The sequence below is a fragment of the Oncorhynchus tshawytscha genome, linkage group LG04 (genome assembly GCF_018296145.1).
Source record: "Oncorhynchus tshawytscha isolate Ot180627B linkage group LG04, Otsh_v2.0, whole genome shotgun sequence".
Taxonomy (NCBI): domain Eukaryota; kingdom Metazoa; phylum Chordata; class Actinopteri; order Salmoniformes; family Salmonidae; genus Oncorhynchus; species Oncorhynchus tshawytscha.
The window spans coordinates 30,763,037-31,339,752 of NC_056432.1; the positions used below are offsets into that span (position 1 = coordinate 30,763,037).

General features: G+C 43.8%; 12 protein-coding genes and 1 long non-coding RNA gene across 50 annotated transcripts in view; 4 read left to right on the forward strand and 9 right to left on the reverse strand.

Moving 5' to 3' along the window:
* The window catches only part of LOC112248502 (ankyrin-1), a 214,985-nt gene extending 53,484 nt beyond the window's left edge, over positions 1 to 161,501 (forward strand). The window contains exons 1-44 of one of the 15 annotated variants that reach the window (XM_042320621.1): positions 76,157 to 76,307; positions 86,685 to 86,786; positions 89,381 to 89,479; positions 90,381 to 90,569; positions 92,704 to 92,802; positions 93,446 to 93,631; positions 93,765 to 93,863; positions 93,974 to 94,072; positions 94,199 to 94,297; positions 94,435 to 94,632; positions 96,969 to 97,067; positions 97,184 to 97,282; positions 97,413 to 97,511; positions 97,761 to 97,958; positions 98,071 to 98,169; positions 98,286 to 98,384; positions 98,463 to 98,660; positions 98,772 to 98,870; positions 99,584 to 99,682; positions 99,829 to 99,927; positions 100,238 to 100,330; positions 100,531 to 100,603; positions 100,886 to 100,906; positions 118,217 to 118,313; positions 118,512 to 118,590; positions 118,744 to 118,859; positions 126,504 to 126,728; positions 126,883 to 127,037; positions 127,190 to 127,401; positions 128,820 to 129,024; positions 129,398 to 129,494; positions 131,007 to 131,235; positions 133,445 to 133,573; positions 133,706 to 133,825; positions 133,975 to 134,065; positions 134,312 to 134,386; positions 134,529 to 134,660; positions 135,017 to 135,172; positions 142,694 to 143,390; positions 143,734 to 144,106; positions 151,513 to 151,596; positions 152,706 to 152,849; positions 154,975 to 155,089; positions 157,422 to 161,501. In XM_042320621.1, the coding sequence (XP_042176555.1) occupies positions 76,281 to 76,307; positions 86,685 to 86,786; positions 89,381 to 89,479; positions 90,381 to 90,569; positions 92,704 to 92,802; positions 93,446 to 93,631; positions 93,765 to 93,863; positions 93,974 to 94,072; positions 94,199 to 94,297; positions 94,435 to 94,632; positions 96,969 to 97,067; positions 97,184 to 97,282; positions 97,413 to 97,511; positions 97,761 to 97,958; positions 98,071 to 98,169; positions 98,286 to 98,384; positions 98,463 to 98,660; positions 98,772 to 98,870; positions 99,584 to 99,682; positions 99,829 to 99,927; positions 100,238 to 100,330; positions 100,531 to 100,603; positions 100,886 to 100,906; positions 118,217 to 118,313; positions 118,512 to 118,590; positions 118,744 to 118,859; positions 126,504 to 126,728; positions 126,883 to 127,037; positions 127,190 to 127,401; positions 128,820 to 129,024; positions 129,398 to 129,494; positions 131,007 to 131,235; positions 133,445 to 133,573; positions 133,706 to 133,825; positions 133,975 to 134,065; positions 134,312 to 134,386; positions 134,529 to 134,660; positions 135,017 to 135,172; positions 142,694 to 143,390; positions 143,734 to 144,106; positions 151,513 to 151,596; positions 152,706 to 152,849; positions 154,975 to 155,046 (6,060 nt within the window). In that variant the 5' untranslated portion in view covers positions 76,157 to 76,280 and the 3' untranslated portion in view covers positions 155,047 to 155,089; positions 157,422 to 161,501. Of the gene's footprint in view, positions 1 to 76,156; positions 76,308 to 77,164; positions 77,263 to 81,151; positions 81,719 to 82,376; positions 82,477 to 85,623; positions 85,843 to 86,684; positions 86,787 to 89,380; positions 89,480 to 90,380; positions 90,570 to 92,703; positions 92,803 to 93,445; positions 93,632 to 93,764; positions 93,864 to 93,973; positions 94,073 to 94,198; positions 94,298 to 94,434; positions 94,633 to 96,968; positions 97,068 to 97,183; positions 97,283 to 97,412; positions 97,512 to 97,760; positions 97,959 to 98,070; positions 98,170 to 98,285; positions 98,385 to 98,462; positions 98,661 to 98,771; positions 98,871 to 99,583; positions 99,683 to 99,828; positions 99,928 to 100,237; positions 100,331 to 100,530; positions 100,604 to 100,885; positions 100,907 to 118,216; positions 118,314 to 118,511; positions 118,591 to 118,743; positions 118,860 to 126,503; positions 126,729 to 126,882; positions 127,038 to 127,189; positions 127,402 to 128,819; positions 129,025 to 129,397; positions 129,495 to 131,006; positions 131,236 to 133,444; positions 133,574 to 133,705; positions 133,826 to 133,974; positions 134,066 to 134,311; positions 134,387 to 134,528; positions 134,661 to 135,016; positions 135,173 to 142,693; positions 143,391 to 143,733; positions 144,107 to 148,170; positions 148,933 to 151,512; positions 151,597 to 152,705; positions 152,850 to 154,974; positions 155,090 to 157,421 lie in introns of those variants that run through there. The other 14 variants (XM_042320623.1, XM_042320624.1, XM_042320622.1 and 11 more) reach the window with 14 other exon arrangements.
* A 12,064-nt stretch (positions 161,502 to 173,565) lies between these two features.
* On the forward strand, positions 173,566 to 179,056 carry LOC112248503 (eukaryotic translation initiation factor 4E-binding protein 2). Its single transcript, XM_024417583.2, has 3 exons — positions 173,566 to 174,021; positions 177,989 to 178,180; positions 178,496 to 179,056. Exons 1-3 carry the CDS (start codon positions 173,886 to 173,888, stop codon positions 178,525 to 178,527), a joined length of 360 nt encoding a protein of 119 aa, XP_024273351.1. The 5' UTR covers positions 173,566 to 173,885; the 3' UTR covers positions 178,528 to 179,056.
* A 3,917-nt stretch (positions 179,057 to 182,973) lies between these two features.
* On the reverse strand, positions 182,974 to 184,542 carry LOC112249690 (nodal homolog). The gene is made up of 2 exons (XM_024419470.2): positions 183,667 to 184,542; positions 182,974 to 183,558 (listed from the first exon to the last, which is right to left on the reverse strand). Exons 1-2 carry the CDS (start codon positions 184,447 to 184,449, stop codon positions 183,406 to 183,408), a joined length of 936 nt encoding a protein of 311 aa, XP_024275238.1. The 5' UTR covers positions 184,450 to 184,542; the 3' UTR covers positions 182,974 to 183,405.
* A 12,159-nt stretch (positions 184,543 to 196,701) lies between these two features.
* LOC112248504 (transcobalamin-2) lies at positions 196,702 to 213,668 on the reverse strand. Its single transcript, XM_024417584.2, has 10 exons — positions 213,529 to 213,668; positions 213,205 to 213,272; positions 200,562 to 200,754; positions 200,143 to 200,312; positions 199,858 to 200,010; positions 199,533 to 199,702; positions 197,945 to 198,119; positions 197,657 to 197,837; positions 197,323 to 197,441; positions 196,702 to 197,134 (listed from the first exon to the last, which is right to left on the reverse strand). The coding sequence occupies exons 2-10, from the start codon at positions 213,260 to 213,262 to the stop codon at positions 197,073 to 197,075; spliced, it is 1,281 nt and encodes a 426-aa protein (XP_024273352.1). The 5' UTR covers positions 213,263 to 213,272; positions 213,529 to 213,668; the 3' UTR covers positions 196,702 to 197,072.
* On the forward strand, positions 213,652 to 217,317 carry LOC112248505 (coiled-coil domain-containing protein 117). Of its 6 annotated transcripts, none has more exons than XM_024417591.1 (6): positions 213,652 to 213,795; positions 214,601 to 214,749; positions 214,878 to 214,928; positions 215,043 to 215,318; positions 215,515 to 215,655; positions 216,690 to 217,317. In XM_024417591.1, the coding sequence occupies exons 2-6, from the start codon at positions 214,619 to 214,621 to the stop codon at positions 216,928 to 216,930; spliced, it is 840 nt and encodes a 279-aa protein (XP_024273359.1). In that variant the 5' UTR covers positions 213,652 to 213,795; positions 214,601 to 214,618; the 3' UTR covers positions 216,931 to 217,317. The 6 variants fall into 6 exon arrangements, with proteins under 6 accessions (XP_024273359.1, XP_024273358.1, XP_024273357.1 ...); XM_024417590.2 differs by having other exon boundaries at positions 213,668 to 213,795; positions 214,566 to 214,749; XM_024417589.2 differs by having other exon boundaries at positions 213,677 to 213,823.
* A 2,322-nt stretch (positions 217,318 to 219,639) lies between these two features.
* On the reverse strand, positions 219,640 to 237,232 carry LOC112248506 (trichohyalin). Of its 2 annotated transcripts, XM_024417592.2 has the most exons (27): positions 237,159 to 237,232; positions 236,919 to 237,041; positions 235,629 to 236,585; positions 235,390 to 235,485; positions 235,193 to 235,300; positions 235,001 to 235,082; positions 234,793 to 234,898; positions 234,511 to 234,585; positions 234,298 to 234,390; positions 234,090 to 234,202; positions 233,787 to 233,913; positions 233,551 to 233,676; positions 233,348 to 233,461; positions 233,015 to 233,236; positions 232,746 to 232,808; positions 232,538 to 232,633; positions 232,356 to 232,457; positions 232,088 to 232,270; positions 231,681 to 231,812; positions 231,123 to 231,355; positions 230,845 to 230,971; positions 229,011 to 229,094; positions 228,718 to 228,929; positions 228,515 to 228,541; positions 227,520 to 227,595; positions 225,991 to 226,227; positions 219,640 to 223,221 (listed from the first exon to the last, which is right to left on the reverse strand). In XM_024417592.2, exons 8-27 carry the CDS (start codon positions 234,538 to 234,540, stop codon positions 223,147 to 223,149), a joined length of 2,472 nt encoding a protein of 823 aa, XP_024273360.1. In that variant the 5' UTR covers positions 234,541 to 234,585; positions 234,793 to 234,898; positions 235,001 to 235,082; positions 235,193 to 235,300; positions 235,390 to 235,485; positions 235,629 to 236,585; positions 236,919 to 237,041; positions 237,159 to 237,232; the 3' UTR covers positions 219,640 to 223,146. The 2 variants fall into 2 exon arrangements, with proteins under 2 accessions (XP_024273360.1, XP_024273361.1); XM_024417593.2 differs by lacking the exon at positions 228,515 to 228,541.
* A 5,602-nt stretch (positions 237,233 to 242,834) lies between these two features.
* Positions 242,835 to 333,283, reverse strand: LOC112248508 (oxysterol-binding protein 2). 2 transcript variants are annotated; one of them, XM_024417594.2, is made up of 14 exons: positions 332,957 to 333,283; positions 312,413 to 312,621; positions 262,788 to 263,041; positions 258,917 to 259,115; positions 258,245 to 258,368; positions 254,806 to 254,869; positions 253,752 to 253,901; positions 253,321 to 253,566; positions 252,990 to 253,110; positions 248,456 to 248,559; positions 247,322 to 247,417; positions 246,895 to 247,079; positions 246,499 to 246,719; positions 242,835 to 245,587 (listed from the first exon to the last, which is right to left on the reverse strand). In XM_024417594.2, the coding sequence occupies exons 1-14, from the start codon at positions 333,112 to 333,114 to the stop codon at positions 245,445 to 245,447; spliced, it is 2,274 nt and encodes a 757-aa protein (XP_024273362.1). In that variant the 5' UTR covers positions 333,115 to 333,283; the 3' UTR covers positions 242,835 to 245,444. The 2 variants fall into 2 exon arrangements, with proteins under 2 accessions (XP_024273362.1, XP_024273364.1); XM_024417596.2 differs by lacking the exons at positions 312,413 to 312,621; positions 332,957 to 333,283 and adding an exon at positions 263,892 to 264,013.
* LOC121846357 lies at positions 255,454 to 257,477 on the forward strand. The gene is made up of 3 exons (XR_006083220.1): positions 255,454 to 255,913; positions 256,985 to 257,264; positions 257,325 to 257,477. It is a non-coding gene; the product is annotated as an uncharacterized LOC121846357 (long non-coding RNA).
* A 7,061-nt stretch (positions 333,284 to 340,344) lies between the features above and the next one.
* On the reverse strand, positions 340,345 to 367,536 carry LOC112249691 (ras-like protein family member 10B). Its single transcript, XM_042320161.1, has 4 exons — positions 367,446 to 367,536; positions 365,587 to 365,786; positions 349,371 to 349,495; positions 340,345 to 342,670 (listed from the first exon to the last, which is right to left on the reverse strand). The coding sequence occupies exons 1-4, from the start codon at positions 367,534 to 367,536 to the stop codon at positions 342,397 to 342,399; spliced, it is 690 nt and encodes a 229-aa protein (XP_042176095.1). The 3' UTR covers positions 340,345 to 342,396.
* A 2,042-nt stretch (positions 367,537 to 369,578) lies between these two features.
* Positions 369,579 to 419,655, reverse strand: LOC112248510 (AP-1 complex subunit beta-1). 5 transcript variants are annotated; one of them, XM_024417599.2, is made up of 23 exons: positions 419,557 to 419,655; positions 417,530 to 417,590; positions 417,023 to 417,128; positions 416,680 to 416,815; positions 416,281 to 416,526; positions 415,132 to 415,322; positions 414,739 to 414,960; positions 414,135 to 414,255; positions 413,873 to 413,968; positions 411,922 to 412,037; positions 410,127 to 410,292; positions 406,865 to 406,963; positions 405,392 to 405,651; positions 404,629 to 404,839; positions 404,495 to 404,512; positions 402,838 to 402,867; positions 402,605 to 402,742; positions 400,480 to 400,625; positions 400,244 to 400,373; positions 385,569 to 385,653; positions 384,967 to 385,053; positions 382,259 to 382,413; positions 369,579 to 371,310 (listed from the first exon to the last, which is right to left on the reverse strand). In XM_024417599.2, the coding sequence occupies exons 2-23, from the start codon at positions 417,564 to 417,566 to the stop codon at positions 371,236 to 371,238; spliced, it is 2,871 nt and encodes a 956-aa protein (XP_024273367.1). In that variant the 5' UTR covers positions 417,567 to 417,590; positions 419,557 to 419,655; the 3' UTR covers positions 369,579 to 371,235. The 5 variants fall into 5 exon arrangements, with proteins under 5 accessions (XP_024273367.1, XP_024273369.1, XP_024273365.1 ...); XM_024417601.2 differs by lacking the exon at positions 419,557 to 419,655 and adding an exon at positions 419,492 to 419,514; XM_024417597.2 differs by lacking the exon at positions 419,557 to 419,655 and adding an exon at positions 419,287 to 419,464.
* A 10,990-nt stretch (positions 419,656 to 430,645) lies between these two features.
* On the reverse strand, positions 430,646 to 471,114 carry LOC112248511 (GAS2-like protein 2A). The gene is made up of 6 exons (XM_024417603.2): positions 470,765 to 471,114; positions 469,063 to 470,036; positions 455,072 to 455,179; positions 441,206 to 441,302; positions 435,799 to 436,099; positions 430,646 to 433,967 (listed from the first exon to the last, which is right to left on the reverse strand). Exons 2-6 carry the CDS (start codon positions 469,744 to 469,746, stop codon positions 431,828 to 431,830), a joined length of 3,330 nt encoding a protein of 1,109 aa, XP_024273371.1. The 5' UTR covers positions 469,747 to 470,036; positions 470,765 to 471,114; the 3' UTR covers positions 430,646 to 431,827.
* Positions 471,115 to 477,174: 6,060 nt separating this feature from the next.
* On the reverse strand, positions 477,175 to 496,995 carry LOC112248525 (RNA-binding protein EWS). Of its 7 annotated transcripts, none has more exons than XM_024417636.2 (17): positions 496,926 to 496,995; positions 488,539 to 488,575; positions 488,349 to 488,400; positions 488,034 to 488,163; positions 487,814 to 487,828; positions 487,211 to 487,406; positions 486,735 to 486,997; positions 486,426 to 486,591; positions 483,315 to 483,352; positions 482,666 to 482,698; positions 482,315 to 482,430; positions 481,424 to 481,553; positions 481,108 to 481,227; positions 479,223 to 479,355; positions 479,028 to 479,113; positions 477,638 to 477,881; positions 477,175 to 477,550 (listed from the first exon to the last, which is right to left on the reverse strand). In XM_024417636.2, the coding sequence occupies exons 1-17, from the start codon at positions 496,939 to 496,941 to the stop codon at positions 477,514 to 477,516; spliced, it is 1,812 nt and encodes a 603-aa protein (XP_024273404.1). In that variant the 5' UTR covers positions 496,942 to 496,995; the 3' UTR covers positions 477,175 to 477,513. The 7 variants fall into 7 exon arrangements, with proteins under 7 accessions (XP_024273404.1, XP_024273403.1, XP_024273402.1 ...); XM_024417635.2 differs by having other exon boundaries at positions 486,735 to 486,994; positions 488,034 to 488,166; XM_024417634.2 differs by having other exon boundaries at positions 488,034 to 488,166.
* A 9,929-nt stretch (positions 496,996 to 506,924) lies between these two features.
* On the reverse strand, positions 506,925 to 569,561 carry LOC112248528 (EMI domain-containing protein 1). Of its 7 annotated transcripts, XM_024417642.1 has the most exons (18): positions 569,302 to 569,561; positions 568,837 to 569,060; positions 556,424 to 556,537; positions 556,173 to 556,276; positions 522,045 to 522,149; positions 521,744 to 521,805; positions 521,458 to 521,590; positions 520,620 to 520,664; positions 520,416 to 520,514; positions 517,449 to 517,565; positions 514,947 to 515,033; positions 512,787 to 512,839; positions 512,578 to 512,640; positions 512,420 to 512,464; positions 512,135 to 512,179; positions 511,752 to 511,763; positions 509,088 to 509,178; positions 506,925 to 508,710 (listed from the first exon to the last, which is right to left on the reverse strand). In XM_024417642.1, exons 2-18 carry the CDS (start codon positions 569,022 to 569,024, stop codon positions 508,571 to 508,573), a joined length of 1,503 nt encoding a protein of 500 aa, XP_024273410.1. In that variant the 5' UTR covers positions 569,025 to 569,060; positions 569,302 to 569,561; the 3' UTR covers positions 506,925 to 508,570. The 7 variants fall into 7 exon arrangements, 5 of the variants coding, with proteins under 5 accessions (XP_024273410.1, XP_024273411.1, XP_024273412.1 ...); XM_024417643.1 differs by lacking the exon at positions 509,088 to 509,178 and adding an exon at positions 509,406 to 509,490 and having other exon boundaries at positions 568,837 to 569,557; XR_006083221.1 differs by having other exon boundaries at positions 508,693 to 508,710; positions 509,088 to 509,490; positions 568,837 to 569,560.
* Between the last annotated feature and the right edge of the window lie 7,155 nt (positions 569,562 to 576,716).

A 576,716-nucleotide genomic window follows, 5' to 3' on the forward strand; every position in this document is an offset into this window, starting at 1 on the left:
GGTCTGGATTAGTCTCTTTATCAGTCTCTTAGCAAAACACCTTCACCCATGAACACTTTAATACTGCCACCCTGTCAGAGATGCTTTCTGAGTTTAGCTCCCATCCCATCCCCACCTCACTGGTATATCCTGTTACATCGCCTCATTTACTTGCGTTATTTAGCAGTTTGCAGTCTATTCAGATGCCACGGGAAATGATGTCATATTTAGAGGGTCTTAGTATTTCCCTCTATTCCTCCCTCTATTCCTCCCTCCTTTCATGTCTCTCTCTCTCTCTCTTTCCTCGGCCCAGTGCGCTAATCTCCTCCCAATTGTTATTCTGACAGCGCAGCTCTTACGTAACTCCCTGAAACAAGAATTGAAAGTTCAGGCTGATTGAAACGGATTCTCATCATGGTCGATAGAAAATAGAAGAGAAGAGAAGAGAAGAGAGAGAAACAACTCCCCAAAGGAATGTGATATTATGGTGCAGGACAGCAGCACACATTTAAAAGGGAAAAATTTGGTGTCTGTTGCTGGGATTGTGCTGCGCCCCCCACTCCCCTTATCCTTCCTCACCCTAAGCTCCTAATGCCTGGAAGGAGGGGACGGGAGTAAAGACGACAGGAGGTGGTAGCTACGGAAATAGGACAGGGGCTTACAGGGTCTTGATCTCAACAAAGTGTCTTAGCAATGTCCTGTCACCCTCGGCTCAGAATGTCACACGATGTATCTACTGTATCTGCGGTAGTTAATGCATCTGTATGCAGGCAGCACCTATCTCTGCAGAGAGCAGCCAGTCTCTACTGCACTCAGTCTCTGCTCTGCTCGGCACAACAGGGGAGGGGGAGGAGTGTTACTGTATTGTACCATTGCGTCACACTGAAGATGTTCCTTAGATTTGGTCCATGTTGTTGAATGGTTGTTTCATGTTCTAATCATCTGATTCTCTGTGCAAACATTCATGTTATGTCAGACAAATGAATGAGTGAGAGTAAGTGTAATGATGGATGTGTAGTCAGTGTATGTGTTCCTGTTGTAGATGTGTGGTACAGTCAGTAAGGGAGCCTTGTGTCCTGTGTTTACCCCTAACTACAGTGGAGTGTAGATGTGTGGTACAGTCAGTAAGGGAGCCTTGTGTCCTGTGTTTACCCCTAACTACAGTGGAGTGTGGACATTCCACTTGAGTGCATCTTAGAAACCTCAGTGAAGTGCAGTGGAGCCTGTCCCTGTACCCATAATAAAAGGTCCCCTGTGTGTGTGTGTGTGTGTGTGTGTGTGTGTGTGTGTGTGTGTGTGTGTGTGTGTGTGTGTGTGTGTGTGTGTGTGTGTGTGTGTGTGTGTGTGCACATGCACATGCGTAGGATTGAAGCCTCAGGGCAGAACTCAAGATAGCAAGAGACAAGGAGAAAGAAATCCAGAGAGAAGAGGGGAAGAGAGATCTAGAGAGAAGGAGAGAGATCTAGAGAGGAGGAGGAGGAGAGATCTAGAGAGAAGGAGGAGGGAGATCTAGAGAGAAGGAGAGAGATCTAGAGAGGAGGAGGAGATAGATCTAGAGAGAAGGAGAGAGATCTAGAGAGGAGGAGGAGAGAGATCTAGAGAGGAGGAGGAGATCGATTTAGAGAGGAGGAGGAGAGAGATCTAGAGAGGAGGAGGAGAGAGATCTAGAGAGGAGGAGGAGAGAGATCTAGAGAGGAGGAGGAGAGAGAAATCTAGAGAGAAGGAGAGAGAGACTTCTGTATGTGTGATGTCTGCTGTTAATTGTTATTGTTTATTTCACTTTATATATTATCTACCTCACTTGCTTTGGCAATGTTAACACATGTTTCCCATGCCAATAAAGCCCTTGAATTGAATTGAATTGAATTAAGAGATCTAGAGAGAAGGAGGATATAGATCTAGAGAGAAGGAGAGAGAGTTCTAGAGAGGGGGAGGAGATATATCTAGAGAGAAGGGGGAGAGAGATCTAGAGAGGAGGAGAGAGATCTAGAGAGAAGGAGGAGAGAGAGATTGAGAGAGGAGGAGTGTGTGTGAACCCAGTGTGAATCTGCCCCCCTTGCTCTGTGAGTGAGAGAAAGAAATCTGCTGTCCCATTCTCCTGATTTATCACTGACACCTGCCCTTTGCTGCACGTAAAGGGAAAACCACATAACTTCAGCCTTCCTATTGAAACCCCATCCAGGAGAACATTTCAGCACTGCACCAGGACGTCTTTAATTGTGAACTTCCCTTTCCAGTGACTGACGACGATTCAGAACAATCAGGGTTTAAGAGAGTTATTCCAGTTGATGACATGGGGTTTATTTGCAGTTGGAGGAGACTGAGTTCCTGATTAGAGTCTGACTTGACATGCTGAATTAAACTTGTTTGGTCCCAAGCAGGGTATTGAAATCTGTACGTTAGAATAGCTTAGTGTGGCAATCCTTTAACTCAAGGCAAAGATATTAAGGGGATTAAGTGCAGTCATCATGGTTACAGTGGTTAAAATCAATCCAAATCTATTGGTCACATACACATGTTTAGTAGATGTTATTGGTCACATACACATGTTTAGCAGATGTTATTGGTCACATACACATGTTTAGCAGATGTTATACGGACGAGCAATGTCAGAGAGGCTTAAACTAAGATACAGTAGAGTAGTATAGAATACAGTATATACATATGAGATGAGTAATGCAAGATACTGTACACAGTTTTATGTACAGTTGCCATGCAGGCAGCCCTTGTTAGGGTCTTGGATTATATATAGACCCCCTCATCTGAACTCCTATAGGAAGCATTAAGTTGCAGTGTCTCTGACTGATTGATCCTCCTCTCCCCTCTACATGATGAGGCCATGACACCATCCTCCCTCCCAGATCAGGGACCTGGATCAGGGATCGGGGGCAAGGATAAGGCATGAGGGATGATGTTGGGGTCTTTGACTGGTCCGTCACCGTGACAGTATACATCCTCTTGTCAGACAGCGTAGAGGACAGTCACACACACAGTGCTACAGTGCAGGAGGAGTAGTGATCCACACACATGTTTGGGCTGATTAGAGCAGGCTATTTGGTGAAAGGTCAGATGCCACTGGAGACCTGAGATAAGAGGTTCTGGTGAGACATAATACATGTTACTTTTCAGTGGTTGTTCCATTACAGTTACAACCCCCCTGTGTCTGTCTGACTGTCAGCTCACTGGCTAAACCCACCCACCGCACTCAATACACTCATTTCATTTCTGGGCTATGAACTCCAGCGGAACGTAGAGGATCTATTGAAATAGATATTAGGGGTATTTGCTGGTGCAAACTGCCTAAAGAGACAGCAAGTCAAATGTTTGTTATAAACCTCTTTATTCTGCCAGTAATTCCACTCATAGTCACGAGATCAACTGACCACTCAGCAATTGGTACTTGGTAGTGTATGACACTGCTACTGTTATTCAACATCATTCAGTCGCGCCAGATCTCAACTTCTTCCAGTCTGTGTGTGTGACTCTGTGTATGCTTCTCATAATCACGAAAAAAGGTTCTGTGTGTGTGTAGTGTGTTTGTGTCTAACGTGTGTGTGTGTGTGTGTGTGTGTGTGTGTGTGTGTGTGTGTGTGTCAGGCACGTGTGCTGTCTTGGGCAGGGATTTACAGGAGGGCTGGGAGAATAGTGGTGTCATCTTCTTTCTAATTGGCTGACCTCCGAGATATCTCATGTGCAGATGCAGAGATGAGTGCCCTCCCCTCCTTTTCTTTCCTTATCTCCCTCCCTCCATTCCTCCCTACATCAATCCTCCTCTGCTCAGGCACTGGCTACATCTCCCTCTCCCACTTTCCCTCCCTCTCCCTTTCCTTCTCCCCCTTCCCTTTCAGCCTGACTCTGCACCAAACTATAGATTCACATTTAGAGAGAGAGAGAGTGCAAGAAATTAAGTGAGCATGTTTATTGTTGCCTTGTTAATTTGTACTGCCAGGGTAGCCTAATGTTCTTGAACCACATCAAGGGAGAAGGAGAGAGGGAGAGAAGCAGGTGCTGTGTACTGAACAATGAAAATAAAATCATTTGTTTACCAACCTTTATATAAGCTTTGATGTGGTAAACAGTGATGCAGAGCAGATAATGCTCTTCCTAGCTGCGTTTTACACTGGGCTGAAGTGAATCAATGTCGATAGTCATTGTTGTAAAAAGAGAGGAGAGAGGCATTGTTTGTGAAAACTGTAGCTGTATTGGTTTAGGAAAGAACTTTACAAGGTCAACCACACCTCACACATGCTCACATGTACAGTAGCCGAGCGCACACTATCAGGCAGCCCTTACTCAGCACCACATTGGTTCTGGAAGAGACTAATGTCTCCCCCTAGTGTTGAAACAGCAGACCACATCATCACAGTTCTGTCTTTTGGTAAGCTCTACCGGGCCTCATGGAGCTCCACCCTGTAGAGAGGGAAATCTTCCCCAACTTTCTTTCTGTCTTCAGCTGTGTGTGTGTGTATGCATGCGCGTGTGTGTATGCATGCGCGTGTGTGTGTGTGTGTGTGTATGCGCGTGTGTGTGTGCGTGGACCTGCCCCTCCCGAGAGCCAACAGCTGGCCCAGTGACGGCCCTAATTACCTGCTGTCAGAGACACAGCAAGACCCCCCCCCTTGCATCCAGCTAACACACACATCTCTCTCTTCCTGAATGAACATAGTACAGTCAATCCGACCCTACACACACAAAGTGTGCGTCATGTTTGAGTTTGTTTATTAGGTTTCTATCAGTGTGAGGTCTGTGGGGATGGGGTGTGGTCCATCCTGCTGTGGGTGACATACTGCATGCAGCTCTGCGGTGGAAAGGTTGCCACTGAGAACATACCGCTGTGGCACAGGAGTGGGGAGTGGGGAGTGTGTCTGAGAGAAAAAAAGGAGATGTCAGAATGAATTACCAAAGTTATTTTGTTTTCTGTTTGGAGGGAGTGGGGAGGGAGGGAGAGGGAGACATCGTCTGGCCCATGTGTAATTTGCCTTTGGATGCCTGTGACTAGAGAGCTGAAGCATATTTGATTTCTGAGTGGATGATTGTCTGTACTCTGTACCACTGTACCACCTGCTCTGTACCACTTACTCTGTACCACCTACTCTGTACCACCTGTACCACCTACTCTGTACCACTGTACCACCTGCTCTGTACCACTGTACCACCTGCTCTGTACCACTTACTCTGTACCACCTACTCTGTACCACCTGTACCACCTACTCTGTACCACTGTACCACCTGCTCTGTTCCACCTACTCTGTACCACCTACTCTGTACCACTGCACCACCTGCTCTGTACCACCTACTCTGTACCACCTGTACCATCTACTCTGTACCACTGTACCACCTGCTCTGTACCACCTACTCTGTACCACCTACACTGTACCACCTACTCTGTACTACTGTACCACCTGCTCTGTACCACCTCTACCACCTACTCTGTACCACTGTACCACTGTACCACCTGCTCTGTACCACCTACTCTGTACCACCTACTCTGTACCACCTGTACCACCTACTCTGTACCACCTACTCTGTACCACTGTATCACCTGCTCTGTACCACCTACTCTGTACCACCTGTACCACCTACTCTGTACCACTGTACCACCTACTCTGTACCACTGTACCACCTACTCTGTACCACATACTATGTACCACCTACACTGTACCACTGTACCACCTGCTCTGTTCCACCTACTCTGTACCACCTACTCTGTACGAATGTACCACCTGCTCTGTACCACCTACTCTGTACCACCTACTCTGTACCACCTACACTGTACCACCTAATCTGTGCCACTGTACCACCTGCTCTGTACCACCTACTCTGTACCACCTACTCTGTACCAACTACTCAGTACCACCTACTCTGTACCACCTACTCTGTACCACTGTACCACCTACTCTATACCACTGTACTACCTACTCTGTACCACTGTACCACCTACTCTGTACCACCTACTATGTACCACCTACTATGTACCACCTACTCTGTACCACTGTACCACCTGCTCTGTTCCACCTACTCTGTACCACCTACTCTGTACCACTGTACCACCAGCTCTGTACCACCTACTCTGTACCACCTGTGCCACCTACTCTGTACCACTGTACCACCTGCTCTGTACCACCTACTCTGTACCAATGTACCACCTGCTCTGTACCACCTACTCTGTACCACCTACTCTGTACCACCTACACTGTACCACCTACACTGTACCACCTACTCTGTACCACCTACTCTGTACCACCTACTCTGTACCACCTACACTGTACCACCTACACTGTACCACCTACTCTGTACCACCTACTCTGTACCACCTACTCTGTACCACCTACACTGTACCACCTACACTGTACCACCTACTCTGTACCACCTACTCTCTCTATTGCTGTACAGTGTATATTATGTATTACATATTTTTCTCCTCCATCCGTCCCTCTCATCTCTACTCTCCATTTCCCTCTCTTCAAATCAAATCAAATTGCATTTGTCACATGCGCCGTATACAACAGGTGTAGTAGACCTTACCGTGAAATGCTTATTTAAAAGCACTTAACCAACAATGCAGTTTAAGAAATAGAGTTAAGAAAAGATTGACTAAATAAATGCAAGTTTTAAAAAATTCTATAAAATAAAAAAAGGTTACCCAAAATAACAATAACAAGCTATATACAGGGGTACCGGTAATGAGTCAATATGCGGGGGTACAGGTTAGTCGAGGTCATTTCTACATGTAGGTAGGGGTAAAGTGACTATGCATAGATAATAAACAGCGAGTAGCAGCAGTGTAAAAACAAAGGGGTGGGGGTTAGAAGCTGTTAAGGAGCCTTTTGGTCCTAGACTTGGCGCTCCGGTACTGCTTGCCGTGCGGTAGCAGAGAGAACAGTCTATGACTGGGTGACTGGAGACTTTGACCATTTTTTTGGCCTTCCTCTGACACCACCTAGTATATACAGTTGAAGTCAAGTTTACATACACCTTAGCCAAAAACATTTAAACTCAGTTTTTCACAATTCCTGACATTTAATCCTAGTAACAATTCCCTGTTTTAGGTCAGTTAGGATCACCACTTTATTTAAAAAATGTGAAATGTCAGAATAATAGTAGAGAGAATGATTTATTTCAGCTTTTATTTCTTTCATCACATTCCCTGTGGGTCAGAAGTTTACATACACTCAATTAGTATTTGGTAGCATTGCCTTTAAATTGTTTAACTTGGGTCAAACATTTCGGGTAGCCTTCCACAAGCTTCCCACAATAAGTTGGGTGAATTTTGGCCCATTCCTCCTGACAGAGCTGGTGTAACTGAGTCAGGTTTTTAGGCCTCCTTGCTCGCACACACTTTTTCAGTTCTGCCCACAACTTCTCTATAGGATTGAGGTCAGGGCTTTGTGATGGCCACTCCAATACCTTGACTTTGTTGTCCTTAAGCCATTTTGCCACAACTTTGGAAGTATGCTTGGGGTCATTGTCCATTTGGAAGACCCATTTGCGACCAAGCTTTAACTTCCTGACTGATGTCTTGAGATGTTGCTTCAATATATCCACATAATTTCCCTTCTCATGATGCCATCAATTTTGTGAAGTGCACCAGTCCCTCCTGCAGCAAAGCACCCCCACAACATGATGCTGCCACCCCCGTGCTTCACGGTCGGATGATGTTCTTTGGCTTGCATGCGTCCCCCTTTACAGTTCTATTTCTGTTTCATCAGACCAGATGACATTTCTCCAAAAAGTACAATCTTTGTCCCGATGTACAGTTGCAAACCTTAGTCTGGCACTTTTATGGCGGTTTTGGAGCAGTGGCTTCTTCCTTGCTGAGCGGCCTTTCAGGTTATGTCGATATAGGTCTGATTTTACTGTGGATATAGACACTTTTGTACCTGTTTCCTCCAGCATCTTCACAAGGTCCTTTGCTGTTGTTCTGGGACTGATTTGAACTTTTCGCACCAAAGTACGTTCATCTCTAGGAAACAGAACGCGTCTCCTTCCTGATCGGTATGGCGGCTGCATGGCCCCATGGTGTTTATACTTGAGTACTATTGTTTATACAGCTGAATGTGGTACCTTCAAGCGTTTGGAAATTGCTCCCAAGGATGAACCAGACTTGTGGAGGTCTACAATTTTTTTCTGAGGTCTTGGCTGATTTCTTTTGATTCTCCCATGATGTCAAACAAAGAGGCACTGAGTTTGAAGGTAGGCCTTGAAGTACATCCACAAGTACACCTCCAATTGACTCAAATGATGTCAATTAGCCTATCAGAAGCTTCTAAAGCCATGACATAATTTTCTGGAATTTTCCAAGCTGTTAAAAGGCACAGTCAACCTAGTGTATGTAATCATCTGACCCACTAGAACTGTGAAGATACAGTGAATTATAAGTTAAATAATCTGTCTGTAAACAATTGTTGGGAAAATTACTTGTGTCATGCACAAAGTAGATGTCCTAACTGACTTGCCAAAACTATAGTTTATTTACAAGAAATTTGTGGAGTGGTTAAAAAAACGAGTTTTAATTAATCCAACATAAGAGTATTTAAACTTCCGACTTCAACTGTAGGTCCTGGATTGCAGGAGGCTGTAGCACCTTACGGTCAGATTGGTGTGTTTGGACCCCGATAGTTTGATGGTGATGTGGACACCAAGGAACTTGAAACTCTCAACCCATCGATGCTAATGGGGTCATGTTCCCATACTCTATGCGTACTTTTTTTCTACCCCATTCTTTCTCTCTCTCTCTCTCTCTCTCTCTCTCTCTCTCTCTCTCTCTCTTCTTGGTTAGAGTAAGTGAAGAGGAATCGATAGGAGAGCTAGAGGCAGTGGGAGGCAGAGCAGGTAGTCTCTCTGATGGTAATGGAGATAGTGTTTGTCAGAGCACTGTGACTTTGGCAACTACACCCCAACAGCCTCAGGCACACACCTTTAATGGCCTGCACACTCAAAATGCCACAGCACTGTTTGTGTGTGTGTGTGTGTGTGTGTGTGTGTGTGTGTGTGTGTGTGTGTGTGTGTGTGTGTGTGTGTGTGTGTGTGTGTGTGTGTGTGTGTGTGTGTGTGTGTGTGTGTGTGTATGTTTTTGGGTTTACTATCCTTGTAGTGCCTGGAAGTCCTCACAAGGATAGGAAAACAAGGAAAATTCCAATAAGTGGGGACATTTCGTCGGTCCCTACAAAGACAAAAGGTTATTTTAGATCTTAGGGGATAGGTTTAGAATTACAATTAGGTGTTGGGTTACAATTACGGTTAGGTTTAGGAGTTAGGGTTAGGTCCCCACAAGGATAGTAAAACAAACATTGTGTGTGTGTGTGTGTGTCATGCTCTTAACCTGTGACAAAAATAACCATTGGATCAATATCCTATATCCTTCTTCCCTTAAATATAAAATAAGAATATATTGAACTGCAACACATCCATCGGTTCTTTCTTGCTACTGATCAAGGGGGCTACAAAATCCATATGTAGATATTTTCACTCTTTACTCTGTGTGTGGAAATGAGGAGACAAGTCACCAGTGTACAAATACTAAACCCTTTCCTTTCTATCTCGCTTTCAGACATACAGAAATACAGTACATGCAGTCTGTCTGTCTTTCTCACACATATAGACCTACATGCAGTCTGTCTGTCTTTATTCTTTTCTCACTGACTCTCTGACCCTATATTGCTTCCCCAGAAAATGCTCATTGACTCCATCATTTAATTTCTCCATGATTAAATAAATCCTTTATGAAAATGTCAGACATGTTTCTCTTGCAAAATTCTGCTAACTGACCCAAAATTCTGCTAACTGACCCAAAATTCTGCTAACTGCCCCAAAATTCCCAGGCTTTTCAAGAATCCCAATTCGAGGATTGCAGGATTCAGATATTTCCTGATTATCTTCATCTGATTCCAAGAATCTTTCAACTGGGATTTCTCAAAAACCTGGAAGTTTGTGAAAATGTACCTGTATTTTACAACCCTAATCGTGACACTACTCTTTATCCGCCTGCCTTTCTGTCTCTCTTTCCTCCTCTTACTCTTGGTCTGAAGGAGGTGGAGGTCAATACAGTATCTCTATTTTCTATTTTTTTTTTCTTCCTCCCCACATCCCCTGCTCTTACAGTACCTCCTCATTCAAGGGGTTTCAGCACTGCTTCCTGCTGACTCAATAAAACTGGATCCACTTTATGGGCTCAGACAAGCCAATATCGCCAGACGTAATTTGCGAACCGAGTACACACCGATTTTACATTTAGAATTGGTTGAAAATCATGACCACCTGCTGTATACGGCAGTCCTGAAACACAACGCGCTGAATGATCGGCAGACAAATGCTAGATCCACATTTGGTGCGATGTGTGCGACCCTTATCACTCACTCTCTTTGTTGTTCCTCTCTCTCTCTCTCTTTCTCTATTTTGCTGATAATTCATGATTATTCTCTCTCCTGCAGTATACCCTCTTAAGGATCAGACCCTTTTTTTCAATTTTCGCCTAAAATGACATACCCAAATCTAAATGTCTGTAGCTCAGGACCTGAAGCAAGAATATGCATGTTCTTGATACCATTTGAAAGGAAACAGTAGGAAGTTGGTGGAAATGTGAAATTAATGTTGGAGAATATAACACACATTAGATTTGGTCAAATATAATAGAAACAAAGAAACATGCATTTTAAAGTTTTTTCATCATTTTTTAAATACAAGTGAAAGACCATAATATAATATTGCAGTTTAGGAGCCATTTAGATTTTGGCCCCTAGATGGCAGAAGTGTATGTGCAAAGTTTCAGACTGATCCAGTGAAGCATTGCAATACATCAGAAAATGTGCCGAATTGGTCAATTGATACAATTTCAAGTACATAACGATAGACAACATTCAAAACTGATATGGTAATAAAACATTTAAGTTTACACACTCCCAGGAAGGTCATACATAATGGAAAATGAGCTTTCCTACAGAAAAGACACTAACCTTCACACATCTAAATGGCCAGGCGGGGTGGGTGTGAGGCCACCAACAGCAGGTGTTCAAACTTTAGAACCCAGTTCCTACATTTGAATATAAAATAGATTTTATCCAACAAAACTATGCTAGATTTTCTCTCTGGGACCCTCAGGATGATAAATCAGAGCAAGATTACTGAATGTAAGTACATTATTTACCTTCAGAGGTGAATTTTGACATGTTTCTGTGGACATTACGGAAACTATTTGGAATTTGTCTGCGTTGTCGTGACTGCTCTTTCCTGTGGATTTCTGAACATAATGCGCCAAACAAACTGAGGTATTTTGGATATAAAAATAATCTTTATGGAACAAAAGGAACATTTATTGTGTAACTGGGAGTCTCGTGAGTGAAAACATCCGAAGATCATCAAAGGTAAACAATTAATTTGATTGCTTTTCTGATTTTTGTGACCAAGCTACTTGATGCTAAGTGTACTTAATGTTTTGTCGAGCGATCAATAAACTTACACAAACGCTTGGATTGCGTTCGCTGTAAAGCATATTTTCAAAATCTGACACGACAGGTGGATTAACAAAACGTTAAGCTGTGTTTTCCTATATTGCACTTGTGATTTCTTGAATATAAATATTTTTAGTAATATTCATTGAATGTAGCGCTATGCAATTCAGAGGTTGTTGATGACAATTATCCCGTTAACGGGATTGCAACCATAACAAGTTAACAATTATTTAAGCTTTCTGCCCATATAAGACATGTCTATGTTCTGGGAAATGTTTTTGTTACTTACAACATATCACTAATCACATTAGCGCATGTTAGCTCAACTGTCCCAGTGGAGAGACATGGATCCCGTAGAGGATATTCTAAATGACCCATCTGATTGTATGTTGTTGATCAGCCCAGACTCTGACTCATTGTAATGCAGACTGAGGTCTCTGTGGAAAACAATGACTTCCTGTTCCAGTGAAGTGTATGGTACACAGTGAGTACAGTGCGGTACATGTGGTCCAGGTGAAGCCAGCTGTAGTAGATGTGGTGACATGTGTCAACTGGAGGGAGGGAGGGAGGGAGAGAGAGAGGGAGTACTCCAGCTTCCTCTCCTCGGTGTGTCCTCCCTCACTCCTAGGAGAGAGATGTTTCGGGAGCTGTTTCCACTGAGGACCCTCTCTCCTCTCCTTAGGGTAAGGTAGAACCCCTCTGTCACTCCCCTGTCACTCCTCCACCCCCCTTTGTGCACAGTCATCCCAGCATCTGTTCCCATCAACAGCAAGATTAATGAGGAGGAAAAATATATAGCTGCATAGACGGAGAACAGAATGGTCGAGAGGGGAGAGGGAGGGACAGAGAGCAAAGAGATTTAGATGGATGGAGGTTCAGCTAGGGCTGTTGTGGTGAACGTACTACCGCCAAACCGGCAGTCATGAGTTATGACCGCAGTCAAATGTCAAGTGACCGTTGAGCCATGGTAATCTCCTCTTATGCACTCTGGACATGCGTTGGTAGTACCCAAATCGCTAACGACCATTAGGTCGCAAATGGCCTGGGACTCAGTGCTCTATTGTTCATCTAACCACTCTGACAATAATGCAAATGCAGTCAAAAAATCACATTAATCACTTATCATCAAAACAGTATCATGCTTTTAAAACTTACTGTTGGGCTACATTCTTTGACCTCACTGGGATGATCAATTTGAAGAGTGAAGTTCAACAACAGGTTGAAACTGAGTGGGAAACGTTGTTTCAAAGCCAAACACAACCAAATGGACAGTACTTTCTAAGGTGATGATTCATTCAAAGCATTTAAGAGGTTGCATGTAGAACAAATATCTGCATATAAAAGCTTATATATGCCTATATATGAGCCTAAGCAACCCCCCCAACAAAAGATTATGTTGGCATTATACAATACACAGCCTATTAGCCTACAGCATATTACGCACAGCAGAAAAATATTTTGGTCAAGCATACACTGCAAAATGTAAAAAAATTATAGTAATCAGCTTTTAGTGTGGACTGTATTACTATGCATACCGGTTACCTTATGCTAAGCTTTCTATCCATGAGTCTGGGAGAGAACATATAGGCCTAGGCCATGCTTTTGATTAATTGATTGTGCAGGGCATTTTACAGAGTTAGCCTACAATTACAGTGAATTTGTATTTGATGTTGAATGTTTTGTGGTGAAAATACGTTATTATCGATGTTCCCAAGCAGATTTGACTAAATTTTCCTAAATTAAGCACTGGGTAGCTGTAGGAACATGGTTGGAAAGCCCATGGCATACAGAGTTTGGGCGGAATATCACCTGTCGCTCAGCGAGAGCATGTTCCTCAAACAAGGGTTGATGCGTGAAGTGAAAGAAGTATTTTTAAAGCCCAAACATTTCGATATGCAATCCTGTGTGAAAGCAGAGTTTTGATGGTTGCCACTGAAAAGACAATAACATGACAATAACCAGCTGACAACATTTAATGACTACCACAGCCCAAGGTACAGCAGGAATAGCCTGTGACAGATAGGTAAACAGACGTTTACTCTTGATTGGTTTCCAAATGACTTCTGTATGAATGACTAAGTGATGTGTTACGGCAGGTATTATTTCCTGTGTCTCCATTCATAAGGCAGATTGATGGACTGAGAGAGACAGACAGATAGGTGAACGCCTGGATTGGCTCCTCCTGGTGGATGGGGAATGGGACTGTATTGGATGGACTGTGGTTTTGCCCAAATGGCACCCTCTTCCCTATTTAGCACACTAGGGCTCTGGTCATAAGTAGTGCACTATACAGGGAATAGAGTGCCATTTGGGATTCGTACCTGGACTGAAGAGCCTGGGGGTTTTCACACATCAGACCAGTGTGTCTGCATCATTTGGAGGGGCTCACATTTGTGTAGCTTGACCATCATGGTGAGGTTAGAGTCAGGTCAGCACACAAATCAACCCCCAGTGACCCTGTCTGTAGATTAGACTGAGAGGAGAGATAACCACAGTTTAGAAATGACCAACGTGCTCTGTTCACACTTGACAGACATATGCATGCATGTGAACACAAACACACACACAGTACACACACACACACACACAGTCCGAGCAACCACCAAATCAAATCAAATCAAATCAAATTTTATTTGTTACATACACATGGTTAGCAGATGTTAATGCGAGTGTAGCGAAATGCTTGTGCTTCTAGTTCCGACAATGCAGTAATAACCAACAAGTAATCTAACTAACAATTCCAAAACTACTGTCTTATACACAGTGTAAGGGGATAAAGAATATGTACATAAAGATATATGAATGAGTGATGGTACAGAGCAGCATAGGCAAGATACAGTAGCTGATATCGAGTACAGTATATACATATGAGATGAGTATGTAAACAAAGTGGCATAGTTAAAGTGGCTAGTGATACATGTATTACATAAGGATGCAGTCGATATAGAGTACAGTATATACGTATGCATATGAGATGAATAATGTAGGGTATGTAAACATTATATAAGGTAGCATTGTTTAAAGTGGCTAGTGATATATTTACATCATTTCCCATCAATTCCCATTATTAAAGTTGCTGGAGTTGCGTCAGTGTCAGTGTCAGTGTGTTGGCAGCAGCCACTCAATGTTAGTGGTGGCTGTTTAACAGTCTGATGGCCTTGAGATAGAAGCTGTTTTTCAGTCTCTCGGTCCCAGCTTTGATGCACCTGTACTGACCTCGCCTTCTGGATGATAGCGGGGTGAACAGGCAGTGGCTCGGGTGGTTGATGTCCTTGATGATCTTTATGGCCTTCCTGTAACATCGGGTGGTGTAGGTGTCCTGGAGGGCAGCTAGTTTGCCCCCGGTGATGCGTTGTGCAGACCTCACTACCCTCTGGAGAGCCTTACGGTTGAGGGCGGAGCAGTTGCCGTACCAGGCGGTGATACAGCCCGCCAGGATGCTCTCGATTGTGCATCTGTAGAAGTTTGTGAGTGCTTTTGGTGACAAGCCGAATTTCTTCAGCCTCCTGAGGTTGAAAAGGCGCTGCTGCGCCTTCTTCACGATGCTGTCTGTGTGAGTGGACCAATTCAGTTTGTCTGTGATGTGTATGCCGAGGAACTTAAAACTTGCTACCCTCTCCCTCTACTGTTCCATCGATGTGGATAGGGGGGTGTTCCCTCTGCTGTTTCCTGAAGTCCACAATCATCTCCTTAGTTTTGTTGACGTTGAGTGTGAGGTTATTTTCCTGACACCACACTCAGAGGGCCCTCACCTCCTCCCTGTAGGCCGTCTCGTCATTGTTGGTAATCAAGCCTACCACTGTTGTGTCGTCCGCAAACTTGATGATTGAGTTGGAGGCGTGCGTGGCCACGCAGTCGTGGGTGAACAGGGAGTACAGGAGAGGGCTCAGAACGCACCCTTGTGGGGCCCCAGTGTTGAGGATCAGCAGGGAGGAGATGTTGTTGCCTACCCTCACCACCTGGGGGCGGCCCGTCAGGAAGTCCAGTACCCAGTTGCACAGGGCGGGGTCGAGACCCAGGGTCTCGAGCTTGATGACGAGCTTGGAGGGTACTATGGTGTTGAATGCCGAGCTGTAGTCGATGAACAGCATTCTCACATAGGTATTCCTCTTGTCCAGATGGGTTAGGGCAGTGTGCAGTGTGGTTGAGATTGCATCGTCTGTGGACCTATTTGGGCGGTAAGCAAATTGGAGTGGGTCTAGGGTGTCAGGTAGGGTGGAGGTGATATGGTCCTTGACTAGTCTCTCAAAGCACTTCATGATGACGGATGTGAGTGCTACGGGCGGTAGTCGTTTAGCTCAGTTACCTTAGCTTTCTTGGGAACAGGAACAATGGTGGCCCTCTTGAAGCATGTGGGAACAGCAGACTGGTATAGGGATTGATTGAATATGTCCGTAAACACACCGGCCAGCTGGTCTGCGCATGCTCTGAGGGCGCGGCTGGGGATGCCGTCTGGGCCTGCAGCCTTGCGAGGGTTAACACGTTTAAATGTCTTACTCACCTCGGCTGCAGTGAAGGAGAGACCGCATGTTTTCATTGCAGGCCGTGTCAGTGGCACTGTATTGTCCTCAAAGCGGGCAAAAAGTTATTTAGTCTGCCTGGGAGCAAGACATCCTGGTCCGTGACTGGGCTGAATTTCTTCCTGTAGTCCGTGATTGACTGTAGACCCTGCCACATGCCTCTTGTGTCTGAGCCGTTGAATTGAGATTCTACTTTGTCTCTGTACTGACGCTTAGCTTGTTTAATAGCCTTGCGGAGGGAATAGCTGCACTGTTTGTATTCAGTCATGTCACCAGACACCTTGCCCTGATTAAAAGCAGTGGTTCGCGCTTTCAGTTTCACACGAATGCTGCCATCAATCCACGGTTTCTGGTTAGGGAATGTTTTAATCGTTGCTATGGGAACGACATCTTCAACGCATGTTCTAATGAACTCGCACACCGAATCAGCGTATTCGTCAATGTTGTTGTCTGACGCAATACGAAACATCTCCCAGTCCACGTGATGGCAGCAGTCTTGGAGTGTGGAGTCAGCTTGGTCGGACCAGCGTTGGACAGACCTCAGCATGGGAGCTTCTTGTTTTAGTTTCTGTCTGTAGGCAGGGATCAACAAAATGGAGTTGTGGTCAGCTTTTCCGAAAGGGGGATGGGGCAGGGCCTTATATGCGTCGCGGAAGTTAGAGTAACAATGATCCAAGGTCCTTCCACCCCTGGTTGCGCAATCGATATGCTGATAAAATTTAGGGAGTCTTGTTTTCAGATTAGCCTTGTTAAAATCCCCAGCTACAATGAATGCAGCCTCCGGATAAATCGTTTCCATTTTGCAGAGAGTTAAATAAAGTTCGTTCAGAGCCATCGATGTGTCTGCTTGGGGGGAGATATATACGGCTGTGATTATAATCGAAGAGAATTCTCTAGGTAGAAAATGCGGTCTACATTTGATTGTGAGGAATTCTAAATCAGGTGAACAGAAGGATTTGAGTTCCTGTATGTTTCTTTCATCACACCATGTCACGTTGGCCATAAGGCATACGCCCCCGCCCCTCTTCTTACCAGAAAGATGTTTGTTTCTGTCGGCGCGATGCGTGGAGAAACCCGCTGGCTGCACCGCTTCGGATAGCGTCGTTCCAGTGAGCCATGTTTCCGTGAAACAAAGGACGTTACAGTCTCTGATGTCCCTCTGGAATGCTACCCTTGCTCGGATTTCATCAACCTTGTTGTCAAGAGACTGGACATTGGCAAGAAGAATGCTAGGGAGTGGTGCACGGTGTGCCCGTCTCCGGAGTCTGACCAGAAGACCGCCTCGTTTCCCTCTTTTTCGGAGTCGTCTTTTTGGGTCGCTGCATGGAATCCACTCCGTTGTCCTGTTTGTAAGGCAGAACACAGGATCCGCGTCGCGAAAAACATATTCTTGGTCGTACTGATGGTGAGTTGACGCTGATCTTATATTCAGTAGTTCTTCTCGACTGTATGTAATGAAACCTAAGATGACCTGGGGTACTAATGTAAGAAATAACACGTAAAAAAACAAAAACCTGCATAGTTTCCTAGGAACGCGAAGCGAGGCGGCCATCTCTGTCGGCGCCGGTAGTGAGACAACCACCTCTTCAATACAGTTCAGTGATTTAATGCTGGCCTGCAATATTGTTATGCAGAGTCATCAATTATTAATTAAGTTATGGATTTCTGCACTCATTCAGACAGAGGTGAGATATGGAATACAAGGGTGATGAGGTGGAAATAAGTATTCTTTCTAAATATTTTATTCTGCACCCTCATTATGTCACGGCCGTTGTTGGTGGAAGAAGGTGAGGACCATGGCGCAGCGTGATGTGAATACATCTTCTATTTTAATGAAACGAAGAACACTTCAACAAACTTACAAAAAAACGAACGTGAAGCTATATAGAATAAGTGCAGACACAGGCAACTAATACATAGACAATCACCCACGAATTACCCAAGGAATATGGCTGCCTAAATATGGTTTCCAATCAGAGACAACGATAAACAGCTGCCTCTAATTGAGAACCAATCTAGGCAACCATAGACATACAAAACACCCAGACTAGTAAACAACCCCATAAACATACAAAAACCCTAGACAGGACAAAAACACAACAAACCACCCCTTGTCACACCCTGACCTAACGAAAATAATAAAGAAAACAAAGATAACTAAGGTCAGGGCGAGACACATTAAGTAAAGAAATTAATCTTTGTTTTGTTTTTAGATTGGATCAAGTATTCTACTGCAGGCCCATAAACCTCTCTGCAGTGAGAAAAATAATTGGCCTATATCATATGTAAACTCTGAAGACCAACTGCATTGTATGTACAGGGTTGGGGAGTAATGGATTACATGTAATCCGTTACATGTAAGGGATTACAAAAACATGGTAAATGTAATCCGTTACGTTACCAGCAAAAAATGGTAATCAGATTACAGATACTTATGAAAAATTAACGTTAGATGATTATGTCAAGGATGATCCAATTTGAATAAATGCTTGGAGGTAAGGATGACAGCAGCGGTGTAGTATACGACGATACGGATATCACATATGATTGATATCTAGAAAGTGCATTGATGTGAATCACACTGCTGCTTTCTCATTTAGCTATTTGCGCCTTACAGATTGTGATTGTTGTGGATGGCTGTTCACAAATCAAAATGTGTATTTGAACCCAATAATGGTTGAATTCAAGAAGTTTAAGCTGCCTATCAATCATTGTTTTTGAAACCAGTGGACAGCCAGTGGAAAATACGCTCTTGCAACAGCTGCATAGTGCAAATTCCAGTTTATGGAATGAAAGTGGGGCTTTTATTGCTCAGTCTAATTCATGTTGATAAAACAAATAAATCCATAGGCCTAATGGACACATGCCACTTTTGATAGACTTGGACACATGCTCAAACAGCCGTACACTTTTCTTTATTATTGAAACAACAAAAATAGACTTAAAAACCAAACTACCAAATACAAAAGGAAAAAAGGCTACCTAAGTATGATTCCCAATCAGAGACAACGATAGACAGCTGTCCTTGATTGAGAACCATACCCGGCCAACACATAGAAACACAGAACATAGAGTTTCCCACCCGAGTCACACCCTGACCAACCAAACATAGAGAATAAAAAGATCTCTACGGTTAGGGCATGACACTGTAGTTGCTACATTCATGTTTGGAAATACACTACCATTCCAAAGTTTGGGGTCACTTGTTTTTGAAAGAAAAGCACATTTTTGTCCATTAAAATAACATCAAATTGATCAGAAATACAGTATAGACATTGTTAATGTTGTAAATGACTATTGTAGCTGGAAACGGCTGATTTTGAATGGAATATCTACGTAGGTGAACAGAGGCCCATTATCAGCAACCATCACTCCTGTGTTCCAACGGCACGTTGTGTTAGCTTATCCAAGTTTATCATTTTAAAAGGCTAATTGATCATTATAAAACCCTTTTGCAATTATGTTAGCACGGCTGAAAACTGTTGTGCTGATTAAAAAAGCAATGAAACTGGCCTTCTTTAGACTAGCTGAGTATCTAGAGCATCAGCATTTGGGGTTTGATTACAGGCTCAAAATGGCCAGAAAAAAAAAAACTTTTTTCTAAAACTCATCAGTCTATCATTGTTCTGAGAAATGAAGGCTATTCCATGCGAGAAATTGCCAAGAAACTGAAGATATCGTACAATGCTGTGTACTACTCACTTCACAGAACAGTGGAAACTGGCTAGAAAGAGGAGTGGGAGGCCCCGGTGCACAACTGAGCCAGAGGACAAGTACATTAGAGTGTCTAGTTTGAGAAACAGACGCCTCACAAGTCCTTAAACTGTCAGCTTCATTAAATAGTTCCCGCAAAAACCCGTCTCAACGCCAGCAGTGAAGAGGCGACTCCGGGATGCGGGCCTTCTAGGCAGAGTTGCAAAGAAAAAGCCATATCTCAGACTGGCCAATAAAAAGAAAAGATTAAGATGGGCAAAAGAACACAGACACTGGACAGAGGAACTCTGCCTGGAAGGCTAGCTTCTCGGAGTTGCCTCTTCACTGTTGACGTTGAGACTGGTGTTTGCGGGTACTATTTAATGAAGCTGCCACTTGAGGATATTTCCAAGTCCTATTCTTGAAGATCAAGGGGTATAACATTTATTGGAATGACTGAAATTCTGATAGACTTTGGTTTTTAATTTAAAGATATAATTTAATTGTATTATTACATGTTGTAGAAAGCGATGGGTTAGAAGAAACCTACAAAACCAACCAATGCCTCTTAAGGGGAAAGTAAGCTAAAAGTAACAGAATGTAATCAGATTACATTACTGAGTTTGGGAAATCCAAAAGTTACGTTACTGATTTTAATTTTGGACAGGTAACTGGTAACTGTAATGGATTACATTTAGAAAGTAACCTACCCAACCCTGCTTATGTATTAGTCATAACATCCAGCATTGCCCGCCTCTCCAGAGCACAAACTTATTAACTAATCATGTTTTCCACCCTGCTCGATATTTGCTATAAATAATCATCCCACACACAACATGTATTAGTTATTAGCTTGGTGATGAGCGGTTTTGTTAGTGATATTGAGTGAAAGTTTTATAAACCTGGTTTCTCAGCAGCTGCTGCAATGACAATCAGAGCAGGAATCGATGCCGTCTGTGTGTGAGTGACTTGGTAGGTCCATTTGTCATTAATGATCGTGGAGACATTTCTTCAGCATCTGTCAGGATGGACAGGTTAAAGCAGTTATATAGTTCCTTTCTGGTCTCCAGACCACATGTTTAGTTTCTTGTCATTTCTTCCCAAGATCAGTGGAGTAAAAAAAGAAAAAAACTCCCATTCAGTCAGCTCGTAAAACTGCTTCACCAGGCCAAATATTATCCCTCCTTTCATGAAACATGAATATCTTATCACCTATTGAAAGCTGGGCTTCCTACCCTAAAGGACATTACTGTCCTTTACTTTCATTGATAAATATCCTCATAACTGTTGCGCTTTTCAGAATTTCCTTGATTCGCTGGTAGGGAAGCGTGGGGAAATTGTTGAGGTTTCACTCACTCTTAGTAAGGGGAGACTGGGGGAAGTTGTAAATTGTTGAAATGTTATCTGTCATTGACCTGTTTCTTTTAGTGATAGTTTGTAGAGTGGCTCTCTATTTTCCCTCAGTATGCTTTTTTTCCCCATTCTGAATGTCTAAAGAATCCATATGTAGTTCTGAAATATGAACACAGAAATACTGGACATTTTGAACTTTTTTTATGGTGGTGATTTGACATAATCACAATCATGGACTTAAATTGGACTAGCGTTTTCCTGGTCTCGATCTTGACTCGGTCTCGGACCCCTTTCCCCGCCTCCGGTCTTGGTCTTGACTCGGATTGGCTTTAGGAGGTCTCGAAGACAACACTAGGTTGAAATGACATGCTAGTGGTCGGAGAGGGAGAGTGTTGTCATGTGGAACCCCCCAGGGAGGGCATGTAGCCAGCAGCAGCAGGCCCTGTGAGGCAGAGGCCCTCTGTCTTTCTGCAGCGCAGCATCATGAATATGGAGAGGAGGAGCTGATCGATGGTGCAGAGATGGCCACGGAGCGAGAGGAAAGAGGAGGAGAGAGAGGCGCAGAGAGAAAGTCAGAGTTAGACTCAGGGCATAATAAAGAGACACTCAGACACAGAAAGACACTCAGAGAACAGGTATATTTTTTGAGAGTGAAAGGTGTACAGAGTGAGAAGTGGGAGACAGAATGGACACTTTGTGTGTATTAGAGGGATACCAGAGTGGTAGAGGTTGGGTCTTGATAGATAGAGAGAGTGTGTGTTGAAGGAGAGAGGTAGAGGCAGGCCGGTGACTGTGTAAGGCAGAGTAATGCAGCCTTATGAATGATTTAACAGAGGGAGAGGTGAGCTCCTCCCTCTGACTGTCTCTCTGCGTCATACACATTTTTTGATAATCAAACGTAGTGTTTCATTATCATTAATTTAATATTTTGTTATATTGATCTATTGGCTGATAGCTTAATAATGTAGGTATATTACTGGTTGAGTAGCTTGGTTCTGCTGCTTCTACAGAGGGGAATGCAGCCAACATACAACTCAGCCTACTGTAGCTTCCAGCCCCATTCTCACACAGGAGAGGGCAAATGTGTGTGTAAGTATGAAATAGGCCTAGGGAGGGGAACACACAGGAAGGCCATAAAGATCATCAAGGACAACAACCACCCGAGCCACTGCCTGTTCACTATCATCCAGAAGGCGAGGTCAGTGCAGGTGCATCAAAGCTGGGACCGAGAGACTGAAAAACAGCTTCTATCTCAAGGCCATCAGACTGTTAAACAGCCACCACTAACATTGAGTGGCTGCTGCCAACACACTGACTCAACTCCAGCCACTTTAATAATGGGAATTGATGGGAAATGATGTAAAATATATCACTAGCCACTTTAAACAATGCTACCTAATATAATGTTTACATACCCTACATTATTCATCTCATATGTATACGTATATACTGTACTCTATATCATCTACTGCATCCTTATGTAATACATGTATCACTAGCCACTTTAACTATGCCACTTTGTTTACATACTCATCTCATATGTATATACTGTACTCGATACCATCTACTGTATCTTGCCTATGCTGCTCTGTACCATCACTCATTCATATATCTTTATGTACATATTCTTTATCCCCTAACACTGTGTATAAGACAGTAGTTTTTTTTGGAATTGTTAGTTAGATTACTTGTTGGATTATTACTGCATTGTCGGAACTAGAAGCACAAGCATTTTGCGACACTCGCATTAACATCTGCTAACCATGTGTATGTAACAAATAAAATTTGATTTGATTTGATTTGATTTGGTAGTGCAGCTCATCCAGGATGGCACATCAATGCGAGCTGTGGCAAGAAGGTTTGCTGTGTCTGTTAGCGTAGTGTCCAGAGCATGGAGGCGCTACCAGGAGACAGGCCAGTACATCAGGAGACGTGGAGGAGGCCGTAGGACGGCAACAACCCAGCAGCAGGACCGCTACCTCCGCCTTTGTGCAAGGAGGAGCAGGAGGAGCACTGCCAGAGCCCTGCAAAATGATCTCCAGCAGGCCACAAATGTGCATGTGTCTGCTCACACGGTCAGAAACAGACTCCATGAGGGTGGCATGAGGGCCCGACGTACACAGGTGGGGGTTGTGCTTACAGCCCAACACCTTGCAGGACGTTTGGCATTTGCCAGAGAACACCAAGATTGGCAAATTCGCCACTGGCGCTCCCTGTGCTCTTCACAGATGAAAGCAGGTTCACACTGAGCACATGTGACAGACGTGACAGAGTCTGGAGACGCCGTGGAGAACGTTCTGCTGCCTGCAACATCCTACAGCATGACCGGTTTGGCGGTGGGTCAGTTATGGTGTGGGGTGGCATTTCTTTGGGGGGCCGCACAGCCCTTCATATGCTCGCCAGAGGTAGCCTGACTGCCATTAGGTACCGAGATGAGATCCTCAGACCCCTTGTGAGACCATATGCATGTGCAGTTGGCCCTGGGTTCCTTCTAATGCAAGACAATGCTAGACCTCATGTGGCTGGAGTGTGTCAGCAGTTCCTGCAAGAGGAAGGCATTGATGCTATGGACTGGCCCGCCCGTTCCCCAGACCTGAATCCAATTGAGCACATCTGGGACATCATGTCTCGCTCCATCCACCAATGCCACGTTGCACCACAGACTGTCCAGGAGTTGGCGGATGCTTTAGTCCAGGTCTGGGAGGAGATCCCTCAGGAGACCATCCGCCACCTCATCAGGAGCATGCCCAGGTGTTGTAGGGAGGTCATACAGGCACGTGGAGGCTTCACACACTACTGAGCCTCATTTTGACTTGTTTTAAGGACATAACATCAAAGTTGGATCAGCCTGTAGTGTGGTTTTCCACTTTAATTTTGAGTGTGACTCCAAATCCAGACCTCCATTTTTGTGTGATTTTGTTGTCAGCACATTCAACTATGTAAAGAAAAACGTATTTAATAAGAATATTTCATTCATTCAGATCTAGGATGTGCTATTTTAGTGTTCCCTTTATTTTTTTGAACAGTGTATATATATATATTCACTAAAGGGAGTGTCTTGTATTCACATTTGAAGAAACTAAGTGGTGAAAACTATTCAACTATGGTTATTCTCTCTCTTTGAGAGAGAATATACACATACATTTCACAGTATGTGTCCTCGCATCCTTCCTGTATAGCACAGCTTACCTTGGAATTCAACCTGGTCTCAGTGCATTTCATATTATTCTGTATGTGAATCCAAGACACTCCCTTTCGTATGATATGTTATGTTTCGTATGGTATGTATTCATTTGTGGATGTCCATCATCCATTTCGTATATATTACAAATTGCAATTGGTACAATATATTACAAATTTGCCATCATGAATTCCAGTTTGTTGTGGCTAGATGGTTACCGTGACTAAGGGGGTTAAGGTTAGGAGTTAGGATAAAGGATTGAGGTTAGTGTTAAGGTTAGGAGTTAGGTTAAAGGATCAAGGTTAGTGTTACGGTTAGGAGTTAGGTTAGGGTTAGGGTTAGGGGAAGGGTTAGCTAACATGCTAAGTAGTTGCACAGTAGCTAAACATTTGTAAGTAGTAGCAAAGTTGCTAAAATGCTCATGTTGTCCATGATAAGATTCAAGCATTCAACCTTTGGGTTGCTAGACGTGCGTGTTGTATTATATAACCATACCAAACTTAACATATCTTCCTAATTTGAGTGTCTCGGATTTACGTTTACTATGTTACGTCTAGTCTATGAGACCAGGCTGTGGAACCATAGTGGGCTTTCTGTCCGGGCTTCTGTCCTTCTGAGCTTTGTCGGTTGGTGAGTTTCTATCTCTAAGACCTTTAAGGTTAAACTGAAAGAGGGTGTTCAGAAATGATATGCAGGTGTGTACAGTATGTTTGTACAGGTGGTAGTTTTCCATGTAGAGTTGTTGTTTTCTTGTTTGTCAGGGTTAATCTGATGATGGACAACACTTTTGCTGGTGTTGTTTCTTTGAAGGTCTTTGTTGAGTGTGATCGATTATAGATGAAGGATGCATGTTTGTGTTTGGAGTTATTTTTAGAGGTTGTTGTGTCCTCTCTCACACATTTTATTATTTGGTGACTTTGCAGTCTCCCTTACATCCATATCTATCATATCTATTCTCAATGCCAATCTGACTACAAAGCATTCTCGCTATGTTTCTGTATTACTCACACAGAAAATAAAACTGTATCCTCTCCAATGGAGGCTCCTCAGAGGAAGGGGAGGACCATCCTCCTCAGTGAATTTCATAAAAATAAAATTGATAACATTGAAAATGTAATAATTTTTAGATAAAACTATACTAAATATTTTCCCATGTCACCAAATAATTGATTAAAACACACTGTTTTGCAATGAAGGTCTACGGTAGCCTCCACAGCACTCTGTGGGGTAGCACCATGGTGTAGCCAGAGGACAGCTAGCTTCCGTCCTCCTCTTGATACATTGACTTCAATACAAAACCAAGGAGGCTGTTGGTTCTCACCCCCTTCCATAGACTGACACAGTAATTATGACAACTTCAGGAGGATGTCCTCCATCCTATCAGAGCTCTTGCAGCATGAACAGACATGTTGTCCATCCAATCACAGGATCCGAGAATTAATCTAGTACTGAAAGCATAAACTACAGCTATCTAGCAATGCAGTGTATAACATGTGGTGAGTAGTTGACTCAAAGAGAGAGAATAACCATAGTTGAATAGTTTTCACCACTTAGTTTCTTCAAAAATGAAGGAGAAGCAAGAGAGAGCGAGAGATAGATTTCCTCATTTTCTTTTAGTTTCAGTATAACTTACTAAGCTAGCAAATGCAGCTGGCTAGTTTAGTTACTCAAACGCCCGGCTCCAACAGAGGGATGCTATGTTAGCTGGCTGGCTATGACTATCCAACACAAAACTGGAACTCTTCCAAGCCAAGGTAAGCTTTAGGCCCCTGGGGACCGCCGGTGTAACTGCTTAATGACTATACACTGTAACGTTACTGCATGATTGTAGCGGGTTTTCTAACGCATTAGTTCTATTAGCTATTACTTTCAGTAATAAGGGGACAACGATGTAGGCTGTGTGTAGCGGTTATGGCATGGTTTGGCTTGAAACTTTTTCTTTCTTCGCCTGGTCACATAGGGCTGATGTTGTTCATTGAGGTCCACAAACAAATGGAAAAGGTGAGAGGGAATACAACGTGGCTGCTATGAGTATCATGTAGTTACATTGAACTGGGTGAATGGAATATGAATGACAGTCATCCAACATGCTGTCATGGAAATAAGGCCATGATTCTGAAAACAAAATGTTCCTCCCTCATCATAAGCAGCACTGACCGCCACGGATCCTCTCATTCTTAATTTCATCCTCTTAACCGCTTTCATCATTTTTCCATTTTGAAATCCACTTCTGGGCCTACAAAATCCCTCTGGGCCTCCATATTACAAGTTTTGCCCCCTCTTCACCTCCCCTCTCTCCACCCCTTGAACTGACCTCTCAACCTTTCTCCCTCTCTTTCCTCTCATCTTTGCATTCATCTCCCTCTTCCACCCATCCCAGTCCATCTCAAGTGCCTTCATCCTGCCTAATAGTGCTCCAGTCCTCCTATAAGAGGAAGGTGAAGAAGGGTTTGTGGAGGGCACTTTGAAGTTTCACTGTGTTGTGTATGGAAGAGGCACAAGCAATGAGTGGGAGAGTACTGTAGTGTGTTTTCTCATGCACCGACAAGTGTTGTGGGGTGTTTGTGAATTGTTTCAGTGTTCTCTCAGTTCAACAGGGGAAGAGGGAAGGAAGGTGGTATTGATGGGATTGTTGGGTGACATTAGGGTGTGTTGGTGTTCTGGTGTCTGTACACCCATCCACACGTCTTTGTCTATAGATAGCTGGCTGCATACTGTAGGCTGTGGTATGACTCGGCAGCATCAATTTTGCAGACTTTCTGTTTTAGCACAGAGGATAAAACAGGCACCTCTAATATTTGATGTGCTTATTTATTACTTATTTAGAGGCACACTTGAACTTTTGTGCTGTGTGTGAGTGGTGGCTGTGCTCCGTGTCAGCTATTCTACCTACCTCTATGTCTCCTTTTACAGGTACAGTACGCTACAGCATCGGTTCTTAACTGGTTTTGGGCTGGGACCCAAAGTGAACCAGGTTGTCTCAGTTGCGACCCAATATTTTTTTTAATGCCATATTGATAGTAAATGTACAATGATATGACAGGGGAACAGCATTGCCACTGCTTTCAGTGTCAGCAATAACATTTTAGCCCTTTACTCTTTACTATGTTTTATAATCTCACTGGTTGGAGACCAAAATAGCACTGTTAATAGCTCTATATTGAAAATACTGTGATTGAATAATTATTTTGCAGAGATTACATTATATAAAAATGTAAGTTCATTATCATTTCTACACACTTTCTACCTGGTTTAAGGCATTTCAGTTCAGACTGGGGTATCTTTTCATAATGAAAAAACAGACCGGAGGGTGACAGACTGGAAAAACAGACCGGAGGGTGACAGACTGGAAAAACAGACTGGAGGGTGACAGACTGGAAAAACAGACCGGAGGGTGACAGACTGGAAAAACAGACCAGAGGGTGACAGACTGGAAAAACAGACTGGAGGGTGACAGACTGGAAAAACAGACCGGAGGGTGACAGACTGGAAAAACAGACCGGAGGGTGACAGACTGGAAAAACAGACCGGAGGGTGACAGACTGGAAAAACAGAATGGAGGGTGACAGACTGGAAAAACAGACCGGAGGGTGACAGACTGGAAAAACAGACCGGAGGGTGACAGACTGGAAAAACAGACTGGAGGGTGACAGACTGGAAAAACTTACCGGAGGGTGACAGACTGGAAAAACAGACTGGAGGGTGACAGACTGGAAAAACAGAATGGAGGGTGACAGAATGGAAAAACAAACTGGATGGTGACAGACTGGAAAAACAGACTGGAGGGTGACAGACTGGAAAAACAGACCGGAGGGTGACAGACTGGAAAAACAGACTGGAGGGTGACAGACTGGAAAAACAGACTGGAGGGTGACAGACTGGAAAAAACAGAATGGAGGGTGACAGAATGGAAAAACAGACTGGAGGGTGACAGACTGGAAAAACAGACTGGAGGGTGACAGACTGGAAAAACAGACTGGAGGGTGACAGACTGGAAAAACAGACTGGAGGGTGACAGACTGGAAAAACAGACTGGAGGGTGACAGAGATGGTTATCGGGGAAAAGAGAGTCATAGAGACAAAGAGAAGAAAGGAAGGAGAGAGCTTGAGAGGGATGGAGAGAATGGAGACATGGTTTGATGATGCCTGTACGTATACTACAGTGAACCAGGGTAGGACACAATTACTGCACTGTAGGTACTTTACTGTACTGGGTATGTGATCTTTCCTATACACCAGATTCTTAGTCATATGTGTCTTGTGTGCTGGATATGTGCTGAACTGCATCCTCTCCCTTTCTGTCCTGCTGTGACTCTGTGCCCAGTCACACGGAAGAGCTAACTTTACCCAGCTCTTCTCTCTTCCTGCCCGCCCATCCTGCCACTTACTACGCCGACAGTCTTAAAGCATCACTTCAGCTGTTCAGGGCTGTGCAGTATACAATATGAGCTGCTTTAAAAAGAATCTTAAATCCTCAAATCAATAAAGAACTTCTTAGTGGGGGGAAGGATGAACATTTATTTATCAATCTGTGGTATTGCTTTCTATGTGGATTAACATAACCTATTCTCCGGCAATGTAGGGATGTACACAGCTGTACAGTGTGGTACGTGGACTCTACCCTTAAGGTTCACAACATACCGACATAATATTATAGACATATGCTGTAAAGGTTTTAGAAAGTAATGTACAGTTGAAGTCGAAAGTTTACATACACTTAGTTTGGAGTCATTAAAACTCGTTTTTCAACCACTCCACACATTTCTTGTTAACAAACTATAGTTTTGGCAAGTCGATTAGGACATCTACTTTGTGCATGACTGTAACGTCCGGGGTGTAGTGGGTGAGAAGTCAGGCGCAGGAAGCAAATAAAGCCCGACCAATCAGCCTAAAACTAACACAGGTGAAACCAATAAACAGAAAAGGGGAAAAGGCATCAGTGGCAGCTAGTAGGCCGGTGACGACGACCGCCGAGCGCCACCCGAGCAGGAAGGGGAGCTACCTTCGGTAGGAGTCGTGACAATGACACAAGTAATTTTTCCAACAATTGTTTAAAATTCCAGTGGGTCAGAAGTTTACAAACACTTAGTTGACTGTGCCTTTAAAAAGCTTGGAAAATTCCAGAAAATGATGTCATGGCTTTAGAAGCTTCTGATAGGCTAAAACATCATTTGAGTCAATTGGAGGTGTACCTGTGGATGTATTTCAAGGCATACCTTCAAATTCAGTCCCTCTTTGCTTGATATCATGAGAAAATCAAAGGAAATCAGCCAACATTTTTTTTGTAGACCCACAAGTCTGGTTCATCCTTGGGAGCAATTTCCAAATGCCTGAAGGTACCACGTTCATCTGTACAAACAATAGTACGCAAGTATAAACACCATGGGGCCACGCAGCCATCATACCACTCAGAAAGGAGACGCATTCTGTCTCCTAGAGATTAATGTACTTTGGTCCGAAAAGTGCAAATCAATCCCAGAAAAACAGCAAAGGACCTTGTGAAGATGCTGGAGGAAACAGGTACAAAAGTGTCTATATCCACAGCAAAACGAGTCCTATATCGACATAACCTGAAAGGCCGCTCAGCAAGGAAGAAGCCACGGCTCCAAAACCTCCATGAAAAAGTCAGACTACGGTTCGCAACTTCACATGGAGACTAAAATCGTACTTTTTGGAGAAATGTCATCTGGTCTGATGAAACAAAAATAGAACTGTTTGGCCATATTGACCATTTTTATGTTTGGAGGAAAAGGGGGAGGCTTGCAAGCCGAAGAACCCCATCCCAACCTTGAAGCATGGGGGTGGCAGCATCATGTTGTGGGGGTGCTTTGCTGCAGGAGGGACTGGTGTACTTCACAAAATAGATGGCATCATGAGGAAAGAAAATTATGTGGATATAAAGTAACATCTCAAGACATCAGTCAGGAAGTTAAAGCTTGGTCGCAAATGGGTCTTCCAAATGGACAATGACCCCAAGCATACTTCCAAAGTTGTGGCAAAATGGCTTAAGGACAACAAAGTCAAAGTATTGGAGTGGCCATCACAAAGCCCTGACCTCAATCCTATAGAATATTTGTTGGCAGAACTGAAAAAGCAAAGTGCGAGGAAGGAGGCCTACAAACCTGATTCAGTTACACCAGCTCTGTCAGGAGGAATGGGCCAAAATTCACCCAACTTATTGTGGGAAGCTTGTGGAAGGCTACCCAAAATGTTTGACCCAAGTTAAACCATTTAAAGGCAATGCTACCACATACTAATTGAGTGTACGTAAACTTCTGACCCACTGGGAATGTGATGAAAGAAATAAAAGCTGAAATAAATCATTCTCTCTACAATTATTCTGACATTTCACATTATTAAAATAAAGTGGTGATCCTAACTGACCTAAGACAGACCTAAGAATTTTTACTAGGATTAAATGTCAGGAATTGTGAAAACTGAGTTTAAATGTATTTGGCCAAGGTGTATGTAAACTTCCGACTTCAACTGTATCTACCTTAAATAGCTGGTACCTCTGCGCATTGATCTGGTACTGGTACTCCCTGTATAGAGCTCCATTCTTGTGTATTTTATTTCTCGATTTACTATTTTATTTTTATTCTCTGTATTGTTGGGAAGGGCTCGAAAGTAAGCTTAAGTCTTCACCAGTTGTATTCCGTGCATGTGACAAATAAAATTTGATTTGATTTGAATGCCGTTAACAGTTGTGATTACATTTGTGCAAAGGAAGCGAAGTCTCCTCCCTCGCAAACGGAAACTCTTGGCCAAACCCGTCCCTTACGCTAATTTCACCTGTGTTTATCATGGCTAAAAAGGAAATTGTTGTTTTCGTGAATTTTTACAATTTTCACTTTGTGGCTGTGGATTCTATTGGAAACTGTTTTTCATCCGCACACAGACTTAAAAATCACTGTACCAGTTTAATTACCACCTTCGCCCAATCCTGATTCATCCAAATAAACAATGACAAAAACCCCATAATCATATTATTCTACATGAGCCTTGACAGATTCTCGCCATTTTCATCTGTCCACAAGAATCTTTTCATGAGAGACTAGCAGAGACAGTACCCGTATAGTACACTAGGTTTTATTAGTTTAATGATTAGTACTTGGCAGCGTTTGCCTGTCCAGCTAACAAACATTAAATTATTTTTCAAGAATTGACATTGCCAACCAACATAAATGTGTTCAGAAGAAATAAAGATTCGCAATATGTCAATCTAGCTCCTATCTCGCCAGAGACCGTTCATCTCGAAAACTAAAGCAAATGTGATGCTTTGGCCCACCGACTAAGAGGGGCAGATAAAGAAGACCGATGAAAATGATTGGGGAACTACTAGTTGAAACACTCCTTCATTCTCCTCCTCCTCTTGTACTATTCATTGCCTTCATTCTCTTTTCTCTGCTCCACAGGCATTTCCACTCTCTCTCATTTTCTTTCCCTTTGCGTTTTTGCCCTTTCTGAACTATTCTAAGTCTTTGTTGATGTCATTACGTATATCAGAGAGAGGCTGTTTTCCTCTGTGAAGTGGCTTTTAGTCTTCCTTTATCTCTCTCTCTCTGCTACTAAGTGTCAACTACCACCACTCCCTGCTGAGCCAGCATTTGGCCCCAGCTCATTGAAACACAGAATAGAGAGAGAAAGGGGGAGAGAGAGGGAGAGAGGGAGAAAGAATCAATGAGAGCATCAATGTGAGCGAGAGAGAGAAAGAGAGAGAAAGGGAGGGAGAGCGAGAGAGAGAGAAAGGGAGAGAGAGAGAGAGAAAGGGAGAGAGAGAGGCAAAGGGAGAGAGAGAGAAAGTGAGAGAGAGAGAGAGAGAGAGAGAGAGAGAGAGATAGAGAAAGAAAGAGAGAGAAAGAGAGAGAGAGAGAGAAAGAGAAAGAGAGAGAGAGAGAGAGAGAGAGAGAGAGAGAGAAAGAGAGAGACTGTCTTGACTGTCCACCAAGTGAATGAAGCACACAGTGCTGATAAGGTGGATGAAAGGAATAATGATGACTATGATCTCTATTTATAGATACATTGACCTCAATTGTCTCCAGTTTTACTGTGCATGTGAGCATTTGTGTGCATGTGTGTGTGTATGAGGATGCATGTGTGTGTGAGCATGCGTGTGTGTGTGTAGTCCCCTGTCCCAGTTTGCACATGGGTGTATGCCACATCCACGTGCCGTTAGTGCTGACTCTATTGCACAGGAAGAGCTGCAGTGTGGAGCTCAACGTGCCCTCAGCATGAACACACAAAAATGGGCTTTTCAGCAACTACGCCTGCTGGAGTGTGTGTGCCTTAGGCAGTTGTGTGTCGATACTGCGGATCAGCAGATTGACATGTATTCATGTCTGCAGGACAGCCAATGGGGGTTGGGGGAGTGGCTGGGGGATTGGAGGAACTGAAGGTACAGTACTGTTCTCTAAGCTGGCTGCCTGGTGCAGGAGGTAACCTGTAAGTACTGAGAGAGAGAGAGAGAGAGTCCTCTTATTTAGTACTGAAATCAGTCATTGTGCTTTCAGCTGCATTCCGTCACTGTGTAACAGTTACTGTTACAGTCCAGTGTCCAGTGTATAAGAGTCCAGTGTATAATGGCTCACTGGGTAGCTGAGTAATGAACTGCTATTACCAAACAGTTCCACTCAAGCCAGAAGAGGCAGGACTGCGTTGTGTCCACAATCTCCACATCACCCCCTCTCTCCTTTCTCCAATCTCCTCTTCTCTATCTCCTCTTTCTCTTATCCTCACCACTCTCATTTCTCTCCTCTCACCTCTCTTTTCTCCTGTCCCCTCTCCTCTCCCACTTCTCTCTCCACCTCCCTCTCTCTTCTCATCTCTCCACTCTCCCCTCTCCTCTCTCTCCTCTCTCTCCTCTCTCTCCTCTTCTTTCTTTCTCCTGTCCCCTCTCCTCTCCCTCTTCTCTCTCCACCTCCCTCTCTTTTCTCATCTCTCCACTCTCCCCTCTCCTCTTTTTTCTTTCTCCTCTCTCCTTTCCTCCCTCCCTACTCTCTCCACCCCTCAAGGCAGGTCTCTCAGGCACTTTAGGCTAGTCTAACATACTTAGTGAGAGCTTCAACATTGTGTGCACACATCCAGGGCTGCTGCCACACACGCACACACACACGCACGCACGCACACACACACACACACACACACACACACACACACACACACACACACACACACACACACACACACACACACACACACACACACACACACACAGGACAAGCCTGAGTTGAATATACTCACACATATAAACACACATGCGCGCACACACACACACACACGCACGCACGCACACGCACACACACACACACACACACACACACACACACACACACACACACACACACACACACACACACACACACACACACACACACACACAGGACAAGCCTGAGTTGAATATACTCACACATATAAACACACATGCGCACACACACACACACACACACACACACACACACACACACACACACACACACACACACACACACACAGGACAAGCCTGAGTTGAATATACTCACACTTCTAAATACACATGCGCGCACACACACCGACACAGACGTGACTGCGGCTGTCTTTCTAGAGGTTGAGTCAGCACAGTCAGGAGAAGGAGGAGTGAAACTACAGCTCTTAACAACTAAACCAACTAGTATTTATTTCTGTCCATATGCATTGACTTTGTCTTCTTGTAATATAATTACAGTATGTATACAGTGCTTTGCAAAAGTATTCATCCCCCTTGGCGTTTTTCCTATTTTGTTGCATTAAAACCTGTAATTTAAATGGATTTTTATTTGGATTTGATGTAATCGACATACTCAAAATATTCCGAATTTGTGATGTGAAGTGGAAAAAATAATTAATTTTAAAAAAATCTGAAGAATTAAAAACTGAAAGTGGTGCGGGCATATGTATTCACCCCCTTTGCTATGAAGCCCCTAAAATAGATCTGGTGCCACCAATTACTGTCAGAAGTCACATAATTAGTTAAATAAAGTCCACCTGTGTGCAATCTAAGTGTCACTAGATATATCACATGATCTCAGTAAATATACACCTGTTCTGAAAGGCCCCAGAGTCTGCAACACCACTAAGCAAGGGGAACCACTAAGCAAGCGGCACTATGAAGACCAAGGAGCTCTCCAAACAGGTCAGGGACAAAGTTGTGGAGAAGTACAGATCAGGGTTGGGTTATAAAAAAAGATCAAAAACTTTGAACATCCCACGGAACACCATTAAATCCATTATTATTATTTTTTTAATAGAATATGGCACCACAACAAACCTGCCAAGAGAGGGCTGCCCACCAAAACTCACAGGCCAGGCAAGGAGGGCATTAATCAGAGAGGCAACAAAGAGAGCAAAGATAATCCTGAAGGAGCTTCAAAGCTCCACAGCGGAGATTGGAGTATCTGTCCAAAGGGCCACTTCAAACCATACACTCCAAAGAGCTGGGCTTTATGGAAGAGTGGCCAGAAAAAAAGCCATTGCTTGGAGAAAAAAGTAAACAAACACTTTTGGTGTTCGCCAAAGGCATGTGGGAGACTCCCCAAATATGTGGAAAAAGGTACTCTGGTCAGATGAGACTAAAATTGAGCTTTTTGGCCATCAAGGAAAACGCTACTGGCGCAAACCCAACACCTTCATCACCCCGAGAGCACCATCCCCACAGTGAAGCATAGTGGTGGCAGCATCATGCTGTGGGGATGTTTTTCATTGGCCAGGGACTGGGAAAGTGATCAGAATTGAAGGAATGATGGATGGCTCTAAATACAGGGAAATCCTTGATGGACACCTGTTTCAGTCTTCCAGAAATGTAAGACTGGGACGGAGGTTCAACTTCCAGCAGGACAATGACCCTAAGCATCCTGCTAAAGCAACACTCAACATTTAAATGTCTTGGAATGGCCTAGTCAATGCCCAGACCTCAACCCAGTTGAGAATCTGTGGTATGACTTAAAGATTGCTGTACACCAGTGGAACCCATCCAACTTGAAGGAGCTGGAGCAGTTTTTACTTGAAGAATGGATAAAATCCCAGTGGCTAGATGTGCCAAGCTTATAGAGACATACCCCAAGAGACTTGCAGCTGTAATTGCTGCAAAAGATGGCTCTACAAAGTATTGACTTTGGGAGGGGGGTGAATAGTTATGCACGCTCAAGTTTTCTGGGGTTTTTTGTATCTTCAAATAGGTAGGCATGTTGTGTAAATCAAATGATACAAAACCCCCAAAAATATATTTTAATTCTGGGGTGTAAGGCAACATAATAGGAAAAATGCCAAGGGGGTGAATACTTTCGTAAGCCACTGTATGTCTTTCACTGAGGTGCACAGCAGCTACAGTACTTTACTGATATAATATATGTAAATATAATGTTGATATTACATAGAGAGATTGCACTGTGCCCTCTAAATAGAAATGTCAGCATGATCAGAGGAGTTGTTGATCTGAGAAGGGGACATGGTGGTGAGAGCATTATATACTGTATGTATAGGATGTGAGGCCTGGGGCTTTAGAGACCCAAATCAGTTTAAGTTATGCAAATACCATCATCTTTAGATAATAAACTTAAGAATGTGTGAACAGGAACATTGTGAACTGGCCCAACACCAAGGTTGGAGATGGTTAACGTTGTATCAGTATTCTTTCCTAAATTTCCTCCCCCATCACAGTCTCTTAATAAGATGTCCCGCTTTGCCGACTTGAGGCTTTTGAAGTTTAGAAAGACAAATCTATTTTCAAATCAAATCAAATTTGATTTGTCACATGTGCCGAATACAACATTACACCGAAATGCTAACTTACAAGCCCTTAACCAACAATGCAGTTTGTTGGGGGGGCAATAGCCTGGGTAGCCATTTAATTAGCTTTAGGAATCTTATGGCTTGTGGGTAGAAGCTGTTGAGAAGCCTTTTGGACCTAGACTTGGTGCTCAAGTATCGCTTGCCTATCGGTAGCACAGAGAACAGTCTATGACTAGGGTGGCTGGAGTCTTTGAACATTTTTAGCGCCTTCTTCTGACACCACCTGGTATAGAGGTCCTGGATGGCAGGAAGCTTGGCCCCAGTGATGTACTGGGCCGTACGCACTACCCTCTGTAGTGCCTTGTGGTTGGATGCCGAGCAGTGATGAAACCAATGATGAAACATGCTCTCAATGGTGCAGCTGTAGAATGTTTGAGGATCAGAGGACCCATGCCAAATCTTTTCAGTCTCCTGAGGGGGAAATAGGCATTGTCGTGCCCTCTTCACAACTGTCTTTGTGTGCTTGGACCATGATAGTTGGTGATGTGGACACCAGGGAACTTGAAGCTCTCAACCTGCTCCACTGCAGCCCCGTCGATAAGAATGGGGGCGTGATTGGTCATCCTTTTCCTGTAGTCCACAATTATCTCCTTTGTCTTGATCACATTGAGGGAGAGGTTGTTGTCCTGGCACCACATGGCCGGGTCTCGGACCTCCTCCATATAGACTGTCTCATCGTTGTGAGTAATCAGGCCTACCACTGTTGTGTCATCAGCAAAATTAATGATGGTGTTGGAGTCGTGCCTGGCCATGCAGTCATGAGTGAACAGGGAGTACACGAGGGGACTGAGCACGCACCCCTGAGGGGCCCTCGTGCTGAGGATCAGAGTGGCGGATGTGTTGTTACCTAGCCTTACCACCTGTGAGGGTTGTCTGGCTTAATGTATTGTTGCTTACTCTCCCTGCTCTCTCACTGCTGTTTTCATACCTTCTCCTCTTGAGAATATTGCCCTTCGGATTCAATTTCTCCACCTCAAATCTAATCAGAGCTGCTTCCGTTAAAGTTGTGCCATAAGAGCCATGCGGCAGTGATCCATGTGCTTTATTACCCATTCACAGTATGGCTGCATAAATACTGCAGATATAATCATGTCTGCATAAATTTACTGATGCACGTGTGTGACTATGTTCTCTGTGTGTGTGTGTGTGTGTGTGTGTGTGTGTGTGTGTGTGTGTGTGTGTGTGTGTGTGTGTGTGTGTGTGTGTGTGTGTGTGTGTGTGAGAGAGAGAGAGAGAGAGAGAGAGAGAGCGAGAGAGAGAGAGAGAGAAAGAGAGACCTGGGCCCTGACAGTAAATCTTAGTAAGACAAAAATAATGGTGTTCCAAAAAAGGTCCAGTTGCCAGGACCACATATACAAATTCCATCTAGACACAGTTGCTCTAGAGCACACAAAAAAAACGATACATACCTCAGCCTAAATATCAGCACCACAGGTAACTTCCACAAAGCTGTGGATGAGTTATAGAACCCATTGCCCTATATGGTTGTGAGGTCTGGGGTCCGCTCACCAACCATAAATTCACAAAACACCAAATTGAGACTCTGCATGCAGAATTCTGCAAAAATACCTTCTGTGTACAACGTAAAACGCCAAATAATGCATGCAGAGCAGAATTAGGCCGATAACCACAAATTATCAAACACAAACAGACTCCACAGAGCCCCAGGACAGCAAAACAATTAGACCCAACCAAATCATGAGAGAACGAACAGATGTAGTAATTACTTGACACATTGGAAAGAATTAACAAAAACCTAGAATGCTATTTGGCCCTAAGCAGAGAGTACACAGTGGCAGAATACCTGACCACTGAGACTGACCCAAAATTAAGGAAAGTTTTTACCATGTACAGACCTTGTGAGCCTTGCAATTGAGAGAGGCCACCGTAGGAAGACCTGGCTCTCAAGAGCAGACAGGCTATGTGCACACTGCCCACAAAATGAGGTGAAAATTGAGCTGCACTTCCTAACCTCCTACCAAATGTATGACCATATTAGAGACACATATTTCCCTCAGATTACACAGACCCACAAAGAATTCGAAAAACAAATCCAATTTTGATCAACGCCCATATCTACTGGGTGAAATACCACCGTGTGCAATCACAGCAGCAAGATTTGTGACCTGTTGCCACAAGGAAAGGGCAACCAGTGAAGAACAAACACCATTGTAAATACAACTCATATTTATGTTTATTTATTTATTTTCCCTTTTGTACTTTAACTATTTGCACATCGTTACAACACTGTATATAGACATATGACATTTGAAATGTCTTTATTCTTTTGGAACCTGTGAGTGTAATATTGACTGTTCACCTTTTATTTATTTTTTCACTTTTGTTTGTCCATTTCACTTGCCTTGGCAACGTAAACATGTTTCTAATGCCAATAAAGCCGCTTGATTTAAATTGAATTGAGAGAGAGCTAATAAGTTGTGTGAATCTACTGTCTGTGTTTGTGTGTATGTGTGTGAGGGGGAGTAGGGGGCACAGCTCTGATAAATGACCACCAGGCCCTGTCAGCATGGTGAGCACAAGGCGACACAGACACATCATACACACACCTGTCTGAAGGGCAGGTGTGTGTCTTGATATACAGTATGTGTATCAGTTGTTTTTCTCTCAGATAGAGTCTTTGGACTTAATTTTTTATTTTTGGCTTAGTTCTTTAGCGGTCTTCACTTTACATTATAGCATGTAACATCCATGCAACAATTGGCAGTGTTCACAGATTGGAGATGTTTTGAGTAGTCAGTAGTTGTAAGTGATGTTGAAGTGTTATTGTGTGGAGGGAGTAAGGCCCAGTGTGACTGCTGGTTGGCCCAGTATGGTTCTAGCTCCGCTCATTCAGACAAAAGAGAAGGGATGAAAAGCGCCATAATGATGCCCAGAGAGAAAGAAAAGGCATGCCTATTTCCATTTCTCTGAGCGAGAAGAATGGAGCAACAGAAGAGAGAGAGAGAGAAAAAAATAAGCCTCTCAAATCCAGGTTTTTGGCGAGGCTGTCTCTTAGGGTTACTTTTTTTCACACATGTTTTATTATGCTAATGACATGGCAGATAAAAATAGTCTGGAATGGAAGAGTTCCCCCCTTCAATGGAGGGAGGGGGTGCCTCTAAATGTCATTGATAAAACATAAACAGATTAGAGAGCTTACTCTCTTACATACCCGCCATCTTTGTTGTCCTCCTCCTCCTCCCCTCCCTCTCTTCTCTCCTTCATCTCCCAGTCAGACCTCTTCTTTACAGGTCCCATGGGATTACATGAGAAAACATGCTAATATTTCTACTCAGCACAATGATACAGCTGCAGTATACAGACCTGGGTTCAAATACTATTTAGGGCATTTCAATTACATATAGAAGTAAGTATGTTTTATTTGAAAAGACAAGGAGAATATTGGAATGAATTTTGAAATACACTTGGAAAGTATTTGAAATTACTGAAATACACTGACTCAAGTACACTCCCATGCAATTAACCCAGATATTTTAAATAATAATTTGAAAGCGCTTTCTAATAGTAAATTATTTATAGAAAATTATTAGAAAATGGCTTCAAATACTTCCAATAGGAGATTTGGGTCACATTATTTGAAACTACTCAAATACACAGAAAATAAGTAGAACAAATATAATACATACACTTGGGCCATTTGCGAGCTGTTTTTTTCCATCGTATATATGATCCTTCCACAAGGATCACTAGGCTAAGTGCTCAAGGCAGTCACAGCAGAACCACTACAGAAGATGGAAAAAAGCCAACAAACAAAGAAGCATGAAACATGCCAGTAAATCATTCAGTCATATAACCCAGTCGCCACACACTGATTGAATCAACGTTCTTTCCACATCATTTCAACAAAATTACTTTGAACCAACGTGGAATTGACATCTGTGCCCAGTGGGAAACCTCAATCTAAGCTGCCCTCTCTTCTGTCTCTCATTGACTCAAAGTTTAAAACCAGTTAGATGTGAACGTTACCAACCATAGGGCAACAGGAGAGGATCCATGTTGCAGTGTGTACAAAGCAGGGAAAATGGGATTTGATGTAGCTCTGTTGAGTGTTTGCAGTATAGTAATGTCATAGCATCACCCAATGCTCATTCACACCCCAGGCTTTTAAAGATCCTTTGATAAAACAGACTTCCTTTACCCTCCACTCCCCCTCTGTCTCCCTGGAGCTGAATTGCCTAAGAGAGAAGGAACAGAAAGAAAGGGACAAAACAACCAACAAAAACGACTCCTGCAGCTCTCTGGAACCCTTTTTTTGTAAGAGTGTACTTTATCACTGACCTCATCCCAGAGTTTCTCAGAGCATTGACACTCAGCCCACTGACACCCCTATCAGATCACAGAAAAATCACAGCCTACTTTAATAGAGCCGTACTCAATCATGAGGCATCAAAGCCGAACAAACTGCATACTAGAATGAACAAAAATAGAAATGGAACAACTTCAAAGATTTTACTGTTACAGTTAATATAATAAAATCAGTCAAGTGAAATGTATTCATTAGGCCCTAATCTATGGACTTCTATGGATGACTGTTGGTTACAGATATCTTAAAAAAAGGTAGGAGCGTGGATCAGAAAACCAGTCAGTATCTGGTGTGACCACCATTTGCTTCATGCAGCGCGACACATCTTCTTGATCAGGCTGTTGATTGTGGCCTGTGGAATGTTGCCCCACTCCTATTCAATGGCTGTGTGAAGTTGCTGGATATTGGCAGGAACTGGAACACGCTGTTGTACACCTCGATCCAGAGCATCCCAAACATGCTCAATGGTTGACATGTCTGGTGAGTATGCAGGCCATGGAAGAACTGGGACATTTTGAGCTTCCAGGAATTGTGTACAGGTCCTTGCGACATGAGGCTGTGAATTACTATGCTGAAACATGAGGTGATAGCGGCAGATGAATGGCACGACAATGGGCCTCAGGATCTCGTCACTGTATCTCGACACTGTGCATTCAAATTGCTATCGATAAAATACAATTGTGTTCATTGATCTGTCCATACCATAACCCCACCACCACCATAGGCATCACTGCCACAGTCTTACTCCTGCCAGAATATCCTTTTCCTGAAAACAAACCCCTGCCACATGTGGTGTGGACAAAACGCTGCCAAGAAGAAAGTTAAACAACCTACATCTCTGCTCTGTAATCCCACTCTCTTACTCCGTCTCCCCTCTCTTTCGCTCACACACTCTCCTTCTCTCTCTTCCTCTGCCGCTCTCACTCTTTCACACGCTTTTCCGTCATGAGATTCACCGTTGATGGTGGAGCCACTTGGTTGGTTGGTTGGCTCCAATGAATAAGCAATTGACATTCCCTGAGCATGATCATGGCTGGCCTGTCTCTAGATTCCAGACATTTTGGAAGGAGGGTGAGGGCAGACATGTAAATAGCAGTCTTATGGGTGGCTAAGAGGGGCCTCCAGTTAAAGGCCATGTGTGTCTCCCTCCAATGCTCCACTCCACCAATCTGACCTACATTGTCTGTACTACAGTACCTCTGGAACTGGATTAATCGGTGAAGAGCACACTTCTCCAGCGTGCCAATGGCCATCGAAGGTGAGCATTTACCCACTGCAGTCAGGTCTAGACCCTGGTGAGGACGAAGAGCACAGAGATGAGCTCCCTAAGACGGTTTCTGACAGTTTGTACAGAAATTCTTCGGTTGTGCAAACCCACAGTTTCATCGACTGTCCGGGTGGCTGGTCTCAGACGATCCCGCAGGTGAAGAAGCCTGATGTGGAGGTCCTGGGCTGGCGTGGTGAAGATCTTGGGTTGGCGTGGTTACATGTGGTCTGCTGTTGTGAGGCCTGTTGGACGTACTGGCAAATTCTCTAAAATGACGTTGGAGGTGGCTTATGATAGAGAAATTAACATTCAATTCTCTGGCAACAGCTCTGGTGGACATTCCTGCAGTTAGCATGCGAACTGCACTCTCCCTCAAAACTTGAGACATCTGTTGTAGTGTTGTGGGACAAAACTGCACATTTTAGAGTGGCATTTTATTGTCCCCACTACAAGGTGCACCTGTGTAATGATCATGCTTTTTAATCAGCTTCTTAATATGCCACACCTGTCAGGTGGATGGATTATCTTGACAAAGGAGAAACACTAACTAACAGGGATGTAAACAAATTTATACACAACATTTTAGAGAAATAAGGTTTTTGTTCATTTCTGGGATCTTTTACTTCAGCTCATGAAACATGGGACCAACACTTTACATGTTGTGTTCATATTTTTGCTCAGTATATTAAGAACTGTTATAGATGAAAGGAAAGTAGTGTAGAAACCTACCAAAAAACAATTGGCCAACAACAAATTAAATCCCTTTCAGACAACTTCCTGGACAAAACGTTTCACTGCAATAGTGATTCAAACTCTCAGCTTCCCTATCAAGAATGACACGTGGTTTGATGAAGAATGCAAAAACCTAAGAAAGAAATTGAGGAACCTAACCAACCAAAACACAGTGTTCCAGAACATCTGTCTATGCCTTCACTATGGTGAAACACTAAAACAGTACAGCACTACACTAAGGAAAAATAAAGTACAACATGTTGGAAATATACAGAATCTAACCATTTCTGGGAAAATTATAACACACTAAACAAACAACATGAAGAGCTACCCAAAATGGAGATAAAGCACTTCTCCATTTTCTTTGGCCCTATAACAGAAAACAAACAGCAAAAACATATACATTATCAATTAAAACTTTGAGTCAACTATTCATGGCCTAAAATGAACTCCCGTCAGCCACCGAATGCAGGTAGATTTTGGCATTGGTGGGTAAGATGTCTATATCACCAGCTACAAATAAAAAGTATGATCACATTTATAGCTAAATAAATGCAACAGTAGCTGTTTAAGGTATTCTGCGGTTTGATTTAATAGCTGGTAAATGAATTGCACTATGAATCCTACTATAGCCTATCCCACCTCGCGCTGCAACACTGCCTGCCTTGGGGCTGTGCACACATGAAGAGCTGAGTGAATATTCATTTTTAGAAGCACTGGTACAGGTTTAAAAAGTTTGTCTAATTTACTTAAAACAAAATCTTACTGAAGTGAGACTTTGTCCTTGTGTTTCTTGGCTATTTACATAGTTTTTTTCACAAGCTAGGCTTTGGTCCAAATTCAAAGTAGACAGCCCTCGGCCCTAAACCCTGAGCCCTTGAATTACATTTTACATCGTCACATCCGAGTGTACCTTAAATGTCCCTTGCCCAAGCTAGGGAGAATGATGATCTGAGAGGTAACGTCCTTGGATGAAATCTTAAAATTGAGCTTAAAAACAGCCTAAAGCTCTTAATGTACCTATCAAGCTAATGTAGCTAGCTAGCACTCCTAGATAGCTACTGTTACCAATAGCTGGCTAGCTAGTTTTATAGTTGGAACTCATTTATTCCAATACATTAATGAAGATAGCTAAGTTTTATAGGTTCCTCACTACGACAAATCTAAAGTCAATGTCATCTATATATATTTCTTTGCAAGCTAGCTAGCTTCATCATTTTGTCCGACATGCCAAAAAGGCAGCCGTGTTGATTAAATTTGACACGTAAGTATATCACGTGACTACAGTTTGCATTGAATTGTAGGTCTTATAAACCCCACATGTGATCAAAGTTTTTCACTCGCTCCCTCAAGCTAAATCGAGGGTTGTGGGGGCAACGTTATTGAATTGGACCTCCACTTAAGACGGCAATAAAACTGCATCCGGTTTCGATGGGGATTCACCTAAGGGAAAGTGGCTAATGTGAGGGCTGAGGTGGTAAAAATATTGTTTTTAGAAACATTACAAAGCAGGTTCATACATTTTTTGTGTTTTGTTAGTGTAATTTTAGGGGGAAAATATATTTTGGCAGAGATTTTTAAATGAACCTACCAGTGGCTGGTGGACCAAAAAGTACATTTTAGGCCCTGCAGCTATTAAAGACTACAATAACCCACTGAGACAAATTTGACCCCAATAACCACTGTGGGATATGCGTCAACAGCAACCTTGGGAAAATCCTCTGCATTATCATTAATAGTAGACTTCTACATTTCCTCAGTTAAAACAATGTCCTGAGCAAATGTCAAATTGTCTTATTACCAAATTACCATACGACAGATCAGGTGTTCAGGTGTTCAGGTGCACACCCTCATTGACAAAAAAACTAAACAAAGCAAAAGCAGACTTCTCATGCTTTGTTGATTTCAAAAATCTTTTGACTCAATTTGCTATACAAATTGATAGAAAGCGGTATTGGGGAAATAAACAAATGATAAAGTCCATGTATACAAATGATAAAGTCCATGTATACAAAGTGTTTAGTTTAAATTGACAAAAAAACTGCCTTCTCTCCTCACGGTTGGGGGGTGAGACAGGGATGCAGCTTGAGCCTCACCCTCTTCAACATTTACATCAATAAATTGGAGAGGGCACTAGAACAGTCTAAAGCACCCTGGCCTCACCCTACTAGACTCTGAAGTCAAATGTTTACTGTTTGCAGATGATATGGTGCTTCTGTCCCCAAACAAGGAGGGCCTACAGCAGCACCTAGATCTTCTGCACATATTCTGTCGTACTTGTCAGAACCCTATTAATCCAGCAAACTATACTAATAATGGACCCTTACTAAATTATTCACATCTTGCTAAAAATGAGGAACTCTGATCTAAGGGCAGTGCCTGAATGAATATAAAAAATAAAATCACATAATACTGTAGGTACGCAGTGGACCAATCAAGTAGAGCTTACAGTCACACACATAGCTAAAGTCTCCTTCTGTCTCAGTCACACACATTGCTAAAGTCTACTGCTGTCTCAGTCAGGCATATAGCTAAATAGTCTCCATCTGTCTCAGTCACGCACATAGCTAAAGTCTCCTTCTGTCACGCACATAGACATCCATAGGTCAGAATATGCCCTAGCTGGGCTATTGCGTAACATGATTAGGAATAATAGGACATTGATTGGTGGACGTCAAGAGAATAGTCCTGAATCCATCCTGTCAGTTTAATCTGTAAATGTTTCCACTTGTCCACTACCTTAACCTGGGGCCTGGAAAACACATTACAGATCAATGGAGAGTTTCAGCTCCTAGGGAGCAAATTGACAGGTGGGGAAACTAGATCCAACCACATGTCACTGGATGAAAACACTCAAAGGGCCATACTTACTAAGCATTTACATCTGTACAAAGTTTGTACCTGTAGTAGGGCATTACAATTGAAACTCTTAGTAAATACGACCAGTGGCAATTTTAGCATGTCAATCCTTGTGGGGCAACAACAACCAGAAGAAATTGGGGGGATGTATGTCAGCAAAGCCACTACACAACACAACACTAAACAATACATTAATTGCACTTTAACGGTGACAAACAGTGCCCACAAACTATTAGGGCAGGAGAGGAGAGTCCCAACAGCAGTCCCAACAGTTTACCACTGCTACACCTGGCTAGCAGTGGAGCCTTGTCTGCCAGCGAAACAGTTAATTCAGCCTCATTTACTGCTTTTTTAAAAACATAGCTGATATGGCTGACTTGCTTAAACAAATTGGGTTTCTACTGACAATTGAGATCTGGATTGACAGCATGGCCAATGTTGAGTTTTTATAATTTTAAGTTTGGAAAAGAGACCCATAAACCTAGTCTTGGGACCACATAGCCACTCAATAGCAGGCTAGTGATTGCTTTGCAATGCTTGCAGTGATCCACTGATTCCTTCCAAACCACTCATTATTGAATTTGCGATCTCCAACTTGTTGTGTAATGTTTATGTCCAATGAATGATGAACACCAATATGTTATATTTATAATTCATAGGATTAAAAAGGATTTTCCAGTAAATTGTCGACTTGATTCATGATGTTGATTGCTCGCTAAGATTTTGAAAGTATGATGTTGACATGATCAGTCCATTCAAAGCTATTGCATATATAATGTGATTTGACGTAATTGTATCTGTGGCCTATGACCTTGAGCCTTCTTAGATGGGCACTTCTAATGTAACTCTATGGCAGCATCCAAGGGGCTTGAATTTTCAAGCTCTACCCTTAGATTTGGAGGTGATGTAGTGTCCCCATATGTGACAGAACACTGAGCCAATCACGGCGCAACTAGAGAACATTACCAACCCCTACGCTGCGTATTTCCTGCTGGCTGCCCCACCACCTCAGAAAGCACTGAGCTAGGCTGAAACACCTGCCTTTTGGAGCTGCCTTACTCAAGAAAGCAAAAAAGAGATGTTTGTATGCAGCTTTATTAACTAAACAATTTTTTATATTTTTTTGTACATTGTTTGCAAACTGATATGTGACACGTAATAATGTCAAAATGACAAAACAGGCAGTCTCTTTTTTTATTTTTTTAAAATGTGGGGCTCAAAACAGGTGGGGCTCTGCCCCTGCACCTGCCCTGAACGACGGTTCGCCACTGAATATGACCCCAAGGCTTCCACTGTATGGGTGCATTAAATCCAGACGTTATCCTGATATTGATTTCCTACTTGGCGAGCCCACAGTCTCTGAGTGCATATACAGTAGCTCACCGATGATTTGTCAGCTCTCAGCACTGTTAGTGCATTAAGTGTCACACCGTGATATGTTCCATCTCTCGTCCTACAGTACCTAGAAACACAAGCATATGACTGTTGCATCTTTTACCAATTGGAGTAACAGCCAACGACATTCCCTATCCTGGGTCTGAGGACTACAATATTTATTACATTCCCTATCCTGGGTCTGAGGAAAACAATATTTATTACATTCCCTATCCTGGGTCTGAGGACTACAATATTTATTACATTCCCTATGCTGAGTCTGAGGACTACAATATTTATTACATTCCCTATCCTGGGTCTGAGGACTACAATATTTATTACATTCCCTATCCTGGGTCTGAGGAAAACAATATTTATTACATTCCCTATCCTGGGTCTGAGGACTACAATATTTATTACATTCCCTATGCTGAGTCTGAGGACTACAATATTTATTACATTCCCTATCCTGGGTCTGAGGACTACAATATTTATTACATTCCCTATCCTGGGTCTGAGGACTACAATATTTATTACATTCCCTATGCTGAGTCTGAGGACTACAATATTTATTACATTCCCTATGCTGAGTCTGAGGACTACAATATTTATTACATTCCCTATGCTGGGTCTGAGGACTACAATATTTATTACATTCCCTATGCTGAGTCTGAGGACTACAATATTTATTACATTCCCTATGCTGGGTCTGAGGACTACAATATTTATTACATTCCCTATGCTGGGTCTGAGGACTACAATATTTATTACATTCCCTATGCTGGGTCTGAGGACTACAATATTTATTACATTCCCTATGCTGAGTCTGAGGACTACAATATTTATTACATTCCCTATCCTGGGTCTGAGGACTACAATATTTATTACATTCCCTATGCTGAGTCTGAGGACTACAATATTTATTACATTCCCTATGCTGAGTCTGAGGACTACAATATTTATTACATTCCCTATCCTGGGTCTGAGGACTACAATATTTATTACATTCCCTATGCTGAGTCTGAGGACTACAATATTTATTACATTCCCTATCCTGGTTCTTACAATATTTATTACATGCTGAGTCTGAGGACTACAATATTTATTACATTCCCTATCCTGGGTCTGAGGACTACAATATTTATTACATTCCCTATGCTGGGTCTGAGGACTACAATATTTATTACATTCCCTATGCTGGGTCTGAGGACTACAATATTTATTACATTCCCTATGCTGAGTCTGAGGACTACAATATTTATTACATTCCCTATCCTGGGTCTGAGGACTACAATATTCATTACATTCCCTATGCTGAGTCTGAGGACTACAATATTTATTACATTCCCTATGCTGAGTCTGAGGACTACAATATTTATTACATTCCCTATCCTGGGTCTGAGGACTACAATATTTATTACATTCCCTATCCTGGGTCTGAGGACTACAATATTTATTACATTCCCTATGCTGAGTCTGAGGACTACAATATTTATTACATTCCCTATCCTGGGTCTGAGGACTACAATATTTATTACATTCCCTATGCTGAGTCTGAGGACTACAATATTTATTATATTCCCTATGCTGGGTCTGAGGACTACAATATTTATTACATTCCCTATGCTGGGTCTGAGGACTACAATATTTATTACATTCCCTATGCTGGGTCTGAGGACTACAATATTTATTACATTCCCTATGCTGAGTCTGAGGACTACAATATTTATTACATTCCCTATCCTGGGTCTGAGGACTACAATATTCATTACATTCCCTATGCTGAGTCTGAGGACTACAATATTTATTACATTCCCTATGCTGAGTCTGAGGACTACAATATTTATTACATTCCCTATGCTGAGTCTGAGGACTACAATATTTATTACATTCCCTATCCTGGGTCTGAGGACTACAATATTTATTACATTCCCTATGCTGAGTCTGAGGACTACAATATTTATTACATTCCCTATCCTGGGTCTGAGGACTACAATATTTATTACATTCCCTATGCTGAGTCTGAGGACTACAATATTTATTACATTCCCTATGCTGAGTCTGAGGACTACAATATTTATTACATTCCCTATCCTGGGTCTGAGGACTACAATATTTATTACATTCCCTATGCTGGGTCTGAGGACTACAATATTTATTACATTCCCTATCCTGGGTCTGAGGACTACAATATTTATTACATTCCCTATCCTGGGTCTGAGGACTACAATATTTATTACATTCCCTATGCTGAGTCTGAGGACTACAATATTTATTACATTCCCTATGCTGAGTCTGAGGACTACAATATTTATTACATTCCCTATGTTGAGTCTGAGGACTACAATATTTATTACATTCCCTATGCTGGGTCTGAGGACTACAATATTTATTACATTCCCTATGCTGGGTATGAGGACTACAATATTTATTACATTCCCTATGCTGGGTATGAGGACTACAATATTTATTACATTCCCTATCCTGGGTCTGAGGACTACAATTCTTATTACATTCCCTATGCTGGATATGAGGACTACAATATTTATTACATTCCCTATGCTGGGTCTGAGGACTACAATATTTATTACATTCCCTATCCTGGGTCTGAGGACTACAATATTTATTACATTCCCTATGCTGGGTCTGAGGACTACAATATGTATTACAGTATAATATTACACGTATTACTATACAATACTTCTATTAGTGTTGAACTACTTTATTGAGATGAATTGTCATCTCAGTGGTTTTCAGGCTCTGGACCAGTATACCTCACAGGACTGTACCAGTGTGCACCACTAGAATGATGTTACATAAGAAATAAGCAGGAAAGATGAAAGTACAGGAGAGGGGAGCTGAGCAGAGAAGGGAGATAAAAGAGACGAGTACAAATCAGTACTGACGGAAAGAAGTGGAAAGGGATGAAGGAGTTTAGATAAAGACAGAGAGCTTGACAGACAGAGAGGAAGAGACGGGGTGTGTGTGTGTGTGTGTTGGAAGGAGAGAGAGCGATAGAGAGGGTGGAGAGGGAGGGGAAAGAGGGGGGGGAGAGAAATTACTCTGCAGATCCCAGGCTGATAAATAATGAATGCGGAGGGAGAGCTGCCAGCTCAATAGGGCAGAGTAGACAGAGAGAGCAGAGCATCAGAGTCCTTCATCAGCATAGAGCTGAGACGCCTTCTGGAGAGGAGCCAGGTGAGAGAGGAGAGGGACTGCAGTCACCTCCACCTTTACTATCTTTCTTTCTCTCTCTCTCTCTCTCTGAAGGACACACATATGCACATGCACTTGCACAGTCACATCCACCTTTCCATTGTCTTTCTGTGTTGTTGATACCCGATCCCAGACACAAGTAGTCTTTGATCCTGGGGTGCATATAACCCTGGAACGTCCAGGGGAGTTGTGTGTGTGGATGTCTCAGCCTGGAAGGGAAGACAGTGGCCCTCTGCCCATTCTATTAGGTTGCCCCTGGAGTCCCTCTGCCCCCTCTGTTAGAAGCCTGTGAATCTCTCTCTTTAAACCAGGCTGATTCACATAACTTCACAGAGGAGAACAGCTCTTTGATCTTCTCTGTGGTTAAGAGAAAGCATCACCTCTGCTAAACTTCGACTCTCTCTCTCCACAGAGAATACACAGTTGCAGAATGCCTGACCAATGTGACTGACCCAAAATTAAGACTATGTACAGACACAGTGAGCATGGCCTTGCTATCGAGAGAGGCCACTGTAGACACTTCATAACAAACTTCCTTTAGATTTTGTTGGGGACTATCTGTTGTTCCATGTAGTGAATATATTTTTCAATGCATTTGTATGGGCTAATAGCAGTGGCCAAAAATAAACGTTCGTCAATTCATTTTTATTTATTTTTTACTGCAAGGAATCTTAAAATTCTAAATCAAATAGCTAAATGATCCTTGGTATGACCTTCTTAAAACAATTCCAAATACTGTAGCTTAATAGAACCCTCCGGCTTAGACAGGACTTAGACTCTTATGGGTTAAGGCAGCCCCCCGTACCTCTCTGATTCAGAGGGGTTGGGTTAAATGCGGAAGATACATTTCGGTTGAATTATTGTTGTTCGACTGGCTAGGTTTTTTTTCTCTCTATCTCTCTCTCTGCATGGAATGCTTATTGTAATGAGGGCTTCATGCACTGTGTATCTCAGCCTCTCAGCCTAGTGAAACCAAACCTCACAGCTCAACTGGATACATTCAGCATTATGCTAATAATGTCAACTCCACTGCAGTTGTTTATCTCTTTTGAACGGACTGATTTCTGAACGGAACCATGGTTTAGTGTGAGATGTGGCCCTTGGGCTCCAGAGTGGCACAGCGATCTAAGGCATTGCATCTCAGTGCAAGAAGCGTCACTGCAATCCCTGGTTCAAATCCTGGTTGTATCACATCCGGCTGAGTTTAGGAGTCCCATATGGCGGCGCACAATTAGCCCGGGTTTGGCCGGCGTAGGCCGTCATTGTAAATAAGGATTTGCTCTTAACGCTGATGACATGGCCTTCTAGCTCACGGATTGGGTCTCTGGGTGACAACAGATGTCCAGGCTATCGATTAGTACATTGTCAGGAGTTCACTCTCTGGCAATGAGTCAGTCTGGTTCTGTCTGCCTCATTTTGTTCTGTTTCCTCTGTCTTTGCTCATCCTGTCATTGCGCTACCATTCACTTTCTGTTTACCTTGGATCTCACACACACAACCTCCCATGCCTTGATCTTCTGTGCTGCTGCATTAACTGACAGTGGGAAGGATGAGCTGAAAATGAATTTGGAGAGATGACAGAGGTCCAACTGACCCTGCTCCAACAGTCAGCAGAGTTGCATTGTGATTAAAACCACATTCAACCCCACTGAGGGGGAGAAAGAGAGATGTGGGGGAAGGAGGGAGGGACGGTGAGAGGGAGAGATGAGGGAGAGCGAGAGATGGAGGAGGGATGGAGGGAAAGAAGGAAGGAGATAGTTGAGATGGGGAGAGGGAGGAAAAGAGAGAAGGGAGCTCCTGATCACTTCTGTAGGTCCTTATTTGTACAGTATCATTACTAGGCCTATTGCTTATATATCGTGTTTGGTAGAAGCCTAGCAAAGATACTTGTAGATTATCTATTTGCACTATATTTTCCAGTAGTCAGTCGGTAGTTAATTTATTTCCCAATTGTATAGTGAAACACATTTAATTGAGTTAGTAGCATACGTGCCAAACTAACCTGGGGACTACTGAGAGACTGTGAGAGTCCCTGCTCTAAGTGTTATACTTTTAGCTCCTAATCTGAAGTATAACCATTCCAGTGTGAAGTGTTTCCTCTGTATCTCTCCTCATGCCTCTGGCTTTCCCAAAGGATTTAGAGTCAATGTTACTCTTATCAGCACTTCTTCCCTCTCCCTCCTTCCCTCACTATATCCCTCTCTCTCTCTCCATCACACTCCATCACATTCCTCCCTCCCTCCCTCCCTCCCTCCCTCCCTCCCTCCCTCCCTCCCTCCCTCCCTCCCTCCCTCCCTCCCTCCCTCCCTCCCTCCCTCCCTCCCTCTTTCCATCACCCTCTTTCTCTCTCGCCCTCTCTCTCTTCTCCCTCCCTCCTTCCCGCTCTCTCCTTCTTTCCTCTCTCTCTGTCATTACTGCCCGTCAGCTATATTTATCCAATTCCTCCATTAACTAACTGACACACTGTGACGCAACTCAAACACTGTAGCAGGACAAGCCTGCATCTCACTCACACACATACACATTCATTTTGGGATGATGTAATCTTAGCCCTCTGCAGAAGGATTGCAGACCTCCTTGTCAGGTATTTGTGCTCTGAGGTCCTCAGAGTGTCGCCTAGAAGCTGTGTTGTGTTATTTTTCGTGCTGACACAACAAGAGCTCAGAGTAACAGATTGGTTGGGTGAGAGTTGTATGTTGTGAAACAGAGAGGAGGGCTAGCACCAGGGCTGATCACAGCAGAGGGAGGGACTCTGAACAGGGCTGTTACTCACTACTCTACTCTGATCACAGCAGAGGGAGGGAGTCTGAACAGGGCTGTTACTCACTACTCTACTCTGATCACAGCACAGGGAGGGAGTCTAAACAGGGTCTCGTTTCACCTGCATGTTGATCTCTCTTTGCAGTCTTTATCTGTGTTTCCTCCTCCCTGTGAAAGCAGGCTAGTGTGGTAGTGTCTGTCTCTGAGAAGAGAGGACAGTACCCCTGTAGGGGGCGAGGATGCATCCTCTGCAGAGTCATTCAGGCCCTGCTTGCAGAAAACAGAGTGCTGTCTAATAGGGGTGGTGGTTAAAGTCATCCCCTGTCCCCTGTCCCCTGTCCCCTGTCCCCTGTCCCCTAGTCTCATCATCTTTGTCTCTTTCTGGGACCCCCCCCCACTCATCTTATATAATGTACTCAAGCTGTTGAAGGTCAAATCCATGTGTTCGGGCACTCTCCACCTTCAGGACCCCATGCCTATCTGCTGAAAACTGATCTTCTGCCTCTGCTTGCTTCAACCTAACCTGCACTGCTCTGTTCTTTCTCACACATGCCACACTGTTCCCCATATATGTGTGATAGACAAGCAAAATGACAATATTCTCTGCTTCACTTCCACAACACTACGTACTATGCAAAGTACATTGTAATGAATGTTGCACTCTGTATTTTACAACGTAAATGATCCCAACGCTGTAATTGTATCACAACACAACGTAACATACTTGTATAAAAATGATGAGAGGTTACTGTACATTAACTGTTTTAGTGTTACAATATTTATATTACTTTGTATTCAGTGTAATAATGCAGTTGGATTTGGTTTCTGTGTATTTACATGTACTTTATGTGTTTGTTCAAGGTACTGTAACTACAGTGTACTGTCAATAGCATGTTTTTGTGTCATTTCCATGTATTCACCCTGATTACAGTATGATTTAAGTGTACCTTTTGCTATGTGAAGCCATGGTAAGTACACCGCATCTCCACCAAGAAAATGATTGGAATGCACCTGTAGTTAACTGTAATTGCCCAGAAACAGCATCTGTTATTCTTTATAAGTTAGATCACATAGGGAGAGCCTCTAATGCTAAATACTCACTTGAATAGTATTATGACCCATCACTATAGAAGACACAGGATCTGTTACCATCAGCATAGGCGAGTAGCACTCCTTCACAAGCACATCTCTATCTCTAGCACCCATTCCTGACCCCCCATACCGAGCACTGACCACAGTGTGTGACGTCATCTCCCATAGTCCTGTCATGGTCCGACCCCATGGTCCTGCCACATGTGTACAGCCAGGGGACTGGGATGGAGTGGGATGCTTCCTCTCCTGCCTCTGTCTCCCTCCTCTTCCTCTCCTATGTCTGAATATGATGCTCTTCCTTTCTATTCCACCTCTCTCATTACCCTGTCCATTATTCTGTCCATTCTCTCCCCTGTCCTTCCTCTCCTCTTCTCTCTCTCTCTCTATCTCTCTGTGACTGTTGAGATTAACTTGACTCTATCTTTACTGTATGTCGTGTGTCTTTTTAGGCCCACGCGGTGCATCGCTGGCTAATCGATCAGGACGATAGTTTGAGCTCTGAGCTGCCGGATGGCCAAGGAGTATGGCACTTTGATGAAGCAGTAAATATCCGCCACACGTATATCTGGCTTTTCTACTACTTATATATCTATATATGACCATCTTGTACCTGTCTTTTTAAAAGTGTGTGTCACTGTTGTTGCTCTTGCTGCTGCAGTTGTTGTTGTTCATCTTACTTTCTATCTCTTTTCTTGTCTGTTGCTTGTAGTAACTGTAGCTCTATCTGGTTGTGTTGAGAGTCCAGTGTTGCTGTTGTGGTGTGAGCTGGTTTAGTCAGGGGTCATCAGGGGTCGTAAAGTCAGGCTGGAGCTGTTTCTTTCTTCCTGTTGTCGTTGCTTGACGTACTTCACTTCTGTCTTTGGTTTTCATTTGCATTTATGCAAACTCATCTAATGTGAGTGTTTATCTATATCCTTGTGTGTGGTTTTATCAGAAAATGTTTTCTCATGCAGCATATTACATGCCAAGAGTCCACGGGCAACGTTCCTCATACACGTTCCTGTACCTATACAGATATTACGTGTAGAAGGAAATTAAAAATGCTTTAATTGAAGCGCACAACAAAGATACTGTGTAATTAACTATTTTTCCTGTGGGTTCTTCTGATTTAGAAAATATGCCTCTGTTTATTTGTATTTGTGTGTATTCACAAGTGTGTGTGTGTGTGTGTGTGTGTGTGTGTGTGTGTGTGTGTGTGTGTGTGTGTGTGTGTGTGTGTGTGTGTGTGTGTGTGTGTGTGTGTGTGTGTGTGTGTGTGTGAGAGAGAGAGAGAGAGAGAGAGAGAGAGAGAGAGAGACAGAGAGAGTGAGAGAGAGAGAGAGAGAGAGAGCAAAAATGCATACATGTACAGTACCAGTCAAAAGTTTGGAGGTGTGTTGGGTCATTGTCCTGTTGAAAAACAAATGATAGTCCCAATAAGCGCAAACCAGATAGGTTGGTGTATCGCCGCAGAATTCTGTAGTAGCCATGCTGGTTAAGTGTGCCTTGAATTCTAAATAAATCACCAGCAAAGCACCCCCACACCATCACACCTCCTCCTCCTCCATGCTTCACGGTGGGAACCACACCGAGATCATCATCACAAGGCAGTTAACCCACCTACTCTGCGTCTAACAAAGACACGGCGGTTGGAACCAAAAAGCTCACATTTGGACTCATCAGACCAAAGGACAGATTGCCAATGGTCTAATGTCCATTGCTCATGTTTCTTGGTCCAAGCAAGTCTCTTCTTATTATTGGTGTCCTTTAGTAGTGGTTTCTTTGCAGCAATCCGACCATGAAGGCCTGAAATGCATTCCAGGTGACTACCTCATTAAGCTGTATGAGAGAATGCTAAGAGTATGCAAAGGCTGGCTACTTTGAAGAATCTCAAATATAAAATACATTTTTTGGTTACTAAATAATTCCATATGTGTGATTTCATAGTTTTGATGTCTTCACTATTATTCTACAATGTAGAAAATAGTGGCCCAATCAAGTCTCTTCTTATTATTGGTGTCCTTTAGTAGTGGTTTCTTTGCAGAAATTTGACTTTGAAGGCCTGATTCACACAGTCTCCTATGAACAGTTGATGTTGAGATGTCTGTCACTTTAACTCAGTGAAGCATTTATTTGGGCTGAAATTTCTGAGGCTGGTAACTCTAATTAACTTATCCTCTGCAGCAGAGGTAACTCTGGGTCTTCCTTTCCTGTGGCGGTCCTCATGAGAGCCAGTTTCATCGTAACGCGACTGCACTTGAAGAAACTTTCAAAGTTCTTGAAATGTTTTGTATTGACTGACCTTCATGTCTTAAAGTAATGATGGGCAGTCGTTTCTCTTTGTTTATTTGAGCTGTTTCTCTTTGTTTATGGACTTGGTATTTTACCAAATAGGGCTCTCTTCTGTATACTACCCCTACCTTGTCACAACACAACTGATTGGCTCAAACGCATTCAGGAGGAAAGAAATTCCACAAATTAACTTCAAATGCATTCCAGGTGAATCCCTCATCAAGGCAAAGGGTGGCTACTATGAAGTAATAAATACTATGAAGTAGTAAAATCTCAAATCTCAAATATATTTTGATTTGTTTAACACTTTTTTGGTTACTACATGATTCCATGGGTGTTATTTCATAATTTTGATGTCTTCACTATTATTCTATAATGTAGAAAATAGTAAATAAAGTAATAAAGTACAGCCCTTTAATGAGTAAGTGTGTCCAAACTTTTGACTGGTACTGTATGTGGTTGTCTGATTGTCTGTATGTTTGGTGCTGTACTTAGTTTAGGTGTTTGTGTACTTGCACAGTTCCAAGCTGTGTATTGGTATCATCTGAGTGTGTTGTGTCTGTGTTTTTTCTGGTGTGTTTTGGTGTTTTGTCTGTGCTGAAACTGTTATGAGGTGTGTCAATGTGATGTCTGTCTTGTGTCACTGCTGTGTTTTTTTCTGTGTTTCTGTGCTGTGTTGTGTTGTGTTGTCTTGTGTCCATGTTGTGTAAGTATGTTATATTGTGTCTGTTGTGTTGTGTCTGTTGTTTTGTGTCTATGTTATGTAGGTATGCTATGTTGTGTCCGTTGTGTTGTGTCTATGTTGTGTCCGTAGTGCTGTGTCCATTTTGTGGTGTTGTATGTTGTGTCTACATTGTGTTGTGTCTACGTTGTGTCTATGTTGTGTTGTGTCTATGTTGTGATGTTGTGTCTACGTTGTGTCGTGTCTACGTTGTGTCTATGTTGTGTTGTGTCTATGTTGTGATGTTGTGTCTACGTTGTGTTGTGTCTATGTTGTGGTGTTGTATGTTGTGTCTACATTGTGTTGTGTCTATGTTATGTAAGTATGCTATGTTGTGTCCGTTGTGTTGTGTCTATGTTGTGTCTGTGTTGTGTCTATGTTGTGATGTTGTGTCTACGTTGTGTCGTGTCTACGTTGTGTCTATGTTGTGTTGTGTCTATGTTGTGATGTTGTGTCTACGTTGTGTTGTGTCTATGTTATGTAAGTATGCTATGTTGTGTCCGTTGTGCTGTGTCTATGTTGTGGTGTTGTATGTTGTGTCTATGTTGTGTCGTGTCTACGTTGTGTCTATGTTGTGTTGTGTCTATGTTGTGATGTTGTGTCTACATTGTGTTGTGTCTACGTTGTGTCGTGTCTACATTGGGTTGTGTCTACGTTGTGTTGTGTCTATGTTGTGATGTTGTGTCTACGTTGTGTTGTGTCTACGTTGTGTCTATGTGATGTCTGTTTTATTCGTTTAAACAACCTGATGCTTTATTGTTCCTCCACCTGTATTGTCTTCTTCAACACCTTACAACCCCAATTACACAATGATCTCACCTTCATCTTCAGTCTCTATACTCTACAGTACTACAGGTCCATACGGCTTTCACAGTACTTTTCCCACAGGGCACATGCACTTCCAGGTGATACTGTAAACACTGTATACTCTATTCACACTAGCGCTTATATTGTACTATATCTGCATCACAGAAAATAGAGGTCACAGGTAAGACATCCCAACGGTTCATATATGCCCTAATGTCAACCACAAATACAGGCTTTACATACTTATTTTTCCTTTTGTGGTGGTGCGTGTGTGGAGGAATCATGAATCGTTTTTAGTTTGTCTTTTTGTTTGTCCATATGTTGTTGTTATCTTCTGTGTACATGTTCAGAGAGCAAGAGAGTGTATGTGTTTCATTCTCTTCTTGTTTGTCTGCCACCTGGGGTGGCAAGTAGCCTAGTGGTTAGAGTGTTGGGCCAGTAACCAGAAGTTGCTAGATCAAATCCCCGAGCTGACAAGGTAACAATCTGCCCCTGAACAAGGCAGTTAACCCATTTTTCCTAGGCCGTTATTGTAAATACGAATTTGTTCTTAACTGACTTGCCTAGTTACATTTTAAAAAATCTATAAAAAGTATTCATTTGTTTGACTACAAGCCAAACCCCTACCCTTATCCACAAGCAGGACATACAGTTTCCTTCAAGTACCCAGATAGACCAGGAAACCTCCCAATGGAAATAAAATGCACTAATCGTATTCAATCAATTGACTTAGAAATGGAGATGGTAAGGAGATATCATTGGGGGTACTATCCCCAATCCCCATGTGACAAAAAATAACAGAACAGACAGTCACAAAATAGCATGTCAGTTTTGTTCCTGTCCTGGGCTAAGATAGGGCGCAGAGAGGCTGTGTGTGTTCAGAGTTCTGCAGTGATGGATCATCCTATAGAATTCAATCCCTCTGCCTGGCCCATGGCCAAGGCAGCAGAGCAGTGGAAAACCACAGCAGCACAAACTCCTGCAATGACATCCCAGCGTCTTGATCCCATCATTCTAGAACACTTTCTCTCTTATCAAGCTCCACTTCACTCTTCCCTACACCCCTCATTTAATGTTATGATCCTCAGAAAGGTTCTCCTTTCCCCTCATTTTCAAAATAGGACACGCCAGTGTATTGAGAAATGTGCAGACGGTTTAACAGGACCGATTCATGATTTACAGAGGACACTCACTTCCTAAACCCTGCTCTTCTCTCCATGAAACATCACTTGAGGCCCAATTTTAATTTATAACCAAATGAAACGCTCCCTCTCCCTGTAAGTTAGAAATGTCAGTAGTTTATGTAAAGCACTGGTTGCTTTAATATGTGCTGTAGTACCGTGTCCCTTATCGTCCCACTCCCCTCATCCCCCTTCATTGAGCCCTCTGCAGCAGATGCTCAGGAACACCAAAGCCCCATCTGTCACAGTTCGACTGCACCACAGTCACAATAAGAAAAGTAACTATCACTCCCCAGCACTGTCAAGTGGATTCTCCTTTCTCAGTCACAGCTGCTCTCCCAGCCTACTGTAGCAACAGACTACAATATGAAGCCCATTGATGTCCAGTCACCAGCAGTCCGCTCTAATTTGTTTCGGGTAGGGGGTTAGATTTGAATTTGCATGTGAAAAACTCTGGCTAGCATTTAGAGTAGCGCCTTTAAACCACAATTTTATTCATAGTGATATCGATGCTGGCAGTACAGAATTCAAATTAAGGTAATGTGAGATTTTATTACAATATGCAAAACTACAAAAAATGTTGTTATAATATCTTTGGCCACCTACCAAATGTTTGAAAGAAGAAATTAGAACACAATTATATCCATTAGTACTCTGGCTGATCCACTAGGAAATCGTAATATTTGGGATTTCAGCAGAAGTGAAATGTCTCTTGGGAGAAATCTGGCCTACTAAGAATAGATGAACCCCACCCAAGCAAGGATGGCCACTAAAGCCTTAATGAAAAACATATAGACCATGATCTATGAGCTCAACCAGTTTAGGCTACACATACAGTATTTGACCTGTATTTCTATAAGAGTCAAATGGGAAGTGTTTGGAAAATCAAAAAGAAAGAAAATCTATACCCCAGTGCAGGATCCCCAGTGCTCAATACTACTTGATGATGTCAGCCTTTTGCTAGCTTCAGTTTGGAAGTACAGTGTTTCCATCTCAACCTTCAATGACCTTGAGATTATACCCTTATGAAAACTAAATATCATGAAGAATTTGGAAGATCTTGGTCTGTTGAGCCATCTATAGGCCTACACAAGGAGACAGGACCTGGAACCAAGAATATGAGAAGGAGACATGAGGACAGCTTCTTCTACAGATCTTATTTTAAGACAGTTTGCTACAGAATCCTTCCGCAACAGGAAATGTGAATTATTATGTTGATTACAATTTAAGGACATTTTTGTATAGGTTGATACGTTTTTCGACAGGGCAAATCATGTCTGAAATTTCAAAGTGGAAAGCCTTTTAAAAACTCAAATACACTACAAGTTTGCATTTCCTGCTGTGCAGGGAAATTCTCAACAACAAAAGAGTGATCAAATTAGGATGCTACATCTGTATTTCCTCTATCAACAGCCATGTACGCTTTTAACATTTTCTGGACTTGAAGGCACTAAGACGAAAAAGACTAAGAATACTTTTCCCTGTTGGTCTCAGGAACCCTTCTCCATTTAAGTAATCACATTGATTTCTGCATTGTTTGGTTTTCATCTGATTTATAAGGCTTTCTTATGTGGTATCTATCATGTTATGTGTGTGTGAGTGTGTGCGACTGTGTGTGTGAGACTGTGAGCATGTGCGTGTGTTGAGGAAGACCGAGAGGTGAGAAGGATGTGGTGGAGCGGGTGATAGAGGGATTGGCGTCTGATATACAGCCTCTGCAGGCTGCCCTTGTGTTGATTGATGAGAGCAACTCTCTTAATCACATAGATCTCATATGTATTAACATGATACCCTCTGATAGGCCAGACAGCAGCTTTGCAACTTCCCCCAGAGAGAATGGAGGGATAAGGAGAGCTGGGCAGAGAGGAAATATTGACTGCCCAAATTGATGGGAAGCGGATAGTTATTTATTAGATAGCTTAGGATGGTAATTAATATGTCTGTGTGGGCCTGTGTTTACAGAACAGTTTGTTTGCCCTGTTGTACAGGATACTGTTGTCCCTCTCTGCTGCAGCAGCCTCCCCTGTCTGCACCGTCAATGAGATTCTTGAACAAACACACACACACACAGAGGGACACACACACACATGCAAACTCTCTCTTTACTTCCCCAGGAGGCGTTTATTTATTATCTCTGTTGCCACAGTTATGCCCAAGACATCGTCCCTCTTTTCCACTAAGCCATGTACCATTTGCTCTCTTCATCTGTCTCTCTTGTCATCACCTCCATTCTTTAGCTTGTTCCCTCTCTCCTCTCCTCTCTCTGACTGGAGGTGAGAGATGAGGCTGGTGATATATAGAGGCAGTTAGCAGCAACTGTCAAATGGTCAATTGAGGCCTGTACCTCTGTCATGGCCTATCCATCTGGACATGCCAGGAACCACAACACACACACACACACACACACACACACACACACACACACACACACACACACACACACACACACACACACACACACACACACACACACGAGAGAGTCAGGGACAAACAGGATACCGTTCTGTAGATTATGGATAGCAGTACACTATGTCCTGTCTAGTGGGAGGTAGACCTCTGGTATTGAATGTATAATATTACCACAGCGCTACTACTACCACCATATGATACAGTACACCTACTCATACTACTCCACGGAGGCACTACTGTCCTACAGTTTTTATACTGATCACATCACAATGTAAACATTTTTTGGTTTTCTACAGACTGATGAATGATATCCACAGTAGTGGCTACTATCCTGAAGTCCCAGAATGGTGGAGCCTGTTTCTGACAGTGTCAGAGGAGTGCATTAGGTTTGAATGGAGTCTGTGGAGTCTGGGGCCACTCTGGGCTCTGCACTTATTAAACAGGCTGAGTGAATTATGGGCTGGCTGGCTGCTTAGACCAGACTCTCCCCTGCATACATCACCATGTCTCTCAGACTCACTTATTCTACAGAATGGCTCCTCCAGGCAGCTCAGTGCAGGTTGGCATTTATTGAGATGACTCATGCTCATGTACTGGAAGCAACTCTGCAGAATGGTCACTAAGCTGGCACAGTCACAAAGTCCTGAAATCAGATTTTAAACCTAACCCTAACCTTAACCCTAACTACACTGCTAACCCTAATACCTAACCTTAAATAAAGACCAAAAAGCACATTTTTGTTTTCATAGATTTTTACGATCTAGACAACTTTGACTTTGCCTCTGGCCCATCTAGCGGAAACCACTCAGAAACCACTCTTCCTCCAGGCCAAGACTCATGACAAATAAGCTTCAACCTTCTAGCTGTGCATCTCATCTCCCTGCAGAAGAGACACAAGGAGTCACCAATGACACAGGGAGTGACTAACCACTCCACATCCAAGACCCAGCCCAGAACATTGTAGTGTAGTGTAGTGTAGCATGTTAGGGCTGTGTGTTGGCTGGGGCCCACTTGGTGCAGTGCGAGTTTGCCTGCCTGCCTGCCTGCCTTGCCTGCCTGCCTGCTTGCCTAAAGATTTCAAGACTAAAAGTGGTAGAAGTAGTAGCCAACAATAAGGAAAAATTCCAGGTAAACAGAAAGTGTCCAGATAATATTTTCTAAATATTAGATGATGCTTACCAAGACACACTTGTCTAAATTGATGTGTCATGTGAAAGAAATGCTATAACCCCAGCCACATCTTGCTAAGTTGATGGGTCTCTACAGAAGGTGTAATGGTACAGCGAAATGGTTACTTGCATAGTAGTGTCATGATGTTGCCCTGTTCGGTGAGGTTTATGACCCCCCATAAATACCTTTCCCCCTTTTCTCTCCACTCTACAAAATTGACTCTTGGAAAGCCCTGTGTTACCACAGAGAAAGTATGATAACATCAAAAGGTTGGGGAATGGAACAATATTTCCCTTTCTCAACCAGTTGAAAGTGTCCGTTGGTACTTGAAGAATATGATGTCAGATCAGTTGTTGTCTGGGACATTGTATCTGATGATAGGACGACATAAATTGTATCAGATTCACATGGAGTGTCACGGCTGTTGAAGGAAGTGGACCAAGGTGCAGCGTGGTAAGCGTACATTTTCTTTCATTATAAAAAATTACACCAACAAAACAATAAACACCACCAAACCGTGAAGCTATGTGCCATAATCAAAAGTCAACTTCCCACAAAGACAGGTGGGAAAAGGGCAGCCTAAGTATGGTTCTCAATCAGAGACAACGATAGACAGCTGTCCCTGATTGAGAACCCTACCCAGGCAAAACATAGAAATACAAATAATAGAACATAGAATACCCACCCCAAATCACACCCTGAAACCAAATAGAGACATAAAAATGATATCTAAGGTCAGGGCGTGACATGGAGTTGTTGTGCAATTTAAATGTTTAAATATGAAACTATTTGTGAGAAGATGAAATGTGATTTTAGCTTCTAAATGAGAGATTTGTTTTCATAAGTGAACTTATGCTCACTCAGTGGCCACGCCCAAGTGAACAGACATTAGTTGGAGAGGGGTGAAACAGTACAAAAGCCCCAGTACAAAAAGCCCCTGTGACCTAATTCTCATTAGACTAAGCAAACTCAGGCGGGAGCTGTGGTTGCGAATGGTTGAACGACTACTCTATCTAACGAAATTTACATGAGACCAGATCACATGGAGATGACGATCGCCACGCTGGAATGGAGAATTTCGTCTAGACCAGCCAGAATACAGCATGAGCTGATTATGGCAACTTGGTATGAACTTTGAACTATTATTCACTAAAGAAGAAGTGATACATCCTAGATGTCGCGTTATCAGCTGCGGCTGTAAACGTACGTGGCCTAGCAAAGGAAGAACAACAGGGTATTTCAACGTATCCGCTCTACAACACCACAACCAGAAAGATTATAACGCAGAGAATGGTTTGAACGTAATACGTTATAAGTAAAACCGTTCCATTTCTATGTTAAGCTTGAAAGTGTACAAAGTAGGATTAGCTTGCACGAGATGCTAAGCTAACAAAGGGAAAGCAGCCATTTTGTTTTTCCTGTGTCACTTTGAAATTCCTCCGCCTTGCGTGACGGAAGTCCCGCCCTTTGTACTTCCATTTGATTTCAGCTTTCTGCAATCAGTGACCCCCTGGGTGTCTTTTAAAAAGTAGTATTTTGGTGACACCCAAATGTGGATCACGTTTAACAAGTGGTTACTTATGATATCCAGCCAGTCTCAACTGATTGGATATCGATGTCTCATTCAATTTAACTAAGAGGTAAAATTGCCAGATTTACCTTTTTCCAATGGACATTTTAAATAATATTCAAATGGATGGGTTTCTACAAATGAGACAATTTAAACTTTTCCACATTAACCTTGATGATGCAACGCTCTCAGGTTAATTAAAGTTCAATTCCCAAACAGCCTATACAGGTTTGATTTATCATTAACATTGATTAAGACTACCCAGTATTGAATGATGTGCCACCTCCAGCAGAATCCCATGTGGCTTTGGCCTGAGGGACATGTAAACCTGGCGATGAATGTAATCTAACATTTAACTACTGTTCACACTTATGATAATCCAGACAATGTCAATTGATTGGATATCATCATCTCATTCAATTGAATAAGTTAAATTGTCAACATACCTTTTCAGGTCCTTCCAATTAAATTAGATATTTTGACATTTTCCTTATTAACCCAGATGAACCAAACCTCTCAGGTTAATTAAAGTTCAATTCCCAGATAGCCTATCCAGGTATGATTAATCATTATCATTCATTAATCAATTTGCTTTTGCAAAGTTCAATCACGTCCAACTCCCACATTACTGATACAGTACTGATGGTTCATTGACGTCTATAAATAGATTCAAATCGTCTGCAGCTTCCAACGAATTCCAAACACAAACTTTGAAAAAAAAATAGTAACATTTTTTCTCTACTTTTTTTCAAATAATGTGCAAGTTATCAGAGGAGGTGGTCACCACTCCTCCGCTAATTAGTGAACCTCAACCCCTAAAAGGATTGATCTCTGACCTCAGCAGCGAAACCAACCATAATTATGCCATTAGCGGAAAAATAGTAGAAATCGCGACAAACTCTCCAAAATCAACCATCAAACGCAGGCTTTGTAACGGTTCTCTCCACTTTAGCCCTTATGTATCGCCATCAAAGATTGGCATCGGTCCAATACCACAGTGCACAGCTGAAGCACATGTAAGACATGACTGACATGAAGGGACAGGTGAAGAGAGCTGAGCAAATATTGACAAAAGCAGGAAATTAAAACATTCTACTAGCCAAGGAACTGCGTTTGAAATCTGAACAATTAAAAGTAATGGCAAATACTTATGACAAATGAACAAGCACAAACTCTTTCTCAACAAAATTGTTGCCTCCATGAAAAAATTGATTTAGCCAAAATACAATGCAGTCCACTCCAAACTATATAAATCTGTTGAGTTATCTACAAACAGGAGCACGCAATTTGATAACATGCAGGCAGTTTTGTAGAACGTTACTCAGAGTAACAATGTTCTACTCCAAATGCTGCAGACCCAAGACGATCATTTAATGAACACAATGACTAAGTTGGATGACAAATCAGCAGAACTCATTGAAGTCGCTGACCAAATTAATGATGAGAACTCAAGTGATGAAGATGGAAATATTGATTTCTAAGCAAGCGGAGGAAATCTCATCACTGAATCTCTCACTCCTTACTCAAGACCTCTATCTGCAAACAATGACAGATAAGTTTGAGACCGAAAAGAGCAAGTGCAACACTCACGTGGCCAAAATCAGTACTCTAAGCGCTCAAGTGGACTTTGCAATGCAGCAGAATACCACCTATAGGTACAATCTGGTGGAATTCCAGAACTGTCACACGCAACAGCGCGATTACACCACCAAGCAACCGGAGTCTGGTACTCAAAGGAATGAAGACGATAGAAGGTTTCAGACTTTGCCTCCCCTCCATGGATAACATGGCTATGAAATAGACGTTTTTTTATTTATTTTTTATTTTGCCTTTATTTAACCAGGTAGGCTAGTTGAGAACAAGTTCACATTTACAACTGCGACCTGGCCAAGATAAAGCAAAGCAGTGTGACACAAACAACAACACAGAGTTACACATGGAATAAACAAGTGTACAGTCAATATCATAATAGGAAAAAAATAAAGTGTATATACAGTGTGTGCAAATGGCGTGAAGAGATAAGGCAATAAATAGGCCATAGTAGCGAAGCAAATTAACACTGAAGTGATAGATGTGCAGATGATGATGTCCAAGTAGAAATACTGGTAGAAGTAGAATAATGTCCAAGTAGAAATAACAGTTTTTTAAAAACCAATATGGGGATGAGGTAGGTAGATTGGATGGGTTATTTACAGATGGGCTATACAATCGCTGCAGATGTTTAAAGTTAGTGAGAGAAATATAAGTCTCCAGCTTCAGCGATTTTTGCAATTCGTACCAGTCATTGGCAGCAGAGAACTGGAAGGGAAGGTGGCCAAAGTAGGTGTGGGCTTTGGGGGTGACCAGTGAGATGTACCTGCTGGAGCGTGTGTTACGGGTGGGTGTTGTTATTGTGACCAGGGAGCTGAGATAAGGCGGAGCTTTACCTAGCAAAGACTTATAGATGACCTGGAGCCAGTGGGTCTGGCGATGAATATGTAGCAAGGGCCAGCCAACGAGGACATACAGGTCGCAGTGGTGGGTGGTATATGAGGATTTGGAGACAAAACGGATGGCACTGTGATAGACTGCATTCAGTTTGCTGAGTAGAGTATTGAGGAGAGTCATTTGTAAATGACATCGCCGAAGTCGAGGATCGGTAGGATAGTCAGTTTTATGAGGGTATGTTTGGCGGCGTGGGTGAAGGAGGCTTTGTTGCGAAATAGGAAGCCGATTCTAGATTTCATTTTGGATTGGAGATATTTAATATGAGTCTGGAAGGAGAGCTTACAGTCTAGCCAGACACCTAGATATTTGTAGTTGTCCACATATTCTAAGTCAGAACCGTCCAGAGTAGTGATGCTAGTCGGGTGGGCAGGTGTGGGCAGCGAACGGTTGAAAAGCATGCATTTAGTTTTACTAGCGTTTAAGAGCAGTCAGAGGCCACGGAAGGAGTGTTGTATGGCTTTGGAGCTCGTTTGGAGGTTTGTTAACACTGTGTCCAAAGAAGGGCCAGATGTATACAGAATGGTGTCGTCTGCATAGAGGTGGATCAGGGAATCACCCGCAGCAAGAGTGACATCGTTGATATATACAGAGAAAAGAGTCAACCCAAGAATTGAACCCTGTGGTACCCCCATAGAGACTGCCAGAGGTCCGGACAACAGGCTCTCCGATTTGACACATTGAACTGTCTGAGAAGTAGTTGGTGAACCAGGCAAGGCAGTCATTTTAAAATCCAGGGCTGTTGAGTCTGCCGATAAGAATACTGTGATTGACAGAGTCGAAAGCCTTGGCCAGGTCGATGAAGGCGGCTGCACAGTACTGTCTTTTATCGATGGCGGTTATGACATCATTTAGTACCTTGAGAATGACTGAGGTGCACCCGTGACAAGCTCGGAAACCGGATTGCACAGCGGAGAAGGTATGGTGGGATTCGAAATGGTCAGTGATCTTTTTATTAACTTGGCTTTCAAAGACTTTAGAAAGGCAGGGCCGGATGGATATAGGTCTATAACAGTTTGGGTCTAGAGTGTCACCCCCTTTGAAGAGGGGGATGACCATGGCAGCTTTCCAATCTTTAGGGTTCTCGGACGATACGAAAGAGAGGTTGAACAGACTGATAATAGGGGATGCAACAACGGTGGAGGATTGTTTTAGGGTCCAGATTGTCTAATCCAGCTGATTTGTACTGGTCCAGATTTTGCAGCTCTTTCAGAACATCTGCAATGTGGATTTGGGTGAAGGAGAAGCTGGGGAGGCTTGGGAAAGTAGCCGCGGAGGGTGCGGAGCTGTTTGCTGGGTTTGGTGTAGCCAGGTTGAAATTCTCGATTATCATGGATTTATCGGTGGTGACAGTGTTTCCTAGCTTCAGTGCAGTGGGCAACTGGGAGGAGGTGCTCTTATTCTCCATGGACTTTACAGTGTCCCAAAACTTTTTAGATTTAGAGCTACATGATGCAAATTTCTGTTTGAAAAAGTTAGCCTTTGCTTTCCTGACTGACTGCATGTATTGGTTCCTGACTTCCCTGAAAAGTTGCATATCGTGGGGACTATTCGATGCTAGTGCAGTCTGCCACAGGATGTTTTTGTGCTGGTTGAGGGCAGTCAGGTCTGGAGTGAACCAAGTGCTATATCTGTTCTTAGTTCTACATTTTTGGAAAGGGGGATGCTTATTTAAGATGGTGAGGAAATTACTTTTAAAGAATGACCAGTTATCCTCGACTGACGGAATGAGATCAATATCCTTCCAGGATATCCGGGCCAGGTCGACTAGAAAGGCTTGCTCGCAGAAGCGTTTTAGGGAGCGTTTGACAGTGATGAGGGGACCATGGACCCATAGTGGATGCAGGCAATGAGGCAGTGATTGCTGAGATCACAGCAGAGGTGTATTTGGAGGGCAAGTTTGTCAGGATAATATCTGTGAGGGTGCCCATGTTTACGGATTTAGGGTTGTACCTGGTGGGTTCCTTGATAAATTGAGTGAGATTGAGGGCATCTATCTTAGATTGTGGGACTGCTGGGGTGTTAAGCATATCCCAGTTTAGGTCTCCTAACAGGACAAACTCTGAAGATAGATGGGGGCAATCAATTCATATATGGAGTCCAGGGCACAGCTGGGAGCTGAGGGCGGAGTCTATAACAGGTGGCATCAGTGATAGACTTGTTTCTGGAGAGATCCATTTAAAAAAAATTAAAAGCTCGAACTGTTTGAGCATAGACCTGGAAAGTATGAAAGAACTTTGCAGGCTATCTCTGCAGTAGATTTCAACTCCTCCCCCTTTGGCAGTTCTATCTTGATGTAAAATGTTGTAGGTGGGGAAGGAAATCTCTGGATTTTTGGTGGCCTTCCTAAGCCAGGATTCAGACACGGCAAGGACATCAGGGTTGGCTGAGTGTGCTAAAGCAGTGAGTAAAATAAACTTAGAGATGAGGCTTTTTCGGTTACAGAAGTCAACAAATGAGAATGCCTGGGGACACACAGGGCCTGGGTTAACCTCCACATCACCTGAGGAACAGAGGTGGAGTAGGATGAGGGTACGGCTAAAGGCTATCAAATCTGGTCGTCTAGTGCGTTGGGGACAGAGAATTAAAGGAGCAGATTTCTGGGCGTAGTAGGATAGAGTCAGGGTATAATGTACAGACAGGGGTATGGTAGGGTGCGGGTACAGTAGAGGTAAACCCAGGCACTGAGTGACGATAAGAGAGGTTGCATCTCTGGACGCACTGGTTATGCTGGGTGAGCTCACCCCATGTGTGGGAGGTGGAACAAAGGAGATATCTGAGGCATGTTGAGTGGGACTAGGAGCTCCGCAGTAAACTAAAACAATGATAACTATCCTTAACAACAGTATACAAGTCATATTGACATTTGAGAGAGACATAAAGCGAGGCATAAAGCAATCACAGGTGTCGATTGGGAGAGCTAGTTAAGACAACAACGGGTAAGACAACAACAGCTAATCAGCTAAAATAACAACAACAGGCCGGTTGAGGGCACAACGGATGGAGTTACGTCGGCAGACCAATCGGGGTGGAACAGCGGGGCTCCGTGTCGACAAAGGGTCCAGGCCAGTTGGCTAAAGAGGTATTGTAGCTGTAGTAATTGCGTTTGCTAGCCGGGAGATGCACCTCATTCTGAACAAGTTGTAGTCTACCAGGATACTTGGTTTTCTTCCCTTGACATGTGCGCTTGTGTAAGCATAAACACACATGTACAATGGAACATCCAATTAGGATTTATGCTCGGATCACTTAAGGGTCCTAGCAAAATGCCAGCCTGGGTAAATTGCTACCGTACTCACCAGTTTATCTCCAGAAGTCCATAGGTTATCCCCTGGGTTATCCAATTAGATGATTAAGAGGTGATAACTATATTTTATATGTATCTTTTCTTTGGGCTTTTATTCATTTTCTTTCATTTTCTTTGACACTTAGGAAGTGATCGAGCCATAAACAACTTCCCCAGACAACCATCAGTTAGTGCCACAACACCGCTAATTTGTGAGGAAATGTAATTATATATTTCATGAGTGTGTGTGCGTTGTTAACAGCTGCCTAAGTTACTGCCCAGATCTTCCAGTATGGATGACCAGACGACAGGTCCGGAACGGCAATCCCCAACCCAGACATCCCCTGGCCATTACTGTGGTGCTTTGCAGCTTCCAGAAAACCTACCAAGGTAGACCACCAGAGGGTAACCGCAACAGCGATCACCAACTGGACATCTGCTGTCCAGCCTTGGAGCGGCCTGCTTCATTCGCAGAAACCCTACCCGGGTCAACCACCAGAGAGGGACCACAATGATGGTCCACAACCAGGACAATCCACAGTCATTTTTATGTTGGTTTACAACTTGCAGGATTATCGAAAAGGGGGACTGTCATGACGTTGCCCTGTTCGGTGAGGTTTATGACCCCCCATAAATAACTTTCCCCCTTCTCTCTCCACTCTACAGAATGGGCTCTTGGAATGCCCTGTGTTACCACAGAGAAAGTATGGTAACATCAAAAGGTTGGGGAATGGAACAATATTTCCCTTTCTCAACCAGTTGAAAGTGTCAGTTGATACTTGAAGAATATGATGTCAGATCAGTTGTAGTCTGGGACATTATATCTGATGATAGGACAACATAAATTGTATCTTGGAAAGTCTACACATTCTAGTTATCAAATTCACATGGAATTGTTGTGCAATTTACATTTTAAATATGAAACTATTTGTGAGAAGATGAAATGTGATTTTAGCTTCTAAATGAGAGAATTGTTTTCATAAGTGAACTTATGCTCACTCAGTGGCCATGCCCAAGTGAACAGACATTGGTTGGACAAGACCAGCCAGAATGCAAATGGATTTCTGAGATAGTATTACTGCACAGATCATACACGTAATGCTAGCTAGCAAGCCAGCCACCTAATATCAGCTAGCATAGCACCCCGTATTATCGGCATATTCAACAGCGTTTAGAAATATATTACCTTCAACAGTGTTATCTTGTGATCAAGCCATCAATGTTTTGTGATTATTGGTGTCGTAAAAATGTTAGCTAAAGGGTTAGCAAATTGGCATGTTCGACATTTCAGTGGAAATTCTACTACTATCAGCTTTTTGATAAGCGGTTTAGCAAAAAAAATATGTCCTGTATTATCAGCATATGGTCCCAAGTTATTGGCCACCTTAATATTTTGCTCAATTACAAGATATATCCATCAAATTTTGTTCAAAAAGAGACACCAACATCGCATCTGAAGTGTTTACTAAATAGTTGACTAGTTGGTTAGCCTTCTGGTTAAAAATATATATACTTGCCTGAAATCAGTTAGCTATATTTCAGAGGTAAAAAGTTAGATATTAAATTATGTGTGGTCTGTCGCGCAGTCGAATTTTACAATATACAGCATGTCCCACACTATGTGTATATATAGTATATATATTACTTTTTTTATTACTTTTTTGAAAACTCTCAAAACCTAACTTTATTTACATAAATTGCAATCAAAAATCGATGGTCAGCTAGCTAGAAGGGTGTCTTTAGTCGCAAAACTTAAGCCATTATTTTCCAGTCCATTCAAATGTTGAGCTCAAGACGATTTAATCCTCTGACCGCTAGGGGGTATCTGATGTTTATGAAAAATTAGCTAGCTAGCTAACAGTAAGCTTTAACTTGAAATGAAAACAACTTTCTGACTAAATTAAAAACGTATAACATCTGAAACTTTATCTAGACTCTTACCGGTATACATGGCTGAATGCTTCACGGCAGACTGCAACCCCTTTCATTAAATAAGACGTCTTGTGTCATTTCCATTTTGTTTGTACAGCTTGCTTGATCCATTGTGTCAAGTCGCTCTGGTTCAAACTGACCCTGTGCAATGCCATAAGAATTATCAGATATTTCCCCCTCTCTGTCACGGGTGCCATGGTTGCCCTTAGTTTGAAGATGTAATCCTAAAACAGGTGTTTTATACAACAGTGTTCTGTGTTCTCTTTTCGACCTCCTCTACATTTGCAATCAAACGCCAGAATTGAATTCATCTCCTTATCATACTCTGCTTCCACCAGGTTCCACTGATTTCAAAACTCAGTCAACTTCTTCCATTACACGGCAGACCAATCCGAAACTCATCTCAAGGCATGTCCAGCCCATTCATTATCTCAGCCAATCATGACTAGCAGGAAGGTTCCTGCCGTTTTTTGTGGCTAAACCAACTAGGCTCGTAACTTAACAACCGTATTCATATATACAGATGGCATACAAGTTTGTTATTAAGACACATTAAAGTTCAAATGTTCAAGAAGGCATATCTGGCAAAAAATGCATCTTGATGAAAAATTTGGATAAAAAACGTTCAAATGCCTCTCCTGTGAAATTGTGACTTGCAACATACACCTAGTTTCCTGAAATGAGTCACATATGTGACGTAGGACGCAATTTTAAGGGGCAACTTTTGGCCCATGAGAGCTACTTTCAGAACTACTGGATACAAAGTATACAAAAGTACTGGAGAATCTCTTTAACTACATCTTGCTGTAGCTTGGTGGTAATTAAACTAAATTCAAATCTTGGTAGTGTTTTCAGTAGTTAATTACTTATTTGCCATGTAGAGGTGTAGTTAACTACTTTTTTGGCTAAAATAAAATATGGATGAAGTAGGCTATAATTTCCTTTTTTTTCAGCATAAGACCTGCCTAATTTTCACTTGAAACATACTACTTTTAAAAGTAATTTTTGTTAAAGTAAACTACATGTTTCATAGGGGCTTAATTTCTTCCCGTGTGAAGTAATTGGTAGTTTGGAAAACTATATTTTCAGAGTTTCTTCCCCAACACTGGACATAACTTTATTATTACAGCACAGAACAGGGCCAGCATAGACTGTACTGGACTGCATGGATGGTTGCCAATCTCCCTCCTTCCAACATCATCTAATTTCCCCCTCTTTCTCTTACACATATAAATTATATACACGAGCACACACATACAGTATTCTCACACACACTGACACACACAAGCTCCCCTACCATTTTCATCTTCCATCAGTTTCTTTCTCCCTCTCTTCTCCCTAATATGCCCCCCTCCCATCTCCACAGCACAGCCAGTCAGAAGACGAGAGACGGAGAGGGAAGGAGAGGAGAGATGGATGACCAGGGAGGCCATGTTCTGTGTTTTGTAGCTACAATGAGCTACAAAAGTATTGGGACAGTAACACATTGTTGTTTTGGTTCTGTACTACAGCACTTTGGATTTAAAATGATACAATGACTCTGAGGTTAAAGGCTCTATACTCCAAAAGTCCCGTTTTAAATCAAATATCTGAGGGTATTTTCATCTATATCGGCTGAACCGTTTAGAAATTACAGCACTTTTTGTACATAGTCCAAAAATATTGGGACAAATTCACATATAAGTGTATATAAGTCAAAAGATTAGTATTTGGTATCATATTCCAGCACACAATGATTACATTGCATCCTAAATATCATATCCCCCCCCCCCATTCATGTCTCAAGGCTTAAAAATCCTTCTTTAACCTGTTTCTCCCATTCATCTACACTGATTTGAAGTGGATTTAACAAGTGACATCAATAAGGGATCATAGCTTTCACCTGGATTCAGCTGGTCAGTCTATGCCATGAAAAGAGCAGGTGTTCATAATGTTTTGTACACTCAGTGTATAAGTAGTTTGTCCCAATACTTATGCTCCACTAAAACGGGGGACTATGTACAGAAAGTACTGTGATTCCCTAAACGGTTCACTCGATATGGATGAAAATATCCTCAAATATTTGATTTAAAATCTGAACTTTTGGAGTATAGAGCCAAAATAAGAAGAAATGGTTCACTGTCCCAATAATTACAGAGGACACCATATTTCTGTCTGATGTCCCTCTCACATAGCAGATGAAGGAAGAAAAAAATAATGAAAATAAAGGATACACACTGGGCACACACCAGTTGAATCAACGTTGTTTCAAATTCATTTCAAATGACATTGAACCAACGTGGAATAGGCGTTGAATTGACATCTGTGCCCATTGGGTAGGGAGATGTTGCTCTCTTCCCCCCTTCTCCCCTCTCTCTCTCAAAAGCACACTCACTCCCTCTACAGTATCTCTCCCTTTCTTCCTCTCTTGCTTTGTCTCTCCACTCAAAAAGACTGATGGGTCACTGGTCCTGCCCAAAAACAATTGCTGCCTGTGGCTATACATCCTCCGTTAGTCCCGTCTTTCTCCTATTTTCTATTTCCTCCTTGTGTTACACAGGTCCATTATGTTGTTGTCTTTACATGTCTACAGGCAAGTCTCTCACCCTGCAGGTGTGATTGGGGCACAGTAGCTTAGTATAGGCCAAAATGTATATTCTTTGTACAATGTGTGCGTGTTAGGTTGTGTTTTCGACCAATCAGATCTGCTCTGATGTGAAACGAATTTGATGTGATTGGTCAAAAGACCAATTAGTGGAAAAAATATCAGAATTGGGCTGCCTGTGTAGACACAGCCATAAGTCTGTGTTAGCACAGTGTTAGTCTAGTGTTAGACATGGAATGGTCTGCTAGCCCGCTTTAAGGCCTGTAGCTTCTTACGAACAATTAGCTAACAGTCCTGTCTTAGTCCTGTGTGTGAGGAGCTGAGGCCCAGGCTAAGAAGTTGGCCCCATGCTGGTGTGTGTGTGTGTGTGTGTGTGTGTGTGTGTGTGTGTGTGTGTGTGTGTGTGTGTGTGTGTGTGTGTGTGTGTGTGTGTGTGTGTGTGTGTGTGTGTGTGTGTGTGTGTGTGTGTGTGTGTGTGTGCGCGCGCTTATCAGAGTTTACCTGCATTCGTGTGTTCATGCGACTGTGTGTATTATGACAAAGTATGAGTGTGTGACAGAATGACAGTTTGTTGATGTTGATTCCTCCACCACCTTTTGAAGTCTCCCCAGTGTTTCAGGAAGCATCAGGATATAGGCAATAAAACCCCACAAAGCGCCTGCCACACGCTGATGGCAGTGGCCCTAAAGACCAGGGAGAGAGGGGCTTTGTCCTGCCAACGAGGGGGGCAGCATGGGAGGTCTAGAGGTCACGTCTGCCCCTAACCTAAATCAGCCACATCACAATACAGGAGAGCACAGTATATCACAGTATATAACCCTGGTCCTGACCCATACACATTCAGAGAGTCATGGCTCGTGGCTCGTTCCTCTATGTGTCTCTCTTTGCCCCAGTCTAGGCCTTGTCTTTGGTTAAAGTTTGGCAATAGGTGATGGCTATGGGTGGGCCAGGCAGACTGGTGCTGTTTTAGAATTCTCCGTAATAGAGAACATCATTGGCTCTTGACAGATACCAGCCTGGTTCCATCATTACCCACGTCTGGACTCTGATCTGAAGAGCTGTTGTCAGTCTGTTATTCCTGCTATGTTATCACTCCTCTTTAGCTTCCCCCTACATACTGTACTCAGAGCCAGGGGATATTAGATGTGGCAGAGTTTTGTTAGATAATACTAAGATCATGAAAGGAGCTTGTTTGTCTTCTATAGCTGAGGACCGCAGGGTAATTTGTCAGCTCTTCACAGACATTAGTATCTCCAGCCCCCTGCCCTGCAGTGGTTGGCACTGGAAACTCTCACCCACATAACACACCAGGACCCAGTCACGTGATGTTTTTACCCAGGTCACGGTCCAGTGACACTGAGTGGTGTGTAACCCCCCATCAGGAGGAACAACCGCTCCCCTACTACCCCCCTCATCCCCCTTCATCCCCCTCTCCTACAAGCATTTATCTCTCTGCATGGTTTTGGCAGCAATATGCTTTTCCCAGCGTTTAGGCAGGAGAGATAGAAAGGAGGTGAGAGGGGGTAAAAAGGAGGCCTTTTCAGGCGGGGAATGACAGACGCTTTATTAAAAGAGGCAGGGCCCTTTGAGAGACTCGCCCCCCTGGTCCCTCCCCCCCGCCCTGTGCGTCTGGCCCATTGTCACAGGGCAATGGCAGCGTAAATGCCCCCCCACCCGCTGGGCGCTAAGTCACTCTACAGACTGGAACAGACCTGCTCACACAGCACAGGCTTTCTCCACCCGAAACACCACGCCTTTTGGGAAATGCCTGGCCCGAGAATTGTTTTTATTGTCTGGCTGTCACAAAAAATACAGGAGGGACAGAGAGATGTGGGGAGACATGTATGGAAGGAGGGACAGCAGAAAAGAAGGGATCAACCTGGGGATGAAAGAGAGAGAATGAGGGGGGAGCTGGTGGAGAGGAGAGGGAGACAGTAAAGAGAAAGTGGCATGAAGAAAGAGAGACAGGGAGAGGTAGTGGGAGAGGCGACACAGCGTGAGACTGAGGGGAACATATTTGTTGATGAGTGTGTGTATGTGTGTGTGTCTTTAGATACAGGCAGCATTCCTCTAGAGATAAACCCCCTGGCCCCCCTCACCCCCAGCCTCCCCTCCTGTCCCCTCCCCCTGGACGGGCCCTGTGCACTCAAGTGTGTGTGTCACACTCTCTGGGGGCAAGGGAACGATAGTAGAGTGTGTGAGTGTGTGTGTAAGAGAGACAGAGAGAAAGAGAGAAAAGCGGAGAGGGAGTGGAGGGCCAACAGGCATGCCGGCCAAGATCATCACCTGTGGAGTGAGTAGAAACTGGATTGTGTTCCAATATCTGTCCCCTTCTTTCTTTCAGCACTCTAATCTCGTCACTCTCTCTTTCACTCTATCCTCTCTCTGTCATGCTACTGACTGTCTGCCAATCTGTCTGCTCTGTTTTTTTTTACTACAGTTTAACCATGTTGTGATCCCTAACTAACCCAAATGCTCCCCATCTGTCCATCTGTATCATGTTACTGCAAACTTTGATTGGACTATCCTTCTATTTGAGTCCATTTCCTTTCCTAGGTCACCATGCAGATTAGATTCACAGCTTGTTCAGTGCCATTCACCATGCTGCTCTCTGATTCTGCCTCTCCACATGAACTATTTGGAGGCCTGTCCCTCGCTTCCCTCCCTCTATTTGGTCTTCCCTTCGCTAATGAATCTGTCCATGTCTCTGTCTGTCACACAGAGAAAGGGAGTGAGAAAAGGAGTGACGGATAGAGGAAATGGATATGAGGAGTAAAGAGAGGGCTGTCTGAGAGACACTCCGTGAAAACACACTTCTCTGTTCCATATTGAAGTCTCCTGATGACGTCTGTCTCATATTTAACAGATTCATCTTTCAGTTCAGTTTTCAATTGAATAGAATAGAACAACAGTGACAGAACGCGGAGTGAATTATTTAACTTTAACTCTCTCAAAACAGAACTTATGTCTGTTCATGTTCTGTCCGTAACATTGATAGTATTTGATGTCCCATACCAACTACAGCTTTCTGCAGGAGAGAGAGTCTAGCTGGTTGTTTGGGAGTATATTAGGGAGTAGCGGTGCATGTGTGTCTGAGATTAGGAGTGTGTGCATGAGAAGTGTGTGTAAGGGGTGTGTGTGTGTGTGAGTGGTGCGTGTCCTGTTCTGTAATACTCCTTGTGTTGTGACTTCTTTTAGTCTATCTGTAATGTGATGTCCTGTTGTGGGCTGTCTGTTGTGTGGGGGTGGTAAGTACATTTATGATCAGTACACTGATCTCATTAGCTACATTATTTGACCTTGGCTTCAGTGAAGCTCCTACACTATGCTAATTTAGGGAGCATGTAGATTCAAAGACACACAGCAGAGAGCTAAGGTGTTCTGTCTGTATATTGTATAGCCAGTGAGATTGCTGTGTAGAAAGGGATTTCGGCTACAGCAGATATCATCTGGTAAAGGATGCTGTGAAGTGCCAGATGATGCAACCTTAAGAAATGTGAATGTTCCAAAGTATGTGCATTGTTGATAGTTGTGAGAACGGCTAAACATTTTGTACTGTTGTCGCAATTACTGTATCTGATTAAGTTGCCCTTCTCACTCACTCCCTTGCTCTCGTGTCTTGTCCTCTGTCTGTCTGCACACACACACACACACACACACACGTGCGCGCGCATCTTTCGAAAGAGCTCGATGCTGCAGCCGTATTGAAACGTCAGTATAGAGATGCATTCAGTGATAGTCGGATCAAAGTTGTAGATCCACTGACTGTGCTTCTGTTTGACTTCACAGATGACAGCTCAGACTCCCACTGAATTCTCTACGCACCTCCCTCACTCGCTCTCTTGGTTCTGATCTCACTCTATAGTGTAACCCCACAGTGACTACATAGCTAGCTGTTAACCTAATTACAGATCAAGTCTATTACAACCATGGGACTTATTAGCGGTCTCTAGTTGATTCCATATAATTGCATCCCTGTTACCATTAGTAATGATAGTGTAGCTATACAGTAGTACACATGAGGAATGCTTATGGTCTCTCTTTCTTCCGGTCTCTCTCACTCTATATACAGTCCCCTCTCTATTTCTATGGTTCCCCAAGAAAGATATAGGAAGTGTGAGAACGTGAAAAGTTATTATACGCATTTAGTCAGAGGGTATAGCTGGAAGCAGACGGACAGACAGATAGACTGTGTTGAGTGAGCGGGTGGAATTGCTCGGCCAGGTTGGTTCCTGTGTGTCCAGAACATAGAGTTCCTTGGGGTCTCTGTCTGACTGGCTCCTCACCACAACAACACCACCCTGACCGGAACCAGCACGTTCACTCTGCAGCTAGCTAGCTCAAATAGACAGAGAAATGGAGGGAGGGAGGCAGGCAGGTAGGGAGGGAAAGAAAATCGATGTCCAGAACAAATACAAGTCAGCAAAAGAGGGAAATGGAATCGTTGTTTAAGATGTCTCTGCAGGAATATCCAGCTTATGTATGTTGTGGCCCTAGATAGCATGCTATAGCTGTACTATAACAGTTATTATTATGTGCTGGATTTAAATTGTAATTTGTGATGTGCCGTCTGTGTGTGTGTGTGTTCTACACACGCTTCCTCGCATTAATTCCCTGACGGGGGAGCTGTGTAGTTCAGGCTATTCGTAGTGCAGACTCATCGCTGGTTTCTTCATTAGTTAGTGGTTAGTTGCCCGTATCAGCCTCACACACAGATCCATGAAACCATAGAGGAGGGAGTGGGCTTCCTCAAGATCAATGGCCGAGCCCCAGTCACTATCCCCGGCGGAACAATAGCCCGAGACCAGGCAGCTCTATACTGCCTCCGTGCACTGCTCCTCCTTCCTATCCTAACTGCAGCCTCACACTGTCCTGTCATCCAGGGCTTCAAGTAGAACCGCCACTTTTATAGCATGTCATCAAACACACACAGAGTGACGTTTGTGCCGTGGTTTCACACCTACTTAGATACTGAGCGACAGTAATCCCTTACTGTTGAGACTACGCCTGGGACTCATAATACACACACACACACACACACACACTGCAGTACACCAGCTCGGCGGTGATGTCATACTGTCTGCCGCAGCACCAGAATACTAAGCAAGAGAGTCAGGGAGGGAGAGAAGGAGAGAAAGCAATGAAAAGAGGGGGGAAATATAGGGGGAATGGAGGACAGGATTGTATGAGACGGGGGCGAACAAAGGAAGAGGAAGGAGAGCTGGGTAGAATTAGGGAAGAATGTGAGGATTAGAGGGAGAGACAGAGGTACAGTGTTTGCGTCAGTGTACAGAGCCTGAGGACAATGGGATACCCATAGCATTACTGTGTACTGTGATGCTAATGATGACATGCTGCAGGTTATTGTCTCTCTTTCCATACAGAAAAAGTTCAGTAATAGAACAGTAGAGAGTGATTGATGATGTAGCTCCACTAACTCCAGCCAGTCCCACATCACTGTCCTCTCTAGGGCTTATAGGAGGTAGGCCAATGATGTAAATAAAGCCTGGATTGCTGATACTATGTTTTGGCGATTGAGAGGATTTCAAATCAAATCAAATTGTTTTTGTCACATGCGCCGAATACAATACCTTACATGCTTACTTACAAGCCCTTAACCAACAACGCAGTTTTAAGAAAAATAAGTGTTTGGAAAGTATTTACTAAAATAAACTGAAGTAAAAAATAATAATTTAAAAGCAACAATAAAATAACAGTAGTGAGGCTATATACAGGGGGTACCGGTACAGAGTCAATGTGTTGGGCACAGGTTAGTTGAGGTAATTGAGGTAATATGTACATTTAGGTAGAGGTAAAGTACTATACATAGATAATAAACAGAGAGTAACAGCAGCGCAAAAATGGGGGGTTCTGCAGTCTTATGGCTTGCGGGTAGAAGCTGCTGTTAAGAAGCCTTTTGGACCTAGACTTGACGCTCCGGTACTGCTTGCCGTGCGGTAGCAGAGAGAACAATCTATGACTTGGGTGGCTGGAGCCTTTGGCAATTTTTAGGGCCTTCCTCTGACACCGCCTGGTATAGAGGTCCTGGATGGCAGGAAGCTTGGCCCCAGTGATGTATTGGGCCATCCACACTACCCTCTGTATTGCCTTGTGGTGGGTGGCCGAGCAGTTGCCATACCAGGCGGTGATGCAACCAGTCAGAATGCCCTCGATGGTGCAGCTGTAGAATCTTTTTAGGATCTGAGGACCCATGCCAAATATTCTCAGTCTCCTGAGGGGGAATAGGCATTGTCGTGCCCTCTTCACGACTGTCTTTGTGTGTTTGGACCATGATAGTTGGTGATGTGGACACCAAGGAACTTGAAGCTCTCAACCTGCTCCACTGCAGCCCCGTCATTGAGAATGGGGGCATGCTCGGTCCTCCTTTTCCTGTACTCCAGGATCCTCACCTTCATCTTGATCATGTTGAGGGAGAGGTTGTTGTCCTGGCACCACACTGCCAGGTCTCCTCCCTATAGGCTGTCTCATCATTGTTTGTGATCAGGCCTACCACTGTTGTGTCGTTGGAAAACTTAATGATAGTGTTGGAGTCGTGCTTGGCCATGCACCCCTGAGGGGTCTCCGTGTTGAGGATCAGCGTGGCAGATGTGTTGTTACCTACCCTTACCACCTGGGGGCGGCCAGTCAGGAAGTCTAGGATCCAGTTGCAGGGGGAGGTGTTTAGTCCCAGGGTCCTTAGCTTATTGATGAGCTTTGAGGGCACTATGGTGTTTTGAAGCCACCGGTCGGCCATATTGGCACTTCCCAGTAGGAGCAATCCTCTATAGAAATGAACGGAATTCTACACTATTTCAAATAAATGTATTTTCTTGGTGTAGTGGGGAGAGTAACATTAGTAACCTCTCGAAATTATACTTGAAGAAAAATGCTTTTTTGTTTTTTTTAATGGTTTATTTTTTGTTTTAGCTCACATAATATCATTTTTAAGTATGCATTCAGGTGTTTGTAATAAAATGAATGTGGCAAAAACTAATGTAGACATGAATAAATATAGCTTCCAACACAGGATGTTGGTGCCACCTTAACTGGGGAGGACAGGCTTGTGCTAATGGCTGGGGTGGAATAGGTGGAGATGTAGGCGCGGCGGCTTTACCACTATGCTCTGTCAATCATCTAGTGTATATATAAATCATTGAGCTAGACCCACATCCATCTCTATCAGAATGGGTTTGTTAAGATTAGGATAAGGATTTACAAGACAATAGAGGATTGTGTGCGTGTGCGTTTGTTCATCCGTGTATGTGTGTGTGGATTTGTGTCAGACAGGCTAGTGAGCGAGTGAACGTTTGTTTACACTGAGAGTGGTGTTACTCTGTGGAAGCCTGGCAGAGAGGGTTTGGGTGTGGCCTACAGAGTGCCCCTTCCACTCTTATCTGACTGCACCAGACATGTGCCTCTCCCTAACACACACCACTACAGTCCAGACTATCTTACTCATCTACAGTAGAGAGGCCAGATACACACCAACATAAACACACTGTACTGAACAGTAAAAAATGTGAATAACTTGTGTAATTGACATTCAACCAAGTTATTGACCTTGACATGGAGGGCAACTGTTAGTGTAGGGATAGGTCATGTCAGACTTCTGTACTTTCCCTGTGCTGAAATGACCCTTTGACATCTTTGCCTGACCTGGGCCAAGTTGGCCGATGTCCACCTTGTAGGAGTGCATTCCAGAAGGTAAAGTTTGTGTGTGTTGTGTGTGTGTGTGTGTGTGTGTGTGTGTGTGTGTGTGTGTGTGTGTGTGTGTGTGTGTGTGTGTGTGTGTGTGTGTGTGTGTGTGTGTGTGTGTGTGTGTGTGTGTGTGTGTGTGTGTGTGTGTGTGTGTGTGTGTGTGTGTGTGTGTGTGTGTGTGTGTGTGTGTGTGTGTGTGTATGTGTGTGTGTGTGTGTGTGTGTGTGTGTGTGTGTGTGTGTGTGTGTGTGTGTGTGTGTGTGTGTGTGTGATGTCGTGTCATCAGCTGTTTTTGCTCAAACTGTGTTGAAAAGATGTTCTGAGTCATCAAGGCAGTGAACACACAAACACTCACCATCAAACAAACGACACTCTGACCAGCTATGCACAGTGTTTGGTGGAATGTCTAGCACCCTGTGCATCGTATGTGGGCAGCATATATTTGAGGCTAAGTAGGTTTCTACACGTCTGTGCACACGCACACACTCACAAACACACACACTATATGAGTATCTATTTCTGTGAGGAGGGTACTCCGCTACGGTAATCTTAACCCTGGTAACAGGTGGGTTTGTGGGTTTGTGGGTACGACAGGAAGAGTGATTGGGGTGTATTAGGGGCGTCAGTTTGTTGTCCTGAAGAAGGCTGGAGGGAGGGGATTTGGGGGGCTATCGCCTTTCTCACTGTGGGAGAGACAGAGTAGGCCATTAGAGGAAAGGCCAGAGAGGAAAGAGGCCATGGCCGACGAGGACAACTCTGTCACTGTAAGTAACTCACTGAGGAACTGAAAGAGAGGCACACAACACTGGTTGCTTATACGACCATATAGTGTTGCTGTTTATCTTCCATAGATAACTAGCTTGTTAAACGACGATGTATGCAGGCCAGAGGCTCCATACAGAGGGTGTGACGCAATTGCGGAGCCTCCGAAGGTTTGCTGATGCCAAATCAACCTCCGTACCACATTTTCCCTTCACAATAGCTCTGGTCTGTTCTGCGAAGCGCAATAAGTAGGAATGCACTGACTGCTGCAGAGGCCACATCGCAGAAAAATGCTGTGTGGCCAATACAGACTGGATTGAACATAAATCTGCTTTAAGTGCTAACAAGTGCTAAGTGCTGTTTGGTGTTCACTCCAAGATGACTGTCTCAGCCTCAACTTTCCACATGGGACAGCAGTTGATCAAAACTGTCTTTAGCGTGTATAAAAGGACTGTGCATGCGTAAGTGTTGTGCATTTCTGTGTGAGTGTGCATTGTTCAAGGTCTGGTACATGAGAAAGTAAATGTCTCACATAGAGTTTCCAGAGTGACAGCGTGAGGGTGTTGACAGACAGATGGAGATGGTTAAGGATTGAGGAGAAAGTGATGGAACGCAAGGGTGATCAAGTGGAGGGAATACGTTTTAGGAACAGGTAGGCCTATAAGTGAGAGTCACTTACTTCTCTTAGACTAACTACATTTCCCAGAAAGCACTGTGGCTTTTCCTTTAACTGGGAAGGAGCGGTGGTGTTAAACAAGATTACATGAACTCTTAAGTAGAAAGTTGGAAACATTGTGACTTTTTCCCTTGACGAGTCTAGTGGCTGAGAGAGAAGTGGTTGTCTGTGCTCAAGGCTGTGGAGTTAGTTATCACACTCAAAGGCCTACCGGTCTGTCGCAGGGAAATGCTCTGAAAGATTTGCTGCTGCATACAGCTCTCTCACTTTCTCAGTGATCCCCCTCTCTTTCCCTCCCTCTCCCTCTCTTTTTTATGCAGTCTTTTCTTTGCACAGAGCTGCACCACTTGCACTAGTGCTCCGTTGAGGGATGAGGGTTTGCATCATTAGTTGCCATGCCCACGGCTTGGGCATGTGGGTCCTCATTCTCTCTGTTACCACTGTCTCAAAGGGGGGTCGTTTCCAGTCACTACTGAATGGGGGCCAATGTCACTGTGTGTGTTGTGTACTTGTGTTGAACACATTTTTGAGTCACTGTGTGTGGTCGCACTTGCTTGGGTGGGTATGTATTTTCATTTCTAAGCCTAACCAATGTGTGCAGTGTGTATGTTTTTGTGTGTGTTTGTAATTCTGTAGGTGGCTGGGACTTGGCTTATCACAAAAAGGGTAATGATGGTTGCTCCCGATCTTATTCACATTAATTCATCCCTGGCCATGCTTTGGTCAGAAACCAGAGAGAAAAATAGGGATGAGCGAAGGAGAATGAGAGCTGGACAGCTAGACAGACGGAGTGAAACCACATGTAACGACCTAGACAGACGGAGTGATACCACATGTAACGACCTAGACATTGAGCAAATGAGTCCTGACGAGTGTGGGAATAATTGATAGCAATATATACTGTAGATAGACTAATGGTGGGGGAAGGAGGGTTTGCCGCAGTAGATCCTCTCTCTCCCTCATCCAACTCTTCCCCCCTTCTCTCTCCCCATCTCCCACTCTCCCTCTCTCTCTCTCTCTCTCTCTCTCTCTCTCTCTCTCCCTAGCTCTCTCCTCATATCCCTCTCGTTCTCTCTCCCCATCTCCCACTCTCTCCTCATCTGACTCTCGTTCTCTCTCCCCATCTCCCACTCTCTCCTCATCTCCCTCTCATCCTCTCTCTCTCCCTACCTCTCTCCTCATCTCCCTCTCGTTCTCTCTCCCCATCTCCCACTCTCCCTCTCTCTCTCTCTCTCTCCCTACCTCTCTCCTCATCTCCCTCTCGTTCTCTCTCCTCATCTCCGTCTCTCGTTCTCTCTCCTCATCTCCCTCTCTCTCCTTATCTCTCTTCCCCTCTCCCCATGTCCCTCTCCTCATGTCCCTCTCTCTCTCTATCTCTACCCCCTTTCTCTCCTCATCTCTCTCTCTCCATCTCTCCCTCTCTCTCCATCTCTCCATCTCACTCTCTCTCTCTCCATCTCTCTCTCTCTCTCTCTCTCTCTGCCGCTCCCTCCCTCTCTCTTCCCCTTTCCCAATCTCTCTCTCTCTCTCTCCCCCATCTCTCTCTCTCCTCTCTCTCTCGCTCTCTCTCTCTCTCTCTCTTCCCCTTTCCCAATCTCTCTCTCTCTCTCTCTCTCTCTCTCTCTCCATGTCCCTCTATCTGTCTCTCCCTCTCTCTCTCATGCCGCATGAGTGATCCTGTTTCAGCACCCCTGTCTGAGAGAGGCATGAAGCCCCCAGACACAAGCAAAACAGAGACTAAAACAGGGCCACATCATGTGTTAGACCATGAGCCAGGGCATTCACTAAACACACACCCTACCACCCCAGAACAACAGCCAGACTATCATCCAGACCACTAGGCAGAACAGACACACACCCTACCACCCCAGAACACCAGCCAGACTGCCAGCCAGACCACTGGGCAGAGCAGACACACACCCTACCACCTCAGAACACCAGCCAGACTGCCATCCAGACCACTAGGCAGAACAGACACACACCCTACCACCTCAGAACACCAGCCAGTCTGCCAGCCAGATCACTGGGCAGAGCCAACACACACCCTACCACCCCAGAACACCAGCCAGACTGCCATCCAGACCACTGGGCAGAACAGACACACACCCTACCACCCCAGAACACCAGCCAGACTGCCATCCAGACCACTGGGCAGAACAGACACACACCCTACCACCCCAGAACACCAGCCAGACTGCCATCCAGACCACTAGGCAGAACAGACACACACCCTAACACCCCAGAACACCAGCCAGACTGCCAGCCAGACCACTGGGCAGAGCAGACACACACCAGAACACCAGTGTGTCCCCTGGTCTCATCACCTACTGTATGTGAGGAGGTAAAGCAAGTCTCAGATGTGAGAGGCTCAGAACGAGGCTAAGGTTTGCATCCTAAATGGCACCCCATTCCCTATTTTTGACCAGAAACCTATGTAGGGAATACTCTAGGGTGCCATTTGGGACGCAGTTGGTTCAGGGGGACGGGAATGGAGCCTGGGACAGAGGCTCTGTCTGTCTTTATGTGGATGAAAATCACCTGCACCCCGTCCTTTAGGGTCCCCAGCTTGCCAGGCCTGCTTCTGATTGGCCAATGGGAGGGGGCTGGTCCAACTGTCCTATCCTGTTCGATAACAGTGGGGAGGGAGATGAAGGAAACACCAATGGAAAGCATTTATAGTCTTGTACTGTCTGTATGTATTTTGACCTTGTATGGTTTTGATTTGAATGAAGGTTTCTATACAATAATATAAATATCTCTCCATCTCCCTCTGTCTTCCCTTACACCTATCTCTCCATCTCCCTCTGTCTTCCCTTACACCTATCTCTCCTTCTCCCTCTGTCTTCCCTTACACCTATCTCTCCTTCTCCCTCTGTCTTCCCTTACATCTATCTCTCCTTCTCCCTCTGTCTTCCCTTACACCTATCTCTCTATCTCCCTCTGTCTTCCCTTACACCTATCTCTCCTTCTCCCGTTGTCTTCCCTTACACCTATCTCTCCATCTCCCTCTGTCTTCCCTTATACCTATCTCTCCATCTCCTTCTGTCTTCCCTTATACCTATCTCTCCATCTCCCTCTGTCTTCCCTTACACCTATCTCTCCATCTCCTTCTGTCTTCCCTTATACCTATCTCTCCATCTCCCTCTGTCTTCCCTTACACCTATCTCTCCATCTCCCTCTGTCTTCCCTTACACCTATCTCTCCTTCTCCCGTTGTCTTCCCTTACACCTATCTCTCCTTCTCCCTCTGTCTTCCCTTACACCTATCTCTCCTTCTCCCTCTGTCTTCCCTTACACCTCTCTCCATCTCCCTCTGTCTTCCTTTACACCTATCTCTCCATCTCCCTCTGTCTTCCTTTATACCTATCACTCCATCTCCCTCTGTCTTCCCTTATACCTATCTCTCCATCTCCCTCTGTCTTCCCTTACACCTATCTCTCCTTCTCCCTCTGTCTTCCCTTACACCTATCTCTCCTTCTCCCACTCTATGTGCCTCTCTTCACCCCCCTCTATCTCTCCCCTTTCTCTCCCTCAGGCTGATGCTGTCACTAGTTTTCTGCGGGCGGCTCGTTCTGGTAACATGGACAAGGCCCTCGACCATATAAAGAACGGCATAGACATCAACACAGCCAATCAGGTGAGAGAGCTGCAAGGCCCGGTGGCCAATCAAAATGCTTGTGGAGAGTGCATTAATACATGTCTCCAAACTCTGAGATTAATTTTGGATTCACCAGGATCAATCAAAGCCTTCCTGTTTGTAAAAGTCTCAATCAGCTAATGGAACTGATTTATTACACTCTTTCATTTCATTTGTCCATTTCCGTTGGCTGTGGAACTAGTATTTCACAATGTTGGGTCATCATACTGCAGCGCTAGAATAATGCATGAATAAAAGTATGAAAACAAGTATGAACTGTATAGGCACATTAGATCAAATAAAGATGAGTTATCTTTCAGACCATGTCAAAACGACAGCACACACACACACACACACACACACACACACACACACACACACACACACACAGGAAGAGTCTTATCAGCAAAGTTCAGATGCAGTGTTATGAAGGGAGAGCAGGAATGGATAGAGGGAAAGAGAAAACATGGAAGAGCAGGAAATGGCAAAGAGAGAGAGGAAGGAATATTTTAAACATTCATGTTTTTTTATCATCCAATGCAGTGCAACTCTAAATCTAGTCAGTCTACTGTATCTTAGTCTATGCCACTCTGACATTACTCGTCCAAATATTTAGATATTCTTAATTCCATCCCTTTACTTAGAATTGTGTGTATTGCTCCTGTAAGTCGCTCTGGATAAGAGTGTCAGGTAAATGTAATATTTCCCTACAAAATGCACTACTTCCGACCAGGGCCTATAGCACTACATAGAGATTAGGGTTCCATTTTGGATTCATCCATCGTCTCTCTCTTGGCTTGGAATGTGTTTGATGTGATATCAGCCAGCAGAATATCTTTCTTGGCTCTGGGTCCAACTCATTGTACAGTGTGTTCTGTTCTGCTCCAATACCTGCTGTGTGGATTGTCCCTGACTGTGTGTACTGTATACCATTGTTTGTCCTGAATGTGAATTACTGTGTGTAGTTATGTGTGTGTGTGTGCGTGTGTGTGTGTGTTTTGAGGCCCAGGTAGCCAGTCTCTCTGCTGTAGGTGACAGGTAGGGAAGAGGGGGATTTGGGGGAAGGTGTTAAAGAGGGTAGGGTTTACTCCTCAGGCCCATCTCCTCCATCCTGCCTGCTTTACCCTGATGGCTGCTCCCATGGTGACCAGAGACAACTATGCCGTGAGGGGGATGAGGTTGCCTATAGGCCATACAAACAGGGCAGCAGTGTGTGTGTGTGATTCTACAGCTCATTAGGCCAGCTTAGCCAGGGTTTGCTAAACACTCTACCTCTGTACTATAATGCTGCCAGCGCTAATGCTACAATCAAGATTAGCATCAAACACATTCCCAGGTTAAATGCTCATAACGAACATAGGATTCAGTACATGCATACAAGTAGGTGTAAAAAGACCTCAGGCTGCTGAAGAGAGACACCCTGTGGACAAACAGGAACCCTGCAGCCATATCCAGTACATGTTATCTGCAGTCTCAGGTTACCATTGAAAGCCATTCTCCTTCAAATCATGTATAATGCAATGTGTGTCATTTCAAGCCAAGTCTGTATTGGTGTTTTGGAATTGTCTCAAGTGTGTTGAGTGTGGTTGTGAAATTGGATGTGATATTGGTTATGTGTTGTGTGTGAGTGTGAGTGTCTCCCAGTGTGTTGTTGTTGTTGCTGTATTTGTTGTTGTGCAGAGTGAGGTGTCATTCTGATGGAGGTTAGGTGGAGGCTTGGCTGTGGCAGTCGTGTCTCTTGTACCCAGTCTGAGTAGATACGTCTGCCATGGGCTAGCTCACCGGCCACCCAGCTGCACTGCCTCTCTCCCTACCCTCCCTCCCTCCCACTTCCTCTTCAACCCTCATCCCCTCACACCCTCATAACCCCTCAAGTTATTTCTCTCTTACGCCCTCTACTTATTTTTTCCCCTCCTTTGTCATTCTCTTTATCCCTCATGCTCCATTTCCCATCTCTGCTTCTACCCCCCTCCCTCCCCCTCCAGTCTGCAGTAGAGTGATGGTGTGCTGTGGTCTCTCCACTCAGAGGATTAATATCAGTGGTGTGGGAAAGGTCCAACCTCACATGTCCTGTGTCACTGAAGGAAGGCTGTGTGAGGTCAGACCTATCTCACATAGCTCGTATTCTTCCCATCCCCGAGACCACCGGCCTGCCATCCCCCTCCCATCCTCTTCCTCCTCCTCACCATCATCATCATCATCATCATCATAATTCCAGCCACCGTTATTGCTAACTGAGCACTGTTAATCTCTAGTAGATACTGTATGTGTAGAGGCTGTTTGTCCTGACCATACACTACAACTCTTTTGCATTTTATACATCTAGGAAGAGCTGTATAATAAGCAGAGCAGTGTTTGTCTGGGGATCTGATCCTTTGGTGTGTCTCAGGGTGCTGTGTGAGATTGTGTTCAGTGTGTGGGTTCTGACTTGTTGGTGTTATTATAGTGTGTGAGAGCGGAGTGTGTGATGGAGGCCCAAAGGTCTGTGTTTTTTAGTTCTGTGTGTGCTATGTGTGTAGTGTGTGTGTAGTGTGTGCAGTGTGTGTTAGGGACCCTACAGTGTGAGGTCTCCTCTTCTCTCTCTCCTCCCTCAGAATGGCCTCAACGGGTTGCATCTGGCCTCTAAAGAAGGCCACGTTAAAATGGTGCTGGAGTTACTACATGGAGGCATCGATGTGGAAACCCAGACTAAGGTACTCAGTCAACCTCCTGCACTATACCACATTACCACTCATGTACTCCACAAAGCCTATGCCACCACCAAAGTACAATATACTGCATACTCAAATGATTCTACTTACCGTAAAACTTCAATCAAACGCTCAGTCTCAAATAGCCGCTTGACCCTTAGCTGGGCAACGGCATTCAGTTCAGCAAATCAACGGCTTTTTCAAATAAATGCTGGGTCTAAATGAAATGTTTACGAGGTTGCCATTTTATTTTTTATTTAACCAGGCAAGTCAGTTAAGAACAAATTCTTATTTTCAATGACAGCCTAGGAACAGTGGGTTAACTGCCTGTTCAGGGGCAGAATGACAGATTTGTACCTTGTCAGCTTGGGGATATGAACTTGCAACCTTTCAGTTACTAGTCCAACTCTCTAACCACTAGGCTACCCTGAATTACCATGAATTGTTTAGAAGATTTAATTCAGTAAAATAATTATGGCAATCATCCGTTTATATCGCCCGTAAGAAACTGTTAACCAGTGACTGCGAACAGGCCTTGACCTGGTGAAAATGCACAGTTAAAGAGGAGAATAATTATTCTGTCAAATAAGTATTTTTTCCTAAATAAAGGTATAGTAAGACAAAGGAAATGTGACACAGTGTGTAAATGAGAACAGGAAATTTAGAAATGGATTAGATTGCTAGAATTAAAACAATTAACTTTGCAAATGAGCAAAAGCTGTGTGCATTAAGGAAATAGACGCCTAGCTTGTTGTGTTCAGTGATTTAAGCAAATAAACGCCTGGGCTATGAATTGAAGTTTTACGGTATTAAAGCGTACTACTACTTACAAGTACTACACTATTTTAGATGCTTTCACACAAACATTATGTCTCATGTCTGCTCTTGTCCTGTGCCTCCACAGAAAGGCAACACAGCTCTGCACATTGCTGCCCTGGCTGGGCAGGAGCAAGTGGTGGCAGAGCTGGTAAATTACGGGGCCAACATCAATGCCCAGTCCCAGGTGAGACCCCCACCAGTGTCAGAAGAGACCCCGACCCCACTGGCAGGACCCCCTGCAGAAGAGCCACCAGCCACAACGGATACACATACAGTTAGATACAGTTATAATACAGTTATGCTGCATTATACTGCATGGAACTCAGGGTTTGGGGTCTGAATTTCGGAATGTATTTCGATTCAACCCATGAATTGAAATTTGAATTTGAATTAAAGGAAGTATAATTTAATTCAAAGAAATTGAACTGAGACATGAAACATGAACGTCTCATTCCTTTGCCACATCTGCCAGTTATTACTGAAAAGAATAAAGATACCATTTCAACATAAGCTTGATTATAACTGACATTTTTATCAGCATCTTGATTTGTATTTTTGTCATGAAATGTTAGGTAGTTCCCTTACATTCTGGAGTGTTGGAACTAATGGGACATTTATTTTCCCCCCCAGATAGTTAATAACATGTAAATAAATTATGAATTATTACAGACAACCTACAAAATGATCTTAGAATATTTCCAGACCATTGTAATTATTTAAAACTTAAACTTAAAAATGTATTTTTTCATTATGTTATACATAGTATAGTACTGTACCATACAAGATGTCAAAATAAATATTTGTATAGTGAATTGTAGCTATTTGAATTTCATTGAATTTCCTTCAATTGTACTTAATTTATTTCAAATTCAATGCAATTTCTGCTTCCTGTGGGATGCGCCCAATTCAATTCAAATTCAAGTATTGCTGTGAGCAGCACTGAGAGCAGCATTAACAGGGTCCGAGTAATAGAAATAGCACCTCTTGGTCACTCGTCGGGCACTCTGGCAATGAAATGGGCAAAGGCCATACCTTTAAGCATGTTTACCAATTGCACGTTTTCCAAATTGCACGATTCTACCTATAATACGTGATGAGGTATGTCTACTACATGCTACCATGCTACTGCCATAGACTACTGTCCCTTCCAACTTCATGTTTACCAAATTCCATTCCCCTAAGTCCTATAGTTCAATAGTTATAGCCTTCAGTTCACAGTAGCGCCTCAGTAAAGGCCATCTTTAACCACAACACATTTTCCTTAGCAATTTAGCTAGGGACTAGTTCGGAGATTCTACATATCAAATATTCAGTGAATCGGAGTTGCGGTTCATGTGAAGAAGAAATGTTCAATCTTTTTAGCATTAGCATTACACTAGCACTTTTTGGTCAAAGTCACATGACCTGTGTTTTCCATGTTATTTTAAGATATCAACACTGAACTTCGTACATGTCTTCAGGGACATGTTGTCAATCACCTGTACGAGTTGGATTTGATAGTTTGGGCAAACGTTTTGAATGTGTTTTGAATGTGTGCATGGTTTTAAATGAACTGTAGTGCTACATTACCTAGGGGCCAATGAGTGCATCATAGGTACGCATGATGGGTTCTACCATCCTGACAAATTCTACAACGTTTTACCCATGTGTTGTTGAGATATTGACCCAAATGAAAAATGCACAAAGAAGAACACTAACAAAAGCAATAGGGTTCCTGCACCTTTGGCGCTAGGATCCCTAATTAAAGAGAGCTATTTTCAATACAATTCAGAATTGACCCCAACCCTGATTGAGTAGAAAGAAAGAAAGTCGCACACTCTACTGTATATATGCTCATGAATTTGTTGGGAGCATTTATAGTGCGCAACATTCTTTATTTTTACACAGTTTCAGTTTACTATTCTGTGAGTCAGCACCTCTACTAACATTTTTGGGTGTGCATAAGCTCCTGCATTTGGCCCAACTCCCGATTGAAACATGATGTCAGGCCATCGTACACTCTTAGAAAAAAGGTGCTCTCGCTAACCTAAAAGGGTTCCCCGTAGGAAAACCCTTTGCAGAACCCTTTTTGGTTCCACATAGAACCCTTTTGGTTCCAGGTAGAACCCAAAAGATTTCTACCTGGAACCAAAAAGGGTTCTCCTATGGAGATAGCCGAAGAACCCTTATGGAACCCTCTTTTCTAAGAGTGTATTAGCTAAATGCAACTCTGTTAATATCTGTATGCCTTCTTGTCTTTCTGTGTGCTTGTGTTTCCTCTCTGTGTGTGTGTGTGTGTGTGTGTGTGTGTGTGTGTGTGTGTGTGTGTGTGTGTGTGTGTGTGTGTGTGTGTGTGTGTGTGTGTTGCTGCTGCTGTGTTGTGCTCCTTCCTGTGTGTATGTGTCCATGTGTGTGTCTGTCTGTAACAGAAGGGCTTCACGCCGCTCTACATGGCCGCACAAGAGAATCATCTAGAAGTTGTGAAGTTCCTTTTGGAGAACGGGGCCAATCAAAGCATTCCTACTGAGGTAACAGCCAATCAGCAGATTCAGGGTTGCAAAATACAGGGCCTCCCGAGTGGTGCAGGGTTCTAAGGTACTACATCACAGTACTTGAGGCGTCACTACAGCCCCGGGTTTGATCCCAGGCTGTGTGACAGCTGGACGTGACCGGGAGACCCATGAGGCGGCGCACAATTGGCTCAGCGTCGTCAGGGTTAGGGGAGGGTGTGGCCGGCCAGGATTTCCTTGTTCCATCGTGCTCCAGTGACTCCTTGTGGCGGGCCGGGCACGAGCAAGCGTAAGTATACCATGTTTTGGAGGACAAATGGTTCTCGACATTCACCTCTCCGAGTACGTAGGGGAGTTGCAGCAATGGGACAAGACTGTAACTACCAATTGGGGAGAAAAATGGGTTAAAAAGGGTTGCACAAAAAAAAAAAACTTTCACCAAATTCCCAGGTTTTTCAGGAATCCCGGATGGAACATTCCCAGATCAGGAAGGTTTAAGCAGGAAATTATTATTTTTCGAACTTTACAACACACCTCCTGTACTATTCCCTATATCACTTATCAATCCTTTTGACTCTCACTGTCCTTCCCTTCCCCATCTGTCTCTCTGGGTCACTAAACCTTTCTTTGCCTCTGTCTCCGCTTCTCTCTCCTCTTTCAGGATGGCTTTACCCCTCTCGCCGTGGCTCTTCAGCAGGGACATGAGAACGTTGTGGCCCTGCTCATCAATTACGGCACCAAGGGCAAAGTTCGCCTCCCAGCGCTGCACATAGCAGCGCGGAACGATGACACGCGCACAGCTGCTGTGCTTCTACAGAACGACCCCAACGCAGACGTCCTGAGCAAGGTAGGTACTCACCGTGTGTTTGTCTTCACTTAGTTTAGTGTGTCCCAGAGCGAGTGGAGGAGACGATACTTTCAAATTAGAACACATCAAGGCCTTCAGTATAAGAGCTCTGGTCTCCTGTGTGTCCCTACAGACAGGCTTCACACCGCTTCATATCGCTGCACACTACGAGAACCTGAGCGTAGCCCAACTGTTGCTCAACAGAGGAGCCAATGTCAACTTCACCCCTAAGGTAAGTCTGTTCCCCTCTGCCCTAGCATCACTGACACGTTGTATTGTTACCAGTCCCTCAACGGGTCTCTTTCTGGTCTTACTGCTTATCTCCTCTGTAATTCTCTCTAGAATGGCATCACACCTTTGCACATCGCTTCCAGGAGGGGGAATGTGATCATGGTACGACTCCTGCTGGATCGAGGGGCACAGATTGATGCCAAGACCAAGGTACTGGACTGCATCCCCTTTGTCTCTCTCTCGTCTCTAGTGTCAAGTCCTGCCCTGTTACACAAATGATACTATATTGCTCTAGACCAGTGGTTAAGTGTCCTCTCTCTCTCTCTCTCGCTCCAGGATGAGTTGACTCCACTGCACTGTGCAGCCAGGAATGGACACGTGAGGATCATTGAGATCCTGTTGGACCAAGGGGCTCCCATCCAGGCCAAGACCAAGGTACACCTAACGCTAACCCACCAAGGTCTGATCCCTGGACAGTTGTGCTCAAATACTGCATGCACACAACACAACAAGTAATGGATTGCATCATCCCTCTCTCTTTCTCTTTCTCTCTCCCCCCCACTCTCCTACAGAACGGCCTGTCTCCCATCCACATGTCAGCACAGGGGGACCACATGGACTGTGTGAGGCAACTAATGCAATACAATGCTGCAATTGATGACATCACACTGGACCACCTGACCCCCCTGCATGTGGCGGCCCACTGTGGGCACCACCGCATGGCCAAAGTGCTGCTGGACAAGGGAGCCAAACCCAACTCCCGTGCACTGGTCAGTACTACAATCCTACATACAGTTGAAGTCGGAAGTTTAAATACACTTAGGTTGGAATCATTGAAACTCATTTTTCAACCACTCCACAAATTTCTTGTTAACAAACTATAGTTATGGCAAGTCGGTTAGGACATCTACTTCGTGCATGACACAAGTCATTTTTCCAACAATTGTTTACAGACAGATTATTTCACTTATAATTCTGTTACGGCTGTCGTCGGAATGAGACCAAGGTGCAGCGTGGTAGACGTACATTTTAAATGTATTAAATGATCACCAACAAAAAAAAGAAGAAAGATAAATGACACGTAAAGAATTGTAGCGCTAAACTAGCAACTAACAAAAACAAGATCCCACAACACAAAAAGTGGGAAAAAGGGCTGCCTAAGTATGATTCCCAATCAGAGACAACGATAGACAGCTGCCTCTGATTGGGAACCATACTCGGCCAAAAACAAAGAAATGGACAACATAGAAAGCCCACCCCAACTCACACTCTGACCTAACCAAATAGAAAAATAAAACGGCTCTCTAAGGTCAGGGTGTGACATATTCACTGTATCACAATTCAGTGGGTCAGATGTTTACATACACTAGGTTGACTATGCCTTTAAACAGCTTGGAAACTTACAGACAATTATGTCATGGCTTTAGAAGCTTCTGTTAGGCTAATTTACATCATTTGAGTCAATTGGAGGTGTACATCTGGATGTATTTCAAGGCCTACCTTCAAACTCAGTGCCTCTTTGCTTGACATCCTGGGAAAATCTAAAGAAATCAGCCAAGACCTCAGAAAAAATATTGTAGACCTCCACAAGTCTGGTTCATCATTGGGAACAATTTCCAAATGCCTGAAGGTACCACGTTCATCTGTACAAACAGTAGTACGCAAGTATAAAAACCATGGGACCACGCAGCTGTCATACCGCTCAGGAGATGAACGTACTTTAGTGCGAAAAGTGCAAATCAATCCCAGAACAACAGCAAAGGACCTTGTGAAGATGCTGGAGGAAACAGGTACGGTTCCTATATTGACATAACCTGAAAGGTCGCTCAGCATGGAAGAAGCCACTGCTCCAAAACTGCCATAAAAAAAGACAGACTACGGTTTGCAACTGTGCATGGGGACAAAGATCGTACTTTTTGTAGAAATGTCATCTGGTCTGATGAAACAAAAATAGAACTGTTTGGCCATAATGACCATCATTACGTGTGGAGGAAAAAGGGGGAGGCTTGCCGAAGAACACCATCCCAACCGTGAAGCACGGTGGTGGCAGCATCATGTTGTGGGGGTGCTTTGCTGCAGGAGGGACTGGTGCACTTCACATAATAAATGGCATCATGAGGAAGGAAAATTACGTGGATATATTGAAGCAACATCTCAAGACATCAGTCAGGAAGTTAAAGCTTGGTCGCAAATGGGTCTTCCAAATGGACAATGACCCCAAGCATACTTCCAAAGTTGTGGCAAAACGGCTTAAGGACAACAAAGTCAAGGTATTGGAGTGGCCATCACAAAGCCTTGACCTCAATCCTATAGAAAATTTGTTGGCAAAACTGAAAAAGCTTGTGTGAGCAAGGAGGCCTACAAACCTGACTCAGTTTCACCAGCTCTGTCAGGAGGAATGGGACAAAATTCACCCAACTTATTGTGGGAAGCTTGTGGAAGGCTACCTGAAACGTTTGACCCAAGTTAAACAATTTAAAGACAATGCTACCAAATACTATTTGAGTATATGTAAACTTTTGACCCACTGGGAATGTGATGATAGAAATAAAAGCTGAAGTAAATCATTCTCTCTACTATTAATCTGACATTTCACATTCTTAAAATAAAGTGGTGATCTTAACTGACCTAAGATAGGGAATGTTTACCAGGATTAAATGTCAGGAATTGTGAAAAACAGAGTTTAAATGTATTTGGCTAAGGTGTATGTAAACTTTCGACTTCAACTGTAGGTAGGTACAGTTGAAGTTGGAAGTTTACATAAAACTTCTGACCCACTCGTATTGTGATACAGGCAATTATAAGTTAAATAATCTGTCTGTAAACAATTGTTGGAAGAGTTACTTGTGTCATGCACAAAGTAGATGTCCTAACCGACTTGCCAAAACTATAGTTTGTTAACAGGAAATTTGTGGAGTGGTTAAAAAACGAGTTTTAATGACTCCAACCTAAGTGTAAGTAAACTTCTGACTTCAACTGTATATCCAGTACTATGTATTCATTCCACACACACACATACACGCATACACACACATACACACACACACCTCAGTGTGCAGCTATGTTGAGGTGGTGTGCCTTAGTGACCCAGCTGTTGTGTCCTCAGAATGGTTTCACTCCACTTCACATCGCCTGTAAGAAGAACCACATGCGTGTGATGGACCTCTTGCTGAAACACTCTGCTTCCCTAGAGGCTGTGACGGAGGTGAGAGAGATTGGGGCGAGACAAAGAGATGGAATGTATGCCAGGGAAAGATAAGAGAGGGATTCTGCCAAGGAGAGAGGGATGATTGTTTCATTTTCTGTTTTTTCTCTCTCCAGTCTGGCCTGACCCCTTTACATGTAGCCTCGTTCATGGGCCACCGCAAAATAGTCACCATCCTGGTACAGAAGGGAGCTTCTCCCAGCGCTTCCAATGTGGTGAGTCCCCTCCCCATCCATCCACCTCATCATTTACTGCACCAGCTCCCCTGGCCCCTTTTCACAATGATTTTGTGTTATGGACTTACACTATTTGCACATTTGTGTTTGTCTGATTGTGTGTGAGCAGAAAGTGGAGACTCCTCTCCACATGGCATGTAGAGCTGGACACTATGAGGTGGCAGAGTTCTTACTGACCAATGCAGCGCCGGTAGACGCCAAGGCCAAGGTAATGACTACACACACGCACACACACGCACACGCACACGCGTGCACGCGCGCACGCACACACACACACACACACACACGCACAGGCACGCACACACACGCACACACATGCACACACACACGCACACACACACACACAAACACAATCAAAAAAACATTACATTCGCTTGCTAGTTCCCCACATGACTCCCAACACCAAATGTCTGTGCCTCTCCTCCCTCTCTCCTGTCCTCCGCACCACCCTGTCCAGGACGACCAGACACCGCTCCACTGTGCGTGTCGGATGGGCCACAAGGAGCTGGTTAAGCTGCTACTGGAGCACAAGGCCAACCCCAACTCCACCACAACATCCGGACACACACCCCTCCACATCGCTGCCCGTGAGGGACACGCTCAGACCACACGCATCTTACTGGACATGGAAGCCCAGCATACCAAGATGACCAAGGTACAGTATTTTGTCCAATGCCCACACACTCTAATCTCTCTGGATCTTTCTCTATGTGGGCCTGTGTGCTCTCCCCAATGTCTCTCTATCTCTATCTGGGATGACTCTGCAGAAAGGCTTCACTCCTCTCCATGTGGCTTCAAAATATGGCAAAGTGGACGTGGCAGAGCTGCTGCTGGAGAGAGGGGGCAACCCTAACGCTGCTGGCAAGGTAAGGGTTGTAGAACACAGGGAGGAGGGAAGAACAGGGGTGTGTGGAGGGAATGGCCAAAAGGTATTTTGAGATTGAAGGATGCTATTATATGTGTGTGTCTCCTTTACCTTCAGAATGGTCTGACTTCTCTCCATGTGGCTGTCCATCATGACAATCTGGACGTGGTTAACCTGCTGGTCAGCAAGGGAGGCTCCCCACACAGTGCAGCTAGGGTGAGAGACCAGGCAAACACACACACACACAAATATAATTGTACTATACACTAATACCCATTTGGTTCTCTGTTTTAGAATGGCTACACCCCTCTCCACATAGCATCGAAGCAGAACCAGGTGGAGGTTGCTAGCAGCCTGCTGCAGTACGGTGCCTCGGCCAACGCCGAGTCCCTTCAGGGGGTCACGCCCCTCCACCTGGCTGCTCAGGAGGGCCGGCCTGACATGGTCGCCCTGCTCATCTCCAAACAGGCCAACGTCAACCTGGGAAACAAGGTGAGGAGTCAGGGACTGATACATGGAAGGAGTTAGGATTATTTGGGTGAGCGCTGTTAGTTCTGCTATAACAAGATGCCGTATCTTTGCCCCTGGCTCCTCTCCCTTCAGAGTGGACTGACTCCTCTCCACCTAGTGGCACAGGAAGGCCATGTGGGCATCGCTGATATTCTGGCTAAGCAGGGGGCATCAGTGTATGCTGCCACACGGGTAAGACCACACTCCTGTTGACCTCTGGGACAAGGCAAGGGACACAACAGTATCATTGATCAATAGCTCCCAGCGACATATACTGTACATCAGGACTCTGTTAACACTTTTAATTGTTAGAGAGATTGTAGATGATTGGCTATTGCAGTAGATAATTGCATTCTATCATACATGAAATCTCCTCCTTTGTGCCAGGTTGTTGGTATAAAGTACACACTCCTACCTCATCATGACATGCACACTGTTACAGTTTGTTATCTGAGGCTGATCTTGAATTCAGGGAATGTTAATGCAAGGCCAGTATGGTAACAGTAACAGTGCTACATGATGGACGATGGGGGCTCCGTGGCAGATAGAGTGTCTGAGACGTGACCTTTCCTCTCCTTGGTATAAATAGCCACTGACTGCTTCTCCTGGCTCAGGGTTACGATACCAACATCAATAATAATAATAAACAACACCCAACTACCCTCAGAGCAGGAGCCTCCATGGTTCACTAGACAACATCACCCGAAAACTCTGTGTATCAACCGCAGAGCTTGTAGGGTAAAGGGGACACACACTATAGATATTGTGTAGTGTGTATGTGTTGAATTTGAAATCATGTGACCTCGTGTTTATATAGCTATCCAGTTGTTAGGGTGTGCTGGTTGTATTTGATACTGATGGGGTCCTACTCTGTGTTTCTGTCCCACGTCATGTCTCTGTTTCAGATGGGATACACCCCTCTCCATGTTGCCTGTCACTATGGCAATGTAAAGATGGTGAAGTTCCTCCTGCAGCAGCAGGCCAATGTCAACAGCAAGACTAAGGTGAGCACCTCCCTCTGGACGCCAATGGAACACTCTCCCAAAATGCATTGTTGACCGTAAAGCGCAGTAGTATGAACTGTCTATGTGATGTGATTATTTTCATTGTGTCTGGTCAGTATGTTAATGATTGTATCTCTGTCCCTCAGGTTGGTTATACTGCCCTGCACCAGGCAGCCCAACAGGGCCACACAGACATCGTTACCTTACTGCTCAAACATGGAGCCCAGCCGAACGAGGTCGCTACTGTACGCACCACTGCCTTTCCCCCCCTTTCAGTCCTCCACCTCATCCATCATCCTCCTCCAACACTCCATCATCCGTTCAACAACTCTCTTTCAGTCCTCCACCTCATCCGTCATCCTCCTCCAACACTCCATCATCCGTTCAACAACTCTCTTTCAGTCCTCCACCTCATCCATCATCCTCCTCCAACACTCCATCATCCGTTCAACAACTCTCTTTCAGTCCTCCACCTCATCCGTCATCCTCCTCCAACACTCCATCATCCGTTCAACAACTCTCTTTCAGTCTATCTCCTCTCTCTCTCTCTGTTAGAACGGTACGTCAGCCCTGTCCATCGCCAAGCGGTTGGGGTACATCTCTGTAATCGACGTTCTCAAACTGGTTACTGAGGAGACGGTTTCCATGGTGAGAAGTAAATAAGTACCACTGTTGATCCTCTTAGTCTGTTTAGAAGTACTTTTTGGTGTTGTCAAATATCTTCCCCTAAAGCTTTTTATGTCCCTCTTGATGCAGACATTATATACATTTTGAGTAGTTTGTACTCCTTCTATGCTGCTCTTTATTCAGTCTTTAACCTGTCTCTCTTCTCCCATTCTCTCCCTCAGACCACCACAGAGAAACATCGAATGAGTTTCCCAGAAACAGTGGATGAGATATTGGACGTATCAGAGGATGAAGGTACACAGCACTTACAATACGTTACAGACAGAACACAAGAAGACAGATTCAGTCCTGAACACACTTTCTCCTCCTTTTGGCCAGATAGAAGATGTATTTTAACTTTCATTTCTTATTAATAGTGAGATTATAGCTATACAAATACCTCGTTACATTTTATGGCTCAATTAGTTGCCAGTCCATTCTATAAAAAAACATCTCTACACTTTGAATAGACTTATTATAAATGATTTGTAACTGTGCACAGCCTCCTAAAATATGCCTCTTTTGATTGTTTTTTAGGAATTGCACAGCTAACCATAGGTATGACTGTCTCCTTCTCTCTTCTCTGTGCGGTGCTCATAGGTCATCTTAGAGTGTGTGGCTCCATTTCAAGCTTGTGACGTCTTTCTCTCCACCTCTCTTTCTCTCCACCTCTCTTTCGTTCCGCCTCTCTTCTTCTCTACCTGGTCCTTTTGCGACTTTCTCTCTCTCCTGATGCTCACTGTGGTGCATCCATTTTATGGCTCCATGTCTGTAACCTTTCTTTATCCCTTCAGTAACATAGACCTGACTCTCAGTCACTAACCCAAGACCAGATGTATTCTATCTCTCTCCATGTCACTGGGGCTGGGGCCTGGGGGCTGGGGGCTGGAGGCTGGGCGTAGCTGTCCTCACCAGCCTACTGGGTGAAACAGCACAGCCTACTGTACAGTAAGAGAAAAGCCCTGTAGTGGAGGTTGTCCACTAACCCATTAAGTGTATCAAACCATTAACTACGTTTTTTTTAATCAAGGTGAAAATTGAATTATCTGGTTAAAAAATGTGCGAAAGCTGCTGTACTGTATCAACATCCAATATGTTACTGTATAAACATCCCAAGATGTTACTGTATCAACATCCAAGATGTTACTGTATCAACATCCCAAGATGTTACTGTATCAACATCCAAGATGTTACTGTACTGTATCAACATCCCAAGATGTTACTGTATCAACATCCAAGATGTTACAGTACTGTATCAACATTCCAAGATGGTACTGTATCAACATTCCAAGATGTTACAGTACTGTATCAACATTACAAGATGTTACTGTACTGTATCAACATTCCAAGATGGTACTGTATCAACATTCCAAGATGGTACTTTATCAACATCCAAATATGTTACTGTATCAACATCCAATATGTTACTGTACTGTATCCACATCCCAAGATGTTACTGTATCAACATCCAAGATGTTACAGTACTGTATCAACATTCCAAGATGGTACTGTATCAACATTCCAAGATGTTACAGTACTGTATCAACATTACAAGATGTTAATGTATCAACATTCCAAGATGGTACTGTATCAACATTCCAAGATGGTACTTTATCAACATCCAAATATGTTACTGTATCAACATCCAATATGTTACTGTACTGTATCCACATCCCAAGATGTTACTGTATCAACATCCAAGATGTTACAGTACTGTATCAACATTCCAAGATGGTACTGTATCAACATTCCAAGATGTTACAGTACTGTATCAACATTACAAGATGTTAATGTATCAACATTCCAAGATGGTACTGTATCAACATTCCAAGATGGTACTTTATCAACATCCAAATATGTTACTGTATCAACATCCAAGATGTTACTGTATCAACATCCAAGATGGTACTGTATCAACATCGCAATATGTTACTGTATCAACATCCCAAGATGTTACTGTATCAACATCCAAGATGTTACTGTATCAACATTCCAAGATGTTACTGTATCAACATCCCAATATGTTACTATATCAACATCCAAGATGTTACTGTATCAACATTCCAAGATGTTACTGTATCAACATTTCAAGATGTTACTGTACTGTATCAACATTCCAAGATGGTACTGTATCAACATCCAAGATGTTACTGTATCAACATTCCAAGATGGTACTGTATCAACATTCCAAGATGTTACTGTACTGTATCAACACCCAATACAATATGTTACTGTATCAACATTCCAAGATGGTACTGTATCAACATCCAAGATGTTACTGTATCAACATTCCAAGATGTTACTGTATCAACATCCCAATATGTTACTGTATCAATATTTCAAGATGTTACTGTACTGTATCAACATTCCAAGATGGTACTGTATCAACATCCAATATGTTACTGTACTGTATCAACATCCAATACAATATGTTACTGTATCAACATTCCAAGATGGTACTGTATCAACATCCAAGATGTTACTGAAACAACATCCAAGATGTTACTGTACTGTATCAACATTCCAAGATGTTGATGTACTGTATCAACATTCCAAGATGGTACTGTATCAACATCCAAGAGGTTACTGTATCAACATTCCAAGATGTTACTGTATCAACAATCCAAGATGTTACTGTACTGTATCAACATCCAAGATGTTACTGTATCAACATTCCAAGATGTTACTGTATTTTATCAACATTCCAAGATGTTACTGTACTATATCAACATCCCAAGATTTTACTGTATTACCATTCCAAGATGGTACTGTATCAACATTCCAAGATGTTACAGTACTGTATTAACATTCCAAGATGGTACTGTATCAACATCCAAGATGTTACTGTATCAACATTCCAAGATGGTAATGTATCAACATTCCACAATGTTACTCTGTCAACATCCAAGATGTTACTGAAACAACATCCAAGATGTTACTGTACTGTATCAACATTCCAAGATGTTACTGTACTGTATCAACATTCCAAGATGTTACTGTATTGTATCAACATCCCAAGATTTTACTGTATTACCATTCCAAGATGTTACTGTATCAACATTCCAAGATGTTACTGTATCAACATTTCAAGATGTTACTGTACTGTATCAACATTCCAAGATGTTACTGTATTGTATCAACATTCCAAGGTGTTACTGTATCAACATCCCAATATGTTACTGTATCAACATCCAAGATGTTACTGTATCAACATTCCAAGATGTTACTGTATCAACATTACAAGATGTTACTGTACTGTACCAACATTCCAAGATGGTACTGTATCAACATTCCAAGATGGTACTTTATCAACATCCAAATATGTTACTGTATCAACATCCAAGATGTTACTGTATCAACATTCCAAGATGTTACTGTATCAACATCCCAATATGTTACTGTATCAACATCCAAGATGTTACTGTATCAACATTCCAAGATGTTACTGTATCAACATTCCAAGATGTTACAGTACTGTATTAACATTCCAAGATGGTACTGTATCAACATCCAAGATGTTACTGTATCAACATTCCAAGATGGTAATGTATCAACATTCCACAATGTTACTCTATCAACATCCAAGATGTTACTGAAACAACATCCAAGATGTTACTGTACTGTATCAACATTCCAAGATGTTACTGTACTGTATCAACATTCCAAGATGTTACTGTATTGTATCAACATTCCAAGATGGTACTGTATCAACATCCCAAGATGTTACTGTATTAACATTCCAAGATGGTACTGTATCAACATTCCAAGATGTTACTGTACTGTATCAACATTCCAAGATGTTACTGTATTGTATCAACATTCCAAGGTGTTACTGTATCAACATCCCAATATGTTACTGTATCAACATCCAAGATGTTACTGTATCAACATTCCAAGATGTTACTGTATCAACATTTCAAGATGTTACTGTACTGTATCAACATTCCAAGATGTTACTGTATTGTATCAACATTACAAGGTGTTACTGTATCAACATCCCAATATGTTACTGTATCAACATCCAAGATGTTACTGTATCAACATTACAAGATGTTACTGTATCAACATTACAAGATGTTACTGTACTGTACCAACATTCCAAGATGGTACTGTATCAACATTCCAAGATGGTACTTTATCAACATCCAAATATGTTACTGTATCAACATCCAAGATGTTACTGTATCAACATCCAAGATGGTACTGTATCAACATCGCAATATGTTACTGTATCAACATCCCAAGATGTTACTGTATCAACATCCAAGATGTTACTGTATCAACATTCCAAGATGTTACTGTATCAACATCCAAGATGTTACTGTATCAACATTCCAAGATGTTACTGTATCAACATTTCAAGATGTTACTGTACTGTATCAACATTCCAAGATGGTACTGTATCAACATCCAAGATGTTACTGTACTGTATTCCAATACAATATGTTACTGTATCAACATTCCAAGATGGTACTGTATCAACATCCAAGATGTTACTGTATCAACATTCCAAGATGGTAATGTATCAACATTCCACAATGTTACTCTGTCAACATCAAGATGTTACTGAAACAACATCCAAGATGTTACTGTACTGTATCAACATTCCAAGATGTTACTGTACTGTATCAACATTCCAAGATGTTACTGTACTGTATCAACATTCCAAGATGGCACTGTATCAACATTCCAAGATGTTACTGTACTGTATCAACACCCAATACAATATGTTACTGTATCAACATTCCAAGATGGTACTGTATCAACATCCAAGATGTTACTGTATCAACATTCCAAGATGTTACTGTATCAACATCCCAATATGTTACTGTATCAACATCCAAGATGTTACTGTATCAACATTCCAAGATGTTACTGTATCAACATTTCAAGATGTTACTGTACTGTATCAACATTCCAAGATGGTACTGTATCAACATCCAAGATGTTACTGTACTGTATCAACATCCAATACAATATGTTACTGCATCAACATTCCAAGATGGTACTGTATCAACATCCAAGATGTTACTGAAACAACATCCAAGATGTTACTGTACTGTATCAACATTCCAAGATGTTACTGTATCAACATCCAAGAGGTTACTGTATCAACATTCCAAGATGTTACTGTATCAACAATCCAAGATGTTACTGTACTGTATCAACATCCAAGATGTTACTGTATCAACATTCCAAGATGTTACTGTACTGTATCAACATTCCAAGATGTTACTGTATTTTATCAACATTCCAAGATGTTACTGTACTATATCAACATCCCAAGATTTTACTGTATTACCATTCCAAGATGGTACTGTATCAACATTCCAAGATGTTACAGTACTGTATTAACATTCCAAGATGGTACTGTATCAACATCCAAGATGTTACTGTATCAACATTCCAAGATGGTAATGTATCAACATTCCACAATGTTACTCTGTCAACATCCAAGATGTTACTGAAACAACATCCAAGATGTTACTGTACTGTATCAACATTCCAAGATGTTACTGTACTGTATCAACATTCCAAGATGTTACTGTATTGTATCAACATTCCAAGATGGTACTGTATCAACATCCCAAGATGTTACTGTATTAACATTCCAAGATGGTACTGTATCAACATTCCAAGATGTTACTGTACTGTATCAACATTCCAAGATGTTACTGTATTGTATCAACATTCCAAGGTGTTACTGTATCAACATCCCAATATGTTACTGTATCAACATCCAAGATGTTACTGTATCAACATTCCAAGATGTTACTGTATCAACATTTCAAGATGTTACTGTACAGTATCAACATTCCAAGATGTTACTGTATTGTATCAACATTACAAGGTGTTACTGTATCAACATCCCAATATGTTACTGTATCAACATCCAAGATGTTACTGTATCAACATTCCAAGATGTTACTGTATCAACATTACAAGATGTTACTGTACTGTACCAACATTCCAAGACGGTACTGTATCAACATTCCAAGATGGTACTTTATCAACATCCAAATATGTTACTGTATCAACATCCAAGATGTTACTGTTTCAACATTCCAAGATGTTACTGTATCAACATCCCAAGATGTTACTGTATCAACATTTCAAGATGTTACTGTACTGTATCAACATTCCAAGATGGTACTGTATCAACATCCAAGATGTTACTGTATCAACATTCCAAGATGGTACTGTATCAACATTCCAAGATGTTACTGTACTGTATCAACACCCAATACAATATGTTACTGTATCAACATTCCAAGATGGTACTGTATCAACATCCAAGATGTTACTGTATCAACATTCCAAGATGTTACTGTATCAACATCCCAATATGTTACTGTATCAACATCCAAGATGTTACTGTATCAACATTACAAGATGTTACTGTACTGTATCAACATTCCAAGATGGTACTGTATCAACATTCCAAGATGGTACTTTATCAACATCCAAATATGTTACTGTATCAAGATGTTACTGTACATCAAATCCAATATGTTACTGTATCAACATTCCAAGATGTTACTGTATCAACATCCAAGATGTTACTGTATCAACATTCCAAGATGTTACTGTATCAACATTCCAAGATGTTACTGTATCAACATTTCCAAGATGTTACTGTACTGTATCAACATTCCAAGATGTTACTGTATCAACATTCCAAGATGTTACTGTATCAACATTCCAAGATGTTACTGTATCAACATTCCAAGATGTTACTGTATCAACATCCAATATGTTACCAATACAAGATGTTACTGTATCAACATTCCAAGATGGTACTGTATCAACATTCCAAGATGGTACTGTATCAACATTCCAAGATGTTACTGTATCAACATCCAAGATGTTACTGTATCAACATTCCAAGATGTTACTGTATATCAAGATGTTAATCAACATTCCAAGATGGTACTGTATCAACATCCAAGATGTTACTGTTCAACATTCCAAGATGTTACTGTATCAACATCCCAATATGTTACTGTATCAACATCCAAGATGTTACTGTATCAACATTCCAAGATGTTACTGTATCAACATTTCAAGATGTTACTGTACTGTATCAACATTCCAAGATGGTACTGTATCAACATCCAAGTTGTTACTGTACTGTATCAACATCCAATACAATATGTTACTGCATCAACATTCCAAGATGGTACTGTATCAACATCCAAGATGTTACTGAAACAACATCCAAGATGTTACTGTACTGTATCAACATTCCAAGATGTTACTGTATCAACATCCAAGAGGTTACTGTATCAACATTCCAAGATGTTACTGTATCAACAATCCAAGATGTTACTGTACTGTATCAACATCCAAGATGTTACTGTATCAACATTCCAAGATGTTACTGTATTTTATCAACATTCCAAGATGTTACTGTACTATATCAACATCCCAAGATTTTACTGTATTACCATTCCAAGATGGTACTGTATCAACATTCCAAGATGTTACAGTACTGTATTAACATTCCAAGATGGTACTGTATCAACATCCAAGATGTTACTGTATCAACATTCCAAGATGGTAATGTATCAACATTCCAAGATGTTACTCTATCAACATCCAAGATGTTACTGAAACAACATCCAAGATGTTACTGTACTGTATCAACATTCCAAGATGTTACTTACTGTATCAACATTCCAAGATGTTACTGTATTGTATCAACATTCCAAGATGGTACTGTATCAACATCCCAAGATGTTACTGTATTAACATTCCAAGATGGTACTGTATCAACATTCCAAGATGTTACTGTACTGTATCAACATTCCAAGATGTTACTGTATTGTATCAACATTCCAAGATGTTACTGTATCAACATCCCAATATGTTACTGTATCAACATCCAAGATGTTACTGTATCAACATTCCAAGATGTTACTGTATCAACATTTCAAGATGTTACTGTACTGTATCAACATTCCAAGATGTTACTGTATTGTATCAACATTCCAAGATGTTACTGTATCAACATTCCAAGATGTTACTGTATCAACATCCCAATATGTTACTGTATCAACATCCAAGATGTTACTGTATCAACATTACAAGATGTTACTGTACTGTATCAACATTCCAAGATGGTACTGTATCAACATTCCAAGATGGTACTTTATCAACATCCAAATATGTTACTGTATCAACATCCAAGATGTTACTGTATCAACATCCAAGATGGTACTGTATCAACATCCAAGATGTTACTGTATCAACATTCCAAGATGTTACTGTATCAACATTTCAAGATGTTACTGTACTGTATCAACATTCCAAGATGGTACTGTATCAACATCCAAGATGTTACTGTATCAACATTCCAAGATGGTAATGTATCAACATTCCACAATGTTACTCTATCAACATCCAAGATGTTACTGAAACAACATCCAAGATGTTACTGTACTGTATCAACATTCCAAGATGTTACTGTACTGTATCAACATTCCAAGATGTTACTGTATTGTATCAACATTCCAAGATGGTACTGTATCAACATCCCAAGATGTTACTGTATTAACATTCCAAGATGGTACTGTATAAACATTCCAAGATGTTACTGTATTGTATCAACATTCCAAGGTGTTACTGTATCAACATCCCAATATGTTACTGTATCAACATCCAAGATGTTACTGTATCAACATTCCAAGATGTTACTGTATCAACATTTCAAGATGTTACTGTACTGTATCAACATTCCAAGATGTTACTGTATTGTATCAACATTACAAGATGTTACTGTATCAACATCCCAATATGTTACTGTATCAACATCCAAGATGTTACTGTATCAACATTACAAGATGTTACTGTACTGTATCAACATTCCAAGATGGTACTGTATCAACATTCCAAGATGGTACTTTATCAACATCCAAATATGTTACTGTATCAACATCCAAGATGTTACTGTATCAACATCCAAGATGGTACTGTATCAACATCCAAGATGTTACTGTATCAACATTCCAAGATGTTACTGTATCAACATTTCAAGATGTTACTGTACTGTATCAACATTCCAAGATGTTACTGTATCAACATCCCAATATGTTACTGTATCAACATCCAAGATGTATCAACATTCCAAGATGTTACTGTATCAACATTCCAAGATGTTACTGTACTGTATCAACATTCCAAGATGGTGTATCAACATCCAAGATGTTACTGTATCAACATTCCAAGATGGTACTGTATCAACATTCCAAGATGTTACTGTACTGTATCAACATTCCCAATACAATATGTTACTGTATCAACATTCCAAGATGGTACTGTATCAACATCCAAGATGTTACTGTATCAACATTCCAAGATGTTACTGTATCAACATCCCAAGATGTTACTGTATCAACATCCAAGATGTTACTGTATCAACATTCCAAGATGTTACTGTACTGTATCAACATTCCAAGATGGTACTGTATCAACATTCCAAGATGGTACTTTATCAACATTCCAAGATGGTACTGTATCAACATTCCAAGATGTTACTGTACTGTATCAACAATACAATATGTTACTGTATCAACATTCCAAGATGTTACTGTATCAACATCCAAGATGTTACTGTATCAACATTCCAAGATGTTACTGTATCAACATCCCAAGATGTTACTGTATCAACATTCCAAGATGTTACTGTATCAACATTTCAAGATGTTACTGTGCTGCATCAACATTCCAAGATGTTACAGTACTGTATCAACATTACAAGATGTTAATGTATCAACATTCCAAGATGTTACTGTACTGTATCAACATCCAATACAATATGTTACTGCATCAACATTCCAAGATGGTACTGTATCAACATCCAAGATGTTACTGAAACAACATCCAAGATGTTACTGTACTGTATCAACATTCCAAGATGTTACTGTACTGTATCAACATTCCAAGATGGTACTGTATCAACATCCAAGAGGTTACTGTATCAACATTCCAAGATGTTACTGTATCAACAATCCAAGATGTTACTGTACTCTATCAACATCCAAGATGTTACTGTATCAACATTCCAAGATGTTACTGTACTTTATCAACATTCCAAGATGTTACTGTATTAACATTCCAAGATGGTACTGTACTATATCAACATCCCAAGATTTTACTGTATTACCATTCCAAGATGGTACTGTATCAACATTCCAAGATGTTACAGTACTGTATTAACATTCCAAGATGGTACTGTATCAACATCCAAGATGTTACTGTATCAACATTCCAAGATGGTAATGTATCAACATTCCAGATGTTACTCTATCAACATCCAAGATGTTACTGAAACAACATCCAAGATGTTACTGTTCTGTATCAACATTCAAGATGTTACTGTATTGTATCAACATTCCAAGATGGTACTGTATCAACATCCCAAGATGTTACTGTATTAACATTCCAAGATGGTACTGTATCAACATTCCAAGATGTTACTGTATCAACATTTCAAGATGTTACTGTGCTGCATCAACATTCCAAGATGTTACAGTACTGTATCAACATTACAAGATGTTACTGTATCAACATTCCAAGATGTTACTGTACTGTATCAACATCCAAGATGTTACTGAAACAACATCCAAGATGTTACTGTACTGTATCAACATTCCAAGATGTTACTGTACTGTATCAACATTCCAAGATGGTACTGTATCAACATCCAAGAGGTTACTGTATCAACATTCCAAGATGTTACTGTATCAACAATCCAAGATGTTACTGTACTCTATCAACATCCAAGATGTTACTGTATCAACATTCCAAGATGTTACTGTACTTTATCAACATTCCAAGATGTTACTGTATTTTATCAACATTCCAAGATGTTACTGTACTATATCAACATCCCAAGATTTTACTGTATTACCATTCCAAGATGGTACTGTATCAACATTCCAAGATGTTACAGTACTGTATTAACATTCCAAGATGGTACTGTATCAACATCCAAGATGTTACTGTATCAACATTCCAAGATGGTAATGTATCAACATTCCACGATGTTACTCTATCAACATCCAAGATGTTACTGAAACAACATCCAAGATGTTACTGTTCTGTATCAACATTCCAAGATGTTACTGTATTGTATCAACATTCCAAGATGGTACTGTATCAACATCCCAAGATGTTACTGTATTAACATTCCAAGATGGTACTGTATCAACATTCCAAGATGTTACTGTATCAACATTTCAAGATGTTACTGTGCTGCATCAACATTCCAAGATGTTACAGTACTGTATCAACATTACAAGATGTTAATGTATCAACATTCCAAGATGTTACTGTACTGTATCAACATTCCAAGATGGTACTGTATCAACATTCCAAGATGGTACTGTATCAACATTCCAAGATGGTACTTTATCAACATCCAAATATGTTACTGTATCAACATCCAAGATGTTACTGTATCAACATCCAAGATGGTACTGTATCAACATCACAATATGTTACTGTATCAACATCCCAAGATGTTACTGTATCAACATCCAAGATGTTACTGTATCAACATTCCAAGATGTTACTGTATTAACATCCCAATATGTTACTGTATCAACATCCAAGATGTTACTGTATCAACATTCCAAGATGTTACTGTATCAACATTTCAAGATGTTACTGTACTGTATCAACATTCCAAGATGGTACTGTATCAACATCCAAGATGTTACTGTACTGTATCAACACCCAATACAGTATGTTACTGTATCAACATCCCAAGATGGTACTGTATCAACATCCAAGATGTTACTGTATCAACATTCCAAGATGTTACTGTATCAACATCCCAATATGTTACTGTATCAACATCCAAGATGTTACTGTATCAATATTCCAAGATGTTACTGTATCAACATTTCAAGATGTTACTGTACTGTATCAACATGCCAAGATGGTACTGAATCAACATCCAAGATGTTACTGTACTGTATCAACATTCCAAGATGTTACTGTACTGTATCAACATTCCAAGATGGTACTGTATCAACATCCAAGAGGTTACTGTATCAACATTCCAAGATGTTACTGTGTCAACAATCCAAGATGTTACTGTACTGTATCAACATCCAAGATGTTACTGTATCAACATTCCAAGATGTTACTGTACTGTATCAACATTCCAAGATGTTACTGTATCAACATTCCAAGATGTTACTGTACTGTATCAACATCCCAAGATTTTACTGTATTAACATTCCAAGATGGTACTGTATCAACATTCCAAGATGTTACAGTACTGTATTAACATTCCAAGATGGTACTGTATCAACATCCAAGATGTTACTGTATCAACATTCCACGATGTTACTCTATCAACATCCAAGATGTTACTGAAACAACATCCAAGATGTTACTGTACTGTATCAACATTCCAAGATGTTACTGTACTGTATCAACATTCCAAGATGTTACTGTATTGTATCAACATTCCAAGATGGTACTGTATCAACATCCCAAGATGTTACTGTATTAACATTCCAAGATGGTACTGTATCAACATTCCAAGATGTTACTGTACTGTATCAACATTCCAAGATGTTACTGTATTGTATCAACATTCCAAGATGTTACTGTATTGTATCAACATCCCAAGATGTTACTGTATTAACATTCCAAGATGGTACTGTATCAACATTCCAAGATGTTACTGTATCAACATTCCAAAATGTTACTGTACAGTATCAACATTCCAAGATGGTACTGTATCAACATCCAATATGGTACTGTATCAGCATCCCAATATTTTACTGTATCAACATCCCAAGATGTTACTGTATCAATACCCAAGATGTTACTGTATCAATACCCAAGATGTTACTGTAGCAACATCCAATATGTTACTGTATCAACATCCCAATATGTTACTGTATCAACATCCAAGATGTTACTGTATCAACATTCCAAGATGTTACTGTATCAACATTCCAAGATGTTACTGTACTGTATCAACATTCCAAGATGGTACTGTATCAACATCCAAGATGTTACTGTATCAACATTCCAAGATGGTACTGTATCAACACTGCAAGATGTTACTGTACTGTATCAACATCCAAGATGTGACTGTAGCAACATTCCAAGATGGTACTGTATCAACATCCAAGATGTTACTGTATCAACATCCAAGATGGTACTGTATCAACATCCCAATATGTTACTGTATCAACATCCCAAGATGTTACTGTATTAACATCCAAGATGTTACTGTATCAACATCCAAGATGGTACTGTACTGTATCAACATTCCAAGATGGTACTGTATCAACACTGCAAGATGTTACTGTACTGTATCAACATCCAAGATGTTACTGTAGCAACATTCCAAGATGGTACTGTATCAACATTCCAAGATGTTACTGTATCAACATTCCAAAATGTTACTGTATCAGCATCCCAATATTTTACTGTATCAACATCCCAAGATGTTACTGTATCAATACCCAAGATGTTACTGTATCAATACCCAAGATGTTACTGTAGCAACATCCAAGATGTTACTGTGTCAACATCCCAAGATGTTACTGTATCAACATCCAAGATGTTACTGTATCAACATTCCAAGATGTTACTGTACTGTATCAACATTCCAAGATGGTACTGTATCAACATCCAAGATGTTACTGTATCAACATTCCAAGATGGTACTGTATCAACACTGCAAGATGTTACTGTACTGTATCAACATCCAAGATGTTACTGTAGCAACATTCCAAGATGTTACTGTATCAACATTCCAAGATGGTACTGTATCAACATCCAAGATGTTACTGTATCAACATTCCAAGATGGTAATGTATCAACATTCCACGATGTTACTCTATCAACATCCAAGATGTTACTGAAACAACATCCAAGATGTTACTGTACTGTATCAACATTCCAAGATGTTACTGTACTGTATCAACATTCCAAGATGTTACTGTATTGTATCAACATTCCAAGATGTTACTCTACTGTATCAACATCCCAAGATGTTACTGTATTAACATTCCAAGATGGTACTGTATCAACATTCCAAGATGTTACTGTATCAACATTCCAAAATGTTACTGTACAGTATCAACATTCCAAGATGGTACTGTATCAACATCCAATATGGTACTGTATCAGCATCCCAATATTTTACTGTATCAACATCCCAAGATGTTACTGTATCAATACCCAAGATGTTACTGTATCAATACCCAAGATGTTACTGTAGCAACATCCAATATGTTACTGTGTCAACATCCAATTAGTTACTGTATCAACATCCAAGATGTTACTGTATCAACATTCCAAGATGTTACTGTACTGTATCAACATTCCAAGATGGTACTGTATCAACATCCAAGATGTTACTGTATCAACATTCCAAGATGGTACTGTATCAACACTGCAAGATGTTACTGTATTGTATCAACATCCAAGATGTGACTGTAGCAACATTCCAAGATGGTACTGTATCAACATCCAAGATGTTACTGTATCAACATCCAAGATGGTACTGTATCAACATCCCAATATGTTACTGTATCAACATCCCAAGATGTTACTGTATTAACATCCAATATGTTACTGTATCAACATCCAAGATGGTACTGTACTGTATCAATATTCCAAGATGGTACTGTATCAACACTGCAAGATGTTACTGTACTGTATCAACATCCAAGATGTTACTGTAGCAACATTCCAAGATGGTACTGTATCAACATTCCAAGATGTTACTGTATCAACATTCCAAAATGTTACTGTACAGTATCAACATTCCAAGATGGTACTGTATCAACATCCAATATGGTACTGTATCAGCATCCCAATATTTTACTGTATCAACATCCCAAGATGTTACTGTATCAATACCCAAGATGTTACTGTATCAATACCCAAGATGTTACTGTAGCAACATCCAAGATGTTACTGTGTCAACACCCCAAGATGTTACTGTATCAACATCCAAGATGTTACTGTATCAACATTCCAAGATGTTACTGTATCAACATTCCAAGATGTTACTGTACTGTATCAACATTCCAAGATGGTACTGTATCAACATCCAAGATGTTACTGTATCAACATTCCAAAATGGTACTGTATCAACACTGCAAGATGTTACTGTACTGTATCAACATCCAAGATGTTACTGTAGCAACATTCCAAGATGTTACTGTATCAACATCCAAGATGTTACTGTATCAACATCCCAAGATGTTACTGTATTAACATCCAAGATGTTACTGTATCAACATCCAAGATGGCACTGTACTGTATCAACATTCCAAGATGGTACTGTATCAACATCCAAGATGTTACTGTATCAACATTCCAAGATGTTACTGTACTGTATCAATATTCCAATATGTTGATGGTGTTATCTGGTTGTTGCTGTCTTGTTGTTGTGATGTGTTTATCAATGTTCCTCCATTGTGACCCACTACATCCGCTGTCATTTGTATAGTCTGTTTCTGTAGTGTTTAAAGACGTGTGTTTGCAGTGGTGCCCATATAGTGTGAGGCAATGAGAACAAGTTTTGCACAAAAGTCTTCAAAGCCCCACGGTTGTTTTGTCAACCAGTAAAGGTCAAAGTGTAACTGTTACAACACCTTGACTATGATGTCAGAGGAAGTCACACCCTTATATTTTTAGCTCCCTGATAATTTAACTGAAAGATTGTCACCGTTGGTCTAAAATGAGAAAGTAGCTTATTTGCTGTCTTAAAGACACAGATCACTTACTCAAATTATGGAACATAAAGGCATGTTCCTCTCACACACACATTACACATACTTTACACTTCTGATGTTCACAACATCTGACACATACCCACTCTGTGGCAACACAGGAGTGGAGGTGAGTTGACTCATTTTAAACCTGTGGAAACATATAGACTCACTGGTTATTTTGACCTCACCATTCATTTGGCTCTGGACCACATCCAGGCACCCACTCAAACACTCACTGAAAACAACCCTAACACCTCTCGTGCTGATACAGACACAAGCACATGCATTAACGGAACAATTGTGTTTGGCGCGGGTGACTTCTCTCCAGTTAGCTCAGGATTTGAGGGGGTAAGTAACTATAACCTGCCACTTCCTGGAATAAACTTAGATGGGTAGAGGGACACAGATGAGAGAACATAATAAAGTGAAAATAGATGGTTTTGAGTGATGAGTGCTTTTGTGTGTCCGCCATGCCAGTCTATTGTGTGTGGTGAAGTACATACTGTGCATAGTATATGTATTTTTATGTACTCTGTGGGGGTTTTTTATACAAGAATGTCCCTCAGAGAGCACTCCCAGAGGGAGAGGAAAAAAACCTCTCAACCCTGTTTAAATCAATTTAATCCAGCCAGATTGGGTCCATGTTGATGTGGACATGGCTGTCCCAATGGACATGGACATGGCTGTTGTGACATTGTCCTGTTTTAGACTCAGTTCGTGTTGGGCCATTGGAACTGTCCAGATGTTAGGAAAGTCTGGGATATTTGACTGTAAATACCCAATACTGTATGCTGTGCTCCAAATATTCAACTATCGGGAATAGTTTATGGATGAAGAGCATTTCAACAGATCACATTTGAGATGAATATTGAACATAGTGCAAGAACCCCCATCTGTTTTCTATCTTTCTCCATGTCCTTTTGCTCCATCTGCCTTTGAGTCTCTGTGATCGTGGCTTCACTAAATCTCTTCCCATTGACAAGCATTAACACGTGCACAGTGTGTGGAGTGTAGTCGTTAACCCTTCAACTCACCAACCTAACTACTATATAAACCAGGGATGGGCAACTTTGATGGGGGTGGGGGCCACAAAACATCATGAGGGGCAGTCATAGCCTTTTGTTGTAGTTTTAACGCAAGTTTGCTGCAATTTTACACTTTTTTTACATTTACATTTTTTTTTACATTTACATTTTGCCATGGGGCAGAGAGAATATTTAGCCATTTTACTACAAATTACATGCAATTCTACACATTTTCTATAGGGTGGAGAGAAATGTTTGCAGTTTTTAATATGATCTGAGTGAGAGTGACTAGCAAAATCAATGGGGTAACCCCAGTCGGTAATTCGACCATGATTACTACAAGTTGAGATAGCTGGCAATACTAATTTACCAATCTAAAAAAAATATCTGATACGGGCTGATTGAGTGACTGTAAGTGACTGCTGATGCACAACCACATTTCAAAATTGCACCTTGTGTATTCCACAATCCTAACTCTCAACGGTAAGTTTTTTTCTTTTCATTTTTGAAAATTGATCTACAGGCCTACAAAAGAGGGGGGGGGGGCGGGGGCGGGCCCCGGGACGCGGGACACCAGTTGCCCATCCCTGATATAAATCCTAGGTTATATTTACTATACTCATTCATTCTATGCTTTCTGACTCTGACTCACATGCTGCAGATTTCTTTTTGATCTCTCTCACTCTGTCACTCCTCTGACCACCGTGCTCTCTCTCTCTGTCACTCCTCTGACCACTGTGCTCTCTCTCTCTCTCTCTGTCACTCCTCTGACCACTGTTCTCTCTCTCTCTCTCTCTCTCTCTCTCTCTCTCTCTCTCTCTCTGTCACTCCTCTGACCACTGTCTGTTCTCTCTCTCTCTCTCTCGCTGTCACTCCTCTGAACACTGTTCTCTCTCTCTCTCTCTCTCTCTCTCTCTCTCTCTCTCTCTCTCTCTCTCACTCCTCTGAACACTGTTCTCTCTCTCTCTCTCTCTCTCTCTCTCTCTCTCCCTCTCTCTGTCACTCCTCTGACCACTGCTCTCTCTGTCACTCCTCTGACCACGGTCTGTTCTCTCTCTCTCTGGCCTTGCTGTTGTTGTCTGAAGGGGAAGAGCTTTTGGGGACGGAAGGAGCCAGGTACATGAAGATGGATGACTTAAAGGACCATGATGACGATTTCCTGTCACCCAAGAAATCTATGGAGTACGAGAGAGGGCTGGTCACTGTGTAGGGTTGGCTGGGGTAGGGGATGGGGTAGATGGAGGGGGTTAGAGGGGGCTGATGGGGGGGGGGTGCAATGGTAAAGAACAGGGAATGGTTGGATTAGAGCTGTATTGGGATGTGTGGAGTGGAATAAGAATATTCCCTTTATTGACTGTGTTCTGCTCTTCTCTCCAATAGTAACTACTCGCCTGCCATTCCCAGGATCCCTTGTGTATCCCCAGAGACGGTCATCCTGAAGGAGCATGACATGGAGCAGGTACACAACAGACGGGTTATGTTCTGTCCTAACGAGCGGGTGTCATTATAGTTGCTATATCATTACTGAACATGTGTATATCTCAACCTGTGGAGAGTGAGTAGAAAAGTGAAAATGCAAAATGCTACAATGAGCCATTCTCCTGTCTTTTAGGTACACACTCCAATGCCATTACAAAAAGATTATGATGATGACTCCCTGATCCCCAGCAGTCCAGCTACAGAGACCTCTGACAACGTCAGTCCTGTGGCCAGCCCCATACACACAGGGTCAGTACACACAGCAATGTGTGTGTCCGTCCTCCCCTGCCTGTAGCCCTACACTGACAAATGCCTTATGTTGTCCATAAACAATATCCAAGAGTAGGGTTGCAAAGCTGCGAGTAATTTACTAAAGTTATTGGAATCTTCAGTAATTTTGGTAATTAACAGAAAATTTATGGCAAACTATCGTAACTTTGGGAATTTATACACTACATTATACACTACATGACCAAAGCTACGTGGACTATAATAGCTATAATAGCCTCCACTCTTCTGGGAAGGCTTGACTCAAGATTTTGGAACATTGCTGTGGGCATTGATGTTGGGCGATTAGGCCTGGCTCGCAGTCGACTTTCCAATTCATCCCAAAGGTGTTCAAAGGGGTTGAGGTCAGAGCTCTGCGCAGGCCAACCAAATTCTACCACACCGATCTCGACAAACCATTTCTGTATGGACCTCACTTTAGGCACAGGGGCATTGTCATGCTGAAACAGGAAAGGGCCTTCCCCAAACTGTTGCCACAAAGTTGAAAGCACAGAATCATCTAGAATTTCATTGTATGCTATAGCATTAAGAGTTCCCTTCACTGGAACTAAGGGGCATAGCCTGAACCATGAAAAACAGTCCCAGACCATTATTCCTCCTCCACCAAACATTACAGTTAGCACTATGCATTCAGGCAGGTAGCGTTCTCCGGGTAGCTGCCAAAACAAGATTCGTCCGTTGGACGGCCAGATGGTGAAGGGTGATTCATCTTTCCAGAGAATGCGTTTCCACTGCTCCTTTACACCACTCCAGCTGACACATGGCATTGCGCATGGGGATCTTAGGCTTGAAACCCATTTCATGAAGCTCTCGTCGAACAGCTAATGTGATGGCATTGCTTCCAGAGGCAGTTTGGAACTTGGTAGTAAGTGTTGCAACCGAGGACAGACCATTTTTTCACGCTATGTACATCAGCACTTGGCGGTGAGTTTGTGTGGCCTACCACTTTGCGGCTGAGCCGTTGTTGCTCCTAGACGTTTCCACTTCACAACAACAGCACTTACAGTTGCCCGGGGCAGTTTTAGCAGGGCATACATTTGAAGAACTGAGTTGTGGGTGCACCGCCTCCGATAGCGTCTCTCCAGTGAGCCATGTTTCCGTGAAGCAAAGAACGTTACAGTCTCTGATGTCCCTCTGGAATGCTACCCTTGCTCGGATTTCATCAACCTTGTTGTCAAGAGACTGGCGAGAAGAATGCTAGGGAGTGGTGCACGATGTGCCCGTCTCCGGAGTCTGACCAGAAGACCGCCTCGTTTCCCTCTTTTACGGAGTCGTTTTTTTGGGGCGCCGCATAGGATCCATTCCGTTGTCCTGGTTGAAAGCCAGAACACAGGATCCGCTTCGTGAAAATCATATTCTTGGTCGTACTGATGGTGAGTTGACGCTGATCTTATATTCAGTAGTTCTTCTCGACTGTATGTAATGAAACCTAAGATGACCTGGGGTACTAATGTAAGAAATAAAACGTAAAAAAAACAAAAAACTGCATAGTTTCCTAGGAACGCAAAGCGAGGCGGCCATCTCTGTCGGCGCCGGAAGAGGGGCGGGGGCGTATGCCTTATGGCTAACGAGACATGGTGTGATGAAAGAAACATACAGGAACTCAAATCCTTCTGTTCACCTGATTTAGAATTCCTCACAATCAAATGTCGACCACATTATCTACCAAGAGAATTCTCTTCGATTATAATCACAGCCGTATATATCCCCCCCAAGCAGACACATCTATGGCTCTGAACGAACTTTATTTGACTCTTTGCAAACTGGAATCCATTTATCCGGAGGCTGCATTCATTGTAGCTGGGGATTTTAACAAGGCTAATCTGAAAACAAGACTCCCTAAATTTTATCAGCATATCGATTGCGCAACCAGGGGTGGAAAAACCTTGGATCATTGTTACTCTAACTTCCGCGACGTATATAAGGCCCTGCCCCGCCCTCCTTTCGGAAAAGCTGACCACGACTCCATTTTGTTGATCCCTGCCTACAGACACAAACTAAAAAAAGAAGCTCCCACGCTGAGGTCTGTTCAATGCTAGTCTGACCAAGCTGACTCCACACTCCAAGACTGCTTCCATCACGTGGACTGGGAGATGTTTCGTATTGCGTCAGATAACAACATTGAATACGAATACGAATACGAATACGCTGATTCGGTGTGCGAGTTCATTAGAACGTGCGTTGAAGATGTCGTTCCCATAGCAACGATTAAAACATTCCCTAACCAGAAACCGTGGATTGATGGCAGCATTTGCGTGAAACTGAAAGCGCGAACCACTGCTTTTAATCAGGGCAAGGTGACTGGTAACATGACCGAACACAAACAGTGCAGCTATTCCCTCCGCAAGGCTATCAAACAAGCTAAGCGCCAGTACAGAGACAAAGTAGAATCTCAATTCAACGGCTCAGACACAAGAGGTATGTGGCAGGGTCTACAGTCAATCACGGACTACAAGAAGAAAACCAGCCCAGTCACGGACCAGGATGTCTTGCTCCCAGGCAGACTAAATAACTTTTTTGCCCGCTTTGAGGACAATACAGTGCCACTGACACGGCCTGCAACGAAAACATGCGGACTCTCCTTCACTGCAGCCGAGGTGAGTAAGACATTTAAACGTGTTAACCCTCGCAAGGCTGCAGGCCCAGACGGCATCCCCAGCCGCGCCCTTAGAGCATGCGCAGACCAGCTGGCCGGTGTGTTTACAGACATATTCAATCAATCCCTATACCAGTCTGCTGTTCCCACATACTTCAAGAGGGCCACCATTGTTCCTGTTCCCAAGAAAGCTAAGGTAACTGAGCTAAACGACTACCGCCCCGTAGCACTCACATCCGTCATCATGAAGTGCTTTGAGAGACTAGTCAAGGACCATATCACCTCCACCCTACCTGACACCCTAGACCCACTCCAATTTGCTTACCGCCCAAATAGGTCCACAGACGATGCAATCTCAACCACACTGCACACTGCCCTAACCCATCTGGACAAGAGGAATACCTATGTGAGAATGCTGTTCATCGACTACAGCTCGGCATTCAACACCATAGTACCCTCCAAGCTTGTCATCAAGCTCGAGACCCTGGGTCTTGACCCCGCCCTGTGCAACTGGGTACTGGACTTCCTGACGGGCCGCCCCCAGGTGGTGAGGGTAGGCAACAACATCTCCACCCCGCTGATCCTCAACACTGGGGCCCCACAAGGGTGCATTCTGAGCCCTCTCCTGTACTCCCTGTTCACCCACGACTGCGTGGCCACGCACGCCTCCAACTCAATCATCAAGTTTGCGGACGACACAACAGTGGTAGGCTTGATTACCAACAACGACGAGACGGCCTACAGGGAGGAGGTGAGGGCCCTCGGAGTGTGGTGTCAGGAAAATAACCTCACACTCAATGTCACCAAAACTAAGGAGATGATTGTGGACTTCAGGAAACAGCAGAGGGAACACCCCCCTATCCACATCGATGGAACAGTAGTGGAGAGGGTAGCAAGTTTTAAGTTCCTCGGCATACACATCACAGACAAACTGAATTGGTCCACTCACACAGACAGCATCGTGAAGAAGGCGCAGCAGCGCCTCTTCAACCTCAGGAGGCTGAAGAAATTCGGCTTGTCACCAAAAGCACTCATTATAAACTTCTACAGATGCACAATCGAGAGCATCCTGGCGGGCTGCATCACCGCCTGGTACGGCAACTGCTCCGCCCACAACCGTAAGGCTCTCCAGAGGGTAGTGAGGTCTGCACAACGCATCACCGGGGGCAAACTACCTGCCCTCCAGGACACCTACACCACCCGATGTCACAGGAAGGCCATAAAGATCATCAAGGACAACAACCACCCGAGTCACTGCCTGTTCACCCCGCTATCATCCAGAAGGCGAGGTCAGTACAGGTGCATCAAAGCTGGGACCGAGAGACTGAAAAACAGCTTCTATCTCAAGGCCATCAGACTGTTAAACAGCCACCTCTAACATTGAGTGGCTGCTGCCAACACACTGACACTGACACAGACTCAACTCCAGCCACTTTAATAATGGGAATTGATGGGAAATGATGTAAAATATATCACTAGCCACTTTAAACAATGCTACCTAATATAATGTTACATACTCTACATTATTCATCTCATATGCATACGTATATACTGTACTCTATATCATCTACTGCATCCTTATGTAATACATGTATCACTAGCCACTTTAACTATGCCACTTTGTTTACATACTCATCTCATATGTATATACTGTACTCGATACCATCTACTGTATCTTGCCTATGCTGCTCTGTACCATCACTCATTCATATATCTTTATGTACATATTCTTTATCCCCTTACACTGTGTATAAGCCAGTAGTTTTGAAATTGTTAGTTAGATTACTTGTTGGTTATTACTGCATTGTCGGAACTAGAAGCACAAGCATTTCGCTACACTCGCATTAACATCTGCTAACCATGTGTATGTGACAAATAAAATTTGATTTGATTTGATTTGGAAAGGTGGCATTCTATGACAGTGCCACGTTGAAAGTCACTGAGCTCTTCAGTAAGGGCATTGTAATGTCAATGTTTGTCTATGGAGATTGCATGACTTTGTGCTCGATTTCATACACCTGTCAGGAATTGGTGTGGCTTAAATATCCAAATCTACTAATTTGAAGGGGTGTCCACATACTTTTGTAAACTTGAATAACTTAAAACAATGTATTCATATGGTATACCTTTGGTAACACTTCATTTGGATAGTCCATCTGTAGATGCTCTACAGACTATTAGCAATTTCAACTAACCCTATCCCTAAACCTATCCCTAAACTTAACCCTTACCCTACCCTGACCTTTGCTCTTACCCTGACCATTATTCTAAACCTAACCCTAACAATAACCTTAGCAAGAAATTGCTTAAGAACAGATAGCGGATTGCTAGTATGACCATCTATAGAGCATAGTTTGATCTTCATTTTTTATATCGGTGTCCATATTTTCTATGATTTTCTAGTAGATAGACCAAATGGTTCAAGAGGAAATAGCCTATTTAATTATAAAAGTATCTAATCAGGCCTCCCGAGTTGCATCACAGTGCTTGTGGCGTCACTACACATCCGGATTCGATCCCAGGCTGTTACGACCCGCCGTGACTGGGAGTCCCACAATTGGCCCAGCGTCGTCGGGGTTAGGGGAGGGTTTGGCCCAGCGTCGTCGGGGTTAGGGGAGGGTTTGGCCCAGCGTCGTCGGGGTTAGGGGAGGGTTTGGCCCAGCGTCGTCTGGGTTAGGGGAGGGTTTGGCCCAGCGTCGTCGGGGTTAGGGGAGGGTTTGGCCCAGCGTCGTCGGGGTTAGGGGAGGGTTTGGCCCAGCGTCGTCGGGGTTAGGGGAGGGTTTGGCCCAGCGTCGTCGGGGTTAGGGGAGGGTTTGGCCGGTGGGGCTTTTCTTGTCTCGTTGTGGTCTAGTCTTCGGTCGTCAGTTGAATGGTGTTTGCTCCAGCACAATGGTGCAGCTGGGTTCCGGGTTAAGCAGGCGGGTGTTAAGAAGAGCGGTTTAGCGGGTCATGTTTCGGAGGACACATGACTCGACCTTCACCTCTCCCAAGCGCATTGGGACAAGATCAAAATTGGATTGCAATTGGATATCACGAATTTGGGGAGATAAAATACAACAAAAATAAATATATATATATATTGTATCTAATCAACACTGGAATTGTTTTCTATAACCTCTGCAACTCGTTCAGCTATTGACTTTTTTCACAACTGCCACCAGTTTGACGCCAAAACATTGCAAAAAATACATATTGACATAGTAAAAAAAAAAGGTTAAAAAATATATAGAAATCAATATTTCATACTTTAACCCCCATATTAAACATTGGTGTTCACTAAGTTGTTGGTATATATTTAGGATAATGTTTTACAGGTTTGTCATTGTATAAATAGTATACACAATACAAGTCAAGTTTGGACACACCTACTCATTCAAGTGTTTTTCTTTATTTTGACTATTTTCTATATCGTAGAATAATAGTGAAGACATCAAAACTATGAAATCACACATATGGAATCATGAAATAACCCAAAAAATGTTAAACCTATCAAAATATAGTTTATATTTGAGATTCTTCAAAGTAGCCACCCTTTGCCTAGATGACAGCTTTGCGCACTCTTGGCATTTTCTCAACCAGCTTCATGAAGTAGTCACCTGGAATGCGTTTAAATTAACAGGTGTGTCTTGTTAAAAGTTAATTTGTGGAATTTCTTACCGTCTTAATGCGTTTGAGCCAATCAGTCGTGTTGTGACAAGGTAGGGGTGGTATACAGAATATAGCCCTATTTGGTAAAATACCAAGTCCATATCATGGCAAGAACAGCTCAAATTAGTAAAGAGAAACGACAGTCCATCATTACTTTAAGACATGAAGGTCAATCAATCCGGAAAATGTCAAGAACTTTGAAAGTTCCTTCAAGTGCAGTCACAAAAACCATCAAGCGCTATGATGAAACTGGCTCTCATGAGGACCGCCACAGGAAAGGAAGACACAGAGTTACCTCTGCTGCAGAGGATAAGTTCATTAGAGTTACCAGCCTCAGAAATTGCAGCGCAAATAAATGCTTCACAGAGTTCAAGTAACACATATCAACATCAACTGTTCAGAGGAGACTGCATGAAACAGGCCTTTATGGTCGAATTGCTGCAAAGAAACCACAACTAAAAGGAAGCCAATAAGAAGAAGAGACTTGCTTTGGCCAAGAAACACGAGCAATGAACATTATACCAGTGGAAATCTGTCCTTTGGTCTGATGAGTCCAAAATTTAGATTTTTGGTTCCAACAAAACCATTTATTTGTCAACTGGACAATGACCCAACGCACCTCCAGGCTGTGTAAGAGCTATTTGACCAAGAAGGGGAGTGATGGAGTGCTGCATCAGATGACCTGGCCTCCACAATCACCCGACCTCAACCCAATTGAGATGGTTTGGGATGAGTCGGACCGTAGAGTGAAGAAAAAGCAGCCAACAAGTGCTCAGCATGTGTGGGAACTCCTTCAAGACTGTTGGAAAATCATTGAAGCTGGCTGAGAGAATGTCAAGAGTGTGCAAAACTGTCATCAAGGCAAAGGGAGGCTACTTTAAAGAATCTAAAATCTAAACTATATTTTGATTTGTTTAACCCTTTTTTGGTTACTACATGATATGTGTTATGTGTTATTTAATAGTGTTTACTATTAGTCTTCACTATTATTCTATTATTCTACATTGTAGAACATAGTAAAAATAAAGAACAACTCTTGAATGAGTAGGTGTGTCCAAACTCTTGACTGCTACTGTGTATTTTTTATCATCTTGTTTAATTATTTAATATATTTTACATAAGGCCACACAGAGGACCAGAGATAATTACAGACACCTGTGATAATATGAAGTACCCAAAAGGGCCACTAGATGTCTTATGATCGATTACATAAAATCCTTGAAATCTACCAAAATTCTGGTAATTTACTGGTAAATGTAGAATGTTTACAGTAATACACCCTCCCTTTGCAACCTTATCCAAGAGCGGAAATAGAAACATTTGTAAGCTGTCTAATGATGTGGGGACGCTTGTCTTGTCAGGTTCCTGGTGAGTTTCATGGTGGATGCTCGGGGCGGCTCCATGCGAGGCAGCAGACATAACGGCCTGCGTGTCATCATCCCTCCACGGACCTGTGCCGCCCCCACACGGATCACCTGTCGTCTGGTCAAGCCCCAGAAACTCACCACTCCTCCCCCCTTGGTGGAGGGAGAGGGCTTAGCCAGCCGTATCATATCACTGGGCCCAGCCAGCATGCAGTTCCTAGGGTGAGGACTAAACCTACACTGTAGAGTATTGAAGGGAGGACATTTTGAGATCAGGAAAAAAAATCTCATTCTAAAACTGTGTTCACCATTCGGTGAGGGTATCCACTAATTACATGATGAGCTTATTGTCTCTGTGGTTTTGTGTGTCTTTCAGGCCTGTGATCGTGGAGATCCCTCACTTTGCTGCTCTGGGTCGAGGGGACCGGGAGCTGGTGGTGCTGAGGAGTGAGAACGGCTCTGTCTGGAAGGAACACCGCAATCGCTATGGCGACGATGTGCTGGAGACTATCCTCAATGGGATGGATGAAGGTAGTCAAATGAGAAGTCCTACTAACTCAGTCAGACCTGATTACGGTCACTGATAACAGGCTGTTTGGTGTTCATCATTGCTTTCTTATCAGTACTGTAAGAGTAATACCCACTCTCATTGACCGCTACGGTCTGCTTGTTTATTCCTTTAGAGCTGGAGAGCCAGGAGGAGCTTGGGAAGAAGCGTATCCGACGAATTATCTCCACTGACTTCCCCCTCTACTTTGCTGTGGTGTCGCGCGTCCAGCAGGAGAGCGATCTGATTGGCCCAGAGGGGGGTCAGCTGACCAGTAAACTGGTACCGTTGGTCCAGGCTTCGTTCCCTGAGACAGCGGTCACCAAGCGAGTCCGCCTGGGCCTGCAGGTGAGATGGGAGGATGAGGAGGAAGAAGGAGGAGGAAGACAGTATCGTTAGTGCCTGCCTGTATCACCAAGAATGCTATATGCATGCTATGTGGATTTGGTTTGAATTTGATCAGCACCTTTAAAATGTTTTTTGCCTTGCCAAGAGGTTGAACATTTGCATATTTGTGTCTTTTTTCTGTGTGCTACACACGAACACTGAGATGTACTATGTTCATACACGTAGTACAGTCACTTGACTATGGGCATTTTAACCTTCAAGTTTATATGAGGCTGTTTTGAAAGTGCATCTTCGAGTCACCAATGTTTGCAAATGAGCATGCCAGTGTCCTAAAGCTTAATGCATCATTCACTACTGTGGTGACATTCCATAGCTATAGTCATGGTTAGACAATGCACAGGGACTTTGTTGAAAGTGAGTGTTCTTTAGCAGCATGCCTGCTATGATCGGAGTGGAGAGTGGTTTGGATTTGGTTTCATACCTGTGTGTTGAGGGGTTTTAGCCCTTGCCATGGATAAACCTCCATATTGGCCTACATAAATAGCCTCATTTTTAGAGAGAAATATGTTACAGTGAACATGGCACAGGATGCATTTCACGGTAAGGTCTACACTTGTTGTATTCGGCGCAAGTGACAAATCAAGTTTAATTTGATTTGATTCCACCATCCATGGACCTTCCATCTCCCTTGCTGCTTTGGTGCATCCGCTGTGTTACCTGCAGCCTGTAGAACCTTATAGCCTCATAACCCGGTGATAGCTTTACTCTAGCAGGTACGCTAACCTTGTCAAAGGCTGTACAAAGTGAGACAGTTAACTTGAATGTGTAGCGAGGGAGACCATTTATTTTATTTCATATATCATTCAATATTCATCACGTGAAGCAAGTGAACGAGGAAATCTGTGCATGAATGCTTGAATTGTGAGATGTATTCTATACTTTGACTGGGTTAAACAACGTCTTTTTCTTTCAAATCTGTTTGCATTAATGTCTAAAGGTTTATGATTTTTTTTGTGAATCTAGATTTTTAAATGTTAATATTTGTTTCACATTTTTACAATAAACACTGACAACAAAAAATAAACGCAATGTGTCTTTTCAAATTGTTTGTATGTTTTGGTGTAGATTCAAATAGCATTTTGTTGACCATAGACTTCTCTCTCTTTCTCTTCATCCTTCATTTCTTCCATTTGATTTATTTACCTGTACATTGTCATCTGTTACATCATCACATACATCCTATTATCTCTCACTGTCTTCTTTTCTCGTACTCTTTCGCTCTACATTGCTATCTGTCTGTCTACCTTTGTGTCAATTTCTCTCCCTCTTTCTCTCTGTGCCTTCCTCTCTGTCTTCTCCACACTCCTCCACCACATCGTTGTCTCTCCCTCCACACATCCTCTCCCCTCCAACCTCAGGCCCAACCAGTCCCAGATGAGCTGGTTGCCAAGCTGCTGGGTAACCAGGCAACCTTCAGCCCTGTGGTGACTGTGGAGCCACGGCGACGCAAGTTCCACAGGCCCATCGGCCTGTGCATCCCCCTACCCCCCTCCTGGAGAGAGAGCCCCCGGGACTCTGGGGAGGGGGACACCACCAGCCTGCGCCTGCTCTGCAGTGTCATCGGTACGCCAACACTTTCACACGCAAACCTGACTGAGGCCTTACAGTGGACTAATGGCACAGTGGAATAGTTTAATAGTTTCCCTCTATTTAGAGTAAACTATGAGTTGGACTGCATGGTCACCTCATAGACAGAAGGAAATTCATTGAACATAGTGATTCAAAGTCTCTCAGCTGTGAGATGGGAAAATCCAGATTTATGTCGGTCTGCAAGCCAGAGAATATACAATGTCATGGCTATATACAGTAACTGTTGATTCTCTGCACCATAACAATGGGTGTCAGAGTGATATGGTGAAGTAAAATCTGCTTGCATGTTTAATATACCTTTTTCTCATCATCCTTGGTGTATCTGATGTCTCTTCCTTCTCTCCAGGTGGCACAGCCCCAGCCCAGTGGGAGGACATCACAGGCACCACCAAGCTCATATATAGCAAAGACTGTGCCAACTTCACAACCAATGTGTCAGCACGGTAAGTATACAGCAGCAACTCACTCATTAGCATTCATGTTCATCAGACATTCAAGTTCACATCCTAAATCTCACAATCCAGCTCTTTCTGTCACTGGAGAGCAGTCAAATGCAGCCGTTTGTTCTCGGTAACAATGAAGCACCTTATTGTGATTGTTTTCAATTAAAATGGTCAAAAAGACACAAAGATAGCTTCTTAGCAAATAGCAATTTCTCAAGCCAAAATGTAGCTAGGACTGTCTGGGAGTGGTCTGAGTGGGTAGGGAAAAACTGAAAACTAGTTGTTATTGGCAGAGAGATTCAGAACTCTCTTTCTAATTGGTCTATTAACTAATTTACCACCTGGTGATGTCACCAAGCAGCTCAAAACTCCATCCCACCAAAACAGGCAGAAATTTCAGGGGGTCTTTTCAAACAGCTCTAAAAGGGCATTATCATAATTTTCACAATTTCACAGTACTATTCCAACCTCATAGTGTGGAAACATACACTCACATGCCAGTTTATTAGGTACCTCCATCTAGTACCGGGTCAGACTCCCCTTTGCCACCAGAACAGCCTGAATTCATTGGGGCATTCTACAAGGTGTCTGAAAAGTTCCCCAGGGTTGTTGGTCCATGCTGAGGCGATGGCATCAGGCAGTTGCTTCACATTGGACAGCGGTACATTCATGTAGCGAACAGGCCGTTCCATCTCACCCCGAAGATGTTCTATTAGGTTGAGGTCTGGGGACTGACCAGGACACTCAAGTAAACTGAACTCGCTGTCATGTTCCAGGCGACGTTCTTCTATTCCTCAATTGTCCAGTGTTGGTGATCGTGTGTCCACTGGAGCCACTTCTACCTGTTTTTAGCTGATAGGAGTGGAACCCGGTGTGGTCGTCTGCTGCAGTAGCCCATCTGTGATAAGGATCGACGAGTTGGGGGTTCCGAGATGCCGTTCTGCACACCACTGTTGTACTGCGCTGTTATTTGCCTGTTTGTGGCCCACCTGTTAGCTTCCATGATTCTTGCCATTCTCCTTCGACCTCTCATCAACAAGCTGGTTTCACCCACAGGACTGCAGCTAACTGGATGTTATTTATGTTTGCCTCACCATTCTCAGTAAACACTACACTGTGGAGCGTGAAGCCCCCAGGAGGGCAGTCATTTCTGAGATACTGGATCTGATGTGCCTGGCGTCGACGATCATACCATGCTCAAAATCACTTAGGTCACATGTTTCACCCATTCTAACGTTCAATCGAACAGTAACTGAATGCCTCAATGCCTGTCTGCCAGCTTTATATAGCAAGCCATGGCCACGTGATTCACTGTCTATAGGAGCAACCCATTTTTGTGAACGAGGTGCTGTACCTAATAAACTGGCCGATGAGTGTATATAAAACTGCAAAATCTTGTTTTTGACTGTGTTGGGCGTTTTAGGTATGCTAATCACCTGCATATCTCAAAGGATCTAGTCATGAGTAACTTAAGGGTTGCCATATATCTTACACACTGGTGTCTCTTCTCAGGTTCTGGCTGGCTGACTGTCCCCGGACAGCCGAGGCCATGTCTTTCGCCAACCTCCTGTACCGGGAGCTCTCAGCCGTGCCCTACATGGCCAAGTTTGTGGTGTTTGCCAAGATGAACGAGGTCCGTGAGGGCCGTTTGCGCTGCTACTGCATGACTGATGACAAGATGGACAAAACCCTGGAGCAACACGAGAACTTCAGCGAGGTGGCCCGCAGTCGCGATATCGAGGTCAGTGTAGGGGGTTATATCGATGGTTATCACCATGATGTCATTGCTTAGAAGTGGCACTGTGAAGTGAGTGGAGGGAGCCATTGGTTGTGTCCGAATACCCATACTTGCGTCCTAAATAGTAGGCTGTTTGAGTATGCAAAAATAATGCTTAATAGTATGCAACATTTCAAAAATACAGTATAGTTTAAGTGCCAGGATGTTATACTCATTTGTCTTCTTCATCTAGTATAATCCGATACACACTTTTCCACAATGCATTGGAAGAGGTGGGCTTCAAGTGATAGGCCCTAGTTCTCTTCAAGTAGTCAAACAATAAACATAGGCTACTTAATTGGGAAGATGCCAAGTCCCGAAGCTTCTACGGTGGTGTTCAAATGTAGGAGAAGTCGTTTTTGTTCTCCTTTTAATGATAACGAGTATTGCATCATTGGCTAAATCTTTGAAAACAGAATTATACTTTTTTTAAATGAATAAATATTGTTTTTACTGCTGTTTGAAATTGGTGGACCAAAACCGAAAGTAAAAGGCTCAAGCGCAAGTCTCCGCCATTTTACGGGGAAATGGGATCAAATCAAATCAAATGGTATTTGTCACATGCGCCGAATACAACAGGTGTAGACCTTACAGTGAAACGCTTACTTACAAGCCCTTAAACAACAATGCAGTTTTAAGAAAATACATTTAAAAAAGTAATAGATAAAAGTAACAAATAATTAAAGAGCAGCAGTAAAATAACAAAAGCAAGGATATATACAGGGTGTACCGGTACAGAGTCAATGTGCGGGGGCACCGGTGTCGAGGTAGTATGTAGGTAGAGTTATTAAAGTGACTATGCATAGATAATAACAGAAAGTAACAGTAGTGTAGAAGAGGGGAGGGGGGCAATGCAGATAGTCTGGGTAGACATTTTATTAGATGTTCAGGAGTCTTATGGCTTGGGGTAGAAGCTGTTTAGAAGCCTCTTGAATCCAGACTTGGAGTTCCGGAAGGTGGCTTGAGTCTTTGACAATTTTTAGGGCCTTCCTCTGACACCACCTGGTATAGAGGTCCTGGATGGTAGGAAGCTCGGCCCCAGTGACGTATTGGGCAGTACGCATTACCCTCTTTAGGGGGAGAGGGATATTTGCTGGGAGAGGGATATTTGTTGCAGGCTGGCGCTGTTGCAATTCACCTAGCTTCCACATAGGGGAGAAATTCTGAGAAATTGTAGGTGTTGCACATTTAAACTACAGTAAATACTAAACAATCTTTTGATTTCTGAATGTGTCAGCACCATGGACTTGAGATGTGGGACAATGCGTTATTGATGTCATGTTAATCAGGCCACACCCTGGCCTTTGATAAACACAAAATACTTTGACCAGGGCGTGACAATGTGGCTGCGTTATTGATGTCATGTTAATCAGGCCTTTTGATTTCTTTGTACATATGAGATGTGGCTGTTTTAGTTTTGCCTTTTGAGGCAGCACCATGGACTACGTTATTGATGTCATGTTAATGTTAATGTTAATGTTAATGTTAATGTCATGTTAATCAGGCCTTTTATTTTCATTTATGGATCAAGATTTAGCAGTCATCCTGATCTCGTTTAGTGCATTACGTTGCTGTCCAGCGGTTCTGAATTTGCGATGCACCCGACTGTCCACGTTTTAGTGTGCAATAGCCTTTTGATTTGAACATCTGAAAAGTTCTCATGCGTGTACTAGACTATTGGATTGAATTTGTAAATGTTACAGTACTTTGGTTTCACTAATAATAAATATGTTGAAATGGAACTAAATGATCTGTTTCTGTCTTCAGTACTTTTAAATAGGATAGATGGGCTATATGGTCTACTACGGTATAGGTTGAATGTGATAGGCTGCCTCTAACCAGCCTGAGTAGGCCTATAACTCCATTCATATTCTATTCAGATCTTTAGAGAACTTATTCTAATTGGAAATTAGTTATTATCAGGCTGGTTAATGCGATGCATGTCTATTGAATTTGGAAAAATCTACCCGCACTCGGCCCCACCCCACCTACTCAGCCAGTCAGGATGCCGCTACTGCGTTGCGGCCATGGCATACTGCATACTTTTTATTAAACACTACGTGCAAAATAGTATGTGACAATGAGTGCATAGTATACAGTTTAAGTATGTAGTACACTGGTATGGGTATTTGGACATGGCCACCGTGTCTGAAGTTAGTGTCCTCCCCCTCAGGTGATGGAGGGTATGCCACTGCACCTGGAGTGTTCTGGGAACCTGGTCCCAGTGAGGAAGGCTACCCAGCAGCCTCGCTGTTTCAGCTTCCAGGCCTTCCGAGACAATAGACTCCCCGTCTCTGTCAAGGTGTTTAACTCTCCCTCTCTGTCTTCCTTCCTCTCTGTCTTCCTTCCTCTCTCCATTACTCCGTCCCTCTCTGGGTCTCCCTCTCACACTGAAAACATCTCTTGTCTGTTTCGCTCCGTTCTCTCCTCCAAGGTGAGAGATAGTAGCAAAGATCACTCCGGATTCCTGTCTTTCCTGCGGAAGTCTACCAAGTACGAAGACAGCCAACATGTGCTGTGCAACCTCAATATTACCATGCCTCTGTGTATCAAGGTAGGCCTAAAAAAAAATGCTTTTGGGGTGCTTTGAAAAGCACTTCACTTTTATTTTATAATACACACATGCATATTTAATTTTGGGAACTTGTGAGATCTGAGGCAAATTATATATTCCAGAGGCTTTTGCTTATGTCTGATTGACAGGCTGCTGGGAGTGAAGATCGGAGGCGAACTCTGACCCCGTTAGCCCTGCGAGAGAGATACAGCGCCCTGAATGAGCCTGCCATGGGTAAAGGTGCATGCCATCCCATCCCTATGATACCCCATACAGACCACCATTGTCTTCCGACAGGTGGCGTCATTCCTACACGACGCTCGTCCCTCAATCAGTGCAGATGAGTCAGTCAAGCTACCTGACATAAGACAATGACATACCCCACATGAACACGTTCACATTCCATGTGCCCCTTCATGCAGTAATAATCACAACGGTACATTAACTTCTCATGTTAAAGTATCAGTTGTGGTCTGGTTTCTGCAGCATCAATGAGTGCCATGGAAAAGACAGAGCTGAAGATGGCTCTGATAGCTGAACAGTTGGGACTGAGCTGGGCTGGTGAGTGAGTGGAATGAGTGTCTGTATCTCGTGCCTGTGTTTGGTGCTTGTGTCTGAGTCTGAGTCTGTGTATCAGTTTTAATGGCTTGCGGCTGCTTTTCCTCTCCTCCCTGCCTCTGTCTCTCCACCTTTGTCTCTCCAGAGCTGGCGAGGGAGCTACAGTTCAGTGTAGATGACATTAATAAGATCCGTGTGGAGAATCCTAACTCCCTATTGGAGCAGAGTTCTGCCCTGCTCAGCCTATGGGCCACCTGTGAGGGCAAGAGAGCCAATAGTAAGTACCTGAGATCCCATATAGGTCAGTGGATCCTTCCTGTGCATCCTCTTATCCTATATTCATCATCTCCACTCACCCCCCGTACAGACTTGCACTGGCTCTTGGATTTGCATGTGAGACTTGTCTACCCTATGCAGTACCTTGTATTAACATTGTGTTAACTGGGTCTGTCAGGGTACTGGTAAACAATGTCCTTATTCTCCTCATAATATCTTCCACTTCCTTGTCTGTTATTTAACGGTCCATTTCCCATTTTCCTGCCTCTTGTCTCTGTCTTCTCTCTATTCTCTCTCTATTCTTTTCTCCTCCCCCTTTCTCTGTCTCTCTTTCTCTCTTGTGGCTCCTATGTACAGTGGAGAGTTTGTACACAGCTCTGAAGAGCATTGACCGGATGGACATAGTAAACATGTTGGAGGGCCAGGGGCCACAGCCTGATGGGAGGCAGGCCCGGGAAACAAGCAGACGCAGACACAACGAGAGCGACCACATCTCCCCCAGCCTGACCAATGGTAAGGCTTCTCCTCATCTCCACGCAGCCCTCTCCCACCCCCAACCATCATACCCTACCAGTTCTTCTCGCTCTCCTCCTCCTCCTCCTCTGCTGCCCCCATCACCCTCCTGCCCCAATCCTCAGTCAAAGGATGTCCTATATGCTAGTGCCATAAACTTGAGATTTCGACAGATGTGAAACGCAGCAACCTGGACCAGGGCTCAAGACACTCAGACAACAACTGCCTCTGTAGTGCTCCTCTAAAGCCTGACTCAGATACATTCTCTTGTTTGTGGTTGAGTACAATGTATCAATGACCTGTAGAGCCTGCAATCAGCATCACAACCTTGTCTAATAGTGCCAGCTACATTTTAGGATTCTCTCTCCACTGAAATGGCCGATGCAACTGGTATATTGATTTAAGCAAAATGAACGGAGCCTGCCAAAAAGAGTATAGATCGAAATAGAGATCATTCTTTGACATACACAAAAGTATGTGGACACCTGCTTGTCCCCCCCTTTGGTGCTATAACAGCCTCCACTCTTCTGGGAAGACTTTTCAGTAGATGTTGGAACATTACGGCGCAATAGCATTAGTGAGGTCTGGTACTGATGTTGGGTGATTAGGCCTGGCTCGTAATCGTCGTTCCAATTCATCCCAAAGGTGTTCAGGCAAGTTCTACCACACCGATCTCGACAAACCATTTCAGTATGAACCTCACTTTGTGCACGGGGCATTGTCATGCTGAAACAGGAAAGGGCCTTTCCCAAACTGTTGCCAGAAAGTTGGAAGCACAGAACTGTCTAGAATGTTATTGTATGCTGTAGCGTTAAGATTTCCCTTCACTGGAACTAAGGGGCATACCTCGAACCATGAAAACAGCCATTATTCCTCATCCACCAAACTTTACAGTTGGTACTATGCATTCGGGCAGGTGGTGTTCTCCTGATATCCGTCAAACCCAGATTCGTCCGTTGGACGGCCAGATGGTGAGTGTGATTCATCACTGCAGAGAACGCATTTTCACTGCTCCAGAGTACAATGGCGGTGAGCTTTACATTACTCTACCCAACGCTTGGCATTGCGCATGGTGATCTTAGGCTTGTGTGCGGCTGCTCGGCCATGGAAACCCATTTCATGAAGCTCTCGATGAACAGTTCTTGTGCTGACGTTGTTTCCAGAGGCAGTTTGGAACTCGGTAGTGAGTGTTGCAACCGAGGACAGGCCATTTCTACGTGCTACGCACATCAGCACTCGCCGGTCCCGTTCTGTGAGTTTGTGTGGCCTATCACTTCGCAGCTGAGCCGCTGTTGCTCCTAGATGTTTCCACTTCACAATAACAGCACTTACAGTTAACCGGGGCAGCTCTAGCAGGGCACAAATTTTACGAACTGAGTTGTTGGAAAGGTGGCATCCAATGACAGTGGCACGTTGAAAGTCACTGAACTCTTCAGTATGCCATTTTACTGCCAATGTTTGTCTATGGAGATTGCAGGGCTGTGTGCTCGATATTATACACCTGTCAGCAACTGGTGTGCCTGAAATAGCCGAATCTACTCATATGAAAGGGTGTCCACATACTTTTATATATATAGTGTATTTAAAGATCAATTGGAACCTCAAGAAACATCTGTTTTCATGTGTGTTTGATGAAGTTGTTAGCAATAGGAAAGTTGATGATTTAAAAATTTATGAAATGCTGTGTTAGTCAGCTGTGTATGGTGTGTTGCGTGAGATTCTGTTCATGCGTGCCAAATGTATATTTTGTTAGATCTGTATTCAGTGCGTAAGTTACTACTGTGTCGTATCTGTGTATTTGCAGGTTTATGTTATTGCATCCTATAAAGTACGATTTTGGCTATGAGTTCATGATGTTCATCTTTATCCAACATGATTTAAACCACAATCTGCCTACATAGGCCATGTGAGACATCGTGCAGGATATTATGTGTCTGTAAAAAAAACAAGCATTTCCATACATGAATTCAGCCTGTAGTCTTTCCTTCAAGCATACTGCTGTTGGCTTTGCTTCCAGGGGTCATTTCTCAAACGTTGACTACTTTCACTCATGGTTTACTATTTTACACATGCATGATATACATCAGATTGACTCCAGTTTCACCACTGGACTGGTGTAAAAAAAACACTGCACTGGACTGACCATCACTGGAGTGCTGTGGCCTCTCTTCTGGGTCTGCTCTGTGCCTCACTATCTCATGTGTCATCACAGCAGGTGCCAGGTCCCCTCAGTGCAAACAGGAGCAATAACAGGTGATGTAACTCATGCATAGATATGACCATGATGGACAAAGGGACAAACGGGAGATGCTCAGTCAGATCACAGCTGCAGTGACTCTGATATCTAACACCTGTCCAGTCTGCCTCCCAAAGCTCTTTCTTCTGACGCTGTCTGTGTAACAAGGTGGTCACACTCTCACGGGACAATACCAACCTGACCTCTAGACATGGTATTGTTTATGTTTATTACAACAAGGATTTTCAAGAGATCTATTATTTATCTTTTGGAGTTATGAGTGATAGTAGGGCTGATAAGTTTGTTCCTGATTTTTCAGAGGATGTAGAATGTAGGTAGGCCAGTATTTGACATCAGGGGATGGTACAGAATGAGGATTCACTCTCTGACTGAATGTCAGTCTGGAAGATGCTCACTTCCTTGGTGATAACTCCCTTGGTCCCCTAATTAACCTTTACAAACAAATGAATTGAAAATTACAATCGATTCTCAAGTGGGAATCCAAGCCTGGAGACCGCAATTAGATTCCACATTGTATTTTTAACCCAGGTAGGATGCATGCAGCACTGTCAGGCAGAGTATCTATAGGAAACAAATGGTTTATTATTCTACCATTTAGTGTAGAAATGATGGAGAACTACATTCTTCTTACTGTACCTTTCAGTCTACCTGTTCTTGTCTTTTCCTTATTTTCATCACATTTGGCTCTTAGTGATTTTGACTTTCAATCCCCTTTCTTAACTCTAGTGGCTTGAGTCTAAGACGCATGATTTTCAACTCTGTAAAAGCAATGAGTTCTGTTTAGTCATACTAGTGAGGCTCGGGAGGCCTGAACTGAATCCAGCTAGGCTTCTATAAGGGTAACGTTACGCTCTCTGCCTGTGTGTGCATGGGGCTGTATGAGTCTCTTCAGACCGGGGGTCGTTCCATTTGGTGCACTGTGTGTCCCACTGGGATCCCCATACTTGTTCCTTTTGACTATCTGTCCGCTCTCTCTTTGTGTTTCTCTGGACATGTTATCTGCAGCCTGGCCGCCCTACTCTTCCTTCTTCTCACTCCTCCTCTCCGACCTCTGAACTCATGCCCTCCGACCTCATGTTGACCTCTGGCCCTCATCTTTATTTTGAAGACCAGTTTTTTTTTATAACTCTTTATTTTTGTGCTCTTGAAAATTCCACCTTTTTAACCGTCTGCTCTGTGACCAATCCTCCTCACACACTGTGTGCTCAGCACCCCCGGGAGAGGGAGGTGTCCCTTGTTCCATCACTCTCTCTGTCCATCTCTCTCTCTCTCTTCCTCCTCTCCCTATCTCTTTTGCTCTGTGCATGTCTTTCTTTCTTCCTCTTTCTCTTCCTGTCCTCTTCCAAATGTCCTCTTCCCTCTCTGTGTTTCCCTCCCTGCCCTCCTGCCTGTCTGCATGTGCATGAGACCCACTCTTGTCGTTCACCTCCTATATGCTTGCATTGAAGTATTGGAATGAGGATGTGTCCGAAGCAGTGGCCTGTGGGAGATGTAGTCTGGGAGCTGTTTATGCCTCTGCAACTTGTAGCTGCTTTACTATCAGACTGATATTGCATGGCATGCATGCTGGGGAATGACCCGACTGTTTAGTCTGCCTGTTTACATCCTCTACTGTATATTATTATCTGTGGGGATAAAAAGGTCCTGAACCCGTTTTAACCGTGTGTATTGACCGCTCTGTTCATGTATGAATGTTGTGACATGTTGTTGATCAGTTGTTTGTGTGTATGTGTGTTTGTCCTGTGTCTTTGAGTCTCTCCAGAATTAGGGGATGTAGTATCTATGCCCTTTCTCTGTCACACACCTCATATTTGCAGGGAGTGTTGGTGTGTGAGTGTGTATGTGTGTGAATGCATTTGTGTGTATACATGTTTGTGTTTTAAATTGTTGTCTTTTATGAGTGTCTTCAGTGTCTTCATGTGAGTATTTCACTGTGTCCCTTCTTCCAGTCTGTGTGTGATTGTGACTCTCTTTCTGTGTATGTGAGCTTCAGCCAGTTTGTTAATATTTACAGTGTTTGTCTTTTCTACCAGGAGGGCCAGGCCACCACGTTCATTCCCCACAAACACCCTCCCTCATGCCCTCCTCTCTCACTCTCCCCCCACCTCACCATCCAAATGACCATGGGAGTGATACCACCCACAGACACACACGCATAGAGAGAGAGAAGGACTGGCAACAAGACTGGATGGAAGAATCACACAGATATTAGATGGTCTTTTAGATTGTCAGAGACACAAACAGACAATCTAAAAGCCATGTACAGTAGAACCATATTGATCACCAGGAGGCACTATTGTCAGCTACCATAAGGGCTCAGATCATTCATACACAACCTTAAAAGGTGGTATTCCAAACAAATACCATGATATTTATGTGACATGAATCATCCTCACCCTACTGGCTAAAGAGTAATGTATACACGTATAAAGAAAGCTCATCAGCTGGAAGTCTTAAACCTTGTGGAACTGTTAAGAGGTTTTATCTACCGGGGTTATGCATATTGAAGGATACTTGTTATGAAGGATGCATATTGAAGGATACTTGTTATGAAGGATGCATTTTGAAGGATACTTGTTATGAAGGATGCATATTAAAGGATACTTGTCATGAAGTATGCATATTGAAGGATACTTGTTATGAAGGATGCATATTGAAGGACACTTGTTATGAAGGATGCATATTGAAGGATACTTGTTATGAAGGATGCATATTGAAGGATACTTGTTATGAAGGATACTTGTTATGAAGGATGCATATTGAAGGATACTTGTTATGAAGGATGCATATTGAAGGATACTTGTTATGAAGGATGCATATTGAATGATGCTTGTTATAAAGGATGCATATTGACGGATACTTGTTAAGTGAAGTATGCATATTGAAGGATATTTGTTATGAAGGATACTTGTTATGAAGGATGCATATTGAAGGATGCTTGTTATGAAGGATGCATATTGAAAGATACTTGTTATGTGCTAATATTAATATTAATATTAATAGCCCACTAATATTTTAGTCATTTAGCAGACACTCTTATCCAGAGCATCTACGGTTAAGTGCCTTGCTAAAGGGCACATCAACAGACGTTTCACCTAGTCAGCTCGGGCATTTGAACCAGCAACCTTTCGGTACTGCTAGGCTACCTGCCACCCTAACGTTAATGTGTTTAACTTATGACCCACGTACACACAGTCCTCCGACCTTCTGAGTGGGATGTCAGAGAGGTTATGCTGTCATTTAAGGCTGAGAGATGAGAGGTCCAGGAGGCCAGCTGGTGTCACTAATACCCACTGCACATTCAGCATAACTTAGTGCCAACAATGACTCATGTTGCACCTCTCTCTCTCATGTATACACACACACACATAGTGTTCTTTCGCCCGCTCACACACACACGCATATGCAGTCACGCACGCACGCACGCACACACAGACACACACACACACACACACAAATATACACTTCACCCCTCCCTCCACATCTCTCCTGTCTTTTCTACCTCTTGCTATATCTATACTCTTCTCTCAGTTCATGCCAGTATGTAATCAATTCATTTCTACCACTTTATAGACTATATATCCATTCTTTACTGGGTTTATGTGTCTGATTCAAAATACTGTATCTTTATGTTACTCATGGTCATATGTATTCATTAGTATACATTCTTGGTAATGTATTAGAAGAGAAGTACAGTAGCTACTGCACAATCGTTTTTAAAGTTTTTTATTTGTGGTATCTATAGCCATCTTGACCTTGAATTTGACATGTTATTTACTTGGCTATCTCTCAGGTCATTTCTCATACAGCAGCTATTAAGTACACTATACTGAAATGTGAGTTAGTGTGGAAGAGAGCAGACTCAGGAAGCAGCTTTGGCCCTGTCCACTTGTTTAGATGCTGTCTGTTGTGCTGGCTGTATCTGGGTCTGTTCCATAGTCCAAGTCAACATGATGGTTGCATGTACACCTGCAGACAGTTTCCTAGTGGATAGTTTTTCTAGCATCTAAAGAGAACCTACCATGCTTACTGTACCACATCACTGCATGTTTAAATGTCAAAGCTCTTCATGCTACCAGGCAAGACATTTATTTTTTCCAAATAGACATGTTGTTGGAGTGACTTGAGTCAAAGGTTCATGGGTCATATGTAGCAAATTCTCAAAGTTAGATTCCCTGTTGATATAAAAATGAGGTTTGGGGCAGCTATGCTTGAAGTGAGCTATAAGAAATGAAACTGTATATCACCATGTGTGTGTATGTGTGGTGTGAGTGTGTCTTTGTGTGTATTTCTGTGTATTGTGTATGTGGTTGTGTTATTTGTTTTCTAAGGTTTGTAATGCAATGTCTGTGGTGGTGGGTGGATGAAAGTGTGTGTGAGTGTGTTGAATAACGAGAATGCCTGCATGCATGCTGTTCAGCCTGACTAGAATATTTAACTTGCCTGGTTTGTGTTGTGTGTGTGTGTGTGTGTGTTGTGTGTGTGTGTGTGTGTGTGTGTGTGTGTGTGTGTGTGTGTGTGTGTGTGTGTGTGTGTGTGTGTGTGTGTGTGTGTGTGTGTGTGTGTGTGTGTGTGTGTGGGAAAGGTTGTGTGTGGATGTGGGTAAGTCTGTGTGTGTATCGACATGTGTATGGCATGTGTATGTGTGTATAAGTGTGTGTCCCAGGCGGGCAGGTGTGTGTCCCAGCCCCAGGTTGGTTCGGGGCAGAGGCAGTAACTCCTGTGCCTCTACCTGTAGGTGGCAGACAGCGGAGCAGCACCAGCCACCAGCAGACCTCTCTCTCTCTGTCTGTCTCTCTGTCTGGCTCACTGTCTGTCTCTCTGTCTGTCTCTCTGTCTGGCTCACTGTCTGTCTCTCTGTCTGTCTCTCTGTCTGTCTCTCTGTCTGGCTCACTGTCTGGCTCTCTGTCTGGCTCTGGCTGTGTATCTGCTGCTGCCTCCGCTGCTGCTCTCACTGTCAGTGCTGGCTGATCTGGCTTGATCTGGTTTGTCAACCCCCTCTCCCGAAGCCCCCCTTGCTCCCTCACCCTTAGCTCCTTGCACCTCTTCTTCAGCTCCCACTGTCTGGGCCCTTCCTCTCCCCCTCTCTCCACTTGCCCCCTGGAATCCCCCTCTGCCATCTCCCCATGGCTGCCCTGCTCCTGGGCAGGGGCACATCCCCTCCTTGGGTCCCTCCCGGGGCTGGTGGGGCAAGGTGGGGGGCGAGGCGTGGCGAAGCAAGGTGGGGGGCCCGTGTCAGTGTGCCTCTCTGTGTGTCGCTCCAGGTTACGGGGTATTACAGGAGGAGCTGCTCTCCCCTCCTTCCATGCAGTACAGCCTGCCCTCCCCACTCGGAAATGAGCCCTACTGGCAGGAAGTCTCCAGTCTGGAGTGTGCTCCCATGGCCATCACAGAGGAGGACACACTCATGGAGATGTCCGATGTGCAGGTGTGGCCCTCGGGCAACAGCCCCTCCCTAGTGGCCGTGGAGGACTCCTCACTGGAGTGCAGCAATGCTGACGACTCGGAGGGGCTGCAGGGGCTGTCGTACGGGAGCCTGGGCCGGCCGGGCAGTAGGGCTACCGGAGAGGAAGGGGGGCTGAGTGGCTCCATGGAGCTGGTGGAAGACAACTCAGAGATGGGGGCTGTTGACTCGTTCAGCACCGCCACCCCTGCCACCCCTGCTTCGTTCAGCACAGCCACCCCTGCCACCCCTTCTTCGTTCGGAGGCACCATCGCCGCCATGTTATACAACGTTAATGGTCTGGAGAAGGGTCAAGGGTCAAAAGTCGTGAAGTCAGAGGCAGCAGCGGTCAGAGGCAACTTGGCAGGTGGAGATGGAGCTGGAGTTGAAGGAGGAAGAGGAGGAAGGACAGGCTCAGAGGAAGGGCTTTCTCTTGTTGCAGGACAACAGCAGCGAGTGTACACCCGGCTGAGCAAGTCGCCCGGTCTGAGCCGCGTGGCTGATCGTAATGGAGACAGGTGAGTGTGTCCTCAGACCTAAGTCAGTCTGCAGCTCAGCTGGACACAGCACTTGCCAGACAGGGGGTAGTCCAGACACTCACCTCTGAGACAACTGAGCCTTAGGACACTTCAATGTTGCCATGTTTCCTAACCTAATAATACAATATTTAGTTTTAGTAACAGAGTGTCTATGAAGGACTATCAGTCAGCTTTTGTTTGACACACACACATTTGACACACATTGGCCTCTCTCTGCTCCTTTCATTCCTTTGTCTATTCTCCTCTCACTTGTCCTCTCTCTCCACCTCTCTTCATCTCTCTCCTCCTTTCTTCTTTTCTCACTCATCCTCTGCCTCCTTAGGTCCAGTGGTGGCAGCAGTGGTAGTAGAGGCAGTAGCGGAGGTGGTGGCTCTTTACTGTCCTATCTGCAGGAGCAGTCGGGTCCAGGTTGGCAACCTGTCACTGACCACACTCAGGCCTGGTTGGGTTCACAGACAACAAAACCCAGGCAGGCCATGGACTCAATGATGTCATCAGTGCGCGCTGCCATGGATGTGGACCCCAGCCAGTCCCGTGTGTCCCAGGAGGCCTTGCTTCAGCCGGTGCGGGACATGGGGCACTCTGAGCTCCTGCGTGGGCACTTCAGGGGCACCCAGCCATTTGAGAAGGGCCTGGGGTTCCCTCACAGGGTGTCAGAGCTGCAGACCTGGGACGACGTACTCCTGAGGCAGCAGGTGAGTGGGAAACCTATTTTATTATTGGGGTGGCAGGTAGCCTACCGGTTAAGAGCGTTGGGCCAATAACCGAGAGGTTGCTGGTACGAAACCCAATGCCGGCTAGGTTTAAAATCTGTAGATGTTCCCTTCCTAAGATGGCACCGAAGAACATGGCTGACATTTTACATTCTTCCAACCAATTGTGCAATTTTTTTTTTTTTTGTGATTTGTGTAACTTTTAAAAAAACTTATTGTGTACATAATGTTGCTGCTACCGTGTATTATGACCGAAAATAACTTCTGGACATTAGAAAAGCGATTACTCACCTCAAACTGGAAGAAACTTTTTCCTTTAACGAGCCCCACTAGAAGGATATCTTGCTTTGACTGGAACAGGCCCAGATCCACGCCTTTTGCGTGAAGAAAAAGGGGACACAGATCGCGGATCCTTCTGAGAAGCTGGAGGCGAGCGAGTAAACTCCCAATGCCTTCCATTCTCCTTGCTAACGTGCAATCGTTAGAAAATAAAATTGATGACCTACTATTAAGATTAACTGTAACATCTTATGTTTCACCGAGACATGGCGGAACGAAAAAACAGACAATATAGAGCTGGCAGGATTTTCCATGCACCGGCAGAACAGAGACGCTACCTCTGGTAAGACGAGGGGTGTGTGTGTGTCTTTTCGCCAGAAACAGCTAGTGCGCGATGTCTAATATTAAAGAAGTCTCAAGGTATTGCTCACCTGAGGTAGAGTACCTTATGATAACCTGTAGACCGCACTATCTACCAAGATACAGTTCTCATCTGTATTATTCATAGCCATCTATTTACCACCACAAAGCAAAGCTGGCACTAAGACCGCTCTCAACCAACTCTATAAGGCCATAAGAAAAGAAGAAAATGCTCACCCAGAAACGGTCTCCTAGTGGCCGGGGACTTTAATGCAAGCAAACTTAAATCAGTTTTACCAAATTTTTACCAGCATGTCACATGTGCAACCAGAGACCACCTTTACTCCATACACAGAGATGCATACAAAGCTCTCACCCGCCCTCCATTTGGCAAATCTGACCACAATTCTATCCTCCTGATTCCTGCTTACAAGCAAAAACTAAAGCAGGAAGTAGCAGTGACTCGCTCAATATGGAAGTGGTCAGATGACACGGTTGCTACACTACAAGACTGTTTAGCTAGCACAGACTGGAATATGTTCCGGGATTCATCCAATGGCATTGAGGAATACAACACCTCAGTCAGTCATCGGCTCCATCAATTAGTGCATTGATGATGTCGTCCCCATAGTGACTGTACGTACATATCCCAACCAGAAGCCATGGATTACAGGCAACATCCACATCGAGCTAAAGGCTACAGCTGCCTCTTTCAAGGAGCGGGAGACTAATCGCTTATAAGAAATCCCGCTATGCCCTCAGATGAACCATCAAACAAGCAAAGCGTCAATACAGGATTAAGATTTAATCCTACTACACCGTCTCTGACGCTCGTCGGATGTGGCAGGGCTTGAAAACTATTATGGATTACAAAGGGAAACCTCAGACACAAGCTGCCCAGTGACGCGAGGCTACCAGACGAGCTAAAGGCCTTTTATACTCGCTTTGAGGCAAGCAACACTGAAGCATGCACGGGAGCACCAGCTGTTCTGGATGACTGTGTGGTAACTCTCTCGGTAGCCGATGTGAACAAAACCTTTAAACAGGTCAACATTCACAAAGCCACTGGGCCAGACGGATTACCAGGACGTGTACTCAAAGCATGCGCGGACCAACTGTCAAGTGTCTTCACTGACATTTTCAACCTTTCCCTGACCGAGTCTGTAATACCTGCATGTTTCAAGCAGACCACCATAGTCCCTGTGCCCAAGGAAGTGAAGGTAACCTGCCTAAAGGATTACCGCCCCATGGCACTCACATCGGTGGCCATGAAGTGCTTTGAAGGCTCCCTCTGCAACTGGATCGTTGACTTCCTGACGGGCCGCCCCCAGGTGGTAAGAGTAGGCAACATCACGTCTGCCACGCTGATCCTGATCCTTAACAATGAGGCCCCTCGGGGGTGTGTACTTAGTCCCCTCCTGTATTCCCTGTTCACCCACGGCCAAACACTGCATGGCCAAACACAACTGCAACACCATCATTAAGTTTGCTGACGACACAACAGTGGTAGGCCTGATCACCGACAACGATGAGACGGCCTATAGAGAGGAGGTCAGAGAACTGGCAGTGGAGAGCCAGGACAACAACCTCTCCCTCAATGTGAGCAAGACAAAGGAGCTGATCGTGGACTACAGAAAATGGCGGGCCGAACCCCTATTAACATCAACTGGGCTGTAGTGGAGCGGGTCGAGAGTTCCAAGTTCCTTGGTGTCCACATCACCAACGAACTATCATGGTCCAAACACACCAAGACAGTTGTGAAGAGGGCACGACTAAACCTTTTCCCCCTCAGGAGACTGAAAAGATTTTTCACGGGCCCCCAGATCCTCAAAAGGTTCTACAACTGCACCATCGAGAGCATCCTGACCGGTTGCATCACAGCCTGGCTCCTCAACAGCTTCTACCCCCAAGCAATTAGACTGCTGAACAATTCATAAAAATTGCCACCGGACAATTTACATTGACTCCCCCGTACACTGCTGCTACTGCTGTTTGTTTGTTACCTATGCATAGTCACTTCAACCCCACCTGCATGTGCAGATTACTAGCCTGTACCCCTGCACACTGACTCGGTACCGGTGCCCCCTGTATATAGCCGCGCTATTGTTATTCTTATTGTGTTCGTTTTTATTATTATTACTTCTTCTTGAGCTGCGCTGTCGGTTAAGGGCTTGTAAATAAGCATTTCACGGTAAAGTCTACACTTGTTGTATTCAGCGCATGTGGCAAATAAAGTTTGATTAGATTTGAACAAGGCACTTAACTCTAATTGCTCCTGTAAGTCTCTTTGGATAAAAGTGTCTCCAAAATGACTAAAATGTAAATGCTGTACAGTAGGACTTGTATGACTACAGTCCAAACCCAGTGACAGAAGGCTATAACTGAATTAGATTATAAATACCATAATCCCACTATCCTCTCCTCTCACACACATGCACATACAAACAGAAGGCCCAAGAAGGGCACAAACAGCCTGTCAAGCCAAAAATAGCAGCCCCTGTCACCAGATCCCCAATCCCAGCCCATCACACCTGGCATCTAGCATTCTGGCACCAGAGCACCCTAAAGGACACTGCACCAGAGCACCCTAAAGGACACTGCACCAGAGCACCCTAAAGGACACTGCACCAGAGCACCCTAAAGGACACTGCACCAGAGCACCCTAAAGGACACTGCACCAGAGCACCCTAAAGGACACTGCACCAGAGCACCCTAAAGGACACTGCACCAGAGCACCCTAAAGGACACTGCACCAGAGCACCCTAAAGGACAGCTCAACTTTGCGACGCAGTGAGAGAGCAAAAGGGGCTGTTTCAGTCTCTATGGGCTATCCCTGGTAGGAAGTTATATTGGGACTGCCAGGTTATATTGGGACTGTCAGTGTGTTGGAACAGTAAGAACAGACTACAATGTTGCCCATAGAGAATAAGTGGCAGGAAATGGTCTTTCTTCTGACAATCTGCATCTTACTGTATTGTTTAAGTAAAATAGATCCCAAACCATTACAGAATAATTATGTGTGGTGGTGGAACATATACCTACATGCCATTGGAATAATAATATAAGTGTGGAAGTATAGTGTATGGTTGTGTGTACCAGAGTATAGTATGATTACCTGAGGGAGTATACTATGAGTACCTGAGGGAGCCAGGACCTGAGGGAGTATACTATGAGTACATGAGGGAGTATAGTATGGTTACCTGAGGGAGTATACTATGAGTACCTGAGGGAGTATAGTATGATTACCTGAGGGAGTATACTGTAGTGTGATTACCTGAGGGAGGCCTGTTGGTCAGGGTGCAAGTCTGTTATTCTCACTCCCAGCCTCTCAGCCTGACAGAGCAGAGCTCCTCTCTGAAGCAGCCAGAAGTATTTAAAGACTACAGATCACATGGCTGGGAGATAGAGAGGGAGCGAGGGGTGAAGGGTTGTTTTTGGAAGCACGGAGGAGAGAGAGAGAGAGAGCGAAGGAACGAAAGAGAGAGGGAGGGAGAGGAAATAGAAGCCTCCCAAGGTTGCAGCCGCCTAGATTTGATGGCATGGGTCAGCCATTCCTACTGACCAGCTGACAGACGGAGAGAGAAAGGGAGAGGGAGACGGAGCCAGAGAAAGAAGGAACAGGGTCTAGTGGAGTAGAGCTTGCTGAAGAAGGGACACAAGCGGAGGGAGAGAAAGAAGGACAAGACGCCAGCACTGTTGAGAGGAGAGAAGGCCTGAGGGTGCAGCTGTTGCCCCAGAAAAACGGAGAGAAGTGTCGTGGATAGACAGCGAGAGCCTGCACAGACGTGTCTGTGTTAGTGTCTGTGTTAGTGTGTGTGTTAGGGTGTGTGTTAGTGTGTGTGGGTGGGCGTGTAGTTGGGTGTGTGAGAGTGGGTGTGTCGTGCGCTCCACTGGGTTGCTGGGTTGCTTTGAGAGTTTGCAGAGGTAGAAGCTTGGAGGGGCTGTGAGTGATGTGGGCCCTGGTGACTGAGCTGCTCTTCAGCTTTGTGCTGCTGGCCTTCCTGGTGATCAGTGGTCAGAATGTGATGCATATAGCCAGCGGCTCCCTGCGCTCTGTGCTCACCTATGTGCACGCTGCGCTAGACCGTGAGCTGGGCGAGGCCGAGGGTGTGGCCGACGAAGAGGAGAACGTCACCACCCGCGTGGTCCGCCGCAGGGTCATTCTCAAGGTACCCAACAGAGAGGGGAGGGGAGGAGGGGCGAGGGGCGAGAGGATGAGAGACAGAATGATGAAGGAGAATGTAACAAACAGTGTGGTGGAAAGCAGATGGTTGCTGTGTGTGTGTGTTGTGTGTGTGTGTGTGTGTGTGTGTGTGTGTGTGTGTGTGTGTGTGTGTGTGTGTGTGTGTGTATTTGTAAAGCTCAGAGGTGATTTAATGTTTGTCTGTGACAAGGGGAAATGTTTGTCAGGGTCGAGGCGAAGGGAGAAGGTGAAGAGAAACCTATTTCTGCTTGTTTACCGTATTAACTTCCGACCATGCAATTTATCCGTAATGGGATCAATAATGAAAGATGAAAGATTATGTTCATAAAACAGTTGTTCATTTATATTGTAGAATTTTAACTGACACATACAGTATGCTGACTTGTGCATAGATGATGAATATACAGGATGCACGATAGAACTACTTTGCAACAACAACATTAGTTTTAAAGTATTTTCAAGCAACTTTCTGGATCATATTGTTCATACCGTATTCTGCCAGGTGAGATAGAATAGTAACAGAGGGAGGGGAGGACAAAACTAAGAATGGTCAAACCATAGACCTACAGTTGAGACCCATTTAGACTGTAGATACACAGTACAGGCCTTGTACGTGCTGTGACCATAGACCTACAGTTGAGACCCATTTAGACTGTAGATACACTGTACAGGCCTTGTACGTGCTGTGACCATAGACCTACAGTTGAGACCCATTTAGACTGTAGATACACTGTACGGGCCTTGTACGTGCTGTGACCATAGACCTACAGTTGAGACCCATTTAGACTGTAGATACACTGTACAGGCCTTGTACGTGCTGTGACCATAGACCTACAGTTGAGACCCATTTAGACTGTAGATACACTGTACGGGCCTTGTATGTGCTGTGACCATAGACCTACAGTTGAGACCCATTTAGACTGTAGATACACTGTACGGGCCTTGTACGTGCTGTGACCATAGACCTACAGTTGAGACCCATTTAGACTGTAGATACACTGTACGGGCCTTGTACGTGCTATGACCATAGACCTACAGTTGAGACCCATTTAGACTGTAGATACACTGTACAGGCCTTGTACGTGCTGTGACCATAGACCTACAGTTGAGACCCATTTAGACTGTAGATACACTGTACGGGCCTTGTACGTGCTGTGACCATAGACCTACAGTTGAGACCCATCTAGACTGTAGATACACTGTACAGGCCTTGTACGTGCTGTGACCATAGACCTACAGTTGAGACCCATTTAGACTGTAGATACACTGTACGGGCCTTGTACGTGCTGTGACCATAGACCTACAGTTGAGACCCATTTAGACTGTAGATACACTGTACAGGCCTTGTACGTGCTGTTGAGCTGTGAATGGCTCAACCTGTGTGGTGTTTAAACCTATGAACTCAGTCTCTAATCTCTCTACCATCTTCATGGTCCTATTCTCCCCCCTCCCTCCAGCCCTCTCTTGGTCTCAACACCTTTAAAAACTAAAAAATCCTTCCTCTATGGATTGTGGGTGATAGGGCAGACTCCAGCCATGGTGCTGTGTTCAATAGTTTCAATTGCAGGACCTTTTGATCTTATAAATAGCTGTACTGGCGCCTCCAATGTTATTAGGAGTAATAGTTGTATTCTTATGAACCTCATCAACTCTGATTGTATTAGTGCTAACACCACAGCAGTCCCAGTAGTGATCCCCTGACCAGTTACTATTTCCATGTATGTATGTATGTATGTATGTATGTATGTATGTATGTATGTATGTATGTATGTATGTATGTATGTATGTATGTATGTATGTATGTATGTATGTATGTATGTATGTATGTATGTATGTATGTATGTACATGTATGTATGTATGTATGTATGTATGTATGTACGTATGTACGTATGTATGTATGTATGTATGTATGTATGTATGTATGTATGTATGTATGTATGTATGTATGTATGTATGTATGTATGTATGTATGTATGTATGTATGTATGTATGTATGTATGTATGTATGTATGTATGTATGTATGTATGTATGTATGTATGTATGTATGTATGTATGTATGTCTCTCTCTCTCTCTCTCTCTCTCTCTCTCTCTCTCTCTCTCTCTCTCTCTCTCTCTCTCTCTCTCTCTCTCTCTCTGGTTTGGGGTTGGTGACAGTGGCTAAATGATGAGACTCACTCTGGGGGCTATTTTAAAGTGCTCTAGATTCCAGCACCCTTTTCGTTCTGTATGCTGACTCCTGGTTTTCTCTCGGAGTCGTTCCCCAATTCATACTTACAAACTCACAGGTGTGACATTAATGTCTGTGGAAAAGTTGTTGGCCAAACAAGTTTTTGGATCCAATCTTTCTGGTAGTATTGACTGGTCCCTTTTGTAATGTTAATGTAGAGTATGTGGTTTTGGACTCCTTACTGTGTAAGTGTGTGCTGTTGATGAGTTTGCCATTCATCTATGAGCAGATGTGTGTGACGGTACAGTATACCATGTGTATTTCAGTATGACAGTATTGTTTAGTGATGTTCAGTACATGCTGTCTGTCCTTTAGGGTGACGAGGCCAAGGATCTCCCAGGGGAACAAGTGAGCGAGGAGCAGTTCACAGATGAGCACGGAAACATCGTCACCAAGAAGGTCAGATATCTATCCCAGCATGCCTCTCTCTACTCTACAGCCCTGCGCTGTGGCTTATCTACCAGTTCCCCCCTGTTACTATTCATGTTCAACTCACTACACTCATCCTCATAGAAATGATTATTCAATTGATAATCAAGAACCATCACGTTCATCGTCATGCCTTGATTTATTCCAATGTCATGACTGTAATCACGACATGGGAAAATGATCCCTGTCTTGCTCTCACAGGTGTCACAGTCATGTTTAGTTGCTGTATGAATGGTTGTGGGTTGTAGATTTAATAAGGAGGGGGTTGAAAGGTTGTGGGTTGTGTATTTAATAAGGATAGGGTTGAAAGGTTGTGGGTTGTAGATTTAATAAGGATGGGGTTGAAAGGTTGTGGGTGGTATATTTAATAAGGATGGGGTTGAAAGGTTGTGGGTTGTAGATTTAATAAGGATGGGGTTGAAAGGTTGTGGGTTGTAGATTTAATAAGGAGGGGGTTGAAAGGTTGTGGGTTGTAGATTTAATAAGGATGGGGTTGAAAGGTTGTGGGTTGTAGATTTAATAAGGATGGGGTTGAAAGGTTGTGGGGGGTAGATTTAGTAAGGATGGGGTTGAAAGGTTGTGGGTAGTAGGTTTAATAAGGATGGGGTTGAAAGGTTGTGGGTAGTAGATTTAGTAAGGATGGGGTTGAAAGGTTGTGGGTTGTAGATTTAATAAGGATGGGGTTGAAAGGTTGTGGGTGGTAGATTTAGTAAGGATGGGGTTGAAAGGTTGTGGGTGGTAGATTTAGTAAGGATGGGGTTGATAAGGATACATATAACCAGGACAGTGTTTTATAATGAACATTAAGTTCCTTAATGGTACACAGGGAGAACCCAAAAGAGTACCAATCTCTCCTTCTTAAGCTCTCTTTCCCACCACCCTCCATCATCCTCTCATCCTCCTCTCCCTCCCTCCCCTGTGTGTGTGTGTGTGTGTGTGTGTGTGTGTGTGTGTGTGTGTGTGTGTGTGTGTGTGTGTGTGTGTGTGTGTGTGTGTGTGTGTGTGTGTGTGTGTGTGTGTGTGTGTGTGTGTGTGTGTGTGTGTGTGTGTGTGTGTGTGTGTGTGTGTGTGCGGTGCAGATTGTACGGAAGGTGGTGCGCAGGGGGAAGGGCTCAGGTGACGAGGGGGGTCAGGAGCGGTCAGTGAGCGTGGATGGCTCTCTGCAGGATGAGCTGGAGGCTGAGGCGGAGCAGTTCATGAACTACGCCGTCCTGAGCAGCAAGGTGGGCCACTGACCTGCATCAGCCAGGCCACACTCACCTGGGCTAATGTACAAGAGGCTGAGACTCTAAACAAACTCATTCATCTGTCATAAATAGAGCATTGATTCACAGTTAAAGTAGACTGAGACTAACTTGACCATACAGGGCCCATCAGGGTCAATCTGTAAACTTCCCTGAATTTATATAGGTACTCAATGTAGCAATCAACCACTAGAGAAGATGACAAGGGTGTAGCTGGGAACTACGATCTCTTTACTCTGCTGGGATCAGCAGTATAGATTCCTCTGTTAGTCCAAAGTAGACCACAGTGGGCTAAACCTGCATGGACTGTGTCGTGTGAATGGGATGTGTGTGTGTGTGTTTGTAATTTAGATCAACCTGTGTTGTCATTCCCCATCCTCCTAGCTACAAAGAAACTGAAAGAAATATTGATTGTGTGAGTGTCCTCATGCTGTATTTTGTATCCAACGTGCAAAAGCATTACTCATCTGTGCTTCATTTCCCCCATCATGTCCACCCTCTCCATCCTGACCTGCATGTAGGACCATCCAAAAAGTCCACAACTGCATCCTGCTCTGATAGCTTGCACTGTCTCTCTGCGTTGGCTGAAACAACAAACTAATGCTTCCAGGTTTCATAACAGCAGTCAGTTCTGATATCTGCTCTGTCTCCAGTCAGTACATAGATGGATGGCTCTTTCTCTCCAGTTGATATGAATGTCTGGGTGTTGGTTGGTTGCTCTTGATGTGCTAATGCAATGAGGTCCATTCTCTCCCCTTCAGTAACCCACATTGACTGACTGTCTATCTGTCTTCTCTGCCCGCCTCCATTCAAAGTCTCTATAGTCCATAACTATGACTGTGTGCTCCCTCCAACCTGCAGTACTCTATTCCATGTCAATGTTTCTGATGCTTCTCTCTTTTCTATTTTCCTGTCTGTTTTTCCAATCCCCACCCCATCTCTCTTGGCTTGGCTGTCTTTCCATTATCTCTCTTCTCTTGAATTGACTCCTTTCCTCTCCTTTTCTTGTCTTCCCGTCAATTCTCTCGCTTCGCTCATTACCTCAATTGTCACTTTTAACCTCTTCTCCTCTCCACCCTTGTCTCTTCATACACCTCTTCACCTCATCCGTATCTTTCACCTCTCACACACTGTGCCATTGCTCCCTCTCCCTCTCTCCTGATTCCCTCTCCCTCTCTCCTGATTTCATCTCCCTACTCTCTCCCTCTCTCCTGATTCCCTCTCTGTCCTCCACATCTTTTTGTTCTCCTACTACTTCTCCTTCACTTCTACTTCCACCTCTCCCTCTTACTCTCATCCTCTCCGCCACCTGTCTGTCCCTCCTCTCCCTCTTACTCTCATCCTCTCCGCCACCTGTCTGTCCCTCCTCGCCCTCCAACTCTCATCCTCTCCTCTACCTGTCTCTGTCCCTCCTCTCCCTCCTACTCTCATCCTCTTCTCTACCTGTCTCTGTCCCTCCTTTCCCTCCTACTCTCATCCTCTTCTCTACCTGTCTCTGTCCCTCCTTTCCCTCCTACTCTCATCCTCTCCTCCACCTGTCTCTGTCCCTCCTCTCCCTCCTACTCTCATCCTCTCCTCCACCTGTCTCTGTCCCTCCTCTCCCTCCTACTCTCATCCTCTTCTCTACCTGTCTCTGTCCCTCCTCTCCCCCTCCTCATCCTCTCTCTACCTGTCTCTGTCCCTCCTTTCCCTCCTACTGTCATCCTCTTCTCTACCTGTCTCTGTCCCTCCTTTCCCTCCTACCTCATCCTCTCCTCCACCTGTCTCTGTCCCTCCTCTCCCTCCTACTCTCCTCCTCTCCTCCACCTGTCTCTGTCCCTCCTCTCCCTCCTACTCTCATCCTCTTCTCTACCTGTCTCTGTCCCTCCTCTCCCTTCTACTCTCATCCTCTTCTCTACCTGTCTCTGTCCCTCCTCTCCCTTCTACTCTCATCCTCTTCTCTACCTGTCTCTGTCCCTCCTCTCCCTCCTACTCTCATCCTCTTCTCTACCTGTCTCTGTCCCTCCTCTCCCTCCTACTCTCATCCTCTTCTCTACATGTCTCTGTCCCTCCTCTCCTTTACCTCCGCCCCTGGCTCTCCCCTTGCACCCCCTCCCTGATGTAGCCTGATATTGTGGATGTGAAGAAGGGTGCTCAGATAGTGAAATGTGCCAGTCTGCGGAGAGTAAAGCAGTGAGGGAAGCATGCAGACAGAGTGGCAGAGCGACATGTCCCCGCAGGTACGGGACTGACTGACCCACTGAGACCTCTCACCTGGGTTATGGCTCCATCATTTAATCCTGCCTCTCTGGATTAAATAGGCCTGATGTTGTTACAGTAATTCAGTACTAATGACATTGAGCTAATTGTAGCACTACAGTGCAGAGTGACATTTGATGTGGCTTGAACTATATCATTGGCATTTGATGCAACTACTGTGCATTAATATGTTACAGTATGACTGTGGGGTGGCATTGATTTAGTAGATTCACATTTAATATTAAAACTAAGTCTAGTTGAGCGGTAACGCTCTCAACTCTGTACTACACATACTGTATCCCTCGGCAACAGAGGTATGAGTCCCGACTCGACCATTCCTGTCTATGCCCTTAAACATTCCTATCTTTGTCCTCTTCATCGTCTATCTCCCCCTATCTACTTCTAGATGTTCTATCAGAAAATAATGAAATAGGAAAGGTTGACCGGACCTCCCGATCTTCTTACCCAGATGCCTCGTTACATATGGCTTTATAAGATAGTATATTAGTGTGTAGTGTTTTGCTGTAGATGAGTATCAGTGTGTCAAATACAGTTGGATGTATAGCACAGCTGTTGTCATACTGTCTTAGGAGAGTCTAAACTACAGCAGATTCTGTGGTCAGTGTGTATAGATTGTGTTACAGTGGGTATTCAGCAGGGTGTGAAGGGGAGGTTCAATGGCTGTCCTTATGTGGTGGCGTAGTACTAATGCTGCACATGTCTGACTGGGTTTACAGTAGGTCTAGCTACATGCAGTATGTTTATGTTAGTGCTGACTGTTGTACCTATTACAGATAGCATTGCATGTGGCTCTCCACTATCAAAGGGTGCTGGGGATCCAGCATGTTTTCATAGGTCAAAGTTGACAGGCCAGTTGTTCTTTCAAATTAAACTATCTGGGTCAACTGTGTGTGTGTGTGTGTGTGTGTGTGTGTGTGTGTGTGTGTGTGTGTGTGTGTGTGTGTGTGTGTGTGTGTGTGTGTGTGTGTGTGTGTGTGTGTGTGTGTGTGTGTGTGTGTGTGTGTGTGTGTGTGTGCTCACGCATGCGTGCATTCATGTGTGCCCCTTACTCTGACGTATAAGACACACCCAGACGAGAAACAGGTCCCATGCATTTGCACTCCGAGGAATGCAGTAGCCTTAAATTCAGATTGCTGCCATTTCAGACCGGAGACGGCACCAACTACTACACTCAGGTTCACTTTGATTAGTAAGACAGATCTTGACAAAACATTTACATTATAAACAGAACAATGACCAATGACTTGACTGACAATGCACAACACTTTCTTAAAGTAGGAGAAATAGAGCTCCCCAGAGCAGTATATACTGTACTGTATACTCTGAGTACACGAAACATTAAGGACGCCCGCTCTTTCCATGGCATAGACTGACCAGGTGAAAGGTATGATCTCTTATTGATGTCACTTGTTAAATCCACTTCAATCCATGTAGATGAAAGGTAGGAGACAGGGTATCCCTTTCCTGCCATCATATGACCTAGTGGCCTCATGGGGAGAATGTTATTCATATTTTTTTCAGAATTAATAGACAGAAAAAAAACGTACACAGAAAAACCTGTTTCTACAGTTTTGTTATGTGATGTATATAAAGTGTAATATCGGGATGCAAACTTAGAATTGAATACATTTAAACTCTATAGCTGGCACGGGTAAATGTCTTATTTTTTTCAAGACCATACATATGTGTGTGAGGTGTATACTTTTGTTTCAAATAGGATTTGTTTAAGACAACAACAAAAAACACTCTGTGTGTCCCTGATTTAACCCACTGCAGTAAAAGGTTAAAGAGGATTTTTAAGCCTTGAGACGATTGAGACAGGGATTGTGTATGTGTGCTATTCAGAGGGTGAATCGGCAAGACAAAATATTTAAGTGCCTTTGAACAGAGTATGTTAGTAGGTGCCAGGCGCACTGGTTTGTGTCAAGAACTGCAAAGCTGCTGGGTTTTTCACGCTCAACAGGTATCCCTAATGTTTGGTATACTCAGTGTATAAGACTACAAGGCAGTGTTTCTAGAGTCCCCTATTTCCATGCTTGAAAGGAAGGTTGCGGTACATTTTCTCTTTATCCAAGGACAGTTGTAAGACAAGCTCTGACCGTGTTTTGGCTGTGTTTGTGTGTGTATGTATTTATAGACAGGTATGCCTACTCACATTTACTGATTCGTCTCTGGGTTCTTGATTTGTGCACCCTGCATGCCGATCCAACAGAACTGTTGGGTCTGATTCTCTACACACTGATGGGAACCTTGTCCTTGCTCCATATTAATCTCTGTTCTCTTGCCCTCCAGGATTTGAGCCCCACACCAAAACAATCCTACTTAGACACATGACCGGCGGCAGGTGACAGGAGGAATGAAGAGGAGGAGAATAATGGAGAGAAAAGAAGAGAGATTGGAACGAACGAAACACTAACTTCATAATAACAACAACCACCACGGCAAAGCCGACGATCACGAGAGCGAAGTGGATTTACTCCTAGTTTTCTTACCTTTTTAAAAAAAGAAACAATCCAAAAATGTCAACTACTAGACTAGGTGCATGATTTCGTATTAAAACAAAACCAAACACAGACAACAAAAAAATAGCAACCAAAACGTGCTTCCTGTTATATGTATCAGCATGAATGACTGCTGGCGCATGGCCTGTCTTTCACTACAGTACTAGGGGTTGTGTGGGGGGGGATCACTCCTATATTGGATAGGAGGCCATGTTGGGGTGTAGGGCAAGGTGAATATGTCATACGCCCCCTTTCTAAAGAAACAGGGCAGTGTTTGTTTGTGAAACTTCTGAAAAGGGAGACTGTCAAAATACTCAGAATTATCTCTAGGCAACAGGTCACTCTCCCTCCCTGTCACACTGAACAGACTCTTCCAGCAAAAAAAATATATTAAATACATCACAGTCTGGTTTCAGCCCTTCACTGTCCCACTCCAGTAGCCTACATTTAGGATATTGGTGTTGTACATTCTATCTGCACTGAAATGCTACGTGACTGAGTGTTACCTGTGTTTTATGTCACCATAACCCTATGTGATGCTAATGATGCTGCTGTTTCAGACACCTAAACTATTCTTCTGCTCTGGTGTTCTTGTTTGGTTAACTCTATGCGTATATGTTCTATATATCTTGAGATCTGGTGGGTATGAGAACAAACAAAACAAACCTCTGTGTCGTTCTGCCTGTTATATCTGTCCATTTTTGTGTGTCCGGTTATTTGTTATTTTGTGATTTTCATGTGATGCCTCCCTTTGCTGTCGTCATCTCACCTAGAGGGCATTATTGGCTTCAGAGACATTTCACGGTTCTTTGTGTTTTAGAAAGAGGAGGTTCTGTGTTGACTTTCCTCCCCAACCCCACAACCAACCTCCCTGGAGTGGTTTGTGTGCTTCCAGGGTGAATGTAATTGGAGTAAAGGCTGGGGCAATCATGAGAACGTTGGATAGACCTTTCACCTACCCTGCTATATGTGTGCAGCTATAGTCCAGTTTGTCTGGCGGTCCTGTCACCACCATCTGCATGTATGTATGCAGCCCACCCACCTCATTCATCTCTACACCCCATCCTCACACCCCATTCTCCCTGCACTGCACACCCTGCCCTGCCCTGCCTCCCTCCACTCCCCCAGCCTTTCAGTGTAGATGCAGTAGTCCTGTTCTGTCCCTCTCAATATGGATATTATGTAGCAGTTCTGTTCATTACCAGCAGGGGTCAGAGTCCCCCTAATTAATGTAGCATCTCCCCTCTGGTGTGTCTGTCACACAGCAACAGATTGTCAGTCTGATATCACAGGATATATCCAAGAGAGTTTACAGATCATCTACCCATCTACCCATCATTCGATATGAGTAAAGAAGTAACTTCACCACTACAGGTAATAATGTAGCACTGGTTAAGCTGGTTACATGTGATAGTCAGTCAGGGAGAGGTGGGTATCTACAGAGATTTGAAAGTGTTGGGATTGTAAGTGTTGCTTGTTTTGTTGGCAACTCTCAGTAGACTAGCGAAGACAACCAGCCACCAATCACTGTGATAAGAAACTGTAATACTGACCCACAACTGTGAGCCCACACAACCCCACCACAAACCTGTCTCCTTTCCTCTCGCCCCTCTCCTGATGTCTGTACACCCCTACCCCTTTTCCCATCAGAAATGTATTGTCTGGTGTTTGTTTAAAGGAAAGCAATAACATTGGTCAAAAGAGTAGGTCTTAATATGTGTATGTGTGTGTGTGTGTGTGGGGGGGGTATAGGCGTTCTAACTACTTTTACCTTAGATGTACTGTCTGATTAGGAGAGATGCCAGAGCCCCAATCAGCCTCCTGCTATCCACTTGACCTGCATGGAACATGAATCACTTCCATGTTGGTTGCACAAAGTAGACAAAGGAGACAAGTTGATGGACTGAGTTACTGGTTTGCATTATTGGAGAGCTGTTTTCTTCAAGTGTTTTTCTCACAACAGTGTTTGGTTTTTGATCTTGTGTGTTTGAAGGTTGGGTGGCAAAGAATAGCCCTTCCCTGAGGTTTATGCAAGCCATCCAAAAGTGTCCACTCATTGTTCTTTTAAGCCTTAATGGCATTCATATTTAATTCTAAGGAGAAATTCTAGTGTGCGTGCATGTGTGTGTATGCGAGCGTGTGTGTGTGTGTGTGTGTGTAATGAGTCCACTGATTGTAAGTACAATTGAGACTGACACCGTACAGCGTCATTTAGTGTTGACAAAATGACAGTGCAGGGTTGAGGGCGGTGAATTGGCATGGGTGTGAAGGTGATACGACACTATTGGTGGACATTAAACTGAGGTTCTCCAGTCCCTACCCTGATTTAAACACGGTTTACAGTAGTGTTACCTCAGTACAGTATACCATCCTACATCATGTAGATTCGCTGTAATGCTCTACATCCTCTTGGCATTGTATCGTAACGGATCTTGATGCATTACATTGCTCATATCGGAGGAAAACGTGTGTCTCAAACACTCCAGAGAGTATATGGACGAACACTCTGCAATAATAATACCCAGACATTGAAATTAGTCTCCAGTCCAGGCCCATGGTTTATCAGCCTCTGTAGCCACAGGTAATGAATGGAAGTTCTTGCTCTGTACATATTAGTTGACTAGGTAGGCTAGACGCCAGACTGTTTAGCCTATCTATTGAACTCAGGATCTGTTGTTGTTTAAGAAACTGTATAACACTGAACACATATGAATAGATATGTCGTCCATATAACCCATCCATGCATAATCAGAACGAGGGAACGAGCAAGAGAAAGAGAGCACGTATAAAACTCAAGTTGTTGTTTTGAGACATTTGATCATCTATCCCTCCCTCTGCACCATTAATACATATCATGTTTATGACCCCACCTTGACTGGGTCAAAGCTACGGGGGCAGCAGAAAGAGGAATGGTGAAGCACCTCCATGTGACTGCTTAAGGTTGGCTCAGTAAGAGCTTAAGGAAAACCAGACATACATACATTATACATTCATTATGCTTCTTAGTTTGGTTTCTGTATCTGGTCATTTGTGTGCACACAGTGTGGGCCTACAGTCTTTAAGTCTGGATGTAATGGGGTTGGGTCTGGAGACTTGTGGAGGTGGTAGACAGGGAAAGCAGACTGGCCGATGAGGATCTATGGTTGTAGAGGGGTAGTTAGACAACTCTCTGAGATAACATCGTGGCTTCACTGACTATGCTGTTTTTTTAATAGTATTTCTCCTCAACACCGCCCACCCCCGTTCCATCCCCGCTCCCTAAAACCAAAAAGAGATTGAGCCAGTTCTAAGGCTTCCTTCTACACAGTGACAGGCTGAGTGGAGTCAAGGAGAGGGACGACTCAATAGAACTTCAGACCATGGAGGTGACGACATAAACCAACTTCATGCAAAAAATATTAACTGTTGCAAAAACTAGAGAACACATGTATACTCATTTAGAATGGATTGAAGACATTATTCATGCAATAGCATATTACTCAATACTAAGGAATGCACCTGCGCACATGCACAGAAAATGTTTTTAATATAAATGAATATATATAAAATATATGGAAATATATATTTACTTAGAATGCTATGCACCCTTACTTGTCAGCGGGATTATAGTTATTTTATGGATGTACTTTTAGCATCATAGCTACCAAGAGACTGTTGAGTTATGGGTAATGCCTGCAACCTGGGAAAAATATGGGCCTTGTGCGTATTTGAACTTGTTTTGTTTGCTTTTATATTGTTATTGAGAGGTCAAATATGACAAATATATACATGTACAAGCCTTTTAATTAAATGAAATCCGAAGACATCTATAGATAATTTACCCTGTACACCAGCTCAAATCATTTACGAAATAATAAAGAAATGAAATGTCCTTGTGTTTTTATGTGTTTGAGTTTGTATGAGACGAGTCCATCCATGTATTATTTTACACAGTTAATTGTACATGAACAATATCAATACATTTCACCAGATGGCAGTATAAGCTTGTTTTTTTTCAATGGCTCTGACGTTTTCACAGCGGATGTATTCTTTCATAGCAGGAAACATACTGTCTCTGGCATTGAGAAATTAGGTTTATTATCATGAAAGTCCTGTCATGAAAGTCCTGCAGCATTGTGTCCGTAATAGCTCGGAATAATGAATAGGTCCATTTTCCCAAGCATTGCATTCATCGTATAGCTATAATATTTCTAGCATTTTCAAGAACACGTACATTCAAAGACGAGGGAACGAGCAAGAGAAAGAGAGCACATATAAAAGTCAAGTTTTTGTTTTGAGACATTTGATCATCTATCCCTCCCTCTGCACCATTAAAACATATGGTCTGTATGACCACACAGACCAGACATACGTACGTTATACATTCATTACGCTTCTTCATTGACTGATCAAATCAAATCAAATCAAATTTATTTATATAGCCCTTCGTACATCAGCTGATATCTCAAAGTGCTGTACAGAAACCCAGCCTAAAACCCCAAACAGCAAGCAATGCAGGTGTAGAAGCACGGTGGCTAGGAAAAACTCCCTAGAAAGGCCAAAACCTAGGAAGAAACCTAGAGAGGAACCAGGCTATGTGGGGTGGCCAGTCCTCTTCTGGCTGTGCCGGGTGGAGATTATAACAGAACATGGCCAAGATGTTCAAATGTTCATAAATGACCAGCATGGTCAAATAATAATAAGGCAGAACAGTTGAAACTGGAGCAGCAGCACAGTCAGGTGGAAGTTGAAACTAGAGCAGCAGCATGGCCAGGTGGACTGGGGACAGCAAGGAGTCATCATGTCAGGTAGTCCTGGGGCATGGTCCTAGGGCTCAGGTCAGTTGAAACTGGAACAGCAGCAAGGCCAGGTGGACTGGGGACAGCAAGGAGTCATCATGTCAGGTAGTCCTGGAGCTCAGGTCCTAGGGCTCAGGTCCTCCGAGAGAGAGAAAGAAAGAGAGAAGGAGAGAATTAGAGAACGCACACTTAGATTCACACAGGACACCGAATAGGACAGGAGAAGTACTCCAGATATAACAAACTGACCCCAGCCCCCCGACACAAACTACTGCAGCATAAATACTGGAGGCTGAGACAGGAGGGGTCAGGAGACACTGTGGCCCCATCCGAGGTCATACCACCTACCTGATACCACCTAAATCAGTTTGGCTCAAGCTCGCATAGGCTGCGTTTAGACAGGAAGCCCAATTCTGATCCTTTTTTCACTATTTGGTCTTTGACCAATCAGATCAGCTCTGAAAAAGACATGTTGAAAAGATGTGATGTGATTGGTCAAAAGACTAATTAGTGAAAAAGGGATCCGAATTGGGCTGCCTGTCTAAATGCAGGCTAACCATACTATTTTCCAATTTGGACATTTTACATCCAAGTAACATTGGAGAGGGAGTTGAGCAGGAATATGTAGTGGTAGATGTGTGGTTGGGAGGGGGGGGATCTAGTAATAGTGAACTTTTACAACCTGTGTAAGACTATAGTTGATGGCTCTTGGGAGTGTAGAAGGTCAAGATAGGAGACGGGTGATGTGGTGTGGGGATTGTAATGCACACAGTGCACTCTAGGGAGGGGCACGGACTGATAGAAATAGTGTTGGAGGAACTCTTGGGTGAGAAAGGACTTGTGTGCCTTAATGATGGCCGGGGAACCAGGATTGACCCAGTAATTGGAACTCAATCTGCTCTGGATCTTACTCGAGATGTAGTTGGAAGGCAGATGTATAGTGCCTTCGGAAAGTATTCAGACCCCTTGACTTTTTCCACATTTTGTTACGTTGCTGCCTTATTCTACAATTGATTAAATAAAACATTTCCCTCAGCAATCTACACATAATAGCCCATAATGACATTGCAAAAACAGGTTTTAAGACATTTTTGCACATTTATTAAAAATCCTGTTGCCATTGATCATCCTTGAGATGTTGTTACAACTTGATTGGAGTCCACCTGTGGTAAATTCAATTGATTGGCCATGATTTGGAAAGGCACACACCTGTCTATAGTTGACAGTGCATGTCAGAGCATAACCCAAGCCATGAGGTTGAAGGAATTGTCCGTAGAGCTCTGAGATAGGATTGTGTCGAGGTGACCAAGTACCCGATGGTCACCTTGACAGAGCTCTAGACTTCCTCTGTGGAGATGGAAGAACCTTCCAGAAGGACAACCATCTCAGCAACACGCCACCAATCAGGCCTTTATGGTAGAGTGGCCAGATGAAAGCCACTCCTCAGTAAAAGGCACATGACAGCCCACTTGGAGTTTGCCAAAAGGCACCTAAAGAATCTCTTCTCTGATGAAACCAAGATTCAACTCTTTGGCCTGAATGCCAAGCATCACATCTGGAGGAAACCTGGCAGCATCCCTACAGTGAAGCATGGTGGTGGCAGCATCATGCTGTGGGGATGTTTTTCAGCGGCAGGGACTGGGAGACTAGTCAGGATCGAGGCAAAGATGAACGGAGCAAAGTAATGGGAGATCCTTGATGAGGACCTCAGACCGGGGTGAAGGTTCACCTTCCAATAGGACAACAACCCTATGCACACAGCCAAGACAATGCATGAGTTGCTTTGGGACAAGTCTCTGAATGTCCTTGAGTGGCCCAGCAAGAGCCCGGACTTGAACCCAATCAAACATCTCTGGAGAGACTTGAAAATAGCTGTGTAGTGACACTCCCCATCCAACCTGACAGAGCTTGAGAGGATCTGCATAGAAGAATGGGAGAAACTCCCCAAATACAGGTGTGACAAGTTTGTAGCATCATACCCCCATAAAACCTGATGCTGTAATCGCTGCCAAAGGTGCTTCAACAAAGTACTGGGTAAAGGGTCTGAATACTTGTGTAACTGTGGTATTTCCGTTTTTATATATATATATACAGTGGGGCAAAAAAGTATTTAGTCAGCCACCAATTGTGTGCAAGTTCTCCAACTTAAAAAGATGAGAGAGGCCTGTAATTTTCATCATAGGTACACTTCAACTATGACAGACAAAATGAGAAAAAAAATCCAGAAAATCACATTGTAGGATTTTTTATGAATTTATTTGCAAATTATGGTGGAATTAAGTATTTGGTCACCTACAAACAAGCAAGATTTCTGGCTCTCACAGACCTGTAACTTCTTTAAAAGGCTCCTCTGTCCTCCACTCGTTACCTGTATTAATGGCACCTGTTTGAACTTGTTATCAGTATAAAAGACACCTGTCCACAACCTCAAACAGTCACACTTCAAACTCCACTATGGCCAAGACCAAAGAGCTGTCAAAGGACCACAGAAACAAAATTGTGGACCTGCAACAGGCTGGGAAGACTGAATCTGCAATAGATAAGCAGCTTGGTTTGAAGAAATCAACTGTGGGAGCAATTATTAGGAAATGGAAGACATACAAGATCACTGATAATCTCTCTCGATCTGGGGCTCCACGCAAGATCTCACAAAATGATCACAAGAACGGTGAGCAAAAATCCCAGAACCACACGGGGGGACCTAGTGAATGACCTGCAGAGAGCTGGGACCAAAGTAACAAAGCCTACCATCAGTAACACTGTCAAGGATTTCCTCCTCTTCATCTGAAGAGGAGAGGCGAGAAGGATCTGAGGACCAAAATGCGGCGTGGTAAGTGTCCATGGTTCTTTTAATATGTAAATGTACACATGAACACTACAAAACAATAAACATGGAAAACCTAAACAGTCCTATCTGGTGCAAAGACAGAGACAGGAACAAAGACACTAAGGACAATCACCCACAAACACACAGTGAAACCCAGGCTACCTAAGTATGATTCTCAATCAGAGACAACTAATGACACCTGCCTCTGATTGAGAACCATACTAGGCCGAAACATAGAAATACCCAAATTATAGAAAAACAAACATAGACTGCCCACCCAACTCACACCCTGACCATACTAAATAAATACAAAACAAAGGAAATAAAGGTCAGAACGTGACAGTACCCCCCCAAAGGTGCGGACTCCGGCCGCAAAACCTTGACCTATAGGGGAGGGTCTGGGTGGGCGTCTGTCCGTGGAGGCGGCTCTGGCGCGGGACGCGGACCCCACCTCACCATTGTCTTAGTCCGCCTTATTGTCCGCCTCCGTGGCTTTCTCACCATGGCCACCCTTCTCAATGACCCCACTGGACAGAGGTGGGGCAGCTGCTCGGGACAGAGGTGGGGCAGCTGCTCGGGACAGAGGTGGGGCAGCTGCAACGGCGCCGGACAGGCGGGAGACTCCGGCAGCGGCGCCGGACAGGCGGGAGGCTCCGGCAGCGGCGCCGGACAGACGGGACCACCTGCAGGGAGGAGACAGAGACAGCCTGGTGCGTGGGGCTGCCACAGGAACCACCAGGCTGGGGAGACCTTCAGGAGGCTTGGTGTTAGGAGGCACCTGAAGGACCGGGCTGTGGGGGAGCACTGGAGCTCTGGTGCGCAACCTTGGCATCACTTCCCCAGGCTGGACAACTACTCTAGCCCGGACCCTCCAGAGTGCAGGCACAGGTTGAAACGGGCTGTGGGTAAGCACGGGAGATCTAGTGCTTACTACTCGCACCTCTCCCTTAGGCTCCACTCCCACATTTGCCCGGCACGAGCGGAGCGCAGGCAGAGGACGCACTGCACACTCCCAGCGCCCCGGAGACACAGCACGCAGAGCCGGCGCAGGATAACCTGGACCAAAACTGCGTACCGGCGACCAGACCCGCTGAGCAGGCACCATACGCCCTTGCTCAATGCCCACACTCGTATGGCACTTTCGGGGGGCTGCCCTATAGCGCACCGGGCTATGGGCACGCACTGGCGACGCTTAACCGCATAACACGGTGCCTGACCAGTAATGCGCTGCTCATAATAAGCACGAGGAGTGAGCTCAGGTCTGCTACCTGGCTTAGTACCACACCTCGTCTGCCCCCAAATTTTTTGGGGGGGGGGCTGCCTCTCGTACCTGTCGCACTGCCGTGCTGCCTCCTCATATCGCCGCCGCTCAGCTTTCGCTGCCTCCAGCTCTGATTTCGGACGGCGATGTTTCCCAGCCTGTGCCCAGGGTCCCTCTCCGTTCAGTATCTCCTCCCATGTCCAGGAGTCCTGTGATGCTGGCCGCTGTTGTTGCTGCTGTCGTCGCTGCTGTTTACCACGCCGCTTGGTCCGAGTTGGGTGGGTGTTTCTGTCAAGGATTTCCTCCTCTTCTTCCGAAGAGGAGAGGCGAAAAGGATCAGAGGACCAATGTGCGGCGTGGTAAGTGTCCATGGTTCTTTTAATATGTAAATGTACACATGAACACTACAAAACAATAAACATGGAACGTGTGAAACCCTAAACAGTCCTATCTGGTGCAAAGACAGAGACAGGAACAAACACACAGTGAAACCCAGGCTACCTAAGTATGATTCTCAATCAGAGACAACTAATGACACCTGCCTCTGATTGAGAACCATACTAGGCCGAAACATAGAAATACCCAAATTATAATAAAACAAACATAGACTGCCCACCCAACTCACGCCCTGACCATACTAAATAAATACAAAACAAAGGAAATAAAGGTCCGAACGTGACAAAAACACTACGCCGCCAGGGACTCAAATCCTGCAGTGCCAGACGTGTCCCCCTGCTTAAGCCAGTACATGTCCAGGCCTGTCTGACGTTTGCTAGAGAGCATTTGGATGATCCAGAAGAAGATTGGGAGAATGTCATATGGTCAGATGAAACCAAAATATAGCTTTTTGGTAAAAACTCAACTCGTCGGGTTTGGAGGACAAAGAATTTGGAGGACAAAGAATCCACTGGGATTCTCTGCCTCTAACCGTATTACAGGGGCTGAGTCACTGGCTTACTGGGGCTCTTTCATACCGTCCCTGGGAGGGGTGCGTCACTTGAGTGGGTTGAGTCACTGATGCGATCTTCCTGTCTGGGTTGGCGCCCCCCCCCCTTGGGTTGTGCCGTGGCGGAGATCTTTGTGGGCTATACTCGGCCTTGTCTCAGGATGGTAAGTTGGTGGTTGAAGATATCCCTCTAGTAGTGTGGGGGCTGTGCTTTGGCAAAGTGGGTGGGGTTATATCCTTCCTGTTTGGCCCTGTCCGGGGGTGTCCTCGGATGAGGCCACAGTGTCTCCTGACCCCTCCTGTCTCAGCCTCCAATATTTATGCTGCAGTAGTTTATGTGTCGGGGGGCTAGGGTCAGTTTGTTATATCTGGAGTACTTCTCCTGTCCTATTCGGTGTCCTGTGTGAATTTAAGTGTGCTCTCTCCAATTCTCTCTTTCTCTCTCTCGGAGGACCTGAGCCCTAGGACCATGCCCCAGGACTACCTGACATGACGACTCCTTGCTGTCCCCAGTCCACCTGGCCGTGCTGCTGCTCCAGTTTCAACTGTTCTGCCTTATGATTATTGGACCATGCTGGTCATTTATGAACATTTGAACATCTTGGCCATGTTCTGTTATAATCTCCACCCGGCACAGCCAGAAGAGGACTGGCCACCCCACATAGCCTGGTTCCTCTCTAGGTTTCTTCCTAGGTTTTGGCCTTTCTAGGGAGTTTTTCCTAGCCACCGTGCTTCTACACCTGCATTGCTTGCTGTTTGGGGTTTTAGGCTGGGATTCTGTACAGCACTTTGAGATATCAGCGGATGTACAAAGGGCTATATAAATAAATTTGATTTGATTTGAGTTGCATCCAAAGAACACCATACCTACTGTGAAGCATGGGGGTGGAAACATCATGCTTTGGGGCTGTTTTTCTGCAAAGGGACCAGGACGACTGATCCGTGTAAAGGAAAGAATGAATGGGGCCATGTATCGTGAGATTTTGAGTGAAAACCTCCTTCCATCAGCAAGGGCATTGAAGATGAAACGTGGCTGGGTCTTTCAGCATGACAATGATCCCAAACACACCGCCCGGGCAACGAAGGAGTGGCTTCATAAGAAGCATTTCAAGGTCCTGGAGTGACCTAGCCAGTCTCCAGATCTCAACAGTCAGTCGAAAGTCCGTGTTGCCCAGCAACAGCCCCAAAACATCACTGCTCTAGAGGAGATCTGCATGGAGGAATGGGCCAAAATACCAGCAACAGTGTGTGAAAACCTTGTGAAGACTTACAGAAAATGTTTGACCTCTGTCATTGCCAACAAAGGGTATATAACAAAGTATTAAGATAAACTTTTGTTATTGACCTAATACTTATTTTCCACCATAATTTGCAAATAAATTCATTAAAAATTCTACAATGTGATTTTCTGGATTTCTTTTTCTCATTTTGTTTGTCATAGTTGAAGTGTACCTATGATGAAAATTACAGGCCTCTCTCATCTTTTTAAGTGGGAGAACTTGCTTAATTGGTGGCTGACTAAATACTTTTTTGCCCCACTGTATATATACAGTATATATATGGGTACAGGGGGGAGAAGGGGGAAGGCAGGTGATTCCTATGGGTACAGGGGGAGAAGGGGGACGGCAGGTGATTCCTATGGGTACAGGGGGAGAAGGGGGAAGGCAGGGGATTCCTATGGGTACAGAGGGGAGAAGGGGGAAGGCAGGCGATTCCTATTTGTACAGGGGGGAGAAGGGGGAAGCCAGGTGATTCCTATGGGTACAGGGAGAGAAAGAGTAACGCAGTTCCCTGGTGGACTGAAGAGTGCAGAGAAGTTGTGAAAATTAGGAACAGGGCTTTCAGGATGTTGAAAAGGTCCCATAATTATCAGCACATGATTCAGTATTAACAAGCATAAGCAGTAGTAAGGAGGACCATTAGGATAGCTAAGAGGACTACTCCATTAGAAGAGGTATGGGGGATGATTAAGAGGATGAGTGAGGTCAGAGTAGATTGGGATCTCCCTGTGCTGAAGAGTTGGGAGACTGTTGCAGTGAGAGTCATGGAGAAGGCAGAGATGTTAGCCCAGGCATTTGTGAAAGTCCACAGCTCAAACAATTTAAAGAACGAGGGACAGCATGGAAAAGAGAGGGTCAGAGGAGAGCATCCAGGGATCCTGGATCAGAGAGAGGTGGTGAAGGATGCATTGAATGTTCCTTTTACGTTGGGTGAGATTAAGAGGGCAATAGCTAAAGCTGAGGTAACATCTCCTGGGAAGGATGAGATGTGTTACATCGTGATGGCTCGTCTCAGTGACACTGCAATGGGAAAAGTATTGGGCCTTTACAATAAGGTGTGGCAGGAAGGAAAGCTGCGTGACAGTTGGAAGCAGGCAGTAGTGGTGCCGATACGGAAATCAGGGAAAGGCCCTACTTATCCATCAAGTTATAGGCCGATAGCTTTGACATCTCATGTCTGTAAACGTATGGAAAGGATGATAACAGAAAGGCTGACGTACTTCCTGTAGAACAGAGGCCTAATGTCATCAGATCAAGGTGGGTTCAGGAAAGGCAGGGGAACGATGGATCATGTACTGTGTCTACAGTCAGCCATACGGAAGGCACAGGCAAATAAGGAGGTGATTTCTTCGATGTAGAGAAGGCCTATGATTTGGAAGGAGGGCCTGCTCATCAAATTGGATAGCATGGGGGTTGGAGGATTTCTTTTTTGGACAATCAATACAAGTGAAGTTGGGGAGCTCTATGTCAGAAAGTTATGAGGTAGATAATGGTACCCTCCAGGGAAGTGCGATTAGTACTTTGTTGTTCTCCATTATGATTGATTATGTATTCTCCCAGGTGAGACCAGATACTGGGAGGTCATTGTTTGCGGGTGACTGGGCATTGTGGAAGACAGGGACCAATATTCTCCATAGTCTTACAGCCGGAAGCGATCAGAGAAGTTGAACAGTGGTCCCTCGAGTGGGGCTTCAAGTTCTCAGTTGAGAAAACAGACTGTTTTTTACTAGAAGGAAGGTTGGGGAGGAAATATGCCTAAAGTTTTATGGGAGGAATCGAGGAGGAATCTGAAGAGGGTAGGAGTGTTTAGGTTTCTGGGGGTCAGGTATATTGACACTCAGATTACATGGGCAGAACATATTAACAGAGTAGTTATTAAAGGAAATAAAATATTGAATGTGATGTGTTGCCTGTCAGGAATGGTGTGTGTGTGTGGGGGGCTGGGGGGTGGATAGAATGGTGTATATATATAGCGCTACCAAGGGCATCACTGGACTATAGCAGTGTAGCATGTGGATCAGCAGCTCGCTCCTACATCTCTAAAAAAACTAGCTGTAATCCAGGCTCAAGCTCTAACAATATGTTGTGTAGCAGTCAGAACCTCCCTGTTGGCAGAGCTGGAGGTAGAGTTGGGGGAGTTGGTGTTTAAAGTTGAAAACAACAACAACTAACCATGACATATTGGGTAAATCTTCAAGGACATAAGGTTACACATCCTGTAAAAAAAAAGTGCTCCTAGAGTGCTGGGACCATGAACGAGATCTGAATACAAATGTTTGGTGCATAGGTAATGTCATGGCGAGAGATAGGACTGTTGGGGAAGGAGTTCAGCCCCTCTTCCTGCTATCCCACCTTGGTTGCTCCCTCAGCCAATGATAGAATGATAGACCTAGGGATGCTTGACAGAGTAAGAGCTGGTGAGGAAAGAGTAGATCCAGTAAATGTTTTAAGTGAACATTTAAGAACTCAGTACTATGCTGTCTTGAATATATTCACTGATGGATCTAAGGACCATAAAACAGGGAGGACAGGTGCAGCTTTTAGTGTTCCTGAATTTAAGGTGGCAGTGACAACAAGAGCAATGGATCGTTTATGCGTATACACAATGGAGTTGCTGGCCATACTCTTGGCTGAAGAATGGGTGGAGGCCAGACAGGGTAATCATCTGCTCTGACTCGTGTGCAGTACTGATGAGCTTAAATTCATTTGTGTCACGGAGAAGACAAGCTTGAGATTTTGCAGGGCCTGTTTAGGGTGAAACAGACGAGGATATTTGTGATGTTCCTCTGGGTACCAGCTCATGTGGGAGTAGAGGGGAATGAGGTGGTGGATCTTCTCGCCAAGCAGGCTCTCAAACATCCTAATGTTGACATTGAAATGTCAAATCAGTAAAGCAGAATCCAAGGGGTTAATAATAACAGTGGTTAAAAACAAATGTCAAGAGTTGTGGAACAGAGAGGGAAAGGGAAGACACCTGTATATGATACAGGAAAAGGTGAAGGCAGGGAGGTCCTCAGGTCGAGAGAGAAGGGAGGAAAGTGTAACACACTAGGCTCAGTACATTGAAATTGGTGGGGAAACATCTGACTGGGAGGTGTGATCACTGTCAGGAGGAGATGGAGACAGTGGGAAACGTGCTATTTCAGTGCCAGCAATATTTTAGGGAAGAGAGAGATTGTTGTTAGATTTAATGAGTAAGGGTGTTGAAGAGTCAAGCTTAAGTGAACTGCTGGGAAAATCTTCAGGGGTTGTAGTATTTAATTGTGTATTTCGAGAATAATGGGTAGGAGCTTAGCACTGTTGGGTGCTACATCCCAAGGGGTTCGTGCTGATTGTACGGAGATTGTATCAGCCGGTTTAATGGCATCCTTTGAGAAGGCAAGAACAAGATGTATGTCAGGAGAAATGCAGTATTATCATAAGGAGACGTATATTTTGAATATGGAGGAGGAGTGGAGGGAAAAAGAGAGGCAGAGGAGGACTAAGAGAGAGAGGGAGGAAGAGTGTGAGCTTGAGTCAGTTAAGAATGGTGGAAAAGCCCGGACATCATTGGAAAGGCTAGATGTCATACAGGGACAAGGATTCAGAAAATGTAGTGGGGCGTTCGGACATCCGCAGTGGCTGTACTGCAGGTGGAGTGGGGGATATGCCATTGCAGATTAGGAGACAGCAGCTGATAATGAATTATTGGGTCGACCTACAGAGAACTCAAGCTTTGGGTGGGTGGGTAATACCCAGGCGAAGGAGATGGGACTGTATGGAAGGGTGTTTAGTCCAACGGTAGCTATTCCTGTAAATCCACCATAGCCAGTAGTTGATCTAGAAGTGTCAGAGATACTTCAGAAAGACAGGGAGGGTGTTGATCCATCTGATTGGTTTAAGAGAAGCCTTGATACTGTGTAACAGGATGTTGTGGCCATTGACACAAATGGTTTAAAAGATCCAAGAACAGGACCTACTGGGTCAGCATTTGTAGTGCAGGAACGTGGGGTGGAAGTCAGGAAACGTATTACAGATCAGCTGGCTGTATATAAGGCGGAGCTGATGACTATACTGTTGGCTTTGCAGTGGGTGGAGAAAGTCAAGCCAGACCGAGTTGTTAATGAGTCTCCAGTCCGTTAGGTCATGTAGCAGACAAGACCTGCTTTATGAGGTGCTACAAATCCATGGCAGGATTAGATGGATGGATATACAGATAAGATTTACTTGGGTTCCAGCCCATGTGGAGATGGAGGTGAACGAGACAGTTGATGTACTGGCTAAACAAGCACTTAGAAGTGGGGATGTTGTAGTTTCAATGAGCAAGGCGTAGGCAAAAAGCCTGATATGGACAGTGATGGTGCAGAGATGGCAGGAGCAGTGGAATAGAGATACTAAGGGCAGGCATTTATTTCAAGTACAGAGGAAGGTTGGAGAGGGGAGGATGGCAGGAAGGGTCAGAAGAGGCGGCTACATTTACAAGATTAAGGGTGGGACACAGCCAGTTGAATAAGACCTTACATGTGAAAGGAAAGCATCCAACAGGAAAGTGTGATTATTGCCAGGAAACAGAGACAGTGGAGCATGTATTGCTACAGTGTGGGATCAGAGGGAAAGAGAGGCTGAGATCTAGTATGAGGGAGAAGGGGATACAGGAAATTAGTTTAACGAGTATATTGAGCAGTACTTCATTAGATATAGTCTCAAACATTGTGGATTTAGTTTCTCTTTGTCCCTGGCCCACACTCCAGTACAGTAGGTGGTGGTAATGCACCATAATGTTGGATGCCAACCGCCGATAAACCCCACCAATGAAGAAATGGCAACGCCATCCACCAGTGGGGGGAGACGTCATGTCAATTCTTTGCTTGGAGCAGCTCTTTCCTGTCTGTTTTTGAGTGCGTGTTGAGAGTGGAAGAACGTGTGCTGCTAAGGTCGTACAGAACCTAGTCTGTCGGTCTGCGTGTGGGAATGTGTGGTTAGTTTAGATATTCAACATTATTTGCACTTATGACAAAATAAAGTATTTGTTTTTATTTAGGAATTAGCTTGCTAACGACCCAAAGCAAATAATTGAGGAAGCAGCAACAGGGCACGTTGTTTGCTTTGTTGTTTTTCAGGTCCAAGATATTTAGCTAAGTTGTCCAATTTGTAGTTATTAGCAAACGCCCCTGTGTTTTGAAGATGTCTACGGGCTGTCAGAAGACCACTACTAGCAAGGCCATTCCGACCAGGCGGGTGACCATAAACGACGCCTCGCACATGCCCAACGACTACTCCACTACTCCCGGGGGAACTCTGTTCAGCACAACACCTGGAGGTAGCTAGCTATAGCTAGTAGCTAGCCTTTATAGGACTGGTTATATGTCTATGTTATAGCTATGTAATATGTAAAAGCACGACTGTTTATGACGTGGTTATAACTAACTCAACGGGATATGATTCGAGTGTTAGCCTGATTACCATGCGCTCGAGCTGTGCAGGTGCCCGTAACAGAAATCTCGATAGGGTTATCAAACCTTTAGACAAAGGACACCTGTCTAGCAATCAAACAAATGTATTTAGCAAAAATGTTTGTGGTGCAATGTTGTAAACTGACAAAGGCTTTAGCCAGCGATATGCTCATTGCCTCATTGCATACAGTGACTGTTGTTGTTTTTGTTTCTGCTGGCAAGTGCCATTATTTGCATCATCAGCTTGTTAGCTCGTTAGCATAGCTTTTTGTGCACCACCACGGTCCTCATACCTATGTTTCACTGTGGTTTCAGAGTCCAGCAATAAGACATAGCTAAGGCACTAATATTTGTGTGAACTACTATGTGTATTGAACATTTATATTGCCGTGTACAGCCATACCTATGCATTGTGGATCCGTGAACTGGGGTGTCAGTCTACTCCTTGACACACACAGAACATAACGATGTAGACTGGTGAGCGAGCTAATGTGGCTCATTTCACAGATGGATCAGAGTCCTGCAATAAGAACTAGCTAAGACGCTAATATTTGTGTTAACTACACAATTGTGTCACTGGGTAGGCTAATACCCCATTTCATGTGGTCACAATCCATAGGTTAGGCTGTAGATCTATAGGTAAAGCTTTGTAAATGCAGGCTTCTTGTTTTTTTTGACAGGCTTCTGGAACATTTCTTACATTCAACTTTTTCATGTTCTATTCATAGGAGGCACTTGGCTCTGTGCAACATTAGTCCTTTCAATATGGTGTGAAACAGCGTTGCAGTACATGAGTCCCTGACTCGAGTTCCGATTTTAAAGACTTGTGACTCGACTTGGACTGGCCTTCCTATGACTTGTATTTGCACTTGGACTGGATAGGCTACTAGATATGCAGAAAATTAGCAGCGCTGGGTGCGCAGAGCAGCGATAGTTCTGTTTTCTAGTAGTAGGATGGACACAGCCTACATCAAGCTTGTGAGCAAGCGACAAGTGTGGGCAGGCTCTGCCTACGATCCTAGTCTACACATCACGCAAGCGACTCACTTGCTTCCTCATAACAACCAGTCAGTCAACCTCTTACTATTTAGCTTTTCCTCGTTAAAAAAGGCAAACTGCTTTATGAAATTGAAAACACTAGTATTGAGTTTAAGAGTAAAACAACAGTGTAGCTATGAGTCTCTCTCTCTCTCCTTGACTATTGAAAAGTAGTCTGTCTACCCTCCAACTTTCCCCCCTGCATCCCATAGCCAGGTTCTGATAAGTCTCCTTTTACTTTTCACTCTGCAATAAATAACTACACAAATATCAGTCAGTGATTACAAAAGAGTAGCTGAGAGCCTGTTACAATTATTGCAAATAATAATCTGGTCAGGCGCATTAGCCAATTCATTCTAGCGACCATTCATCCTTTCATAACATCATTACTGATTTGACATAACTATTGAACATTGAATTACGTGTGTGAGCCTGTGTATGAAGGACTTATTTGTTTTATAGGCTATTGCAGGCCATTATGACCATTTGGCAACAGGAGGAAAGTATTTGCGTTACTTAATTTCTCACATGAAAATCTTCCCTGCAGCCCCGCACTTCTACTAAATCTGAGGCAAATCTATAGAGGCAAAAATCTAGTAGCGACAGACGAGCATCGAGTCAGCAAGCCAGAAATACGAGCAGACAAAAAAACATCAGTAACCAAAATATCAAATATGTTTAATGAACCCCCTAATCATCAATCAGACTTGAGCACATGGACCAGGACTTCAGCCATAGGGACTCGTGACGCGACTCGAGCAAAGGGGCCTTGGGACTCGTGGTTTAGTGATTCGACTACAGTGCTGCTAGACGCATTGCAAAGTAAAATAACCTGACATTATCTGAAATGTTTAAGTATCTGACATTTAAAAAACATACTTGTTTGCATCATGCATGGATTGCATGCCCTTTCCAATTTAATTATGTTGGCTAGGAGCCTTTTTTCTATTAAACTAGGCAGGTCAGTTAAGAACAAATTCTTATTTACAATGATGGCCTATGGAACAGTGGGTTAACTGCCTTGTTCAGGGGTAGAACGATATATTTTTATCTTGTCAGCCTTGGGATTTGATCTAGCAACCTTTCGGTTACTGGCCCGATGCTCTAACCACTAGGATACCTGCCACCCCACTTGTTGCTTGTCGTGATGTGTTTAAAGCATTTCCACACAAGGCCTTTCACTTCCTCACTCTTCACATGGTCACAGCTAAGGCGTTGGTGGTGCCATTCAACACTGATTCAGAGATGATTAACGCACTAGCAGAACCTGCCAGATCATGTTGCAGTTTCTTATCTTTCAGCAGCTGCCATTCTGAACCCTCTGTCACAAGAGACACCATTAACAAATGTGACATACAATTTGAAATGCATAATTTGCATAACTTTCAATGCATTTATAATGTGAAATGCATTGAATGTCATGTAAAATCTGCAATTAAAAGCAAGATATGATGGATAACATTGCTTTCCTACTCTGTCTAGGCTTAATTTCCTGAGTATATGTGTGTGTTGATATGGTGGTGAGCTGGTTAACTGCCAGGGTGTGTCCTAAATTGCACCCTATACCCTATATAGTGCACTACTTTTGTAGAGGGCCTGTAGGTCAAAGGTAGTGCACTATATAGAGAATAGGGTGCCATTTAGTTTACCGCTAATATCAATCCAATGTTAAGAGGGGTAATGCACTGAGGGATCCCACAGATGACTCCTCGTGTGGGAAATTCTGGCTCAGAAAGCAGCTGGCCGATATAGCTTGCATTGAACCACCATTTTGTGAGCAGATATCAGTGACTTTACTCTGTGGGCAGATTGGCACAGAGGACAGTACAAACAGAACCGTTTTTGCACATATCTGTGTCAAGGATTCATGCAATCATGTTGGTGCCATTAGTTTTATTTCGTGTTAATATTACAGTTAATTTGTTGTAGGCTATCAGTTGAGTTTGTTGAGGGCGGTATGTTGATTTATGTACTTGGAGATTATGTTGTAAGGAAAAGCACTTTAAAAAATATAATTTATTGTTTACCCTGAACAAAAAGATAAACTCAACATATAAAGTGTTGGTCCCATGTTCCATGAGCAGAAATAAAAAATCGCAGAAATGTTCGATATGCACAAAAAGCTTATTTCTCACAAATTTGGTGCACAAATGTATTTAGATTCCTGTTGGAGAGCATTTCTCCTTTTCCAAGATAATCCATCCACCTGACAGGTGTGGCATATCAAGGAGCTGATTAAACAGCATGATCATTACACAGGTGCACCTTGTGCTAGGTACAATAAAAGGCCACTCTGCACGCCTGGCAGCCAACCCATGGCTGCACCCCTGCCCGGTTGTGTGGAATCCATAGATTAGGGCCTCATTAATTTATTTCAATTGACTGATATCCTTATATGAACTGTAACTCAGTAAAATCTTAGAAATTGATGCATGTTGTGTTTATATTTTTGTTCAGTGAATGTATGTAGGGCTTGCACTTCAGTCAAACACCTCAGTGTTTCAGAACAACTGTTAGCTCACACGTCACAGTGAGAAAGAGGCATTGTACCTAATCTCTCATGGAAAGACTACGTAAAACAAATAAGGCATCTGACCAAATTATGCAAAATTTCAGGTATGGGTTAAACAAGATTACACAACCTTCAGTGTATGTGGTTTAGCTGCAGGCTTTGAACCAAATCTGACTGCAGAACAGGATGAGTACTAGTCCTATATGGTGGGATTGTGCGCCAATGTACGATCTGTTCGATCCATTAAATTTACATGAACATCTCATACCCTCCTCTCCCCTCAGGTACAAGAATCATCTACGACCGGAAGTTCCTGCTGGAGTGCCGCAGTTCCCCGCTGGCCAGGACTCCACCGTGCTCTCTCCCCAACATTCCAGGGGTCACCAGCCCACCCTCCAAACACATCAACAATGTAAAGGCCCATAACAGAGAGCCACTGAACAACAACATCACTGCACCTGCTGACAAAAGCACTGGTAAGAACATGATCCTGTCAGGCAGGCCAACTATTTACTCTTATCTCAGGCATTACAATGTGCCCCCAAAAAAAACATCCCCGAAAGCAGTCATACGAGATGTATTAGTTTTATGGAAAATATATAATGGTATTTAATAAGTGAAATAAGATCAAATGTTCAGATTTACTGGTACCTAATGGGGTTCAGGTCATTTTTAAGTTTTGATATTTACCCTTATGTTAGTATTGCCTGCCAGGCTACAAATATTTAAGGTGAGTAGGAAATAAATAAATAAATTAACACGTGTGTGTGTGTGTGTGTGTGTTTGTGAAGGTGACGATGCACAGTTTGAAATGGACATCTAACTGTTGGTGGAATGAGCATTCAAGAGGGATGTGAAACAACTTCACTTACTACCATGATGCTGAAGAAGAGGCCCAACCAATCCCCCACCCAGACTTGCTACAATATTGTCACTTTCTGTGTTTACAGATGAGTCCATTAGTTGCGGTTTGTTAACTTTAAATATCAGCTGAATTGTTACTGTAAAATAACACAAAGGTGGTTCAGGCGTGTGAATGAAGTGTTACCCTCTTGACTCACCTCTGGGGCCTTTCTCTTGTGGAGCCAGCAGCAACACTGAAAAAGATTGCTCCAGAGGAGTGGTGTGGCGGTAAAGATTAAATTTCTTTCATTCTTTAAAATTATTTTGCCACTCAAATCAATCTTATCATGGGTTATCCACACTTCACTGCCTTCAAAATACTATTCATTTTTTCAGATAAAAAGATTGTCATACAAAGGAATGTAAAAAATATATATAGAGAAATTTGAGACAAAAAACTAAATTTTCACATGGTTTGTAAGAAGAATCAATAAAGAAAATAAAACATATTTGGTAGTAGACTTGTTTCCTAAAAAAGTAACCAGTGCACAACGGGAGTTGGATAGAATGAGTAGGCTATGTGTATTGCAAGATCAAAGGATTGCTTCTGTCAATCCCTTGGGCACTTTCGGTTATCTGGCAAGTGTCATTAGTCTCGTGGTAAATGGGTTGACCGACTGCAATACATGTTACTTTCAGGGAAAACACTTTGTATCTGACAGAAAACAAACTAATGACCCAAGAAATGGTTATTCCACCAGTAATATAGCAGTAGTATAGCAGGGGCAGCAGGTAGCCTAGTGGTTAGAGCATTGGACTAGTAACTGAAAGGTTGCAAGATTGACTCCCCGAGCTGACAAGGTAAAAATCTGTCGTTCTACCCCTGAACAAGGCAGTTAACCCACTGTTCCTAGGCCATCATTGAAAATAAGAATTTGTTCTTAACTGACTTGCCTAGTAAAATACAAATAAATAAAGACAGTTTTTTTAAATTACGGATAAGTAATCATAAAACACTTAGCCCTAATGTTCTTGAGTTCACATAGGATGACATTTCATTATTATGAGTTAAAAATGAAGCCTATCAGGTCCTGAAACATTTCATTAGACATGTACATGAAGCCTATCAGGTCCTGAAACGTTTCATTAGACATGTACATGAAGCCTATCAGGTCCTGAAACGTTTCATTAGACATGTACATGAAGCCTATCAGGTCCTGAAACGTTTCATTAGACATGTACATGAAGCCTATCAGGTCCTGAAACGTTTCATTAGACATGTACATGAAGCCTATCAGGTCCTGAAACGTTTCATTAGACATGTACATGAAGCCGTCAGCCAATTTTATCTAATTGATGATACCTTTTTGCTCAAAATCAAAACGCACTGGTAGAACTTGATATTTGCTGTTCACATCCATCAAAGGCTATCAACGCCGCAGCTACAAATCCACTGGCACGCTCCCGTTCCTCTGTGAAGGAAAGCTGTACATTTCCAGCATCTGTAGTGTGGCAGGAGTGACCTAAGTGGAATTCTTCAGCAAGTTCCCTCCTGCAACTGATAACATTCCAGAACCAGCAGCCTGAAAAGCGGTAATCGTTACACACCATGATGTCCTTCCTCTCATCAAAGAGCTACACTGTCTCTCTGTACTCTGCACATAAGCAGAGGCATATATGATGCATATTGGCTCTAAATTAAATAACTTGAATTGTGATTATTAAAAAATGTTAAAAATGGTTTCAGTCTTTTTTTTAAGCATACATGATATGCTTTAGAAGCGTTTATATATTTTTTAATTTAAAGATAATTCAATTTTTTTTTTATTAAAAAAGGTTATTCCATCTTCAGATCAATCCCAATGTAAATGTCAACCAAATCTTGTACCTCAGTGAGTAACATACATAAGCGACTGATATCACCTGGATGTGAGTTGCTGTCCAACTAGTTATGTAGCATTAAAGCAGGTATCAGATCCAGTCAGATCAGACATTTCCTAAATTGTCAAGTCTAGCACTGCATTCTTCCCATCCACTGTAGGGTTGACAGTTTCCCTACTTGCCAAGCAGGACCCAAGGTTTGTTCCTCCCTCAGAAATCAATAGCACACAACATCATATGCACACTGTCATACTCAATCTTTTCTCTCTGTAAATCTGCACCAATAAAAATAAGGCTGCAATTGTAAAACAACATTTAGGTTACATCAACGTCAATGTAATTAATGGACACAATTGGCTCTAATCCCGATGTAGAAGCAATATTAGCCCATCAATTAACCTACTCGAATCCAGGCTGCATCACATCCGGCCGTGATTGGGAGTCCCATAGGGCGGCACAAATCAAATGTATTTATATAGCCCTTCGTACATCCGCTGATATCTCAAAGTGCTGTACAGAAACCCAGCCTAAAACCCCAAACAGCAAGCAATGCAGGTGTAGAAGCACGGTGGCTCGGAAAAACTTCCTAGAAAGGCCAAAATCTAGGAAGAAACCTAGAGAGGAACCAGGCTATGTGGGGTGGCCAGTCCTCTTCTGGCTGTGCCGGGTGGAGATTATAACAGAACATGGCCAAGATGTTCAAATGTTCATAAATGACCAGCATGGTCCAATAATAATAAGGCAGAACAGTTGAAACTGGAGCAGCAGCACGGCCAGGTGGACTGGGGACAGCAAGGAGTCATCATGTCAGGTAGTCCTGAGGCATGGTCCTAGGGCTCAGGTCCTCCGAGAGAGAGAAAGAAAGAGAGAATTGGAGAGAGCACACTTAAATTCACACAGGACACCGAATAGGACAGGAGAAGTACTCCAGATATAACAAACTGACCCTAGCCCCCCGACACAAACTACTGCAGCATAAATACTGGAGGCTAAGACAGGAGGGGTCAGGAGACACTGTGGCCCCATCCGAGGACACCCCCGGACAGGGCCAAACAGGAAGGATATAACCCCACCCACTTTGCCAAAGCACAGCCCCCACACCACTAGAGGGATATCTTCAACCACCAACTTACCATCCTGAGACAAGGCTGAGTATAGCCCACAAAGATCTCAATCTGGGGGGCAACCCAGATTGGCCCAGCACACAATTGGCCCAGCGTCATCTGGGTTTGGCCGGGGTAGGCCGTCATTGTAAATTAGAATTTGTTCTTAACTGACTTGCCCAGTTAAATAAAAATTAAATAAAACTAGACTAAATAATGAGCTGACCATCAGGATGCTGTGGGTGTGGTGGGCTATAGAAGAGGGTTATTCATGAGGGTTTAGTCTGTGAGAATCAACACGTGCTAGAGAATCTGTGACACCTGGCTCCTTGCCACTGTCCTGAAGCTGCTTCACTAATGGGAAACCCACTGGGCCTTTTCCCCACGCCCTAGTGTATGAACAAACACTGTCAAGGGTCCAACCCCAGGCCCTATAATGACTCTTGCCACAGTAGGACCCAATGAACAACATGACAGACTTCTGCACCCCAACAGATCAGCCGGTTTAAATGGCTATACTATTTGTCAGCATGGCTTGTCACAGTGGCAAGAGTGATTGTTAATCTGTATTAGTTCATCTTTAGTTAATACGGCATTGATGATAGGCTTGAATTCAGCTTTGACCTCTTGACTGTCTGTGATCACACTGCTTTTAGTTTAGGCTGTACTTGCTTAAATAACATGAACAGCTTAGTTTTGTAATTCAACCTGCCTCTGAGTAGTTGGTACACAGGTTAAAATGGTGTGTGAGGGCAGTGTGTCAGTACTTATGCCAAGAGAGACACTAAGGATAAGTGTTATTTCAGTGAAGGTGTGAAGGTGTTGGACCTTTTGCACTTTGCCCCTCCTGCACATAGCTTCACTAGGGGGGTCTATATGCCCCCGTTTCTGTCACTCTTTATTACTGGCACCCCCAAAATAAAAAACGCTTTTTTCTTTAATCCAACCACCAACCCTATCTTGACCCCTCCATTCCTACATGTTGCTCTTGTCATTTGCTCCCTTTACCCGCTGCTTCGAACGCAATCAACTAGGAAATTGCTCGCTTTGGCCTTTTTATGCGAGGGGCACTGACGACTTCCCATAATCTGAGCAGTAATACTATAAAATAGATGTGGAATTTAGTTGAGGGTGGTAAAGCTGTTAACAAGTGACTGGTTCCAGAAGCCATAAACACACTTTGTCTTGTTCAGTTCGTCAAGACTGCTTCAGAACAGATTAGACTTGGTCAGTGCTGTGATAGCCTCTTGTAGACTATTGGTTGAGAGTCAATTACATCAAGAAGACAGTCAAAAGTTCAGGCGAAGATGATGCTGTAATGTTCTAGAGTTCGCTCACTTATTTAGAGGATTAAATTAATAAATGTCACTTCGATTAACGGAATAAAATGCTTTAATATAGTTCTTTTTTCATTGTATGTACAAAAATATATATTGTAATAAAGGATTAATAAATGAGTGAAAATACAAAATAATCATAACAATTAAGACACTATTTTGGCAGCATATTTCTTTCACTTCTTGAAAATTACAAAACACTGACAAACACAATATAAAACGTATAGCCTAAAAGTAACACCCAACATGGGTAATAAATATTCAAATAAATAACAGTACATCTTTATCATGCTGGTTCAAACCAAGGACAAATCTTCTAATATGGAATGCTGTGGTTCCAGCTGAGATCATGACATAGGCCATGATAGAATAAGATATAGTAAGGACCTTAGCAAAGAAATCTATCTTCCTTGTGATAACGACCACAAACAACTTTCATGAGCCATTCCATGGCGCACAATATATTCCAAGTGGAGGCTTTTAAATAAGTGTTTTCACAATAGTCTTTGTGGTTGCGGGCCCGATGTGGCTGGGGTATCAGTGACAGCCACACTCCTCCACGATCATGTCCTCGTGATGCCGCAACACCACGTCTTCGTCCCCGTAGTACAGCATGGACAGCGGGCTGAGGCGCGTGGGCACGCAGGACGGACAACCCACGCGATCCGGATGGTACAGTCTCAACAGGCTCTGAAAAACACAAAAATAAAATAAGTTTTACGAAAAGCTGCACTGAAGATAAATGCATATTAGGAACTTAAACCAAATATAAAGTGTTGTTTTATGTTTAGATCTTACTTGCATGTATGCGTGGTTGGTGGGACTGAAGGATTCATCCACCGGAGTAGGGCACTCGCCCTCGCAGCGGAAGGCGTTGTAGCGTTTTGGATACACAATCCACTCGTTCCAGCCGATGTGGTCGAAATCTACCCACATGTCAATCTTCCGACAGAGTGGGCGTTGGACGGCTTCAGCCGCGGACCCAGTAGCATTAGCTGCAATTCCGCCGGCCATCCGCACTCTCTCCATTCGGTTTCTCTTGTGGCGTCGCCCTTGAGCTTCACGGCTGACTTGGTCCAAAATTGCGTATTTGGAGTGCTCCACAGTACGGATGAGAGTGGGTGCGCTCTCGCCATCTCGGGGCAGGTTGTGCTTGGAGAAGACAACCATCATAACCCGTTCGTCTGTCGGATGGTGAACCTTGATTTTCTTGTGCGTAAAATGCCCGATGTAGGCCATGTCAATTTCCTCTCCGTCGTCCGGTGCCCCACTCTCGTGTTCTTTCTCTATCACAAGGACTCTTGCTTCTTGGCTTTGCGTCACTGTGTCTCCCTGGTGCATCCAATATTTGAGCAGAGCTGTCACATTGAACACGTTCCATTGAGACCTGGTGTCACTGGGCGATGCGCCAAAGCTGCCCAAGAGAAGGCGCTCCTCGCTGCACAGTTCAGTGTCAGACTCGCAGTCCTGCTTTCGTGAGTGATAAATGTCCAATGTGACGTGTTTGGAAACGGAGAACGCTGGTAGTCTGATCCGAAGCTCTGACAGCTGGACGTCGTCACTCGCAGAGATGGAGGACATGTCGAAAGTGATGGTCCATTTCTCACCCACTTGATGGCATCCTGGAAAAAACTAACAAAAGTCAGCAAACCAGTTGTATGCAGTCAGTGCGCAATCAACAAGACACACCTTACGCAGACTTCACCATAAACTAGCCAAACCATTCAACAAAATGTCAAAACGCTGGAGGGAGAGGGAAGACAGGACAGAGTAGGATGTGTATTCAACCGCCATTTGTACAGACGTCTGTAGGGCTAATACACACACCCACTCACATAAAACAGAAAAACCCTTTAAAGCCGAATAAGCATTGTGACACTTCTGGGTTGTAAAGGAGGATCTGATAAACACAGATAAGACAGCCTGCAACCAGGCCTGGCAGTGATGGAGAGGACAAGCCTGAAGAGATCTGTGGACTGGTTCGGACGCTTGCTTGAACTACAGGTCAAATGACATCATCATATAAGACTACAATACACGCGCCAGTCTGTATTGGTCCAAAAAGTAGCAAGTTAAAGACGGTAAATGCATAAAAGAATGTTGGAAAGCCAATTGAAAATGGCAAACAAATTTAACAAAATAAGGATCCTCTGGGAATGTTGCCAATAGTGTTCAAGTTTTCATATGCCTAAACAATTAATTGAAATCAATACTTTACGTACCTTTTGCTATCAGACTGAGGACTGAATCAGAATCGTGTGGAGAGGGGCTGTTATCGGCTGCGGTCTTGATGGAGAGGTACAGCTGCATCATGTATAGAGGGTACCTATGGGGATGGTACGAATTCAGAGATCCTAAACTGGACTCGGGTGAGCTCTTGTAATGCCGGGAATGGTGCAACAGTTTCTCCGAACTGCAAAGCCTGAAAAAGCAGACGAGGAGCGCGCAAAAGACGAGCGGTGCCAAGCTTACCATTTTGACTGAAGCGGTGTATCCACTATAGCGCTATAAGTCACCTTGAAAGTAAAGACAATAGGAAGATGGCAACAACTAGCCCCCTTCCTCTAGCTTCTCTTGGTTTGAAATGATGCCGTGGGCAGACAGAGATCCAGACAGGGAATTTATAGTGGACAGCTGCCCTTTGATGACACCAGCCATCACAAACATCTCAACAACCCTCTGATCCCCAGTACACATCAGAGGACAACAAGACAGCATGTAGCCAAGGTCAGTCTTTCGAAACTGTCAAGACATTTACAGGTAGGACAATAATCCTTTTCTCATTTATTAAGATCCCAACTGTTAGAACCCCTTTATCAAACTTTCAAAAACAGTGATATTACTTAAACATATATTTTTTATTAGGCCAGACAAGACAAGCACATTTTGAGATCAGATTAGGTTCTCTAATAGGCAAACATATTTTTTTAATTAACCAATTAGGTATACCATTGCTTGTTTTAAATATTAATTACTATTTTTGTGAATACTTCACTAACGTTTCCTGCATCATCCTGGCCGCCTTTTTTTTTTAATAAACAAAAATAAATAGAATAATGTCATCAACAACTCGCATGACCACATTTTCTTGACCATAGTAATAGTCATTTATTATCGAGTTTCTACCTATCAATTTGAAATCTAACCCATTGAAGTGCTTCAATTAGATAGTATACAAAAATACCAAAGCCCTTTTATTGGAGATACTTTCCAAAGAGTCCGATCCATTGATCGTGGGACCGATGTCCACGTTTCAAAAGCAATATTTTGGATGTTGTTCGGCTGTGAAACTGAACCAATTTTTTTTATCCGTTATTTTACCAGGTAAGTTGACTGAGAACACGTTCTCATTTACAGCAACGACCTGGTGAATAGTTACAGGGGAGAGGAGGGGGATGAATGAGCCAATTGTAAAACTGGGGATTATTAGGTGACAGTGACGGTTTGAGGGTCAGATTGGGAATTTAGCCAGGACAACGGGGTTAACACCCCTACTCTTTCGATAAGTGCATTGGGATCTTTAATGACCTCAGAGAGTCAGGACACCCGTTTTAACGTCCCATCCGAGAGACGGCACCCTACACAGGGCAGTGTCCCCAATCACTGCCCTGGGGCATTGGGATATTTTTTAGACCAGTGGAAAGAGTGCCTCCTACTGGCCCTCCAACACCACTTCCAGCAGGATCTGGTCTCCCATCCAAGGACTGACCAGGACCAACCCTGCTTAGCTTCAGAAGCAAGCCAGCAGTGGTATGCAGGGTGGTATGCTGCTAGCCATTTCAAATTCAACTGCGTTAAAATAAAAACATTGGTATATGAAGCTTACAAGTGAAATTAACCTCTTAAATGTAAAGTCCCCATATTTTGGGACCCTATTTGATTTTTAAAAATTCAATTCAGTCTGGTATGAGAACGGCAGCCCCTATCTGCAAAAGCAGGGCGTCTGCAGAAAGCTGAGTATCTTGGCTATGGATCGGTGCAGTCAAATCTTAGATATGACTAATTACCATATATGGGCATACGAATTTATAAGAGCAGGCCGAGCCGATGACCTGATTTCAAGATACCTGCTACCTACTTTCCGGTTAGTGTTGTGAAGCATAAACGGAATAAACACGGAATACATGTTTTCACCAAACATCTTACAAGGTAAGCTTAGATTTGGTCTGTGTTTGAGCAATAGTTACAGTGCCTTCAGAAAGTATTCAGAGCCTTGACTTTTTCCACATTTTGTTACATTACAGCCTACAATTGATACAGCCTAAAATGTATTAAATTATTTTGTAACCTCAATCTACACACAATACCTCATAAAGCAAAAAATAAAAAAAAAAAAAAAAGGTTGCTAATTTATTACACAAAAAAACAGAAATCATATTTACATAAGTATTCAGACCCTTTACTCAGTACTTTGTTGAAGCACCTTTGGCAGCGATTAAAGTATTAAAGAGTCTTCTTGGGTATGTTGCTACAAGCTTGTCACCTTTATTTGGGGATTTTCTCCCATTCTTCTCTGCATATGATCTCAAGCTCTGTCAGGTTGGATGGGGAGTGTTGCTGCACAGCTATTTTCAGGTCTCTCAAGAGATGTTCAAGTCCAGGCTCTAGCTGAATCACTCAAGAACATTCAGAGACTTGTCCCGAAGCTACTCCTGCGCTGTCTTGGCTGTGTGCTTAGGGTTGTTGTCCTGTCGGAAGGTGAACCTTCGCCCCAGTCTGAGGTCCTGCGCGCTCTGGAGCAGGTTTTCATTACAGATCTTTCTGTACTTTGCTCTGTTCATATTTGCCACGATCCTGACTAGTCTCCCAGTCCCAGGGGCTGAAAAATATCCCCACAGCATGATGCTGCCATTACGCTTCACGGTAGGGATGGTGCCAGGTTTTAATCCAGACGTGACGATTGGCATTTAGGCCAAAGAGTTCAATCTTGGTTTCATCAGACCAGAGAACCTTGTTTCTCATGGTCTGATATTCTTTAGGTGCCTTTTGGCAAACTCCAAGCGGGCTGTCATGTGCTTTTTACTGAGGAGTGGCTGCCGTCTGGCCACTCTACCATAAAGGCCTGATTGGTGGAGTGCTGAAGAGATGCTTGTCCTTCTGGAAGATTCTCCCATCTCCACACAGGAACTCTAGAGCTCTGTCAGAGTGACCATTAGGTTCTTTGTCAACTCCCTCACCAAAGCCCCTTCCCCGATTTCTCAGTTTGGCCGGGCGGCCAGCTCTAGGATGAGTCTTGGTGGTTCCAAACATCTTCCATTTAAGAATGGAGGCCACTATGTTCTTGGAGACATACAATGCTGCAGACATTTTTTGGTACCCTTTCCCAGATCTGTGCCTTGACATAGTCCTGTCTCTGAGCTCTATGGACTATTCCTTTGACCTTGGTTTTTTCTCTGACATGCACTGTCAACTGTGGAAACTTATATAGGCAGGTGTGCCTTTCCAAATCATGGCCAATCAATTTAATTTGAAAACCAAAAACATGAATGGCTAGCATACGATCATAGATACAATTTGGCTACATAGGCCTACAAAAATGTACAATATCAAAAATCACAAGAATGGTTTCAGATCAAAGGCTGTCACCCACTTCCCTTGAAAAACAGTTTGCCCTACAGCCAATTCTGTCGAATCAAAATAATTTTCCAAAAACAAATCAGATTTCAAAATAAATATGTCTGAGATGCAAAGAAAATGCAAGGAGAGGGGGTACAAAAAATGGTCAGATTAATATTGCCATAGAGAAAATTCAAAACAAACCGAGACATGATCTTTTTCAAGGACAGTCTCGCAAAAACAAGCATTCTTGCGTTCTAACTACGCGCTATTCAAAGTGCTCTGAACAAATTCAGGGAATCGTTTAAACATTAGCATATTCTAAGCTCCGATGACAGTATCGGTAATGTGTTTTCCGATCCTCCCTTGATCGTATTCTCGCTGGGCAGAAATCTCAGATCAATTGGTAAACTCTGATTTTACCATCCCAATTTGCGCCCCTACTGGATGGGAGCTACAAGTGTAATGGCTGTGCTCAATGCAGTGGCACTTATACATGTAGATCCTTTAAACACCCCCAAATAGGGAAACAGATCTCAATCAAAGGTGTTATCACATGCTCCACTAAGGCAGTTATTTATCTTATAACTTGTCATTGTGGGTCAAACAAAGCACAAAATTAAAAGTACGAATCTCGGAGCATCGTAGCAGCATTAGGTGCAAAAACTCGACTTACCCAGTTGCGGCCCACTTTTTGGAAGCAAACCATTCGATGTGGTCTATACGTTATATCGGCATCGAACATGTCACCCTCCCTAGGAGAGGGGGTGACCTCGACAACTTATTGTTAAAACGAGAGACTGCCTGGATCTTTAATTTAAAGACTCTTGCTCCCTTCGGTGACAACGTAGACTTTGATTTGAAGCTATTCTTGTGATTATTGTGATTTTGATATTGTAAATGTTTGTAGGCCTATGTAGCCAAATTGTATCCATGATCATAAGCTATCCATTCGTGTTTTTGGTATGTTATTTTTATATCTGAGAATTAACCAATGAAATCAGGCCACACCCGGCCATGATTACAGGCACGTGTGTGTCCTTTGACACTATATAAACTAGTCACCCCGCAGTGTTTGTCATTATACCCCGATGAAGACAGTTTGTCTGTCAAAACGTTGGTTATTAGTTTATTAAATTACTGCATTTGAGCTTATAGAGTGTGCGGCTCTCCTTTAATTTTTCAAGTGTTCTACTCCGCTAGCCAGCACCTCGCCTACATTGGTGTGCATTTCTTTCGCCTGTAGATCAATCAATTGAATTTACCACAGGTGGACTCCAATCAAGTTGTTAAAACATCTCAAGGATGATCAATGGAAACAGGATGCACCCAAGCTCAATTTCGAGTCTCATGGAAAATGTAAAAAAGTTATTTCTGTAGTTTTTTGGGGGGGAAAAACAAAATCTAAATCTGTTTTCGCTTTGTCAATATGGGGTACTGTGTGTAGATTGATGAGGAAAAACATGTATTTAATCAATTTTAGAATAAGGCTGTAACGTATCAAAATATGGAAAAGGTCAAGGGGTCGGGGTCCAAAGGCACTGTACATGGGGGGTATCAAATTAATCCTTAGGTTGGTAGGAACAAACCTAGCCTATTGCCAATGTTATCTGACGATGTATGACTTAATGGCAACATCGAATGTCCCCGATACCACCACAATGTTTGAGAGAGGTTGACGTTGTATACATTTAGGTTTTATACTGACCAATAACTTTTAGGCACATTCAGTGTGCAAAAACAGTGCTATTACCACATTAGGACACTTTGGAGAGGCTGAAAGGACACTTGAATATACTCTGGATACCCCATAACACCACCACAATGTTTGAGTGAGGTTGATATGGTAGAAATTGTTTTATACTGAACAAATAGCATTTAGGGATTCCAAATATGTAATAGCACTGGAATTATCTAATTTACAGACATATGCCACTTTGGAGACGTTTAGAGACACTTGGAAACGTCCTGTGACCACACCTGACACCACTTACTTAAACATCTGCCCATTTCTAGTTGTTAGGTTTATCAATCCCGTTTTTACTGATATTGTTCACATGTTGTGGAAACCATCTGACGCGTTTCCAGCTCTAGTCATCAATAATGTGATTTTCTGTGTGTGCTTGAACTATGTCATTTATATCTATCTTCTGATCATTCCCTCATAATCTCCCAGGTGTCGTCTTTCCATGTTTTTGCATGTCAGAATCATTATAATTACACATGAATAGCAGTTACTTTAGAATATGTTTATTAGGGCGGAAATCTATATTTTTCCATTACATTTAAGACATCTAAGAAATATGTAGGCCTATGTGAAATAGACTAATCTAATTAAATTAAATTTCACCACATCTTTCAAAATTCAATTTCTATTAAGTTGTCTTTTATTTTATATCATATTTGGCTGCAAAAGAAATGCAGCGCTGCTCTTGAGTCAGCTTTCTCCATTCAAATCTTACCTTAACATTAGAATTATTCCACAATTCTGACGACAGATCAGCTCCTAGAGAGAGATTATCACCTATGGCTGCAAATATTGAGGCGGCTTATTTGAATGCTTACCCTATAATAAATGCACTAAATTAAGATTTGGCACATCCAGCACATGATCAAATCCAATTTCATTTGTCACATGCGCCAAATACAACAGGTGTAGACTTTACTGTGAAATGCTTATTTACAAGCCATTTGCCAACAATGCAGTTAAAAAGTACGGGGAACAAATAGGGAAAACATAATTTACAAAAGGGATGCTAGACTACCCATCATTAAATATATTTAGGCAAATATTAGACGGTAGCCAAATAGCAAAATAAAACTAAATTGAATTAACATTAACTTTAGTTCAATATCATTGAAATGTATAGGCCTATAACCTATGCAGTTGGTAGGCTATTTAAAGGCAGTGTGTTGTGACATATTGTCTATTCACTTGAACCCCACGGATGTGGAGGAATGACATGAACGCTTGGCTACCCATTACTCTACTAAGTGAACCAAGGTTACATCCGTACCTCAATGTTCGCTTTTGTTTTCGTAATGGGTCATCAAACAACATATTGGAGATGCTGTACCAAAGAAGTTGTGCGGACAACAGAGTGGGATAACTCACCATTTAACACGGTCCAGATGAGTCCTTAGGACACCCTTGTATCCACCACAGGATGCAACAGAATATAATTACCCAACAGGGTAACACAGAATTTCAACTGTGGTAAACATCGGTATACACAAGCAAGCTAAAAGCTAGAACGTACAAAATGAGGCTTCAATTGGGTGCAACAGCACCAAGAGTGGATGACCTCTGTATAGAACATCCATCTCACTGATAAGTAACTATGCACAAGGTTTACAGTACACTCACTTATCTGGGTTGAGAGAGCGTGCCGTGTCCAGAACCACAGGCCCCACCGATGGTGTGGACATAACTTTGAGCCTGTAGTGCCTCATGAAAGTCATGGGTGTTATCCAACTTGCAGAGTCCAGGGAGGCCCATGAAGTAGTCATACTTCTGGTGGAGTGTTCTACTACGCTATCTGGAGTTGGTCGACATGCTGCAGCGTATGGTTTTGACACTGCATTGGTAATCCAATGTGCCAGTCTCTGCTTCGAGACAGTGCACCCTTTGGTGTTCTCCCCATAACACACACAAAGCTGTTTTGTTTGATGAACAGTTGTTGTTGCAGCAAGATAGGCACTCAATGCCCTAACTGGGCAGAGTGTATGCAAGTCACAACTCTCCTGTGAGGAGTGGGGCAGAGGGTGAAATGCCGCTATGATTAAGGTCTGGTTAGCATGTTAGAATGAAAGCACCTTAGGTAAGAATGCTGGATTTGGCCGAAGCACTGCTTAAGATCCATCTTATGCTGGTCAGGCATGAAGGATGGGTAGAAAGTTCATGTAATTCTCCAACAGGCTTTGCTGAAACAACAGCCAATAAAAAGGTAGTCTTGACTGAGAGATCACATAGCTCAAGTGAAGACAGGCTCAAATGGTGATCGTAGGACTATATATATCTCCCATGAGGGTACTGAAGGAGCCGTGGGGGTCTGTAGCCTGCAGGCACCTTGCGTTCTTTGCTTGGGAGCTGAACATGCTCAAGCGGCTGCACAGGGTATCAGCTCTTAAACTCACTGTCAGAAATTCTAACCAAGAGCATTAAAATCTCCACTTGCGCTTTGGGGCAGAGCCTCAGGATTCTCATCAGATGAGTCTGCCACACAGCTCAATGATCATTCCAAACTCTTTACGTCTAATGACGGGTCTCCCTCCCCTCGTGATCCACCGCCCAATAAACACCATTGCTCACCTACTGCCAATGGCGTCCACATCCAAGTTTGATTATTTCAGTTCTTCAAAGACCGATATCCATCCCTTGTTCAAAGACTTTGTGCATGAGTTCCAATGCACTTAGAGCACGCCAAATGACAGAACCCCTGCCATGCTAAGCATACGCACTAGTTTTGTATGGACAAATCATTTCCTTCGCTTGTTCTGCCTGCTTCTCTCTGTCACAGTTCAGACCAAGAGCTGCCTAACAAACAATACAGGGCATCTGATGGCTTCCTACACAGGACAGAGGACAGCACTGCTTCAGCCGCTAGGCTTAGGAATTCAGCCATGATACTGGCCTTCTATCAGAAGGAACTGCAGGAACGCCTCTCCGCAAACTATGATGCTGAGACCATGAAATAACTGTCTACAGTAAGAGACCTGCTCATCCAATGCCTTCAGGGCAATGCTCAGATGATTGGGAAATATTTGGCAACACTGTGTTGCGCATGCCACCTATGGTTAGCACAGTCCAAACTGTCTGACAAAGAGAACGTTCTACTCCTAGGTGTACCCATATCACCTGGCCAGATATTTGGCCCAGCAGTGGCCCACTTCCTCCAAGTGTCTAAGGAGGACAGAGAAGCACAGATGGAGCTTCAGCGCCTCATTCCAAGGCCTAGAATGCATCACCCAGCAAACCATTACTCCCATCCCAAGGCCCCAACTGGGATGTCAAGAAACGAGGCTCCGACTATCGCTGCACCTGCTCAGGAGTAGAGGAACAGACAATCTCAGCCCTACCGAAGAGGTGGAGCTGCAGCATCGCCCCAGAGGTAGAGGTGCATCATAGGCATGCCAAGTCCCCTCTGCACCACAGCATGCAGTCTCAGTCCTGATGGGACTAATTCTCTAGCGCAACACCATTTCCTTGAGCACCACCTTTCCAGCAGGAAAAGGTCAATGGCCAACAAATGGGTGTTTTGTCAACGACCCCACGCTTCATGTGTGTCTTGAATACAACAGCTCGCAACCCTGTTAAGAAGCAAACTGTGGGTTCAATTTAATCCATGTTCTGTTGCCAAAAAAGTATGGAGGCCTCCGTCCGATCCTGGACCTAAGATGCCAGAATTGTCATCTCCCTTCAAAATGCTGACATTCAAAACCATCATTCAGTCAGTACAAACAGGCAATTGGACCTGAAAGATGCATACTTTCATATCTCCATTCTACCAGCACACAGAGTGAATATTATTCGAGTGAATAAGCACAGCTAGCCCCCCTTCAGGCCAGGGTCCTGAACTACATAGACGATGTGCAGGGTCATGAAACCAAGCTTTGGTACACACATCCATGGCGTCATTTGGGAGTTGGGACTAACGATGGACTTGGAAAATAGTTATCTCGTCCCCACTCAGTGTGTGCACTTCCTGGGGTTGACACTGGACACTCAAATCATGTGAGTAACACTCTCCAGAAAGACTGGTATTTTTTTTTTTACAAATTGTCTTTCAACATTCAAACTGAGACAACAGGTGACATCGCAAGAGAGTCAGAGTCTCCTAGGCCTCCTAGCTGCTGCAGTCGATGTTGTACCGTAGGGCACCACATGTGGTCAATACAGAGCTGGTACAACAGACACAATCTATGTCCCAGGAGGGACAAACACAAAAAGCAGACAATTTCAATGAGTTGCTGGAGAGCAATACAATGGTGGCGCCTAGCACTTCAAACTCCCAGTACAGTTCTCCTAGGCAGTTCACAACCGGGGTGACTTTGACCACATCTGGCACTTCCTCCCAGTACTGAGTGGACAACGTACTGATACGGACAGACAACACAACCGTGGTTGCACACATCAACCACCAGGGTGGATGGAGGTTAATGGCACTGCACCAGATAGCAAGGGAGCTACTGCTTTCGACAAACAGACACCTTACATCCCTCAGAGCAATAGACCAGCCGGGGGTGGAGAATCATGCAGCAGACCTCTCCAGAGGAGGCCCTTTTACTTCAGACTGGAGATGATCTGGGTGCAATTCATAAGGGCCATCTCTGATCTGTTCACATCGCAAGACTCAACCCATTGTACTATGTGGTTCTCCATAAATGTTTCAGCAGGCCCACTCAGCGTCGAAGGCCTATCACATAGATGGCCAAGTAGGCCGCTGTATGCATTTCCACCAATTCCTTTTCTCCTTCAGGTCTTGAGGAAAATCAGTCTTGAGAGCACATCAGTTCTACTTGTTGCTCCATGTTGGCCACAGCTTCACTGGTTTTCAGACCTTATAGAGCTGAATACCTCCCAACCATGGGGACTCCCTCTTCGAGTAGACCTCCTGTCACAAGTGAGCGGCAAGCTTTAGCACGCCAAACCCAGCAAACTGACGTTGTTGGTGTGGCCCCTGAACGTGACCGCCTTGTAGCCGCAGGTCTATCCTCCTTGGTAATTGTTACAATTCTGATGAAGACAGCTTGTCTGTCGCAATGTTGGTTATTAGGTTATTGCATCTGAGCTCCTAGAGTGTGCGGCTCTCCTTTAATTTTTCAAGTGTTCTACTCCGCAAGCCAGCACCTCGCCTAAATAGGTGTGTTTCTTTCGCCTCTAGATTAATTGTTACAATTCGGGCAGACATGGCATCCTCTACGCGTACCCTCTATTCCTACAAGTGGAATGTGTTCAGGAAGTGGCTTATCGACCATCGCCATCTTCCTGCCCAATATCTGTCATTTTGACTCTCCTCCACCAGCTTTTATGGCTGCAGGGAAGTCCCCACCTACATGGAAAGTATATATGGCAGCTATCTCTGTGGATCATGATCACATGGCAGGTGCATCACCAGGGGCACACCCTCTAATCGCAATTCATGAAAGGTTCCCGCAGGCTACAGCCCCCCCAAGGCTCCTCCAGTACCCTCATGTGAGTTAAATGTTGTCCTACGATCACTTATGAGTCCACCATTTGAGCCCCTGTCTTCACCTGAGCTATGTGAGCTCTCAGTCATGACTGTCTTCCATAGAGAAGGCTATTGTTTCAGCCAAGCATTTGGGAGAATTACATGCACTTTCTACTCATCCTTCATGCCTCACTATAGCAGAAGATGGATCTAAGGCAGTGCTTTGGCAAATTCCAGCATTCTTAACTAAGGTGCTTTCATTAGGTGAGCTATTAAAAAATTTCTGCGTGCATATTGCATCTTTAAGGTTAAGCATAGGGTTTAGCAGTGTGGTTCAGTTAAGCGTTAAGGTTAGGGTTAAAATCTGATTTTAAGAAGATACATTGTAGAAATAGGCAGGGTTTATGTGGCTGTGGTGACGACCCTCATCTGACAATTGCTTGCCAACAGAGGATGTTTTGGGTGGTCACTAGTTACCACAGCCACAAATACACAGCCACATTTGTCACATGATTTGTAAACAGATGTAGACTAACAGTGAAATGCTTAGTTACGGGCCTTTCCCAACAACGCAGATCAAAAAAAATGTTTTAACAATAATGTGAAAAAATTAATACACAATGAGTAACCATGCCTTGGTTAACTTCCCTTCTAAAAATCTGATTTTAAACTTCATGCCTAACCTTAAAACCACATCCTTGTTTTGAGTAATTTTTACAATAAAGCCTATTTTTACGTTGCGTCTGTGGTAACTAGTGATGTTTTGGACAGGCAGACCATACTGGTCGTTGGGCAGACAGTTCTTATTATACCTCATTCAGGCAGACACCTCATTTCCACTTGTCAAAACGCTTGTACAGCTTGTACATAGCTCCTGCCACCTGCTGTTGACACCTAATCCTGGATTACAAGCTATGTGTGAAAATCAGGGGTGATGTGAGGTAATTTGACTTTAATTTCATTCTCACCTCCACTTTATCAGAATTATTTACTAATTCAAATGACTGGAGAGTAGGCTTAGCCTATTTCTTTTTGGAAACAATGGCCACCCCAACCCTTAATACTATACTGCTAAAATGAAGAAATAAAGCAGACAAATATAGCCAAAGGTTTATCTTGTTTATTCAAATGCAAAATGTTTAAACCATACATTAAAACAAACAAAAAAAGTATGACATGTTAAGTATAAAAAGGCAATTATATTCTCTATAAATGTTCATTCATAATGTGTTTTTAATCCATAGAGGTAAAAGTAAAGAAAGTCATGAGTCTCTGCTAAAATTAACTATTCATATTCACTGGGGAAATGAATCAAGTCCATAAAAGTTGTTGCAAACCTTTGAGCTAAGATCTCTAAAAATTTTTTACCCCAAAATATCCTAGTACATGACACTACAAATCACATTATTGAGCTGGATTGGTTTCACATCAGATAACTTGACATGACACCTTTTCAATCACTGTGCTTCAAACATCTTAGTAGCTGGTGTTTTCGATGGTGATCTGTTGAGCCATCTCAATCTTGAAGTCTTTGATACCTAATGAGAGAAACCAAATCATTGTTTGATTTCCTTCCTACTGTGGCTAAATATCAATGTTTGGATGAATGCAATTAAGACATTAATTGTATTGTTGAGCAATAACTAGTAACGACATAGGAAAGTTGTGTATTTTGCATGTACATTTGTGTATGTGTTTCCTATGCCATATAACCCTCTGTTCTCACCCTGGCTGAGAGTGTTGCCGTCTGACGAGAGGCGCCAGTATCTACGGTCGGTCTGCCGAGCCCGTTCCCCATTCACCACGCTCAGGAAGGGTCCCCACAGGCTGGGCTCCTTCTCAAATCTGCAGTGTAGGCAGAGGACAGAGCAAGGAGGAGAGTTCATCATGTTAAACTTGTGACATGACACTAAGCTATTCACCACTACACTGCAAAGTTCTACAACATTTTCTGAGTTGTAGCAATGTAAATAAGACAAATTAGCTCTCCAAAAAGTATCAATTTGGAACTTGATTAACATATCAACCAAAATAACTATAAAAGAACCCCATTAACTCACGTGAAGCCAATGTTCTTCTTTTGAAGGAGTTCAAGGGCATAAACCAACGAGGTGCCCGTTGGCACATCAACAGAATAGACATCAGGAGCCCCATGTGATTTGACCACCTCCAACTTCAGGGCTACTTTGGTATTGCTCTGTAACACCCTCACTGGCTTCCTGGCCTCCAGGACCAGGCTGTCTGTAGAGAAAAACCCAACCAAGCAGAGGCAGTAAGTAAGAGTGAGGAGGATCACACCTCAAAAACAGATTGTCCACTGTTGGGTTTGATGATAAGGCAGCACTTGCCATCCTCATTGCGGCACTGCTTGCCCTTGACTTGCAGATAGGTCTTTTGCTGGAGGGCAGGCAGAGTTTGGGACATGGCCATGGGGTTGAGATATGTTCCCTTCCTCACATCTGACCTCATGGCCTCCATTGAGGTAGAACACTCCTGCACCTGGCTGCCCATAGCCAGCAGGGCCTGGGACACAGGGACACACCATGTTATTCCCATGGGAAATGCTTATATTGCTCCAATCAGAAATGTATGTAAACGCTGCACAGGTTAATATACAGAGCCTTAGAAAAGTATTCAGATCCCTTGACTTTTTCCAAATTGAGTTACATTAGTCTTATTCTAAAATGGATTAAATAAAAAATCCTCAGCAATCTACACACAATACCCCATAATGACAAAGCAAAAAAACAAGTTTAGAAATTTTAGCAAATTAAAACAGGTACCTTATTTACATAAGTATTCAGACCCTTTGCTATGAGACTCGAAATTGAGCTCAGGTGCATCCTGTTTCAGCAACTTCATTGGAGTCTGCCTGTGACCACCAAGACTCTTCCTTGAGCTGGCCGCCCGACCAAATTGAGCAATTGGGGGAAAAGGGCCTTGGTCAGGGAGGTGACCAAGAACCCGATGGTTACTCTGACAGAGCTCTAGAGTTCCTCTGTGGAGATGGGAGAACCTTCCAGAAGGACAACCATATCTCCACCAATCAGGTCTTTATGGTAGAGTGGCCAGGCAGAAGCCTCTCCTCAGTAAAAGGCAGGATAGCCCACTTGGAGATTGCCAAAAGGCACCTAAAGACTCAGACCATGAGAAACAAGATTCTCTGTTCTGATGAAACCAAGATTGAACTCTTTGGCCTGAATGCCAATCGTGACATCTGGAAGAAACCTGGCACCATCCCTACGGTGAAGCATCGTGGTGGCAGCATCATTCTGTGGGAACGTTTTTCAGTGGCAGGGACTAGGAAACTAGTCAGGATCAAGGCAAAGATGAACAGAGCAAAGTACAGAGAGATCCTTGATGAAAACCTGCTCCAGAGCCCCCAGGACCTCAGACTGGGGCAAAGGTTCACCTTCCAACAGGACAACGACCCTAAGCCCACAGCCAAGACAACATAGGAGTGTCTTCAGTGCAAATCTCTGAATGTCCTTGAGTGGCCCAGCCAGAGCCTGGACTTGAACCTGATCAAACATCTCTGGAGAGACCTGAAAATAGTTGTGCAGCAACGCTCCCCATCCAACCTGACAGAGCTTGAGAGGATCTGCAGAGAAAAATGAGTGAAACTCCCCAAATACAACTCCCCAAGCTTGTAGCGACATACCCTAGAAGGTGCTTCAACAAAGTATTAAGTAAAGGGTCTGAATACTTATGTAAATGTGATCTTTTTTTGCTATTATAAATCAGCAAAAATGTCTTAACCTGGTTTTGCTTTGTCTTTATAGGGTATTGTATGTAGATTCATGAGGGGGAAAAAAACAATTTAATACATTTTAGAATAAGGCTGTAATGTAACAAAACGTGGAAAAACTCAAGGGGTCTGAATACTTTCCAAAGGCACTGTAGGCCTAGAGGGGGGGGAAGTGACCCAGTCCTTACCTGCACTGCCAGGCCTGTGCTGAACTCATTGCCCATGTGACCATCAGCCCGCCGGGAGTCCAGTAGCTTCTGCTTGATGACGCCCAGGGCCTTGTCAAGAGCCGCATCCAGCACCTGAGTGTCAGACTCCTTCAGGCACTGTAGGGCCATTCCAGCCATGGCAAACGTGTCTAAAGCAAGACAGAGGGGATGAAGCAAGGGTTTAGCATGAAATCACCTATAGAGAATATGGTTGGAGGGAGCCAGTGTGAGGAAATACATTTTAACTGTAGGAAAGCAGAATCGGAGTTTGGAGATGCTCCTGGATTTCCTTGGTCACACTTACCGATGCAATCGGAGTCTCCATGTTTGATATGTCCATGGTCTACAGCCCCGATGAGCTTCTTGCTGACGTGAGAGTTGACTCTAACTCCACTCACACACAGTGCCAGCACGCCTAGAGAGTACTGGTAGTAATTTGTCAGAGGACGGTGACTGACTGCAGGAGAGAAAGACGGACACAAATACATATCAGATCAAATAATTCAATAGTAACAGCGACTGAGAACAAATAAAGTATACAGTGTTAAGAAAGATGGTAAGGGTCAGGCGGAGGAATGAGGAGGCTTACAGGTGATGTGCTCTTTCTCCAGTGCCATCTGTCTCTTGAGATGAGTCAGCAGGGTCTCGCTCCTCTGGTTGACGGTGAAGGTCAGGGTGTTGAGATCATAGCAGGAGGCCTTCAGGGCCAGAGTGTAAAGGGCCAGGAGACCCACCACTGGCTGGCTATTAGCCAGAGAGCTGAGAGCAGAGGATATAGGGTAAGGGGGAGATACAGGAGAGTTGTGATGGGTAAAGAAACGTCAATATAATCTCAAACGTATCAATTGTAAATACAGAACCAGAAACTGGATACAAATGCACTGCAGGTAGTTTTGAAGCCATTGACTACATAAAAGGACATTTGCACAACTAGGTCATTATCAAGCATGAAATACAATGACATCTAGAAATGTGCAATAAAAGGGCTTTATAAATATGACCTTTTACCTCTCAATGTCATTGTGTAAATCTGTTTTGAGTGCATTCAGGTGATCACTCTCCTTGCCAAGGTTGTGGTGAGTGGACAGACGCAGGGAGAGGTGCACACTCGGATTAGGGGATGTTTCCTGGTCCTCCAGAGAACGCAGCAGCTTCTTATTGAGTGAGAGGAGCAGCTCACTATGTTCCGATCCTACAGGATCTGGACACATAATATGGGTTGAAGCAACAACAGTAGTACATTATAACAAAAGTACAAGATGAATAACTTGCACAAGGATAACTTCCAATGTTACCAAAGATATTTTCAGAGATGCGACTAATAAACCTACAGTAAGATTACAAAAGCCCAGCTGTGTGCTAACTGAGATGATATAAATATAGTATCCTCAGACTCTAATCTAGGTCAAAGCATTGCACAACCAGTGTTTCCTGTGCTGGATCAGCAATCATATGAAAAAGCAAAGACATCAGCAATGTAGTAACCACATTAATTTTCACAAGGCAGCCAATGTGTCCTTAAGCATGACTTCTCCAATCAGTGTTTCCTGTGTTTCAACAATCATACACTAAGAAAAGCAAAGACATCAGCAACTTAATAACCAAATGAATTTCACAAGGCGGCCAATTTGCGTCGTTAAGCATGACTTCTCCCAATGTCACCTTGATGTAACTGACTCATACTAGGACAAAGTACAGGCTTCTCATAGTCAGTCTACCCTGGTCACTGTGATCCCAGTGCCAGTGGGGTTTCCCAGGAGCTAACAATAGTATGGTGGTAGACTGATGTACTGGTAAGAATGCCTTAGCAACATGAAATCAGTTATGTGCATCAAATTACAGAACTTTAAACAGATCAGAGGTGGCACGACACAAGTGAGATTATTTTCATCACAGTAGATTTGTTCAACAAGAGGGGCCGTGCATTATCTATTCAGACACATCAAACAATTCATTGCAAAATCATTGAAAAGTCCTGCAGTGGATGAAGTGGATCAACGTTTACCAACTCTTAGCCCTGACATTCCTATGCTGTCCCTTGGACAACAGTCAAGTACATTTACAGTCTGTCGCGACTGTTGAATGAAATTCCATTTGACTTTACCCTGCCGATTGTCCGTGGGGTTGCTTCTTATAATAGGATAAAAGGATATCCAAATAATATCCAAAGGAACATATTAATAAACAGACTTTCCAAACATGGGCCTGCTGCAGGTGCCTGGCATAATATAACTTCCACTCTGCTTCACATCATTTTACTACATGTAAAAATTAAGAATTTACACTTTATTTTATAAAATGTTTAAAATGGCTAAATAATTTAACAGTATACCAGGAGTAATTGCTACTGTGATTCCTGAAACTATACTTTTGTTACATTGTTTGCTAGTTCAGCTGGTTAGCTCAGTCTTATTTACCACCAAACGTTGCTAACGCTAGCTAGCTAGCAAACCACTTAATATAAACTTGTTTTCTCAATGTATGAATTACTAGTTAAGTTAGAAATGTTATGAATACAACTCCCATTTACTGTCAACATCAGGATATGATTTGAGAGCACTAGTTAGCTCCAAAAGTGGTTATAGCTTTGACTGCATGCTCACAGTGAATTCAGACGCGTTCAGTGGCCAGCTACACTAACAATTTTACCAGGTTAGCGTGAAGCAATTGTAATGACAGTCTACCACAACATACCCAAGAGCTTCCTGATTAGCAAGGGGTAGTCAGGGTTTCATTTCATTGTGTATTAGAAAGACAGTTTGAGATAATTGAGAGGGGATTTCACCAGCGGTTGAATGCGGAATTAGGCTAGTCCGAGGTTGCAACAGTAACCAAGAAGTGGGCGGGACTTAGCGAAGGGTCATATTTATTCAATATTAGTGACACGGGGAGTGACGCTAGCTACGGATTTTTGTGCCGATGATGTCCAAGAGTATCGTTTAGCAAGATGGCGCCGACAGAGATGGTCACCTAACGTCCTTAGGAAACTACCCAGTAATGTTTTTTAAATGTATTATATCTTACATTAGCTCAGAAAATCATATGCCTTCATGATTAACGACTCATGGTGTAATCATAACAACATACAGGAACTCAAGTCTTTTTGTTCACCGGACCTAGAATTCCTTACAATCAAATGCCGACCGCATTATCTCTCTTCGATTATAGTCACAATCGTGTATATCCCCCCCAAGCAGATACCTAGACGGCCCTGAAAGAACTTCACTGGACTCTATGTAAACTGGAAACCATATATCCTGAGGCTGCATTTATTGTAGCTGGGGATTTTAACAAAGCTAATTTGAAAACAAGGCTACCTAAATTCTGCCAGCACATTGACTGTTGTACCCGCTCAAGCAAAACACTGGACCACTGCTACTCTAACTTCTGCCATGCATACAAGGCCCTCCCCCACCCTCCCTTCTGCAAATCTGACCATGACTCCATCTTTTTGCTCCCCTCCTATAGGCAGAAACTAAAACAGGAAGCGCACGTACTTAGGTATATGCAACGCTGGTCTGACCAATCGGATTCCACGCTTCAAGATTGCTTCGATCACGTGGACTGGAACGTGGACTGGAATATGTTCCGGGTAGCCGCAGACAATAACATTCACAGTAACATCCACAGTAACATCCACAGACGATGCCATCACCATCACCATCACACTGCAGCTGTACATAGTCTATTGGTAAATAACCCACCCATTTTCACCTACCTCATCCCCATACTGTTTTTATTTACTTTTCTGCTCTTTTGCACACCAATATCTCTACCTGTACATGACCATCTGATCATTTATCACTCCGGTGTTAATCTGCAAAATTGTAACTATTCGTCTACCTCCTCATGCCTTTTGCACACATTGTATATAGACTCCCCCTTTGTTTTCTACTGTGTTATTGACTTGTTAATTTGTTTATTCCATGTGTAACTCTGTGTTGTCTGCTCACACAGCTATGCTTTATCTTGGCCAGGTCGCAGTTGTAAATGAGAACTTGTTCTCAACTAGCCTACCTGGTTAAATAAAGGTGAAATAAAAAAAAATAAAAAAACACTGCCCTATCCCATCTGGACAAGAGGAATACCTATGTAAGAAGGCTGCTCATTGAATACAGCTCAGCATTCAACACCAAGGCACCCTCCAAACTCATCATTAAGCTTGAGACCATGGGTCTTGACCCCACCCTGTGCAACTGGGTCCTAGACTTTGACTGGCTGCCCCCAGGTGGTGAAGGTAGGATACAACATCTCCACCCGGCTGATCCTCAATACCGGGGCCCCACAAGGGTGCATTCTCAGCCCTCCCCTGTACTCCCTGTTCACCCATGACTGCGTGGCCATGCACGCCTCCAACTCAATCATCAAGTTTGCAGACGACACTACAGTGGTAGACTTGATTACAAACAACGACGAAACAGCCTACAGGGAGGAGGTGAGGGCCCTCGGAGTGTGGTGCCAGTAAAATAACCTCTCACTCAATGTCAACAAAACGAAGGAGATGAGCAGAGGGAGCACCCCCTCATCCACAGCGACAGGACAGTAATGGAGAAGGTGGAAAGTTTTAAGTTCCTCAGCATACACGTCACAGACAAACAAATGGTCCACCCACACAGCATGGTTAAGAAGGTGCAACAGCGCCAATTTGGCTTGTCATCTAAAACCCTCACAAACTTTTACAGATGCACAATCGAGAGCATCCTGTCGGGCTGTATCACCGCCTGGTAAGGGAACTGCAACGCCCTCAATCACAAGGATCTCCAGAGGGTAGTGTGGTCTGCACAACACATCACCGGGGGCAAACTACCTGCCCTCCAGGACACCTACAGCACCCGATGTCACAGGAAGGCCAAAAATATAATCAAAGGACAACAACCACCCGAGCCGCTGCCTGTTCACCCCGCTATCATCCAGAAGGCGAAGTCAGTACAGGTGCATCAAAGCTGTGCCCGAGAGACTGACAAACAGCTTCTATCTGAAGGCCATCAGACTGTTAAATAGCCATCACTAACACAGAGAGGCTGCTGCCAACAGACTCAAATCACTGGCCACTTTAATAAATTGATTTAATAAAAGGTATCACTAGTCTCTTTAAATAATATCGCTTTAATAATGTTTACATATCCTACATTACTCATCTCGTGTATATACTGTATTGTGTATATACAAGCATTTCGCTACACTCGCATTAACATCTGCTAAGTGTGTATGTGACAAATAAAATTGGATTTGATTCATTTTATACCATCTATTGCATTTTGCCTATGCCGCACAGCCATCGCGCATCCATATTTATATGTACAGTTGAAGTCAGACGTTTGCATACACTTAGGTTGGAGTCATTAAAACTCCACAAATTTCTTGTTAACAAACTATAGTTTTGACAAGTTGGTTAGGACATCTACTTTGTGCATGACACAAGTAATTCTTCTGACCCAATTCCAGTGGGTCAGAAGTTTACATACACTAAGTTGACTGTGCCTTTTAAACAGCTTGGAAAATTCCAGAAAATGATGTCATGGCTTTAGAAGCTTCTGATAGGCTAATTGACATAATTTGAGTCAATTGGAGGTGTATCTGTGGATGTATTTCAAGGCCTACCTTCAAACTCAGTGCCTCTTTGCTTGACATCATGGGAACATCAAAACAAATCAGCCAAGACCTCAGACAAAAAATTGTAGACCTCCACAGGTCTGGTTCATCCTTGGGAGCAATTTCCAAACGCCTGAAGGTACCACGTTCACCTGTACAAACAATAGTATAAACACCACGGGCCCACAAAGCCATCATACCGCTCAGGAAGGAGACGTGTTCTGTCTCCTAGAGATTAACGTACTTTGGTGCGAAAAGTGCAAATTAATCCCAGAACGACAGCAAAGGACCTTGTGAAGATGCTGGAGGAAACAGGTACAAAAGTATCTATATCCACAGTAAAACGAGTCCTATATCGACATAATCTGAAAGGCCGCTCAGCAAGGTAGAAGCGACTGCTCCAAAACCTCAAAAAAGCCAGACTACGGTTTGCAACTGCACATGGGGACAAAGATTGTACTTTTTGGAGAAATGTCCTCTGGTCTGATGAAACTAAAATATAACTGTTTGGTCATAATGACCATCGTTGTGTTTGGAGGAAAAAGGGGGAGGCTTGCAAGCCGAAGAACACCATCCCAACCGTGAAGCACGGGGGTGGCAGCATGATGTTGTGGGGGTGCTTTGCTGCAGGAGGGACTGGTGCACTTCACAAAATAGATGGCATCATGAGGGGGGAAATTATGTGGATATATATACACATATATATTTTTAGTTTTTTTGTTGTTGAATTTTACCCCTTTTTCTCCCCAATTTCATGGTATCCAACTGTTAATAGCTACTATCTTGTCTCATCACTACAACTCCCGTATGGGCTCGGGAGAGACGAAGGTTGAAAGTCATGCGTCCTCCGATACACAACCCAACCAAGCCACACTGCTTCTTAACACAGCGCGCATCCAACCCGGAAGCCAGCCGCACTAATGTATCGGAGGAAACACTGTGCACTTGGCAACACTTGGCACGCTAACCAAGGTTGCCAGTTGCACAGTGATTTTTCAATATTTTTATTGAATATTCGAAACATACAATATACTTGCAGTGAAGCCGCTCAAGAACGACATCATACTAGCCATCTTCTTGGGGGGAGGGACTGTGGGAGGTGTCTCGAATGGTTGACGGACAGCTATTGGGGAACTGTGGGGGGATCTTGGAGGTTTCGGGTTCACGTTTTTGGCCTGGTGGTAGATTGATCATCCACATTCAGAGCGACACACAGAAGCATCCAGGGTCAATGCCCTGCTCAAGGGCATGTTGACCGATCTACCACCAGGCCAAAAACGTGAACCCGAAACCTCCAAGATCCCCCCCAGTTCCCCAATAGCTGTCCCTCAACCATTCGAGACCCCTCCCATAGTCCCCCAAGAAGAAAAATAAAAAACATAATTGATTCCATTCCCCAAGAACCCCCCAATGCACCAACAACCAAGAGAAAAAAGGAAAAGACAAAACAGCAAACACCAATGCAAAAAAAATATATATATATATAAAAAATGATGAATTTAAAACAAAGGACATCAAGGACAACTAAAATCATAACAGCAATGCCAACTGTATGTGTGTGTGCATGTCTGGCACTATTACATGTATGTGTCTGTTCTTGTGTTTATTTCAGAGTGTGTGTATATATATGCATGTGTACAAACACCTGCACGGCATCAGCCTCAGGAAAACCGGCAGTAGTTGTAAAAACTGCCACTTAGTGTCATTCAAATGTACTTTTTATTATGTTTTATTTTTTAAATCTTTGACCATCTCCTACACAGCAACTCCACTCCCACTTGTCTCCAATTCCACATCCCAACCCTCAGCCCATCCCATCTATCTCTGCTGGCCACCCACCTCGTGTTTCTATGCAACACATATCTTTCAACTATGCTGTGATGTTTAAACTACAATTTCAATCTATCGAATATAATCCACAGATTGCGAGTTGAAGATAAATACTCTTAGTAAAAGTATTAGTAATTGACTGGCCCGGTCTCTCCAGATCTCCTAACAGTACTATTTCTAGGGTCAATTTTGGATCAATGCTATGCATATTCAGCCATTCCTGAACCTGAGACCAGAAACAGGCTACCTGAGGGCAATACCAAAATAAATGGTCTATTGATTCTGTATTCTCACAACAAAATCTGCAGAGCTTCGATGATATTATGCCCCAAATTGTTGGTGGCAAGAATTCTATATATTAATTTTAGCTGAAAAGCACAAGTCTTGAATCTTGTGTTGTTTTATATATCAACTCATACACCCTGTACCATGGAATCAGTACATCAAAAATCTCTTCAAACTATTTTTCAATCTGTATGGCACAGTTGTCAACATTCTGATCCTCAAATGAAACTGGTATACTTTCCTATTTATGCTATTTTTATTCTGCCGCCAGTTTTGATCCTTTATATTGGGAGACAGGCCAGTTCCCTACCTCCTCCCGCTGCCACCTGCCTCCATTTTGGGGGTAATGCTGTAATCAATTGGTTGTATTCTTGGATTGAGCAGACCTTTCCGTACGTACAATTCTGATAACTCCATGAAGGACATAACTCTACCATTCCAAATTACAATATCATTTAAGAACAAAATACCCTTTTCAAACATCTTTCCCATAAATACAGGTATTTTATCAACCAGCACATTTGAGTTCAGCCATAATATTGGTTCTATCTTTTCAGGGGGGTGAAATTTAAAAATTGTAGCCAGCTCTGCAATGCTTGTTTGAAAAAGAGAGATATGTTTTTCAACGTGTCATTTTCAATTAATCGAAAATGAGACTTGGCAATTTTTAAACAATGGATGAGCTTTTCTTAGTAATCTAATTGAGAACCATTTGGGGTTCAAATAAAACTTTTGAATGAGTGAAGCTTTTCGAGAGGTTTAGCGCTTTTATATTTAATAATCCCAACCCAACCCAATTCATTATATAGATAGGTACGTTTTATTTTGTTTGGTTTAGTGTCCCAGATAAAGCGAAATATTTTTTGCTCATATGATTTGAAAAACAAATCATCAGGAGTAGGCAGCGCCATAAGTGAGTAAACTGAGATAAGACTAAGGAGTTAATCAGGGCAATTTATAGACAGGTATTTACCTCTCCATGGTTGCAGGATCTTGTCTAAGTTTTCTATTGAAATTCATTGTGGAAAGCTTATTTCTATCTTTTGTGATTTGAATACCGAGTAGGTCTACTTCACCATCAGCCCATTTCTATCCTTCTTAATGAGTTTGAGCCAATCAGTTGTGTTGTGACAAGGTACCGGGGTATACAGAAGATAGCCCTATTTGGTAAAAGACCAAGTCCATATTATGGCAAGAACAGCTCAAATAAGCAAAGAGAAACAACAGTCCATCATTACTTTAAGACATGAAGGTAAGTCAATACGGAACATTTCAAGAACTTTGAAAGTTTCTTCAAGTGCAGTGGCAAAAACCATCAAGCGCTATGAAACTGGCTCTCATGAGGATCGCCACAGGAATGGAAAACTCAGAGTTACCTCTGCTGCAGAGGCTAACTTCGTTAGAGTTACCAGCCTCAGAAATTGCATCCCAAATAAATGCTTCAGAGTTCAAGTAACAGACACATCAACATCAACTGTTCAGAGGAGACTGTGTGAATCAGGCCTTCATGGTCAAATTGCTGCACAGAAATCACTACTAAAAGGACACCAATAGGAGGCTTGCTTGGGCCAAGAAACATTAGCAATGGACATTAGACCAGTGAAATTTGTCCTTTGGTCTGGAGTCCAAATTTGAGATGTTTGGTTCCAACCGCAGTGTCTTTGTGAGACTCGGTGTGGGTGAACGGATGATCTCCACATGTGTATTTCCCACCGTAAAGCATGGAGGTGTTGTTATGCTGTGGGGGTGCTTTGCTGGTGACACTGATTTATTTAGAACAAAGCACACCATCTGGTTTGGGCTTAGTGGGACTATCATTTGTTTTTCACAGGACAATGACCCAACACACCTCCAGGCTGTATAAGCAAGGAGAGTCATGGAGTGCTGCATCAGATGACCTGGCCTCTACAATCCACCGACCTTAACCTATTTTGAGATGAATTGGACCGCAGAGTGAAGGAAAAGCAGCCAACAAGTGCTCAACACTTGTGGGAACTCCTTCAAGACTGTTGGAAAAGCATTCCAGGTGAAGCTGGTTGAGAGAATGCAGTGTGCAAAGCTGTCATCAAGTCAAAGGGTGGCTATTTGAAGAAACTCATATATTTTGATTTGTTTAACACTTTTGGTTACTACATGATTCCATGTGTTATTTCATAGTTTATCTTCACTATTATTCTACAATGTAGAAAATAGTACAAATAAAGAAACACACTTGTATGTGTAGGTGTTCTAAAACGTTTAACCAGTAGTGCGTGTATATAAATATAAATAAATAGTGTGGCCGACGCCGCCCCTCAATCTCTGATTCTCCTCTGGGTGCAATATTAACTGCGCCTAAAGGCTATTTAGTGTGCTTTAAATCAAATTATTTAAAGCATAGCCTACGAAGTGCATACTCAGAAGCACAGAGCAAAGTTATATTTCTAAGAGAGCTGCTGGTATGGTGTAAATGAAACTAGGGCAGGGGCCCAGCCCCTGGGCAGGGGCCCAGCCATGGGTGGGCCTGGGAGGGCTTATGCCCACCCACTAGGGAGTCAGGCCCATCTACTGGGGAGTCAGGCCCATCCAATCATACATTTGCCGCACAAAAGGGCTTTATTACAAACAAATACTCCTCGGTTTCATCAGCTGTCCGGGTGGCTGGTCTCAGACAACCCCGCAGGGGAAGAAGCTGGATGTGGAGGTCCTGGGCTGGCGTGGTCTGCAGTTGTGGGGCCGGTTGGACATACTGCCAAATTCTCTAAATTGACATTGGAGGTGGCTTATCGTAGATAAATTACCATTCAATTCTCTGGCAACAGCTCTGGTGTACATTCCTGCAGTCAGCAAGCCAATTGCACACTCCCTCAACTTCAGACATCTGTGACATTGTGTTGTGTGACAAAACTGCACATTTTAGAGTGACCTTTTATTGTACCTGCACAAGGTGCACATGTGTAACGATCATGATGTTTAATCAGTTTATTTATATTCCACACCTGTCAGATGAATGGATTATCTTGGCAAAGGAGAAATGCTCACTAACAGGGATATAAACACATTTGTGCACAACATGAGAGACATAAGCATAAGCTTCTTTCTGTGCATATGGAAAATGTCTGGGATCTTTTGTGAAACATGAGACCAACACTTTACATTTATAATTTTGTTCAGTATATTATTGATTTTATTAAAGTCCATATGTTTCTTGCCCATAATATATTTATCATGCCCATAATATATTTATCAGAGTTAATGATTCGAGTAACTTAGACTGTGGTCCTGAAGCTTCAAGCAGCACAATCAGAAATGGATTGCTCATGAAAGTAGGCATAGTTCATTTAAACTGTCTTCATTTTAATTAAGCTTTACTAACAACAAGAGGGCTTTGTGTTGGAGCTTATTTCTTCCTATTTAAGAAATAAGAGGTAGGCCTACCTGTTTGACAGATGTAAATTAGGCTATAGGCAGCTATATCCATAGATTTGTGGGTCAATTCCTCCACCCACCACGCACTCTTTAAATAGCCTACCTCCGTGTCAGTGAAGGGCTTTTAAATTCAAACCAAGACTCGAATTGAGGGGGCATGAGAGGTTATGCCATCCTCTTTATTATTATTATTTTTAAAGCACATGCCTACCCCTTGTTAGCTTAAGATGTTGAATAAGATAAAATGATTCCGTTTATAGAAAGTGATCTATAACAACGCTTTGGTCTGCGATGCTTTATAAAAACAAGCTGTAAAATACCCGGGAAAGACATGACTCCGATGGGTTGGGTTAAGCCACAAAAGAAGAATAGCCAGTTAAAGCTTGCATTTTTCTGCGTCGGTAGGCCTACTCTTTCTAGGGTGGAAAGGTAGACGCAACTTTTGAAAGAACCATGCTCAGATTTCTAATTACGTCTCAGATTTAATTATTTGCAAACAGGGACAGTTTTATTGCAAACACACACTGATTTGGCATTGGAGAAATATAACATGAACACATGGGCCTCGCTCTGTCCATTCTTAGCCTGTAATTCCGGTAAATTGTATGATATTAAAATATTCCGCTAATATATACAATTACGTAGAATTGCGTGAAATGTTTAAAATATATTTTCTCGGACCTGTAAATACGATAGATGCACGCAATGCGTTTACTATAAAAGGAGATATTTTCACCCACAACTATCTGACTACCAAAATTCCTGCGTTACCATGTAATGCTTACAGGATGAAGAACAGTTTCTAAAACTGCATGTCAAAGGCTTTTGTCCGGCCAAGAAGTGAGGGTAAACGGCAGGCATGTTCTCATTATTATTATTATTTTGGGTATAGGGGAGGGTCACTTGTTTTTTTCCCCCAAAGCGTTCAGAGAGGGTTTAGCTGAAGGGATTTATATTTTGCGGAAGGGAGGGACATAATTTTCCTTTGAGGTTCGATTTTCTCCATGTAACCCTCATTATAAATAAAGTGTACTCCCTAACATATACTAAATAGTGTATCAGATTTACGTACAGAATAATACGAAAGGCTTTGAGTCCACGTTGCAACGGAATATAGCTCAGACTACATCGATTCAATACTTGGGTGTTTGATGTACTTTAAAAAACAAACACCTATCTACCGGTTTGTCCTCTGTAATTGCGTGCCTTTGTTTGCTGAAATACATTTTTTTCTTCAAATAAATGTTACTGAAATACCACCACCGACTGTTTTCTTGTTGAGATTTAACTGGCATATGCCCCCCCCCCCAAAAAAAATCAACATTTTGTATTCGCGCTGCCCTTGCCTTTGAATGAGGACTCAACTCTTTTGCCAGTTCACCTTACCCATTTTGTGAAATGAGTCCTCTTGCATTCACATTGTTATGTTTAGAAAATAACCAATATCTGTTTCCAACATTCACTCAATGCACAAAGTGCAGGACAAGCTATTCAATCAGAATGTGTTATGGACAGCTAGATACACCTACTTACATTTTGGAAGCTAATAGATTGCATTTAATTAAAATATGGAGATAAAATCATTGTAATCAGAAGATACTATAAACATGTACATGTTTATAGTTAACAGAATAAATAGCAATACAATAACTGCAGAATAAATAATGCTGTAATTTAAAATTGTACACCCAAGGTATGCTACTGCCCCTTTAAAGCTAGAACATATTTTGTACCCAATGTTGTGATTCTGTCCAAATGTCTTCACACACTATTCAAACCCCATAATCAATAAACAGTTTATGAAGCTGTCTATAGATCACATATTGCAAACAAAAAAACTGAACCAAACTCCACACTTAGGCATGTCTGGGAGTCCTTGGCTATCGCTGATCAATATCAAAAAAACAGCACACATTTCTTCTCGTGAACCTGCAGGATATTCTCTGTTGTGGGACCAACGTGAGGATTTATGGCAAGAGAAACGGTAAGCAGTAGGCTAGTGTGTGGTGCGTGAAATGACAAACGAACCTGCGGAGAGTTGCGTTCACATTGTCCTAAACTGAACAGGACCGAGGAATTCAAGCGAACCGAACTCAGCCCACCTTTCGAGATGGTCTCAGTTCGGTTCGCTTAATTAAGTGGCTCTTTTGAGGTGTCAGTTCCTTTTGAGTGTTTGCACTGCACACACAAAAAATGTCTGAAAGGGACCAAGTGTGAAAACACAATTAGAGCAACAATCGGTGTTTGTATTTGATTAACGTTTTATGAAAAAGTATGGGTTTCAACAAACAAAGGCATGCAACTACAGAGGACAAACATAGGAAACGCCAGAAGTTATTTCTTTATATTGACCTTGAGCAAATCGATGTAATCTGAGCTACCACAAAGCCTGCATCGGCTCCACTGGTGTAGTTCATCAGAAACTTCCTTCACCATGGAGTTTAGTCCGCTAGCGAAGACAGAGACTGCCAAGGAAAAGCAAATGTTCACCAATCAGGTGTTGTAATATTGTGTTTCTGGGATAAATTATAGTTACCACAGGGGTCGCTTGCAACCAGTGCCAACAGTCCACTCACAATGTACAGGGCATACATTTTGACCAACCTTAGAGAGGTAAATAAAATAAAATACAAAAAGTTAATCAATAGATGTTCATGTACAGTAGCCAACTAGTGAAAATAATTTCCAACTTAACTTTCGCTGAGTAAACTCAACCCCGTCCATAAATCTCTATGAACAGAGTTGCGTTTACTCGGCTGTCCATCCCTACCCTAATTGTTGTTGATAGACAATATATTAACTAATCCTAAAATGTCACACATTATTCATCTTCTTAATGATCCAAATTTATGTCACTTACCTGTAGAGCGACCTTGTCGTGAAGACAAGAGGAGACCGCTTTCAACTTGATTTTATGTCGACATCGCTTTCATGATCGTGTCAAGTGACCTGTTGTCTCAGAAGCGCATGCTCAATCTTTTCTAGAACGTCGACTACTTTTTTTTTGCTCGATTAGATTCTTCATCAGCAGTTGCGCATTGTTTTGGTGGTTTTTAGCACCTCACTTCACTGCATTCATTCAATTTATTCTCAGAAAAGCTGAACATGTGACAGCGAAAATAAAGAGGTAGATAAACGCAGTTAAAGTTATACAGGTATGTTTGTTAGCTAAATACGTTCAAACGTTCGAAGTTCAAGCGTTCAAACTGCAACATGGGTTCACAAGCAACAACAATAACAGGCAGGGGGCGGGTACGCTTATTGCTAACTGGCTAGCTACCTAAGTTAGTTAGTTAGCTTGCTAGCCATACATACACACGTAGCCCAATACAAATATATTGTAGAAGTGCAAGGCAAGCCATTATTTACTGATTATTAAGGGCTACCTTTATGTCATGTTAAAGACTGCATTTATTCCTTGCAATTTAAGTTTGATAGGCAGCTAGTCAGCTGAATCCGCTAGCTTGCTAACGTTGGTAGTAATTTTAGCAAGCTTGCTAACTAGCTACCAAATATTATACAGAACTAACCCTGTGGCTGTCTACGTTATGTAAACTAGTTAAATGTCAGGACCTGATAACTTTATAACTTTACCATAACGCTAGACTAGAAGAGTGACAATTTACAAGATTCTGCGTTAGTAGCTACCTGAGTCGACATTAGCTACAGTACAGTAACTAACTGTAATATTTGTTATGATGGATTGGTGACCAAAATAACAGCTATGCCTGCTGTACCAAAACATCTTACTTAGCTATATCCAACTGTTCATTACTGACAGCTACACACGTGCCTGTAAAATTGTTCATTTCTATAATAATCTATTTCTGTTTTCTAAGTTGGCCTTCTAGAACTCAATTTATCGTCCTTGTTTATGTCTGCTCATCTACCATTGAGGCTTTTGTTCAACCCTTCCACCTCAAATAAACCAGGAGCATCATCCCTGCCCCATGAGTAGTGAGCTGGGCTTTCTGCCTGCCATGTACTCATTCCCTGGCTTAATCAATGTCCCTGAAATGGGGATCAATATTGGCCCTGCAAATACCCGTCAACACCTGCCGGGAGTGTCGCCCCCAAGCACGTGAGTAGAGTCTACTGATGGGAGCGCTGCACAATACACACAGATGTAACAACCATGTGCTTTGCAGGACATTTGCAAGACTCAGACTTGCTAGCATGTTGTCATTACATTTATTATTATTTCTTCAGGAGTTGGGAGAGAAGATGCCTGAGAAAGCACAGGAGGAGAACAGATGATGAGTGAGTTAAGAATAGGAAAAATCTATAAAATGAACAGCAGTGTTTATTCTGCAGCACATGTTAGTTTCAAAGGACAAATTATTTACTCCAAATCAATATGTGTTTGTTCTCCAGAGGATGCAGTGCCAAAAAGAGGAGGCTGATGGGAGATGCAGGATGCGATCCTTTGGATGACCTCAGCCATAATGCGTGTCAGATCTGGCCACCAGGCAACAATGGCCCCCCTCTACCTGAATCAGCCAGCCAAGCACCTCCCCAGCACTGCCTGGGGACTCAGAAACTGGGGCTGCCCATATCCGTGTCTCCCTCCCGTCTGGTCCGTCCAGAAGCAGAAGGCTCCTGCATCGAGGTGGAGTCTGCTCATAGAAGACTGCAGGAGATTGAGGAAAGGTTAGCTATGAGAGACCTTATGAGGGCAATGTGGGAGATTCCAGTTTCTGTTACTGTCCATAACTCATCAGAATTGCAATGTGCATTGGTACTGACTAACTTGTATTAGCATTACCACCATTTGTTTTGTCTTCACCATGCACTACACACTCTGCATACACACTGTCATACAGTGAAGTTAATATTTTTCTGTCAGGATCAGTCTGGAGGATGATGATGATGACCTGGATGTGGAGCCAGCACCCAGGCGGCCAGTGCTGGTGATGTCTGACAGTCTGAGGGAGGGGCTTCAGCGTGGCATCAGTGACATTCTCCCCCACACTGTGGCCCAGTCTGTGTAAGTACTCCTCTCCTTCTCATCCCGCACCTCAGGGGAACATTTAACTCAAGTACCTACCTACCTGCAAGGTTTGATGGTAATACATACCCACCTTAAGGAAGGGGGTTATTATTTTCTATAGGCTATTACAACAGTTAAATATGCAATTTAGGCCCTTGAAAATAACAATTAAGTGTTTGAAAAAGTCCTCAAGTCCTTTTAATTTGACTTGCCATTGTCTGTATGAACCCTGTATAGGCTATTTGCTCAGCCTGTAAATTAAAGATAAAATCACCAGCTATTGAAATTATGCACGTATCATTCGCTGTCCTGTCTGTTCTTGACCTGGGACAGTATTTTTCTCATCCATGCCAGTAGCTTTCAGTTGGCACTGACAAATCATAATTATTTGCATCAATCCAGTGGCCTTTTGCTTTGAAAACTCCATCACAAGTGTGCTACAGAAACACCACTAGCAAACACAACTGTCTGGCTGGTGTGAACCTGAATTTAACAAAACATCCCGTTTTGTTGTTTTTCTATTTAAAAAAAATGAAATCACAGTCCTTCTCCCCACTTTCTTTTTTTGTTGCTATGGTATCGTTTTGGTATCAAGTATTGTTTTTTCAAATTCTGCTCTCGAGGATTTCGCAGAAAAGAACACGTGGCACTTTAACATCTGCAGTAAATATACTGATCACATTGTTACAAGAATCTATTTTCTTTGCTGTTACACTAAATCTATCCAAATCAATGTAAGCACTCAAGGGTATGGTCATTTAAAAGATGGCTAGTCATTATTAGCCTGGTTCTGTATGGAATGCAGGCACATAATAATTGTAAAAAATTGGTGTGAACAAATCATGTGCTGTTACCACCAACTGAAAAAGTTGATAGCATCAGTGCCAACAGTGGGAAAAGTTAGCGTAGAACCTTAACCCGTCTGTCATGGTAGCCAGTAGTGAATAAACGTTAGAATTTAGGGAGGTGTCCACTATTTGTTTATCTTTTTCAGTCCCGTTGTCTCACCTGTTTCTCTCCTGTTCCCGTAGGAGCCACTCCTGTATGGAGCTGGTAGTATGGCGCCTCCCAGAGGATGCGCTGTCTCGAAAGCTGAAAGACTCCCTGCAGAGGAAGCAGCAGACTACCAGCAGGCAGCCGCTGACCCCCAGTGCCCCTACCACTCAGATTCCCCTCACCCCCACAAACCCCTCAGGGGAGACGTACTCCCCTCTGTACTGCAGCCCAGGGGCCGGGGCCCACAGCTCTGGAGAGGAGGACATGGAGCTGTAGGGCTTTTGAGACCCAGCATCAGGAATGCCCAGAGTAGCTACAGGTCTCAGCCTTGGTTCACTTGGTTGGACCCTCAGAGAAGCCAAGGAGAGACAGAAAAAACTGCATAGACAGATCCAAAACTTCACAGTGATATGAACGTCTGCTTTGGATCAAGACCAGGCTGTTGGGCAGCATGGCACATGTATACTACTTGGCCAAAAGAGGGCAAGTACCCACTTTCTTTGTGTTACAGTTAGATAATACTGGATGTAAATAGCAACTGCCTCTAAAAAAACAACTTCTCATTTAGAAAACAGCCCTATGTGTCATTAATATGAGTTAGAAACATGTATTCTACTGTCAAAATTGACTACAAAGTGTAAATAAACTCAGTCTCATCAAAAATAGACTTGTGGTCGTGACTGCATCACAACGTAAATGAATGTTGGGTTTGTTGTCGTTTTTTTCTTCTTACCCAGAGTGGGAAGAACTCATGGATACAATTTTTATGTCTGCGTGCAGTTTGGAGATGATGGAAGTTAGCATGTCGTTATCTTTTTTTCTGGAAGTCTCCAGGTCAGAGTATGTGAGTGGAACCTTCTCGCTCCAATAGCGCTCACTTCACGAGCTCAGGACATGCCTGGCCCAGCATGCATTTGTAGGCTACTTGTGTGCTGCTATGTACCCTTGCTTTAGCTACTGTCATGGAGTTCACTAAATAATTTCATAAAGAAACTGATAAAACACACAGGTGCAAAATCAAGGTGACTTACAAAGATGAGGAGCAGGAAAGGGAGTGCAGTGATGTAGTGTCCTCAACTAAAGAATCATTGTGGAATCTGAAAAGACACGTATCCCAAAAGCATGATGGTGTACTTACTATGTGCACATGCTAACAGAAAGGAACGAGGTGGGTAGCTGGCAAAGTGTGTCATTGTAGAAAAGTATTTATAAACAAAAAATCTGATCTCTTAAATGTTTTGTAAAAAAAATATATATATCTATACAATAGGCCATCGTTGATTTTGGTCCAATAGGCCTGGCATATTCCCGCTTTCAAGGAGCTTTCTGTTTTGACTGGGTTATTTTGCCTGAACCTTTAGGCCTACCTATATATTAAAAAAAAAAAAATACATCTCTGCCCAGCCTGGCAAGAGTGGCCAAAAGGGTGTTTAGCATCCCAGTGGCTCTGCAACCGAGGAGAGGATATTCTCCGCTGCTGGCCTGCTCTCCAGGCACTATCGCATGAGCCTGAAGCCACAAACTGGCCAATCTCTTGTTTCTAAAAATGAATTCAAAGGCACTGAGTCAAATAAGGCATTTTTCATTTAATTTGTATTTCATTCTAAAGTAAGTCACAGCCTATATGCACAATTTAATGGCTATAATAATGAAATACTGAGCGCTTTATGTCCCTACCAGCCTAGTGTTGCACTCGCAAATGCTTCAATGTATTTCTTTGTAGGCTATAGCCTTGAAATAATAAAAATAATATAGGAGTGCCAGAGCGACTGCACACCTCAGCTCACATATTCTGCTCCAGGTAGTACAGTAGCCAGCTCCTCACAACAGCAGGGAAATAGACCTAATAACTACTCTAAAGTTGGGTGATGTTGGTCATTTTCAGTGCCTTCAGAAATTATTCACACCCCTTGACTTTTTCCACATTTTATTGTGATATAGCCTGAATTGAAAATGGATTAAATTGAGATTTTGTTTCACTGGCCTACACATAATACCCTACCGATCATGTCAAAGTGGAATTATATATATATATATATATATATATATATTTTTTTTTACTTTTACAAATTATTACAAAAATTCAAAGCTGACTCAATAAGTATTCAACCGCTTGGTTATGGATAGCCTAAATAAATTCAAGAGTAAAATGTCACATAATAAGTTGCATGGACTCTGTGTAATCATAGCGTTTACATCATTTTTGAATGACTACGTAATTTCTGTACCCCACTCATAGAATTATCTGTAAGGTCCCTCAGTCGAGCAGTGAATTTCAAACAACGATTCTAATGAAGGGCACCTATTGGTAGATTGGTAAAAAATTAAAAAGCAGACATTGAATATCCATTTGAGCATGGTGAAGTTATTCATTACACTTTGGATGGTGTATCAATACCAAAAAGATACAGGGGTCCTTCCTAACTCAGGTTCCGGATAGGAAGGAAACCGCTCAGGGATTTCACCATGAGACCAATGGTGATTTTAAAACAGTTTAATGGCTGTGATAGGAGAAAACTGAGGATGGATCAACAGCATTGCAGTTACTCCACAATACTAACCTAAATGACAGAGTGAAAAGAAGGAAGCCTGTACACAACACAAATATTCCAAAATGTGCATCCTCTTTGCAATAAAGCACTAAAGTAAAACTGCAACAAAAAAAATGTGGCAAAGAAATTAACATTATATCCTGAATACAAAGTGTTATGTTTGGGGCAAATCCTCTTTAGGTTGTTCCTCTTACCACTCTTTTCAAGCATGGTGGTGGCTGCATCATGTTATGGGAATGCTTGTCATCAGCAAGGACTAGGGATTTTTTTAGGATAAAAGAAACGGAATAGAGCTAAGCACAGGCAAAATTCTAGAGGAAAACTTGGTTCAGTCTGCTTTCTAACAGACACTGGGAGACAAATTTACCTTTCAGTAGGATAATAACCTAAAACACAAGGCCAAATATACACAAGTTGCTTACCAAGACGGCCTTGAATATTCCTGAGTGGCCTAGTTACAGTTTGGACTTAAATCAGTTTGAAGAATTTAAAAAAGAATAATGTGCAAATATTGTACAAATACCCAGATGTACAATACTCTTAGAGAATTAATTTGCAAACATTTTGAAAAACATGTTTTCACTTTGTCATTATGGGGTATTGTGTGTAGATGGGTGAGGAACTGTTGAATGATTTTTATCAATAATGACTAAATAATGTATACATTTGGCGAAGAGTTATAACTTACAGATTTATATGCTGTCTGTGGAAGAATATGTTGGTACATAGTCCAAGAGGAAGGGTCAACAGACAACTCGTGAATCCAGCGAAACTAACAACAGGAAATATGTCTGGTCCCCAACCAGGGAGGGGAGAAACCGTTGGGCGTGCAGTAGATTGTGTAACATATGGTAACATAAGATAAGCAATGTGTATGTGTTGGAATGGAATTGAAAAGCAGCTTTGTCATTGTCTTAGAGGAGGAGGGACATTTATGATGAAATGAGAGGTATATAAACCAATGTACATGAGATGATGGGTAGAGCTCTCGGGAATAAACGCTATTGATTAATATTGAGACTGATCGTTGTCTATTTTCTGCAAATAAGAACCTTACAAATTCTTAGAAATGGACAAAGTGTTTTGATTTGTTATAATTGAATTGGTTAATGAACATATTGGAATTGAATTTCTCTAACAGGAACACAAATCAATTTACATTTCTGCTGTAACACAACAAAATGTGGAATGTCAAGAGTTATGAATACTTTCTGAAGGCACTGTATAGTCTTACAAAGCTATAAATGGTCATCAATATTTTACAAATGAATGAGGCTAGCATGAAAGTAGATAAAGAGCTTCATTGCCAAAATCCTGAACTATCCCTTAAATTAAATGTATTTACTGATAATTAGAAACGATATTCTATCCATTTCCTCATTCTGTCCCTTTGTCGCACAAAGATGTATAGAGATAACGTTGTATCTGTCCCATTATGTCGTCTGAGTGTACGGGCAGCGCCACTGACACAGATACAACGTTGTCATCTCTATGCGACAACGGGAAAGAATGAGGAAGCGAACCCCGTTTCTTATGATTATCAGTCAAATTCATAAAAATATTGATTAAATGTTGTAAAGCTATAAATGACCAAACACCCAGCTTTGGAGTAGCTAGGTCTATTTCCCTGCATTTGAGAGGAGCTGGCAACTGTACCTGCAGACTTACAGCAATTGTGCTAAGCTAACGATATGCTAACTTTAATGAACTCCAAACTGCATGCAGAGACTTAAAAATGGTATCCATGAGTTCATCTAACTCTGGGTAACTAGAAAAATGACCTAAATCTTGCAGTACCCCTTTGTCTACTATGATCCAGGAAAATATGTAATTGGAAAAATTATAGCAAGGACCACAAAGCCACAGTAATTTTATGAAGGCACCTTTTAAAGGGATCGTTTGTGATTTTGGTAATGAAGATCTTTATCTACTTCAGATGAACTCGTGGATACCATTTCTATGTCTGCGTCCAGTATGAAGGAAGTTAGAGGTAGTTTCACGAGCCAATGCTAACTAGCGTTAGCGCAAAGACTGGAAGTCTTTGGGATCAGCTAGCATGAAAGTAGATAAAGAGCTTCATTGCCAAAATCCTGAACTATCCCTTAAATTAAATGTCTATGTTGAAGCTTTAAGACCAGTGGCAACACACGTCAAGCATTTCTGATGTTTGGGAATTGTCTAGTACCTTATGTTCTAACTCTAATGTAACAACTGTTTCATAGCAGACTGCTTAGACTATTTGGAGAAGTCTCTGTTTTGTTGTAGTTACATTAAATGCAAGTAAATATGATCTGTGCTTAGCCAATGCATTGGTTTACAAAGGACAAGGATGTAATTAATTTGACTTTATTCAAAGGGAAGAAGGGGCATTGAGCTCCGATAAGGTCAGTATGAAAGTTCTATACTCATCTTTTAGCCCCAGTTGGGTTATGTTTTTAAGAACGGTTACTGTTTAAAGGTGGTTTTGTCCTTGTTTCCGCATTCAAGAATAAAGTTGGTCTTCCTACAACAATGTGAAAAATAATGAATGTACTCAAATTCACCATCATTGTACACTTTGATTGTATCCTCTCATATGCACCTTAACAGAAACATTGGCTAGTTGAGTGGCTAGTTGAACTTTATCTGTTTCTAAATAAATTATTTATTGCTTATGGTGTTCATGTACAATGTTTTAATGCCAAAGGGACAGTACATACAGTATGAAAACATCACAGATTTTAAATAGTTAAAGTTTATTCCAGGTCCTAACAAAATAGTGTATACTCACTAGCCAGTTTATTAGGTATACCACCCTGTTCACAAAAATGGATCACGTGGCTGTGGATTGGTATATAAAGCAGGCAGACATGCATCAAGGCATTCAGTTACTGTTCATTTGAATGGTAGAATGGGGAAAAACCAGTGACATAAGTGACTTGGAGCGTGGTATGATTGTCCGTGCCAGGATGATCCAGTATCTCAGAAACGGCCACCCTCCTGGGCTATTCAGGCACGACAGTGTCTAGGATTTACCAAGAATGGTGCGACAACCAATAAACATCCAGTCAGTGGCAGCCCTGTGGGCGAAAACAGCTCGTTGATGAGAGGTCGAAGGAGAATGGCAAGGATTGTGTAAGCTAACAGGCGGGCCACAAACAGACAAATAATGGCGCAGTACAACAGTGGTGTGCAGAACGGCATCTCGGAACTCAGAACTTGTCGATCATTTTCACAGGTGGGCTTTTGCAGCAGACGTCCACACCAGGTTCCACTCCTAACAGCTAAAAACAAGAAGAAACCGCTCCAGTGGACACACGATCACCAACACTGGACAACTGAGGAGTGGAAAGCATCACCTAGTCCAACAAATCCTGGTTCCTGTTGCGTCATGCTGATGACAGAGTCAGGATTTGGCATAAGTAGCATGAGTCCATGGACCCATCCTGCCTGTTGTCAATGGTACAGCCGTTCAATCTACAGCAACTGCATGACACCATTGCTTCAGCATGGACCAACATACCTGTGGAACGTTTCCAACTTGCCCCAAAGAATCCAGGCTGTTCTGGAGGCAAAGGGGGGTTCGACCCTGTACTAAATAGGTGCACCCAATAAACTGTCCTGTGAGTGTACATTGAGCATAATAATTACAATAGCTCTGTTGCAACATAGAAAGAAACTGACACAAGATTACTTTCTTCTTCAAATGGTCCTAATTTCAGCTTGATCCCACTGCCTAAAGAGTCACAGCTCCGGAATCAAACATTCACTCAGCCTTTAGCCTAGCAGTAAGACTTAATTCCTCCAAAGGCAGAAGAATGCCAACTTAACCCATTTTGACCTTGAGGCCATTTACCCTGATCATGTAGTGTCATCCTTTTCAGGAGTACCTTGAAATGATTTGAGATTGCTGTCCTCCAGTAATTCATTTTACAAACACACACACGTCATCTGGCAAAGCTCACAATCCTTCACCCTGTACCGTCCTGGAACGGGAACGACTCCAGAACTGAGTGCATTCCTGGGATGGTGTGATCTGATTGCATAAGAATTACAGATAGAATATACCTATTACTCCAGAGAATACGTTCAACTTTTCATAAAATGTCACCCACCACACACATTGTTTCTCCTTAGTGACACGTCATAAACCATGCCAACACAACGATACACTGAAGCATGTTTTACACAGTGATGGAAAAAGTACACAGTTGTCGTACTTGAGTAAAAGTAAACCTATACTACCGTTCAAAGGTTTGGGGTCACTTAGAATTATTTATTTTTTGAAAGAAAAAATACCGTATGTCATGCTCTATAAAGGATTCATAAATGTGGTATAACTGTGTGGCATAACAACCCATGGCAAATGTGACATAACCCACTTTGTCAAATGTGACATAAACCAGTGCTTTTTAAAGAGTGACATAAGCACTGCTTAATAAAGGCTTCACAAAGCTAGATGAGACGATCTATAGATTATAGACCTATAGCCTTGTCATGTTATACTCGTAAAATGTTTCTATGATGGGCGGCCTAACAATGTTTACGACATTAAGCCTTATATAGGTGTTATGAATAACAGAAGATGTCTGACTTCAAAGTAAGTACAGCCTCTTATGATATAAAGCATTTATGTACAGACATAATGCGATACATCTCATCTAAAATGTGGACTCATGTTTGCCAAAAAGCACCTGGAAGAAAGATGATCATCAAGACTTTTGAAAAAATGTTCTTTGGACAGATGAGACAAAAGTATAACTTTTTGGATGAGATGGGTCCCATTATATCTGGCGAAAACCAAACACTGCAGTCCACAGTAAGAACCTCATACCAACGGTCAAGCATGGTGGTGGTAGTATGATGGTTTGGGAACCTTTTCTGACTCAGGACCTGGACAACTTGCCTTAATAGAATGAACCAAGAATTCTGCTCTATCAGAAAATTATACAGGAGAATGTCAGGCCATCCGTCTGTGAGCTGAAACATTTCTGTGTCGTGCAGTAAGACAATGATCCACAATCAAGTCTATATGAAAATGGCTAAAAAGCAACAAATGTGATGTTTTGGAAGTCTAGACCTAATTCCAATTGAGATGTTTTGGCATGACTTGAAACGAGCAGTTCATGCTTGAAAGGCCACAAATGTTGCTGAGTTATACTTTTTTCACAGCACTGTATGTGTTCTGAGTAACAGAATTAAAATTGTCCATAGGCTGAATTTAGCCTGCGGGCTGCCAGTTGACGATCCCTGAGTGTCAATAAATATGTTACAAACATTCTGCCCTTTTACGAAGGTTCTCTCATGATCCACAGGCCACAGGGAGTGAGTGGTATTTGGATGGGTTGATGGACCAGCAAAGTGTGTGTGTGTCAGAGCCAAGTTTGGGAAAACAACCAGGTGTTCCTTTTCTGTTCCCATGAGACCAGGGCTTATGCCTAATTTCAAATCAGATGAAGCACTGACCCGCGATAGCAGACAGTGTTTTGGCTGTGTCGGAAGTGTAACTGTGTTAGAGCTGTCAAATTGGTGAGTGACTGCTCGTCATTGTCACAAAGCCACACCCGTCCCACTCGCGTTAAGTTCAGAACGGGAAAGTATAGACTATATAAAACTAATAATACTCAAATTGAAAATCATTAAACAAAATAACGAGGAAATAAAAAAAACGAATTGTCACACTCCAGATAGATGCATTAAAAGGTGTTGTTTTACAGGGTTAGCCATAGTAGTACAGAGCTCCTGGAGCAAATCAGGGTTAAGTGCCTTGCCAAGGGCACATCGAAAGACTTGACAGATTTCTCACTTTACTGGCCCAATACTCTAACCGCTAGGCTACCTGTCGCCCTAAATAATGAGGATCAGTCTAATCGAGGTGTAGATCTCACATTCCAGTTTTCAAACTTGTAAACAAGACTGCAGGGGATTTATCTTAATTCGACTGTGCAGCCAATGGCAAGGTCCGCTTTAGGTATAATACAGGGAGCAGCTTGTGGATTTGACAGCTCTAATGCAGTTCCACCTCCGACACTGCCAAAACAACCAGGTGTCGGCTAGCGCGGATCTGATAGAATCTAGCCCTTGAATACAACCTGGACTCTCTGTGGTTGATCTTTCAGCGGGAGAGGGTGAATGTGACAAAGACCTGACTGAGTCCAGCAGCGCACAGTATGGCTCAAGTTATATTGTTGTGTGTGACTGTGCATGTTTGTGTACTGAGGAAGATGTAACTTGGTTCCAGGAGAAAGCCACTTTCCATTCCTTATGTTGGGGGATTTCATCAAAGTAAGTTGTGCCTGGTGTAATGGGGCTACCATGACTGCACTTTATGGCGCATGTGTCATCCTGCAGCATAGCATTTTGAGGAAGGTTGGGGTAAGGTCCAATATTGGCTACACACCAAAGAGGGAAAGAGGTTGGGCCCTCCTAGAAATGTTTTAGAGTATGACATGACAAGGTTGGAGAGGCTTTGTGAAGCCTCAATTGAATATTATTTATAAAGCTTTTAATAAGCACTGGTTTATGTCACATTTGCCATTGGTGGTTATGCCAGAGTTATGCCACATTTATGAATCCTTTACAGAGCATGACATACGGTTATAGATAATCCGTGACCCATTTATGTAGTGTTTATGAAGTCTTTATGAAGTCTTTATGAATGCTTTATGAATGCTTTATGTATGCCTTTGTAAGTAGCACTTCATTTAAATCAGGACCTCAAATACTATTACTATTACTAAGTTATTACTATTAGTAGGACAGAGGATGTCATTGCCTGCCCACTCAATTGGCAGATGGAACTCACCGTCTCCAGGTAGGACCCAGCCAGCTCCATTGGGGCCCTGCCTAGAGGGGTCCTGCCCAATTGAGAGGGGCTGCAGGCATGGGCCTGGTTCTCAGCACGGAGCTGTTTGACCCGGCTCTGGAGGTGACGCAGTAGCTTGAAGGAGGCCAGGTCTGAGGACCCGGGGGAGGAAGGGGCTTCCCCAATGTGGAGTGAGGGAGAGGAGGCTGATTGCTGAGCTCCAGAGTCAGTGCATTCCTAACAGGAGACAGGGAGATGGGAGAGGAGAGCAAACAGTTGGGGATTAGAGACAGACAAAGGAGAAGAGAAGGAGAAATTCAATCTAGGCCCTAAAGTAGTCTCTATGGTTACCAGATGTCAAATTCTTCTCAGGGCAGTACTGTATTTCAGCTCCTTTCTGATGTCCTGACTTATTTACATTTGTCCTGTATTTCAGACGTCCCATTAATTTGATGAGAATTGCATTCCAAGTTGGAGGGGTGTGGACATGAAGGTAAGGTTAAGTTTATGGTTAGGGCTATTTCTAGGGTTAGGGTTATTTCTAGGGTTAGGGTTATTTCTAAGGTTAGGGCTATTTCTAGGGTTAGGGTTATTTCTAAGGTTAGGGCTATTTCTAGGGTTAGGGCTATTTCTAGGGTTAGGGCTATTTCTAGGGTTAGGGTTATTTCTAGGGTTAGGGTTATTTCTAGGGTTAGGGCTATTTCTAGGGTTAGGGTTATTTCTAGGGTTAGGGTTATTGATTAATTCGAGTTTGGTCATTTGAATAGGATGAAATTATTTTGATTTGTGTAGGTATTATTTTGGAATAAACTGATTGATTAATTTAATAATAATTTAATCCAACTCACAATAATACATTTACCCAAAATCAAAAATAATAATTCCATCAACTCAAAATAATTTATTCCAACTCAAAATAATGTTTATCTAATTTAGGGCTAGATTCAATCAGATTTGCGTTAGCCAACACCCACATAGCTGGCGTTTTGACCGTGTCTGAGGTTGACCTGTGAAATCCACAAGCGGCTCCCGGCGTTATACCTATGGAGGACATTGCCACTGATTCACATTAGTAGGAATCCCATGCAGCCATGTTTACAAGTTCGAACACTGGAATGTGTGACCTACACCTTGATTAGGCCGATAGAAATCCTCATTATTTCGTTTAATGATTCTCAATTTGAGCGTCATTATTTCTATATAGCCCACACGCTCATTCTGAACTTCTAACGCGAGTGGGACGGGTGTGGCTTCGTGACAATGACCATGAGCAGCCGCTTACCGATTTGACACCTCAATCTGCCAAAACATCAGCTATGCTTGATCTGATTGAATTTAGGCCTTAAATGAATCAATCAGTATAATAAAAATGTCACGCTTTTTGCCCTACCGTGCTAACCCTAACCCTTACTTTAACTGCACATTCTGTTAACCCCAGCCTTGACCAGCAACCAGTAAACTAAGCACACAAAAAAACTTGGAGTAGCTTCATGCTCAGGCTCCCGCAGGTTTTATATGGTGATGGTTACCCCAGTAATGCGTCTCATCTCCCCTTCCAGTTTCTCCAGCTTCCTCTGCTTCTCCTCTTGTGCCTTAGGTGCCTTTCTGCAACACAAACATACCCAGATATTATATAGTCTGTAGGAAATACCTTCTCCTGACAGAGCATAACTAATGTGCAACTTTGATGGTTAATGACACTGTATAAACATATTAGTGCTAACAGTGTAAAAACTACTGAACAGAACTGCTCTACAGTGTACAAACTACTGAACAGAACTACTCTACAGTGTACAAACTACTGAACAGAACTACTCTACAGTGTACAAACTACTGAACAGAACTGCTCTACAGTATACAAACTACTGAACAGAACTGCTCTACAGTATACAAACTACTGAACAGAACTGCTCTACAGTATACAAACTACTGAACAGAACTGCTCTACAGTGTACAAACTACTGAACAGAACTGCTCTACAGTGTACAAACTACTGAACAGAACTGCTCTACAGTGTACAAACTACTGAACAGAACTGCTCTACAGTGTACAAACTACTGAACAGAACTGCTCTACAGTATACAAACTACTGAACAGAACTGCTCTACAGTATACAAACTACTGAACAGAACTGCTCTACAGTATACAAACTACTGAACAGAACTGCTCTACAGTGTACAAACTACTGAACAGAACTGCTCTACAGTGTACAAACTACTGAACAGAACTGCTCTACAATGTACAAACTACTGAACAGAACTGCTCTACAGTGTACAAACTACTGAACAGAACTGCTCTACAATGTACAAACTACTGAACAGAACTGCTCTACAGTGTACAAACTACTGAACAGAACTGCTCTACAGTGTACAAACTACTGAACAGAACTGCTCTACATATCTCAACCCCCCCTGAGATGATGATGATTATGATGATTTGTAAGAAGAATGGGACTACTAGTTAGTGAGTTAGACTCTAGGCTTAGTCTCTAGACATGCTGTCTCAAAATGGTAAAGTCAGTTACCTCCCCTTTAACAACTTTGCCTTGCACCTGTTGGTTGGCAAAAGTGAAAACACTGAACACAACAGAACACTTCCCAAAGTCAGTTAATGATACAACCTTTTCAAAGCCCGCACATCTTCATCAGAAGAAAATAAGGATGAAGGCCAAAAGTGAGTTTTAAAAGTCTACTCTGTGTAAATAGTGTGGGATTGTACGCTACACACCTCTCCAGTTCGGCTGTCAACTCCTCCTCAAACTTGCGTGCCAGGCGCGCAGTGGTGTGCTCCTTCCACTGTCCCATGCTCCTCTGCACCCGGCGTAGTTCCTGGTCTTTGGCCTGCAGCTGCCTGCGCAGGGACGCAGCCAAACCTCCTGTCTCGTCTCCTTCCTCCCGCACCTGGGCCTGCTGCAGATCGCTCAGCTCCTCAATGTGCTCCTGCAGCGTTAATATATGACTGTACACTCTGTGTGTGTGTCTGTGTGTGTGTGTGTCACACAAAGACAGTGAGATCCATACCTGAATGAGTGTCTCCTTCAGTGAGTCCAGAGCCTGCTGTCTCTCCGTCTCCATCTGTTCCCTCTGAATACGGAACTCCCGCTCCTAAAGCACACAAATGTGATTCTTAACTGTATGTGTAACGCAACAGAAGTGTAAATGTTTGTACAGTGCCTTGCGAAAGTATTCGGCCCCCTTGAACTTTGCGACCATTTGCCACATTTCAGGCTTCAAACATAAATATATAAAACTGTATTTTTTTGTGAAGAATCAACAACAAGTGGGACACAATCATGAAGTGGAACGACATTTATTGGATATTTCAAACTTTTTTAACAAATCAAAAACTGAAAAATTGGGCGTGCAAAATTATTCAGCCCCCTTAAGTTAATACTTTGTAGCGCCACCTTTTGCTGCGATTACAGCTGTAAGTCGCTTGGGGTATGTTTCTATCAGTTTTGCACATCGAGAGACTGAAATTTCTTCCCATTCCTCCTTGCAAAACAGCTCGAGCTCAGTGAGGTTGGATGGAGAGCATTTGTGAACAGCAGTTTTCAGTTCTTTCCACAGATTCTCGATTGGATTCAGGTCTGGACTTTGACTTGGCCATTCTAACACCTGGATATGTTTATTTTTGAGCCATTCCATTGTAGATTTTGCTTTATGTTTTGGATCATTGTCTTGTTGGAAGACAAATCTCCGTCCCAGTCTCAGGTCTTTTGCAGACTCCATCAGGTTTTCTTCCAGAATGGTCCTGTATTTGGCTCCATCCATCTTCCCATCAATTTTAACCATCTTCCCTGTCCCTGCTGAAGAAAAGCAGGCCCAAACCATGATGCTGCCACCACCATGTTTGACAGTGGGGATGGTGTGTTAAGGGTGATGAGCTGTGTTGCTTTTACGCCAAACATAACGTTTTGCATTGTTGCCAAAAAGTTCACTTTTGGTTTCATCTGACCAGAGCACCTTCTTCCACATGTTTGGTGTGTCTCCCAGGTGGCTTGTGGCAAACTTTAAACAACACTTTTTATGGATATCTTTAAGAAATGGCTTTCTTCTTGCCACTCTTCCATAAAGGCCAGATTTGTGCAATATACAACTGATTGTTGTCCTATGGACAGAGTCTCCCACCTCAGCTGTAGATCTCTGCAGTTCATCCAGAGTGATCATGGGCCTCTTGGCTGCATCTCTGATCAGTCTTCTCCTTGTATGAGCTGAAAGTTTAGAGGGACGGCCAGGTCTTGGTAGATTTGCAGTGGTCTGATACTCCTTCCATTTCAATATTATCGCTTGCACAGTGCTCCTTGGGATGTTTAAAGCTTGGGAAATCTTTTTGTATCCAAATCCGGCTTTAAACTTCTTCACAACAGTATCTCGGACCTGCCTGGTGTGTTCCTTGTTCTTCATGATGCTCTCTGCCCTTTTAACGGACCTCTGAGACTATCACAGTGCAGGTGCATTTATACGGAGACTTGATTACACACAGGTGGATTGTATTTATCATCATTAGTCATTTAGGTCAACATTGGATCATTCAGAGATCCTCACTGAACTTCTGGAGAGAGTTTGCTGCACTGAAAGTAAAGGGGCTGAATAATTTTGCACACCCAATTTTTCAGTTTTTGATTTGTTAAAAAAGTTTGAAATATCCAATAAATGTCGTTCCACTTCATGATTGTGTCCCACTTGTTGTTGATTCTTCACAAAACAATACAGTTTTATATCTTTATGTTTGAAGCCTGAAATGTGGCAAAAGGTCGCAAAGTTCAAGGGGGCCGAATACTTTCACAAGGCAATGTATGTGCTGTATCTGTGTGCATTTGTGTGTATTTTAGTGAGTGTGTCCTGAACACACTTTGTCCCGGCTCAGCTGCTGAGTGCTGCGTTTCTGTAAGTCAAGCTCCTGCTGTAGTTGACTGATTGACTGCTGCAACTGCTCTCTGAGGGCCTGCAGGGTTTGGACTGCCTGGGCCACCGTAGGACTACAGCACAGCACCAATATAGAGCACCAACACCAAAATATTAGAATACACAGTATTATATCCAAATGCATATGCTGATAATGAAATGTGTGCTTCTGTATGTGTATGAGAGAGAATATGAGTGTGTGTGTTTGTGTCTGTGTGAGATTACCTGTGTGGGAGCTGAAGGGAGCTCCCTACGGCCCCACTGTGTTCCAGCAGGTGCTGAAGATGCTGACACTCTGCCCCCATCTCCTGGGCCCAGTGTCTGTGCTGCTGCTCCAGCCTGGCTGTGGCCTGCTTGTGGATGTGCTCCCTCTCCCCCAGCAGCACCTGCAGTCTACCAGCCTCCTCCTCTGCTTGTTGGACAACCTGCTCCAGCCTCAACGATTCCCTCTCGCCCTCCTACGACCACAGCCCAGTCAGTTCACCATATCAACCATACACTGGAAACCAGGGGTGCAACTTTCACTGGAGATGGGAGGGACATGTCCCCCACATTCTGATATTGCATTTTTGGCAACGGTGTGCTTTAGGACCATGCAAACGCCTCCGAGCGGTCTGGTAGGCTTATCTGTGTTTATCTGACCGGATAAAACAAATACAAATAATAATAAGAAGAATTATGTTCCCCCCACTTCTAAAACCAAAGTTGCGCCACTGCTGGAAACTATACACTGTATGTAGTCGTCTTCAGATGCTAGTTTATAAGGTGGTCGCCTGTCATCACCTGTTCCATGTGCCTGCGCAGTCTCTGTAGCTCAACCTGGTGCTTCTCTCTCAGGGACCTACGCATTGCAGCGAGAGCAGACGCCTGCTCACTCTGCTGCACAAGGCCCTCACTTTCCAGCTCCTGCACTTTCTGAGAGGGGAGGGAGAGAGGAATGACATCTCTATTTCACACATGTTCAAGTATGAATTGGAAATGTGTAGTTTTGCATATCTCAACTCCCCCTGAGACACCATCGGAGAGGGGTCATGGCCAGGGTCTGCCACTATCAACAGTGACCCTGGAGCAATTAGGGTTAAGTGCCTATTTCACCTTGTTGGCTCAGGTATTCAAACTACAACCTGTCGGTTACTGGCCCATCACTCTAACTGCTAGGCTACCTCCTGCCCTATCTTGGTTCTGCTTACTGTCCTCAGTTCTACCACTTTGCTTTGAAGAGCCAAGGCATTCCTCTTCTCTCTCTCAGTCTCTCCCCTCATTCTCTCCAGAGCCTCCCGGCCTTGCTCCTCCAGTATCCCACACTGCAACTGCAGAGCCGCTTCTTTCTCTGCCGCCCATTTTTTCCTCTCACACTCTATGGTGCCGTGCATCTAAGGTAGAGAACAGGTACTGTTATCACATTTGTTTTACATTACATCTGACAGAAAAGGAGACAGAGGAAGTAGGAGTATATACCATCTCCTGAGCTTCCGCACACAGCTCCTCCTCTCGCCTCCTCATCACCTCCTTCTGCTCCTTAAGAGCCTCCCTCAGCTTCCACCACTCCTTCTCCTTCATCTGCAAAGGAAACTGTGAAACTGACCCAGGAACAGTATGGTGTGATTCTTTCAGAGGACAGGACAGCCTGAGATACAGACCTGGATACAGCTCTGTATGGACTCAATGTGCTGTGTGTGAGACAGGGCCTGTTCTCTGAGAGAAACTGTTTTCTCTTCTTGAGCTTGAATATGAGCCTGGACACACAGCAGCAAGAACAACATAAATGTTTGACTCTGATAGAACACATAAAGGAAATATGGGGATCTTTGCTCATGTTAAATAAACCCAGTTGACGGAGCCTCTCACCTGCTGGATGTGTTTCTCATGAGACAAAGCCAACTCTTTCTTCAGCAGCTCCAGCTCCCGCTGCTAAAGGAGACAATTAAAACCACCCCTTACATACTGCACACATACACATTTAACTACATATGCTTTCACGCTATCACGCACACTGTGAGTTACCCACATTTATAATTGGTGAGAGCTGTTATAAGATGCAATTCGGACATTCACACGCACAGTCAAGCTGACTCATCCATCGACACTGTGTACTAAGGACTACCCAGCCCACACACCGTCTGCGTGAGTGCCTGCTCCTGGGTCTCTCTCAGGGAGATGCTGTGCAGCTTCCTCAGGCTGCGGAGCTCCCCCTGGAGCCCATCTCTCTCTGCCTGCAAGGCACTCCTCTCCTCCTGGAACCCCAGCAGCTGCAGCTCCTTCTGGGCTACTATCCTCTCCACCCGTCTCTCACTCTCCCCCAGCTCTTTCTGTAGCTCACACACCTGCACCTCCACTGCCTGCGAGACAGAGGATGGGAGAGAGCGGTGGACTGTGAGATCTTAATACAGATAGAGGGTGGTGTGGTTATGATAAAGGGTAATAATAAGGTAGACAGGTGTAGATGGTACCTCCTCCTCCTCCTGTTTCAGTCTGTGTTTCTCCTCCAGACATGCACACCTATCCCTCAGTAACTTCTCCTCCTCTGTTACACGCTGGAGCTCCTCGAGAGCTTCGTCCAACTTCTGACACACATGCAGAGAGACTAATTCAAATGCATTCAAAGCAGTGACTATCCCTGTAATATGTTCTGAGCACCAGTCTAATGCTGTACCTCTTCCATAGAGTCCAGTTTGAGTCTAGAGCACCGCTGCTCGGAAAACAGCTCTGTCTTGGCACTGTTCAGCTGTCTGTCCAACTCCTCTCTCTCAAGGACAGACATACTGACACTGGTCACTCTCTGAGACAGTGGGGGAGGAGGCAGGGGAGAGAGGGCATGACATGGTAATAATAAAATCATTTGAATGTAATAGAGGGGGTGTCAAGCGGGCTACAAAAAGCATGTGTTACCCTGTCCATGCAGGTCCCATCCATTAAGGCAGTTCTGTGTTTACATAGAGCAGCCAGCTCCTCCTTCAGATCCCTGACCTCCTGCAAACAGGAGTCCCTCTGCCTCTGCAGCCGGCGCAGCTGAGAGCTACAATACACTCAATACATCACTGTGAGTACAGCCTAATCAGCAATGGACATTATAGAGGTGAGTATAGAATAGGAAATGTAGACAGTACAAGCTGTTCCTAATAGTATTGTTTTGGCAAACTGTATTCTGTTTAAAGAGATACAGTGCAGTAACAGGGTTGATTATGTGGATACCTGGTGCTGTCTGCTTCTGCCTTGCTGTCTCTCAGGCTGGCCTCCAGACTCCTCCCCTCCCTTTCCATCTGCTCTGCCCCCGCACGCAGCTGCTCCCACTCCTGCATTGCATGCTGGGACACAGAACACAGCACATCTCAGTGTTAGCCGTTGTCATGGATTCACAGGACAAGAAACTAGTCACAATATGGAAGGTACTGTCTTGTACTTTTCTTTTCTGAAGAAGGTCAGTGAGGGACAGTTCAGTCTCACACAGCTGAGCTCTCTTCATCCTCAGCCTCTTCTCCTCCTTCTCACAGTCCTAAAACACAAACAAAGATAACTACACACAGACAACAAGACACAAAACTCACATATCCTTAGCATAATACTTGAATTCAGGAAATATCAGGAGAGGTGAGTAGAGTGAGTAGAATCTCACCTGTCTGAGGGTAGCCAGCTCCTCCTCCATCTGTAGCCAGTCTGACCTCACCTCCTCCAGACGACCCCCAGGCCTCTGAGTGGAGTCAGGGGTTTGAGAGACAAAGTATCAGGAGGCCTGTTTTTACACATCTCAGCTGGAGAATAACTGCTCACATGGAGTGAACAAGTGTTAACAAGCATATCAATCAACAGATGGCTTTCCCCATAACTAAGAGTCAATGGACATAAAGCCTCACTGTCTGCCACAGGAGTTATCGTTGGTTATTGTGCCAGCTCTCACCGTACACACATGTCCCCCTGTGTCCTTGTCAGGCCTACGTCTCCTCCTCCAGCGGACACAGCCCTCATCTGTGTCCTCATCATCATCATCCACAGAGAGCCCACACCTGATGACAGATACAATAGTGAAGGATATGAAACAAAGAATGGCTAGTCAGATTGTATTGCAGACTGACGTCACATCATTTTGTTGATTCAGTGAAGGCTACCTGTGAGTGTCTCTTCTGCTTTTGTGTGCTTTACGAAGAGGTAGACTGTCACTGGTCACATTTCCATTGCTAGCTATCAGTGCTTCACAAGCACAGGTCAAACAAACAAAGAAATATACTTTCACATTGGGTTATAGTGTAGTTAGTGGCATAATATCATTCAATAATCACGCCTAGTCCTGAACGTTTTACCTGGAGTAAACTTGAGATTCCTTGGCTCCAGAGTGGGTGTGTCATAGTCACTCTGGTCAGTGTCGAGACCATCCACGCGGCTGACAGACCGAATGGCTGACAGGTATCCTATGGTGACGTAAGACAGATCTTAATAATGTGAACTACTTCATTTTCCTTCTGAATGGTGGTCATAGCCCCTAGCTCCTGCCTTTCACCTGGCCTGCTGTGGAAGTGTTGCCAGACCTTCTCTGTGCGTACTGAGTCCAGGTCACTGTCTATGGTCACTGTGTCAAAATTCCACACAGGCACTCCTGGGGGAGACACGAAGAGGCTGCAGTTACTGTTAGAGACAGCTGACTTTTTTTGCTTCAAATATCCGTAACATGAAAGCCATGTTAATTCATAGGGTAGAGTGTATGAGCTAAAAGAGTAGATGTTCTGTGTGGTAGAGTACCTGCCAGGTGTCTGGTGGTGGTTCTAGCAGCATGGTGCCTGTTCTCCTTGGTTCCCTCAGGCTCCAGACTGGAACAGGCCTCAATGAGAACCCCTGTACGAACACTGCTAGTGCTGGGAGGACCAGGCACTGACACAGGAACCAGTGGAAACAGACAGAAGCATCAGTATTATAATGCAGGAACATAATAAGTGAGAGGCCTTACAGTATAAGACTAACTTCTATGAGTACTGTCCCCTTTCCCCTCTGATGACTACCGCCAACTCTGACACTAGACCCACCGCAGGAGGATGTCAGCCCTCTCACCTGTGGCAGGCTGGGGTAACCCAAAGGACTGTGAACATGTCTCTACTGACAGCTGTCTATCACCCCCTGGTGGAGTCACTAGAGAGTGAAGACAGCATTCACTCCTGCTAAGACCACTAAGCCTCTGTGGTGCTCTTGTGTGGCTCTCGCTGGCCCCTAGGTTTCCACTCCAGTTAGTTCTACTCTCTCCATGCCTGTGATGAGTCTGGCTCTCCTTGCCTTGCTTGTCCATGTGATGGGGAAGCTCTGTATAACCCATGCCTCTATCCATAACCTCTCCCCCAGTAGCAGTGAGACCACCTGCTTGTTTTGATGCTGTCCTTTCAGCCTCTTCCTCTCCAAAGGACTGTCCCAGGTTGCTACTCCAGTCTCTGGCCAGTCTCTGTTTGGTCCTGTCTGGCAGCCTCACCACCATCTCCTCCCTGAAGCGCATGGCAAAGTCCTCTGTGCAGACACTTTCTGGAGGGGAGCACAGCTCTCCTGCTAACCCTCCTCCTCCACAGGCATAAGTCCCCAACAGCCTTTCCAGCCTCCAGTGACACTGCTCCTTCCAGGACTCTACACCCTCCTCTTCCTCTTTCATCACTTCAACTATCCTCTGCTCCTCTTCCTCCTGATCGGCAGGGTCCACCCGTTCTCCTGAGCTCTTCCCTGGGGGGAGAGCAGAGGGGAGAGGGGTGAGAAACATCCAGGCTAAACCAAGGTCCAGGTCAGTGAAGGGGAAAGAGGCTGGGTCATGTGATGTGGGTAGGGTGAGGGTCAGGGTAGAAGAGTCTCTGTAAAGGACAGTGAGTTCTAATATCCAGTAGTCCTTTTTCTGAGGGCTCCCTCCTTAATGGTAATGCTATGGTATTGGTTGCTCAGTTCTGGCAAATGATTCTTGATCATTCCAGAATCCTCACACTCTAAAATGGATCAAGTTACAACGGCTGTAAAGACTGGATTGGGACAAGTTGAAGAGGACACTGCATGTAACATTCTCACCTGAAGATAGGTCCCTGGTCTCAGAGCGTACCACGTCAAGACAAGAGATGGGGGTGTTGTTAGTGGGGATGGTACTTCCCAGTCCTGTATCCCTGCTCACAGACTGGCTACTGCTAAGATGAGCTATAATAAACAGAGCATGAAAGCAATAGAGATATTAAAATACTAGAGAGTTACTATTAGACAAAAAGTATCACTCAAGATGTGATGTAGTAAATTAAACTACATACAACAACATACCTGTATTGAGGCAATCATGTTTTCTGGAGATACCTTCAATCCCATTGCTATGGCTCTGCACCTGTGAACATTTAGCTACTCATAATGGTACAACTTTTAATGGTCCAATGCAGATGTTTTTATCTCAATATCAAATCATTTATGGGTAACTATTCAGTACCCTACTATGAGTGATTTCAATACAAATGGTAAAAAATTAACAAAAATGTCTTCTTAGCAGAGCAATTTCTCAAGCAAGAATTTTGCTAAGACTGTCTAGGAGTGGTCTGAGTAGGGAGGGGAAAACTGAAAACTAGCTGTTGGGCTAAGAGGTTTGGAACTCTCTTCCTCTATTGTCATTTATCCAAAACTGGCTGAAATTTCAGGCAGTCTTTTTAAACAGCTGTTACACTAAAAAGGCATTGTCATAATTTTTCACAATTTCACAATATTATTCCAACCTCAGTGTGGAAACACAGGAAAATCAAATTTTTGACTGCACTCTGCCTTTAAGACAAACTAAACAAAAATACAATTACGAGTCTGGAACCCTGTGAAACTCGAAAAATGGCTGCAGCACACTGACCTGCAGGCGGCTCAGCTGGGCATCGATGGCATCTAGGAGGAGGTCACAGTGATCCTGTGGCAGAGGGGCATTGCTGTCTTCATCCAGGTCTGAGTGAGCAGAGGGTATATAGGGAACAGGAAACGGTTTAGTCCAGAGAGAAGAGAAGGAATGAGAATGAGTAGGAACAAAGACAGGTCGAGGAATTCAGTCTGAAGTCTCTATAGTCCCAGATAGGACATTATCTGACCAGTGTAAAGAAGCTCATCTGTGTCTTCTGCAGCGTCTCTTTCTGCCCCTTCAAAACTGCCATCGGCCATTTCCTGTAAAACACACTCAGAAATACAGACACAACATTCTCGAATACCTAATAGCAAAGTGATGTCGGTGGTGGTGAGTAGGGGTTGTCGTTGGTCATGGGTTGCTCTGGAAACCCAGAGCCTTAGACTGGGGGCCTTAAGGCTGCTGAGCTTCCTTTCACAAAGAAGCCAATACATTCTGGTGGCACTATGGCCAGCTCACATGCAAACCTACACTTTGTAGTTTACAGTGATTGTGGAATTCCTTCCACTGACCGAGTAGGAAAGCTGTCCTGTAGGCTTACAATTTGGAAACAGCATTACGAATTCCAATGTTTCAAGAATGTTAAAAAAAACACATCTGATAAAGCATCCAGCTCTGAGTTGATTTGATGGTGGTTCCATCAGAATTCATGCACTCTAATGAAAAGTCCATGCATATGTGCATTTGGTTGAACAGTGTGCATAGTGCGCAAATAAGACTATAAGGTGACATATACATTTCTCGATAGCTTTACATTCCACATTTACACTACACAGCCAGGTAGCCCATATTTTTAAAACATAAGCAGCATAAATTGTTCCTTCTCATGGTTTAAATTTAACCATAAATTCACCACTTACTTTCTGAATGGTATGAAACAAAGTTCGTAGACTCCTTTCCAGATTGACTTGATTGACAGGAGCATTGCTTGGGTTTCCAAGCAACCTTCAAACAGTGCTCCCCCACCCGGGTCTAAGCCAAGCCGTTCAAACCGTATAATAACTGTTCAAACTGAGCGACCAGGCGAGCGCACATCACAGCAAGCTTCCCCCTCTGGTGAAAACAGCGGGAGTCAGAGCGCCACTGCTCTGCGAAGGCTTCATTGGAGTGTTTTAAGCTACATTCTTTCATTCCTCGGCTATCAGAACTATAGTTTGAACAGCTAGCTGCACGTTTATTACGGCTAAGTAACCTAAGGGCTCAATTCAATCTTTAAAGCGGAAGTTTACGCGATAAATATCCGATTGAGCCGAAATGTGCAGTGTTGACCGTGGATGCTGTCTCCGCTAAAGCGTTATCACCTTAACATTTCAATCACTCTGTAATGCTAAACTACACAAAGCTAACATTGAACAGACGCACATCCAGTTTCAACAGAAACACTTTTATTATCTCATGTTTGTCATTGTGTCTTTCTTTTGAAGACAATGTTACATGTGTATAAATTAAGGGAGAAAAAACACAATTATAAAAGACCAACCCCGGTTGCAGTTACACCTGAACAGAGATGCATATGTGTGAGATAGTGTGGAATATGAGCGTGTGTGAGTGAGGTTGAAGTGAGTATGGTAAGGCCAGACCCTGCTCACCTCTGTCCTTCCACCCACTCCTTCAGTACCGGGTCCTTAGTAGTGATACGGGTCACACAGGCTCTTACTGTATTAGAACGAGTCCAAACAGCACAGAGTCCACTGTGCAGCAGGGTTTAATTCAGACCAGGTATGACCAGGTCTTCATTACTATAGTCCTGCCTCAGAGCAGCACAAAACAAAAGACACATGTATATCTGTGATACACACACTTCTTATTGTGCATATACAAATACAGTATGTAAATGAAAGACAATGGCACCCATGATGAGAAAAAAAGAAAAGAAAAACAAAGCATAGATATTAAAGCTAAATCAAACCATACTGGGTTAAGTGTTGTTGGGTAAATCAAACCATACTGGGTTAAGTGTTGTTGGGTAAATCAAACCATACTGGGTTAAGTGTTGTTGGGTAAATCAAACCATACTGGGTTAAGTGTTGTTGGGTAAATCAAACCATACTGGGTTAAGTGTTGTTGGGTAAATCAAACCATACTGGATTAAGTGTTGTTGGGTAAATCAAACCATATTGGATTAAGTGTTATTGGGTAAATCAAACCATACTGGGTTAAGTGTTGTTGGGTAAATCAAACCATACTGGGTTAAGTGTTGTTGGGTAAATCAAACCATACTGGGTTAAGTGTTTTTGGGTAAATCAAACCATACTGGGTTAAGTGTTGTTGGGTAAATCAAACCATACTGGGTTAAGTGTTGTTGGGTAAATCAAACCATACTGGATTAAGTGTTGTTGGGTAAATCAAACCATACTGGATTAAGTGTTGTTGGGTAAATCAAACCATACTGGGTTAAGTGTTGTTGGGTAAATCAAACCATACTGGGTGAAGTGTTGTTGGGTAAATCAAACCATACTGGATTAAGTGTTGTTGGGTAAATCAAACCATACTGGATTAAGTGTTGTTGGGTAAATCAAACCATACTGGGTTAAGTGTTGTTGGGTAAATCAAACCATACTGGGTTAAGTGTTGTTGGGTAAATCAAACCATACTGGATTAAGTGTTGTTGGGTAAATCAAACCATACTGGATTAAGTGTTGTTGGGTATATCAAACCATACTGGATTAAGTGTTGTTGGGTAAATCAAACCATACTGGATTAAGTGTTGTTGGGTAAATCAAACCATACTGGATTAAGTGTTGTTGGGTAAATCAAACCATACTGGATTAAGTGTTGTTGGGTATATCAAACCATACTGGATTAAGTGTTGTTGGGTAAATCAAACCATACTGGATTAAGTGTTGTTGGGTAAATCAAACCATACTGGATTAAGTGTTGTTGGGTAAATCAAACCATACTGGGTTAAGTGTTGTTGGTTAAATCAAACCATACTGGATTAAGTGTTGTTGTGTAAATCAAACCATACTGGATTAAGTGTTGTTGGGTAAATCAAACCATACTGGGTTAAGTGTTGTTGGGTAAATCAAACCATACTGGATTAAGTGTTGTTGTGTAAATCAAACCATACTGGGTTAAGTGTTGTTGGGTAAATCAAACCATACTGGATTAAGTGTTGTTGGGTAAATCAAACCATACTGGGTTAAGTGTTATTGGGTAAATCAAACCATACTGGATTAAGTGTTGTTGGGTAAATCAAACCATACTGGATTAAGTGTTGTTGGGTAAATCAAACCATACTGGATTAAGTGTTGTTGGGTAAATCAAACCATACTGGATTAAGTGTTGTTGGGTAAATCAAACCATACTGGATTAAGTGTTGTTGGGTAAATCAAACCATACTGGGTTAAGTGTTGTTGGGTAAATCAAACCATACTGGGTTAAGTGTTGTTGGGTAAATCAAACCATACTGGATTAAGTGTTGTTGGGTAAATCAAACCATACTGGATTAAGTGTTGTTGGGTATATCAAACCATACTGGATTAAGTGTTGTTGGGTAAATCAAACCATACTGGATTAAGTGTTGTTGGGTAAATCAAACCATACTGGATTAAGTGTTGTTGGGTAAATCAAACCATACTGGGTTAAGTGTTGTTGGGTAAATCAAACCATACTGGATTAAGTGTTGTTGTGTAAATCAAACCATACTGGATTAAGTGTTGTTGGGTAAATCAAACCATACTGGGTTAAGTGTTGTTGGGTAAATCAAACCATACTGGATTAAGTGTTGTTGTAAATCAAACCATACTGGGTTAAGTGTTGTTGGGTAAATCAAACCATACTGGATTAAGTGTTGTTGGGTAAATCAAACCATACTGGGTTAAGTGTTATTGGGTAAATCAAACCATACTGGATTAAGTGTTGTTGGGTAAATCAAACCATACTGGAGTAAGTGTTGTTGGGTAAATCAAACCATACTGGATTAAGTGTTGTTGGGTAAATCAAACCATACTGGATTAAGTGTTGTTGGGTAAATCAAACCATATTGGATTAAGTGTTATTGGTTAAATCAAACAATACTGGATTAAGTGTTGTTGGGTAAATCAAACCATACTGGGTTAAGTGTTGTTGGGTAAATCAAACCATACTGGATTAAGTGTTGTTGGGTAAATCAAACCATATTGGATTAAGTGTTATTGGGTAAATCAAACCATACTGGATTAAGTGTTGTTGGGTAAATCAAACCATACTGGATTAAGTGTTGTTGGGTAAATCAAACCATACTGGATTAAGTGTTGTTGGGTAAATCAAACCATACTGGATTAAGTGTTGTTGGGTAAATCAAACCATACTGGATTAAGTGTTGTTGGTTAAATCAAACAATACTGGATTAAGTGTTGTTGGGTAAATCAAACCATACTGGATTTTGGCTCCTGAGTGGCGCAGTGGTCTAAGGCACTGCATCTCAGTGCAAGAGGCGTCACTACAGACACCCTGGTTTGATTCCAGGCTGTGATTGGGAGTCCCATAGGGCGGTGCACATTTGGCCCAGTGTCGTCTGGGTTTGGCCAGTGTAGGCCGTCATGGTAAATAAGAATTTGTTCTTAACTGTCTTGCCTAGTTAAATAAAGGTTCAAATTAGAAAATAAAAATATTGAAAAAGTGTTTTTGGGTAAATCAAACCATACTGAATTAAGTGTGGGTAAAATGAAAAAGATAATGTCATTAGGAAGGCAGATAAAGAGTCTTTTAGGCTACAGTACACTGCACAGATGCTTTGGTTGTTCAGTTTTTCCTTTCTGCACAGAGCAGAGATGAACATCTTCTTTACCCCAACAAGTGTCATGAATGAATAAATCATCTAAACATCACCACTATTGCTACTAATCAGTCTCTTACACAGGCCCTGGCTGGGGTGCCTAGCAACCCACACCCACCCATCTTTGAGGTGACGTCATTTGGATATTCAAAATAAATGATTAAAATGTATGATGTGTTTATCATCATTCAAAATATAATATATGTATATTCATATATAAAACTCATTATATTTCAAACCCAATATAGTAAACTAAATCTATAAGGAGTTGATGATTGAGAAAAAAGTCATACTTGCCCTGCACATCATACTCTTTCTTCCCCACATTTCAATACTGTTTCTCGCCCAGTAATACTGTACATGACGTTGTAGTATTGTCTATACAATGACACATTTACAATATATAAAACCCCTTACTGTGATTGGGTCCAGAATAGTGAGAATTCATTCCAATGTGGGGAACCATGTCATCCTGCTGTACCCACTTGATTTCTTCCACTAATAATGTACTGTTCTTGCCAATGTGGTCAGTACTTATACATGTGTGAGTGTGTTATGGTTATGTGACTAATGTATACGTGCCTGTGTGTCTGCTGAAAGGTTATGGGTACAAAGTAGATCAACTGGAACCAAACATAAATAGTGCAGAAAATGGAGGCTGTTGTTCACGGGGTTAAAGAGAGTAAGTGCCTGGTCAGAATGTGCTTGTAACAACCTAATTCTCTGCCCCGTTGAGACTTTATATTATAGGCTTCCGGTGGAGGAGGGTTACTCTGAGTTCAAATGAAAAGCAGTTGGGAGCATGAAAGTGATTGGGGGATAATTACTATCTCACAGTTTAAACTTTCACATTTTCCTGGTTCACATTACATTCAGCAGTTGCTTGATGAGTATTTTCTAGTTTGTATGCACCCCCAGCAACCCCTATAGCCCTCCAGACAGATATGTTGGGCTGAGGATGGTATTCTGTGTGTCTTCCACTTCCTTCCAGAGCACATACCAGATCTCTGTAACAACTGACCTCAGAAACCTTATGGGCCACACCAGGGGCACTGTCAGATGTGGTTGCTTGTTTGTGAACTGCAAATCTAAACCAAGTAAACAATATGCCAATATCAACAACTTTGTATAAAAATAATTTTCAGTGTGAGAGTAAGTCTCTATTAATACAAAACATTAAATCTGCAACCAAACCGTGGGCGGTAGTTAGAATCAACTTCTAACTGGCTGGATCAATTTAAATTAAAAAGGTACAGTAACAGTACATTTTCATTAAAACTTCAGATTTCAACTATAAACATGACTTATTGTTCCGATTATTATTAGAACTGTTTTATAATCATATTATTGTCTTGTTATTATCTTGTTATCACAAAATATTCACACAAAAGGCCAGACAGTAGGTACAATACTTCCAGCCCAAATACTACATTCCTAACAGTAATTACAAAATATACTAACACTTTGTCAAGAATCCTGTCACCTAAGACATGTAGTGCACAAATCAGTTCTTAAAGGCAAAATACTGACAGTGCCTTCACCAGCTGATCCCAGATCAGCCTGTCCACAGCTCTTCAACACTAGGAGTTAGGACTAGGTTTATGCTCAGGTGAACCTAGGTCAGTGCCTGGGAGCCAGTGTCTCCACTAGCAGCCCTCCCTGGCTGAACAGTGGTATGCTATGGGAGGCCTGAGGAGCATGCTGTCTGTCTGTGGTAAGATGCCAATATGCTGTCAGTAGCAAACATGGGCCTCCTTCAGTGCTATAGCAACATCAGCCAGTTCTGTAGGAATACAATTACAGGTCCAGAGCAGGCTCCTGTCTGTCATATAGGCTGTAGAACTATACACTGGGGTGTAGAATTCACACTCTGCCTAGATATTCATGTGTGGGATGATGGATCTGTTTTTGGGACAAGTAATTGGTGTGCAGGTTCTAGCTACAATGCCATTTATATCCTTTAAATGACTCACTGCACAATAGAAGTGTATGTGTTTCTATGGTTAAGCACCAAATGACTGGGTGAGTGTACAGTGCCCAGGCTGGAGTCTCAACATCAACACGGATATGCATTAACCCACAAAGAACAAAGAAAAGTGCTTATTTACCCAATAGACAAAGATTCAATTACCAGTGGAGTGGAAGTGTGACTGTGTTTGGGAGGTATCACAATATACCCAGTTTGTGTTTGGAAAAGTACTCTGGTTGTCAAACCACGTTGGTTACGGTCTGAGCTCTATATGGTTATACGCAGGTCTAAACCTTGTTCCTCCTGCAATGGAGAAAAGAACAGAGGGAACTTAAGTTCTTTACCAGGCAGACGGACATAGATGACAAACTAATTCAAGCGTTGGAGTCTGTGCCTACCTGCACTTTCCGATACCAGTTACTAATCAAAATAAATGTCCATCCTTTTAAAGTATACTGTCTTTCTATAAACTTCTGTGGCCTTCTTTTTGTTTGTCGGTCTGTCTGTTAGAGAGGATAGACTTCATCCCATCCCAGTCTACAGTGGAGGAGAGGAGAACTGATTTAGATGGGTTGCTATTCAATCATTAAAACCCAGAAAAAATGATGTGCTGAGCAGAGGAATAGTGCATTGTGGGTAGCGTGTGTGGAGCACCTGATTATTTTGGACATCTCTATTGGGTCCATTTTCTATGGTATTCAATCTCTCCTCTCTCTCACACCCCCATACAGCTCAGTGCTATGTTGTCAGGGAGGACCTATAGAAGGCCCCTTCTCTCCTTTGACTCTGTAAAACAGATGAAGTGTGTGTGTCCGTGGGGAGGTAAACTGTATTGTGAGTGTGTGAGACATACACAGTTGCACACAGAGGTCAACACCCAGACCCAGCGGTAGAGCAGTCTCCTGGGCCTGGGTGAGTCCAGTGAGGGGGTAGGATGTGTCTGGTCGAGGCTTAGAAGATTTCAGTGCACATATTCCAGTCCTGACTGTCCTTAGCCTCCCAGTATCCCCCCTTGTACACAAAGTTTGTCTCTCCAGTGATGGCGTTCGTCCTCTTGTGGAACCACTGTGGCTGGAAGCCCTCGTACTCCCGACCTGGGCGAAGAGACACAAGCGTCACTTATACAGTGGGCTACTGTCAGGTCACTACCACACATTACACACACCTCTATGTCTGTTTCTCTGGCTCAGAAACAGTACAGCCGTATGGAGGGCCAAGTCAAGTCTGAATGAAAGAGGCGCATGGCAGCAGGAAAAAGATTGAGCGGCTTTTTCCTGGGTCATAGTCTGGAAGAGTGGGTACTAGGGAGTCAGTCAGCATGCAGACCTCATAAAGGATCCCTTCCAGTTCCAGGTTGTCTTTATTGCAGTGGTGCTGCACAGAGCTAGATGATCCAGACACGTTAAACATCTGGAGAAGTGTTTAAGGTCTCTGGGCCACATTAATATGATATAGTAATCTCAGACACAAAGACAACCTGGAACGCTGCCATTGGCAGGCCACAGAGGGGAGGGTCAACACAAAAAAAGATGGGGGTGTGGGGGAGAGGGTGATGCACAACGGGGGGGGACACAAGGCAACCCCCACTCACCAGAGTCATCATAATCACACTCTGACCACCAACAGAGGGAGGAAAAGAGAGATGCGTCATGGGTACATCAAAATACAGCCAAGCCTAGGTCCCACAGCTACACAGAGCACTGGACATTAACAATGTGACCAGGATGACAAGTGTCTGCTCTGCTGTTTCCTCTCTGTACACCCCCCAGTAGCCTCCATTAGCTCTTCACTTTCAATTCTCATCTGTCTCACTCCAGGTAATACTGCTTTTGTCATAGCATTTACATCAAGGTCAGGGGAAGGGAGGAATGATTCAAAGTTATTGGACTTAATAAAGGCATTTCCCTTTCTACCCTGCTCCTTTCTCTCTATCCGTTGTTCTCTCTGTCAACTCTCCACTGCCTCTTTCTCTCTCTCCACCCTGCCCTCCCTCCCTCCCTCTTACCGTCATCAAGTGCATCTGTGGCCTCTGCCTCTCTCCTCCTCCTCACAGCTCTCTGTTTCTCCTCTAGTCTCTGTTTCTCAGAGTTGGCCTCGTCCCATCTCCCCGCCTCCATCAGCCTCTGGTCCGGTCTCAGCCGGCTGTCCGTCAGCCCCACCCCATCCTCCGGCTCATTCAACGTCAGCGCCAGCGAGGAGAAGAAGTACATGTTCTCAGCATTATCCCTAACAGAGAGAGAGAGAAAAGAGAGGAGGTGGGTGGGAGATAGAGGAGAGCGGTTAGGTTGATCTGTGCTCTATAACGTAGTAATCCTTGTTGTGTTGTTGGATTAGATGGTGATCTGTGTTATCTGCTGTAGTGTTTTACTGCGTGAGGCTGGGCAGGCTGGGCAGTGCTTACGGGAGAGGGTATTTCTTCCACAGTAGTTTGGGGGACAGGGTCTGGTAGACTGTCTTCTGCTTGCCCTCGGAGCCACTGCCCCCTTTGCTGCTCTGGACGATCTTGGAGCTCTCGATCTTATCGTCCCACGTGCCAGACAGGATGTAGTGGGCCTGCCCTCCACTGTCTGACACCACCCCTGTCACCTGGACAACACACACAGAGAAAATGTATCATTCCGTTTGTAGAAATTAATACAATATCCCTCACTATAGTTAATTATTAACAACTATTTTTGAAATAGTCCATTCAAAAATGATATATTCTCTTGCATTATCCAGCAGGGGGCAGCACACAACAGTGTGACAGCCGAGCCTATGAGCTCATCATGCCACGGTCAGGTTTCAGCTAGTGCTGATTAGAGGGTTGTGATGGTGGTGACATGTACCTTGCGTGGGACTTCCCTGGAGAAATAGCTGTAGGGGGAGAACTTGAGCTGGCATGTCTCCTTGGTCCTGTGGTTGACTATCTCAATGTCCCCTGACTGCCCCGAGAGAGAGTTAGAGAGAGAGAGAGAGAGAGAGAGAGAGAGAATGAGAGAGAGAGGGAGAGAGAGAGAGAGAGAGAGAGAGAGAGAATGAGAGAGAGAATGAGAGAGAGAATGAGAGAGAGAGAGAAAGAGAGAGAACGAGAGAGAATGAGAGAGAATGAGAGAGAACGAGAGAGAACGAGAGAGAACGAGAGAGAACGAGAGAATGAGAGAGAGAATGAGAGAGAGAGAATGAGAGAATGAGAGAGAATGAGAGAGAGAGAAAGAGAGAGAATGAGAGAATGAGAGAGGGATAGAGACAGAGGGAAAAGGGAGGGTAGAATGGGATGGAAGAGAAAAGAAAAGACGCAGGTGGAATAGGAGGGAGAATTTCTGGTTAGCATCAATTAAAATCAGAAACAACCGATGAGTCATCAGAACATTCCACAGCTGTATCAGAACAGTATCTTTACATTTATCCCCCTCAGGGATGTAATGAGATTCTACTAGGAAGCTCTATATAAATGACACTACGGTGTGCTTTAGGGACTGCTGAGAGGGTGTTTGTGAGTGTGCCAAAAATCATATGCTCGCTTGAGTTTATTCCCTGACCCCTGTCTTCCTCCTCCTCCTCCCATTCCAGTGAGGGGCTGGTACATAGTACCAAGTAGTACTACAGACATATGATGTGATAGACCAACAGACAGACAGTTACAGACTGTAATTGAGTCATCACAGAGAGAGAGGCAGAGAAACCATCAGAGACCACAAACAGGCTTATTCGTGTGCTGTTCTGTTCGTTTCTGTTGCCATTGACCTCTGCCTCCACACAACACTCACTTCACCAGCCTGGATTACATTGCAAACAGCTACAGGATGAAAATAGAAAACATTAGATGATAGATGACACACATGGAGGGCTGACATACAGGTCGCATGGATATTGACTGAATCAGACAATGAGGACACAAGAGGAGAGTAGGAGAGAGACATGGACAGGTAAGAACATGGGAGGAGGAGGGAGAAGAGCCATGATGTAGTTAGTAGACAGACCTGGTCAATCCACAGCTTGCCCACGATGATGTTGTGCACGGTGGAGGTTACCTTCCTCCACACATAATGGTTCCCACTGGAGTGGAACTGCAGGTGAATGGCACCTGGGGAGAGAGGGGAAAGGCCAAAAAAGGAGAGAACATTGAGATATAAATCGAGAGATGGAGTGGAGGGGATGAAATGCAGTCAGAGAAAGAGTGACAACACCGTAACAAGGCAACATGTATTGTGGTTGATATTCTGGTTCTTATTTTGAGTCATTTATAAACAAGGTCAGTCCAACCTGCAGAGACCTGGCCTGATAACACAGGAGTGGCTGAGAGAGAGAGGCAGAGACTCAGTCTGTACTTAAATCTCACTAGGATTACAATAAACAAACAAGAGGATAATCTGTATAGTTCAAATGGATAACATGGCTTCATGTTATAGGATATGTATCAATCACATCTATGGGATCTATTCATCTCTCATTTAGGGCCTTAGAGACCCATGGGCACAGCCAGAGTTTATGCATCTGTCACAGGGGTCGTTAGATTCATTTTCATCCATCTATGTTTTAGTGAGTGACTGGGAGGGAATGGGAGGGACAGAGGTGATGCTGAGGTTGCCGGGGTTTTAGAGGCCTGACCTACAGAGAGATCCCGGTGTTCCCACCTATAAACATATATACAGTGTCCTCTGTAGTTATCGGGACAGTGAAGCATCTTTTCTTCTTTTGGCTCTATACTCCAAAAGTTGTGGATTTGAAATCATACAAGGACTATAAGGTTAGTACAGACTGGCAACTGAAATTTGTGTATTTCCATCCATATCGGGTGAATAATGATGAGTGAGAAAGTTAGACGCACAAATATCATACCTCTCACCATTACAATAACAGGGGAGATTAGCGTTTTTTGGGGGGTATGATATTTGTGCATCTGTATATTTCTCACTCATTATTCACAATTCATTCAGGATTATCTGTAATCATGGTTCATCCTCATTCATGTAGAAGTGTTTTGAAATATATTATATACTTATTTACAATAAAAGTGACTCCAAAATGACACAATACATTATTTACCATTCATTTCTATTGGGCAGAAAATAAACTGAAACATAACCAAAATAAACAGCAAATGCATCCAACAAATGTGTAGAGTCACAAGCTTGATGTAGTCATTGCATGCTATGAATATGGGACCAAATACGTAACTTTTTTCTACTTTCATATACAGTACCAGTCAAAAGTTTGGACACACCTACTCATTCAAGGGTTTTTCTTTATTTTGGAATCATGTAATAACCAAAAAAGTGTGAAACAAATCAAAATATTTCTTCAAAGTAGCCACCCTTTGCCTTGTTGACAGCTTTGCACACTCTTGGCATTATCTCAACCAGCTTCACCTGGAATGCTTTTCCAACAGTCTTGAAGAAGTTCCCACATAATGCTGAGCACTTGTTGGCTGCTTTCCTTCACTCTGTGGTCCAACTCATCCCAAACCATCTCAATTGGGTTGAGGTCGGGTGATTGTGGAGGCCAGGTCATCTGATGCAGCACTCCATCACTCTCCTTCTTGGTAAAATAGCCCTTACACAGCCTGTATATCTGTTGGGTCATTGTCCTGTTGAAAAAGAAATGATAGTTTCACTAAGCTTAAACCAGATGGGATGGCGTATTGCTGCAGAATGCTGTGGTAGCCATGCTTGTTAAGTGTGCCTTTAATTCTAAATAAACCAATCACCGACAGTGTCACCAGCAAAGCATCCCCACACCATCACACCTCCTCCTCCAAGCTTCACGGTGGGAACCACACATGCTGAGATCATCCGTTCACCTACCCTGTCTCACAAAGACACAGCGGTTGGAACCAAAAATATACACTGCTCAAAAAAATAAAGGGAACACTTAAACAACACAATGTAACTCCAAGTCAATCACACTTCTGTGAAATCAAACTGTCCACTTAGGAAGCAACACTGATTGACAATACATTTCACATGCTGTTGTGCAAAATAATAGACAACAGGTGGAAATTATAGGCAATTAGCAAGACACCCCCAATAAAGGAGTGGTTCTGCAGGTGATAACCACAGACCACTTCTCAGTTCCTATGCTTCCTGGCTGATGTTTTTGTCACTTTTGAATGCTGGCGGTGCTTTCACTCTAGTGGTAGCATGAGACGGAGTCTACAATCCACACAAGTGGCTCAGGTAGTGTAGCTCATCCAGGATGGCACATCAATGCGAGCTGTGGCAAGACGGTTTGCTGTGTCTGTCAGCGTAGTGTCCAGAGCATGGAGCCGCTACCAGGAGACAGGCCAGTACATCAGGAGACGTGGAAAGGCCGTAGGAGGGCAACAACCCAGCAGCAGGACCGCTACCTTCGCCTTTGTGCAAGGAGGAGCAGGAGGAGCACTGCCAGACCCCTGCAAAATGACCTCCAGCAGGCCACAAATGTGCATGTGTCTGCTCAAACGGTCAGAAACAGACTCCATGAGGGTGGTATGAGGGCCCGACGTCCACAGGTGGGGGTTGTGCTTACAGCCTAACACCGTGCAGGACGTTTGGCATTTGCCAGAGAACACCAAGATTGGCAAATTCGCCACTGGCGCCCTGTGCTCTTCACAGATGAAAGCAGGTTCACACTGAGCACATGTGACAGACATGACAGTCTGGAGACGCCGTGGAGAACGTTCTGCTGCCTGCAACATCCTCCCCCATGACCGGTTTGGCGATGGGTCAGTCATGGTGTGGGGTGGCATTTCATTGGGGGGCCGCACAGCCCTCCATGTGCTCGCCAGAGGTAGCCTGACTGCCATTAGGTACCGAGATGAGATCCTCAGACCCCTTGTGAGACCATATGCTGGTGCGGTTGGCCCTGGGTTCCTCCTAATGCAAGACAATGCTAGACCTCATGTGGCTGGAGTGTGTCAGCAGTTCCTGCAAGAGGAAGGCATTGATGCTATGGAATGGCCCGCCCGTTCCCCAGACCTGAATCCAATTGAGCACATCATGTCTCGCTCCATCCACCAACGCCACGTTGCACCACAGACTGTCCAGGAGTTGGCGGATGCTTTAGTCCAGGTCTGGGAGGAGATCCCTCAGGAGACCATCTGCCACCTCATCAGGAGCATGCCCAGGCGATGTAGGGAGGTCATACAGGCACGTGGAGGCCACACACACTACTGAGCCTCATTTTGACTTGTTTTAAGGACATTACATCGAAGTTGGATCAGCCTGTAGTGTGGTTTTCCACTTTAATTTTGAGTGTGACTCCAAATCCAGACCTCCATGGGTTGATAAATTTGATTTCCATTGATCATTTTTGTGTGATTTTGTTGTCAGCACATTCAACTATGTAAAGAAAAAAGTATTTAATAAGAATATTTCATTCATTCAGATCTAGGAAGTGTTATTTTAGTGTTCCCTTTATTTTTTTGAGCAGTGTACAATTTGGACTCATCAAACCAAAGGACAGATTTCCACCGGTCTAATGTCCATTGCTTGCGTTTCTTGGCCCAAGCAAGTCTCCTCTTGGTGTCCTTTCGTAGTGGTTTCTTTGCAGCAATTCGACCAGGAAGGCCTGATTCATGCAGTCTCCTCTGAACAATTGATGTTGAGATGTGTCTGTTACTTGAACTCTGTGAAGCATTTATTTGGGCTGCAATTTCTGAGGCTGGTAACTAATGAACTTATTCTCTGCAGCAGAGGTAACTATGGGTCTTCCTTTCCTGTGGCGGTCCTCATGAGAGCCAGTTTCATCATAGAGCTTGATGGTTTGTGACTGCACTTGAAGAAACTTTCAAAGTTCTTGACATTTTCAGGATTGACTGACCTTGTCTTAAAGTAAGGATGGACTGTCATTTCTCTTTGCTTATTTGAGTTGTTCTTGCCATAATATGGACTTGGTCTTCTACCAAATAGGGCTCTCTTCTGTATACCACCCCTACCTTGTCACAACACAACTGATTGGCTCAAACGTATTAAGGAAAGAAATTCCACAAATGAACTTTTAAACAGGCACACCTGTTAATTGAAATGCATTCCAGGTGACTACAAGGTGTGCAAAGCTGTCATCTAGGCAAAGGGTGGCTACTTTGAAGAATCTCAAATATATTTTGATTTGTTTTTTGGTTACTACATGATTCTATATGTGTTATTTCATCGTTTTGATGTCGTCACTATTATTCTACAATGTAGAAAATATAAAAAAGAAAGAAAAACCCTGGAATGAGTAGGTGTCCAAACTTTTGACTGGTACTGTAAGTGAATTTGTCCCAATACTTTTTCCCCCCTAAAATGGGGGGACTATATACAAAAAGTGCTGTCATTTCTAAACGGTTCACCCGATGTGGATAAAAAGTCTGCAATTTAACCTCAGTCATTGTTTGATGTCAAATCCAAACTTTTGGAGTATAGAGCCAAAAGAAGAAAACATGCTTCACTGTCCCTATAATTACAGAGGCCACTGTACACAGTCATGAGACCTTTATTTGCATTGAGTGTGTGTTGACAGTGCTCAGTACATGCTGAATATACAGCAACTCACCCAGAGGCATTATGGAGAGGTATTTGCCACGAAACTTGCTGGCTATGGTGATTTCCTGCCAGAGGGTCCAGCCTCGCTGAGAAATCACATGGTGAGATGCTGCTGGGGGGTGATGGCTCACCTAGGGGGGGGTATTTACACGTTCAAATGAAGATCACTGCTCTAGCTTATAGTATGTCATGATTGGTACTTTTTGTGTATCATCATAGCATGAATGTTTTGTAGAGGCACTAAATGGTAGTGTCATTTGCAGACACATGGAGTATTTTCCTGTGTGTGTGTGTGTTTGTCTCAGCCTAATATTGTCATTTATCTCTGTCTCTGTGTGTACCTGCTCACACAGCGAGCGGTAGCCGAAGTCCTCCAGACGGTCCAGCTCATAGGTCTCCCCCAGCAGGGGGTTGAAGGGCTTGGCCGTGCGGTGGACGGTGGTGGAGTAGGAGGACACAGAGAAGGCTGCCACCAGACACAGCTGCTCCAGGGAGCTCTCGCAGCGCGCCGCCTTGTCCAGCAGCTCATGGTACTCCAGGTCCTCTGTCAGCCGCTGCAGCATGGACAGAGGCTCGTTGAAGTTCACCTGTAGACAGACAGGCGGACAGAGAGAAAGACAGACAGATGGCAGTGGTTACAAGAGTTTTGTCATTGACTAGCACATTTTGGATGAGTCCCAAATAGCAGCCTATTGGGATGCCTGCGCTACCCACCTCTCATGCACTCACACCCAGGCTCATTCTACTACATGGACACAAGCATGACACTCACAGGCATGGGGATCTTGGAGAGCTCTTTGCCGATGCAGTTCTTCATGATGCTCCACAGGTTGAGGGAGTAATTGGGTTTGTCTGGGATGTGGCTCCTCCTCCTTCTGAGGGGCTGCAGCTCCTTCCCTGAATCATTACAGCTAGGATACTCCTGAGAGAGAGAGAGAGAGAGAGAAACATCTGTCACTGTCAGTGTAGATGTCACATTGGTATATATGATTCGGGAGACAGGTGCAGGAATGGGTAATTGTTTTTTTTATTATACCCCAAATGACGGTGTGCCATGTAAGGACATGAAGACCAAACAAACACGTAACAAAAACACAGGGTTGAAACCCAAACAAAAGAGCGAGGAGTACCTCGAATAAATACACACGCGCACAATGATTAACACACGGGACAACACCCGTAATCATCTGCACAATCCACAAGGGCACGAAAGCCCAAAACACACAGCACAGGTACTCACACGCACCAACAGACATTGTAACAATAATAGACAGCCCAATGGACACCAAAGGGCACACTTATACAAGTGCTAATCAGTGGGAATAGGGGACAGGTGTGCATAATGAAAGTTCCGGAGGGATCCGTGACAGTAGATCTCTAACTTTGTAGATCTTAGCTTGTCAGGGACTCAAGTGAGTCCCCATCTGGAAGTAGAGTGACAGAGAAAGAGAGAAAGAGAGGGAGGAAGAGATGGAATAAAAGAGGAGAATGAGAGGGATAGAATTGGGAAAACAGATGTCTGACTGGTAATTAAGATCCAGAGAAATTATGGAGAGAGAGAGAGAGCTTGTGTGTGTATGTGTGTTCCCGTGTGTGTGTTTGTTTGTGTGTGTGTGTGTGTGTGTGTTTGAGAATGCAACAAAACATGCCCAAGTTTGTGATATGCTATTTTCCTTAACAGGATGCTAGGAAACAGCAATTGGAGACAGGTTAAAAAGAACTCAAAGAGCTTCACACACAGTGACAAAGGTGAATAGTATAAAGCCTAGATGTGGACACGCATGTGGATTATCACTGAGAACTGTTTGGAGGAAAGAGACGCTCACATTTTCCTGGTTCCAGTCATTGGTCTGGCCTCCACTCGCTCCACTCAGGTTACTCTGAGAATGCCTAGAAGAGGGAGAAATGTCATCTTAACAATAACACACGCATGCACACACACACACACACACACACGTACGCAGACACACACATCGAAACACACACAAAATAACGGAAACAGGTGGGCGCAGGCAGCTAGACATAGATGGGTGGCTCTATTCAGCACATGGCTGTGTGTAACATCGGATCGGTCTCTGAGCTGCTGTGTTGGAGGTGTATAGATGTGTCTCTGAGCTGTTGTGTTGGAGGTGGATAGATGTGTCTCTGAGCCGCTGTGTTAGAGGTGGATAGATGTGTCTCTGAGCTGTTGTGTTAGAGGTGTATAGATGTGTCTCTGAGCCGCTGTGTTAGAGGTGGATAGATGTGTCTCTGAGCTGCTGTGTTAGAGGTGTATAGATGTGTCTCTGAGCTGTTGTGTTAGAGGTGTATAGATGTGTCTCTGAGCTGTTGTGTTGGAGGTGTATAGATGTGTCTCTGAGCTGTTGTGTTGGAGGTGTATAGATGTGTCTCTGAGCTGTTGTGTTGGAGGTGGATAGATGTGTCTCTGAGCCGCTGTGTTAGAGGTGGATAGATGTGTCTCTGAGCTGTTGTGTTAGAGGTGTATAGATGTGTCTCTGAGCCGCTGTGTTAGAGGTGGATAGATGTGTCTCTGAACTGTTGTGTTAGAGGTGGATAGATGTGTCTCTGAGCTGCTGTGTTAGAGGTGGATAGATGTGTCTCTGAGCTGCTGTGTTAGAGGTGGATAGATGTGTCTCTGAGCTGTTGTGTTCGAGGTGGATAGATGTGTCTCTGAGCTGTTGTGTTGGAGGTGGATAGATGTGTCTCTGAGCCGCTGTGTTAGAGGTGGATAGATGTGTCTCTGAGCTGTTGTGTTAGAGGTGGATAGATGTGTCTCTGAGCTGCTGTGTTAGAGGTGGATAGATGTGTCTCTGAGCTGCTGTGTTAGAGGTGGATAGATGTGTCTCTGAGCTGCTGTGTTAGAGGTGGATAGATGTGTCTCTGAGCTGTTGTGTTCGAGGTGGATAGATGTGTCTCTGAGCTGCTGTGTTAGAGGTGGATAGATGTGTCTCTGAGCTGCTGTGTTAGAGGTGGATAGATGTGTCTCTGAGCTGTTGTGTTAGAGGTGGATAGATGTGTCTCTGAGCTGCTGTGTTAGAGGTGGATAGATGTGTCTCTGAGCTGCTGTGTTAGAGGTGGATAGATGTGTCTCTGAGCTGTTGTGCTCGAGGTGGATAGATGTGTCTCTGAGCTGTTGTGTTAGAGGTGGATAGATGTGTCTCTGAACTGTTGTGTTCGAGGTGGATAGATGTTGTTACGTTCCCCAGATTATGTGTTGTAGATTGTGTATTTGCATGTGTTTATTTCAGGAAATGGCTTCCTGAAATCCCTCAAGCAGCTGATTGATCGACTCCAGGGCTAATTGGAGAGCTGACCCCGCCCCCTCGTCAAGACACAGCTGTCTCCAATTACCCATTCCTTCTGAAGCTATATAAAAGCCAGTGTTCTGTTCAGGAGGGAGATCTTTTTGGAGGTAGAGATTTTGATGGAGGTAGGGATTGCTGAGAGTGATTGTGATAGAGGTTGATTTTGCTAGAAAGTGGTATGTTCTGAGTTTGTTGCTCAGATAGAGCTTATTTGACATCCTTTTGTTTCTTAGTTTGTTTGAAATTGTTTAATATTCTGTTTCATTTGTTCCCAGGGGGAAAGGGGAAGGCACCTAGGGAGTGCTTAGGCAAGAGGCCCGCGGGCATACATATACCCGTAGCATATTCGCTGTGTAGACACACTAGGTAAGACCTGGGCGGACCACCCCTTGTATTTTGGTTAGGGCACCAGGTGGTGCTAAATTAGGTAAGTAGTGGGTAGGCAGGTAAGATAGGAGAGGGGGGGGCTTTGAGATTTACTTTCTTTGCTTTGGTTCCGTCCAGCCCCTTTTCCCCATATTACCGTGTAAAGGAATAAAGTCCTTGTAAACGGTACCACATTCTGCCTGTTGTCATTCTTACTTGCACCTACAGTCCATACCTTTTTCGCTTCACGGAGAGTCTATTTGTAGCAGGGTGTTGCGTTCCCTCTTCATAGAGGCGTGCGTAACAGATGTGTCTCTGAGCTGCTGTGTTGGAGGTGGATAGATGTGTCTCTGAGCCGCTGTGTTAGAGGTGGATAGATGTGTCTCTGAGCCGTTGTGTTAGAGGTGGATAGATGTGTCTCTGAGCTGCTGTGTTAGAGGTGGATAGATGTGTCTCTGAGCCGTTGTGTTAGAGGTGGATAGATGTGTCTCTGAGCTGTTGTGTTAGAGGTGGATAGATGTGTCTCTGAGCTGTTGTGTTCGAGGTGGATAGATGTGTCTCTGAGCTGCTGTGTTAGAGGTGGATAGATGTGTCTCTGAGCTGCTGTGTTAGAGGTGGATAGATGTGCTGTTGTGTTCGAGGTGGATAGATGTGTCTGAGCTGCTGTGTTAGAGGTGGATAGATGTGTCTCTGAGCTGTTGTGTTCGAGGTGGATAGATGTGTCTCTGAGCTGCTGTGTTAGAGGTGGATAGATGTGTCTCTGAGCTGCTGTGTTAGAGGTGGATAGATGTGTCTCTGAGCTGCTGTGTTAGAGGTGGATAGATGTGTCTCTGAGCTGCTGTGTTGGAGGTGGATAGATGTGTCTCTGATTGGAGAGGCGCAGCAGAATATGTATCTGGGATATAGAAACATTCTATTCTCCTCACGGGGAAAGGAATATGTGTAAATAGTGTCTCAACAGGTGTTCTGGTAAAACAGGGCAGCAAAAAACAACTACCCTAATTCTTCAACTGAGACACATAACAAACCCAAAGTATTTTGGAGATGAAAGCATAAGTCCAAAACAGAGAAGTGGCCGGGCCGTGGGTCATTCCCTAGTAGAGGAGCAGTGAGGGGATGAGCTGTCTTTTATCATAGAGACAACATCTTCAGCTGTTAATAGTGCCAGAGCCAGTCCAGTAAAGACAGACACTCATTAAAAACAGACAGGTGAGGATGCTTGCAGACAGACAACACTGCCACCGTCCAGTGTGTGGTGTGTGTGTGTGTGTGAGAGATTATGAGCACAGAGAGGGGAAGAGGTTCTGAAGTTTTAGGTTTATTGAGCTGCTGATGAAAGGAATGAGTCATACACAGGCAAAATGAGGTGCACCGTGTGGCTCTGGGGCTTGACAGATATTCTGGTGTAAACACTACAGAATCCATCAACAGGCACAATCAAGACATCCAGTCTTTGTATTTATCACAATCTATTCACACCGAGTCTGTCTTATACTCAAGTAACACCAAGCTAAACTGCCGTGATCCATTGAGATGGATGTGAAAAGCAGACGGAGGCGTGAGTGTACTGTACAGGCCACAGGGTGAGACTGACCTGTGCTGTGTGTTCTCAGTGGCGGTCACTGTGATAAAGGCAGGGGACTCCTCCATGGCGTCAAAGTATTCTGTATCCTCATCTTCATCACTCGCCTCCCCTTTCTGCAGCCTCTCACTCCCTACTGAGAGAGAGAACGCACACACACAAAAGCAAACACAAACACACACACAGTAAAGCAACATTTAACACACACCCTGCTCTATACTGGTGCAGCAGTAGTCACATGATTTGTGGAGGGGAAAGGACGGTTGGGTAGCTAATCAAATGCTCATGGAGATGAATAAAGAACATAAGACTTTAATAGGTAACGTCCCTGTAGGCTAACTATGAACTGAACTTGATTCCAGACGAGAAGGGAAGCAACAACTCCAACTTCAATACAACCTCAGATTGACAAAATATAATATATCCATTCCTGTGTGATACACAGCTTACTCTTTTACGCTAGGATGGCTATCACAAAGGTGAGGAGTGATTGTGTCCATTTGAATACTACTCTCATGAGAAATGTATCTTCCAGTCTCATTACAGAGACAATATAATTCAAAACCATCTGACATGACTTTCAATTTCCTATTTCCCCAAGATGGTCTATTTCTCTAAATGAACAGAGTCCCGTTAGTCTAAGGACTAAGGGGCAATACTAAGGGGCCCGACCGTCTGCCTTACCCTTCTCTGTGGTGGGGGCGCTGGGCGTGTTGGCGGACAGTGTGGGGGCCTCTCTCCAGGCTCTCTCCAGACTGTTGTGCTGCTTGGCTAGCTGCTCTATGGTCTCCTCCAGGTGAATACGCTGCTCTCTCTCATACTGCAGCGCCCGCTGCCATCTCCTGCTGTGGGTCTCCGCTAGGTCCAGGAAGTCCCGACACGCCTAATCATCACAAACACAACATAGCACACAGACACACATCAAACACTGGATGTCAGACAGAAGATAAGGAGTAGAGGCATGTAAAATCATGAAAGAGTCAAATATGCACACAAGGATATTTATCTTGTGGATGTGTAGATGTTGAGGGCTACCAGGTCCATTCTTGACTGGTGGAAGGAAATCCGTTTTCCAATTAAGCTGATGTTTGTTTTATCATAAAATGTATTCTAAACATGAGTACTGTCAGTACTTAGACCACTGTTAGCACTGTCATCAACATCTTGAGAATGACTTATATCTCTTCGCCTCTCTCATGAGTGTCAGCTACTGTGTGCATATTAAATCATGTCTTAGGGGCAGGCTTCTGAGTTTCCACACTATAGCACCAGAGAGGGAATGTTTATCCACAGGCAAAACCCTTGGACAAAAAAAGTGAACTCAGGGCAAGTCATAAAAGGTCTTCTGAGTTACGACTGTGGTCTTGGCATTATTGGCGAAACAGGGATCTTACTCTAGATCAAAACATACAAGTAGAATGTGTCAGCATTTTCCCCAACTACATCAGGTCTGACCACAGAATGTTTTGGGAAGTCAATGGGACACACACTGTGATAAGAAAACTGTGGAGAAAGCAGAAACACATCAGTCCTGCAGGCTACCACTCTTTCCCCAAGTAAGTATCAGGGTGAATGGTTAAACAACTAGCCTAAACAGTATACCCTGATAAACCTGTCTATACTGTACATCCATCCATGGACCTCCTTGTCCTCAAATCTACACAACCACTGAGTGCTCTGATCCTGTGAGCACATTGTTATGCAGTCAGTGCAGCATCCTGTTCAGCATTCACCCATTAAAAACCTCTTTGGTCCCGGTACCACAGGCCATTGGATAGCTGAAACCACTTGGCCATCGTTCTGGTTGAGGTGTGTAGCTGAGGGCCACGCGTGTCACAGAGCACAGATAATCTGTGTCCTCTCAGATCAGTGGGCTGCACAGATAGGACGTATCGGCCTCAGACAGAGGGAACAGGGACATGACATCCTATATATCCCCCCCACTGAGCCTGTAGCTCAAAATAATAGAATATTTCACCCCAACCCACCACCATTTAGAATAGAGATGCAGAACTAGGAGACCATTAACCTACATGGTGCTTTGGTAAAAATATATCTGAATATACAGGGTGTTTATTTTGAAGTGCTGCATTGTGCACGCAACCAATCATCATGTTACGAGTTTAGATCCAACAGTATAGCTTATCACATGAATGAATCAGAGAGCTGCACGTTAGCCTAACTGACAAGCAACGAGCCCGAGTCCCACGTCCTGTCCACAGGGGGTTCTTGTACATCAAGCTGCCTCATGCTACAGAAATAGGTCTCCTGCTTTGCGGGCTGTTCTGGTTCGGACTAGGCTACTTACTTGCTGATGACCTGACACCAAAACCAGAAGTGTTAACTCAGTGTTTCAGTGATTTTACAATTCACAGCCAAATGACAAGCAGGGTTAGCCTATTGTAACTAAATAACAGCCTCTTACCTTCAGCAGTCAAGTATGAAGTGTCCTGTTTTTACTATTCAGACTGACAGTGAATCATGTGACGGAGCTACTTACTTCCTTCTGCTCTTCAGGCACATATGAAACTAAATATCAACTTCAACCTGATTTTGGTTCCACATTTGTTCTGCTGAATCTATTATTTAAACAGACTGCTGCGTATAGCTCACGGTTGGGGAATATCATGTCTGAACTCAGTGTATAGAATAATGATTCAACATGAAAATCAAGCATGTTTAACATATTTTAGTCAGTGCTGAATTAAATGTCCTGGTTCACTTTACAGAATGAGCATGATTGGGTGTGTCAATTTCCTTTGAGGTTTCATATGGCTAGATAACATAAAATGGAAAGGGGAACCTATTGCAAACTTGTGCAAACGCACGCAAGCACTCAAACACACAAACACACACTTCACCACCTCACCGACACAGCAGTCACACAACACGTGAGGAGTTCCATCACCCCTAAATGAACCAGTGTCCAAGCTTCACTTCAGGGTCAGACCAACATCGCTCAACCACCTCCAACCCCCAAGTTAGTGAAGAGAAAGGGCAGTGTTGGTGACATATGGTCCCGTATAGCTCAGTTGGTGGAACATGGTGCTTGCAATGCCAGGGTTGTGGGTTCGATACCCATGGGGGACCAGTAGAAAAGAAAGTGAAAATGTATGCGCTTGCTACTTACTGTAAGTTGTAAGAGCGTCTGCTAAATGATGTAAGTGTAAATATCAAACTGCATCACAAGCCAAATGCAAACAAAAAGGGTACAACAACTGTAGCTGTGATCAAATAGCTAGGCTCTCTACTCCCCCTTCCTTTGCATAAAACCAACCTGAAGCAGCACTTTCCCCACAGCGTCTCCAGATCTAACAGTGGTGTAATGAGATAGGAAATCCTACAGGGTGTGTTTAATTGCCTGTCCAGTAACTTTCAGTTCCCACTCCAATTAATTAAAACAGTGATTAACTGTGTGCAGAAAAAAAGTGCATCCTTTAGAGGGAAGACTACAAAATCTGTGATAAAAGTGCAGACGTCTCCACACTCTAAATGGGGCTGAACTCCTGTGGATGACTTGGTTGATTCTCATTCAACTGAGCAAACACACCCACACCATCATTACTCACAGTATCAGTTCAAGCTTCAAGCCAGTTCAAAATGTCAAAAGTACATGTGCCCTGGCTACACTATCCCACCTGCCAGTGACCAATGTTATGGGAGCATTCCCCCATGTGTCAGACACCCGTCACCACAGAAATAGCAGTCTGTGGCCCAGACAAAACAAGACTATTTATTGTCAAACACATCAAAGCCAAGCAGAGGAGTAGAAGAGACACACAAACCTTTTCTGGTTGTCTGTGTAGCGCCTGGCCCCTGTAGGAGCATGTCTGTCTTGTGGAGGAAGAGGGGGCTCTGGGATTCCTCTCTGGGCTCAGGTCTCTGGACTGGGAGGGTCCAGGGAGGTTTGGGGTTGGGGCAAGACTATTCCTGTCCTCCCCAATCACTCCTTCAGTACCGACCTCTCCTTTCCTCTGCCCTCTAGTCCACTATAATACCACTTGGCCAATGGAAATGACTCTCTGTGGTCACGGTGACAATAGCAACAGAACAGCTAGTTCCGATGCTAACAACACCCCTGCACATATCTTACATACTGTAACTGGATGAGTGGCATACTGTAAACAATACGATGCTAGAAAGAGGTACCACCTGAGAAGTGTTTCCCTTTCCCGTCACATTTGCAAGAGCATTTAAGAATCTTAAGTAGACGACTACAATATACACAATGCTGACCTGTGTCCTTCCTGTCACATCTATCATACCATAGCACTGAGAATGCTAGTCACCCTTCACACAGTAGGCCTAACCATTGCCATGTAAAGGCTTCTACACATCTGCCCAACTACAGCCAACCCAACTGTCTATGGACGGTTTTGGAAAGAATTTGTGTGTAGCGTCAGTTGGTTGCCCCTGGACATAGTCGCTCGTAGTTGGTCCTTATTCAACATGTAGAGGGTTGGTCTGAATTGGGGATAAACGACCCAACGTTTCATCCATAGTTGGTTAGCTTAAGTTGAATAGATGTGTAGAACCCTTAAGTCTCACTACTCACATTGATCATAGCATTCGAGGTGATGCGGAAGAGGGTGGCTCGCTCGTTGACACCCTTGACCTTCTCTCCTCCCTCCACGGGGACTCTCAGCGCCTCGAGTTCACTCAGAGAGCGCTGCAAGGCCGCCCCATGCTTGGCGATTAGGTCGTTACACGTGCCGAGGTCATCAAGCTTGCTGATCAGGGTCTTCAGAGTGCCCTGAATCCCCTCACTACGGTCCGACTGGGTCGTGGGCTCCTCGTCTCCTGAGTCATCTGCAGAGGAAAGGTCAGAGGTCAGATAAGAAGAGACTGGAATACAGGAGGGCAATCGGGGATGCAGGGTCCTCACCAGAGAGACAGACAACAAACAAACCGACCAACATGAGCAAGACATGATCCCCCGAATGCTATTTGGAATCCATTAATCTAAAATGTAAAATCCACATTCTAAGCCCAATACCCAGGGGCTGCATGACTCCCTTTATTGATCTCTCTTTGTCATGGATGACATACTGCAGACACATACAATGGAGGACAGTGCAGTGGGCTCACCAGTAGCAAAGGCTGTGTTAAATTAATTCAGACAGGCAGCCAACGGATGCCCCTCAATATATGATTGGAGATCTTAAATGAGACAAATCTGTGGTTTACTGATTGCTCTGCTTGGTTACAGATTCAAGACAATCCAAAAGAGGTACACAAACATATGCGCACACACACACACACACACACACACACACACACACACACACACACACACACACACACACACTCGGACGGAACGGATAGAAGGACAGGTTTGCATCAAAAATACACAGGGTTATTTATGACTTAACCATGAAGAGATTCAGATATACTATAAAAATTTAATTTAATAGTAATAACCTCCACTGATAAAATGTGTGGTAATTGCTATGATCCTTGGCTGGATTTTACAGCTGGTTTCCAGTTTCACTTCCACTTACTAACACAAAGGCACACATGCAGACACGCAGACTGAGACAAACACACAATCGGACCGAGACGCACACATCTCTCTCTTAATGGCCCCATTCCAGAGACAAATAATGGTGAAACCCTCGGAAGCAGAAGACATGTATTTAAGCCGAGTCAGGGTATTTACATGAGGCAGTCTTCCATTCCCTCGGCTCTGCTGCAGCGGTGACTTCTGTCGTAGTGAAGTGTGGCGACAGTGGAGAGGTTACTCAGGGCCACTCTGAACATATGAGAACAGTGTGTCAGCGTCTGTCCGAACATTATACACACTCTCAGTGGGGCCCGAAATACCCACCAGGTCATGCACAGAACCCGATATAGCCCACCCAGGCGTTATTGGAAATCCTCTGGGATCGGATGGATTTAACAGTCAGTGCAATGACCCTGGTGGTGGCCACCATCGTGAAGGGTAAGATATAAAGTAAAGCAACCTTAGGGCAACAAAATATGACTTGATCAGAGAGAGGCTGGTTAGCCTATCTGTTCCAGAGAAACCACATCAAGACAATGCGTTTCCACAAACACACACCCTTCAAATGTCAGGGTAGAACAGATGATTTACTGAGGCAAGTCAGAGGTGGCCTAGAGGTTAGAGCGTTGGCCAGTAAACGAGAGGTCGCTGGTTTGACTCCCCAAGGTGAAAATTATTTTGATGTGCCCTTGAGCAAGGCACTTAACAATTCAAATGTTTGTTCTCCACTGTTTTCTTAAGCCAAGGTGCAGAAAGTGGCCGTGTGTTTGTTGTCTGCATGCCAGCAGATTTTACTATTATGGAAATTGGTTTGAAGATGATATGTACTATAATAAGCATAACATAACATGTTGGACAATAGTAACAGAGAAATCATATTTACGGTATTATGTGTTGGTAATGTGTGCATTATAGCAGTGGCAGTGGGTTCATGTACATTTGTGTGTTTTGAGTTACAAGCTACAGTACTGTATGTATAGGAACCAAAATGAACCTTTTCACAGCAGACATGTGACATATTGGAGTAAGTTAAAACCTGAGGTAAGGTATCATCACCCTCAACACTAGAGCCCTTGTTCCACTGCCTGGACTTTGGAGCCTTGGAAACCAGCCTCTACAGCTCTGGCAGGTTATTGAATAGACAGGAGGGTCTTTCACATTTCTGAAAGGAGCGGAGATTCTCTCAACATGAGGAGCGAGGGGTTGTTGATTTAGCCTAGAATCCATCCAGAAGTATCAGGAAACATACTATCATCCCAGGTTCCAGGAAGACATGGAAGAATGATGTTAAATTGACAGTTACATTCAGATCATTTCTGAAGGTATTTCAGCTTTCCTTCGACCACCCTTATCCTCTCTTAGCTTCCTGTCCCTACTACTTGTATTCTTTCTTGTGGTCTCACTCTCCCTTCTTAACAAACTGTTCCAGAATCTACATACTTTTCTGTCTGTCAGTCCTCTTCTGTTCTTCCTCTCTTAGTCTTCTCCTCCTGATCTTTATCTCTGCTAGATGAGGGAGTAATCATGCACAGCTTAGCCCTAGAATGTCCAAAGCATGTCACTTGGTGTGAAAGTGTCCATTTAGCTTGCAGAGGAAGATGTCACATAGGCAATTACACTTCCACACTCACACTAGCAACATGGCAGCTCATTCTGACCTCACAGAGGAAGTGACCAAACCTACGGAGATGCCCAAAACAAGCAGCCCTCACATGCACACGTTACTGACAACAACGCCTGGAAGGCGCTGCTACCCCATTTCTACTTCTACATAGAGACAGGCAGCAGCACCATAAGCAGTGAGAACCAGGCAGTAAGTCTATTAAAGCGACTAAGTTTCAGTCACAGGCCAGTGGGCTGTATGTCTGTTGACAGTCCGGAGCCTCGGCAATTACCACAATCTGATCTGACAGAATGGCATGCTACCAACAGACAGTCTCCTCAAATAATAACAAGAAATGGCAACCACAACAAAAGGCAATCATGACAAATCAAGACCAACATATGACTAGTCACAAAATCGACAACAAAAATAACTCTGCTCCTAACTGTTTGGTAGTGTTAAAGAGACTGAACAATGACAACACAAGACGTCTCTCTTCGTGCTGATCAATTGTCCTCCAGTAATCCCTAAACATGGGAAGACAAACCCTCCAATTTGTAAGAGGAGACGTCCAGGGAGAGGGAGGAGAGAAAAGAGAGGAGGCAGGGCGAGGAAACACAAGACAGGAAAAGAAAGACGAAGGCTCTCACCATGTCTGCACCCTTGGACCGCCATCTTCACCCAGTGGGCGGTGACCAGTGACCAGGCAGAACCAGTTTAGACACACAGCGACTGACTGTGCAGACCAGGTGATGTAATGGGTGAGATTACTGAATGTCCACACTGTGTGCAGAAGCACAGAGAGACAAAACTGTCCAGCCAGAGGAAAAGACAAAACCAGGCAGAGCTAGACAATCCAGCCCGGCACCAACAGTGACAAAGACTGGAACCCAGAATAACCCTCCCCATGACAATCTCCCAGACCTGGAATTGAATTAGCCTACAGTTAGAGTAGTTAGCCTCAGTTAGGGCAGGAGGCACCACGGAGACGGAAGGGGAATAACAGGTCTATGTTTGGTGAGGCTTGACTATGGAGAGATTCACTGCCTACTATAGGATAGCCTATATAATACTATAGGATACAGCAGGGTAGAGTGGGGGAAAGAGTGAGGTGGAGAACCATGATGGATGTCCTATGCTCCAAAGGGGGCAAAGATGATAAGGCCTAAGTCAAGTAAGTCAGGTTTGAGCAGAGACATCTTGAGGAGGGGAAAGTTGGCAGAGCAGAGACATCCCCCCAGGTAGGATGAAGGGGATTAATATAGCCCCTAGAATCCAACACCGAAGAAACACACCAACATCCACACCATCCCATCCTCCTCTCTTTATGGGGCAGTAGGGTATGCCTTGGCACTGGCCATGGTTGGGGAGTGGCATGGCATGGCTGCCACGACAGCAATGTCTGCAGTCCTGATCCACAATGTTAAGTGCCTTCGGAAAGTATTCAGACCTCTTGACTTTTTCCACATTTCGTTACGTTACAGCCTTATTCTAAAATGGATTAAATACAAAAAAATCTACACACAATACCCCATAAAGACAAAGTGTACGTACGTACATACCCCAACCAGGGATATACCCCAACCAGAAGCCATGGATTACAGGCAACATTCGCACTGAGCTAAAGGGTAGAGCTGCCGCTTTCAAGGTGCGGGACTCTAACACGGAAGCTTACAAGAAATCCCGCTATGCCCTGTGACAAACCATCAAACAGGCAAAGCGTCAATACAGAGCTAAGATTGAATCATACTACACCGGCTCCGATGCTCGTCGGATGTGGCAGGGCTTGCAAACTACTACTGACTACAAAGGGAAGCAGAGCCGCGAGCTGCCCAGTGACACGAGCCTACCAGACGAGCTAAATTACTTCTATGCTCGCTTCGAGGCAAGCAACACTGAGGCATGCATGAGAGCATCAGCTGTTCCGGACGACTGTTTGATCACGCTCTCCGTAGCTGACGTGAGTAAGACCTTTAAACAGGTCAACATACACAAGGCTGCGGGGCCAGACGGATTACCAGGACGTGTGCTCGGGGCATGTGCTGACCAACTGGCAGGTGTCTTCACTGACTGGCTGGTAATGGCTCACATCAACACCATTATCCCAGAAACCCTAGACCCACTCCAGTTTGCATACCGCCCAAACAGATCCACAGATGATGCAATCTCTATTGCACTCCACACTGCCCTTTCCCAACTGGACAAAAGGAATACCTATGTGACAATGCTGTTCATTGACTACAGCTCGGCGTTCAACACCATAGTACCCTCAAAGCTCATCACTAAGCTAAGGATCCTGCGACTAAACACCTCCCTCTGCAACTGGATCCTGTACTTCCTGACAGGCCGCCCCCAGGTGGTGAGGGTAGGTAGTAACACATCTGCCACGCTGATCCTCAACACTGGAGCTCCCTAGGGGTGCGTGCTCAGTCCCCTCCTGTACTCCCTGTTCCCTCACGACTGCATGGGCAGGCACAACTCCAACACCATCATTAAGTTTGCTGACGACACAACAGTTTGCTGATCACCGACAACGACAAAACAGCCTATAGGGAGGAGACCTGGCCGGGTGGTGCCAGAATAACAACCTATCCCTCAATGTAACCAAGACTAAGGAGATGATTGTGGACTACAGGAAAAGGAGCACCGAGCACGTCCCCATTCTCATCGATGGGGCTGTAGTGGAGCAGGTTGAGAGCTTCAAATTCCTTGGTGTCCACATCAACAACAAACTAGATTGGTCCAAACACACCAAGACAGTCGTGAAGAGGGCACGACAAAGCCTATTCTCAGGAAACTAAAAAGATTTGGCATGGGTCCTGAGATCCTCAAAAGGTCCTACAGCTGCAACATCGAGAGCATCACTGCCCGGTATGGCAACTGCTCGGCCTCCGACCGCAAGGCACTTCAGAGGGTAGTGCCTACGGCCCAATACATCACTGGGGCAAAGCTGCCTGCCATCCAGGACCTCTACACCAGGCGGTGTCAGAGGAAGGCCCTAAAAATTGTCAAAGACCCCAGCCACCCCAGTCATAGAATGTTCTCTCTACTACTGCATGGCAAGCGGTACAGGAGTGCCAAGTCTAGGACAAAAAGGCTTCTCAACAGTTTTTACCCCCAAGCCATAAGACTCCTGAACAGGTAACCAATGGTTACCCGGACTATTTGCATTGTGTGCCCCCAACCCCTCTTTTACGCTGCTGCTACTCTCTGTTTATCTTATATGCATAGTCACTTTAACTATACATTCATGTACATACTACCTCAATTGGCCCGACCAACCAGTGCTCCCGCACATTGGCTAACCGGGCTATCGGCATTATGTCCCACCACCCGCCAACCCCTCTTTTTACAATTCTGCTACTCTCTGTTCATCATATATGCACAGTCACTTTAACGATACCCACATGTACATACTACCTCAATAAGCCTGACTAACAGGTGTCTGTATATAGCCTTTCTACTCTTTTTTCAAATGTCTTTCTACTGTTGTTTTATTTCTTTACTTACCTACACACACACACACACACACACACACACACACACACACACACACACACACACACACACACACACACACACACCACACACCTTTTTTTTTTTTGGCACCATTGGTTAGAGCCTGTAAGTAAGCATTTCACTGTAAGGTTTACACCTGTTGTATTCGGCGCACGTGACAAATAAACTTTGATTGGATTTGATTAGATTTTTTTTTTACAAATGTATTACAAATAAAAAACAGAAACACCTTTTTATTTAAGTATTCAGACCCTTTGCTATGAGACTCGAAATTGAGCTCAGAGGCATCCTGTTTCCATTGATCATCCTTGATATGAGTCCACCTGTGATAAATTAAATTGATTGGACATGATTTGGAAAGGCACACACCTGTCTGTATAAGGTCCCACAGTTGACAGTGCACAGTGGCCTTCATCATTCTTAATGGAAGATATTTGGAACCACCAAGACTCTTCCTAGAGCTGGCTGCCCTGCCAAACTGAGCAATCGGAGGAGGAGGGCCTTGCTCACGGTGGTGACCTGATGATCACTCTGACAGCGCTATAGAGTTCCTCTGTGGAGATGGAAGAAACATCCAGAAGGACAACCATCTTTGCAGCACTCCAACAATCAGGCCTTTATGGTAGAGTGGCCAGACGGAACAACTCTTCAGTAAAAGGTACATGACAGCCCACTTGGAGTTTGCCAAAAGGCACCTAAAGACTCTCAGACCATGAGAAACAAGATTCTCTGATCTGATGAAACCAAGATTGAACTATTTGGCCTGAATGCCAATCGTCATATCTGGATTAAAACCTGCCACCATCCCTACCGTGAAGCATGGTGGTGGCAGCATCATGCTGTGGGGATGTTTTTCAGCCCCAGGGACTGGGAGACTAGTCAGGATCGAGGCAAATATGAACAGAGCAAAGTACAGACAGATGCGTGATGAAAACCTGCTCCAGAGCGCTCAGGACCTCAGACTTTGGTGAAGGTTCACCTTCCGACAGGACAACAACCCTAAGCACACAGCCAAGACAGTGCAGGAGTAGCTTCGGGACAAGTCTCTGAATGTCCTTGAGAGATTCAGCTAGAGCCCGGACATGAACATCTCTGGAGAGACCTGAAAATAGCTGTGCGGCAACGCTCCCCATCCAACCTGACAGAGCTTGGATCTGCAAAGAAGAATGGGAGAAACTACCAAAATACAGGTGTGCCTGGCTTGTAGCGTCATACCCAAGAATACTCGATGCTGTAATCGCTGCCAAAGGTGCTTCAACAAAGTACTGAGTAAAGGGTCTGAATACTTATGTAAATGTGATATTTCCGTTTTTTGTATTTTACAAACTAACAAAAAAATAAAGAACTGTTTTTGCTTTGTCATTATGGGGTATTGTGCTTAGATTGATGAGGAAACAATCTAATCCATTTCAGAATAAGGCTGTAACGTAACAAAATGTGGAAAAAGTCAAGAGGTCTGAATACTTTCCGAAGGCACTGTATAAACAGGCTGAAATTACAGCGACGCAAGCAGGATAAAGTCAGGATGTCTCAAAGCCCCCCTGGACTGAGAGGCCTGAGTGGGGCTGTAGGGAAGGAATACATAGACCATCAGGAACAGTATATGGCCAGTGTATGGTCTTAAATCATTTATGAGCAGACAATAAATCTAAACTGTTGCTATATAGAGAGGATAATTTTAGGTCTAGAGCAATTATGGCTTGGCGTGATTGTTAGTAGGTCACTGATAACCCTCTATTATTGTCTACCACTCACTAACGGAGGTGTTGGAAAAGAAGGGCTATACGTTTGGGACAGGTGTTTTGGGGCATGTAATTTAGGAACTCTTGAATGTAACAGAAGTTAGGAGCAGGTAAAGTAAGGAACTCTGCAGCAAAGACTTGCTATCATTATTCACCCTCATTCTGCCAAGGAGTTTGTTCACCAGCCAAGTAATGGAACTTAAAAATAAACTGTCACATGCACTAAGAACTAGGCCGATTTGTTTAGTGGAGGATCTGCTTCCAGCAGGGTGTCTGCATTACTAATTGCCATTCCGGAACCTCTGGCATGCAATCTGAATCCTGGCATCTCATAATAACAGTCAAACCACCTTACCACACACACCTCACAGCTACTGGGAGAGGCTATACCTGCTGGGAAAATAAACAATGGTTTCATGAGATAAAATCCCAGAGGGGTATTACTGGTGGACTATTATTTGCTTAATGAGAGCTTTCACACTAGGATGTAGAACTAAGACAGAACAACTTAAACCGCATTAGATTACAGAATATGAGTGGTTGATCAGCGAACCCATCGAAAATACAAGACACATGGCATGGCTAGCAGCCCCAGGGTACACACAGCGTTGTAATGAGTAGGTAATGCTTGCGTATGTGTCTTGGGGTCAGAAACGGATTTCTTCTGGCAATCCTTCCAAAGAGCCTGTGGTTGTGGAGGTGGCGTCTGATGGTGCTTTTTGAAACCTGGTGACCCTAAGACGCCACCAAGGCCTGCAATTCTTTCACAGTCATTCTTGGGGATTTTGCTGCTTCTCTCACCATCCTGCTCCCTATCCTGGGGGGCAAAATGAATTTGCGTCCTCTAACCATGAGGTTTTCAGCTGTTCCATATCTTTAACATTGAACAAAATAACTGCCCTGACAGTGCTCAGTGGTATATTCAATCCTTTGTGGATCTTCTTGTTGCCATTACCAGATTTATGAAGGTCTACGACCATCTGTCTCTTTTGAACTGCCAGTTCTTTTGTTTTCTTCATGGTGTTGGATGACAAAGGGATATTGCATGTGTGTTACCTCATTTGTATATCCTAGTGAAACAGGAAGTGATGGAATGGCTCAATACAGTACCTTAAGACTAAGACAATTGAATTCCTGGTTTGATTTTAGTAGATGTTATTTACAATAATCTTTAAGGGTGCCATTAATTGTGAAACCTTAATTTGGAGGACATTGATTTTTAATTAAATTAACAAATGATTTTGCTGGGTTCCACTGAAACATTAATAAAGTACTGTATTTCTCACATGTTGATATTTTGAGTTTCTCCCTATAATTATATTGTTTATATTTTCTAAAGTAGTGTTTGTGCATTGCCAGTCAGGGGTGCTAGTAATTTTGGAGCCCACTGTATCTGACTAGGTTGCCCCAACCTCAAACCTCCTATTCCCTACAAAGTGCTCATTTATCCCTTCCCTGGTCTGTCCATCTCTTGTCTGACAAAGAGAGAGTGAGATAGAGAGAGGTAGGGAGAGAGAGACTGATGGCTGTGTAATTGGCAGAGTGATGCAGTACTATCACACTGACAGGTAATAATGAGATAATAATTATTAACAGATCATCATGATAAAAATAATGTCTTCGGTGCATAAATCAGATAAAAGCTAATGATACAGTACCAAATAACATTTGAAGCGACCCTAATTGGTATTCAATGCAGTGTTTTTTTAGAGAACCCATTACAATGATCCCACTTCAGAAATCCTATCAGAGCCCAGCTCCACTCAGCTGCATATGTACCAAGTAGAGACTCAAGCTGAAGGGTACTTTACCTCATCCAGCTAACATCCCAAACCACAAGCACACCTGAGGTTACAGGAGGCAGTGGATGGAGAAATGGTGCCTTGGTAGGTAATACGCACCCAAGTCATCTGGAGAGTAGGTTATATTTAGTGCTGACTAGTACCTGTGTGTGTAAGTCAGATTCATCACGCCAATGGCAGAAAGGAGAAGAGAGAGACAGGGAGCTGAGAGAAACCCTACCTCTTCAAAGATGATCTCAAATAAGACATCTCAGTCAACTTCGTTATTGAGGAAAAATTGACTTACTACAATTGTGATACGTGATCGTCACCTAGCCATCTTAAGTTAAATGCACTATAAACAAAAAACATGTCATATTGTTCTTTAGTCGTAGGGTTCTTTAGTCGTAGGGTTCTTTAGTCGTAGCGTTCTTTAGTCGTAGGGTTCTTTAGTCATATTGTTCTTTAGTCGTAGGGTTCTTTAGTCATATTGTTCTTTAGTCATATTGTTCTTTAGTCGTAGCGTTCTTTAGTCGTAGCGTTCTTTAGTCGCAGTGTTCTTAGTTGAAATGTTTGTTGCTCTGTCCCTGTTCATTAGTGTTGTGTATTTTGTCATGTTCTATGTTTTGTGTGGGTACCAGGAAGAATAGCTGCTGCTTCTTCAACAGCTAATGGGGATCCAAATAAAAATCATAAATCATAACTGTAAGTCACACTAGAAAGGAGCGTCTGTCAAATGACTCAAATGTAAAACGTAAAATGAGAGAGGGAGTGAGATTGAAAGAGAATAGAGGGATGGGATAGAGAGACAGAGCATCAGAGTGAGTGAATAGATAGATGATAGTGGAGAGAGGATGGATGACAGGAGTGTGTGAGCGGTGCATTCTGGGCCTGGGGAGGGAGGAGAGTGTAATCCTGAGCAGTAATTGCTAACTGTCTGCTGGGCTCCCCTGAGATGCATCAAGTGAAGACAAATGGAGGAGACGGCAGGTTAAACCCAGTAACACAGCGCCCAAATGAGGAACTGTGCCGAACAACCCATCCCCCTCTGCAGTACACTTCTAGTAGAATATTGAACACGATATAAGAACAAACCCAGGGTTTGGTGAGCAAGGGGCTGCGTAACTCACATCTTACAATAGAGCAAAAGATCAGCAAAAATATTAAAAATAAAACACTGAAATAAATCTAGATGAATGTTTATTAGACAGAGGGGTGATATTCTATTTCCTGCCTGTCATACTGTAGCAGGCTTTACAAGTTTGTGGATCGATCCACAGCACATTCCGATTGTGTCCCAAATGGCACCCTATTCCCTATATAGTGCACTACTTTTGACCAGAGCACTATAAAGGGTATAGGGTGCCATTTGGGACACAGCCTCAGAGAGCCTGTGAGGGGAAACTGCCCTGTGCTCTGCCTCCCACGCTCTGGAGGCATGGACATTAATTAGTGTTCCTCCTCCAAATGCAAATTCAGCACCTCAGTGGCACCTGGTCGTCCTCGTGAGAGTGCATGCTGGGAAGGGAAGGCGTGGGAGGACTGGACTGGAGACTGGGGACCCACAGTGGTGCTGTAGGTTTCTGCTGCTGCATGATGACAGGGCCAATGACAGACAGCCATTCAAGATGCCAAAAGGGAAATGCATGCAAAGACTGTAGCTGACTGTCAGTTACACTGCATTGTAGGGCACCCACATTCAAAAATATGACAGTTTACTCCAGAATACTACAGTACTTACTATATAATTCTGTAGTATACTGTAGAATACTATACTACACCCTGTAGTATCCCTCGATCATGTGTAGTACCTTTAGAATGATGTTGTATACTGTAGAATACTATGGTAAATACTACAGCAGGGGTAGGAAACCCTGGTCCTGGAGTGCCCAAAGGCACTTCATGTGTTTGATTTAACCAACCTGAAAGACCAGTGTGTGTTGAATGTAGGCAATCACTAATCTGACCATTTAGCTCAGTAGGTCGGGTGTGGTGACTAGTCGGAACAAAATTCTTCAGTACCCGGCATTCCAGGAACAGGGTTGCCTAACCCTGTACTAAAGTATTATCCACAAAAAACACTAATAAATACTACAAAAATATCTGCAAAAACACTAGTCTGCAAAAATACTATATCATTTTAACTATTATTTTAATTTGCATATATCCTGCTCATTCCCCTCCCCCATATCCCAATTTGTGCCACCCATAAGTGTGAAACCTACATACCAAGTACCAAGACCATATTGTGTTCCATACAGGTTATAGAAAAGAGCAGAAGCATTGAACTCTCCATTCAGACTCCTGTCCTACAGTACCTACCTACCTACCTATGTACGTACAGCTTATGGAAAATCTTTAAGTATTTCTCCAGTAGGTTTCCTCAAGGAGAAAGCCTCCACTTATATGTCAAAGATAATAAAACAAAAACACTTCAATTAATACTACAGTAATGTCCCCAAAAATACTACAGTAAATACTCAATTATACTACAGTCAAGCAAAAACACTACAGTAATAACTACAGTCCCCCCAAAACACTACAGTAATAACTACAGTCCCCCCAAAACACTACAGTAATAACTACAGTCCCCCAAAACACTCCAGTAATAACTACAGTCCCCCCAAAACACTACAGTAATAACTACAGTATACCCTACTACAGTCCCCCCAAAACACTACAGTAATAACTACAGTCCCCCCCCAAAACACTACAGTAATAACTACAGTCCCCCAAAACACTACAGTAATAACTACAGTCCCCCCAAAACACTACAGTAATAACTACAGTCCCCCAAAACACTACAGTAATAACTACAGTCCCCCCAAAACACTACAGTAATAACTACAGTCCCCCCAAAACACTACAGTAATAACTACAGTCCCCCAAAACACTACAGTAATAACTACAGTCCCCCAAAACACTACAGTAATAACTACAGTCCCCCTAAAACACTACAGTAATAACTACAGTCCCCCCAAAACACTACAGTAATAACTACAGTCCCCCAAAACACTACAGTAATAACTACAGTCCCCCAAAACACTACAGTAATAACTACAGTCCCCCAAAACACTATAGTAATAACTACAGTCCCCCCAAAACACTACAGTAATAACTACAGTCCCCCAAAACACTACAGTAATAACTACAGTCCCCCAAAACACTACAGTAATAACTACAGTCCCCCAAAACACTACAGTAATAACTACAGTCCCCCAAAACACTACAGTAATAACTACAGTATACCCTACTACAGTCCTCCCCAAAAACTACAGTAATAACTACAGTATACCCTACTACAGTCCCCCAAAACACTACAGTAATAACTACAGTCCCCCAAAACACTACAGTAATAACTACAGTCCCCCCAAAACACTACAGTAGTAACTACAGTCCCCCAAAACACTACAGTAATAACTACAGTATACCCTACTACAGTCCCCCCAAAAACTACAGTAATAACTACAGTATACCCTACTACAGTCCCCCAAAACACTACAGTAAATACTACAGTATACTACAGTCTAGGCATGGGCAAAATACCATTTATACCATATACCGGGTTATTTCATGTAATTAGTGGAAATTGTTAAAAGTACTCTTTGTGCATAGAGTTGTTAACTTTGCAATCATTGGTTTATATTTGGCATACATTTAAAGTGAAACATCGTCTCAGCATCACTCTGTTACCGTGGAATTGCCCTGTACTGACTTCTACAATGTAACTGGTTAGGGTTTTATCTGAGTGTGTAGTAGCCTCAATTGCTATCCATCCGAGTGTCTGAATATTCATCTTACTGATCCATGATCATTCTGTGGATTAGCTTGAGTTGCTAAGTGATAGTGTGCAGCAAAACACCAACTAATTGTACATTCTGATATCTACACATAGCCACACACACTGGGACCATGGGAGAGAGAATATTCCTGCCGGCATATTATACACAGAGGCATGAAAGTGGCAGATAGTTTCCACACCTATAGGAGAAGAGGGCTGTCTGAAACTGGGTAGCGTGTGTGTGTGAGCATCTCTCTCTAACCCACCAGAGGCTCTTTAATTCAGGACCAGACATAGGGAGGTGGGCATCAAAACACACACATCTGCTCAGACTATAGTCGGCTCAGAGAGGTACTCTGTTTTTTCTAAATCAAAGTGTTCTGACAACCAATACTGAGAGGAGATAGATAGATAGATAGATAGATAGATAGATAGATAGATAGATAGATAGATAGATAGATAGATAGATAGATAGATAGATAGATAGATAGATAGATAGATAGATAGATAGATAGATAGATAGATAGATAGATAGATAGATAGATAGATAGATAGATAGATAGATAGATAGATAGATAGATAGAGAGATAGAGAGATAGAGAGATAGAGAGATAGAGAAAGGCAGAGAGAAAAACCTAGCATTTTCCTTCCCACATTACCATCAGTGTTGTTGGAGGCTGTGAGGAAAGAAACTGTGAACGAAATCAATTCAGTCACAACAGATGTTCTGAAGCACAAAAATCCCAAACTCAAATACACATTTAAAATGTGCAAGGGGATAGCAACAGTTGATTCAGCTGCAGCTGTCCAGATTTGGACTTACATAACAGGAACATGCTTCACAAAACATTGCCCATAATTATGGTCCAGCTACAGCAGTTAGGAAGATGGACTGAATATAACAGGGATCATGGCACCCACATTGGAATTCAGCACAACTTCAGCTGGATCTATAGTAGATGGAGAACAGCAGGAGCGTTCAACTATTGATCATAATTGACATCCACAGGTTGAGGCGTCTGACACATCCTATACAGATGTGTGTAGGCCTATCCTATATGTTCACTCACACACACATTTTCTCCTGTTTATGTATGCATGTGGTCACTTCTCTGTTTGCGAGTGTGTGTGTGTGTGTGTGTGTGTGTGTGTGTGTGTGTGTGTGTGTGTGTGTGTGTGTGTGTGTGTGTGTGTGTGTGTGTGTGTGTGTGTGTGTGTGTGTGTAGGGAAAACAGGAATGCAGTAGGGGAGCATCTGCCTGCCTCACTCCACTTCACTTGTCATTGTGTGCAGGAGTTTGGGCGTGTGTGTTTGAGCAGTGTGTGTGAATGTGTGTTTTTGTTTAACTATCCTTGTGGGTACTAAAAGTCCTCACGAGGATAGTAAAACAAGGACAATTGCCAGTCCCCACAATAACAAATGCTATTTTAGGCTTAGGGGTTAGGTTCAGGGTTACAATTACAGTTTTTTTGGATTGCTTACACACTAAAATTAAAAGTAGTACACTATTAGCAAAACCTTACACTCAAGAAGCAAAACATCAGCCCATATTTGCACAACTATAAGCACATTGTCAACCTCACACTTGTTGCAAAACTCTACACACAGTGATTTGCAAAACACTAAACACACTTAACATACATTACACACAAAAATCTATCATGAAGTCACATCCTTGCAATACCAAAGCACTGACTGTCAGATTACCACACCGTCCAACCTATTGGTTCAACACAGTCATCAGGTGTGCAAACACTCGTTTGCTTAATTGTAGACACACCAATCAGGTGTATTAGCACTATAAAAAGCAGCAGGTGAGTTCATCGGCCTTCAAGCACAATGGAAAGAGTCAGAGAAAGAGGAGGAGAAGGACGAGGAGAACGAGGAGGACGAGGAGGAGGAAGACAAGAAGGTGCTCAAAGAGGACCGAATCTGACAAATGAGATCCGCGCAACACTGGTTGACCACGTTGTCAACCACGGCCTGACGCTGAGGGAGGCTGGACTGCGAGTACAGCCAAATCTAAGCCGATATACAGTGGCAAGTGTGATGAGAACATTTAGACTGGAAAATAGGTATTGTAAAAATATCATCATATCAAAAACATCTGCACGGTTTCAGTAACTGCTTACAGTACTGTATTCTATGCACTGTATTCTATGCACTATCAGCACTTCTGTTACCTTTTCCTGTGAAATTACTGTACTATTGTATACTGGTTTTTTTTTCTACATAGGATTGAGGGTCAGGGGCGACAAGGGGGAAGGCCTCCTATGTTCACAGAACAGCAAGAGAGGGAGATAGTAAACATGGTTTTGGCCAACAATGCTATAACACTGAAGCAGCTCCAAGCTAACATGGTCAATAACCACACCCTTTTCAACGATATCCATCAGGTCTCAACATCAACACTGGCACGCATCCTAAAGAAAACATATTCAAACGAAGCAAATTTATCGAGTGCTTTTCGAGCGCAATTCCGAAAGGGTGAAACGACTGCGGCATGATTATGCAGAGGTATGTATTCACTTTAGCAGTGTGATCTTGCATACTGTCTCACAATCTTTTACTGTACTGTAATATGTATACTAGATCTACACTGAACTACACAATTTTGCTTGACACTGTTTTTCAGAGTTGTTTTATGAATGGATGGAGAGGAGATCCAGCATGAGTTCATTTACGTAGATGAGGCTGGGTTCAACCTGACGAGAACACGAAGGAGGGGAAGAAACATCATTGGCCACAGGGCTATAGTCAATGTCCCAGGGCAACGTGGGGGTAATATAACACTCTGTGCAGCCATTACACAGAATGGGGTCCTCCACCGCCTTGCCCATATGGGCCCTTACAACACAGCACTCATACTTACATTCTTGGACCAATTGCACAACATAACAGCAGCAAATCAAATGGATCATATGCAATACATTGTTGTCTGGGACAATGTGTCTTTCCACCGCTCTGCTCTGGTTCAGAACTGGTTTCAGCAACATCCACATTTCACCATCCTATATCTTCCACCATACTCTCCATTCCTCAACCCTATAGAAGAGTTTTTCTCGGCATGGCGGTGGAAGGTATATGATCTCCGTCTCCAGGCTGAGGTACCCCTCATCCAAGCCATGGAGGAGGCCTGTGACCAGGTGTAGGTAGCAGCAATGCAAGGATGGATTCGTCATTCAAGACGTTTCTTTCCAAGGTGTCTTGCTAATGACAACATTGCCTGCGATGTTGATGAAATTCTCTGGCCAGATCCAGCTAGGCGAAGAGACAATGTCTAGTTATTTTTTATTTTTTATTTTTGAACTTACAATACGTAAATTGACGTTTGGTTACAGTATTATGAATCTCCATGTCAACATTTTGGGCGTGTTGAGAAATAAATGAGTTTCTTCAGTCTGCAACATTGGTCTTGTGTAGTGTTTGGTGAATTGACATTATATTTGTACGTTGTTGATAGTAGCCTACTCTAATCATAGGGAAGTAGAAGTGCTAAAAGTGTTTTAGGTTTATCACAGCAGTGTAACTCGTGCAAACAGAGCATAGTAATGTGAAACGTGTGTGTTTCATATGGTAACAAAGTGTGGTTTTTAAAAAGAAGTGTATAGTTTTTACAAGAGTGTTTAATTTTGCAAAGGATCTGTAGTGTTTTGCTAATTGGGTGTGTGGTTGTGCTAATTGTGTGTAGTGTTTTGAAAACACGGGCCCTGTTTTGAAAATCGTGCTTAAGCAATCAAAAAAAACTGTAAGGTTAGGGTAAAAAGGATCGGACATCAAAATCTAAATGCCTGTAGCTCAGGACCTGAAGCAAGGATATGCATATTCTTGATACCATTTGAAAGAAAACACTTTGAAGTTTGTGGAAATGTGAAATTAATGTAGGAGAATATAACACATTAGATCTGGTAATATATATATATATATTGTTCCATTATATTTGAAATGCAAGAGAAAGGCCATAATGTACCATTTAGATTTTGACCACTAAATGGCAGCAGTGTATGTGCAAAGTTTTAGACTGATCCAATGAACCATTTTATTTCTGTTCAAAATGTTGTATCAAGACTGCCCAAATGTGCCTAATTGGTTTATTAATACATTTTCATGTTCATAAATGTGCACTCTCCTCAAACAATAGCATGGTATTTTTCAATGTAATAGCTACTGTAAATTGGACAGTGCAGTTAGATTAACAAGAATTTAAGCTTCCTGCCCATATCAGATATGTCTATGTCCTGTCTATGTCCACAAGGATAGCAATTCAAAAGTGTGTGTGTGTGTGTGGGTGTGTGTGTGTGTGTGTGTGTGTGTGTGTGTGTGTGTGTGTGTGTGTGTGTGTGTGTGTGTGTGTGTGTGTGTGTGTGTGTGTGTGTGAGTGTGTGTATGTGTGTGTGTGTGTCGCTTGAGTGAGTCCTGACATGGCCTCCAAAGTCAACAAGGTGAACAAATAAAGGGAAAAGTAGAGACTACTTAGAGCCCAGGGCAGAGCACACAGCAGTCCTACTAAGCCATCACTACTGCCTCCAGGGGGAGAGAGAGGTATGGAGGATGGGAGAAAAAGAGAGAAACATTTTTGATTGTGCAGAAGAGTATACGGCATAAGAGACTGTGACCAAACAAAGGACCAAGTGATGAGAATGAAAATAAAAAACTTTAACTGACAGAATTGCAACCACAGCTCAACTCACTCAACACATCACTGGAAACAGACTGGAAACTCCAGTGATGTGGGACATGAATGGAGTTCATTCCCATCACTTTCCCTCACATTCACTGACCAAACAAACAAAGCTTAGTTAGTTACACAGGCCTGCACTAACAGTCACACACACACACACACACACACACACACACACACACACACACACACACACACACACACACTCTGGCACACTGCTGACATGGAAAACTAAGAACCAAATATAACCTTGGACTGATAAATTGCTGTGCGAAACTTACAATCCCCTAACAATAACTTATTGCATGTTTTTCACACTTACTAATCATAATTAAACCGACCTCCATCAAAATGCAGTAGCCTATAGATTAATACAGTAGTTAGTCTATACTTTAGTGCAGTATCATCCTCCGCATTGAACTGCATCAGTGTGGTCATCCTCTCTATGACTCTGCTCCGAGGGCCTCTAGGACCCAGGGGACCGCAGGACCTTGCATCTTTACAATCCCCAATGTCATAAGGACTACCGGTATTATTAATGCCCTACACTCTATACTGTACATGCACAGACACAACTATGGCATGCAGATATGACCAGCTAGGGACTAGCTAGCATGTTACAAATTAAAATATTACATCACTTCTACATTCAATTGCAAGGTGAAGCAGCTGGAAGACAGGGGGAGTGAATGGGGGAAGAGGAAGGGAGGATGGAGCGGAGGAGGAGTGGTGGGGAGGTAGGGGGGAGCGAGAGGAAGGGAGAGAGGAGAGGGAGGGGTGGGTGTGTTCTAATAAACCCAGGTTCACCCATCTCAAATCTGCTGCTGCTATGTAGGAGAAGGATGATCCAGAGCCCTGACGCCAGCCAGGCTGCAGCCGGACCCAAGCTGCACGGGATAAAGACAAAAGCCAGAGCGCACCGGAGCAATACAGACAGATGGATACCTCCGAGGCATACGAGGTGGAGGAGATGGCAGGCTGAGTTCTTCCTTCGGGGTGGAGTGAGAGGTGTGTTGAGGCTGTCTCCTCCTGAGGCTGAGTTGTAGCTGCTGCACTGACCCTGGTTCAGTTTACCGAGGCAGCCCGAGTTGCAGAAGGAGTGGACTGTCCCTGGCTCCAAGCAGCCCCGGCCCTTCATCCCCCTCTCTCTCTCCTCTCTGCTCTGCAGGCCTGGCGCTCCCCGAGACGCGACACTGCCCTGGGCCGCTATATCATTCTGGCGCGAGGGGGCGGAGGCAGCAGCAATTCTCCTTAATCAGCATTGCAGCGTACGCACACACACATTCACACACACTGCTCAAACACACACATTCACACACACACGCCTGAACTCCCGCATACAATGACAAGTGGAGTGAGGCAGGTGCTCCCCCTCTTGCATTTGTGTTTCCTCCCTCTCCTAGCACTGGCTCTATTCCGCTCTGAAAACCTCTCAAACCCAAACACACACACTCACGCTGCGCAGACACTCACATCACAACAAATTCTCATCCACATGCTTTTCTCAATGCAGTGGCGCGAGTGGAAAGGAGAAAAGGAGGAAGGGAGCGAGAGAGCCTTCCCTGCTTGACGGCATAAGTCAATTGTTCTCTGTAATCTGTGCAGTTAGCACAGGGACAGTGCTTCTAAGGTCACAGAACTACCACTATGTGCAGGTGTGTGTGTGACGATGAGATAACCCCATGTGGAAACTACAGTCAAGGACATACAGTACCAGTCAAAAGTTTGGACACACCAACTCATTCAAGGGTTTTTCTTTATTTTGACTATTTTTTACATTGTAGAATAATAGTGAAGACATCACAACTATAAAATAACACATGGAATCATGTAGTAACCAAAAAGAGTTAAACAAATCTAAATATATTCTCTTTGCTTATTTCAGCTGTTCTCATAATATGAACTTGGTCTTCTACCAAATAGGGCTATCTTCTGTATAACAACCCTACCTTGTCACAACACAACTTATTGGCTCAAACGCATCAACTTTTAACTAGGCACACCTGTTAATTGAAATGCATTCCAGGTGACTACTTAATGAAGCTGGTTGAGAGAATGCCAAGAGTGTTCAAAGCTGTCATCAAGGCAAAGGGTGGCTACTTTGAATCATTTCAAATATAAAATATATTTTGATTTGTTTAACACTTTTTTGGTTGCTACATGATTCCATATGTGTTATTTCATAGTGTTGATGTCTTCACTAGTATTCTACAATGTAGAAAATAGTAAAAATAAAGAAAAACCCTTGAAAGAGTAGGTGTCCAAACTTTTGACTGGTACTGTACATGTCAAACAATCTGCCATCGTTCACGTCTCTGTTATTCTCTCTGCCTCGCTCCCTCATCCAGCTTTCCTGAAGAGACAAAACCCAGCTATCAGACCACTGCGCAATTCTCTAGAAAGGGCAAGGTCAATGAAGAGATGTGATAGCAGAGATATGACACTAGGTTTACTGTACGGCTACTCTCCTCGGCAGCCTGCACTGCTCTGCTCCACACACAGCACAGTGTTTGGAAGGGAGGAGGTGATCATTTCGATACGGCTGCCAAGGGTTCATGCAGTGTGCTGCGTTCCCATTCCAAGGTGATCTTGACCACCGCACCGATTTCTACCCCCGTGCGCGTGTGTGTTTGTACATGTGTGTGGGCACCTTGAAGAAGGGGAAGAGTCTCACTTACAGCGATGCTCATGGATACACACACGTATCCCAACGATAACGTAACACACACATGCCTTTACACCAGCTTGGCTGTCTTCTGACCATGGCCTCTTTAGCCCTCAAAACAGCAGCCAATGTTGTCTCGGTCCAAAATTTTATTTTTATTACCTCTATTTAACTAGGCAAGCCAGTTAAGTACAAATTCTTATTTTCAATGACAGCCTAGGAACTGCCTGTTCAGGGGCAGAATGACAAATTTGTACCTTGTCAGCTCAGGGATTTGAACTTGTAGCCTTCTGGTTACTAGTCCAATGCTCTAACCACTAGGCTACCCTGCATGCTAATGAGCATTGTTTTTTATGGTGGTTGTTATCCAGTTGAATTCTGCTCAAGTTGCTGCCTTTGGGAAGGAAACACCATGAGCTCCATGGGATGTCATAGTACTTTTATAAACAGTGCTTGTCAGGCCTCCCGAGTGGTGCAGTGGTCTAAGGCACAGCATTGCAGTGCCACTAGAGATTCTTGGTTCGAGTCCAGGCTCTGTCGCAGCCGGCCGCGACCGAGAGACCCATGGGGCAGTGCACAATTGGCCCAGCGTCGTCCGGGTTAGGCGATGGTTTGGCTGGCAGGGATGTCCTTGTCCCATTGTGGACTAGCGACTTCTGTGGGGGGCTGGGCGCTGTGCATGCTGACACGGTCGCCAGGTGTACAGATTGGTGTGGCTGGCTTCTGGTGGGCATTGTGTCAAGAAACATTGCAGTTTGGTCGTATTTCAGAGGACGCACTGTTCTCGACCTTCGCCTCTCCTGAGTCCATACGGGAGTTACAGCGATGGGGACATGGAGATGGACAGGGAGAGGTGGTGTAGGAACAGGGAGAGTGGATATAGGGACATGGAGATGGACAGGGAGAGGTGGTGTAGGAACAGGGAGAGTGGATATAGGGACATGGAGATGGACAGGGAGAGGTGGTGTAGGAACAGGGAGAGTGGATATAGGGACATGGAGATGGACAGGAGAGGTGGTGTAGGAACAGGGAGGAGAGTGGATATAGGGACATGGAGATGGACAGGGAGAGGTGGTGTAGGAACAGGGACATGGAGAGTGGATGGATATAGGGACATGGAGATGGACAGGGAGAGGTGGTGTAGGAACAGGGAGAGTGGATATAGGGACATGGAGATGGAGAGGTGGTGTAGGAACAGGGAGAGTGGATATAGGGACATGGAGATGGACAGGGAGAGGTGGTGTAGGAACAGGGAGAGTGGATATAGGGACATGGAGATGGACAGGGAGAGGTGGTGTAGGAACAGGGAGAGTGGATATAGGGACATGGAGATGGACAGGGAGAGGTGGTGTAGGAACAGGGAGAGTGGATATAGGGACATGGAGATGGACAGGGAGAGGTGGTGTAGGAACAGGGAGAGTGGATATAGGGACATGGAGATGGACAGGGAGAGGTGGTGTAGGAACAGGGAGAGTGGATATAGGGACATGGAGATGGACAGGGAGAGGTGGTGTAGGAACAGGGAGAGTGGATATAGGGACATGGAGATGGAGAGGTGGTGTAGGAACAGGGAGAGTGGATATAGGGACATGGAGATGGACAGGGAGAGGTGGTGTAGGAACAGGGAGAGTGGATATAGGGACATGGAGATGGACAGTGGATATAGGGGAGAGGTGGTGTAGGAACAGGGAGAGTGGATATAGGGACATGGAGATGGACAGGGAGAGGTGGTGTAGGAACAGGGAGAGTGGATATAGGGACATGGAGATGGACAGGGAGAGGTGGTGTAGGAACAGGAGAGTGGATATAGGGACATGGAGATGGAGAGGTGGTGTAGGAACAGGGAGAGTGGATATAGGGACATGGAGATAGAGTGGGTGTAGGGACAGGGAGAGTGGATATAGGGACATGGAGATAGAGGGGGTGTAGGGACAGGGAGAGTGGATATAGGGACATGGAGATGGACAGGGAGAGTGGGTACAGGGACAAGGATAGTGGATATAGGGACATGGAGATAGAGGGGGTGTAGGGACAGGGAGAGTGGATATAGGGACATGGAGATGGACAGGGAGAGTGGGTATAGTGACATGGAGATGGACAGGGAGAGTGGGTGTAGGAACAGGGAGATGGACAGGGAGAGGGGGTATATGGAGATGGAGAGGTGGTGTAGGGACAAGGAGAGTGGGTATAGGGACATGGAGATGGACAGGGAGAGGTAGTGTAGGGACAGGGAGAGGGGGTGTATGGACATGGAGATGGACAGGGAGAGTGGGTGTAGGGAATTGGAGATGGAGAGGTAGTGTAGGGACATGGACAGGGAGAGGGGGTGTATGGACATGGAGATGGACAGGGAGAGTGGGTGTAGGGAATTGGAGATGGAGAGGTAGTGTAGGGACATGGACAGGGAGAGGGGGTGTAGGGACTTGGAGATGGACAGGAAGAGGTAGTGTAGGTACATGGACAGGGAGAGGTAGTGTGGGGACATGGACAGGGAGAGGTAGTGTGGGGACAGGGACAGGGGGTGTAGGGACATGGAGAAGGACAGGGAGAGTTAGTGTAGGGACAGGGACAGGAACAGGGGGATATAGGGACATGGAGAAGGACAGGAGAGTTAGTGTAGGGACAGGGACAGGGGGTATAGGGACATAGGGACATGGATGGAAGGTGGTGGAACAGGAGAGTGGAGTGTATAAGGACAGGGACAGGGGAGAGGTAGTGTAGGGACAGGGAGAGGATATAGGGACATGTAGGGACAGGGACATGGAGGAGAGGTAGTGTAGGGGACAGGAGAGAGGGACAGTGATGGACAGGGAGAGGAGTGTAGGGACAGGGAGAGGTAGTATAGGGACAGGGGGAGAGGTAGTGTAGGGACAGGGACAGGGAGAGGTAGTGTAGGGACAGTGGGACAGGGAGAGGTAGTGTAGGGACAGGGACAGGATGGACAGGAGAGAGGTAGTGTAGGGACTTGGAGATGGACAGGAAGAGGTAGTGTAGGGACAAGGAGAGGTAGTGTAGGTACATGGACAGGGAGAGGTAGTGTAGGGACAGGACAGGGAAAGGGGTGTAGGGACATGGAGAAGGACAGGGAGAGTTAGTGTAGGGACAGGGAGAGGGTGGATATAGGGACATGGAGATGGACAAGGAGAGGTAGTGTGGAGATGGACAGGGACAGGGACAGGGGGATATATAGGGACATAGGGACATGGAAAAGGACAGGGAGAGTTAGTGTAGGGACAGGACAGGGAGAGGTAGTAGGGACATAGGACAGGGAGAGGTAGGAACAGTGTGGATATAGGGACAGGGAGAGGAAGTGTAGGACATATAGGGACAAGGAGAGGTAGGGTGTGGGGACAGGGAGGGAGGTAGTGTAGGACAAAGGGAGAAAAGGTAGTGTAGGGACAGGGAGAGGTAGTATAGGGACAGGGAGAGGTAGTGTAAGGACAGGGAGAGGTAGTGTGGAGGGACAGGACAGGGAGAGGTAGTGTAGGGACAGGAGAGAGGTAGTATAGGGACAAGATGGAGAGGTAGTGTAGGAACAAGGGACAGGAGAGACAGGAGAGGTGGTGTAGGGACAGGAGAGATAGGGACAGGAGAGGTAGTGTGGGGACAGGGAGAGGTAGTGTAGGGAGGGACAGGGAGGGGTAGTGTAGGGACAGGGGAAAGGTGTGTAGGGACATATAGGGACAGGAGAGGTAGTGTAGGGACAGGGAGAGGTAGTGTAGGGACAGGGACAGGGAGAGGTGAAGTGTAGGGACAGGGACAGGGAGAGGTAGTGTGGGGACAGGGAGAGGTGGAAAGACAGGGAGGGACAGGGAGAATGGAGGAAGTGTGTAGGGACAGGGACAGGAGAGGTGGGACAGGGACAGGGAGAAGGAAAGTAGTGTAGGGACAGGGACAGGGAGAGGTAGTGTAGGGACAGGGACAGGGACAGGGAGAGGTAGTGTAGGACAAGGACAGGAGAGGTAGTGTAGGACAGGACAGGGAGAGGTAGTGTAGGACAGGGACAGGGACAGGGAGAGGTAGTGTAGGGACAGGGACAAGGGAGTGTAGGGACAGGGACAGGGAAAGGAAGAGGTAGTGTGGGGACAGGAGAGGTAGTGTAAGGGACAACAGCGACAGGGAGAGGTAGTGTAGGGACAGGGAGAGGTAGTGTAGGGACAGGGAGAGGGAAGTGTAGGGACAGGAGAGGTAGTGTAGGGACAGCGACAGGGAGAGGTAGTGTAGGGACAGGGAGAGGTAGGGACAGGAGTGTAGGGACAGGGACAGGGAGAGGTAGTGTGGGGACAGGGAGAGGTAGTGTGGGGACAGGGACAGGAGAGAAAGTGTGGGGACAGGGAGAGGTAGTGTGGGAACAGGAGAGGTAGTGTAGGGACAGGAGAGGTAGTGTAGGGACAGGGACAGGGAGAGGTAGTGTGGGGACAGGGACAGGAGAGGTAAGTGTGGGGACAGGGAGAGGTAGTGTGGGAACAGGGAGAGGTAGTGTGGGGACAGGGAGAGGTAGTGTGGGAACAGGGAGAGGTAGTGTAGGGACAGGGAGAGGTAGTGTGGGGACAGGGACAGACAGATGGAGAGGGGGTAAAGGGACAGCAGGGTTCTCCCCCGGATTTTTTTAACAAGGTGGTGCTGCTGAGAACACCTGTAACTGCCATTTCCTGTAATCTAGAACAAAATATACTATATTAGGGTGTGGTGCCTCGCCTTAAATGATAACAAATAAAGTTAAAATATACATTTTTAAAAACATTTACAAAGTGGTGCAGCCAGTCCACAAGGTGGCGCAGCACCCCTCTTACATTCTACGGGGAGGACCCTGGACAGGGAGAGGGAGAGGGGTTACAGGGACAAGGAGAGGGGTTATAGGGGCAGGGGTTACAGGGACAGGGAGAGGGGTTATAGGGACAAGGAGAGGGGTTATAGGGACAGGGAGAGGGGTTATAGGACAGGGAGAGGGGTTACAGGGACAGGGAGAGGGGTTATATGGACAGGAGAGGGGTTATAGGACAGGGAGAGGGGTTATAGGACAGGAGAGGGGTTATAGGGACAGGAGAGGGGTTACAGGTACAGGGAGAGGGGTTACAGGGACAGGGGTTACAGGGACAGGGACAGGGTTACAGGGACAGGGAGAGGGGTTACAGGGACAGGGAGAGGGGTTACAGGGACAGGGGTTACAGGGACAGGGACAGGGTTATAGGGACAGGAGAGGGGTTACAGGGACAGGGAGAGGGGTTACAGGGACAGGGGTTACAGGGACAGGGAGAGGGGTTATAGGGACAGGGAGAGGGGTTATAAGGAGAGGGGACAGGGACAGGGACACGGCCTGCAACGAAAACATGCGGTCTCTCCTTCACTGCAGCCGAGGTGAGTAAGACATTTAAACGTGTTAACCCTCGCAAGGCTGCAGGCCCAGACGGCATCCCAAACCGCGCCCTCAGAGCATGCGCAGACCAGCTGGCCGGTGTGTTTACGGACATATTCAATCAATCCCTATACCAGTCTGCTGTTCCCACATGCTTCAAGAGGGCCACCATTGTTCCTGTTCCCAAGAAAGCTAAGGTAACTGAGCTAAACGACTACCGCCCCGTAGCACTCACTTCCGTCATCATGAAGTGCTTTGAGAGACTAGTCAAGGACCATTTCACCTCCACCCTACCTGACACCCTAGACCCACTCCAATTTGCTTACCGCCCAAATAGGTCCACAGACGATGCAATCTCAACCACACTGCACACTGCCCTAACCCATCTGGACAAGAGGAATACCTATGTGAGAATGCTGTTCATCGACTACAGCTCGGCATTCAACACCATAGTACCCTCCAAGCTCGTCATCAAGCTCGAGACCCTGGGTCTCGACCCCGCCCTGTGCAACTGGGTACTGGACTTCCTGACGGGCCGCCCCCAGGTGGTGAGGGTAGGCAACAACATCTCCCCCCCTCTGATCCTCAACACTGGGGCCCCACAAGGGTGCGTTCTGAGCCCTCTCCTGTACTCCCTGTTCACCCACGACTGCGTGGCCACGCACGCCTCCAACTCAATCATCAAGTTTGCGGACGACACAACAGTGGTAGGCTTGATTACCAACAATGACGAGACTGCCTACAGGGAGGAGGTGAGGGCCCTCGGAGTGTGGTGTCAGGAAAATAACCTCACACTCAACGTCAACAAAACTAAGGAGATGATTGTGGACTTCAGGAAACAGCAGAGGAACACCCCCCCTATCCACATCGATGGAACAGTAGTGGAGAGGGTAGCAAGTTTTAAGTTCCTCGGCATACACATCACAGACAAACTGAATTGGTCCACTCACACAGACAGCATCGTGAAGAAGGCGCAGCAGCGCCTCTTCAACCTCAGGAGGCTGAAGAAATTCGGCTTGTCACCAAAAGCACTCACAAACTTCTACAGATGCACAATCGAGAGCATCCTGGCGGGCTGTATCACCGCCTGGTACGGCAACTGCTCCGCCCTCAACCGTAAAGCTCTCCAGAGGGTAGTGAGGTCTGCACAACGCATCACCGGGGGCAAACTACCTGCCCTCCAGGACACCTACACCACCCGATGTTACAGGAAGGCCATAAAGATCATCAAGGACATCAACCACCTGAGCCACTGCCTGTTCACCCCGCTATCATCCAGAAGGCGAGGTCAGTACAGGTGCATCAAAGCTGTGACCGAGAGACTGAAAAACAGCTTCTATCTCAAGGCCATCAGACTGTTAAACAGCCACCACTAACATTGAGTGGCTGCTGCCAACACACTGACACTGACACTGACTCAACTCCAGCCACTTTAATAATGGGAATTGATGGGAAATGATGTAAATATATCACTAGCCACTTTAAACAATGCTACCTTATATAATGTTACTTACCCTACATTATTCATCTCATATGCATACGTATATACTGTACTCTATATCATCGACTGCATCCTTATGTAATACATGTATCACTAGCCACTTTAACTATGCCACTTTGTTTACATACTCATCTCATATGTATATACTGTACTCGATACCATCTACTGTATCTTGCCTATGCTGCTCTGTACCATCACTCATTCATATATCCTTATGTACATAATCTTTATCCCCTTACACTGTGTATAAGACAGTAGTTTTGGAATTGTTAGTTAGATTACTTGTTGGTTATTACTGCATTGTCGGAACTAGAAGCACAAGCATTTTGCTACACTCGCATTAACATCTGCTAACCATGTGTATGTGACAAATAAAATTGGATTTGATTTGATTTGATTTAGGGACAGGGAGAGGGGTTCTAGGGAGAGGGGTTACAGGGACAGGGAGAGGGAGAGGGGGAGGGGTTACAGGGACAGGAGAGGGGTTACAGGGACAGGGAGAGGGGTTACAGGGACAGGGACAGGGGTTACAGGGACAGGGAGAGGGAGAGGGGTTACAGGGACAGGGGTTACAGGGACAGGGACTACAGCAGGGGTTACAGGGACAGGGGTTACAGGGAGAGGGGTTATAGGAACAGGGGTTACAGGGACAGGGACAGGGGTTACAGGGACAGAGGTTACAGGGACAGGGAGAGGGGTTATAGGGACAGGGACAGGGGATATAGGGACAGGGAGGGGGTTACAGGGACAGGGGAGGGAGGGGGGTTACAGGGACAGGGGTTACAGGGACAGGGACAGGGGTTATAGGGACAGGGAGGGAGGGGTTACAGGGACAGGAGAGGGGTTATAGGGGACAGGGACAGGGGTTACAGGGACAGGGAGAGGGGTTATAGGGGCAGGGAGGGGGTTACAGGGACAGGGGTTACAGGGAGAGGGGTTACAGGGACAGGGACAGGGGTTATAGGGAGAGGGGTTATAGGGACAGGAGGGGTTACAGGGACAGGGAGAGAGTTATAGGGACAGGGTTACAGGGACAGGAGTTACAGGGACAGGGAGAGGGGTTATAGGACAGGAGAGGGGTTATAGGGACAGGGAGAGGGGTTACAGGGAGAGGGAGAGGGGTTATAGGGACAGGGAGAGGGGTTACAGGGACAGGGAAAGGGGTTACAGGGATGGGGAGAGGGAGAGGGGTTATAGGGACAGGGAGGGTGGTTATAGGGACAGGGAGGGGGTTACAGGGACATGGAGGGAGGGGGTTATAGGGACAGGGAGGGGTTACAGGGACAGGGAGAGGGGTTACAGGGACAGGGAGAGGGGTTACAGGGACAGGGGAGAGGGGTTACAGGGACAGGGAGGAGAGGGGTTACAGGGACAGGGGTTACAGGGACAGGGACAGGGGTTACAGCAGGGGTTACAGGGACAGGGGTTACAGGGAGAGGGGTTATAGGAACAGGGGTTACAGGGACAGGGACAGGGGTTACAGGGACAGAGGTTACAGGGACAGGGAGAGGGGTTATAGGGACAGGGACAGGGATATAGGGACAGGGAGGGGGGGTTACAGGGTCAGGGGTTATAGGGACAGGGAGGGGGAGGGGGTTACAGGGACAGGGGTTACAGGGACAGGGAGACGGGTTACAGGGACAGGGGTTACAGGGACAGGGAGAGGGGTTATAGGGGCAGGGAGAGGGGTTACAGGGACAGGAACAGGGAGGGAGGGGTTATACAGGGGGCAGGGAGGGGTTACAGGGACAGGGGTTACAGGGAGAGGGGTTACAGGGACAGGGGTTATAGGGAGAGGGGTTATAGGGACAGGGAGGGGGTTACAGGGACAGGGAGAGAGTTATAGGGACAGGGGTTACAGGGACAGGAGTTACAGGGACAGGGAGAGGGGTTATAGGGACAGGGAGAGGGGTTATAGGGACAGGGAGGGGGTTACAGGGACAGGGAGAGGGAGAGGGGTTATAGGGACAGGGAGAGGGGTTACAGGGACAGGGAAAGGGGTTACAGGGATGGTGAGAGGGAGAGGGGTTATAGGGACAGGAGGGGGTTATAGGGACAGGGAGAGGGTTATAGGGACATGGAGGGGTTATAGGGACAGGAGAGGGGTTACAGGGACAGGGAGAGGGGTTACAGGGACAAGGTGAGGGGTTATAGGGACAGGGAGAGGGGTTACAGGACAGGAGAGGGGTTACAGGGAGGAGAGGGGTTACAGGGACAGGGGACAGGGACAGGGGTTACAGGACAGGAGAGGGGTTACAGGGACAGGAGAGGGGAGGGACAGGGAGAGGGTTACAGGGACAGGGGAGGGGTTACAGGGACAGGGACAGGGGTTACAGGGACAGGAGGGGGGGTTACAGGGACAGGGAGAGGGGTTACAGGGACAGGGAGAGGGGTTACAGGGACAGGGAGGGGTTATAGGGACAGGGAGGGGTTACAGGGACAGGGAGAGGGTTACAGGGACAGGGAGAGGGGTTACAGGGACAGGGGTTATAGGGACAGGGACAGGGGTTATAGGGACAGGGAGAGGGAGAGGGGTTATAGGACAGGGGGAAGGGGGTTATAGGGACAGGAGGGGTTATAGGACAGGAGGGGGTTATAGGGACAGGGAGGGGTTACAGGGACAGGGAGGAGGTTATAGGAGGGAGGGGTTACAGGGACAGGGAGAGGGAGAGGGGTTACAGGGAGAGGGAGGGAGGGGGTGTAGGAACAGGGAGAGGGAGAGGGGTTATAGGGACAGGGAGAGGGGTTATAGGAACAGGGAGAGGGGTTATAGGGACAGGGAGAGGGAGGGGGTTATAGGGACAGGGAGGGGGGTTATAGGGACAGGGAGGGGGGGTTATAGGAACAGGGAGAGGGAGAGGGGTTATAGGGACAGGGAGGGGTTATAGGGACAGGGTCATAGGAGGGAGGGGTTACAGGGACAGGGGTGTAGGAACAGGAGAGGGGTTACAGGGACAGGGAGAGGGGTTACAGGGACAGGGGTGTAGGAACAGGGAGAGGGGTTACAGGGACAGGGAGAGGGGTTACAGGGACAGGGGGTGTAGGAACAGGGAGAGGGGTTACAGGGACAGGGAGAGGGGTTACAGGGACAGGGGGTGTAGGAACAGGGAGAGTCCACACACAAATGCATAGAGTATTTGCTTGGACCCTTAGTATTATTCGCTTGATTAAAGAAACTAATGTAAAAGTGACAGTTATTTTTCTGGCCACAGTGCCAGAAATTCTGCAGCCTAAAGTGAGAAAAGAGGAGCTGTGAACACAGAGCTGTAATAGTGTCAGCGAGAGATCGGACATTGCTGTTGGGTGCTGGTGGCTCTCAGTGTGCTGGGGGAGAAAGTGTGTTCTGGTGTGCAGAACGCACATGTCCTGAGGCTTGTACCACGAGGACAGGGAGGAAAGCCAGCTACCTCCATTAACATCACACTTGACCTTAATATTTAACGATCTCCTTTAACAGAGGGTTACAATGCAAAGCTATAGCTAAAATTGGTTCCACTGGTCTGTGTCTGTGGATGTGTGAGAAAACTTCACAGTATCAATGGTCTCTGAATGTCATGCATGATGCATCGTCACTACAGTAAGATCCAGCAGACAGAATAAGCAGAAGCACACACACTGTGTATCAACTCAACCAACCCTGTGATCAATCTCTTTAGTCAGGTCACTTATAGGTCATTATAAACTGGATGGTTCGAGCCCTCAATGCTGATTGGCTGGCGGCCGTGGTATATCAGACAGTATACAAGGGGTATGACAAAATATTTTTACTGCTCTAATTACGTTGGTAACCAGTTTATAATGGCAAAAAAGGCACCTTGGGGGTTTGTGGTATATGGCCAACATACCACGGCTAAGGGTTGTGTCCAGGCACTCCGCATTGCGTCGTGCATAAGAATAGACCTTAGCCGTGGTATATTGGCCATATAACACACCCCCTCGTGCCTCATTGCTTAAAGAGACAGCAGCCTACACACTGCAACAAAATAACATAATTAGGCTTTACTATCACTGTTGTCATACTGCATTACCCTACTGTCAGCCTACTGTAAACACATCCAGTCCAATGGGGTGTAGCTAGGGTTGCAAAGGTGGAAACTTTCACAGTTTACCAGTAAATTACCAGAATTTTGGTATCTTTCAAGGATTTTATGTAATCTATCACAAGACATCTAGTGGCCATTCTAGGTACTTCAGTTTATCACAGGTGTCTGTAATTATCTCAGGCGTTCTCTCTGGCCATATCACATGTAACATCTATGAAATAATTACATAAGAAGATTTTAAAATAAAAAGTAGGATGACAAAGCTGTAAAACATTATCTGAAATATAAACCATCAATTTAGAGAATACCATTGGTGTTTAATATGAGGGTCTCAGCATGAAATATATATATTTGTTTCATTTTACTATGTCAATATGTATTTGTTGTCAACGTCTTGTCATCAAGCTGGTGGCAGTTGAATACTATAAAATGAATACTATATATGGATGTTTTATTAAAGTATAAATGACCAACGTTGCCATAGATTTTCTGTTAATTACCAAAATTACTGAAGATTCTGGTCACTTTGGTAAATCACCTGCAGATTTGCTACGTCCTATTCACCCCCGCCAGAACCCTGGTGGTGTAAACCAGACAAGAGAGCAGAGAACACAGCATTCTGGATCAGTCGGTCTGAAACACAGACTAACCGAAGTGAGGACATTTAAACTTTGTTAAATAACATTCTCATTAGACCAATTACTGAGTTTGGAAATAAAACCCAGACATTTCTCCTCACAGCCCCAATCAAATCAAATACTCGGTGCTCATTAGTTTTAGACCCACCGAAGTGTCTCAGTTCAAAGGCGGTAACATTTTTCTCTGAGAAAAAGGGAGCAATGTTTGAACAAGAATTGTGCAATTATGGAGGAAACTTTCTGTGGGCGATGGACAATTTTAAAGAGGACAGTAGTTATGGCGGTGGCAGCCAAATGAACCTTTTCGCATTTAAAAAAAATCTTCTTTATGTTCTTTTATCGATTGATGCTGAAATGACAGTCATGATTACCTCTGAAATAAGATCTCCATTCCTCCTGCCCTCTCCCTATTGGCTGATCTCCTCCTATGGTGATAATAAGCCAGTCATCACAAGGAAGTTGAGGATCTTTAATTAACCATAGTGTTGGAGCAGAGAGTGACTGCTTCCTGCCTGAGCCTGGCGTCGCTTTATTGCAGGGTGGAATGTATCGACTTGATGATCTGGCAATTACAGGCTGACAAAACACTTCATATTTATGCCCCTTGCAGCACATCGCAAGTACAGCTGCCAGTCAATACACTGGGACCATGAGTCATCCCAGCTAGCAACTACTGAATACGCATAGCGCACATACAAATGCACACACACACACACACACACACACACTCAAACACAGAAACACACAAGCACACACAGCACACTGAGAAACACACACGCACACACAGCACACTGAGAAACACACACGCACACACAAGCACACTGAGAAACACACAAGCACACTGAGAAACACACAAGCACACTGAGAAACACACAAGCACACTGAGAAACACACAAGCACACTGAGAAACACACAAGCACACTGAGAAACACACAAGCACACTGAGAAACACACAAGCACACTGAGAAACACACAAGCACACAAGCACACTGAGAAACACACAAGCACACTGAGAAACACACAAGCACACAAGCACACTGAGAAACACACAAGCACACTGAGAAACACACAAGCACACTGAGAAACACACAAGCACACTGAGAAACACACAAGCACACTGAGAAACACACACGCACACACAGCACACTGAGAAACACACAAGCACACTGAGAAACACACAAGCACACTGAGAAACACACAAGCACACTGAGAAACACACAAGCACACAAGCACCCTGAGAAACACACAAGCCCACGCAGCACACTGAGAAACACACAAGCCCACGCAGCACACTGAGAAACACACAAGGCCACGCAGCACACTGAGAAACACACAAGGCCACACAAGCACACTGAGAAACACACAAGCCCACGCAGCACACTGAGAAACACACAAGCACACTGAGAAACACACAAGCCCACGCAGCACACTGAGAAACACACAAGCACACTGAGAAACACACAAGCACACTGAGAAACACACAAGCACACTGAGAAACACACAAGCCCACGCAGCACCCTGAGAAACACACAAGCCCACGCAGCACACTGAGAAACACACAAGCACACTGAGAAACACACAAGCACACTGAGAAACACACAAGCACACTGAGAAACACACAAGCACACTGAGAAACACACAAGCACACTGAGAAACACACAAGCACACTGAGAAACACACAAGCACACTGAGAAACACACAAGCACACTGAGAAACACACAAGCACCCTGAGAAACACACAAGCCCACGCAGCACACTGAGAAACACACAAGCACACTGAGAAACACACAAGCACACTGAGAAACACACAAGCACACTGAGAAACACATAAGCACATGTTTGAGAAACACACAAGCCCACGCAGCACACTGAGAAACACACAAGCCCACGCAGCACCCTGAGAAACACACAAGCCCACGCAGCACACTGAGAAACACACAAGCCCACGCAGCACACTGAGAAACACACAAGCCCACGCAGCACACTGAGAAACACACAAGCCCACGCAGCACACTGAGAAACACACAAGCCCACGCAGCACACTGAGAAACACACAAGCCCACGCAGCACACTGAGAAACACACAAGCCCACGCAGCACACTGAGAAACACACAAGCCCACGAGCACACTGAGAAACACACAAGGCCACGCAGCACACTGAGAAACACACAAGGCCACGCAGCACACTGAGAAACACACAAGGCCACGCAGCACACTGAGAAACACACATGAGCCCACGCAGCACACTGAGAAACACACAAGCCCACGCAGCACACTGAGAAACACGCAAGCCCACGCAGCACACTGAGAAACACACAAGGCCACGCAGCACACTGAGAAACACACAAGCCCACGCAGCACACTGAGAAACACACAAGCCCACGCAGCACACTGAGAAACACACAAGCCCACGCAGCACACTGAGAAACACACAAGCCCACGCAGCACACTGAGAAACACACAAGCCCACGCAGCACACTGAGAAACACACAAGGCCACGCAGCACACTGAGAAACACACAAGCCCACGCAGCACACTGAGAAACACACAAGCCCACGCAGCACACTGAGAAACACACAAGGCCACGCAGCACACTGAGAAACACACAAGGCCACGCAGCACACTGAGAAACACACAAGCCCACGCAGCACACTGAGAAACACACAAGCCCACGCAGCACACTGAGAAACACACAAGCCCACGCAGCACACTGAGAAACACACAAGGCCACGCAGCACACTGAGAAACACACAAGCCCACGCAGCACACTGAGAAACACACAAGCCCACGCAGCACACTGAGAAACACACAAGGCCACGCAGCACACTGAGAAACACACAAGGCCACGCAGCACACTGAGAAACACACAAGCCCACGCAGCACCCTGAGAAACACACAAGGCCACGCAGCACACTGAGAAACACACAAGCCCACGCAGCACCCTGAGAAACACACAAGGCCACGCAGCACACTGAGAAACACACAAGGCCACGCAGCACACTGAGAAACACACAAGGCCACGCAGCACACTGAGAAAAAAAAAGTACTACAATGACTACAGGAAGTAGGACAGTTAGCAGAAAGGACTATGGGAAAGCGAGGAGAGGTAACATAAAGAAGGACAGAACAGGTCCTTGTCTACACTGTCAGCCTGGTGCCAGGTTTGCCCTCTTCTGGTGAGGGGGAAGGAAAGCAGGCCTTATGAAGCTGCTTTCAGCTGTGTCCTAATGGCACCCTATTCCCTACATAGTGCACAACTTTTGTCCAAAGCCAATGGGCCCTGGTCAAAAGTAGCGCACTATATAGGAAACAGGGTGCCATTTGAAGGTGCTGTTCCCATCAGTATCAAACCCCTCCATGGCCCCCAGCCCCAGAATGCCAGCCTTGGCACAACACCCAACTGGCATAGCTGATCGTCAGCCAGCCAAACAGAGAATCACTGAGTAACTTAAAGCAAATAACTAACTGGCAGGATAGGCAACTGTCTGATCTTACTGAACATGAGAATACACAAGACAAAGACTCAATACAGACTTCAACATCAGGGACATGAAACATTATGATGTGTCTTAAATCACAGAGATAGACAGAGCGTCAGAGCCCCCAACCACGGAGACAAAGGAGAGGCGCTTTGGGAACCCTACAGACTCCCACCCCTGCCCCCGTCCCCCGCCTCCGTCCCCATGTCTCCCTGTCTCGTCCCCCTGCCATGTGGGTCAGGGTAAGCTGCCTGCTCCAAGCCCTGCCACTGGCCTGTCATGCTAATGTGGGACCTGGCAGGGGGGACTGTAGTAGATGACAGGATGAAAAGTCAAGGGGAATAAATGTGAACTGGACCGGTAAACTCACTCAGATCTGCAGCACAGCACTCAAAATGTGTTATTTTACAAAGAAAAGCTGTTAAACTCGAGGTAATTTCACATAACCGCACTTACCAAACGAGGCAAACAAGACTATATAATTTTCACATGAACATTAAATACACGCAAGTACACACACCAACCTTTTTCCCTATCAGCCGCACTCCCTTCTCATCATCCATTTGAGCGTGGCAGTGAACTGCCACAGTGAACTGCCACAGTGATCTGCACTGATTAAAAGCATGCACAGTTCCAGTGTGTAACACATGCTCCTAGGCTGCTGAGGGTAGAGGGAGGAGGGGGGGGGGGTAATCAGCTGCAGATGACAACTGATCTAGATAAACCACGGGACAGCAATCCAATTAGGAAGGAAACCGGAGCAAATCAGAATACCCAAAAACAACAACTGTCTGGCATCACCCAAAGTTTAAGGAGTTTAGAAGTTTAACTGTTTTAAGAGAAAAAAAACACTTCTTCCCACCAGAAACTGAGAATCCTCTTCTCCAAGGTGAATAAGTATATATATATATATATATATATGTGTGTGTGTGTGTGTGTGTGTTTTGGCTGGGTCACAAAACCCTCATTCTGCATCCCAATGGATTTGTCTTTCATGCAGCAGCATACAGATCCTCATTGGACACCCTCAATCCATACAGAAGACACTAATCCCAGTACAGAAAAGCCCCACACAATATCACCAGTGTACTGAATGCTGTAACCTTACTGTGCCTAAACAAATACACACATTGTTCCCTGGCAGTTTGTGCAGTGATTAACATAGTTACCGGAGCCATTAAACCATAGATTGGTTGTGGTTGTCTTATTCAGTAAGACTAATACACAGCACACAGAACGCACAATGCTTAGATAACATTGGCCCCCCGCTCTCTCTAATGCACATCCGTGTAAAATGGAACAGGAAGAGAAAGAGCCCTATAGTGGCTCTTGTATGTATGAGTATTGGCTCCAGCCCTGTGCCTATGTAACGCCCTGACCTTAGAGCTTTTTTATGTCTCTATTTTGGTTTGGTCAGGGTGTGATTTGTGTGGGCATTCTATGTTCTTGTATATTTTTGTATTTCTTTGTTTTGGCCGGGTATGGTTCTCAATCAGGGACAGCTGTCTATCGTTTTCTCTGATTGGGAACCATACTTAAGTAGCTTTTTCCCACAGGGTTTTTGTGGGTAGTTCATTTCTGTTTAGTGTTTTGCACCTTTCGGGACTGTTTCGGTTATTTGTTATTTTGTTATAGTGTTCAGTTTTAATAAAGAAAGCATGAACACTTACCAGAACTCCTGGATTTGGGAAAAAGGGGGGCCACATGGGGAGATTGACGGAGTCCGGAAATAGACCTGAGCCAATTCCGTGTGCTTACCGGAGGCAGCGTGGTACTGGTCAGGCACCGTGTTTTCCGGTGAAGCGCACGGTGTCTCCAGTGCGCGCTCATAGCCCGGAGCGCTATATGCCAGCCCCCCGCAAGTGCCATGCGAGAGTGGGCATCCAGCCAGGGCGGATTGTGCCAGCTCAGCACGTTTGGTCTCCGGTGCGCAGTTTCGGCCCAGGGTATCCTGCGCCGGCTCTGTCTACTGTGTCTCGGGGGCACTGAGAGGGTTCAGTTCATCCTATGCCTGCGCGAATGTGGGCATTGAGCCTAATGGAGAGGTGCGAGTGTTACGCACCAGATCTCCAGTGCTCCCCCACAGCCCGGTTCGACCTGTGCCTGCACTCTGGAGGGGCCGGGCTAAAGTGGGCATTCAGCCTGGAGGAGTGGTGCCAAGGCTGCGCACCAGAGCTCCAGTGCTACCCCACAGCCCGGTTCATCCGTTGCCTCCTACAAGCACCAGGCCTCCTGTGGGTCTCCCCAGCCTGGTGGGCCCTGTGGCAGCCCCACGCACCAGGCTGTCTCTGCGTCTCTTCCCTCCAGAGTCGCCCTCCAGTCCGGAGCCTCCAGTGTCGCCCTTCAGTCCGGAGCCTCCAGAGGTGCCCTTCAGTCCTGAGCCTCCAGAGGCGCCCTTTATTCCGGAGCCTCCAGAGGTGCCCTTCAGTCCGGAGCTTCCAGAGGCGCCCTTCAGTCCGGAGCTTCCAGAGGCGCCCTTCAGTCCGGAGCTTCCAGGGGCGCCCTTCAGTCCGGGGCCAGCTACGAGGGTCCCCAGTCTGGGGTCGGCGGTGAGGGTCCCCACTCTAGAGGCGCCACCTAAGTGGACCAAGCCAGAGGTGGAGCGGGGTCTACGTCCCTCACCAGAGCCGCCACCGCGGAGAAATGTCCACCCAGACCCTCCCCTATAGGTTCAAGTTTTGCGGCCGGAGTCTGCACCTTTGGGGGGGGTACTGTCACGCCCTGACCTTAGAGCTTTTTATGTCTCTATTTTGGCTTGGTCAGGGTGTGATTTGGGTGGGCATCCTATGTTCCTTTTTCTATGTTTTTGTATTTCTTTGTTTTGGCTGGGTATGGTTCACAATCAGGGACAGCTGTCTATCGTTGTCTCTGACTGGGAACCATACTTAGGTAGCTTTTTCCCACTGGGTTTTTGTTAGTGTTTTGCAACTTTCAGGACTGTTTCGATTATTTCCCTTTGTTATAGTGTTCAGTTTTAATTAAGAAAGCATGAACACTTACCACGCTGCGCTTTGGTCCGATGATTCCTCTTCTTCAGACAACGAATACAGTGACAGCCTACGTGATAAGGGAGGGACTGGAATGCCATCATTGTCCAGTCCAGGCAGCTCTTTCCCCCGATGGGGCAAATTTAAAGACCATTCAAACCACTGGTGCTAAATATCTGGGACACTGTCTGCCCTGTGTCACCTCTGAATGGGATAGGAAAGAGAGTGCGAGAGAGAGAGAGAGAGAGAGGTGGTTGAAAAACAGAGATATTGAGCGAGAGAGGGAAAGAGAAGTACTGTATTTGAAAGAATGCAAGTGGGAGAAAGAGCAGAGGGTGAGAGAAAGATGGAAGTGTCAATAGACTGGAAAGAGGGGAGGGTTGGAGGGAGGGGGGTAGGAAAGAAAGAGGGAAGCGAGGGAGGGGAGAGAAAAATGGAGAGAGAGGTCAGGGAGGAGGTGATGGAGAGGGAGGAGAGAGAGCGAGAGAGAGAGAGAGAGAGCGAGAGAGAGAGAGAGAGGTTGGCATGTCAGTGCAGTGGGTCCGGGAGTTCTGTGCTTTCTTCTGGGGAATGTGTTGGTTCAGAAAGGTCAGACTCAGTATGTGACAGCACAGCTTCAAACTCACAGACAGACACCCTCCCTACAGCACTGAGACAGCTGAGAACAGGAAAAGACGGAGAGAACGAGAATGGGTGAGGTGTGGTGGTGAGGCATGCAGTTGTCCCAAGAGATCAGTTAAAACAGTGAGGCCACTATTCCAGCATACAAAACACCCACGTTTCCAAGCATGGATCCACACACATGCCGGTGTGTGCGTCTCTGCCCAAGCCTACAAACCTAAAACTAAACGGATTAGACACAACATAATCATACTGATACACACACACTTATGAAACAAGCTGAAATAAAGCACTGAGTTACAAAATGGAGCACAATACACACAACACTCAAACACAGATATTGATCAAATGTATGTTAATTGTTCTTCTCTCATTTACATACATACACACACACAAGCTAGCTAGCACATAACGTTCTGAGAACCATATGTTTCTTAGAGCTTGGCGAGAGCATGGTTGTCCTATGGTGATTTTACATACAACCTTTCCACAACATTCTGGGAATGGTGCAGGATACCCAGATAGCACACAACGTTCTGAGAACCATATGTTTCTTAGGTGGGAATTTTAGCACTTCAGCAGAACATTTCCTACAGGTTTCCTCATGGTTCTATTTAAATTCATGTTCTCAGAATGTTCAGAGACTGTTAAGAAACAACATTCTTCTGGGGGAATTTCAGTACTTCAGCATAACATTTTCTGCAGGTTTCATCGTGGTTCTATTTAAAGTCATGTTCTCAGATCATTAAGAAAACTTCCCATAAGAACCACAATAAAAGATTATTAACGTTCAAAGAACGTGCTTGGAGTTCAAAACAGTTCAACTTAGCTAGCAGTGATATTAGATGTTTCATTGAAACATGTTCTCAGAATGTTAATAAAACTTTCAGGGAACTATAGTCAAATGTTCTCACAATCTTCCCGCAACCTAAAAATGTACGTTCCCATACAGGCAAAAATTTTCAGTTCTGTTCTCAGAATGTAAAAACAAACATTCAGTTTTACGGGTCAGGAAACGTATGGCTTTGTTCCCAGAACCAATGGGATACCAAAAACGTACGTTCCCACAGCTTCCAAGGAGACAAACATGCTAGCTGGTACTAGGGCTGGGAATTGCCAGGGACCTCACAATGTGTTATTATCGCAATACTTATGTGCCGATTCAATATGTCTTGCGATCTCACAAGTCTATGTATTGCATTTCGATACTATGACACGACATTCCAAACGTATTGTTCCCCATGTCTGCTGCATATGGACAAGAGAGAGCCATGAGAGAACTAGCTCTGATCAGTCATAGGTATAAAAGTGTTAAAAGCACGTTGTCTCACCATTTAAAAAGATGGAGAACAAGCTTAGCATTTCACTGCATCTTTTATAGCTGTTGTAAACTGTGTATGTAACGAATAAACTTTGATTTGATTTATAAGGAAAACTACTGGAGTTTTGGCGCAGGTACAGCAACTAGTTTTTCTGGCATTTCAACATCGTAACAAAAACTGGCAGCAGAACTCAGGTTCATTCGTTTAGTGTATGAATGAAGCCTGTGCATGTTGAGGCAGTTGAATAGCAGCAGTACTCAGCACTCTTACACAAATGAACAACTAACACCTACTATTCCTCAAGCCTTTATCCCTCTGAGCATGAGTTGAATGAAGAGAAAGCTATACTTACTCACAGGTTTAATTGTGCTTGAATTCCTGCTCTTGCCTTTTTCTCTGTCCAGTCCAGTCCATGCGGGAGAAAGGAATTATTTAGGAATGGGATAATTGGGAAGATGTACGGAGCATGATTTGGAAAAGGCATAAGAAGGTGATTCCATTCAGGACTGAGCGCCTCGGAGTGAGATTCCCAGTAAACCACTTACTGAGAAAGAACGAGAGTGGGAGAGAGAGAGAGAGAGAGAGAGAGAGAGAGAGAGAGCGCAAACAAGACAAACAGAGAGGGAGGGAGGGAGGGAGGGAGGGAGGGAGGGAGGGAGGGAGGGAGGGAGGGAGGGGGGGAGGGAGGGAGGGAGGGAGGGAGGGAGGGAGGGAGGGAGGGAGGGAGGGAGGGAGGGAGGGAGGGAGGGAGGGAGGGAGAGTGAAAGAGCGAATGTGGGGAAAGAAAGCAGGGAGACGGTCGGGGAGAGGAGACCGGGGAGGGAGTGAAGAGAGGAGGGAAAGGGAGGAAGAGAGAGAGGGAGGGGTAAAGCAGAGGGAACCAGTGAGGCATGTTCCAACAGGCTTTTCTAATCAATCCCAATACTGATCCCTTCGATACGCTCTAAGTTTCAGGACCATGGACAGAGAATTACCATACACTTCTACCCACCCACCCAGCCTCCTCAGTGGGTGGGGTGGGGGAGAGGAGATGAAAGCAAGAAGAGAGAAAGATGGAAGGATGTAGCCTACTGTACTGTGGTGCGAGGTAAGGGAGAGAGTGAGCATAGAGATGGTGGGACTATGGGAGTATGTGAAGGGGGGGTGGCGTGGATGGATGCTTCGCATCTCATGGGACCGTTCTAACAGACAAGGGGTGTAGATAAACAGCGGTGTGGACAGTGATAGCCATGGGAGGTAGGGACAGAGTCATCCCATAAAGTTCAGCCACCAGCTTCAATACATCAATCACTCACTTATATCTTTCACACACCGGCAACTGCAAAAAACAAATGCTCACACACATCACCAAATGGAGAAAAAAAAATCACACACAACAGCACCACAGCCTATTCACATACAGAAGACTTGTGTCCAGTATTGATCGACATAGTGTATCGTGCATCTCCATTTAGCCAGTCAGATCAATGCATTGCCATGGCTTTGACTGTGATCCACTGAGAGGCACATTGAGCTGGACAGAGCACACATGGAGGGAGAGGGTGCGATCCAAATCGCACCCTATTTGCAATATAGTATATTATTTTTACCAGAGACCTATATGGGAACTATAGGGAATAGTGTGCCATTTGGGATGCCTCCATGGAGGGAGAGCCTCCTCTGTGTGTCTGTCACCTGACTGTTCCTGTTCCTGTTCCCCTCCACCTAAACCAGGCCAATTGATTGTCTCCTCCCGGCAGCTCCTCCATTAGTCTAATACAGCAACTCTAATCCAGCAGTGAGGAGAGGACTGAAGGAGCTGCATGGGAAAGACACAGGAAGAAAGACACAGGAAGGAAGACACCTGGCCAGGAGCTGCTCTGATGTCGCAGCTCTGCTCGGAATTTCCATTTAACACAGTATTATACCATATATTTAATCTATAAGGCCTGAGGGGGTGTGGTATATGGCCAATATACCACGGCTAAAGGCTGTTCTTATTCACGACGCAATGCAGAATGCCTGGACACAGCCCTTAGCCGTGGTATATTGGCCATATACCACAAACCCCAGAGGTGCCTTATTGCTATTATAAACTGGTTACCAACGTAATTAGAGCAGTGCAAATAAAATGTTTTGTCATACCCGTGGTATACGGTCTGATATACCACGGCTGTCAGCCAATCAGCATTCAGGGCTCGAACCACCTTTATAATGTAGCAATATTCCATTTACCATGACCCACTGCTATACTGCCCAATTTCTCCTACATGTTTTATTTAACCTGGTTTATCATTGTTTTACTACACATTTTATTTACTGTATTTCTCATTGAATTCATATTGGTTAACAAACCAAATGAGAAATGCATTGAGTTGGGGCTGTATGAGGAGAAACACTGTCCCCTGCTGGCTGCTTACATAACACAGAGATTTATTAGCCGTAACAGCCAGTTGTACCTCTAGAGGATTAGTGCTGTTCAACCACGGCAAACATGACTCCGTTAATGAAGAAAGAAAAGCAGCTCTGTCACTAATTACAGATTAATCAAGTGGAAAAGAGGAATTGACTTCAGTTAAATTGACTTCAGTTAGGAGCTACTGTGGTCCTGTGAGTCTGTCCATGATCATAGCTCAATGGTATATGGATCCACACACACTATTGGAGGTAGGCGTGTGTGTGTGTGTGTGTGTGTGTGTGTGTGTGTGTGTGTGTGGTGGTGTGTGTGTGTTGTGGTGTGTGTGTGTGTGTGTGGTGTGTGTGTGTGTGTGTGTGTGTGTGGTGGTGTGTGTGTGTGTGTTGTGGTGTGTGTGTGGTGTGTGTGGTGTGTGTGTGTGGTGGTGTGTGTGTGTTGTGGTGTGTATTATGTGTGTTTTGTGTGTGTTTGTGTGGTGTATTTGAGCATTAGCTCCTTCCCCCTCAGGAGATTGGCAGGAGATGGAGAGGAGGTGACAAACAGCAGCACTGGGACACAGAGAGAGGTGTGTGAAGGAAGAAAACATTCCTGCCCTATATAGTCAGACACACAACATGACGTTCTTAGAGCACCTAATGACCTAATACTTTCACCTGACACGTCTTGAATTTACCGTTGATAAACAACTCTCTCTCTCTAAAGCACAGACGGTTACTCATTTCCACACACTGAGTTATTACATTTACTCCTCCATGGTTGTGTGTGTCTCTGTGGCCCTCAGGTCTTTGTGTTAACGCATCCTTCTAGAGGCAGTGAGGCGTATGGGAGTTGGGGAGAGAACTATACAAACACGCACACACGTTGCATGCTTACACACACACACACACACACACACACACACACACACACACACACACACACACACACACAGTATTACTACCAGTAGTGGACTTACCATTATGCAGAAGAGGCAATTGCCTTAGGACTCAGATCATCAGGTGGCCTCGTGAGTTGGGCATAAAATACATTTTTTATACTAGTAATATGTTTTTATATAATGTCTCCGCTTAAGGCACCCCCATTCTCCACTTTCTTGTGATATGATTGGAAACGTGACAATTGAAATGAAGCTGCAGCATTGACGCAGAGAAAGAAAGAGAAAGAATATTTTAAAAACACAGGTGCTGCTGTAGGTTGATCTGGATCTGATGCTGTCTGGCCAAAAAGAGTATGGCATGTAAGGTAAGTTGGCGGGTGCATAGTGCACTGTTCAGGTGCTGGAATTATTTTGAATGAACGTGCAAAGGTAACTTAGTTTTTTAAGTGATTTGTTTGACAATCAGATGAAAACATGACTGGTTGTGTTCATGGCTCATTTAAAGGTAATTAAGTATTATTATTATTGTATTATTGTTCCATTAGCAATAGCCCATATTAGGAGGCTTTTTTACATTTTAAACCTTACATTCCTCCTTGAGGCTACTTATCATTATTATCGATATTAGTCGATAAATGGTCGGTATCGATCATTTCCGGTTTATCGTCCCAGCTCTACTGCATAGTCCCCTTGAGGAGATAAACATCTACCATACTCAACACAGGCTACAATATCCCATTTAGTGCTATGAAGGGCACCCTTCACCTACTGGCATTGGCCCTCTCCTCAGTACTGGCATTGGCCCTCTCCTCAGTACTGGCATTGGCCCTCTCCTCAGTACTGGCATTGGCCCTCTCCTCAGTACTGGCATTGGCCCTCTCCTCAGTACTGGCATACTGGCATTGGCCCTCTCCTCAGTACTGGCATTGGCCCATTGGCCCTCCTCAGTACTGGCATTGGCCCTCTCCTCAGTACTGGCATTGGCCCTCTCCTCAGTACTGGCATTGGCCCTCTCCTCAGTACTGGCATTGGCCCTCTCCTCAGTACTAGCATTGGCCCTCTCCTCAGTCCTGGTTCACTATGAATGTCCTGAGTCTGAGTGGGCATCTGGCTAACTGTCTAGCACACTGCTCTTCTAAAAGGAAAGGCTGTCTCAAGGACATTATAAAAGCTCAACAAAAACTGATCCACACCCCCATCTCGCCTCCCTCTGTATCTATCTACCCCAGGGTCGAGTGGATCAACATCAATCTAGCCAACTCCATTGTCTCTGTGTCTCTATATTTCAATCAAGTACTTTTTAAAATGTATTTCACCTTTATTTAACCAGGTCGGCCATTTGAGAACAAGTTCTCATTTACAACTGCGACCTGACCAAGATAAAGCAAAGCAGTGCGACAGGCTTAACTGAATGACAACAGAGACAGAATATAATCTGGAATATTATTGAATAGTTTGGGGTAGGCCTTGTCTCCAAGGAATGCTCCTCAGAACCAGATGCTGATGACAGGTTACCCTGTGCTAGGCAGCTGGCATCGAAACCCTCCCGCTGGGAGAACGAGGATCCAATGACGGGCCTTCAGTTGGTGGGGAGGTGGAAAGTCAGTGGAAGACTGTTGCTACAAAACAGCAAGTGGGAGACACAAGGTTTGAGTTGACATATAAATACTCTCCTAGATTCATGCCCATTGGTTGAAAGAAAGGGAAGTGTTTATTGCACGAGTGAGCCCTTAGGTTAATCAACAAGCGTGGTGGAATTTCCTTAGTGTGCAATGCTCATAGGCTGAAGTTAATAGGTGATTGACATTCCGCATGCTTGTTAATAGTACAGGAGGAGAGACTTGATGCTACGCTGATGAGGTAACATTATGACACTTCCATATAAATACCTGCTATGCTGATGAGGTAACATTAGAACCACTACCATGGATACCTGCTGTGCTAATGAGGTAACACTATAAACACTACTAGGCTTGGGCGGTATCCAGATTGTCAAACCGACCTTGTGCCATACCAGGATATTCAGTAATACCGGCACTGAACACAAGGGGCGCTATTTTCAAACCCCACTGAGCCTTTGTAATCTGAAGGACCATCATGCTAACAAGTACATGTGAAATCCCATAGAGAATGCTAACTAAATGCTAACGAGAGCGTTGCGAACATTTGAAACAGTCTCTGATCTAATATATTTGCATGATAGATATCCCAGCTCATAAACTAAAAAATGCTACTCAGTTTGCTGCACACACAATGATATTAGAGAGCAAGGCTCTTGATCCAGGAGGGGATTCTCTGCGTTTACCAAGCCAAACTTGATTTTGGAAGAAGCTAACCATTTAGCTAGATAGCTAACTAGCTACTAAATTAGCAAACCAATGCACTACTGCAGAGCATTTAGCACATTTTAAACAGTTAATAGTTATAAGCTATCTAGCTGGCAAACATTTAGTTGTGAATTCCAATCTGTAACTAGATTGCCTGGCGCGTGCTGTACAACAGTGAGTGACTTTCAAGACTCAGGTCTCTCAACGTTATGTGCTTGTAAACAAACACAACGTGACTGGGGACTAGAGGTACTCTTCATAATGAAACATTATTTGACAGGGGAAATGAAGAAGGCAATCTTCTTTATCTCCTAACGTATTGCACAAGTTGACTGCAGGTATTTACTTTTAAAAAAGCTATAAATATCCAAATGTAAAAAATTAAAAAATGACTTAAAAGTGACAAGCCAATCAGACCAGCCTTCCTGACTGAACTTGAACAGTGTCTAGGGTTTACCGAGAATGGTGCTACAAACAAAAACCATCCGGTCAGTGGCAGTTCTGTGGGCGAAAACCACTCGTTGATGAGAGGTTGAAGGAGAATGGCAAGAATCGTGCAAGCTAACAGGCGGGCCACAAACAGGCAAGTACCGGTGCAGTTCAACAGAGGTGTGCAGAACGGCATCTCAGAACACACAACACGTCAGTCCTGGTCACGGATGGGCTATTGCAGCAGACGACCAAACCGGGTTCCACCACTATCAGCTAAAAACAAGAAGAAGCTGATCCAGTGGGCACACAATCAACAACACTGGACAATATTGAGGAGTGAAAAAATATTGCCTCGTCCAACGAATCCCGGTTCCTGTTGAGTCATGCTGATGGCAGAGTCAGGATTTGGCATAAGCAGCATGAGTCCATCCTTCCTGGTGTCAACGGTACAGGCTGGTGGTGGTGGTGTAATGGCAAGAGGAATATCTTACTGGCACACCTTAGGTCCCTTGATACCAACGTTTCTATGCCCCGAAGAGTTCAGGCTGTTCTGGAGGCAAAGGGGGGTCCGGCCCAGTACTAAATGGGTGTACCTAATAAACTGACCACTGATTTTATATCTGTGTGTGAGTCTCTATTTATGTGTGTATGTTTGTGCACTCTAAGAAAAAAAGGTGATATCTAGAACCTTAAAGGGTTCTCTGGCTTTCCCATAGGAGAACCCTCTGAATAACCCTTTTTGGTTGCAGGTAGAACCCTGTAGGTTTCCATGTAGAACCCTTTCTACAGATGGTTCTACATGGAGCCCAAAAGTGTTCAACCTGGAACCAAAAAGGATTCTACCTGGAACCAAAAAGGGTTCTTCCTGGAACTAAAAAGGGTTCTCCTGGAACCAAAAAGGGTTCTCCTAGGGACAGCCGAAGAACCCTTTTGGATCCCTTTTTTCTAAGTGTGTGTGTGTTGCGCGAACGCCGAGTTTCACTGGCTCTCCTCTCCTGCCTGGTTAATGAGTCTACAGGGGAGCGCTGTGTTGGTGTCTAGTACTCACCACCCACCCTGGGCTCAGCCTCAGACAGACAGGCAGACAGACAGACAGCAGAGACGGCTCCATTACCACACCTGAGAGTGAGGGGACCTAACACCCACACTATGCACTAGACACACTCAGAGACAAACACACAGGGCTTGCTACACAAACACACAGGGCTTGCTACACAAACACACAGGGCTGGCTACACAAACACACAGGGCTGGCTACACAAACACACAGGGCTGGCTACACAAACACACAGGGCTGGATATACAAACACACAGGGCTGGTTATACAAACACACAGGGCTGGCTACACAAACACACAGGGCTGGCTATACAAACACACAGGGCTGGCTACACAAACACACAGGGCTGGCTACACAAACACACAGGGCTGGCTACACAAACACACAGGGCTGGCTATACAAACACACAGAGCTGGCTACACAAACACACAGGGCTGGCTACACAAACACACAGGGCTGGCTACACAAACACACAGGGCTGGCTACACAAACACACAGGGCTGGCTACACAAACACACAGGGCTGTCTACACAAACACACAGGGCTGGCTACACAAACACACAGGGCTGGCTACACAAACACACAGGGCTGGCTACACAAACACACAGGGCTGGCTACACAAACACACAGGGCTGGCTACACAAACACACAGGGCTGGCTACACAAACACACAGGGCTGGCTACACAAACACACAGGTTAGAGCCTAATGTTGTAAATACACAAAACACACAGTTAAAACTGTGCCTGTCTAATTGTGAGTGATAAGTTGTGTTCTCGCTCTCCCTCCCTCCCTCCCTTTACGCAATCACTCTAAACATAGAGAGCTGACTTTAAAATGGAGGTCAGGGGAATATATAGCCTGTCTTTCTAGGGACACTGTGTACTGTAGTTAGTAGACTAGACTAGAGCAGGCAGGGGTTGGGCTACTGCCAGTCATGTTTAAACGTGAAGAAGAAAGGCCCTCCCAGGCTTTTCCCACAGCCTTTTGACCACAGACACCAATCACAAGCAACAAGAATGAGTCCTTTTTGGAAAGGAGAGAGTTCTGTTGTCAAGAGACTGAATGAGCGGCTGGTTCTCACGGTAACGGTAGCAGCATACAGTAGTAGTCTGTCTTCCATGTTCCAACCTCCTTATTGAGAGAGAGGACCACACTGCCCCCATGTGGCCACAATGGAGACCCCAAAGAGTTTTCTCGTAAGATTGTTGACCAAAACGTCCGGCACAAAAAGCAGTAGACACTGGAGACCAGAGCACAGCCCGTCTGTCCGGACAGAGTGACATTCTGAACATGCTGGACCATAAAGTGAGTGACATACCTTTTACCTACTGCGAATTAGTTCATCTACCTGTCAACAACATACCTGTCAACAACATACCTGTCAACAACATACCTGTCAACAACATACCTGTCAACAAGACACCTGTCAACAAGACACACAATATGGGAACCCACTCTCTGTAAACAATGATATAACCTCCTTCTCCCATTCCTCTGCAAAGTAATCTATCTACTCCACCTTTATTTAGCCTGATAGGACTCCCGAGTGGTGAAGCGGTCTAAGGCACTGCATTGCAGTGCTAGAGGTGTCACTACAGACCCTGGTTCGATCCCAGGCTGTATCACAACCGGCTGTGAGTCCCTTAGGGCAGCTCACAATGGGCCCAGAGTTGTTAGGGGAGGGTTTGGCCGGGGTAGGCTGTCATTGTAAATAAGAATTTGTTCTTAACTGACTTGCCTAGTTAAATAAAGGTAAACTCTCTTTCACAATAATGGTCTAAATAATGAAATCCAAATACAGGACTCACAGCGGGAAGTCCCTTTATATTAAATCAGCGTAACATTATTAAACAACACGTCTTCTTACCAGACTGGTCGTTCATCATGCGGATAGCTTTAGCCTTGGCCAGCTCCAGCGCTGTGACCCATCTCTGGCGCTCCACCTCAGTGCTGGCCTTCAGGTGGTAGGTGCGACCGCCGCTGCTCAGGACAATGTTACAGGCGTCCTCCGTGTCGATATGGGCTGTGGCCAGGTTGATAGTGCCACGACATGTATGGGCCATCTCTGCCTGAGTCCTGCAGGGGTATACCCAGACAGACAGAGAGAGACGGGGACAAGACAGAGACAGACAGAGAGAGAGACGGGGACAAGACAGAGACAGACAGAGAGAGAGACGGGGCCAAGACACAGACAGACAGAGAGAGAGACGGGGCCAAGACACAGAGACAAGACACAGAGACAGACAGAGACAAGACACAGAGACAGACAGAGACAAGACACGAGACAGACAGAGAGAGAGATGGGGCCAAGACACAGAGACAGACAGAGACAGGGCCAAGACAGACAGACAGACAGACAGACAGACAGACAGACACAGGGCCAAGACACAGAGACAGAGACAGGGCCAAGACACAGACAGACAGACAGACAGACAGACAGACAGACAGACAGACAGACAGACAGACAGACAGACAGACAGACAGACAGACAGACAGACAGACAGACAGACAGACACAGGGCCAAGACACAGAGACAGAGAGAGATGGGGCCAAGACACAGAGACCGACAGAGACCAGGAAAAGACACAGGTCCAGACAGAGACGAGACACAGATACACCAAATCACAAAACAAATCACAGAAACAGATATGGAAACACAGGGACAGAGACGGGGACAAAAACAGATATGGAAACACAGGGACCGAGACGAGGACAAAAACAGATATGGAAACACAGGGACAGAGACGGGGACAAAAACAGATATGGAAACACAGGGACAGAGACGGGGACAAAAACAGATATGGAAACACAGGGACAGAGACGGGGACAAAAACAGATATGGAAACACAGGGACAGAGACGGGGACAAAAACAGAAACAGATATGGAAACACAGGGACAGAGACGGGGACAAAAACAGAAACACAGGGACAGAGACACAAACAGAAATGGAAACACAGGGACAGAGACAGGGACAAAAACAGAAACAGATATGGAAACACAGGGACAGAGACAAAAACAGAAACGGAAACACAGGGACAGAGACGGGGACAAAAACAGAAACAGATATGGAAACACAGGGACAGAGACAGGGACAAAAACAGAAACAGATATGGAAACACAGGGACAGAGACGGGGACAAAAACAGAAACAGATATGGAAACACAGGGACAGAGACGGGGACAAAAACAGAAACAGATATGGAAACACAGGGACAGAGACGGGGACAAAAACAGAAACAGATATGGAAACACAGGGACAGAGACGGGGACAAAAACAGAAACAGATATGGAAACACAGGGACAGAGACAGGGACAAAAACAGAAACAGAGAGAAAGGCTTGTAGTCAAATCCCAATGCATTGTATCTACCACTAGCCTACTGTATGTCTGACTAGACACTGAAGTGCAAATGTCCTTCCTGTATGCAGTCGCTTCATACTTGTGGCTTGGTAAACATGACAAAACACCTCATTATTTAGATATGTGGCGATGTGGCCAGGCTCAGGTACAGGTACAGGCAGGAGGAGGATATCAAGCAGGGCAGTGAGGAGGCGGAGGGATAGAGAAAGAAATAGGAACACATGCAATGTGAAGTTAAAAGATAGTGGCTTTGAAAGGCATGAAACAGTCAAGAGCCTTCCTTGGCTTACTGTCTCTAGCCCATTGTAGCCTTCTGTGTAACAGTGTTTTCTGTCCCCAGCATGTGCACACTGCACATATTTCCACATACAGCCAGCACGGTGTATGTGTACACGTTCAAACATACACAAACTAGAGAACAGTATCGTCAATCACTCAACATGTTCTGGTGGCTGTGCTGAGGGAGTGACTGTGTGTGTCCTGGGCAGAGGAACTAGTGTTGCACTTTGATTGGGCCACAGAATGTTGGATAACGAGGCCATTGTGTGACTCCAAGCCCCCATAAATGGACAAAACCAAACAATGAATAACACTGAGGACAAAGGACAGAGAGAAAGAGAGAGAAAAAGGGTGTGAGAGAGAGAGAGAGAAAGGGAGAGAGACGAAAGTGAGAAAGAGAGAGCGAGAGAAACGGGGAGAGAATTGCCTTGCTTGGACCAATTCGTTTCCACATTTACAATAATCATCATTGGTATGAGCAAACTGTAGCTGCTGGCCTATCATCAGAGAACAGACAGAGGTGAATGAAATCTTTTAAATCCTCAGAAGAAGAGTCATATGATTGATCAAACAAATAGTTGTCTTGGGACAATTCAGTCTTCTTAGTATTTATTAGGTGGTGTGGAGGACCAGGGTGTTTGTCTAACCCCTCACTGAGGGCAGACAAGCCGGTGAGCAGAGCGGCAGATCAGTGACAGCTCACGGCCTTTATCCTCAGCAACCGAATAAGGCGCGTTTGAATGTGAACACACTCAGAGCATAACAACAGACATTTCCCCACGGAAGGGATGGGCTGTGTGTAGGCTATCTGGTTGTACACCATTGTCCAAGTCCCAGACATGAGTTACTTAGTATCAGTTGCAGTTCCCTGGTGATATGTCAGATCACTGGCCTCCTGTAATGGTGAGAACAGCTAAACTCAAGCAGCTTCTGAGGGATTAATACAACCCACGCCCTTTGGTGTGTGTGTGAATCGAAATGTGTCCCCAACATCCATCCTCATTGACCCCTGGCCCTCACTGCCAGAACAGGCTCTCACAGCAGTATTCTGCCAATTGCACCAACAAACACACACACACACACACGCACACACACACACATTGGCAGGCCTTAACTGAACACAGTCATGTTCAGGGCTTCTGTCCTGAAATGACCGAAAACTCACTTCTGGGCTCTGATGAAAGTTTAGAGTTACTGTCTCTAGGCTCTGCCTCAGGATCAGTTCAGTATCACTGCTCCAACTGGTTCAACTTTGGCCTACGTAAAGATAGTCTCTCATGAATGTTTACCCCAGCCATGAGTCCGACCAGCGTACACGCAGGATTTAATTCTGCGCTCCGAGATTAAAAGGTAAAGCTCATCCTAAACAAGCACTTTGGGGAAACGTTTCCCTGGCTCCATTTTATGCTGGATAGGGACACAGTCATGCAAAGCCACAGGAAGAGAAGTGTTTGTCAACAGCCCAGCCTACAGCGAGCACCAGCAGCCCAGAGCTCCAGCTATAACTGGGTCACACCACTGTGAGTCTGCTGATGAGCAAGTCAAGATCCATGCTGATCTCTCTGCCCTGTGGGGAGGCAAGGCCATGCAACGGCCCAGGAATTACAGAGTCAAGGCACAGCAGAAACTGAGAGAGAGAGATCAGGTCAGAAAGAGATGGGGGAGCAAGAGAGTAAGAGAGAGAACGGTCATTTCCATGTAAAAGGACGCATGAGCACCAACATTTGAAATCCATAGGAACATGTCAAATCTGGTGTCAAATGAAAGCTAAGAGTCTATATTTTTTTGAGATTAAGGCATATAAAAAACTATTTTCCAGCCTAAAAATGTGGAATAAGCAAGTGCTTTGATTTCTGATCAAACAGATGGAAACGGGGTCTTAGAAAACACATACAAGAAAAAGCCTGAAAAGTTATTAGAAATACATCATTCAAAACACAATAATGTTGATATAAAGACCCCTGACAACTAACACTTACATTTCGCTATTTGGCTGGCATCCACACAAGCAAATTAGCTTACAACAAAAAAGCAAGGTATTTTTTGCAAATTCGATGCATGGCCATCATACACAACATGACCAAAAGTATGTGGACACCTGCTCATCAAACATCTCATTCCATGGGCATTAATATAGAGTTGGTCCCCCTTTTGCTGCTATAACAGCCTCCACTCTTCTGGGAAGGCTTTCCACTAGATGTTGGAACATTGCTGTGGGGTCTTGCTTCCATTCAGCCACAAGAACATTAGTGAGGTCGGGCACCGATGTTTGGCGATTAGGCTTGGCTCGCAGTTGGCGTTCCAATTCATCCCGAAGGTGTTCAATGGGGTTGAGGTCAGGGCTCTGTGCAGGACAGTCAAGTTCTTCCACACCAATCTCGACAAACCATTTTTGTATGGGCCTCGCTTTGTGCATAGAGGCAATGTCAGGCTAAAACAGGAAAAGGCCTTCCCCAAACTGTTGCCACAAAATTTGAAGCACAGAATTGTCTAGAATGTCATTGTATGCTGTAGCGTTAAGATTTCCTTCACTGGAACTAATGGGCCTAGCCTGAACCATGAAAAACAGCCCCAGACCACTATTCCTCCTCCACCAAACTTTACAGCTAGTGCTATATGCATTCGGGCAGGTAGTGTTCTCCTGGCATCCACCAAACCCAGATTTGTCCGTCGGACTAGTGAAATGGTGAAGCGTGATTCATCACTCCAGGGAAGGCATTTCCACTGCTCCAGAGTCCAATAGCGGTGAGCTTTACACCACTCCAGCCAACGCTTGGCATTGCACATGGTGATCTTAGACTTGTGCGGCTGCTCGACCATGGAAAACCATTTCATGAAGCTCCCGACGAACAGTTGGGCTGACATTACTCCGCGCTTCAGCGCTCGGCGGCTCCGTTCTGTGAGCTTGTGTGGTCTATCACTTTGCTACTAAGTTGTTGTTGCTCCTAGACGTTTCCACGTCACAATAACAACACTTACAGTTGACTGGGGTAGCTCTAGCAGGGCAGACATTTGGCGAACTGACTTGTTGGAAAGGTGGCATCCTATGACGGTGCCACATTGAAAGTCACTGAGATATTTCTTATGTGAAAAACGCAGACCCCTGCAGTACTGTACAATAGAGCAGAGTTCAGTAAAGAAAATGTGAGTATAGTTCAGTAGAGTAGAGTTCAGAACAGTACACAACAGAGCACACTAGAGTTGAGTACACAAATGTACTGAACTCTACTGTACTGTGCGGTGTTGTTCTCTACTGTACTCTACTGAGCTCTACCGTGCTGTACTTTGATGTCCAAACTTATGAAACATAGACGTCTGTGATTGGTTGGATTGGGGGCAAAGCTCATTAAAATCCTAACCAGTATGTAGAATAATACCCAAACATGCAAAGGAGGATATTGCATATGTATACCTTTCTGTACCTATTTAGGATACATCACTGTGAAGAGAATGACATACTTTTCCATAATTATGCATTTATTTTCTAAGGGAACAATGATGAAAATTCCGTCATCGCAATTCCGTTACCGGTTGTAAATCCACTTCGCTTACTGTAGTTCAATAACCAAAAAATATATTTCACAGAGTTTTTGGAAATGTGGGAGATTTTACTGAAATTCTGTTACCAAACTTTGCATCTGTACAGTATTTCCAGTAAATGTGTTTTTGAAAAATGTTCAGCATAAATTGTTAAAAGTAGGCATTGTTAAACTTTGAAATCAATGGTTTTTGAGTGTCGGTGCTATTCCGTTACCATGGAATTCCACAGAGAGAGGAGAGACAGAGAGGGAGTGTGAGGGCCAGCAGGTGCTGTATGTTGTGTTGTGTAGTGCTGTGCTGGTTAAGCATTAAGGGGATTTTACCTGTCATTCCCCTGAGCACCACACATCCTGACAAAACACAGATCCACCGATCTGGGGCGTGTAATGAAACAAAACAGTGTCTCAACACACTAGAGACTGGCTGCCACAGGCATTAGCAGACACACAGGATACACAGGATATATATAATATAGAGACAGACACACATGATATATATACAGTGGGGGGAAAAAGTATTTAGTCAGCCACCAATTGTGCAAGTTCTCCTACTTGAAAAGATGAGAGAGGCCTGTAATTTTCATCATAGGTACACTTCAACTATGACAGACAAAATGAGAAAACAAAATCAAGAAAATCACATTGTATGATTTTTAATTAATTTATTTGCAAATTATGGTGGAAAATAAGTATTTGGTCACCTACAAACAAGCAAGATTTCTGACTCTGACAGACCTGTAACTTCTTCCTTAAGAGGCTCCTCTGTCCTCCACTCGTTACCTGTATTAATGGCACCTGTTTGAACTTGTTTTCAGTATAAAAGACACCTGCCACAACCTCAAACAGTCACACTCCAAACTCCACTATGGCCAAGACCAAAGAGCTGTCAAAGGACACCAGAAACAAAATTGTAGACCTGCACCAGGCTGGGAAGACTGACTCTGCAATAGGTAAGCAGCTTGGTTTGGAGAAATCAACTGTGGGAGCAATTATTAGGAAATGGAAGACATACAAGACCACTGATAATCTCCCTCGATCTGGGGCTCCACGCAAGATCTCACCCCGTGGGGTTAAAATGATCACAAGAACGGTGAGCAAAAATCCCAGAACCACACGGGGGGACCTAGTGAATGACCTGCAGAGAGCTGGGACCAAAGTAACAAAGCCTATCATCAGTGACACACTACGCCGCCAGGGACTCAAATCCTGCAGTGCCAGACGTGTCCCCCTGCTTAAGCCAGTACATGTCCAGGCCAATCTGAAGTTTGCTAGAGAGCATTTGGATGATCCAGAAGAAGATTGGGAGAATGTCATTTGGTCAGATGAAACAAAAAGATAACTTTTTGGTAAAAACTCAACTCGTCGTGTTTGGAGGACAAAGAATGCTGAGTTGCATCCAAAGATCACCATACCTACTGTGAAGCATGGGGGTGGAAACATCATGCCTTGGGGCTGTTTTTCTGCAAAGGGACCAGGACGACTGATCCGTGTAAAGGAAAGAATGAATGGGGCCATGTATCGTGAGATTTTGAGTGAAAACCTCCTTCCATCAGCAAGGGCATTGAAGATGAAACGTGGCTGGGTCTTTCAGCATGACAATGATCCCAAACACACCGCCTGGGCAACGAAGGAGTGGCTTCATAAGGAGCATTTCAAGGTCTGGAGTGGCCTAGCCAGTCTCCAGATCTCAACCCCAAGAAAATCTTTGGAGGGAGTTGAAAGTCCGTGTTGCCCAGCAACAGCCCCAAAACATCACTGCTCTAGAGGAGATCTGCATGGAGGAATGGGCCAAAATACCAGCAACAGTGTGTGAAAACCTTGTGAAGACTTACAGATAATGTTTGACCTCTGTCATTGACAACAAAGGGTACATAACAAAGTATTGAGAAACTTTTGTTATTGACCAAATACTTATTTTCCACCATAATTTGCAAATAAATTCATTAAAAATCCTTCAATGTGATTTTCTGGATTTTTTTCTCTCATTTTGTCTGTCATAATTGAAGTGTACCTATGATGAAAATTACAGGCCTCTCATATTTTTAAGTGGGAGAACTTCCACAATTGGTGGCTGACTAAATACTTTTTTGCCCCACTGTAATATAGAGACAGACACACAGGATATATATAATATAGAGACAGACACACAGGATACACAGGATATATATAATATAGAGACAGACACACAGGATATATATAATATAGAGACAGACACACAGGATATATATAATATAGAGACAGACACACAGGATATATATAATATAGAGACAGACACACAGGATATATATAATATAGAGACAGACACACAGGATATATATAATATAGAGACAGACACACAGGATATATATAATATAGAGACAGACACACAGGATACATATAATATAGAGACAGACACACAGGATATATATAATATAGAGACAGACACACAGGATACATATAATATAGAGACAGACACACAGGATATATATAATATAGAGACAGACACACAGGATAGAGACAGACACACAGGATATATATAATATAGAGACAGACACACAGGATATATATAATATAGAGACAGACACACAGGATATATATAATATAGAGACAGACACACAGGATACACAGGATATATATAATATAGAGACAGACACACAGGATACACAGGATATATATAATATAGAGACAGACACACAGGATATATATAATATAGAGACAGACACACAGGATATATATAATATAGAGACAGACACACAGGATATATATAATATAGAGACAGACACACAGGATATATATAATATAGAGACAGACACACAGGATATATATAATATAGAGACAGACACACAGGATATATATAATATAGAGACAGACACACAGGATACACAGGATATATATAATATAGAGACAGACACACAGGATATATATAATATAGAGACAGACACACAGGATATATATAATATAGAGACAGACACACAGGATACATATAATATAGAGACAGACACACAGGATACATATAATATAGAGAGACACACAGGATATATATAATATAGAGACAGATATATATAATATAGAGACAGACACACAGGATATATATAATATAGAGACAGATATATATAACATAGAGACACACAGGATATATATAATATAGAGACAGACACACAGGATATATATAATATAGAGACAGACACACAGGATATATATAATATAGAGATATATATAACAGACACACAGGATATATATAATATAGAGACACACAGGATATATATAATATAGAGACAGATAGAGACACAGGATATATATAATATAGAGACAGACACACAGGATATATATATATAGAGACAGACACACAGGATATATATATATAGAGAGATACATATAACAGACACACAGGATATATATAATATAGAGACAGACACACAGGATACATATAATATAGAGACAGACACACAGGATATATATAATATAGAGACAGACACACAGGATATATATAATATAGACACACAGACAGACACACAGGATATATATAATATAGAGACAGATACATATAACATAGAGACACACAGGATATATATAATATAGAGAGGACAGACACACAGGATACATATATAATATAGAGACAGATACATATATAAGGATAGAGACACACAGGATACATATAATATAGAGACACACAGGATACATAGGATATATATATATAGAGACACACAGGATACATATATAACATAGAGACACACAGGATACATATAATATAGAGACACACAGGATACATATAATATAGACACACAGACATAGAGACACACAGGATATATATAATATAGAGACAGACACACAGGATACATATATAATATACAGGATATATATATAGACACACAGACATAGAGACACACAGGATACATATATAATATAGAGACAGACACACAGGATATATATAATATAGAGACACACAGGATATATATAACATAGAGACACACAGGATATATATAATATAGAGACACACAGGATACAGACACACAGGATATATATAATATAGAGACACACAGGACATAGAGACACACAGGATATATATAATATAGACACACAGGATACATATAACAGACACACAGGATACATATAATATAGAGACACACAGGATACATATAATATAGAGACAGATAGAGACACACAGGATATATATAATATAGAGACACACAGGATACAGACACACAGGATACATATAATATAGAGACAGATACATATAACATAGAGACACACAGGATATATATAATATAGAGACACACAGGATACATATAACATAGAGACACACAGGATACATATAATATAGAGACACACAGGATATATATAACATAGAGACACACAGGATATATATAACATAGAGACACACAGGATATATATAATATAGAGACAGGATACATATAACATAGAGACACACAGGATATATATAATATAGAGACACACAGGATACATAATAGAGACACACAGGATATATATAATATAGAGACACACAGGATATATATAATATAGAGACACACAGATACATATAACAGAGACACACAGGATACATATAACATAGAGACAGGATATATATAACATAGAGACACACAGGATATATATAATATAGAGACACAGGATATATATATAACATAGAGACACACAGGATATATATAATATAGAGACACAGATATAACATAGAGACACACAGGATATATATAATATAGAGACACACAGGATACATATAACATAGAGACACACAGGATATATATAATATAGAGACAGACAGGATACATATAACATAGAGACACACAGGATATATATAATATAGAGACACACAGGATATATATAACATAGAGACACACAGGATACATATAATATAGAGACACACAGGATACATATAATATAGAGACACACAGGATATATATAATATAGAGACACACAGGATATATATAATATAGAGACACACAGGATATATATATATAACATAGAGACACACAGGATATATATAATATAGAGACACACAGGACATAGAGACACACAGGATATATATAATATATAGAGACACACAGGATACATATAATATAGAGATACATATAACATAGAGACACACAGGATAGAGACACACAGGATATATATAATATAGAGACAGATATATATATAACATAGAGACACACAGGATATACATATAATATAGAGACAGGATATATATAATATAGAGACACACACAGGATATATATAATATAGAGACAGACACACAGGATATATATAATATAGAGACAGACACAGGACAGGATATATATATATATATACAGACACACAGGATATATATAATATAGACAGACACACAGGATATATATAATATAATATATATAACAGACACAGAGACACACAGGATATATATAATATAGAGACACACAGGATATATATAATATAGAGACAGACACAGGATATATATAATATAGAGACACACAGGATATATATAATATAGAGACAGACACACAGGATATATATAATATAGAGACACACAGGATATATATAATATAGAGACATAGAGACACACAGGATATATATATATATATATAGAGACACACAGGATATATATAACATAGAGACACACAGGATATATATATAGAGACACACATATATATAACATAGAGACACACAGGATATACACACAGGATATATATAACATAGAGACACACAGGATATATATAACATAGAGACACACAGGATATATATAATATAGAGACACACAGATAGAGACACACAGGATATATATAATATAGAGACACACACAGGATATATATAACATACAGACACACAGGATATATATAATATAGAGACACACAGACATAGAGACACACAGGATATATATAATATAGACAGACACACAGGATATATAACATAGAGACACACAGGATATATATAACATAGAGACACACAGGATATATATAACATAGAGACACACAGGATATATATAACATAGAGACACACAGGATATATATAACATAGAGACACACAGATAGAGACACACAGGATATATATAATATAGAGACAGATACACAGGATATATATAATATAGAGACAGACACACAGGATACACAGGATATATATAATATAGAGACAGACACACACAGGATATATATAATATAGAGACAGACACACAGGATATATATAATATAGAGACACACAGGATATATATAACATAGAGACACACAGGATATATATAATATAGAGACAGACACAGATATATATATTATATAGAGACACACAGGATACACAGGATATATATAATATAGAGACAGACACACAGGATATATATAATATAGAGACAGACACACAGGATATATATATATAGAGACAGACACACAGGATATATATAATATAGAGACAGACACACAGGATATATATAATATAGAGACAGACACACAGGATATATATAATATAGAGACAGACACACAGGATATATATAATATAGAGACAGACACACAGGATACACAGGATATATATAATATAGAGACAGACACACAGGATATATATAATATAGAGACAGACACACAGGATATATATATAATATAGAGACAGACACACAGGATACACAGGATATATATTATATAGAGACACACAGGATATATATAATATATAGAGACAGACACACAGGATACATATAATATAGAGACAGACACACAGGATACACAGGATATATATAATATAGAGACAGACACACAGGATATATATAATATAGAGACAGACACACAGGATACACAGGATATATATAATATAGAGACAGACACACAGGATATATATAATATAGAGACAGACACACAGGATATATATAATATAGAGACAGACACACAGGATACACAGGATATATATAATATAGAGACAGACACACAGGATATATATAATATAGAGACAGACACACAGGATATATATATAATATAGAGACAGACACACAGGATACACAGGATATATATAATATAGAGACACAGGATATATATAATATAGAGACACACAGGATATATATAATATAGAGACAGACACACAGGATATATATAATATAGAGACAGACACACAGGATACACAGGATATATATAATATAGAGACAGACACACAGGATACACAGGATATATATAATATAGAGACAGACACACAGGATACACAGGATATATATAATATAGAGACAGACACACAGGATATATATAATATAGAGACAGACACACAGGATACACAGGATATATATAATATAGAGACAGACACACAGGATATATATAATATAGAGACAGACACACAGGATATATATAATATAGAGACAGACACACAGGATATATATAATATAGAGACAGACACACAGGATACATATAATATAGAGACAGACACACAGGATATATATAATATAGAGACAGACACACAGGATACACAGGATATATATAATATAGAGACAGACACACAGGATACACAGGATATATATAATATAGAGACAGACACACAGGATATATATAATATAGAGACAGACACACAGGATATATATAATATAGAGACAGACACACAGGATATATATAATATAGAGACAGACACACAGGATACACAGGATATATATAATATAGAGACAGACACACAGGATACATATAATATAGAGACAGACACACAGGATATATATAATATAGAGACAGACACACAGGATATATATAATATAGAGACAGACACACAGGATATATATAATATAGAGACACACAGGATATATATTATATAGAGACAGACACACAGGATATATATAATATAGAGACAGACACACAGGATATATTATATAGAGACAGACAGGATATATATTATATAGAGACAGACACACAGGATATATATTATATAGAGACAGACACACAGGATATATATTATATAGAGACAGACACACAGGATATATATTATATAGAGACAGACACACAGGATATATATAATATAGAGACAGACACACAGGATATATATAATATAGAGACAGACACACAGGATATGTATTATATAGAGACAGACACACAGGATATATATAATATAGAGACAGACACACAGGATATATATAATATAGAGACAGACACACAGGATATATATAATATAGAGACAGACACACAGGATACACAGGATATATATAATATAGAGACAGACACACAGGATATATATAATATAGAGACAGACACACAGGATACATATAATATAGAGACAGACACACAGGATATATATAATATAGAGACAGACACACAGGATACATATAATATAGAGACAGACACACAGGATATATATAATATAGAGACAGACACACAGGATATATATAATATAGAGACAGACACACAGGATATGTATTATATAGAGACAGACACACAGGATATATATTATATAGAGACAGACAGGATATATATTATATAGAGACAGACAGGATATATATTATATAGAGACAGACAGGATATATATTATATAGAGACAGACACACAGGATATATATTATATAGAGACAGACACACAGGATATGTATTATATAGAGACAGACACACAGGATATATATTATATAGAGACAGACAGGATATATATTATATAGAGACAGACAGGATATATATTATATAGAGACAGACAGGATATATATTATATAGAGACAGACAGGATATATATTTTACAGAGACAGACACACAGGATATATATTATATAGAGACAGACAGGATATATATTTTACAGAGACAGACACACAGGATATATATAATATAGAGACAGATACACAGGATATATATTATATAGAGACAGACACAGGATACAGGATACACAGGATATATATTATATAGAGACAGACACACAGGATACATATTATATAGAGACAGATACACAGGATATATATTATATAGAGACAGATACACAGGATACATATAATATAGAGACAGACACACAGGATATATATAATATAGAGACAGACACACAGGATATATATAATATAGAGACAGACACACAGGATATGTATTATATAGAGACAGACACACAGGATATATATTATATAGAGACAGACAGGATATATATTATATAGAGACAGACAGGATATATATTATATAGAGACAGACACACAGGATACACAGGATATATATTATATAGAGACAGACACACAGGATATATATAATATAGAGACAGACACACAGGATATATATAATATAGAGACAGACACACAGGATACACAGGATATATATTATATAGAGACAGACACACAGGATATATATAATATAGAGACAGACACACAGGATACATATTATATAGAGACAGATACACAGGATATATATTATATAGAGACAGACACACAGGATACACAGGATATATATTATATAGAGACAGACACACAGGATATATATAATATAGAGACAGACACACAGGATACACAGGATATTATATAGAGACAGACACACAGGATATATATTATATAGAGACAGACACACAGGATACACAGGATATATATATATAGAGACAGACACACAGGATATATATTATATAGAGACAGACAGGATATATATTATATAGAGACAGACAGGATATATATTATATAGAGACAGACAGGATATATATTATATAGAGACAGACAGGATATATATTATATAGAGACAGACAGGATATATATTATACAGAGACAGACACACAGGATATATATTATATAGAGACAGACACACAGGATATATATAATATAGAGACAGACACACAGGATATATATATTATAGAGACAGACACACAGGATATATATAATATAGAGACAGACAGGATATATATTTGACAGAGACAGACACACAGGAGATATATTTGACAGAGACAGACACACAGGAGTTATATTTGACAGAGACAGACACACAGGAGATATATTTGACAGAGACAGACACACAGGAGATATATTTGACAAAGACAGACACACAGGAGATATATTTGACAGAGACAGACACACAGGAGATATATTTGACAGAGACAGACACACAGGAGATATATTTGACAGATAGACACACACACACAGGAGTAAAGCTAGTGAGAAATATACAGCATGGTTAAAAGGGAACACAGCACATGATACAAGTAGAGATAGGAGGAAAACACTCAGGGACATGTAGTGACTAAGGACGGAGAGAGTAGGCCTAATGAAAACATGAGACAAGCAAACCAAGGTATGTACAGTATGACATGACCTGCTGAAAGAATGAAGCTGAGGATATTAAATACCTCCAAGTGTTTTATATTGTGCATTTTCTGTCACACACACACACACACACACACACTCAGTGACCTGGTGCTGAGCCCAAGGAGGAGCACATTAATGTGGTTAGACCACAGCTTCCCTCCTTTCTCCCTCTCCATCATCTCTAGCCCAGAACCTGCGTCTGTCTGAGGAAGGCAGTGATAGCAGGGCTCCAGACTAATGTCCTGTAATCTTTACTAAATCACTCAGTCGGATTTCCTCTCCGAGGTGAGTAAGCTGTGACCGAGCGTGTTAAAGCTGGGAGGAAAAGTCAATTAAGAAATGAAAAATGAAATAGGTGGAGAAGAGGAGGGAAGAGGCCATGTCACACATTGCCGTGAGATAATGGTGCTTGTTTACCTCAGTGATTCACACTACCCGCATGGTGAGTAGAACACCAGGAGATGGTGGGGGAAGGAGGCTGACGTGGAGGAAAAGAGAGGCTGCAGCCTGAGCAGATATGCCGTGTCAGACCAAAGACGAGTCAATGGAGCAAGTGAAACGTTGCATCTCTATAAACCCCCATTACATTTTAACTGTCTCAAAATGCTGAGTGTGTCATGTGACCAGAGATTATAGTCCACTCCCGGCCTTTCACAGCCACTACCAGCTTTTCTCGACCAAGCCCTGACTTTGGCACAACTAGGCTGGGAAACGGGGATCATTGAACATCATTGGGGTCAAATTAGCGAGTGACATTGGTCAAGTGGATATCGACTCACCCTTTAGGGATAACTAGTCATCCCTGCTTTTGAAAAGGGCAACAAAATCGATTGCATAGGCTACAACAACTGATCAGTGCATGTTGTGATGCCTGTGAAGTGAGTCATTCTGGCTTAAACGTGCGTCAATCTACAACTTGTCATGTAATCAATGCTGCATAGGCATACTACAGTCATACATACTTCTAGGCCTACACAGTATGCATGTCTGACACAGTAATACCAGGAAAACATTACACAAACAAGAAAAAAGGAACTGACTGCTGCTCAGAGCAGATGAAGTATCCATGAATGGAACACTGCATGTTTCAATGGTACAAATTGACAGCAGCCACATAGAGCATTATGTCTGTTACATCTCTCTAAAACAGGGTGACACAGCTGCAACCTACTGGAGCACTGACACAGAACATTGCTTCCCCTCTTTGACTCTAGAATAATGAGAAAGGGGGGGGTGGGATGAAGGGAGTGGGAGTGAGCCTAGACATAGTGATGCATGCAATGCCTCCACCTCAGTGCTGCGGAGCCAATGATGCTTTGCAAATCATGGTGGTACATCAGAGTGGGAGACATCAAAGGTACGGTAAGAACCTCCAGATATGGAGAAGACACATAATTGGCATGTTAGGGGCTACTGCTTTAATTTAGAACCCCTTTAAAATTCAGACAGGCAGACAGACAGCTTCTACACATGCAGGCAGGCACAAACAAAGCCTCCAGCCAGACACACACAGAGAGCTCTGCCTGGCAGAGAGGAGACGAGGGGGGCATTACTCGGGCTTTCTTTTGTGGGAACCTGTGCGCTCCACTGCCTCTGTGCTCAGATGTCGACAGGCTACCGTTACATCAGACAGCAGTCACCTTCCAACATAATGACTATTAATAGAGGGAAGACTGAGGGGACAGAGTTCTTTCCTTTCACCATCAGCACAAACAGGAGTGGGACTTTGGCTCCCTTGTCTCAGGTTCCACTAACCCCTCACTCACTGGCAAAATGACAACAGGGCTCTTTGTGTGTGAAGGTGTGGTCATATGCATGTTATAGAATTATATAAGATGTGTTTGGTGTCCACCAGGCCCCATCACCTCTGACTCCTTCAGACACTGGGCCTACTACTGGTAGTTAGCCTACATTTTGGTCTGATGGGAGAGGTACTTGTTTCCTCGAGTGAGGTCAAAACAAACATTTGAGACTTTAAGTAATTGTAGGTTGAAGTGACACATTTTTATATATATATACTGTATATAGCACATGAGCTGTCTCTGCCCTTTACAAAACACTGCTAGCATGAACGCCATAAACTGAGAGGCATAAAAAACCCAATGCTGGTTTTAGGAGCCAATTACACTCCCTTTCTACAGCAAACAAAATTATGTCACATTTTTAAACTCTGATGTTTCTGGATGGACCTCATTTGGAGGACCTCAGAGGAATATTCCCACGTTCTGTTATGAACCAAATAATTAAGCACAGTAAAATTGGGTTGGGTGAACAACAGTTGTTACATGTAACTCCCCCACCCTCATCCTCCATTGTTACCCTCTGTCCCCCTGTTCAGAAGGCTGCCCAGCCCCCAGAGGAAACGTGATTCCGATTCAGGAAGCACCTGAGCCACAGGTGTTATTAGTATAAGCAGCACACAGGTGGCACCTGTTTACTGTGTGGAGAGAGGATGCTTGCATTCTACAGGTCAATGTTTGTTTGCTCCCAGGGACCACATACAGTGGAGTGCATTTCTGTTCAATTCAAAATGCAATCATGTGGGTGTGTATTATACGTAGCTAACAAAATAATTTGGGTGGCAGAGAAGAACTGTGGTGACAGGGAGACTAGTTAGTGAGCTAGCTAGCTTGCTAACTAATTATATTTGTGCTAACAGTAGCAAGCTAGCTGGCCAAATAATTATTTCATTCTTTTGCTAGCCCAACATTAAACTGAATACATGATCATTTATTCCTATTAGACTGAGTTCCAATATCAACAAAGACTTGACACGTATACCTAGCTACACGGTAAATCAACGACGGTTGAAATCACAGTGTTAAAAAAATGTGGGTTTAATTGACTCTACTGGGATTTAGCTTAACCCTCAAGAGAGTGATATGCTCCCTGGAGTTAGTGTTGATAGCTGGAGTTGATGGGGATGGAGTACTTTCAACTCCATTTAGAGTAACCAGAGACAGGGAGTTCAATCTATGGAGTTATCCACAGATGTGGGAGGTTATATTTCCCAGCATGCTCTGTTGCAGGTTGATTTACAAATTGTGTGTTTCAATATCTGTGTTTTCACATGTACATTGATAGTTTTTTTATGTCATGCTTCACAAAGATAAGAAATATACATTTTTCTAGCAACCGTTAGTGAGATAGTTGTTCCAGTTGACATGGTATAGGTAGTCTCCATATACTCTATTTTCGTCTCTACTATGGGTGCGTACGTAAATTCACTCTGGCTATCTACTCCGACTTCAGAGCAATCTCGTCTGAATGTGCCAGACCGCAGAATAATTGATGAATTTAAGAACGGTAAAATTCAACGTGTATTGCGCTGTCAGTTAAAAGTTTTTTTTTTTAAAGTAATCACAATTGTTGCCAGCAGCACAGTTACAGTCACTAACGCTCTAGATAACATGAAAGCAGCCTAACCAGTTCTGCTAGGGCAAGTTAAATAGTCAGAGTGAGCTGTTCTCTCATTCGTGTTTGTGTAGCTAGCAAGCTATCCAACTTTAGCCAGTTAGCTTGGGTGCTTGACTACCGTTGTGAGTGACAGAATGTTCAGATCAACTCTACTCTTCGGCCAAAGCGTCCAGTGTGCGCTCTGAATGCTGCGAGAGCGAAATGCTCTGAATTTATGAACAGACAATCTGACAACACTCTGAATTTACAAACTACCCTGAGCACACTGACACACTGGAGGCAATTTACTAATGCACCCTATGACAGGCATTCTAAATACAAGTTGTGGGTGATGTAAAAGTGCTGGATATCTTCTTGCCCTAGCAGAACTGGTTAGGCTGCTTTCATGTTATCTAGAGCGTTAGTGACTGTAACTGTGCTGCTGGCAACAATTGTGATTACTTTTTTAAAAAAAAACTTTTAACTGACAGCGCAATACACGTTGAATTTTACCGTTCTTAAATTCATCAATTATTCTGCGGTCTGGCACATTCAGACGAGATTGCTCTGAAGTCGGAGTAGATAGCCAGAGTGAATTTACGTACGCACCCATAGTAGAGACGAAAATAGAGTATATGGAGACTACCTATACCATGTCAACTGGAACAACTATCTCACTAACGGTTGCTAGAAAAATGTATATTTCTTATCTTTGTGAAGCATGACATAAAAAAACGATCAATGTACATGTGAAAACACAGATATTGAAACACACAATTTGTAAATCAACCTGCAACAGAGCATGCTGGGAAATATAACCTCCCACATCTGTGGATAACTCCATAGATTGAACTCCCTGTCTCTGGTTACTCTAAATGGAGTTGAAAGTACTCCATCCCCATCAACTCCAGCTATCAACACTAACTCCAGGGAGCATATCACTCTCTTGAGGGTTAAGCTAAATCCCAGTAGAGTCAGTTGGTTAAAAACAACACAGAAAATAGTAAAACGGCAATTGGAGTTTAATTCAAGCAACTCTCTGAGAGTTAAATATTTACTCCATTTAGTGTTGCATAATTTTTTTTAAATATCAACACCATATGACCAAAATAGTATTAACTCAAAATGGGTGTGGGAGAACTCCATGGGAGAACTTCAACTCCATAGGACTTGAATTAACTCTTACGATTTTACTGTGTAGCATTATATGCAAAACCTGGTTAGAGGTAGCAATTTCTAGCTAGCTTCAGTGACAGCTAGCTCATGTCAGCTGAGCCACTTGCATTCTGTCATTCTGTACAGTTGGTACATGATTTGAACATTCTAAATTACACATAACATGTTTTTTTAAAGAGTGATTTCATTGCTTAGCTAAGTTTAAAGGGCTTGGCATAATGTAATGTATTACCTAGCTAGCTATCTGTGAGAATAGCGCCCACTGCCCACTGAACAGTTTCAACACAAGTTACATGATGGGGTTTGCCTTAAATTGATGTCAAGAAGTTGGCACAGCTGTCTCTGCATTGTAGCTGTCATCATCATTAGTGTTCGTTTAACACTTGCAGTTGCAATACCAGACCATGTAGTTAGCCTGTAATTATGGCTTATACAAATATATTGTAATATTATTACACATGCTGATACTGTAATTACACTGTAATTAGCTCAGCTACTAGTGTCAGCATGTTTACCTGTAATACGACAGAAGGCCATTGCTGAGGACGAACCATCGGCGTTGATACCCTTTCAAATAGTTAGTCCATTTAAAAAGCCAGCCTTTGTACGTATCCGACCCCGGCGCTAGGGCCCCTGTAGGAGTGGATGCCGAACCCTTTCCCTGGTCGCTCATCCTCAGCGCCGCTGCAGATTGCGGTGTGCAGCCGGATAAACAAGGGACCGCGGAAACGAATAACACTATCCTGCTCTCCCCATATATACACCTACCGCCGATGAGTGCGGGGGAGGGTCCAGACAAGAGAGAGCGAGATAAACACTAGGCGTCCCTTTCACATTACACTGGAAACAGGGGGAAGGATGAAAACTGATGCGAAGGAGGAACTGGTTGTCACTAGTTACCACAGCCACAAAGTCTTAAACCCCGCCCATTCCTCAATTTCTCATTTTAAAATACAAATCAAAAAAGAAAAGCATGCGAAGTAATTAAGGGCATTCGTCACACCTGTAACATGGGCAATCATAGAATCAAAATCCTGTATGGCCACCTACTCCCAAGTTGACCCCAAATGTGAACAATGTCAACCTAACACTGCAACTCATGCACATGCACGGAGTGCACAAAACATTAGGAACACCTGCTCTTCCCATGCCATAGATAGACTAAACAGTTGAATCCAGGTGAAATCAATAATCCTTTAGTGTACATGAAGGGGAGGAGACAGCTTTAAGAAGGATTTGTAAACATTGAGACAATTGAGACATGGATTGTGTATTTGTGCCATTCAGAGTGTGAATGGGCAAGACAAAAGATTGAAGTGCCTTGGAATGGGGTATGGTAGTAGGTGCCAGGCACACCTGTATGAGTGCGTCGAGAACCGCACTGCTGCTGGGTTTTTCACGCTCAACAGTTTCCTGGGTGTTGTGTATCAAAAATGGTCAACCAGCCAAATAACATCCAGTCAACTTGACAGAACTGTGGGATGCATTGGAGTCAACATGGGCCAGCATCCCTGCAACTCAATATTACAGTATGAAGGTGTTCCTGATATTTTATACAATAAGTGTATGTTCTGGTTGTGCCAGAAGCTAAAAGGCTATTGGGATGGTATTTTTAATGCTACATCCAATATAACACAAGTATCTATACTGAACAAAAATATAAACTTGTAAAATGTTTGTCTCATGTTTCATGAGCTGAAATAAAAGATCCCAGAAATGTTCCATATGCACAAAAAGCTTATTTCTAAGCTTATTCCACACCTGACAGGTGTGAATATCAAGAAGCTGATTAAGCAGCATGATTGTTACACAGGTGCACTTTGTGCTGGGGACAATAAAAGGCCACTCTAAAATGTCCAGTTTTGTCACACAACACAATGCCACAGATGTCTCAATATTTGAGGGAGTGTACAATTGGCATGCTGACTGCAGGAATGACCACCAGAGCTGTTGTCAGAGAATTTAATGTTAATTTCTCTACCATAAGCCACCTCCAAAGTCATTTTAGAGAATTTGGCAGTACGTCCAACCGGCCACACAACCACAGACCACGTGTAACCACACCAGCACAGGACCTCCACATCCGGCTTCTTAACTTGCTGGATTGGCTGAGACCAGCCACTCAGACAGCTGATAAAACTGAGGAGTATTTCTGTCTCTAATAAAGCCCTCCTGTGGAGAAAAACTCATTCTGATTGGCTGGGCCTAAACTCTCCCAGGCCCACCCATGGCTGCTTCCCTGCCCAGTCATGTGAAATCCATAGATTATGGCCTAATTAATCTATTTCAATTGACTGATTTCCTTATATGAACTTTATCTCAGTAAAATAACAAAAAGTTGTATGTTGCGTTTATATTGTTGTTCAGTATGTATGTCCTGATCGACTGATAGCTACCTTTGGGACAACCGCTGGTAGTTCTGGAATAGCAAAGACAGTATAAAAAGGAGATCTCTATCGATTACTGTTTTTTTTAATACTAATTCTCTGCCATAAGTGACAATCCTTTTTTTTCTTTTATACTAATCCACCTTGATACACAAATCAGTTAGTATCTAACTATTTCTGTTGATATTTTACATTGTTTATACTATATATATATATATATATATATATATATATATATATATGTGTGTATAAAAAGATATATATATATATATATACATGTATACACAATTTTAAACTCTTCATATACATTTTTGTACCTCTGTATGACCTTGTGATCAAATAAAATGTATTGGTATTTTTAAGGGGGATAAATATTGACATACTGAATATTTTTGCAATAACTGATAAATTGGGAACATTACAGAGGCTTGCAGTTGTGTGTCTATTCTCATTCGTGTTCAGTATGAGTAGCAAGAGTAAACGACTAAACTCAACTCCACGATATACAATGGAGTTGAGCGGTGACTAGTGTGGGCGAACTGGACCTCTGACATCACATAAAATCAAGTTTTTATATAAAACTACTGATTTCAGCACCCAAGAATAGCCTGCAATTACACAGAACAATGTCATGTGTAATTGTGGGCTATTCTTTGGGTGCTGAAATCAGTGACCATCGAGTACATAAAACATCCTCCATTCAGACAGCAAAGGAATTGGTTTCCTCCTTATCTAGCTTTAATGGCGTGGCTCTGAAAAAAAACAGGGAACATATGCGTACTGTCTTAATAAAGCACAAAAATTAATTAGCATTAAAAAAATCCCATAAAAATGAGCAGTTTAACCCCTTATTTTTGCCACTAAACGGTCTCCATATATACTGTATTTCAATTCATTTTTTCAACTGACCTTCAGACTGGTCTTGTGAGGCCTGTGGGCATCCTAGAGGAGCAAAATCGACATGTACATGTTGTTGAGAGTCTTAACTTTGTGTGTAGTCCGAACTATTTGAACTCTACAGAGAGAAGTTGGCAGATTGGCTGTACCAACTTCAGACGAGTCCCAAGACGCTTGTGGGGGTTGTAGTAGCAAAATGAAGAACAGCATTGTGTTCGTGAGAGGGGTCTTAAAAGTTTCTAGGCCGACCCGGTTGGACGCTACATATTATTTTGTGAGAAGACCGATCCACCGCTCTAGCTCTGTCACTTTTTACCACAGATGCGGACATCGGCGGTTGCAGTGGATTGAGATGCCTCCAATACAAAAACCAGATATCTCTTAAATACATATGTCAAGCCTCCCGAGCGGTGCAGCGGTCTAAGTGCGTGAGGCGTCACTACAGCCCTGGGTTCGATCCCAGGCTGTGTCCCAGCCGGCTGTGACCGGGAGACCCATGCGGCGGCACACAATTGGCCCAGTATCATCCGGGTTAGGGGATGGTTTGGCCGGCCGGGGTGTCATTGTCCCACCTTGCCTTAGTGACTCTTTGTAGCGGGCCGGGCACCTACAAGCTGACACCGGTCGCCAGTTGGACAGTGTTTCCTCCGACACATTGGTGCGGCTGGCTTCCAGGTTAAGCGAGCAGTGTGTCAATAAGCAGTGCGGCTTGGCAAGGTTGTGTTTTGAAGGACGCATGGCTGTCGACCTTCGCCTCTCCCGAGTCCGTAGGGGAGTTACAGCGATGGGCAAAGACTGTATCTACCAATTGGCTATCACGAAAAAGTAAAAGTACAACAACAACAAAAAAATGTTTTTTTTAAATAATACATATGTCAAAAAAATAACCAATGTTTCCTGATCTTTCTTATACCTCTCAGATATATGACGGACACTTCAGAACAAACTTCCTTTGTTATTTGTTGTTCAATGTAGTGAATCTGTTATTCAATGTGTTTGTATGGGATAATAGCATCAGGCCAAATTTCATCAAAACATTTTTTACATATATTTTTGTGGATACTTCAAGGGCCCTTAAAATTCAGAATCAAATAGCAAAATGATCTTGGTTTGATCTAAAAATGGTCCTTATAGGTTAGTAGAACCGATTTAGACAGGGTTTAGACTATTATGGGTTGCTCTTGCTGTACACAACATCCAGAAGTGGTGTAAAATGGTGTTTTATTAAGAAAGTATGTTTTATTTTTGTCTGCCCCCACATTAAATTGAGTTAAAGAGAAAACAGACACCTGTGCAGCCTGATAGGAGGATGTATTATGTATGAACTAGTCGCATGGGGACACAAGTGTATTCCGGCTGAGGGGATCACTTTGACACATAGAGGTAAGACATGATGTCAGGAAGAACTACGCCCTCTAGGGGTGTCGGCGCAATAGCAAGTGTATTATTTGCTTTGAACTTCATTACTGTGGTTTCTTTTTTACATTGAACATGCAAAATTAGAATCTACACAGATGCTGACATTTGGCAGATGAAGGTAGAATGTGTTAATAGATTTGTCCATCATCTGCCGAATTATTTAGAATTGTTTGGTTTCTAAATCAAGTTTAATCAATCCCATTTGACCTTGGGAAATATTTGCACTATAAGCCCTGGCCTATTGCTGCTTTCAAGACAACTCGTAACTCAGAAACTCTGACTTGAACATTTGTTGTAGAAAGATAGTTTCCCACTTGGAAAGTATCAAAATTAACCAATAGAAAGCTCTATGCAAATATGTAAACTTTTTCAGGACCCTGTCTTTCAAAGATAATTTGTAAAAATCCAAATAACTTCACAGATCTTCATTGTAAAGGGTTTAAACACTGTTTCCCATGCTTGTTCAATGAACCATAAACAATTAACCTGTGGAACGGACATTAAGACAGTAACAGCTTACAGACGGTAGGCAATTAAGGTCACAGTTATGAAAACGTAGCACACTAGAGGCCTTTCTATTGACTTAAAAACAGCAAAAGAAAGATGGCCAGGGTCCCTGCTCATCTGCGTGAACGTGCCTTAGGCATGCTGCAAGGAGGCATGAGGACTGCAGATGTGGTCAGGGCAATAAATTGCAATGTCCGTACTATGAGACGCCTCAGAGAGCACTACAGGGAGACAGGATGGACAGCTGATCGTCCTCGCAGTGGCAGACCACATGTAACAACAGGATCGGTACATCCGAACATCACATCTGCGGGACAGGTACAGGATGGCAACAACAACTGCCCGAGTTACACCAGGAACGCACAATCTCTCCATCAGTGCTCAGACTGTCCGCAATAGGCTGAGAGAGGATGGACTGAGTGCTTGTAGGCCTGTTGTAAGGCAGGTCCTCACCAGACATCACCAGCAACGACGTCGCCTATGGGCACAAACCCACCGTCACTGGAGCAGACAGGAATGGCAAAAAGTGCTCTTCACTGACGATTCGCGGTTTTGTCTTACCAGGGGTGATGGTCGGATTCGCGTTTATTGTCGAAGAAATTAGCATTACACCGAGGCCTGTACTCTGGAGCGGGATCGATTTGGAGGTGGAGGGTCTGTCATGGTCTGGGGCGGTGTGTCACAGCATCTTCGGACTGAGCTTGTTGTCATAGCAGGCAATCTCAACGTGTGCGTTACAGGGAAGACATCCTCCTCCCTCATGTGGTACCCTTCCTGCATGCTCATCCTGACATGACCCTCCAGCATGACAATACCACCAGCCATACTGCTCGTTCTGTGCGTGATTTCCTGCAAGACAGGAATGTCAGTGTTCTGCCATGGCCAGCGAAGAGCCCAGATCTCAATTCCATTGAGCATGTCTGGGACCTGTTGGATCGGAGGGTGAGGGCTAGGGCCGCTGTCCATGAGAAGGAGATGCACTGCAGAACTTAATGCAGCTGATGGCCACACCAGATACTGACTGTTACTTTTGATTTATACCCCCCCTTTGTTCAGGGACACATTATTCCATTTCTGTTAGTCACATGTCTGTGGGACTTGTTCAGTTTATGTCTCAGTTGTTGAATCTTGTTATGTTCATACAAATATTTACACATGTTAAGTTTGCTGAAAATAAACGCAGTTGACTGTGAGAGGACATTTCTTTTTTTGCTGAGCTTATTTACCAAGATATACACACGTTTCAATATGACACTTGTTTTTCCACACGGTGGCGACATTGTCACGTTCATGTGAAGTCGTGTAGCGTCACTGGTGAGTGTTCTGTGCCACAACCCATGCATTGAGACATTTGACATAATATAAGCAGCGTATGAAAAAACACTGACTGAAGAGACAAAAAAAGGCCAATTATTGTACACAACAGATTTTATTTGACCGTAGTCAAAAACAAAACATCTAACACCTACTATTAAAAAATAAATACAAGTGATGTTTCTGTTAGAAAAATGTAGCCCTTCGTGTTGTATACGACGCACTCACACAAACAGTCTAATTTAAAAGGATGGACACTCATGCTACAAACTCAAGAAACGACCATTGCTATCTCCATAGAGTCTCATACAGATGCTACATAAACGTTCTTTAAGAAATACAAATAAACACAGCGCCCAGTCCTAATATAAAGGCCTAAACCGTTGAAATATCAATTCAGAAAAACTGAACCTACATGCAGCTGCTGAGGTATGTAACACACACACACCTCTCAGCTGATTTTGACTGTCTCTGATAATAACCATATACACTACATGACCAAAAGTATGTGGACAACTGCTCGTTCAAAATCTAATTCAAAATCATGGGCATTAATATAGAGTTGGTCCCCCATTTGCTACTATAAAAGCCTCCACTCTTCTGGGAAAGGCTTTCCACTACATGTTGGAACATTGCTGTTGGGACATGCTTCCATTCAGCCACAAGAGCATTAATGAGGTCGGGCACTGATGTAGGGCGATTACGCCTGGCTTGCAGTCGATGTTCCATTTCATCCCAAAGGTATTCGATGGGGTTGAGGTCAGGGCTCTGTGCAGGCCAGTCAAGTTCTTCTACACCGATCTCGATAAACCATATCTTTATGGACGTCACTTTGTGCATGGGTGCATTGCCATGCTGAAACAGGAAAGGGCCACAAAGTTGGAAGCACAGAATTGTCTACAATGTCATTGTATGCTGTGGCATTAAGATTTCCCTTCACTTGAACTAAGGTGCCTAGCCCGAAACCACGAAAAATAGCCCGAGACCATTATTCCTCCTCCACAAAACTTTACAGCTAGTGCTATATGCATTCGGGCAGGTAGTGTTCTCTTGGCATCCGCCAAAGCCAGATTTGTCCGTTGGACTGCCAGACGGTGAAGGGTGATTCATCACTCCAGAGAACACGTTTCCACTGCTCCTGAGTTCAATGGTGACGAGCTTTACAACACTCCTTGGCATTGCATATGGGGCAGCTCTAGCAGGGCAGAAATTTGACGAACTGACTTGTTTGAAAGGTGGCATCCTATGACGGTGCCACGTTGAAAGTCACTGAGCTCTTCAGTAAGGCAATTCTACTGCCAATGTTTGTCTATGGAGATTGCATGGATGTGTGCTCGATTTTATACACCTGTCAGCAATGGGTGTGGCTGAAATAGCCAAATCCACTCATTTGAAAGGATGTCCACATACTTTGTATATATAGTGTACACACAGGTAAATAATTACAGCTACACATAATCACACCAGTGCAATTAAACCCTGACCTTCTAGCTTGGCAGCAAAAGCATGCAAATCAATGATGCATGTACGTATACACAGTACAGGTACTCATTTTCAGTGCAAACATTGTCACAGGGTGTCTGTAATCATAGGACACATTTTTACCACGTTCTCAAACATTAAAAATATATTGCACAATTCAGACATTGCTTTGAAATTTGCAGAAAGTATTATGCGTGTTTGAGTGGTAGGATGCCAATACATAGTATGCTATGGGTGTCTCCTACCTTGTGTGTGGTCTGGGTATATCCAAGAGGAGGGAGGTTTTATACATTCTATGTGAGGTGTTCTAGTATAGCGCAGGATGTCTGTGGTTGGAGACAGCTTGTCTGGCTGGTCAAGGTGCTCTGCAGCTTATTGCTCCCCACAACAGTCACTACCTCTCTCTTTTCTTCTTCCATTGCCTGGCAATCAACCTGTGCATAACATGACAAGCATTTCAAAATCATCCCACGTATTCGCCAAAACCACACCCCCTGCCCACTATCCCCGCCTCACATTTCATGTCTATACCACTGCCTCTTCAGGTTGCACCAGAGCGCCTTGCAGGCCCCAGAGCACCATGGATATAATGTATTCATCAGAAACACACAGATAGAGGACGAGGAGAGGGAGGGAGGGAGCGGATTAACGACTGCAGTGTTTTTTGCTGCAAGAAAACCTCATATCCTCCTCTAAACAATACACTTTAAATGAGAAGAGGGAGTGACAGTACTACGATTTCATAACAATCACAATTAGTGACAATAAGTGGAATGGTATCGAACAGTGAATGTTTGACTGTTAGTGAATGTTTGTTTAATTCTTGAAAAAAAGTGACCTGCAAGACATCAAATGGTTAACTGCTTAGTGGGTGTGTTCTGGAGGACTATGTTGTCTTAAGAAGGGTTTCTGGTCCTGCTACAGTACCACTCAACCTGGCCTCAGAGCATTTCGTAATATTCTGCATGTAGGATGTGCATGTGGTAAACCAAGAGTAGGCCATCTATCTTGTTGACTCACCTATGTTTACCAGCTACCACACTACCCTTCTAACCTAGGCTTTCCTACTCTACATCTATCGCCATTAGAATAATGCAATTTCATGTACGACAGCCAGGGCATTTGTCTACCTCACATGACATTACCACACACGGTTTGAAAAAGGAAGACTTTTAAAGAAGTTGCATTCCTTCACATGTATAAGCTAATATGGAGAGGAAATATCCAGTCATGTTAGTAATGGTACCTATTTCCACTAGATGCACACAGTCCCCAAGCTCTCAAACCAACAGATAACCATCAGTATGAGGAGCTGTTGCCTTGTGATCCGGGGAGCTCGGTACCACACCTGGTGGTGTGGTGATAATTGTGTGTCTAACTTTGACCAGAGCTATGGAAGTGATATAGCTGCTCCACTTCTCTAAATCCATTAACAAACCCTCTTCTTCATCCTCTTCCTCTTCTTTCTTTCTCTCAATCGGAACATTGAGACAGAACTGGAGTGTTCCGATAGGTGATAAAGATGTACTTCTTATACTGGGCCAAAGGTCAGTCCTAGTAGCTACAGCGCAGGAGTCACATAAACCTCATAAGAAAATCAGCTCTGTAAAGCAGGAGGCCTCAGTGTGTTTTCCAGCCGTTTACATTGAAGTCATCTTCTCCATGTACCTATTATTCACCCTGAGGTGTGACTGGGAGGCTCTTATGGCTCTGGCATAGGTGCAGGATCATCTGAAACCAGCCAACTGGACAGCGGATGAAAATGTGGGTTTGCACACACTGCAGGTGGGGAGGAACTGTTCCGGGGTGAAGTTTCCCCTATGTATAGATCTAGGATCTTGTTCCCCTTTCTCAACCCTAGCCTTAGCCATTACTGGGGGAAAAGTGAAACTGACCCCAAATTAGTGCCTAGGGGCAACTTCAACCTACAACGGGGGGAATCCAATGGGTCACATGACAGCACAGCGGTTCCTCTGCAGTGCCCCTTGTAGGCGGATCCCAGGGGTGTGGTTATGTTTCATGCCGCGCGCCACAGCGATGCCCAGCAGCTCTTTGAAGAGCAGGACCACGTGCCAGTTGAACTTGGCAGAGCACTCCACATAGCCACACTTCCAGGTCTTCTTGACGAGTACAGAGACAGCCCTGCGAGGGGTGAAGCGCTGGCGCTGCAGGTCCCTCTTACTTCCCACTACCAGGATGGGAACCTCACTGCTGCTGCCCTCCCTACAGGGACACGGGAAGGAATGGAGATAGAGAGAAGAAGGATAACGGTGAGAAAGAATTGCAATCAAACAGGCATACTGTGGTTAGCCAACATATACTGTATGTGGTGCAATAGCAGCAAAGAAATCCCAGTCACATAATCTCTATTCTCCACACATCCTGTGTATGAATACAAATTTAAAGGTGACTGCATTGACATGAAGAGTCCCCTGGTTTGTGAGTAAGACAGCCTTCTCATTCTCCCCCCTCTTCTTCTTAACATCGTGAAGGTCAGTAGCGTGACTGGGAGACTGGAGACACCTTCCAGAGTGGTCACTGGGTGTTTGTGTGTGAAGATTACTGCAGTATGAGTGTGTCTCTGTGCGCGCGGGGGCTTGTGCAGTGTCTACTTGTGTGTGTGTGTGTGTGTGTGTGTGTGTGTGTGTGTGTGTGTGTGTGTGTGTGTGTGTGTGTGTGTGTGTGTATGTGTATGTGTATGTGTGTGTGTATGTGTATGTGTGTATGTGTATGTGTATGTGTGTGTGTGTGTGTGTGTGTGTGTGTGTGTGTCTGTGTGTGTGTGTGTGTGTGTGTGTGTGTGTGTGTGTGTGTGTGTGTGTGTGTGTGTGTGTGTGTGTTGTGTGTGTGTGTGTGTGTGTGTGTGTGTGTGTGTGTGTGTGTGTGTGTGTGTGTGTATGTGTATGTGTGTGTGTATGTGTATGTGTATGTGTGTGTGTGTGTGTATGTGTGTGTGTGTGTGTGTGTGTGTGTGTGTGTGTGTGTGTGTGTGTGTGTGTGTGTGTGTGTGTGTGTGTGTGTGTGTGTGCGCTGATTCCTCTGCCTGGATTGGAGGTGTGTGGCGGTGGATCAGAGCATTAGGGCCCTAGGGGCCTCCCTCCACACTTTGTATCGACAGAGACTAAATGTAGAGGGAAATGTTTCTCACGGAACATTGGATTGGGAAGATGTATGGCAGGCTGCAACCTGGGCTAAAGCATTGATGATTCAAGTGGGGCTGACAGTAATGCTATTGTGAACAATAAGCTCAGACCTTGATTCAATGCTAGCATGTTGAGTTGAAAATGTAATGATTTAATGGAAGAACACAGACAGACACACATACTTACAAGACTCCCTCCCCAAAACACAAAAATATTATTTAGACTGAACAAAAACATAAACGCAACATCAAATCTAATCAAATGTAATTGTTTTTGTCACATGCGCCAAATTTAACAGGTGTCGACCATAGGATGCTTACTTACAAGCCCTTAACCAACAATGCAGTTTTAAGAAAAATAAAAGTCAAGAAAAATATTCACTAAATAAACAAAAGTAAAAAATAAAAAAGCAACACTAAAATAACAATAACGAGGCTATATACAGGGGGTACCTGTACAGAGCACCGCTTTCTGTGTGCTAGCAGAGAGAACAGTCTATGACTAGAGTGGCTGGAGTCTTTGGCAATTTTTAAGGCCTTTCTCTGGCACCACCTGGTATAGAGGTCCTGGATGGCAGGAAGCTTGGCCCCAGTGATGTACTGGGCGGTACGCACTACCCTCTGTAGCGCCTTGTGGTCGGAGGTCGAGCAGTTGCCATACTAGGCGATGATGCAACCAGTATGCTCTCGATGGTGCAGCTGTAGAACTTTTTCAGGATCTGAGGAACCATGCCAAATCTTTAGGCGTTGTTGTGCCCTCTTCACAACTGTCTTGGTGTGTTTGGACCATGATAGTTTGTTGGCGATGTCTTGACTTTACTTTCATTCATCTGATGACTGTTATTTATCTAATCAACTAACTATGTTTAATTGTTACCCAATTAAATTAATCATATAACAATTAACTCATTAGGAATTTGGGGCACCATGAAAGCGGTTGTTTAAAGTGTTACCATCTCCCGAATTAAACTCTTTACCTATCACATTCGTAAAACAGTCAATGTATTAATCACAACCTCTAACATCTGCAAAAAACCCAGCCTTACTTATGATTCAGTACTACACAAATTGGTTTAATTATTTATTTACTAGCTATCTAAATGATAACACAGGATAAACATACACACTTAATAAAAAGGTCCCTAGCGGACTGACACAACATATGGCGGCTTGTTACAAAGGAGAGAGAGGGAGAGAGAGAGAGAGAGAGAGAGAGAGAGAGAGAGAGAGACACTCATCGTTGATACATTTTAGTAACTACTCTCACAGTCATCATATATTTTGCACACGAACCGCTGCCCGTTTGGAGTAAGAAATCATGAATGTATCTACATGGCAATGTCTTCGTTCGCCGTGTATCTATGTCAGAACCAAGCCTACTTAGAAAGGGGTGTTGGGTTGGGGTCCCCACCCATCTCTTCCACTGTTGCTCTCCTCTATCCATTGACTTGTTGTGTAGTCCTGAACAGAACTACAGAGTTTATCCTACTTTCCATTTGCTCCTGAAGCTGCATATTTAAATATAGGTTAGCCAGCCGTGTAGATGGTTCTCAGTGGTGATGAGAGTAGTAGAATACGTTGGTTTGAAGAGTAGTAGAATGGTCCCACTTAAATTTGCTTTTCTAGATACTTTACTTAGGTACCAGTGATTGTCCGGGAGGTGACATTATCGTCTCTACCTCATGTTGATATTCAGAGTTCAAACCACTTTGGACGTGAGGTGCAGCTACACGCCTCTCTGTTCTGAATGTTCATTTCTTTACCAATCCATTTATGCACTCTGGTCGGAAGGTACGGTTCCGTCAGGCTGACACGCTCTCTGACCTCACTTGGGGCGTGGCTACTTACAGTGAAACGTTTATAGGAGACAAATTATCTCTTATGGCTCCTAAAATCACATTCCTATCTTCACAAAATACTTTTATAATTGTTCATATTTCATATATAATGTTAAGGTTTGAGACTTTGTACATGTAGTGTATATACTTTCAAGTTACAGTATTTCCTTTATGACCTTTTTAATGACATCACAAAATAACAACCCATATAACATTATTATTCATTAGATCGCCTCTGACCATTCCCAATTTCTATTTTAGAAATATTGTTCCAGAATTCGCTTTAGAACGTGTTAGAGTTTCGGCGGGAAACGTCTCTGTAGACAAAGGAATATTCCTGTGTGAATTTGGAGAGGGATATTCTCTCTCCTTGATTTACAACAGGGCGTGAGATGTCCCCCCCTGTGGGTGAGAGAGGGTCTGGTTATTGCCATTCATTGCCAAGCTGATCTGACCCATTTTGATCCTCACACAACAGTCATGACAGTGATGTGGACACCAAGGAACTTGAAGCTCTCAACCTGCTCCACTACAGCCTTGTTGATGAGAATGGGGGCGTAACCAGCCCTCCTTTTCCTGTAGTCCACAATCATCTCCTTTGTCTTGATCAAGTTGAGGGAGAGGTTGTTGTCCTGGCGACACACTTCCAGGTCTCTGACCTCCTCCCTATAGATGCATATCTGTACATGCAACAATTTCAAAGATGTTACTCAGTTACAGTTCATATAAGGAGATCAGTCAATTGAAATACATTCATGAGGCCCTAATCTATGGATTGCACATGACTGGGAATATAGATACGTATCTGTTGGTCACAGATAACTTTAAAAAAAGGTAGGGGCGTGGATCAGAAAACCAGTCAGTATCTGGTGTGACCACCATTTACCTCATTCAGTGCGACACATCTTCTTCACATAGAGTTGATCAGGCTGTTGATTGTGGCCAGTGGAATGTTGTCCCACCCCTCTTCAATGGCTGTGCGAAGTTGATGGATATTGGCGGGAAATGGAACATGCTGTCATACATGTCAATCCAGAGCATCCCAAACATTCTCTATGGGTGACATGTCTGGTGAGTATGCAGACCATGGAAGAACTCTGACATTTTCAGCTTCCAGGAATTGTGTACAGATCCTTGCGACATGGGGAAGTGCATTATAATGCTTGAACACGAGGTGATGGTGGAGGATGAATGTCACGACAATAGGCCTCAGGATCTCGTCATGGTATCTCTGTACATTCAAATTGCCATCAATAAAATTCTATTGTTTTTGTTGTCTGGGTTTCATCCGTGAAGAGCACACTTCTCCAGCATGCCAGTGGCCATTGAAGGTGAGCATTTGTTCACTGAAGTTGGTTACGACGCCGAACTGCAGTCAGGTCAAGACCCTGGTGAGGACGACGAGCACACAGATGAGCTTCTCTGCGAAAGTTTCTGACAGTTTGTGCAGAAATTCTTCGGTTGTGCAAACCCACAGTTTCATCAGCTGTCCAGTTGGCTGGTTTCAGATGATCCTGCAGGTGAAGGTACTGGACTGGTGTGGTTACACATGGTCTACAGCTGTTGGACGTAATGCCAAGTTCTCTAAAACAACATTGTAGGTGGCTTATGGTGGAGAAATGAACATTCAATTCTCTGGCAACAGCTCTGGTGGACATTTCTACAGTCAGCATGCCTATTGCATTCTCCGTCAAAATATGAGACATCTGTGGCATTGTGTTGTGTGATAGAACTTCACATTTTAGAGTGGCCTTTTATTGTCCCCAGCACAAGGTACACCTGTGTATCGACCATGCTGTTTAATCAGCTTCTTGGTATGACAAACCGGTCAGGTGAATGGATTATCTTGGCAAAGAAGAAATGCTCACTAACAGGGATGTAAACACAGTTGTGCACAAAATCTGAGCGAAATTAGCTTTTGTGCATATGGAACTTTTCTGGAATCCTTTATTAGGTGCTCCCGAGTGGCGCAGCATCTCAGTGTAAGACGCATCACTACAGTCCCTGGTTCGACTCCAGGTTGTATCACATCCGGCTGTGAATGGGAGTCCCATTGGGCGGCGCACAATTGGCCCTGCTTTGTCCAGGTTTGGCCAGGGTAGGCCGTCATTGTAAATAAGAATTTGTTCTTAACTGACTTGCCTAGTTAAATTAAATACAAAGAATTAAAAACATTTCAGCTTGTGAAACCAGGACTATACATGTGTTTATATTTTTGTTCAGTCTATAATTAATTCATACAAAGACATATAGTTTAGCAAATGTTTAAGAACAGAAAGGGAAATTGACAATACTACAAAAACAACTTGACCAACAAGAAACCTCAATTTCATTTGTACATTTGAGATGACCCTGCATCTATTTGAGATGTGATGATGACTTATGCATTGGTTGACAGACCAGATCCATATGAACACATTCTGAACTACTTGCACTGAGAGGTTTATATTCAACTTGGTAATGAGGCTGTAGGGTGAAAAACATTAATCCTAACATCAAGCAGGCTGCTATCCACTCAAATACCCACTCAGGCCTGAAGGTCTCAGGAGCAGTGGGTTAGACAATAGTGTGTGTGTGTGTGTGTGTGTGTGTGTGTGTGTGTGTGTGTGTGTGTGTGTGTGTGTGTGTGTGTGTGTGTGTGTGTGTGTGTGTGTGTGTGTGTGTGTGTGTCAGAGGCTTAATTACATCAAAGGACGGGCTTTTCGTCAGGAAGCAACAACAGACAGAAAACTGACAAGGCAGGGATTATTCTGGGTGAGGTATATTGTGTGTGTGTTCCTGTGTGTTTGTTTTGGAGTGGGTGGAGTAAGCATCAGAAGAAGGACAGGGGCAATTCCTCCCAGGCATCTTCCGCCCTGCTAGCCCACACAAATCTCAATAACCTGAGCATGGATGACACCTCGATTACTCCGATTTTATTCATGAGGACATGCATCCATCCCTCTATCATCCCTATCTCCCTCACCATGTCCTTATGCTTTCCTCCCTCTCATCCCTCTCTCTCATATCTATCAGTCTGTTATCGCTCCCTCGTGTCCCTTTCCTACTCTCGTTTTCTCTCTATTTACCCTCTCTATCCCTTTCTGCTCTAAATAATGCATGTCCTGTCATGGGCCATAAACAGACAGCTCTGCTACAGGCCAGCCCCACACCCAGCCAGCCAGCCAGTCAACCACCCACCCACCCAACAAGCCACCCAACCAGCTATCCCCCCCACCCAGCTAGTTAACCAGCCAGTCAGCCAACCACCCAGCCAGACAGCCAGCCCCACACCCAGCCAGCCAGCCAGTCAGCCACCCACCCACCCAGCCAGTCCCCAAGCCAGTCACACAGCCTGACAGATCAGGATAGATCAGGCCAGATCAGGACAACCTCATAGAAGTTCAGGAGAAGCACAGTGGAAGGAATCGTGCTCTGCAGTCTGAAGGCCAGTTACGTCACAGAGCTGCAAAGAGGTGAACCACTTTAGAGCTGAACAAATGAGGGCCACCCATTCCTCCTATCAATATGCAAATGTAGCAGGTGCAGATGCCTACAGTCAGAATAACAGGAGATCTTTTGTCCTTCTTCTCTTTTACATCATCAGGACTTCACTCGCCTTGTACTCGCCCTCACCCATCAATGTCAAAATCAAATGTCCCCTCATTAGTGAGCTGTCAGAATGCTGGGCAGGGGGAGACGACTGAATTAAAACCACAAGTGGCTCCTTTCTCACTGTTTTCACACAGATTGAATGTGTATTTGTATTGATGTATATGACAGCGTGATTGCATGCTGTCATTCCTGAGGTCTTGTATGAGTGTCAGGACACAGCGGTCCTTAAAGCAGATCCGCTGGATGTTTCATATATGACTGCTGGTTTTCTGTGGAGTTTAATGTCTCTCTCCACATGTGTTTTACCTAACTGGTCCATGTGTGTCACTGTGTTCTGGCGTCCCCCTACCTGTGCTCCACGATCTGCTGGCGGATCATCTTGACATACTCAAAGCTCTCCACACAGCATATGTCATAGACCAGGATGTAAGCATTGGCATTACGCACCCCTCTGCAACGCAGGTCCAGCCACTCCTGACAGACAGACAGACAGATAGATAGAGGGGAAACATGAGTGATCTCTAAACAAACAACTACATCCCTCACTACAGACACACAAAGGTCAAATGATGGGAAGGATATTGAAGACATGTTGTTTCACTTGGCACTGATCTGACAAGTGAAACAGATTTATTTAATGAGTTATATCTCAAGAACCAAAATAAAAATCTTCAAATAGCATTTGTTCTGTTCCCAAATCTCCCCTAAAACAGTAAGGCTTGTGAGGATAGTCCATATGCTTATAGCTGCTATCTAGGGAGTTCTTTGACCAAGTTTTTTAACAGAGGCAGCCACAGAGGATGACATTCAATTATTCAAAAGCTCTCAGGATGTTTTGCTCTCTTCACTAGATTGAAATTGAAATTGTGTGCTGTCAAATGGGTCTTTAAGACATCTCTGAGTCAGTCAGATAGATAGTCCTGGTATAAACCAGGCTGAAAACATGTTGTCTGACTCTGTCTGCTTTGTGCAAAATGCAGACCCAGCACACTGCTCTGGTCTGCACGTGGCTAAGGCAAAAAAACAGAGTAACAAAGCCCTGGCAGAGCAGGAATAGAGCCAGTCTCCTGTCAAGTGCAACACTAGAAACACACTGGACCCATGGAGCTACGCCGCTCAGCCCTACTGTACGCACTGACGGGAGGGCAAACAGTGGCCTTCATTGAAATGTAATGATTTGCTAACAATATTTAAAAGACGCAGCACAATGGGAGTGATTTGCTTTGGTCATTGAGGCAATTGCTTCAGCCATAACACAGTGACCCAATCTCCTCCTTCCAGCTTTCTCTGTTTCTCTCTCTCTCACACTCTCATCCTCTCACAAGCTCTCTCTCATTCTCTCTCTATGTCGCCTGCTTTACCTGAGTGAGCGGAATCTATAAGTGGTTCTGCTAGCTGAGAGAGGGAGAAGGAGAGATGGTGAAAGAGGGGGAGGGAGAGCGAAAAGGGAGAGGGTGATTGGAGAGGGAGGTATAGAGGGAGAAAAGCGCTGTCTCAGGGAGAGAGAGAGAAGTAGAGAGATTAAAAGAGCAGCAAGTGGATGGACAGGGGAGGGACGGGGGAGGGGAGGGTAGAGCGATGGATGAACAAACAGGGTGTGAATGTAACCTTTGGACTGAGCCCCACCAGGCTGACAGGCAGTGGATGGAGGAGTTGGTGAGATGGCGCAATGCAAAAGCATTCCCCGTCACTCACCCCCAACACAAGATTACTAAACAGACAATAAGAAATCAATATGGCAAGGAGATCTGAATATAATTGCAGTAATGAGAATCAGCAGGATAACACTGGAGGAGTAATCTAAATGTATCCTGTATTCTGTAGATAAGTCTAAACAGGGAGTTTGTCAATAAGTTATTTTGGTGGGGAATCAGAAACCAGAAATCAGAATCTGAGAGCAGATAGTGATCAATGTGAGCTGTAATGATGACAATGGTAACATATCCATGTCGACAGGGAATAATTGCCTTAATCTAATTTAGAGGGATTTGCAGCACCAGTGAGTTTGTGTGTGTGTATCTGTGTCTGTCTGTGTCTGTCTGTGTCTGTCTGTGTCTCTGTGTCTGTGTCTCTGTGTATGTGTGTGTGTGTGTGTGTGTGTGTGTGTGTGTGTGTGTGTGTGTGTGTGTGTGTGTGTGTGTGTGTGTGTGTGTGTGTGTGTGTGTGTGTGTGTGTGTGTGTGTGTGTGCGTGCGTGCGTGCGTGCGTGCGTGCGTGCGTGTGTGTGTGTGCGTGCGTGCGTGTGTGCGTGTGTGCATGTGTGCGTGCGTGTGCATACGTGTGTGCGTGTGTGTGTGTGTGTGTGTGTGTGATTTTGTTATTTTATTAGGATCCCCATTAGTTGTTGTAAAAGCAGAAGCTACTCTTCCTGGGGTCCAAACAAAACATGAAACATGACAAAATACAGAACATGAATAGACAAGAACAGCTCAAGGACAAAACAACTACATATGTGTGTGACAGGGGGAGAGTCTCACACATAAAGATAATGAGTGCGATCAGCCATGGAGGCAAACACTGTGGCACCGAGATCATTACACACAAAGGTGGGAGTGAGAGAATGAGGAGGAGGAGGAGAGGGAGGACAAAAAATATAATGGTTGACAGTGAAGAAAATGCAGCAAGTAGGGAGATTCAATTCGGTACATGTTTCCTGTTATTGCCTTTTCTCCCTGCAGATTGATTCAGTCTGTTTCCAGGAGGAATTAAGGCGACTCGGGATCAGAAATGACCTCAGCATTCCTCTACCATCTCTGCTCGTTCTGTCTCTGCGTTTTCTTCACCCGCCCACTCTCCATTTCCTACACATCAATTCCTATTTCCAGAGAGTGTTATCTCCTTTTACTGTTTAAGCACCTCAGTACAGTGCACCCAAGGAGTGGCGAATGAGTATTAAAGATGCCTTATAAAGGTTTTGTATCATTACAGCCAGTAGTTTTGAATTAGCGCTCACAAGTCAAAACGGGTCCCTGAAAACGTCATCCATTTCGTATGATATGTTACGTCCTGAAAATAAGTATTACTTTTTGTTCTTCTGCAATTCGTACAGTTGAAGTCGGACGTTTACATACACTTAGGTTGGAATCATAAAAACTTGTTTTTCAACCACTCAACAAATTTCTTGTTAACAAATTATAGTTTTGGCAAGTCAGTTAGGACATCTACTTTGTGTATGACACAAGTCATTTTTCCAACAGTTGTTTACAGACAGATTATTTCACTTATAATTCACTGTATCACAATTCCAGTGGGTCAGAAGTTTACATACACTAAGTTGACTGTGCCTTCAAACAGCTTGGAAAATTCCAGAAAATGATGTCATGGCTTTAGAAGATTCTGATAGGCTAATTGACATCTTTTGAGTCAATTGGCGGTGTACCTGTGGATGTATCTCAAGGACTACCTTCGAACGCAGTGCCTCTTTGCTTGACATCATGGGAAAATCAAAAGAAATCAGCCAAGACCTCAGATTTTTTTTTTTAGACCTCCACAAGTCTGGTTCATCATTGGGAGCAATTTCCAAATGCCTGAAGGTACCACGTTCATCTGTACAAACAATGGTACGCAAGTATAAACACCATGGGACCACACAGCCGTCATATCGCTCAGGAAGATCTCCTAGAGATGAACATACTTTGGTGCGAAAAGTGCAAATCAATCCCAGAAAAACAGCAATGGACCTTGTGAAGATGCTGGAAGAAACAGGTACAAAAGTATCTATATCCACAGTAAAAACAAGTCCTATATCGACATAACCTGAAAGGCCGCTCAGCAAGGAAGAAGCCACTGCTCCAAAACCGCCATATAAGTGTCAGACTACGGTTTGCAACTGCACATGGGGACAAAGATCGTACTTTTTGGAGAAATGTCCTCTAGTCTGATGAAACAAAAATATAACTGTTTGGCCATAATGACCGTCGTTATGTTTGGAGGAAAAAGGGGAGGCTTGCAAGCCAAAGAACACCATCCCAACCGTGAAGCACGGGGGTGGCAGCATCATGTTGTGGGGGTGCTTTGCTGCAGGAGGGAATGGTGCACTTCACCGAATAGATGCCATCATGAGGAAGAAATATTATGTGTATATATTGAAGCAACATCTCAAGACATCAGTCTGGAAGTTAAAGCTTGGTCGCAAATGGGTCTTCCAAATGGACAATGACCCCAAGCATACTTCCAAAGTTGTGGCAAAATGGCTTAAGGACAACAAAGTCAAGGTATTGGAGTGGCCATCACAAAGCCCTGACATCAATCCTATAGAACATTTGTGGGCAGAACTGAAAAAGCTTGTGCGAGTAAGGAGGCCTACCCACCTGACTCAGTTACACCAGCTCTGTCAGGAGGAATGAATGAAAATTCACCCAACTTATTGTTGGGAAGCTTGTAGAAGGCTACCTGAAACGTTTGACCCAAGTGAAATAATTTAAAGGCAATGCTACCAAATACTAATTGAGTGTATGTAAACTTCTGACTGACTGGGAATGTGATGGAAGAAATAAAAGCTGAAATAAATCATTCTCTCTACTATTATTCTGACATTTCACATTCTTAAAATAAAGGGGCGATCCTAACTAACCTAAGACAGGGAATTTTTAATAGGATTAAATGTCAGGAATTGTGAAAAACTGAGTTTAAATGAATTTGGCTAAGGTGTATGTAAACTTCTGACTTCAACCGAATTCCAATTCGTACAATATGTTACGAATTTGTACGTGCTCAAGATCCCGTTCAATCTCTTTAATACATAATAAATATGCTTCATTATACTTATCATACATTCAATCACATTAGACCACCAATTATACTGTACATACCTATGTTTATCTACTGCTAATTATATATTAGTTTGAAGCCCATGCTGATATCTGTGTTCCTCTCCTGCTTCTTCTTATATCATTCTTAACTGAATGACTTAGTCATGCTAAATGCAAGACTTGACCATAGTAGTAGTAGAAGTACCACATAGACAATATGCAGTGTAATGCTACAAGATCACATCCCTCCCTATCTAGGTGCTTTAAATGCACCCCCATATTCGGTAGGCTAAAAATAGTATAGGATAACACTAGAGAGACAGACAGACAAGAGGCAGTGGAAAGGAGCTTCAAGACTGGAGCGATATAAAGTAAATACACGTGTTGTGTGTGTGTGTGTGTGTGTGTGTGTGTGTGTGTGTGTGTGTGTGTGTGTGTGTGTGTGTGCGTGTGTGTGTGCATGTTTGTGTGCGCATTTGTGTGTGTGTGTGTGTGTGTGTGTGTAGTGCAGGGCTCTCCTGGAGAGCTGGAGAGCCACCATCCTGTAGATGCTTTGCTCCAACCTCTATCAACACACCTGATTCTAATAATTAAATCAAATAAAATCCCATTTTATTTGTCACATACACATGGTTAGCAGATATTAATGCGAGGGTAGCGAAATGCTTGTGCTTCTAGTTCCGACAATGCAGTAATAACCAACAAGTAATCTAGCTAACAATTCCAAAACTACTACCTTATAGACGCAAGTGTAAGGGGATAAAGAATATGTACATAAAGATATATGAATGAGTGATGGTACAGAGCGGCATAGGCAAGATACAGTAGATGGTATTGAGTGCAGTATATACATATGAGATGAGTATGTAAACAAAGTGGCATAGTTAAAGTGGCTAGTGATACATGTATTACATAAAGATGCAGTAGATGATATAGAGTACAGTATATACGTATACATATGAGATGGTTGAAAAGTTGAATCAGGTTAGTTACAACTGGGGTTGTAGCGAAAACCTACAGGAGGGTAACTCTCAGGAACAGGGTTGGAGAGCTCTGGTATACTGCTTTCTCCAGTTGGTCCTTTGAAACCTCTGCAAAAAGAATGCAGCTCAGCCCGTTCCCTTGAAGTGCCTGACAACCCCATGTCCTGGGTCACTTTTTACCAGGCCCTGATAGAGCTGGCATCCCACTGCTCCCAATGATAGCAGCGTAATGGTGTCAGATGAAAACTTTTACACCAGAGAGTAGAGAACATGGTCATGAATGTGAATGGATGATAAGTGGAGACATATCTCAGACACGGTTGAAATGTTAATAAAACATCTTCTGTCCCTTTGGGATTGAGCTTCTCGTTACTTATTGATGTGCTGTACAGAAGGGAGAGCCACATTACACCTGTTAGTGTTTACAGGGTTGATTATTAACATTGGGGTTCCACTGGGCATTGATCTGTCGTCTCCTCCAGCTGCCTGATGATAGCGCTCGGCCTTTTTAACGCACACACACACACACACACATATCTCTGGCAGCTCTGCCAGTGTGTGTGACAGAGCCTATCTGCAGAGGCTGACAATGGGCCAAGAGAGCGTATCCAGAAAAAAGACTAAATGTTTGAGTCATCTGATGCAATGAACAGTAAAAGTGGTCAATTTTATTCCATATATGTAGGGGAGAGATAAGCAAATGGAAACAGAGAGCAGAGAAAGACAAAGAGAGAGAGGGAGAGAGAGAGAGAGAGAGAGAGAGAGAGAGAAAAGGTGTGGGAGGAAGTCATGGTGATATGATACACTAAGAAAAGATGGAAAAAATAATAGGAATTGTCACTATCAGGCTTACAGTAAGTCCATCTGATCATCAAATCCTATCGACAAACTGTGACAGATGCTCTGAGAATGCAGACAGTAACACATTAACACAGACAGCAGCCCCGCCTGCACATAAATTATTTTTTACCAACAGAGTCCCCCAAGGTAAATAATGTAGTGGCGTCTGCCCTTGCTGCCCAAAGAGATCCAGATAAACACAGACTCAGTCTAAATGATGGACCAGAGCCAAAGTACAAGTACAGTACTACATCCTTTACAACACGCAATTACCGAACAGAAACCTGGCCTCGTTGCATAAGCATGGAGGAGTACTCATCTTCCTCCCCACCCGGGTACCATGTAGGAGAAGAGGAAACTCATTTAGTGAAGCTGTCTTTCTATGGTGGCCATTAGACTCTACTGCAGTCTCTATTAGTCTCTTTACTCCCTCTAGTCCTTCAGCAGGGCACTGTGCTTTAATCCAATCAGCTCCAAATACAATAAGAGTACATCTCAATCAGGTCCTTGTGTCTGTTCTGTTCTGGCCCTGTTCCAGAGCACTCTGTCCTGTGACCCTGACCCAGCCAGCCTCCCCTCTGAAGCCCACCATGGGCCAGCTGCTGGCTCATTAAATATGGAAGGAAAAAAGGAGAGGAGAGTGCTTGCTCGGAGTGGAGAGCGTGAATGCCTCACCACCCCGTCACAGTCAGTAAAGAATGACTAGCCAGTGTGGGTCAGAGGCTGGAATATAGAACAGAACACAGAGGACAGAAGGGGAGATGGTCAGGCTGCTGCTCTCAGAGCCATTCCTGAGGAAATTGACCATCAATCTGCTTGATAGCAGTGCTCTTGTTGCACTCCACGAATGATTTTCCCTGGCTATACCTAAGACAAAGTACTGGTAGAGCTGTCTCTGTCTGTTGGTTAAAAACTGTATACAGATGTCTTAAACTAGACTCCCTGAAGAGGTTGAGGCTGTTATGTAAGTATCTCAATTCCTACCATTTCAACTGAGATATTCTAAATGTAAGTATAAAAGTGTTGACTGATATAACTAATCTATAGGCAGACGCATTGAATCCTGTTGCTGTAATGTGTGAAATGGAGCAACAATACTCATGCAGCATTACGTACACCATAGGAGTCAGAGAACAGATGTGGACGTTTCATGTTTTTATGTGACGAGGCCATGGGGGGATTCACTATCTAACATGGACACACACACACACACACACACACACGCGCGCGCGCGCGCGCACACGCAACCTCCCAGCCTCTATAATGTGATCCATCCTGTCTTCTCCCTGCTGTTTGCACTTGAAGGAATGTGTGCTCTAATGGGGGTTAAGCGCCATTTAGCTGAAGAAAGAGCAAACTAAATCAGATTGCTTGTGTTGCTGCGCTCCGTGTATTGGAGAAAATAAAGTGCACTGCAGACCTCTTAACACATACTAAGAGATTGTTGTCATATTCTCCTCTTTGCTTTCTCTCTCCTAGACACTGCAAGAATCCTGAATTCTCCCCTGCTCTCCTGCTGGCTGTGCCTGGCTGGGTTGAGGCTGTTTGCTCCTCCGTGTGTTGGATCGTAGACTATGTTTACAGGAAACACAGTGCATGCCCACTTCAGGGGGCTTTCTGGTCGGCTGCACCAGCTCCTCCATGGCCTGATCTCATTTTCTCAGTGGCAGCTCCCCTGTGTAGAAAAATACAGTGCTTGCTGTGGAGGCGATGACTGCGATGTGTTCCCTCAGTAAATAACAAATAGCAACTATCAGTAAGATCAGTGCTTCACACCAGTCTCAGCCAGCTCCGTAGTAACCTTGGAGATCCCATTTAGAGCCCCAGCAGGCAGCACCAGGGAGGGAAAAACAGACAGGCTTCCTGAGGACCAGTGAGGTCAAGAGAGCTATTTCATTAGACATTCAGCAACACCCTTAAGCATGCATACAATCATGTACATACACACACTCTTTTTTAGTATATGCATGTGCATGTCACTCATCTACAGCTCTGGAACAGGGCAAGAACAGACACAAGGACCTGATTGAGATGTACTCTTATTGTATTTGGAGATGTCACTCATCTAAGGTGAGGAGAGAACAAGGAGATACAGAGAGCAGGAAACTGGTGCATGTCATGTCTGAAAGCAGAACATCTTTGAGAAAATATGTTGATCAAACCACTGGCAGTCAATGAAAAAAGTGCTTAATTGAAACTATGGTGTTTCATCTGACATTCCCTGCTATCGCCAGGAGCATATTTATGGAGGTATAGCTTATAAGGTCACTAAGTGAAGCTCCAAATCTGCTTTTTCTCACTTAATACATTGATTATAACACAGTGATTATGTTGAAGCATGCTGTTTTTGTCAGCAGTAAGTTAAACCATTTGCCATCTATTCAGAGTTGATGATTCAATGTGGAATTGTAGCACTTATGGGCTGTGAATCTGTCTGCCAGATCTAACAAAGTCAAAGCACTTGTGCTTCCAGTTCCATCCTCTGATAAGAGCACACATCACTCCCCTCAGGCCTGCCAAGAGCCAGGCAGACAGTCTCCATCACCCTGGCCAGGCTCATATGCCCTGAGGCTGGGCAGCTGGGTGCGCTCTGGTCAGGGGTCTAGGAGCAAATAGCCAATAAGGACGTACTTATGAAGTCATAGAAGCAGAACATATGAATACATTCAATATTACATAAACGTCCTTCCTTGTGCCTGAGAGTGGTAAGGCAATGTCATGTAGTGGGGAGTCTAGAGAGAGCGAGAGATAGAGAAAGAGAGAGAGTGTGTGTGTGTGTGTGTGTGTGTGTGTGTGTGTGTGTGTGTGTGTGTGTGTGTGTGTGTTTTAAAACACCAAATACATAATGTAGCCTATAGCCTAGGCTTGCCACTGAAGTCATAAATCAAGTTTCCATAGCAACTACTGCTCTAAGTGGCTTCGGATTATGAAAAAAAAATCAAAAGGATGTGTTTACTTTGAAGAACCGCGCGAGCTGTCAGTGCATTTATGGATGGTAACCTAATGTCTCTGCGCTCTAACTATTTTCGAGGGGCTTGACGCCCACATTTAGTTTTAGTTTTGAGAACTGTTTGTGAAAACCTATAGGAATGGTTCTGACAAAGGGTAAATCAAAGACAATGACGCTAACCCTTAGAGAATGCTATTCCCTTTACTAAATAAAACAATTCGAAAGCCAAATGGAAGGTTACTTTCTATCTTACCTGGCTCGAGCTGGAGGGGAACGACGAAATTGGCGGGACATCCAAAATCTTCAGGTCGTACATGTTACCGTTCAAAATTACAGAGGGTCTGTACACATACCTGTCTCTGGTTGGAGTGTAAACCTCTGAGAAGTCATTATAAATAAATTGACGGATTATGGAAGTTTTCCCGACTCCGGGAGCTCCAATAACGGCGATACTTAGCGTCTCCACCATTCCTGGAACATCAGCACCATGGACAGCGACAACAAACCAATTTACAACTCCACAAAGATTGTCCTCGCAGCTGTTTTGTGTCCTGTGAATGTTGCTGCTGCTGTTCTGACACGGGTCAAAGTCCACAGTTCTTTTAACTCTAAGTAAACACTATTTTTTTAAAGTATGGCATTAGTTAAACCTTATTTTGGAAAAGAAAGGTCGAAACAATCCTCCGTCATCAAAAGACAGCAGTAAATTTGTTTTATTCAGTTTGCTCGTCAATAGCTCTCCGACAGAAGGTCCTAGGATGATGAGAGTGATATATCTAGAATCAAGTTATGGTAGAGAGCAAGGTGCATCTTTTGTTTTTACCGGTAGTCGAACTCTTCCCTTAACAGAGCCAAAAAGGAGGCAATATACTGTTTTCTTGCGCTCCGTGGTTTAGGGACCGTCACAAAAGTGCAATAATAGTGATTGTGTGTAAGCAACAAAAAAAAAGGGTTTGCATTCCCATTCAGGAGGGTTAGACCTATATGAAGATTACACACACTGCACAGGGCCTCCAGTCGCTGAAGGCCCCATTTAATTAGTTACCTCTCTTACTAAGGGTGCTATATTTGAAGGTTCCTATCCATGTGAAGTCACTGACCTCCTCATCCATGCTATATTAATAATATTTCCAGATCATCACTTCTCTGATTTTATAGGCATATTTCTTGTTACAGGTCTAAATTGCAATACCTTCCTATCCATATGAACTACAGAACTACAGACAAGGGCATTGGGTTCCTTTGCCTCTCTTATGAAAGGTATACCTTTTTTTCTACATTCCTCCCCTTTGATTTTCTACAAATATTTATCCTATTACAGCTGTGGTTATTTGCTCAAGTACAGATCTAATTTTCAATAGTTTATTATCCAAAATACATATACCTGTAAAACCACTTAGTGTTAGGTCACATACCTCCCTCATCCATAGTCCACCCATTAGAATTTCCATTTTCCATTGCACTGATTTTATGTTTATTTCCAGTTATGGGTTTTATTTTCAATAACTCACTATCCATATGAGCTACAGATCTACAAACAAGTGTGGTGGGTTCATTTAGAGCTCTTATGAAAAGGTACACCTTTCATTTTTTCCAACTTCCTACCATTGTATTTTTTTTGCAAATATTTATGATATTACAGTTGGGTTTATTTGTTCACATACAGATCATTTTCTGTAGCTCTATATCCAGATGGTTTAAATTATTTTCAATATTATGCATATTTAACATATATTCCACTAGGTGGAGCCATTGACAACTGTACCTCTTACCCTGTGGACCTACTTGTATTGACAGCCACACCTCGCATTGGCACTGCCGGTTGAATAGTTTCCTTGCTCATTGTCTTCCCTTATTCCAATTATCTATGTTCTCATGGCTCGAAATGAATGTCCATTGGTAGCACTGGTGCTCCTAACATAAACATTTTAGGAGCACCAGACAAATATATATTTTTAATTGATTGAGATATAGCCTACATTGGGCCTATATGAATCCTACTTGCTTTTACAGCACATCTCTTGAAGAATATATCCTTTTCCTTTCTTTCCAAATGTTTGCATAATGGTAAGGTAACCAGGTTGCTAGGCAATATGGGCAAAAAAATCTAATTGTGATTTTTCAACAATATATTGCCATTTGACTTGCGATATAGATCAAAACACTTGGGTGAACTGTTGGAATCATAAAAATATAATTATTACTCTAATTCTATGGTGTTGTTTGGCATGACAACAAATTAACAGGTAGGAGTAATGACAGGGGAGGAATCAAAGTGCTGGTCATTGTTTCTCAGGGGACCCTAATAGCATTTGAATAGATGCAAAGATGTTACATTTAGACAAAGATTTTAGAATAGGCTATCTGATTTAGAACATTTCTTTGCACAAACAACATGCTGATATAGACCACCACTGGTAGTAACCTGTACAAGAGCTAACGTTTGCTTTGCCTTAGCTAGTACATTTAGCTAAAGGGTATTTAGCTAGCCAGTTAGCTAGTTAGCGATTAGCTTTAGGCACATACCAGCTTCCTTAGACTAACTAACTTTCAATTTGCAAAGAGCAAGATCAACAAACTAATATTATATAATAGAGGAAACATGTGGATTCATATTTAGATGCAACATGGAAAACAGTATCGTTGCTGTTTTGGAAGAATCTCGTTGAGTGCATGCTGAGAGACCGTGTGCTGCCTGCCTGTTGAGTGAGAGGTGAGTTTCAGCCTGACTTGTTTGAGCCATTTAGAGTGTTGCAGCAAAATATTGTTACGCATTTAATTTTTATTGGATTTTTTTCGCACAGTGCTCCCAAAATAAAATCTAAATTGGTCACGCTTTGACCTTGTATGTACTTGCCCATTCCATCTGTGTCATCGTTTTGATGAAAGCCATTGAAGAAGCCCCGAAATAAAAAATATTTTTTGTAGTGAGCAAGCGTTGCGCCTTTAGTTTTCTATGCTGATCTAATAATTGTTTTGCATCTTTACTCACATTGGTTGAGCGCCTTTCACTTCTTTCCACATATGAAAACTAACACTTCAAAATTTAAGGTAACTTTATTACCACTCTGCAATATTAAATCCCTTCACCCCAAATGATGGCTTGCCTCTGCATGAAATTAACTGTGTCGCCTATCCTATATGGTTATAAATGTGGGATTACACACCAAATGTTCCTGTAAGTGGTATACAGCCCAATCCTACATCCCATACACCCTATGCACTTGTAGAGATCTGAGTGGATTTGACAGGTATAAGCAATATGGCAATAGCTCCAACTTGCCCTCTTATAGGCTAAGTGGAAGTTTAAACATACTGCTTACAGATGTAGATCTTAATTTGATCACTCTTTTGTGGCTAACAATGTTCCTGCACTGCAGGAAATGCAAACGTGTAGTGTATTCAAAGTTTAAAAAGACTTCTAAAATGTGTAATTTCCACTTTAAAATGTCGGGCTTGATTTGCCGCAAGGAAAAATGTATCAACCCCTACAAAAAATATCCAGTAATTATAATACACATAATAATTCACATTAACTGTTGCTGCAAGATTATTTTCCTGCTGTAGTAAACTGGCTCAAATTCAGATCCTACATCTGTATACCAATCTTCACAAGCTTTAATCTCCACAAGTGCTGAGGGCATGGGTTCTAGGGGTTGATTGGGTATTGTGCCTACGACATTGCCCTGTGGAGGATGCCATCTTTCGTTAGGGCCATTAAAATGTGTCTTGACTCTCTGGATATTGAATAGTTTAACATGTTAAGCCTACTTCTCGTAAGAGAATAGGTTCTTACCCCGGTGTCCTGGCTAAATTCCCAATTTGGGCAATCTACCATACTGTTCCAGAGTGCACCCAGTTGCCCAGCCACATGAGCCCGGCCAGGGTGATGGAGACTGTCTGCCTGGCTCCTGGCAGTAATTATAGCTCATTAATCCACTCTCCGCCCTATGTAACTAACACTTTCCTGATGTGTTGGCCACAAAAAATTGCCATAAAAAAAATCTGTATTTTATTTGAACAGCTAATAAATGATTGACGCCATGTCCTTCATCAGTGGCCTTCATCACAACACTAACCAGGTTTCCATTCAACCTATTTATGCAAAGTACATGTCAAATAAATAAAAGTCATGACAGGCCTGATGGAAACAGTTACTGTAATTTCTCGGTAAACTTTCCAAATGTTGACAAAACAAAATACGCTAGACAAGGTGGGACCTTTTTGTGTCTGTAAAATTAATTATGTGAGAAATGGCAGTGGAAATGCTTTTACCTGCAAATATTTCTATAGCAACCATCATATCGAAATAAACTTGGAGTCATGTGATGATATGTTGCGTGGTCCTCCCACTACGACTTGGGAAAGCATGCTGTTTATTATGCTACAGATGAAATACAGCAAGTTATGATGAATTTCACAGGGTGGTGAAAGTGCACGGTGATGAGCTTGATGCTCCTTTCCAATAACTATCAAGGGTCTTATTCTGGTGACATGACGATTGATGCTTGGCTGCCGTTTGACAAATAAAAATATCGCTGCTATTTTGTCCATAATAATCTTATCATGTAGGCTATATCCGCACTGTGTCTGCGAGCTGTTGACTAAATCACCAGAGTGTACACATTCGCTATATAATACAACATTTTGTAATAAAACCATCAGTAGAGTTGATGGTTTTGCGATGGAAACCCATTTAACTTTTATTTTTTCTATTCGGTACACAAGGAATGTAGCCTCAAAAGTTCTTATTATGTGCACTGTCATCACACACAGCATTTTATCTGCAACAAGCCAAGCTCTACCTTTCATATGGGAAGTATAGAAAACCACCACACTTGTTTGTAGGTCTGTAGCTCATATGGATAGGAAGGTATTGAAAGTTAGACTTAACTTCATAAAAAAATGGCAAGTTACAACATATATATTTGTAACAAACAGCGCAAGCAGGGGTTTGAATGAGAGCCATGAGTGTACAGCCACAGCTTGCTCATCTCCCTACAGTGCAGTGGCCCGCATCAGTTATATTTCAGATGGTGTCAACATAATTGAATATTGAAGTAGAATATATTTTTGTAAGTCACCAGAAGTGACATTGTCATAGTCATTCTATTAAACCCCAACCCAAACTCCCCCACCCCTACCCTTGTCACCCCTGCAGAAAAAAAATCCTAGGGGAAGATGATAGGCTTATTCATACTTTATAACTTTTTCAAAATGTAAATGTTTTGGGGAAAAAATGATCATTTAATTGAGACAAACATTTCCTGTAAACACTAGGTTCTGCTGGTTGCACTTTTAAGACGGTCCCTTAGCCGTGAGTGTATAATATTTCCCGGTTGAAACCAATTTAGAGTACTTAAAAAAACATAACAGTCACCTGAAATTAGACATATTACGCATCTACTTATTCCATAGGGAGAGGAAAAAACTGTTCGCAATTTTGGGGAAAAACCTCCCACAGCCTCTTACACTACGAGGGGGCGCAAAATCCGCCCTCGTAATTTCCACAGGTACAAAATCCCACTCACTGTATGACTCTTCTCAATTTAAACTAGGCCATTAATGCTTTTCTTGCGGTTCTTCAGTCTGTACAATTATTCTCTTCGCATCTCTCACTCTTCTCCAGCAGATGCACCAATACAACTGAATCCATGCGCTCACCAAAGCTAATTGGAGAGGCACGCTATAATTCACTAGCCCCGTAGCTGCAGATATATTCCCACGTGCTCTGGAATGAATGAGCATAATCTGTTCTTCACGATGACAGAAGACACAGTTAATAATTTAGGGGAAAAACAATCCAAAAACAGAGACAGACGACCCACTGCTGCAAGGGCATGAAATAAATGCATCTCCCCTGCGCACTGGTGTGTCTGCTAGGCGTGCGCGTGCCTTGTGTGTATATGTGTGTGCGTGCGTAGGTGCGTGATTTAATGTGTACGCTTTTTGTCACCTTTAACATGTATTTATGTGCGTGTTACCAATAACCGTGACAGTCGTGCTTAGATCTTGTGTAATAAGCTAAACATTTAGAGGGCAGGTACTTCTAATTGGAGCACGAATGATGGACGGTGACGTGTCTACCAAATTTATATTTCAATGTTTTTCCTCAAAGGAGGTTCCAATGAAGAGGCAGCATGTTGCATTTACACTTCCATTGAGTAAGGCTGACGCACAATTGATTGATGGATGGATGAAACATGGCTACCTATCAATAGCAATACCTCGGGTGGCAATTAAGCTGTCGCACATGATTTATTATACTACACCATTAATATGAGGCACATCCCGTATACTTGCTCCTAAAGCAACAGTGGTAATAAAATGTATGATTCCCTTGCATTAATATTTAGCCTCAAATTAAACATCACTATTTGTCTTGAATTCATTTGTCATGAATTCACAGAAACAAGTGGCGAGTGAGGTTGACAATAACGTGCTGTCATTTCAGTGATGGATGCCGAGAGAGACACTCAATAAACTGATCCAGGTGAGCACAGTGTGTTCTTGTTGCATCGACCAATTTTAAGTCACCTCATTGTTAATAAAAACGAAACAATTCCATATTTTGGGCTGTTTAGGGGATTAAAAATAGACTATAATTTACAATATAGCTTCAGTGAGGTTAATGTAAAGCTCAATGATGTCAAAGTCAATTAAATCAGTAAAAGTATATCGACCAACCTACACAGAAAATGGTCATGCCAAAACAGTTCTTCACAATTATCAGTAGGAAATGTGTCCAACAGAATCAGCGAATCACTTGAAATACATGCAACACAAATTTCAAAGTTCATGGCATCAATGTCTTTATTTTTCTGTAAAATAATTTGATTTGCCAAAGTCCTAAAATAGTGACAGTTAACCTAATGTATTAATTGAATTTATTTCCATCAAAGTGTTCTAGGTACAGGCCTTTATGCAGCTAGCCTGGATGACGCGACTCATGTGGTACACAGTGAAGGAGTTTGGTGCCAGCCAGACAATTAAGGGCGCTGCATGGTCAGTCTGCCATCTCCATTAGCTTTGCAACATTTACGGTGATATGCATCTCATACGTCTTTGCATTGCAGAGCAGCACAGAGCTGTTGAGGGAGAATTTGTTGTCCTGGCACCACACTGCCAGGTCTCTGACCTCCTCTATGTAGGTTGTCTCATCGTAATTGGTGATCAGGCCCACCACCTTCATGTCCCCTGCAAACATAATGACGGTGTTGGAGTTGTGTGTGGCCACACAGTCTGCATGAACAGGGAGGACAAGAGGGGAATAAGCATGCACCCCTGAGGGGCCCAAAGTTGAAGGTTAACGTGGCAGATGTGGTGTTGCCTACACTCATCACCTGAGGGCGGCCCGACAGGAAGTCCAGGATCCAGATGCATAGGGATGTGCTTAATCCCAGGGTCCTTAGTGATGAGCTTGGATGGCACGATGGTGTTGAACGCTGAGCTGTAGTAAATGAACAGCATTCTCACATACTGTAGGTGTTCCTTTTGTCCAGGTGGGAAAGGGCAGTGTGGAGTGCAATAGAGATTCCGTCATCTGTGGATGTGTTGGTGCGGTATGAGAATTGGAGTGGGTCTGGGATGATGGTGTTGATGTGAACCATGACCAGCCTTTCAAAGCATTTCATGGCTACAGTTGTGAGTGCTACAAGACGGTAGTCATTTAGACAGGTTACCTTGGCATTCTTGGGCACAGGGACTATGGTGCCCAGCTAGCACAGTGGATTCCGGCAGAGTCGGGACACTCGACTGAGAGTCAGACTCGGCCGACGTCATGTGGCCCGAGTGTGGGACGCTTTCAGCAGTATTACTTATGGCTAGGATGTGGGGATTGAGCTTGGGCCGATTCCAGTGTCAGTTATCTGGCCCAAATGTATTATTTGGGGCTCAGGCTGATTGGGGCTACTCTCTGGCAGATGATTACACGGGCTGATTAATATAATTAACATTCCATTATCGATTTTTCTATATTTTCTCATTGTTTGTGACAAAAAAACACAATCAGTTCCGGCCCTCCAGAAGAGGGCCACTTCTGGGCCGTTTACTCATTGCTAGCTGGATGGCCTGCTTGAAACATGTAGGTCTTACATATTGGGTCAGGAAGAGGTTGAAAATGTCAGTGAAGATACTTGCCAGCTGATCAGCGCATGCTCATGAGTACTCGTCCTGGTAATCTGTCTGGCCCTGCGGCCTTGTGAAGTTTAACCTGTTTAAAGGTATTACCCACATCGGCTACGGAGAGCGTGAACACACTGTCATCTGGAACAGCTGGTGCTCTTATGCATCGTTCAGTGTTGCTAGCCTCCAAGTGAAAGCTAGCCTCGCGTCACTGGACAGCTCGCGGCTGGGTTTCCCTTTGTAGTCCGCAATAGTTTGCAAACCCTGCCACATCCGACGTGCGTCAGAGCTGGTGTAGTGGATTCTATCTTGGTCCTGCATTGATGGGATTTCTTATAAGTGTCTGGATTAGTGTCCCGCTCCTTGAAAGCAGCAGCGCTAGCCTTTAGCTCGGTGCGGATGTTGCCTGTAGTCCATGCCTTCTCGTTGGGATATGTATGTACATACAGTCACTGTTGAGTGGAAATGGACGATGCACTTATTAATTAAGCCGGTGACTGATGTGGTAAACTCCTCAATGACAACGGATGAATCCCAGAACATATTCCCGTCTGTGCGAGAGAAACAGTCCTGTAGCTTAGTTCAGGCACTGAACAGAAACAATGTGTTTTATAAACCTTACCTCATACAACCCCGCCACTCTCACTCTCTCTCTCACACACACGCGCACACACAAACAGGTAAGAGACACCACAGTGAGGATGAAGTCAATATCAGTGATAATGTCCACAGCCAGCTGCAGTGTGGAGAGAAAGAATGAAACTGATCAGCACTGACTCCGGATCCGCTCGTAATTATCACTCCAGGCCCAGCTGCACTGCTCTGATAACACAGCATTGCTGGCCAGCTCCTTGTGTGTGACATTCATTATTACAGCCTGATCAATATCATACACACTGGTAGTGGCAAAGTAAATTTGCAAGGGTCCAATAATTATAATTATGGTAATAACACTTCAGTGTCAACAATATGAAGATAGTTTCTGTGAGTGATAAAGAACTACACCTCAATACCAAATAACAAATCCTGAAGATTCTCAGAGAAGACATTATCATGCCATCCTTCACAGGCTGCTCAATTTAGTCCCCTATACTGTGTGCGTGGTATGAGGAATATGAATGTATCGAAGCTTTTCAACCCAATGCTGGTAAGACTGAGCACTGCAAACAAGATTTGGGTTCCAGTCAACAAACCAACCATAGAATTGAGTGGTTTAGCTTATCCACCCTCCCCAGTCACTCTAGGCAGCTTATAGATTTAGTGGGTACAGCTCAGAGATAATGTGTTGGTCCCATGTTTCATGAGCTGAAATAAAAGATCCCAGAAATTTTACATACGCACCAGAAGTCATTCTCTCAAATGTTGTGCACAAATTTGTTTACATCCTTGTTACTGAGCATTTCTACTCTGCCAATATAATCCATCTACCTGACAGGTGTGGCATATCAAGAAGCATGACAGCATGATCATTACACAGGTGCACCTTGTGCTGGGGACAATAAAAGGTCACTAAAATGTGCAGTTTTGTCACACAACACAATGCCACAGATACCTCAAGTTGAGGGAGCGTGCAATTGGCATGTTGACTGCAGCAATGTCCACCAGAGCATATAATGTTAATTTCCCTACCATAAGCCACTTCCAACATCATTTTGGAGATATAGGCAGGAGGTCCAACTGGCCTCACTACCGCAGACCACGTGAATGGCGTCATGTGGACGAGCGGTTTACTGATGTCAACAGTGTCCCATGGTGGCTTTGGGGTTATGGAATGGGCAGGCATAAGCTACAGACAACACAATTGAATTTTATCGATGGCAACTTGAATGCCCAGAGATACCATGATGAGATCCTGAGGCCCATTGTCTTGCCATTCATCTGCCACCATCACCTCATGTTTCAGCATGATAATGCACGGCCCCACGTCGCAAGGATCTGTACACAATTCCTGGAAGCTGAAAATGTCCCAGTTCTTCCATGGCCTGCATACTCACCAGACATGTCACCCATTGAGCATGTTTGGGATGCTCTGGATCGACGTGTACAACAGTGTGTTCCAGTTCCCGCCAATATCCAGCAACTCTGCACAGCCATTGAAGAGGAATGGGACAACATTCCACAGGCCACAATCAACAGCCTGATCAACTTTATGCGAAGGAGATGTCACACTGCATGAAGCAAATGGTGGTCACATCAGATGCTGGTTTTCTGATCCACGCGCCTACTTAAAAGCATTTGTGACCAACAGATGCATATCGGTATTCCCAGACATGTGAAATCCATAGATTAGGGACTAATGAATTTATTTCAATTGACTGATTTCCTTCTATGAACTGTAACTCAGTAAAATCGTTGAAATTGTTGCATTTCACTTCAAACCCTGACCATCTTGTAGCTCCCAGTCCGTCATGGGGAGAAATAAAGCAGAAGTCCAGATAAAGGTCACTCGGGACTCATGGCCACATTGATGAGAGAAGAGGGAGCATCGGATTAGTATGCAAAGCTGTTCTTTTGAAGGGTGACCAACGATGCTGTAAAAATAAAATAGAGTGCCTACTCAACCAAGTGTGGACAGTCCTGTACCTTTCGAAGGTCACGGTAAAATGCCTATAATGCACATGAACCCAATTATGCTGGACCCATGTACATAAAATTCTATTCAAAAACAACTTGTCTTCCCCTTTAAGACTTAAATCTGTCCTATACTGCCAGTCCAAGCACTGTCTGCATAGGTGCCAAAATGTGGAAGAGTTGCTCATCATAGTGTAAATTCCACTAGTACAATACTAACCACTGTTGTGATCAGCTTAGTCCTCTTTATTACTTCATTCTTACAATATAATATATCCTACGTACATTCTTGATGGATGACTCAAGTGAATTCAGAAAAGATCGCAATTGAAGCATTTGTGAATATATCTGATTTTTAATAGTTGTTTCAAATGATGTAGTCAGTCAAAAAAACATTGATTTCGCCTTCAGCTATTTTACAGCTTATCACACACACACACACACACACACACAGAGACACACAGACAGACAGATGTAAATCCACTAATCTCCATGCAGTAAAATAGTGAGTTCCCTCTTTGGAGCTGGTCCAGAGAGTTCAAAAGTTTAAATATCCAATTATTTCCCCAAAGAGACACTAAGTAAAAACAAGAATGGTGAAGTTGAGTTGTTCTGATTTTCTTCATACAAAAGACTTCATGATGTGTGCTACCTATACAGTTAGTTTCCTATACAGGTAAAGTACAGAACATACAGGTGGTTTGAAGCCACTTTATGACAGGTGGCAGAGGTACTTGACCAGCTAAGAGGGGAGAAGGCAACAAAGTGGCAGAGCCCATGGAACACTGACAGAGCACAAAGCACAAACGTCCCCAAACCTCTGTGGCCCTCGCTAGCCTGCCCAGAATTAAACATCTAATCACACTACAAACAAAGCCAGGAATAGATAATGGAATGAGGAGAGGAAAGGTGCAAGGCATTTGGGAGAGACAGGTATTTTATATAGTAGTGGTGATTATACATTACTCCAACCCTCTGAAATAACAAATAGCACACATGCACCCCAACACACAAATACATGCACACACATGGGGGGGGGGGTAGTGAGAGGGCAAGAAACAGCAGAGGTTCTGTACAAAAAACAAACAAACAATGGGCACACCAATGACATGAGCCAACAACAAACTAACCTCACTCGGACCAGTGTGTTTTTTACTAGCTGGGACATCAAATTAACTTTCAAACAAAAAAGGAGGAACGTGTCTGAGAGAGCATGTGTGTGGAGACATTGAGAGGAAGTTGTGAGGTGACAGAACAGCAACACAGCAGGTGTTTCACAGCCCAGAGATGTGGAAAAACAGTCTGTACTGTCACATTTTAATGTGAAGCACTGAGGTATGCTGACAGCAGAGATTGAACTGCTAATTACACACACTAAATATAGGTACTAATTTGCAGAGATGCGAGGTGAGATAATCATGAGAAGAGGAGGCATCGGGGGGAGATAAGGAGAAACAGTCACAACCTCCTATAACAGCAAGGTCTGAACACATCGCCCAGGTGTCCCTCAGACTAGAGGCTCATGGGAGGTGGGTGGACTGGATCAGAGCAGCAGGGGTTGAACTGGGGTTAAGCCATAATATAAGGGAGATCTGATTGGGTGGTGATGTCTCATAGAAATCAGACTAGACTGGGTGGGTTAATGGGAAACACCCACCCACATACAACCACAGGTGAAGGTGAAGTCAAAGGCCAGTCCCAACTATTGACGTGAGTGAAAAAAAAATGGGTCTATAGAAAAAGCTTTGGGATCATGTGGGCCAGAGACCTCAGCAGTTTTAAAAAAATGGACATAGTTTGAATCAGATAAGGACTTGTAGAGTGGAGGAGGGTAAATGCTTTGGTGACAGACAGAGAACAAACAGAAACCAGGGTCCCCAGGGAGGGCACACAGACAGCAGGGTTGGAGGTCAGGGGTCGGGGGTCCAGGAACGCCCTCCAGAGGGGCCAGTCCCCATGCCTCAGGATTCCCCCCTACTTCAGCCCTGTCAGGGGTTCAGTTCTTCAGCACTGCCTCGTAGCACTGGAACACACACTGGGACACCTCTGGGGCTCTGCACTTCAGAGAGATCTGAGGAGAGAAGAGACCGTTACCACATGGTCTGGCTGGTCAAGGACATGCTAGTCTGTTTCTGTCAGCCAGGTGTTACGTGTTGAGAGGACCTCTAGTCAATAAGACTAGTTCAGATATTCATCCAAAGCAAACACTTTGACATGCCAGAGAACACACAGGTAGAAGCGATTCATTTTCTTTTAGACAGACAGAAAAGCTAGGCACGGTCAACAATATTCATTTTCTATCTAATAACAAAACCAACAAAAACAGCTAATCATCATCATCATCATCCTGGTGGAGCAACTGCTGCCCTCATCTTTCTCAGGAGTCAAGTGCTTTGAGAGAAACTATAGTCGAGTGAAATAAAACAGAATCACACTTTTACTGGTCATTACGCGACAGAACAGCCTTTTAACAGCGAGAGCCGTTTCAGGGATGATGAATGCTGTATAGACGGGATAAAGTCTAATGCGCCTGGCCACTCTTTCATACCTTCAAGAAAAGCTCCTTATGCTAGTCTAGCTAGTCCATTGCAACTGTAATGGCTGGAGTTTAAGCACTGTCTGTTTAACAAGCACTGTAATTGTTTCAGCAGCTTCACCTACTCATGTGTGAAGAGAAGAAGGGTGAATAACTTACTCCCCCGATTTTAGTTAGAGGCATTTCATTTCATTTGCTGGGGAGAATTCATTAGCATTATACATGCTGCCTCTTATGCCATCTTATCAGCTTGGAGCAGAAAAAGAGAAGAGAAATAAATAACTGTCCCCCATTCCCTCTCAACCCCCCCATTCCCTCTCAACCCCCCATTCCCTCTCAACCCCCCATTCCCTCATTCCCTCTCAACCCCCATTCCCTCTCAACCCCCCATTCCCTCTCAACCCCCCATTCCCTCATTCCCTCTCAACCCCCCTTCCCCCCTTCCCTCTCAACCCCCCTTCCCCTCATTCCCCCTTCCCCTCATTCCCTCTCAACCCCCCTTCCCTCATTCCCTCTCAACCCCCCTTCCCCTCATTCCCTCTCAACCCCCCTTCCCCTCATTCCCTCTCAACCCCCCTTCCCCTCATTCCCTCTCAACCCCTCATTCCCTCTCAACCCCCTTCCCCTCATTCCCTCTCACCCCCCTTCCCCCTCAACCCCTCATTCCCTCTCAACCCCCCTTCCCCTCATTCCCTCTCAACCCCCCTTCCCCTCACCCTTCCCTCATTCCCTCAACCCCCCTTCCCCTCATTCCCTCATTCCCTCTCAACCTCCCCCCCCCTTCAACCCCTCATTCCCTCTCAACCTCCCCCCTTCCCTCTCAACCCCCCCTTCCTCCCTCATTCCCTCTCAACCCCCCTCCCCTCTTTTCTCTTACCCCTTCTGCTTGTGATGTTTAGTGAGTCTGTTGCTGCAGGATCTAATACGGCTGTGGGAGGCGGTTTCCTTTTCATCAGAGCTCACACAGGAAAGCTAATATTCCCAGCGCAGTGTTTTAAAAGGGAGCACATGCTGGCAGTACTGTAGTCATGTGTTTGATGCAGTACTACTGCAGCTGTGTGTTTGAGGTGCCAGGGATTGTGTGTTGATCTAGAGAGTTCCGGTTGGCTCGTGCTTACCAGTTCTATTTACAGTTATCAGTAAACTGGCCAGAGGCATTTGAAGTCCCATCAGACAGGGGCTCGGGCCTGGTCCTTCGCTGACCAATAGGACAGGAGATCACACTGATGCGCCATAGGCAATGGCAGTTCCCCCCGCACTGTGTTGGTACATTCCATCTCGCTCAAAAGCTCTGATCAGCAAGGTTACATGGTGAGCATTCTGCTTAAGGCTTTGGAAATGCTGCTGAATCATTTTCCTGTCTGAGTGAATATGAGAATTAGCGTTGGAGAATAGGGATTGGTAGAAACATGACAGGTGGGTAGTGGATGGGGAACGGTTGGAGGTGTGCAGGAGACGTAGGAAAACGTAAAGATGCTCGGATTGCTGCACCATATAAGGGGATGCGAGAGCGAGAAAGCATGAGAGAAGAAAGGAGAGATGAAAGACGGCACGGTCGTGATGGTGGCTGTGCCAGAGCAGCATTCAGCATTCTCCCACATCACTGCAATTAGCCACTCTGCCATTGGTCATGCCATTGCCATGGGGACAGGAGGCGAGGGTCTTCTGCTCCACTTCAAAAGGTAGTGCTAAGTACCTGGGTATCATGGGACAACTGGGACCAATTAGGTAGGGTGCTGGAGGAGCCTTGGGCTGAGCAACATTAGGTTAGAGGAGACCAAGTTAGTATAGAGTTAGGGTCATTATCACCATAATGATCCCTGGTATAGCTCTTAGCTTTACTGCCTTTCTAAAGGAATCTGTGGAATCTTCCCACAGGCTGAGTAAAATCCAAAAACTGTTCTTTTCACAGGCTAAAAATAGCCGCTAAACACAAGGGTGCGTCAGGTTGATATTCACATGTCGTACAGAGCGTGCATCAAATCCATGCAGCAGTACAGGGAGGAGAGAGAGCATGCATGCTGCACACAGGCAGATGTAGCATCTTTAGTGTTGGATACAGAGCTTCTGATGGTGACCATCTGTAGGGAGGAAGAGAGTCTAATGGGCCCCAGCCCAGCGGACCAAGACAGACAGACAGGAGGCAACTGACAGGAAGAGGGTGAATCCACATAGTTTCTTTCGTGTAACAGACCAAAACAAACAGGGATTGATCAAACACCTCACTTGAGTCATTTCATGTCTGACTGAAAAGCCTTGTATCTCATGAAAGAAAATACCAAAATAGCCAAGTCAAGCTGAATCCCCAATAATAAACGGTGGAGGATTTCAATTTAAAAGGCTACATTTGAAACAGACTAAAACAGATTGAATGACATAAATGGAGTCATCTGGACTGTGGGAAACAAAAAAAGGACAGTACATGCTTTCTCCTCATGAATAAAAACATGACTGAGGGGTCACATCAAGGTCACTGTTATGGACTAGTCAGGCACAATAATCTGGGCTACAGCTATTAAAACAAGTGAGCAGACAACAGTATACTGACACACATGCATCACAACAGAAACACAGACTCCTCAGGAGAAAGACCGAGCATAGAGACTTAATGAAGAACAGAGATGGTAATGATGATGAATCACCAACCAGAAACACTCTCATACGTGTCCCTGTCACTCTGCTATCAATCATTATCTCATTACACTTCACACTTCTCATGAGTTCATGTCTTAACCCCCTTAACTCAAGTTCAACTTACATGTTCGCACATCTTCCATTCTACTCTACCTTTTCCCCTTCATTGTTATTAATACACCCTGTTGATCCGTTTCCTTTTCTCATCCCCATCAATCTTCCCCCTCCCTCTCTGCCATCACTAAAGTTATTCTTATTCACTCCCAGTGTTCAGGAGTAGTGAACTGCATATATGCCCAAGGGAGACCCGTATGGAAAAGTAGGAAAATGTATGCTCTGGATAGAAGCGACTGCTAAATTACTAAAATGTAAATGTAACTACTAATTTCCACAAAGTTTGCTGCTTCAGTGTCTTTAGATATTTTTGTCAGATGTTACTATGGAATACTGAAGTATAATTACAAGCATTTCATAAGTGTCAAAGGCTTTTATTGACAATTTACAAGTTGATGCAAAGAGTCAATATTTGCAGTGTTGACCCTTCTTTTTCAAGACCTCTGCAATCCACCCTGGCATGCTGTCAATTAACTTCTGGGCCACATCCTGACTGATGGCAGCCCATTCTTGCATAATCAATGCTTGGAGTTTGTGGGGTTTTGTTTGTCCACCAGCCTCTTGAGGATTGACCACAAGCTCTCAATGGGATTAAGGTCTGGGGAGTTTCCTGGCCATGGACCCAAAATCAGTGACGGCAATTTAGCAATTTTGTTGCTAGATTAAGCAACTTTTCAGACTACCCTGGCAACTTTTTTTTCTCTAAAAAGCACCTAGCAACAAATTTAGCTACTTTTAGAAATGTGTTTGGAACTTTTAAAAAGTGACGCTAAAATGAAAGCATTTAAACTCTAAATGATACAAAAACATTTTTTTTCTGTCACACACTCTGCCACAACACAAGTGCCAGGCTGCAAAAGTGCATTGTGAGTGACGTGAGCAGCAGGAGCTCAGCTCGTGCACAGGCATCATATTTTTTGCCGAGCTGGCCAGTCAATTTGAGTAATGTTATTGTGTATTCTACATAATGACGCAGTTTTATGTTATCATGCAATGACATCACAACGTCATTTAGCAACAAACCAACCTGCCTCTAGCAACTTAACCTGAAAATTAGTTGGCAATACTGCCCAAAATAGCGATGTTTTGTTCCCCGAGCCACTTAGATATAACTTTTGCCTTATGGCAAGGTGCTCCATCATGCTGGAAAAGGCATTGTTCGTCACCAAACTGTTCCTGGATGGTTGGGAGAAGTTGCTCTCGGAGGATGTGTTGGTACCATTCTTTATTCATGGCTGTGTTCTTAGGTCAAAATTGTGAGTGAGCCCACTCCCTTGGCTGAGAAGCATCCCCACACATGAATGGTCTCAGGATGCTTTACTGTTGGCATGACACAGGTCTGATGGTAGCTCTCACCTTGTCTTCTCAGGACAAGCTTTTTTTCCAGATGCCCCAATCAATCGGAAAGAGGATTCATCAGAGAAAATGACTTTACTCCAGTCCTCAGCAGTCCAATCACTGTACCTTTTGCAGAATATCAGTCTGTCCCTGATGTTTTTCCTGGAGAGAAGTGGCTTCTTTGATGCCCTTCTTGACACCAGGTCATCCTCCAAAAGTCTTTGCCTCACTGTGCATGCAGATGCACTCACACCTGCAGGCTGCCATTCCTGAGCAAGCTCTGTACTGGTGGTGCCCCGATCACGCAGCTGAATCAACTTTAGGAGACGGTCCTGACGCTTGCTGGACTTTCTTGGGCGCCCTGAAGCCTTCTTCACAACAATTTAACCGCTCTACTTGAAGTTCTTGATGAGACGATAAATGGTTGATTTAGGTGCAATCTTACTGGCAGCAAAATCCTTGCCCGTGAAGGCCTTTTGTGCAAAGCAATGATGACGGCACGTGTTTCCTTGCAGGTAACCATGATTGACAGAGGAAGAACAATGATTCCATGCACCACCCTCCTATTGAAGCGTCCAGTCTGTTATTCTAACTCAATCACCATGACAGAGTGATCTCCAGCCATGTCCTCGTCAACACTCATACCTATGTTAACGAGAGAATCACTGACATGTCAGCTGGTCCTTTTGTGGCAGGGCTGAAATGCAGTGGAAATGTTTTTTGGGGATTCAGTTCATTTGCATGCCAAAGAGGGACTTTGCAATTAATTGCAATTCATCTGATCACTCTTCATAACATTCTGGAGTATATGCAAATTGCCGTCATACAAACTGAGGCAGCAGACTTTGTGAAAATGTATATTTGTGTCATTCTCAAAACCTTTGGCCACGACTGTACATTTTGCAGCAGCTTGGTAGTAGCTGTTTGTGTGTTTGGCATCAGACCTGCCTGATTCTCACTTGAAACACAGTTTGTGTGTAAATTACACATTCTGTTAACATCTGACTCCTGAGTGATCTGTTCTTGTAGTCTATGACATTTCAGATTAATATATGATACATTTTCATGTACACTACTGTTCAAAAGTTTGGGGTCACTTAGAAATGTTTTTGAAAGAAAAGCACATTTTTGTCCATTAAAATAACATCAAATTGATCAGAAATAATGTTGTAAATGACTATTGTAGCTGGAAACGGCTACAAATATGATTTAATGGAATATCTACATAGCCGTACAGAGGTCCATTATCAGCAACCATCACTCCTGTGTTCCAAAGTGCACGTTGTGTTAGCTAATCCAAGTTTATCATTGTCTTTTTATTTTTTTTTATTTTCAATTTGACCCCTTTTTCTCCCCAATTTCATGGTATCCAATTGTTTTTAGTAGCTACTGTCTTGTCTCATCGCTATAACTCCCATATGGGCTTGGGAGAGACGAAGGTTGAAAGTCATGCGTCCTCCGATACACAGCCCAACCAAGCCGCACTGCTTCTTAACACAGCGCCATCCAACCCGGAAGCCAGCCGCACCAATGTGTCGGAGGAAACACCTGGCAACACCTTGGTTAGCGCGCACTGCGCCCGGCCCGCCACAGGAGTCGCTGGTGCACGATGAGACTTCCCTACCGGCCAAACCCTAACCCGGGCGGCGCTAGGCCAAATTGTGCGTCTCCCCACGCGACTCCCGGTCGCGGCCGGTTACGGCACAGACTGGGCGCGAACCCAGAGTCTCTGGTGGCACAGCTGGCGCTGCAGTACAGCGCCCTTAACCACAGCGCCACCCGGGAGGCCCCAGTTTATCATTATCAAAGGCTAATTGATCATTAGAAAAACCCTTTATCAATTGTTAGCACAGCTGAAAACTGTTGTCCTAGTTAAATTAGCAATACAACTGGCCTTCTATAGACTAGTTGAGTATCTGGAGCATCAGCATTTGTGGGCCTTCCTTCTGAAACTCAGTCTATTCTTGTTCTGAGAAATTATGGCTATTCCATGCGAGAAATTGCCAAGAAACTGAAGATCTCGTACAATGCTGGGAACTACTCCATTCACAGAACAGCGCAAACTGTCTCTAAACAGAATAGAAAGAGTGGGAGGCCCCGGTGCACAAGTGAGCAAGAGGACAAGTACATTAGAGTGTCTGTCTAGTTTGAGAAACAGACGCCTCATAAGTCCTCAACTGGCAGCTTCATCAAATAGTACCCGCAAAACCAGTCTCAACGTCAACAATTTAGAGGCGACTCCGGGATGCTGGCCTTCTAGGAAGAGTTGCAAAGAAAAAGCCATAACTCAGACTCTCTCTCCTTTCTGGGGAGGCAGCCACGCATCGTCCTTTATTTACAGGGGGAGATCAAGCTGATCCTAACTGTTATAGGCCTATTTCTATTTCGCAAAAGTGTTGGAAAAACTTGTCAATAATCAACTGACTGGCTTTCTTGATGTCTATCGTATTCTCTCTGGGGGCAATCTGGATTCCGCTCAGGTTATGGATGTGTCACTGCAACCTTAAAAGGTCCTCAATTGTCACCATTGCCCTTGATTTTAAGCAATGTTGTGCTGCTATTTTTATTGACTTAGGCAAAGCTTTCGATACGGTAGATCATTTCATTCTTGTGGGCCGGCTAAGGAGTATTGGTGTCTCCGAGGGGTCTTTGGCCTGGTTTGCTAACTACCTCTCTCAAAGAGTACAGTGTATAAAGTCAGAAAATCTGCGGTCTCAGCCACTGCCTGTCACCAAGGGAATACCCTAAAGATCAATCCTAGGCCACACGCTCTTCTCAATTTACATTAACAACATAGCTCAGGCAGTAGGAAGCTCTCTCATCCATTTATATGCAGATGATAGTCTTATACTCAGCTAGCCCCTCCCCAAATGTTGTGTTAAATGCTCTACAACAACAAAGCTTTCTTAATGTGCAACAAGCTTTCCCTGCCCTTAACCTTGTTCTGAACGCCTCCAAAACAAAGGTCATGTGGTTTGGTAAGAAGTAGGCCCTTCTCCCCACAGGTGTGATTACTACCTCTGAGGGTTTAGAGCTTGAGATAGTCACTTCATACAAGTACTTTGGAGTATGGCTAGACAGTACACGGCCCTTTTCTCAGCGCATATCAAAGCAGGCTAAAGTTACATCTAGACTTGGTTTCCTCTATCGTAATCCCTCCTCTTTCACACCAGCTGCCAAACTAACCCTGATTCAGATGACCCATGCTAGATCACAGAGACGTCATTTATAGATCGGCAGGTAAGGGTGCTCTCAAGCGGCTAGATGTTCTTTACCATTCAGCCATCAGATTTGCCACCAATGCTCCTTATAGGACACATCACTGCACTCTATACTCCTCTGTAAACCCGTCACAAGACCCACTGGGTGATGCTTATTTATAAAACCCTCTTAGGCCTCACTCCCCCCTATCTGAGATATCTACTGCAGATAACTCCTCCACCCGTTATGCCAGACACATTCTGTTAAAGGTCCCGAAAGCACACAGAGATGGGATGGCGTATTGCTGCAGAATGCTGTGGCAACCATTCTGGTTAGCTTCTTGGATATAGGGGGCGCTCTTTTAATTTATGGATAAAAAGACGTGCCCGTTTTAAGCGCAATATTTTGTCACGAAAAGATGCTCGACTATGCATATAATTGGCAGCTTTGGAAAGAAAACACTAACGTTTTCAAAACTGCAAAGATATTATCTGTGAGTGCCACAGAACTCATGCTACAGGCGAAACCAAGATGAAACTTCAACCAGGAAATGGGCAGAATTTTTGAGGCTCTGTTTTCCATTGTCTCCTTATATGGCTGTGAATGTGCCGGGAATGAGCCTGCCCTTTCTATCGTTTCTCCAAGGTGTCTGCAGCATTGTGACGTATTTGTAGGCATATCATTGGAAGATTGGCCATAAGAGACTACATTTGCCAGGGGTCCGCCCGGTGTCCTTTGTCTAAATTGGTGCGTAATCTTCAACTGGAGGCATTTTCCATTGAGATTCAGAGGAGAACGCACACTTCCACGAACGATATATCGTCGAAGAGATATGTGAACAACACGTTGAGGATTGATTCTAAACAACGTTTACCGTGTTTCAGTCGATATTATGGAGTTAATTTGGAAAAAAGTTTGACGTTTTGATGACTGAATTTTCGTTTTTTTTGGTAGCCAAACGTGACGCACCAACCGGAGCGATTTCTCCTAAACAAATAATCTCTCAGGAAAAACTGAACATTTGCTATCTAACTGAGAGTCTCCTCATTGAAAACATCCAAAGTTCTTCAAAAGGTAAATGATTTATTTGAATGTTTTTCTGTTTTTTGTGAAAATGTTGCCTGCTGATGCTAACGCTAAATGCTACGCTAGCTGCGCTAGCTATCAATACTGTTACAAATGCTTGTTTTGCTATGGTTGAGAAGCATATTTTGAAAATCTGAGATGACAGTGTTGTTAACAAAAAGGCTAAGCTTGAGAGCTAGCATATTTATTTCATTTCATTTGGGATTTTCATGAATAGTTAACGTTGTGTTATGCTAATGAGCTGCGGGGATAATTACACTCCTGGATACAGGTTTTTTTTGTAGCTAAACGTGATGAACAAAACAGAGCGATTTGTCCTAAACAAATAATATTTTTGGAAAAACTGAACATTTGCTATCTAACTGAGAGTCTCCTCATTGAAAACATCTGAAGTTCTTCAAAGGTGAATGATTTTATTTGAATGCTTTTCTTGTTTTTGTGAAAATGTTGCATGCTGAATGCTACGCTAAATGCTACGCTAGCTATCAATAATCTTACACAAATGCTTGTTTTGCTATGGTTGAAAAGCATATTTTGAAAATCTGAGATGACAGTGTTGTTAACAAAAGGCTAAGCTTGAGAGCTAGCATATTTATTTCATTTCATTTGCGATTTTCATGAATAGTTAACGTTGCGTTATGGTAATGAGCTTGAGGCTGTATTCATGATCCCGGATGGCTAGAATCAAGAGGTTAAGTGTGCCTTAAATTCTAAATAAATCACAGACAGTGTCACCAGCAAAGCACCCCCACACCATGATACCTCCTCCATTCTTCACGGTGGGAAATACATATGCAGAGTTGGTCCGTTTATCCACACCGAGTCTCACAAAGACACGGCGGTTGGAACCAAAAATCTCCAATTTGGACTCCAGACCAAAGGACAAATTTCCACCGGTCTAATGTCCATTGCGCGTGTTTCTTGGCCCAAGCAAGTCTCTTCTTCTTATTGGTGTCCTTTAGTAGTGGTTTCTTTGCAGCAACTCGACCATGAAGGCCTAATTCACACAGTCTCCTCTGAACAGTTGATGTTGAGATATGTCTGTTGCTTGAACTCTGAAGCATTTATTTGGGCTGCAATTTCTAAGGCTGCTAACTCTACTGAACTTGTCCTCTGCAGCAGAGGTAACTCTGGGTCTTCCATTCCTGTGGCGGTCCTCATGAGAGCCAGTTTCATCATAGCGCTTGATGGTTTTCCAGATTGACTGACCTTCATGTCTTAAAGTAACGGGCTGTCATTTCTCTTTGGTTATTTGAGCTGTTCTTGCCATAATGTTGACTTGGTCTTCTACCAAATAGGGCTATCTTCTGTATACCCACCCCTACCTTGTCACAACACAACTGATTGGCTCAAACGCATTAAGGAAAGAAATTCCACAAATAAACTTTTAACAAGCCACACCTGTTAATTGAAATGGATTCCAGGTGACTACCTCAGGAAGCTGGTTGAGAGAATGCCAAGAGTGTGCAAAGCTGTCATCAAGGCAAAGGGTGGCTATTGGAAGAATCTCAAACTTGAAATATATTTCCATTTGTTTAACACTTTCTTTGGTTACTACATGATTCCTTGTGTTTTATTTCATAGTTTTGATGTCTTCACTATTATTCTACAATGTAGAAAATAGTAAAAAATAAAGAAAAAACATTGAATGAGTAGGTGCTCTAAAACCTTTGACCGGTAGTGTATGTTTTCATGGAAAACAAGAACATTTCTAAGCAACCCCAAACTTTTGAATGGTGGTGTAGTTAACTATCAATCAAATGTATTAATAAAGCCCTTCTTACATCAGCTGATATCTCAAAGTGCTGTACAGAAACCCAGCCTAAAACCCCAAACAGCAAGCAATGCAGGTGTAGAAGCACGGCGGCTAGGAAAAACTCCCTAGAAAGACCAGAACCTAGGAAGAAACCTAGAGAGGAACCAGGCTATGAGGGGTGGCCAGTCCTCTTCTGGCTGTGCCATTACTTTGAAAAAGTAGTTAAGTAAACTATACTATTCTTAAGGGTAGCTTTAGTAGCTTGGTAAACTACAACACTACCCACTCCTCTTTCATATATGTCTCTTTCCATTAGTAATGTTGTTATCTGTCCCTCCTTGTCCCTGAACTCACCGTGTAGTTGGGGTTTCCAGCCTGCACCTTCAGCTCAGCCAGCACCCAGATGCCATTGGACAGTTTGATGGACATGTAAAGCATATCCTGGCCCTCCACCGTGCGCTTGGCTATGGTGAAGATGTTACTGCCCTGCAGCTTGTTGCTGGCTGCCTCTGTTTAGGGGGACAAGAGAATAGCCCTTAAATCACAATGGTCACTTCTTCTCAAACTTGAAATACACCGTTAACATTTTAAAACTCCCAGGCAAACAACGGTTCATCTCCATCTGCAGATGATGTGGAAACAGTGTTCTACAAGTGTTGATAATTAGCCTCGGAGTGTTCGGTAGGCTTGTGTTATAAGCAGTCAACTGTACCTGAGGGGGATCAGACCGGTGCAATATGATGGCTCCATGTAGAGAGCTGAACCTGGACCTTCAGCCATACTACTGCTCAGCTTTAATGGGAAGGGGCTTGGGGACGGCAGTGCAATCAGGACCATAATGAAAACCAGGCTGCTGTCATTAATCATCGGCTCTGGGAAGGCAGGTAGTAGACTAAAGTCTGGGTCCTTTCTCAGTTCATACGCTACAAACTGTCCTAGCTCTATTTCTCTCAGAATTCACACTCTTTCTGAAACACAATTCTCTTTTCATGGGCTGTGACTTTACTCATCTGCAGAGAGCACTGATGAAACGCTGCTATAGTCTAAGCCCTTGCCTTTGCATTCAAAATGGTAACTACATTTTCAGTAACATTGACTATTTCAAACTACCTGCATGGCAAAGATATTCTCCTTAATTAACTTGCCCACGGTGCGTGTCGGTCTCACTGTCACGCTACGGTAACGTCTCAATCATACATTTTCACCTTAAAAAGGAAATTCAATCTATTCGGGGTAATATACTATGAGCTGTCATTTGTCACTTAGCTCAGACATGGCGGATTTCATGGTGGTGTAAAACCAGATTATCACATGTAAATAAGGCCAGCAGGCCATAAATGACCTAAATATATCCATAAATACAGTGCTGTCAGAAAGTATTCACATCCCTCGACATTTACACATTTTGCGGTTACAGACAGAATTTAAAATGTATCAAAATTGAGATGTGTCAGTGGCCAACACACACACACCACAATACCCCAAGATGTCAAAGTGGAATTATGCTTAGAACTTCTTACAAATTCATTAAAAATGAAGGCAAGCCTAAATAAGTTCAGGAGTAAAAATGTGCTAAACAAGTCACATAATTAATTGCATGGACTCACTCTGTGTGCAATAAGTGTTTAACATGATTTCTGAATGACTACCTCATCTCTGCACCCAACACATACAGATAATTGTAAGGTCCCTCAGTCAAGCAGTGAATTTCAAACACAGATTCAACCACAAAGACCAGGGAGGTTTTCCAATGCCTCGCAAAGAAGGGCACCTATTGGTAGATGGGTAAAAATAAAAATGCATACATTGAATATCCCTTTGAGCATGATGATGTTATTAATTACACTTTGGCTAGTGTATCAATACACCCAGTCACGACAAAGATACAGGTGTCATTCAACACAGTTGCCGGAGAGGAAGGAAAGCACGCAGGGATTTCACCATGAGGCAATGGTGACTTTAAAACAGTTACGGAGTTTAATGGCTGTGAAATGAGAATACTGAAGCTAGATGAACAACATTGTAATTTAGGTTAGTATTGTGGAGGAACTATAGTTTAAAGTAGGAAGCCTGTATAGAATAAAAAAAGATTCCAAAACATGCATCCTGTTTGCAATAAGGCACTAAAGTAAAACTGCAAGAAATGTGGCAAAGAAATTAACTTTATGTCCTGAACACAAAGCATTTGGGGCAAATACAACTCATAACATCAGAGTACCACTTAATATTTTCAAGTATGGTGGTGGCTGCATCATGTTATGGGTATGCTGGTCATCAGCAAGTACTGGGGAGTTTTTATTTTAGGATAAAAGAAACGGAATAGAGCTAAGCACAGGCAATATCCTAGAGGAAAACCTGGTTCAGTTGGCTTTCCAACAGACACTGGGAGACAAATTCACCTTTTCAGCAAAACAAGAACCTAAAATACAAAACCTAATACACTGGAGTTGCTTATCAAGACAACATTGAAATGTTCCTGAGTGGTCTAGTTAGTTTGGACTTAAATTGGCTTGAAAATCTATGGCAAGAATTGAAAATGGCTGTCAAGAAATGATCAGCAACCAACATGACATTTCCTGAATCTATTTAAAAAATATATATATATTTTTTTAAAAATGGGCAAATATTGTACTATCCAGGTGTGCACAGCTCTTAGAGACTTACAGCTGTAATCGCTGCCAAAGATGAATCGAACATGTATTGACTCAGGGTGTGAATACTTACGTACATTTTATATTTTTGTAGCTCATTTTCAATACATTTGCAAAAATATCTAAAACATGTCTTCACTTTGTCATTATGGGGTATTGTGAATTGATGGGGGAGAAAGTTTTGAAGTCAGGCTGTAACATAACACAATGTGGAATAAGTCAAAGGGTATGAATACTTCCTGAAGGCTCTGTAGATAGAAACACGCACTGTCAGAGCTCCAGTCTGTTTCCACAGAGCAACATTTTAGGTTACATGCCAAGCTGTCTCAACACATAAAGCAGGTGGTGCACATTCTCCTCTCTCCTCTCCTTTTATCCCTCCAATCCCTTCTGTGTCTCGGTCTGTCTCACCTGAGTTGAGATGACAGTCTTGGATCTGGAACTGAGACTCGTTGTCGTTAGGAATGTCTTTCCATGTGGCCAGGAACACCTGTCGCTCTGGGGAGAGATACAAAGAAGAATTAAGATGGTGGGAAGGAATGAGAAACAGAGGAAAAAAAGAAAGTAGGGAGAGAGAGAGAGAAATGAGGGAGACAGGACGAAAAAGCAAACAGAAATAAGAAACAAATGAACGGTAAACAGTTCGTTGTTGTGCTGAACATCGCCGGTCCTGCTGTGCTTTTAGGATCCGGCACATTAGCTCCCAGCCTCCAGCAGCGTTCCTACTGCTTTCCCCATCTGGAGCCTCCACAGGGGGACAAACACCACCACATTCCCCCAGATTGAATCAACCAGAATAGGATGACAACAGGGTAAATTGGAACCAACGTCACAGATGTGTGATCTGAGAGCAAATGCATGGCTAGATAGTTCCATGTTCAGAAAACACACACACAAAAGGCTTTCCTGAGATTGACGTAATAGTCAAGGGCTGGCGTCGGCCTGGTTTGAAGCTATGGAAAAGGAGACCGCAAAACCATGATTCACTGAGTAGTCTATTCAGGTACACTCACCCATCTTTCCATCTTCCACAAACAGCATGCTGATGGGGTATTGGCAGCTGAAGTAGAAGACGTCAATGTTGTTCTTCACAGCCACCTGTTAGAGTGATTACATAGAGGGGGGAGGGTAAGAGATGAAGGGGCAATCAATGACTCATTGTTTTCAAGTAGTCTGAAAGGATAAACACTGCAGGGCATGCGAGGGGTTATTGAACAAGAGATGTTATTGTCCTGTGGATATGACACACACGATAGCATACGCTGCACTCCATAATCTACTACACAAGGAGATGCTCTCTCCCTCCCTTTCTCGATATGTCAGGCCTGTTTAAGGCAACATCTCTTATTCCTCCCTCAGCTCCATCCCTTCTGTCATCTCTGATAACTAGAGAATAAAGATACCATGCTACAAATTATTGTATTTGTCCTTAGACCAGATGATGCTTAAAAAGGCAATTTGACTACATCGTCATTGAAACCTAACATAGAATGCATCCCAAATGGCACCCTATTCCCTTTATAGTGCAATAACATTGACCAGGGCCCATAGGGGCACCATAGAGGGAATAGGGTGCGATTTGAGACGCAGACACAGTATACTCTAAGAACTTTGTGGAGCGGTCACCGTATCGATCGGACTGCTCTATAGAAGAGTGATGAGGACAAGGAGGTTGAGTTAAGCCTGCAGGGTGGAGGGGGGTGACAAGAGAAATTCTCTGAATAATTTATGAGGGAATATTGGTGCTCTGTTGACGCAGTGCCTGCCTGCCTGCCAGGCTGTCTGTACTGCAGTGGGGGTACACTGTATCCCTGGGTCTCCCTACGTCTCTCTCTAACCTTCACACAACTTCTGGATCATAGAAGTACATTGACTAATGGAAACGCATCACTGCTGCTAAACTATGTGTTTGTAGCCTACAGTACCATCATACAGGTCTTGGGCCTGTATGGAACAAATAGTTAAGTAGTGATGAGTACAGCATTTCCATCAGGTAAAGTGAGAAAGTGACTGTTGGCTAAATAACTGTCAGCAGTGGTGTAAAGTTCTTAAGTAAAAAATACTTTAAAGTACTACTTACTTTACGATTGATATTTTTGACAACTTTTACTTTACATTTCCCCTTACCCCCAGAAGTACTCGTTACCTTTTGAATGCTTAGCAGGACAGGAAAATGGTTCAATTCACGCACTTATCAAGAGAACATCCCTGGTCATCCCTACTGCCTCTGATCTGGTGGACTCACTGAACACGAATGCTTCGTCTGTAAATTATGAGCTTTGGAGTGTCCTGGCTATCCGCAAATAAAATAAAAACAAGAATTGTGCCGTCTGGTTTGCTAAATATAAGGAATTTGAAATGATTTATTATTTTACATTTACTTGAGTATATATATTTTTTATTTCACCGTTATTTAACCAGCTAGACCAGTTGAGAGCAAGTTCTCATTTACAACTGCGACCTGGCCAAGATAAAGCAAAGCAGTGCAACAAAAACAAGAATTAAACAAAACGTACAGTCAAAAACACAATAGAAAAAAAATCTATGTACAGTGTGTGCAAATGTAGAAGAGTAGGGAGGTAGGCCATAGAGGCTAAATAATTACAATTTAGCATTAACACTGGAGTGATAGATGTGCAGATGATGATGTGCAAGTAGAGACACTGGGTGCAAAAGAGCAAGAGGGTAAGTAATATGAAGATGACGTGGTTGGGTGTGTTATTTACAGATTAACTGTTGATGCTTAAAGTTAGAGGGAGATATAAGACTCCAGCTTCAGCGATTTGTTCCAGTCATTGGCAGCAGAGAACTGGAAGGAAAAGAGGCCAAATGAAGTGTTGGCTTTGGGGATGACCAGTGAAATATACCTGCTGGAGCGCGTGCTATGGGTGGGTGTTGCTATAGACAACACAAATATGTAGTGAGGGCCAGCCAACGAGAGCATACAGGTCGCAGTGGTGGGTAGTATATGGGGCTTTGGTGACAAAACGGATGGCACTGTGATAGACTACATCCAATTTGCTGAGTAGAGTGTTGGAGGCTATTTTGTAAATGACATCGCCAAAGTCAAGGATCGGTAGGATAGTCAGTTTTAAGAGGGTATGTTTGGCAGCATGAGTGAAGGATGCTTTGTTGTGAAATAGGAAGCCGATTCTAGATTTATTTTTGGATTGGAGATGCTTAATGTGAGTCTGGAAGGAGAGTTTACAGTCTAACCAGACACCTAGGTATTTGAAGTTGCCCACATATTCTAGGTTAGAACCATCCAGAGTAGTGATGCTAGACGGGCGGGCGGGTAGCGATCTGTCAAAAAGCATGCGTTTAGTTTCACTTGCATTTAAGAGCAGTTGGAGGCCACGGAAGCTCGTTTGGAGGTTTGTTAGCACAGTGTCCAAAGAAGGGCCAGAAGTATACAGAATGGTGTCATCTGCGTAGAGGTGGATCAGAGAGGGTCACCAGCAGTAAGAGCGACATCATTGATATATACAGAGAAAAGAGTCGGCCTGAGAATTGAACCCCGTGGCAGCCCCATAGAGACTGCCAGAGGCCCGGACAACAGGCCCTCCGATTTGACACACTGAACTATCTGAGAAGTAGTTGGTGAACCAGACGAGGCAGTCATTTGAAAAGGCAAGGCTATTAAGTCTGCCGATAACAATGCAGTGATTGACAGAGTCGAAAGCCTTGGCCAGGTTGATGAAGACAGGTGCACAGTATTGTCTTTTATCGATGGCGGTTATATCGTTTAGGACCTTGAGCGTGGCTGAGATGCACCAATGACCAGCTCGGAAACCAGAGGGCATAGTGGAGAAGGTACGGTGGGATTCAAAATTGTCGGTGATCTGTTTGTTAACTTGGCTTTCAAAGATTTTAGAAAAGGCAGGGCAGGATGGATATAGATCTATAACAGTTAGGGTCTAGAGTGTCTCCCCCTTTGAAGAGGGGGATGACCGCGGCAGCTTTCCAATCTTTGGGATTTCAGACAATACGAGAGAGAGGATAGATAGGCTAGTAAATAGGAGTTGCAACAATTTCAGCAAATAATTTTAGAAAGAGAGGGTCTAGATTGTCCAGCCCAGCTGATTTGAAGGGATCCAGATTTTGCAGCTCTTTCAGAACGTCAGCTGTCTGGATTTGGGTGAAGGAGAGGTGGGGGGGTGGGTAAGTTGCTGCAGGGGGTGCTGAAATGTTGGCCGGGGTAGGGGAAGCCAGGTGGACAGCATGGCCAGCCGTAGAAAAATGCTTATTTAAATCGATTATTGTAGATTTATTGGTGGTGAGTGTTTCCTACCCTCAGTGCAGTGGGCAGCTGGGAGGAGGTGCTCTTATTCTCCATGGACAGTGTCCCAAAATGTTTTGGAATTTCTTTTTGAAAAAGCTAGCCTTAGCTTTCCTAACTGACTGAGTATATTGGTTCCTGACTTCCCTGACAAGTTGCATATCGCGGGGCTATTCGATGCTAATGCAGAACGCCATTGTATGTTTTTGTGCTGGTCAAGGGCAGTCAAGTCTGGGGCTATATCTGTTCTTAGTTCTACATTTTTTGAAAGGGGCATGGTTATTTAAGATAGTGAGGAAAGCACTTTTGAAGAGCAACCAGGCATCCTCTACTGACGGGATGCGGTCAATATCCTTCCAGGATACCCAGGCCAGGTCGATTAGAAAGGCCTGCTCGCTGAAGTGTTTTAGGGAGCGTTTGACAGTGATGAGGTGTGGTTGTTTGACCGCGGACCCATTACGCACGCAGGCGCTGAGGCAGTGATCGCTGAGATCCTGGTTGAAGACAGCAGAGGTGTATTATAGGGCAAATTGGTCAGGATGATATCTAAGAGTGTGCCCATGCTTACGGATTAAGGGTTATACCTGGTAGGTTCCCTTGATAATTTGTGTGAGATTGAGGGCAACTAGCTTAGATTGTAGGACGGCTGGGGTGTTAAGCATGTCCCAGTTAGGTCACCTAACAGTACGAACTCTGAAGATTCACATATGGTGTCCAGGGCACAGCTGGGGGCTGAAGGGGGTCTATAACAAGCGGCAACGGTGAGACTTGTTTCTGGAAAGGTGGATTTTTAAAAGTAGAAGCTAGAATTGTTTGGGCACAGACCTGGATAGTATGACAGAACTCTGCAGGCTAACTCCGCCCCCTTTGGCAGTTCTTTCTTGTCGGAAAATGTTATAGTTAGGGATGGAAAGTTCAGGATTTTTGGTGGCTTTCCTAAGCCAGGATTCAGACACGGCTAGGACATCCGGGTTGGCGGAGTGTGCTAAAGCAGTGAATAAAACAAACAAACTTAGGGAGGAGGCTTCTAATGTTAACATGCATGAAACCAAAGCTTTTACGGTTACAGAAGTCAACAAATGAGCGCCTGGGGAATGGGAGTGATGCTGGGGGCTGCAGGGCCTGGATTACCTCTACATCACCAGAGGAGGAGTAGGATAAGGGTACGGCTAAAGGCTATAAGAACTGGTCTAGTGCGTTCAGAACAGATTAAAAGGAGCAGATTTCTGGGTGCGGAAGAATAGATTCAAGGCATAATGTACAGACAAGGGTATGGTAGGATGCGAGTACAGTGGAGAAAAACCTAGGCATTGAGTGACGATGAGAGAGGTTCTGTCTCTAGAGGCACCATTTAAGCCAGGTGAGGTCACTGCATGTTTTTTTAATTTGACCTTTATTTAACTAGGTAAGTCAGTTAAGAACAAATTCTTATTTTCAACGACGGCCTAGGAACAGTGGGTTAACTGCCTGTTCAGGGACAGAACGACAGATTTGTACCTTGTCAGCTCGGGGGTTTGAACTTGCAACCTTCCGGTTACTAGTCCAACGCTCTAACCACTAGGCTACCCTGTGGGGGGGTGGAACAAAAGGGCTAGCTAAGGCATATTGAGCAGGGCTGGTGGCTCTACAGTAAAATAAGACAAATATCACTAACCAAAACCGCAATAGACAAGGAATATTGACATTAGGGAGATGTATGTGTAGCCGAGTGATCATAGGGTCCAGTGTGTAGCTAGGTGAGCTGGAGACGGCGATTCAGACTGCTAGAAGGCCGGGGATAGCAGGCTAGCAAATGGGCCTCAGGGGGACATCGCGACGGAAGAGCCTGTTGAAACCCCCCTCGGACGGTTACGTCGGCAGACCAGTCATGGTGGATCGGCGGGGCTCTGTGTCGGCAGTAAAGGGTCCAGGCCAATTGGCAAAAGAGGTATTGAAGCCCAGGAATTGTCTGATGGATCCCTTCGTCTAGCTGGGAGATGGGCCTAGCTCGAGGCTAGCTCCAGGCTAACTTTAGACGTTAGCCAGGAGTAGCCACTCGGATAGCAGCTAGCTAGCTGCGATGATCCGGTGTAAAGATTCAGAGCTTGCGGTAGGAATCCGGACATGTGGTAGAGAAAAAGCAGTCTGCTATGCTCTGTGTGGATATCACGCTGTGCAGACTGGCAGGAATTGACCGGGTTGAGGATGGCTGATGTCCGAGTTAACGGTGATGACCGCTTACAGTGACTACTAGCTAGTTAGCTGGCTAGCTTCTGATTGGGGTTCCGTTATTGTTTGTTATTTGAGCAATAACAATAAAGTTAACTTAAAACCCAATACTTTTACTCAAGTAGAATTTTGCTGGGTGAATCATTTTTACTAGAGTAAATTTCTTTGAACGCGTCTTCACTTTTACTCAAGTATGAAAACTGGGTACTTTTTCCACCACTGACTCCTCCTCCTGTAGGAATACAGCTGGCTGGGAGAAGGAGTGCTGGGGTCAGGGGAAACAGAGCAGAGCTGTGGTGTAGACTAGAGCAGCACAGTGAGAGGTGACCGCTAATGACCATCCCCACCTCTCATCTCTCCTGGAACCTGTTATTTTCTCTTACCAGCTGCACAATGTTCCATCCCCCCCAAGTCAGATGACTGCTCTGATCTAGAGGCCCAGTCTCTCTCAGTTCTGTTTCTCAACCAATAACTAAAGTTCCAGAGGCTCTCTCATGTCATATTTCATCCTGTTTCTATAGCGAAGGAATTTAAATAACAACCTGACAGTACTTGAACATGATTTGAGGTGAAGCCAAGACAATGAGGCTGAACAAATTCAACTGGGGGCTGTGTTATCATTAACAAAGCATATGTAAAAGGCCAAAGCTGCCAACCCATGTAGTAACAATTATGTCAACCTGACAGTTAAAACAAGCATGTGTCTGCAGTAGGGTTGATTCTTTTCCCTGTATTTTACAAATGTTCCATCCAGAGAATAAAATCCCCTTTCTCCCGGGTAAACAGGTATTGCCCACCAAAACCGGAAGTGTCATTCTGAAGCATATAAATGTCTGGATTTGATTACAGCTTTGATCAGCATGAAAATTCAAGTCTGATGCTAGCTGAGCCTTATGAGACATACATTAAAAGACATTTTATGAGCCCAAGCCCAAATGATTGTGCCGTTATCCAATACGTAGCCTACCACACAGCCTATGCAGGACAGAAAAACATAAAAGCCCATAGATGTAGCCACGCGCTCTTGGATAAATAAGTCAAACAATTTCCAGTAGGCTAATCTTGGACTGTAGACTGCATTACTGTACTGTATTATATGGACTAGAATTACACACCTTGTTCAAAATCAAGAAGCTGGGGGAGAACGTGATGCTGGTCCAGGACATGCGGCCTACAAAGTTACAATTATAGGCTAGTGAATGCGATTTGAATTTGACATTTTTATCATTCGTAGGCTGACGCATATATAGGCCTACCTTTCATATATATTTCCTCTGTTGTGCGACGTACGTATTATAGCCTACCTCCTCTTTCCCTCTGTTGCTTCCTTCATTTCTTTCAACAATTAAATGTATAAGTTCCATTGTCCTTATAGTCATCATTGTAATGACATGCTTGAATAATATAGGAGTAGAATAAGATGCAGCGGGGTATCACTTCTCTTCATGAACATTGAATGGTTATATGGGTCTGAATTAGGGCTGACCCCATTTAGTCGACTGGTGGATAGGCTTTTGGGTGACAGATTTCAGTTGAGCAGTAGCAAAAATGTTTTCAATAAAAAGGTGTAGGAGACACCTGTATGATTCGCACCTGTCTGAGTCGACTGATCCATTGTGGAGGTGGAGGAGATGGCACAGTCCATCAGACTGACAATTGCTACTGAAATGGTATATGGTTATATTATGTAAGAACAATGGTGCAACACAAATAAAAAAAAAAACATTATTTTGCATTGGATAGTGGTTGGTTGCTGTGCGCGGTTCTGTAACATCAGTGAGCTGTTGAATTGATGCATTTTCCTGAGCCAGTGATTCCCAAAGTTTTAAGAGTCCCGTACCCCTTCAAACATTCAACCTCCAGCTGCGTACCCCCTCTAGCACCAGGGTCAGTGCACTATCAAATGTAGTTTTTTCCCCATCATTGTAAGCCCCCCCCACGCACAATACATGTATTAAACATAAGAATGAGTGTGAGTTGTCACAACCCAGCCCGTGGGAAGTGACAAAGAGCTTTTATAGGACCAGGGCACAAATAATAATAATCAATAATGTTGCTCTTTATTTAGCCATCTTCCATTTAAAACCTTATTTGTTCATCAGAAATTGTGAATAACTCACCACAGGTTAATGAAAAAGGGTGTGCTTGAAAGGATGCACATATCTCTGCAATGTTGTGTTGTTTTGGAGAGAGTCTCAGTCTTAAATCATTTTCCACACAGTCTGTTCCTCTTAGTTTTCATGCTAGCGAGGGCTGAGAATCCACTCTCACATAGGTACGTGGTTGCAAAGGTCATCGGTGTCTTAACAGCACGATTTGCCAAGGGAAGAAACTCGGAGTGCAGCCCTATCCAGAAATCTGGCAGTGGCTTCTGATTCAATTTTATTTTCACAGAACCGCTTGTTGCAATTTCAATGAGGCTCTCTTGTTCAGATATTGGTAAGAGGACTGGAGGCAGGGCATGAAAGGGATAACAAAACCAGTTTGTGTCGTCCGTTTCGGGAAAGTACCTGCGTACCCAGCTCACTCAGGTGCTTCGCTATATCACATTTGACATTGTCTGTAAGCTTGAGTTCATTTGTACACACAAAATCAGACAATGATGGAAAGACGTGGTTGTCCTTGTTAACGCAGACAGAAAAGAGCTCCAACTTCCTAATCCTAGGCTCAATTTTGTCCTGCACATTGAATATAGTTGCGGAGAGCCCCTGTAATCCTAGATCGTTGCGGAGAGTCCCTGTAATCAGATCATTCAGGAGAAAAAACATATCACCCAGATAGGCCAGTTGTGTGAGAAACTCGTCAGACCGCTTGCATGATGACAAGTGCAAATTATGGTCAGTAAAGAAAACTAAGCTCGTCTCAGAATTTTAAAAGAAACGTGTCAATACTTTACCCCTTGATAACCAGCACAACATACAGAAGTATGTTGTAAAAGCGTAACAAAGCGCTGCCCATATCATTGCATAGTGCAGAAAATACACAAGAGTTCAGGGGCCCTGCTTTAAAACAAAGTTAACCATTTTCACTGTAGTGTCCAAAACGTCTTTCAAGCTGACACGGATTTCCTTGGCAACAAGAGCCTCTCGGTGGATGCTGCAGCGTACCCAAATGGCGTCAGAAGCAACTGCTTGCACTATGTCTCCCGGTCATGGCTTTTGTGCCATCAGTACAGATACCAACACATCTTGACCACCAAAGTCCATTTGGTCACAAAGCTGTCCAGTACTTAAAAAAGATCCTCTCCTGTTGTCCTGGTTTCCAGTGGTTTGCAGAAGAGGTCTTCCTTAATTGATCCCCCATAAACGTAACGGACATATACCAGGAGCTGTGCCAGGCCCGCCACGTCTGTTGACTCATCCAGCTGTAACGCATATAATTCACTGGCTTGTATGCGAAGCAGTAATTGTTTCAAAACATCAACTGCCATGTCAATGATGTGTGAAACAGTGTTGTTTGATGGAGGTATTGTCTGTATAGCTTTTCGGGGCCTTTTCCCCCAGCATTGTCCCAGCCATATCTACAGCAGCAGGAAGAATTGTGTCCTCCACAATAGTATGGGGCTTGCCTGTTCTTAGCCACTCGGTAGCTCTCCATATAAGACGCTTCCAGCCCCTTAATGGTATCTGTTGCTTTTATACATGTCTTACTACTAAAAGGTTGCCTATATTCTCACTCAAAAAACTCCCATGGCTTATTTTTTAAATTGTCATGTCCCATTTCTAAATGTCTGCACAAGAGTGAAGGTTTCTCACGAGAGAGTAACGGTTAATGTGATTGGATGTTAATTATTGGACTAGGCTACCTGTATTTGACATTGTGTTGTTATTTCACTGAACACTAGCTGGTTTAATTGTATTTTTGGCAGTGAAACGAGGCTACTCAGGCGAGACAAAACTCACCCAAATGTACAGTTGAAGTCGGAAGTTTACATACACTTAGGTTGAAGTCATTAAAACTTGTTTTTCAACCACTCAACAAATTTCTTGTTAACAAACAATAGTTTTGGCAAGTCTGTTAGGACATCTACTTTGTGCATGACACAAGTCATTCCTCCAACAATTCTTTACAGACAGATTATTTCACTTAATCACAATTCCAGTGGGTCAGAAGTTTACATACACTAAGTTGACTGTGCCTTTAAACAGCTTGGAAAATTCAAGAAAGGCTTAGTAAAGCAGCCTTGCATAACCACCATCGAGCAGAGCAGTAGGCCTAAGAGAGCATACGGTTTAGTCTTAATACCGTAACTTACCTAGGTCTATATTTCAATACTTATATAGGCTACTGTCTCAATCATTTATTTGTTAATGTCATCATACAGCATAGGAGTCATTCATGATTTGAAATGCAATCAAGCAAACAATAAATAGGCCTAAACAGTTCCATTCCTGAAATTGCAATCACAAATTAATGTGACTGGTTTTTAGTCTTTGCTGTAATAAAGGCTTTAGGAAAAGAAACAGACTCTCTGGTACACTTATAATTGTTGTTTGCATTGTTCCAAAATGGTCAGAAAACCAGAAGTTTAGGGTCACTTAGAAATGTTTTTGAAAGAAAAGGACATTTTTCATCCATTAAAGTAACATCAAGTTGATCAGAAATACAGCGTAGACATTGTTAATGTTGTCAATGACTATTGTAGCTGGAAACAGCTGAATTTTTATTGAATATCTACATAGGAGTACAGAGGCCCAATATCAGCAATCATCACTCCTGTTTTCCAATGGCATGTTGTGTTAGCTAATCCAAGTTTATAATTTTAAAAGGCTACTTGATCATTAGAAAACCCTTTTGCAATTATGTTAGCACAGCTGAAAACTGTTGTCCTGATTAAAGAAGCAATAAAACTGGCCTCCTTTAGACTAGTTGAGTATCTGGAGCATCAGCATTTGTAGGTTCGATTACAGGCTCAAAATGGCCAGAAACAAAGAACTTTCTTCTGAAACTTGTCAGTCTATTCTTGTTCTGAGAAATTAAGGCTATTCCATGTGAGAAATTGGCAAGAAACTGAAGATCTCGTACAACGCTGTGTCCTACTCCATTCATAGAACAGAGCAAACGGGCTCTAACCAGAACAGAAAGAGTGGGAGGCCCCGGTGCACAACTGAGCAAGAGGACAAGTACATTAGTGTCTAGTTTGAGAAACAGACACATCACAAGTCCTCAACTGGCAGGTTAATTAAATAGTACCCGCAAAAAACACCAGTGTCAATGTCAACAGAGAAGAGGCGACTCCAGGATGCTGACCTTCAAGGCAGAGTTGCAAAGAAAAAGCCATATCATGAGTAGAGTGTTGACGTTGAGACTGGTGTTTTGCGGGTACTATTTAATAAAGATGCCAGTTGAGGACTTGTGTGGTGTCCATCTCTTTCTCTCGGAGGACCTGAGCCCTAGGACCATGCAACAGGATAACTTGGCCTGATGACTCCTTGCTGTCCCCAGTCCACCTGGTCGTGCAGTTTCAACTGTTTTGCCTGCAGCTATGGAACACTGACCTGTTCACCGGACGTGCTACCTTGTCCCGGAACTGCTGTGTACTCACGAACTCACTCTGAATGATCGGCTATGAAAAGCCAACTGACATTGACTCCTGAGGTGCTGACCTGTTGCACCCTCTACAACCACTGATTATTATTATTTGACCCTGCTGGTCATGTACTGTTATAATCTCCACCCGGCACAGCCAGAAAAGGACTGGCCACCCCTCTGAGCCTGGTTCCTCTCTAGATGCATTTCTAGGTTCCTGCCTTTCTAAGGAGTTTTTCCTAGCCACCGTGCTTCTACATTTGCCTTGCTTGCTGTTTGTGGTTTTAGGCTGGGTTTCTGTATAGCACTTTGTGACAGCAGCTGATGTAAAAATAGCTTTATAAATACAGTTGATTGATATTTCAGACTGGCCAATAAAAATAAAAGATTAAGATGGGCAAAAGAACACAGACTCTGGACAGAGGAAGATTGGAAAAAAGTGTTATGGACAGGCAAATCTAAGTTTGAGGTGTTCAGATCCCAAATAACATTCGTGAGACGCTGAAAAAAATGAAGATGCTGGAGGAGTGCTTGAAATCCTCTGTCAAGCATGGTGGAGGCAATGTGATGGTCTGGGGGTGCTTCGGTGGTGGTAAAGTGGGAGATTTGTACAGGGTAAAAGGGATCTTGAAGAAGGAAGGCTATCACTCCATTTTGCAACGCCATACCCTGTGGACAGCGCTTAATTGGAGCCAATTTCCTCCTACAACAGGACAATGACCCAAAGCACAGCTCCAAACTACGCAATAACTAATAACTATTTAGGGAAGAGCAGTCAGCTGGTATTCTGTCTATAATGGAATGGCCAGCACAGTCACCGGATCTCAACCCTATTGAGCTGTTGTGGGAGCAGCTTGACCGTATGGTACGTAAGAAGTGCCCATCAAGTCAATCCAACTTGTGGGAGGTGCTTCAGGAAGCATGGGGTGAAATCTCTTCAGATTACCTCAACAAATTGACAACTAGAATGCCAAAGGTCAGCAAGGCTGTAATTGCTGCAAATGGACGATTCTTGACGAAAGCAAAAGTTTGAAGGACAACTATTTCAATTAAAAAATCATTATTTATAACCTTGTCAACATCTCGACTATATTTCCTATTCATTTGGCAACTCACTTCATGTATGTTTTCATGGAAAACAATAACATTTCTAAGTGGCCCCAAACTTTTGAACGGTAGTGTATATTGTAATCTAACAGCACCTGTTTGGCACACATATGCACGTAGCGCTTGCTCCTTACATTCTTTTTCTTGATCTCCAGTATTTCCCACTAGTCAAATTTATTCCACACATCCAATTTCCCCTTTACCTCCTGAGGAACCAGTAAACATTCCCGTTTCGAGTTTGTCACATCCTCTGCATCCATTTGCTGTCACATGTGTTCAGAGTTTGTTATAACCTATTTAATAGATGTGACTATGATATGCTACAGGTCAGGCCCTATTGGTCACATGTATGCGATGCTTACGTGTCACGTAAAAACAGTAAGGGTTGAGGTAAATTCCTAAACAAATGAGGGATTTCAGTTAGAAATGGCTGTCATTATGTTGCAGCTTCAGAAACACAGACAGGGCAATACTGGCTGTTAGAACTGTTAAGGCTCCATGGATTGATGAGGAATTGAAAAACTGTATGGTTGAAAGAGATGAGGCAAAAGGAGTGGCTAATATGTCTGGCTGCACATCTGACTGGCTTACTTACTGCAAATTGAGAAATTAAACAAAAAGAAGAAACTTTATTATGAAGCCAAGATCAACAATATAAAGAATGATGGAAAAAAACTTGAGTACTTTAAATGAAATTATGGGCAGAAAGACAAATTCAACTCCATCTTTCATCGAATCAGATGGCTTATTCATCACAAAACTATTTGATGTTGCAAATTATTTTAATGATTGCCAGTGAAATAAAGTGGACAAACTTAGGCAGGATATGCCAACAATGAACAGTGAGCAATTGTATTCATGCATAAAAAAAAAACTCATCATGAAAGAAAAGCATTGCTGAGCTGACTACAGCTCAGCATTTAACACCATAGTACCCTCCAAACTCGTCATCAAGCTCGAGACCCTGGGTCTCGACCCCACCCTGTGCAACTGGGTACTGGACTTCCTGACGGGCCGCCCCCAGGTGGCGAGGGTAGGTAACAACATCTCCACCCCGCAGATCCTCAACACTGGGGCCCCACAACGGTGCGTTCTGAGCCCTCTCCTGTACTCCCTGTTCACCCACGACTGCGTGGCCACGCACGCCTCCAACTCAATCATCAAGTTTGCGGACGACACAACAGTGGTAGGCTTGATTACCAACAACGACGAGACGGCCTACTGGGAGGAGGTGAAGGCCCTCGGAGTGTGGTGTCAGGAAAATAACCTCACACTCAACGTCAACAAAACTAAGGAGATGATTGTGGACTTCAGGAAACAGCAGAGGGAACACCCCCCTATCCACATCGATGGAACAGTAGTGGAGAGGGTAGTAAGTGAAGTTCCTCGGCGTACACATCACAGACAAACTGAATTGGTCCACCCACACAGACAGCATCGTGAAGGCGCAGCAGCGCCTCTTCAACCTCATGAGGCTGAAGAAATTCAGCTTGTCACCAAAAGCACACAAACTTCTTCAGATGCACAATCGAGAGCATCCTGTCGGGCTGTATCACCGCCTGGTACGGCAACTGCTCCGCCCACAACCATAAGGCTCTCCAGAGGGTAGTGAGGTCTGCACAACGCATCACCGGGGGCAAACTACCTGCCCTCCAGGACACCTACACCACCCGATGTTACAGGAAGGCCATAAAGATCATCAAGGACAACAACCACCCGAGCCACTGCCTGTTCACCCCGCTATCGTCCAGAAGGCGAGGTCAGTACAGGTGCATCAAAGCTGGGACCGAGAGACTGAAAAACAGCTTCTATCTCAAGGCCATCAGACTGTTTAACAGCCACCACTAACATTGAGTGACTGCTGCCAACATACTGACTCAACTCCAGCCACTTCAATAATGGGAATTGATGGGAAATATATTACTAGCCACTTTAAACAATGCTACTTAATATAATGTTTACATACCCTACATTATTCATCTCATATGTATACGTATATACTGTACTCTATATCATCTACTGCATCTTTATGTAATACATGTATTACTAGCCACTTTAAACTATGCCACTTTGTTTACATACTCATCTCATATGTATATACTGTACTCGATACCATCTACTGCATCTTGCCTATGCTGCTCTGTACCATCACTCATTCATATATCTTTATGTACATATTCTTTATCCCCTTACACTGTGTATAAGACAGTAGTTTTGAAATTGTTAGTTAGATTACTTGTTGGTTATTACTGCATTGTCGGAACTAGAAGCACAAGCATTTCGCTACACTCGCATTAACATCTGCTAACCATGTGTATGTGACAAATAAAATTTGATTTGATTTGAGAAGACAGTGCATATCATTTAAGAGTGCCATTTCACATCATGCTTTTCATATAAATCATTTATTATAAATTTACCAGTTTCTTGCAGTTATTTATCCTGGGAAAAGGGAGTGGGTTTGGGCTGGATATCTCGGTAACACAGTTCCCACTATTCAACCCTAGTCTGAAGCAGCCTAGTCTCCTGAAACATCTTGTACAACTAAGGTTGTGGGAAAGTTACCTGCAGGTTGTTGAGAGGGTCCATCTTCATGACTGGCCCAACAGTGCTGAGGGGGAGGCTGACTTCAATGGTCTGGTTTGGGCCAAGAGGGGTGAGGACCTGGAGTGGGCCGGCAGGGGCCAGTCCAAAACTAGAGAGAGAAGAGTTCCAGTCAGAACTAGAAAAAAATTAAAATCACATTCACACCAGAGATGTTTCCTTATGACCGTCATATAGACATATAGACTTCCGCTCACCTGTTCCTGTTGAATTGGATGGCGAAGTCAGTCATGACGCTCATGGCCTTGTTGGTGAGGACCAGCTCCATCTGGATGACTCCAGCACGCCGGGCAAAGGTCCCAGAGATCTCCAGACCTTTAGCCTTCATGGCTGGGAGCCACACCTGAAGATAGAGGATACCATAAGAGGAACAGTTTGTATTAAACTACAGTTTGTATTAAATAATAATTCTACTTATTTGGCGGACACCATCAGGGCACTCAATGAAATATCACATTAACAGTAGAATCCGTATATCAGGTCAGAAAATCAACAGCATCAATCAAAGTACAATTTAAAATCAAAAGGACAACACGAAACAGGACAGGTAAAAATAAGGAAGGGTTGGGTAGAGGATCCAAACATGGTTAAGGGTAAGGTTTATGTTGGAGGGGACACAGTGATACTGGGAGAGCACAGAAGTAATGTAGGACAGAGTCAATCATAGACCATAGGTATCCTTGAAGAGGTGTGTTTTCAGGTTTTTTAATGAGATGGCTATCTGCATGTTGTAAGTATGGGGGAAGTGCATTCCAGAGCCTGGGTGCATATAGGCCTAGTAGTTACAGTGCATTCGGAAAGTATTCAGACCCCTTGACTTTTTCACACATTGTTACATTACAGCCTTATTCTAAAACGCCTTTAATTGTTTCCCCCCCCCCTCAATCTACACACAATAACCCATAATGACAAAGCAAAAACTGTTTTGAAATGTGTTTTTTTTTTAAACTGAAATATCAAATTTACATAAGTATTCAGACTTTTTACTCAGTACTTTGTTGTAGCACCTTAGACAACGATTACAGCCTTGAGTCTTCCTGGATATGACACTACAAGCTTGGCACACCTGTATTTGGGGAGTTTCCCCCATTCTTCTCTGCAGATGCTCTCAAGCTCTGTCAGGTTGGATGGGGAGCGTTGCTACACAGCTATTTTCAGGTCTCTCCAGAGATGTTTGATTGGGTTCAAGTCCGGGCCACTCAAAAGACATTCAGAGACCTGTCCCGAAGCCTCTCCTGTGTTGTCTTAGCTGTGTGCTCAGGGTCGTTGTCCTGTTGGAAGGTGAACCTTAACCTGCTCCAGAGCGATCCGGATCTCCGACTGGGGTGTTCATCAAGGATCTCGCTGTAGTTTACTCCGTTAATCTTTCCCTCGATCCTGACTAGTCTCCCAGTCCCTGCCACTGAAAAACATCCCCACAGCATGATGCTGCCACCACCATACTTCACTGCAGGGATTGGTGCCAGGTTTCCTCCAGAAGAGACAATTGGCATTCAGGACAAAGAGTTCAATCTTGATTTCATCAGACCAGAGAATCTAGTTTCTCATGGTCTGAGAGTCCTTTAGGTGCCTTTTGGCAAACTCCAAGCGGGCTGTCATGTACCTTTTACTGAAGAGTGGCTTCTGTCTGGTCACTCTACCATAAAGGCCTAATTGGTGGAGTGCTGCAGAGATGGGAGAACCTTCCAGAAGGACAACCATCTCCACAGAGGAACTCTGTAGATCTGTCAGTGACCATTGGGTTCTTGGTCACCTCCCTGACCAAGTCCCTTCTCCCCCTATTGCTCTATTTGCCCAGGTCGGCCAGCTCTAGGAAGATTCTTGGTGGTTCCAAACTTCTTCCATTTAAGAATGAAGGAGGCCACTGTCTTCTTGGGGACCTTCAATACTGACATTTTTTGGTACCCTTCCCCAGATCTTTGCCTCGACACAATCCTGTCTCGGAACTCTACGGACAATTATTCTGACATGCATTGTGAACTGTGAGACCTTATATAGACAGGTGTGTGCCTTTCCAAATCATGTCCAATCAATTGAATTTACCACAGGTGGACTATAATCAAGTTGTAGAAATGTAAAGGATGATCAATAGAAACGGGAGGCACCCGAGCTCAATTTCAAGTATCATAGCAAAAGGGTCTGAATACTTACATTTTTAATACAATTTATAAAAACCTGTTTTTGCTTTGCCATTATGGAGTACTGTGGGTAGATTGATGAGGGCATTTTTAAAAAAAATCCATTTTAGAATAAGGCTGTAACGTAACAAAATAGTATCAATACTATCATATAAGTGTACTACCATACTCTATAGACACTCACTGTCTTGGGTGGAATGTATGCTCCCATCGGCATGCCAACCCCCCCTCCGAGGTCAAAGAGGTCTCCAAGGCCGCCTCCCACAGGAGCGTTTAGAGAGGCTGGCATCACAGTGGGAGCTGCGCCAAAACCAGCTCCCATCTTTGGATGAGACACCATGTTAAAGAGCTGAACATCAAAAAATTGCACCAAAATATTATTTTTCCAAATTAAATGTTTAAAACAACCAGGCTTACCGCAGGACTCCCACCAATATCTCCTCCAAGCTGAGGGGAGAGGAGAGAGGAGTTCAGTTTAGACATTATTAGAATGTTACACCTTATTCCAGCAAGATGAGGGAGATGCTAGAGGAAAGACTGAGGGAGGGAGGTGGGTGTGTGATGAGGGGTTGCTAAGATAACCATGTTCCATGACATATGAAAAGCATGGTTTAAACTGGGGAAGGTGAGATGAGAGCATACAGAACAGTGTTCTATATCTATGATGAGAGCTACTGGAGGGTCATATGGAGGTGGAAGAGCGCAGGACGAGCATCATGTATTCAGGTTTTCATTCAGATATCTCAGAAACTGTAAATGCCAACTGTTTGCCAGCACAGTGGTCAGTTAGTTGGTTACACAGAGAAATCAGTATTGAAATACATCACTATCAAAAAATATTCAATTATGAAGAGATGAGTGCAAATGGAAACCAGAAATGAATAGGGCCTAAACATCTAGAGTAGCGTGTTAAAATCATAACAAGCTACAGCTAGCTACAGTAAGTAAGGGCTTTTGGAACAACAAACACAACAAGACCTACAAAAGGTCTCAGAGGCCTGAAATAAACTTAAAAAGGAACTAAAGAAACTTGTTGAGACGATAGGAAACATCTCTGATCTACTACAACAGACAGTGACACTGCAGCTAGAGATGGGGAAAGGTCACAGTACAGCACAGGGTACCATAAGGGGACTCCAGTCTAGTCTGTCTAGGAGCCTCTACTGATGCCCCTCAACCAACCTCAGCAGGGGGGCTGTGCTCAGTAGAGCTGTGGTCAGGGGGGCTGTCAGTGTGACTGTAGTCAGTGTAGGTGTAGTCAGTGTGGGTGTACACTGGCGACGGGGGCTGAGGTGACGGAGACTGTGGAGGGTCCGTCTGCAGAGGAACGTGTGGCTGATGGCAGGATGAATACAGTAGGGTTGTCATGTTAGATGTATTCATTGACATGGAACAATCAGGATGCATCAAGCACAGAGAAAGAATATTGAAGAGGTGAATACAGGACACACACACACACACACACACACACACACACACACACTTGTAGATACAGCAATGATAATGCCCTACTACTAGGCTTGGGCAGTTTACCAGGGTATTTGGAAAAGCCACAGGATGGTTTTTCCAATAAATAAATAAATATTTGTAGTTTTTCAAATAACTGTATATTTGTAACTACGTTTTAAGTGATTACCTGCAGTCAACTTGTACAATACCATAGGAAATTGCATTCTTCATTTCTCCTGTCACATTATTTTAAATGATGAAGCTTACCGTAGTTGCCCAGAACATTTGAGCCAGTCACGTGTTTGTAAACAGCACAACGGGAGGAAGCGAGCTTCTATAGCTATCAGTGATTCTGTTGTGCAGCGCACATGAAGTGATGACATCCACACTCACCGAAAATGACGTTCTGTAGCTACTAGCTATGCGTGTATAATTTTATGTGCTGCGTTTTTAGCACTCCCTTGTGTGCTATGCCGGTATTACCGTAAATCCAGGTATGAGAAGGACAGTATGACAATATAAAAGACTGGATACCACCCAAGCCTAGCTGCTACATCTAATTAATGATGATGTAATGTGATGTGTGACTATAGCTATGTCCTCTCCCTCCTTGTACTTTAGTTACCGGTTCAGACTCATCCATCTGCAGGTGTGGCATTAAAAAAAAAGAAGAAAAACACTCCGTCAAAAAGAAAAAAAATGGACTGTTCACTGGTTGACCAGGGGTAGCAGCACAGCAGGCTACAGTGCGGTACCTACCAGGCTGTCCAGACCTCCACCAAGGAGATCCATGCCCCCCATCTGCATGCCGGAGGTGGAGGGGGTGGGACCAGTGGTGGTGGGGGGTGCCAGGTCCAGGTTGAGAAGGTCCCCCAGGAGGTCTCCCTGGGAGGGGATGATAGAGGGGGCAGCTTCAGGGGCAGAGCCCCCAGCAGCATTGCCCACATCTGGGCATTCCGTACCCTCTCCTCTGGGGGATGGAGAGACCAGGACAGAGGGAGTTAGAGACAACTGCAAAGATTCACCACAATAAAAGGGGGTATTTAAGAACTTCAGTTGTTTAACCTGGTTTGAATTCCTAAACGCAATGTTTTGAGCTAAAAATTTAAAGAGAAGCCTAGTCTCAGCCAAGCCAAATTATCTGGAACTCTTGATTCAATAAACCAACCCTGCTTAATATTGGTCCTAAGGTTAAGGGAACACCATTGGCACATCTTAAATGCAATGAAAAGAACAATTAAATGGCATTAAGATTGAATTTAAAATCAGCCCAGTACTGGGTGCTGCACTTCATGTCTGCTGGGAACACAGCCTCATGTGAGATCTTTCAGACAACTCTGATTCTTTGAACGTGGCTTAAGCCAGTATAAAGTAAGGTATGCTTTACACAAAGTAAAGACTGGGTGTACTCTAGGGGTAAATAACACTACTTAGGGGAATTACTTGGGTGCAAATAAGGTGTTTAGTTAGGGAAACTCAAGTAGGCCCTAAAAGTGTGTGTGTGTGTGTGAGAGAGACTCACGATCCAGTGCGTGCGGGGAGCCTTTTGTGCATCACACCGCGGCTGCCCTCCACGAAGGCGCTGGGAGGCTTGTGGTAGACGGAGGCCAGCGTGCCGATGTGGCAGATGAGCTCCTCCAGCAGGGTGGGCTCAATCAAGTCGGTTTCCTCTGAGATCAGAGGCTTCTCGGCCAGCACCACCTCCTTGGCAGCCACAGGGTCAGTGGAGAGCAGACGCCAGTAGATGTAGCCACGGTCTCGCAGGTCCGGGTTGTCAGAGTCCTGCAGACAACAGATTGAGAGGATGACTGATGTGGTGCATAATAAATAGTAACTGCTTCAGACTCCGCTCTCTGCCTGTTCTTCTCACTTATGTCATGTCAGATACTAAGCAAATAATCTAAGAGTCAGGTTAGGTTCGATTCCCTGAGGGGTATAGCTAGAATAATCTACTCAGTCAATAATAAGAAGATCCAAGGGAAGATTTGAACAGCATCAGCAAGGCTTAGAAGTAAGACACGCGGTACAAGGACATAAAAACTAGAACATCAGGAATATATTTTTGGTCCTGGCAGCTTCCTGGCAGTGTTGAAACTCCCCTGGCACTAAACTCCAAAGTTAATGACAACTCCCACAGTCTGAGGAGAGAGATGAACTACTCATAAAACACACAAAAATAAAAGGTGTTTATTTAATGCTACACTCAAACTCAAAAACACTCCGTCTCATCAGGAATAGTAGGGTACCGTTTATGGTGACGTTGTCACACTGGTTGTCAACTTGACACATTTCATTGAGTATCCCACTTTTCATGTTGCCTCAGCAGTGCTGGAATGACTAGGCCCTATCGTCTGGCAGACACCACACGTGAATGCGTCATTCCATTTGTGGGAGGGGGAGAATCATGAATAAAAGCAGCCATTTCAATAGTGTCCCAGCAGGCTAGTTATTTATGAAGTGAAGGACGTTAGTGACAGCCACAGGAAGAACAGTAAATAAAATTGTGCCCTTGTTGTCAGGCTAGTCAAGGACATCCCATAGTAATTAGACCAATAAAAGAGCTACAAGCATTTAGACTACCCCACCAAGATCACAGCCCACTTGTAAACTGAGTTGTTCCCATCTTTTAAACTGAGTTGTTCACATCAGCATTTGAGCAGAACACAATCTTTTTGTCCTTATTTTTGACCTTCCCTTTGTCCTGGTGTGTTGCTTGGCTGATTGGCATATTTAGGATAACACTTGAAGGTGTTCCAGACTTTCTGGAGAAAAGGGTAAGCTAATTGTTGGGAGATGTATAGTCCCGTCTTCCATCTCTCCAACTTACTTTGGGAATTCAAAGTGAAGACAATCTGGTTTCTGTTCTTCTATTGGGCAATTAGTGACAACTGACATGGCCTGAAGGCCCTGGCATAAGAAGCATTGGTGTGAGACTGTGGCTGATTAGATCCCTGCTGTTGACTGTGTGTGTGTGTGTACACCCCGGGACACTCACCTGTGTGGCCAGGCTCAGCACCTGCTGCACCAGCTCCTGAGTCTCAGTGGGTTTCTTCAGGAACAGCTTCACTATGGCTGTCAGCAGCTGCAGTTGCACCTGGGAAACCAGAGCAGACGAGACCAGCTATAACTAACTCACTCATGCATACGTACTACTCACATCAACTCAGCTTACAGCTACAGTTGAAGTCAGAAGTTTACATACACTTTAGACAAACACATTTAATACAGTTTCACAATTCCTGACATTTAATCCTTGTAGAAATTCCCTGTTTTAGGTCAGTTAGGATCACCACTTTATTTTAAGAATGAGAAATGTCAGAATAATAGTAGAGAGAATGATTTATTTCAGCTTTTATTTCTTTCATCACATTCCCAGTGCGTCAGAAGTTTACATACACTCAATTAGTAATTTGGTACCATTGCCTTTAAAATAGTTTAACTTGGGTTAAACGTTTAGGGTAGCCTTCCACAAGCTTCCCAAAATAAGTTGGGTGAATTTTGGCCCATTCCTCCTGACAGAGCTGTTGTAACTGAGTCAGGTCTGTAGGCCTCCTTGCTCACACAAGCTTTTTCAGTTCTGGACACAAATTTTCTATAGAGTTGAGATCAGGGCTTTGTGATGGCCACTCCAATACCTTGACTTTGTTGTCCTTAAGCCATTTTGCCACAACTTTGGAAGTATGCTTGGGGTCATTGTCCATTTGGAAGACCCATGTGACCACGCTTTAACTTCCAGACTGATGTCTTGAGATGTTGCTTCAATATATCCACATAAATTGTACATCCTCATGATGCCATCTATTTTGTGAAGTGCACCAGTCCCTCCTGCAACAAAGCACCCCCACAACATGATGCTGCCACCCCCGTGCTTCACAGTTGGGATGGTATTCTTCAGCTTGCAAGCCTCCCCCTTTAACCTCCAAACATAACGATGGTCATTATGGCCAAACAGTTCTATTTTTTATTTCATCAGACCAGCAGACATTTCTCCAAAAAGTACTATCTTTGTCCACATGTGCAGTTGCAAACGGTAGTCTGGCACTTATGGCGATTTTGGAGCCGTGGCTTCTTCCTTGCCGAGCGGCCTTTCAGGTTATGTCGATATATGACTCGTTTTACTGTGGATATAGATACATTTGTACCAGTTTCCTCCAGCATCTTCACAAGATCCTTTGCTGTTGTTCTGGGATCGACTTGCACTTTTCGCACCAAAGTACATTCATCTCTATGAGACAGAGCTTCCTGAGCGGTATGACGGCTTCGTGGTCCCATGGTGTTTATACTTGCGTACTATTGTTTCTACAGATGAACGTGGTACCTTCAGGCATTTGGAAATTGCTCCCATGGATGAACCAGACTTGGAGGTCTACATTTTTTTTCCCTTCTACTGAGGTCTTGGCTGATTTCTTTTGATTTAACCATGATGTCAAGCAAAGAGGCACGGAGTTTGAAGGTAGGCCTTGAAATACATCCACAGGTACACCTCCAATTGACTCAAATGACGTCAATTAGCCTATCAGAAGCTTCTAAAGCCATGACATCATTTTGTGGAATTTTCCAAGCTGAATTACAAGTGAAATAAATCTGTCTGTAAACAATTGTTGGAAAAATGACTTGTCATTGCACAAATTAGAATTCCTAACAGACTTGTCAAAACTATAGTTTGTTAACAAGAAATCTGTGGTGTGGTTGAAAAACTAGTTTTAATGACTCCAACCTAAGTGTATGTAAACTCCCGACTTCAACTGTACATACATAAACTCAGCAAAAAAATTAACAGCCCTTTTTCAGGACCCTATCTTTCAAAGACATCCTCCCTCATGTGGTACCCTTCCTGCAGGCTCATACTGACATGACCCTCCAGCATGACAATGCCACCAGCCATACTGCTTGCTCTGTGCGTGATTTCCTGCAAGACAGGAATGTCAGTGTTCTGCCATGGCCAGCGAAGAGCCCGGATCTCAATCCCATTGAGTACGTCTGGGACCTGTTGGATCGGAGGGTGAGGGCTAGGGCCTTTCCCACCCAGAAATGTCTGGGAACTTGCAGGTGCTTTGGTGGAAGGGTAAGGTAACATCTCACAGCAAGAACTGGCAAATCTGGTGCAGTCCGTGAGGAGGAGATGCACTGCAGTACTTAATGCAGCTGGTGGCCACACCAGATACTGACTGTTACTTTTGACCCCCCCCCCCTTTGTTCAGGGACACATTAGTCCATTTCTGTTAGTAACATGTCTGTGGAACTTGTTCAGTTTGTCTCAGTTGTTGAATCTTATGTTTATTCAAATACATACACGTTAAGTTTGCTGAAAATAAACGGAGTTGACAGTGAGAGGACGTTTCTTTTTTTGCTGAGTTTACATACTGCTTTTTTGTACTGCATGTATGTACTAAACAGCATTTGCACAACACTTCCAACTAAACACGTACTCTACAAAGAGTTCGGCATGTAGCGTTTTATACTGAAAAAAATTACAACTCAACAGCCTGAACAGAAATCTCTGTCCAATGCATCAAGACTATGTCTAAATCTGTCCTGCTAAAATAGAGCAGAATTAATTAATCTATGGCTTAGCCAGTGGTTTCCAAACAAGCAGAGCTAATCCTGAAGCAAAACATGTGCAGAATACTCTAGACTACTCTATATACATGGATCCACAGAGGAGGATATAATGCCAACCGCTTCAAGGAGCAAACACTACAGAATTCAATTGCTATTAAAGTGTCATGTTTTTTCCATTATTATCATCATCGAGAGACTGGTTAGAAGATGACGTTTATAGGAAACAAAGACTAGGTACTTAAAATGTCTCTCCACGAGCCTACAGTTTTTCCCAACTTCATCAAAAACAGCTTGAATTCTTAAAGTAAATCAACGCTCTTTCACAAGCAGTGCCTTTAAGCGTGCCATAACCAACATCTTCATAGAGCTGCTGTTGTTGCCTCTTGAGAGCTAAAACAGCAGTTAACCTGTGAGACTACAGCAACCCCTCTTTTTCAAAGTCAGCCAGTCAAGTATAGGGCTACCCTCTCTTGCTATAGGCTACTAAATGCAGCCCCCCCCCCCAATATCTCCCAGTATGCACAGAATGGTTCCATTGAAGCCTGTTTAGAGTGAGCAGTAAACAGCATATTGTTAGCATCCCAAATGGCACCCTATTCCTTATGTAGTGCACTACTTGGGACCAGGGCTAATAGTGCACTATATAGGGAATAGGGTGCCATTTGGGACATGTCCCATGTGTGAGTGAGTCAGACCTGGGTGCTCTCGTCGTGGAAGCCCTCCAGAAAGCTCTCCAGCAGTTCGTCAGCGTTGTCGATCCGCTCAGCATACTCTCCTACGATCCAGATCATGGCTGCCCGCGCCTCCGGCTCATCCAGGGAGTCCAGGTTCTCACACAGCGTGGCGATCACACTCTCATACCTGGGAACAGACAATGGTTAGGAACTAATGACTCAATACCAAGTCATTGTCCACACACAGACGGAAAAACATTTTCCAATGGGAAATAGGTTTGCAGTCATTTTTTCTTCTTCTCATTTTACCATATTTATCAACTGTTGTCAGTTGAATATAAAATGTTATCGAGACTGCAGCATTCCTCGAGAATGATATTAGCATAAATGCCAACACAGCATCTGAACAGGATGTGCTGGAGCAGTAATGCGAGCCAAGGGCAAGGCAATAGAATCTGTTCATGCTGTTGCAGACAAAGAAACATTTCACAGCCTCTGAATCTTCACTTCACTAAATTATAGGACTTTTTTTTGTTTAACTCTGTGCCCCTGTATTTACATGACTGCACATTATAAAATATTTTGTGGGCTTTCTTGCGAGCACAATTACTAAACTTCATGCTGGATGAACTGTTATTTTCTGCATCACTTTTTGCTGGAGGAGAAAGAAAAAGAGGGGAAAAAAAGGGAACAGAATGTCTTTCCAATAAATGACGATGATTCACTACCCAACACCTAAAAAGACCAAGAAAAGAGTTACCAAACAGTACGCAATCATCCATTTCCTGGCATAAATAAAATGTTGGAATATACAGCAACAGCTAACAAACTTAATTACAGAGTAATGCAGGTTCAATGAGTGACTCGTGGCTGTGAGGTCATGTTCAGTAAACAGCAGTCCAGTAAGTTAAGTAGGTGCAGGGCGACAAGTGGGTAGGAGGTTTGTCTGTCTATGTGGCACATGGATCCAGCCTACTGAGCCTTGATAGAGTAGGGGTCAGGCTCTGCCTGGGGCTGCCTGGACGTTGTCAGGGGCAAGGATTCAGCGCTACGCACTGCGGACTGACACCTTGCATATCTATGAGTGAGAGAGGTTAGAGGAGTCTTCATTCGGCCCAAAAGCACATTTTCATGCCTTTCACGATGAAAGCCAAGCAGAAAACCCGCTGTCAGAGTAATGAGCTTTCTCGCTACCTCTCAGGCCAAGATGTGATCTGGGTGGCAGTGAGCCGGAACAGACAGGGCTCCAGTGTGTGTGGGTGCGGCTATGTGCGAGTATAAATGCATTTGCTAGCGCTAGTACTTGTCTTAAGGTGACAACAGGAAAGACCATTTTAACAAGCATGGCAATCTCTGCTGAGGTGTAATACAACCTCTGTATGACTTATTGAATATCAATCTCCCTCAAAATTGTCCATGGCTGGTTTAGTCCGTCGCTATACTTCTGGTTGCCTTAAACATTAATGAGATAGATAGATTGCCTGTCAGATCTCAACAGCCTATCTTGATGGTTGGAATGGTTTCCCAGTAAAAATCTTGCACACAGAAAAATAACACTACCCTACTTACATCTGTAAGTGCTGGTTAGACTCCTTCACTGATTAACTCAGTTGTGATATACGCAGTGCCTCTTCCATCAAAGCCTTATAATTGTGAAACGATTTGAGGATCCATTCATAGGAAAACCAAACACTAACTGGGTTATAAGGATTGCGAGCCCTATGATCAAAAGTAGCATACTATATAGTGAATTGGGTGCCATTTGAGATGCGACACTGTGTAATAACCAGGCCCTGACCATCAACAGGTGACCTACTTGTTTGGGTACTTGCGGAAGATGTCCTTGATGACCACGATGGCCTCCTGCACCACATAGTTGACCTTGGTCTGGATGAGGTCCAGCAGGGTGCTCACACAGCGCTCCGCTGATTGCTGACAGACAGACAGATGCTGTCAGCCAAACACAGAGCAGGCCAGAGAGACCCTACCAAAATCGGCATTATTCAGGCTTTCAATATTTATGGTGACAGTCATCTGGCTTGGTCATCACAAGCATGAAAAAGCCCCAACATTTCACAGTCATATATACTTCACATGCTGCACAGTAAACCCATGACACACATTCATTAGGCTGGCAGAAAAACAGTACAGTTAACATGAGGGTTTGCAGTATAGGACTTTAAAACACTATGTATATGACCTGTGTACAGTCGTGGCCAAAAGTTGAGAATGACAAATATTAATTTCCTAAGTTTGCTGCTTCAGTGTCTATAGATATTGTCAGATGTTACTATGGAATACTGAAGTATAATTACAAGCATTTCATGAGTGTCAAAGGCTTTTATTGACAATTACATGAAGTTGATGCAAAGAGTCAATATTTGCAGTGTTGACCCTTCTTTTTCAAGACCTCTGCAATCCGCCCTGGCATGCTGTCAATTAACTTCTGGGCCACATCCTGACTGACATAATCAATGCTTGGAGTTTGTCAGAATTTGTGGGTTTTTGTTTGTCCACCCGCCTCTTGAGGATTGACCACAAGTTCTCAATGGGATTAAGGTCTGGGGAGTTTCCTTGCCATGGACCCAAAATATCGATGTTTTGTTCCCCGAGCCACTTAGATATAACTTTTGCCTTATGGCAAGGTGCTCCATCATGCTGGAAAAGGCATTGTTCGTCACCAAACTGTTCCTGGATGGTTGGGAGAAGTTGCTCTCGGAGGATGTGTTGGCACCATTCTTTATTCATGGCTGTGTTCTTAGGCAAAATTGTGAGTGAGCCCACTCCCTTGGCTGAGAAGCATCCCCACACATGAATGGTCTCAGGATGCTTTACTGTTGGCATGACACAGGACTGATGGTAGCTCTCACCTTGTCTTCTCAGGACAAGCTTTTTTCCAGATGCCCCAATCAATCGGAAAGAGGATTCATCAGAGAAAATTACTTGACTCCAGTCCTCAGCAGTCCAATCACTGTACCTTTTGCAGAATATCAGTCTGTCCCTGATGTTTTTCCTGGAGAGAAGTGGCTTCTTTGATGCCCTTCTTGACACCAGGTCATCCTCCAAAAGTCTTTGCCTCACTGTGCATGCAAATGCACTCACACCTGCAGGCTGCCATTCCTGAGCAAGCTCTGTACTGGTGGTGCCCCGATCACGCAGCTGAATCAACTTTAGGAGACGGTCCTGACGCTTGCTGGACTTTCTTGGGTGCCCTGAAGCCTTCTTCACAACAATTGAACCGCTCTACTTGAAGTTCTTGATGATCCGATAAATGGTTGACTTATGTGCAATCTTACTGGCAGCAAGATCCTTGCCTGTGAAGCCCTTTCTGTGCAAAGCAATGATGACGGCACATGTTTCCTTGCAGGTAATCATGGTTGACAGAGGAAAAACATTGATTCCAAGCACCACCCTCCTATTGAAGCTTCCAGTCTGTTTTTCAAATTCAATCCACATGACAGAGTGATCTCCAGCCTTGTCCTCATCAACACTCACACCTGTGTTAACAAGAGAAATCACTAACATGATGTCAGCTGGAACTTTTGTGGCAGGGCTGAAATGTTTTTTGGGGATTCAATTAATTTGCATGGCAAAGAAACACTTTGCAATTAATTGCAATTCATCTGATCACTCTTCATAACATTCTGGAGTATAATGCAAATTGCCATCACACAAACTGAGGCAGCAGACTGTGAAAATTAATATTTGTGTCATTCTCAAAACTTTTGGTCACGACTGTACAGCTACATCTCCTTTCCCTCTCTCACCTCCACTTTGATGGCACAGCGGCCGATGGCTCGGACTGCCTTCCGCACAAAGTCCACATCCACCTCAGTGGCATACTCCTTCAGCTCTGCCAGCACCTAAAAAAAAACACCAGCATGTGGTCACTGATACTGGCTTTCATCTTGTCTAGGAATCACATTACTGCTTGTCCATGTTACTTCCCAAATTATTACTTATTTAAAAATAAAAAAAAACCTGGCTTCTAAAGGTTCTAACTGTAACAGTAGTGTGTGTGTGGGTCACCTGGGCGATGTTAGCTTGAGATGCCAGGCGGATCATGATGTCCAGTTTCTCCAGCTTGACGTAGATGGGGTCGTTGTACTTCACAAAGAACACCTTCATCTCATGCTTCAGAATCTCTGGGCTGCACAGAGAAAAAGGTATGATTGCCATCAACAGAACATTTATTTGTCAGTTGAATAACGGTGGAATTAGCAGAATACAGCCAACACATCCAAACTATTTAATGTGCCGAGGAATCACTGGTAATATCCCAAATGGCACTCTATTCCATATATAGTGCACTACCTTGGACCAGGGCCCAGGTCAAAATATGTGCACTATATAGGGCAGGGTTCTCCAACCCTGTTCCTGGAGAGCTACTGTCCTATAGGTTTTCATTCCAACCCTTATTTAGCGCACCTGATTCTAATAGTTGGTTGATAAGCAGAATCAGGTTAGTTACAACTGGGGTTTTAGTGAAAACCTACAGGAGGGTAGCTCTCCAGAAACAGGGTTAGAGAGCCCTGATATAGGGACGAGAGTGCTATTAGGACAGCACACACACTGAATAGCTGTATTAAGCTGCGACACTCATTTCTGTTGGTAGTCCCTCTATCCCTCCTACCGTTTCTGTACGATGAGGTTGATGTTCCTCAGGGCCACGTACTGCAGCTCGGGCTCTGCAGACAGCAGGGTGACCAGGGGCGGGGCCAGCTTCTTCAGCAGGGTGCCATAGTAGTCCAGGTCCTTAGGAAGCATCTCCATGAACTTCATCAGCACCTTGACCGCCGACAGCACCACCGCAGAGTTGGCATGGGACAGACGGGGGGTCACCCGCTCACAGATACTACAGAATGAGAGAGGGAGGGGAGGACAGAGATGAGACGAGTACAAATAGAGGGGAGGAGAGAGTGAGGAAATGTACACTTAATATACAGCAGATGGACATGGACACTGACAGGGAGAATCAGTGTGTCAGATAAAGCAATAAACTAGGAGGCATCCGGTGCTTTCTGACCTCTGGGACTCGCGGTCATCGCGAGGGGTGTAGTTGGCCAGGCAGTCCAGAATGAAGATCTGACCCCACTCGGTGCACTCGTTGAGGGCCGTCAACAGCTTGTTGATGGACTGGGGGTTCAGGTCCAGCAGGTTACTGTTGGGGTGGGACTCTGCAATCTCAGACAGGGCTGCCACAGCATTTGCAACCACCTGAAAGAGAAGGAGAGGGCCAGAAAGTAGGCAAGTTAGACTGAGCACATATCTCATTGTAGCCCACTAGGTTAACAGAAGTAATTCATTGCCAAACAGCGAATGGTGGCCATGACACTTCCCCCACATTTGATCATTGTTTACGTCACAGAGAGCATTACAGGACCCTTCCAGCACTGTCTCTGGTGATCTACCCCAGGCCCCTGTGATCCACACCAGGCCCCTCTTGTATCCACCCCAATATCAGCAGAAGACGGCAATGTCCTTCCTGCCCCCAAGACCTGCCTCAAAGTTCTGAGCTGCTGATTCCAGAGAACTGGCATGCAACTCAAGAAGCAGCAGCGGATTGACCGGACGCTGTTTACGGAGCTCAGAATTCATCACAATCCTTACCCCGGTGGGGCGAAGACCAGAAGAGGGTGAGGTCCTTCTTGCCTGAGGCCTGCCTCAGAGAGTGCTGAGAGAGCTTGTGAGCAACTCTCAACAAGGAGCAGCAGCGGTGGATTGGTGGGGATCAAAGACTTGCTTGAGAGACACCAGACTAACGTCGGTCCAGTTTGAGCTGGCGGGCAGCAGTAGATTGGCCAAACAGTGTGTACTATCGCCCGACCCCTTCTTTGCATGTTCACTGTGTCACATTTGTAACTAATCTGTATTTCACTCGAATATGTGGCATGAATATATGCAATGCTTACAATTGTCTACTACAAAAGGGGCAGTTATACAGACACTCCTTTAATTGTTCTGGTCCCCTCTAACTTCAAAATGTTAATTGTGAACTGAAATGAACTGAACCGTGTTTTAAGAGCTACTGCAAGTCACTCTGAATAAGAACATATGCTAAATGACTTAATGTAACCTCTCATTCTTGAAAAGTAGGACTTTAGCCCTAGAGCCAGTAGTCTAACCCAAGGTCAGGTAGTCTAGCAGGCTGGTCACCCTGCCATGGGAGCCTCACCATAGGGTTGGAGTCAGAGATGAGGTCCTTGAGGGTGTCTAGGAAGCCCTGGTCCTCCACCAGCTGGGCGTTGATGTCATGGAGCTTGGCCACACACACAGCTGCAGTCTTCCTCACGTAGGGGTCCTCGTCCTTCAGACATTTCCTCAGAGGCTCACACAGGTACTCAGTGATCTTGTCCACGCGGATGCAGCCCATAGTACGCACAGCCAGGGCCCGGATCAGGGGGTTAGGGTCCTCACAGTCCTGAAGGGGGAGGAGAGTCTCTATGTTAGTTTTCACACACTGAGGAGTATTGAGATGTCACTACCAGTCCTCGAACTTAACAGACAGTGAGAAAACCTTTGAGAGCGATAGGTCAGTAGTGTTTGTCGGACCTGCCCTGGTTTTGTGCTTTACCTTGACGAAGGTGTTGACAGCCATGATGGCCATGTCGGGCTGGCTCTTGGCATAGTTCATCAGGTACAGGTAGACTAGCTTCTTCAGCTCCAGGTTGTCAGTCTGCATGCAGTTCACCACATCTGGAAACAGGGCACTGGGGGAGGGGGAGACATAGATCATGAGGGTCTATGAAATCAGCTACTAGTGAATTATAGGATCTCTATGTGGGAGCAGAGTCAGGATGGGCATAACGATTGACCACATTCTCAGAGATGACACAGTGCCATCTGAGGGTGGCAATGGACAATGTTATAGCACATCTTTTCACCATGGGGTTCTGACATATTCTAACAGGATTCACCTGACATCTTTCCCAACGGTCATGGAGGCAATGACCTTCTTCACAGCCTCCTTCTTCTTCTCCTTCTTATCGCTGTTCAGCTCGGCTTTCAGCTCAAAGATCTCTCCTGCGCACACATGAAAACAGAACATAACAGATCGCAGAAGTGTGTGTACATGGAGTAGTCATGCATAATGCAGCAGATCAAGACTGGTGTATATAACCAGTCACTGTAGGGTACCCTGCATATAACCAGTCACAACATGAACACATTTATTATTATTATTATTATAATAGAAATTCGGTTGACATAGAACTATTTAAACAGTTTGTGGTTGGGAGCCATTTTTTTTCTATAACATTTTCTAGGTCTCCCTGAATGATTACACAACATTTGGATTAGTGCCTAAAAACAAGTCATGACTCATCACTAATATGACAAGAGTAGCCTAAAGCTGAGCTCTGAATAAAGGTTAAACAATAAATAGGCCAAATTGAAATTCACTTTGGAAAGTAATAAGTTAAGACCTTTCTTTGTAGTGGTGAAATACTTGGAGTCCGTCATCTTGGATCCAAATTGTCGGTTCTCCTGCAAGGGAACGAGAGAAAGAAAAAGATAAAAACAAGCACTGAAGTATTTTTTTCCTAAAAGGAGAGGGATCCACAAAGGAGAAAGGAAACTGTAAAAGTGCAAGTGTAGGCAAAATAGGAGGACGTTCTTTCTTCCATCACTTGGACACTTGGCTGTGATGTTTTTCTATGAAATAACACAATGGACAATGTGTAAAAACACATTGGTCGACTAAAAAACAGCACATACTCAATCAGCCAGCCTGACTGGTGGTGTCCTCTGGGGTCTACAGAATCTCAGTCTGCAGCGCACAGCACTATCCATTTCCTGTTGTTGAATTCCACTTTATCCTTTATGTGAAAGGTCTTCCCACAAAAACAAAAGAAACACTACTCTATACTAAAAAGCAACACAAAGTAGCAGGCTTTGAAAGTAAAAATGCTGTGAAAACAAAAGCATTTGTCTCTTATTTCACTGAACCCCCCCCCAACTTTAGAACAATATGATGAGTTTTGGCAATGTGTCTCACATGTTGATGCAATATGAATTGGTGCTGTAGCAGTCAGTGCGTTGACTCCATTTCATCCATCATTAACACCCAGTATTAATACTTTTTTTCTGCACAAGGTAGCTCTATAGACATCAATGTAAAGTTAGACTGCATGAACAATAAAATAAAAATGCCACTACTACAACCATGTTATCACACCCTTCTCCCACAGTGACAATGCAGAGAGCACAATGCCTGTTGAGAGGCCGTCTGGATGGGCAAAGAGAACAATTGCAGGTGGAAGAAAAATGTTGCTGCCCACCTCCCAGTCACTGGCTGGACAAGTTTCTAAATTGCAGTGCTGTGTGGTGGTGGTCCATTTGACAGGACCCTCAAATTCCCTGGGAATAAAAGTCACTACTCTGAGATTAGATGTAGGTCAACCCCTGATAGAGTAATGTTAGCTAAAATGTTATAGTTTGAGGTGCATGAATAAAATGTGTTACCTACATTCAAATGTTTAGGAACTGTGTTAGCACTGCATCATGACCACCAGATCTGTGGTCCTTTGGGAACAAATACATGAACTGGGTATGATCACAGTAAGGCCTAATTGCTGCGTTATGGCAATAACTGGCAGTCAACAGCCAGCTGTCATAATGCAAATGTTGCTTCAAAACAGACTGCCTTTGCATCTAACGTTAGCATTAAGTCAGTTATTCACCAAAGATACAAGTTGCTGTAAATGAATCACTATTTTTTTAAAGGTTTAGTAAAGGAGCTGAAACTGACAAACAATGCGTGGCATTGACAGCGAACAGGAGCCATTCGACAGCTGTCAAAATCAAGCGTTTGACCGATTGTTATTAACTAACTAGGTTGCTAATAGTGTTAGCTAGATGGCACGCTAGCTGCTTAGCTACAACAGATGCTAGTTTAATTACCCGGGGCCATAAGAACATATTGAAATACCCTGTAAATTATGTTTAATAATTTAAAATCCCTGGCAAAATATGATCATCATAACTAACTAGTTACACATTTTCACACTTCCTCATTGTGATTACTAACATTAGCCAACATTTAGCTAGCTAACCAGAATGGTTAGCATTACCTCGGCTCTGCTCTCATTCACCTCAAAAGCTCATTTGTATCAAGACAAATGTAATGGCACAAATTTGATTTTAAACATAGTTATCTTTCTAACTTCGATTGATCACTCACGCATAATTGATTAGCCCACTCCATGTTTGTTTGCTGAATGAACCTGATGCTCAACGACTGTACAATTAGCTAGCTAGCTGATGCTCTGCAGTCTGGCAAAAGAAATGACCTTCTAATGTAGGGGCTTATGGAAGCATTTGCCGGGATAGTTAAGCTCTTAATCTATCGAACTATTTTCAAATCCAACTGCACAGAATTAACGTACCTACTGAAGTTAAAATTAGACACGACACAGAGTAAAACGGAACATAACATCGACAGACAGCTTACCGTGGCGAAGTGTGTTTAATTTGTCCTGGCTTCGTTCGTTCCCTCCCACTTGAAAATCGCCATCATATGTTGTTTTTTCACTTCCGACTTCCGTAATAAGGTTATTTGGGGGTAATAAGTGTTTTGGGGATTCTGGATGACCAGACAGATAGCAACAATTACAATAAGCTGTCATGTGAGGAATCGTAGGTGGCTTGTTTCATCTTGTTCTTTTTTTAACTTGGCAAGTAAGTTAAGAACAAATGCTTATTTAGAATGACACCTGGGAACAGTGGGTTAACTGCCTGTTCAGGGGCAGAACGACAGATCTTTACCGTGTCAGCTCAGTGATTCAATCTAGCAACCTTCTGGTTACTGGCCCAACGCTCTAACTAGGCTACCTGCCATTCCAACGTGTGTCGTTTTGAGGTGTTTGATTGATGTCATGTCTAGTCTACATCTAGTCTAAAATGGCTAATATGCACTAGCTAGCTAACCATCAGCTGTAACAATGTATTTGAGAGACAAGTGCACATTTATTAATGTTTTCAATTTTATTTATTTAACTAGGAAAGTCAGTTAAGAACAAATTATTATTTTCAATGACGGCCTAGGAACAGTGGGTTAACTGCCTGTTCAGGGGCAGAACGACAGATTTGTACCTTGTCGGGTCAGGGATTTGAACTTGCAACCTTTCGGTTACTAGTCTCTAACCACTAGGTTACCCTGCCGGCCCAATAAACATTGGAGATAAATTGTTGACATGTAAACTATATTTTACGCCAAACCCATCTGTTTTACCCCATAGTTGGGTATGCATTGGTTTGTAGCCAAACTACCAACCCATCTATATGAACATGACTCATTTGGTGAGAATAATATCTTTCTTCAATTAACTAGGATATCAGATCACTATTTTCACATGATATACACTGAACAAAAATATACACGCAACATGTAAAGTGTTGGTCCCATGTTTCATGAGCTGAAATAAAAGATCCCAGACATTTTCCATATGCACAAAAAGCTTATTTCTCTCTACTTATGTGCACTTTGCCAAGATAATCCATCCACCTGACAGGTGTGGCATATCAAGAAGCTGATTATACAACATGACAATGCTGGGGACAATAAAAGGCCACTCTAAAATGTGCAGTTTTGTCACACAATGTCACATGTCTTAAGTTTTGAGGGAGTGTGGAATTGGCATGCTGACTGCAGGAATGTCCACCAGCGCTAGCTTTTGCCAGATCATTTTATGTTAATTTCTCTACCATAATCTGCCTCTAACATCGTTTTACGGCCTCATAACATCAGACCACGTGTAGTGTTATGTGGGTGAGCGGTTTGCTCATGTCAACGTTATGAACAGAGTGCCCCATGGTGGCGGTGGGGTTATGGTATGGGCAGGCATAAACTATGGACAACAAACACAATTGCATTTTATCGATGGCAATTTGAATGCACAGAGATACCATGACAGGATCCTGAGGCCCATTGTCTTTCCATTCATCCGGGGCCGTCACCTCAGGTTTCAGCATGATAATGCACAGCTGCATGGGGCAAGGATCTGTACTCAATTCCTGGAAGCTGAAAATGTCCCAGTTCTTCCATGGCCTGTATACTCACCAGACATGTCACCCATTGAGCATGTTTGGGATGCTCTAGATCGACGTGTACGACAGCGTGTTCCAGTTCCCGCCAATATCCAGCAACTTTCGCAAAGCCATTGAAGAGGAGTGGGACAACATTCCACAGGCCACAGTCAACAGCCTGATCAATGCAAAGGAGATGTGTTACGCTGCATGAGGCAAATGGTGGTCACACCAGATACTGACTGGTTTTCTGATCAATGCCCCTACTTATTTTAAGGCATCTGTGACCAACCGATGCATATCTGTATTTCCAGTCATGTGAAATTCATAGATTAGGGCCTAATTTATTTCAATTTACTGATTTCCTTGTAAGAACTGTAACTCAGTAATATCTTTGAAATTGTTGCATGTTGCGTTAGTATTTTTTTTTCAGTATAGACCAATCAGTCCATTTTCTTGAACAACTAGATATATGACCAAACTGAGATGGAGCCTGATCACAGTATGATTTAAAAATATGGGGGAAAAATTATCTGGATAACAAATCTCTCCCTCACACATACACACATCGCACTGAGCACGGACCGACACCGAAGTTTCTTGGATGTCTTTTTTCAGTCTTGTCTATGATTGGTTCAGATTTGATCTAGTCTGGTCCAGACTAAATCTGAACCGATCTTAGATGTCTGTTTGGTTCAGATTTAGTCCAGTCTGGACCGGCCTTGATTTGGCTCAACAATAGATGTCTATGTTTGGTCCAGTCCGGACTTGAGTTGGCCTAAACATAGACATCTATGATTGGTTCAGATATGATCTGGTCAAGACAGCACAGTACAGCACATACAATACAGTAGAAAACAGCAGAGTACAGTACATTAAAGAAAAATACAGTAGAGGACAGTATAATATCCTACTGAAATGTACTCAACTGAATTAAACTCACCTGAATTCAACCACTGTCCCGTACAATACTACTCTGCTCTACAGTACTGAACTGTGCCTTTACTGTTCAAACTTGTGAAACATAGCCTACACATCTATGACTCGTTCAGATTTGGTAGTTGTTTTGGGGGCCGAGCGTATTAGAATTATACCCAGCAATCTTTGCAAGGGTTTTTTACATTTCGGTCATTCAGCGGATGCTTTTATCCAGAGTGACGTACAGTCAGTGCATTCAACTAAGGTATACAGTGCATTCGGAAACTATTCAGACCCCTTGACTTTCTCCACATTTTGTTACGTTACAGCCTTATTCTAAAATTGATTAAATTGTTTTCCCGACCTCAATCTACACACAATACCCTATAATGACAAAGCAAAAACAGGTTTTTAGAAATGTTTGCAGATTTATTAAAAACTAAAATATCATATTTACATAAGTTTTCAGACCCTTTACTCAGTACTTTGTTAAAGCACCTTTGGCAGCGATTACAGCCTCAAGTCTTCTTGGGTAAGACACTTCTCTGCAGATCCTCTCAAGCTCTGTCAGGTTGGATGGGAGCGTCGCTGCACAGCTATTTTCAGGTCTCTCCAGAGATGTTTGATCGGTTTCAAGTCCGGACTCTGGCTGGGCCACTCAAGGACATGACCCAAAGCCACACCTGCGCTGTCTTGGCTGTGTGCTTAGGGTTGTTGTCCTGTTGGAAGGTGAACCTTCACCCCAATCTGAGATCCTGAGCGCTCTGGAGCAGGTTTATCAAGGATCGCACTGTACTTTTCTGTAAATCCTTCCCTCAATCCTGCCTAGTCTCCCAGTCCCTGCTGCTGAAAAACATCCCCACAGCATGATGCTGCCACCACCATAGGGATGGTGCCAGGTTTCCTCCAGATGTGACACTTGGCATTCAGGACAAAGAGTTAAATCTTGATTTCATCAGACTGGAGAATCTTGTTTCTCATGGTCTGAGACTCCTTGAGGTGCCTTTTGGCAAACTCCAACCAGACTGTCATGTGCCTTTTACTGAGGAGTGGCTTCCGTCTGGCCTCTCTACCATAAAGGCCTGATTGGTGGAGTGTTGCATTGACGGTTGTCCTTCTGGAAGGTTCTCCCATCTCCACAGACGAACTCTGTAGATCTGTCAGAGTGGCCATCAGGTTCTTGGTCACCTCCTTGACCAAGTCCCTTCTCCCCCGATTTCTCAGTTTGGCCGGGTGGACAGCTCTTGGAAGAGTCTGTGGTTCCAAACTTCTTTCATTTAAGAAAGATAGAGACCACTGTGTTATTGGAGACCTTCAATGCTGCAGACATGTTTGGTACCCTTCCCCAGATCTTTGCCTCGACACAATCCTGTCTCAGAGCTCTATGGACAATTCCTTCAACCTCATTTCTTGGTTTTTGCTCTGACATGCACTGTCAACTGTGGGACCTTATATAAACAGGTGTATGCATTTCCACAAATCATGTCCAATCAATTGAATTTACCACTGTTGGACTCCAATCAAGTTGTAGAAACATCTCAAGTGTTACAGCTCTCGTCGAAAGGAGTGGACCAAAGCGCAGCGTGGAAAGTGTTCAGGATTTTTTTATTTTTAAAAGACTCAAACAAAATAACCAAAGTGAAAGCGCACAGTTCTATCAGGTACAGACACTAAACAGAAAACATGATCCCACAAAACCCAAACGGAAAATTACAACATATATGATCCCCAATCAGAGACAGCGTAGACAGCTGCCCCTGATTGGGAACCACATTCAGCCAAACACAAAGAAATAGAAAACATAGAATTTCCCACCCGAGTCACACCCGGAACTAGAAACACAAGCATTTCGCTACACTCGCATTAACATCTGCTAACCATGTGTATGTGACAAATATATTTGATTTGATTTTGACATAGAGAATAATAAGGATCTCTAAGGTCAGGGCGTGACATCAAGAATGGTCAATGGAAATTGGATGCACCTGAGCTCAATTTCGAGGGCCCATAGCAAAGGCTCTGAATACATATGTAAATAAGGTATTTCTGTTTTTTATTTGCAATACATTTGCAAAACTTTCTAAACAGTTTTTCCTCTGTCATTATGGGTGGTGTATTATGTATAGATTGATTAAATAAAATATTTTCTTCATCAATTTTAAAATAAGGCTGTAACTAACAAATTGTGGAACATGTCAAGAGGTCTGAATAATTTCCTAATGCACTGTATAAACAACAACATATCACAATCATAACAAGAACAAAAACATTTCTGTAACCATTACTGAGAATGTTATTGTAGTTGAAGTGGTATTGGTTTATTTTATAGGTTGGACTACTTTGAACATCTTTGCTGCCAGTTTAAAAGCTTTGGGAAAAGCTAACATAAGTGCACGTGACAGATGGGAGCGATAGTAAATATTATGTAGCAATCTTCAATTGGTTCCTATTTCCATATTGCGTTCCTATATTAAATGGATTTTTTAAAAACACGATTTTGATATAATGCTTACTTCATTGACAATGTATGTGTAGTTGAAATTTGGCCATAGAATCAATGACAATAAAATATGTATTTTCATCTTCTGGAAGAAAAAAAATATTTTCAACGTCCAGGAAATAATTATTTTCAACATCCGGAAATTATGTATTTTCTATGGAATGCCGTTTGGGTCTTTGCGTGTCAAAAAAGATACACGTCAACTAATTTGACACGTCAGCAAGCCAAGCTTTACCACTACTATCAACAGCGCTGTCCAGAGGGTCTTTTACTCAGTTATAAAGAATTCTTATCACTTTACAAGGTCCCTGTAACACCTAAAGATTTTGCAATTGTTTTAGATGCCATTCCCTCAGGTGTTGCTATGTTATTCAGGAACATGTCAAGACCTGACCCTCAGAGCCTACCTTCTATTGACCCTGTTGACTCATCAGTAGGAAAGATTTGTTTCTCTTTTGGTCCATTCAACAACAGAGCGATACGATCCTTGTTTCAGCAGGATGTTGTATCTATACCTTATGTCATGCCTTATTGGAATGGATTTATTGATAATATCTGTTGGAAAAAAGTTTGGATGTTGCCACACGCATACCTACTTGTTAACAAAATTAAGGAAGTTTCCTTTAAAATTATTCATAAATATTATCCTGCCAACCACTATATGAAGAAGTTTAAGGAAAACATCAACTCAAATTGCTCCTTTTGTAATGACCACCCAGAAACAGTTGTGCATCTTTTTTGGCATTGTATGCATGTAAGAAAACTGTGGCAAGACATTAGTAGGTTTATAATTGAACACATTTATGAAGATTTGACACTATTGTGGAGAGATGTACTGTTTGGATTCTTTACATACAATAGAAATAAGCGGAATCATTTTTATGTAATTAATTTCATTATTCTTTTGGCCAAATTTCATATACACTAATGTAAATTTACAAACAGAAAACCACATTTTCGTACCCTACAAAAATAAATTGAACTGTATTTTAAGACGGTTAAATGCTCTACTAACAAAAAAGCTGTTAGAATTGTAAGTATATGCATGTCCCTTAAGGTCCTTGTGTAATTGTAATGTGATATTGTACCCCCTAGCCCCGCCCCCAGCCCCGCCCCTAGCGCGATTGTCTATTGTTTGTAATCTATGTATGCTTGTGTTCCCTCATGTGCTTTATGTATTGATTTGTTGTTAATAAATAAATAAATAAAAAATATATATAAAAAAAAATCAACAGCGCTGTCAAATATGTACAAAAAAGTCTGCAAACACCGGCCACGAACGATGTATTTACATTACCGCGTTGGTAATAAAGCATTATTTGTTCGACGGCAACTTCTGGGGTAAGTTAGCTAGCACCAATACAACCAGACTGAAAACAATGACAAGTAGAAACTGGTGAGGCTTGACAGGACCGAGTTATGTGTTGTGAAGCTAGCCACAATAAGGATTAGGCACAATCGTGGAATTTGCGGTTTTCCTTCAAAATAAAAGTACCTATTTGAAAGTGCTGCATTAGGTTACAATTGATGAAATCATGCCATATTTAGACTAGATAATGTTTAAACAAGGTTGTGACATATGAAATACGGGTGATAGTGTAATCAATGTGTAATAATTACGTAAAACATTTATGAACGCGTTAAATTATTTGTGTGACATGCAGTCATATTCAGGTCGATTGGTCAACAAGCTTATTTGGCATGTCAAAAGTGTTATTTGACGTGTATATGTTTTGACACGCAAAGACCCAAACGGCGTTCCATAATTTTCTGGCTAAATCGGAACCTAAAATGAACCTAACTTCAACATCTGGAAAATACGTATTTATTTTTTATTTTTTTACTGGGGCACATGTAACTGATGTGAAACGGCTAGCTAGTTAGCGGTGGTGCGCTAAATAGCGTTTCAATCGGTGACGTCACTTGCTCTGAGACCTCGAAATAGTGTTTCCCCTTTCTCTGCAAGGGCCGTAGCTTTTGTGGAGCGATGGGTAACGATGCTTCGTGGGTGACTGTTGTTGATGTATGCAGAGGGTCCCTGGTTCGCGCCCGGGTATGGGCGAGGGGATGATCTAAAGTTATACTGTCACACACACATGCAGCACGTATAAAACTAAGGAAGTATGAAAACGCTTCTCCCTTCATTCTCTTTATCTTCTCTGGAGTTTTACGGTGGTTTGCACGTAGGCTATATAGACTTTCTAGTTTCATTTAAAAAGATGATTCTAACCTCAGTCACTACTGGAATAATTAGAGGTCTTTTCACCATAATTTCACTACACTGAAAGTTGTAATCAATCAACAACAAAACATGCAGTTAATAAAAGACCATACAAAATGTATAAACAAAATCAAAGGAACATATTTTATTACAAGAACAACTTGACAGCAATTCATTTTCAAGGAACAAATGAAGTCTTGGTATTGCAGTATTGCTATTTAATACAGACAAATTCCACAATGTCAAGCACTCTTCAGTACATTTATTAAGTCATTGTTTGATAGAAGATAACATCCGCAAATAACGCTTAAACACTGAAATAAATTCAAATGAACATTCGAAATGTATGTTATGATCAGTTTCAATTTCATTACTTTGTGTTATGCCATTTAGACATATATTTCAGAGAGATAAAAAGGGAGATCAAAAGAGAGAGAGAGAAAGTTCTGAAATTTACAAAGCAGCATTTGACAAACAAAAACCAAGCATGTAGAGATGACATGCAACTTTGCACACTAAGATAAAAAAAAATTGCAATCATAGTTGAATTGACAAATTCAATCATTGGCCTATGGTTTTCTTAATGTCACAAACATGTAAAACTACTTGTAAAACCTGTCACCTGCTAACCCATCATGCATGTTTTAATATTTTAAACATATTACATAATTGAACAATTTAATTGAAAATAAAACACATATAGACATCTTTTTTTAAGACCGCTACACGTAAAAGCAATGAAATGAAATGTTGATCAACTTCTCATTGGTCAGAGAAGAGAGAAAATGTACGTTGGCTAATAATGCAAACAGAGCCTTTATGGCAGTGGAGGTTTAAATATGTTGGAACTGTATCTTTGAGCAGTTAAAAGCCTATGCTGTGTGTAGGTTGGCTCATTCCTGTGTAGTCATCAACAAAACCTTCTTGGATTGGCTATATTCATTGCTGGAGTGTTCCCTTTATATGGCAAATAAATTCAGATTCTGGATCTTTTAAAAGCATAACAGTTTCTGCTGTATTGTCTATTTGGTTGATGTGTGGACATTAATTGGCAAGATAAAACATGTTAAAAGTAAATATTTTAACAATCAAAATCCCCAAGTCAAAGACAAAAATACATGAAAACTTCCTCAGAAATGGTCTCAACTGTCTGCAGAGATTGGATTAGGTCCCTGGAACCTTTGCATTACTAAACTATGGGCTCTGGCTAAAACCATTAGGATAATCGAGAGCCACACTTCTAACACCATTTTTTTCATGTATTTTTTATAACGTATTTTGGGCTCTCACTGGCTTTAGATTCTATATCCAGTGTTGTTTTTCACTTAGATTTCGTCACTCGAAACCAATTCATAAATAAACAAGACCAACAACATCACTCCCTGCTTTTCTTCAACTCTACCTACATTCCCATTGACACCTGGCACATAATCCTATACAGAATGTACACTTCGATTCAGTTTACTGAAAGACGTACACACACAAACAAACTCTTTCCACTCGGCTTGTGCCATCTATTTACTGAAAACCCACTGCAGCACAGTCCCTGTCATTCCACTGTAAAACCATTCATAGCAGTCTTACATGCTCTACAACCCTGTTAAAGTGCCAACACCACAGTCATATCCCTGCCCTGCTCTGTAATTGATAATACCAATAAGGCAAGAGTCTATAGCGGGACAGACATATCCATTACACTACCTATTACTCATGTCCATTCCCCAGATAAAAAAAAACATTCAAGAAAAACCTACACATATTCTTAAGTCATTACAATAAACCACACAATACATCACGATAAACAATCATCTGCTCCAAACCAGTCTAGCAAAATCAATTGGGGTGGCAGGGTAGCCTAGTGGTTAGAGCGTTGGACTAGTAACCAGAAGGTTGCAAGTTCAAATCCCTGAGCTGACAATGTACAAATCTGTTGTTCTGTGCCTGAACAGGCAGTTAACCCACTGTTACTAGGATGTCATTGAAAATTTGAATTTGTTCTTAACTGACTTCCCTAGCTAAATAAAGGTTTTTTAAAAAATCTGTGAAGGAATTTCATTCAAATGAGACCATCTTTTTTGAACCACTAGATGTCACTGAATATCCTTTGATGAGAGAGTGGTTTGTCTGTATCGATCATACAAATCCATTGCAAATAATATGGTGCTTTTTAATTAATGTTTTTGGACAATTCTACATTGAGAGAAAAACTGATGGTGATGGAAATGAATTCACACTCAAGAGTGAATGGGTGTTGTTGGGCACCAACGTTCTCAAACCACACTCACACATTTTAAGGCCAAGGGAATTGTCAAGGCATTTCCAACAGCAATATTGCATAGCTATGGCAGCATAAAACCCCATACAGTGAATATTTACACATTTCATAATTCATTTTTGTTATATACACTATACCCACATCTTTATGAAAGTATACATATACATGTACATTGGCAGGAAAAAGTATGTGAACCCTTTGGAATTACCTGGATTTCTGCATAAATTGGTCAAGACATTTGATCTGATCTTCATCTAAGTCACAGCAATAGACAAATACAGTCTGGTTAAACTAATAACACACAAACAATTATACGTTTTCATGTCTTTATTGAACACCATGTGTAAACATTCACAGTGCAGGGTGGGAAAAGTATGTGAACCCTTGGATTTAATAACTGGTTGACCCTCCTTTAGTAGCAATAAACTCAAACAAACGTTTTCTGTAGTTGCGGATCAGACTTGCACATCGGTCAGGAGGAATTTTGGACCATTCCTCTTTACAAAACTGTTTCCGTTCCACAATATTCTTGGAATTTCTGGTGTGAACTGCTCTCGAGGTCATGCCACAGCATTTCAATCGGTTTGAGGTCAGGACTCTGACTGGGCCATTCCAGAAGGCTTATTTTCTTCTGTTGAAGGCATTCTGTTGTTGATTTACTTCTGTGTTTTGGGTTGGGTTGTTGTCCTGTTGCATCACCCAACTTCTGTTGAGCTTCAATTGGCGGACAGATAGCCTAACATTCTCCTGAAAAATGTCTTGATAAACATGGGAATTCATTTTTCTGTCAATGATACTGTAGCAAGCTGTGCCCTTTTTTCTCCACAGTGTTGTGTGTTCCCTCTAAACAACTCAACTTTAGTTTCATCTGTCCACAGAACTACTGGAACATTCAGGTGCTCTTTTGCATACTTCAGATGTGCAGCAATGTTGTTTTTGGACACCAGTGGCTTCTTCCGTGGGGTCCTCCCTTGAACACCATTCTTGTTTAGTGTTTTACATATCGTAGACTTGTCAACAGAGATGTTAGCATGTTCCAGAAATGTCTGTAAGTCTTTAGCTGACACTCTAGGATTCTTCTTAACCTCATTGAACATTCTGCGCTGTGCTCTTGCATTCATCTTTGCAGGAAAGCCACTCCTAGGGAGAGTAGCAACAGTGCTGAACTTTCTCCATTCATAGACAATTTGTCTTCCCGTGGACTGATGAACGTCAAGGCTTTAAGAGATACTTTTGTAACCCTTTCTAGCTTTATACAAGTCAACAATTCTTAATCTTAGGTCTTCTGAGATCTCTTTTGTTCGAGGCATGGTTCACATCAGGTAATGCTTCATGTGAATAGCAAACTCACTTTTTGTGAGTGTTTTTTATATTGCAGGGCAGCTCTAACCAACATCTCCAATCTCATTGATTGGACTCCTGGTTATCGGAGTCCTGACTCCAATTAGCTTTTGGAGAAGTCATTAGCCTAGGAGTTCACTTACTTTTTCCAACCTACACTGTGAATGTTTAAATGATGTATTCAATATTGACAAGAAAAATACAATAATTTGTGTATTATTAGTTTAAGCACACTGTGTTTGTCTATTGTTGTGACTTAAGAGGAAGATCAGATCACATTTGTTGACCAATTTATGTAGAAATCCAAGTAATTCCAAAGGGTTCACATACTTTTTCTTGCAACTGTATATACACATGTACACATTTATGCATATTCATCCACTTTTGTATACATATTTAAGTGCTGATTTCCAAGTTCAGATAACTCTTGATCATTGGAAGTACTCAACATTGCTGTTTCAGTGACAATGACACATAATCATCTTACTCTTACCCCAAACTGCAGTTAACACATAGAAAATGCTTTATATATTTTCACACTTAAAGCTCAAAAAACAGACATCACTCAATCATGGCCATCTGGATTGGCAGTGAGAAAGTGACATCATACATGTATGGCAATGAACAACTCAGGATGCAGGGGGTTGGTGGCGGAAGGTGAGTAGCAGTGCACATATGGAATATGTACTGTGTATAAAGTCCAAAAGACTGTTATTTGTGAACATTGTAAAGTATCGTAATTGTTTTATATATGAGTCCAATACAGATTATATCTGTAAAGATGTCCACAGAAGGGGGGGTAACTAGCAGAGGGTGAGTGGCAGTATGGAGAATGAGAGCAAGAAAGTATCTTTTACAGCGCAGCTTGCCTCACCAGTATTTTAACAATCAAAGCGGACAGAGATGCTGTGGCATACACTGTCCACTAGAGGGAGCCAGTCCAGTTGACTTGATGGCGCTTGTGATTCACTGCTCCTGCCTGGGGTTCTTTCCTCTTCCTCAGCCCTGGCACTTCTTCATGCCCCTCAGCGATGCATATGACAGCACATATGTTTTCTCTCTCTCTCTCTCTCTGTATGGCAGCAAAACATGGGGCTTTCAAGACAGCTGCCTGCCTTGTATTAGACACTTTATGATTCATCAAAACATCCCCATAATTACAAAGAAACCATTCAACTTAAACAATAGCCTTAGATTCTGGATTGCTCCTTTGGAAATAAATTATTTGGTTTTGAGTGCAAAGAATAGAATGGGATAGTGAAACCCTGACCAATATAGACAGGAAAGGGCCTAAGTGACTAAAAGAGTGAGTGTGCGTGCGACTGTGACATGTTCTATAAAAATAGTCTGCAGCCCGGTTTCCAGTCTTTTAGACAGTAGTCAGTTTTAATTTGACAACAAACTGTTCTGTATCAGCATCATCGTGATGAGTAAGTTGTGTGTTACATCCAGGCCTCAGTGTCCAGGCCGCTCCCTGACTCTACGGAGTAGGTGCAGTCCCTGCTTCCCATGGCGGTGGAGCATGACTGGGGGTGGATTAGGTCGCCGAAGGCCTGGTGCAGGGCCTTGCGTGAGGCTGGGTGGCCGTTGGAATGTGAGCTCTGAGGGGACTGTGGAGGAGTAGGGGTATGGAGAGGGGTGAGGTTGCCCATGGCCTGCAGGTCTCTGTAGCTGACTGGGGTGGGGATACGTGACGGGCTGTTCTCTGGCCGGTTGTCTGTACGGGGCCTGACTCTCGGCCTCAGCTTGAGCTTGTAGATGGAGGGCATCCTGTCAGCCTTCTTACCTACCCTCTTCGGCCGGAGGACCACACCTCCATCAACAGCATCCCTATTGGCTAGGGGAGGAGGTGGAGGAGGAGAGGACTCTGAGCGTGATTCACTCAGGCTGAAGCACATGGAGGAGCTTTCACTGGAGGAGTCTTCCTCGAAGGAGCAGTCCTCAGAGGGGGGAAGTGGGATGGGTGAGGGACAAGACTCTGGGGGAGGGAGGTCCTCGTTGGGGTCTCCATCCTCCAGGTCATAGGGGAGGCTTGGTTGTTGATCCTCCAGAGGGACGTCTCCCTCAGGCCCTGAGCCCCAGCCCAGCTGACCCTGCTGGCTATCCATCAGCACCTCTGCTGGAGCACCACTGACATGGCCCACATTCATGCTCCTGGGGTTGAAAGGAAGTTGTGAGGGGTTATGGCTGAGAGCTATGCCCAGCTCTGAGTCTCTCTGGCCAGGGAAGGAGGACAGGAGCTCCCCTTCCTCCGTGGAACTGGAAATGGCAGGGAGCTTCCTGAGACCTCCACCTCGCCCACTCCAGCGCACTGGTTCTGTGTGCCCACCGTTAGATAATCCGCCAGGGCTATGGCCATGCAGTGGGGCCAGGGTATTCTCTAGTCTTCCACAGGAATGTGGGTTAGTTCTCTTGGACTCCCGGAGGTCAGGCAGAGCTCCTACCTTCCCCCCCACGTTGATTGAGGAGGTGGAGGAGTTGGAGGAGGAGTAGGCTGAGTCAGTAACGTTAGGGTCAGCAGAGGCAGGTGTGGGGAGGTTTTGGGTCCCAACCTCCTGTTGTGGATGTGAGGAGGCGGGCAGCTGAAGGCTGCCCCCCCCTTTTGGTCTACTGGGCCCCACTTTGCCCTGCCCTGTGTTAGCCAGGAACTCAGCCTCGAAGCTGCGGTACAGGTCCTGCTCCTTCTGGGGGTCCAGATTGGGCAGCATCTGGAACTTATAGCCTAGCCCCTCCTCCTCGGGCTCCTGTCGCTCAGAGCCGGCCAACCCCCTGTGGCCATGCCCATTGGAGCGAGGGCCGTGGGAGGTTCGAGGGGAGCGGGGTCCATGCCCATGGTAGTGAGAGGAGCGGGGGGAAGTGGAGTGTGGAGAGCGTCGGCCTGCCTGGGAGACTGGGGGCAGCAGCCTACTCTTCCCTACCGAGGGGGAGCGTGGAGCGGGGGGCCTGGGAGCCACCATAGTCTTCTTACTGGGGCTGCTGCTCTGAAGTCCTTTGATAGGCGAATTAGAGCAGGAGGACGATTGTCTCCTGGAGAAACCTCCACTGATTCTGGGGGAGGCAGGGGGTAGTTGTTTGGCCCTCAGCTCCTCTCGTCTGTCAGAGGAGGGGGGCTGAGAGGCCCCGTGACGGGGACAGGATCCAGGGCTGGCATCGTTGGTTCGACTCCGGCTGGGCATCTTCCCCTGGCTGTGGGAACGCGGGGCCTGGAGCCTGCGGGGGCCTTCGGGTCCCAGAGAGCGGCCCCTGTCCCCACGACTGGTCCTGAGCCCGTCAGAGGGGCCCTGTGGGGGGCTGGGTTTGAGGATGGTGGCAGGAGCAGGGCGTTCCCGAGAGTGGCTGCGTGCGCGGGGCATTGGGGGGCACAGGGCTGGGATCTGACCTCCTCCTCCTCCAGGCCTTTCGATCAAATGCTTCCCCTCCTTCCTGTTGACCAGCAGGACCACCTCCTCTCCGGAGCGACGGGTGCCTCCCAGAGAGAAGCGGCCTCCCCCTGTCCCTCCTCCTCCCTTAGAGGAGGCTGTAGAGGAGTCGCTGTCCCCTGATAGACGGCGGGTCACTGGCATCAATGACGAGTCCTTAGACCTGCAGAACACAGAGGGAGGAATACAGACAGAGTTATTTATAGTTATCTTTGATTTATTTCTGGCCTTAGTACATTTTATCATTGGAATAAAATAAATATCACATTATCCCACATTATAACTTTTTGAACATTCATAACACTTTGAGAAAAACAACATGCTCAGAGCCCATTTTCCATCCGAGCACCAAAGTGTCTGTGCGTCTGCCTCCCCCCCACTCCCCTGGCCCTGACAGGTTTACAGTAAACACCATCCACCTCCAGTCCATGATGGGACCTGTGACATTCAGGGATCATGAGGATCATGCTGGCTACCTTGACTGACACACGTAGGGCTTGGTGCTTCTCGGAAACACTGGGCTGGATCAGGCTCAGGGATTACAGGGAAGATGAGAGCAAGTGGGGGCAGGATTATAGGCCTTGTGGATTTACTGACCCCACACACCCTCAGAGAGCGCTGCCTGCACTCCCAGAGCTCACCACACCACTCACTGTCACACACCAGTGGGCCCCTCAGGACAATTTACCATCCGAGACAGGATACCATTGACTTACAGTAAGATAGGAACACAATCAGTAGAGCTCTGTAGCAGTGGCCACAACAGCAACATGATAGACATGTGCTCTCTGGCAATATCCTGTATTAAACATGAACTTTATCCGCTTTCTTTATTGACATTCTTTAGGTAACCACTTCTATAATGCTCTGTGAAACCATAGCAAACAACCAAGAAATTATTATTGCACATTATATAAACAGGGCTCAATAACTATGAGTGACCAGATTTGACATTTTTCAAAAAAATTTACTTTGCCATTTAAAAATAATTACTTAGTCAAACAAATATTGACTTTGGAATGACAGCATTCTGAAGGCTTGAAATAACGAAGCATATGGGGTTTTCCCTCCAGATTAGCCCACCTGAGACCTACTTCCTGGGGGGAGCAACAGGGTCTGGGGGGTCGACATTCAGATTAAACCTTATCTAGTCTGGTGCATTTGGAGGTGCTGACACTGAAGGGGTTAACCTGCACCAAGGCCTGTTGCCATGACGCCATCACTCACTCCGGATACTCAACCACTCATTGGCCGTGAGCCAAATTAAACAAGCCCATAGGCTTTCATCGTCTTGATCATTGGTCTCTCCACACACTGACGTATGAGGGAGGTATGTAAAGACCAACAACACTCAATGGACCTTATGTGGAGAGCTGAAAGATTTCACTCTCTTTACTAACCAGAAAAGTTTTATAGGCCATAAAATACCAACACTCTGACTGTCGTGTCATTTCCGTGAGAGAAAGCAGAAAAGGGGAGAGATGTGTTTTTCCTCCAGTACAGTCAACAAGCACCCTAATTCTATCCATCAGCCCTGGAAAGAGAGAACAGAAACATCAACAACTGCAACACTGTTGGATGTTGAATCCCATCTAAATTCAGGCAGTCATTAGTGTAATTAATTAATGGAGCCATAGGAAAGGAGGGAGAAGAGGGGTCGAGAGGGAGGTGACAGCAGCAATCAAGTTTCTAGTCTGGCCACCAGGAGGCAGAGTGGTATGGCTGGTAGGGCAGGACTGTGTCAGCGCAATGTCACATTAGATTAGGAAAATCTGCTTTGTGTAATCTGGCGCTTCCGAGTTTTGTGTGCTGTGTTTGTGTGTGTGCTGTGGATGGGTGTGTGTGTGTGTGTGTGTGTGTGTGTGTGTGTGTGTGTGTGTGTGGATGGGTGTTTGTGTGTGTGTGGATGGGTGGATGGGTGGGTGGTGAAAAGTGGATCAGTGCTGGTGATGCAGACAAAGATGATGAAGTGTCATTAGCACAACACAACTCACTTGAGAGGGTTGAAGTGTCCAGGTTCTGAGCGGTCCCGTGGTGGCCGTGGTAGCAGGGGGGTGCGTCCTGTGTTGGAGTCGAGCTCCGTGGGGAGGGAGGGGTGGTGGGAGCGGCCAGGCCGGGTGGACGAGGGGGCACACAGAGGCTCCGGGCCCTGGGAACGTCTGTCAGGCGGCTTATAGGGGGCAATGCCCTCATTACGCCAGTGTGGGCCTGGGCTGGTGGAGCGGGAGGAGTGGGCGCTGGAGGACTTGCTGTGGGCACCTTGCCCACTGGCTTTGGCCTGGTGATACCGGTGAGCTGCAAGGAACAAGAACAGACACAATACCACAATATTAGTAAGGTTTAGGTTCCATACCATGGATAATAACAACAGCTGTGCAGATTACTCCAGGATCAGACAGAAAACAGTCAGTATAGAAATAGAATAGAATAGATTGGATTGAGGAATAGATTATGACTGCAGGAGATGAAGCAACTAAGGAATGAGATGAATAATTTAAGGCATGATGATCTTGACTTTGGAGTGGACCTACAGTTCCTAACCTGAAGACCTGTAAATACATGTCATATCTAGGAAGTTGAGGAGATCATGGGCTAGAAATGCAACACCAAGCATTACTTCAGTGCAAGCATTACTACAGCCTCAGTCAGCTGTCCAGACACAAGGCCACTGACATCATCAGTCTGGCAGTGTGAACTGATGGAGAAGGAAGAGCTCTTCTACCCACAGGGTTTAAAGCCCTGACACCAGGCATTATTCCACTACTGCCTGCCTACCACGCAAGGGTAAACATTAAGTGATGTGAATGGTTATGGCAGCCGTCAGGTCATGTTTATGAGGGCGTGATAAGGGCTTTATGACAGTGGAGGATGCTGAGGGGAGGACGGCTCATAATAATGGCAGGAACGGAGCAATTGGAATGGCATCAAACCATGTGTTTGATGTATTTGATACCATTCCAATAATTCCGCTCCAGCCATTACCAGAAACCCGTCCTCCCTAATTAAGGTGCCACCAACCTCATGTACTTTATGAGTAAGGTGTAATGTTGTATGAAAGGCCTTTTTTCACCTTTATTTAACCAGGTAGGCTAGTTGAGAACAAGTTCTCATTTACAACTGCGACCTGGCCAAGATAAAGCAAAGCAGTTCAACACATACAACAACACAGAGTTACACATGGAATAAAACAAACATACAGTCAATAATACAGTAAAAAAAAGAAACAAAATCTATATACATTGTGTGCAAATGAGGTAAAATAAGGCAATAAATAAATATAAATAAATAAGTAAGGCAATAAATAGGCCATGGTGGCGAAGTAATTACAATATAGCAATTAAACACTGGAATGGTAGATGTGCAGAAGATGAATGTGCAAGTAGAGATACTGGGGTGCAAAGGAGCAAAATAAAGAAATACAGTATGGGGATGAGGTAGTTGGGGATGAGTTATTTACAGATGGGCTATGTACAGGTGCAGTGATCTGTGAACTGCTCTGACAGCTGGTGCATAAAGCTAGTGAGGGAGATATGTCTCCAGCTTCAGTGATTTTTGCAGTTTGTTCCAGTCATTGGCAGCAGAGAACTGGAAGGAAAGGCCGCCAAAGGAGGAATTGGCTTTGGGGGTGACCAGTGAGATATACCTGCTGGAGCACATGCTATGGGTTGGTGCTGCTATGGTGACCAGTGAGCTGAGATAAGGCGGGAATTTACCTAGCAAAGACTTGTAGATGACCTGGAGCCAGTGGGTTTGGCGACGAGTATGAAGCGAGGGCCAGCCAACGAGAGCATACAGATTGCAGTGGTCGGTAGTATATGGGGCTTTGGTGACAAAACGGATGGCACTGTGCTAGACCGCATCCAATTTGTTGCTTAGAGTGTTGGAGGCTATTTTGTAAATGACATCGCCGAAGTCGAGGATCGGTAGGATGGTCAGTTTTACAAGGTTATGTTTATCAGCATGAGTGAAGGATGCTTTGTTGTGAAATCGGAAGCCGGTTCTAGATTTAATTTTGTATTGGACATGTTTAATGTGAGTCTGGAAGGAGAGTTTACAGTCTAACCAGACACCTAGGTATTTGTAGTTGTCCACATATTCTAAGTCAGAACAGTTCCGAGTAGCGATGCTAGACGGGCAGGCAGGTGCGGGCAGCGATCGGTTGAAGAGCATGCATTTAGTTTTACTTGCATTTAAGAGCAGTTGGAGGCCACGGAAGGAGAGTTGTATGGCATTGAAGCTCATCTGGAGGTTAATTAACACAGTGTCCAAAGAAGGGCCAGAAGTATACAGAATGGTGTCATCTGCGTAGAGGTGGATCAGAGAATCGCCAGCAGCAAGAGCAACATCATTGATGTATACAGAGAAGAGAGTCGGTGTCACGACTTCCGCCGAAGTCGGCCCCTTTCCTTGTTCGGGCCGCGTTCTGTGATGGACGTCACCGGCTTTCTAGCCATCGCCGCTCCATTTTTCATATATCCATTTGTCTTGTCTTGTTTAGATACACACCTGATTTTCATTTCCACAATCAATCTACTTGTATTTAACCTTCTGTTTCCCATCATGTTTTGTGTGTAATTGTTTTCATGTCAAGTGATGTTCGTTAAGCGCTTTACTTTATTGTTCTGTTTTTTTGAGCATGTTTGTTTTTGTTGTGCTCTCGGTTTGGAACTATAATAAAGTGTGCTTTATTTATCATACTCTGCTCTCCTGCACCTGACTTCGCCTTCATACACAGCCTGACAGTCAGCCCGAGAATTGAACACTGTGGCACCCCCATAGAGACTGCCAAAGGTCCAAACAACAGGCCCTCCGATTTGACACACTGAACTCTATCAGAGAAGTAGTTGGTGAACCAGGTGAGGCAATCATTTGAGAAACCAAGGCTGTTGAGTCTGCCGATAAGAATGTGGTGATTGACAGAGTCAAAAGCCTTGGCCAGGTCGATGAAGACGGCTGCACAGTATTGTCTCTTATCGATGACGGTTATGATATCGTTTAGGATCTTGAGCGTGGCTGAGGTGCAGCCATGACCAGCTCTGAAACCCGATTGCATAGCAGAGAAGGTACGGTGGGATTCGAGATGGTCGGTAATCTGTTTGTTAGCTTGGCTTTTGAAGAACTTAGAAAGGCAGGGTAGGATAGATATAGGTCTGTAGCAGTTTGGATCTAGAGTGTCTCCCCCTTTGAAGAGGGGGATGACCGCGGCTGCTTTCCAATCTTTGGGATTCTCAGACGTTACAAAAGAGAGGTTGAACAGGCCATTGACATGATCCTGAATAAGGTAGCTCCATGGTAACACTAGGGTTGTCACGACTTCCGCTGAAGTCGGTCCCTCTCCTTGTTCGGGCGGTGTTCGGCGGTCGACGTCACCGGTCTTCTAGCCATCGCTGATCCACCTTTCATTTTCCATTGGTTTTGTCTTTGTTTTCTACACACCTGGTTTTCATTTCCCAATTACATGTTAATGTATTTAACCCTCTGTTTCCCCTCTGTTTTTTTTGCGTTATTGTTTCTATGTTCAGTTCGGTACATGATGGCTGGTTTTGCAACGGGTGCTGTTTTCACCCATATGCGTAATATTTTACTATTTGTATTTTGGTCAAGTGTATTTGTGACCTTGTGCCTTCATTTTTAAGTAAAGTACATTGCTCACTCATTTTGCTCTCCTGCGCCTGACTTGACAATGCACCTGCGCCTGACATGCACCAGCTACACTCACCTTCTGACAAGGGTAAAACTGTTAGCACTAATGTAACACTATACTGCACCTGTACACAGCCCATCTTTAAATAGCCCACCCAACTACCTCATCCACATATTGTTATCTTTTTATTTTTGTATTGCTCTTTTGCACCCCAGTATCTTTACTTGCACATCTATCACTCCAGTGTTAATGCTAAATTGTCATTATTTCACCTCTATGGCCAATGTATTGCCTTATCTCCCTAATCTTACTACATTTGCACACACTGTATATAGATTTTTCTATTGTGTTATTGACTGTACGTTTGTTTCTGTGTAACTCTGTGTTGTTGTTTTTGTCGCACTGCTTTGCTTTATCTTGGCCAGGTCGCAGTTGTAAATGAGAACTTGTTCTCAACTGGCCTACCTGGTTAAATAAAGGTGAAAATTAAATTTAAAAAATAGTAGCACTATGGTAACACTATGGTAACTAGCACTATGGTAAAACCATGTTAGCACTATGATAACACTATAGTAGCACAATAGGTAACACTATGGTAGCACTATAGTAACATTATAGTAACACTATGGTAACAATATAGTAGCACTATGGTAACACTATGGTAGCACTATAGTAACAATATAGTAGCATTATGGTAACACTATGGTAAGTAACACTATGGTAAAACCATGTTAGCACTATGATAACACTATGGCAGCACTATATTAACACTATGGTAACACTATGGTAAGTAGCACTATTGTAGCCCTATGGTAACAATATGATAACACTATGGTAGCACTATAGTAACACTATGGTAGGAATATAATAACACTGTGATATCACTATGGTAGAAATACGATAACACTGTGGTAACACTATGGGAGCACTATGGTAGAAATATGATAACACTATGGTAGCACAATGGTAGAAATATGATAACACTGTGGTAACACTATGGTAGAAATATGATAACACTATGGTAGAAATATGATAACACTATGGGAGCACTATGGTAGAAATATGATAACACTATGGGAGCACTATGGTAGAAATATGATAACACTATGATAGAAATATGGTAACACTATGGGAGCACTATGGTAGAAATATGATAACACTATGGTAACACTATGGTAGAAATATGGTAACACTATGGTAGAAATATGATAACACTATGGGAGCACTATGGTATAAATATGATAACACTATGGTAACACTATGGTAGAAATATGGTAACACTATGGTAGAAATATGATAACACTATGGGAGCACGATGGTAGAAATATGATAACACTGTGGTAACACTATGGGAGCACTATGGTAGAAATATGATAACACTGTGGTAACACTATGGTAGAAATATGATAACACTATGGTAGAAATATGATAACACTATGGTAGCACTATGGTAGAAATATGATAACACTATGGTAGAAATATGATAACACTATGAAGACTGTGTGTGTGAATGTACTGTAGTTATGTCAAAGGAACCAATCTCATAATCCCAGGGTTGCATAAACCTTACAGTGTAAGCTTGTGTACCACTCCTGACCTGAGTTATATCACATAACCTGCTCAAATGGATACAATGTAAACCAATTGTGAGCCCCATACAGACTGAGAATGAGATGCAATAGAGTACAATATAATACAATACAACTCAGTGACTATAAAGTGTAAATGGATGGTTGTTTGGGAAGGGGTGACCTCACCGAAGGCGGCACAGCGGCAGGGGTCATGCTTGTCCAGATAGTGTTCTAATGTGTCCCATCCCCCGCCCACACGCACCATCACATGAGTACGTAGGACCTGAGGAGAGAGAGAGAGAGACAAGGTTACAACACTGACAAACATACATTCATTCACATATGCACTCTCATAATGAAGACTAGAGAGAGAGAGTTGATACTATGAAGCTTAGTGCACACACACGTACAAACACACAACTAAGCGCACATACACAACCACTCGGGCACACACATACACACAAAAGCACACACTGTTTAAAAAACCGAAGTGATGTTTAAACCCAGTGACATGGTGCGATACCACACAGACCCGCAGATCAAGTCAATAGATATGTAAATCCTACAAGTGGGGCAGCATGCTGAGCGCTTGGTCCTGAGTCCCTGTCCCCAAAGTTAGGTAACACTCCCATCAGATGCACTCCTGCTCGTGCCAATGCCTCCTCCCCCCTTCCACATGACCCCCAGCTGCTGCCATTATGACCACTGTTCATCACCATGCCAACACAATTAAAAGGAGAGAGGAAAACAATAAGAGGCACACTGCTATGAAAGACACTCTCCTTTTCTCTCCTCTCTTCCCCTGTCAGCTGGCTTCCCCATGCTTTCAGAGTGGGGGAGTGACATCTCATCCTTCCCCTCCTCTCTGCTACGATTTCAGCTATTAGAGACGAGAGGAGGGTGAGAGAGAGAAGAATGGGGGATAGGAAAAGAGAGGAGAGCTCTGCACATTGAGGCAAAGAAGCCCAGAGTATGAAGAGATAGTGTCTCTATCTCTCTCTCCCCTGCAGGCAGACGTGTTCCTCACAGCAGAGAGGGAGGCTGTATATTTAGCCTGATGTGATGGTCCCGTGGATGCAGCCACGCCGGTCTGCCTCCTCTCTGGGTTGTGTAACCACTGCTGCCAGCCACATGTTTCATTTAGGGGCTGTGGCCGTGTCTCTGCGGCCAGGCCAGGACACGAGGGTGCATCGGTGTGTGAGCTGGAGCTGGTAGTGAGCCAGGCTGCACCAAATCACATGGCCACACATGGCTTCCCAAACTCAGGACAGGACACTACCCACAGGACAGCTGCTCCTGCTCCACCACGTCCTCTGTTGCTCTTCAACGTGCCCACCACCACCAACATAATGTCTATCTGCAAAACAGCTGTCCTCCTCTGCCTTACTTCTTCTTTTCTATCTATGGTACTGCTGCTACTCTACTACTACTTACTATACTGTCTGTCCTGAGATGGTTCGTCTTATTTATAGCCATTCCCATGTGATGGTAAACAGCTAATTCTCTATTTCTGTCCTATTGTCTATAGCTGGTCCACTGCCTGACCTAGACCAACTGTGAGGACCATGATAAGGATGAGTTTATTCCCTGGACCAGTGATGCTCCAGTTGTCTGCCTCAGCAGCCATCTTTGAACCAATCCATCAGTGATGGGGGGGATATCCCACTCTCCACAACTCTAGAGAAACAACTCCTGTTTCTATGGCAATGGGGAACAGAGATGACTTGTAATTGCAATGGGGGCGGAGTAAAACAAATCCCTCCCAATTTAGGATAGAGGTTTTAAGCTCATGGCTCATCTGACGCTGTACCACAACTCAAAGCACCCCTCCATTGTACAGGGGTGACCTCCCTGGGCGGGTCTGCCCCATTCGCTCTTCTCCATTTATTTATCCCCCTTTTTTCCCCTCACTTCCTCCCTCTCTCCTCTAGCCTGAGCTTATTGTGAGGCTTTGGCAGCTGAATGGGGCCTGTTGGCTTGATGGTGGCTGCCAGCAGGCTAGCTTCCTCCCTGCAGATGAATAGTGAAGTGTGTTGGCTAGGCTGAACTAGTGGCTGCTGGGGGATATGCATAATCACTGTCCTCCTCAGTAAGAGAGGGCGGAGACGGTGCTGAGGGGGGTTAATCTGACAGAGAAACTGCTCCCCTACACACAATCTAAAGGCACGCTTCAAACACACTGGCACTACTACACTTGAGTTTAACACTTTACCTGCTTTAAAATCCACTACACTTTGAATTTGAACACTTTAATGATTCCAACGCAGCCACTGCACTCGAGATAACACTTTAACATTACCTGCCTCCAAAACAGCCATTACACTTAGGTTTAACATACTGCACAAGTAAGATATTTCTGAAACAGGCACTCCACTACATACCATAAAGCCAAACAAAGTCAGTCATACAAGCTTTAAGAAACTTAACAGAAACGTCTCACTGAGGTGTAACCAATGATTTATATACTGAACAAAAATATAAATGCAACATGCAACAATTTCAATGATTTTACTGAGTTAAAGTTCATATAAGGAAATCAGTCAATTGAAATAAATTAATTAGGCCTTAATCTATGGAGGGCATAGGCCCACCCACTTGGCAGTCAAGCCCACCCACTGATGAGCCAGGCCCACCCAATCAGAATGAGTTTTTCACCACAAAAGGGCTTCATTATTATAGACAGAAATACTTCTCAGCGATCCCACAGGTGAAGAAGCCGGATGTGGAGGTCCCGGGCTGGCGTGGTTACCCATGGTCTGCGGTTGTGAGGCAGGCTGGAAGTACTTCCAAATTCTCAAAAACTATGTTTGAGGCAGCTTATGGTAGAGAAATTAACATTTAATTATCTGGCAACAGTTCTGGTTGACATTCTTGCAGTCATCATGCCAAAACTTAAGACATCTACTGTGTTGTGTGACAAAACTGCACATTTTAGTTGCCTTTTATTGTCCCCAGCACAAGATGCACCTGTGTAATGATCATGCTGTTTAATCAGCCTCTTGGTATGCCATACCTTTCAGGTGGATGGATTATTTTGGCAAAGGAGAAATGCTCACTAACAGGGATGTAAACAAATTTGCACACATTTGAGAGAAATAAGCTTTTTGTGCATGTTACATTCCCCAGTTTCTGTGTTGTTTTGGGTTTGTATGTGTTTGAATGTGTGTATTTCAGGAAATGGCTACCTGAAGTCCAAAGCAGCTGATTGGTCGGCCCCATTGCAGATTGGAGCTCTGACCCCGCCCTCTCATCAGAGGATACAGCTGTCTGCAATTACAAACTCCTTCTGCAGCTTGAAAAGCCAGGGTTCCTTTGAGGTAGGGAGAGCTTCTTTGTATGTTGTGTATCTGTATAATTTGCTGTAAAATATTTTGTAGCCGGTCCTGCAGAGGTATGTTTATGTCAAAAAGACTGTTTTTGACTATTGAAATGGTTCACTTTAGGTTAGTAATTATTCTGTTTTTGTTCCGAAGGGGAAGGCACCTTGGGAGTGTTTAGGCAAACGGCCTGCGGGCATATATATACCCGTAGTAAGTACTCTGTCTATGCACACTAGGTAAGACTTGGGTGGACCACCCCCTGTATTTTGGTTAGCGCGCCAGGTGGCATTAAGAAAAGTAGTGGGTAGTTAAGGTAGGAGAGGGGGCTCTTAACTTTTACTTCCTTTGCTTTGGTTCTGTCCAGCCCCTTTTCCCCAAATTACCGTGTGAAGGTAGAATAAATTCCCTATAAATGGTCATTTTCTCTGCCTCTATCATCCTTACCCGCACCTACAGTCACATACCTCTTTCACTCCACGGGGAGTTGAGTGTAGCAGGGTGTTACGTTCCCCCCTCCAAGAGGTGTATGTAACAGTGCATATGGAATTTTTCATTTGTATTATTTCATAAACATGTGACCAACAGTCCATGCTGTGTTTATTTTTGACTGACAGGGGGTGTTTTGAAGCCACCACACCATCTTGGCACAAAGATTTTGGTGTTATTGCCAAACCTTAACAATCCTGAGATGATGCCTGAACTTGACCTTAAACACTTAGAAAATGTGATGTTTGGAACAACTTCATAATTTGTTTGAGAATGAATGTCTAATTCTGACATGACTGTGAGAGCGTGTTGCTCCCCCACCCTTTAAAACTTGTTATGGCTTGGGGGCAGTATTTTGACATCTGGATGAGAAGCGTTCCCAAAGTAAACTGCCTGTTACTCAGGCCCAGAAGCTAGGATATGCATATCATTTGGATAGAAAACACAAGTTTCCAAAACTGTTAAAATAATGTCTGAGTATAAGATAACAGAACTGATATGCCAGGCAAAACCTGAGGAAAATCCATCCAGGAAGTGGGATATTTTTGATGTGTGTAGTTTTTAATTGAATGCCAATACAGTATGTATTGGGATAGGAACCAAGATTGCAGTTCCTATGGCTTCCACTAGATGTCAACAGTCTTTAGACATTGTTTCAGGCTTGTTTTCTGAAAAATGAGGAAGAATCAGACCATTGTCTAAGTGGACCGTAGAATGAAGAAACAAACAAACACGGCAATCTAGGGTTTATATACATCATTGGGTGTAACAGCATACCATAAATCCTAACATACACACTGCTTTTAAAGGACCTACATGATTCTCCATTTTAAACTATGGGCAAGTCTAAGCTTCCTAATACAACAGTGAAAATATTGACAGCCTTAGGCAGTAAGGCAGACATCTTGGAAATGCATGTGATTTGGAATGGCATCCGTTGAGTCCATTAATTGGGCGGAGGTACATGGGAGGTAAGTGAAACTGAATCGATCAGGCAGACTGCCTTTTTGATGGCAGGGGGCGAGAGAGTTGCAGTGGTGACACCAGGCAGGGCCCAGAGCCCCAGACTGAGGCACACAGCCCTGCAGAAACAAGCAGCCGAGCAGGCCAGATAAGGGCCTGCACAGGAAATGACCCAAAGCTTTATTTGTGTCTTGCTGGACCAGCTTGTTTGGGAGAAGGGAGGTCTGGGTCAGCCTGTAGGGAGGTACTAAGAGGCAGAGCATACCATTGGGAATAGGTCAGATCAGTGGAGATTGTAAACAATATGCAGAGTGGACTGTGGATTTAAATCGCTGTAGTTTGGGGGACTTTAATCATATCATCCGGATGTTTTGTTTTGTTTGACTCTGTTTTGGTTTTCCTTGCAGCAACAGGTTTTGCTACATGCCCCCATTGTAATAGTGTAAGCAGTATGTATGAAAACAGTATATGAACATTTGACAGTCAAAAGGAAATTGCTCCAGGCCATAATATTTGCATCTGTGCAAAAATATTAACTGTTCCATTTTAAACTGTAACCCAATCTAAGTTATCATTTTAGAGCAATCCAAAACCATATCCATGAGCTGTGAAAAACACACAACCTATGAACTCTTAGACTGTGTAAAGGTGTAACTTCAATACTATGGTTGACCTGTTCAAGTTTACTAATGCATCCAAGCACTCCTAGGGAAAAGTATTATCTAGAGCAGTGGAGGCTGGTGGGAGGAGCTATAGGAGGATGGTCTCATTGTAATGGCTGGAAAGCACTTATAGAAAGGAGTCAAACGTGGTTTCCATATGTTTGATACCTTTCCATTTATTCCATTGTAGACAGTACAATGAGCCCGTCATCCTATAGCTCCTCACACCAACCGCCACTGATCTAGAACCAGAAGGGTTCTGCGGCTGTTCCCATAGGAGAACATGTTTGGGTTCCAGGTAGAACCCTTTCAAAATAGGGTTCTACTTGGAACCAAAAAGGGTTTTCCTATGGGGTCAGACAAATAAACCTGCACTCTTAGAAAAATGTGTTTAGACATACTCATGCCAACATGCACATTAACATCCACACACACACAGGCCTGTAGGGAAGCAAAAGTAATTTCAATACTTAAGAATAACAAAGCACCCTTTACTGTCTCAAACAATCAGCCTGGTGCCAACCCTTAGTAAACCTTTGGAAAAAAATGTTTGGCCAGATTCAATGCTATTTTGCAGTAAACAAATTGAGAACTGCATGATTATAGGGAAGGGCACTCAACATGTACGGTACTTGTAAAAATGACTGATAGGCAGAAAAATCTATAAGATTGTGGGTGCTGTTTTAGACTGCCATGCAGCTTTTGACATTATTGATCATAGTTTGCTGCTGATAAAAACATGTGTGTTGGCTTTATATCCTCTGCTATGTCATGGATCGAGTTTTACCGGTCTAACTGATCACAGATGGTGTTCTTTAATGGAAGTCTCTCCAACATAATCCAGCTAGTCAGGCATACCCCAGGGCAGCTGTGGTGAATTCCCTGGTTTTCCCGAAATCCCAGTTGGCGGTTTCCAGAATCAGATTTCTGGAAAACCATTGAATTTATTGAATGTTCCCAGAATTTTGCAAGCCTAACTGGCACTGAGTAATATCCTATTGATGTCTTTGCACAGGGCTTTCAGAAAGTATTCATACCCCTCGACTTGTTACAGCCTGAATTTAAAATGGATTAAATTGAGATTTTTTTTGTCACTGGCCTACACATTACTCAACATAATCACGTCAGCTATCACAGCAAGTCACTGAAAGACTTAACAATGAGCTGCAGTCAGTTTTAGAATGAGTGGCAAGTAATAAGCTCATCCTAAATATTTCAAAAACTAAAAGCATTGCATTTGGGACAAATCATTCACTAAACTGTAAAATATTGTCATTAAATGTGGAAATTGAGCAAGTTGAGCAGACTAAACTGCTTGGTGTAACCATAGATTGTAAACTGTCATGGTACAAAACATATTGATAAAACGGTGGCTAGATAGGAAGATGTCTGTCTATAATAAAATGCTACTCTGCTTTCTTGACGTTGCTATAAACAAATGTCCTGCAGGCCCTAGTTTTGTCACATCTGTACTACTGCCCAGTCATATGTTCAAGAGCCACAGAGAGGGACATGGGCAAATGACAGTTGGCCCAGAAGAGAGCAGAACGGCTGGCCCTTAAATGTACATGGAGAGCTAGCGTCAATAACATGCATGTCAATCTACCCCAACCTTAGAGGAGAGAGATTGACTGACTGCATCACTACTTGTGTTTGTGAGGTATTCACATGTTGAAATCAATACCAAATCTAATTCAATTATATTTGTCACATGCTGCGTAAACAACAGGTGTAGACTAACAGTGAAATGCTTACTTACTAGCCCGAACTTACTTACTTCCCAACAATGCTGAGAATTTTTAAATAGAAGAACAATTGACTTGAGGAATAAATACACAATAAGTAACGATAATTTGGCTATATGCATGTACCACTACAGAGTCTATGTGCAGGGGTACGAGGTAATTGAGGTAGATGAGCACATATAGGTAGGGATAAAGTGACTAAGCAACAGGATAGGTAATAAACAGTAGCAGCAGCGTATGTGATGGGTCAATGCAGAAACTTTTGTGTGTGTATATGTGTCGACAACCCTTTCAAATTAGTGGATTCGGCTATTTCAGCCATACCCATTGCTGACGGGTACATAAAATTGAGCACACTGCCATAATCTCCATAGACAGTCAGTAGAATGGCCTGACTGAAGAGCTCTGACTTTCAACGTGGCACATCATAGGATGCCAACTTCCAAGGCAGTTCATCACATTTCTGCCCTGTTAGAGCAGCCCCGGTCAACTGTAAGTGCTGTTATTGGGAAGTGGAAACGTCTAGGAGCAACAACGTCTCAGGCATGAAGTGGCCGGCCACACAAGTTTACAGAATGGGACCGGGCAATGGGTCCTCGGCAACACTCCCTACCCAGTTCCAAACTGCCTCTGGAAACATCAGTTTGTTGGGAGCTTCGTTAAATGACTTTCCATGGCCGAGCAGCCGCACACAAGCCTAGGGTCACCATGCGCAATGCCAAGCGTCGGCTGGAGTGGTGTAAAGCTTGCCGCCATTGGATTCTGGAGCAGTGGAAACGAATTCTCTGGAGTGATGAATCATGCTTCACCATTTAGCAGTCCGACAGACGAATCTGGGTTTGGCTGATGACAGGAGAACCCTACCTGCTCCAATGCATAGTGCCAACTGTAAAGTTTGGAGGAGGAATAATTGTCTGGGCCTGTTTTTCATGGTTCGGGCTAGGCCCCTTAGTTCCAGAGAAAGTACATCTTAACACTACAGCATACTATCACGTTCTGACCTTAGTTCTTTTATGTCTTTGTTTCAGTATGGTCAGGGTGTGAGTTGGGTTGTCTGTTCTTTTTTCTATAATTTGGGATTTTCTGTGTTCGGCCTGGTATGGTTCTCAGAGGCAGCTGTCAATCGTTGTCCCCGATTGAGAATCATACTTAGGTAGCCTGGTTTCACTTTTGAGTTGTGGGTGTTTATTTTCTATTTAGTGTTGTTGCACCTTACAGGACTGTTCGTTGGTTGTTTTATTGTTTTGTTTCAGTGTTCATTAAAATATTTAAAATATGAAGACTTACCACACTGCGCAATGGTCCTCCGATCCTTCTCGCTACTCCTCCTCAGAAGAGGAGGACAAGATCCGTTATACATACAATGACATTGTAGATGATTCTGTGCTTCCAACTTTGTAGCAACAGTTTGGGAAGGCCCTTTCCTGTTTCAGCATGACAATGCCCCTGTGCACAAAGGGAGGTCCATACAGAAATGGTTTGTCGAGATCGGCATGGAATAACTTGACTGACCTGCACAGAGCCCTGACCTCAACCCCATTGAACACCTTTGGGATGAATTGGAATGCAGACTGTGAGCCAGGCCTAATCGCCCAACATCAGTGCCCAACCTCACTAATTCTCTTGTGGCTGTGGTAGACTGTTCTCTCTGCTATCACTTGGGTGGCTAGAGTCGTTGACAATTACAGGGCCTTCCCCTGGCACCGCCTGGTATAGAGGTCCTAAATGGCAGGAAGCTCGGCCCAAGTGATGTGCTGGGCCGCACGCACTACCCGCTGTAGCACCTTGTAGTCGAGATGCAAAGCAGTTGTCATACCAAGTGGTGATGCACCCAGTCAAGATACTCTAATAGGTGCAGCTGTAAAACTTTTCAGCCTCTTAAGGGGAAGGAGGCATTGTCGTGCCTTCTTCACGATTGTGTGTGTGTGTGGACCATGATAATTCCTTAGTGGTGTGGACACCGAGGAAGCTCTCGACACGCTCCACTAGAGATCCATTGATGTGGTTGGGGGCATTCTCAACATTCTATTTCATGTAGTCTACGAACACCTTTTGTCTTGCTGACATGGAGAGAGAGGTTTGTCCTGGTACCACACTACCATGTCACTAACCTCCTCCCTATAGTCTCATCATCAGTGATCAGGCCAACCACCGACGTGTCGTCAGCGAACTTAATGATAATGTTGAAGTTGTGCACAGCCACACAGTCGTGGGTGAACAGGGAGCATAGGAGGGGATGAAGCACACACCCCTGAGGGGCCCCAGTGTTCAGCGCCGCGGATGTGTTGTCTACCCTCACCACCTGGGGGTGGCCTGTCAGGAAGCCCAGGATTCAGTTGCAGAGGGAAGCTGTTCAGTGCCAGGGTCCTTAGCTTAGTGATGAGCTTTTTGGGCACTATGGTGTTGAATGCTGGGCTATAGTCAATGAATAGCATTCTCACATAGGTGATTCTCTTGTCCAGTTGGGAGAGGGCAGTGTGGAAGAGATTGCGTCATCGGTGGATCTGTTGGGACGACATGCAAATTGAGTGGGTCCAGAGTATCTGTGATGATGATGTGAGCCATGACCAAGGGTGTAGTGATGCCGGAGCAGTGCTCCCTCACCTTTTTCAATTTCACAATACACGGAGCTGGTAAAAATATTTCTGGAAAAAATAAATTCTGCTAAATTCTGGAATTATTTAATTACCACAATTTCATGAAAAGCAATAGAATGACAGCCAAAAACTATTTAGGCTACAGCAGCCTAGAGGTAGGTAAATGGTGGGTTCTTTTCTGTCTTCTCCTTAGCGGTGACGAGAATGATGAACTATAGACTGTGTGTGTGTGTGTGTGTGTGTGTGTGTGTGTGTGTGTGTGTGTGTGTGTGTGTGTGTGTGTGTGTGTGTGTGCACTGCAGAGGCTTGTCGGACACTTGACCACTGGCTTATCAGAATGTTGAGAAAAAAAATCAATACTGAAAAACTATGATACGCAACATGTAAAGTGTTGGTCCCATGTTTCAGGAGCTGAAATAAAAGATCATTGAAATGTCCCATATGCACAAAAAGCTTATTTATGTCGTATGTTTTACTCATTTGTTTATATCCCTATTAGTGAGCATTTCTCCTTTGCCAAGATAATCCATCCATCTGACTGGTGTGGCACATCCAGAAGCTTTTTAAACAGCATGATCATTACACAGGTGCACCTTGTGCTGGGGGACAATAAAAAGGCACTAAAAAGTGCAGTTTTGTCATACAACACAATGCCACAGACATCTCAAGTTTTGAAAGGAGCGTGCAATTGGCATGCTGACCGCAGGAATGTCCCCCAGAGCTGTTGCCAGAGAATTTAATGTTAATTTCTCTATCATAAACCACCCAACTTCATTTTAGAGAATTTGGCAGTACGTCCAACCGGCCTCACAACCGCAGACCACGTGTAACCACACCAACCCAGGACCTCAACATCCGGCTTCTTCACCTGCGGGATCATCTGAGAACAGCCACCTGGACAGCTGATGAAACTGAGGAGTGTTTCTGTATTAAAGCCCTTTTGTGGGGAAAAACAAATTCTGATTGGCTGGGCCTGGCTCTGTAGTTGGTGGGACTGGCTCCCAAGTCATGTCAAAACCATAGATTAGGGCCTAATGAATGTATTTCAATTGACTGATTTCCTTATGAACTGTAACTCAGTAAAAATGTTGAAATTGTTGCACGTTGGGTTAATATTTTTGTTCAGTATAAATTCACTGTGTGTCTGCCTTGATGTTCATAAACTAGAAAATAGTAGCCTACAGCAAAGTGTGTTTTAAATCATTTCTAACTTGTTAACAATTTATGCTAGTTAGTTTTTGCTACCATGTAGGTTTTAGCTTGCTTGAGTCTGCTTACTGAGGAGTGTTAATTCACCTGTTTCATTTTAAAACATGTATCTTACAAAGGAGTTGTGTCATCTAACTATTTATCTGTACCTGGAATTATTTTTAAAAACTTATTTCTAATCTTTACAGGAAAGATGTGTGGAGACATTTCACTGCAGCTAATGTAGAAGGAAAAGCTGGGTACATTTTCAAATACTGTGCCAAATCATATTTTAAGAATGCAACTTTGATGCAGAATCATCTGGCCAAGTGCATAAAGTTACCTCAGCGCTCACAACAAACAACCTCTGAAAAAAGTCCCTCTACTTCTATTCAAGGTGAAAATGATGAATCAGACACCTTATCGATAGCAACAGCTCATGGTCCTCCTGGAATCAGAAGTGTTTGTTGACTCAATGGAGGAACGTAGTCAAAGAAATGCTGATTGCTCAAGCTGTGTATGCAACTGGTTCACGTCTGGTGCTCACAGGCAATGTGTATTGGAAGAGATTTCTGAAAGTTCTTTGCCCAGCATAAACCCCTTCAACCAGACATGCTTTATCTACTCATTTGCTGGATGCAGAGTTCAACAAAGTTCAAGTGAAGGTCAAGCAAATCATAGAGAAAGCAGACTGTATTGCAATCATCTCTGATTGGTGTTGAATGTTTGTGGGCAAGGAATAATTAACTACATCTCCACCCCTCAACCAGTATTCTGCAAGAGCACAGATACAAGGGACAACAGACACACCGGTCTCTACATTGCAGATGAGCTGAAGGCAGTCATCAATGACCTTGGACCACATAAGGTATTTGCACTGGTTACAGACGATGCTGTGAACATGAAGGCTGCTTGGTCTAAAGTGGAGGAGTCCTACCCTCACATCACACCCATTGGCTGTGCTGCTAATGCATTGAATCTGCTCCTCAAGGACATCATGGCATTGAAAACAATGGATATCCTCTACAAGAGAGCCAATGAAATGGTAGGTATGTGAAGGGTCATCAAGTTATAGCAGCAATCTACCTCCCCAAGCAAAGTGAGAAGAATAAGAGCACCGCATTGAAGCTGCCAAGCAACACCCATTGGGGGGGGGTTGTCATGTTTGACAGACTCCTGGAGGGGAAGGAGTCTCTTCAAGAAATGGCCATATCACAGTCTGCCGATATGGACAGCCCCATCAAGACGATCCTCCTGGATGATGTATGTTGGGATAGAGTGGTAAGCAGCCTGAAACTCCTGAAACCTACAGCATTAGACCTTGCATGGATTGAGGGAGACAATGCCATCCTGTCTGATGTTAAGACTCTGCTTGCAGATGTAAGAGAAGAAATCCGTATTGCCCTGTCCACTTCACTGTTGCTCCAAGCAGAGGAAACTGCAGTTCTGAAATACATCAAAAATCATGAAGACTTCTGCCTGAAGCCCATACACGCCGCAGCATACATGTTGGACCCCAAGTATGCTGGCAAGAGCATCCTGTCTGGTGCAGAGATCAACCAGGCCTATGGTGTCATTATTACCGTGTCTCGCCAACTTGGCCTGGATGAAGGCAAGGTTCTTGGCAGTCTGACGAAATACACTTCCAAGCAAGGGCTTTGGGATGGAAATGCAACATGGCAGTCGTGGCAACATATCTTATCATATCCTATCAACCTGTGGTAAATTAAATTGATTGGACATGATTTGGAAAGGTACATGTCTGTCTATATAAGGTCCCACAGTTGACAGTGCATGTCAGAGCAAAAACCAAGAAATGAGGTCGAAGGAATTGTCCGTAGAGCTCCGAGATAGGATTGTGTCGAGGCACAGATCTGTGGAAGCGTACCAACACCCCCTTTCTGCAGCATTGAAGGTCCCCATGAACACAGTGGCGTCCATCATTCTTAAATGGAAGAAGTTTGGAACCACAGATTCTTCCTAGAACTGTCCGCCCAACCAAACTGAGCAAATGGGGGGAGAAGGGCCTTTGTCAGGGAGGTGACCAAGAACGGATGGTCACTCTGACAGAGCTCCAGAGTTCCTCTGTGGAGATGGGACAACCTTCCAAAAGGGCACCCATCTCTGCAGCACCCCACCAATCAGGCCTTGATGGTACAGTGGCCAGACAGAAGCCAATCCTCAGTAAAAGGCACATGACAGCCCACTTGGAATTTGCTAAAAGGCACCTAAAGGACTCTGACCATGAGAAACAAGATTCTCTTGTATGATGACCTGAATGCCAAGCATCACACCTGGAGGAAACCTGGCATCATCCCGACGATGAAGTATGGTGGTGGCAGCATCATGCTGTGGGGATGTTTTTCAGTTGCAGGAAGACTAGTCCGGAGCAAAGTACAGAGAGAGATCCTTGATGAAAATCTGCTCCAGAGCACTCCGCCCCAGTCTGAGGTCCTAAGGTTCACCTTCCAACAGGACAATGACCTTAAGGCTTAAGCACACAGCCAAGACACCACAAGAGTGGCTTTGGAACAAGTCTCTGAATGTCCTTGTGTCCCAGCCAGAGCCCGAACTTGAACCCCATCGAACATCTCTGGAGAGACCTGAAAATAGCTGTGCAGCAACTCTCCCCATTCAACCTGACAGAGCTTGAGAGGATATGCAGAGAAGAATGGGAGAAACTCCCCAAATACAGGTGTGCCACGCTTGTAGCGTCATACCCAAGAAGACTCAAGGCTGTAATCACTGCACAAGGTGCTTCAACAAAGTACTGAGTAAAGGGTCTGAATACTTATGTAAATGTGATTTCCTTTTTTTTATACATTTGCAAACATTTCTAAACCTGTTTTTGCTTTGTAATTTTGGGGTATTGTGTGTAGATTGAGGATTTATTTATTTTGAATCAATTTTAGAATAAGGCTGTAACGGAACGGAACGGTTGTGTAATTCCCTTAATCTTGCCTTAGCAGCAGCTAATGGGGATCCCTCATAAATACAAATATATTGTACACACACACTTGACCTAAGGATGGTTGCTGACTCTTATAGTCTGGATAAGTAGATGGGGTAAAGGTTAATGGTCAGTTCATACCCGTATGAAAATCAGAGCGCTGGAGTCTCCCACTTTGTACTTCCCCTCAGACACCTTGGTCATTGGGAACTGGGCGGGGCAGGAGCAACGGCCCAGGATCTCCCGCACCTGGAGAAGAGACAACACAGGCCTGTTTAGCACCCACAGCCAATGAAACATGACACTCCATATTCACACAGCTACAGAAAGGAACAACAAGAAGCACAAACTGTTCAGTCTCTGTTCAACCTTCCTTATTCTTCATTTCAACTCTTCCTATGAGATCATGCTTACTCATATCCATGATCATGACCAAATCCCCTCTGGTCCTGAGTTGAGTGACATTATTACATTAGGGTGAGACATGGCTAGCCCTGTTTGTCTATGTGTGTCTCAGCTTTCAGCAGAGCAGAGGTCCCTCAGTACCTGAGTAATGGAGGGCCCCTCCCCTCCCTCGCCAATTATTGCATAAGCTGCCTGGAACACTTAGTCCAGCTCGTTGCTGCAGTATAAAATGTCATCAAGGAATACACATAAAATTAAATAAAAATGAAAAGAGTTCACATTACAACACACACACACACTGCTGTAGGGACCTCCTGACCGCAGAGCAGTGCTTTGATGGGCAATAAGGTGAGGCTCTAACTAAAGTCAAAGGGATGACGTAAATGAGCCTGTGGTTGCAGTGGTGTTTTGGGATGAGAGAGAGAGACGGCTCTGGTACTGTGCTGTATGTGGTTGGGGTGCTTATTAAGCAAAGTGGAGTCAGACAGAACTCTAGGGTGGGGGCGAGAGAGGCCTGCATTGCAAGGGCTCTCTCTCTCGACCGGGATTGGCCAACTTTGATGTTATTCTTGGCAGCTCTCTCAAACAAAGGCGTGTGCACACTTGTGGACCGAGAGACGGTGAGGAGAGAGACTGACAACATCACAGAGAACAAAGAGAGGGGAGCTGAGCAAGGACAAACAAACAGGGACTGCTGTACTCCATATGTACTGTATAGACAGGAGCACATGTCCAGTCTAAACACATTAGAGAAACAAGGGAAAGGCTCTCAGTAGTCGATCAAGGAATTAATCACACTAAGAAAATAAATAAGATGAAGATAATTTAATTAGCTCAACATAGATTAAATGATACCTAGCCAGGTATCCATTGAAGAAGACAGTATACCATCCATATATAGTATATTAGCTAGATGCAGCATCAGTGTTGCAGGTTATGACTGGCTCATTTTCCAGATTATGGCTTATTCAAGAGATTAGGGAGGGACCTTGTTATTTTCCTAAAATAGCTGTCTTTATTCCCCCTACTAATTAAAGTGAGGGTGGAATCAGTGTTAAGAACTCTGTCTCACCTGTCTCCCCAGGACTACATACTAAATCATTAGCCTCCCACTGCCTTCTCTCTCTCTCTCTACTGAATTCTGTTTCCTGTTTTCTTTCTCCCACTCTCTCCTTCTCCATCTGCTAGTCTATCAGTGCCTCTTCATCTCTTTCTATCGTCCCTCCTGTTTCTCACAGAGTCTTTCTCGGTCTGTCATTTATTTCTTTCACTGCCCTTTTCTGCTCTGCTTGCTCTCCAAGTCTCCTTTTAGTCTCTCAGTCGTTCTTTCACTATGTGGACAAACCCTGTTTGGAAAAACCCCAGCCAGTGAGTTAATGGAAATATCCCCCTGGTTACAGACACACACAGCCTTATCCTTCCTTTTTTTAACAGACCGTTTGTTTTCTTTTTTCTTTCTTTAGTACAGCCTTTCAGCGGTCTCTCCTTCCAGCCCCAGAAGACACCTCCCACAACCCCTTTGGGCTGAGGTCATAAGTTTTCCTCCAGAGGAGGTCATAGAGTTGAGGGTTGTAAATATACAGTGAAAATATCAACCCGGTTACAAAAAGATCCCTCAACGACACATGGTCTGAGACATTCCATTGAGCTTTGTTTGTTTAAATATCCGTTAACTATTTCAAATAATCGTTGTGGAATCTAATTGCATCATCCGAAATCACATTTTGGTGACTGCTGTGTCTTAGACAAAAAACGAACCTTGTACAACACAACAAGCTCGGAGAATCACTCAAACAGACACAAGAGCGTGAGACTAAAACACTGATGTGGAACAGTGCTAGGGGAGGGAAAACGCGAGGTCACGCAGGAAGCATGTGGAACTGGAGCGCTGTGAGAGAGAGCTAGGGGATGAATTATGGATGGGTGTCGGTCACATGGGGAACGTGCCGAAGAGCTGTGACGTGTGTGTGTGTGTGAGAGAGAGAGAGAGACAGAGAAAGAACCAAGGCCCTACATCTGCAGTTAGATTCAGATAGTCTCACAGTACACCCTTAACTAAACTAGGAAGGAATTTACTGTAATCATCTCAACATCAGCTGGAGAATGTTCACATGTATCTGTAGGGATGGTATGAAAACACAACACTGCTGTGATCAATGAACAACGAGAGACAGAGTTGTGAAACTTAGATTAATTAGTGTTCCTGGGTTTGCCTTGAAGCAGGGTATAATTGCAGGATATGTTTTTTGTTTTCCCTTTGATAATTGAGTCCACACACCATATTCGTGGTCTCTGATTCTCTGCCTCCAACAGAGATTGAGGTAATCAACTCTTTATTACCTTCCTTCCTGTCCTACGTAGGGACGGAGGAGAGCGGAGGGTAGGCCATGGAGGACATAAGGTGAGGGGTGAAGCTTTTCCAACCCCCAGGAACACACCACTGTACCTCATTGGGACACAGAGGAAATGGGATTGGTGGTGAGTGAGTGATTTGTTTATGTCAACGATCCCTCTTCATGTAATATTTTTGGAATGTAGCAGTTATTGTTATGACGGTTGTGAAATGCCAGTAAATGACGGTCTAGCGGAGTTTTGTATCTGTTTAGTTGTGTTCCCTTAGCCACAATATGCTAAGCTGCTTTTGCAATAAAGGGATGACTGTGTCCCAGCCTCTGCTTCATGGTGGGGATCTCTAGAAATGACTGGACACGTCCCAACACAAACCATACAATCAGATGAGCGATGGAATCTTCTTGAAATTGAATCTAGGCCACAGGGAGTAGATTGGAATGGAGGAGCATATCTGGAACTTCAGGGGGGATTACTGCTTTAGCCTCTCATTTAGGCTACAACCTAAAAACACTGGATGCAGAGACCACTAAAACTTATTCAATCAGCTTGTCTCAAAAGACAAACGGTTGTGGGTCAAAACAAAGAAAATGTGATTGGCCTACTCAGCCAGCATTTTTTCTCCTAGGCCCGAAATTGGCGTGACTCAGGACAGGTTTACGGTGATGAAAGGGTGCCGTTGAACCAACACCTGGGGGGGAGCAGCATTGTTGGATGGATCATGCGGGTGCTTGTAAGAACACTCCCTACTGCATCCTACACCAACAGGCTAGACCAGCTGAGGATGGGGAGAACAGGGACCAACCCTCCAGGTTATCCAGATAAATGAGAATGTCAACTACTACCAAGAACATTTACTTTGGGACTATGGATAGAATGGCAACACTGTTACTTAGAGATGAAAAGTACAGTTATAATTACATTTATTTAGCTTCTTTGTTGATGCTGCAGCCTTCGCAAAAGTGAGCTATCTTTTCGAAACAATAAACCACTCTGTATTTTAGTAAGGCGAATCATATAAGTAACCTTGCTCAAGGGGAAAAATGTGGGACATCACCTATAATTTAAAGGAAGTGTTGTTTTCTGGAAACCTATTTTTTGACCACATGACCACTCTTCTGCTTAGTGCTGTGTGACTAAATGAAAAACACGTGTCTACTCAGAGATTTGACAAGGGTTGGGGGAGGAGGTAAACCAGCCGTGATAACATTGGACTGCCTCCATTTTAACACATCACATTGCCATGCAGAGGACATATCTGACTTTAGGAGACACTGATGATTTCAGAAACAGGGTTCGGGTCATTTCCAGTTCAAAATTAAATGAAAGGAAGGATTTTTGAGCTGGTGAGCTGTTCGGATCACCATGACGAGACACCAGACAATCCTCATCTCCGTCCATATCACATGATGGAAGAGTGCTTTATTGTCCCCCACGATGAAATCAAGGCGGAAACTGTGGATTGGTCTCTGTCTGTCCGTCCTTTCGTTAGTCACGCATGATATCTCAGACATCACTGGACGAAACCTGGGTGAATGATGCGTCTCACCATAGAGATCCGGCTTTTACAAAATTACACTGATTGGCCCAAGGCAGAAGATATAGTAATGAACTGAAATGTGTGTGTATCATTAGTGGGGGACGACATGTTTACTGTTGCCTTGTTGTTTTATCATCAGTCTGTAGTCTAATTGTGGTCTGCCAATGTTATATGAGTGACTGGCTATAGACAGTGATTCCTAATTCCGCCAGTCTACGCCTGAGACTCCAGGCAGCGCTCAGCTGGGGGGAGGCACAAAACAAGACTACTCACCCAAACAAAAACACACATGACATTAAGCATGTGCACAAGCAGTTTCCACTGTAAACCTAGCTAGACATTGCAATAATGAAATAGAACTGACAACAATCTGTGAAGTCAGTCCATTGGTCTATTTCCTGCCACATGATGGAGAGCGGAGGTGAGAGAGAGAGAGAGGTCTGTTCTGTATTAGTCAGCTGGACTAATAAATAATCATAAAATGCTAAAACATTTAGGGCCCAGTTAGTCCGTGCACTGACCTCATGTAGAAAAGTCTCCCAATAAGTGTGTGTGTGACGATGCAAACAGAAACACTGAGATATGCTCCCCTAGCAAAGCCCATGAGCCTGACACTGCCAGCCATGATGACCTACTTTTCCTCTCTTTCTCACACACACATACACCATCTATCCCTGTGTGTAAAATCCATCACAGTCGGCTGTAGCAGAGTGTACAGTAAAGACACTCCAGGCATACTATCTGTTATTGTGTTTCTCTCTGTTTTCTGAATACATGAATTGGACCATAAGGTTAATGGGGCACAGTGTTCACAGAAGACATATAGCCCACGTCACCCCGCCTCCCACTCACCCTCCTGGTGTCTGCTCCTCTTCCTGTGTCGGCACCCACACCATCAGGGCCAATCATTCCATCTCACTGTGAGATGACAGCCATAGTTTACAGTGTTGGCAACACTGGCAGTCTCTTCCTTCTCATCTCCTCTGCCACCAATAAAGCATTGCCTTATCATCCCCAAGGGAAGTATGTGGAGGAAGGGATGGGGGCTGCGGGGGTTGTTGAGCATTTATTAAATGAATGACTGAGTCTTGGAGTCTGAGGGTGAAGACACATGAAACATTTTGTCTGAAAGAATGACATAGATGGAGGGAGAGAGAGAGCAGCATACAAAGCATCCTTTTAGACCTGAGGCAGAGCTCCTAGGGTCTGCTGTTATTGTCTTTGAGGCTGCATGCTGGCTGGCAAATGTGTGTGTCCCTATATGTGAAGCCTGCCTGTAGTATGTGAATATGTGTAGTATGTGAATGTGCATACGCATTAAAAGCTGTGCATGTGCATTCGTGGCCGAGTATGTTTTATGTATTCGTTGTTGTTCATGAGCCTGTATCATTGTTGTACGTAGGCCACTAACCTCAAGGCCTGAATGCTCTCCAAGCCCACAGCTGAGACAACACACTGCAGGGCCAAGAAAACACACAGAAAAGGGTGTTTGTGTAGTTAGTTTGGCATGTCTTATTGCCATTGGATTCTGAAGGGATCTAGACAGTTTTGGGACTTATCATTATCATAATCTCTGGAGGAGGTAGGTAAATATGGGATGGTTCATACTTGAGAAAATCTTCTACTGTCAAAGGATAAAAGTTGTTTGGACTGTATGCACAAGCCAGCAGCTGCCTGTCTCATTGTATCAAGGCACACCTGCAGGAATAGGGTCAAATGGAACATTCAGGGAGTTGAGATTATAAATGGCTGTAGGCCCCACTAGAGGTAGGAACTGAGGATTGGTGGGTGGGGGAATTTTCAGGATAGCATGACACTGGTTCCTCAAACTTCAATGGGAAGTCGTGTGTGTGTGTGTGTGTGTGTGTGTGTGTGTGTGTGTGTGTGTGTGTGTGTGTGTGTGTGTGTGTGTGTGTGTGTGTGTGTGTGTGTGTGTGTGTGTGTGTGTGTGTGTGTGTGTGTGTGATGAGTAAGAGCTGAGTGACAGGGCAGTGGGAATCAACCTGGGGTATTTATATCAGGGCTTTGTGGTAACCAGGAAAACAAACAGAGGAACTGAGTCGCCCTCAGACAACAGATACACTTCAGCTTTTCCCTGCTATATGACACCTATCTGGGGTTTCATCACACATCCTGGAGACGCTAGCCGACCTGCAGTCAGGGCAGGAAGAGGTTGACTGCTCACTGACTAAAAACTACATTGGCCTATTTTAAAATGGGACCCTGAATCATATTTCTCACCTATACATAAGCCCATACCTAATGACTAAGTGTAGTATAGAGTAATAACACAAGGGATAAAAATAACAAATAAGTAAAGCGCAGCAGTAAATAACAATAGCAGGGCTATATACAGGGGGTACCGGTACAGAATCAATGTGCGGAGGCACCAGTTGTCGAGGTAATATGTACATGTAGGTAGAGTTATTTAAGTGACTATGCATAGATAATAACAGAGAGTAGCAGCAGCATAGAAGAGGGGGGCGAGGGGCAATGCAAATAGTCTGGGTAGCCATTTTATTAGATGTTTAGGAGTCTTATGGCTTGGGGTAGAAGCTGTCTCTTGGACCTAGACTTGGCACTCCGGTACCGCTTGCAGTACGGTAGCCGAGAGAACGGTCTATGACTAGGGTGGCTGGAGTCTGACATTTTTTAGGGCCTTCCTCTGACACCACCTGGTATAGAGGTCCTGGATGGCAGGAAGCTTGGCCCCGGTGATGTACTGGGCCGTACGCACTACCCTCTGCAGTGCCTTGCAGTCGGAGGCCGAGCAGTTGCCATACCAGGCAGTGATGCAACCACTCAGGATGCTCTCGATGGTACAGCTGTAGAACCTTTTGAGGATCTGAGGACGCATGCCAAATCTTTTCAGTCTCCTGAGGTGGAATAGGTTTTGTCGTGCCCTCTTCACGACTGTCTTGGTGTGCTTGGACCATGTTAGTTTGTTGGTGATTTGGACACCAAGGAACTTGAAACTCTCAACCTGCTCCACTACAGCCCCGTCGATGAGAATGGGGGCGTGCTCGGCCCTCCTTTTCCTGTAGTCCACAATCATCTTCTTTGTCTTGATCACGTTGAGGGAGAGGTTGTTGTCCTTGCACCACACGGTCAGGTCTCTGACCTCCTCCCTATAGGCTGTCTCATCGTTGTCGGTGATCAGGCCTACCACTGTTGTGTCATGGGCAAACCTAATGATGGTGTTGGAGTCGTGCCTGGCCATGCAGTCATGAGTAGAGGTCGACCGATTAATCGGAATGGCCGATTTCAAGTTTTCATAACAATCGGAAATCGGTATTTTTGGACACTGATTTGGCCGATTTAAAAAAAAAATTAATTACACCTTTATTTAATCTTTATTTAACTAGGCAAGTCAGTTAAGAACACATTCTTATTTTCAATGACGGCCTAGGAACGGTGGGTTAACTTCCTCGTTCAGGGGCAGAACGACAAATTTTTACCTTGTCAGCTCGGAGGATTCAATCTTGCAACCTTACAGTTAACTAGTCCAACGCTCTAACCACCTGATTACATTGCACTCCACGAGGAGCATGCCTGTTACGCGAATGCAGTAAGCCAAGGTAAGTTGCTAGCTAGCATTAAACTTATCTTATTAAAAACAATCAATCAATCATAATCACTAGTTAACTACACATGGTTGATGATATTACTAGTTTATCTAGCGTGTCCTGCGATGCATATAATCAATGTGGTGCGTATCGTTGCTCCAATACCTAACCATAAACATCAATGCCTTTCTTAAAATCAATACACAGAAGTATATATTTTTAAACCTGCATATTTAGCTAAAAGAAATCCAGGTTAGCAGGCAATATTAACCAGGTGAAATTGTGTCACTTCTCTTGCGTTCATTGCACGCAGAGTCAGGGTATATGCAACAATTTGGGCCGACTAATTTGCCAGAATTTAATGTCATCGGCGTTGAAAAATCATAATCGGTCGACCTCTAGTCATGAGTGATCCATTACAATAAATGACATTACATGCTGTCATGTAATCGAATGGCATCCTAAGAGTGATCAGGAAACTATCCCTGAGCCAGACTCCTGCCGGTACTTAAATTGTTTATGTCAGTTAACCCACAGACCAAAGCTGATCACCAGGGTTAAAGAACTTCTGTCCTCAGCTGTCTTCCTAAACACCTCCTCTAAACAGCCTTATATTAATATTAATATTTAATGTGCTGTTACTTCCGGCGCCGACAGAGATGGCTGCCTCGCTTCGCGTTCCTAGGAAACTATGCAGTTTTTTGTTTTTTTACGTTTTATTTCTTACATTAGTACCCCAGGTCATCTTAGGTTTCATTACATACAGTCGAGAAGAACTACTGAATATAAGATCAGCGTCAACTCACCATCAGTACGACCAAGAATATGATTTTCACGAAGCGGATCCTGTGTTCTGCCTTTCAACCAGGACAACGGAATGGATCCTATGCGGCGACCCAAAAAAACGACTCCGTAAAAGAGGGAAACGAGGCGGTCTTCTGGTCAGACTCCGGAGACGGGCACATCGTGCACCACTCCCTAGCATTCTTCTCGCCAATGTCCAGTCTCTTGACAACAAGGTTGATGAAATCCGAGCAAGGGTAGCATTCCAGAGGGACATCAGAGACTGTAACGTTCTTTGCTTCACGGAAACATGGCTCACTGGAGAGACGCTATCGGAGGCGGTGCAGCCAGCGGGTTTCTCCACGCATCGCGCCGACAGAAACAAACATCTTTCTGGTAAGAAGAGGGGCGGGGGCGTATGCCTTATGGCTAACGAGACATGGTGTGATGAAAGAAACATACAGGAACTCAAATCCTTCTGTTCACCTGATTTAGAATTCCTCACAATCAAATGTCGACACATTATCTACCAAGAGAATTCTCTTCGATTATAATCACAGCCGTATATATCCCCCCCCAAGCAGACACATCTATGGCTCTGAACAAACTTTATTTGACTCTTTGCAAACTGGAATCCATTTATCCGGAGGCTGCATTCATTGTAGCTGGGGATTTTAACAAGGCTAATCTGTAAACAAGACTCCCTACATTTTATCAGTATATCGATTGCACAACCAGGGGTGGAAAAACCTTGGATCATTGTTACTCTAACTTCCGCGACGCATATAAGGCCCTGCCCCGCCCTCCTTTCAGAAAAGCTGACCACGACTCCATTTTGTTGAAGATGTCGTTCCCATAGCAACGATTAAAACATTCCCTAACCAGAAACCATGGATTGATGGCAGCATTCGCGTGAAACTGAAAGCACGAACCACTGCTTTTAATCAGGGCAAGGTGACTGGTAACATGACCGAATACAAACAGTGCAGCTATTCCCTCCGCAAGGCTATCAAACAAGCTAAGCGCCAGTACAGAGACAAAGTAGAATCTCAATTCAACGGCTCAGATACAAGAGGTATGTGGCAGGGTCTACAGTCAATCACAGACTACAAGAAGAAAACCAGCCCAGTCACGGACCAGGATGTCTTGCTCCCAGGCAGACTAAATAACTTTTTTGCCCGCTTTGAGGACAATACAGTGCCACTGACACGGCCTGCAACGAAAACATGCGGACTCTCCTTCACTGCAGCCGAGGTGAGTAAGACATTTAAACGTGTTAACCCTCGCAAGGCTGCAGGCCCAAACGGCATCCCCAGCCGCGCCCTTAGAGCATGCGCAGACCAGCTGGCCGGTGTGTTTACGGACATATTCAATCAATCCCTATACCAGTCTGCTGTTCCCACATGCTTCAAGAGGGCCACCATTGTTCCTGTTCCCAAGAAAGCTAAGGTAACTGAGCTAAACGACTACCGCCCCGTAGCACTTACATCCGTCATCATGAAGTGCTTTGAGAGACTAGTCAAGGACCATATCACCTCCACCCTACCTGACACCCTAGACCCACTCCAATTTGCTTACCGCCCAAATAGGACCACAGACGATGCAATCTCAACCACACTGCACACTGCCCTAACCCATCTGGACAAGAGGAATACCTATGTGAGAATGCTGTTCATTGACTACAGCTCAGCATTTAACACCATAGTACCCTCCAAACTCATCATCAAGCTCGAGACCCTGGGTCTCGACCCCGCCCTGTGCAACTGGGTACTGGACTTCCTGACGGGCCGCCCCCAGGTGGTGAGGGTAGGCAACAACATCTCCACCCCGCTGATCCTCAACACTGGGGCCCCACAAGGGTGCGTTCTGAGCTCTCTCCTGTACTCCCTGTTCACCCACGACTGCGTGGCCACGCACGCCTCCAACTCAATCATCAAGTTTGCGGACGACACAACAGTGGTAGGCTTGATTACCAACAACGACGAGACGGCCTACAGGGAGGAGGTGAGGGCCCTCGGAGTGTGGTGTCAGGAAAATAACCTCACACTCAACGTCAACAAAACTAAGGAGATGATTGTGGACTTCAGGAAACAGCAGAGGGAACACCCCCCTATCCACATCGATGGAACAGTAGTGGAGAGGGTAGCAAGTGTTAAGTTCCTCGGCATACACATCACAGACAAACTGAATTGGTCCACTCACACAGACAGCATCGTGAAGAAGGCGCAGCAGCGCCTCTTCAACCTCAGGAGGCTGAAGAAATTCGGCTTGTCACCAAAAGCACTCACAAACTTCTACAGATGCACAATCGAGAGCATCCTGGCGGGCTGCATCACCGCCTGGTACGGCAACTGCTCCGCCCACAACCGTAAGGCTCTCCAGAGGGTAGTGAGGTCTGCACAACGCATCACCGGGGGCAAACTACCTGCCCTCCAGGACACCTACACCACCCGATGTTACAGGAAGGCCATAAAGATCATCAAGGACAACAACCACCCGAGCCACTGCCTGTTCACCCCGCTATCATCCAGAAGGCGAGGTCAGTACAGGTGCATCAAAGCTGGGACCGAGAGACTGAAAAACAGCTTCTATCTCAAGGCCATCAGACTGTTAAACAGCCACCACTAACATTGAGTGGCTGCTGCCAACACACTGACACTGACACTGACTCAACTCCAGCCACTTTAATAATGGGAATTGATGGAAAATGATGTAAAATATATCACTAGCCACTATAAACAATGCTACCTAATATAATGTTACATACCCTACATTATTCATCTCATATGCATACGTATATACTGTACTCTATATCATCTACTGCATCCTTATGTAATACATGTATCACTAGCCACTTTAACTATGCCACTTTGTTTACATACTCATCTCATATGTATATACTGTACTCGATACCATCTACTGTATCTTGCCTATGCTGCTCTGTACCATCACTCATTCATATATCTTTATGTACATATTCTTTATCCCCTTACACTGTGTATAAGACAGTAGTTTTGAAATTGTTAGTTAGATTACTTGTTGGTTATTACTGCATTGTCGGAACTAGAAGCAAAAAATTTGATTTGATTTGATTTGCTGGGTGCCAGGACTCTGGTCGTTAATTAATAGAAGTGGAGTGTCAGTGATTGATAATTGCACCTATGATAACCCTTTGAACCACTGTCGTCAAGACAAACAATTTGTCAATGAAGTTAGAGTGTAAAGGAGGGTTCAATGAGAGTTTTGATGGATTTGCCAAGAGACATAGGAGAGAGAGAGAGAGAAAAGGGAAAAAGAAAGAAAAAGAGGGCGAGAAAAACCCCTGACACGCCACAAGGCAAGCATGACTGCTCTGTACACTGCTGGTGTCACAGCTGTGGACCAATGAAAATATCACTAAGCCCTTCAACTTGATTTCTCTCCCTCTATCTCTCATCACTAGAGACAATGAGGTTTCCAGTAATTCCACAGAGACTAATCCCCTGGGAAGCTACTATATTGAGAGAAAAAAAGAGGGGAATGCCAGGGCGAGTGCAATGCAGAGAATACTTGCGACTACGGTTATGGATGACCCATGATGCTTTGCGGCATTGTGGTGATTCGGTGGCTGGCTTTGTTGATCGTTATTGAATCTAAAGCCCTCCAGTCATACAAAAGTTGGATTTCTGTTCATTTCCTGGCCTATATAGTCTGGATATGGGACGACATTGACTGGCCTGCCTCAGTATCATTATGATCCAAAAGAGATATTAAATACTGTATGAGGAGATCTATCGGCCAAAATGTATTTCAACGAGCTGCAATAATTTGAACAGTATGCCGTAGCACATTTACAGGAACACAGTGCAGTACTGTAATGCTATACTCTTTAATACCATGCAGGACTGTGGCTAATAATGCTGCTGTGCTGTGTTCTTCCCCCTTTCTGTGCCCTCCTGATTTCTTACTGAGAGAACTGCCTCATGTTGCTGATGCAGGCAGTTTTCCTCCAGCACCCAGGCACTTTATTCAGATAGACAGAAAGAGGCTTTCGGGGTAGCAGAAATGTATGTAGTTCACTCAGCGTGCACGGTGAGTCATACTGCCCCTTAGAAAATGGGACACAGCAAGTGCATGTCCCTGACTAGCTCTTAGTGGTGTGGGCGGATGGGTGTGTACACTGTACACCATAATGATAAGGTAAGACACCAGGTCTCACCCCCCTTGCCCTCGCACATTCTCATAGGAACATCAGCAGTTAGCCTTGTTTAAAGAGGTCTGAAATAGTAATAATAGCGTATAAAACCGGTTATGGCAGTAAGTGTATGTGGGTACTGGTACTAGGTCAGAGGTTGGGTACATAGTACCTCTGTATGCCCTCAGAAGCCAGTGTTCATGGTTGTGATCCAGCAATTAGTGCTCGGCCATCTGAGTACTATAGAGGGCCAAGTGGGCATGAGTATGTCTGCTGACTGTCTCTCCCCTGCTCTCTCTCTCATCTGTGGTGTGAAAGGATGCCATTGTCCTCACTCGGCTCATCCGCACCAAAATATTAACTCCTCTCCCCCTCATAACCCAAGCACATGTTCCACCAGCTAACCCCTGTCTGCCTGTTAGTCTCTCTGTCTCTAACGATGTCTCTCTCTTGCTCACACACACACACACACACACACACACACACACGTCTGTCTGGCAGCCAGGCCGCAATGTGGACCAGCCAGTGGGACTGGACGTTGAGAGGTAGAACACTGCTTTGCAGCCCAGGGGAAAACACTACACCCCACCTGAATGCAAATGGAAGCATCAAGTAATAAATGGATAATAGATTGTGTATAAAAGTGTAATGTCAGCATGTATCCATCTATGATAATACTTATCAAACAGCTGCACTGTTCCACATGAACAAATAACAAGGAGCAGTAGCTCCCCTGGCTGCCAACCACTTTGTAGAGGCAGGGGCTGAACTGACATTTCACCCTGGAGGAGTCCTTGAGAAATGTCACGAGATACCCACCTAACATTTTAGAGCCTGTGAGTGAGATAATTTGTGGAATTGGGAGGCAAACACGCAGACACAGATCAGAAAGGCAGCGTCCACCTTGAACACACACAGGAGAACAGGGTGTAGTGACATCAACATGTCAGGGAGATGTGTTTTTCAAAGAGGGCCCTTCACTACTGGCACAGTAATGTTTTTAACTCTGGGCGAGCATTTCTGTAGGTTAGGCCTACTTTCAACTGCTCCATGGGTTGCTTTGGCACCATGGAACACAACATAAATTGTTTATCTTGCACAAGGGCAGGGGAGGTCTTGTTTAAGGACATTTGATTTCTCTCATAACTTGTTTTTGGTCAATATGGGTGAATGTATTGAAGATGAAAACTTGCTGCATCCTAGGCCTTACTGCACACTTATGGAAATGTAATGTTATGAGGGGATTGTGTGCAGTCCTTTCCCAAACGACATTTTAGGTGTATCAGAAAATCAGTACACCTGTGATGTTACTTACCAACTCATCTAAGTTTCTCATGTCACACAGCACCCTCTGTTTCTGTTGCCAATGTGCATAAGAGGCAGGCTCGGGTTCATCAACCACACTCTCCTTGCGAACGAAAGCCCTGCTTATTGGAAGTAGGCTTGGACTGGGCTCCCCCTGGTTCTCCTGGTCCCGGATCTCCTCCTCGATCTCCTCCTCCAGCTGGATCAGCATCGGGGCCAGCATGCCGAACTTGGCCCCGCGCCGCGCCACCTCCAGCAGGCACAGCACAAAGTTCTTCTCGTTGCATTTCTCCACTATGTCGTTGGTTTCGAACATCAGAACATCCTTGATCCAGAGCTCCTGACGACACCAGCCGATGAAATTGGACACGTTATCCCGAGCCAAAAACGACCCAGGGACCACGTTGCGCGACTGAAAAACCACATCCTTGGTTGGCATCCTCAATGACTGTGCAACCTCCGGGTACTCCATCTGGAAGTCCAGCGCTGCTCGATTCACATTGTTGGCATGCCGACAGAGGGCACAGCCAGTCTCCAGCCCTTCCATAAAGGTGTCTGCAGTTATATCCAGGTCATACAGCGTGTTAAACCACTCGGCCAAGTCCTCCTTCATGGCATACAGGTATTCCTCGCTGGACTTGAACGGCCGGATGCTTTTGGAAGCAGCAGACTGGATGTTACTCTGATCAGCCATATTGTCGTGATATGTATCAATGCAGGCTAGTCCTACTTAATAATTCCCGGTTGTCTCATTGCATAAGCGCTCCAAAACCATATGGAGCAGAGCAAAATAACCGCGTAGACGCACCCATGACAAGCGGGCATATGCGGTATCTCAATCGAGGTCATTGAAGGAATACTTTGTATTGTTAAAACATATTGACATCATGCGAGGCAGCCGTGGCGGGTGGATGTGTTTTCCGGATGTCTGTGTGGTTCCCATTTCCTTTAATGAGCGCATCTCTATTTCTCACGGAGTTCCAACTGCGGGTGAGGAAGAAAAGGGTATGGTTAGCTACAGATGGATACACACCCAACGCATAAATCCTCCAGGTATCCTTGACCTCCTATGTCTGTGAATATACAATGCGTCGCGATAATCATGTTGCTGGTTTGCATGGATGGTCCAAATGGTCACGTCTTCAATAGAATGACCCTCAGCACTGACCAGTGGCAGGCTCCACAGTTCACTTGCCGTGTAACAGTCTCCCTAGCTCCCATTTTACACCGCCTCCTGTTCTGAACATGCTGAACTGCTCTAGTTTAGACAGGTTGAGCGATTCAGTGGCATATCCCATTATGAGGGATAAACGTCTGTACATGGCAGAAAAAAAGCGTAACCCGGTACTTACCGCCTGATAATTTAATATAGGGTTTATACTAGAGTGAAAAACTGTTATCTATTCGTAATTAAACACGTATAGCAATTGCTAGAGAACAAACTGTTGACCCGCGAACCACTAGTTCACGTGCCGAGAAAAAAACATGACAGCGCTAGAATAAATTAAAATGTGATAAACAGGTGGCTGGATTAGCCAAGCAGCCAGGGTTTTAAAATGCACATCATACACCGCCAAGAAAATACCATCATTCATCGATAGGATTTCAATTCGTGGTAATGACCGCACCGGGTGTGTGAATATGACCGATATGTTCTATATAACTAACAACTTTTCACAAAGCAATAATTAGCACATTTAATTCTTACCTACCTTTGAAAATGGAATGCTTTGTCAAGAACGGACCGTTTTTCGATCAGACTCATTCAGTAAAACAAATCGAAACCAGCCCCACGAACAAAAGCTGTAATAGACTACAATTTGAATGAGTTCAAAAGTGTAAGACACAAGTCGTTTTAAATCAACCATCGCTTGTAGGCTATTTTTTCATTGTCGTCTTCAACGCCAAATTACTTTCCTCCCAGGACACTGGGCAATAAAAAATGGGAGGCGAGTCCATTTCCTCGGGATTGAAAAAGCAGACAAAAACGTCAGGGAAACGTTATTAGCATGTCAACAGGCAGCCCACATGTTCGAAGTGCGTCAAATTCAAGCATAACCATTTTAACATAGGAAAAAGATGTCCAATTACTAATAGCTTATTGAAATCACTCCAAAGGAATCAAATGAATAGTACAATGTAACGATGCAGCATTGTAAGATAGCAACAGTTACACTACTTCAATTTGCAACAATGTAGGCTACGAATGTTGCACGTTGGGCTGTGATATATATGGATTGCAGGAGCCGTTAGGCGAAAACAATTATATGTATGATTTTTTTCCTGTGTGTACTGTGTATAATTGAAAACCGAATGTAAAACCGGGTGAGGAGAACGAAGTGTTGGGGAACCAGAGAGGAAGAGGCTAAGCGAGAAGGATAACTGGGCACAAAATCTGTCTTCTCCAGGAGGTGGCGTTTTTTTGGTCACCGAACGAGGAGTTTTTGTATGGAGGTCAATAAGAGTGTCGAATTTGGTTCACAAAACAGATTGCTTATTTGATCGAATAGATGTTTCGGATTGATTAGGTTGTTACGAGTTTACTGACTTAAGTAGGACACGTGACATCCCGGCAACTTTGAAAAAAACACTTTAGGCCTATATCGGTTGTGCCAGTTGTCACTTAGTTACCACAGCCACAAAGTCATAAACCCCGCTCATTTCTACAATTCATCTTCTTAAAATTTGATTTTAAATCTAACCTTACTACTAACCTTATGCCTAACCATAAATTAAAACCAGAAAGCAAATGTTTGTTTTCATGAATGTTTACGATATAGCCAATTTTGACTTTGTGGCTGCGGTGACTAGTGGAAACAGTTGAGCCACACTCTCATTGGCTACAATGGTACCGACCTGTTCTTGCCTCCTACCGACTGCCTTCCATTTTTGAAGAAATGTATTTTAATTGTTAGAGTGGCCACCAGAGTATGCCCGGTTTCCCAAAGGCATTTTAAGGTTACGTTCGTCGTTAGAACCTGCATAGGAGCGTCGTTAAATATCCGAGCTATTTCCCAAAACCATCGTTACTAAACTTGCTATTCAAAACGTCGTTAATGATTCTTCGCCCTTCCGCGTCACTTTATACACAGAATATCTCCACTAAACACAAAATTAAGGTGTCTTTCTGTGACCATTTCTTTGCTGACAAGCGAAGGATAGTTTTTTAATTAACCTAACAAACGAAGGATATATTTTTATTTAACTAGGCAAGTCAGTTAAGAACAAATTATTATTTACAATGACGGCCTACCAGAAGTCAAAATGCCTCATACGGGGGCTGGGATTAAAAAATAAAATATAGGACTAAACACACATCACGACAAGAGAGACACCACTACATAAAGAGAGACCTAAAACAACAACACAGCATTGCAGCAACACAACATGGAAGCAGCACGAAACCTGGTACAAACATTATTGGGCACAGACAACAGCACAAAACGCAAGAAGGAAGAGACAACAATAAATCACTTGAAGCAGCTACAACTGTCTGTAAGAGTCCATAATGAAGAGATGGAGATAAAACGGTCCAGTTTGAGTATTTTTTTTGCAGCTCGTTCCAGTCACTAATATAATAGGCTAAATAATAAGATGAATACAGTATAGGCTACATAGACCTAAATATTTGAACGATATTGAACTCAATTTAATGGTAATAAAATTGTTTTACTTCGCTATTTGTCTCCTGTCGTCAGAAATGTTTGCCTCGATATAGCATATTTTATGATATTTAACATGTGCGCAATGATGTGCCTATACTTGATTTAGTGCATTATTATTGGCTAAGCATTAGCCGCCTCAATATTTGTAGCCATAGGTGAAACAATACATGATCAAAAGTACATCTCATTCCAAAATCCTGGGCATTCATTTGCTGCTATAACACAGTCTCCACTCTTCTGTGAAGGATTTCCACTAGATGTTGGGATATTGCTGACGGGACTTACTTCCATTCAGCCACAAAGGCATTAGTGAGGTTGGGAACGGATGTTGGGCAATTAAGCCGGGCCATAGTCGGCATTCCAATTCATCCCGATGGGGTTGAGATCAGGGCTCTGTGCAGGCCAGTCAGGTTCTTTCACACCGATCTCAACAAACCAGTTCTGTATGAACCTCGGTTTGCGCACAGGGGCATTGCCATGCTGAAACAAGAAAGGGCCTTCCCCAAACTGTTGCCACAAAGTTGCAAGCACAGAGTAATCTATAATGTCATTGTATGCTGTAGCGTTAAGATGTCCCTTCTCTGGAACTAAGGGGCCTAGCCCGAACCATGAAAAACAGCTCCGGACCATTATTCCTCCTCCACCACCAAACTTTACAGTTGGCACTATGCATTGGGGCAGGTAGCGTTCGTTCTCCTGGCATCCGCCAAAGCCAGATTAGTCCATCAGACTGCCAGATATGGTGAAAGTGTGATTCATCACTCCAGAGAACACGTTTCCACTGCTCCAGAGTCCAATGGCGGTGAGTTTTACATTACTCCAGCCGATGCTTGGCATTGTGCATGGTGATCTTAGGCTTGTCTACGGCTGCTCGGCCATTTCATGAAGCTCCCGATGAACAGTTATTGTGCTGACGTTGCTTCCAGAGGCTGTTTGGAACTCGGTAGTGAGTGTTGCAACCGATTACACGCTACGTGCTTCAGCACTCGGCGGTCCCGTTCTGCGAGTTTGTGTGGCCTACCACTTCGTGGCTGAGCTGTTGTTGCTCCTAGACGTTTCCACTTCCCAATAACAACACTTACAATTGACTGTGGCAACTCTAGCAGGGCAGAAATTTGACTAACTGACTTGTTGGAAAGGTGGCATCCAATGACTGTGCCAAATTGAAAGTCACTGAGCTCTTCAGTAAGGCCATTCTATTGCCAATGTTTTTCTTTGGAAATCTCATGGCTGTGTGCTCGATTTTATACACTTGTCAGCAACGGGTGTGGCTGAAATAGCCGAATCCACTAATTTGAAGGGGTGTCCACATACTTTTGTATATGTAGTGTAACTCTCTAGGAGCTGATCTTCTAATGTTATTATATTTTTTTGAAAGGCACAATTGGAAAGAGAGAAGGCTGATCCGAGAGCAGTGCTGCTTCTTTCGATCCTATCAGTATTGACACTTCGACTCACTTAGCGAACCTCTCTGCGTAGTGTTTTGGGATACGCGTGTTAACATCTTCGGCTGTTGTTAAGAAAGTTGCATGTTAAAACATCGTATGCCTAAATTCCATCCCTAAAGGAAAACCGGGCACGGGTCAATATAATGGATCATCTGTGGGGGAACTCTACTCTACCAGCAAGGTTCGGGAGTAACGGATTACATGTAAAGGATTACAAAAACGGTAACTGTAATCCGTTACATTAACAGCAAAAATATTGTAATCAGATTACCGATACTTTTGAAAAACTAGATTACTTCGAGGATTACTTTTAAATTCAGATGTTAGCGGAGAAAAATCTTTGACACTTCTGTTTTCTCAATGACATTCAAATTTTAAAAAGGCGAAAGTTTAAATTTGTTCCACCTGAGCGAGTCTGACCACAAATCAGAGACCACCACTATGACACACCAAATGTGTTTGATGGATCGCGGGAAAAGATCAGGAATAGGCTTTTGTTGGCTTACAGTCCAAGTAATGTCTTCCAATGGTGCAACTGCTGTCGGCATCCAAATATTATGCCATTTGATTTAAAGCTTGGAGGTAAGGATGCCAGTAGTGGTGTAGTCTACGGCGATACGGATATCACTTATTGATATCTACTTAGCGCATTGATGTGAATCACACTGCTGCTCTCTCATTTAGCTATTTGTACTTTACGGATTGTGGTTGTTGTGGGTGGCTGTTCATAAATACTAAATGTGTATTTGAACCTAATAATAGTTGAATTCAAGAAGTTCAAGCTGCCTATCAGTCATTGTTTTTGAAACCAGTGGACAGCCAGTAAAAAAATGCGCTCTTGCAACAGCTGCGTAGTTCAGATCCAATCCTATGGAATGAGTGTGGCTTTTATTGCTCAATCTAATTCATGCTGATTAAAAAAATATCCATAGGCCTAATGGACACATGCTCAAACTTGCACGCTTTGATAGACTTAAAAGGGCAATCTGTAGTTGCTACATTTTTGGGGGGGATTTATAAATTATATATACAGTACCAGTCAAAAGTTGACACCTACTCATTCAAGGGTTTTTCTTTATTTGTACTATTTTCTACGTTGTAGAATAATAGTGAAGACATCAAAAGTATGAAATAACACATAAGGAAGCATGTAGTAACCAAAAAAAGTGTTCAACCAAATATGTTTTATATTCTTCAAGGTAACAACCCTTTGCCTTGATGAGTTTTGCACTCTTGGCAAAGCATGCCATTCCATGAGCACAGCATTTATTTTTCAACTTGAATCAATGAGCCCAATCAATCCTCCATGAGAACAAAATCATAAACAGAGTAGGGCTGGCTAATAAATCCTTTGTTTCGGGGTCATGCTCAGGTGAAACAATTTGGCTAATCTATACTTCCATATTTCCAAGTCCTATTCTTGAAGTTGAAGGAGTATAACATTTATTGGAATTCTGATAGACTTTGGTTTTTAATGTAAAGTTATAATTTAATCTTATATGTAGTAGAAAGCGATGGGTTAGAAGAAGCCTACATAACCAACCCATAAAGTCAAATTTAACATCCATATATGGCCAGCTATGTAAACTTTAACATTGATTTATCCTGCAACAGATGAAGTTCAATTGGTAACATTGTCTTCTAATGCCCCTCAAGGGGAAAGTAATCTAAAAGTAAATGTAATCAGGTCACGTTACTGATTACAATGACATTTAGAAAGTAACCTACCCAACCCTGTCTACTAGTGATGTAATCTTTCCCTCAAACGTGCACATCCCGTTAAGAATGCGGGGGAAATTAGTGAGATTATCCTTTTTATGGGTCAGACCCAAGTGTTAGGGCGGGACTAATTTGCTTCCCAACAAGAAGTGACACTTCAAAATAAGATTATAGGTCACTCTTTGTCAATATGAAATAGATAAGCCTAGTAGTTACCTCTAGTCTGGAATACAAACAAACTAGATTTTTGATTCTCTGCTAACTCCAGTTTTTACAGGCCGAGCCAGACAAGCCCTGTCTGAAACAGCTGCCCCATGCTTGGCTCAGCACATGCTCTGCGTGCCATTTCAATATGGGAAAAATACTTGTTTCTTTGAGATGTGTTGGTTGAGATTTTTTTGGACCGGGATAAATAATTTTTTCTGTTTCAGACAACTCGCACAGTGATCTGTTCCCCAGCATGAGCAACTGGATACCAGTCCTCAAGGAACTCGGAAGCGTGAGCTGTGACCGGACTTCACCCACACACAGAACATTGGGCTTTAAAAGGAAGTTAGAAGTTTAGGCTGGAGCATTTACTTTTCTCTGGATGACAACACTTTACCACAGCACAATAAATGCACCCTGACTGTGCGGTCAGTGATTACAGGCAGACAAACATAAAACTGGATTATAAATAACTGACCCAACTGGTATATTTAAACAAAGCCAATCAATTCATTTTCATTGGGAAGAGAAGGGTGATTATCAAAGGGCTCAGATCACTGTGGACATATGCTGAACAGATGCAAATTTGGTATCATTCACAGACAGGGGTGGCTGACATCTGAGGTTAATAACATCCATTGTTTCTTGATTGGATTGGGAGGTTTCTCAAAGTCGAAAAGAAAATGCAAAGACATCAAGGCAATTCTTTAAAGCAAAGCCTGAAAGCAGTTGATCTTCATTCTTACTGATAAATGTGCAGTTTAGTTGTCAAACTCGTTCCACAAAGCAGTATTGAAAGTGTGTTCATTGACTATATGATTGCAATACAACATGAAGACAAATCCTCTGACAGCTGATGTATCTTCAACAGTTGTTGGTCAAACAGATATCATGCCAGCATTATTTCAAAGCTGCATATTACAGTGCCTCCTTGTTGACAATTCTGAAAGAGAACATTGCTGTAGAGCTGTACAATTCCTACTTTTCCCACCATTTGAGAACCAAGATGAAGACAAATGTAAAAAGTCAACCATTCATGATGCCTCATAACAGCAATGGATCTGAACTTCTTTTAGCATCAAATCAGGGTGGACATTTTATTTTCAAAATTGTTTATCATTACACAGCTATGGGAAGGAGACGCAATTACAATTAAAAAAGAAGTGTCATGTTTTACAATAAACTGTCAAAATCAGTCTGTACATCTAAGAAATGCAAAAAATAAACTTGCACAAGTCAAAATAACTGAACCAAGGGTAAATAAAACTATAAAAAAACTAAACGTTTAACTACGAGTTGAATGAAACTGCACCAGAGTATTTCAAAAGCAGTTCTATAACCATTAATAAAAACGGAATCATAAATTAATTTCATTTTAAAAATCAAATCCTGCACTAAATGGAAAATTCAAATTGCTGTCTTTCAGTAGGGTCGGTCTCTGCGTTCCTGGCGATGGTCCCTATGAGAGAGGAAAAGCAGTAATTTAGTGTCCAACAAACATAGTAATACATGAGTATGATGAAAGCAGTCCAACATGTTCCTTTACCTCATATCCATCTTGCCTGGGGGCCCCCCCATTCCTCCTCTCCCCATTCCTCTTCCTCTGTCCATAGGCGGTCCTCCCCTGCTAGACCCTCGGAATCCCCCTCGGTCCATTCCACCACGTCCCCTGAATCCACCGCCACGGTCACCTCCCCATCCTCCACGGAAGCCTCCAGGCCCTCCTGGCCCGCCACGGTCCATCCCTCTGCCCCCACGCATCCCCATGCCACCCCTGCCTCGCTCACCACCTGAACAAAATCACACAAGACCCAGTTAAGCTTGCCACCAGACTATCGTAGACATGCACACGTTAACAGGAAGGGAAACACAAGATTATTAAACGTAGTATTCCCAGTGCACAAAGAGCAAGCCCCTCCAACACCAAAGCTTTCAATTACAGTAAACAGACTGCTAAACATGGATGGTTTCATGTTTCCCCAGAGTTGACACTAATCTATACTGAACAAAAATAAATATGCAACAATTGAAGCTTTTACTGAGTTACATTTCATCAAAATAAATTGAAATAAATTAAATGAGCCCTAATCTATGGACTTCACATGACTGGGCAGGGGTGCAGCCATGGGTGCCCACCCACTGGGGATACCAGCCAATCAGAATGAGTTTTCCCCACAAAAGGGATTTATTACAGACAAATACTCCTCAGCAACCCACCCCCCCCGTAGTTGATCCCACAGGTGGAGAAGCCGAAGGTGGAGGTCCTGGGCTGGCGTGGTTACACGTGGTCTGCGGTTTTGAGGCCGGTTAGACGTACTGCCAAAGTCTCTAAAACGACGTTGGAGGCAGCGTATGGTAGAGAAATTAACATTCGATTCTCAAGCAACATCTCTGGTGGATATTCCTGCAGTCAACATGCCAATTGCAAGATTCCTCAAAACTCGAGACATCTGTGGCATTATGTTGTGACAAAACTGCACATTTTAAAGGGGCCTTTTATTGTACACAGCACAAGGTGCACCTGTGTCCTGATCATGCTGTTTAATCAGCTTCTTGAAATGCCACACCTGTCAGATGGATGGATTATCTTGGCAAAGGAGAAATGCAAACTAACAGGTATAAACACATTTGAGAGAAATAAACATTTTGTGCGTATGGAACATTTCTGGGACTTATTTTAGCTCGTGAAACATGGGAACACTTTACATGTTGCGTTTATTTTTGTTCAATTTAGTACAACTGCTAAGCATTGACCCTGAAGTGCATGTGTTAAACCTGTTTGATTTGGCTGTGTTACATTGCAAACATTAAGATATGTGAAACAGCGAAGGTAATTCAGCCCCTGTTGCTCAAATAACACAAATTGTTATAATGGTTCCTGTCTACAGTTGAACCAGGCCCTAACAATAGTGCTGCTGTGCCAGTGACCGCTGTACCTGAAGGGGGCCCAAAGCCCTCTGGTTTGGGAGCTTTGCACTGGTTACACTCCATCCTCCAGGAAAAGTTCTGGTTGCCACAGCCCCTGAGAAGGACAACCATTCAGTGATATACACAAAAACCACTACCTGTACTGTAAAGTTCATTAAAAAAAAAAATGGGAAAGGGAAAACTATTTCTTGAGAGGTCCTTACTGGTTGGGGCACTCCCAGTCTCCAGCTCTCTGCTGCATGTTGCCACCTGGGCCACCTGGCCCACCTCTGCCCATACCATGTGGTCCTCCTCGTGGGACAAAACCTCCACGCTCTCCTCCACGGCCCATCATGCCTGATAACACACACCAGGGGTTGTTTCAATAGTTCATTATATTGCCATGGCAAATGTGCGGCAGCTATATATACTGAACAAAAATATAAAGACGCAACATGTAAAGTGTTGGTCCCATGTTTCATAAGTTGAAATAAAATATCCTAGAAATGTTCCATACGCACAAAAAGTTTCCCAAAAATTTGTTTGCATCCATGTTAGTGAGCATTTCTCCGTTGCCAAGATAATCCATCGAACTGAAAGGTGTGTCCTACCAATAAACTGATTAAACATGATCATTACACAGGTGCACCTTGCACTGGGGAAAATAAAAGTCCATTAAAATGCTCATTTGTGTCACACAACAAAATGCTACAGATGTCTCAAGTTGAGGGGGTGCGCAATTGGCATGCTGACTGCAGGAATACCCACCAGAGCTGTTACCAGATAGAGAAATGAACATTCAATTGTCATTGGAGAATTTGGCAGTACGTCCAACCGGCATCACAACCGCAGACCACGTGTAACCATGCCAGCCCTAGGACTTCCACATCTGGCTTCTTCATCGACGGGATCATCGGAGACCAGCCACCCGGACAGCTGATGATCCTTTGGGTTTGCACAACCGAAAGATTTCTGCACAAAAGGTCAGAAACCGTCTCAGGGATGCTCATCTGCATGCTCATCGTCCTCACCAGGGTCTTGACCTGACTGCAGTTCGGCATCTTAACCGACTTCAGTGCCCTCACCGGCACGCTGGAGAAGTGTGCTCTTCACAGATGAATCATAGTTTCAATTCTACAGATGGCAGACAGCGGTGTATGGCGTTGTGTGGGCTAGCAGTTTTCTGATGTCAACATTGTGAACAGAGTGCCCCATGGTGGCGGTGGGGTTACGGTATGGGCAGGCATAATCTTCGGACAATGAACAAAAATGCATTATATCGATGGCAATTTGAACGCACAGACATACCGTGACGAGATCCTGAGGCCCATTGTTGTGCCATTCATCTGCTGCCATCACCTCATGTTTCAGCACGATAATTTTATTTTACTAGGCAAGTCAGTTAAGAACAAATTCTTATTTTCAATGACGTCCTAGGAACAGTGGGTTAACTGCCTGTTCAGGGGCAGAACGACAGATTTGTACCTTGTCAGCTCGGGGATTCGAACTTGCAACCTTTCGGTTACTAGTCCAACACTCTAAGCACTAGGCTACCCTGCCGCCCCATGCACGGCCCCATGTCGCAAGGATCTGTACATAATTCCTGGAAGCTGAAAATGTCCCAGTTCTTCCATGGCCTGTATACTCACCAGACATGTCACCCATTGAGCATGTTTGGGACGCTCTGGATCGACACGTACGACAGCGTGTTCCAGTTCCCACCAATATCCAGCAACTTCACACAACCATTGAAGAGGAGTGGGACAACATTCCACAATCAACAGCCTGATCAACTCTATGCGACAGAGATGTGTTACGCTGCATGAGGAAAATGGTGGTCACACCAGATACTGACTGGTTTTCTGATCCATGCCCCTACCTTTTTTATAAAGACACCTGTGACCAACTACTGCATATCTGTATTCCCAGTCATGTGAAATCCATATATTAGGGCCTAATTTATTTATTTCAATTGACCAATTTCCTTATATGAACTGTACCTCAGTAAAAATATTTGAAATTGTTGCATGTTGCATTTACATTTCTGTTCAGTGTATTTTCAGTTTTGAACAAGGGTCATTCTCAAATAAACAGTTGACTTAAATATACCTCCAGGTCCTCCACGGCCCATCATGTCACCCCTCATGGACATGCCCCCTCTCATTCCACCCATCATGGGCTTACGGCGAGCCATGGACACCTTCAGCCTCCTGCCCTGGTACTCTTTCCCTGTTGAGGTCATAAACAGAATGTAACAGGAATAAAGAGAAATGGAGAGAGAAAAGGCAAGAGTTAATGGTCATTACTAGTATTCTAAAGTACATTTCAGTGCACATCAACACGTCCTGATATGCATTCATTTGGATGGTTCAAGGGTAGAATCAGAGTAGGCTGATGCAGGTTAAAAAGGGCCAGTATGACATACCATCAAATAACTCTACAGCAGCTTTGGCAAAGGAGGGCTCCTCGTAGGACAGTGTGGCGTCTCCCTTGGGCTTCCCGGAATCATTGTCTGTGTAGATGTTGATGGCAGGCTTGCCCAACCTACGGTTCATCTGAACAAAAGAGGAATTCATCACTCAAAAGTCAACCTACCCCACCATTAACACTTATCTCCTGTTGCCATTCTTTTTGAGAACATTTTTTAGAGCATTCATTATCTGTTCAGTCATCTAATTAAAATGAGAACAAGACAACAAAAACGCTGGCTATACATACATTGAACAAAAATATAAAACACATGTAAAGTGTTGGTCCCATGTTTCAGGAGCTAAAATAAAAGAACCCAGAAACTTTTGTGCACAAATTTGTTTACATCCCCGTTAGTGATCATTTCCCCTTTTCCAAGATAATCCATCCACCTGACAGGTGTGGCATATCAAGAAGTTGATTAAACAGCATGATCATTACACAGGTACACCTTGCACTGTGGACAATAAAAGTCCACTAAACTGCAGTTCTGTCACAACACAATGCCAGAGGGAGCATGCAATTGGCATGCTGACTGCAGGAATGTCCAACAGCTGTTGCCAGAAAATGGCATGTTAATTTCTCTACCATAAGCAGCCTCCAATGTCTGCAGTACGTTGGATGCATATCTGTATTCCCAGTCATGTGAAATCCATAGACTAGGGCCTAATTTATTTATTTTAAATTGACAGATTTCCTTATATGAACTGTAACTCAGTAAAATCTTTTAAATTGTTGCATGTTACTCTTATATATATATTTTTCAGTGTACATAGGCATGTTTTGGAAGAGACAAATACAACTTAATGTGTGTCTACGTTGAGGTCCTTAGATTGAGTGTCCTCACCCTGATGGGTCCAGGGTCTTTGAAGAAGATAGCCATCTCCTCCAGAGTGGCGTTCTCTGTGAGTCCTGTGATGTAGATGGTGCTGTTCTCAGAGTCATCCTGCTCCTCAGGGCGCCCTGAACAGAGAGAACTACCATTCAAAAAACACGACAGCTACACTTCCACTACACTGTCCTTATTCATCTCAGATTCATAGCATAAGGCATTAAGCCAAGAAGTTGGACCAAGATCAACGAAACAAAGCCTTTCAGGCAGATACAAACCAGTAAGATAAACGTTCAAAGGTTAGCAATTGATCCGTCAATGCTTCTGATCTATGATACAAGTGTTGGTCATTTATTATCTGCTTACCCATGTTACGCACTGCCCCGTTGTTCATGGGTCCTGTTTGCCATCAGGCGAGGGGGAGAAAAAAAAGAGCCAAAGTCAGTTTGTGTCACTCAAGTCCTCTGCTAAACTGCTGAAGAGTATTTGAAGTGATAACACAAGACACAGTCCTCCAGAACACAGGCGTCAGACGTTTTGAAAATATATTGATCATGATGTAAATAAAAACCTCAGACCCGTTTGTATAAAAATGTGTGCCATAAGAAAATGTCCTAAGAAACCACATAATATTAACCCCCAAAAATACCAGGGGTTTGGCTCCATGAAATTGTAAATGCAAAACCATTTTTCAAAATTGACATGTCTTGGCAGCAGTCATTTGTCATTAATATGTCATTGTGAAATAAAAGTACCTTGCTCTTCAAGGTTACCTTAGGCAGTGAGTGATATAAACCAGAGTAAAAAGTACCCCTTTCCAAACAGATGTCTCAGACATTTAAACTGGACCCCCTTCTATTTCCATCCATTCTAATAGCCACCTATATATTTGGCTACCCCCCCCAAAAAACGCTGCACACACCAACGTAAGGGCTTAGGTAAATGCTCTGCGCGTACATGCTCTAGTAGGTAAAGGTCTGGAGTGGACAAGCCAGTGTAATACTCGTTAACTTACCACCGGGCTTATTGAAGCCACCTCTGTCTCCAGCGACGCTATGGGGGAATAAATGGAGATATGAAGGCGATTTCCCTTTTAACAGCCACTTCCATGCATGGAGCCCCATGGCTCGTTTGGGGAGGTTGAAGGAAACAGTTCTGACTAGTTCATTTAACAACCCCCAACATGCCTACACAGTCTATGCAATCCAGTTAATGGGAATGAAGGAATTAACAGCAACTATATGGCATCATTCCTTTACTAGAAGGATTCTTAATGACAGCATTTGATAGCAGATACTGGCTAGTTTGGAGCTAGCTGAGGGGTGTTAAATCTCTACCTTTGGGGAAATATGGGACAGAATCCCAGGAATTTGTTACAAAGGAAACCTTTTTAGATGCATTCCATATGCAGTTTAATAATGACTAGCCTGGAGATACTATACTGACAAGAGATAACTTACAGATACAGTGAAATACGTGGAAAGCTAGTGCATTATGTCCAATTTACAGTTGAAGCAAATGCCTATACGAGTTAAAACAAATGGTTGACGTTGTCAAATGCAATGCATCTGAAATATTAAACAAAAAACAGGTGATTACAGTCACCTTTGAAATTAAAACCAAAAACACACCATCCATATACATTATTTTACAAAAACATGAATTGAAGTTAAAACAATTCTAATAAATACAGAATTTAAACTTGACCATGTTACAATGTTCACCAAGGTAAAAGTAATGATTTTACTATACAAATGTAAATATCATTTTAAAGAGTTTCCCAGCATGCTTTAGACCGCACCATCCTCATCTCTTGGATTTAAGGCAGAACCCAAATCTCTGTGGTTTAACCCCTTCGGTTGTTTAAGCTGCCGGCTCTGTATTGAGTACAGGTACTTTATAGAATATAGATGGGTTTACATGGCTCTCACTGTTACCTGTAGCGTAAATGTGACAAAGCATGTTAAAAAGGTGTTCATTTGATTAAACAAAACATTTGTAATCCAAACCACATTTTAAAAACTAAAACACATAAGGGGCTGGTTTCCCCAGACACAGATGAAGCGTAGTCCAAAGACTAAAAAGCATTCTGTGCATTATTTTTAGTCCAGGACTAGGCTTACCCTGGGAAACCGGACCCAAAACATTTTGCCCTAAAAGCTATAATGTATGAAAAAGTAAAACAGGAGTTACATATGAATGCCAAATGATATTTTTTTCCCTTTACCCTTTTTCGTGGTATCCAATTGGTAGTTAGTCTTGTCTCATCGCTGCAACTCCCGCACGGACTCGGGAGAGGCAAAAGCCGTGCGTCCTCCGAAACACAACCCAACCAAGCCGCACTGCTTCTTGACACAATGCCGCTTAACCCAGAAGCCAGCCGCACCAATGTATCGGAGAAAACACTGTACACCTGGCGACCAGTGTCAGCATGCACTGTGCCTGGCCCGTCACATGAGTCGCTAGTGAGCGATGGGACAAGGACATCCCTGCCGGCCAAACCCTCCCCTAACCCAGACGACGCTGGGACAATTGTGCGCTGCCCCATGGGTCTCCCAGTCGCGGCCGGCTGCGACAGAGCCTGGACTCGAACCCAGAATCTCTAGTGGCACAGCTAGCACCACGATACAGGGCCTTAGACCACTGCACCACTCGGGAGGCCCATGCCACATTTCTTGACTGCTTTAAGCAATGTTAACAGAGAAAAAAAGGCCACTTTCAACTTGAAAATACGACAAAATCAAAATCAATTGAGGTTAAGAAATGTGACAAGTGTCATGTAATTAATAAAATATTGTGCTGTAGACAAAGGTGGAATTATTCACTTTGATCCTCTCTTTAGGGAAAGCACGTAGCCATGTACTGAATAATATTAATATAATACAAGCCTAGAGCAAAACATAATTGAACATACGAGTCTGGTGTGACCTAGTGAACATGCGCCAATTCATTATTAATTTTCTTGTTCCAGGGATATTATCTTCAGCTGTCTGATACTCAATGGGATCAACCTCACCTCAAACTCTATAATGAAAACATAGGTGCCATCATAATGCCCAGAAAGCTTGAACAATACATGTAAGGCTCCAGGTTGCCAGTTTAGTACCAATAACCTACAAGGGGGATAACCTTAGTTCTGCATGGATGTATCCCGTAGAAATGTACTTTATCGGTTTTCCAGGGAAAAACTCCAAATCCCAAATGTGCATTAACCTCAACTTAGTATGGAATTAAACTCCTTGGTATAGGCAATCAATGTGTCTTGCTTATTAAACAAATTAAAGTTATTTTAGAAGATCTGCACCTGGGGGTCATGAGCCAAAAAGGGCCCCCGAAATATTGTCCAAAATTAGCTAATTGGACAGAAAAGGGCACACCCCCAAACACCAATGAGAAAAAGCTTGTCTTGCAAAGGTTTGTTAGCTTAAAACTAAGGATTTTGTGGTTTCAAGATGTAAGTAATGGATATGACAACACAAGCCAAAATTTGAGGTAAATTAGTTAGCAACTAAACTTCCATAGTGCACACTCCCAAATACCTTCTGGGTCAGCTTTTTAAAAAGAAAATCAGAGTTAGATTAAATAGGTACATTTTTATACCATATTAAAATGTATTTAACCTCACAGCAATCATTTAAAAAGGTGCGGTGTGCCCACCAAATCATTGAAACCTGCAGCAGTAACCCTGAAGCCTTGTAAATAGATGGACAATAATCAATGCTATAGATTATATACACCTGTAAAGCTGTGGTACAGCAAAAAGGGATGTCTGATTGAATAGTTTACAACTCCAGCTTTCTGTTCACAAATGTCAGTCCCAGCTCTTTGTTTCATGAAATCATATTCCTTCTTACCTTTGGCCACTGTATGGCAGGGCTAAGAGTTTGTACCCACAAATGGAGGGTCCCTTCATGATACTTTTTGTAGGCATTAGATATTTGATCCTACACAAAGTAAACAGTGACTTTCCCCACTAATAAAAGAGATGACTATTTTACCTTTGTAGGGTTATAACTTGACCCAATTAATGTTTAAGGGGAACTTCAAACTCAGCCCTGCTCAGCCTGGCCGCAGCACCTGCAAGAATGGATGGAAGTTATGTTGAGCAATAAGGAGAGTGACTTACCCCATGCCTCCACGGCCCATGCCCCCACGTCCCCTGCCACCGTGCATCATGCCGCCCCTGTCATAGCCATCCCTGGGTGGCCCACGGCTCTCCCCTGCCCCTGGGAACCTAGCAGGGTCAGAGCCAGAGTAGCCAGAGCTGCCTCTGCCCTCCTGTCCATAGTTATCTACAGAATAACATGAGGATTAGCAGAAATGCCCTTGTGTGAAAATGAATGAACATCAACATGACTAAGACAATAACTAGCAGGTAGGCCTATTGCAATGCTTGTGTGTGTGTTAAAATAACAGGGGAGACCATTAGTCTTACTGTAATGGCTTGACTGGTTGTAACCACTTTGAGGCCCACTTTGTTGTCCATACTGGCTGCCTGCAGGCTGCCCGTAGGAACCTGAGGCCTGAGGAGGGTAGGCCGCGGCAGGGGCCTGTTGCTGCTGAGGTGGGGGCTGCTGCTGCTGGTACCCACTCTGCTGCTGCCCATAGCTTCCCTGCTGGGCCTGGTACCCACTCTGCTGCGCGGCATATCCCCCTGGTTGGGAGTAGCTGCTCTGGCTGTAGCCAGCTGGCTGGCTGCTGGCATTATAACTGAAGTGGTTAGGGACGGGCAGGGACTGAATAGGTCATAAAGAGTGCTCCACAACTATATGTTTCTTATGGGTTGACAGCTGCAACTTGTCTTCCACTGCGTACAAGCTAAAATCAAGAAACATCAACAAAATAGTGTAACATTCACTGCATCACTACCACCATTACACCCTTGTCCTAATGTGAGACTAGTTAGCCTACCTCGGAGGTGCAGTGGAAGCAGCCTGCTGGCTATAGCCAGCGTAGGCAGACTGGGCTGCATAGCCTGGCTGGGAGCCATAGGAGGGCTGAGAAGCAGCAGGAGCAGCAGCAGGAGCACTCTCATATCCACTGGCTCCATAGCCCGCGGCAGGCTGGGAGTAGCCATGGGCACTGGGCTGGGCAGCAGGGTACCCAGCTGTGGTCAAACAGGAAATGGTTTAATTGAAGAAGGTATAGATAGATCATTCCAGGTACAACCCAGTTAGGATTTTAGATCACACTATAACCACTCTGGACTTCTACAACCCGACAGAGCAGCACTGATGAAGAATATTAAATGGCACATAAGAATACCATTGTGTTATTAAAAGTGTGTTAGAATTAGTGTTAGATATCAGTAGATGAAGTCATGATGCAGGAGGAATAGTGTCAAAGAAATCTCTCTTCTCCAGGGTTCAACTAGTCTACTCACAATACTATAGTCTACTACACATGATGCGAAATATATTACATGGATCTATCCAGCCAGCCATTGAACACTTCGTATAGACTTAGCCTAAGTGGCATGAAATGGATAGAGATGAAAAGTAATCTGTGTCGAACCTGTTTTATTCCCAGCTGTAACATGAAAGCAAGAGGAGAAAAGGTTCACAGTTCAAAAATGGTGACTTGGGTTGAAAATGGTCCTCTAAGGTACTCAAAGCACATTTGCAGTAATATAAATACAGGATTGACATTACATGTGGTCAATGGTTAGAGGCATGATGGACAATTCTCATTCCCTTCCACCAAAATTACTTTTGGCCTATCATTTGAAACTGACCTGGTGCTGGTTGCCCATAGGAGGAACCATACTGCTGCGCATAGCCGCCAGCAGAGGGTGCTGCCTGAGAGTATCCGGTCTCAGCTGCAGCAGGCTGGGCGTAGGACCCATATCCTTGCTGGCTATAACCCTGCTGAAATACAAAATATTATTTTATAGACCGATAGATAATGACAAGTACCTTGGGAAAGATGGCAAGCTGTCCTGTGCTTCAGTTCAAACTGTATGCAAACATGGAATGAGATCAATGCAGTATTGTGGGTCTCTGCAGGTATGTGTAATTCATAAATGGCCTTGTCTAAATATAAAACTCACCTGGGCAGATTGTCCATAGCCCTGTGAGGGCTGAGCAGCATAGGAGCCATACCTGCAGGGACACAAGATCAATCATTCATCTCGTTTCTGTAGATCATAATTAATTGTATCAAATAACACAAACACCCATTCCTCTGGATTCATTAGAACACTTCTTAGTAGCACACAACCTGCATGTAGAAAGACTTACCCCTGCTGGGCACCGGCCTGGTTGTAGGAACTGTAATCTGTAAAAGAAAATGACAAAAGAAATTACTAGTCTAACATTCAACAACAGTCCTACAGGCTAGTACAGTATCAAAATCCACTTTGGACTCATGAAACTACTCATGTTCACTGGGCAATAATCTTGTGTAGACCCTCAGCAGTGCCAACCAGGCCAGGCCACACAATGGGAAAATCTTTCAAGTTAAACAGTCCTTGAAAAGAGACAAAGCATTCCTGCTATTCAACTCTAGCAAGGACTGACTGGTGATAGTTGTTTGCCGTTGTTATGTTGTGGGGGTCATCACACCTTTGCTTGCGGTAGTTGGCTAGCTAGCTACCTTTATTTAAACTATCTACACAAATTGACCAACAAAGAAACAAAAATGTGGCTAGATTAGCAAGGCTGTACGGAAAGGCATACACTGGAACAAACAGAGATCCTATTAAATTACTAGAGGAGCTATATCATGAAACCTCAAAGTCCCAGAATGGGGAGAAAACGGCAGCAGATAAAAGGTTAAAACAACGGCATACTAATATCCCATAACTCTTTGCAACAGTGGGACCAGCTATGCTGGTTAGCAATGGCGCTGATTCCAGATGTGGAACAATGCCGTCTTAACCTGCATTTTTTTGACCAGACCCATGTTGAAGATGGAAAAATTAAGACAACGGTGTCACAATAATGCAGAGGTTCTACCACTCTGAATCAACCACGGGACCAGCTCAAGCATTGTAGCTAACGCTGCCTAGGTAAAAGGCAAGCGGTCTGAAGCAGATCATAAGGTTGGTGAAAAAAAATAGCATTTTAAACTAAAGCCAGAAAAAAGACAACTGCCTGCTAGCTAACGTTTAGGTTGAAGATTACAAGGTTAAGACAACAGGGTTACAATATTCCATAACCCTTTGCAATTCAAGGGACCAGCGTCGCTAGTAGTAATTTTTACGCACACAGAGTATCGATCAAAAGTTTGGACACCTACACATTCAAAGGGGGGTTTTTTTTTCATAAAAAATGATGTTCTACATTGCAGAATAATAGTGAAGACAATGAACAAATATGGAAAACTAAATATATTTTAGATTCTTCAAATAGCCCCCCTTTGCCTTGATGACAGCGTTGCACACTCTTGGCATTCTTTCAATCAGCTTCATGGGGTAGTCACCTGGAATGCATTTCAATTAACAGGTGTGCCTGTTTAAAAGTTCATTTGTGGAATTTCTTTCCTTAAGGCATTTGAGTCAATCAGTTGTGCTGTGACATGGTAGGGGTGGTATAAAGAAGATAGCCCTATTTGGTAAAAGACCATCCATAGTATGGCAAGAACAGCTCAAATAAGCAAAGAGAAACAGTCCATCATTACTTCAAGACACGAAGGCCAGTCAAACCGGAAAACGTCAAGCACTTTGAAAGTTTCTTCAAGTGCCGTCGCAAAAAGCATCAAGCACTATGAAACTGGCTCCCATGAGGACAACCACAGGAAAGGAAGACCCAGACTTACCTCTGCTGCAGAGGATAAGTTCATTGGAGTTACCAGCCTCAGAAATTGCAGCCCAAATAAATGATTCCGAGTTCAAGCACCAGACATCTCAACATCAACTGTTCAAAGGAGACTGCATGAATCAGGCCTTCATGGTCAAATTGCTGCAAAGAAACCACTACTAAAGGACACCAATAATAAGAAGAGACACTTGCTCGGGCCAAGAAACAAGCAATGGACAACAGACCAGTGGATATCTGTTCTTTGGTCTGATGAGTCCAAATTAGAGGTTGACCGATTATTCGGAATGGCTGATTAATTAGGGCCGATTTCAAGTTCTCTTAACAATCGTAAATCGGTATTTTTGGACACCGAGTTGGCCAAATTTTTTTTCTTATGCCTTTATTTAACTAGGCAAGTCAGTTAAGAACACATTCTTATTTTCAATGAAGGCCGAGGAATGCTGGGTTAACTGCCTTGTTCAGGGGCAAAGCAACATATTTTTACCTTGTCAGCTTGGGGATTCGTTTTTGCAACCTTCCGGTTACTAGTCCAACGCTCTAACCACCTGCCTTACATTGCACTCCACGAGGAGCCTGCATGGCAGGCTGACTACCTGTTGCGCGAGGGCAGCAAGAAGCCACGGTAAGTTGCTAGCTAGCATTAAACTTCTTATAAAAAACAATCTTAACATAATCACTAGGTAACTACACATGGTTGATATTACTAGTTTATCTAGCGTGTCCTGCGTTGCATATAATCGATGCGGTGCCTGTTAATTTCTCATTGAATCACAGCCTACTTCGCCAAACGGGTGATGATTTAGCACTGTCGTTGCACCAAACCGAACCATAAACATTGTCACTTCACTTGCGTTCCCATGCAAGCAGTCAGGGTATATGCAGCAGTTTGGGCCGCCTGGCTCGTTGCGAACTGTGTGAATTCCATTTATTCCTAACAAAGACCATGATTAATTTCCCAGAATGATGACATAACATACAGAACAGTTCCGTATTTCACTGAAAGAATAAACGTTTTGTTTTCAAAATCATAGTTTCCGTATTCGACCATATCAATGATCAAAGGCTCGTATTTCTGTGTGTTATTATGTTATATTTAAGTCTATGATATGATATTTGATAGAGCAGTCTGACTGAGCGATAGTAGGCAGCAGCAGGCTCGTAAGCGTTCAAACAGCACTTTCGTGCGTTTGCCAGCAGCTCTTCGCAATGCTTCAAGCATTGAGCTGTTTATGACTTCAAGCCTACCAACTCCCGAGATTAGGCCGGTATAACCGATGTGAAATGGCTAGCTAATTAGCGGGGTGCGCGCTAATAGCGTTTCAAACATCACTCTGAGACTTGGAGTAGTTGTTCCCCTTGCTCTGCAAGGGCCGCGGCTTTTGTGGAGTGATGTGTAACAATGCTTTGAGGGAGGATGTTGTCGATGTGTTCCTGGGTCGAGCCCAGGTAGGGGCGAGGAGAGGGACAGAAGCTTTACTTTTACACTGGCAATACTAAAGTGCCAATAAGAACATCCAATAGTCAAAGGTATATGAAATACAAATGGTAGAGAGAAATAGTCCTATAATAACTACAACCTAAAACTTCTAAACTGGGAATATTGAAGACTCATGTTATAAGGAACCACCAGCTTTCATTTGTTCTGAGCAAGGAACTAACCTCTTAGAGGTTAGGGTCATTTTTTTCAACTTTTTGATAAAAAGCATGCAAAATTTCAACGCCCTGCTACTCATGCCAGTAATATAGTATATGCATATGATTAGTATGTGTGGATAGAAAACACTGAAGTTTATAAAACTGGTTAAATCATGTCTGTGACTATAACAGAACGTGTGTAGCAGGCAAAACCAAGGAAAAACTGTTCACAAAAACAAAACTATCCCTCCGCCAGGTCCCTGTATTGTCTATGGCAAGGGAAAATGGATAGCGCCCAGTTTACAGTTCCTACAGCTTCCACACGATGTCGCCAGTCTTGGGTTGAAGTTAATCTTTGGTGAAATGAGGAATAGGCACTTCCTGTCAGAGGGTACACGGTGGGAAGTTATGAAAGAGAGAAAATCGTCCATGATTTCAAGACTTGCTGCTATTGAATACAGATCGCCCAGTGATCAATTTGATCGATTATTAACGTTTACAAATACCTAAAGTTGGATTACAAAAGTAGTTTGAAGTATTTTGGCAAAGTTTATAGGCAACTTTTTTAATTAAAAAAAAAATGACGTTGCGTTTTGGAAAGCTGTTTTTTTCTGGATCAGACGGGCTTCATAAATGGACATTTTGGGTATACATGGACGGAATTAATCGAAAAAAGAACCAATTGTGATGTTTATGGGACATATTGGAGTGCCAACAAAGAAGCTCGTCAAAGGTAATGCATGTTTTATATTTTATTTCTGCGTTTTGTGTAGCGCCGGCTACGCTAATTCTTTTGTTTACGTCTCGTTCAGGTATTTCGGGGGGTGCATGCTATCAGATAATAGCTTCTCATGCTTTCGCCGAAAAGCATTTTTAAAAACTGACATGTTGGCTCGATTCACAACGAGTGCAGCTTTAATTGAGTACCCTGTATGTGTGATTTAATGAAAGTTTGAGTTTTATCTCGTACTATTTGAATTTGGCGCTACGCATTTCCGCAGATTATTGGCCAGGAGAGACGCTAGCGTCTCAATAGCCGTAAGAGGTTAAACGTTAGCTTTTTAACATGGCACATATTGCACTTACTTTCTTCTCCAACACTTTGTTTTTGAATTATTTAAACCAAATTGAACATGTTTCATTATTTATTTGAGGCAAAATTTATTTTATTGATGTATTATATTAAGGTAAAATAAGTGTTCATTCAGTATTGTTGTAATTGTCATTATTACAAATTCTAAAAAATATTCTAAAAAAATTGGCCAATTAATCGGTATCGGCTTTTATTGGGCCTCCAATAGTCGGTATCGGCGGTAAAAATCACTCGGTCGACCTCTAGTCCAAATTTGAGTTTTTTTGTTCCAACCAGTGTCTTTATGAGACGCAGTGTAGGTGAACGGATTATCTCTGCATGTGTGGTTCCCACCGAGAAGCATGGAGGAAATGGTGTATTGGTGTAGTGTGCTTTGCTGGTGTCACCGTCAGTGATTTATTTAGAATATAAGGCACACTTAACAAGCATGGCTACCAGAGCATTTTGCTGCTATACGCCATCCCATCTGGTTTGCGCTTAGTGGGACTATCAATTGTTTTTCAACAGGACAATGACCCAAAACACAACTCCAGTTGGTGTAAGGGCTATTTGACCAAGGAGAGTGATGGAGGCCAGGTCATCTGATGCAGCACTCCGCAATCACCCGACCTCAACCCAATTTAGATGGTTTGGAATGAGTTGGACCGCGATGGAAAAGAAGCCAACACGTGCTCAGCATATGTGGGAACTCCTTCAAGACTGATGGAAAAGCATTCCTCTTGGAGCTGGTTGAGAGAATGCCAAGAGTGTGCAAAGCTGTCATCAAGGTAAAGTGTGGCTACTTCGAACAACCTCAAATATAAAATATATTTTGATTTGTTTAACACTTTTGGCAAACACCAAGCGGGCTGTCATGTGCCTTTTACTGAGTGGTTTCCGTTTGGCCACTCTACCATAAAGGCCTGCTTGGTGGAGTGCTGCAGAGATGGTTGTCCTTCTGGAAGGTTCTCCCATCTCCACAGAGGAACTCTAGAGCTCTGTCAGAGTGACCATTGGGTTCTCTGTCACCTCCCTGACCAAGGCCCTTCTCCACCGAAGGGAGAAGGGTATGAATACTTTCCAAATGCAATGCATGTGTTTATATTTGGGATGCACGATATGAGCTTAAAAAAAAAGCCAACATCGGTATTGGCCCGATATCTAGTTTAACGCTGATGTTAAAAATGTCAAAGCTACCGTGCATACCTATATAACGTAGGTACAGGACGTAATGACTCCAAATAAAATTGTGTGCTACACGTGCAACAGCATTCCTAACCTAGCCCACAATGTCTGGTGTGGATCAAGCAGTCAACAAGTCGGGCAGTCATTTGAAAGAGTAAGAAAATTTCAGCGAAACAACTCAAAGGCAAAATCCATTAAAGCCAAGATAATGGAATTCATTGCCCTTGACAATCAACCGTTCTCTGTCGTGGATGTTGTCTTTTGCCGACTGGTCGAGCACCAGTGCACACTACCAAGTGCGCTATTTTTCAGATGTTGCCCTACCGGGGATACACAGTAATAGCATCACTGCTATTAGCTTCACGACCCGTTTTGGGTCTTTGCGTGTCAAAAAAAATACAGTAGCACTGTCAAAGCTGTACAAAAAGTCTGCAAAAAAGCAAACACCGGCCACGAACGATGGGTTTACAATACCGCGTAGGTAATAAAGCATGATTTGTTTGACCACAACTTCTGGGGTAGCTAGCTTTAGCTTGGTACCTAGCTAGCAACAATACCTGAAAACAATGAACAGTAGAAACTGCAGTCATTTTCATTATTCTTAGCAATTATTTAGGAATCCTTGTGAATAAGTATTAGCTAGGTAGCCAACTGAACCTCAGTTCATGAAAATAAATGGCTAGCCAGCTACTTAACCCTGTTGCCCAAAGCTAACGTTATAAGCAGCCAGCTAGCTTCATCTGGCTAGTGACGCTCAATCAGACCGGGTTATTTGTGAAGCTGGCCACAATAAGGATTAGGCACAATCGTGGAATTTGCAGTATGCCTTCAAAATTAAAGTATGTAATTGACAGTGATGCAAATGAATACAAATAGTAGAATTGTGCCATACTTTTATTTTGAAAGCTAAACCCAAAGTCCACTATTGTGGCTATTTTCACATAGGTTAGCTAGCTAACTATATAACTATTGAAACAGATGTTTTGCTGTGTTTAGGGGAAGAACTACATTGTTTTCATCCATGAGCTAGCCAGCTTTTTTGTATGACCAGCACAACTTTACCAGCATCATAGCATACGTATCGATGAATGGTTGTGACATATGAAATACATGTGATAGCATAATCAATGTGTAATTGTGTAAAAAATGTATGAACGCATTAAATTATTATTTGACGTTAAGTCATATTCAGGCCCCGGTTGGTCAACAAGCTTAGACGACACGTCAGTGTTATTTGGCGTGTATCTTTTTTGACACGCAAAGATCGAAACGGCGCTCCATAGAAATCCTGGTTGAGAATGAAACTGAACAACGAAACAGCACAGCAAGTAAACGAAGTAGGTTTTGATTATGTTTTACTGGTAATGGGGAAATACGTAAATGCCAGGAAAATAACTTCTTGGTCAGTGTGTGTAACCTTTATTTAACTAGGCAAGCCAGTTAAGAACAAATTCTTATTTACAATAACGGCCCGGACGACACTGGGCCAATTGTGCGCCGCCCTATGGGACTCCCAATCACGGCCGGATGTGATACAGCCTGGATTCGAACCAGGCCTCTTGCACCGAAATGCAGTGCATTAGACTGCTGCGTCCATGTGTGTGTTTTAACTATTTAACTGTGCTAGAATGCTTAAAGGGCCGCTAAAAAAAAAAATTGCAAGGAAAATATTGGATATCAGTACCGGCCAAAAATGCCATATAGGTGCTGACAGCCAACATTCTAGCCCCGCCCACGAATTCATAGCATTCCCAGAAAGTATGGATTATTGAGTCAATACTTTTACACTTAAGACATAACTGTAGAATTTCTGAATTTGGTCTCTTGTATAATACATTCTAACATTAATTTATACTGGATTAAACATACATTTTTGTTAATTAATTTTGTTAGTTATGCACCAAATTTCCCTCCATCTTGTGTAAACATCAATTCTTTTAAAGTCTTGGTTGCAAAAGTTTAAATTTAAAAAATTCTAAGGGCGCTAACATTAGTAATTATCAATGGCGCGTGCCAGGAAGTAAAAGCAGGAAGTGTACACTTCAATCGGTGCTGCGATTTTTTAAAGTCAACTCTCATCTGACAATACAAAAAATAAATTCCATTGCATGAGACATCTGTTAGCATCATTTAAATTTAAATTTTACGTTAACAAGGCAATCCAGTCGATAGGACATTCCAAATTATTTTGGACGGTGCATCAAAATTACCAGCCGCCATTGCGAGCGTACCCATGAGTTGACCAGTCAAATATCCTGGGTTAGAGTTTCAAATCCTGTTTTACTCACTTTCTATATTTCTATGGTCCTATCATCAACTGATTTCAGACAGTGTGTGGAGCGACGGTATCGTTTGAATAGAATGTTGGCAATTAATTTGAAACATTATGGATTAATTCATCTACAACTGGCTAACTAACGTTAGCTAACAAAGATACAGTGCAGATAACATTACATTCTTAAAATGCATGATTTCACACAATCATATGTCTGAGAAACAATGGTTGACTAAGTTCCTGACCAAAATGGCTGACCTTTAGAGCATCATAAGAGTCGTGTCGGTCCTAGAATTCAAATTCGGCAGATGCACGTGTGTGGTCAGAGTTTGTGTCCCTCGGCCCGGCATCATGGCTAGATAGGGCCTACTGCCCTAGATTCTACATTAGCCAACGTCAACTAACGAAGTAAACTCGTCAATTCACCTTTCTCCGGCTGGCCGATTAAACTCAACCCAATGATTTAAATCGAAGAGTTTCGTAAACTAGGCCAACGTTGGCAAACGCAACGCGTTAGCTAACTAGCTAGCTACCGGCTACTGAACATATATAAACGTTCGCATTATACGTACATATTAGATTAAAACACATACATTTGATGTAACTATTGATAAATATGCAAATGTATTTACATGGTCGATAATATCTAAAGGATTCATGCAAAATGACACAATAAAATAGACCGAGAACGAAACCCACCAGGTGCTGACGCCATCTTCGTTTCGTCTGATGTTGGCGCATGCGCGTAAACGAGTGGATGGGATGAACTTGTGCTGCGTTGAAAAAACGGGGAACTCCGGAAAAAAACCGGGCTCCGAATTGGAAAAATCGATTTGAATCATCGTCCAAATCAGAATTCCAACTCGGGAACTCGGGCTTCTTTCTAGAGGTTCGACTTTCCTACCTGAAGACAACTGAGTTCGTGATTTGAGTTGTTTTGAACGCGGCATCTTTCTCGAGCACCGACTTTCCAACCAGAATATCACTGAAGGCATGACCTCGTATTTTTCTTCCTTGGAACAACGTTTCTGTTAAATGTGATGCTGCTGACGTGACATTCCAGCCAGGCTCAGTTTAGGCCCAGGTGGACGGATCCCAGGGTGCCGATGTAGTCTAAAAGCAGATATGAAGAATTTGATATTACCCCTAAATAGGGGTATTTCTACTTACACATCATCATCTGCTAATTATCACCCCCGTGTTAATTTGCTAAACTGTAATTACTTTGCTACTATGGCCTATTTATTGCCATACCTCCTCACGCCATTTGCACACACTATGTATAGACTTTGTTTTATTTTATTGACTGTACGCTTGTTTATTCCATATGTAACTCTGTGTTGTTGTGTCGCACTGCTTTGCTTTATCTTGGCCATGTCGCAGTTGTAAATGAGAACTTGTTCTCAACTAGCTTACCTGGTTAAATAAAGGTGAAATTAAAAATAGAAAACAGAATGTGTAAATTTCCCTCACACACACAGATCTTTAACTCTACGCCTTCAGTAATTTGGAGCTGCCATCTCTTCTCTACAATGCAGTTCTCCTACTGTTGCTTGGATCCATGCCAGGAGCAACGGTGGGGCATGGTGGCTTCCCTTTCACTCTCAGTGGCGGATTTTGGTATAGGCGACATGAGCGGCATTTTACCGCACAAAAAAAACGTGTCAATGATATGTCACCATGTGGGACATTGGCTCAATTAAGCTTCTTGGGGTGGGCGCCCTGAGTCTAGTTTGTGAGCTAGGAAAAGCTAGGCAGAAACCTAGAGAGGAACCAGGCTCTGAGGGGTGGCCAGTCCTCTTCTGACTGTGCAGGGTGGAGATTATAACAGGACATGGCCAAGATGTTCAAACGTTCATAGATGACCAGCAGGGTCAAATAATAATAATCACAGTAGTTGTAGAGGTTACAACAGGTCAGCACCTCAGGAGTAAATGTCAGTTGACTTTTCATAGCCGATCATTCAGAGTTAGAGATAGCAGGTGCGGTCGAGAGAGAGTGTCGAAAAACAGCAGGTCTGGAACAAGGTAGCACATCCGGTGAACAGGTCAGGGTTCCATAGCCGCAGGCAGAACAGTTGAAACTGGAGCAGCAGTACGACCAGGTGGACTGAGGACAACAAGGAGTCATCAGGCCAGGTAGTCCTGATGCATGGTCCTAGGGCTCAGGTCCTCTGAGAAAAGAGAAAGAGAGAGGAGAGACAGAGAGGACAGGTCATGAGCAGATTATTATGTCCTGCATTTTTCAGCATGTTCTTAAATAAAGATAGATTTACAGTTAGATAAACTTAGATTTTTTGTCAGGGACATATACAGGATGCTATCCTCTACACCATAACCTTCACTCCAAATCAAAACTCAAAAACTACAACCTGATTTTGGACAGAATTACAGAATCACATGTAAGGCTTACAACTACCAAAGATTACTATTCCAAAGCTATACTCTGGAAAATGCTCTGGAAAACAACAGAAACCAGATAACACCATCCAACCTGAAACTGAGTGAGTAATGTTTAGTCTGAAGCTATATTTTATTTCCAAAAGCCAAGAATAAAAATGCATTACATTACTTTATAAGGACTGAACGCTAAATTAAGGCTACCAAGCTTGATACAACTTCAATTAGCACTGACGTGTCAAGTGAGAGATGTCAAAGCCTTTTAGCCCAACAATGGCAGGAGAGTCGCACAGTCTACTCCAACCAAATGGAGAGGCCTTAGAACCTGCCTCCCGCTGATCAGAGGTAATTCAAATAAAGTACCATGTGTATGTAAAGAATGATAAGACAGGAAAAGATCACAAAATGAAGCTCCTTATGGAAAATAAAGAGACACTTTTTGCTGACTATTATAAAAATGGAAACATCAGCAACTTCATCTTCCACACAGACCATCCCCTGGAACAGTATTGGTAAAGGGCAAGCCCAAACAGTTTCAGCTGAACTTTCACCTAATCAAAGAATTAGCTCAGCAGGAGAAGCTCTCCCTTGAGAAAGATAATCCCACCCCGAGCGGGTCAGACCAGACCTCCTCATTATATAACCCCACAGACGAGCAACCCCAAGCGGAAAATAAACCTCCCAGCACAGAGTACTACTCCCTCATTGAAATAAAGGATAAATTCATCCAGCTGGAGGTAAGGCAGGTGGAGCTGGAACAGCAGGTGATTACACTCCAGCCAGCACAGACCCAGACAACAGTTCAGCACAATAATGCCCCCTTAACCAGACCCGGAGAGCTAGAGGTGGAGAGAGACATATCTGCACTCTGGACTGTGGTGAGACAACTTCAACAGGAGAAAAAGCAAGGGCAGGAGAAGAACAGAGTACTAGAGGAGAAGACCAGACTGCTGGAGGAGAGGGTGAGGGGGATGGGGATGGCGTGTGACAGAGAACAACCCAGTAGAGTGGTGGCCAGCCCCGCAGAGAAGCCAACCTCAGCTCCTGACAAAAATCTCAACACCACGGCAGAACAGTCCACCCCAGACTCTGACCATGTCGATGTCCCAGCGGGACAGACAAATGAACAATCCCAAGCCCAGGGGATCTCACCCCCTCTGAGCACCCCCCCTGTCAACCACCCTGATAGCCCTCCTGACAACCTCCACACACCCACTGAGGACATACAAAAGACACAGATTGTACTTCTTATGGGCTCAAATGGGAAATATATACAAGAAAAATAACTTTTTCCCAAACACAGTGAGTCTAAACTCTGGTGTCCAAGCCCCCAGCGCGCCCTAGATCTTCTGTCTGCGGATCAACTAGGTTCACCTAGCCTCACCTAGCCACATAATAATACACACAGGCACAAACGACCTGAGAACACAGCAGGAAATGGTGGCCACAACACTCAAGGGAGTGATTGAAAAAGCTTCTTCCTTCTTTCCCCAATGCACAAGTGGTTATATCCACCCTGCCACCAAGAAAAGACTTCCACCCTGATATCATACAGCGGGTAAACGCAAGTATTTCCCGTGACTGTGCCTCAAAACCAAATATTTACCTGGCCCACAGCTCCACCCTGGACTTGAACAGCCTTCATGACCAGGTCCACCTATTCAAGGCAGCAGTTCCCACCTTTGCCCGGTCCCTAAAGGACATCGCTCTCAAACTCAGCCCCAACACTTCACACAGGAGCAAAAGATCAATAGACGCCCAGACCAGCAAGACACTCTCCCAGACCAGCAAGACACTCTCCCAGACCTGCGCATAGAGGACTCATGCCGAGAGGACCTACATCCAGACCCCAACACCACCAGCCACATCAACACCCCCACCCCAACCAATCAACACCCCTCCAAGTCAACCATGCCCACACCCCATTTAGGCCCCCTCAGATCAGACCTATTTTTATTTTTTTAAATTTTTATTTCACCTTTATTTAACCAGGTAGGCTAGTTGAGAACAAGTTCTCATTTGCAACTGCGACCTGGCCAAGATAAAGCATAGCAATTTGACACATACAATAACACAGAGTTACACATGGAATAAACAAAACATAGTCAATAATACAGTAGAACAAAAAAACTAAACGTTTATATATACAGTGAGTACAAATGAGGTAAGATAAGGGAGTTAAGGCAATAAATAGGCCATGGTGGCAAAGTAATTACAATATAGCAATTAAACACTGGAATGGTAGATGTGCAGAAGATGAATGTGCAAGTAGAGATACAATGCCCCTCCTTCCCATCCCATGCACCCCAGCCCCACAAAGAGGGCCTCAACATGGAAGTCACACGTACGCCCAGGCCGTGAGCAGGCAAACAGGCCCAACCCCCTCTCTTGCACTAGCCCAGCAGGCTCTGTTCACACTTATTGGCCTGAGGCCAAACCACACGACCAACAACATTGGACACTTTATGGAACACAAAGCCCACTGTATCATCCTGGAATTTCCAAGGCCTGAGGTCATCTGCCTTTGGCCTAAAGAGCAGGAACCTGGACCTTCATCAAAGAAATACAGACATTGTCACTGGAAAAAGAAGGAACAGCACGTCAGAAATCAGCTCAATGTAATTGAAGAATCCATAGACTCTATCCACTTCTGGGAAATTGGAAAAGACTAAACAAACAACAACACAAATAATTATCTATCCAAAATGGAGATGTATGAGTAAACCACTTCTCCAATCTTTTTGGCTCTATAACAAAGAACAAACAGCAAAAACATATACATGATCAAAAACAAATCTTAGAATTAACTATTAAAGACTACCAGAACCTACTGGATTCTCCAATTACCTTGAATGAACTACATGGAAAAAATAAAAACCCTCCAACCCAAAAAGGCCTGTGGTGTTGATGGTATCCTCAATGAAATGATAAAATATACAGACAGCAAATTCCAATTGGCTATACTAAAACTCTTTATCATCATCCTTAGCTCTGGCATCTTCCCCAATATTTGGAACCAAGGACTGATCAACCCAATCCACTAAAGTGGAGACAAATTTGACCCCAATAACTACCGCGGGATATGCGTCAACAGCAACCGTGGGAAAATCCTCTGCATTATCATTAACAGCAGACTTGTACATTTTCTCAGTGAAAACAATGTACTGAGCAAATGTCAAATTGGCTTTTTACAAAATTATTGTACGACAGACCACTTATTCACCCTGCACACCCTAATTGACAAAAAAACAAAAAAACAAAAACAAAGGCAAAGTCTTCTCATGCTTTGTTGATTTCAAATAAGCCTTAAACTCACTTTGACATGAGGGTCTGCTATACAAATTGATGTAAAGTGGTGTTGGGGGAAAAACATACAACATTCTAAAATCCATGTACACAAACAAAAAGTGTGCGGTTAAAATAGGCAAAAACACACACATTTCTTCCCATAGGGCCGTGGGGTGAGACAGGGATGCAGCTTAATTAAGCCCCACCCTCTTCAACATATATATCAACGATATACACTAGAACAGTCTGCAGCACCCGGCCTCACCCTACTAGAATCTGAAGTCAAATGTTTACTGTTTGCTGATGGTCTGGTGCTTCTGTCACCAACCAAGGAGGGCCTACAGCAGCACCTCGATCTTCTGCACAAATTATCCTAGACCTGGGTCCTGACATTAAATTTCAGTAAGACCAAAATAATGATGTTCCAAAATAGGTCCAGTCGCCAGGACCACAAATACAAATCCCATCTAGACACCATTGCCCTAGAGCACACAAAAAACTATACATACCTTGACCTAAACATTAGCGCCACAGGTAACTTCTACAAAGCTGCAAATGATCTGAGAGACAAGGCAAGAAGGGCATTCTATGCCAACAAAAGGAACATAAAATTTGACGTACCAATTAGGATCTGTCTAAAAATACGTGAATCAGTTATAGAACCCATTGCCCTTTATGGTTGTGAGGTTGGACAAACACCAAATTGAGACTCTACATGCAGAATTCTGCAAAAATATCCTCAGTATACTGTGTAAAACACCAAATAATGCATGCAGAGCAGAATTAGGCCAATACCCGCTAATTATCAAAATCCAGAAAAGAGCTGTTAAATTTTACTAAAATAAAGCAATTCCTAAACCATCCATGACAAAGCCATCACCTACAGAGAGATTAACATGGAGAAGAGTCCCCTAAGCAAGCTGGTCCTGGGGCTCTGTTCACAAACACAAACAGACCCCACAGAGCCCCAGGACAGCAACAAAATTAGACCCAACCAAATCATGAGAAAACAAAAAGATAATTACTTGACACATTGGAAAGAATTAACAAAAAAACAGAGCAAACTAGAATGCTATTTGGCCTTAAACAGAGAGTACACAATGGCAGAATACCTGACCATTTTGACTGACCCAAACTTAAGGAAAGCTTTGAGTATGTACAGACTCAGTGAGCATAGCCTTGCTATTGAGAAAGGCCACCTTAGGCAGACCTGGCTCTCAAGAGAAGACAGGCTATGTGCACACTGCCCTCAAAATGAGGTGGAAACTGAGCTGCACTTCCTAACCTCCTGCCAAATGTATGACTATATTAGAGACACATATTTCCCTCAGATTACACAGATCCACAAAAAATTTGAAAACAAACCAGATTTTGGCAAACTCCCATGTCTACTGGGTGAAAGACCACAGTGTGCCATCACAGCAGCAAGATTTGTGACCTGTTGCCACAAGAAAAGGGAAACCAGTGAAGAACAAATACCATTGTAAATACAACCCAAATGTATGTTTATTTATTTTCCCTTTTGTACTTTAACCATTTGCACATCGTTACAACACTGTATATATTCATAATATGACAATTAGTGATGTCTTTATTCTTTTGGAACTTGTGAGTATAATGTTTACTGTTCATTTTTATTGTTTATTTCACTTTTGTATATTATCTACTTCACTTGCTTTGGCAATGTTAACATATATTTCCCATGCCAATAAAGCCCCTTGAATTTAATTGAGAGAGAGAGAGAGAGAGAGAGAGAGAGAGAGAGAGAGAGAGAGAGCAGCCCAGTTTCATCAGGTGACCCAGAGGAAGCTGCTCAGATGTGTACCTGTTGGGTTCCTGCCCTGGCTGCTCTTACTCCTTAATCTGGTGTTGCTTCCCTGGGACCTGGACTGCTCCACTTCTGTGCCATACTGATAGGATACAATTGTATCGTTCTCTGTCATAAAATACAACAAATGATTGGAAAAATGTTTTGTCCCTATTGTCTCTGTCTTATCAAATCAAGTCAAATCAAATTGATTTATAAAGCCCTTCTTACATCAGCTCATATTTCAAAGTGCTGTACAGAAACCCAGCCTAAAACCCCAAAACAGCAAGCAATGCAGGTGTAGAAGCACGGTGGCTAGGAAAAACTCCCTAGAAAGGCCAGAACCTCGGAAGAAACCTAGAGAGGAACCAGGCTATGTGGGGTGGCCAGTCCTCTTCTGGCTGTGCCGGGTGGAGATTATAACAGAACATGACCAAGATGTTCAAATGTTCATAGATGACCAGCAGGGTCAAATAATAATAATCACAGTGGTTGTCGAGGGTACAACAGGGTACAACAACCTTAGGAGTAAATGTCAGTTGGCTCTTCATAGCCGATCATTCAGAGTATCTCTACCGCTCCTGCTGTCTCTAGAGAGTTGAAAACAGCAGGTCTGTGGGCCAGGTAGCACGTCCGGTGAACGGTCAGGGTTCCATAGCCGCAGGCAGAACAGTTGAAACTGGAGCAGCAACACGGCCAGGTGGACTGGGGACAGCAAGGAGTCATCAGGCCTGGTAGTCCCGAGGCATGGTCCTAGGGCTCAGGTCATCCGAGAGAGAGAAAGAAAGATCTAGAGAGAGCATACTTAAATTCACACAGGACACCAGATAAGACAGGATAAATACTCCAGATATAAGAAACTGACACTAGCCCCCCGACACATAAACTACTGCAGCATAAATACTGGAGGCTGAGACAGGAGGGTTCGGGAGACACTGTGGCCCCGTCCGACGATACCCCCGGACAGGACCAAACAGGCAGGATATAACCCCACCCACTTTGCCAAAGCACAGCCCCCACACCACTAGAGGGATATCTTCAACCACCAACTTACCATCCTGAGTATAGCCCACACAGATCTCCGCCACGGCACAACCCAAGGTGGTGGTGCCAACCCAGACAGGAAGATCACGTCAGTGACTCAACCCACTCAAGTGACGCATCCCTCCTAGGTACGGCATGGAAGAGCACCAGTAAGCCAGTGACTCAGCCCCTGTAATAGGGTTAGAGACAGAGAATCCCAGTGGAGAGAGGGGAACCGGCCAGGCAGAGACAGCAAGGGCAGTTCGTCGCTCCAGTGCCTTTCCGTTCACCTTCACACTCCTGGGCCAGACTACACTCAATCATAGGACCTACTGAAGAGATGAGTCTTCAATAAAGACTTGAAAGTTGAGATCGAGTCTGCATCTCTCACATGGGTAAGCAGACTATTCCATAAAAATGGAGCTCTATAGGAGAAAGCCCTGCCTCCAGCTGTTTGCTTAGAAATTCTAGGGACAGTTAGGAGGCCTGCGTCTTGTGACCGTAGTGTACGTGTAGGTATATATGGCAGGACCAAATCGGAAAGATAGGCAAGAGCAAGCCCATGTAATGCTTTGTAGGATAGCAGTAAAACCTTGAAATCAGCCCTTACCTTAACAGGAAGCCAGTGTAGAGAGGCTAGCACTGGAGTAATATGATCAATTTTTTTGGTTCTAGTCAAGATTCTAGCAGCCGTGTTTAGTACTAACTAAAGTTTATTTAGTGCTTTATCAGGGAACCCAGCAAGTAGAGCATTGCAGTAGTCTAACCTAGAAGTGACAAAAGCATGGATTGATTTTTCTGCATAATTTTTGGACAGAAAGTTTCAGATTTTTGCAATGTTACGTGGATGGAAAAAAAGCTGTCCTTGAAACAGTCTTGATATGTTCGTCAAAAGAGAGATCAGGGTCCAGAGTAACATTAAAGTCCTTCACGGTTTTATTTGAGACGACTGTACAACCATCAAGATTAATTGTCAGATTCAACAGAAGATCTCTTTGTTTCTTGGGACCTAGAACAAGCATCTCTATTTTGTCCAAGTTTAAAAGTAGAACATTTGCAGCCATCCACTTCCTTATGTCTGAAACACAGACTTCCAGCGAGGGCAATTTTGGGGCTCCACCATGTTTCATCGAAATGTACAGCTTATCTTTTACATTCTGTGATGATATACCTTACCTTTGTTTAACGATTGTCCATCCTTTATTGGAGTGTTGCAGAAAATAAAGGATATTGTGATTTTCAACTTCCACCCTGCTTGGGCCTATGTTCATCACTACTCCAGGCACAGAGGTGAGAACAACAGTAGCTTGTTCAAGTCTGACTTACTACTACCTAGCCTTGGAATGGCAGAGTTGGTTGCATGAGTGAGTATTGTCACATGAGACTTTGTTGTTTATTACAGATTTGGGTCGTTCCCTCAGGCGGATCCCTCTAACCTTTCACCCATGAACCCACAGCCTTGGCCAGCGCCTGTTCCTCAATGGCTGATGAATGGGTCTGAAGCAGTGTCAGAGGCCCAGTTATTGGAGGAGCAGATGCTGAGGGCGGGGGTACTGACCTCCTTACAGGATGTCCCGGAAGAACCAGGGGTCAAAGTGGAAGTGTCAATGTCCTAGTGTCCTCTCTGAAGTCAGTCAGGTTTACTAGGGTATTTACTAGTAAAGAAGAGCATATTTTGTTGTAGCCTATATGTATTCTATTTTATGGAGTAATTTATCATATAATGCTTAGCTGATTCCACCCAAAAGCAAGCTGTGATCAAACATGCCTGAGTCATCAAATAAAATAATTATGTTGAGCAAAAATATTATTGACATCTTTTTTTTAAGGCTTCAGCAACTGGAGAAGAGTTTCCTACACATAAAGCTGTGGTGGCGCTGGCTGCCACTAGATGGCGCCATCTCCCTGCTCATTGATGACAGAGTTGGGGAGGAGGCTGTGATGACATCCAAAGAAAAGAGCCCCCTGCCACCAAGGAATACCAGAGGCCTGTCAGATCAACACAGAGTGGCCAACTAGCAGGAGTTTGGAACAGAAGGTATGATTTAGTATCACGATATAGTTATTTGCTTGGGTTTTACTGAGCTGAACTTGTGTTAAAATGTACCCTGGGGGATAAAAGGAAAAGACAAGAGTACTCAAATAAATGTAATTATGAAAAGAATGAGGACAATGAGCCTGTTAAAAAACACAAAACAATTATTTATTATACCAAGCATCTACACAATTTTTTTGCACAATAACACATTAGCAAGCAATTTGAAATGGGCCCAAAATGGAAAAGACATATCACGTTACATACAAAACAAGAAACTGTGATTGATATTTTTTTATAAGATAAAGAAACACATTTGATCAAAGAAGCCTTTTTCTTTACTGTGACAGATAAATCAGTCGAAGTATACGAAAAAAGTATGAAAAATGTATGCACTCACTACTGAAAGTCGCTGTGGATAAGAGCGTCTGCTAAATTACTAAAAGGTCAAATCTAAAGAATGAAATAGTGGTACAAAGTTACGCAAAAAATGTATTCAAGTTCCATCAACAAGTCCTCTACTCCTACTGTGTGCTTAGGACTGAAGTTGCTGTAGGAGAAAGGGTTTCTTAGAGATGACATTGCTTTAGCTTGTGGCTTTAAAATAAATGTGAGGTGTCTTACTACTGACAGTTTATGCACGAGCTGCAGCTTGGGGTTCGAAAGAAATGCAGGAATTTGGTCACAAATCAGAACTTTGTAGAATATACTTTGCTATAAGGATATGAGTTTTGTATTTCGCCACCGTTGTTGAGAAAATACTGTCTAAAAATGTAGAAAGTGCAGAAAAGGGTAGCACAGAACTGAATTGATGTGCAACAACATAAATCTCAACTAGAATGTGAATCAAATAAATAGAATGACATCCCTTGTGTGTTTGATTGAAATGGGGGGATATCAGACACCAAGACACACACACAGATATGCTTGACTTTTCATAACATGTTAACTGACACCTCAACGGGAACGGTGTGTAAATCTTCATCTTTATAGTGCACTTCATAACAAGGATTAAAACAATATTATAGAACCAAAAGGAATATAAAGGGAAGAGGTTTGTTTGTGTACATGTGTGTCTTGTAGTCTGTACATGTTAAATATATTTAAATAAGTAAACCTCTGAGATTCCCGACATTGTTAAAGTCCAAACAAATTCTCAGAGCCAGTCTCTTTTCTTTCACACTTGATTTCTCCTTTAATTGACCCTCATTTGTACTATACTGCAATGACCCTTATAGTCCAGAATTGTTTCAGTTGAATGAGCACCATTAAACATTTCAAGGAAAACTCCCCGCAAAAATGATCATACGATGCTTAAATGCATCATACAGGGATGATTTCTGTATTTTGAAAGTTACACATCTTGAAAACTTTATTGCTGACAAGCAAAACATTTGGGACTATGTCAACAATGCACGAATGAAACAAATACCAAAATATAGTTTTGGGGTGGTATTTTCCTTCAATAATGGGTTTCCTTTTATCTTACAAGAATCTTTGCATGTTTTCCGAGGCTGAAATATTTCCTAGCTGTAGACACAGGGACGGGACACAGGGGGAGCCATGGGTCTATGAGGAGGTGTGTGTTGGGGTAGAGGGGGGTGGTACTGGTTCCCAATGGAGGTGGGAAGACTCCGGAGCATCAGTGGGGCTTCCCTGAGGTGTCCCCCAACTTTCATCTGATGGTACAGCTGACAGAGGGTATCAGATAAGGTCTGGATCAGTAGAGTGCCAGAGAGACCTAAGGGAGGGCTGGTTAGACCCCGTGATCCTCAGAGATGCAGGAGGGATTCTACTTCCCCTGAACCTTGGTGTCCGAGGACAGAGGAGGGGAGACAAGCCAATAGGGTAGGGCGCCTGCCCGCTTATTCCTGTAGAAACCGCCTTGGGACGCAGTGCCGAACGAACCATCTCCAGACCCTAGATCAGGCTCTGTTGAAGAAACAATGAGTTGGGGCCATGCTACCCTATGCATACATATATGAGACATACATATAAAATACTTAGTTAATAGAGCACATTATTAAATATCATAAAGCATTTATATGATGTTGCCATAGGAGGCTGATGAGATATCGATCATTATCATGTGTCTAGAGATGAAAGTCATTTGAGTTACATGCATTTATTTAGTGAAGAAATCAACATTTACTGGTAGATGTCTACTAATGTGAGTCCACATAGAGCAACAACTTTTAAAGCAAAAAAAAATACATAAAATAGTATTTTAAGTATGATCCCCGCATGCCAAATGCAGTGGATAATGTAATCTAGCCTGAATGAGGGGTGAGGATGGTTACCAGCGTTACCTGGCCAGATGATAGCCTCCAGCAGTGTCACCCTGCGAGCCAGAAGCTCCAGGTCTGCCTGCAAGTCTTGGAACATCTTCAAACTAATGTCCTATCGGAGAACAGTGACAAGGGGACTGGGTGAGGGGTGGAGAGTGGACACACCAGGCCTGGTCCTGGGGCTGTTCTACCTCTGTCCATACCCCATGTCCCACGTCCCACATCCCACGAGTGGTGGAGGGTGGGGTGAGATCCAGCCTCATCTGACCCCTGCCTAAAGCTGACCCTGCTGCCTCAAGCTGACCCTGCTGCCTCAAGCTGACCACGCCTCCTACTCACCATGAATACCGATCATAGTCTCGAGGATTAAAACCCTCTCGGCTAAGATCTTCAGCGCTTCTCTGATCTGATGTATCCCGTCCCCCTGTGAAGATAGATACAGCCGTCAAGGTAAGGAGCACAAGCCAAACAAATTGCCCGCCAAGGTGCAAGTCATTTTCTCTCGGTCAATCCATTATAGCAGTTAGCAGGTTAAAACCAGTCCACGCACCCAGCCCGCATCCCTTTACCTCATCCCTCCCCTGTATCTCTCTATCTCCCTCGTTCTCTGGCCATGCTGCCATACCAGGCCAGTCTTTGCCATGCTGGGTAAAAACAGCATGCACATCACAACACATTCCTATGTTGTTGACATAACAAAAGTGGAGTAGACTGTCCAAGGCTTCAGGTTTAACCATGCCATCCACATTCCCTCTGGACTTGATCAAGATGAGCAGCTATTCAACCAGGCAAGTATTTTAGAGGGGTTGCATGACAAAAAAAAGTGATTTTCTAAAACAAAGTCTTAGTCTGAAGTCTCAGTATATTGTATCTACATGACTGTTAATACAGCTGTGGTCATAATAGCTGCCAATCCATATCTCACTGTGTTAAAATATGCTCACCAGATAAAGCCAGTAAGTCTTTAGTCTTTTTTAAAGTGTCTGTTTAAAATGAGAAACAGATCAATATCTACTTTTCAAGAAAAACCTACTGGCTTTATGAATAATCCCCTAAGAAAAAATATGAAACATAGAAAATAAAAACACAAAGATAACACAGACACAAGCAATCATGTCAGTGACAGTTGATAAAGAACGCATGCACACAATTTTGTTAACGTGGATGCCTGAGTACTTTTCTCTTGGGTCAAGAAATAAGCTGATTAACGAGTAGCGGACAAATCTCTACGGAACAAAAGGCAAGATTTCCTTAAGCTACAGTACTGCATATCTATAAATCATAACAATGTCCAGTGTATTTGTGTTTTTCCAGGTTGTATGGCTCCACAATAACAAGCTCCTTTATGTCATGGTTGATTGATGAGGAGCAGATGGGAGCAGAACAGATAATGGGGCTGTAGTGAGGCCGTTGAGGAGATAAGAAATATATTTTGGGTTTTGCGATACATTTTAGAGTAATCTTGCCTGGTTCCTGTGTTACTGCTGCATTTTGTTGTTATTACACTAAGTTAAACACAGAGTTTACATATGAGTTTGGCAAAAAGAGAAATGGCAAACAGTGCAGTAACTAAGGATGGGAGCATGCAGCCATGCATTGTGGGACACTGGAGGATAGCTGTATCCACTCACATTTCCAACCCCAATCCAAAACACCCTACCCCACACACCCAGCACTAACCCATCCCCACTGTTCCCACAACTCTAAATGGAGTGATTTGGCATATACATTCGACACATGCTTAAGCAAAAAGGCCCGAGGGGGTGTGGTATATGGCCAATATACCCCAGCTAAGGGCTGTTCTTACGCACGACGCAACACGGAGTGCCTGGATTTTACAGCCCTTAGCCGTGGTATATTGGCCATATACCACAAACCCCCGAGGTGCCTTATTGCTTTTATAAACTGGTTACCAACGTAATTAGAGCAGTAAAAATGTTTGTCATACCTGTGATATACGGTCTGATATACCACGGCTGTCAGCCAATCAGCATTCAGGGCTCGAACCACCCAGTTTATAATAACATTTATACTATGTATACACAATATGTGTTGTACACTAGTTAAATTAACATATGAACATGTCATCCTTTGCAAAATGTATATAATTTGTAGAAGGGTTTGTAAAAGCATGGCATGATCAAATATTGATCCTCAATACAACTATATATTACATGCCCCTCAACAGATTCTTATAGATTCCATGATCTTTCCCTCAGTCAGCAAATGACTTAGCACGTGTGAGGTAGGAGCATCAGGCAGGCGTGTGTGTATGTATATGCCAATGTCAGATTCTCAGAATGTGACTGTGAAAGGTAGCCATGGAGACAGTAGCTTGCAGAGGGAGTCAGACAGCTTTAGGGTCGGACAGGAGTAGGACAGTGTTTTCAACAAGGGGCAGCATTCTACAGCACACACCAAGGACCAAAAAACCACATGATCATAAAATCATCATGAAACAGAACACACACAAACAACAGCAACCACAATCCCACATGCAGTAAATGGACATACTATAAAGTAAATAAGTATTTCAAAAACAAAACAAATGCAGGACCATTTGCAGAACAATACTAACAGTAAACTTGATGAAAAAGTGAAATCGCAAAGATAAGCATGTAAACGTGGTGATTGGACATGGATCGTAGTGGTGACTTGCTGTCAAAAATCATTTAGATCACTTACATTTAGATTGTTCTTGTAACATGAGAAAGATGCAAAGGAAAAGCAGTGATTAGACGGACACAATAATTGTCTATACAGTAAACAGTATTTATACAATTTAAGTACACTGTGGGGAAATTGACTCTTTCTCAATTCGTTTTCCCGCATTTCTCGCATCCTATATCCTTGCTTCCTTCTCAAACACCATTGGAAGAGAAGACCCCAAGGTTCCTCCCCTTGGACATTCTCCTCCTATGGCTTTGGTGGATGCAAGGAGAGAAGACACAAGGAATCAAAGAAAGACTATATAGAAAGACTATAATTGAGAAAGGGCCCCAGTTTCCTCTCCTGCCTCCTGGTCTTATGCAGCCCAGTGGTGTACAGCCCATATATTTTAATCTTACCGGCAGGCCTTTCTCTCCTGGTTCTCCCTTGGCTCCTGGTACTCCCTAAATAGAAACATTAAGTAAAGAGTAATGGAACACCTGTGATGTCACTTCAATTGCATGACAGTACTGCCTTTGAAAAAGCAGCAGAAGAAACCCATTCTCTGAGTTTGTGAGAATGCTGGTTTGTATAGTTTACCATGCTGTATTCTGGTATGACGTGTAGGTTTTCCTCACACTAACGCGTCTTTATGAAGGCCATACTCATCAGGGCCACAGCTATACAGGAAGTAGGTGTCTTACCGGATCTCCTATGAATCCTCTCTCTCCTGGATATCCCAGAGGACCCTAAGAAGCCAGAGGCAAGTTAGGAGTTTTGTCTCTCTATCTAGGGGATGGAAAAAATAGAATGGAAACATTAGGTGTGGTTGGGCCCTGGCTGGCCTGTGCATTGTTCTCACTCTCTCCCCACGTTCTCCTTTTGGCCCCACTGGGCCGTGTCTCCCAGGGGCCCCCGACTTCCCCTGTAGAGAGACCGGAGATAATGTTGAAAAAGACACATCATTTGTAGAAGTGTGCAGTAAGTGGATCTAATCTCACTCATATGATGATGATTATTTCTATTGCACCATTACACACTGCCTACTGTAGTGCTAAGGCAAACACCTACGTTCTGTCCTGCTGGGCCAGGGGGTCCCATGGGGCCTTTGGGGCCTGGGGGACCTGTATGAGGGGACACATAAGGAATGTGAGCATTAAGGTAATAAGCAGCTTTTAGGTTAGGTTGCCTTTATAGGCCAAGATAGGTTATTATCAGACACACAAGGCAAATTGAGAATGAAAGGAGAGACAAAATAAAGGAGAGAAAAAAAGATGAATTATGGATAATTGATAGGAAAGGGTTTCATGTTATGTGTGTTTTGGAACAGCTGGAACAAGATAAGACAATCAGATTATGCAAAGGCATTTGGACTATGACATAAACCACGGTTAAAAAGTCAAACAAATAATAAGAAGTCATTTTTCAGATGAATACTAACAACTGTGTCTTCCTATTCCTACCTCCACTGTAGGCATGTAAAGAATTACTGGACTGGGGAAACCGTTACATATACAGACACGCTTGTTACAACGTTATATTGAACACACTTAAATCTGCCTTGGTTGGCCATGATAGAAGGGATGCTAGATATGTCTTATCCAAAATGTGATCAATCATAGGAGCTGGCCCAAGCTCACTCCTCTTACGGCTCACTTTAAACACGGGAATGAAAAGGCTCATCTTGACACATAATTCCATTGAACGCTGTTGATGCAAACTAAGGCAGGAGGGACAGGCAAACAACAAATCAATCCAACGTTTAAGAGACAGGAAGCAACTCCAACTTCCTCAAATGAGGAAATCAGGAATTTCAAGATGAGAGTTGGGGACAGGGGAGATGTGTTTCAGTGAGAGTTGGGGACAGGAGAGATGTATTTCAGTGAGAGTTGGGGACAGGAGAGATGTGTTTCAGTGAGAGTTGGGGACAAGGTAGATGTGTTTCAGTGAGAGTTGGGGACAGGAGAGATGTGTTTTAGTGAGAGTTGGGGACAGGGGAGATGTGTTTCAGTGAGAGTTGGGGACAGGGGAGATGTGTTTCAGTGAGAGTTGGGGACAGGAGAGATGTGTTTCAGTGAGAGTTGGGGACAGGGGAGATGTGTTTCAGTGAGAGTTGGGGACAAGGTAGATGTGTTTCAGTGAGAGTTGGGGACAGGAGAGATGTGTTTCAGTGAGAGTTGGGGACAAGGTAGATGTGTTTCAGTGAGAGTTGGGGACAGGGGAGATGTGTTTCAGTGAGAGTTGAGGACAGGAGAGATGTGTTTCAGTGAGAGTTGGGGACAGGGGAGATGTGTTTCAGTGAGAGTTGAGGACAGGAGAGATGTGTTTCAGTGAGAGTTGGGGACAGGAGAGATGTGTTTCAGTGAGAGTTGGGGACAGGAGAGATGTATTTCAGTGAGAGTTGGGGACAGGAGAGATGTGTTTCAGTGAGAGTTGGGGACAGGAGAGATGTGTTTCAGTGAGAGTTGGGGACAGGGAGATGTGTTTCAGTGAGAGTTGGGGACAGGAGAGATGTGTTTCAGTGAGAGTTGGGGACAGGAGAGATGTGTTTCAGTGAGAGTTGGGGACAAGGTAGATGTGTTTCAGTGAGAGTTGGGGACAGGAGAGATGTGTTTCAGTGAGAGTTGGGGACAAGGTAGATGTGTTTCAGTGAGAGTTGGGGACAGGGGAGATGTGTTTCAGTGAGAGTTGGGGACAGGAGAGATGTGTTTCAGTGAGAGTTGGGGACAGGAGAGATGTGTTTCAGTGAGAGTTGGGGACAGGAGAGATGTGTTTCAGTGAGAGTTGGGGACAGGAGAGATGTGTTTCAGTGAGAGTTGGGGACAGGAGAGATGTGTTTCAGTGAGAGTTGGGGACAGGGAGATGTGTTTCAGTGAGAGTTGGGGACAGGGGAGATGTGTTTCAGTGAGAGTTGGGGACAGGGAGATGTGTTTCAGTGAGAGTTGGGGACAGGAGAGATGTGTTTCAGTGAGAGTTGGGGACAGGGGAGATGTGTTTCAGTGAGAGTTGGGGACAGGGGAGATGTGTTTCAGTGAGAGTTGGGGACAGGGGAGATGTGTTTCAGTGAATCTGACAGAGAACGAAGACTTTTGTTCATTCTTATATTTAGTCCAGGGGCATAACTGGTATGAGAACCCAAATGAATATGCAATTGAATCACTACACTGACATGATATTGAAACCAATATGTTTTCTGGCTGGGGACCAAGACAGAGAGACGGAGATACTGACCAGCAGGTCCAGCAGGGCCTTGGGGGCCCTGGACAGGAGCCCCTCGTGGGTCAGGGAAGGTGTTGGAGAGGAGCAGCTTGCCCTGACCTGGAATACAGAGGACATGCACACAGGCGAGTGGTTAAAAAGGACAATGGCAAGAGGACTGATGGAGCACTTCATTTACTGAACTGCATTACTGACAGGTGCCTACAGGGGGCAATGCTCTCACACAAATGTCCAGGCTTCTTTCAGAACCATCACACGAGCCCATCTTCTACATAGATAGGTAAATGTATGGCTAAATATCATATCATGATTATCACATTGTTTGCACTCAGGTGTATGTGGAATTCATGTCCTACAAGTACACATGGTTCACTATTTAAGAATGACTTGAGTCACCTCCATTGACATTGTGCTGACAGAGCACTTCTGAGCTGCTCTACATCTGTTGGGAAAGAGAGAGGAAAAAAGGTAGGAAATGTCCCAGTGATGTGGAAGTGTGTGGTTTTCAAGGGTTGTCTCAGGCTGACAGGGGGCACAGTGTTGATGGAGTGCCACAGAAGAGGAGAGCAGGTAGGAGAAGGCCTATCAACGAGACACATCCTCCAGCTGCCACACTGACTCTAAACTCTGTTCCAGTCCCACACAACCTTTTCTAAAAATAGCTGCGGAGGTGAGGTGTCTGCCTGTTTTTCTGTCTGTTCGTCTGTTCTTCCGAGCCTCCCACTAGTCCGTCCTTCGGTTTGTCTGCCTGTCTGTCTCTATTGAAACATTCTTTATTTTTCTCTTCAATTCCAGCTCCTGTTCTTCAACACCTTCTCTGACATGGAGTCCATGTCCCTCTACTTCCAACCCCACAGTGTCCTACAGCTGTAATGTCTATGATCTTCTAAAACGGCTAGGTTCACACATCCTCTCACGTCCCACCTGAAGACAGCAGGGTTTATTCCCATTCTGTTGCAGGAGATTCCAGCCTCCAGATCGATACGGGGAAGCCAATAAGCCAGTGTTTTCCAAAGGAAGCTCAGCACAGAACCCCTGCTTTCACTTTGATGTGAAAGAAACGTCTCCTAGTCTCAGAATTCTCAATGCCAACTCTGATTTACTTACAGCTAGAATTATCCATCTTTTCAACTACACAACCGACACTCTGCAGCCCATTTCCTCCTCTCTATTTTAGCCATTCAGCCCTCATACCTTCCCATATTGCCTGAGCGCCAACCTTGCGGGAGGTTGTATGAACCCCTTTTTCAGCTCCACATCTGGAAATGGTTGAGTGACATCAGTGATGGACAGGTTCTTATCCCAGTTTGTGTCTTCGCCCCTCCCTCTGTCTCTCTCTCTCTCCCATCTCTCTCTCTCTATATATGTATATATTTCCCTTCCACAGACTCAGACCCTCTCAACCGGCACTCAATCACCTTCCTCTCAGGCCATTTTGGCAAGTAGACATGACCTGGGGAGAGGGAGTACCTGTTAAAACACATTGCATACATTTGTCTCTTTCTAATATCCTTACATTTATTCCCTCAGCCATCCTCTCTGTTTCTCCATCTCTCTCTTCTAACTCAAATAGAAGTTCAACATGACTCTATGTGTCACGGTCGTTGAATGAAAAGGACCAAGGTGCAGCGTTGTGAGCGTACATATTCTATTTATTAGAAAAGACGCCAAACGAAACAATAAACACTGCAAACCAAACCGTGAAGTTAAAGGCTATGTGCCATAAACAAAGTCAACTTCCCACAAAGACAGGTGGGAAAAAGGGCAGCCTAAGTATGGTTCTCAATCAGAGACAACGATAGACAGCTGTCCCTGATTGAGAACCCTACCCGGCCAAAACATAGAAATACAAATAATAGAACATAGAATACCCACCCCAAATCACACCCTGACCCAAACCAAAATAGAGACATTAACAGGATCTCTAAGGTCAGGGTGTGACACAGTGTAATGTAAAAGACATGGGGAACATGGTAATTTTCAGTGGAAGTGAGAGCATCAACAGGTATTTCTCACCTATTTAAAGACCAAAGGAAGGTGGCATCCTCAGCCCACACCTCTCAGTAAACTACTGCCTCTGCAGATCCACTTATTTTGGACTCATGGCAAATTGATTCTGTGTGGACTGAGGTCACTTCCTCTGGTTTGGCACAGAAAAATTGTGAGAAGGGGAGGGGTGAGGGTGGTTGTCTGACAGAGGCCGACTATGCATCTGGTTTTTCACCTCTGGGACATCTCCAAGTCCATAATCCTGGGGTGTGAAAACTCATGAACTGCACTAGAATGGTCTACCATTTTCATACAAACCCACTGAATGGAAGATTGACCCAGATGAGCATGAGCGATGGTGACAAAGCGCAATTAGGGCTGTAAGGCACACACATTGGCCTACATGACATCATAATTACAAACAAATTATTTGAGTGGGAGGTGTTCCATAACACTACTGTTAATCTGATGAATGGAGTGTGTGGTGTTGGATATGGCTGTCTGTTGTAGTGGTGCTCCCCTTACCCCGGTCTGGCTCTGGGATGTGGGCACTGGTAGTGGCTGGGGGTCCAGGGGGTCCTGGAGGTCCAGGAAGCCCAAGTAGACCCCTCTCTCCTGGGAGACCTGGTAGACCTTTGGGTCCTGGGGGGAGAGGAGATACACCACACTGTTATGCTGAGGGACAGCATTGGCATGACAATGACGGAAAGGGTAGGTGAAAAGTCAGCGACAAAAACAAGAATCAACATTGAGCCAGCATTGGTGAAGAGAGAAACTTTTCATCTCTCTTGCTATACCAATGGATTTTTTATTGAGTATTTTCATAATTTCAAAGGGCACCAGAGGTGATTCCTTGATGAAGAGGTTTCACCCTGTGTTGCCTTTCCTGGCATGCATAGCAGTGGCAGGGGAACGCTGGTGAACCTATAATTAAGGTGATGGGTACAGAGCAATACGATATATAGTAGAGAATGTAAAGGGAGGGAGAGTGCGGGAGAGACAGCAAGCGCTGCATGGTGTATTAAGTTTCAGTGCTTGGCGGTTGTGCGAGGCAGGCTAATATCAGCAGGAGCAGGAGAGGAGAGGAGAGGGGGGCTGAGAGACTGACTGGTGTTCAGCTGTAATTAACAGGAGGAGGCCTCTTAATGGCCGTGTGCTGGGAGCTCAAAGGGAGACTTGAGAAAGCTCAAATAAACACCATTAAAGCCGGAGCGTATTAGCGGACTATTGCTCAATAAATTACATTCTGCCTGCGTCTGCACGAGCCGGAGTGTGGGAGCATGCGCCGTTGTGCACGTGTGTGTGTGTGTATATATAACTTGTCCCGACAAGCCAGCCAATGTTTCTCTCTCCCTCCCACAACGACTTCTCCTTTTGTTGAAAAGAGGTCGAGAAAGAAAAGCTGAGATGTGACTTGTCCCTGTGGCCCAGCTGGATTGGGCTGTTCCATCCACAAACCCAAACAAAGTGCTTCACCTCCCAACCACAACATCTGACCTCATTGTTTGCACTTTCCTGAGGTAATGCTGTGCTCAACATGACCCCTGACCTCCCCATCCCCAAAGCGCAAGCACACATAACCCTCATCTATTAATCTATCTCCTTGTCTTGTGACCTTGAATAAGGCTCTGGAGGTTTTACAATTATTGTATTATCAACTATGAATAACTTGGCATAATATTGTTTAATTTGTAACTGACTGCGTTGTGGTTCTGCACTAGCTCAACCCTACCTGAAGGTCCATGACCCTTGGTCAGCAGTATAGTAGCACAGCTGGGTAGTCAAAGTGGCCTCTCCAGAGTCTGTGTGTTCCCATGATGTTAGGGCAAACAAGGCTCTATTTTTCCTGCAGAGTAATGGGGCCCTAATTCGGCTGTGGGCTACGGTGTCAATGTGTCAGTAAAAGTGTGTGTGCTCTTGCATGTGTATGTGTGTGTGTGTGTGTTAGGGAATCCTAGTTCTTCTATACAGGAAACATGTCCTTTCTGTGCGCTGATTAAGAGAAAAACAACCCAAAACACAACAATGCAGGGCTGCACACGCTCCAACCCCAACCTCACACTGCTTCCCTCCCTGCAGAAAAGTAGCAGCCCCCTGTTAATGTCATTCAATCTCCCCTTGAGTCTCATTGAATCGGTCTTTACTGTGTTGTCACCCCTCCTGAGTTCATTACGTTCCCTTACACCTACACCGTACCCCCCTGGACCTATCGCCACCGAACACGCTCTCATAACGCTCAGGTTACATCAAACACATTCTCGTCAATGGTAACATTTGTCTTACGTGCAACGGACAGGAAGAATTCTGCATGTGGAGAGAGAACATCGTTTTGGATAGAAACTCTCGTGCACTCTGAGAATACACATAATATAATGGAGATAGGGAAAACAACAACACCGTAGACATATGGAAGGCATAAGGAGACAGGACTTGTATACACAGCTCATGTTCATTTCAGATTGGATTCACATGGTGCTTCTCCGAAAGGGGTTTTGTAGTTGAACATTTGCTCTACCTCTCATGCCTATCCGGCAGCAGTAGGCACAGAGCAGGGTTCATATATCCCTCGGAGGGAAGGACACACACTGTCTAAATGTTCCACACGGAGAGGAACCACCGCCGCCAGCTACAACACGTTATGACAAACTTGATTTATTTTATTATCATTAAACTTGTAACTGCCTGGGGATGCCCGGGGATTTCTTGTTTCGCGACTGTTATTTATTATTTGTCCGTAACCATTTAGCCTCAAATATAAGACTTTTGCTTTCTTTATGTTGTTGAACGAACAACTCTGGTTGGTCAGCAGGCAGGAACAACAGCGAGTGTTCCCGAGCCATAGGGGAGTTTTGTGTAGTCTGAGGACAAATATTTTGGCAGCCTGCTGGAAACCATGCTGAATGTTTGAAAAGTCGAAGTTATCACCGTGCTGTCCACTGAGGAACAGCTGTGTTTTTCATGGACTACAGCATAGGTTTATGGAATGGCCGAGTGGTTTCACAGAAACACAAACACTCTGATGCAGGACGTCAAGATGCAGTTTGTTGCAGTTCGTTGAGATAGTTCTGAGGGACTTTTCCACAATTGTTTCAGGTCTCAAAGTGAGCAACACTCAGGGTTCTTGTTTGGGATGGCCTAGTGAGAGTATTGTCATAGTTTTGTCAGAGACAATGGGTTAATTGGGTGGGTATGCATACAATCCTTCTGTGCCCACAATGATCTTCACAACATGCGCATTTATTGACAAACAGTGTCATCGTCTTGTTTGACATCGGTGCACCCTGCTTGATCAACTGTAAACATGGAATTATCTTCATGTGGTATTCATGAAACTGCAATCATTCATACTGATTACGGTCTGTTATTATCATACTTCAGCCAAAAGGAATGACTGTCACAAATTTGGAGGCTTATGAAATCTTACAGTGAAATCAGTGGTTGTTTAATTAAATCATACAGTCTGCCATCATCTAGTTACAGTAAGTATCTTACCCACTGGTCCTGGGGCCCCCTTAGATCCTGGGGTCCCCGAGGGGCCCCTCACCCCAGCCTCGCCCCTGGGTCCCGGCAGTCCCTGAGACCCTGGCTTCCCTGAGCAAAGACAGGGGACAGTAACCATGTAGCCATACTGATACAGCCACAATATTTTGTGTTACAAAAAAAGTAATGACTGAGCTGACAACATCTCAAACTTACCATCTCGTCCAGGGGTACCGTCTCTGCCTCTTTCACCCTGTGGACCTGTGTGATAGGGAGGAAACAGACAGACGTCAGACAGCAGACCGGGGAAAGAGGAAGAGAAAGGGGTCGTCCATTGCCTTGTGTGGATAAATGGACTAGAGGTTGAGTGCTTCCTGAGGTGAAGGGTCACTAGATGGAGGTGGCAGAGCAGCTGCCATAGCTCTAATATTGTAGGGGAACTAAACACCTATACCAAACAGATAATGTCCTTCTCTCTCTAAACCAGTAAGACATTGACTGTGTGTTAGGGTGCCCATAATGGGGCATTTACATTCTTCAACAGGCCTTAGAAGGCCAGTGATGATCTTAACCTGGAAGCCTTTAGCTAAAACAGATTTCAATGTAATTGGATGGAAGTTGATACACTATTGAAAGGTCTTTTGAGAGTACAGCAGCAGAGCACCTTCTCTTTTCAGCTGCAGCCAAGGCTAGGCTGAGCTCCAGGGAAGGAGAGGGCTTTCATGCCCTAAACTGTTCACTTTCCACACACCATCCCTCCCTCCTTCCCACAGAACCCTGAAAGTGAGCAGTGCAGACAACTGGACTCTGACTAGTCAAAGAAGAAATGATTGTGTGTGTGTGTGTGTGTGTGTCTCCATCTCTCTCTCAGCGACAGAGGAAATAGGATATGAGGGGAGGAGAGCAGGTAGAGAGGCAATGGAGAAAGAATTATGGCATGTGCCGAGTGATTTCCTACTCAATTATCAAACATAACCACTCCACTCAAAATAATAGGCAATTATGGTTGCTCCTCAAACCTGCCCATACATGGGCATAGGAGACTTGTACATACCTATGGGTCCCTGCTCGCCAGGGGCTCCTTTGGTTTGTGGATCCACCATCTGTGAGGAAGATTCCCGTGCCGATCCTCCTTTACCCTGTAGGTGGCGGTGCGAAGCGGAGGCGGGAGAGGACAGCACCTGGACCTAGTGGGATAAAATGGTGAAGAGAGAGAAAGAGAGAAATTTAGAGAGTAACGCCAATGCCTTTCAAATGGACTCCAACACTGTTGTTTATGATGAGAGACGGTGTAGTCTCTCACTGCAGCACATTCTCCAGTAGAGGAGTCACCCCTGTACCTTTGCCTCCAGTGAGCTGAGTCTGTCTGTCAGGGCTGTGATTCGACTACAGTTGAGGCAATCTGGAGAATGGAGAAAGAGACAGATATTATATGTGGACAAGTATCGATATCTGCAAAAAGCGCTTCTAAAATGTACTTCAGGGAATTTGAGAAACATGGGGCCTGAGTATTAAAACAGAAACAGTGTAAAGGAGAGAAATGAAATCCCAGGTGTTCTGAGTCTGACGATATTCAAGAGAGAAATATGATTCCAGGTGTTATAGTACTGTGTAAGAGAGTGTTAGGGTCCTGGTTCTTACTGGTGGAGAGCTGCTCCCCTGTTCCTGTGCGGGCCTGGGCAGGTGGCCGGCGGAGAGTAGACGGCTTCCTCACCGCCTCCTGAGCCACCAGCTGGTTTCCTGACTCTGCAGAGGAAGAGGAGGATGAAGTGGAGTCAGATCGATGGACCACACAGTGAGGTCATACAGACGTCATTCCGTTATGAGGCACATAGTCAGTCATGCAAATGGCACTGATGAGCAGCGAGGCTTCCAGGCAACAGAACTTCATTACACAACTCAATCAACAGAAAAAGAAAACAAGTACCCCCCCCCTCCTCAAAAAAAAGCATTTTCACTCCATTTCTGAATGCTCAGTGGAGCCAACATTCTCTTGTCATTTCAAATGATCTGGCATTTGCTCTGAAAGCCCCGTACAATAACTCTCTGGTGTCCTGTGACAGTAAGGAGACAGGGCCCCTCTCCACCAGGTGACCTCACCAACACCACAGTCATGGTGGGCAGAGACCCAGCCGGTGAGGGCCACGAGGGAGAGGGATGGAAAGGGATGGTGCCAGATCAGACACGAAAGGCCCACAGCATGCCTTCTGCTCTCCAAAGTCCCACCCATAAACATCATATTCTGCAATTGTATCAAATTCACACACAATAAACTGCTTTCATTCTGGCATGATTTTATTGAGTATAAAAACACAATGCCTGGGAGAGAGTGAGTTAGACAAACAATAGCTGCCTTGTATTAGGAGAATGAGCCATTTCAGCTCTGAGCTCGATGTTCTGTCCTTCCTTTACTTGATGAAGTGTGTGAGTTTGTGGTCCTGCGGGTTGGGGATGTTTTGAATGGGCAGACCTTTGTGAAGTCCTAGACTGTGTGGTTCCGTCTGTATGACCCAGGTGCTCCTGACAAAAAGAAGAGCCTGGGCTTAGCACCTCGTTAGAGGACAGCCAACATCTCCTCTCCTCTCAGAGTCAGCTGGCTGGAGCCAAACACACTGCAAGCCACTGCCCAACATAGCCTGGGAATAGCACCTGCAACCCTTTCAGGGGCAGGGAGAGGAGACGATTATACTCCTCCAAGAGCTCACTCAATCTCTCTCTGTCAAACACTCACAGTCAGCCACACATACTGTAATATATCCTATGCGCTACAGATGCTTGTCGGAGACAGCACAGACAGACACGGAACAGAGAGTTCATGTTCTGTTTAGAGTTTGGTGAGAGTGAGTGGGAGAGAGAGGACAAAGGAGAGCCCTAACAGAAAGAGTCAATGTGCATAAAGAGAGAGAAGGAGAAAAGGAAAAGAACAGTGTGAAAAGGCTTTGTGTAAATGGATCCTGCTCCAGGCACTTTCCCTCAACCTTTGTGGTTTTGATTTTCTATGTTTTGGGTTGTAAGGCTTTCTCAGCGGGTTACTAATAGTGCATGTGGAAATGAAACAATGTTAGAGCTGAGACTGTAAAGTATTGGTATGTTCAAAGGAATGTGTAAAGAAAAACTGCTATGAGCCATGTCTTCTTCCATTTCAGTAAGAATGTAAAAATGTGTCGAACTTCGATCGGGGACTAAACACACTCTGTTCTGCTCCATGTCTTTCTATGAGTGTGTGTGTGAGTGTGTGTGTGTGGTGGGGGGGACTCAATAGAAGTTTCCTATGGAGACCGGCTCGTAATAATAGCTGTGTCCGATTTCAAATGGGCTCGGGAATTGAAAATATACCCCTGCACCAGAACGCACTGAAGGCACCTCTAACCCAGCGTCCCTCTCTTCTCTGACAGACAGCACCTCTTTTCTCCTCTAGACTATAGACCATTCAAGTGCCAAGTTCCCTCCACCCACACTCAAACACATTGATAAAACATTCTGCTGGCTTTGCACACAGACAACCGTACCCCACCCCAACCGCCTAACTTCCATTCTCTTACTCTCTCTTCTATTCACTCTGTCTCTCCATGTCTCAAGTTTTAGAAATCACAGGATAACAAGAAAACTATATTCCTCTATATCCCCATAGACAGTGTCTGTTAACCAGGGTGTGTGTGCATGTGTGTGCGTGTGCGGGGATTGGTGTGTGTTGACTTAGATGTGCTGATTGGGATCCATTCATTTGGGCAGATAGTAATAATGTCAGGGCTAATGACTGGCCCCTGACAGACATGGTTCAGTGTGTCCACTCTCTCTCTCTGTCTCTCTCTCTGTGTCTCTCTCTTTATCTCTGTGTCTCTCTCTGTATCTCAGCTAATTGGCCCACTAGAGGGGGTCAAAGAGACGTGCGAGTGCATTTGGCCCTTGACCCTGCGCTGCTCTGGGCTGTAATCAGTGATTGAATCAGAACTCTTCATTAGAGGAGACCCCTGTGGAGAGAGGAGAGGGTAGAGGTCATCCTGACATCAGCTCTGTCTCTGTGTCTGGTTCCAGGCTCTGGGGCTGACAGGATAGGACACACTGCACAGCACAGCACAGCACAAGGGGAGTTTTCCACTGTTTACAAACACACTGACAAGTCATTTCCTCCCCACTGGCCTGGACTGCCTAGTGCAACCCTCTCAGGATAAAGAGAGAGAGGAGCGAAGGTCACACCACTGCAGTGTCAGGGTTACCTAAAACCTATGTGTGTGTATGTGTGTGTGTGTGTCACAACTTTCACATAGCCACAGAAATAATGTATGACACACACACACACACACACACACACACACACACACACACACACACACACACAGACAGACAGACAGACAGACAGACAGACAGACAGACAGACAGACAGACAGACAGACAGACAGACAGACAGACAGACAGACAGACAGACAGACAGACAGACAGACAGACAGACAGACAGACAGACAGACAGACAGACAGACAGACAGACAGACAGACAGACAGACAGACAGACAGACAGACAGACAGACAGACAGACAGACAGACAGACAGACAGACAGACAGACAGACAGACTATGTGGCAGTAGTAGGGTTGGATGCTTTTCCTACTTGATAGGGCAGATAAATGGTGAGTCTCACTCATACCTCCTTTATTTGTGTTCAATGTCTATCTCATATGAAGAAGTATAAAGTACATACAGTATGTGTACTGGCGCTAGGAGCAGGGGACGGGGTCTTGGCATTCTTGCTGACAAGCTTCCAAAAAGCATAACACGTTCCCCCTCTGTGACTGGGTTTACCCAAATAACCCCCTTCACCACCCTTTAAGCATGCCCCTGAGGGCCCTCTGTGGCAGTCCGGAGGAGGCCCCTGCCAGCACACGGTCAGAGGGAGAGGGGCTGGGAGCCATCACACTCAGAGAGGAGAACAATGTTTAACCAACCAGCAGGCTGGTGTGTGCACGCGTGTGTTTGCGTGTGTTTGCGTGTGTGTGTAGTCATTTTCCATAGGCTCTTTTTGTTCTCCTCTCCTCTGCCTGCAGTATTATTAATGGTCCAAGGTCAGTCCTCCAGTAATACTACCAGTGAAAACAAACCAGACCATCCTGCAGAGTGCTCAGTCAGCCCAGAGAGCACGCTTCCCCCTTCCTCTCTATCTACAGAGCCCATCCGTGCTCCCTCTCCTCAGCTCATTATTTGCCCTGGTTTATTTATTCTCTCTTTCATATGGATGTAAGATAAGTAGCACTGTGCAGACATACACAGTCCTTGTGCTGGTTTCTGCCAGGAAGGCCTGTCTTGTGGAGGTACTTCAATGGCTAAAGCGTCTCTTTGTTTCATATGGTCTGTAATGATTGACGGTTGACTTTATGCAAGCTCACACACATCTCGTCTCGGTGGTGGCCTTGCTGGAGTTGAATCAAAAACGAGGTGTGAAGTGAAGCTCTGTGATTTCACCAGTCAGACCTGAGAATGAACCCTGTGACATGTCACTGACTGAGGCTCTGGCTGCCCCCCCCCCCCTCCTCCTTTTGCTTGAGTTTCATAAGACTGGTTTATCTTAGAGCTAGAGGTTCCCATGGGGAGGTATGGGATCTGAGGAAGTGGGGGCAGCTGTGGACACACAAACCATCCAGTCAACAAAGGGCAGGGGAGGGGAGGTCAGGGGAGGGGGTGCAGGGCAGGGGAGGCGAGGGGGTGCAGGGCAGGGGAGGGGAGGGGGTGCAGGGCAGGGGAGGGTGGGGGGTGCAGGGCAGGGCAGGGGAGGTCAGGGGAGGGGGTTCAGGGGAGGGGAGGGGGTGCAGGGGATTGGAGGGGAGGTCAGGGGAGGGGGTGCAGGGCAGGGGAGGGGAGGGGGTGCAGGGCAGGGGAGGGGAGGTAGGGGAGGGGGTTCAGGGCAGGGGAGGGGGTGCAGGGGATGGGAGGGGAGGTCAGGGGGGAGGGGGGTGCAGGGCAGGGGAGGAGGGTGCAGGGCAAGGGAGGTCAGGGGAGGGGGTGCAGGGGATGGCAGGGCAGGGCAGGGGAGGGGAGGGGAGGGAAGGGGAGGGGAGGGGAGGGGAGGCGAGGGCAGGGCAGGGCAGGGCAGGGGAGAGAGAGAGGAGAGGAGAGGAGAGGAGAGGAGAGGAGAGGGAGAGGAGAGGAGAGGAGAGGAGAGGAGAGGAGAGGAGAGGAGAGGAGAGGAGAGGAGAGGAGAGGAGAGGAGAGAGGGGAGGGGGGGGGGGAGGGGAGGGGAGGGGAGGGGAGGGGGGAGGGGAGGGGGGAGGGGGGAGCAAGGGAGGGGGAGGGTCATGGGGAGGGGGTGCAGGGGATGGGATGGGAGGTGAGGGGAGGGCAGGGCAGGGGAGAGCAGGGGAGGGGAGGGGAGTCCTCCTGATCTGATCCATCTCTGTCTGCTCAGAGAGCTGAGCTCAGCACTACAACACAATTAGTGACCAGGTGCTGCTGACCAGCCAGGCCACTGAGTTTGTCTCTGTCACAATGCTGCTTAAGCCTTCAGGAAGACTAAAGACCACTGCTGCATGTGGACAAAGATATGGACACTTCTGTAGAATCACTACTATTAGACAACCCTCTGATCCTACAAATATGCTTTATATCCAGCAGTTTCCATAGTCTATTATTTTGACCTAAAATTACATATGATAACAAATTGGGGTGATGCTCATCCAGTTCTCTCTGTGTCTCCCTCCTTCCATCTCCCAGGCTGCGTTGGGACCCGGGCTCATCCAGTTCTCTCTGTGTCTCCCTCCTTCCATCTCCCAGGCTGCGTTGGGACCCGGGCTCATCCAGTTCTCTCTGTGTCTCCCTCCTTCCATCTCCCAGGCTGCGTTGGGACCCGGGCTCATCCAGTTCTCTCTGTGTCTCCCTCCTTCCATCTCCCAGGCTGCGTTGGGACCCGGGCTCATCCAGTTCTCTCTGTGTCTCCCACCTTCCATCTCCCAGGCTGCGTTGGGACCCGGGCTCATCCAGTTCTCTCTGTGTCTCCCTCCTTCCATCTCCCAGGCTGCGTTGGGACCCGGGCTCATCCAGTTCTCTCTGTGTCTCCCTCCTTCCATCTCCCAGGCTGCGTTGGGACCCGGGCTCATCCAGTTCTCTCTGTGTCTCCCTCCTTCCATCTCCCAGGCTGCGTTGGGACCCGGGCTCATCCAGTTCTCTCTGTGTCTCCCTCCTTCCATCTCCCAGGCTGCGTTGGGACCTGGGCTCATCCTCAATGGGCCAACACAAACCTGCCTGTACCCCAGTGTATTATGCTTTCCCAGGATTCCAGCTTTACTTTTATTAGGTGATTTGCTGAGAGGGAGGGACGGCCTTCCTTATTTCCTTTCTTTTGCAGAGGAACTGCCACACCCCATCGACACCTGACCTCAGCCTGCAGTGGTGCGTCGACACACACTCTCTTCTCACACTGCAGTACCCACTGGGTTCCTGTGGGCAGGTGTAAGGGTGGGGGGAGCTGAGGGAGTCTTTACACTCACATATTTGGCTACACACACAAACACACACTGCTATGGCTGTTGTGAGCAGACCTGTTGCAGTGGTGTTGGGCCAGCCAAACTGCAACTGAAACCAGACGTCGCCTGTAGGACTCTGAGGTGAGGGTTGGAGTGGTGGGGGGTCAGGGAAGGGGCGGGAGGAGCTCTCACCTCCTACAGACACATCTCACTTCATCAGTCAACACACCAGCAGGCCGGGAGGCAGACAGACAGGAGAGCCCTGGTCTGCAGTCAGACCCCCCCCTCCCTCCCTCCACCTCCACTAGGCTAGACCTGAATCACTAATGGATCTGAGAACAGACTCAGACTCCCTGGATTATTTAACAAACACTTGGCATGCATGGCCTCTCAGCGTAGTGTGGTAACCTGTGTGGCTGCAGTTACTGACTGAATTCTATTGTCTTCCTCTTGAACATACCCGTGTGTTCTGATTCCAGATGAGCTGTTAACTGGCCTGCACAGAGCAGGTACCGACAGACTCAGCAGGGTGGCACTAACCCACACCAGTTCCTCAACAGAGAAGGCCAGGCCCTTGTGGTCCCATAACACACACACACACACACACACACACACACACACACACACACACACACACACACACACACACACACACACACACACACACACACACACACACACACACGGTAGGAGGCAGGGTGAATGAGAGCATTCTTCCTCAATGGTTCCTATAGTAGTGTAGCACTGGCCTCTGTTCTCAGATCAGAGCTATCAGCTCATGTGGCCAGATGTGTACACAGACAGACCTCTAATCTTACACAGCAAGAGGAGGTTTTATATCTCTCCTCCCCACTCCCTGTCCCAGACAGGAGCTGCTCCTCCTGCCCCCCCCAAGGATGACGCATCTCAACACAGGGCAGCCTAATTTCCCTCCCCTCCCCCTTCCTCTCTAAGCCATTGCTTATTATTTCCCATCAACCTGGTCTGTGGGTAGGGTACCATCCTGAAGTGCAGTCCCACTGCTGAGAATTGCTCCAAGGCACTCCCATAAATAATAATGACTATAATGAATACAGGAACAATGAGCTCTGCTTCACATCTCCCTCTCTCCTCACTTTCCCTCTGACCTCTGACTACTGAATACAGTACCTCCCTCTGACCTTTGAGCACTGACTACAGTACCTCCCTCTGACCTCTGACTACTGACTACAGTACCTCCCTCTGACCTCTGACTACAGTACATCCCTCTGACCTCTGACTACTGACTACAGTACCTCCCTTTGACTACTGACTACTGACTACAGTACCTCCCTCTGACTACTGACTACAGTACCACCCTCTGACCTCTGACTACTGACTACAGTACCTCCCTCTGACCTCTGACTACAGTACCTCCCTCTGACTACTGACTACAGTACCTCCCTCTGACCTCTGAGTACTGACTACAGTACCTCCCTCTGACCTCTGAGTACTGACTACAGTACCTCCCTCTGACCTCTGAGTACTGACTACAGTACCTCCCTCTGACCTCTGACCTCTGAGTACTGACTACAGTACCTCCCTCTCTTGCTGCCTGACCACTTTATTTATTCCACTGTCCAAAATATCCCTTTCCTTTCCTAACATCTGCTTCAGCACTGTTTCAGTCCTCTCAGCAAGTTTCATCTCAACAACATGATACCTGATGCCCACAACAACAACTGGGTGGGTTCATAGAGCAAGAAAATAAAAGTCTTCTGAAATAACAAACAGATGTGAAAATGTAAGGCTAAACATGGTTTTAAAAAGATTCACCACCCCCCTCCAAAAAAAATGGTTTAGATTGTTAGTTTATGGCAAAATGGAAACAATTATATTGGTGCTGCGAAAACAAACAACGCTGCGGTCTGTGTAAAATGGCTAAAATTAGCGTCAGGCATATCTCGGGAAGTGAAGCATGCTGGGTTTGAGGCGGCATGCGGTTGTGATCGGCTGCACCACAAATCCGCCCGACACTTTTTCAACATTTCCTCCGCTTGAAGGTAACAGATGTCCAATAAAAACATGAGGCAAAGGCTGACATTACCAACTCCCACCCATCACTTTTTTACTAAGACACAAAACACTGGAAAACGATAAAAAATACATCCTTTCATGTCGCTGTTTCGTGACCCCAGTCGAAATGCAGATGCTTCTCTCAAACCAGGAGCACTGTGCTGCTGACAGTGCCTGGGTAAAACCACACTCGCCTCATCTCCTCTGTTGTGTATTTAGAGTGGCAGGGAGAGGACCGTCTGTGACCTCCTCCTGTCCCATCCCGACACAGCAATTAAAACCCTCTCCTCTAAGCCAACACACAGCTACAAGTGGCTGACAAACAAGGGCTCCAAAAACAACTGGGCCCAGGAATAGACCTGCTTACTGACCTCCATACATACACATACTCTCCCCAGGCCCAGGAATAGACCTGCTTACTGACCTCCATACATACACATACTCTCCCCAGGCCCAGGAATAGACCTGCTTACTGACCTCCATACATACACATACTCTCCCCAGGCCCAGGAATAGACCTGCTTACTGACCTCCATACATACACATACTCTCCCCAGGCCCAGGAATAGACCTGCTTACTGACCTCCATACATACACATACTCTCCCCCAGGCCCAGGAATAGACCTGCTTACTGACCTCCATACATACACATACTCTCCCCAGGCCCAGGAATAGACCTGCTTACTGACCTCCATACATACACATACTCTCCCCACATACTCTCCCCACATACTTTCCACCAGTTGAGGAATAGAGTAGCTGAATTTGACAACACAGTAAATATACACAGTACTCATGTGCTGTGAGAGGCAAGTATTGCATTGCACTCTTGGCTTGAATACTAGAGAAAACTGTGAGAGTAGGAAAGAGAGAAATATGAAAAATCTGCTTCCAAGCTAAGAACACTGATCTAAAACCCCATGTAAGAACCGTGGTGAGCTAGGCTATTTCACACACTGTGGTTTGCTGCACCAAGACACCCCGCAACAACAAAATACTGGGGGAATTCTTGGCCAGTGAACCATGTACTCTGGCCTGGCTCATTACCCTGGATATGTGACATGAGCTGAGCCCCAAATGCCACCCAATTCCCTATGTAGTGCACTACTACTATGGGCCCTGGTCAAAAGTAATGCATCTTATAGGGAATAGGATGCCATTTGGAACTCAGCCCCCAACTCTGCCCACTCTGCCCACAACACCAGCCAAGCTACTCGTTGTAGCTCTGGGGCCTGTTGGTGCTCCATCAGTCCACAGCACTGTATTTGTTCTACGGACGGGGAGTTGATCTGTACATGAGAGCAGATGAAGGCAAGCGAGGCGTATTAAAAAAGGCTTAAAACACCCTTCCCTCCCATCACCACCCACCGAAACAACTCAAATAATTAAGAGCCCCCTATGACAACCTCGTAACTGTACCCATGGCAACCAAACACAAAGGTTTTGTTCTAATGTATTGACTGACTATATAATAGTGACTGCACAGCTCCCCAAGCCAGGCAGCGGTTGCCAGGCGTAGCTATTCCAACTCCCACCTCGGTGATATTCTGTTCCAACAGCAAACCGTAAACCTGCCTTAATCCAGTGTGCTATAAATGAACTAGAAGCAGCAGAGACGGGCACGGTGAGGGGGGCGAAGCTCGCCCTCTTTCTTCTTTACATTTTCCTCAGGATTCAGCTCCTTTTAGAGAACATTGTCCATTTCCCTCATTCGCTCGGCTATTATTTAAATGTACATGTTCCTATGGGACTTCTCTCACGGCCCCCAAATCTCTCTATTGTCGTTAAAAGCTTGGATCATTGCACCGTTCAGAGATTTTAGCCTTGCAGTGGAATTTCCACTGAAACTCAGTTCTCTCAGGAAAAACAAAAGATTTAGTATCGTGAAAAAACCAAAACACCAGTCCTTTTAAACATTCCTTCTTTAAAGTTTAGACAGAGCAGAGAGAGATTGCCCAGACAGAGTGCCAGGCACACAGCACTCACTGGTCTCAGAATACCTTGTATTCACTGTATTATTGCAAATTCAGTACCACGCATCAGTAGTTGCAGACATAACGCTGATGTCTAAGTCTCCCAGCAGGGTGGGAGTTTTTAGATTGAACTTCAGATGGCGACACGTTGACAGGTACAATAGCACTAATGGATGATCTGTGTATAAAGCTCTGTCCTCCAGGTCCCCCTGGTTCCCTGATTCCCGAGCAGAGGATGTGGCCAAGGAAGACAGACATGGACCACAGGATGATTAGAGTGCTGTGTCCGCGTGCCAGGCAGTAAGGCAGGAAGACAGCCAGTCAATATGTTAACAGAAGAAGCTCTTTGCTGTGGTCCTGACTCAGAAAGACACAGACTGCAGCGCTCAGGCAGCTGGGTCTCAGAGGCCTTGATTTAGTTGGCCTATATACTCTCCGCAGATAAAAACGTCCCTGTCTATTTGGGCCGACTGTAAAACCATTACACATAAAAAAGCAGGAAGGAATAGCTGCATGTAAAAGAAACGTTTGGTACATATAAACAAACGGATAAAGATACATGTCTTTTCCACTAGACAATATAAGGAACCCGTACTAGTCAGCACTTACTGTAGACTCGAGAATACACACACACACACACGCACGCACGCACACACACACACACACACACACACACACACACACACACACACACACACACACACACACACACACACACACACACACACACACACACACACACACACACACACACACACTCTTAATTCCATGGACCTGGGCCAGGATCAACATAATTCCCTCCACTCTCATGGTTCTGGTCCAGATTGATGGTCCTCCTCCAGATTGATGGTCCTGCTCCAGATTGCTGCCTCATTGTTTTCACCATCTGCTCTGGGCCAAATCGCTACATCAATCTCTACAGTCATGCACACGTGTGCGACTGTACGCCTGGTGATACACACACTTGCACACACACACACTTACATGCAGAAACACATGCACGTGCCTGCATGTCAAACACAAACACACACACACACACACACACACACACACACACACACACACACACACACACACACACACACACACACACACACACACACACAAGGTTCCCAGCAGGCCACCTCATACTTGTAGAGTGGGTCAGGGCAGGGAGAGGGGAGCTGTCTGTAGCTGAAGGGTAGAAAACAGAAGGGGAGTCTGGGCTGGGATCCCTACACAGCAGAACACTCTGCAGGAAGACACTGGGTATGCATCCTAAATGGCACCCAAGTCCCTACAGTGCACTACCCCATGGGGTAGTCAAAAGTAGTGCAATATATAGGGAATAGTGTGCAAATTGGGATGCAGATGATGATACGCTGGTTCCCGTGGATCTGTGACATGAGTTTCAAACCCACTCTGAAATCAGCCAGATCCACTGTGTCCAGCCTCCTAGTACACACGAACAGGCGGAGTACTGCCATATGGACACCCATGAACCAGTTATATAAAGGCTAAATAAAATAAATATCCACAGAGAAACCATCAATCCACTATATACTTGAGTGTCCAAGAGTTGACCTCTTATAAGGGTTGAGAATGACAGAGAATAAAAGCCAGAGTGCTGAGACAGTGATATGGCCGCTCTCCACCTCTGGGCCATAGACACCTAAAAAAAACATCTGAAACATTCTCACAACGTTTTCCCTACAGCTGCTCTACGTTTCAACTGGCACAGCAGGTATGGATGAACTATCAGGCTCAGTGTGTGGATGGACACACTCTCTGTCGCTTAATGTTTAGTTCCATAAAGGGTTAATAAGGGGATGGAAGCTATTATCAGATGTGTGGTCACTGATTCTTTACATACACAAAACTGTGTTGAGGAATCAACACCCTCACTGCTCAGGTCACTCAAATACACTCACATATGCCTGCACGCATGCAAGGACACGCACACACACCGGGGTTATGGCTGTATGAGACTGAGCTGCTTTCTGTATAATCCCTGGTTGAATGGTCTCCTGTGTGCCAGACATTCCTCTGTGTCTTATAGGGCTTTCTGGGGATTAGACCCCACTTACTTCCAGGGGCCGCGGGCGGGATCAAAGCTGATTGGACTATGGCGTCCAGGGTGGTGGTGTGAGGGACACTGAGCCCATACTCACCTGAGATTGACTCACACAGGGGGACATGGGAACACGACACCACAGCAGAGACATGAGACTCTAACACAGGTCTCAAACACCCAGTGGGGGTCAATTCTGACCTAATCCATGTCACTGCTAACCCAAGCTGTGATGACTGACAGCTGGGCCCTGGGAGATAGGACCTGGGTCTGGGATTACACTTCAACAATAAAAAAAGTATTCTAGACCTCAGTTACTGGAAGTTACACAAACAAGGTACACAAATGAGAAATAATTCAGATTTAAATCTGGGATCACTTTACACACTGTGTGGAGAGTCATTCCGCAGGTTAGCGTTTTTTTGTCATGAATCTTGTTCTGGAGGCAGCTCTGCAGAATGGTCACTAGCTGACATAGCCACAAAGTCAGAAAATCAGAGTTTAAACTTAACCCTAAATTTAACCACACTGCTAACCCTAATGCTTACCCTAACCTTAAATTAAGACCAGAAAGCTCATTTTTGTTTTCATACATTTTTACAATATAAACTCATTTTAGTTTGCAGTTGGAACATCTAACGAAATTGCTAAGTTCTGCCTCCAGGACAAGACTCATCCCAATAAACGTCAACCTGCAGTCATTCATGGAGATGGTTTATGAATGAAAGGTAGCCTTGTACAATGAGTGAAGCAATAGAGCTGAGCCACAAGCGAACAAGTCCCTGATAATTATAATGACGAACAGTTATTGTAACACTGTCTTGGCCCACACATCTGTCTCCTTCAAGGCTAAACAAACATCCAACGGGACTGATCAAAGATTACAACAAACACTAGGACTGATCTCTGACAAAATTACACAAAGGAGAAAAAAAAAGGGGAACGGACTTTACTTACATGTGTATTTATCCTGTTGTTTATACCAAACAAATGTGAATGATTTAAACGGACATGTCTTTCGACCTTTACCTAGGTAGAATCACATGGCTGTCTATTGTGCTCTCAGAGGAAGAGAGAGCGAAATACAAGATTACTCAATAGTATGTACATCTGAAGGGTTTTCCTCTGTTCTGCAATGACAACACATGGGATGTGGAGGAGTCGTTATCATGGAAGTAGACAGTGTCAAAGACAGGAAGTAAAGCAACTCAACCAGAGGTAGAGTTGGCAGAGATCTCAGGCCCCTGTCTGTCTCCCCTCCGACCGCAGCACATGGAGAAACACAAGAGCGGGATAAGCATGGCCACACATAAAGGAAAACACACACACATTCACAACCTTGTTCTCTTTGCATGCTGGAACTTCAATGGCTTATCTACGCATAGCCTTGGATATCCGGAGCATCTCCACCTCAACCGAAATAAACACACACACACTTGTGCAGTTCTATGGCTACGAACAGATCGGATAGATATAAGAAATCATAAAAATAGTTTTTTTTTTAAATAATTAAAGCAACAGCTGTGCTTGGACACACATAAAACAGACTGGCAGGTAGGTGTAGTCACTACAATAGTAATCACAACACACTCTCCTGTATTGGTGGGTAACGTGGATGCTGAATTAATGTAACAATACTATGGAATAGTAAGATAAATACATACAGTATTTCATAAGAGTAACCCTGCTTGTTGAAATGGATCCAATGGTGTTATGAGAAGAATAGCAGTGAAATGACCTTTAAAGGACCTGAGCTTTCAGTACCAGGCGAGCGAGACCAGACAGGCAGGCAGGCTTGAGCTGGCACAATCCCCCCCCATCCCCTGGCTTTAATGAATGGGTAAGCCAATGCAAATACTCAGACAGTTTTGTTTGTGTGTGTGTGTGTCTGTGTGTGTGGATGGTTGTATAGTGCTATCTTATCTTACTGTGATGTGCTGCTCTCCCTGATATCAGCCTAGATGAAAGCCTCGCTCATCTCATCTCAACTCCACCATGGTCCTTTGTGCTACAGATGTATGCATCCACACCTTTTATCTCACCCCTATCTGAACCAGCCACCCCAGTTCCGCCTCTCCTGAACCCAGCAGCCAGGGCCTGGGTCTGGGCAGTGTTAGAGAGGCGCGTGGGTCTGTATCTCATCTGGTTCCTTTGACAGACAGAAATACAGAGCCCTCTTGCTCACCGGGTCAGTAGGCTGTTTGTGTTTTGCGGGGGGAGTGCAGGGCTGGGGGAAAGAGCAGGGCTTGGGGAGAGAGGGAGCAGGGCTTGGGGAGAGAGGGAGCAGGGCTTGGGGAGAGAGGGAACAGGGCTTGGGGAGAGAGGGAGCAGGGGCCAGTGGATCAGGAGAGAGGACTGGGGATGGGGCTACTCGGTTCAACATGGGGCCTTCCTCAGAGTTAAATCTCCAGTTTAGGATCATTGAGTGTTTCCCCAGTGGCAGGCTGCAATGTGGTCGCTTAAATAGCTGGAGGGAAAAGAGCCAGAGTTGTCTGTCTGTGTGTGTGCGATCGTGTGTGTGTGTGTGCGTGCTAGTTCCCAAAAGCAATTGGCGTGTAGGCTATTTGGCATACTGTTATAGGCCCTAAGGCTTACACAGTAATGCCAGATCGCCTAAAATAATGAAAGAAAAACCTCAATGTAGCCTATAGATATAAATTGCACAAGAATAATACATTTATGGATTTTTTAAGCTATTGTTTTCTCTTCATTCAACACGCCCAACAGCCACCCGCCCTTCATCCACACAGTATTTAATGACCCTATGAGTCAACCCGCGCATCACTAGCGTGCGGGTGCATGTGTGTGCGCACGTGTGTGTCTAGATGCCTAAACTGCTCTGCATCCTACAAGCGCAAATAAAACAGGGCGCAGACACACACACCTACTACACACACACACCCGCACACACACATGCATACACAGACCCAATGCCCTCCTCGCATGCATGCATGCACCCCTCCCTGTCGTTATTGTTTTACTGTGTCTAAAAGAGGGAGTAGTTTCTTTTAAAGGCCAAATTTATTATGCGTGTGATGAGTGCTCTCAGAGTCGTATAGCAGACGTGGGGGTTTGGGCTTTCAAAGGCTTCTTGGCTGAAATACACCACGGCCAATAGGGGACTGAGAGAGAGGCCTATAGAGACAGCCTATTCCCCCCGACTCTCTCTCTCTCTTTCTGTCTCTCTGTCTTTCTCTCCCTCTTTCTCTCCCATCTCTCAGCCAGAGCTGTAGAGACAATGCTGTAGTGATGAAGTGCTCTAGCTTTTCTCTGACATCCATTCTCATTCTCAGTCCCAGTGCCAGGGCCAGTCCCAGTGCCAGTCCCAGTCCAGGGCCAGTCCCAGGGACAGGAAGCAATACAGCTAAGGCCGAAGATGGGCTTCAAAAACAGCATGACCGAGACACATGCCTGCTTTCTCAATACGCTGGACCACCAACACAGGAAGAAACAGAAAGAAATGGAGGCAGGGAAACTGAATGAGAGTGAAAGAAGGACAGGGTGAGAGAGAGAATAAAGGAGGATTCTGTTTGTGTCTTTGCCCCTTTCTTGTTCACTTCCATTCCCAGCAGGCAGAATGATGAGAGTCTTATCTCTGAAAGGCACTTGAACACAACATGCCTTCAGACAGAGCTGTGTATGTGAAGACATGCAGGGATAAATGACACACACACACACAGATCAGAGGATCAGGAGAGAGGGATGACAGATGAGGCAGATCAAAATGGAAAAGAAGAAAAATGGCAGAACTATCATTTTTTTTCACCTTTATTTAACTAGGTAGGCAAGTTGAGAACAAGTTCTCATTTACAATTGCGGGCTTAACTGTAAAGAAAACGACAAACAAAAGAAATTCAAAAGAGCGATCCAGAGCCATCAATTGCTGTTCTCTCATCAGCTTATAAAAAGGCTTGTGTGATCACAGCTCAGGGTCAACAGGGTTCAGCTCACCCTCAGGGGCCCAGCAGGGGAGGACATGTTGGACGGTTCTATGGCACACTGGTTCTATGAAATCATCATAGCAGAGTAGAGGATTGGGTAAAATGTCATTATTTCATTGGACACAAATATGATCACCAGAGAAAATCCCCTTAATTTATGAGTAATAAGAGGCTTGCATTTAAAGGGGTGTTTTCTGGCTGCTAACTGTAACTGTGTGTACGGTCTAAATAATGTGCAGGCTGGGTGAGTGGTCCCATGAAAACACGTCCAGCTCTACTCTCCACTCCAGAGACAGTACTGTGCCTGTGACACACGTACAGAGACCTTATAAATCATTGGGCCAAAACTTTCTCTGTCTGCTCCACTGTACCTCTCAACCTGTGTATGTGTGTGTGTGTGTGTGTGTGTGTGTGTGTGTGTGTGTGTGTGTGTGTGTGTGTGTGTGTGTGTGTGTCCTCCTGATGTGTCTGGCAGTATGTGTTTTGTTCTGGAGGAGGCCCAGAGGTCATGGCTGGGAAAGGCCTGGGTCCCTAGGCGTATGAGAGTGGAGTGTAGTAAAGCAGAATGGATATACAGTATATTATCCCTCACACTGACATCTGGCCCAGGAACTGGTGAGGCAAGAGAACTAAATCAAACATAGTGACATCCAGGTACAGATAAAGGGAGTGAGTGCTTCTGTGCACATGCATGTGTCTCTGAGTGAGAGAATGTGAGAGCATATGTTTCATACCGTAAGTAGGACACAGTGTGTGAATGTGGATTAGTATGAGGGTGTGAGTATGTGATAACGTGTCCATGTGTGAGTAGGTGAGACAGTGTGAGTGTGTGAGACAGTGTGAGTGTGTGAGACAGTATGAGTGTGTGAGGCAGTGTGAGTGTGTGAGACAGTGTGAGTGTGTGAGACAGTGTGAGTGTGTGAGACAGTAGTGAGTGTGTGAGGCAGTGTGAGTGTGTGAGAGTGTGAGTGTGTGAGACAGTGTGAGTGTGTGAGACAGTGATGAGTGTGTGAGACAGTATGAGTGTGTGAGGCAGTGTGAGTGACAGTGTGTGAGACAGTGTGAGTGTGTGAGACAGTGTGAGTGTGTGAGACAGTATGAGTGTGTGAGACAGTGTGTGAGACAGTGTGAGTGTGTGTGAGGCAGTGTGAGTGTGTGTGAGACAGTATGAGTGTGTGAGACAGTGTGAGTGTGTGAGACAGTGTGAGTGTGTGAGACAGTGTGAGTGTGTGAGACAGTGTGAGTGTGTGAGGCAGTGTGAGTGTGTGAGACAGTGTGAGTGTGTGAGACAGTGTGAGTGTGTGAGACAGTATGAGTGTGTGAGACAGTATGAGTGTGTGAGACAGTGTGAGTGTGTGTCTGCATAGTGATTGTATGTTTGAGTGATGGGGAATTACAGGATCCAGCTGTCATACAAACCATTGGAGAGCAACTCTAATTTAAACAATACAGGACTGGGAAGATGAAAAACACTACTGAAGAGTTCACACTAGAGGTCCAAAACGTAGGACCTGTTCCAAACTGAGTTAGTGGCTTTCCCACCCCACCTGATATGCATAAATACATTTTTATAAAACTGAGACCCGAATGGACCCGAGAACAGCCGGTTCGGATTCGAGAGAGAAAAAAGAACAAAACCTCAGACCGGTGCTTCCAGCGCCATCAATAAATGAGTGATATTGGCTAAGTGATCCACAGTTACGTGTCCTTAAAAACTGCTTATAACAACAACAAAAAATGTATATTCATTGTTTCGATGTGTAGCATATTCAAAACTTTATAGACTATTGTTTTGTTGGTTTTTACTTTCCTAAAACAATAATTGTCCACCACATGGTTTGGCTGTCGGAGGGTTGAGCCCTAAATGCATCAGGGTATTACAGGCATATAGGCCTAAACATCCACTGTATAATATTCATATTTAACATATAAAGGAAGAGAAGTAGGCCTAGAGCAACCGAGAGAAAGATACAGATATCCCGACATGACATTCATATCTTTATACTTGTCAGATGGGCTACTACTGCTATACAGATATAATCATACAGAAGGAGGCTAATTTTTTTATATATTTTTTTTTTATAAAGATAAGCATTATACAGTGCATTTGGAAAATATTCAGACCCCTTGACTTTTTCCACATTGTTACGTTACAGCCTTGCTTCCCTGTAGGGATGGTGCCAGGTTTCCTCCAGACGTGACGCTTGGCATTCAGGCCAAAGAGTTCAATCTTGGTTTCATCATACCAGAGAATCTTGTTTCTCATGGTCTGAGAGTCTTTAAGTGACTTTTGGCAAACTCCAAGCGGGCTGTCATGTGCCTTTTACTGAGGAGTGGCTTCCGTCTGGCCACTCTACCTTAAAGGCCCGATTAGTAGAGTGCTGCAGTGATGGTTCTCCCATCTCCACAGAGGAACTCTAGAGCTCTGTCAGAGTAACCACTGGGTTCTTGGTCTCCTCCCTGACCAAGGCCCTTCTTCCCCAATTGCTCAGTTTGGCCAGGCAGCCAGCTCTAGGAAGAGTCTCAGTGGTTACAAACTTCTTCTATTTAAGAATGATGGAGGGCACTGTGTTCTTGGACTTTCAATGCTGCAGAAATGTTTTGGTATCCTTCCCCATATTTGTGCCTCGACACAATCCTGTCTCGGAGCTCTACGGACAATTCCTTCGACCTCAAGGCTTGGTTTTTGCTAATACGTGCACTGTCAACTGTGGGACCTTTTTATAGACAGTTATGTGCCTTTCCAAATCATGTCCAATCAATTGAATTTATGACAAGTGGACTCTAATGAAGTTGTAGAAACATCTCAATGATGATCAATGGAAACCATTGAGCCAGATGAACTCGTGGATACCATTTGTATGTCTCTGTGTCCAGTGTGAAGGAAGTTAGAGATAGTTTTGCGAGCCAATGGTAACTAGCGTTAGCGCAATGCCATGAAGTCTATGGGTATCTACTAGCATGCTAGCAGATACCAATAGACTTCCAGATACCCATAGACACAAGAGGCCTATTTTTAATCTTCAACTAAATATAGCACAAAATTAAAAAGACAGTTCAAACTTAATTTAGCCAACAAAAATGTATCAACAAAATGAAACAAAACACTTTGTGCATATGTAAAGAAATGGCTTAGATTCTTAAATAGGTCTACAATAATAATAATAATAACGATAAAACAAATGATAATAAATACGAAACTAAATACATAAAAGTTAGAAAATTGCATGAAACCTGATTAGCGAGTTGCACACACAGTCCATATGGCCGTGCCAACGTTCTTCTATCTTTGTCCAGTACAATATTAAAAGTTGTCCCAGAGGACAGTCCCCTTGTCAGATTCTTTTCACTATACTCTTTCTCCTCTAACTTCAATTTTACTTAAATGAAAAAGGCCTCAATTTTCGCAATCAACAGTAGCCTAGGCCAAGGCTCCTTCCACTCGCTCTCTCTCTCCTCAGCACCAGGCGCATATGTCATAAGTAGCCGGAACCAGTTTCAGTTGGACATAAGCTACAAGTTTTATTGAGTTGCAACTGGCTGACAGATAACAAGCTCACGCAGTTCTCATCGACTCACACACATTAAATTAACAGAGGTCGGGTCCAATCGGCGCAAATCTGTAAATATATTTTAATTGTACATACCTGAGACTCGTGGCAATTATATCAGACCCAGATCCGAGACAAAAGTCAGAATTTAGGATCTGAACCCACTCTCGTGTTGGATCTCGAAATTTCAGATCTGTTGGACTCATGAAGACCTCTAGTCCTCATCCTCTCCCTTTCTCACCCTATATCTTCATCCTCGCTCTCCCTTACTCGCCCTCTATCTTCATCTGCCCTATATCTCCCAAACACTTATCCTCTTTCTCCCTTTCTCCATTTCTCTTTCACACTCATTCTTTGTCTCTTTCTCCCTCTCCGTCAAATCAAATCAAATTTTATTTGTCAAATGTGCCACATACAACAGGTGTTGACCTTACAGTGAACTGCTTACTTACAAGCCCTTAACCAACAATGCAGTTTTAAGAAAAATAAGAGTTAAGTCAAAAATAGATAGGTAAAATGAGAATGGGGGCGTGCTCGGTCCTCCTTTTCCTGTAGTCCACAATCATCTCCTTTGTCTAGATCACATTGAGGAAGAGGTTGTTATCCTGGGGCCAGGTCTCTGACCTCCTACCTATAGGCTGTCTCACTGTTGTCGGTGATCAGGATTGCCACTGTTGTGTCGTCTGCAAACTTAATAGTGGTGTTGGAGTCGTGCCTGGACATGCAGTCATGGGTGAACAGGGAGTACAGGATGGGACTGAGCGCACACCCCTGAGGGGCCCCCGTGTTGAGGATCAGCGTGGCAGATGTGTTGTTACCTACCCTTACCACCTGGAGCCTGCAGCCCGCAGCCCGTCAGGAAGTCGGTCCTTGAAAGCGGCAGCTCTACCCTTTAGCTCTGTGCGGATGTTGCCTGTAATCCATGCCTTCTGGTTGGGGTATGCACGTACGGTCACTGTGGGGACGACGTCATCAATGCACTTATTGATGAAGCCAGTGACTGATGCGATGTACTCCTCAATCCTATCAGAAGAGTCTGTGCTAGCAAAACAGTAGCTTAGCGTCTGCGTCATCTGACCACTTCTTTACTGACCGAGTCACTGGTGCTTCCTGTTTAAGTTTTTTCTTGTAAGCAGGAATCAGTAGGATAGAATTATGGTCAGATTTACCAAATGGAGGGCGAGGGAGAGATTTTTATGTGTCTCTGTGTGTGGAGTAAAGGTGGTGTAGAGTTTTTTTCCCTCTGGTTGCACATTTAACATGCTGGTAGAAATGAGGTAAAACGTATTTAGATTTCCCTGCATTAAAGTCCCCGGCCACTAGGAGCGCCACCTCTTGGTAAATAGTGTGTTCTACAGCTTATCATGAGATACTCTACCTCAGGCGAGCAAAACCTTGAGAATTAATATTACATTTCATGCACCAGCTGTTGTTTACAAATATACACAGACCGTCACCCCTTGTCTTACCGGAGGCAGCTGTTCTATCTTGCTGATGCAGCGTAAAACCCGCTATCTGTATGCTATCCATGTCGTTGTTCAGCCACGATTTGGTGAGACATAAGATAATACAGTTTTTATATGTCCCGTTGGTAGAATAGTCTCGACCGTAGATCATCCAGTTTGTTTTCCAGTGATTGCAAGTTGGCGAATAGGACTGATGGTAGAGACAGATTACCCACTTGCTGTCAGATCCTTACAAGGCACCCCGACCTGCGTCCCAGATATCTCTGTCTTTTTCTCATGCAAATTACTGGGATTTGGGCCTTGTTGGGTGTCTGAAGTAAATCCTTCGTGTCCGACTCGGTAAAGAAAAAATCTTTGTCCAGTACGATGTGAGTAATCTCTGTCCTGATATCCAGAAGCTCTTTTCAGTGGCAGAAACATTATGTACAACATAAGTTACAAATAACGCGAAAAAACACACACAATAGCATAATTGTTTAGGAGGCCGTGAAACAGCAGCCATCTCCTCCGGCGCCATTGTATCTGAAAGGGTCTTCAACCCTTTTTAGGACTTTATGAAGGTGATAATTTAACTGAAGTCTCTAGGTCATTTTTGAGGGAGTATAATATAATTGGTAGAGTTTAATAGGAACAAGGTCCTTGATTTAGCAGACCATTTCTGTTTTATCAGCAGCCTGTTAAACTACTCATGAAAGCTGTAAAAAATCACAAGTAACAATTTAGGACAATCATGTTAAAATCATTACACTCCCGTCTACATAAAAATGGTCTTTACATAAAGCTGTCGTAAAAAGTATTTCACTTATAATCTTTATGAAATCTTTATAATTATAAATGACATCACTTGGTGGTGAGATGATGAGATGCTGAAGCAAGTGGAAAATGAAAGTAACAGTGCAATTTCAGCACTAAAGCCTTTTACCATATTTCTGCGGGTGGATGAGGGTGGAAAGAGGAACGAGGGGGCGAGTTATCATAATTGAGACGTGTGACTCCTTGGCTGCTTTCATAGCGACAGGGTTCATTGATAAGCCCTATCTCTGCCATGACTGACTCATATAAAACCCTATCAGTCAGGCTTGGTGGAACGATTTCCCAGTTTAAAAGTTTAAAAGACAGTAGTCTGGAGAGCACACACACCCCACATTGACACACACACACACACACACACACACACACACACACACACACACACACACACACACACACACACACACACACACACACACACACACACACACACACACACACACACACACACACACACACACACACACACACAAACTACTGCATGCACAGTGCAGACGATGGGTGTTGATGTTAGTCTTTTATAGGGTGATGATGCATCTCTGCCCTTTGTCTGTCCTTCAGACACATTCACAGAGGAGGGGAGCTAGCTGCCTAGCGCTGACATGCTCTTTCCCATTGTAAGACCCTTCTACTGTGTAGCTCTATGAAACGCTGTGCAGCTCAAAGGAACCCTATGGAACTCTATGGAACACTGCTCTATGGAACACGATGGAACACTGTGTAGTTCTATGGAACACTATGGAACACTGTGCAGCTCTATGGAACACTGTGCAGCTCTATGGAACACTGTGTAGTTCTATGGAACACTGTGCAGCTCTATGGAACACTGTGCAGCTCTATGGAACACTATGGACCACTGTGCAGCTCTATGGAACACTATGGAACACTGTGTAGCTCAATGGAACACTATGGAACACTGTGCAGCTCTATGGAACACTATGGAACACTGTGCAGCTCTATGGAACACTATGGAACACTGTGCAGCTCTATGGAACATTATGGAACACTGTGCAGAGCTGTTGAACCTGGCTGTACTGTTACGAGCGGGTCAGATTTCTGCTCTGTCAGGTGCAGCCATGAGAAAGGAATTCCAGTTTGCAAAAAAAGCTCTTTGAGAAAGATGAGTGATCCTAACCAGCATCTCACAGCATGTCCTCTCCATCCCCTAAGTGGATCTGAGAGTGTGTGAGGGCTCCATCACTGCTATACTAACAAAAAGAGAAAGAGAGAGGGAGAGAGGAAGAGTAGCAGTCTGTCAGAACCAGGCCAGACTGGACCGTCGCTCATAAACGCCTCAGGAATCTCTGCACCTCTGGCAGGTGTCCATGGTAACCGCAGCATTCCCGGCCCGCCAGTGAATGAGGGAGAGTGGAGGGGAAATGAGAGCGAAAAAGAGAAGGGAACTGAGTGTACTACAGGGCTGAAACAACTGGACTATCTTAGATATTCATCTCCATCTATTATGAGAGGAAATCATACAATATATGAAAACTAGAGACACGCTTCCTTTCTTCAACTTTGACCAATGCACAGGGGGACATTGTCCCCAGAGGTCTGACATACTTAGAACATACACCCTTAAGGGGTTTCAGTATGTTTGACTGAACATGAGAATGTGTTGAGAGGTTTCCAGGGATAGCATAGGTAAAGCCATTAAGAAATAATGCATGGTATTCTTTTATAACACTGGCCCTACCCTGTACCACTCCTTACTCTGGCCTTATACCCCTCCTATCAATCACCCATGCGTAGAGCAGGGAACGGCTGCAGACTCCTGCAAGAAGCTGTGATGTAGTATAGACCTCAACCCTCTAATCCAGTACTTCAACTGAATCACCTTCCTCATCACCATCAGTTAGGTCAGCTGATCAATCTGTCCAGTCAGTACTTGTTCCTTTCAGGTTATGACCTTACCAACCTTCAACAAGCCTTTCAAACAGAGAATAAACGCCCTCTTTCTCCTCTTCTCTTTATTACGAGGACCTTATTTTTCTCACCGCTGGCTGAAAAAACACTGTGGCATCCAAACCCCTCAGCCGTCGCTGCCAAGTGTCAGGACTAACAATGAAAAGGGGAGGAGAGGACATCCCTACCTCCATCCTCTTTCTTCTCTCTGCTCTATCTCTTCCTGGCAGCACTCAGAGAAACGTGTCCCTTTGGAGCAGGGGCAAATTTCAACTCATTCGGCTGCTCATGTCTTTCACCGCCATCTCTCTCTCTCTCTCTCTCTCTCCATCTTCAATGGGGTGAATAGATTACTGAGATGGAGAAAGAGAGGAGGAGAGAGAGAAGGGGAGGATCTAAACTGTGCTAGGACTTTTAGCACTTCTCAACAGTCTCTGGTTCAGAACCCATCTGGTTTCAGCGTCGGTAACACAGTCTTAATGAGTCTCTGTTTACACTAGCAGCTAGGTTTACAAAGCAGTGGAAGTTTCAAGTTTCAATAAAAGATGCATTAGCTTGGAAAAATGCTTCTGTTCTTTTGTAAATAGGATGTTATGACGGGTTTATGTCCAGAAAGGAAAAACATTATTTGAGGAGACAGCGACAGAGAGATTTGTGTATCAGTCTGACTGATACTCAGAGTCAGAACCACGCAGAACCTCACAGCTCCTCTTTTAGGTCAGGTATCCATCTGCAGAATAAGGCAACAGACAGCATGCTGGTCATGTTAAGGAATCTTAGCACTGTCTCTCAGACCCAGACAGTCCCTGTCAGGTGAAACCTTCAGACAGACAACATGGAGGTGAGCCAACAGAAATAATACAGCCAGTACTGAAGAGCCACTCTTCTCCCTGCCTCGCTCCAACGACAGCAGCAGATAGACAGGGCTGTGACTGGAGGCTCTGCTGTGCTCCCATCCAGTAGCACTAAGACTACAGTATGTTTAGACCAGTGGCAGTAGGTGACGTTTAATGAGCATGGCCTTATTTCTGTTATAGCATATTGAATGACTGTCACTCATATTCCATTCGCCCAGCTCAATGTAACATTGATACGTTTAGGCTACTACATGATACCCTAATTTTCCCTATACCCATCATGAGGTTGCTACAAACTAGCCTATGAATGAACGTTAACGTAGGCGCACAGGGCGAGAGAAACATTTTGAGTCATCAAGGTGACAGACAGACAGTGGCACATTCAATACCACCTTGCACACTCTTGTCTGCATCTAGCTCAGGGATATCAAATTCATTCCACGGAGGGCTAAGTGTTTGCGGGTTTTTGGTTTTTCCTTTCAATTAAGACCTAGACAACCAGGTGCATGGAGCTCCTTACGAATTAGTGATCTTAATTCATCAATGAAGTACAAGAGTGGAGCAAAAACCCACAGACACTCTGTCCTCTTTGGAAAGAGTTTGACATGTGATCTAGCTGATCTTGAATGTAATCAATAGTCCCACAGCTGCAAACAAGAGTTTCTATTGGACAAATTCAAGTATGTTTATCCCTGTTTCATTCCGTTTACTTCCATTTAAGAAACGTTTTTCAACAGAATCGGCAGAATGAATACACCCCTGACCACAAGCAAATACAGTTCACTTTCATAGCAGCCACATACAAACAGCATGATCACTTTGCTCATGAATTCCTTCTTGCATCTACGTGCGCTCCTCCTCTCACCTTTTCCCTTTGCTTGTTGGCTTCAGTGCACAACATATGTGACCAGACAAAAAAAATGCTACAAAACCGCTACACACAGCCTACATTGTTGTCACCATATTAGCTAGTCAGTCAACATAGCTACTAGAACTCACACGTTAGTAAATACGCTACAATCATGCAGTACAATGTACAGTTAGCAAGCAGTTTAGCAGTTACACCGGCGGACCCGGTGGCAATAAATTAATAAAACCAAAAGCTTTCCTTGACTTGGAAAAGTACCAGTGTTGGATAGCCATAGCCTGCTAGCTCACTTACCATCCCTCTCTGTTTGATCCAGGTGTTTGAGTAGGCTAAACTAGCTAGCAGAATTCACTAGCTAAGTGAAAGTGAAAAAAATACAACTAAATATCTCTCTCTCTCTCTCTCGCCTCTCCTTCATTTTTGAAGAAATTAATTTGTTCAAAACTGTTCAGTTATTGTCTTCGTCTCTCTTTGAGTCAATTACTCACCACATTTTATGCACTGCATTGCTAGCTAATTATGTTATGTTTTCAGTACTAGATTCATTCTCTGATCCTTTGATTGGGTGGACAACATGTCAGTTCATGCTGCAAGAGCTCAGAGTGCTGTTGTGGCTACTGTAGACTTTCATTGCTAAACAGTGTGTTTTAATCAATTATTTTTGTGACATGGAAATATATTTAATAATGTTTTATTTAAAAATAGTAACTATAAGTTTCACTATTTAAAAAAAAATGAAAAATTCACTGAGGAGGATGGTCCTCCCAAGTCTGTCCTTCATTCTGTGTATGGAGGAGAGGAGGAGAGAGCAGAGAGGAGGTGTGTGTGTGTGTGTGTGCGCTCGTGTGCGTGCGTGTGTGTGTGTGTGTGGGATGGCAGTATGATGGAGTCCAGAGGTCTCTGAGGCGTGACAGTGGAGGAGTCAGGACAGAGGAGGAGATATGAGCTCTCTCCTAAATGATGCATGTCTTCCATGCTCTATTAGTAGGTAAACAGCACACTGCAGAGGGAAACGCTCCTCATCTGTCTGGCGCATGTGTGAACGTACACTCGGTGCCAGATTCAGGGCTGTGCTGAGGAGGCTGTGCTGAGGAGGACTGTCACTGAGGACTGTCACTTCCCAGACACGCACATATACACACACACAAGACACAGATGATGAGGGATGGGTCACTCATGGGTCTTATCAGAGATCTTCACACTTCATCTTTCTCCGCCACACCCTACTGTAAATGCATAGCCTGTCTGCCAGCCAATCACTTTCATTTGGTCTCATATATCAGTCATCTTATCTTTAGAGACACGCTCCTATACCTTCCATTATTCCCTGTCCCACCCTATGAAGGGAAGTCATTTTCCCCCAGTCAAGGCATTTGGTTCCACAGAGCCCAGAGGGAAGCCGTGTCCTCTGTTTTCTCTGATTGCTGCTCACAGAGCCAGTCATGTCTCCAATTAGCCTGTGTGTAAGTTCAGCTCATCCCCCAAGAAACTTCTCCTTCTTCTGCCCCTTCTCAACCCAGAACTAACTATCACCAGACCGCTTCTCTTTCTGACTCAGCACTACCTCCCTCCACCACGTCAGCAGCAGCCACTGAGGGGAGAGGAGTGGGGACACCAATGTGACTGCAACCTGAGTCCCCTCATCTACCCAGAAGAGCAAGAAGAGTGATTTTGGGAGGTCCCTGAAATGAGGGGTCATAAATGATGTCATCACCACCTGTCCGTCCACCGCAGTCCAATGCTCTGTTGTTGCTGTCGGTCTGTCTGTGGTTTGGGATAAGGGAGTGTGGTGGTGGGGGGAGGTGTGGCCTGGGTTAGATAGCTCCTTCCTCAATCCCAGCCCATTGGACCAAAACACTTTGAGTCTTTCTCATGTGGTGTCGTAATATGTTTTTGCACTCTTAGATGACAAATGTGCAACAAGACAATTAAGACTTCTGGGAGTACACAAAACCTCAAACAGATACTGCATATTTACAGAATGATACACAGCACCAACATAGCAACTGCTAGCATTGTTTACATGCTGGATTCACACTAAACATTCTGCCTTGCAGCATCTGGACACAACTGCAGGAGGGAGGGAGAAAAGAGGAGAAGAGAAGAGATTTCATTCTGATTCATATCTGCGGCAGCCCAGGGCTTGAATAAAATAATAAAGAGATAAGTAAGAGAGAAAGAGAGAGCTGGCAGTGTGGAGGATTGAGAGGCAGCCAGTACTGACACACTGCACAGGGAGAGAGAAAAGGGAAGGAGAGACACAGCAGACTAAAGGATAGGAAAGAAGAGGAATGATGATGTGAGAAGACAGGACAGGAGAGGAGAAGAGAGTGGAGAGACTGACACGGTAAGGCGAGGAGAGAGGTGGAAGAGAGATTAAAAGAGAAGAGAAGAGGAGAGGTGGTATAGGGAATGAGTGGAGGTCCCTCTGTGAAAGAGATCCACAGATGGAGGGAGGGCAGTCCCATTGGGAGCCAGGCAGCGCTAGGCCAGGTGAACTCATCAGGGCTGTACAGTACATTACCACCAGCCCCCTGGGAGCTCAGGCCATCCCATCAATGCTGCCATTGTCTCAGACTCAACGACGTCAAAACACAGAGACACATACATCATGGCTACAGGACAGCTATGTGTTCTAACTACTGCATGTCACTCACTACCTCTGAATGGTGCCTTGGTGGGTTGAGGGATGGTAATTGGTTTACACTCTGAGGGGTTGAGGGACAGCAGACAGGCCTAGTAAAAACCTCTGATGACATCACTTAGGATGTAGAGCAGAGACAGTTGAGGGCTGCAGCACCACACCACACCATGACTGACCTCAACACCGCTAGCTACTCCTGAGAACTGAGGCTAACACAGGGAGATGAAGGGTGATGTCAGTAGCGGCACTAACCCCCCCCCCTCCCCTCCCGCTGCATTTCTCTGGCTCTTCCCATTGATAGTCCTTTGCTGTGCAGGGCCCTGAACAGAGCCACACAGTGCCTGTGGGTTTACGGGTCACTCATACAGCCCACACAGGCCCTGTTAAACTGCAGGGTGAGAGGAAATGCCTCTGATTTATTGGGGACAGAGGAGCTCATAGTGTCTGCCACGGGGCAGGACTGTGTGTGTGTGTGTGTGTGTGTGTGTGTGTGTGTGTGTGTGTGTGTGTGTGTGTGTGTGTGTGTGTGTGTGTGTGTGTGTGTGTGTGTGTGTGTGTGTGCGTGCGTGCGTGCGTGCGCACAGCTTCACTAATTTCATCCCTGCAGCCTTTACAAGTTCTAGTTTGCCTGCTGGGTCCATTTCCCCAGAAGAAGAAGAAGCATGATAATTTACACCTCCCTAGGGACTCAGAACAGAGGCCAGGGAAACCATAAATAAACTGACCTGCATGCAGCACAAGGAATCTCAACCCTCATCTGACCTGTGGCAATTGTTGGTTTCCTCGAAAATATACTTCGAAATAGTCTAAAACAACTCTTTACCATTTCCACCCTAACAAACGAGCACACAAACATCAACAGGAGGAGCATGACAGAGGGGCAAACAGAGGGAGAAAAATGCTTCCTTTTCCCTGTTTGCTTTAGTTAATTGATGGCTGGTCACATTGGTAAAATGACTGGTGTCATTTTATAATGAATGGCTGTTGTGACTATTCCCCACTGAGTGGAGAAGCGAGGAGCTAGACGCTCCCACCTCTAATCTCATCTGGGGCCCTCAGCTCCCCTCGCCTCAGCTGTTTCCAATTTGGGCTTGGCACTTGTGCTGCTGTCGCTCGCCATTTACACGCCCATGAATCTCCACACAGGCCTGTCTGCATTCTGCTGGGGGCATGCCTGTCTGTGTGTATGCATAGGATGCCTGTGTATGTGTGTCTGTGTAAATCATGTTTTGTGGGTGATTTTAAGTCAGTGGAGGCTGCTGAGGGGAGGACGACTCATAATAATGTCTGGAACGGAGCGAATGGAATGGTATCAAACCATGTGTTTGATGTATTTGATACCATTCCACTCCAGCCATTACCACAAACCCGTCCTCCCAAATGAAGGTGCCACCAACCTGTGTTGTGAGTGTATCTGAACGTGCATGTGTGTGAAATGTGACGTGTGTGTCTATATTTCCTTATAAATAAATCAGTAAGCGTGCGTATGTATGTGTGTGTATGTACAGTGGGGTCAAAAATTATTGACACCCTTGATAAAGATGAGCAATAATAATTCAAATACTGAGCTATATTGTATTCTCCCAAAAAATTGGATTTTTTTAATACTAATCAACTGTTCAGAGAAAGAGATTTAGTTGAACAAGTAGTAATAATTTTTCTCGAAAAGATAGGAGTCAAATTTATTGACACCCCTAAAGTTTCTTATAAATAAAGCAGTCAAAACATGCTAATCTCTCACCATTACCAATAACAGGGGAGATTAGCAGGTCTTGGGGTTATGATCTTTGACCCTCTGTAACTTTCTCACTGATCATTATTAACACTCATTCAGGATGATCTGCAATCATGGTAGCATCCACGTTAATATACAAGTGTTTAGAAAATTGTACAAGTGACTCTTAAATGACACAATACATTATTTACCATTCGTTTTTATTGGGCACAACATCATCTGAAACACAACCAAAACTGACTGCACACATGCATCAAAAGCTTGATGTAGTCATTGCATGCTAGGAATATGGGACCAAATACTAAACTTTTGACTACTTTATTTAAAATAATCTTTAGGGGTGCTAATAATTTGGTCCCCTACCATTTTGAAAAAAAAGAAGTATTACTTAAGTAATTGTATTTGTAGAAAATAATATAATTTCCCAATTTTTTTGAGCATACAGCATACAGTACGTAGCTCAGTATTTGAATGATTTATTTTATAGTCATTATTGTTCATCTTTTTCAAGGGTCTCAATCATTTCAGACCCCACTGTACGTATGAGTGTTCCAGTGGTTTTACAACCTGTTTATACTGTAAACACAGGGATTGGGGGACCCGGGGTGTGTGGATGAGAGGAGGGAGAAGGACCACTTCAGGGACATCTCTGGAAAATGGTGGCTTCATGTTGGCTCAGCATATTTTGTTTTTGACAGCGCTCCTTCGTGTGGTCCAAGAGGAGTGGGAGTGGAGATCGGCACTCAAAGAGGGGAACTGGCGTCGTGCAGGCCCCAAACCCGGGACCTTACACTGGGTCTTTCGATTTACAGCTACTAGAAACTGCAGCCATTAAAACAGCTAATCATGCTTAACAGCTGTATCCTTCACTATACAAATCCACCAGCACCCACATACTCCCACACTCCCCTTGCTAATGGCAAGCTGCAGCCCAGTGATGTTAAAAGCAAGGGGCTTAGCGTGTAGGCCTCTGATAAGCCACGCAGAGCTGTGAAAACACAGATTACAGTTCCGCGGCTTATTGCAGACGCAGCGCCTCTACCTCCCGGCCACGGCATAATTGCGGCCCAGAAACCGCAGCCTCAGCTTGGATGAGAGACATTGATGGGGACTCTCCCGCAGAGCATCGACAACCTCGCTAATTCAGCAAAACCTCCTCCCTAATGTCTCACTGTGCTGCCTGCCTGCCTGCAGCCCCCTCCTGAGATACTCTGCCATGGTGGTGAGTTGCTTTCAAGTGCCTATCTCTATATATCAAGTTCAGTCCATGATATCAACTGGAGTCTCCCAGTGTCATCCTCACATAACTCAGTCACAGCAGAGGACAAGGACAGTACGCCAACTAACACACCTGACCTGAGGGAGACATGAATACTATCACAGTTTATATGTCAGAGAGACTGGGATCTCCATTTGATGCAGTATTTGATACTGTAGGCACACTGATGTGTTTGACAGCTAGATTGGATGTCATAGTCAAGCCTGTATGGAATACATTTGAAATTCTGTTATAATAAAATTGATATCTAAATGGGGTTTACTTTTGATAGTGTTATTTGGAAGGGTGAAGGGATAGCTCATCATGTTCCAGGTCCAGCAGTAACACAATATCTCCCCAACCTCATAGAAAACAATTAGGACCTAGTAGTCACACCACTGGTCTGGAATTTGAGCCAAGGCTTGAGATTGGGGTGGGGGCCTGAGAGACAGAGAGCAATATGAGGGGTGGTTTAATACAGTGTTATCTTACTCCACATTGATTCTCTGACTGTTTTTCTGTTACCCCCCTGTGTGTGATGTAATGTTTTGTTTTTGGAGCCCTTGGGCTGGATCTGGTGGAGCCAACAGGCCACAGATCTCATGGGAACCTCTGATTGGATGAGAGAGTCTCTCAGGTGCCAGAGTGACCTGAACCCGTCCAATAGCATGCGCTCACTCATCCTGGGTTGGTGCACTCTGCTCCCAGGGTCATTGGGACTGGGGAAAAACACATTCAGGGGACTCTAAACTAAAACAGAGATGTGTTATCTCTAGGTCAGACAGACCAGACAGTCAGAACCCCTAGTCAGCAGGCAGGGGAGCAGCAAGGGGGGGACCAAACTCCAAACGCCACAACCGGGTCAGAGAGTACACATATGTAATGGGACATAGGCTGAACTCAGAAAAGTGAGCGAATGAAAACAACAATACTGAGCACTAAGATTACAGCCAGTGCCCTCACCGCTCTGCCTTTTCCTGAGTGAGGAGGTTTGCCATCTTTCAATCTCACCTCTACTCTCATCCTCCCAGTCTGCCTGTTTGCTGTGGTGACAGATGCAGTAATGCTGACCAGCTCTCAGATAGGGTAATGGTTAGGGTAATGGTGCAGTACAGAGGAGGTAGAGGTAGGGGAGGTAAAGTAAATGAGAGGATCATGCACATTTCCCACAGTCTGTGAGAGGCAGACAGCAAACAGGCAGCAGAGGGACAAGCACACAGCTTGTACTTGACCTCACATTCAATGGACCTGTGAGTGGCGCTCTAACCTTCCTTGACAACGCTATGTCAACAATTTGTGCAATCCTATCTCCAGTCATCCCCATGTCGCTGGTTTTTGCTCCCTAAGAAAGGGGATGAGGGGGCTGAGAGGAGGGGTATCAGATTGTGTGCTGTCAGGGGCCTCTTCTGCAGAGCGCCGGAGGCGGTCCTGGATGCTATCCACGGTGCTTCAGCGCAGCTCTCTCCAAATAGTAGCTGTCACTTCCACTCAGCGCTGCCTGTGATCTGAGCCACCAGGAAGGGCACTCTGATAAGTGCCTAATCCCCCCCCCGCCCTCCAGTCAAACCCCCACTACAGCCCTCCATGACAACCAGAGGGAATCTCCCACAGTACATACAGTAATTGGATAATTATGTTGACAGTGTGTGTGTGTGTGTCTGCTTTCCATGTGTGTGTGTGTGTGTGTGTGTGTGTGTGTGTGTGTGTATCTCGGTAGCCTGTTTTCATCCATGCACGTATGGGTGTTTTTGAGTGTCTTGTACCCTGTATCCGAGTATGTGTTACATGTGTACACGTTGTGTCAACATGTGTAAAGGGTGTGCTGGTGGGAAAAGTGGAGTAATTTCTCCCAAAAGAGGCCCCCTTAGAGCACCCAGCAGCAGGCAGCGGGCCCCTGGGAGGCCCCAGAGAAACTGTTAGCTCACCTGGGAGGAGTGGGCTGGTTGGAGAGGGAAACAGCAGTCCCATGTCAACACCACTGAGAACTCAATGTTTTACCATAGCAAAGGGTTATTGTAATCTGTGTCACAAAGCTCAACGATTTACAGTTCCACCTAGAACACTAACAGCCCCGAGTCCTGGGACAAACAGTCACTCCACCCTGTACCCCAGACAAGGCTGAGACAGGGGGCCAGCCAGCACCAAGGGAAATCATTAAGCTCTGTTCTGTTCTGGGTGAGAGGGGTGAGGAGAGGTGTGTGTGGGGGCGTGGTCGCATGGACGGGGGGAGCTACTGGAGTTGAAATGATCAGAAGAGCAATAACAGAGAGTTAGCATGGTAGAGGATGACAACATACTTGCAGCTGGACTATATAACTCTAAACCACAAAAAATAATTGACCTTACGTTTCAATGACTGTGAAGTTGGACACATAAAAACCTAGACGATTAATAAAATGGAGGCTGTTGGCTCTGCCCTGAGATCCTGATGTGAGGTTTTTGCAAGACTATTGGAGAGTGAGAATGTTTTGTTATGATGCAGGCAAACAGAGGGGTATCCTAGTGGAAAGTACCAAACACTTTAGTCATATTACTCATATATTAGTTCGGAGGAACTCCTGGGAGACTAACACAGTGGGGAACTGGGAATACTGGATAACACAGAGAAAGATAGAGACCGAGAGGTGTGCTGATGGAAATGGGGAATAGAACAAAGACCTAGATACATTATTGAACTTCAGATAAGTCAGAAAAGATAACTTGGAGAAAGGGATAAGAAAAAAAGAGAGAGATCAAACCAGAGTGAGAGTGAAAAGAGAAGTGAGAGTGTGGAGAGACGGAAGAAGTGGAGGGGAGAGCCAAGGCATCCTGGCAGCTGTCTGGTCGTCACGGTTTCCCCCTCCAACCCACGGCTGAGGGGCTGCGTCAGAACCAGGCTCCAGGCCTCCAGGACTACACATCCACATGATTAACTACCTCAGCCCTTAATCACTCTCACATCCTGGGGTCTCTCTCTCTCTCTCTTCTCACCAAAACCTTATGTCCTCATTGTTCTGCTTTTCAGTTGTGAGCGAGCACTGCCAGTCAAGCAGAGGAGCGAGAGAGAGAGAGAGAGAGAGAGAGAGAGAGAGAGAGAGAGAGAGAGAGAGAGAGAGAGGAAATGAGATGTAGAGAGGTGAGAGAAAGACACTACAGGGACCAGAAATGAGAGAAGTACAGAGACAGGGAGAAGATGTGGAGAAGATCTGAGAAGTCTGTAAGTGCATAAATCCCTCTGTTGCCCTCTTACCTTCTTCACATGCGGTGCCGCTGTAGCCTGGACAGCACTTCCACTCCAGAGAGGTGACGGCACGGTACACCACCTTATAGGAGGGTCTGACCACTGTCCAGTAGCTGAGGAACACACACGCATAGGCCAATGTCACAAACAGTGTAAGGAGGAACCAGTTCTTCTGATCGTGTGGCTCATTCATCAAGCTGTAGATGTAGGGTGTGTTCATGAGGTTTTGACATGCTGTGTTTTGGGTTAGAGAGACTCACCTGCCCCCTGTGCATCCCTGTGGCCAGCGACATGTCTGGTAGACACGCTGCATGGTTGTCCCATTCTGCACCTGGCACGTCACTGTCTTAGTGACCGTATGGGGACACCAGTTCCTGAGAGAGAGTGGCGAGAAGGAGAGAGAGGGAGGAGAGGGGACACATAGAGCAGGTTTAGCATGCGCACTCAAAGTCAACAAGACAAAAGGGGAGGTAAACGTACTATTGGCTTCAGTTCTCCTCCACACCTGTTCTACAAAACTACAAGCAACAGGTGGTCATATCATTATCTGATTTAACACCCACACAGTATATTTATCTCTCCCACACAAACATACAGTACCAGTCAAGAGTTTGGACAAACCTACTCATTCAAGGGTTTTTAAAATGTTTTTACTATTTTCTACATTGTAGAATAATAGTGAAGACATGAACACTATGAAATAACACATATGGAATCATGTAGTAACCAAAAAAGTTGTAAACAAATAAAAATGTGTTTATATTTGAGATTCTTCAAAGTAGCCGTCCTTTGCCTTGATGACAGCTTTGCACACTCTTGTTGTAGGCTGTGTTGACATTGCAGTCTTCCCTTATCCGCTGGCATCCCCCCCCCTGGGTCTCTTGAGAGGCAGAGTCACTGAGGGGGAACCGAGAGTGGGGGGGCTCTACACATTAGAGTGAGTTTCAAACACAGGTTAATAGTAAGTCATAGGCCCACTCCCTCACAGGTCAATATGAGACACAGAAGCCCTCACTGGTCAAAATGTGTATTTTAAGAAGTTAAACACCAAAGCTTTACATTTACCACTCACTTGTTATGTAGCCTCTATTAAGGCTCTGTATACATACTGTCACTACATAAAGCTCTCACAACTAATGAAGGTCTTGGTTTTTAGATTTATTTTGGACCACATGCAGCCAAAGACATCTGAGCCTGATTTAGGAGAGGAGCCATGGGATGGTTTCAATCACTGCGTTATTGGTCGGAAGAAAATGCTAACAAGGGGAACAATGCTCTTAGAAATAAGAGGGGGAAACCTCTCGATGGTATTCATTAAACATGTCCGACATCGAGCAGGAATTAAAAGCCACCGGCAACACAGACCGGATGAGGGACAAAACAGAACACACATAAAAAAAAAGGTTTTCTAAGTGTTTTATAATCCAGAGTGGGAGCAAACTGAGGAGAACCTAGAGGAGTTTATGATACAAACCCTGCAAAACCCAGATGAGACAAAGTCCTATTGATATCTCTTTGGATTTACCTCTCATCCCTCAAGTCGACAACCATAAATCAAGGAAACATGGAGCGGCACAGAGAGAAATCTACACAGAGGCTATTAGAGCCAACATGTGTTAGCAGTCTTTTGTTAACAACAAAGTGTACAAATACCATGATCACCCTCATATGGCTTGCGCTGAGTAGAGGGCAGAACATGGAAAACAATTACCATATCGCCATCTGTTTAGTATATAGAACACAGAACAGCAGAGGAGTCTCTGTGTACTTCATAGTAATACTATGATTTGATTATAATAATACTCGTGTCATGATGTTTGCATATGTGTCAGGTTGTTTAAACCAATGACTGTGTGTAACTACTATATACACTATACGGTGTCTTCAGAAAGTATTCACACCCCTTGACTTTTTACACATTTTGTGTTGTTACAGCCTTATTCTAAAATGGATTAAATAAATACAAATCCTGAACAATGCACACCCAATACCCCATAATGAGAAAGGGAAAACATTTTTTTTTAGAAATGTTAGCAAATGTATTAAAAATAAAAAAAACATAAATAGCATATTTACATAAGTATTCAGACCCTTTGCTATGAGACTCGAAATTGAGCTCAGATGCATCCTGTTTCCATTGATCATCCTTGAGATGTTTCTGTGGTAAATTCAATTGATTATAAATGATTCTGTGGTAAATTCAATTGATTGGACATGATTTGGAAAGGCACACAACTGTCTATAAAAAGGTCCCACAGTTGACAGCATGTCAGAGCAAAAAACCAAGCCATGAGGTCAAAGGAATTGTCCGTAGAGCTCCGAGACAGCTCTAGAGTTCCTCTGTGGAGATGGGAGAACATTCTAGAAGGAAAACCATCTCTGCAGCACTCCACCAATCAGGCCTTTATGGTAGCGTGACCAGACAGAAGCCACTCCTCAGTAAAAGGCACATAACAGCCCTCTTGGAGCTTGCCAAAAGGCACCTAAAGACTCTCAGACCATGCGAAACAAGATTCTCTGATCTGATGAAACCAAGATTGAACTCTTTGGCCTGAATGCTAAGCGTCACGTCTGGAGGAAACCTAGCACCATCCCTACAGTGAAGCATGGTGGTGGCAGCATCATGTTGTGGGATGTTTTTCAGCAGCAGGGGACTAGTCAGGATCGAGACAAAGATGAACAGAGAAAAGTACAGAGAGATTGTTTATGAAAACCTGCTCCAGAGTGCTCAGGAACTCAGACTGGGGCGTAGGTTCACCTTCCAACAGGACAACGACCCGAAGCACACAGCCAAGACAATGCAGTCTCTGAATGTCCAAATCCAGGCCCAGCCAAGATTTGAACCCTGGGGGGGTTTATTACAAATTAGCAAAAATTTATAAAAATCTGTTTTTGTATTGTCATTATGGGGTATTATGTGTAGATTTATGAGGGGGGGAAACAATTTCATCAATTTTAGAATAAGGCTGTAATGTAACAAAATGTGGAGAAGCCACTGTATATACAAAAGTATGTGGACACCCCTTCAAATGAATGGATACGGCAATTTCAGACACACCTGTTGCTGACAGGTATATGGAATCGAGCACACAGCCATGCAATCTCCATAGACAAACATTGGCAGTAGAATGGCCTTACTGAAGAGCTCAGTGACTTTTAACGTGGCACCGTCATAGGATGCCAGAGGTGCTGCTAGAGGTGCCCCGGTTAACTGTAGGGGCTGTTATTGTAAAACGGAAAGGTCTAGGAGCAACAACAGCTCAGCTGAGAAGTGATAGGCCACATGGACCGCCGAGTGCTGAAGCACGTAGCTCATAAAAATCGTATGTCCTCGGTTGCAACACTCACTACCGAGTTCCAAACTGCCTCTGGAAGCAACGTCAGCACAATAACTGTTTGTCGGGAGCTTCATAAAAAGCATGAGCTGGTGCACACCCAGAGAAAATTATTTAGACTGTGGAGCAGTAGAAACATGTTCTCTGGAGTGGTTAATCACGCTTCACCATCTGGCAGTCCGACGGACAAATTTGGGTTTGACGGATGCCAGGAGAACGCTACCTGCCAGAATGCATAGTGCCAAATGTTAAGTTATGTGGAGGAGGAATAATGGTCTGGGGCTGTTTTTCGTGGTGGGGCTTTGCCCCTTAGTTCCAGTGAAGGAAATCTTAACGTGACAGCATACAATGACATTCTGGACGATTCTGTGCATCCAACTTTGTGGCAACAGTTTGGGAAATGCCCTTTCCTGTTTTAGCATGACAATGCGCCGTGCACAAAGCGAGGTCCATACAGAAATGGTTTGTCGAGATCGGTGTGGAAGAACTTGACTGGCCTGCACAGAGCCCTGACCTCAATCTCATAGAACACTTTCTGGATGAATTGACCTCAATAATGCTATTGTGGCTGAATGGAAGCAAGTCCCTGCAGCAATGTTCCAACATCTAGAGGAAAGCCTTCCCAGTAGAGTGGAGGCTGTAATAGCAGCAAAGGGGGAACCAACTCCATTTTAATAACCATACATTTGGAATGAGATGTTCGACGAGCAGGTGTCCACATGACTACATTTGGTCATGTAGTGTGTGTGTGAGAAAGAGTGTGTGTGTGTACCAAGCTGAGCAGCCCTAAAGCAGCCCACAGTAACAACTCCTACATGTTGTAGTGCCTGCACAGTGCACACAAGCTCCTACTAGGGCCATATAATCTAGAGAACCTTTCCCTCTTTAACACTGTATGAGCCTCCATAAAGGGTAAATGGGTTGTTGGGATGGGTCCCTGTTTCCTTCCCCCTCCATGGCCTCCACAACCAATAGATAACCTTCTGAAGCCTCAGAAAGAGAGAGAGAAAAGAGAAGAGGAGAGCATATGAAGAGAGAGAGAAGATGAAGAGAGAAAGAGAGAGAGAGGAGAGAGAGAAGATGAAAGAGAGAGAGAGAGAGAGAGAGAGAGAGAGAGAGAGAGAGAAGACGAAGAGAGAGTAAATAAAGAGAAAAAAAGAAAGAGAGAGAGCTACCATGCTTTTTAAAATGATTATGTTTATTTATCAGGGACCATGTACAACATGCCATTGCACCAGATTTAGCTCGATAGCTCATTTTCATCTGTTGTCCCTGCGCTTCATGGGAGGCCAGACCTCTAACCATCCCTCCTTCAGTTCAGAACTAGCCAGGGGAAGTGGTTTATCCCTTGATATCCCTCGATTTTCTTTTCTTGTTCCTAGACCTTAGCTATTCTATCACACAACAAATCAAATCAAACTTTGTCACATGCTCTGAATACAACATGTGTAGACCTTACCGTGAAATGCTTACTTACAAGCCCTTAACAGTTCAAGAAAGAGTTAAGAAATAGTCTGTAAATGTCAATAAGCCGGTGACCATTTGATTAATTGTTCAGCAGTCTTATGGCTTGGGGATAGAAGCTGTTAAGGAGCCTTTTGGTCCTAGACTTGGCGCTCCAGTACCACTTGCCATGCGGTAGAAGAGAAAACAGTCTATGACTTGGGTGACTGGAGTCTTTGACAATTTTTTGGGCTTTCCTCTGACACCGCCTAGTATATACTGTAGGTTCTGGATGGCAGGAAGCTTGGCCCCAGTGATGAACTGGGACGTACACACTACCCTCTATAGTGCCTTATGGTCAGGATGCTCTCTATGGTGCAGCTGTAGAACCTTTGGAGGATCTGGGGTCCTGAGGGGGAAAAGGTGTTGTCATGCCCTCTTCACGACTGTCTTGGTATGTTTGGACCATGTTTGGACCTGATATATCGTTGGTGATGTGGACACCAATGAACTTGAAACTCTCAACCTGCTCCACTACAGCCCTGTCGATGTTAATGGGGGCCTGTTCGGCCCGCCTTTTCCTGTAGTTCACGATCAGCTCCTTTGTCTTGCTCACATTGAGGGAGAGGTTGTTGTCCAGGCACCACACTGCCAGGTCTCTGACCTCCTCTCTATAGGCTGTCTCATCGTTGTCAGTGATCAGGCCTACCACTGTGGTGTCGTCAGCAAACTTAATGATGGTGTTGGAGACGAGTTTGGCCACGCAGTCGTAGGTGAACAGGAACTACAGGAGGGGACTAAGCACACACCCCTGAGGGGCACCCCGTGCTGAGGATCAACGTGGCAGACGTGTGGTTGCCTACCCTTACCACAATCACCTGAACAATCACCTGAAATGGGGATTCATGCTATTGCTGCTGCGCCCCACAATGATCTGTCCACTACCCGGACAGCATTGGACCTGGATCAAACGAAAAGCAGGTTACACCGTTTAAACCACTAACCTTGTATGAGGAATATTACCATGACCGATAACACTGATTAGATCACAACAGGACTGGGAATTAGCCAGATGAATTCATCCAGTGGATATTAGAAGAGAGAATTTCCACATTAATGGAATTATGCTTTGACTCTGTTTTGTTTTCTTTAAAATGTCTGCCAAACAGAAACTATTGATTTCAACGTTTAACAAACCATATAACTCTATGCACAAGGACTACTTTTAACCATTTCCACTGAAAAATGTACAAAACAAATTTAGTGGAAGAACTGTGCAGATGCAAAATTTGTTAACGGAATTATGGTAAAATCTCCCTCCGGTTTTAATGCGACCACGTTTTCCAAAAGCTCTGTTAACTGTCTTCTCAGAATTAAGATTCAAAGACATCTACAGAAGGAATCGGGTGACATGGCACACATTTATAAAAAAGTGGCTGTCCCCATAGGGGAACCCATTTTGGTTCCATGTAGAATCCTTTTTGGTTCCAAGTATAACCCTTTTGGGTTCCATGTAGAACCCTCTGTAGAAAGGATTCTACATGGAACCAAAAAAGGGTTTTTCAAAGGGTTATCCCATGTGGACAGCCAAAGAACCCTTAAAGGTTCTAGATATATTTTGGTCATTGTTCCCTGATCTGTACTACACAGAAATACATAATTATGGATATGAATGTCATTCTCCTCATGTTTAACAAGTTTGGACATCACAGTGCAGAGCAGTAGAGTACAGAGTACAGTGCAGTACAATACAGCACAGCAGAGTAGAGTAGGGTCGAGTTCAGTACACAGATAAATAAAACCGTTATGAGCTGAACATAACAGTACGCCGGTTTGGTAATGCCCAAGATGAGCCTGCCTGTGTGTGAGAGGAATTGTCCACATCCTCCCCACTACAAAGGGGATCAGACACTGTGATTGTTCCCAGCTTTGATCCACCATGGGCCCACGGGCTCACCAAGAGTCTGTTAAGCAGAGGTAACACCGCCTAAGACCATTATCCCCTGCTACAACATGGCCCCCATGTAATTTCTACTACTCAGCTGGAATCACAGCAGTCTGCAGTAAGGCTCTCACAAATAATTACTTTATTTGATAGAAGAGACAACTTTGTTTCTATAGAGACTCACTATAGCTTGTGTTATCCATTGCAAAAGTACCACAGTGATAAACAGATTACAGCTGAAGTAGTTTTTATAGAGACTCAGTATACTGTATCTTGTGCTATCAAAGTGAAACATTACAGCTGAACTAGTGGGGAGTTGGGGTACTGCATCTCACATTAGGGACACAGGTGTTTGTTTTACCTAATAGTTCCAGTCTCAACTGCAAAGTGTAAAACTTCCCCAGGGTTGAGATGTCCCCTGGTTACAAGGTGTGAAACCCAACAGCACGGCTGTGTTTAACTGGCACTGGCACCAGGCAGGCAGGCAGGCCCACTGAGAGTATCAAGTCTCTCTGCAAACACGTCAGACTCCCTCCCTCCTTCCTTCCTTCACTCCCGATGCTGGACCAAAACCAAGTAAATCACAAGGCACAACGAGCCCTGAAACTGATCACAGCCAAATGTTTAGAGGGAAAAAGGAAATCTAAATGCTTAAGGGAGAGAAAGATCACAGCTTTGGCCCAACAACTAATTAATAAAAATGACAGAGAGCTCATGAAATTGTCACGTTGACAAGCTTCTACTCTTCAAGGTGAGCAGCGCTGCTGCTGTCCTCTCACTGCAGTGTGCCTGAGGACTGTTGTTCACACAGGAAGGCTCCTCCAAGGCCATGCAGATCTATATGCAGTTAGGTAAGAGCACTAGTTATTGGAAAGAGAAGAAACAACAACAGAGAGAGAGATAGAGCGAGAGAGAAGATAGAAACAGAGATAGAGAGAGGAATAAACCTAGAGCCAGGCCCTCTGAGACACAGAGAGAGTAGAGGAGGGCAGACAGGCAGGCTCACAGAGGACAGAGGAAGGCCAGGTTAGGGTGAATAATGTCCAGGTGCATTCCCCACCGAGCTTCCTGTTTCAGTCCCTCTCCCTCTCAATAACTCTCTTCATCTGGGACATAGTTGAAAATCGCAGCCCCCCTTCTCACCCTCTTTCTCCAGCCCAATGCTGTGGGAGGAGGGTAGAACATTAAAAAAAAGACATTTAGTATGATAAAAATCTCAATGAATTCCTCTAGATTTCTGGCTGTGGGAAAAGCTCTTGTCGAGAACAAACGACAAAAGACAGATGTGGCAGAGGGCCAGACGAGAAGCGATGAGGAGGTGGAGGAGAGGAGACGGCAGAGGTCACACAAGGAAGCCCTCAGTGGAACAGACAAGGTGTAGAGGATAGACCAATTAGGATGCACTGTGGGTCCCAGGGCAGAGGGAAAAGGGTGCAACAAAAGAGAGAGAGATATTCAGTGACATTTTTGAAGAGAGACGGATCAAACATTCCTGGAGTTAAAATCTGGAGCTGGAGAGAACGAGAGTGAGCTTCTAACTGGGATAGACCATGAAAGACATTATTCTGCACAAAGACAGAGGGAAAGTTGAAGGACTGATTTTAATAAAGGACAAGAGAGAAGAGAACACAGCGTTAGATAAAGAGTGTATTTTGTTTACAACAATAGAGAGAGAGAGAGAAAAAAATCTAAAGATAAATAAAGCCAAAAAAAGAACATGAAAGAGCAGATAAGTACCAGTAGTATAGTGTGTTGGTGGTCGTCACTGCTCTGTGGGTTGATATACTGCAGCGGTGTAGAAGAGGTGTTGAATGAGAGGTTAATGGGGGACATTAGGGGTGTCCCATTGGGTTCCAATTTTAGTCAGGATCAAAGGACATGTCAGGGGCCAATCAGGCCATAGTGAATGAGAGGAGGGGGCCAAAGCCCTCTAAGCAGAGCCGGGCAAAAGGGCTCTCCATACCTGATAAACGTACCCGCTCTGTGTAGACCTCACCGTGAAATGCTTACTTACAAGCCCTTAACCAACAGTGACTCTTCAAGAAAGAGTTAAGAAAATATTTACCAAATAAATGTAAGTAAAAAATAATAAAAAGTAACACAATAAAATAACAATAACGAGGCTATATACAGGGGGTACCGGTACCGAGTCAATGTGCGGGGGTACAGGTTAGTTGATGTAATTTGTACATGTAGGTAGGAGGGAAGTGACATGCATAGACAATAAACAGCGAGTAGCAGCAGTGTAACAAACAAATGGAAGGAAGGGGGAGGGGTGTCAATGTAAATAATCCGGTGGCCATATGATTCATTGTTCAGCAGTCTTATGGCTTGGGGGCAGCCTTTTGTTAAGGAGCCTTTTGGTCCTAGACTTGGCGCTCCGGTACCGCTTGCATTGCGGGAGCAGAGAAAACTGTCTGACGTGTGAGTATTTGACCATTTTTTGGGCTTTCCTTTGACACCTGTGATGTTTGAGTGAATGTGTAGGCGGGAGTGTGTGACACTCTTTGATACGGATGACCAAGCTGTGTGTGTGTGTGTATGCATGTGTGTGTGTGCGTGTGCATGTGTAACTGTCAGCTCCTCTGTTGGGGGTAGTGCAGGAGAATGCGGTGGTGATGGGTCAGGCTCTAGAGGTCCCACAGTGAGAGGTCTGTGTGGCAGTCAGACCATGACTCCCCCTCCTCAGGCTGGCAGCACAGGAAATAGCTCACAAAATGAGTACCTTTTGTATCCCTTTGATATTTAAAGTAGAAATTGTGCACCAATATTGAACTGAAAAAAAAACTGTTATTTGAAATTAATTAAATAAAGTGCACTTTATCATTCAGATTTTTTATATTAATAAATACTTTTTTCCGTGCACCCTCGGTGACTTCTAGAAACATTTGAACCCACTTAGCCCCAACATTTGTCAACATTTTCACCATCATTGTAAAGCTCTAGTTATTTTGTTGCTTTGACAAAGTAATTTCTGAATATTATTACTTATTTAAGGTGACTAGTGATTCACTCATTTTAATATGGTGAAACTGTTTCTTAAAAAAAAGAGTGAAAAAAAGAAACCTTGAAGATCTAATAGTCAAATCCTAGTGGAAAAGCAGCCGACTGGGCACACACTGGTTGAACCAATGTAGTTTACACGTCATTTCAATGAAAGGATGTTGAACCAAAGGGGAATAGAAGTTAAATAGGCGTTTCTGCCTAGTGGGAGGTGAACTGGTCCTACTCTTTTTGGCCATTTGCTGGTGTTTTGTGGTGGAAAACTGAGCTGGCCGAGCATAACATGTCAACCTTGTTACCCATAGATAGACTGGCTGGAAATGTTTTAACAATAAATGCAAACTTGTGAAGCTTGCATTCAATTGCCACCCCCTGTTGCACACAACAAGTTTCCATTCCCTCGTCACAAGGAGATTTGTGGCTGATTTAAGATGAAATTGTCAACCTTGTTACAGTCAACCCTGTTAGTTTAATTGGCACTTCATATGCACTTACTATAGTAATTTAATTGTTTTTTTTTTACCTCGAGATGGGAAAATGAAATCAAAAGTTTTTTATGACCAAGTTAAACTTCTCAAGAACCACTGAATTAGTGGAATGACACAGCTGCTGTCTTATCCCTTAACTACGCTTGGCTTCAACAGCCCTCATTTAGGCCAAGGGTGAAAAAACCCTGCTGCATTGCCTTTATTGTAAGAATGGTTCACTCAAAGTATTTTTTTGATACTGTAATGGCCCTGTGATTTATTACAAGCTCTGGCTTGTGTCATGTATGTGCTGCTTATTGTGTTGATGGCAATTTTGTCTGGTTGATGTCATGTGCCTGTTTGTCTTTTATTTCACTTTTATTTTATTCATGCAAGTCAGTTAAGAACAAAATCTTATTTTACAATGACGGGTTAACCCGGCCAAACCCTCCCCTAACCCAGACGATGCTGGGCCAATTGTGCGCCGCCCTATGGGACTCCTGATCCCAGTCAGTAGTGATCCAGCCAGGATCAAACCAGTGCCTGTAGTGACAACTCTAGCATTGGGATGCAGTGCCTTAGACCACTGCACCACTCAGGAGCCTTGATACTGATGTGTTGATGCTGCTGTCTTAGTCAAAGTCTCTCTTGAAAAATAGATTTTTATCTCTTCGAGATTACCCTGGTCAAATAAAGGATCAATCAATAACATTTCTAGGTTGCCCGGGATGCTGGTCTGAATCTAGCACTAGGGAGACTTTTTTCAGTCATTGTTATCTCTTGACCAATAGTCATTATCTCTTGACCACCCCTACCATTATTAAAATAAACTTTTATCTCTCTCAGTACCTCTGTCATCAAGACTTTGTTCAATGCTTTGTATGTGGACAAAGGAATGTTACAGTGCTCCTACTACGGCCATGTGAGAGGAGAGGACAGCCCTCTGTCCTACACGGAACTAATGGTAATGCCCCCAAATGGTCTTGTTGACACACACCATAAACATGCCTGTCTACATGACGCAGCCTAGACAGACAACAGCCCAGATGAAGTAGAACTGCAGCTGCATGTGTTTAGTAAACATGTCCACCAACCACAGCACATGAGTGACAGAGAGAGACTCAGGGTGGAGGAGTAAACGCAGCAGACCAAGGCTAGGGCCTCTCTGCACCACCTGGACACTTCTCAGGGACACTACACTCATCAGCAGGACCCTCCACCCACTCTCCTCTCCTCTCCCCCATCAACCCCCCCATCGCCCAGAACCTGAGAGAGTAAATATTAGTGTGATGGGGAACTTGATCACATCCACATTGGCTGGCTGGCCTCTGTGAAAAACACTAGCTTTGTCCAAAAGGGAAGCGAGGGGGCTGGTGTTTTCCACTCTGTGTTTAGTCTGAGGGCTTTGCTCACAGAACCACCCTCATCAACAACCCTGCTGTTATACGGAACCCTCACCTCTGAGGATCACAGGGGAGGAACACACAGAGGGAGAACATCAAAACAATCCAACAGAAAGAGAGATTACTAAACACAGATCTGACCATTTCACACAATATAGTAGTATATTTGTGCAACAAACGATAAAGAGTAGCTTTTTCACCTGTTATTCAGCAGATCCACTTTATTACAACATAAAACAGACCAGCGTTTTCCATTCACTATCCATTCCAGTTCAAGAGCTCCCCTCTGTTTGCTGAGACCCATACAAGGGGGATTTATAGAGGCAGATGAGAGGGTTGAGTTGGTGGTTTGTACCTGTCTTTATGGATGTGTGTGGGGCTTAGTGGAGGACTGAGTCTGGTCAGATGAGGAGCTCCCTGACAGCTGAGAGACAGCAGATGTTGGAAAGGAAGAGAACTGCTGCCGGCCAGACCAGAGCACAGTTTAGAGACAGCATTGCTCTCACAGGACAGGAGCCAATAGGCCACACAGAGCGACAGTGGGCAGGCCAATGAGGATGGGAGAGCACTGCACACAGTGCGCAATGTGCTGCCTGGACAGGAAAAAGGAAACCCAGTGTCAAGCAGACAATGAGACCTGCTAGATGGATAGAATAGGGTTGGGAAGAGTCATTGTTGGTTGCTTAAATAGGCAGAAAAAAGGGGTCTTTGAGGTCCTCAAAAGATGGATAGGTATTGATAACAATAGGTTAGTTATAAGTATATCTGGAAAAAAAATAAAGACAACTAAAATGAATTGAAAATAGAGTTTTTAATCAGTGACATTAAATGTGGCCTTATCTATGAATGTTTCAAATTGTGAATGGTATGGATCCTAAAGCAGGTCATTTTATCTGAAAGGATGCTTCAAAGACACAGAACCTTTGAGTGAGTCTTTGACAGGTTTGTTTTATTGGGCCTTAAGAAGATCTAGCCTACTGTACTAGCCTAGTAATCATCATTTCCATGAAAGGTTATAGGCTCTAATATACAAATTAGAAGATGCACAACAATAAACGATAAGGCATTAATCCATACCTTTTTTGATAAATAGAGGTTTGAGACGCTGCGGAAGACTCTCTGTTGAGCTGTGTCCCAGCTGAATATTTGTAAAGACCCGTCCTCCAGGTTCCGTGCGCTGCAGAGGTCAGCCACAGCAGCAGCACAATCCAACTGAAACTTTTTCGGGAAAGCGCGGACACGCAGTCCGGTTGACACGCTCCCATTTCCGCGGCGTCAAAAAAGCACAGGCTGAAGAGTTCCTAAAAAAAAGTGAGCTAGTGAGTAGATTTCTTTCCAGTTCGAGAAAAAAATATACCTAAAAGTCCAGGTTTTCGCTTCACGGAGAGAGAGCGCATCCCTTCATCAACCAAATACATAAAATACAAATATCAACTACACCTTTACCGTTATAATAGCAAGAAAGAACGTGGCTGCATTTTAAATATCACGAAAAGAAAGGTAAAAATGACAGGCCGAAAACAAAAATATTCAAACATTCACCGACTTTGCAGAAAGTTCCCCACATGCCCTAATCTATAGGCAGTGTTCCCGAAGCAACCAGCCAAAATAGGTAGGCTAATGTGACTGGCCGGTCTCTTTTCTTTTCACTATCAGCACTCCCTCCCTCCGTCTGTGCGTACTGTAGCCTATCTCAAGTCGAGCTTCTCACAATGGAAATAAATTAGTCTCCTTCAGTCTTTTAAAAGCACAGCCCGCAGTCTTTTACCCTGCCCATTCTCTATTTCAACATTTCACCGGAAACAAGGCACGTCAAAAAACAGATTCCCTTTAAGCGTCTATCGTCATTATCAACACTGAACTATCCCGGAGTGATGTATGTCATATTCCTAATCCTAATCATTATAGTTTCGAAATTCTACAGTGGTAGGCTACACGTGGAACTCATGTGAACAGAATAAATGATTGTGAAATAAAGAAGTTAGTCCGATGCATTCTGATGACAATAAACATGCATAAATAGCCCAATATTATGGTGGTGATGATGCTGCTGCTGAATTAGTCTTTAATCTCTGTTCGTGAGTGTCTATAAGTGCCCATGCTTTATTCTAAGGACATAACACCTAGATGCCAGACACACTTTGCATTGTGTCATCTGGTATATATTAGCATGCAGTAGACATGCTCTGTATCGTTCTCAGTGGCATAGCGCAGTTTCGCTGAACGACCCGCAAGGTCCAAGCAAGAAAAAAAATAGCAGTTTTATAGCTAATCTCATGCTATTTTACACATTTTGCCATGAGGCTGCGAGAAAATGTTTCTGTTGTTCAGGGATTCTTGAAAGACTGGACAATCGCAAACATTTATCTTGATATTAACACAATTTGAAATATATTTAATCAATAAGGCCCGAGGGGGTGTGGTACACGGCCAATATACCAAGGCTAAGGGTTGTTCTTACACATAAAGCAACAAGAGTGCCTGGACACAGCCCTTAGCCGTGGTATATTAGCCATATACAGTGGAAGTCGGAAGTTAACATACACTTAGGTTGGAGTCATTAAAACTCGTTTTTCAACCACTCCACAAATTTATTGTTGACAAACTATAGTTTTGTCAAATCGGTTAGGTCATCTATTTTGTGCATGACACAAGTAATTTTTCCAACAAATGTTTACAGACAGATTATTTCAATTATAATTCACTGTATCACAATTCCAGTGGGTCAGAAGTTTACATACACTAAGATGACTGTGCCTTTTAACAGCTTGGAAAATTCCAGAAAATGATGTCATGGCTTTAGAAGCTTCTGATAGACTAATTGACATCATTTGAGTCAATTGGAGGTGTACCTGTGGATGTAATTCAAGTCCTTCAAACTCAGTGCCCCTTTGCTTGACATCATGGTTAAATCAAAATAAATCAGCCAAGACCTCAGAATTTTTTTTGTAGGCCTCAACAAGTCTGGTTCATCCTTGGGAGCAATTTCCAAACACATGTTTGGAGGAAAAAGGGGGACGCTTGCAAGCTGAAGAACACCATCCCAACCGTGAAGCACGGGGGTGGCAGCATCATTTTTTGGGGTTGCTTTGCTGCAGGAGGGACTGGTGCACCTCACAAAATAGATGGCATCATGAGGGAGGAAAATTATGTGGATATATTGAAGCAACATCTCAAGACATCAGTCAGGAAGTTAAAGCTTGGTCGCAAATGGGTCTTCCAAATGGACAATGACCCCAAGCATACTTCCAAAGTTGTGGCAAAATGGCTTAAGGACAACAAAATCAAGGTATTGGAGTGGCCATCACAAAACCCTGATATCAATCCTATAGAAAATGTGTGGGCAGAACTGAAAAAGCGTGTGCGAGCAAGGAGGCCTACATACTGACTCAATCACACCAGCTCTATCAGGAGGAATGGGCCAAAATTCACCCAATTTATCGTGGGAAGCTTGTGGATGGCTACCCTAAACGTTTAACCCAAGTTAAACAATTTAAAGGCAATGCTACCAAATACTAATTGAGTGTATGTAAATTTCTGACCCACTGGGAATGTGATGAAAGAAAGAAATCTGAAATAAATAATTCTCTCTACTATTATTCTGACATTTCAAAAAAACAGGGAATTTTTACTAGGATTAAATGTCAGGAATTGTGAAAAACTGAGTTTAAATGTATTTGGCTAAGGTCTTTGTAAACTTCAGACTTCAACTGTATCACAAACCCCTGAGGCGCCTTATTGTTATTAAACTGGTTACCAACGTAATTAGAGCAGTAAAAATGTTTTGTCTTACCCGTTGTCTACGGTCTAATATATCACAGCTGTCAGCCAATCAGCATTCAGGGCTTGAACCACCCAGTTTATACAATTTGATAGATCAAAGTATCAGCTATCACACTATGTAAAGCAGAAACCCTCAACTAGATATTTTCTTGAGAGAATTGTCGGGGGCAGTGGAGGCAAGGTCGGCAGTGGTTAAGAGCATTGGGCCAGTAACCGAAAGGTTACTGGTTCAGAGCCAACTAGGTGAAAAATCTGTAGATGTGCCCCTGAGTGAGGCACTTAATCATAAATACTCATGTAAATCGCTATGGATAAGAGTATCTACCAAAATGGAGGCATAATTACAAATCATTTGTTGACTGCAAAAAGCCCAAACAGATGTAAGGTTTGACTAAAACATAATAATTTCAAACTTTGCTTATGTTTGTTTACGATCACGTGTATCTATTATGCGGGAGAATACTTGGGAACATATTTCTTAAATTAAAGACACTTGGAGCTGATTTCCTGGTGTTTATACAGTATTCTATGTTAGTCTATTATGTCAGAAAACTTGGGGAACCCTGATGTAAAGGAACACCCTCCTAATTATAAAATGCAATTAACTGGATTTATGTCAACTCTGACAGACACCATAAAAGGCATTTCATGTTCACAATTATTGTCCAACAAGGCCTTGATTGTTTAATTCTAACATAGATTATTCAAATATGCAATAGAAATCTCCAAATGATATTTTTTTTTATAGCACTACTATATGCTCCAGGGCTAATTTCATTTGCATTTTGGCACGTTTTTCTAGATTTAGAACATAAAACGACATGTATAAAGCAAACATTATCCCTTAGGTCAGCACAGCAAATACTACAATTGTTTGTTGCAGAACAGTGGTTACAAAAAAAATCTTAAGCCGTCAATGACAGAGTTGACAACAGATACTCAAAACAGACATATTGTTGCCTATAAAAATAAAAGTTTTAATACAAAATGGGTAAAATATGGAAAATGTATTACTTGAAAATACCCAATAAAAGCATAATTATTCTATCAGATCTTTCAGCACTCTGATGGAGTTTATGTTTTAAGGAGTTGACAAAAATGGCATTTTCTTCATTGAAGTGGTATACACAATTTACTTTTTCCTCGGTTGCTTTATGACTATAAGACCTAGTTAAATGTAACATATTTGAACTAAAATGCATATTCTATTTTAATCAATAAGGCAGATGGAATTGACAGTTTATGGTTGTGACCATGGTGATTCCAATATTGTTTGTCTTGTTGCACACATGCGGAGATCATCCATTCACCTACTCTGCGTCTCACAAAGACACGGCGGTTGGAACCAAAAATCTCACATTTGGACTCATCAGACCAAAGGACAGATTTCCACCGGTTTAATGTCCATTGCTCGTGCTTCTTGGCCTAAGCTAGTCTCTTCTTATTGGTGTCCTTTCGTGATGGTTTCAACCACAAAGGCCTGATTCATGCAGTCTCCTCTGAACAGTTGATGCTGAGATGTGTCTGTTACTTGAACTCTGTGAGGTGCAGTTCATTGCCGATTTCTGAGGCTAGTACCTCTAATGAACTTATCCTCTGCAGCAGGGGTAACTTTGGATCTTCCTTTCCTGAGGCGGTCCTCATGAGAGTCAGTTTTATCATAGCGTTTGATGGTTTTTGCGACTGCACTTGAAGAAACTTTCAAAGTTCTTCAAGTTTTCCGGATTGACTGACTTTCATACCTTAAAGTAATGATGGGCTGTAATTTTTCTTTGCTTATTTGAGCTGTTCTTGCCATAATATATACTTGGTCTTTTACCAAATAGGGCTATCTTCTGTATATCAATCCTACCTTGTCCTAACACATCTGATTGGCTCAAACGCATTAAGGAAAGAAATTCCACAAATGAACTTTTAACTAGGCACACCTGTTAATTGAAATGCATTCCAGGTGATTACCTCGTGAAGCTGGTTAAGAGAATGCCAAGAATGTGCAAAGCTGTCATCAAGGCAAAGGGTGGCTACTTTGAAGAATCTCAAATATAAAATATACTTTTTTGGTTACTACATGATTCCATGTTATTACGTAGTTTTGATGTCTTCACTATTATTCTACAATGTAGAAAATAGTCAAAATAAAGAAAATGTCCTTGAATGAGTAGGTATGTCCAAACCTTTGACTGTTTGTAAAATATTTTATAAATTAGCAATGTTTATAAAAACAGGTTTTTGTGTGTAAAAAAAAATAATATATTTAATCCATTTTGAATTCATGCTGTAACACAACAAAATGTGGAATAAGTCAAAGGGTATGAATATTTTTTGAAGGCTCTGTAGCTGACCATGCTCATTCCTGATTCATTTAGGATTTTAGACAAATCTGATGTAGTAAACCAAATCTCAGGACAAACATTTTAGGAATCAAAGTTTTGAGAGAAATATTATTTGAAGTCACAGAAGGCTATTGCAAGAAACTACATATGATATTTTTTCAGTTAATATACATTTTTGCCAGTTTTATTAAAAATGTTAAATATTCTTTTGGAGAGTTTTAATTTCGGATCCTTTGCCCCGGACAAAGGCATTTGCAGGCATAGAGCCGACATGGAAATTAATATTGAAAGTATTTTGAAACCCCCCCCCCAAAAAATATTTTACCTTAGAAAGATTCCCTTAAAAAGTACATTTTTAAGCTCAAATAATGCAACAAAAGCTATTTTTTCAACTATAAAATACAGTTTCTGTGCCGGACAAGGATTGTCCCGACTTTCAAGAATCCTTAAGCTTATTTCCTGCTATTCTACACATTTTGCCATGAGGCTGAGAGCATTTTTGGCAGTGTGAAAGAGGATTTCCTGTAATTAAAAAAAAAATGGCATGGCTTATGATGCATTCATATGCTATATGTGGGGCATGTGCTACGCCAGTGATCCTTCTTCCTCCAGTCCCTCTTAATCATGGTCTTTGTCCAGCCTTAAGCTATGTGGTTGCCGTTTGCATCCTAACTCAGCAGCCTGTGGGCAGACCCTGGTGTTTGGGCAAGGTCCAGGCAGACAGAGCCAAAGAGCAGTGGTGGTGGGCTCTGTAACCTTTCTCCCATGCCCAGCGGAAAGGGGCCTGGAAGGTTTCTGTCCAAACAGCCACTAACCACAGAGCTGTGGGCAGGTTCCAAGCTAAACACCTGGACCTGCAGCCTGCAGCCCAGTAATCTATATCTGTGGTCAGAGTGACTACACTTCTCAGGTCTCTAAATGGGCAGCACTGTAGGGCTTACCAGCTGCACACAATCATGATGCTGAAGAGGAAGAGAGGCCATCTAAGAGCATGATTCATAACAGCACACAGTTACACCACAACACAGGGCAGACATCGTGGCATCCTGTCCTCCTGAGGCACACTGTATGTTGTGAGGTAGTTTGACTCCTATCACTACTGCATTTATGAGATTATTACGGCATTGATGATGACTGCACCCCCTTACACACATTAACACGTAGGTGGGCAAGCTTCCCTAATGTAGTGGCTTTGCTTGTGGGTTGTCGCAGACTCAGACACCCTTGCACAGATGGGCATTGAGACAGACTGGCGCAGGACTCTCCTCGCAGTGCAGTGGAAGCTTTGATCTACTCTCTGAGGTTCATCTGCTCCGAATCACACCAAACGGAAACTGCTTCAGAAAGCTTGACGGGGGGGATTGTAGTGTCTGCATTTTTTGTTTCAGGGCATGCTTGGCATTTTATGAGGCAGCAGACCGGCGCAGAGTGGAGCCAAGAAGGAACTGGAGGAGTTTAGGGTTAATGTAAATCCCTCCAGTCTCGCACAGCTGAAAATTATCTTGGCCTCTGAAGGGGGAGGTAGGGGTCGTTTGCATTTTATCTTTTCCCTTTCTTGTCTTGTTACTTTTTTCCTACCCTTTTTTCTTCTCTCCACCCTGTAATCAAATATAAAGAGTTCCTTTACCTATTGTCTCTAAGGTCATGTATTACTGAAGTTCCTTTGACTAATTTGCCGTGCACATACATGAAAAAGTAGGCCATTCTGACTTTCTATTCTATAGAGTTGCAACACAGACTTTTTACTGCCCCCCTTCCCTGTATAGGCTCATAAAAGTGCCTCCAGCTCCTCTCCACAGTGCTGTCTGCTTTATGACAGCCATACTAGTGAAACCAGCAGGTGCTATCTGGCCTGCCCCCCTCACCCCTCTAACCATTGCCCCACACTGTCAAGACTGGTCACACTGCTCACTGCTGTGGGATTATACAATACAGAACTCGAGCTGGGTGACTTGAGTCAGATCATTCCAGGCAGAACTGCCTGTACATGTGCTGTATGTCGACGTCATGGTCATGCTTGAGCCCCTCTGTGACCCAGACCGCTATCTCACCTCAGTATCTGAGATTACTCAATATCAATCTATTTGCTCACTCTGAATAGCTAACACAGAGAACAAACCACAATATTTATAGTCAGAGCTCGATCAAATAAATAAAAAGGAAAATAATATTGGAGGTCTACGATAAATTTGTGGAGTGTGCACTTTGGTCAATGTTTCACTCAGATACACATTTTCCAGACTCCTGGTTTTCCCAAAGTGACAGCTATAATCAATTTTTATAGGCAGGAAATATATCTCAAGCTCTTTAAAAATGGATTCAATTCCTTTTGGATTATGCATGAAAAAAACATGAAAGATGTTTCAATTAATTAAATTACAAACATATGAAGACAGCACATACACATCTGACCTGTATGATCAGATTCAGACCTAAATCTACATTTAATGTGTGGGGATATACATTTTAAAACACCTATCTTTAGACTATATCAGAATGGAGGGCCTCCCTTCCCCTATACGCCAGCTCTATGTAGTCAACGAAAAGGGGGGATGAAATATAACCTGGAGAAATAATGTTACGATTTTAATTAAAACTAATACAAAACAGACCTTGTTTTCCCTGTGGATTTATTTCCCCCGTCAGTCGGTCGAGGCGGCCTGAGCACAGATGCTGGGCATTAGAAATGTCACGAGGAATAAAGCAGAGAGAGGATTTAATAAAAAGATCTGTCGTCAGAGATTAAAAAGAGCAGGGGTTGGGGATAGAACCTCTGAGATCCAATGGCACCTCTTCAGAGGACTGATTGGAGACAGGAGTTCTGCAGTGGGTCTCTACTCC

What these genes read in the sequence shown, in the direction of transcription:
- LOC112248503 (XM_024417583.2), top strand. Translation starts at nt 173,886, where the DNA reads ATGTCTACGGGCTGTCAGAAGACCACTACTAGCAAGGCCATTCCGACC. An exon ending in GTTCAGCACAACACCTGGAG is followed by an intron (nt 174,022 to 177,988) that starts GTAGCTAGCTAT and finishes CTCTCCCCTCAG; the next exon opens with GTACAAGAATCATCTACGAC. An exon ending in ACCTGCTGACAAAAGCACTG is followed by an intron (nt 178,181 to 178,495) that starts GTAAGAACATGA and finishes GTGTTTGTGAAG; the next exon opens with GTGACGATGCACAGTTTGAA.
- LOC112249690 (XM_024419470.2), bottom strand. Translation starts at nt 184,449, where the DNA reads ATGTCCTCCATCTCTGCGAGTGACGACGTCCAGCTGTCAGAGCTTCGG. An exon ending in CCAACCACGCATACATGCAA is followed by an intron (nt 183,559 to 183,666) that starts GTAAGATCTAAA and finishes TGTGTTTTTCAG; the next exon opens with AGCCTGTTGAGACTGTACCA.
- LOC112248504 (XM_024417584.2), bottom strand. Translation starts at nt 213,262, where the DNA reads ATGTATGCCCTGTACATTGTGAGTGGACTGTTGGCACTGGTTGCAAGC. An exon ending in GCACAGGCCTGGCAGTGCAG is followed by an intron (nt 198,120 to 199,532) that starts GTAAGGACTGGG and finishes CCTGTGTCCCAG; the next exon opens with GCCCTGCTGGCTATGGGCAG. An exon ending in CGGCAACACTCTCAGCCAGG is followed by an intron (nt 197,135 to 197,322) that starts GTGAGAACAGAG and finishes TTCTCTCATTAG; the next exon opens with GTATCAAAGACTTCAAGATT.
- LOC112248505 (XM_024417591.1), top strand. Translation starts at nt 214,619, where the DNA reads ATGAGTAGTGAGCTGGGCTTTCTGCCTGCCATGTACTCATTCCCTGGC. An exon ending in GGAGTGTCGCCCCCAAGCAC is followed by an intron (nt 214,750 to 214,877) that starts GTGAGTAGAGTC and finishes TTATTTCTTCAG; the next exon opens with GAGTTGGGAGAGAAGATGCC. An exon ending in AGGAGGAGAACAGATGATGA is followed by an intron (nt 214,929 to 215,042) that starts GTGAGTTAAGAA and finishes TTTGTTCTCCAG; the next exon opens with AGGATGCAGTGCCAAAAAGA.
- LOC112248506 (XM_024417592.2), bottom strand. Translation starts at nt 234,540, where the DNA reads ATGGAGGAGGAGCTGGCTACCCTCAGACAG. An exon ending in ATGAGAAACACATCCAGCAG is followed by an intron (nt 232,634 to 232,745) that starts GTGAGAGGCTCC and finishes CTGTGTGTCCAG; the next exon opens with GCTCATATTCAAGCTCAAGA. An exon ending in TCCCTTCAGCTCCCACACAG is followed by an intron (nt 230,972 to 231,122) that starts GTAATCTCACAC and finishes GCTGTGCTGTAG; the next exon opens with TCCTACGGTGGCCCAGGCAG.
- LOC112248508 (XM_024417594.2), bottom strand. Translation starts at nt 333,114, where the DNA reads ATGAGCGACCAGGGAAAGGGTTCGGCATCCACTCCTACAGGGGCCCTA. An exon ending in CCTCTCCATAATGCCTCTGG is followed by an intron (nt 248,560 to 252,989) that starts GTGAGTTGCTGT and finishes CTCTCTCCCCAG; the next exon opens with GTGCCATTCACCTGCAGTTC. An exon ending in GCAAGCTGTGGATTGACCAG is followed by an intron (nt 247,418 to 248,455) that starts GTCTGTCTACTA and finishes CTCTCGGGGCAG; the next exon opens with TCAGGGGACATTGAGATAGT.
- LOC112249691 (XM_042320161.1), bottom strand. Translation starts at nt 367,536, where the DNA reads ATGAATGTCACACACAAGGAGCTGGCCAGCAATGCTGTGTTATCAGAG. An exon ending in TAATTACGAGCGGATCCGGA is followed by an intron (nt 365,787 to 367,445) that starts GTCAGTGCTGAT and finishes CTGTTCATGCAG; the next exon opens with ACTGTGTGGCCACACACAAC. An exon ending in CAGCAGATCGTGGAGCACAG is followed by an intron (nt 342,671 to 349,370) that starts GTAGGGGGACGC and finishes GTGTCCCTGTAG; the next exon opens with GGAGGGCAGCAGCAGTGAGG.
- LOC112248510 (XM_024417597.2), bottom strand. Translation starts at nt 419,310, where the DNA reads ATGGAGTGGGCTAATCAATTATGC. An exon ending in TTTCACCACTACAAAGAAAG is followed by an intron (nt 417,129 to 417,529) that starts GTCTTAACTTAT and finishes ATGTGTGCGCAG; the next exon opens with GAGAGATCTTTGAGCTGAAA. An exon ending in TTCCGCAAGTACCCAAACAA is followed by an intron (nt 410,293 to 411,921) that starts GTAGGTCACCTG and finishes GTCTGTTCCCAG; the next exon opens with GTATGAGAGTGTGATCGCCA.
- LOC112248511 (XM_024417603.2), bottom strand. Translation starts at nt 469,746, where the DNA reads ATGGCTGATCAGAGTAACATCCAGTCTGCTGCTTCCAAAAGCATCCGG. An exon ending in TGAGAAACTTAGATGAGTTG is followed by an intron (nt 455,180 to 469,062) that starts GTAAGTAACATC and finishes TCTCTTCTCCAG; the next exon opens with GTGCGGGAGATCCTGGGCCG. An exon ending in GGACACTTCAACCCTCTCAA is followed by an intron (nt 433,968 to 435,798) that starts GTGAGTTGTGTT and finishes TGTGTTCTGCAG; the next exon opens with GTCTAAGGACTCGTCATTGA.
- LOC112248525 (XM_024417634.2), bottom strand. An exon ending in GGGCCGTGGAGGACCTGGAG is followed by an intron (nt 479,356 to 481,107) that starts GTATATTTAAGT and finishes GTGTGTTATCAG; the next exon opens with GCATGATGGGCCGTGGAGGA. An exon ending in CCAGGCAAGATGGATATGAG is followed by an intron (nt 477,551 to 477,637) that starts GTAAAGGAACAT and finishes CCTCTCTCATAG; the next exon opens with GGACCATCGCCAGGAACGCA.
- LOC112248528 (XM_024417642.1), bottom strand. Translation starts at nt 569,024, where the DNA reads ATGGGAGCGTGTCAACCGGACTGCGTGTCCGCGCTTTCCCGAAAAAGT. An exon ending in ACCTCTATTTATCAAAAAAG is followed by an intron (nt 556,538 to 568,836) that starts GTATGGATTAAT and finishes ACTCTCTCTCAG; the next exon opens with GAACTGGTGTCCCCATACGG. An exon ending in CAGGGATGCACAGGGGGCAG is followed by an intron (nt 556,277 to 556,423) that starts GTGAGTCTCTCT and finishes TGTGTTCCTCAG; the next exon opens with CTACTGGACAGTGGTCAGAC.